The sequence below is a fragment of the Lutra lutra genome, chromosome 17 (assembly GCF_902655055.1).
Source record: "Lutra lutra chromosome 17, mLutLut1.2, whole genome shotgun sequence".
Lineage (NCBI taxonomy): Eukaryota > Metazoa > Chordata > Mammalia > Carnivora > Mustelidae > Lutra > Lutra lutra.
Window position 1 is genome coordinate 6655838 of NC_062294.1, and position 444995 is coordinate 7100832.

Below are 444995 nucleotides of genomic sequence, written 5' to 3' on the forward strand. Positions count from 1 at the left end.
CTTCCCCTTCCCTTCCTCGTTTTCACCAAATAATTATGCCTGAGGTTCGTGAAAAGCATTACAGAGGATCGCGTGTTTATCTGGAAGTATTCTTTCTAACACACAATCAGCTGATTGATTGATTGAGTTACCCACACACAACAGAACCTTAACAGCGGTTATCTCTGGAGCGACGGATTACAGGTCATTTTTTCCACTTCTTAAGTCCATGTTATTGAAGTATCATTTACGTGAAATAAAACACACCCACTTTAAGAGAACAGGGTTGATAAGTGTTGAAGAATGCATACACCCATGTAACCACCATCTCCAGCAAGATAGCAACACAGAACATTCCCACAACCCCAGAAAAGTTCCTCTGTTGCTCCTTTGAGCTGACCCCAGCCACCCGCTTCTCATCTCAGGCAACCCCTGCTCTGCTTTCTGTAACTATAGATAGTTCTACCCCTTCTTGAACTAAATAGAAATAGAATCAAAAGAGGGGCACCTCGGTGGCTCAGTCGGGTAAGCAACCAGCTCTTGGTTTTGGCTCCAGTCATAATCTCAGGGTCCTGGGATTGAGCCCCGTGTCAGGCTGCTCACTCCACAGGGAGTCAGCTTGAGAGTCTTTCCCTCTACCTTCCCCTCGTGCTCGCTCTCTCTCTCGCTCTCAAAACTAAGTAAGTGAATCTTTAAAAAAAATAAGTAGAGGGGCGCCTGGGTGGCTCAGTGGATTAAGCCACTGCCTTCGGCTCAGGTCATGATCTCAGGGTCCTGGGATTGAGCCCCACATCAGGTTCTCTGCTCAGCAGGGAGTCTGCTTCCCCCCCGCACCTGCCTGACTCTCTGCCTACTTGTGATCTCTCTCTCTCTGTCAAATAAATAAAATCTTTAAAAAAAATAAAATAAATTAAAAAAATAAATAAATAGATAAACAGAATCGAAAGATACATACTCCTTCGGGTCTGACCTCTTTGACTCAGCATGACTGTTTCCAAGCTTCATCCAAGCTTGTGTGGGTTTCATGGTCTCTTCTGTCGCCGACTTACTATGTCCGTCACGTGGATGTAACATGGGTAAATATTGTTTTCTTCTTTATGCTTTCCACCCCCCCCCCAATATTCCTACAAGCATGTGTTGATTTGCCTTAATTTTTGAAAAGAAGATCAGCACCATTTGTTTTCTGTTTTCTTTTTTAAATGCACGGGGACTTTACGAAGAGCCCAAACGCAAGGCTGCTCTCGGCCCGTGGAAATGGATGCCTGGCACCGCTACGCAGAGGACCGAAGGCCACGGATCATATTTTTAAAAATAAAAACCACTGTGCTTTTCAGATTAATTGCATCGCTCTCCCACACCAGCCTTTGCGGTGAGCTGCTCAAATTGGCCAATTTAAATGTGACCTCACATCTTTCCTCTCCATCCGCTCTGAGTCCGTTGCTAAGAGGCAAGAAAGGAAGTATCGGGGGGAATGTGTTGCATGTGTGGAGTACCTGCCGCCCCCCCCAAAACTTGCCCACATCCCCCTTTGCGCACTGGCCCCTCCAGACAGTGCTCAGAGGGCGATGCTCTCCCCCATCTGTAGAGCAGGAAGCTGAGACGGACCCGGGTTTGTCTCAACGCCCGCAGCAGGAGAGTGGGAGGACGACCTCCAAGGGCTCCCGGGAGGACGGCAAGGGATGCTGGTGGCACAGACTTTGGACTTGGATGCCCACTGGCCACCCTGCTTAGCTGAGCGACGCTACCCAACCCTCTTAACTCTCTGACCCTCACTGTTCCTCCGCGAAACAGAGATCCCATAGTGACCTCCACCATGGAGCTCGTGAGACGACGTGTGCGCAAGGCTGAGTAGGAAGTCGCTGTGCTCCGTCAGTGGTCGGCGGGGACGGCTTCTCACTCCCGGTCTGTTCTTTCTTCGATCTTAAGCACCGGATTAGAACTGACTCCAGCTTGCCTGGCCACAGCGAAAGGAGGGCACATTCCCTGCAGCCCCAGCAGAGACGTGAGAAGCCAGCGTCCAGATGTAGCCAAGATCTCAGCAACAACAGAAGCCAGGGCAGCTTCATGAAGAGTACAAATCAGGGGTGTCTCACTGAACCCCAATGGCGTAAAGGTAGCCGCATTTCAGAAAAGGCAAGAAACCAGGGCCCAGAGCCTTCTTTCTTCTTTGTGTGTCTTCATTTCTCTGTACCACCCTCCCCGACCCCCCTGCCCTGGGTCTTCTTGACGATGTCACCTCAGCATGAGAGAAGGTAGACATTTGGGAGACCAGCTGGGATCAAACTAGGATCTCTTTGGCCCAGTTCCAAGGGAAGGACCTGGTCGGCTCAGTTTGGGCCACATGCCCTCCGCCAGCCAGGGTCTGAGTCAAGTTCAACCAACATGGTTGTTGACAACCACTCCCTAAAGGTGGGAAGGATGGTCATACAGGTCACGGTGAGCCAGACAGAAACCCCTGCCAAGAAATGTCTTATTACAAGAAACAACCACCTCTTTCATTGTGTTCCCCAACTATATGCATTTCTTTTTTTTTTTCCTAACAGTGAAAAATGCTTTACTGATATTTGTAGCTATAACTATGCCAGGAAAAATATTATTAAAAATCAACAAAACATTGCAGAAACGAGATAAAAGTAATGGACTAATCTGTTTTAGTTATAATGCAGTTTTTGAAAAAGGGGGGAAATTATGCCTTCATGTTGGTCTGGCACAGAAATGAATGACAGTTTCCATCTTTAAACCTTAATTTTGTCAAAACAGATCTTCTGCACATATTCCTGTTTTGCCAGATTTGCCGATCTACCTTCCCTTCCTATGCATTTCTTTTTTTAAAGATTTTTTTTAACTTATGTATTTGTCAGAGAGAGGAAGAGAAAGATAGCACAAGCTGGGGGAGCAGCAGAGCAGAGGGAGAAGCTGAGCAGGGAGCCCGATGTGGGGCTTGATCCCAGCACCCTTGGATCATGACCTGAGCCAAAGACAGATGCTTAACCGACTGAGCCACCTGGGCGTCCCTGCATTTCTTTATCTTATTAATAATCATAACAAAAAACCATAATAGGGCTTACTGTGTGCCAGTCACTGGTATAAGCACTTTGCCTATGATGACGCTTTAATCCTCTCAAAAGGGCAATGAGATTTATTTTGTCCATTATACATACAAGAACACCGAGGTACAGAGACCTTAAGCAACTTGCCCAAGATCACACCTGCCTTCCACCAGTCTGGTACCAGACCCGATCTCTGACCATGTGTGTTACTATTTTAGCCCCAGTCATGCTTTTTTATAGTTCCTCTGTTAGCCCAAGTCTTTCAAAATGAGAGAAGCAAAAAAGGATGAGGAAGGAGAAGATGTAATATGTAACATTTCACAGAAGCACGTAACAGCGGACAATGGAAGACGCTGGAGTTCTGCCGTTGGTCTCCCTGTTGCCTTCCGAGCTGGAGCGGGGGTGCAGGTGTGGTCGCGCTGCCCATGCCTCTCTGCACAGCCCTGTGACTCTTCGCTGGCCTGCGACCACTTGGGGCAGGACCTGTAGCTTCTCCACCTCCTTCCCTGTCCTTGCACACAGCAAGGTTCGTGGTTGTGGAGAACCTGTGCCTCACCTCATGGCCCTCAAAACCCTTCTAGAAATAGACAAAGAGATCAGTCCAAATACGGTCGCTGCGAGACCTCAGGAAAAGGGGGTTTGTGGAAAGAATGTCCACGTGAGAACCCAGCCCACGAGGAGCCACCAGCCAGGCCTTGGGAGGAGCAGGCATCACGGCGGGGTCTGCACAGAGCCTCCTGTCTCCCCTCGTTCTCTCTGATCTCTGTGGGAGTCCGCGGGGCCCCTCACAGAACACAGCCTCACCTATGTGCCTGGCGCCGGGCCCCACATGGCCACATCACCCCAGGCCCCCAGGGCTAAATCGTCACCTTCTCCTACTTTCCCATCCCTAAAGTCCATGTAAAGAATCTCGTGACCTGGCTAGACTTGATCTGGCCAGGCCCCTGGGTCTCAGGTTGCAGGCCCAGGGCTCAAGCAGGAAAGCACCTTGCCTGGTGTCTCCCCAAGAAAAGGGGCCAAGCCAGGACTCTGGTCTGTCGGCGCCCGCATGAGTTCTGTGGGCTGCTGTGACAGAGCGGACCAAGGCAGAGTGCCTTGGACAAAGAAATGTATTCGCTCCAGCTTCAGAGGCCTCAAGCCCCAAATCAAGGTGTCAGCAGGCCTGGTGCCTTCTGAGGGTAAGGGAAAGGATCTGCTCTGTTTCAGCTCCTGGTGGCTCGCTGGCATTGTTCCTCGGCTTGGAGATGCCCCCCTCCCCATCTCTGCCTTCATGGTCAAGGCGTTCTCCCTGTGCGTGCCTGTGAGCAAAATTCCTCTTTTTATAAGGACACAGTCATATTGGATCAGGGGCCCACCCTACTCTAGCATGACCTCATCTTCACTCAGTACATCTGCGACAATCCTATCTCCAAATAAGGTCACAGTCTGAGGTCAGGGGGGGTTAGGACTTTGCCACCTAAGGGCCATTCCGTGCTGCCCGCGGCCAGTTCGCCCCACAACACGCCTCAGTCCCCAGGCTCCAGTCAGCCCCGGAGGGCGTCGCTCTTCCTGTTTTCTCTGGAACAGGCACCAACACAAGTCTGCCCTACTGTCCTCAAGCTGACACCAGAGCAATGGTGATTCAAGGGGAGCCATTGCGGGTGCCCGAGGCGGGGCGTGACTCGTCTCTGCTGGGGCACGTCCGGAGACTTTCTGCAGATGGTCAGCCCATTATCTGTGCTTCTGGCTTAGCTCTGGGTCCACGAGGCAGCATTAGTGGCATGAAGCCTGAACAGCACACATGGGGCTCAGGAACCCTTTCAGCATGCGCCACGATGACCTGTGAATCAAAGCCAGTGGTGTGACCCCTGACCACATGGCTTCACCATGTTGGTGGCTGACAGGTGCCTGGGTCCTGCACCCATCATTCAGGCAAGTGGGTTATTTCGATATTTATTCACTTTCAATTTTGTTTGGATGAAAATCTTAAGCAGATTTCACCTAGAGGTTAATTGGCCAGATCGACCCTGAGTATTTCAGAAGCCCCAGATCTGGATTCAGGGTGGAAAGTCGGCCCTGCCCATCCCTCCGGCCGTGACAGACATCACCAATCCACCGCGGAACCCTACCTGAGATCACAGGCCAGGAAGTGGCAGGGCAGGGACTGGATTCCGGGACTGTGTACGCTGGAGTCCGTGTTCTCTTTGTACTTTGATTTGGTGACTCACAGTTTTGAGCCCATCCTTGCGTGCTGGCCTCCTCGTAAGGGAAAATGCTAAGGGGGTCATCGGTGCGTCCAGATCCTAGAGGTCACGATCCCCTCCCTCACCGCCGAGGAGCAGTCAGCGAGATGGAACATCTGCCTTGCCAGAGCGGAAAGAAACCACCAGGGGTCTTCTGTCCACCCCTCCTATTCTGCAAGTGGGGGAAGCCAGCCTTCAGAGAAGGTAAGGAGCCTTACCAAAGACCACGTGGGTGGCAAAGCCAGGCACAGAGCTCCTGACCCCTCACCCCAGAGCTCCCTTCCGCCGACTGCTTTTCTCCTCCAGTGGCTGATGGAGGACGCGGTGTTTCTCATCCTGCTGATTGCTGTCCGAGTTCATGGTGTCGGCTCCCTGGGGAGGCTCACTTTTTCCTCTTTGATCCATCTGCCCCAACCCACTGAAAGCACACCTCCCTATCCCTAATGATAGTGGTTCCTCCCTATCCCTAATGATGTATGCCTTTGCCTTTACCCTCTCCTGGGATTCCTACAGCTTTCCCCCACGTCCCTTTCTTTCCTCTGGGCCCCCCTCCTGGTATCGCATCTCTCAGCCCTAGGGAAGGGGCCGATCCTGGCTCCTGCCCCCTATTTCCACGGAGCCCCTCTGGCTCTGGCTCCCACTCCCACGACCCCCTTGTTCTGCCACCTCCCACTGCCCACGGGGTCCTTCCTGGGGGCCTCATGGATGGGGCAGGCCCAGCAACCAAGCTGAGCACACCCTTCTGCGTGGCCACAATCCCGGGCAGCTGTGAAAAGTCCTCACAGTCCAGGGACTTTTTAGAACTTTTTACCTTCTTTACAAAAATGATATATTTTCACTTGGAAAAATAATCAGATATTTGTAATTTTAAAAAAAAGCAAATGAGGCACATCCGGGCAGCTCAGTGGGTTGACTATCCGACTCTTGATTTCAGCTCAGGTCATGATCTCAGGGTCGTGAGCTCAGCGTGGGACTCTCCCTCTGCCCCTCCCCCCCAACAGTCTTTCTCTCTCACATAAATAAATAGAATCTTTAAAAATAAATAAATAAATGAAGAAAGCAAGTCATAATGAATATTAATTAAATACCTACTATATTCTAAACACAATACGCCTGTTAGCTCTTTTTATCTTCAAATGAGAAATTCCACAGGACAAATGACACGGTTTCTTCAGCAAATAAACAGCAAAGAAAAAACATGGAAGAGGGGCTAGCATTTAGATTTAAAAAGACTTTATTTATTTTTTTAAAGATTTTATTTATTTATTTCACAGAGAGAGATCACAAGTAGGCAGAGAGGCAGGCAGAGAGAGAGATAGAGGAGGAAGCAGGCTCTCCGCTGAGCAGAGAGCCCAATGCGGGACTCGATCCCAGGACCCCGGGATCATGACCTGAGCCAAAGGCAGAGGCTTAACCCACTGAGCCACCCACACGCCCCGATTTAAAAAGATTTTAAAGTGCTTTCTGCTGTAGGGAGACACGTGACCAGGCACAGTCACAGGTCAGCCCCTGCGTCCGGGGCATTATGCCGAGGACCCACAGTAAAATGTACCACCTTTGCTGGATGTTGGAACACTGTCCTAATAAAACACTGGGGGAAAGGATGTATCAGCCAATTGTAATATGTGGTCCTTGCAGCTCCTGATTTGAGCAAATCAAATTAAAAAGGCATTTATGGGACAATCAAGGATGATTAAACACTGATTAGGTATTAGATGATCTCAAGAAATGGTTTTTTAAAAACTTCTAGGTGTGGGGCACCTGGGTGGCTCAGTGGGTTAAAGCCTCTGCGTTCAGCTCAGGTCATGATCCTAGGGTCCTGGGATCGAGCCCCACATCGGGCTCTCTGCTCCACAGGGAGCCTGCTTCCTCCTCTCTCTCTCTGCCTGCCTCTCTGCCTACTTGTGATCTCTGTCTGTCAAATAAATAAATAAAATCTTTAAAAAAAAAACCTTTTAGGCGTGATCATGGTGTTGTGGCGATTCTTTTTTTAAAGAGTCTGGGATTCGCTTTAAAAGAGCCAGCAGGCGGAAGTGCAGAGGAAACGCCATCGGCAGTTACACTGAGGTTGGCTAGTGGAGGTCCATTGGATGATTCCTTCTTCTTTTGTGAGGGTTTGAAAATGCCCATAATAAAGAATTTTAAAAAACAACAGTCTGTCAGGGGAGGGGAGGTTTAGAGATGTCAGGTTACTTGCCTGAGATCACCCCGCTAGTAAATCCCTTAATAGGGATTAAAGACTGTTTCCTACTTCACATACCATCTCCCATTCTCCACCCCCTGGTGAATATCCATCTAAAACTTCTTTGCATATAAAAGGATTTCGCATACCTTAAAATATATGTGTGCTGCGTGACTCTATCCTTGCGTGACGCAAATTATGTCAGTGTGTCCTTAAGCAGATGTTTCTGACGTAGAACTGTGGAAAAGGAGCTAAGTCATAGAGCACTTCCTGAGCTGAGCACCCTCTCCTGGGCCATTCAGAGGACACTCGTGGGGCCTCCGGTGTCATCCTCAGGGCCTGGAATTGTCCCCATTGTCACAGAAAAGGAAACAAACTCAGTGAGGAGAAGTGGATCAGCCAAGGGGACAGAGCTAATAACTGAGAAGAAATTCAGGCATGTGTTTGATGGTGTGACTGAGCAAGGCCTACCTGCCCGTCTCACCTGGAACCCCAGGAGGGCAGCCATCTTGTCTGCTTCCCTCACCACCTCACCTGACAGGAGAAATCAAGATTTGCCCAACGGACAATGGAACTCAGAGAGGCAGGAGGCTCTCCGCCAATGAGCTAACCACCCTTTTTTTGAGAAAAACTGTGGTAAAATACACATAACCTAGAATGTGCCATCTTGCCCAATTTTTTTTTTAAGATTTGTATTTATTTGAGAGAGAGAGAACGAGCATGAGAAGTGGGAGGGTCAGAGGGAGATGCAGACTCCCTATCGAGCAGGGAGCCCGATAATGGGACTCGTTCCCGGGACTCCAGGATCATGACCCGAGCTGAAGGCAGTCACTTAACCAACTGAGCCACCCAGGCGTCCCCCATCTTGCCCATTTTGAAGTGTACAGCTCTGTAACACTAAATACATTCACAACATTGTACAACCACCACCGCCATCCATCTCCAGAACTTTCTCATCTTCCTAGACCGAAACTCGGTCGCCATGAACCTTGAACCCCTCGCGCCACCCTCAAGCCCCTGCAGCCACCATCGGACTGCTCTGGCCCCTCGGAGAAGTGGACTCACACCGTATTTGTCCTCCAGTGGTTAGCTTATTTCACTTTGCAGAATGTCTTCAAGGTCCATCCGGTTGTAGCGTATGTCAGAATTGAGGCCAATCAAGATTATTCCCTCGTCCGTATACACTGCCTTTGATTTATTCGTGTATCCATCAGTGGACATGTGGGTTGTTTCCACCTTTTGACTATTGTGTGTCTGGTGCTGCTATGAACATAGGTGTGCACACATCTCTTTGATGCCCTCCTCCTTTTTTTTGTTTGGGTGGATGTCCAGGGGTAGGATTGCTGGATCATATGGCAAATCTTTTTCTCGAGGAACCCTTCCAGGTCCATTTTTAGGCTGTGCTTTTCATCTAGTCACGAGCTTTTCTGTGTTGCCATGTTTTCGTGATTTTGGTGGCCAGTCGTGGGTCCCGATGAGGTGGATCTCCTATATCCTCCTTCCTGTCTCTGTCTGGTTCACCCAAGTCGACCTAGCTCTCATGACTCAGCTTCAGGGACTTGGACTAGCTTAGGGCGCCCAATGGCAACTGGGATTTCCCTTTGCGACCCCTTCCTAATCTACCTTAGGTGATCCTTTGGGTCGTCACGTTGGAATGTTCCCTCCTCACTCTGGAGTGGGCAACGACCACAGTATCCTTCGCTGCCCTCTCCCTCCAGTGACTGACTACTGCTAAGTCTATCAGTAAGTTTGCAGGATCAAATATTGTTGAAGTAATTAAGTAATTACCTCCTCCCCTGGGGGCTCTTTCCAACTTTTCAATATTTTTAACAAAGCAAGGACAAAGGGAGGGTTTTTGTTTTGTTTTGTTTTTAATGCTGTTGAACCAGTTCCTTAAGATTTATTTCTGGGGGTGGGATAACACATCACTGGATTTGGGGTTGGGAGGAAGAAATGAAAGAAAATGGCGGACTGGGTGCTGGTCACTGAGCAAGGGGCCCAGAGGAAGTATACGTTGGTGAGGGAGATCGGTGTTGCTTGCTCCTTTCCCACCCCTGTGAGGAGTAACTCTTCTCCCCATTTTAGATTGTCCCTGTAGTGGACTGAGTGTGTCCAGAAGATGTGTCTACCCAAAATCTGTAGATGTGACCTTATTTGGGAAAAGGGCTTTGGTAAGTTAACTTCTGGATCTCAAGATGAGATCATCCCTCATGAGAATGGTCCCTAAATCTAATGTCAGTCCTCAGAAGAGAAGAGGAGTGGAAACAGACACAGACAGAGCAGAAGGTAAAGACAGAGGCAGAGATCGGAGGGATGCCTCTCCAGGCCGAGGGACGCCAAGAATTGCGGAAAGCAACAGAAGCTAGGAGAGCGCCATGGATAGGTTCTCCCTTAGAGCCCCAGAAGGAACCAACACGTCAACTTCAGGCTTCTGGCCACCTGAACTGTGAGAGAACACACATCTGTTATTTCAAGGCCCCGTGTTTGTGGTGATTTGTTACACCAGACACAGGACACGAACATGGTGCCCATCTCTGCAGACCCTTCCAGAAGGATGCAGCTACGGTTCAGGCTCCAGCTGGGCTCATCCTTGGGGCAGGCACAGGTGTCACTGTGTTGGGCGCCCACCTTGTCAGGGGAAGTCCCCAGGTACGCAGTGCGATTGATGTCAGAGAACTGGATGTGGGCCTCGGCCTACCAGGGATACCAGAGTGTGAAATGGGGCGAGCACAGCCTCTGGCAATCCATCTGGGAAAACAAAATGATGCTCTTTGCAAACACCACACACACAAATAAATCCCAAGTGCACGGAGGCCGGGACTTGAGAAAGAAAACCTTGAATGATGTAATAGAAAATATAAGACGTTATTTCTATGACCTTGGTGGAGGGAAGGATTTCTTCAACAAGATAAACCTTGCTGCTTGAAGCATTTGAGCACGTTAAAATTAAAAACCTCTGTCCCTCCAAGGATAAACAAGCGTAAAGAGAAGGTAAAGACCAGTGGAAAAGTCTTGCAATGCAGGTTAGGACCTAGGATTTAGGTCCTAAGAACTCCAGAACTTGACATAAGACGCAACTCTCAAGTCCAGCTGTAAAACGGGCAAAGGTATGAAAAGGGGATCCACTGAACCAGAAACAATAACCTCTGAAAAGATGTTCGATTTCCTTAAAAATCGGAAGGGGGGGTACCGATTAAATGGCGGTCATGTGCCATTGGTCCTTCACCAGGTTGGCAGAGAATGGAACCGTCCGACGACATTAGGTGGCCATGAAGATGGCAGAGAAGCAGGACAGCCTGTGTCCCGTCCACCATGTGCCCTCTCCCACCCAGATTCATACGTTGGAGCCCTAATCCCCAGAGCCTCTGAATGTGACTCTCTTTGGAGAGAGTTCTCTAAAAAGGTAATTAAGTTAAAATGAGGTCACATGAGTGGGCTCTGCTCCAGCACAACTGGTGTCCTTAGGAAAAGGGGAACATTTGGCCACAGAGACAGAAATGCACAGGGAGAAAGCCACGGGAAGACTCGGGGGAGAAGGGTATTTGTAAGCCCAGAGATGCTCCGGGGCCACCAGGGGCCGGGAGCGAGGCCTGGAACGGGTTCTTCCCTCCTGGCCTTCAGCAGGAACCCACGTGATAACACCTTTCCTTGGGACTTGGAGCCTCCAGCACTGTGGGAGGATAAATTTCTGTTGATTAAGCCACGCAGCCTAGAAAACCAATACAGCCACCAACCAAAGGAGAGTGGCTCCTTTGCTGTGGGCCATCCACCCCATGGAAAACTTGCTGGGGGTGTCAGCGGTCAGCCAAAGCGAGCTGCAGAGCGACGCGGACCGCGTGATGCAGTTTCCATACACGCGGGCCCACAAAAACGCTGCATCTAGTTTTCGCTAAATGAATAGTAGTAGTCTCAAAACAGCATGGGAAGGGACATACAGGAGAGTGGTGATATAGCCCTCGAGACAGAAGAGAAAACCTGGACGCAGAACAGCCCCTGAACTCAGGGCCTTCAGCTCCGATCTAGAAGGTGATGCTTCTTTAAAAGGCTTGAAGGAAATAAGGGAGAATTCACGCATTCAACAAACATGGCCCGCTAGGTGAGGGGCAGGGGTGGGCCTCAGGCAAAGCTGTACATGAGAGTCTGGGTACCTGCTCCTTAACTCTTGACCCTTCTCTGGGCTCACGGCCCCCCTTCTCCCAGCAGACGTTGCAAGGTTTCCCCGCATACAAGGTGAGTTTCAGAAAGCAGTACTTCTGAGTGTGCACACACGCACGCGCGCGCACACACACACACACACTCCAGAACGAGCAACACGACATAGCAATTTTCTCTCCCAGTTTTTGTCTCCTAAAGAAACAGAAGAATTCAGATACACCTTTCACATCACGGCAACAGAAAAGAAAAGAACAAAAATACGCCAAGAAAGAAGCTGCCAGCAAGACAAAATGAACCCGGTTTCCAGCAACAAAGGCATCAAATCCCAGAGCTGTCGACTTATGAAAGCTCAGGAGGAGATGCAAAGAGTAAACAAATTTATGGAAAATGCTGAGTCTCAGGAATGGCCAGAATCCCACCTCCCACCCCCAGCCCCGCCTGCTCCTGTCAGGGAGCCCTTGAAGGGTCTGAGAGCAGGCTCTGAGTCGCCCACGAATTCACTGTGTGCCCACTTAGCGCCTCCTGGGCGCCGGGGAGCCCGCGGTGGAGGACGCCAGGGGTGCTGGGAGGGAGGGCGAGGGTCCTCTAGCTGCTGTGGATCAGGAGGGGGACAGAGTCCAGCCCAGCTTCCCATCAGCTGGTTTCCTACTCACAGCCTGTCTCGGGGCAGGGGGCTCCTCTGAATTTTACTAGGCTCCCCCATGGGTCCCCTGTCTGCCTGGGACACATTTGGCTATGGTACTGGAAGTCCCTCATCCCAGGGAAACAGGAACTGTGGTCACCCTACCTCTTCCAGATGAGGAAACAGGATCGGAGTGGGGAAGTGACCAGACCGAGGCCAAGTGGCTGAGCCAACGTTGGAAGCTGGGCACGTGGGAGTCCACAGCAGACGGGTGGGGAAGACAGGGAGATCAAAGGCACCCAGATCAGAGCAACTTTGAGGAAGTCCACACTTGCGGTCTTTTAGATGAGAGCAGTGAGTCCTCAGGGCTGGGTCAGGGCTGGTGAGTTAGGCAGGCCCGGTGACCACCTACGTCAGGACGAGGCGGACAGTCTCCCTGGGAATGCAATTTGGCAGCTTACAGTTAACACTGTGAAATTGTTCATACCCTTTGACTGAATAATATTATGCTTGGAAAACTATTTTAAGGAAATTATCCTTTTAAAAAAAATTAAAAAGCTATTGGAAAGAAAATGTTCTCTGCAGAATTATCTGGAAGAGAAAATAAACCTGAAAAGTCCACAGAGGGCACCGGTTTTGCACATGGTGACACATCTGGCCAGCGACACTGTCACACAGCCATGAAAATGTAACCGATGACTCTGTAGCAACACAGAAAACTCTTAGGACGTGGAGTAGTAGCTTATGGAACAGAACAAAAAGCGTGTGTCTTGGGGCACCTGGGTGGCTCAGTGGGTTAAAGCCTTTGCCTTCTACTCAGGTCATGATCCCAGGGTCTTGGGATAGAGACCGAGTCCGGGCTATCTGCACAGCAGGGAGCCCGCTTCCTCCTCTCTCTCTGCCTGCCTCTCTGCCTACTTGTGATCTCTGTCAAATACATAAATAAAATCTTAAAAAAAAAAAAAAAAAGCTTAAGTGTCTTGTGCCTGCAGCTTTGCAAAATGGAGGACCGATGGAGGACCAGGCTGGAAATGAATCTGCAAAGTGGTGCGTGTGTGTGCGGATAAAGCAAGATTTTTTAAAATAAGATTTATTTATTTATTGGAGAGGGAGAGCAGGAGTGGGGGAGAGGCAGAAGGAGAGAATTTCCAACAGATTGCCCTGCTGAGTTCAGAGCCTGAGGCAGGGCTCGATCTCGGGACCCTGAGCCGAAACCAAGAGTCAGACACTTAAACGACTGCGCTATTCAAGCGCCACAGGGAAGATTTTTTTTTTTAAAATTAAAGATTGCCTTTAATCCCCTTTTATTGTCTTTTGCAAATCAAGGAGGGAAAGCTAGGAATTTTCTGCACAGATAGCTTCGTGCACATTGTATAAAGACATCTCTTGCCAAGGTGGTTTGTGTGGCACTGGTGGAAACAGCAGATGACTGCAAGCACCCTGAATATTTATCAAGAGGGGACTGCTTCAATAAAATGGGTACAGCCAGACAGGGAGGACTACATAGCTGTTAACAAAAATAAGGCGGCTGTATGGCTACAGGATGCTTACTAAGATGCATTAAGAAAGGCCAAGTCCAGAAGGGCATAGAGAATGCTGTGTGTGGAACAATGACACACACACAAACATACATACCTATATTCCGACGCAGGCAGGGACTGGCTCTGGAAGGACATGCCAGAACTCTGTGCAAGACAATGATGGGAAGGCAATCACCTCCACTCTGTGCATTTGGTACCTATAGGGAGTTAAATACTGAATCCAAAAGGATATGTTCACGTCCTCATTCCCAGAACCTGTGACGATGACCTTGTTTGGAAAAATGAGTCTCTGCGGATGTAATTAAGTTAAGACTCTGCAGATGAGGTCATCCTGGATTACCTGGGTTGGCCCTAAATCCAATAACAAGTGTTCTTACAAAACCCGAAAGGGAGAGGAGACATGCAGAGAATAGGAGAGGATGGAGGCAGAGATGGGAGAGATGCTGTCGCAAGCCAAGGGATACCTGGAGCCACCCAAAGCTAGAAAGACAAGGAAGGAGCTTCCCCTAGAGCCTTCAGAGGGAGGCTGGCCCTGCCCAGGCCTTGATCTCAGACTCTTGCCTCCAGAACTGTAAGAGAATAAGTTTCTATTGTATTAAGCCCGGCAGCTTATGGTAATTCATTATGGTAACCCTGGCAAACAGGCCGGCCTGCTTGGTGAAGGAAATGCTGGGTGGGTCAGAATGGGGGTTACTTTGGAGATGTTGATTGGGAGGGAGACGTGGGCTTGGGGTCAAGTTCTGCATCTTGGTCTCAGTGGTAGTTTCATAGTAAATGTGTAAAAAGTCATGGAGTTGTACACTTAAGATTTGTTTATTTTATGGGATATAAGTTACACCCTAATTTAAAAAAAATAAACAGTAAAGGTTAAAATGTGATGATGGGTCAGGAGGTCAGGAGATCCCCTAAAAAGAATTAGATCTCTCATTTTCAAGTGCTTTCATGTGGAGAGACCAAAAAAAAAAAAGGTTTTGTATTCAGCACCAAAAGTCGGTATACCGACTCCCAGGAAGCAGGCGGTGATACGCGCACCTTCCCCCAGCAGGTCATTCACCAAGCTCTGGTGGTTGGCCAGCCCGCCCGCCCATCTGCCTGTCAGGGACCACACAAGTCCCCGCATTTGCTTTCAGACTCCCACCCACCTGCGCTCTGAGGACTGAGCTAGTTAGACACTAGGCACAGCCCTGCCCTCCAGGAGCCCCCAGCCTGGCGGGCCGAGAGCAGGTGCCTGCTTGGTCACTTACACGGATGCTGTGCCGGAACGGGCGGACGTCCGGGATGCTGCCAGGAGGTCACAGTTAAGGTGCTCATTCTATGGGATGTGGAAGGAAGGGCAGCGCTGTGCAGGGGCAAGAAGGGAGGGGCTGGGGAAGGATTTTCTCAGGCAAAGGCTAAGTGCATATGCAGAGGCACAGAGCGGGGGGAAGAAGGACCCGGAACATCCAGAAAGCAGCTCCCTGTGGCTGGGAGGGTGGGCTGGTGGCAGCTGAAGCACGTGTCCGTCATCCTGGAAACCCAGGGGTGCTGGGGCCCGTCCCTTACAGTCTGGGGGCTGCTTTCCTCCTCTGGAAGGTAGTGCTGACCTGGCCTGCGAGGACCCCTTGCAGGTCTGAGGTTAGCAGGAATATTGTGTAGATCGCAACCTGCTCTTAAGAGATGGTTTTGGGGGGGGGGGCGCCTGGGTGGCTCAGTGGGTTAAAGCCTCTGCCATTGGCTCAGGTCGTGATCCCAGGGACCTGGGATCGAGCCCTGCATCAGGCTCTCTGCTCCGCAGGGAGCCTGCTTCCTCCTCTCTCTCTGCCTGCCTCGCTGCCTACTTGTGATTTCTGTCCAATAAATAAAATATGTATATAAAAAAAGGATGGTTTTGGGGAGGTGGTTGGGGGGACGGGTAACTAGGTGATGGGCAGTAAACAGGGTACTTCAGGGCATGAGCCCCGGGTGTTGGAGGCAGCTGACGAGTCCCTGAATTCTACCCCTGAAACTCACAATACAGCCCATGTTAACTAAATTGCATTTAGATTAAAAAAAAAAAAAAAAAAGTGACTGTTTTCGCCTTTGGTGTCCTTCTGAACTCACACTCTGGTAGATCTCATTCAGATCATCTGATCCAGAGAGCAGCTCATACTTTCATCCCCTCATCCGGCATGTACGTACTGAGTGCCTACTATGTGCCTGGCCCCACTCTGGGCGCTGCGGACGGGGACTCGTGGCGGCGGGGGAGGGGGTGGCACATACATGAAGTCTCAAGTATTTTAGGTGCTGTTAGAAGCTAAGGGTTAACATAAAGTGGGGATGGTGGACAGGGAGTGGGATGGCTTGATTTTAGGTGGGCTGGGCCCTTTCGTTTCGTTCTGGAATGCATCTCACTCTCCAGGTACATAACAGGTGCTCAAAACAGTCTTGCTGCGGTTGTGGGATAAACCCTGAAATACAAAAGGCACGAGAGACCTTGGCAATCATTTGCTCCCAAACCCTCAGTTTACAGACGAGGACGCTGAGGCACAGCGAGGCTAAAGCGTCAGCCACTTGTCACCACAGCTATGGGGTGACCCAGCACGGAGGACATCCGGGCGGTTTGCTGTGTGACCCTGGGGCTCTACCAACCATGCTCTCGGCTCCTCATCCATCACAACTGACACAGGCCAAGCTCTCATCCACTCGGGGCTGGAAGCTTCCTGAAGCCTGTGCAGCCGACTCTGCTCTGAGGGAGGGGCTGGCTCCGCGCTGGCAGGAGACCCCGAGGCTCGCCTGTCTCCCAGTCCCGCTGGGTGACAGCAGTCTTCTCAGCAACTTTGGGGAGCCCTGATGATGCTGTGGCCCACTCCTCCACGCCCCTGGTGTGCATCCGCAGTTTCTTGGCTAACAGGGAGCCCGGGCAGCAGGGAGCATCCACACGTGGTCAGCGATGGGACACAAGCCCGGCCCTGTGCTGGGGCCCCCCGGGAAGGGCTCGGGAGTGAGTAAGGCATGGGCCCCACCCTCCAGGCGCTGCTGTCAGGGAGGACCGGGAACGCAGGCTCTAGTGGCATGGCCTGCAGAGCCAGGGCGGGGAGCTGGGGTGGGGAGCTGGGCTGGGGGTACAGCAGCTCAGGAGGTGGGCCGTGCAGGGTGGCTGAGCTGGAGACGGTGGGGACGGAGAGGGCAGCCTGGCAGGAAGGAGTATGGCTGTGTTCAGGAGGAGGGAGCGTGTGTGGGGAGGGGGCAGACACCCTACATCCCAGAAGGGCAGGGTCATCTGGGAGACTGGCGGGGGGCCCGTCCTGGTGTCTGTGCTAGAGAACTACTGGCTGTGTTGAGCAGGACAGCAAGAGAGTGAAGGGAAGATGCCGATCTAGGGGATCTGCAATTCCAGATTTGCTTCCCAGTTCCCTGTGTCCAACCTTGGGTCTGTCACCTGACCTCTCTGAACGTCAGTCTCTTCTTCTGAAACAGGAATCAGACAGCTCCTGGGCTGTCAGGAGGATCCAGGGAGCACCGCAGAGGCGGGAGCCACTACTAGGATCACGTCTTGGACAAGAACCTATGGAGTGCTTCCTGGACACCAGGCGCTGAGGCTGACCTGGGGTTCAAAGGTGACAGCAACAGCTCTGGGCTTCCTGGGGACAGATGGACAGAGTGTGGTGTGTGGGGCTGTGGGGGCCGAGAAGGGTGTTCACCCAGCCTGGCAGGGTCAGGGGGGCTCCCTGGAGGAATGGCACCTATGAGAAGGATTACAGAAAGTACAGCCCCTCCACAGGAAGGCGAGGGAGAGACAGCATGACCAAACCTGCTGGGTGGGGGGAGCTGACCCACCAGCTGTTGTTTTCCTGGGGGCAGAATTGCCCTTACCAGGGTTGGAAATTCGTCCTGATAACAGGTGTGTGGGAGCCACGACAGCTTATCCGCGTTCACGGAGGCGAAACCCTGCCTGGCATTATCTGTGTCTAGAATCTCACTTCATTGTACATATAAATGCAAATGTCCCCTCCCTGCTCAGTTATTACAGTCACTGAATTTTCTAGGAGCGCAAGCACCGTGTCAGCGGAGGGAAGGCTGTTCTTGGTTTCTTTTGGACATTAACCAAGAGCTGGCCACCATTTCTAAAAACCATGTCACTGACGGCCTCAGCCACAGGCACACCTGTGACCACCTGTTCTTGTAGCACCTGCCTTCCTGGGGATCCTGGAACGGGGTGAGCTTCTAACTCCTTCTCTCCATCTTTGAGGGGGTCCAGCATCCCCACTCCATATGATTTTATGGCAAATTATCTCCTTTTAATCCTTCTCCTTTATAATTAGGGCATTCTATTGCTGGTTTGGAAATCACACATGCAGGTGAATTCTACACCTGTGATATCAAATTCAGGACAGAAAGTCACATTACAAAATACTGGTTTTGTAACAGAAGGAGCAGGTGTGAATGTTTTCGAGCCCCTGATTAGGAGCTGGGGAAGTGGGTTCCCGACGGGGAGCCGGGTCTGAAAGGACAGAACCGCCAGCCCTCAGGGCCCCCACCAAGAACCACGCGGACCCCGGGAATAAATCAGTGATGTGGCCGTGACTAGGAGAGGGGGACCCGAATGTCACACTGCCCCCTCTAACAGTGCCCTTAGGTGGGAACGGAAAAGGCAGCTCTGCCCGATGTTGACCCATCTGTGTTCTCAGGTGTGAGTCTCGTGTGAGGACGCAGCTGAGAGCAGCCGGGTGCACACGGTCGCCCCGATTCAGTTCAGAGAGGTAGAGGCTCTTCAGGGCGGGGAAGACTTTGAACCGGAATCCACCTAACATTCGGTCTGTCAGGAGTGTGGCTGACTCACCTTAGCCACCGAATGAGGACAGGAAAGGCCAAAGGAAAGACACTTTCAGATCAACTGTCCGGTGACTGGGATTGAGCGCATGTTCTTGTAGTCCCCAAAAGAGAGAGAGAGAGAGAGAGATGTCCTTTCTATAACAAAAAATGTTGTTTCCTCGGGAAGAAAAGTGCACATATTTAAAAACTATCAAGAGGAGTGTCATACCACCAACCTACCTGCGACCCCGCTGGTTGTGCCCTGTCACTTAGAGGGATGGGGCTGGAGAGCCAGCCACTGACCCGATGACCAAAGGGCTTGTAAGTCACATCAGGGAGCTGCAGCGTAACCCCAGATTTGACGGGAAGCCGTTGGCGGATGTTGAGCAGGAAGCTATGGGATCAAATTTGCATTTTAGAGAAGCCATTCTGGCTACGGGGTGGACGGTGGATGGGAGGGGCTGAGACCAGTGGCGGCGAGGTCTTCCGGGAGCCTGGGGGTTCGGGCAAGGGGAGAGGATGGCGGCCCAGATTATCTAGGGGCAAGAAATGACAGGAGGGGCCGTGCAGGGGGCAGATGAAGGTGGACTGAGTTGTCTGGAGAGTGGGGGTGAGGGACAGAGGTGGCCTGTGTTGTCCTGGGGGTGGGGTGGCTGGAGGACAGTGGCCTGGATTATCAAATGGGCATGGAGGAGAGTGGTCCTGTGCAAGCCTGCAAGCCCTTCCCCATGCAGGCACCGCCCACATGATCCTCCGGCAAAGGCAGGTCCATTGGTCACCGTGTGTACAAGGAAACGAGGACTCAGAGAACTTAAGCCCTTGCTGTGGGCACAGGGGCGACCACCATGGTCACAACGCACCTGCCTCTGGGAGATTCTAGAGCTCTCCCAGAGACCTCCTTGACAATCCCGTGATTGGATTTGTGCTAAGGAAGCATGCCTGTCTGCACGGACTGCCCAGGGTCCGCATGACCACGCACAGGAACAAAGAACGGGGCTTCTCCTGTTGAGCCTGGAGCCCCGAACTCAGACGCACTCCAGCGGCAAATGCAGGAAGGCAGCCGTGCAGAGTCGCCTCCCGGAGAAGACTGTTCTCAGAGAAGCAGCTGAAGGGCGTGGGCACTGCCACACACCTGAATGGCCACAGCTGCCCTAAGCAGGGGGGGTGGACCCGACCCTCCTGCCACCTGCCACCTGCCACGGTCAGGGGTAGCCCTGATCAGGGCCCCGGAATAAGGAGGACGCCCCTCCTTTCGAGCCTCCAGCATCACCCGCGGGAATCACCCCGCTCTATCCAGAGTTAGGAGGTCCCCCTGCTGAGGCCCGGCTGGGAGAGGGGAGGACAGAACCAGCGACTTCGCTCCTCCTCGGGACATCAGCTGAGCGGCCCCGGGGTAGGAGCCCTCGGCCCTGTGGGTTTGGGGCGCCCTCTGCTGGGAGTTTCCAGTATTTGCCGGGTGCCGCCGGGACCCGCCTTCGGAATTGGATCTTCAGGTGTTTGAGGCAGGGAGGTGGGGGGCGGCGGGGCTGGATAGAGGGTCTTTCTCCTCGCGGGGGGAGGGGGAGGCAGTCCCAGGGAGAAGGTGGCCGGACCCCCAGCGATGAGAAAGAAGGCGGGGCATATGAGCCTATGGTTTCCATGTTGGTGCCTGTGCCCCCCATCAGTAAGGGTCCACGGTGCCAGGACCCCCCACTCAGTCCCTTCCACACGCCATGTTGTGTGGACTCTTAGGATTCACAGTAGCCCACGGTGATTACAGGATTACAATTGTTTTAATGGACATAACGGCTCTACTACCCATTTTATTGGATATTATTTACTGGACAGTGGAGTCACAGTAGTCAACAATGCTAATAGTATTAAAATTATTATTTATTTTATTTTTAACGATTTTATTTTTTTATTTGTCAGAGAGAGAGCACAAGCAGGAGAAGCTGCATGCAGAGGGAGAAGCAGTCTCCCCACTGAGCAGGGAGCCCCACGTGGGACTCGATCCTAAGACCCCAGGATCCTGACCTGGGCAGAAGGCAGATGCTTCACCCACTGAGCCACCCAGGCATCCCAAGTATTAAAATTATTTTAATGGATGTAACTGTTACTCCAACTTATTTATTGGATACCACTTGAATGGTAGAATTACTACTCTTAAGGATATTTTATTCGGTATTATTTGTTAGATATTGGATATTATTTATTGGCTATTGGATTCATAGAAATCCATGATAATCATTGTAAAAAAGTTATTTTAATGACCGAACTACTCCTCCTGGTTACTGGGTATTTATTTGATAATTTTTGAATGGATGGAGCTACGATGGCTAATCGCTATCACGGATTGAGTAGCCATGAGGGACACCACGCTTCATTACCTAGCTCAATCCTCATTTGTATAATCAAGCCCATTTTTCAGATAAGAAAACTGAGGTTTCCAAAGACCAAGTGTCACACCCAAAGTCACACAGCTCCGCAGGTGTGGATCCTTGTCAAACCCCGGGCTGGACCCCGGGGTCATTGCTCTCTCCTGTGCCTGGCTGGCCCTCTCAGCTGTGGGCAGAGCACTGGGGCCCCCGGGATGCTGAGGACCCCTCATTCACCCCGGGGATGGTGGGCTCCTGTGCTTGCGAAAGCTGCTTACCTTCTGTCTTCCGCTGGAGCCGCTCTGTCTGGTAGCTCCTTTGAGAAGCAAGTGAGGCAGGGTTCGTGCCAATGACTTGGGGCCTGGTACCTGTGCACCCTGAGTTCCGGCAGGGCCCTCAACACCGCCGAGTGGAAGGTCAGGGCTCTCCAGGCATCCGGGAACCCGACCCTCCCAAGAATGACAGGACTGCATGGAACTGAAGAAGGCATTGGGCCCATCCGTCTCAATGATCTGAAATGCTGAGTAAAGTAAGGTCGTTTCTCGGTTGGGGAAGGACAGCCTCTGCTAACAAGATGCTTGCAAAGCTCTGTAGGGTGAGTCCCAGGCAAGCATTGCTTCATGAAGACCCAGGAGGTCCAGAGGATCCCCTTCCGTTTTCTCTCTGGGGACACACCCAAGGTGGACCTGGGGAGGTCAGGGAGGAAGATACACAATTATTCCTTACGGAACACTCTCCAGCCCATTTGCCAGGCTCTTTGTCGAGCGTTTTCCATTTGCCGTGTCAGCAGCTGTGTATGAGGTGGGCACTCATTCACCCACGGGGAGACAGAGGCATGACAATGCTAATTTCCTTGCCTAAGGTCACACAGCTGGGGAGTGACAGGATGAAGGATTCAAACTCAGACCTTTGCCCGTTCCAAAAACATCCATGCTTTTCCCATGAAAGGGACATTTGTATTTGGCCTGTGGCCCACTTTGACTTCCAGATCTTCTTGTCCATATTTACGGCGGCCGGTCCTACCCCATCTGGCAGCAGGGTGTGGTGTTCAAGTGTAAGGCTCAGTGATCAGCTTGTCTGGGATTTAATCCTGGGCCTGCCACTCACTTGCTCTGGGTAAATGACATCACCACTCTGTGCCTCGGTTCCTCCATCTGTAAAATAGGGATAATGGTAATAACACCTCCTTCCAAGGGGTCATGTGGAGAGTAAGTGAATTAATATTTATAAATGTGAAATTCTTAGAGCCTGGTACAAGACAAATGCTCAACACTGGGCTTTTACTCACTGGCGTTGTAGCTCTGGCCTGGTTGTTAATCAGCTTTAGAAAAATGCCAATGTGTGGGTCCCGCACCAGAGGTTCTGGTCTCAGGTCAAGCTGGAGTGCAGGGGGCAGGCGTTCCCAGGAGCTTCCAGTACTCAAGCAAAAGCGAGGTGCACCGGCTAGAGTTTCCATGCTGGGGGTGGGGAGGGTGTCCTGGGAAGCAGGGACAGTGGGCGGCACCCAGCAGGTGTCAGGAAGTGCTGGAGGGCTGCTCAGACGCCCTGTAGGTCTATGTCAGTCTTTGCTCAGCATCAAGATGCCGGTGAATTTGGATCTCACCTCCCATCAGGTAGGAGGGAGGTCACCCACTCACACCGAGGTCATCAGCCTGAAATATGGAGACAAGCTCTGTCCCATCCTGCAAGTGTCTAATGCAAACATGAAGTCATCCCAGCTCTGCCCTGCCAAGGGCTGTAGGAGATCCGCCCGGGACTGAGCCAAGTTCCTGAGAATTCCCGAGAAGGGACGCACCCTGTTTCCTTCTAAGTCACATGCTGCTGGCTCCTGACTTCCCTGGGATGTGCTGGGGCGGAGAAATTCAAGTCCAGCGAGGATGTGGGAGCAGATAGAGGCCTCTGAGCTCCAGCCTGTGGCTCTGGTCTGGGCCCACCCCTTGCACGGCACTCAAATCCCTCTCCCACAAAGGATGACACATGCTGGCTCCTTATTCCATTTTACGGATGACTTCAACTCTCTGGGTCTTTGTTTTCTCATCTGAAAATACCTCACAGGTTTCGTGAGGATAAACGACGGAAGAGAGTACGCATTAAGGGGTGGTTACGGTTCAGCGGTCACACTGGCTGTGGTGACGGGGTGGTCCTGGGGCGGCCAGAAGGGCCCTTCTGGAGGTGGGCTGTGGCCCGGTCACCGAGGAGGGGCGGCTGGCAGAGTCTGCAGGCCTGGGGCCCTGGGGGGAGGAGCTGCAGGCTGACGGGGAGAGAGAAAACGTGGTTGGCGCGAGAGCCAGACGCATCCCCTGCTGTCTAAGGTGCTAGCATTTCCTCCAAAGACATAAGGGACCTTCCCGCGCCCCTCTGCAGGCCGGGCGGAGGGCAAGATGTGTACCCAGGTACTGCGTGCCTGTCAGCCAAGCTTCCAGGCAGCTTTTCAAGGGATATTAGCCTCGGTTTCCGTTGAAAGACAACGTGATGGAGGGGTGGGTGCTCCAGATTCCGAGCCCACATCTGCCGGGTGCGAAGCCTTAGCTCCTGCACTTTGTTTGCACACTGGAAGGGGTTGCGGGTGAAGCGTCAGCCGGGGGTCTGAGGGACCTCCCGAAGTTATTATTATTTTTATTTAGAAAGAGAGAACATGAGTGGTGCAGGGGGGCGGTGGGGAAGGGCAGGGGGAGATGGAGGGAGAGACTACGAAGCAGGTTCTAGCCTAGTGCAGAGCCCGACATGGGGCTCGGTCTCAGGACCCTGAGATCATGACCTGCGAGGAAATCAAGAGTCGGACGCTTAACCGACTGAGCCAGCCAGATGCCCCCCACTGTAGTATTTTACATTGATAATGTGGGGGGCCCTGGGGGCCCAGTCAGGACAGCATGCAACTCTTCATCTCAGGGTTGTGAATTCAAGCCCCATGTTGAGCATAGAGCTTACCTAAAAAGATAAAAATATAAACATAAGAGAAAAGAAAAGAAAAGAGTAAAAGAAGAGCCACGAGTCTAGGAAGCTGTGAGTTCCCTCTGGAGGGCCTGGGTCACCTCTCATCTCCAGTGCGGTGTCTTGTGACAAGGGGCTGGCATGACCTATGTTTGTTGAACTAAGCACTTACTTACTCATTCTTTCAACAAACATCGGCTGCACACACACTGGGCCTTATACGAGGCACTGGGGGCCCAACAGGGAGCAAGACAGAACAAGGTCGGCTGGTTAACAGAGCCCACATCCAGAGAGTGTGTGGGGAGTGGGGTGCACAGGGCAAAGAGACGCAAGGTAAGCAAAGGGAACGAAAGCCCGGGATTGGGACGACATGTCAGTTCTCTGCTGCTGCATAACAAACAGCCCCAAATGTGGGGCTCCACAGAAGCACCGGTCATTTCCTCACAGGGCTGCTGCTCGGGCTGGGCTTGGCTATCGCTGGTCTTGCCTGAGGCCCCTAGTCGTCTCCCTGGGTATCAGGCCACAGGGTGGGGGTGGAGGGCCCCAGAGGGCCTCGTCCCGCCTCCCCTCTCTCCATGGGGCCTCATTATCCAAGAGTCCAGCCTGAAGGCCTCCTGACACGGAGGCTGGAGGGACTTGAGAGCAAAGCTCCATGGCCATTCCAGGCCGGGCTCTGGGACCAGCTCAGTGTCACTTCGGCCGTACTCTGTCGGCCAGTGAGTCACGAGACAGGCCCAGGTTCCAGCAGATGGCACCAGGAGCTTCCACTTTCAGGGGGCAGCAGCTGCAAAATAGCATGGCCACATTTTTTCCATGAACCCCCGGCGCAGAAAGACATACACCAGGCGATGAAATAGGGCCGAAGTCAGTAATCAGACCCACAGACATAGCTGTTTGGTCTGAACAGTGTCACCATTCTTTGAAAAACTGAATTGACTTTAAATGCAGAGACCAGAGCCTTAAGGTAAAACTCCAGGTTTTCCAGCTTTTTTGGAAATGTCAGAAGGTCAACGCTGGGCCCCCATTTCCGCACGGCAGCAGAGTGCTAGCGGAGAGGCGGACAGCTCCCCTAGATCGGCCCCCCGCCCCTCCACTGGGCTGCTGTACTTGCCTCTCCCGAGTGATGTCTAACCCTGGGACCAAGCGTCTGTCCCCGCTTAGGACTCTTCAGCTTTGTTGCTCTGATGATAGGGCTGAGGAGGAAAGCGAAACCTCGCCCCTACCTGAGAGACAAACTGGGAAGAGCCCATGTTTGGATATTATCTGTATTTGTAGAGTATCAGCAGTTGATTCTCTATACTTGTGCTTCACTTTGGAACCTCTTAGGCCTTTTGGCATTTTCAGGCCTTCTGATACAGGATTGGGAGGAGATGAGCAGCAAAGCTGTCTGTAAAGCGGTGCCATCAAAGCCACACCCTGAAGGATGAGGAGCCAGGATGAGTGATTGGGTGAAGAGGCACAGCATGTGCCAATGCCCTGTGGTCTGAGAGGGAGCCTGTGGTAAGGGGAAGTGTCAAGTGGAATCAAATAGGGCTGGAGCTGTGGGTAAGGAACATCTTGCAGTAGTTCAGAGACTACAGTGTGAGGGTTAGGTTTTCTTCTCAAGGTGTGGGACAGGAGCAAAGGGTTTTTAATCAGGGGAGTAGCATGGTGGGATTTACAAAGATGGCGAAAGCAGATTGCAAAGGGAGGGGGCTAGGGTTTGGTGGGTGGGTTTTCCAGTTGAGTTGAGTGGGATTGGGAGAGATAAAGGATGAAGACAGGAGGGCTGTCTATCGAGATTCCTCATCCTTGATGGTGTCTGGAGGAAACCTAGGCAAGGAGGGGCCTCCAGCAGCTCAGGTGGGCCCAGGCACTTCTACCGTAGCCTCTGGAGAGCAGAAAGTCCATAGGGCTCAGATCCGGGGAGTAGAACCTGTGAGCTCAGGCCCGTGAAAGCCTTGACCACTTCGGGCCAGTGGTGGAAGCAGGTGTATCCTTTCCAAGGCATCTGAAGATGGATGGTTCCCAGGTCTGGCTGCACATTATGGTCCCCTGAGTCCTCTCCCTGGGCCCCTCGAGACTAATCAAATTCTAACTTCTAGAGGGTGGGCAGCGTGAGTTTCCCTCGGCTGCTGTAACGCACGACTGCAAACCGAGGGCCTTTATTCTCTCGAAGTTCTGGAGGCCGGAGGTCCAGCAAGGGTCTCACTCACCGGGTGGTCTTTCTGCAGGAGGCTGCGGGGAAACCCATCCCTCGGCCTCTTCCAGCTTCTGGAGGCTGCTCGTGCTCCCTGGCCTGCGGCCCTGTATCACTCCAACCTCTGCTGCTTTTGGTCTAATGTCTTCTGTTTGCCCCTGTGGCCTCCCTTGTAAGAACCCTTGTGACGACGCAGGGCCCACCTGGACAATCCAGAATCGTCTCCCTGTCTCAAAACCCTTCACTGAATCACATCTGCAAAGTCCCTTTGGCTACATCAGCTCACAGGCTCCCTTGTTAGGGGGTTAGGATATGAACATACTTGAGACATGATGGGTATCTTCCCATCTGCCACAGGAGCGGAGGTGTCTCAAGGCTTTTCCACACAGTGAGTGTAGCCAAAGGGAGGTCCCTGAGCACACGGCTGGCTCTGCTCGCTACTTCTTGGGGCCAGGTGCTGTGGGGACCCCTGGAGGGGACACTTCCTTACGCCCGTCCCACTCTACTGTGTCTAATGACAAAGAGAAATGGCGCAAAGGCAAAAGGACGGTTGTAGAAAGAACACAGGCCTAGGTATCAAGAGACCCGGGTTCCGATCCCAGCTCTGCCTGAGAGCAGCCACATGACTTGGACCGAGGGACTCAAATAGCTTGTGACCTTCTCATGTGTTAACTGAGGGTGTGATCTTCCAGAACGTTGTGAAGATAACCAGCTGCAAAGGCCCCCACATGGGATGGTGCCCCCAAGGCTCTGGGCAGTTTAAAGGGTACAGGGGAAGGCGGCTAAGGAGCCGACCCCCCAGGCAGGTGGTGTCTCCTGTTCCTCCTCCCTCCCTGCCTCACGGCCTCAGCGGGGGGAAAACACAGCCCCTGCGGCAGCTCTAGAATCTGGAGAATCTGGCCGGGCTGGAATTGTTAGTCAGTTTCCCCTTTCCTGGCCCTAGCTGATAAGTATATCCGGCTGGATAAAAATATATCTACCCTTACGGTAAGATTCCCAGGCTGGGAATTCTCTGAGCATCCCGCCTCCAGAATGGGGGCGCGGGCACTGCCTTTTCTACAAACAATCTAGCGGTCACTCGGGGTCCCCGGGGCAGTGGTGAGTGGGTGGGCCGTCTTGGTGCCCTGCCGTGCTCTGGGACCGAGAGGGGCTCTTACTGCTGCTGGAGAAGAGGCAGGCCGGGCTGGGCAGGGGCAACAGGATGCGAAACACGGCTCCTTTTCCAACCTGTTTGTTTGTAAGCAGCCGTGCTAAGAGACAAAAGCGTAATAACCAGCACAAGGTCTTGCTGAGTGTGGGCCATGGCTCTCAGCCACCGCCGAATTCTACTCACTGAGGTCTCCCCATGACCCTGGGGCCACCCATCCTGTCATTGTCCCCGGAGACCTGAGGCACAGTGGGGAAGGCTCTCACCAAAGAACGAGCTGGTGGCGGAGGCTGGGTTTGAACCCCACAGCCTGGTTGGTGTTCAACGGGTGGGCCGGCTCCTCTCGAATCTAATTCAAGAACCATAGTTTGGAAGTCTCCTTTCAGTTTCCTGATCCTGCGGAACTCCTCCGCAGGTCACCCCAGACTGGCAGACCCGCGGGGGCGCCTCCCACCCGAGGGGCCTCCCCACACCTCCAAGGTGGCCCTTGTTATCCCCATCTCTGCTCACTCAGGACCGTCTGTCAGCGGCACACAGCACTCTGCACTTGACCCCGGGCGCCCTCGTTCCTCAGTCTTCCCAGCAACGCAGCCTCCAAGTTGATCTGTTTTCTTCACTGCTCTGGTCCATCCCTCATTGTTTTCTATTGAGGTGAACTTTACATAACACAAACCACTGAAAAGTGCATAGTGCCGTGGTATTCAGTACAGTCTCCATGGCGTGCAAGCCTCTCTACCTAGTTCCACAACATTTTCCCGCCTCACGAGCCCAGGAGCACTCACCCCCCAGCCGCCCCTGCCCACAGGCCCCGGGACCTGCGGATCTACTTTCTGACTCCAGGAATTGGCCTTTTCTGGACATTCCACACAAACGGAATCCTACGTGGCCCTTTGTGCCTGGCTTCTTCCCCGTGGCATCATGTTTTCAGGGTTCACCCATGTCGGAGCCTGTGTCCGCGCTTCCTTCCTTTTTCTGGCTGGATAATATTCCACCGCGGGGATGGGGCCCGGCCTGTGCAGCCTTCGGTCCCTGATGGACGCTCGGGCTGTCTCCACCTTGTGGCGACTCTGAGCAATGCGGCTGGGAACGGTCCCGTGTCCGAATCCCAATCGGTCTTCCACGGCAGCACAGGAGGGTTCCAATGTCACTACACCCTCAGCAGCCCCCGATCCCCTCTGCTGCTTTATGATGACCCTCACCGTGTGTGTAAAGTGTTGCCTCTCCACTTGGAAAGCAGAGCGGAGACGCCACCCGGCACGCCCCTCACTGATCCAGCCCGGGAACCGGATTCCCAAGGTCACCCTGCAACTCGAACCCTCTGCCCTCACAGCCCAGGGCCCTGTAGCCCCCTGGGGGTGACTTTATTTGCAGGGAATGTGTGGAATGCAGAGAAAGATCTTCGGGTACAAACAGACTGGGGCCTGGCAGAGGCGGCTGACCCCGCCCTTGGGAAAGAGCCAAGCCAGAGAACTCAGAACACGCCCCTCTCACACCCAAACTTCAGAAGCTGGGCCAGGGGCCGGTCATAGGAACCAACTCCCTGGGGCTCTCCAGAAAGCTGCAGGTTTCCTTTTTTCCGAATCAGAACACAAGAATGAATCCGTACAGGTCACTTCTAAAATAAAACACACACAAACCCACTCAAACTTGGTCTTGGTATTTTTTTTTTTTTTTAAAGATTTTATTTATTTATTTATTTGACAGAGAGAGATCACAAGTAGACAGAGAGGCAAGAAGGCAGAGAGAGAGAGAGGGAAGTAGGCCCCCCGCCGAGCAGAGAGCCCGATGCGGGACTCGATCCCAGGACCCCGGGATCATGACCTGAGCCGAAGGCAGCGGCTCAACCCACTGAGCCACCCAGGCGCCCCTGGTCTTGGTATTTTAAAGACAGACCTGGGCTCTTGTTGGCTTTTCTTTCCGCTAAGAACGGTGGTGGGGCAGCACGGAGCCTCCTAACGGGCTCCCATCCGGAGTTTCCCCCCAGCTGACCCCTTCAGCCATAAAACTGTTTGATTTTCTTCCCTTGGCCATTAAGGAAACAGATGAGCGGCTTTCAAAAAGGTCTGTTTTCCTCCCCAGAGAGACAGGACGCCGGACAGCCCAGCCTCGGATCCCATCTCTGCCCCCTCCAGGAACACTGGACCCGTGGGTTTGGCAGAGTGCCAACTTCTCTGGGCCTCAGTTTCTCTGCTATAACATGGGTTGTTGGGAGAATGAAGTGAGTTAACATGTGAGATGCTTGTCTCTACCTGTGCCATATCTCCACCTGCATCAAAACCAGCAAGTACCCCTCCCCTATGTATAACAGGCAATCTGGGGTAAATTTCTCCAGGACTGGGTTCATACAGACTTATATATATGAAATATATATTCATTCCATTACATATGTTCCATTTGTTCTTTTGCTGTGATTTCAGGAGTGACTATGGCCAACTTACATAGCTTTGCTCTTACTAATAGATTCTTTAAGGCTGTCGCCCCTGACCTTTGGTAGGGCTCTCCCTCTGGCATGTTGTCAGCAGCACTGGTGATCGTAGGCTTGCTGGCTCTGGGCAAGGGAGCGAGAGGAAATTACAGAGACTTCCATCTGCCATAGAAGGAATTCAACATCTAACTACACTGTTGGTATCAAGCTCCTCTATTACTCTGAAGTGTAATTTCTTTCCCTCTTCCAAGGAGGGTCATGCTTTTTGGCGGGGGGTGGGGGAAGGACAGAGTGAAGACTTATTCTGGTAGGGCTGGAAGCCACGAAGGCAATGATCGTGGAGAGTGGCTGTCAAGGAGTCGATCTTACTTCAAGAGTCAGGATCCAGGCAGTTAAGACCCAAACTGTTTCAGCTGAGGCAGAAAAAAGAATAATCCGTTCGGAAATCAAGGCAAGCTTTATCGACGATGCGGATTTACCAGGAGCCGCTGTAAAAATTGGAACCAACCAGAATCGCTTCTCCATCAAATTGTTTTATTAGGTTAATTAAACAGCTTAGAGACGATTCATTTTGTTCGGTACCCTTCTAGAAAATATTTCAAGTTTTAAATGAACTTCCAATACATAAAACAAAATTACTTTACCATAGACAAATTTCAGATCAAAATACAACACTCTGTTTCTGTTTTCTTACAGTTATAAAATCCAGTCGATACAAACTACATAAAAAAGATAAAACACTTTCACTGATCCTCGGTACAAGAGAACTGCACGACTGCAGATGTCCCCCAAGCACAATTCCCGCGCTCACGGACAGGGATCAACCCGCAGTTACACGCCACAACACACTGAAGCAGGTGAACAAAGTGCGTGCTACCAGACCGGACACAGGGAACGGACCCTTTGTGCATCCGTATTTCTTGTAAACCGTCAAGCAACTCTGTAAGAAACGTTACGAATTCAAAAAGTTACTTCCACTTTGCTAAATTTCATACCAGCAAAGGAAGAGAAAGTTACTCCACAGAACAAACGGATACATTTGGACCACGGGATGCTGGAGACGGGACAGTTCAGTGAAATCAAGTCAGCACAATTTCTCTACCGTCCTACTGAGTTTGAGGAGTACAATTCTACAAGCTGCAGCTTTCCGGTACCGCAAAGATTTTCAACTGTCCATACAATGTCTTTCCTTTAGCTTCTGTGCATTTCACTACAACTCTTTCTGTTTTTTTTTTCTTGTTTTTGTTTTTTTTTTTTGTTTTGTTTTTTTGTTTTGTTTTTCAAGCAGGAGGTGTTTCCTGGAAGACCGGGAAGCCCGTCACACAACACAGCCTCCAGGGAGCACACATCTGAGCGGACTGCCCCACTTGGAGTCTTACCAGGTAGTAAAAGCTGCAGGGTCTAAACTAAAACGACTCTGCATGTGCCACGTCAGGAAACATAAATTATATGTTAATTAAACGAAGACTGCTGTTCAACCAGATGAATTCTGATACCGTGTCCTCTGAACTTGGTATGTGTGAAATTTTCCTCATGGCACGGAGATTGTCAAAATGGCCAATCAAGAGGGTAAGCCAGTTCTTGACAAGGGCGACGATCACGCATTTATGCCTGGTGCCACGCAGGCCATGGGCCAAGGCGCGGGCGTCGCTGGCCGTTCTGCCGGGCTCAGGGCCCACCGTGAGGATCAGCCCTAAATACCGGGACAGTCAAACTGAACTTACGGTCCTGCTTTAAGGAATTCCCTTGATCGTTTTCTTCCAGCGGGAGATCTGCCGCCTCAGTGACACAAACCAAACGAACCTACCGCGGCGTCATGAGTTACGGATGCGTCTCATTCACAGATCGAGACAAGCCCCTCCGTTACTGGGGACACACAGGGATAGCACGGAGTCTGCCCAAGCCCGCCTAACGTGCTTCTTCACTATGGTTGCTAAGGAGGACGGGAGCGGACGGGGGTGCAGCGGGGAGCTGTGCGTAGCAGAAGCAGCGCGGCCCGCCCCGGTTCAGGGGAGGGACACCCGCACGCGGGGGGCGGCCGTGAGCGCTCGACTCCTGGGCCGAGGCCATGATTCCGGCCGTTCGGCTGTCAGAATTCACAAATGGTAGGATTCGAAACAAAACAGGCATCGCTGTGTCCCCAGCGACAGGGAGGGGTGCAGGAGCGAGGATACAAGCGAAAGCTGTGTTACAAGGGAGTCAACGGAAAAGCATCCCATCAGCAGGAAAAGCCACTGACGGCTGAATTGAGTGAGTGTTGCTGAAGAGTCTGTGCTCGTCTCCACTAAAGGCCTCTTGACACATCTCCTGCCAAAAAGTTACCTGCCCCGCGGAATGTGACTGTTTTCACGGAGAACCTGAACTCTGAGGTCCCACGGAGGGAAGAAGATGCTGTGAACCCACGTAAATTGGTTTTTAAGCTGATGACACCCTTTTGCCCCATGCACCAGTTCCTACATATTTTTTTTTTTTCTAAACAAAGCGTTAAGAGTCAAAGTCAGTAAGCACATGCTAGATTAACAGTAATACATGTTATCTTCTGGAGTTTCTTCTGAAGCAAAGATCTCTTTGGAAAAAAATATGAAAAGATGGTCTCTCTGATTGTAAATGAGCAATTCTAATTTCCGATTCTACTCACAATTTGAGCGGCATGTTTTGAAGTCAGAGCTACGGAAGAGAAAAAGGAGACCACGGTCTTGCTATGCTCTCCCGAATGCTCGAGAGGACGGCGCAGGTCCCAAGCCCCCGGATGAGCCCCATGGCGGGTGTGCAGGCGGCAGGGGCCCAGGCCAGCCCCCTGGGACCCCCCAGCAGGCCTCGCTAGGCGATGTGGGGGCCACACAGTGCCTTGAGCCTGGGTGCTGAGGTAGTACGTGTGGCATCTGGAGCCCCTTCTCTTGGCTCAGAGAGGAGCCTATGTGGGAGGCGGCCGAGCTGGGCCCCCGGGAGGCTCTGCTTGTCTAGAGCTGGCCATGCCTCAGAGGGGAGGCTCCCGCCCTGAGCTCTACCCAGGGAGGTGCAGGGCGGTCTGGACTCTGGGAAGCTCCCTGGAGCCTGGGGGACAGGTCTGGCTCTCCTGCAGCCAGGGCCAGCTGGCTGTGGAAAGTGCTAGTCACAAAGGCTGGGTCAGGAGCTCCCAGAAGATGCCTTTTCAGTAAATATTTTCAGGCTAACGGGCTGGGAAACAAGAAGAGTTTTTTTGTTTTATTTTTTTAAATTTTATTATTATTTTTGTTTGTTTTGTTTTCCCCTTTTTCCCCCTTTCTGGGATACATACTTTATATGCAGTTAAAACCCCCAGTTGGGACAGGTGTGGGATGAAGAGCAGAGGGCAGCGCGGGAAGGCCAAGCAGAGGGCGTACATAAGAGGACCCTTGAAAACAAGACCGGAATGACCTCCCCCACCCCGACTGAAGTCCCTAACTGGTGCAGAGAGACGTGCCAACTGAGGACGAGCCTGCTTCCTGGAGAGCCCCCAGCAGGGTCTCTGGGCAAGTACAGTGGGGCGCGGGGAGGAAAGCCGACACTGGTTCAAACAGGGCTTATTATTAGTAAGCCAAGACAACTCGAGAAATCAGAAAATGCACCCAAGAGCTGGGGGAGCACAGACGGCCCCCCTCCACCCCCTGAGGACCTGGGTGCATACCTTGGCTGATGCTTGGTTCCTCTGTTTTGGGGCAGATCTTTGCCAAGGCCGGGGAGGGCCGGAAGAGACACATGGAGTGAGGGGCAGCCTCCCTCCCCTCCAGGATTAAGACTGCCTTGTAGCTTCATAGAAGAGGGAAAGCAAAATCACAAGAGGAATCAGATCCCTTGGAAACTCTTCTCAAAGGATGATAAGACTCTATTGAGCTGGAAAGGGCATGGAGAGGTCGGCCAGCCAGCGGGCCCAGCATATAAGCCCCCTCGAGAGCATTCCTGGCCTCCGCCACCTAAGTCCTACTTAAAAGAATGCAATTTTTACTTATCAGCTTTCTTACATCTGCAAAGATACCGACAGATTTCAAGCAAAAAGTAGATAAAAAGCAAGAGCTGCTGTTCCAGTTGACAATACAGTTTTAGGGAAATCTCTAGAATTGCGCCTATTTCTGAAAGTTCTGCTGAAAAAGGATGTGGCTGTTGGCCAGAGGCCACAGTCAGGAGGCTGTGGACAGGAGGTGGTCAGGGAGGAAAGGAGGAGGGAGCACAGGTTGAAAGGAACAAAGGCTCTTCTCCCCAAAATCAGTGCAGAAGTACAAACTCACCCACCCCAATTTTTTTAAACTAAGCTGTTTGTCTGCAAGGAGCTTTGGAGACGGTGACCAATACCTAGCCACAAAGCAAGGACTCGTGCACAGACGCAGTCATGCTGCTGGTCACAGCTGCAAGGGCTCTCCTAGGTGGCATGTTCAGAGACAAGCGCTCAGTGCCACGGAGGGTTCCTACCTTACCATGAGGCCACTCTGTCTCAATGTCCGCTGTTGGCCTGAGCCACGCACACCTGCATGTTCTAAACAAGTCCCCATAGGCCTGTGTCTCAGGCCTCTCCAATGGTGGCACCTGGAACTGGTAGCTAAATGCTATGGTCCCGGCGTCCATCAGTGCAGCCGGTGGACCAAGTAGTACAAGACACTTCCTTTTCTGGCTACCAGTCCCACACACAAACACTATTCTTTTTTTTTTTTCTTTTTAATTTATTTTTAAAACTATGCTCTATGCCCAAACTGGGGCTTGAACTCATGACCCTGAGATCAAGAGCCATAATGCTCTAACGACTGAGCCAGCCAGGCGCCCCATTCTTGTTTTTAAATACTTGGCTTATGTTCAAATTATCAGTGATTCCCCGCCCCGCCCTTTTTTTCTTTTTCATTTAGGAACTATCTTTTCTAAACCTGGATATGAGACTTTAGCCATCTATCAGATTGTCACAGCGCTGGGGAGAGCCTCACACCCAAAGAACACTTAATCCCTCCGAGCACTTTTCTCAGCCTTCTAGATCTTAAAACACGTCGCTGAGAAAAGTGTTACAAACGGCCATGGCACCCGTGGCCGTTTGCAGCAGCGCTGTCGGTCATGACTTCTCAGCCTTGTCAGCCCTGTTCCTCCTTCCTTTTCTTATTCACAGAGAGAGCCAGAACGGCTTTATAGAATGCCTTTCATGCTGCCACATCTGCCAGTCCCTGGGTGGGAACCAGAGAGAAAGTGACCGTATGGAAGGGTTTAAGGAGTGCACTTTCTGAATCATTTCCTTAAATAGCCCTACTTTATTTGAAGGTGCAAAAGTGCTACGCATACACACACACATGTAACACAAATTTTGTTTGTTTAAGTTTCACATAGCATCCAAGTTGAGAGAGAACAGGTATACGGATCTGGAACAGAGATCTAAAATATCTACAGTTTATTCGACCAGTGTAGGACACTACCTGTGACATCTTAGGGGAAAAAGATTCAACTTTGGTAAAGAGTTTTAAGGGTTTCATCACACAAATTCTGAATTGAGGTTTATCTAAAACAACTCTCAATGTTCCAAGCACATATTATAGGATGGTTCAGCTCTACAGAATCATCCTGAATTCAAATATTAGAGCAGTGGAAGGAGAGCAGTGGCACAGGTCCAGAAAGTAAATCATTTTATCAACACAAATGTTCATTTACTTATAGACCTCGCAGCAGCAGAGGTTCGAATGGGGAAGTGCGAAGGCTGGGATACACAGTGAGGGCAGTGCTGCCCCTCCCTGGGGCTCGCCATCAGCTACCCGAGGCGGAGGTGAGCGGCCACAGTGGCCATCCCTACGGGTGAAACATGGGCTGTCAGGTTCTCACCTTCATTATGTCCCTGATCTTCAAAGTAGCCCAAAGAGATAAACACCCCCGTTTACCCTACATTTGCAGGTAAGCAACTGGGCTCTAGGGCTGCAGGACTCCTGAAGGTCACAGTCTGCATCCTAGTCTTTGAACCCACCCACACCCAGCACCATGGCCTGGGCATCCTTGTAGCTACTAGGTTTGCTTGGGAAAGTACACCAAGTATTTATACATGTTTTCCTCAAAATAACTGAAATAAAAAGGTTGGGGCTCGAAGGCCCTAAGTCTTGATTTGCTCGGAAACCACCTGGGGAATGTCTCACGCCGGCTGCTAGCCCCAGGAGATGCGGATGTGCTGTCATGTGGGGGGAAGCTCTGCCTTTCATTCTAAAAAAGTACAGGCTGGAAAACTAGATCACATTAGAGCACAACCACAGTTCCGTTGTTAGGTCTCACCTGGTCCGTAAGTGATTCCCGGTACGCTCGGTTTTTAGGAATGGGTGTAACTCTTTTGGGCACTGGGGATGCTGCGTAATTCCCGTGAGCAACCACTCTGGGAAGGGAAGGTCTGAATGCAGGAATCGGTGGACCTCACGGCTCCCCTGGGCTTACGGACCAGAGAAGCTGACAGACCCAGGCGAGGACAGGGCCGCGTGCAGAAGGCACGTTCCACTGATGCTCAAAGCAAATCCACTCACTCATCATTTTAAGTAGAACACAATTAATTCTGTGTTGTTTGGCCAAACTCAACCCTGTACTTCGGAAACACTTTTAGATCTCATTTTAAAACCCTGGACTGGGCGCCTGCGTGGCTCGGTGGGTTAAAGCCTCTGCCTTCGGCTCAGGTCATGATCCCAGGGTCCTGGGATGGAGCCCCGAGGCGGGCTCTCTGCTCAGCGGGGAGCCTGCTTCCCCTCCCCCCCACCCCTCTGCCAGCCTCTCTGCCTACTTGTGATCTCTGTCAAATAAATAAATAAAATCTTAAAAAAAAAAAACCCTAGACTGTGAGAACCAAAAGAGAAGAGGAATCTACTAATGAACCTCAATTTTCATCAAAATTAAAGATTCTTGGGAAACAAATTCATGGAATTACACTTAAGAGCTCCTTAAGCTGCTCGCAGTAGCACCTTGTAGACAATGGAGCACAACAGCCCCAAGCATCCAACTCCAAATGCTGGGTCTGATTCCATAGACACCTTCTCCCGTCTGGTCCTAACGGGATGGGGCGCAGGCCCTCTGTCTTACACAGCAGTGCTGTTTCAATATACTACTTCTCTACGTTATGAAAACACAGTCTTTTAAAGACTCTTTAAAGTTCAAGTTGAGTTTCAAGTAATCACTTTGCAGCAGCTCTAGGAGAATGATTGTTCCTCCTGATTAAAAGTGCCTATTTAAAAAAAAAAAAGTAGTAAAATGGAAAATATGCCTTAAAGAATTGTATTCCTCAAGGCCGCCCGCTGCTTGCTTCCAGGCTTTTGTTAAAGGACAGAATGTGTTGAATTCTCCTAAGTTGGCAGGGGGTCAAGCACAACACTACATAATGAGGTAGCCGAGAGGAGTTTTTCCTATAAACACAAAGAACAAGGGAATAAGTGCATGTAATTCTCATCCCCCTAAACAGGAAACACGATAAAGAGAGCTACGTATAGTCATATTTATGTGTTCACAGATTTAACTGGAAAAAACGTAAAGCAAGGTTCTAACGTTCACCTTATTTGTAATTGATGAGGAGGAAAAATAAAAACAAGGTATTTTCAAATCTATGATTTTTGTGGAAATGCTAAAAATAAAGATCTAATAAATATAATTTGCCAACCAGAAAGAAAGATAAGCCTGCAACTGCTTGGGGTCCGAATGATCTGGAGTGGCTGTGTGTCAGTACGGGTCACGTGAATGGCCGGATCCGAACGAAGGCAGCGTGCGCACCGACTGCGCGGGCTGCCTCCCCACTCTGCCTCCCCACTCTTCTCTAACACAGATCACACTGACGGAAGCATTTACAGCAGCTTCGCTGGGCCATGACGACATCAATATCGAACTCTATAATTAGCCTAAATTTCAGCTGAGCAGCAATTTTAAAGTATTAGTTTTTATCTCAAAAAAGAAAAAGCGAAGGTGACAGGTGTTCTGCCGTAGGCCATGATGCAAGGCTGTTTTATTTGCAGATATGTGATGTGATGAGGAAGGGGGGAAGTTTAAAGACCCAATCAGATCAGTTAGAGAACTTCAGGGACAGAAGGGAACGCGAACACACTTTGCTCAATCACGCGCACTTACACCAAGGAACACAGAGTCGTAACCGAGCTCCTTAGGTGTCACGTAAACACAGGGACGGCCCTGGGACAAAGCTGAGATAGAGTTAGGATTCAAAATAGAATCGCTTCCGAAAAATACACAAGTTTTAAAAGTTTTACCAGTTGGCTTGCCAAAAAAATCGCAGAAGTCTCTATTTCCATAGTATTGACTTGACCACCAGCAGGCAGCAAAGCCTCAACCTGATTTCATGATCTTCTTCCATATGGGCAAGTGGGTCACCCCTCACCATCATACCACACATCTCTTTCATTCCTGAACCGGCTAGAAAGAGTACTTCAGGCGTTATTAGCAAGCTAGCAAAATACCTTCTCCAACACTCTAAGACACAATCCCTTCTCCCTCACTGATTTCAGATGTGGTAAGAAAAGTAGTATAAATGACGCTTCAGATCTTTAAAAGGAAAAAGTGCTTCTCTGTCAAACACGAATACTTAGTACTCCTGTTCTTACGACCTTCATAAATTCTTAAATTTCCTCTGGCTAATGGACAAAGAAAACCAAACACCTTTCAGCTTACATCTGTGTAACTTGTGAAGGACATGTTTGGGGGTTTAAGTTATACCACAAAAGATTATTTTACGACTAAAAATACTTGTACACCTAGAAAACTAAGTAGGAGTCTCAAAGGCTGAACAGTGAAATGATAATGGGTTCTGCTCACATGTGAGGTGGGGAACGAGGCCGCATCTACTGGGCCTGAGAGACTGCTCCCTGTCCGAGGGCGGGGGGCGCTGCACCCATCACGGAGATGTGAGGATCCAAGCAGTATGTTCTGGAAAAGGCTTGGAACCACATATACAAAACAATAACTAAAACCCAACACTAAGTGTGATAAACGGCATTAGGTGTGCTAAGGATAGGGTCCCCAAATCCTACAGAACCATATGGACACCAAAGAGGTCTGCATCCGTATGTCAGGCACTTTACTTTTTTTTTTTTTTTTTTTTTTCTGTACTAGGTTCTCACCCTACAACATGAGGCCAGCCCATCTGTGCACAAAGTTCCAGCAAAATGAGTCGCTCATGGAGAGGACTTCTCAATCCAGTGATAAACATCGTTTTGACAACAAGAGTACTGCACTGCGGTGGCCAACCATTTACTGGCTGCCTGCTGTGTGCCAAGCACTGGGATTAGCAGATGGCCAAGACAGGGTCGCTGCCCACAAGGAGTTGACCATCTAGAGGGAGGGCAGCATGAAAGCTCCCCAGAAATCCCAACAGAATTTTTGGCCAGGGCACTAGAAGCATTTGCTGATTAAACCCAGGACAACTTTTCTGTAATAGTTGGAGTCTCCTCTCTCCCTGGCTCCCGAAGGCTCCCTGACTTCGTGAGGGGCAGCCACAGAACAAGGCAGTCTTACCCCTCCCCCCCACCAGGTGCTTCTTAAGGGGGTTCCAGCGCCTTTTAAATCCATGCCAAGTGCCACCTCATTCTTTCCCCAGATAATCAGATGTCTTTATCTGACCACAGGAGACTCTCTGGAATCAAGCAGGCCAGCAAGAAGGCAATACTGCAGCGTTCTCAGCGCTCCTTGGAAAACTTTTTGGTTGGGTACACTGAAGCAGGAATGCACCAAATGGAACCCCAACAGACCAAGGCAGCTAAAGAATGTCTCCAAAAAACCCAATTACTACCACAAGTAATGAGGCACCATGGCAAAGACAGCCCTATCTCTACCAGGTCAGTGTAAGGATGTGCTTCCTGTATGTTGCCTAGGGAACCCCACCCTCCACTTATAAATTACAAAAATGGCACCGTCAAAGCGTTGTTGAAGTGGTGACGTAACCAGACCATTCAGTACAAAGAACAGACCATTCATCATTGCCCAAATACTCTTTTTTTGTTGTTGCATCTGAGCAAAGCCTACTGTTAGCTATCAACGCCTCACAGCAATGAAATAAAGAACTGATGAAATAAACAATGAATTTAAAAATTTCTTAGGCCAAATCTTTATAGCCTACCAACTATACTGGTTGGTGAACACTGTTCTTAATCCCACTAAAGAAATGGAAACGCCAAGTAAGACTTCCTACCAACTACAACTCTATGAATATTTACACCCAACGTGAGTTTAACTCAGTAGTATAAACTGAAGGGCCATGGGCTCAAGAATTTATCTGAAGCACCAGAAGACAGTAATATATGTAGTCTTGAACTACAATTGAAAAAGTAAACATATAGAAACACACTTACCAAGTCACATAACACACACACACATTCTCTCCCTCTCACGCTTTTCCCTCTCGCAGGATACAAGCACTCTCACACACTCACAAAAAAAATCCCAAACAAACCACTTCATTTTAAATTAAACACTTATCTCTTCGAAAAATCTATATTTGGATGCATTAAACAAACAAACAAACAAACAAACAAACAAGCCTACTTTAGACCGCAGCCTAGGAGAGATCATTTAAATATTCACTGACTCTAACCTGAGACAACTCTCCTTCTGTTGGAGGGATAATGAAAATACATTGCACTTCCCCCAAAGGTATTTTATTTAAAATTTTAAGATCTATCCTCAACTGCCAATTCCAACCTATGCCTGGTAAAAGTGCCTTGTGAAAAAGAAGTATTAAAAAATTTATCAAGAAAAGATGTTTCAAGGCATAAGCGGAATGTTAAACCTGCATGAAATGAGTTAAAATTTATTTCACAATACCGAAGTCACGGTCACTTACCAAAAAAGGTCATAATTAATTTTCGAACATAATAAAATTAAATATATTCCTACACTTCAACGTGGTATTTTAATATATATATTATATATAGGAAAATAACAGTTTGGCACTTAGCAGCTACTGTTGGTGATAGCATCCCATAATATGTGGCAAATTTATTTTAAAAAACATTGCCTAATTTCTGCAGCTACTGTGTCAATGAACTGCATAAAAAACTTAAAAAAGAACTGTTTTTATAAAATGAATTGACCAAGTCATGCAGGCACTGAAAATATTGCAACAGGGACTCATTCACTCCTAAACAATGAACTGTCTCCTTGGAGAGGCCTGGCGTAGACTGGGAAGATTTTTAAGCTTCAGAAATTAAAGAGAGAGAGTTGCTGACTGTCACGGCTTCCATAGGACATCAGTCACTGCTTTAACGTATCCCAGCTGCAACTTCTGAAGGCCAAGGTTCTGTTCTGTACAGGATATGCTACCAAAGAAAATTCACTTTTTCAGCGATTTGTTTCCCCTAAAAAATGAATCTCTAATTGGAAAAAGAAGTTTGCTTTCTCTGCTGTGGTCGTGTGGCTTGTTTTGATGAAAAGATACCCCAGGCATCACTGGGAAGGTGTGCAGACTACAGCTGACTGGTACACAATAGAAAGAAAAAAAGGTCAGCTTTGCTTTATACACTGGATTTGACTGCGTTACAGGAACGTGTGGCAAATCTGGCCTAGTGCCTCTGATACAGAAGATAAACACCGCATGCCTTCTTCTACTAGGATCTCCTGCCACACACAACACTCTTTAGAACCCCCACAGGCAAGGCTTCTCCCGGCAACTTTTATAGCATTGTACTGACTCCTAGTAGGTGTAAGAAAAAAAAAATCTGCAGAGAGGGGGTAACCCTTTTTTCTGTTCATGGTGCTGGGGGGAGGGGAACATAAGCCACGTTTCATACGCATGTTGTTAACAGCATACAAGCATTCCATCTAGGAAGTTTCCAGAAGAAACTCCTATTCTCAAATTTGTAAGCAAAGGATACATTTATACATTTATTAATTATTAAGACAAAATACTGCTTCTTACAGCCATTTACCAAGAGGGGGGAAAAAGCTGTAGGAAACAATTAGAAATGAAGAGCTCTGTATTAAATTGATTAGAAATCTGATATTGCAATAAAATTCAAATTATGATGTCATCACACTTTGAAGTCTCTGATTGCACACTAAGGTGGCATAATTTGAATGGAAAACAAAGTATCTTATAAAATAAGTGCTACTAACGACAGACCTTTTTCCCCCAACGGGAAGTGGGGTGACATGGGAGTTGGGGGGGGGCAGAGGGTGGAGGAAGAGATAATTCGCTCTACTATGAACAGAATGAAATTAAGTTGAGGTAGTTTATTCTACCAGCCAAACTTTACTTATAACATAATTTGTCTAAAACTCTTGCTAGTAAACGGCACTGAGAAAATTCTGCTACAAAGACTAGATTCTTACGCAGGTGTGTGTTCTAAGACAAGTTTTCAATCCTAAACAGCAGTAAACAAGACTTTGTGTGCTTTCAGACAGATTGAAGTTTTTGATCCCTATATATTTTGTCTGGACAGTTTTTGTAGTCATAGCAGACCTTTATGATTTGTCTGACTTACGTCTTTCTTCTAGAAAATCTCCTACTCTGCTTAATAACCTCGTGTTTATAAAATGGTTCTGATTATTTGCAAGGAGGAACAGCACTGCATGGATCCTTCACAACTCCAGGAGAACTACCCCAGAAATTATGGCATGATGTATCTGAATTAATACAGAAGTTAGCAACTTCCCTTAAATTCACACGAGGGCTGCAACCTGACTCATGGATTTACTGAACCTTTAGATGACTAAGATAGAATGTCGTAAACCAGAAATTTTATCTTAGTTTCAATTCATGATAATAGAGTTTAAAAAAGAGTCTTCGGACACAGTACTAGTAGTAAATGGACACTAACCGGCATACAGTCCAATCTAACATTTTAGGCACAAACCTTAATCGGTCAGGCAGGGTTAGGCATGATATTTCCTTCCAAGTGCAGTAGGAAAGCAATCTTGGTAGTTTGGATATGTTGATTTGCATATACGGATTTTTGTTTGTTTACCAAAGCCAGATACTCGAACACAGCAGTCACGCAGATATGAGTTCCCTTCAGGGAAAATGCACCTTAGGATTTTAACTTCAATATTTTACATGATACCGATTCCCACTTCCCTTCTCCCTTTGACAGTGACTAGCCTCCGTTTGTCTGCAGACACATCTAAGTGGAGGACGGCATTCCTCCAAGGGAGCTTTTTCCACAGTTACGGGTTCTCCCCAACGAGAGCGGAACCTCAGGCTTCTAAGCATTACAGTAAAACCACCAGAGTTACCATACAAGGCCTGGCACACAGAGCAAGTTTCGGCTGCCACCTCTGTTCCCCTCGCAGAAAGCTGTGTCACGGTGCGTTTGGTCGGGAGCTTTGCCTCTGCTCCGGCCCCTCTTCAAGGTGAATGGACACGGATACGGAACAAGCCTTGCTGGAGCTGCAGGCGGAAAAGCTTGCAATTTGCAATGCGTAAGGCTGCGCACCCGGTGCGGCGAAGGTCGGACGGAAGGAGTGGCTTCGTGTGGTGCCAGGTCCCCGTGCTTCTTTTAAACTCACGCACGTAGTCGTAATTGGTACCTAGACCGTGAGAAGCAGCAGAGGTGACACAACGTGCCTTGGCGTCACTGGGAAACACATCCAGCAACATCACCACGAGGGCCTTACCTGTATCGAGGTCTCCGATAACGTAAATACTGGCTCCTATGGGCACAGCTCCGTACACAAAAGAGGAGCTGGCAGGGATGCACAAGTTCTGGTCGTTAAGATAGATCCATCTGCAAGCGAACACACGGGCAAAACCAAGGACGTCAAGAGGATGACCACAAGGTCTAGGAAGCCGACAAAACTCGGTGAGCCAACAGTACTAGGCACCGTGCCAGTTCAGCTCAACCCGCATCCCCACTGCTGGGCAATTAACCGCTGAGTTCCTTCCTGCCACTCTGGATACTAGTCTGGCCTGCGCTAGAATGTCACCTATACTGAAAGGTAAAGAGCAAGCGCTTTTCAACCTGCTTCTTTTGCTCAGCACCATGTTCCTGGGATTCATCTACACAGCTGCTTTTGCATCAATAACCTGTTTCTTTTTCAGTGGTATTCCATCACAAGGAGAGACTAGAACCTGTTTATCCGTGCACCTGCCCATGTTCACGTGGGGAACTGCCAGTGTCTGGTTATGGTGAATAAAGCTGTTGTGGGCACTGGAGAGCGAATCGTCTTGGTGGATGTCATGTCACGGAAGTGACTGGTTATATGGTTTAACGTATATTCCATCGGATAATAAAATGCTGCACTGTTTTCCAAAGGGCTGTGCCATTCTGCCTTCCGATTAGCAACATCTGGGAATTCCAAACGCTTGGCATCACCTCCTGCTCTCACTCCTGACGGTCTTTCTGACTATGGCCGTGTTAGTGGTGTGGGCTTCCCTGAGAAGAGGGAGGCCGGCTATGTCTGTGTGCGCTCACCGGCCACTTCACCTGTCTTCTTTTGTGAAACGTCTGCTCAAAGAGTTGCTCATTTTTTAAATTGGGGTTTTGTCTTCCCACTGAACTGTAAGATTCTTTGTATTTTTATGCAAGTCCTTTGTTAGATACATATATCATGAATATTTCCCCCAGCTTATTGGTTATCTTTTCATTTTCTTAATGGAGCCTTCCAAAGAGCAGTTCTTAATTTTGACAAGTTCCATTTTTTGTTGTTGTTGTTGCTGTTGTTTCGTTTTTTAGACAAAAACTTGCTTTCTGTGTCCCTCTAGGAAATCCCTGCCTATTCCAAGGCTGCAAAGGTTTTCTTCCCTATACTTTTTACTGGAGAGTTTATAGTTTCAGCTTTTATGTTCAGGTCTTACAATGCATTTCAAGTTGTATTTTGGGTGTGGTGTGAGGCAGAAGTTCACCGGTCCTCCACACAGATATCTAGTCGCTCCAGCATCATTTGCTGGAGAGCTGTTTCTTTCCTCACTAAATTGCCTTGGCACTTCTGCTGAAAATCAATTTGATAAGCACAAAAAGGATCCAGGGCTCCACAAAGAGGTGGCTGATTCCCCCGCTGAGAGAGAAAACACGAGGCGTCTGAGGCATCTTGTGCTGCCAGACAGGAAGTGCTTACAGAAGGGCGGGTGTGTCCAAGGGACACGGAGCTAATAGGAAGGTGTTCCCAATGGCCAAAGTTGGAACAACTGAGCAACAAAATAAATAATGAGAGTACTGGATTTATAACTCACAGAATAAAATAAATATTCCTGAGTCCATACTGATACAAGTAAGTAACTGAATACATCAAAAAAAGAAACAGGGAGAAGGGACAGGTCTTCTCTTTACAGAATTCCAGTTAACAAATGCAGACAGAATGAGGGAAATAGACCAGCATCAGGAAACCACCACAGTTATAGTGACCGCAGGGTGGGTCCACCGACGGGTGCTTAATTAGTGATCAAAGTTTGAGAAGAAATGGTGCATATTCTCAATGATCTCTTCCAGGATTTTTGTAAAGTAAAAGGAAAGAAAGGCAACTTTATAGTGGCGAAACCCAAGAGGCCCCACCTTAACTAGGTAATCAACGTTAGTGTCACGGGTACTAAGACTAGAGGCAGCACGTCCTCCTCAATGGCGTGCATCACCTCTGTGGTGTTCCTGCCAAAAATACCCAACCTCAGCCTGATCATGAGAAATCATCAGACAAATCCAAATGAAGAGATACATGCACCAATTATCTTCAAGAATATCATGGTCATGAAAGGCAAGGAAAGACCAAGGGAACATCACAGGTTAAAAAAGACTAAAGAGGGGTGCCTGGGTGGTTCAGTGGGTTAAGCCTCTGCTTGCGGCTCAGGTCATGATCTCAGGGTCCTGGAATTGAGCCCCCCATCAGGCTCTCTGCTCAGCAGGGATCTGCTCCCCCCCCCACCTCCTCCGCCTGCCTCTCTGCCTACTTGTGATCTCTCTCTCTCTCTCTCTCTCTCTGTCAAATAAATAAATAAATAAATAGATAGATAAATAAATAAAATCTTAAAAAAAAAAAGACTAAAGAAACACAACACAGTGTGTTGTGGGATCCCGCACAGCATCTCAGAGCAAAGGGAAAAGAGAGCTGAGTGGACGAGCTGGTGTAATTGGAGTAAAGACTAGGGGAACTTGGGTGGCTCAGTCGTTAAGTGTCTTTGGCTCAGGTCATGATCCCAGAGTCCTGGGATTGAGCCCCGCATAAGGGAGTCTGCTTCTCCCTCTCCCCTCTGCTGTGTTCTCTCTCTCTGTCAAATAAATAAATCTTTAAAAAATAAAAAGACTATAGTTTACTTATTAATACCGTACCAACATAAATACCTTGGTTTTGATGTCGGCACTACGGTTACATAAGATGTTAACACAAAGGAAAGTTGGGTGAATGGCTTAATGGAGATTTTATTTTTGCAACTTTTAAGTGTAAAAGTGTAAAATTAAAAATGTAAAGTTAAGTGTAAAATTATTCCAAAATTAAAGTGGTTTTTGTTTAAAAAACAACCTTAACAACTGTAGATTCTGCTTTGTAATAATGTTCACTTAAGGTAACTGGACCAATTTCCTTTCAACAGCTAACAACACAGCTGGGGTACAGCAGCCCTCCCAGACTCTGGAATGTATCTAAACCCTCCAGAACTTCCAGTGTCCAGGTCTACACTCGTTATTGCAGCAGACGGCATGTGGGCCTTATTCCTGTGTCTCTAACTCTGCTACCACGGGTCTGAGAAACCAGCACCCAGCGGCTTGGCCCGAGTCGTCCAGCCGGCCGTTAAGTACAAATGTGAAACTCTCTTACTAAGCACAGCACTTTGATTGCAAAGAACTCTTCCCAGATTGTTATAAAGTAGCAACTTCCATATTTTGAATTCTAAGAAACATGGAAGCAAAATGATTCGAGATCACGTAACAACTCAGAACACAGCTAAGGTGCAGCTGCCATATTTGAAATACCTTCACTCAACTTCTGATTCACGTTCCATCTGAATGCTGAATGGTATCCAGCAGTTTGCTGGAACTGGGAATACAGCTGGTGTCAAAATGACTAAGAAATAGGGAAGGGAAACATTCCGGAACTGTCATTGAGAAGTGAAAATAGGGACTTGAAGAGGCCTTTGAAAGAAAATGTTTGAAAATATCAAACTATAACTGGCTTATTCACATTTTATGTCTTCAGGGCTAAACACAATTATCTAAACCTTGACATTTAAATTCTTCCCAGGTTCTGAATCAAACAACGCTGTTGAGAGTGTCCTGGGGCCTTGTCTGCTGCTGAACCCTACACCCTGGCCCGACCCCCGTGCAGAGGCACACAGCTCTTCCAGGCAAATCCATGATGGGGCCACGTGTATGCTCACAAGGGTAATTGCCACTTCTAAATGAGCATCTACAACTAGACTGTTTACTGAAAGGCGTATCAGAATACAACAATATTTTGGCATAATTTTGTAGAGTTGAGAATCTCACATTATTCTTCCCCGGAATAATTAAACAAAGCTCAAGAAATCAGGCTATGTAGATGATCTACCAAATTTGTTCCAAAGCAGATCAATGACTCAGAGTTCCTGAGTTCCAGAAAAACAATCCTAGATGATCTATTTCATATAACGCTGAAGCTTTGAATGAAATGAAACTAACATAAAAAACAACTGCAGCATGTCTTTAGCTGCAGTTTTTTGTTTTTAAACAGGTATAAAAGACCTATGGTTTTGCCTTCTTTCTCTGCCATCTATCACCTCGTTGACCTTGGACAATTTAGCCAATCATCATCTGTGAAGTGGGGAGACCAAACACCACCACTAACATCCAAGGACTTGCAGGGATGGAAGGAAGCAGCCAGTGTAAATTACATCACATAGCACCCAGGACCTAGTGGGTGTCACTAAGTAGCAGTCACCTTTGTGATGGAGAAAGCAACAGTATGCCTTTAGTTACAATGTTTGCAAACACAGACTTCTTAGGACTTGAGGCTACCAGGATGTGTCCTCTGATCGCTTAGAATTAGCAACAAAGGAGAGTTTAGACTACAGCCTGGCTTGGAGCAGTGAGTTTCAGCAAGAGCAGTGTAGAAGGGAGAGACAGGCAAGGGGAGATGGCACAGGGCGGGGGGCAATCAGCTGGAGAGGAGAAGTAAAGACAGAGGGAGCTTTGGTGAGGTTTCTGTTTCTGGGGGGAGAAAGAAGCCCTCCCTTAACAAGACGATTGCCCTGCGAGGAACTCTGGATAAGAGTTCCTGCTACAAACTCTGGGTGAGATACAAAAGACAAGTGCCTGAGGCCTCTGGGGACTGAGCAAAAGCAGGCAGATTTGAGAAAGAAAGGAAAACTGGAACCAGCAACCCAGGAGGAGGAGTTTCTGGATCTTTGGTAGCTTTGGCCAAAGGCGGCATGACACTGGCAGCTCCAGGGGGCAGAGACCCCATGAGAAGACCCGCCATCTTTCTGGCCGCTAGAATCAGGGCAGCCAGAATCTCCAGAGCGTAGGGAAGTCTCAGAAAGACGAGGTAGAGAAGGATGCCTAATTTTACATGCATGTGCTTGTCTCAAGTCTTGGACTGACCCCGGAACCGTGAGTGCTTATAACTGAGGCTGGCTTACAGAACTGGAGACAGGGTTGAGCTGCTGTGTGCTGCAGGCCTGACAGCCTGCCAGGAGCTGAGCCAGGGGCACGGCCTGCTAGAACTCTCAGTGCAACACTCTGAAGCATGGGAAGAGACTTCGGGCCCCGACAACATGCCATTCACAATGTTCGGGATGCAATCCTGAATTACTCAACAAAAGATAAGCCAGAAAAATGAGAACCTATTCTCGAGGTAACAAACCATACACAGACGCCAGCTCCAAGATAACTGAATGCCAGGAGATCCATCAGGTGGGGACCTGAATGTGGCCACTACAACTATGTTCAAAAAAGAAAGGGAGGGGCGCCTGGGTGGCTCAGTGGGTTAAGCCGCTGCCTTCGGCTCGGGTCATGATCTCAGAGTCCTGGGATCGAGCCCCGCATCGGGCTCTCCGCTCAGCAGGGAGCCTGCTTCCTCCTCTCTTTCTCTGCCTGCCTCTCTGCCTGCTTGTGATCTCTCTGTCAAATAAATAAAATCTAAAAAAAAAAAAAAAAAGAAAGAAAGGGAACCATGCTTATGATGAAAAGATGGAGGTTTCAGTAAAGAAATGAAGAGATCTAAAATTCTACCTGAAGAAGCTGGCAAGCAGAGGGCAGGATAAACACAGAGAAGGTAAAAGAAGGAAATAATATAGACAAGAGCAGAAACCAATGAAACACAAAACACAATGGAGAAAATGAACCGCCTTGAAAAGGTAAATGCAGTGGTAGGCTTTGCGAGTAGAGGGCGCTGGAGGGACTGCGAGGCTCGGCGGCGCCAAGGGCTTCTTTGCCAGGGTTGGTGTGCTTTTCTCCTTCTTCCCAAGGGCTGCTGCCCGCAGTGCGCGGGGGTCCCAGAGGTGCCCGCCCTCAGCAAGGTCTTCTGCCACCCAACAGGCAGCGTCCTGAACCCAGTCGCCACACCATACCCTTGCAGGGCAGGGAGGTCTCTTCCCAGTTTGCCCCTTCTGGGTACTGCCCTAAGCCCTAAAGGTAGTAGTAGCTGCACTTCCTACAGTAGCTATTTCTGCACTCATTGTTAACCACCTCTTCCTAACAATAATGATGTGAATTCCATTTTCTCTGTTCAGATTACCGGTGTGGTTTCTGTCTCTTGACTGGGCCGTGCCTGAAACAGATGTGGTCAGGAGCACGGCTCAGCTCCCCACGATTTGCAAAGGTGTCTGCAGTACTTGCAGCACTCCTAACCGTCAATCCAAACACCACAATGTCAGGGGAGTAGACCGACATGACGCTTTCATGGGACACCAAGGTGATCAAGATCTCCCTGGACTAACATATGGGAACAGCAGAAGTGATACACCCCTGAAGCCAGACAGTGCAGGGGGCCTGTCGGCCCTGACGGGCAAAAGCAAACTGCTTCTGGTGGCCCCTGCAAACTGGTACGAAGAAAAAGCACCAGGGGTCAAAAGCTGCGGACCAAGGCCAGAGTCTGTGTTGCATAAAGATACAATATTTGCGGAAAGACACTACATCTGGGACTAAATCTGTGATCAGTGTAACCACTGAATTACGTTTATGAAAGCACATGGACATTTTCCAAAATCCATCTGACTTTTCTACTTTTTCTAAATGACTTAAGTGGGGATATGAAAGGTAGCTCCATTCCTGGATTTTTCAAGTTCTTGATGGTGGCACTAATTTCTGTAAATTCCTCAAGGATGTAGAATTGCTTTTGGTTTTCCGTCTTGGTAGGAAAGTTACAGAGACTTCCAAGCAGCCTCTCCTACCATAATGCCCACCACCCCCCTGCAGGTCAGAGAATCAACATGGGGATTCTGCCCATTGTCAAGTATGTCTGCTCAATTACACATTCATGGACCAAAAGATGAAATTGGCAGGTCCTGATTTCAGCAGTCACCATGACTGTTCTAGAGAAACAAAAGCGGGGCATTCATGCTGAGCATGTGCATGGAGGCAGTCAGACACAGGACGGATTAAGAAAGGAGCTGGAGTGCAGGACATGGGAGGGAAGAGACTGGGAAAGACTGAACATTTCTCTTAACCTCAGACAATGGAGGACCCCAGCAGGGGGCTACATACTGTTATCTTTGTTTGGTGAGCAATGGGGAAATACCAAGAATTACCAGAAGGAGAACGAAATGACCAAAGTCAGATTAATCTTTCAGTAATCTTTCAAAAACACAAAAACACAATCTTTCAAAAACACAAAAACACAAAAACAGACCAAATGCACAGGAAAACTAGTTAGAAGGCTAATGCCATTGCACACACAAGGAAGTGAACACGGTAGGGCAGAAGCAGAGAAACAAGGGTGGGTGATCTGGAAAATATTCCAGAGTCTACAAAAGAAGACGAGACTTGGCAACCGATAAGATGTGAAGGATGCGAGAGAATCAGGATAAGCGTCATTGAGTACGGATAACTGGGAGGATGGTGGTATTAGAAGAGCAGGGACACCGGGAATCGAAACAGAGCTGCCTGTCATTCTGGATAATATTATTAAGTTGTTACTATGACGTGATAGAATTTATGGCAATTTCTTTGCTTTCCTTCAAGCAGTTTTGCTTTTCATTAGAAACACAGAAAATAAGGTATGGCATTTTTCCAGGAAAGTTTTAACCTAAAAATAGGGAACAAAGGCAGGAAAGACAAGAGATTACTTAAAAACAATAAATGGTCTCCAATCTAATACAGATTGGTCCTCTGGCAACAGTTTCCACAATACGCAAATATAACATACTTGGAAACATCTGCTCTCTTGAAAAACAAACTACTGCTATATGTTATTTTCTTCCTATAGATTTTTGCGGGGAAGCCTGTATTTTTTTTTTTTTTTAAAGATTTTATTTATTTATTTGAGAGAGACACAGTGAGAGAGAGCATGAGCTAGGAGAAGGTCAGAGGGAGAAGCAGACTCCCCATGGAGCTGGGAGCCTGATGTGGGACTCGATCCCGGGATTCCGGGATCATGACCTGAGCCGAAGGCAGTCGTCCAACCAACTGAGCCACCCAGGCGTCCCGGGAAGCCTGTATTTTTAATGCAATGTAGAGTGGTGGCTGAAAAGGTGGCCTCTGGGCCAGAGTTCCCGAGTTCAAATTCTAGCTCTGCTATTTGCTATCTGTGTGTCTCTGAACACATTATTTCACCTCTCTGTGTTTTGGTTTAAAAGAGGACTAAAAAGAGCACATAGGGACTGAGAGGGTTATTCTGAAGACTGAATGAGTTACAAATGAGTTAATACAAGGCACTTAGAGTTATGTATGCCTCTAGGGTCACTCAAACAAGTAAGAACCCTATAAGTTATATTGACGAAAGAAATTGAGCTTTCCTCATTCTACTATTTAAAAACTAACGTGGGGGACACCTGGGTGGCTCGGTTGGTTGAGCAGCTGCCTTCGGCTCAGGTCATGATCCCAGCGTCCTGGGATCGAGTCCCACATCGGGCTCCTTGCTCGGCAGGGAGCCTGCTTCTCCCTCTGCCTCTGCCTGCCATTCTGTCTGCCTGTGCTCGCTCTCTCTCCCTCTCTCTCTCTCTGACAAATAAATAAATAAAACCTTAAAAAAAAAAAAAAAAAAAAAACTAACGTGGGTGGGCTCCTGGCTGGCTCCGTTGGTAGAACATGAGACTCTTGATCTCAGGGCTGTGAGTTCTAGGCCCCATGTTGGGCCTAGAGCTTACCTTAAAAAAGTAACACTGGACAGCTCAGAAACGAGGAGACTACTAATCCATGAATTTATTTGGAAGTGCTTTTAAATATCAAGGAAGGAGGCATATTCTTATGTCTAATACTTATGAACTGAAAGCAAGTACTACACCTACGTTTAAAGCTTATTAACTATTAATATAAAACAACCTGACAGAAATAGAAAAGTTCTAGCAATTGATAGCAGATCAAGGGCAAACTGAGAAACTCTGCAGCCAGATTTAAGTCCTATAAACAAACAGGGACACGGACGGGTGAGGCATACGTGGCCTTGATTCCCCCAGCGAACGAGTGGCAGCCTCTAGCTCACACTGCCCAGGCAGTACCTCGTTATGAAGACGGCACAGGTCTGTATTTTATCAGAGACCAAACACACTGACCACTACTTATAAATGAAGTTGAGCAGACAGTCTCGAGAGTCACTTGGGCAGGAATTAACATGCTACTTTGCACCTTGGACGGTCGGCCTCACAACAATCTATGAAGAGAAATGTATAAAAGTCTGAAATGCTGCCCTACTCCCACCATAGCAGACATTCTCTAAACTGTTCTCATACTTTGTCTAATAAATTTTCCTAGGGGGGGTCTACCCCTATAATTGATGGGGGCAGGGAGGGAGAAAGGCTATGCAAATATCCTCACTTTGAAATACATTAAAAGTTAGGTAACATTTGTATTTATCTCTAAAGTCTTGGTAGCTGCTCATTGTTTGCTCTAATCTAAAATAGTATGAAATTAAATGTTGCCTTATGGCACCCCCTTCTGGTAACAGGATTGAAATAGTGTAACAAGATGAATTTTCGCATGACCATTTCCCTCTATGATTTAGATAGTGCAGTTTAGTGCTTACCATAACAAAATGTGTGGGAGGAGAGAAGGGAAGGAGGTTGGTAGAAGTGTGCCTAGTCTACGAGACCAGTACAGCAACCTGAAACAGATGTTTTGAGACTCTGTGACACCACACTTCATTCACCGACTCAACCTTCCATTGGGAGTCTAACACAGGCCAGGTATGATGCTGAAGTTAAGATCCATGGACAGCTGAGCCCAACCTTGCCCTCAAGAATCTTATGGTTAGGGTGCCTAGGTGGCTCAGTTGATTAAGAGTCTGCCTTCAGTTCAGTTCATGATCCCAGGGTACTGGGATGGAGTTCTGCGTCAAGCTCCCTGCTTAGCGGGAAGTCTGCTTCTCCCTCTGGCCCTCGCCCCTGCTCATGATCTCTCACGATCTCTCTCTCTCTCAAATAAATAAATAAAATCTTACAAAAAAAAAAATCTTATGGTTAACAATTACAATGCAAGAGACATGACCTGAGTGTTAGGAGATCACAGATGGAGGAGCCTAAACCAGACTGGGAGGTGTGAGGAGGCTTTCTTTAGGCAGTGATAATTACGCACAGTTTTGGAAGAGACTGTATTAACTGGATAAATATTGAAGGGGGATTTTAGGTAAAAGGAATAGTATAAAAGCACAGAGCTGAGATAATCAATAACATGTTTTGGGGAGAAAATGTTGCTCACTGTAACTCAAGTGAAGCGTCTGTGTTGACTACAGCAGAAAGAATAGAGAAAGGCCATATCACAGAAGGCCACACACTAGGTTAAGGAGTTTAAATTTTCTCCTAAAAGCAATAGGGAGCCAATAAATGATTTTAAACAACCAAGGATCAAGGTCTGATATAGGTTTCAGAAACACCGTTCTATGGTTTTAAGCTACGAATACTTCTGAAGTCTCTGACAAAATCACTAGTAAGCTCTAGGCATATGTCCCAAATAAACAAGATAATTCAGTCAAGTAGCTTGAAAACAAAACAAAACAAATTGAAGACATGACTCTGAAGGCAGAGAGGAAAAGTTACACAAGTTATGTGAAGCCGTTCAAACTCACCGTTTAAACTCGTCATGGTAGAATTCAGACTTGCAAGTGACCATCTCATTAGAGCCCTGGACGTCCTCCCGACTTCGGACACCCCCAAACACATACAGCTCCATGGCCACGCCGCAGGCCACGGCTCCAAATCTGAAAGGCCACACACAGCGTATCAGCTACTGGATTTACAACTCATGGCCCAATTCCCTAGCTCCTCTTCTGCTTGTTTTAACTCTGCAGTGTTCAGGGTTCCATGCATATGTGGGTCTTCCTTTTCCAGAAATGGATTTTTCATGGACTTTTATAGAAACCAAATGCCAAGACAAGTGAAAGGTTCATTTGAAAGAAACGGGGCACCTACATGGTCCATGCCCACATTCTCGTACCTTCTCTCCTTCAGCGGACAGATCGCAGTCCACTGCTGGGTCCTTGGGTCATAACATTCCACAGATTCAAAGAGTTTTCCATACGACCCTCCACCCATGGCATAGATTTTCTTTTTCATAGCTGCATAGCAGCCAATCTGGAAGGAGAAAGCGAGAGGTGGGGAGGCAACACTTACTACTCATGTTACACAAATACCCACTTTAGTCTAGAGAGCACCACAGGGTGTCTGGGAAAGGATTTGATTTCTAATAGTAAAACTATGGTATTTTCCAATACTAGGAAGACAGGATTTTAAAAGCAAGAAGAGGAGGCTGTACACGTAGCGTTTGTTAACTCCATCTGACGTGACTGTGCTCAGTGAGATACATAAATGACCCCAATTTTTTTTTTTAATTTTTATTTTTTCAGCATAACAATATTCATTATTTTTGCACCACACCCAGTGCTCTATGCAATCCGTGCCCTCTACAATACCCACCACCTGGTGCCCCCAACCTCCCACCCCCCACCCCTTCAAAATTCTCAGATCGTTTTTCAGAGTCCATAGTCTCTCATGGTTCACCTCCCCTTCCAATTTCCCTCAACTCCCTTCTCCTCTCCATCTCCCCTTGAATGACCCAAATTTTTAAAGGAGCTTTCCAGTCTCTCCATTCTTCCACAACTATTTGAAGATTCCAAGATTGAGATTCTGTCGAGCAACATGTCATTCAATTCCTGCTCCAAATGAGTTAAGCATAGAGAGTGGGAGCACAGCACCCAAGGTGTAAATATCCACAAGACTGGAAGCTTCGGTGTGAAGAACCCCTCCCTCCCAGCCCAGAAAACAGGAATAAGGCAGCCTGTGCTCTAAACGGCTAACGGAAGCCAAGTTTCCGCTCTACTCTGGATGCAGTGGCCATGCTTACCTGCAGGCTGTCTTTCCTCAGGCCTGCCTGATCATTAAGACAAGAGGGTTGGAAGACCTGGCTGCTTCCTAGGTTAGCGTGCTCATGAAGCGTTTGTCAAGCGCAGGAGTGGGCACAGCAGTGCATCGCAGAGCCCCCGTCAGGGTGAGCTCTCACACACACTCCATCTCCTGTCCGGGTGTAGGGCTGATGACAATGAAGGCAAGCCACCGAAAGTGACAGAAGTCTGTGACCTTCCCTCTTTCAACACTATCGATTGTAGTGAAAGGTGGATGTGGGAAAGGAAGAAAGGCTAACTTTAAAACCCAATCTGTAATCACAAGATATGGTTCTCACCTTTCTAACCATGGTCAGGTCAGGTTGCTTCGTCCAGGTTTTAGAATAAATGTCGTAACACTCCATGGAAATTAGCTCTTTCTCACCATCCTCTCCTCCTAAAATGTACAGCATTCCGTCTATCTCCACAATACCAAAATTATGTCGTGGCTGAAAAGACATCAACGCTCTCTTTATATAAAAAGCCAAACACCAGACTGAAAGCAGATATCCCCACATTTAATAAAAACTACAGATACCATCACATTCCAGAGTTTCAGCAAAGAGGTGTCATGCTCAAAACCATCTCTCTCAGACATGTGCGATTTTCCGAGCAGCTCACCTTTCTGTCATGAGAGACAGAACCCAATCTAGGAGTTATTCAAAACAAGGGAATTACATGCGTGATAAATTCACTGGTGGAGTCACCGTTTTGTACTCACCATCGCTCACAACAAGAACTATTACCTTCTGGTTCAATAAAACTGTGTTTAGCAATGGGCTAAAGTGCTTCCAAGTTGCTGTGTGAAAGACAAGGAAGAACCCCATCAAGAGCTCTGCCTTAGAGGCTGGGAGAGGCATGGGGAAGCCGGGCTCCTGCTACGGCCAACTGGAATGACAGAAGCCTGAGGGGACATTTGTCAACAAATACTTGCTTAGTGTCCCTGCTGTCCCCTCTGTGCCCAGTGCTGCTCTAGTACTAAAGACGGAGCCCTCAGCAGCCAGACAAAATCCCCAGCCATCAAAGAGTTTGTGTGAACAATTAAAAAATATCCAGTATTTGAGAAGGTATCGCGTGATATGAAGAGAAAGTAAGTGGGCGGAGACAGAAGAGCTGAGGGGCAGGAGGGAAGGCCTCCCTAGGAAGTGTCACATGGACAAACACCAACGGAAGCAGAGAACAAGCCACAAGAGTGTCTGGCAAAGGTTCCAAAGCAAGAGTGTGTGTAGGTTTGAGGAAACACGAGGAGGTCTGATGGACCAAAGGAAGACACCAAGAGAGGAGCTGGGATGGTGGGCACTAAGGCAGTGAGCACAGGGTGTGGCAAGGTCACCGTTTCTCTCCTTACATACACACAGATGCAAAACAAATGAAAGTGCTAAAGGGAAGACAGACACTCTACCAAACAAATGAAAAAGAACGTTTTACCTCATTCATCGGTGGCAATGCCGTCCACGTGTTTGCATCTGGGTCGTATTTTTCTCCTGAACTCAGGGTCTGCTTATTTTCATCTTGGCCCCCAAATACGAACAAGAATCCCTCTGTAAAAATCAAATGAGACACACGAGAAAGTTGAAACTTCAGTCTTCAATTCCCATCTCCTGCTGAGTATAAATGGCACAGCTGTAGAGACAGTATCTGGAGGTAACTTCTCTAATGACAACAGTGGATTTGAGGTTTTCATCACAATTCATTCGATCCTTGGTGAGAGAGGCTAATTCACATCTGTGGCTCACTTTGGCCATTTCACCTCACTCAGCATCTGAGTGGATTCCCACTACCCTACAGCGTGCAGCCCAGACTGGCACCACCTACACAGACACCAAGCAGCTCTGTCTATCCTCATCCCCCTGTGATTCCCAGACAACCTTTCATCCACAGCCCACATCTGCTCCTTCAAGACCTAGGAGCACTCAGATCTGGGGCACCTGTGCAGTTCATGTTCAAAACAGGATTTAAGAGTCACTGTTGAACTTCCTATTTCAGGTAATGGTGGATTAGGTTATTCATACCAACTCTTGTGCAAAACAGCTAAATTGCTGGACAAAACATTTTTTGTTTTATTTTGTGCTTTTGGACAAAACATTTTCGAAATAAAATAATCTTAAAAGAGAAGAAGGCAACAGGGCAATATGGCAAAGCTGAAAGGAAAAGGGGGAGCTGGAGAGGTCACCCACCCACGGAAACCATTTTGCTTTGAGGACATTCACCAACCTGGGAAATTTCCAAACTTTCTTATAATGGCTTTGAGGGCATGAAGGGACAAAAATCAAAACCCCAAGCCCACAGGAAGTATGACTTCTGGCAGGAGAGCCTCTCCAAAGTTTAACCAGAACCAGAAACCAGATTTAAAATTTCCTTCCTTTTCTAGGAGATCTCAAGGTTTGGGTTTGATTTACAGCAATTCAATTCCAAATGTGCAGTGCTTACAGGCAACTGGAAGAAAGAAATGTAAAACTTGTATGGAAGAAAATATCCTTACCTAATCTTTAGATTCTAATATTCTAAAATTTTAAAGCATCAAATTATTCCTACAATTAATTTTTACTAAAATGATCACCACCCAACCAAAGATACTCGGACACAGAAACTAGACTCCGTGAAGAACTGACAATAGGAATTAGTCTTACAGAGACTTTAAATTTCATATATTGGACTCTCCAGAAAGATGATAAAATGACAATGCCTACTATGTTTAAAAATGGAATGACAAATTTTTTATGAAAGTTTTATTTATTTATCTGAATGTGAGAGCGAGCAAGCGAGCTTGAGTGTGGAGGAGGGTCCAAGGGAGATGGAGAAGCAGGCTTCTCACTGAGCAGGAAACCCAAGGTGGAGCTCAATCCCAGGCGGTCCCTGGGATCATGACCCGAGCCAAAGGCAGACACTTAACCAACTGAGCCACCCAGGTGCCCCCTGAAGGACAAATTTTAGGAGAACTCTTAGAAAAAGGGGACTGTAGAAGTGACACAGCAGATCTGCAAAAGATTTAAAGAGAATCTCTAGGAATAAAATAAGAAAATAAAAACATAAAATTTGAAAAAATTAACAGATGGGTTTAATGGCAAAACTGTCACAGTTAAAGAGAGAACTCATTAAGCGGAGGGTAAATGAAAAGAAATCATAAAGAAGGCAACACACAGAGAGGCAAAAACATGGAAAACAAAACAAAGCAGAGGTAGGAGGCTAAGGACAGAGCAAAAAGGTGTAGCCATGTTTAATCGGACTTCCAAAAAAAGCAGGGGGAAAGAGGACGATGGAGCAGAGGCAATACCTGAAGATGTAAAAATGAGTAAGAATTTTCCAGATCTGAGGAAAGACCAAGCCACAGGGTCAAGATGCCCTAAAATTCTATATCCAGCACAAGTATCCTTTAAGAATGAAGGCAAAACAAGGACATTATTAGACAAAGAAATCAGTGTTTGCTCCCAGTAGACCCACAACAAAGGAAATTCAAAAGGATGGACCTCAGAGAAGGCAAATAATCCTAGATGGAAGGTCTGAGGAGTAAGAAGGAAAAACAAAGAAAGTGGTGAATATGTGGGTAAATCTACACACTTTCCCTCTCTCTCCGTATGTTCTGAATATATATATATATATATATATTCAAATATATATATATATATATATTCAAAACAGATGAATTCAAAACAGATGAATCAAACTTATTTATATGTAGATACTTATTCATAAACAGTCATATATTTTAATACTGCAAGACTGTGAAACAGTAGAAATGCACTTAGGCTTTTATAACTTGAGAATACAGGCTAGGGTATCTATGATGACTTTCAAAGGAATAAAGACAAAGAATGTAACTTCTAACCTGGAAGAGAGGGCACAAAGTGAATGACCCCCCCCCTCCCCAAAAAATCCATCAACTTAAAAAAAAAAGGCAGGAAAAGAAGAAACACAGTACTGGCTAGACAAATAGGAACCACTCAATCATGTCACAGCTTTGCTCGGTACAACCAGACACGACCCCATCCTCATTGTTCAATGTTTCTGAAATACCAACCCCTCTAGGAAATCTCAGAAAATCTGTGATACAGGTGTGTGTGTGTGAAAATTTTGAATAGGTGTACATATTAAGGGAAGGAAATGTAAGGAAGCTAATTCTGAGAAGAGAGAACAAGAAAATCAGACTCACATCCTGTCAGCTACACTACTGCATTCGCTGCTTATATTATTATTGACAATAAGTTCAACCATCTTGGAACCCAAAAAATGATTCCATTTCTGTACTATAGTATAGCTTCAGCCATTTCTATAATATGGAATGGGATGGTATACCTTTCAAACTCTTTAAAATAATGTTAGTGGGCAAGCAGAGACTATACAGTATGAAGGATTCCAGGAAGACTGTTGATAATAAGTGGAATTTAGTGAAATGGCACTTATGGGTGAACTCAGAAGAGCAGAGCAAGGTGAAAAGAAAGGGAACAGTCAGAAGGCCACAAATACAATCTCTCCTATCACCTCCTTGAGTGAAAGCTTTGAATAAGGTAGAGCTGTTTTCAAACTCGTGGAGGTCAAGTGAAACACGCATAATGTAGTAAAGTAACTTAAACCATTGCTAATGTTAAGTACTGTTTTATAAAGTCTCACAAGAAATGCCTGCTTTGACAGAACACCTTTATTTTTCATAGTTACTGTAATTCTAAATTGCATGAATTAAAAAAAAAGGGACTTTTATGGCTCAAGGGAATTCTGTGTTCCGGGTGTGGCCACATAGCTAACGGGCAGTAGGTAAGAGTCACTGAATGTTGCTCTTCTATCAGTAAGTCATCAAGTGAAATGCTCTTCCACTAAAGTCTTAAAAATAGCTACATATTAAAGATTCAGGAACAATACAGACTAACAGAAGACACTCTTCTCCTTACAAAGTCTTGAAAGCGAGAGCTACACAGAAGACGTCATCATGGAGATAATAAAATTATCTCTTAAAATTAAATCTCTAAAAGGTTTTGAGTCATTCCGTACAACCCTGAAATCACATATTTACTTGATCTTGTGTTTAAGTAAAATTGACCGCAGAATGGTACCTGCTGAGAGAACTCCGTGGTTAATTCTTGGCATGCTTAAAGGGGCCAGTTCAATCCAAAGCTGCCTATTAGGGTCATAAAGAGGGCACATACATCGCATCGCTGCTGTTGGTTTCCGTGAACTAAGGAAATAAATAATTGATTAGCAGTTAATGTGTTTTATATAGTTCTGCTTATAATAACTATGACTAGTTTTACTGCTCTAAAGAATGTTTAAAACATTTTTAAAAAATCTATTGCTATTATGCTTAGACACCAAAAACAATACCACGAATTCCTGTTTACACGGAAAGAGCTCTTCCCTTCTACGACCTTTGAAAGGAAGCACATCCATACTTACACTCTCTCTTCTCCGCCAACAGTCACAATGCACTCCGAGTAGCCCCGGGGCTTGAAGTTTGCGAGCATGGCCTCCCCCTGCTGCGGCTGGCTCAGTGGTATGTTGTTGCACTCTCTGACGATTTCTCGTACTAACGGTTCATTGAGCATCTGTTCCCGTAAGTAGCTGGAGTCTAACCCTGAAACCCACAGCGCTGACATCACGTCCTTCATGTGAACCTGCACAGGAAGGTAGGAAGGATGGGGAGAAAAAAATGTAGGACGCAGCACATGGGGTTTTAGAACATGCGCTATCTGACTCACGGAAAAGCCGAAATTGTTCAAGGATCAGTAGTGGGCAAGTCGCCAGCGCCAACCCCTTTCCTTTCTATTTCCCCATGGCCTTAATAAAGACAAGCTTAACTTAAAGAATAATCAGTTCAGATTTATATGTGAGGTATCGCAGAAAAGTTCCAAGCAGCTTTCTTTACACGCGAGAGGGTCACTGGGCTGCAGGGGCCTTATTTCACAGAGTTGGACACGCTAGGAGTTCAATCGCATTTATGGGAACATTATACATAGCAATAGCTTAATTCAGGCCGGGAAAACAGATAATCAAAATCCATCAACATTAACATTACAAGAAAAACAGAAAAGCAAGAGTTCAGAAAAATTCTGAGTACTATGTATTTCTTCATTATTATTGTTAAAAAATACCTAACACATATAACATAAATTATATACCTTCCATGATGGCTCATTAAATTTGATCTCATGGGCTACAGCATTCCACACACACGAGGTGAAACTCCTTAGTAGACTAGTTTTTCTTGGTTTTGGAACAGTCATTTGAAGGTATACTGTTCCATGTCCTGAGTGGTAAAGCCAAGAGTCCAGGAGGAATGAGCTTCAGATTGGCCAGAGGTTGGACTGCCTCTAGTTTCCGCGGCAACCTCACCGGGACAGCTAGTGACTGTGGTCTCTCTGAGCAGCAGGGAACTGAGAATTCTTCTATCTCCTTTCCTCATCTACCAAACTAATGTGGAAAACCAAACGCGAGCTGTACTGCCTGTCCTGAGACTACAACCACACAGGAGTGTGGATTTCTTTTTCATTCCTGTGTAACAGTTTCCGTCTGTATTACAGTAGTCCACATTTTCTAAATAAGCCTATAGAATTTTAAAAATTACAAGACCGTCACTAAAACCGAAGTCAGCAGTTGCTGAGAACCACTAACAATGCGATCATACATTTTGAAAACTTCCCTGACACCTAACATGGTTCTTTCTTCACATACAGCAATTGAAGCTGGTGTCTCTCAATATTGGACTTCGAGCTCTGTGATTCTGCTCCCTCCCCCACTACAGTGACAGTTTGGATCTAAAGCCTGGTATTCTCTGAGACCCTTCCTTCTCAGCTGTTGCTCCCAGAATCTTCCCCTCTGACTGCACTGGCCCACTGCAGAATGCTCTCTGGCCTTCTGCTGAGTGCTGTCAGTCACTCCAGGGAGAGCCCACACCACAGAGTTTCCTGATGTCCACTCCCCTGCCCCCTCTGCCAGAGCTGTGTGGGTCCCTCTCACTTTGCTGCCCACATCAGAGTCCTGGGTCCGCCCAGTAATGGTGCAAAGATGGGTGCTGAACAAGAGAGCGGGAACCCTGAATTTCTAAAGTCCCCAGCTTAAGCTTGAAATGCATCTTCCCGCTAAAAGAAATGCAGAAAGGATATTATGGTCCTTACAAGTATTAATATTCCCATTGGCATATTACGAGTTTCATAAGCTTTTGTAGTCTGGTCTGAAAGAAATAACCACTTGATCCTATGTAATGGCCCTATGTAAAGATGCACCACAGACATCTTTTACCTTATTTTTGTTAAAGATTTTATTGGAGAGAGAGAAAGCAAGAGAGGGCATGGGGGGAGGGGCAGAGGGAAAAGGAGAGAGGGAAGCAGACACTCTTCTGAGCACAGAGCCCGATGTGGGGTTCGATCTCAGGACCCCGAGATCATGACCTGGGTCGAAATCGAGAGCTGGAGGCCCAACTGACTGAGCCACCCAGGCGCCCCCAGACATGTTTTAGATCACAACTCGGTAAGCCTTTCGAGTTGAAGGGGAAAGAGAAAACACCCACATGGTGGAGCCCATCAATAAATGAATGAGCGAGCGGAATCAGGAAGGAAGCAAAAAGGCAGTCAGACCACGTTATAAACCACAGGTACCTTTCTCAGTTCTGTGTCATGTGCTATCCATCGAATTACCGCTTCAAACACGTATCTTTCGTTGCCGACATTTAACTTCTCGAGAGAAATCACTTCTTTAAGCTTCTGCGGGCTGAGTTCTAAGAATTCTTCTGTGCTGCTGACGTCGCGGAAATGAGTCTCCAGGTACTCCGTGGCCAGGTAGTGGACGTGGTGCAGGCAGTAGTGGAGGGCGAAGTCACGGATGCCGATGCAGTTCTCAGCAGCGATGCAGCCTTCCAGAAACTCACAGCACAGCGTTTTGAGATCCGTCAGCAGGAGCAGGTCCGCTGCCTGTACAACATCTTGGATTGTATCTTCGTTCAGCCGGATCTGCAAGAGTATCATAAGTATTTCATGCTTCGATGTATGTATTTAGAGCCCAGACTGCTAACCTATTAGCTGAACCACATGAAAGCTCCCCTTCTGTGGGCAGTTTCACACACTCTAGCCTGGTGCTTCTTTTTCAAGAGGAGCTTCAGGAGCTTCCTGGTGAACAGAACGTGGCTGGTTGACTTTTCCTTGCACTGCCCTTGCCTTACCCACATGAACTATCACGAACCCTTCCCAGGTACACGGTCCACGTTGCTCGCTTCTAGAACTAAATGGCTGAAATGCTTGGGAGGTGGACCGTGCCGCCTTCTGTGGTAAACTGAAGAGGGTTTCTTTAAATGCCATCACCCAAACTGTGGCAAATCCTGCCTCCAGATACGCCATGTTCCGTCTTTTGCCGGATGGCATGCCAGACACACCACACCAGCCCCTTGGAGAGGGGAGGGCCACATCATTCCGAATGCCAAACATCGCATTTGGTACAACACATACACCCTGGTCTCACAGCTACTTTCTGGAAGAAATCCCTAAGGTAAGATTTCTTTGTTTATCACGATGAACTTCATTTTTCCTTAATCTTCTGCTGCTTCTTCCTTCCACCGCTTGCAACACACAGGTGATGTGAAGAACCAAGCCTCAAAAATACGGCCACAATCACAACGCTCCAGACTCTCCTCTCCCACAGAACGGATGCTGGTCCAACACTTGGAAATGAGGAGGGGCTCCAGAGTACAGGAGAGCAAGTAAAGTACTGTCCCATTTCACACACTGTGTACCGCAGATACAGAAAAAGAATGTATGACTGCCAATCACCTTATAAAGTGAGCAACAAAACTGTGGAAAGAAGTGTGTCGAGTAAGTCACAACTAAGGGGAAATCTCCCATTTACTTGACATATTAAGTTCAGCCACAGGACAGCAAATGGCTGTACGCCGGTCAGAGGCAGGCATGCAAGAAAGCATCCACATTCCATCCTGATCAAACTGAACTGCCAGGTCAGGAGTCCGTTCTAACTGACACTGCAACTATGGCTGTAAACCATAAGTAATTTTTTTTGGTCTATTTTTCTTTTCTTAAGCCATAAGTAATTTTAACTGGGAACTAAACACAGAAGTCAATCTGTAAGTAAGGTTTCAAGATTCAAATCCAAGCCTGAATGGGAGTATGTTCTTACTGGCTTATAACTTGTTATAGCTGCTGCTGAACTGATTTTGAAAAGTTAGAGGACAGGCTGCTCCTCAGCCTGGTTTTGTGATGCTTCCGTATCTTTAATACTTTAAGGACTGTCCCCAAATCAATCTAAATTCATTTATTTAAGCATACACATAACCTTACATGCACCCCCACCCCCGTGTTCAGAGCAAAGAGAAGGGGTAACATCATGAAATTAACCCAAAAACTTCAAAAAGAATGGCAATCACCGAGGTTGACCAAATGAATATAACCAGAGAAGGCAAGCAGTATGTTAGAAAACAGGTAGGAGGTGGCTCTTACAAACAGGAAAGGTAAAATAAGATGAGGAAGGAATACGGGACAGAGTAAGAAAGAAGCCCTCGAAAAGAGTAAAGAGAAAATGTATTCTCACATAACAAAATGTAAGATACACTAACTTCTTCCTGTTAAAAAATGAGCACCAGTTCAACCTATGATTATTCATAAGAGCCCCCATGCTACACTTTAAATCATGAAATCTGGGGTAGGGGCCTTGAGGATGGTAAAGAAAAAGAAAGAAGTCTAATCATTTAACACCTTCTTCCCTGGGTTTCATTAAACCCCAGGCAGAGAGATAAAGGGACATCAGCAAGAACGGGGTGTGACAGGGATGTCAGTCCTGCTGACCCAGGCATCATGAATCCAATGCAGGGGCCTGTCATTTGTGTGAACCTCAAACTCTTTATTTCTATAAAATAATTCCCACTGCCCAAGGAAGCTCCCATTTCCAGGTTATGGGGTACAGAGCAAGATGGGAATTAAGGTTTGAAAACATAAAGACAGCCATGAAAGGAGCATCCCAGGTCCCTCCCATCTCACAATGGAAGGTGGAGATCAGAATGATAAATACAAAAACTGGGACTGGGCTAAGATTTTACTCAGTCTGCTCTTCTTTTAAGAGCAGGGCCCCAGAAGAACAGTTGGGCAGCATTCCCAGCAGGAGAGATGCATCACGCAGACAATGACAGATGAAGAGGACAGTGTTGCTGGGTCACAGAATGGATGACGGAGACCCTCGCCCTGAGCCTGAGAGGCCTCTACTTAGTCTTCCTCCCTGTGAGTCTCATCATACCTGCCCACTGAAGATGTAATCCAGGATCTCTCTCATAACCATTACCGATATCCCTTCAAGTTCAATCTTATAGGTTGATCCATCATCTTTTGGAGGATTATAGTTTAACTTTGTCCTAAGAAAGGGAAAAAAATGTAAAATTTCTATGAAAGAACAGAAATAGCTATAAATATTTATGTACTAAAACTCTATAAAGTAGATATTTACAGCATATGAACCCCGCCTAGGAAATGTAATTTGTTAACTTTAGATTAATATACATATACATATATTTATAACTTCTGACTACAAAATACTTCTTCCAGGATTCAGAATGCTATTTCTTAAAAAACAAAACAGACAACCATAGCTAAGAGTCACCTGAGTAAGGTTCTCTACTTCACCCTGGGAGCCCCAGCTCTGTTAGGCTTACATTTTTTTTTCATGTATTTAATTATCCAACTATTTTAAATAATGTAATAAGGACACCACAAACATCGCACCCAAAACACAAGCTAGGACCTTGACAAGAACCTGCTTCTACCCAGACGTTCCTTTTAACTATCCATCCCTCTGTTCTCCCCATCTGAAGTAACTATCGTCCCAAATCCCATGTCTGATTTTCCCTTGCTTCTTTGTTATTACTGTACCCATTAAACCACTCTCCTTGTGGCTGTGATCTGTACCGCCCTGTCACTCAGGTGTGGAACACCTCTTCATGTCTGTGGCTATATGTGTTCCCTCTTCTGTGAAACACATGTTAAGTTTAAGTCTTTTGTCATTTTTTAAATGGAGTTAATTGTCTTCATATGGAAGTGTAGGAGTTCTTTATTAGATTCTTGATATTAAACCTCTGGCAGACTTGGCATGTTTGTTTAAGGCAATGAATAATTTGAAGAATCGTTTTACATGGTGAATAAGTTTTTTTCTGTCTTGTTGAAGAACTGGCACCTTACCCAAGGTCTAAACAATGTTCATAATTTAGCAGTGAGGAAAGGTAAGACACAATCTAAACTGCACTTAAGAACCCCCCCATCCCTTGAGGCTGGGAATTGGTTAAATGAGGCAGCTATGGAAGGAGGGTGAGAGATGAGCCAAACACAGACACAGGTTGACAGAGGTAAGAAGGAGCTAAATTCCCAGGTCCTGCCTCCCCATATACACACAACTCCCATTAGGTGCTCCCCACCCAGCTCAGGGCAAGGTAAGTGATTTACATTGTAAAGAATATAAAACAGAGGGTGGGTCTCTGGACAGGGGGGATATCAGACACATCTGAAGTAAAAGCACTGCACAAAAACAGACAGAACAAATAGAATGTTTACATAGTGAATGCTGAGACCATCAATCTTTTTTCCCTCAATTCTGTTCTTAAATGTTGAAAGCCAGAACTACATCCTCCAGGCAAGAAACTAGAAGACTCCTTGAAGGTTCTGACCAGCTCTGAAAGGAAAGACCTAAAGCTATGGACATAGGTCTGCCCCGAGAGCACATGACCTCAAACTTCTGGAGGAAAATTATTTCCAACCTAGATTTTGATAACCAGCCAAACTACCAATCCAATGTCAGGACAGAATAGATATTATCAGCTACACATGGTCCCCAAAGACATTATTTCCCTTGCGACCTTTCTCAGTGTGCTGCTGGCAAATGTGCCTCAACAGTCAAGGGAGCAGATCAAGAAAGAGGAGGATTTCAGTAACTAGAAGACATGCTCCAACAGGGGAAAAAAGGGAAGTCAATGTAGGGAATGGTACGGAATGGCCCTAAGCCAGCAGCTAGTAGAAGCAGAAGGAGGAGGCTGTGGGAGACCCCGAAAAATGAAACTGATGGGATGAAATTGATGGGATAACGTATCTGGAGGTACCAAGAAAGTGTTCAGGCAACCTTGTTTCCTTCCTGTATTTGTCTGCTATTCCTGCCTCTACAGTTCCTACTGAACTAAACAGTTTCACTTAAAAGGTATTTCATTTCTGCTCACTGCACCTTGGGTTTACCTCTATGCCTGACACTTAGTAAATGAGGAGCAAAATTTCATCAATTCCCAACCAAGAGAGAAAAACTGTATTAGTGGTACAGCTAAGACCTAAATCTCAAGTGCACTGTGTAGTCCTTCTGGCATCACACGTGGCACTTTTCACTTCGGATGTCATGACTATCTGTACTTCTCAGTCGCTGTGTTTGGTGTCGACACACTGCCTCTCAGCTCCAAATTCTCCCTTTTTGCATGCTCTGTGAAAATGGATCTGAGCCTCTTAAATAATTTTCCTTTGTCAACTGGCATGACATGAAGCTTTTCGGTAGAGAGCGCCGGAAAGACGGTGCTTCCTGGTTCTGGTCTAGCAGCTTGGAAGGCTCCCACAACACAGCCAGGCTTCGCAGCCTGGAGCGCCTGCGGTGCACGGCTGCTGGCAGCACACGGCAGTCTCCCAGGAGCTCCCACCGGCAGTTCCGACCTCTCGTGAGCAGCTTTCCCAGGCACCTGCGAGGACAGACTTCTGGCAAGTTCCAGCTGTGCGGCTTCTGCGCCATGCAGGGAGCTGTGTGCTGTGTCCTGTCCAAAATGTGTGGAGCTCAGCCCAGGCTGGAGGCTGCTCCTTCTATGGGCTGTTCCTGTATTTTTTAGAGTTTTCCTTACCTCTTACTAGCTAATCCCTCTTAACTCCAATCTCTTGCTGCAGTTTATTATTCTTTACCATTAGGCTTTCATTTTTGAAGTTACCATGTGGACTTTTTCTCCCAACGAGATCCAGGCTGAGGAAGTTGCTATTCAAAGGCTGCAAGCCTTTGACGGGAGGAAGCGCGCATGTTGTGGACGGTGGCAGGAGGAGAGGGACTGGACTGGGGAGAGAAGGAGCTACAAGCAGACCTTTCCTCGCTGCCCCCTTTCAGCATTCAACCATGTGACTGCATTGTTGCTGCGTTTGTGAGGTTGACTACATTGTCCTATGCTTTCACAATCAGAGTATAGTCTTCCCCCTCAGCGCGAGATGGCTAAGAGGACAGAAAAGAGATTCCTGTAGGTATGTGCGCTGGCCATTTCAGTCGTCTCTAAAATCAAACCCTTTTCAAAGCCCAGGAAAAATCAATCATTGTAGATGTTCAGATGTCTCTAAACATCTGAGGCCTAAATTACAGAAGTTTAATTATGGTTTAAATTCAGATCCCTACACATGCCCCCAAACTTTCCCATCCTCCTGTCCCACGTCGGATCTCTCCTGGTACCATCGGTGCACGTTCCACTCCTACCCACCTTGTAAAGACTGGTGAAAACGACAGTTCAACAAAGAGTTCTCCTTATCACTCCACCCTGCCACAGGCTGCACCTGTACCTTCACCTCCATGCAGGTAGAAATAATTTCTCCTGTTACAGATTTCCCAAGCCCTTTATATTACAAGTTCATCAAGTTCTGCTGTGAGTATGGTATTTAAGTACATATCCCATTTCCCATCTCCTTTATTTAACTGTAAGTTCCTGGAGGCCAGAGTCCTCTTCATCACTGTAACCTGACAATGGAGCCCAGCAGTTCACAAAGAACAGAAGTTCAACAGTTATTTGTAAAGTAAGTGCTGGAAGTGATAATGGTCTTTAAATAGTCACTGTACTGTCACATGAGATTTCTTTCCCACATGACCTCAGGTACTGTGAAGTGGAACCAGAAGTGATATGAGGAAGAGCGTCTCATAATCGCACCTGTCCAAGGCTGAAAGGACAGAAGCGCAGCATTTCTCAAACTTTAATGTTCATCAGGGTCACTAGGGGTCTTGATTCAGAAGGTCGTGGTGGTGCCTGAGTTTCTGCATTTGTAACAAGGTCTCATGCAGCACAGATGCTGCTGGTCTCTAGACCCCTCTGAGTAGCAAGGGGTTAATCGATGCTTCCCAAATAACCACGGTGTGTTTGGTACTTGTAATCCATCCCAGATGAATACTTTGTAAGATATAATAAAAGTTTATTATAAATAAAGCAGAATGTACCACACGGCCACTCCAGCTATTAAGACTAGACTGCATATTTGAAAGCTGCCAAGACAGTAGATCTTACAAGCGCTCATCACGAGAAAAAAAGTTTGGTAACTATGTAAGGTGACATACATAGACTTACCACGGTGGTCGTTTTGTAATGTATACAAATATCCGAATCGTTATGTCATACACCTGAAGCTAACACAAGGTTATGTTGCTTATACCTCAATTAAAAAATGAAGGAATTATGAGAAAAATGAAATAAAAAGACACATTAAATGCAGGCCCCAATCATTTCATCATCAGATTCAACAGATATAAAATTACTCTGTCAAATTGCTCTAAGTGCCTAAACGTTTAACCTCATTGGGGCACCTGGGTGGCTCAGTCAGTTAAGCATCCGCCTTCTGCTCAGGTCGCGATCCCAGGATCCTGGGATCGGGCTCCATATCAGGCATCCTGCTCAGAGGGAAGCCTGCTTCTCCCTTTCTCTCTGCCTTCTCCCCAGCTCATGCTTTCTCTCTCAAATAAAAAAATCTTAAAAAAAACAAAAAAACACTCTCAACCTCCAAGCATGTACTTGTATTATGGCGGCTTGTTTTTGGAACGACACCAGTGTGCAGACATTCCTCGTTGGCTGGATGATCCCCCATCTGTCAGGAATATGGTGAAGGCTTATCTCGAGTCTCTTCCAATCCTAGCTGGTAAGAGTCACTCAAATCTGTTTTGAAATAGTCTTGCTTCAGAGGCTACCGTCACTCTTGTTACTGCCTTCTCTCAGTTCTTGGAGAGCCGCTATCCCTTTCCAACTCAGTGACCTCAAATGTGTCTTATTCTCCCTCCTTTTGTCTACCCTTTTTCCTGATTCCCCATCTAAGTCACTAGATCCCTTTAGTTTTTGTCATTCTATCTTACATTTCTTTCCTTCAGGAAATACCTCAATTTGCCCAAAACCCACCAATTGACTGTCCTCAACCTCCAGCCCAGTTTTCTCGATAACTTTCCCCTTTCGAGCTAGAATTTTCTCATCTTGTACATCATCTCTCTCTTCTCTGCTGCAGAGAATTTGGTGAACTGGACTGAATGAGTTAACAAATTAAAAAAAAGAAAAAAAGCTCATCCAAAGCATTAATAACTGACAGTTCTGTTTTGTAAGTTAGCCCATTAAAAAAAAAAACAAAACAGGAGGTAAATCAACTGTTCTTTTCAGTTCTTCATCTCTCCCTTAGGAAGCCATTCGGTCATACCTAAATTTATTGGAAGTAGCAATATCCTTGTTTTTATTACGATATGATGTCAATGTACAAACTCTCTTCTAGAGAAGGCAGCAGTCTTAAAATACCACTTTGAGAATTCCATCACACGTGGAAAACACTAGAAATAACTGAGAGTATCATAAAATTGGGCCTCAGGTGTTCAGATATAAATATCCATGCCTGTCACATTCTTCCCCGGTTTTGTTTCTGGGGCAAGACATTTCCCCTCTCTGCCCCCGCTTTCTCATTTGTAAAAAGAAGAGGTTAGATGAGGTGATCTGAGAGCTCTCCCATCCCCAAACATTTCTGGACAGAACTGCCGAAACAGGCCACTGAGTTCGTGCGCGGACTTGACTTGGGAGGTGTCCCACGGAGTCCTAGAGGGTGAAGCCGCCCCACTCAATCAGGGACTGAGGACTGATAACATGTGTGCCTGTGGGGCGATAACGCAGGGGGAGTTTATTTTTCCTTCAATCACCTATCCTCTGGGCAGGCAAGCATTTATTGTCTGTCCTATTCAAACTGAACAGATGTGAAACAAAATCAATTTTTCTTTTTCTTGGCAACAGTGAAGAGAGATTTTATTAAAAAAAAAATTGTTGGTTCCTAGCTAATAAAGAAGCTGGTATTTTTCAAAATTTTGCATCCATGAAAGAGGCCTACAACCTTTAAGTGAGTGTAACAAAGCCAAAGTAAACTGTTGGTTATAAATAGTTCCTCACCAGCTTCCAATTGCTGACAAAGTTCAATGTGTCTCAACGCCCAGGTAACCAGGCCTGGTTCTACTACTCTTCCAAGAACCACTTCAGACATCACTGAATGAGATTTGATGTGAGGGTGACTTTTCTTCCTCTCTGATGCAAAAGCTTATCTCCAACAAAAGCAAGGACATGTACTCAAATAGAATGCAAGAGAATGTAAGGTTTAAGTCAAGATTTATAGAAATTCTGGGGTGACACATGGGCATTACTCACATGGCTTTAAGTGATTCATGTCGCTTCAAACCGTGTAGCTACTGACAGCAGGCTCTGCGAGATCTGAGCAGAGGGGCTCAGGCTCACCACTGCATTTGCCCATTTAAGCCAAACTCCTAATTCATATTCCTTGGGGGGACTCTGTCTTACAGATGCTTTTTCCCTTTTTCATCCTCATGAGCTCCTAAAAACCACATCAGAAATGGATGTTCAGGGCAGGGGAACTACTCTGTATGATCCTACAATTATGGATACCTGTCATTGAACAGTTGCCTTATCCCACAGAATGTACACCACCAAGAACGAACACTACCGTAAGCTAAGGGCTCTGGGTGACAGTGACGGGTCAGCATGGGTCCAACAACTGTAACAAATGTCCCACTCTGGTGGGGGTACTGATAATGGGGGAGGTTGTGCATGTGTGGGGGCCTGGGATGGATGGGACATCTCTGTATCTGAACCGAATGGTCAATTTTGCCATGAACCTGAACTGCTCTAAAACATAAATTCTATTTTGAAAGTGTATTGTTTTAGTCCCCATTAAACTTAATGAAATATAAATTGCAGGTAATAATTCCATCAACAAAGGCATCCTCCCACAGACAAGGCCTTTTTATGGCCTGCTTTTTTATGGATAGGAAAACAGGAACCTGGCTTTCTAATGGTTCCTGTCACCCAAGAACACCATCTACATGATTTACATGAGTATCTGAGATAGGAGCAAGGGTCCCAGAGGGAAGCCCCACGAAGCCCCAAGGACCAGTGGGCTATGAACCAGGTGCCACAGACCTCTAGGTGGGCTCCCCTCCCCCAACACCGGGACCCACAAAGGCTCCCCAGCCAGCCACTGAGGTGCTCTTCCTATAGGAAGAGTAGGATCATACAGAGTGGTCAGGAGGCGGTGCGGGGAGGAAACCACCGGAAAACTCAGGCATGATGCCGCAGACATGGCCGGGATCTGCCACCAGCCTGACACTGCACAGGGAGAGCAGGGATTTCCAAGTGGGAGTCAGGAAAGAACCAGCAGAGCGGGGGCATGACCACATTCCTCATGTTATGATTCTAGGAGACAGCCTCACTCCCCGCGTGGCAATGCTAATGGAGCTTCGGCTTCATTTTTCCCTTTAATCTCCCTCTGTTCCTTTCTCTTCACCTCCATTGGGCTTTTCTTGCCTAGATGGATTAGTTTTCCCTGTCTTACCATCAAAACTCCCCTCCTCACACAGATGCTGCAATGACTCATAATTTGAATGGATTTTAAGAGTAGCTCGTGAATCCGGCTTCCCAGAATTTTCTGGCAAGCTCTTCTAGAAAAGCAGATCCCTGGGTCCCATCCCAGAGCAACTGAGTCAGGTTCCAAGACTGTGTACATTTAAAAGGTTCCCCCGCTTACTGGGACACATTCCTTCAGCCCTGGAATCTTCCCTTTACCCTGCACTCCCCCTAATCACATGGTTTAATACGTCACTCACTTCAGGTCTCTGCTCTCAAGAGCAGTCCAGGTACCACGCTATCGAAAGTAACACCTCTAGCCCCTTCCCTGCTTCAGTTCTCCACTGAACTTACCACCATCTCATAAACCGCATCTGTTTGATGTATATACCGGTGACGTCAGGGACTTGTCTTGTGTACCACTCTATCCCCTCACCTCATCAACTGCCCAGTACCGATCGGCTCCTGACAAATGTGCGTAGACTTGAATTAAGCGCAGCACACAGCCAGGCTGGGGGACCCCCGGATTTCCCCAGGGCAGTGCCAGTCACCGAAACAAAATGAGTGCGCCTGCAGAAACGGCATTACTGACCAGCCCAAGAGTTGTGAGCTCTCCTGAGCTGCACCCCGCTGGTTCACCCACTCTGAGGGGAGCGGATGCTTCCCCAGCATCCAATCCTTATGTGTGGCAGTCAGCAATTCAAGAACTGACTGTCCCCCAGCTGCAAAGCCACCCGAATGTCCATGGTGCCATCACCTGCCCCCGCGCTGAGGGCAAATGTAAACTGGCCCGGAAGGCTGGCTGCGGGGGGAAGGCTGCGGTCTGTGAGGGACTCCGCCTGAACGGCCGGCGGTCCATCCCTGCCTCACTGCCCTCTGCTCACCGTCACTAGTGCACTGCATGGAAAAATGAGAAGACTAGGGAAGGTTTCTGGAAAACCAAGAGTTTACTGTTCAGGTGTCATCCCACCAAGCAGCTTTTTAGTAATGAAGCTGAAGCAGAACCGTCTCAGGTCTGAAGAGGCCCCTGTCACTGCGCCATCCGTCCCGGACAACCTCCTGACCCGGCCACCGCTGGTAGGCGGCACACATGGGGTCACGGAAACGTCTTCCGTTCTCCTTCTGACAGCACGCCATCCACTCTGAAGATGACAGGCAGTGCTCCTATCTACACCTGCTCTGAGTAAGCATGTCCAATTATATCAGTATCTGCAAGAAACACAACACAAAGTGTGTGCCTTTGAGTCATGTGATCTGAATGAAGGAACAATTTATCTGAAGGGAGATAATGTTTTCAGATAGGAGAACATGCGAGTGTAAACTACCTTCCGCAGGAGGAGAGCTTGAGAAAACTTCCGCAGGGTGTGTGTGTGTCTGGGGGATGGGGGTGAGGTGGGAGGCGGTAGACACGGCACATCCCAGGGCCTGCGGACACACACAGCTGTAAATGACCTCACTTACTCACTTACACCTGCACAAGCACGGCGACCCTGAAGGGAGAGAGAGGCAGAGGGACCAAACCCATAAGAACTGTGGTTCTGGGCCACCGACCTTGCCCTGAGTCCCTCTGCTGGTCCAGGCACAACATCAAACACTAGGGATGGGTTCAGAAATCAGATCTCAACTAGTTGGTGAGCCCCAATCTCGAGGAAATGACGAATCATCGCTTCTAACCCTGGGCTTCAGGTCAGTAAAATGCAATGTTACGAGTTGTTTCCGGGAGTCTAAAGCCTCTAGCATTATGTCCCAGAATAAATCTCTTCCCCGGCCCGCTGGAAGCCTGTTCCTCCCCAGGCCATCCCCATCTCAGGACAGGGTGCTATTCTCCACGCAACCGCGTGAGCCTGACATCAGGAGTCTAATTAATAACAGAAGGAGTGACTGAGTTACAAAGCTTGATACTCAAACTGGTGAGTGAAAGTTGATGAGGCATGGAATACTTCCATCATCTCCAAGTGTCACCCCGTAATTGCTAATCACAAAGAGAAAACCTGTGGATTAAACCAGTGGACGCCATCTTTAACCACGTGATCGACGAACGTCATCTAATGCTGGGACCAACCGTGGTGGGGCTGTGACGGAGTACACGGAGGAGGATGGGACGTCACTCCCATGCTATTCTTGCCACAAATGCAGAACCACAATCTAACTGGAAGAAGTCAAATAAACCCAAGTTCCTTAACTGTCTGCCAAATAACTGATCAGTACCCCCTCATACGTGCCAAGGCCAAGAAAGATAAGGGAAGACTTTGGAACTGTCACAGGAGGGACAGAGGAGGAGGCCAAAGGGACAAGGCAAGTGAATCACTATAGATACTGTGGAGTGGGCGCTGTGCTAAGCAAAAGGGAGGCAAAAAGTCAGCTCTCTAGGGAGAGTTCAGAAAAGGCTTCCCAGAGGTGGCACCTGCATCGGGCCTCAAGTGAGTGTTTTACACCAAAGAGGAGTGGCAGCAAAGGCAGTGAGGTATTAGGTATTGTACGTCCAAGGAACGACAGGGGCGAGCAGGTTAACAAGGCTGGAGAGAGAAGCACATGGGGAAGGAGGGTGGGGACAAGCCAGCTTCTGGAGGACCTGCACGTGCGCACGCGCGCGCGCGCACACACACACACACACACACACACACATGGACTTCACCTCAAGGGAAATGGAACTGTACATGAGGAATTTTTAAAAAATCTTTTTATTCTGAAATAATTTTAAACTTACATCAAAGGTTTTAATCGTAGAGTTCCTGTATCCCCCTCCTCGGGTGGCTTCCACGAATGTTAGGATCGTAAATAATCTTAGTACAACTATCAACACCAAGAACTAAAGACTGGTATAAAACTGTTAAATAAATTACGGACTTTATTCACATTTCACCAGTTTTTCTCCTAGTGTCTTCTCTCTGTTCTGGGGTCCCATTTAGGGTTCCAAACTTCAGCTCATGATTATGTCTCTAACTTGTGACAGTCCTTCAAATCTTCACCTTTCAAGGCCTTGACTCTTTGGTGAGTAGTGGTTAATTATTTTGTAAAAGGTCCCTCAGGTTGGGTTTAATTTCTTAGACTGATTATGTACTTTCAGCAGGAACCCTACAGAAGTGAGGTCATGTCCTTCTGTGCAGCATTTCACGATGCTGATGTGTATGAGGTCAACCTCGGCCACTTGGCTATAATGACGTCTGCTGGGTTTCTCCACGAAGAACTTAAAGTCACTATTTATCCCTTTGTTACTATTAAATCCACCGAAGAAGATAATTTAGAATATACAAATATCCTTTTTTAAAAAGGATTTCATTTATTTGAGAGAGAGCATGAGAGAAATCATGGAGAGGGAGGAAGAGGGAAAAGCAGGCTCCCTGCTGATCGGAGAGCCTGATGCAGGGCTGGATCCCAGGACCCTGAGATCATGACTTAAGCCAAAGGCAGACGCTCAATCAATTGAGCCACCCAGACACCCCCAAATATCCTTTTTCTCTTTAAGTCTTGTCCACTAGTTTCAGTATCCACTGGTAGATCTTGCCTGTAACAATTATTATCGTGCTCAAATGATTTTCAATTCTTTTATTCCATCTATACTTATTAATGGAAATTCTTTTGTAAGGAAGAGTTATCTCAGGACACCTTGGTGGCTGAGTCAGTTAAGTGTCCAGTTCTTGGCTTCAGCTCAGGTCATGATTTCAGGGTCGTGAGATCAAGCCCTGTGTCAGGCTCTGTGCTGGGCATGGAGTTGGCTTATGATTCTCCCTCTCCCTGGGCTTGGTTGGGCAGGTGTGTTCTCTCTCAAAAAAAATTTTTTTTTATAAAACTGAACAATAAAAGCTATCTCTTCTCCTACTGATTCACCCACTCATTCATTTACTCAGGCCTACACACGTGGATATGTATTACATTCTATGATTTATGATCCAATGTTACGGATACTCATTTCCTTGTTCAAACTGCCAAAGCTTTGGCCACTGAGAGTTCCTTCCCATTGGCCCTCTCATCTTTTGGACACCTCCTTACTTTCTGGCACAAATACTCTAGGCTCCTGGTGTATTTTTCCTGCTCCAGTACCTGCATCAACCTCATCGCGGAAACCATTAGTTCTAGGTATTATCTAATTACATTCTAGAAGCATCAGCATGGCAGCAGCAGCATGGAGGACTGATGGGGACAGAGCATGGAGGCAGACAGACCAGTTCTGTCACCTTTCAGAACTAGTAACAGCTGGAATGTGAGCAGCAGTGACGGTGAAGAGGAGACAGGCTGCAGTTGTGAGAGGCCAAAACCACTGGCCGTGGCATCACGTATGTGTGTGGGGGGCACATCCCCAAGGTCTCTGAACTTCTCCCAGGGAGTCTGGCAGTATACTGACCACCCACCTGGGGGAGGAGAGCTGGCCTGGGGGTGGGTGGGGCAGAGCAGCCCTGCAGCAGGTTGTCAGGGATATTAGGCCTGGTGCTCAGGAGAGAGGCCGAGGTAGCCACATCTCTGGAGCAGATGATGTTGTCAGAGAGTGGAGGGGAGGTCAGAAGCTTGTGCCACATCACATATAGGGACAGACAGGGAGGAGAGCCAGAAAAGCCGACTGTAGGGGAAATGGGACAAGCGGGGTCACAGAAGCCTGGAGAGACCAAGTGTCAAGAAAATGACCAAGAGTGATAAATATAGCAGATGGATTGAGCTGGATAAACACTTCCAAGTTTTCACCAGATCTGGCAATCCTATTTAGCAATTTGAAAAAACGGGTTTAATGGAGTGATAAGATAGGAGAAGAGGTAAGAAAAAAGAGGTGGTAAGACCGTGGAGAAGATACGTAGACACTCTAGTTTGAAGAATTTCGTGCTTGTGGGTTAAGCACGTGTTAAGCAGGTGGTTAAGTGTCTGCCTCTTGATCTTAGCTCAGGTCTTGATCTCAGGGTTTTGAGTTCAAGCCCCACGCTGGGCTCCATGCTTGGCATGGAGCCTACTTAAAATTAATTAATTAATATTAAATTAGATTTTTTTTAAAAAGTCATGCCCTTGTTAGCAGAGGACGCAGAGATACATCCACTGGACATCTGCACGGCCGCCACACACCAGGCAGTGGAAGCGGCCCAGGCGTGCCTCTGAGCCGAGGGAAGGAGCCAGAAGGGAAGGGAAAAAATAAAAGATACAGAAGGAAGACGACAATGCAATAGAACAAGCACCCAGAAGAAAGAAAAGATGGGAGGGTGGGCCGGGGAGAATCAGCCTGGACTGCGGATCTCCACTCCATCGCAGGCCAGCCTGCAAAGCATTATTCTATGATTTAGACAGCTTTAAAGGTGATCTTCCGAGTTAGTCCCTATGTGCAAATTCTTTAAAAAATTTAATGCTCTAGGGTCAACAATCAACAAACTACAACCTATAGACTGTTTCTGGAGGGCCTCTGGGCTAAAAATGGTATATTTTTAAAAGGTTGTTAGAACAAAAACAAAGAGGACAAGGTGACAGAGGCCACTGTGGTCTAAAAAGCCTAAAACACTGGACTCTACAGAAAAACTTCACCAAACTCTCCTCTAAATATTTTTATAGTAGCAAGCATACAACATTTAAAAATCTGGTCTAAGAGATAGGCCAAACAGCAATAACTTTGAGAAAACACTTGCAAGAGTGACAAGGCCACGGTGATCGGCCTGAGGGGAAAAACATCAGATACATGGCCAAGGTCTTTCCGTGATAATCCAGTCTTCCTGGACGGTGATCTGGTTTTATTCTCCAAGAAAGAATCTGTTCTAGCTTCAGAAACAGATGTATTGGGCACACAGCCCCCAAAGTAGGCTTACATGTACCCACAACAAATACAAAGAAAAAAGAACCCCCCCCCCTTTTTTCCCCTAATTTGTTTATTATAGAGTTGCTATTCGGAAGAAAAAAAGAACTGGAAATTAACATGTCAAAGGGAAACAATAAAACGAGTTGCATCATACAGCAAGATGACATAGTACAACTCGCTATTAAAAAGGATGAACAGGGAGTGGGACTGAGCTGTAAGGAGAGGGAAAGCTCTCGTGCAAGTGACAGGTCTACCTGGGAGATGATGATGACGACGACAATTAAGTACACTGTTCAGAACCAGAATAAAGGCTCACATAATAACTCTCACGTGATCTTCCGTGATTTTTTGTGTTAAAAAAAAAAGTTTCTTAAAATTTAAACCTGGTTCTTGTAATTTTGCAAGTAAAGCAATCCATAAAATTTACCTCTCAGAAGACAAGGTTTGAAAATGCATGTTAAAATTTTAAGATGAGTTCAAAGGCAGAATCATGATGCAGCAAACTTGTGAAGCAAAAAAATTCCTCTAGAATGAAACAAGCCTGAGCCCTCACTCCGGTCACACCCTGACCTTCTGGAAATGCACATAAAAGACAGACATTCGTGCCACAACCTGTCAGGACAGCTCCAGATTTTCTGCTCAGGATGCATTTCTAGACGCTATTTAAGAGAGGCGCCTTCTGCGCCCTTTGAAGACCCCGTGCACGCGGTTCTCCCTTTGGTTTGGGGGCACTTCTGACACGGATTCTCTACGGGGAAGCTGGCTTCTCTGCCTCTTTTTCGCGGCAGGATACGAAGTACCACAGAACTTTTGCTTGTCTACTCACCTTCTGTTCCCTCCTTCCCAACGTTAAGAGAAGGAGGATTTATGCTCCTAAATAATATTCTCCTAAAGGAGAAGTAAGAATTTCTATGAACTTGTTATTGTGTTTGTAGTTATCCTTTCAAAGCAGTTTCAAACCAAAGCATGAAGTGAAGGTTAAGAAACGGGGTTTTGGGTTTGTTTTTTTAGTTTTTGGTGTTTTTTTTTCTCCTTTTTGAGGAAGGAGATAGTGGAGGTAGAGAAAACCAGAAACAAAACACAGCCTCCAACACGGCCCTTCAGCTCCCTTTCCTAAAGGGTGGGCTGAGCCCCTCTCCAGCAGCTTCAGCTGCCTTCTTGCTTCTGGCGTCTCCATAATTTACAATCTACTATTATAAACTTCACCAAACTACTTGAAACTCAAAGTGCCTTCCAAAATGTTGTCAAGGGAATGAATGCTTCTCAATGAATTCTTTAGTCATGTCGTAACAAAAGTGCTCTCACTAGAGCTGCTCCTTCTGAATAAAGAATTTGGTCCCTTCTTCTCCAGGTTTCTTGGCACCAGAAATGGCTGGTTGGGTTGACTGTGCATCTAAAACGGGGCAAATTAAAGACTCTCTGGTAGTAACTTCTGTCACAGAATGGTTGATTCTGTCTCTCTACCCCATCCTCAGCACACAGTCACTCAGTAAAATGTTACAGGAAAGAGTGTCAGCCTGTCTGGGAGGAGCGTGTCCGGCATCCTGGACTCTGACCTTCCGCGTCTTCGTCAGGACTTACAGACAGCAGTCAACTCAGTGCTCTTGTGGAGGGGCTTTCCGGTAATGAGCTTAGGGCCTCTGGCCCTGGAGATAAAGACGAGGGCTCTGAAAGCACCCAGTGCACCTGTCTATTCTAATTCCCCCCACGGAAGGAAAGACAGGCAGTGCTGAAGGCACATGCGATATGCTAAAGGAGTCTGTAGGAGGGAGCGACTGTTTGGACTGTTTGGCCGAACTGGGAGAATGTGAGGAAGGGATATCGAACCGGGGCCTGAAGGAGGAGTACAAATGTTATCTGTCACAAAAGAGGAGGTGAGGACGGCACAGACAAGAAATGCCGCAAAAATAAACATTCATATTCACAGATCTGTGGAGCACTCGTAGAATTTTCAAGAACCAGAAGAATATAAGGAAGATGTTTATTCAGCAATGTTACCCCAAGTTCAACACAAAAACAGAATGTTATGCTTCCCACTTTCTTTAGGCAGCCAGGCTTGAAATCTGCTACCTCCTCCTCCTCAGTCCCCACATTCAGAAAACGGCAGGCTGCTTTCTTTCCTAAGCGTGGATACCGGCCTCTACCTGGTGCCCAGGACGCTGCCACGGCGAGCCGTCCCCATCAGCCAGCAACTCCAGGGCCCCCTGAGCCCTGTGGATATACACAACCAAGTCACCTTCCAAGGCTCCAGTCATAGTACTAGTGCTTAATGAGTACATGAAATCTAAACTTGTTAGCTGGCACTCGAGAAGCCCGCTCTCACCTGCCTGTCCATCCACACTTGCCACCATCCCTACCCGAGCCTCCAGTCCAGTCCCATCAGTCTACTGACTGCCTGGGCACACACCTTCTGACGCTGTGCTTAACCTCTCTCCTGCCCCACTCACCTGCTAGTCCTTCTCTTCAAGGCTTTGTCCAAAGGCTTTGTTTTCCCGCATGAAACCTTACATGACAATCCAAGTGCTCTTCCTCTGCACAACTCCTAGAGCCACAAGCATCTATCTATACAACTAAAACACAGTCCCACACCTTGGGACTTGTCTTTGCACAAGTAAGCTGTGAACTTTGAGAACAGAATCTTTTAAAGCTATTCCCAATTTAATACTCACAGTAAGTGATAAGCACTGTTGACCGGTGAACCTAGCCTCTCTTGAGGCGTCTTCTCACTGACAAGTCCTATCACCACTGCCCCTAACTCAGGCAGTTTACTCTGACTCTGACCAACCCTAGTCCAGGGAGGGCCTCCTTATTTCCCGTCCCAACAACGGCAGCACCCTCCTAAGTAAGAGTACATCTCCTCCTTCTTATAAGCCTGTGTCTACCCATAACCTTTAAAACAGGACCTCAACCCCTGCATGGACTAAACTATGTTGGGAGAATATATTGGGTCCTGTCCCCACACCCCAGCACCTCCCCAGTTGGCTCCCAATACACATCCAGCAACTCAGGGAAATGCTACAGTGAAAGTTTCAACTCACTGGAGGGCAGAGTGAGCGCCAAACCAGGACAACAGGCCCCGCCTGCCCCTCTAATCTTGTTTCATGCCTTCCTACCCGCTGCTCACCATCTCGTCATGCTGATGTTCTTCTGCCCAACCCCCTGCCCCAATCCAGTGTGCCCATCTGTTCTGGTCTCTGGACCACAGCACTTGGTTCCCCGTGCCCCCTGAGCTACGCACCACCCCCAACCCCCCACTCCTGCTCAGGTCAAATCCTCCTCTTCCACCTACAGACGCTCAGAGGGGTGCTCCTTCCACCCGGACCAGCAGCAACCATGTCCATCCCTTATATCTCTCTGTGGCAGACGTCTTCACTGTCCGCCCCCTCAGATGGACTCAGTGGGGGCTGGAGCCCCGGGCGCCCAGGGTACAGCTGTGCTGCACAAAAATGCTCAAGAAAAGTTTAGTGAATGAACGAGCCTATTAGGGAACCTTGACCAAGGATCCATGTTCTCTACTTAAAGACAGTTGTTTCTGTTAAGGTGATTAACTGAGGTCACTAATGTAGTACTGAATAATCAGATGAGTCCTTTAAATACACTTTTAGAGCATTTTCAGAATGATCTACTCTAAAAATGCAGTCAGTCCATTCTTTCCCCATTCTTGGAATGGGACAGTACCACACAACATCAGGACATATTTCATCAGTATTGAAAAATTCAGCAAATGTCAAAAATACGTTGACAAGTCTTTGGTCCTAGGTTTATTTCCTTGACTAGCCCCACAGAGTAGAACAAGTAACTTGAGGGATTAGGTCTCCATGTACTCAGTCTTCGTTCTGACACTGTGTGTGGGAGACACACTCAAACAGCAGCTGCACAAAAAGAAAACCAAGCCTCGGAAAGTGCGATACCCTGTCAACCAGTGTCTGTCACCTGTCACCGGAGTGTCTGCAGCACCTAGCTGCCACTGAGTATCTTCTGGTGTATTCGATGAACAGACGGCTAAACCCATAGTCAAGCCCCTAGACCGTTAACACAAATGACGTTAGGTCCCTTTATGGCCAAGTCTAGCTGTGATGAGTTAACATAGTACATTTCATACTTCAAGACAATGCCTACTTTTTTCTTTTTACTATGGATTTTCTTTTCTTTTCTTTTTTTTTTTTAAAGATTTTATTTATTTATTTGTTAGAGAGAGAGAGAGAGAGAGGGAGCGAGCATGAGCATAGGCAGACAGAGTGGTAGGCAGAGGCAGAGGGAGAAGCAGGCTCCCCGCTGAGCAAGGAGCCCGATGTGGGACTCGATCCCAGGACGCTGGGATCATGACCTGAGCCGAAGGCAGCCGCTTAACCAACTGAGCCACCCAGGCGTCCCTCTTTTCTTTTTTTTTAAAGATTTTTTTAAAAATTTATTCATTTGGGGGGGCCCTGGGTGACTCAGTGGGTTAAGCCTCTGCCTTCGGCTCAGGTCATGATCCTAGGGTTCTGGGATCAAGCCCCACATCGGGCTCTCTGCTCAGCAGGGAGCCTGCTTCCTCCTCTCTCTCTGTCTGCCTCTCTGCCTACTTGTGATCTCTGTCTGTCAAATAAATAAAATCTTTAAAAAAAAATTTATTCATTTGGGAGAGCTACAGAGGCAGAGGGAGAGGGAGAAGCAGACTCCCTGCTGAGCGGGGAGCCTAATCCCGGGCTTGAACCCAACCTAGAGATCATGACCTAAGCCAAAGGCAGACGCTCAACCGACCGAGCCACCCAGGTGCCCCTCTTTTCTTTTTGGAGTAGAACTGACACCCCATGTTACCTTAGTTTCAGGTGGACAGCACAGTAACTCACCAAGTGTATACACTATACTGTGCTCACCACAAGCGTGGCCACCATCTGTCCCCATACAGTGCTATGACAGTATCACTGACTATATTCCTTATGCTGTGCCTTGTATTCCCATGACTTACTCATTCCATGACTGGAAGCCTATCTCTCTCTCTCTTTTTAACCCATTTTGCCCCCAATCCCCCCCCCCCCCACCAAAGGGGACCATCAGTTTGTCCTCTGTAATTTTAGGTCTGATTTTTTGCTTTTTGTTGTTTACTAATTTGTTGCTTTTATTTTTTTAGATTTTACTTATGCATGAAATCATATGGTAATTGTCTTTCTCAGTCTGACTTATTTCATTTAGCCTAAAACCCTCTCAGTCCATCTGTGCTGTCTCAAATGGCATGATCTCATCCTTCTATGGCTGTGTAATATTCTACTGCGTGTGTGTGTGTGTATGTGTGTGTGTGTATACACACATATATATTCTACTGTGTGTATACGTATGTGTGTATACACACACACACACACATCTTCCTTATCCATTCATCTATTAATGGACACTTAGGTTGCTTGCTTATGTATCTATTCTTAATTTTTTTAAGGAACCTCTATACTGTTTTCTGCAGTGACTGTACCAATTTATGTTCCCGGCAATGGTGTATGAGGGTTCCTTCTCTATATCCTTGCCAACACTTGCAATTTTCTGTCTTTTTTTATTTTAGCCCTTCTAACAGGTATACAGTGATACCTCATTGCGGCTTTGATGTGCATTTTCCTGATGATGAGTGATGTCTGATGTTGTGTTGGCCATCCGTGTCTTCTCTGGGACAAAGAACAAAAAACCTTAACAAGATTTTATTTTCCGGGGCGCCTGGGTGGCTCAGTGAGTTAAGCCGCTGCCTTCAGCTCAGGTCGTGATCCCAGGGTCCTGGGATCGAGCCCCGCATCGGGCTCTCTGCTCCGCAGGGAACCTGCCTCCACCTCTCTCTCTGCCTGCCTCTCTGCCTACTTGTGATCTCTGTCTGTAAAATAAATAAATAAAATCTTAAAAAAAAAAAAAAAAAGATTTTATTTTCCTTAAGTATTCTATTTTTCTAATATCTCTGAAAAGAGGGGAAAATATTATAATTTATCCCCACAGAGGAATGGAATCAGCGAACATTAGACCATCGTTTTACAGCTAAGTCACTTTTTGGCAGTCAATACCAAGAACCAAGATTTCACTCTCTGCTCTTCTGGGCACAGGGGTCAAGAGCTCCAACTGAGCACTGGAGGGCATTTAGACAGACACGTGACTTTACCTGCCCAAGAACTACAGATGTCACCTTTACCTCAGCCTTTGATCCCTTCCTTCTTTGGACTCAGCCTGTCTCAGGGGATGGAGAACCCAGGGGAAGCACTTGAATTCAAGGTTGCAACCACGGTCTGCCACTTGTCACATCCCACACGTCTGCATCTCCACCCTTAACCTAGAATTCTAACTTACAAATTATTCATTTATATTACAGCTTCAGTACACAGAATGATAGACTTGTCTTCTGCCGAAGGATCATATGGCTCCCTGAAGGACTAACCTTACAGTACTCATAAGCCAAACGACTCCTTATTTGTCCTAATTATGTTTTCTTTATGGATCATAAATAGATTTTAACCCTCACTTTGATATCATGAGACAAACTGATTAACAGTTTAAACAATGGATACAGTGGCTTTAATCTGTACACTTAGGTTATATTATCCAAATCTATATCCTAAGAACCAGAGTTTGTGGAAATCGCTTGCTTGACTCTCTAAATTGCACAAGAGAAATTACTTTGAAAACACTGAAGAGGACTTACCAGGGAAAATACAAACTGTGAGAAGAGGCAGAAGTCAAAGGCTATAGGTTAAAGAATGAGAACTTAATCAGTGTTCACGGAGATGTTTTCATCTATCACATACACTGGTTTTTTGTGTTTTTTTTTTTAAGATTTTATTTATTTACTTGACAGAGATCACAAGTAGGCAGAGAGGCAGGCAGAGAGAGGTGGGGGGAAGCAGGCTCCCTGCTGAGCAGAGAGCCCGATGCGGGACTCGATCCCAGGACCCTGAGATCATGACCTGAGCCGAAGGCAGTGGCTTAACCCACTGAGCCACCCAGGCACCCTATCACATACACTGTTAATCAAAATAGCAATCCTCAGGAAAGTTCTACTGTAAGTCTAAACACTCAATGTTTCCCTTTATATCAGATCCACTAGTCTAACAAGAATTTCATTGATTTGTTTCACCATTTGAAACCTTCCAAAAAATCTCTCCAGAATTAGAACATTCACTGCTACTAGCAGGCAACCACTATCTCAGATAAATAAAAACCTTTAAGCTGAAATGAGCAATCTATGTTGGACTTAGAGCTCCAATTTGCAAGTGCTTAGTTTTCCTTAGAAGCCAGAGAAAATGCTGCATTGGTCCTTCTGAAACAGAACATACTTTAATATCAGTTCTGAAAACCTCACATAAAAAAAGGGTTTCATCAAACACGATTGCAAACACCAGAAAGGAGGGGAAGGTGAAAGAGAAGGAGGAGAAGGGGGAGAAGGAGGAAGGGGAGAAAAAGAAAAAAAAATAATTTTGCATTGATGACTGTAAGCCCTCAGGACAGACTGCATCTTGTGAAGTCGTTCGGGATGCCTTACAGTGGCCGGACAAAAACAAGGCCCAGATCCATTAAAAGATATTCAGGCCCGACTTACATCCCCAGCACCATGAAGGAACAGTAAGAGGCAGATGTCATCATTTGAACTTAAGGATGCTCACGACTCAGCAAGAGTCTCAGAACTGGGAGCTTCTAGTTGAACCCTTAGGCACTAAGGAACCTAATAGGTTACAGTCACCATTCAAAATCCTGTGGCAGCAGCGGCCACACATAGAGGACCAAAAACTCAAAGCACCAGTGAAAGAAAAGGGACTTGGGTACCAACAGCATGCTCTGTACACAGCAGACAAACTAATGGATATTAGTCCCGATCAAGTACAGGACAGGTTTCAGGTGCCCAAAGAAAGGATGTTGACAATTTCCATGCTGCTCTGAAACTTGGACTTCCTACAGAGATCATACTAGTCTCCTTAAGTAGTTCATCATCATCATCTATGAGTCAAAGTTTAGATTTAAATGGCAAAATAGGCTCATCGATAATTAGGCCTTGGAATATGCCCAGAGTAACAGCATAGAGTCAATGCTTGTTACAAAATAGCTCTATGGGGCTGGATTCATAGAACAGAATACCCAACCAAATCATGTGTGAAAGGGCAGAGGAAATGCCTTAATGTCAATGTACAACAAAACTTTAAATGATATAATAAAGCTGTAAGAACAGAACAGGCCCTTCTCCACAACATAGACACACAAAACAAAACAAAAATAGCATGGAGCCACCCAATTCAGACTTAAAGGGGATTTGTCGTTCCTGTGGCCCGGCCAACCTCACTTTGCAGATGAGGAAACCAAGTCCCGGAAAGGGGATCCAAGATGACCTAGACTGGATTCCGGGCCCAGTGTCTCTACTCCACCGTCTCAAGACCAGCTCTCCCTGGAAAAACAAAAAAAAAACAAAAAAAACAAAAAAAACCAAGGGGGAAAAGCTGCCATTCTTACCGTTGGCTGACTCAAGGGATCTAAGAATCTTGAGACTCTTTCTTCCCTTTACTCACCATGACGAAAAGCTAAACAATTAACGCTCCAATTCCCCAGAAAAAACTGAAATTCTCAAAAGTGAATAGAGGCTTTTCTGGGCCCACAATGGTGGAGGTAGCAGCAGGTGTGCCCTCGACTTGCAGAAGAACACGGCAAGTTCGTGCACCTGTACGTGCTGTGGAAATACTCCTCTAGCAACTGCGTCATCAGCACCAAGGACCACGCATCCATCCAGGTGAACGTGGCTGAGGCTGACAAGGTGACAACAGGCTCAATGGCCAGTTTAAAACCTATGCTACCTGTGAGGCCATTGGCAGGATGGGTGAGTCAGGGGACTCTATCCTCTGACTGGTCAAGACCAATGGCATCATTTCAAAGAACTTCTAACTGGAGAGGATCATGAATGTGGAGTATTTGCCATAAATAAATAGCATCTCCACCCCCGCCCCCAAAAGTGACAAGATAGGAACATGCACGTGGTCTTGCAGAATCATACAGTTCCTTTTCACATACATAACTCCCAAAGAACCACAGCTCGTAAGAGTCCGAACTCTGTATCAGATCAATGGAATTGTGCCAGAATCAGAAGAGCCTCAGACATGAAGCAAAGCAAACTTTGCAATAATCAAGGGAAAGGGAAATTTCCTATAAGCCTCAGGGAACCTTTCCCAGAAGGTCTCAGGGTTGCTGAGAAAGGAAAGATCCTGTGGGTCGTTATACCAACGAATTCAACTTTGTCATCCTTAAAGGTCGTCAGCTACATTTAGATTTAGTTTTCCCAACAAACTAAAGGAAAAAACATCATTCAGGGATCAGAATGGGAAACAGCCGTAAAGAGGGCATACTGGGAAAGCAGCATCCCACTTACTGAGCTTAATGATGGACTGTGGAAGGTCCTGCCCTCCTTCCAGTAGCATCTGTATCCTAAAACTGCATAACATCTACTCTATACAACCTTTTTTCAGGTTATCATTAGGATTCTCCTGCTAAAGCTGAGTTTTCTGGTTTGTTCCTCTTATACTGAAAGTCCTTGTTGGATAGCCGAGAGTAGCAGGAGGAAAAATAAATGCTAAACCAAAGACAAAGCACAGGAAATGATTAAACCAATAAGTTAGGTTAAAAGACTTTTCTCTATTAAGTAGAAAGTATGCCAATGAATTGCTTTAATTTCTACTCTGACAAAGCTGAATTGGTTCCCTTTTTTGAGCATTCAGAAGCAATATATAACATTGTTTCTAAATCATACAACTTTACATTGCTTAGGATAGTTAAACTGGCCAACTAAATTTAATAAACAAAACTTAAATTTTTATATCAGAGACTACTAAACTTTGGAGCACCCAATCTACATATTAATGACATCACAGACCTTAATGCTTAAGTTTCAAAAGAGAAAGAAACATCAAGTGCTAGAACATGCAAATTCATTTTGTTTCAGCAAAACTCTTTACAGTCCCTTTCAAACAAAACAGATACATTATAAAAGCATGAAATCACGGCTATAAAAATAACTAAAAAGTTTATTTCTAAGTAGTATTATATATTAGTCAAATTACTTTGAAGTAGACTTGAGCTTCATCATTTTAAAGGACAACCAAAAACATTCCACTACTTCAACAGTCAAATAAACTTAATCAGTCACTGACAAAAATACATGGACTGATTCCTATTTATCTATAAAATGTCAAAAATATCTGCCCTACCTAGTAAATAAGATGGAAGTGAAAATCAAAATGAGACAGTATGTACAAGTATTTGGTAAACATTTAAATTATATTGTGAATCAATAAGTAGTAGAGCTTACACGAAGAATACTCAGGTACGAGTTAATGTCGTAATGTGGTATGGTTAGAGTAGGAGATGAGGTATCATTAACTTGGAGTCTAATCTTAGTTCAACCACTAGGTACTAGTAACTTCATTATAATACAAATCACTAAGGCCCACCAAGCCCCATTTCCTTATTTGAAAAGTGACAGAACTAGACCAGAAAAAGATCTGAAGTCCCTTTCAGCTTGGCTACTTTGATGAGTAGTATTTCACCCCTAAATTACTGCTACTGTTAAGTAAGTAACATTTGACATTACTACATATTCTCATTATTTGCCACCATGTCCCAAGGGGATACCACATCTTTCGGAATGCAGAAGATATAGCAGCAATGACCACTACCTCTGTAGACTTGTGTGTCAACCTGGAGGAGTTCAAAGCACTATTTCATGTTCCTCTACAGGTCAAAGATTACATGAGACGAAGACACATTTTATCCCTCATTTACCAGACTAGTGAGCTGAAGTCAAGAATAAGTCATCCGCCAAGAGATCACAGCCATACGAGTAAAAGGTAGAAGGAGAAAGCAGGCCTAGTGCTCTTCTCAATGAGGGATAACTGAGCATCTGAAATGAAATATAACAGAGCCAGTCATCTCAGGTCCAACCTGCCAGGGAAGAAAGGCAGGCCATCACTCATCAACACATTTGCTGAACCACTAGGCACTGTTCTTTCTGGCTGCCAGGGATACAGTAATGGACAAAAGAAAACTCCCTGGCCTCACAGAGCTTACACGGTGGCTAGGGAAGATGGATAAAGTAAATGAGAGAAACGGAGGGTATATTAACAGTGGTAAGCGGTATGGAGAAAACTGAAGCATGGGAAGGGGATAGAGAGCATGTGTTTGGTGATTTGTAATTTTAAGTCTGCTGGATGCCACTTACAACAATAATTCATCTATAGTAGTTGTGCTATCTCCCGAAACAGGGAATACTTTGGATACGGGGAAGACTGTGACCTGCCGATTCCAATTTGATGCTGACTGCTCAAACCTCCCAATGGCCAGGTAGGAGCTGTCTATCAGACTGGCAATCCAAATTCCATTCTAACAAAGGCTCCCTGCGCCCCACCTTTAAATCCACAAAGAGTGCAAGCAGATTTACAGGACGCAGCCAGGAGAAGTTACAAGAGCACCTGAACAGCTTCTGAGTTGGCAGAGGTATCTCCTAATGCAAAGGTTAAGATGGAGTTTCGGTGCCAAGTGGTGCTGGGACAAAGCCCTAAGAATACATGCCCATCATTTTGCTTTTTCTGACCTGTCAATTCTAGTGACATTCTCTATTAGTCTATATTTAACCCGCTTACTGGACAGTTTCTCCAGCTTTTAGTATTTTATTTTCTCTTGGTAAAAGAGCCACCCAGTTTGCAGAAAGTTGCTATAAAAAAATAGAGCCCCTCGCAAGATCGGACACACTGGATTAAGCACCATGTTATCAACCTTTGTTAACCTGCTTAGTTGACTTAGCATAACAGCTTAAGCTTTGTTTTACCTAAGTTTTAAAATGCTCTCTGAGTCTCTGAAATCACACGATCCTGGCTTGTAACCGCATCCTGAGAATTACAGTAAGTGCTCTAAAATTAGCTACAGCTTACTTTAACGTGTGCCTATAACGCACAGCCCAGCTTTTACACGGAGCTCCCACCGGGCGTGGAAAAAGACGCGTCTGACAGGAACTTCGGCCTCGGGGGTCTGATGGCGGACCCCGGGGAGAAGGTCCCACGGGCTCTTCCCTCTGCCCGCAGAGGGCGAGGAAGTGTTTGTTCGGCTTCTCCGCGGGAGGGGCGCGCCCGGCTCCGTTCGCCGCGCCGGCCCGGCCCACTGCGCGATTTGGAGGCGAGCGGCCGGCAAACTTCAGCCCGGCTCCGCGGGCCGGGCCCGGGCGAGGCTCCGCCCTGCTCGCGGGTGCGGGTCCCCGGCCGGCCCAGGACGGCGTCCCGGGGCGTCGGCGGCTCGGAGGCCCGTGCGAACGCCGGGCGGTGGGCACCGGAGCAGGGAGGACTGGAGAGCTGCGGCCCAGGCTCCAGGGGTCCACTCCAAGGAGCCGGGGGTCCGCGGGGGACACGGGTCTGGCCCGAGGGTAACCGAAGCTAAGGGGCCGTCCCGGGGGTCCGGCAGGGCGTCCGCCGGAGGGACCCCGCGCCGAGCGGTGAGCCGGGAGGAGCGGGGCGGCTGGGGGAGTGGGGACCAGGTGCTCCGGGGACACGCCCGGCCGGGCCCGGCCCACCCCCGGGCTCCGGGCAGCGCGGCCCCGCCCGGCCCGCCGCGGCCCCCTCCTCACCTGATGTACGGACTGGCGGCCGCCAGGATGTTCTTCTGCACGGGGATCTCCTCCCCGTCGAGGACCAGGTGCGCGTCGCAAAAGCGGGACTCCTCGCGGAAAGAGCTGAGCGCTCGCAGCAGACGCGCGGCATGCTGAGGGTCGGACACAGCGCTGCCTTCGGCCATCTCGGCGCCGCCTCGTCAGCCGTCTGGTCCAGCTGCCTCAGCCGCCCCGCCAGACCCTAGGAGCTGCCCGGCGCGCGCCCTGTGTGCACAGCCCGCGCGCGCGCGCGCGCCCGTCCCGCCCGACACTCTGCGCTCGGAGAAGCAGCGGGAGCCCCCGGAACGCGCCTGCGCCATCGGCGGCGCAAGGGGCTGGCGCCTTTAAGGAGCCGCGGCGTTGCGTCATTTCTCTGCGACGCCCCCGGGCCCTCGGTCCCGCCCTCTCTCCAACGGTTGCCGGAGGCGGCCAATCAGAAGCCTAGTTCCTCTGCTGGATCAGCTGGTCGCCGTTCCCGCGCGGCCAGGGGCTGTCCGCCGCCGAGAGCCGTCGCTGCCGCGGTGGAAGGTGCGCAGGCCCCCGGGACTCTTCTGGCTCAGGCCGGGGCCTCTGGCGCCGCGAGTCTGAATCCGAGCCTTGCCTCCTCCACTGAGCAGCTGTGTGGCCATGGGTAAGGCGCCCGTCTTCCATGTCTCCGTCTGCGCAGTGAAGGTGATGACTTCGTGGTTTTGCGGACTCGTGGGAGCTCACGCTTGTAAGCGAGGGCGCGGTGGGTGTAGCTTTTCCTATTCCTGAGAGAAGAGGCGCTTCCCGGGTGAGAGCACAGAGACCCGAGAAAGCAGGCCCTGCAGAATGAGCCTTTGTTTGCCGGCTACGGAGGGATGGAGCGGATGAAGCTGCAGAGCTGACTGACAGACCTTGTATTTTGCGGAGCCCCCTGGTCGGTGGTAGGGAGGTTGGTCTTGATCCCGCAGGGGTCAGGAACTATGAGAGGGTTTTGAACAGCCGCGGGATCCCCCAGCTGCGTGCAGAACGAGGAGGGTCGTGCTAAAGGCAGAAAGATGCTTCAGTGTTGCCGTACTTGAAGGAAGGGGCCCGGGACCTAAATCGGAGGATGGGTGGTGGATGTGGTTAATCATGGGTGGCTGTGAAGGAACAGACAGAATTGTGAGGGAGAGGGAGTCCGGGACAGTGTTCTGGTCGGGTAACTGCGTGGCTGTTGCTGCCTTTCAGGCAGACAGGAAATGCCAAAGGACTGGAGGGTGTGTGTAGAGAACCAGATGCTCAGGTGCGTCTAGGTTCCCAACCCAGTGAAGATCGAACTTGTGACAGGAAGCAGCTTTGGGTCGGCGCAGTCAGGGCAAGCCCCTTGGGTCTTAGGTTTCCCTGGAGGTTAAGGGCACATGGGAGTGTGGAGTGTAGCCACCACTTTGTTCAAACACTCGGTTGTTTGTACAAACATTAGTTCATTTGTACGACTCTCAATAAGCTTCTAAATTCAGTTAATTCAATAAGCTTCTAAAGAATTAGCAGTTTTTCTGAAGAATTAACGATTGGGACCAAGGACCTGAAGAATGGTCAGCATTTGAGATAAGGCAGGAGGGGGTTTTCACTGGATCAGTTCCATCTTCTTCTTCAACCAACTGAAAGGGTCCGGTACAGCCTTGAGTCTCCGCCCTGAACCAGCTAAGGCTTCCGAGTCACCGCAGGAATCAGGGTGTGTAACTCTGGCAGAGCTGCTGGCAGAATGGATGGGGAAAAGGAATTTAATAGTGGAAGGTCTAGACATTTCTAGTCCTTCTTTAAACACAGCATTTATGGGTGAAATGATAAAGACATCTCGGATTGGCTTCCAGACAAAATGGAGGGATGGAGGGAAGCGGCGGAGGGTACTGATGAATCAGAAGTGTATATGAGTTACTAATTGTTAAAGCAGGTTGTGAGTACATGGAGTTTCATTGTACTAATCTCAGTATTTTTGTGTGTGTTGTAAAATGTCACAATAAAAGTAAAGCAAAAAAAAAAAAAACACAAAAAACTGAGATAAGCAGCTCGAACTTATCTTCTCTGTGATACTACCTGCCCAGTGTCCCTGGGAGAGGTCGACACACGTTTCTCCAATCTGTTGCTGTACCTTGAACATTGCTCTGCCAGGCGACTTATTATAAATGGGTTTCCTTATCCATGTCACTAACTAGCTTGTACATTTTAGTGGCTCGATTTCCAGGTGCTAAGCACAGTGCAGGGCTGTAGTAACGCTCACTGAATGTCGGATGGATGGAGAACAAAAATGTGAATACCAAGCACTTAATAAATGTTTTCTGAATTTTATCTGCTGTTTTTACTTTCTTTGTCTTTGTCTTCATTCCCAACTGGGTTGTTGGGGTCAAAGGTGATGTATATGACAGAGTTATCTGTACAATATAAATACTTGATAAACACTTATTAATTGCATGGAATACTGGTCTACTCTTGAACTACCAAGGAGGTTCCAAAACAAAACAAGGCTCAAGTAAGAGAATTACCCTCAGGTAACCAGTTTCCCTGGAATGGAAGTGTTGCCTTAGTTGAAATAACTGGAGGTGACTAGGGATTAGTCAGGTAGGCTCTTCCTGGTAGAGGTGAACCTTCTCTGGCATTTTGACAAAAGGAAGGGGTAGGCACTGCTCCACAAAGGAAATGGTGCCACACTTTTTCTTTTTCTCCCATGCATCTTTTTCTCCCAAATGGAAGGAAGAGCTAATGTTGAAAAACTGGGACATTTGACATGTGGATCTGAATTTTGAGATCTTAAAAAATCACCGGATTTGGCCCCACTGGGCCGTTGTCCCACGGAGCAGTCTGCTAGAGCTGAAGGGCAGCTTCCTGCTCTGGATGGAGTGTTCCTCAGCTCCCTGTCACCCCCTGACCCCACTGGGTTAGTTACATCCTGCCTGCTGTGCTCATTTACCCGACTTGCTACCTCTAATTATGCAAAAGCAGTGGAGCGGCATCTATTAAGCACCAGGCACTATGCAGGTCCCTTGAAACATGAGTGAATACAACACAGCTCCTACCTTGGAGGAGCTCGCAAACCAGCCTAGAAACCAGTTAATTATAGTGCGGTAAGTTCAGCACAGAAAGCAGGAACATGGCATAGCACAGGGACTCTGCCCTGGGAGGCTGCTTGGAGACCTTCCTTGAATGTCCTATTTGAGCTTGATTTTTGAAAGATGAATGAGTTACTCAGGCAGGTGGGCTGTTGGGAAATATTGCCAATAGCAGGGCCGTCTCTGAAAGCATATATAAGGTCTTCTGCTCTGCCCGTTGCACAGGTGACCCTCTGAAGCTAGTAACTACCTTTTCCCTGATTAATGCAGGTCTCTCTAAAGCCTCTGCCCAGATGCCCCCTGGTAACCAGAAAACCACCTTTTACTGAGAGGGAAGTTAACAATCAAAAAGATGCTAGGTTTTCAATAAAGTTTTGAGGTCAGCTCAGGTGCCCCAAGAAAACACATCCTGGTGCTGTAGGGAAGGGAAAGGGCCCAAGCGTGGGAGGAAGGATCTGTGGGGCAGAACCTGCCCTCCTGTCAGCTGCAGGAGCCACTCCTGGTTAGCCCTTGGACTGTTTTGTAGGCTTCCTTGTTATTGCTCAAACTGAGCCACCCTTGATACTGTTTACAGCCTTCAGAATGGTGTATTTGGTGTTATTGTTTCCCCACATTCCATGGATTTCAAATCTCAGCTGTTGTGAAACCAGTAGTTTGAGATCTGGTAGGCTCCCAGCCATTTCAGTCCCTGGTGACTGTAACTGACCCCTGCTGCCTTAGTGGCTAAACAACCCCCAGAGAAAGGATTTTTTTCTTCTCTCTCCTTCCTTCCATCCTTCCTTCCTTCCTCTTTCTTTATTTCTTAATTTCTTTTTGACTAAAATTCACAAATACTAGCCGCAGTCATTCATTCAACAAATATTCAACACCTCCCATATGATACGTTGTAGATACAACAGATAGCGTTACCTCAGAGGTATGAGTGTAGAGACTTTTTTACCCTCTCTGTGCTTTTCTGATCATGGATCATTTTCTTAGAATCAGAAAAAAAAAAATTTCCAGTTGCAAAAAGGAAAAAAGCCAGCTTTACTTTGGTTTGAAAGATGAGCCCTCATGGAAGAGAAGAATCACCTTGGAGTTTGGAGTTTTGTTTTTTTAAAAATGTTGGAAAGAAGAATGAGAGTCCAGCAAGAGAAATAATGCAAAGAAAGAACTTAATAGTTTGGAGGCTCTTTAGAAAACACTGAAACTTACATTCAATTTTTTGAAGAGAAAACTGACCCAGGATGAGTCAAGGACTCAGTCAAGGTCATACATGTGACCTAGTCCAAGCAGAACACACAGGCCCAGAGCTTCTGCCTTCCAGCCCTGTAAGCTTTTCCATTACACCAAGTTGACTCTTCATAAACATTAATTTGGTTGAGAGACAGTCTCTTCTGATTCATTTTAAGGCGGTCTTCGCATATTTTATGAGTAAATCTGTCATTTGTCCAAATCTATTTATAGCTCTTTTCTTTCGGAAAATCTAAGCTCTTCCAAATTGCTGAGTCAGAGAGCATCTCAGTATTTATAACTCTTGAGAGTTGATTCTTTGTATTTACACATTCAGAGAAGTGTCTTAGAAACGAGTGAACTAATTAAGTTGTAATAAAGAGAGTGACTGTTTTTGACCAAATCTGTGCTGTACTCCCCAGCACCCAGTAGAGTGTGTGACACACAGTAAGTATCAAGAAATATTTACTGAATGAATAAATGTTAATAATTAGGGAGCACTGAGATTTATCTGTCTATAAGGGATTACTTTAGATGATTTCTTTCTTCTTGTTAATTTATTTTTTTCAGTGTTCCAAGATTCATTGTTTATGCACCACATCCAGTGCTCCATGCAATATGTGCTCCTTAATACCCACCACCAGGCTCTCCCAATCCCCCACCCCCCCAAAACCCTCAGTTTGTTTCTCAGAGTCCACAGTCTCTCATGCTTTCTCTCCCCCTCCGATTTCCCCCATCTTACTTCTCCTTTCCATCACCCCATGTCCTCCATGTTATTCCTTATGCTCCACAAATAAGTGGAACCATATGATAACTGTCTTTCTCTGCTTGACTTATTTCACTCAGCATAATCTCCAGGCCTGTCCACATTGATACATAAGTTGGGTATTCATCCTTTCTGTTGGAGGCATAATACTCCATAGTATATATGGACCACATCTTCTTTATCCATTACTTCAGATGGTTTCTATGATTCCCCCACCAAACACCAAGCAACAGCCTGCTAACAGCTCCAAGTGAATATCTAATGGGCATCTGCAATTCAACATGTCAGAAATTAACCTCCTGGTTTACCCCTTAAACCTAATCATTCCCCAAATCAGTGGCAGCATCATTCATTTAAGGACTGAAGGACAGAAACTTAGGGACATCCTCAACCTGTCTCTCATACTGTTCTCACCAGCAAACCCTGTAGCTCTTCCTGCAGACAGTCTCCTGAATCCAGCTTCAACTTAAAACCTCTGCCAGTACCATCCTGATACAGTCGCTAATTAACTCCCCCTAGACTCCAGCAGTGGCCTCCTGGTCGCTCTCCTTGCTTATTGTCTTGATCCCTTGTGAGTTCTTTCTCCCGGTAGGCCAACAGATCAAGTTGCTTCCCAATGCAAAACCTTCCAATGGCTTCCCTGTGGCTTACAAAGACCTTTTATTTTCCTTGGTGTGTACTAACTAAACTGGCCTTTTTGCTCTTCTCTGACCATGTATGCCCACCTCAGGACCTTTGCACTGGCTGATTTCTGATCCTGGAATTCTCTTTCGCCATGTTCTCATAGCTTGCTCTTTTGTTCTACTTAGATCAAAGCTTAAACATCAACCCCTCAGAAAGGCCTCCACTTGCCAAGATGCCCTTCAACAGATGAACAGATAAAGAAGATGTGGTCCATATATACAATGGAATATTACTCAGCCATCAGAAAGGATGAATACCCAACATTTGCATCAACATGGATGGAACTGGAGGAGATTATGCTAAGTGAAATAAGTCAAGCAGAGAAAGAGATAGTTATCATATGGTTTCACTTCTTGTGGAACATAAGGAATAGCATGGAGGACATTAGGAGAAGGAAGGGAAAAATGAAAGCGGGGAAATCGGAGAAAGGAACTATGAGAGACTATGGACTCTGGGAATCAAACTTAGGGTTTTAAAGGGGAGGGGGTGGGGGGATGGGTGAGCCCAGTGACGGGTAGTAAGGAGGAGCACTGGGTGTTATACGCAAACAATGAATCATGGAACACTACATCAAAAACTAATGGACTGTATGGTGACTAATATAACATAATAAAAAAAATTAAAAAAAAAAAGATTAGGGGGCACCTGGGTGGCTCGGTGGGTTGGGGCTCTGTCTTTGGCTCAGGTCATGGTCTCAGGGTCCTGGGATCGAGCCCCGCATCGGGCTCTTTGCTCGGCGGGGAGCCTGCTTCCCCCTCTCTCTCTGCCTGCCTCTCTGTGTACTTGTGATCTCTTTCTCTGTCAAATAAATAAATACAATCTTAAAAAAAAAAGATTAGAAAAATACACATACAAAAAAAAGAAAGGCTTTCACCTAACTTCATTTTTCCTCACTGCATTCAATCACTGCCTGGAATTACATGTTTATTTATAAATTGTGTGTCTCCTCTGACTTTAATACTGGTTTCATGAGGCCTGGCAGAAACTTCCTATTTTACTCATCACTGTATCCTTAACCTCTAAAGCAATGCATGGAATATAATATGTGTGTAATAAATATATACTTATCAAAAGAAAGAAACAGAAGAGAGGAAGGTGGGGAGAGCTGGAAGTTTCCTGAATGTTTTCATCCCTTTCTGCCTAACCTGACATTGCATGAAGGAAGACAAATTAGGAAGAGTGACTTGAAGTACATGAAATGAAACTCCCAGATTGCAAGAAGTCACAGTATAACAGCTCTTGGGATAGGTTGCCCCCAAAATCTACTTTCAAACCAAGTTCAGTGCAAGAAACTTTACTTTCTCCCTTCAAGCCACACCCTTTTGCACACTGTACCCTTTAAATTTAGTTTGGGGATTATATGCTTATATACCTGAAAGCATTAAAAAAATACTCCATTTCTGCTCTTTTCCTAGGATTCTGTCAGTACACCGCTGGGTGGACAATGAGCTGGTCATTCCTGCAGAATTTGTATCACGTAAGTAATCTGTCTGCTCCTCAGACCTGTTCAAATGTCTGAAGTCACTTGAAATCCTTTCATTCACTGGCTTTCCTACCTGCCTGCCCTAGGTCTCTTTCTCTGACCCTTGGAAGCCCCGGGGAAGTTACTGCACTCTGTAAACTTGGGGTAACCAGAGTAACTTCACAGAGTGGCCAGAATGATTAAAGGAGATGACTCCTGTGAAGCGCCAGCAGCAGGGCCTGGCCTATAGTAGATGCTCAGTAAATACTTAGTGTTATGTCAGTCATTGCTTTTAACACCAATGTTCATTCTGGTTTTCAGTGGTGTCCTTTCCAGCTCAGGAATGATGAGCTGCTGCTGCTTTTTTTTTTTTTTAATATTTGATTTAATTATTTAGAGAAAGCATGAGTGAAAGAAGGACAGAGGGAGAGAGAATCCCAAGCAGACTCCACACACAGCACAGAGTCCAATGCAGGGCTCAGTCTCACAGCCCTAAGATCATGACCTGAGTTGAAATCAAGAGCCAGATGCTCGACTGACTGAGCCAGCAAGGAGCCCCAGGAATGATTAGCTCCTAGTTGACTTCCATGCCAGAATCTAGTCTCTTCCCCTCCCGCCAGGTCCCCAGTAGGTCTGGGCTGACGACCTCTCTGAGGGTTTCTTCCTGGTGCTGGGCTCTAGGTGGCCATACTCTGTTTTCTGACTCCCTCTAACACTCCCTTTTCCTGCTCCAGCTCTTGAAACACCCCATTCTAGTCCTTTGATTTCATGCTACGTGCCTTTAATTTTATTGTTTTAACATTTGAATTCATTCTTAACTTTTCGTGAAATGTGTCAGACCTCTTCTTCAGCAAGTTTTGAAATGAACACTATATTTATTAGCTATCAAAACATCTTTATTGAGGTATAACATACAGTAGAGTGCACTAATCTTGTGTATGGCTCCGTGAATTGTTCGTATGAGCACCCCTGTGGAATCACGAGCCGGATCAAGATAAAGAACATTTCCAGTAACCCAGAGGCTCCCACAGACCCATGTCCAGGCAGTATCTCCCAGAGGGACCCACTGTCTGACTTCTGTCACTATCTATTGGTTTTTCCTGTTCTTGAATCTTTGTGTCCAGCATTTTTCACTCTACAGTGTCTTTGAAATTCTTCCATTTGGTTGCTTGTAGCCATAGTCGGTTTTTACGTGAATGTGACTATACCGTTATTGACTGTGCCCCTCTACGGTTATCCCTTTCCCTGCTGATGGTTGTTTGGACTGTTTCCAGTTTGGGGCTGTTGGAACAGAGCTGTTATGAACAAGTCTTTGGGTGGGCTGTTGGCACTTTTTTCTTGCATTGATGTGCCCAAGAGTTGAACTGTTGGGTCCTAGGGTGGGAATATGTTTAGCATCAGCCAACGGCCGGAAAGTTTTCCAAAGTGGTTGTACCAAATTCTGCTCTCAAGGGTCATGCATGAGAGTTCCAGTTGCTCTGAATCCTTCTGTAATTGGTGGTGTTGGTCTTTTAATCATACCCATTCTGGTGGATGTGTGGTGGTATATGAACATATGTTTGTAGTTTTTTTGTTTGTTTGTTTTTTTAAAGATTTTATTTATTTATTTGACAGAGAGAGATCACAAGTAGGCAGAGAGGCAGACAGAGAGAGGAGGAAGCAGGCTCCCTGCTGAGCAGAGAGCCCAATGCGGGGCTCAATCCAGGACCCTGGGATCATGACCTGAGCCAAAGGCAGAGGCTTTTAACCCACTGAGCCACCCAGGCACCCCCATATGTATGTGTTTTAATCTATGTATATATGTGTTTATGTGTGAATGTATTTATGGAGTGCATGTGTGTGTATATATTAAATACATGTATTTAAGTGCTTGTTTGAGTTGTCCCTCATTTTTAAAAACTGGTTCTTCAAAGCGATATTTAGGAGTTCTTTATCATATACATGGGAACACACATTTCTTCTCTCTATCTGGGGCTTCCCTTTCACTCTCCAGATAGCATCTTTGATGAACAGACATTCTTAATTTTATTGAAGTTCAGTTTTAATGGAGTTTATTACTCTTTCCTTTTAAGGCTAGTGCTTCTCATGTCCTGTTTGAAAATCTTGGCCCCCACGATGCTGTTTTCTTATGCTTTCTTCTAGGAGTTTTTCTGTTTCGCTTTCACTTTTAGGTTCGTGACCCACCCCAGCTACATTCATTTCCTTAAATCCAGCCCACAACTCCGTTCACTTCGGTTCTCATTTACTCATTCACGCTCGTCATCACTCATTCACCTGATTCTTCAGGCGCCTAGACTTGCCCGCCCTTGCAGGAGAAGAAAAGCAGTTAGAGTTGACATTTAAGGAACTTACTGGCCAGTAGGGGAGAGGGGAGACTTGCACGCACACAATATCTAGAAAGTTGTAATTTAGTTGGAAAATGGGATATGGCCTGATTATTCCAATGGAGTACCCAGAGTCATTTCCTCTTTGAACCTAGCAGGTAGGTGCATTCCGTACGTGCCAGTGACCCTGTCTTCCTCATCCTTCATTGGTCCTTCATTTCTTCCAGGTTAAAATTCCAAATCCCTATGCCTGGTATCTGAGGTGTCCCCCCTTCATCTTCTAGGTCATCCCAAACTCTCTGTGCACACCTACCTGAATTCCCAGACAGAACAATCTGTTCATCCCCCCAGCTGTTTGCAGCTGCCTTTTCCTCCTGCCTGGGCTCCTTCTCTCATGACTGGTGCCTGAGGAACTGCTCACCATTCTAGTATCAGCTCTGTGAAGCCTCTCCTGACTTCTTCCTCTTTCGTTGTTGTGCCTTGAATTCCTGCTCTAGAGTCTGATCGCTGGGTTCAATCCCTTCTTCTTACCACTCTGCTGCCCTGTGCCCCTGGGCCATGTTACTTAAACTGCATCTAAGCCTCACGTGCGCCACTGGAACAGTTGTGGTTCCTGCTACCCACCGTCTTGTGCAGAATAAATGAGTTTATCCAGCTACAATCATTTAGCACAGTATCTGGCCCACAGTAAGCACTCCATAAATGCTTACTTCGAAAATAGTCGCACCCATCCCACTAATGATATTTAACCTGTTAACATACTGGTCTTTTCACTAGACCCGAAGTTTCTTGAAATTGGAAATTACTTCCTCAATTTTTCCATGATTACCTTTTTTTTAGGGTTTCATTTATTTACTTGACACAGAGAGAGAGAGCGCACAAGCAGGGAGCATCGAAGAGGGAGAAGCAGGCTCCTGGCTGAGCAAAGAGCCTGATGTGGGACTCGATCCCAGGGATCATGAGCTGAGCCAAAGGCAGTAGATTAATCAACTGAGCCACCCAGGCGCCCCACAATTGCCACTTCTTGTGCTCACCTATGTTCAGTTCCCTGTGCAGAGAGCTTTTTGTCCATCACCCCAATGAACCTTTACAACAACCTATAAGATAAGAATTAGGATCTCCATGCTGTGGTTTAAAAAACCAAGGCTCAGAGACCTAAAAACCCCATTCTGCATCCCTCCGCTGAGTCATGGAGGAGCCAGGATTTTGACTCCCCGTTTCATTGCCAAGTTTGTGAACCCTTCATCATGTACCCCTGCCTCTCACTGCATGGCCCACACAGACATAGTGAGTTCAGTGACTATCTGATGAATCGATTTCAATCTAATAAGGCCAGAATCTACCCATGTTTGTCAGAAAGGGACATGGCTTTATCTGTGCCACTGAAGTTCAGAATATGGCCCTCAAAGACCAAGCAATCAGAGACTGAGACCCTTCTGGCAGAATAGATAGCATCTAGAGCAGGTTACTGTGCTTTCAACTTTTCCCTCTTGGGAAACACTCGTTTCATCATCAATAATTTGTACTTTGCTACTGCAAGGTGTGTTCTCTAACTGACACAATGCTGCCTTTCCAGAGGAACAGGTTGTCACTTTTCACAAAATTTGTCCTATTTAATGACACTTTTTATTTGGTGTCTAATTACCTACCATTTCTTCTATTGCTGCATTACAGTCCCAAGCTTTTATTTATTTATTTTTTTTTAAAGATTTTATTTATTTATTTGACAGAGAGAGATCACAAGTAGACAGAGAGGAAGGCAGAGAGAGAGAGAGGGAAGCAGGCTTCCTGCTGAGCAGAGAGCCCGATGTGGGACTCGATCCCAGGACCCTGAGATCATGACCTGAGCCGAAGGCAGCGGCTTAACCCACTGAGCCACCCAGGCGCCCAGTCCCAAGCTTTTAAAATGTGGTGCCAAGAGTCTCGGGAAGATCCTTTCCAGGCAGATTCTGGAAGTCTGGTCTCTCCAGCTCAGTTGTAAATGTCTTGAGAGCAGTGATCTGTCTGACTCTCCCACGGCACCTGAACTTGGTTAGGCAGGCATGCGATAGGTATTTGCCAAATTCATGATCTGTGTGTTTGTTTCATGTTGGATGCTGGACTTGGTCTAAGGAGGGAGAAAGGAAGAATCCGATTCAGCTCTTGCCTTCCAGGAACTTCTAGTCCAATGCAGGAGATAAGTCTCGAAAATAACCAACATCTGACATGGAAAATGGTGTTTGGGGTACAGATTGTAGCAGAGCTACTCGGAGTGGCGGGGGCCCTTTCCCAGAACATTCGTTGGACTTAAAGATTGCTGGGAAACTCTTTGATATTCAGACGAGCATGAGCATAATATAGAGTGCACTATAACATGCACATGCATTGTAAGGTAAAACACAGATTTCAAGGTGCTGTCTTTGGTAGACCTGTCCTCCCGCCTTCCTTCTGGGAGGTAGCTCCCCTCCCTTCTGCCCTCAGGAGTGTTTTGGTGGGTGATGCTGGTGAACGTTGCCATTGTAGCAGTCAGAAGTAGGTTTTCAATTAGGTTCTGCTCTTTCTAGGTTTTGAGTGAGTAACCTGAGTTCTCTGAGCCTCAGTTTATTCCTGATGGATGGATGGCTGGCTGGCGGCATAAGAAACAATCCAGTCCATTGCCACATAACAAAATAAGGCACATTATTTTCTTTGTTATTAATATTTCATGACTCTACAGCATTTTGTACCCTTGAAGAATTTTCATATTCACACAACAACAACAACAACAACAACAAATCAAAGAAAGTAGAACAATCCCAATTCTACCATGAGAACAACTGGGGCCTCAAGAAATGCCCAGAGTCTTGTGAGAATTGAGACTGGTCAACTTGAGATTTGGACCAATGCCGGGTTCAGCATCTTTAACACAATAGCTTGAAGCCGTGTTAGGGTTTGGAGTGATGAGAAGGGGGCATGCCTTACCTCCCTGAGCTGTGCACAGCCTGTTAGTTTGAGCTATCTGTCCTGAGTCACAGACTCACAGAAACCTCACAGCTGGGGAAGTGCAGAAGTTCTCCAGTTTTCCTGTTGAGAAGTTGACTCAAGCAATGCACTCTATTCTCCTTAAGAGCATACACCTACACAAGAGTTCACGTGCAGTTTTAGGAAGCTCATGGGCACCCTGAAGCCCTTGCACCATGCCCCCTCAGGTGCTTAAGACCCCTCTACAGCCAACCTCTTACACCTGACCAACTGCAGAAACCACAAACTCATTAACTCCAGATAGACTAGTTAGAAACAGTATTACTCAGCATAACAAACCCCAGCGGCTTCAGGTAGGGATCACTTACCCTCCCATCTCTGCATCATCTGAGTTCTCAAAACTTTATCCTTCAGTAAGTTTCCAAGCCAAATCATCCATTGCCCTCCCAGACTTTCGCAAGTCTTGGTAGAGATAAGAATTGAGGTTATGTGTATTTTAGAGATCAAAATTGCCAGTGTTGTTAATGAAACGGGGTGGAGGCCGTGAACGGGCTAATACATAGGTTGCCTAGAATCGATTGGCCTCACCACAGGCAATGCCTTCGTTGTTATGAAAGCCTCGATTGAGCACAGAAGATAAAGAACCAGACTCACAGCTGAGAGAAACTTGATGAGGCCAAGCAGGTCCCGTGTTCATTCAACATTCATGTACTGAGCACTAGCTATTTGCCCAGCACTGCTCCAGACCCCTAGGAGACATGTGAGACTAAAACAGAAAAGTCCTTGCCCCAGAAGTAATCCTCGAGTCTCCATTCGGGTGAGGAAAATGGACAAATACCAAAGCCATGACAAACAAGTACATTTTGTAGTGCTAGGAAGCCATAAGTCCTGTGGGGAAAATGAAATTAAAGGGATAAGGGGATCAGGAGTGTGTGCAATGGCAGAGTTAAGCTGCAGTGTTAAACTGGGGTCAGGAAATCCACACCAAAGGTGAGAGTTGAGCGGGACCTGGAGGCGAGGAGGCCATGTGTGCTGCTGTGCTCATTGCTGTAAGGGCCAAGCCAGGGCGATGCTTGGGGTAGGCTGGATAATGGCCCCCAAAGATATCCAAATCCTAATTCCCGGAGCCTCCGAATGTAACCTAGATGCCAAAGGGACTTTGCAGATGGTGTGAAGTTAAGGATTTTAGATAGGAAGGGTATTGTCAGTGATCTGGTATGCCCTAAATATAATTAAAAGGGTCCTAATAAGAGGGAGGTGGGCGATCTTGACTGCAGAGGAGGAAAGTGTTGGGATGCTGAAGCAGGGGCATCATGGGATAGGTTGGGTGAGACCCAGAGCCCGGGGATAAGGAAGCAGGAAGAGGCAAGGAAACAGACCCTTCTCTGCAGCCCTCAGAGGGAGGCTGCCCTTCTGCATCTTCATTTTAGTCCTGTGAGACTCATTTTGGACTTCTGACCTCCAGAACTGGAAGAATAAACCTGGGTTGCTTACACTGCCATGTCTGTGGTGATTTGTTCCAGCAGCCACAGAAGACAACCTAGTGCTATTTCAGACAAGGGTAGGGTAATGGACCAAACTGACGAAAATCCCTGCTGTGTGGCCTTCCTGTTTGTGACCACACATCCTTGTGCCGGGTGCTGGCCTGTGCCCTTGGTATGTAGTATCCCCTTTAGCTGTCACATCAACTCCAGGAGATGGCTGGTATTCGAACTGAAACCAGGTAACTCAGAGACCTGCTCTCTCCCGAGGCAACCGTGTTCTGCCTGTGCCCGATGAGTCTGTTTGTTGTGCGATGGCTATTTGGGGTGTGGCAATGATCTGCTAATGTCATTTATGATGCCACTGGCCAGTGGGGTGGACTGGACCACTCTGGGTGCCACAGAGGCTGACCTTTCCTCTTTCGCCAAAGCAGAAAGAAGGCTGTGCTCAGAGAGAGCAAGACCAGCCTTCATTGAGGGCTTGTAAGTGGCATCCTCTGCCTGAACTGCCCACATAACCTCAGCTCACTCAGATTAGGACTGAGACTTTAGGAACACTGATTTATTTAATACTCATGGTAGCCCTGTGAAGTACATTCTGTTACTGTCCTCATTCTACAGAGGAGGAAACAGAGGCACAGAGAAGTTAAATGACTGATCTGCTTTGTCCCAGGCAAAGCCCTGTCCTAAGCCCCAAAGGTGGAGAAGTGAGTAAGATTCAGGCAATAAAAGTAGTGGTTAAGAAGTTGGACTTTGGAGTCTCAGGAGCCATCTATGTGATCTTGGGCAAGTCACTAAACTGTTCTGAGACTCAGTTTTATCATCCATCCAATGGGAATGGTACCGGGATCTCCCTCAGGGCATCCTGAGGATTGTGTGGGAACCAGAACATAAAGGGCTAAGCACAGTGCCTGGAGAGCATCAGTTGTCAATACATGTCAGCTGGTGTTACACTGTTGTCGGAGTAAGAAAGCTCAGCTCCTGCCCTTACCAGAAAAGATCTGCAGATGAGGAACATATCACTGTTTCTCCCATGTTCATTCCCACATTAATTTAACAAACCCCGAACTAGGCTAAGGTCTCTAGCCTGCTCAACCCAATGGCAGACTGAAGACAAAAATCAGGGAACTCATGCTTTTCACTAGCCCCAAAGCCACCACCAGCTATCCTTCCACCTGGGATAGGCTAGGATCTCTAGGAAGACTAGTCACCCACAGCCTTCCTGGAACACAGTGGATGTACTCAAAGAAAGAAAATACTAGAAAATCCCGCCAGAGCTTGTGAGTTCAAATTAAGCACACATATGCTGGACTTACCTGGAACTTTGCCAGGACCCAGTGATGAAGATGGAGGAAGAGAAGAAGCCATCACCAAGGAGCCATACACTACCGACTGGGCCTTCCATCTTGGTTTCCTTGTTTCTGAACCAAGGCCTTGCTGGGATCAGCCAAGAGCTGCCTACCATTTCTTCTTGCTGTTTAAGGAAACATCTAGGAAATGATAGAGGAAAAGGTGATACATTTTTTTTCCTACCTGGAAGATTTATCAACCCTAGAAAGTGACTTTTCTGCTGGGACAACTGGATATACATATGCAAGAGTCAAGTAGGACCCCAACCTCACACTGTAAGCGAAGGTGAACTCAAAATGCGTCATGGACCTAAATGTAAGTGCTAAAACCATAAAACTCGTAGAAGCAAACGTAGGAGATCTTTGGGACCATAGATTAGGTAATGGTTTCTGGGATAGGACACCGAAAGTAGAAGAAACTTAAAAGTTGCATAAATTGGACTTCATCAAAATTTTAAAACTTTTGTACTTCAAAGGGCGCCATCAAGACAATAAAGACTACACACAAAATGGGAGAAAATATTGCAAATCGTACATTTGATCAGGGATTTACATCTATAATATATAAAGATCCCTTAACAACTCAACAATGAAGAGACAGATACCCCAGTTTAAAAGTGACAAAAGAGGGTTGCCTGAGTGCCTCAATTGGTTAAGCATCCGACCCTTGATCTCAGCTCAGGTCTTGATCTCAGGGTTGTGACTTTAAGCCCCATTGGCCTCCATGCTGTACATGGAGCCTATTTTTTTTTTAAGTGCCAAAAGATTGGAGTAGGTATATCTCCACAAAGAAGACATACTCATGGCCAATAAGCACATGGAAGGATGTTCAGCATCATTAGTTATTAGGGAAATGCAAATCAAAACCACAAGATACCACTCCATTGTATCTAGGATGGCTAAAATAAAAACAGCAGACAATAACATGTCAGGAAGGATGTGGGAAGATGGAAACTCTCATATATTTCTGGTGCAATGCAAAATGGTGCACTTTGAAAAGCAGCTTGGTAGTTCCTCAAAATGTTAAACCCACAGTGATCATGTGACACAGCAGTTTCACTCCTAGGAATATACATAAGAGAAATGAAAACACATGTCCACATGATGTTCATAGCAGCATTATTCACAATAGCCTGAGAGAGGAGACAACCCAGATGTCCATCACCTGATGAACAAAGAGACAAAATGTGCAGTATTCATAAAAGGGAATGTTATTTGGCCACAAAAAGAATGAAGTGTCGACTCGTGCAACAACTTAACAAACCTTGAAAATATTATGCTACGTGAAAGAAGGCAGTCACAGAAACCCTGTACCTTGTGTGATTCAATTTATATGAACTGTCCAGAACAGATAAATCCACGGAGATAGAAAGCAGATTTGTGGTTTTCTAGAATTGGGGGGGTGAGGCACAGAGGAGGAGAGATTGCTCACAGGGACAGGTTTTCTTTTGGGGGTGATGAGAATGCTCTAGTGATTGTTACACAGCACTGAGCATACTAAACAGCATTGAACTGTATACTTTATATGAGTGAATTTTATGGTGTGTGAATTAGATCTCAAAAAAATATTATTAGGGTGCCCAGGTGGCTCAGTCAGTTAAGCGTCCACCTCTTGGTTTGGGCTCAGGTCATGATCTCAAGGTCACTGGATTGAGCCCTGCATCGGGCTCTGTGCGGAGGAGTGTGGAGTCTGCTGGGGAGTCACACTCCTGATCCCTCTGACCCTCCCCACTTCTTTCTAAATAAATAAATGAAATCTTTAAAAATAGAATAAAAAGAGGGGCGCCTGGGTGGCTCAGTGGGTTAAAGCCTCTGCCTTTGGCTCAGGTCATGATCCCAGAATCCTGGGATCGAGTCCCATATCGGGCTCTCTGCTCAGCGGGGAGCCTGCTTCCCCCTCTCTCTTTGCCTGCCGCTCTGCCTACTTGTGATCTCTCTGTCAAATAAATAAATAAAATCTTTTAAAAAAATAGAATAAAAAGAATGACTATTAGTCCTTGATTGTCCTTGAAGAGGCCACTGGAGATTTCTTTTGAGCGAGTGTCAATCCCATTTCTTACATGACTACAGATAAATTGGGGATCAGGCTGAAACTTGCCTTTTCTGTCCAGCTTCTTCCCCACAGTTCAGGTTTTCTAAATTTACTAACTTCTCCCCTGATTCCAGGCCTCAGCCCTGGAATCACCACCCATTTCCCCTAGTTCCCTGCTGCCATCCTTCCCTGATCAGCCAGCCCTGGTTTTCAAGGCAGCATTGGGTGTCCCCTGGGGTGTTCCCTTTTCTCACCAGCATTCCACTGAATGGCATTGGTCTGTTTTCCTGGTGCTGTGTCCTTCATGGCACCCTCTGTTCCCCGAGGACAGCTGAGGTGCTGGTTGTGCTCCCCATTAAATGCCAACACAGTTTTGGTTATCACTGAATGGATGAATGAGTGAGTGAGGAGAATATATTCCTGGAAAAGAGCAAGTATCTTCCCAGAATGGAAATATATGGAGGAGGTGGAATAGGGGAAGAAGAGGGAGGGAGGATTTGGATGAAAGTCATATTACCGTGTACCCCCTCTTTTTTCTATTGCCTCCAACCACTTTGACCATGTGGGCCTCTTGGATTTTCTAATGGTTTCTCAGTTTCCTTTGAATCAAACCAAAACCCTAGGCCTTTCAAAGAATACCCAAAACCTTGTTTTTCTTCTCTTTAGCTCAGAAAAACCAAGTTGGGAATCTAGCCAAAGAAAGTCACAATAATAACTGCTTGAATACAGAGCCGGGGGGAGGGATGAGCTCTAGAAATATGTGTGCAGTTACTGATCTGGCATTACCTATAATAGTAAAAAATTTGGAAACAACCTAAATGTCCAGCAGTAGGATAGTGTACATCATGTCATGTCCCAAAGATGAAGTAACATGCTCCCTTTAGAAGAATTTAGTACTTTGAGAAAATACCTGCATTATATGTTCCGTGAAAGGAACAGGTTATAAACTGGTGGCTAGGTTATAAACCAATTGCTACTATATACGCTGTGCACAAAAACATTTTATTTTTTTTTTTATTTTTTAATTTTTTTTTTTAAGATTTTATTTATTTGACAGACAGAGATCACAGGTAGACAGAGAGGCAGGCAGAGAGAGAGAGGGAAGCAGGCTCCCCGCTGAGCAGAGAGCCTGATGTGGGACTCGATCCCAGGACCCTGAGATCATGACCTGAGCCGAAGGCAGCGGCTTAACCCACTGAGCCACCCAGGCGCCCCGCAAAAACATTTTAAATACTGAAGGAAAACCACACTAGAATGATTTCAGGGGTTTTCTCTTGATAGTGGGACTATGGGTGTCTTTCTCATTTCTTTTTTAATGCAACCAGGTGCTCTACGATGAACATATATGATTTTTATAATCAGACACACGCGCGCACACACACACACACACACACACACACGTGCGCGTGCAAAATTTGCCGAATTCTCACACTCTTTCAACTGCTCTTTCTCGGGGAAATCACTCTCCACCTGCTTTGTTCAGTCAACCCACAACCGTCCCCAAATCCTTTTCCTGAGCTCCACTATCAGCCTGTAAGGACCAGCACTTTGCCAGGTGCTCCCTCCACACACTCAGGCAGCTCCTGAAGGCACACTCTTCTGGGAAGCCTTCCCTGATCACCAGGAGGGAAGAAGGCTGGCTCGTCCCTACCCTGCCCAGCACAGCGCTTCCACAGCTCTCTTTGCTCACCTGGTCCACGAACATCCCCAGCCTCTCTGCTGGGGCGTGACCTCAAGGGACTGTTTCCTGACGTGACCCAGCAGCTTTTGCCGCTGGCTGCGTGTGTGTATGTGTGTGTTTGTGTTTGTGTGTCTGCACCTGGTGGCCAGGCCAAACACCTAGAAGGAAGTTGAGCTGTAGAGGCCACAGGTCTCATTCCTGTTGTTGAGGAAGCTGGTAATGACTCTTCTGTCTGCGTGTCCTGATTTGCCATGGCAAAGACTTCTCTTGGCCATTTAAAAGCCACCCAAACAGTCTTTAAACAACTTAAGAAGTGATCAAAGGTGTTTGTTCTTAGCCTGGACCAGCAACCTTCTTAATGGAGTCAGCCTGACGCTCCGTAACTTTGGGAGGAAGTGTTGTGAACCAGTAACGCGGAAGTAGCTGGAAAGCACTTAGATGTTTAGTGAGTTGATCTGTCCAAGTACACATCCAGCTTATTCCTGAACTGGAATCGAATTAGAAAAACCTTTGGAGGAACAAGTTAGTGGGTCAGCAAACATTTGAGGGCTCACCGAGTACCTGACACTTCTCAAAGCACTTGTGAAATGCTGTGGCTTTATCAAAGCAATAAACAAATCTGAGTGATTGATTGTTCCTGTAGAACTTCCTGGTCACGTATTACACCCACACGAAGCATAACAAGGAAGGCTCGGAGGGGAAGACACGCTGTCTTGAGGTGCCTGAGAAAGCGCATGCGTCTTAGCTCCTGCGGCCTTTTGAGCTAATTACCCTGGCCTGTGTGTAATGAAACAGGATGGCGTTAAGGATCTAGATAAATTGGGCATCCTGTCATCGACCTTTGGTGTTTTTGAAACTGAGAAAAAAAGATTTGGTGTGCCAGCCTTCCTCATCAGTCTGGTATCTCACCTGTCATCTCAAACGAGGCAAACAAACCACGGACATATTTTTCTTCTGCGCAGAACTGCACCCTTTTTCGTGAGTAGGTCTGGATCTGTTTGGCAATCAGAATTGAAGAGAATGGGGGTGGGGGAAGCACTTCTTAGTTCCACCCTCTTCTAAAATATCTGAAGAATAATAAGTAGGTGAGTGTCACATCTGTCGCCTCTTTTCCACTCCTGCTCGGTGAATGCAGACCTCAGTCACATTTTTCTTAGACCACCATAGCTGGCATTTCCTCCCAGTAGATCTCATGAAGGCTGGAGGTGCTAGGATCCCCAAAGGAAGCAGAGATGGTCTTCCTTCTGCCATTTCCAGGGGTCAGGTTTTTGTTTAATGTGCTGTAGAAGCCAAGGGTGAAATGGAAATGCTGGGACAGGAGAGGGGGTTTGAGGAACTGACAGGGAAAGGGAGAGAAGAGGGATCAGGGATGGCAGGGAGAGGAACCTGCACGGGGTGTCTTGGCTGCTGTCATTGGGTTCCCTGTGAATTGTCTTCCTTGTCGTCCCAGGAGATCATTAGGAAAATAGCCATTTCTTGTTGGTACACTATCAACCAACAACCAGTTTGTTGAAGGAATCCACTCATGCATTCACTCAACAAATATTTATTGTGAGGATAAATGTGCAGCAGGCAGTGTTCTAGGTGCGGAGGATACAGAAGTGAACAAAACCACCCAACACAGAGCATGGATGAATCTCCAAGCAGTTCTGCTGGGAAAGGTCAATCCTCAAAGGTGATTCCATTTATATAACAGCTTTGATAAAATTGCACAGAGCTAAATACACATAGCAATGAGTACCAGATGAGAGATCTGAGTAAGAGATCTGAAAAGATCTGTGGACTGAATCAGTGTCCGGGTCGTCCTGCTGTACTATAATGCTGCAGCATTTTCCAGGAAAACCTGGTAAAGTCCTTGCAGGATCTCTTTTGTATTGTTTCTTAGAACTGCACATGAATCTACAATTAGGCCAATAAAAATGTCCAACCCCCCCGCCCAAACAAAACCCAACCCCCAGACCAGATGGAGCCTACATGTGAGTCGAGCTAAGTATGGCTTCATGGTGGCCAGAGGGCAAAAGCTAAGACTACCCTTGAGAGGGCTGCCTCCTCTGGGGTACTCCATGCAGTGTCGCCGGAGATTCCTTCCTGCCCTCAAAACATGTCCCTGAATCCACACCAGTGACCGAATGAAATTCAGACTTACGGCAGGAGGCAGGTGCAGAATAAGGGTGGGCTCCCAGCTCCCCCAACCCTATGACATAGGCAAGTTGGAATTATCCAGCCTGCGTTTGGGTGTCTAAACCAGGCACCCACTAGACTACAAAGGTGAGACTCGACTATCCGTGGAGCTCTCAGTGCTCACTTGGGATGCTTCTGGGCTTGTTCCCAGCTTCCACCGTCGCTACCACCACCTCTGTGCAGACACCTAGCCCGTCCTGGCAGCGCATTCAGCTTGGGGAACCTCCTTTCCCATACAGACAGTGGGATGGCTCACTGCCCTCGTTCTCAGCCTTAGGCAAGAAATCCTCATGCCAGCCCAGGCCTGGGCCTCAATCCTGGATTCTAGCCCCCGGCCATGGCAAGTTGGGTGAGTGTCCAGCCCCTCACCCTTGTCCTGCAGAGGGGATGCCCACAGCAGTCTGCCGTCCCAGCGGGTGTACAGTGGGGCGTCTAGCGGGCTACAGACTGTCCAGCTCCTCTTTTTTATTGCCTTAGAAGAACTTCAGAAGAAAGAAGCCATGGAAAAATTAAATAAGGTTGGAACATACTTTAAAGTTTTTATTATTTTAAATTATGCCATGCCTTGCGTGGAATGACCCCAAAGCAATATGCCTTCCTGGCCACATAATTTACTAAAGTCACGGTGGAGAAAGCTACAGCTCCTAGACCCACAAGCTAGTCTACTGGAAAGAGGGCGAGAAGGGGTGGCAGGAAGGAGCAGTGATGAATGTTTACTTCTCTCTCCTCTGAGATGTCAGCAGTTGCTCATTCTAAGAAGGTTGACTGTGTGACTTAGTACAGTTTCTAGTCACTGTCATTGTCATAATGAAAAAGGCTTTCTTAGAAGGGCTTGAGCTAATCAATAAATATTTATCCACTTTCAAACAAGGTCTTTATGGCCAAAATAAGTGGAAAGAAAAGATACTAACAAGCACTATTTCCACACCTTTGTCTCAAAGCAACCACAGAAAGAAGAAGTGCAAACGAAATGAAGGACCTCCCCTTCCCCCAGAGAGGAAGCCAGCCCGCAGTCCTGCAGGAGCCTGCCGGTGGAGCCCTTCTGCCCAGGGCCCAGGGCCCAGGGCCCTGGCCCCACCCCAGTCAGGCCTGCGGGGCCACGAAGCTGTCTGGAGCCCTGTCCCACTCTTCCTGGGAAAGGGCCGGCTTCCTCGCGTCCCAGTCTGTGTCCGGGATAAATAACCCATGGAGGTCCAGATGCATCTCTACATCGATGGATGCACGAGCCAATTCTGTAAAACTTTTGGCATCCAGAATAAGCAGAAAAGGCAGCTTTTGGGGATCGGTAGAGACGATGGCTGATAGGATAATCCCTTTGGGGAAACAAAAAGAGACACTTGGTAAAAATGCAGACTTAAATCTCCTCCAGCTGGAGGGGCAAGTTCCTCAGCTGTATCTCCCTGGTCAGGGAAGTAGGAATCAGAAGACCTGGTTCCAGCCCTGCCGGGGCCAGTCCCTTTACCTCTTTGAGCCTTAGTCCATTCATCTGCAGAGTAAGGCGAATCCTCCCTGCCCTCCCCGGTTGCTGAGAGAACCTCTTGCATGGTGAGTAATGAGCGCGTTCTGTAAAGTACTGCCTGCATTGGAGGATGGCTATTTGCCTATGACTTAGAAAGTCTCATTATGGAGAATCAGTTTTGTGCTGCATTGGACTAACATATGACACTTGGCTAAACTCAGACGAGCCGCACTCAACGACATTTGAATAAGCCCAGCCCACTGTATGCACATGCAGCACGCTAGCAGCCTCAGCCTTTCCCTCCGTAAAATGGACATATTCCAAGTACTCGCTCTCAAGGGACAGAGGATTAAATGAAATAATGCCCCTAAACTTCCAGCAGCTACTCGTGATTCCTCCCAAAGCCTCCTGGGTCTCAGGGTGGTTGAGCCTAGTTGAAGTCAGATGGGCTTGGATTAAAATCCTAATTCTATAGGCACTGGGTATGTGGCCTTAGGGAAGTTGCATTCCCTCAGCCTCTGCTTTGGGGAAATGAAGACATTGCTACTCCCTGCCCACAAGAGAATGGAGGGAAGCCCTGGGCCGGCCCAGTGGGAGGCTAGCTTCAGCAGGAGGTGCTGCCAACAACCTCCCACCTCAGAGATGACAGGACCGTGGGGTCTGCCGCCTGGCGTGCCATGCCATGGGGGTCCAGTAGGAAGACAGGGACAACCAGATACTCCATGAATGGAATTCTCCTGGATTCTGTCCCATGGGTAACTTTTCTTTCAACCTGCAGTCCTTTCACTATGACAAACCGTAACCATGAACAGAACAGTTTTCAGTGTGTTCTATGCGTCCTTCTATCGACATTGAGGGTGGTCTTAGAGACCCCTCAACTTACAGTTGGTGTCAGAAGTGAGGGTGCTTTGAGGGACTCCTTAAACTCACTGTTTTGAATTCAGACAGACCTGGGTTTCAAAGCCTGTTTCCACCAGCTCTGTGACATGGGGGTTGGAGAGGGAGGGTCACACTGCTCCCAGACGATGTCTCTGTTTGAGGAGTGATCACAAGCAGAGTGCGGCAAGTGGGCTCCCCTTCCTGGAGTCTTACCATCATCCTCGTCCTGGGCACCCGGTGTGGGGACAAAGAGGGGTTCTGCTGGCCAGCAATGCTCCTCTCCCCATTTTAAGGATGACTTTGTGAGAACATCGTATTTCAGTATCTATATATCCAAAGAGGAGAGACATGGGAGTGACTTGTTGGAGAGCATGTTCATTCCCTGGGAACTGGTGACATCAGTGCCCACAGACAGAGGGGATCCAGCCCCTCCAGCGTGGACTCCATATGCCATCTACCTAGGGTCAGTGTAGCACCAGAAATGAAAGCAGCAAGCTTCCTCTTGCATTTTAAAGCAAAGGCCCTCCTGTCATCCAATTTTTTAAAAATAAAATTTTTTACATACTGAATTTTTTTTTTTTTTTTAATTTGACAGAGAGATCACAAGCAGGCAGAGAGGCAGGCAGAGAGAGAGGAGGAAGCAGGCTCCCTGCCGAGCAGAGAGCCCGATGCGGGGCTCGATCCCAGGACTCCGAGATCATGACCTGAGCCGAAGGCAGCGGCTTAACCCACTGAGCCACCCAGGCGCCCCTACATACTGAATTTTTTAAAAAATAAAAATCCTGACTGAGTCACCCAGCATTCTTGGATGATTCAGACTTTTAGGGATGACTTCTTGACTTTAAATATCCTAAGAAACACTCATTAAAAAGACCTTTCACGTACTCTTTTATAAAATGTTTTGAATCTTATGGAATAAAAATGGTTGTTCAAACAAACAAAAGCCTGAATGTATCTGGTATTTGGCGCTACACTGCCATTTTTGTATGTGTTGAATAAATGAATGTCTTCAATGCAAACATTTAAAGTGTAATACGATCCTTTTGTTGTTTTAAAAAGTGCAAGTCCCTGGACTTCTCTTAATCCCTAATAGACGTGTTTCCCCTTGGGGTGTGGGATTAGTGGGGAGTGTGTGTGTGAACCCTAATTTTTTTGCTTTGCACATTTCTGCAACGCTTGCATTTTTTAGAAAAGATATTCCATTTATTATTAAAAATGATATTAAAGACAAGTGATGTCTGTACACTTAACATAGTCCTTGGGGTACAGTAAGTGTTCAACAAATAGTAACAAGTAAAAATAACTAAAGGGTCTAAGTTTCAGCCCTCTGCTTGAAAGGGCAGGTTCCTTGGGGGCAGGGACTGGGATCGCCCTGTTCACCTCCTTATCCGTACTGCCACCATACTGTCGCATAATAGGTGCTCAATAAACATGTATTGAGTAAAGAAATCAATGGATGACCTACAGCTCTGACCTCTTTGCTGAGATCTCTTTGTCCATCAGATAGGGCTGCCTCTCTTGGATGGCCCATCACCGCTTCCATGGTATTCCGCCCAAACGGACTTCACTCTCTGATCTGCCCTCGGCCCCAAAGGGACCTCCTTTTTCTGATCAAGGTCACCCAGTCTGAGAACCTAGAGTTTAGCTTTGCAGGCAGACACAATCGTCGTAGGGCGCGCCAGCCCAAGTCACATAGGGATCAGTACCTTGGTTGGGATGGGACTCCACTGAACTTCGGCAGCAAAGACGTAGCGATATCGCTTCCCATTTCGAGCATAATTGATCCGAGGCAGCTCTAAGCCTGGAGAGAATGACACAGCCAGTGAAGCCCCCATCGCTGAGGACTGGGAGCCTCCACCCTTCATGCCAGACTCGGCGTCCTGACCACAAAAACAGCTCCCAATCCAGGATCGCTGAACTTGCTTCAGGGGCTGGATTAGATCAAGGTTGGTAACAGTGCAGGGGGAGGGAACCTCTGATAATTACCCTGGCTCTATGAGAAGGTTCAAAAGCAAGGAAAGAAAGACCTTGTTTTTTAAGTGTATAAGCATCTTTAATTATCCAAGATAGAAATCAAAAAGAATTGCATGATTAGAATCAGAGGCTACTGCAATTTTTTTAAAGCTCTTAAAAAAAAAGTGCTCGTGTATGTGTGTACATGTGTGGGGGTGTGGAAAAAAACTCTGAAGCCATGGAAAGGGGTGTCCATCAGGAATAGTTAAATAAATCTGGCGAATTCACATAGTCACCTAAGTAAAACTAAAGTTTGCAAAGAATTTTAATAATATGGGAGAGTGCCAATATCATAAGACAAACTGTAGAAGGCTGGTTCTAGTATTATCTCCACTATGTTGCAAATGTACAGAAAGGGTTCAGAAGCATTCCTAGGGTAATAACTTCCTTATAGTTTGTATTTTATATTGTACACTCTAGGTTTCTCATTACATGAAATTTTCGTTATGTCTATTACTTTTGTAATAAAAAAAAACTAAAAATTGTGTGTGTGTGTGTGTGTGTATGCGCCTGTGGGGGCAAATTAAATTTCTAAGTCTGAGGGCTGAAATGAAAATCCCCCGTCGGAGCTCACTGCTGGTGAAAATGTAATGTCCAAGAAAAGAGGAAGAAGATGTGGAAAATCTGCCACACAGAGGCCTCCTAAAAAGGAGGCATAAGAGGTTATCAGGCTTGCAGGGAGTGCAGGGGAATGGCCTGTTAAGGCGCGGAGATGTCCAGGCCCTCAGACAAGTAATCATGAAAATTTCAAGAGACAGGTCACAGTGACTGTGAGCTGAAGGGACCACCCACATACTGAAACCAGAAAAAGGTGCCCACAGTTGGCCCCAGAGTACCTCTGAGACTTTCCATGGTGCTCCTGGACCTCAAACCTGGTCTGGGGACCGCCACTCACCTTACCTCCACCCTGTCAATGATCAGCCTCAGGTACTTGGTTAAGTAAAACGGACTTTATCCCCGTGAATTCTGTGAGGCTGTTGAAACCATGCTCTTGAAGAATCTTCAGGATCTGGGAAATTCTTAGGCTATATTCATTCAGTGGAAGAAGCCATTTCAGAATATTCTAGATGGTACAGTATGTCTGCATTTTGTAAAACTGTAAGTGCAGAGGTTAAGGGTTTTTGAGTCCAAGAGACCTAGGTTCAGGTCTTGGCTCTGCTGCCTATCTTTGGGCAAGTTATGGAATTATCCTCAGTTTTGCTGTCCTCAGCTCTAAAACGAGAATGACACGTGCCAACACCTACCTCTCAGAGTTGTTCTGATAACTTCTACCTTGTGCTGGACTCTCACTATGTGCCAGGCCCTTGGTAAAGCACGCTATGTGTGCGAACTCATCTAATGGCAAGGATAGTGGGGTGAGACTGGCAGGGTGAGGTCTGGGAAGTTCTAGAAGAGGACCTGACATACGCCAAGCAACCCAGACATGACAGAAACACAACAGGTATTTCCAAAGTGTTGCCACGGGTGGAGGGATTATGAGGGATCCATCTGTTGCCGTACTTTTCAGCGTTGCCCAAGATTGCCACGATAAGCAAGAATTCTCTTCTTGGATATAAAAAAGACCACAGCATTTTAACCCTTCATCTGCCCCTACCATGTGGCAAGTGAGTGGAGAGGCAAGTCACCCTCTTAAGGCAGCCAGCCTTAAGAACCAGGACCAGGGGGCAGCTGGGTGCTCAATCAGTTAAGTGTCTGCCTTAAGCTCAGGTCGTAATCCCAGCGTCCTGGGATCAAGCCCCATGTGGGGCTCTCTGCTTGGCTGGGACCCTGCTTCTCCCTCTCCCTCTGCCTCCCACTCCACCTGCTGGTGCTCTCTCTCTCTGCCAAATAAATAAGTAAAATTTTTAGGGAAAAAAAAAAAAAAGTAGGACCAAGACCTACATATTCACTTCCAAATCCTCCCAGTGCCTGGGGTGCCACACAGAACCGGTTACAGGATCCTAGAATGCTGTTTTATAGCAGTGGTTCTTATGGGCAAATCTGCGGTTGGTCTAACAAAGTCCCCAGGACAGTTTCTGTCCAGATGCATGAACCTGGCAGCAGCCACCGTGGGAGCAAAGCCGAGCCATGCCCAGCCTCCCTCTAGCGAGTGTCCTGGACAAGTCCATTCATTCCATACCTGTGCTGAGCAGAGACGCCGCTAAGCCACACTTTTGTCACATCTGGGGATACACTGAGGCTTATATTCTAGGGCAGTGGTTCTCCATCAGGGTGATGGTGCCCCAGCAATGTCTGGACATGTTTTTGGTTGTTCTAATTCAGGGTGTGGGTGCTTACAGTCAAGGCCAGGGGTGCTGCTCAGTATCCTACAGTGCCCAGGATGGCCCCCAGCACAGAGCATGACCCAGCCCCGAACATCAGGGGTGCCCAGGTTGAGAAGCCTGCTCTCATGGGTGCAACTCCTATTGGAGGGGTTTACACTCTGTGTGGAGCATAGCCTTTCTGAGCCATCTCCTCCTCCATTGAATGGGGCTGATGGCCCCTGTTCTGCAGGGTGTTTTGAAGGTATAGAAATGGAAGTGCAGACACACCATCCCTGTTCAGTAAGTCAGCATTCAATAAATCAGAACGTTTGCAGAGACCAGCCGTGAAAATCACCTGATCCAACAACCACCCCCAGCCCCAGTGCCTTCCTAGGAGCTGTTTGAAGATAATTGAAAGAGAACTGTCGCCCATTGCTTTCTGCTGGGCACCCCAAGAGTCTTCCTGTTTGTCCCTTGTCCGGGCACAGCTCCTCTGCATCAGAAGGAGGTAGAGAGAGGTCTCAGGGGAATTCACAAAAGCCTGCCCCCTCCCTAGGTGTCTTGTAAAGAGGATGTGTTTTACCTTCATAAAGCAACTCTGGCTGGCAGTAGACTTGGTCATCTTTTTCCTTCAGGGCTTTTGCTGTTGTAGATGTCAGTTTGATTAAATTTGAGCCCACTTCTGCATTCTGAGTTTAAAAAAAAAAAAATTGGAAACGGGTTATCCAGAGCAAACACTTGTTTTACTGGGTACGTCATAAAACAAGTGCTTTAGTGGATGTCATCTTGTTCTGGCCTCACATGAACCACAGGAAGCAGCTATCACATTGCTGGTGTTTTTATTCTTACTCTGAGATCTCGTAAACTGATAGCTACCTATTGGTAGGAAGGGGTCCCTAGACTCATGGCTCTTTTCTCCGACTCTGGGCTATCTTATCTTTCACAGGTGAAATTAATGTATTGGTAGGTTCTCGCCTTTTTTTTTTTTTTTAAAGATTTTATTTATTTATTTGACAGAGAGAGATCACAAGTAGACGGAGAGGCAGGCAGAGAGAGAGAGAGAGAGAGAGAGAGAGAAGCAGGCTCCCTGCTGAGCAGAGAGCCCGATGTGGGACTCGATCCCAGGACCCCGAGATCATGACCTGAGCCGAAGGCAGCAGCTTAACCCACTGAGCCACCCAGGCGCCCGGTTCTCGCTTTTTAAATACTGGCTGATTCCCTTCCTGCAGGGAAGGCTGGCTGCATGGGTCATCAGAAGGATGTTTATAAAGTGTTCATAATAACATGGGAAATGCTCATGGTAGAATACCGAGAAAAGCAGTAGAGTAAATTGCATATGCAGTCTGAGCTCAATCAACTTAAAAAGAACTTACACTGAAAAGATCCTGGGGGAGACACCAATTATTAATAAGACAGCAGGCAGTGGAATTATGGGGACTTTATTTTTCTATGCTTATCTGTATTTTTAGAATTTTCTCCTGTGAAAATATACCACTGCTGAAATGAAAACAAATAGGCACTAAGAATGGCTTGGGAGTGAAGGATCTGTGGAGGGCATTCCTTGGTTTCAGCTTCTAATCACACTTTGTTCGGTGTCTTACCATCATCACAGTAACCCAGGAGAGGAATTTAAAACAATTGATTAGATATTTACTGGGGTTCTACTACTTCCTGTTTCCCTACATACCAGCTATGGGGCCTCGAGCAAGTGACTTAGTGTCTCTGGAGAGTTCTGTGTCCTCATTTGTATAATAAGTTTCAGTGGATGCATCATGCAAAGAGTACACACATCTCCAAGTTGTTGTGCAGATTAAATAATCATGCAGACGGTTTGTAAGAGGGTCTCCTTAACAGTCAGTGCTAAATAAATGTTAGCAGCAGCTGATAACGTTACTGTTGTTGTTGTTGTTGCTGTTTTTAGGATTTATTTTACGGAGAGAGAGAGCATGAGCATGGGAGTGGGAGGGGCAGAGGGACATGGAGAGAATCTCGAGGAGACTCCATACTCAGCGAGGAGCCCAGCAAAGGGCTCAGTTCTCACAACCCTGAGATCAGGACCTGAGCCAAAACCAAGAGTCAGATGCTTAACCGACTGAGCCACCCACGCACCCCTACATCATTTTGATGATGATGATGATAATGATGTTACTACCACTGGGGCAAGTGCAGGTTAGGCAATGAAGGAGAAGTAAGATTGAGTCCCTGCCTTCATGGAGTTTACAGGTTGAGAATTACTGTTATGGCTGACTTCTTCTCACGTAAATTTTTCTCTACTTTCCAAATTTTTCTAAATGGAATTTTATAATTAAAAGAAACCTATTTGAATGAGATCAGCTTTTTGCTGGGAAGGGGGACAGATTTGCTGCGTCCTAGCAGTTGAACTGCAGGGGCCCTTTGAGATTTGTTTAGTTCAATCCCTCAGTTGACAGAAGAGGAAAATAAGGCCCAAAGAAGGAAAGAGGCCTGCCCACAGCCACACAGAGGGAAGGAGAGTCTGGGCCCTTCGCTTCGCAGTTCTTCTGCTTGGAAGCAAGAACATTGTAGGCAAGGCAGGTGCTAAGGCCATGAGGCTGGCCCATTCCCCTTCTGTAGGTCTCTGCGCAAATTCTCCTTCCCCAGCAACTCCGTCTGCAATGTTGCTAAGGGATTTGTCCTATGCTGTCATTATCTCCTGTATGGAGTTTCTTCCTTCATTTATGTTGTCTTCCCCTTTTAGACTGGGACCAGATTTTGTTCGGTGCATGGCACAGAGCTGAAAGCACACACCGGAAAGTAACCGCTGAATGAATGAGCGAATGCATGAGTCAATAAGCTTTCCTTCCACTGTCAAGGTGCAAAACATGTGCTGTGCCGGATGGTTGTAGGAATTAAATGAGATGAAATGTGTGGAAAAAGTCGCCCGGCACTCAGCACATCGGTGGTGTCTTGTAAACAGAAGCTCTGAGTGCATCCACCCGTACCCGTACAGACCAGCGGAGGCTGCCTGGTGCTTTGCTAAGTCACCTGACAGCAACAGGCATGTTGTGCATGCCCTGGGCTTGCATCGCAGGGAGTCCGTCTACAGAGACATCTTCTAATTCCAGCCTGAAACTGGTCAGACTGGTTGAGGGATAAACTGAATTTTTCCACACAGCGGTAATGAACATGACTCAGCTGCTTTTGGTGGCCACGTGCTCAGCTTTGAGAAGAGCTTTCTAGCCCAATGTCAACAAGATCTACAGTTTGCTTTGAAATCCCTCAACTTGAGGGAACTCCCGGAGCAACAGCCATCGTGGTAATTCCCCAAAACATTGGCTTTGGGGTTTGGAAGCCCGGTCCGTGAAATCGGACTCTGTGGGTTTCTGTGTGAACTTGAGCAGCATCTCCCCAACCTCAGCCCCTAAGCCTCCCTGAGCCTGTTTCCTGGTTTGTAGAATATGGGGGCAATTCGTTACTTTTTGATGGGTGGTGACCATAAGTGGGGTTGCTTTGACTGATACCTGAAGATTATGGTTACAATTAAATAATAGTCATGAAAACACCTGGTCCAGGGCCAGATACATCATAGTCAGTAACTCAGAGCCAGACCGACATGCATTCAAATCCCAACTCAAACCCCACAGATGTTCCTGCAATGTTGGGCAACTTACTTCGTCTCTCATCTGTAGTCATGGGGGTAATAAGCAACACAGAGGGGTGTCCTACTAACGAGGTGAGAAGCATGCAAAGCATTTAACAGTTCCTAAGATTTGCAGGACCCAGGACAAGAGTGGAGACCCACGAACCCAATGTCTAAATACACTGAGCACACTGTTAAGTGAGACTCCATTCTCTCCCCCATCTTGATATGGAGACCTTCATAATGTGGAAGTGCGCTGTCCCATATGGGAAACACTGACCACACGCGGTTATTTACATTTAACTTAAAATTATACAATTAAACATCCACTTCCTCAGCTGCACTGGCCACAGTTCATTGGCCTATGTGGCTAGTGGCTACTGCATTAGACAGAGAATGTTCCATCATTGCAATGGATTCTTTTGCACGGTGCTGGTCTGGAAGGATGTGTGAATTTGGAATTCTAGGACTCCTTGGAGTTCCGAGCCAGAATAGGGTGGCAGAATGAGGGCCAGCCTCTGGGCCCAGGTTCTTTGTTCCCTGCCCTGTTTCTTCTCACTGCCCAGATTCCCCAGCCAGCACGACCAAGCCAATAGCTAACCCTGGCCACCTCATGGGTCTGAGGCCAGTACACCAGTGGCACAGCCTGCTTTTAGGAAGAGAGAAGCAGGAGCTGGAAGCAGTCTTGGGGCTATTTGGGCAGAGAATTTAGGGATCCCAGTATCTGGTTCATGGTTGAGGCAGGGGAAGGTACCTCTCCGGATGGGCACAGCTCTTGGGCTCTCTGAACTCCTCAATCTGTGAGGAAGGGACACTGCCAAGGAAAGGCTGGATCAGCAGCCCCTCCCCCAAATGTCAAGGTCAGAGCAGGGCCCCCTCCTGCTGGGGTCTAAGAAGAAAAAAGGCATCTAACACAGGGCCTGACATATAATGAGCAGCTTCTTCTATTACTAGATCTTTGTTTTTGAACTTGAGGTCAAGACAAAAACCAAATCTACTGAGCCAGGAGTTGAAACTACCTGTTGTAAGTCCGCAGTGCCTCCGCCCATGATGGCCCCTTACACATGGCTAGCTGTTGGAAGGGAAGGCCAGTGCTTATGAACCCACCTGGAGGCAACGCTCCGAGCCCCGCAGGAGGAGGGCAGGGCAGCCACCCGAACTGTCTGTACACGTCCACGCCCCTCCCAGCCCGGCCCCACCTTAGACAACCCTGTGCCACCCTGCATCAACAGGCCTAGAGTGCCAAGGGGCCCCACCTTCCTTTGACCCCAGCTGGCCCAAACACAAGAGAATCTGGGGCAGCTGGGAGGTCCCAGACTTTTAAATATACTTCACTACTGCCCATTCTACTCGGAAAGCACTTCCACTTGGGAAATGTTCCAAATGCTATAGAGAGACCCGTGTCCTTTCAGGGAACCCCCATCACATTTCTCACCCACTTACCATTCGTTCATGGGTTTATAGTAGTTAGGAGTTTAATGAGAACCCTCTTGAGTGCCAGGCCCTGTGACGGATTTAGGGGATAAACAGCTGACAAGCCCAAGAGCTTGTCGAAGCTTTCCCAGGGCAGATGACTGAACAAGCTCATTTACCTGGGACAAATGTCCAGCAAGGAAATTCAGGTACTATCAGAACTTACAAACTCCTCTAAAGGGAGTGATGATCCTGACGCCTAAAGGCTGAGCAGGAATTTGCTAGACTCACTGCAAATTAGAAGCCCCTGCAGGCTGAGACCATGCCCCGCCCTTCCCCGCCCCGCACGGCCCAGCTCAGGTGTGGTCTCAGAGCCCCCAGCTGAGTCCAACCTGAAGCCCAGGCGGGAAGCGAGGCCTGATACAAAGAGGACAGTGTTGTAGGCAGAGGGACAGTGACTTGCAAAGGCCCCGGACTGATGGGTGCCAGAGAAACGTGGCGTCTCCCACCATCTGTCCTAAAAAGCCTTTGGATAGGACAGAATTAGAGCTGCCAGATCTGGACATGTCTGCCATGTCCATCTGTTCAGCTTTTCGATTTCAATATGCAGGAAGGCAACTTGAAAGTGAAACAAGAAGATGTTTTAAGGGACAATAAATAGCAATTAAACAGCGTGGCCAGAGCTACCCTTCCCAGGGCTCACACTTCTTTGTTTCAAAGCAGTAGATGGCTCACACGGCAGCTTTTCAAAATATACATGCTGAACTTCTTAGCCTGGTTCCAAGGAAGCGAATCATTTTTCAAGCATGATAAAAGGTTATAAAATCCCTCCGTGTGTGGGCAGTGGGAGGGAGCGTTTCCTTTCTCTGTTTCATCCCTGGGCTGAGGTCAGTGTGAGGCAGGGCCAGGCCTCGGGATTTGCCACCTGTGCGCTCTGTGACACCCCCCCACTGTTTCCTGGAACCAGGAGACCAAGCAAGGCACTGCAGTATGGTCCAGAGAGCAGGCCACAGAGGGCAGTGCCAGGTGATGACTTCGTGGAAGGCGGCCATTTATTCAATAGCCCTGAACCACGTGGGGAGGAAGTTCATTCCATTTCTCTTCCAGTCTTTCTGACTGGGTCAAGCAGAGAGTCTCAGGTGAGGTGCCACTATGTCTTTAACACCTCATACTTCTAGAACTTTCTTTTTAACAAAGAGATTAACTCTTGGCAAGCAACAGTATGTGCCACTATGTCTTTAACACCTCATACTTCTAGAACTTTCTTTTTAACAAAGAAATTAACTCTTGGCAAGCAACAGTATCTGGCTAGAGCTTCAGACCTCTGCTAATCATGGCTCTGTCCTTGGGGGCTGTGTGACCTTGCGCATATTCCTTAAGTTCTCTGAGCCTCAGTTGCTTTACCTGTAAAATGAGACTAATGTGAGGACCTCTCCCATAGGTTGTTTTGATCCCTAACTGAGGCAAGGAAAATAAAATGCTTAGCAAAGTAGCTGGCACATAGAGTGCATTCAGTAAATAGGAGCCATCAAAATTGAGTTGAATTGAATTTGCTTTCATTTAAATTAATTAAGTCATGAAGTCAGTGAGTTCTGGAGCCAGGAATCTCTGTAGCCTCTGAAACCAAGCCCAGAGCCTTGGTAGCATCACCCTAATTGAGGATAATGTCTGGCCTAGTGGTCATTTTTAATGCAAGAAGGGGACTCATCACCAGCAGGCATTAGGTAAGTGAATAGGGATGAATCCCAGTCTGGAACCGCCATGCAAATGTTTCCAACGATGTTGTAGAAGAATACTGAATGTCACGGAGAGATGTTTGGATATCCACATAAGTGGAAAAAAGCAGTGCACAAAATAGTACATGCATATTCCACCATGAAAAGGAAGGAAGGGCTGGTGTGCGCTGTGGCAGAGACGGGCCTCGGAAACACCGTGTGGAGGGAGAGCACCTGGCACGTGTGTGACGTGTCTGGAAGAGGCAGGGCCTCTGAGACAGGAAGTGGATGAGTGCTCACCTGGGGCTGCGGGAAGGAGTGGGGAAGGGGACTAGGGGGAGGCGTGCAAGGTTTCTTCCCGGGCTAATAAAAAGGTTTTAAAATCCAGTTGCTGGCACAACTCTGCGAAGTTACTAAAAGCAGCTGTATGGTGCATTTTAAATGTATGGTGTGTGAAATTATCTCTCAATGAAGCTGTTAAAAATTTTCCGTGATTTCCTTCTCTAAAATTAAGCAATATATAAAATATAAATATACATTTCTAAGTTTTAGAGAAGTCCTACTACACAGAATTTTTAACAGCTTTATTGAGACATGTATCCATAGGCATGTGTATCATATACACATAAACACAGACACATCAACATGTGTGTCAGTATGTGTTTGTCTATCTACTGAGAGCAACAGAGAGACATGTGGGAGGCAATAGAAATATATCCATAATAGGTTCATGAGGTTTTGGTTTATTTGTTTCCCTTTTACCTAATTGGTATTTTCTTAGGTTTCTATGATGAATATGCACCACTTTAGGAAAAACAATGAAAGCCTGTTTTTGTCTTCAAGAACAGCTCATTTTGGATTTCAGTGTCAATCAAATGAGTGCCAAAGGCACTCCCCAGTGGGGCTCACGACTCCCCGGGAATGAAAGGGGTCCCCTTCCGAGCCATTACCTTGTCCACACTGAGGGGCACGGCGAACCTCCTGAGGGTGGGGATGGAGGTGAGCCTGCAGTTCTCCCCAAAGTCCTGGTTCAGGTTGGCCAAGTAGAAGAGCTTGTAAAGGCTGCTGTCCTCGTAGGTGATGACGTCAAACAGAAGGCAGCCGTCCTCCTCGTAGGCGTTGACGTGATGAAAGACCACCATGGGGTCCGTGTAAAACTTGGTGGGCAGAGGCTTCCTGGTCCTCTGGTCGACGACGTGAATGTAAGTCTGAAAGCAGAGGCACAGCCAGGGGTCAGCTCTCCCTGTGCCGACATGGCACAATGGCAGTGGGTATAGGACAAGACCCAGCCTTACAGTCCACTAGCACATGACCCTGGAGTATCCCCCTCCCCCAGAGTTCTCTGCTCTCGCCGCTCTCGCCGGTCCCTGATCACCTCCTTCAGATGGAGCAGAGGGAAGTTTTGCTGCAGGGGCCTCTGCATCCCCAGGAGGACAGAGTCTGGGGGAAGCCCCTGAGGGTACACCGTCCCTCCCTTCCTTCACTTCACTGTGAGTCCAGGCTGGGATGAGCTTGGTCCCTGGCAATGGCCATGTGGGGGAGAAACTGGCCAGTCCTCTAGCCCCCCTTGGGTCTACCCACAGCCAGGGCCCCTAAAACCCTAAAATCACACCAGCCCTTCTGGGGCCTGTCTCCCGGTGTCCACCTGCTGCCTGGTTTGCCAGAAAGCAGTTGTCAAGGCAAACTCCCTTATCCTGGGGGCTGCAGTGTGGAGAGACCTGTTCTAGTTAAGGGGCCCACATGGGTATCTGCTCACACCTCTGGGTGTCAGGAGGCGGTATCACTCTGGGTGGTAATTAGCCATATCTGCAACCCCAGTTGCCTAATCTGAAGTATGTGTGGGGTTCTTTCTTTTGGCAGCTCTGGACTAACCACCCTCCTCCTGAAAGGCAGGGAGGGACTACTCCGGGCTGTCCTTTTGCCACCTCCTCCCAGCTCATGTGCCTCTTTCTCTCCTTCCCCAGAATCCAGCTCTGAACATTAAGTGGAATTACAGAGGAGGAAGGCTTTGACAGTGTGGAAGGTAGGGGTGGTGGGCAGGTGAATATAGAATTATTTTAGCTCTTTTCTTTCCCATGACCCCAATCCCTGGTTGGGCACAGGGACTTTCCAGAAAGCTCTCTTCTAAACGCATTCCAAAAGCTCTTCCCAGGGCTTTCTGCCTGCCGCTAGCAAGGAGCTCGGTCTTCTCACTGTGGGATTCTCTGAGGGCCAAGAAATGTCCAGGGCCTGAAGACCAAACCCAACTCCAGCTGGCTTCCCTGCTGGCCCCTGGCCCCAGCATTCATTCCACAAATATAGACGGAGGGTCTAGGACACTTCAGACAATTTTTCAGGAACATTTTCCCAGGAAATACAGACTAAAACCAAGGCCCTTCTTTGATGGAGCTTATAAGTCCGGTGGGGGAGAGGCCAGCAGTCAATGATGAGATAATGTGCCAAGGACAGTGAGCACTACTGAGAAAAATGAAGCCAGGCAAGGGAATGGAGAAGCCTGGGGCGGGGTCTGTTGGAGACTGGTTTATCACAAAAGGCCTCAGGGATCTGGAGATTTAGCTGGGATGTGGATTAACTGAGGGAGGAAGCCATCTGGGGAAGAACATTCCAGGTAGAAGGAACAGAAAATGTAAAGGCCCTGAGGCAGGAAGGTGTTAGGCTGGTTTGAGATACAGGAAGTCCAGGAGGAGGCTGAGTGAGCAGGGAGCCAGTGGTTGGGATGTGGGCCTGTGAGGATTTGCAGGCTGGTCAGTGAAGTTTTTGGATCTTTTTCTTAGGAAGATGGGAAATCACTAGAATGTTTTGGGCAGAGGAGGGACCTCACTCTCCTCCCTGAGAAGAAAGGAGAGGTCTTAGAGCTGCATAGTGGTGGTTCTCTCTGGAGAGGAGACTGGTGGCAGCAAGGGGGAGGACAGGGGACTGAGAGGTGACTTTCTCTTCTTGTATAGCATTCGAATAGAGAACACTAAGAATTGTTTGATATTTATCACAAGGAAAAATTTACTCATTTCAACAGGAAGTAAATATATTCATACACACATATCCAAGCACAGATTCAGTCATATTCATACATATGTGGGTGTGCACACACACACTCGTATACAGAGGCATGCACATACACAACAGGCACACGCACGAACGCACACATCCACACTTGGAACACTCAGGTGTGCCTGAAGATGTTTCGTTGTACCATGTGGTGGAATGTTCTATCATTAAGATGTCTAAATCATCTCCAGCACCCCTCCCTGACATTACCCGTTGGCTGCCGGGACACCAGAAGGGCCTTGTCCATGGACGGTGCAAGCTGCAAGGAGCCCAGATGTGGGTCAGGACTGAGGAGTAGCCCTTGGCTGCTGGGCTGGTGCCAGGGGCCTGGCTGATGAGAGCCAGCTTGCCTGAGGTCACACGCTTTTCAGACAGGGACAGTCTGCTCTACTGACTCAGTGACTTGGGGCCCCAGCCCCCTCGCCCCCACCTGGGACCACTCTGCAGGACCATCCAGTTTCAGAACTCTCTGGAAGGTTGGCTGATGAATCTGGGGAGACTGCATGGTAGCTCCCACCCTCGCTCCCTAGGAAAACGCCTGCATGCCAACCTCCATGTCAGTCTGCTTCCTGGGATACCTCATTCAGGCTGTCCTCATGTGGCTGGGGGTCCCAGCCAGGCCTTACCTTGTCCTCCTTGTGGAAGGCCAGGCAGGAGGCCCAGTTCGCTCCCCGGATGTACGCAGTTGACATTTTGAGGATATCCAGCTTGAAAGGCTGCTCAAGGAAAACGATGTGGTTCTCGGTGACTCCGAAGCTGTGGTAATAGCTCGGGGAGAGGAGGGAGCGGGAGGTGATGGAGCAGAACACCTCCGTGTGCTTCAAGGGGTTCGTCCCCTTCTCGTCCTCTAGAGAAAGGCAAGCCTCAGGAGCAGCGCGGGACCTGGCCAGCCCCAGACAACGCCCCATCACCTGCCGCTGAGCCTTTCAAACTGACCGGGTCCCTAAGAAGAACCTCTGGGTGAGAGCAGACAAGTAAACCAGTGAAGGAGCTGCTGCCTGCCTGACACAGGGGCTCCGAGTGTTCCCACTTAGGCCCCCCTGCCCTGCGAGACCTGGTGCTACAATCGGAAAACACTGAGCCCCAGAGCCAGGCCTCCGGGCCAGGAGTCTGCGCGACAGCCTGGGCGCCCAACCCCTACCTGTGTTCCGAACAAACCCGCTTTTGCATCAAGGTTTGTTCAGAACACAGGAAGGGGCTGGAGAAACCTGGGGCTTCCTTATGCAGGGTCCATGGCTGCCCCTGCTCTTGAGCCGCAATGGCTCTGCTGAGGAGTAGCAACAGGGACCCAGATACTCGCTCTTGGGCCCTTTCCAGAAAAAGCTTGTCAGCCCCTGCTCTGGAACAACACCTCTTCATACACATGGATCACCAGGGATCATGATCAAAGTGTGGAGTCTGATTCAGTATGTGGGGCTGGGGCGTCAGATTCTGCATTTCTCTCAAGCACCTGGGGATAGGCCGGCTCCCCAGGTTTCGACTTTGGTATTTTGCTGAGGACCAGCAATTGAGATGTACCTCACAGGGTTTCCATGAATTTCTCTTTGTGCTGACCATTCAGAAACACCTAGGGGTGAGACTAGGCACCCACTGTGATAAGGGGCTGTTAGGCCTCTTGTGACAGTGGAAGGAGACTGTATAATCTGCATTTTACAGGTCAGAAACTGAGGTGCAACAGAATATGGTCAGTCGTTATGGCCAAAGGCACAAGGTTAAGCCGAGAAGACACAGCCCTCTCAGTCCGGCCACCTCCTCTGTTACTAGAGATAATAGCACTCAGAGTGGAGAGAGAGAGAACAGAATGAAATCATGAAGTAGTCCACGCAGCTCATCCTGCTTTCGTGTGGCAAAGGAGCGAAAAGTACTTGTTCCTGCTCTTGTTCCACGTCAGGATGAGTCATTGCTGGCCAAAAGGCCTCCCCGCCCAGGCCTGGGGCTGGTTCATAATGAGTTATCTGCAAGCGTCCGCACCTTTCTTGTGGCCACCTGTGCACACCGTAAACAGATGGCCGGTGGGAGGGATGCTGTGGGGTTGTGGGGTGGTTCTTTTCTTCACAAAACAAATGGAGCACAAAGCCAACTGAAATGGAAAGCACCCTGGCCTAGGAGGCAGGACACAGGAATGAATCCCAGGGAAGCCACCAGGAGGCAGCAGGGGCTCAGGGGGGGAGCTGCTGGCCTGGTGCTGGAGGCTCCAGTGAGCTGTGTGACTGTGTGACCTTGGGCCTGTCATCTGACCCCCACTGGGCCTTATCTACCCTCTTTTGTAATATGGTGTGACAAACTTAAATGCCTAGGCCATCTCCAGATCTGACATTCTAGGAGTCTGGCGGGACCCTCTATTCCTTTATCAGCTTAATTCATGGGAGTTTCATTTAACAAGACTACCCATTGTGCCTTCTGACCTTAGGGGCTCACATCTGCCAATAGAGACTAGTAAGTAGCTCAGGAGGTTCTACAGGACTATGAGGGAAGGGACCAGCAGGGATCCCAGATGGAAGGCAGTTTTCCTGAACTGGCAGGTCAAGCCAAGTACCCTTGTCATTCTGCCCCATCTCCTGAGCCCTGTGCAACCACCCTCAGAGGCCTGGTCTCCTGGGTGTGGTTCCCAAGAGGGTCCTGGACAAACAAGGGTCAGAAGTCTTCTCCTCTCAGGAACATGAAATCACAATTGACTTGGGCTTTGCGCCAGGTTCCTGGCCTTAAATGGAGAAGGTTCAGAAGGCCCAGAGAGAATGGGGTGAGAGGTCTGCAAGGTCTGAGAGTCTGAAGAAGGACTGAGCTCCCATAACAACACTAGGAACCTGGCTTTAGGGGCTGGGGGGAAAGTGGGCAGTACAGCTTTGGCATACACAGTCATGTTAGAAAAGTTAAAAAAAAATGGATGGAAAAAAGGATGATGGATGGAAGGAAGGATGTCTGATGGATGGACGGATGGATGGGTGGGTGGATGGATGATGGAGAGTTGGATGGATGATGGATGGACAGACAGACAGATGGGTGCATAAGTAAGTGGTGCATGAATAATGGATAAATTAACGAACCAATGAACTGGAGCCTAAAGAAAAGCAGGTTAGAATAGTGAAGGAATTTGTTCTTTCAAAAGGAAAGCCTCGCAGCATCTCTTCTCCCCTGGAGAAGAAAGGTGTGTTCATGGTCATCTGACTCACCCACGAGGGAAAGCGTCAGACTGAGTCTTGTGTCATCAGTGAAAATCAGAACTCTTTGGAGGTAGCCCCCCGTGGCATCTGTCCTTCAGGATATGCCCAGAATGACCTACCTGGTACAGCGGCAGGGATCCTAAAGACCACATATCTTGTCTTCCCCTTGTCCATGATGGCTGTGCCCATGTTCAGAACATTTCCGGCTGCATCATAATGAGGATGTGCTGTTGCCAGATTTATAGCCACGTAGTTGCGATAGTCAACCTGCAAAATGAGAGCCACCTGGTTTAAAAAATGGGGGAAGGGTGAAACGTGATGAAAAGCACCTGCTTCTAGGTTCAGAGAGATGATGACGACTTTTGCATATCTCCTGATGGGAAAATAAGGCAGACTTCACCTTAAAAGAGGATGTTTACCCGTGTGACCTGATATAAACTCAGGGGCGGCCTCCTACAGCGCAGAGAGCATAGAGGGGGCAGGGGAGTCTGGGAGCTGCGGGTGTTTTCTGTAGCGTTCGTTGCAGCCCTGCCCCCTGGCCCTGCTGGGTGTCCTCAGCACGGTGGCAGAATGCCTCACCACAGAGCAATGACCTGCACAGTGGGGCAGCCTTCAAGCTAATCTTAACTGCTGCTTTGTGTCTTTCTGGTTACCTCATTTACATTCTCCCCCCTTTGCATGCCACAGAGGCCTAAATCTCCAGGCCTCTCTTGTAGGATTATTCTGAGAACAAAGAGCTACAAAAACACTCCAGTCAAAGCCCACAACGGGGCACTACCACAGAATTATGCGGGGCTGGGCACCAACTGCTCTCCTCACCTCCCCCAGAATAGCATGACCTCTAGCCCAAAGTCAGGCAAGGCTTCATTCTCTGCTACTATTTCCTCTCGGAGGCTTTGTGGAAAGCATACATCAGTCGGACCTATGCCGCCCAGCTTAAAAGGTGCTGGACATAATTTCACAGCTAAGAAAAGCATTCCCTTTAACAGATCGTTAAAATGTACTGAGAAGACATTGAGGCTTTGATTAGCCAGCTAGAGAAAAAATGAGTGGGTCTATTGATTTTCATGAAAATGTTGACTTGATTCTGCCCAGGAAAGGTATCTGCTTGGACGTTTATTTTTGTTCACTTGTTCGCTTGCTCTCTGCCTAAGGCCTCCCTCTTCAGGTCAATACAAGGTAGGGCTGCTCCAGTCCGGGCAATCCAGTACATTCATTCAAACTCCTATTAAGATCCCACTCAGTGCCAAGACGGTGGACACTGTTATGGGTTGAATTGTGTCTTCCAAAAAGATATGTTGAAGCCCTAACTCCTGGTACGTATATTTGGAAACAGGGCCTTTGTAGATGTAATCAAGTCAAAATGAGGTCATTCTGGATGGAGGTGGCCCTAATCCAATGATTTGTATCTCGAGAAGAGACTGGAGTGATGCATCTATAAGCCAAGGAACACCGAGGATTCCTGGCAGCCACCTGAGACTGGAAGAAGCAGCCAGCATCTTCCCCTGGAGCCTTCAGAGACAGCATGGCTCTGAGAACACCCCAATTTCAGATTTGCAGCCTTCAGGATCATGAAAGAATAAATCTCTGTTGTTCTAACCCGCCTAGTGTGTGGCACTTTGGTTTAGTAGCCCTCAGAACAAACACAGACACAGAGATGAAACGACATGGCCCCCACCCCAAGGGAGCTTAGAATCTAGTGCTAAGTGCTGTGCTGGGGAAGCTCAGGATCCAATGGCAGTAGGGGAGGGGCTGCCCCATGAGTTCCTACAGCCCACATGTCCCAACCCAGGGGTTCCCTCCCATGAGCCAGGAACTGATGCGGTTATAGTAGATTCACTGGTACCTTCTCCAGGGTCTCCAGAGTCTGTGGGTTGATTTTCCTGATGTAATTGGTTTCTGTGGTCGCATAGAAGTCTTCTCCACACTTCATGATGTTAATCAGGCAGTTGTCTGTGAAATCGGGGATGGTGTGGGACAAGTAGGAGAAAGCTCTGTGGAGGAAAGCAGATCAAGAGGAAATCAATGTTCTGCTCAAGATGGCTTTAGTTTTAGTTTTCCTATCACTTACAATGATATACTTCAATTAAGGGGGGAAAAAGTTCCAAGTCCTAAAGGATCACTTGTGGAATCTGGAGGACTTGGAGATCAGGTTGCCTAAAGATACCACCATGCTGAACTAGCTAAGAAGTGAGTCATCTGGGACAAGATGGCCGCCAACTGAACCCTCCTGAGCTCTCAAAAACCCAAAAGTCTCCCACACCAGAGACACCAAGAGCTAATAGGCTGTTCTGAAGTATTTTAATGAGTTCCACAGAAATCGTATGTACCCTTCCATAATGCTCCCCTAAGGCTAGCAAAACAGCTAATCCTTGCTTTTGGAAGGAATGAGAGTCCACAGTGGACACTCTGAATTTGTTCAGGGAATTAGTTTAGTTTTCTTTCTTTAAAGAAAAGCAAACAAATGGTGAGAGGAAAAACTCATTACTTTGATCAGAAGATCCTAGATCCATGTGTTGGTTAGTGCTCCCCCTGCTGGCGAATGGTGAAGCAGCGAAGCGCCCTACAGGTGGTAGTTTTGCGGTCTCCGCCCGCCCACTCCCTGCCTGGCTCCTCCCCCGCCTGCAAATGTCAGTTCAGGATCCTGGCACTGCATCCCCTAGCACTGGATCCTGAACTGGAAAGATGACGTCAGTCCAGAAAAGCAGGAGCAATCTTCCATCTCCGGACCAGTATACTGCTAGTACATTTCCTAACTCGTCGATATCTGAAGAGTATCAGGAAGGAGATTCTGACAGTGGGTCTGATTCCCCGGCCAACTGTTTAATTGTCAAGCTTGTAATACATTCATAGTCATCCTAGCCCGGATGATCTGAAACCTATTCAACTCAAAAACTTTCCTTAACTTTTTCTCTCATTTGCCAGTTTCCCACTTCACAGATCCTCCCACTTTCTCTACGCACATACAAGCAAAAATAAATCCAGATTTCTTCCTGCTTTTTTACACAAAACATAGCTTATCATATGCTCTTTCTACACCTTATTCCGCCCTGTGCCCATTCGGCACATAGGGAGCAACCTCATTACCCATCCTGCCTTTTATTGCTCCTGCCTGGTATTTTCTTGTACAGTTTGTCTTATTTATTTAACGATCCTTCTGTTGATGAACATTTGGGTTGTTTTCAGTTCCTCATTATAACAAATGATGCAGCTGTGGGTAACATTACACATCTGCCATTCCAGACACAAGCAAGCCTATCTCTATATCGAAGAGAAGGTGCGTTTATAATTTTGGGAGATAATTCCAAATTGCTCTCCTATCAGCCATATGGAAAAATACCTAATAATATGTCAGATGCCATTTGTTTCTCTTGCTATCAGTGATCAAGAACTGCACGGCATAGAGAGGCAAAGCCTGGGCCAGGTAAACGTTTTCATGCACCCTACAGAGAGGATCATCCGATGAGTGGATGCTGGTTGTTTTTACCACTGAGGATATCGAGAAACATGACCAGATTCAAAACGGACAGTTACTTGGAAAATATATTTTTGCAGGGGTCCGGATAGGCCATCGTTCCAAACTCTGACACAACAATCCTGTTGGCCTCGATGTTGGCTTTGTAGGTGTCACTTCTTAGGTATTTGCTCCTATAATAGACTTCACCTGAAAGAGAAGACGCAGAATCAGCACAGGCTGATAGCTTTATGGAGTTTTAAGGTTGATTTCAGGCATTGTAGGGGTATTACAGAAGGAAAGGTGAATTCACTAGGACAGTCCCCTTTAGTGTATACCGGATACCAAGAGCATTTGCGGTGAGCTCTCACACACATTTCCTCACTCGAGACAACAATATGGCAAGGTAAGTATCCCGATGAGCTCCATTTTACACAGCAGAGGACTGAGGCTCAGGCATGTTCAGTTGCCTTGCCAAGAGGTGCTGACCTGGCCCATTCATCATCTCTTCCATCATGGGTCTCTTCTACCATGGATCATCTCTTCCCTCCAGGGAAGGTCCAGATTTGGAGGACGGGTCCAGAAGGCCTCATACTTGGGCTGGGTTTCTCCAGGACCTAGTTCAGCCTTGGAAAACTTCCACTGGCCATTTCAATACCTGGAGTGACATTTGATACCTACTACAACCAGAGGATGAGCTAGCACCCAATTCCCTGTACGGTAGAGGGTCAGTACCTGTGTGGATGTCTAATTCACGCAGACAACGGAGAGAATCTAACTCACTGCATAAAAGTAGGACCTCTTGACCAGTTCATCAAGACCAACCTGAAAATGTATGAATGGTTCTAGTCCAGTATTAGGTTCCTGTGGCTATTGTAACAAATTGCCACAAACTTAGTGGCTTAAAAAGACACCAATTTGTTATCTTAGCGTTCTGGAAGGTATAGCCTGAATGGATCTTACAGGGCTAAAGAGCAAGGTGTCAGCAGAGAATCTGTTTCTGACTTTTCTAACTTCTAGAAGTTGCCTGCATTGCTTGGTTTGTGGTCACATCACTCTGACCTCTGATTCTATTGTCATGTATTTTCTGACCCCCCCCCCCCAATCCCTTGTGATGACCCCTGTGATTCCACTGAGCTCCCCTGGATAATCTCCCCACCGCAAGGTTCTTAACCACATCTGCAAAGACTCTTCTACTTTGCAGAGTAACATAATATATTCACGGGTTCCTTCTGGAAGAGAGAGGAGATTAGAGCAGGGGGAGAAGAGAGGAGAGAGCTGAGGAGGCCCATCTAGAAGTGGATGGAACCGGAAAGGCTTCCCGGAGAAGGTGGCACTTGAAATAAACCTTGGAAGGAGGAATCTACCATAGATTGGGGAGTTGGCAAGTAGGAGAGAGTAGGGCATTTCCATTCACTCTTCCTTGAAAGTGTGGAAGCAAAAGCCTGGAGGTGGGAAAGGCACCGCACCTCCTGCAAGAGTTGAGGAAGATGGCCTTCAGCATGAGGCAAGGGCTTGGGAGCAGTAGGAATGGGATGAGGTTAAGGGGCAGGGGCCCTCTTGGCATATCTGAGGACTTCAAACCATTTGGTGGACAATTTGAAACCTCTGGGTTTTTAAAGTTTTATTTAATTTTGCTGTTAATTAGCAAGTGACTTGTTGATTTTTCCCCACTCTAGAATACATTGGTTGCTGTAATATAATATATGCTTCCAATGCTGGGACAACTATAATATGCAAAAAAGTAGTGTCCAGGTCGTACTGACATTTCATTCCCATAAAACAAGTTGATAAGAGAAATGTCCATCATGTATCCACTGCCATGACGATGGGCTTAGGAGAGAACACCTTCCCAAGAAATTCTTGTCTGGTGACTTTTTATATTTAAGAAAGGAAACAGAGCTAAGAGCTAATATTTTATTGTGCACATGTGTGCTAAGTACTGTGTGGACACTTTATGTGTATTCTTTCTGGTTAAATTCTAAAATATTAGAAATGTTATCAAATACACCAACCAGAAATATGTTCTTTAGGGGGAAAAATAATCAACCTAATGGCATTTGCTAATGAAAAGCAAAAGAAGACAAAATTTAAACAACAGTTGAAGGTTTCAAATTTTTACTTCAAATGAAGTATAAGGGGCTTACACAACTTACGGCCCTGCAACCCATCTCCAGTGAGTAAAATCGAGGCAAAGACAGGTTAAGTACCTTGCTTTAAGCCACACAGCTAGGGAGGGGAAAGCTGGATTCAAAGCTGACACAGCCACCACCATCCGTTTGACCACTCCATCTGATCCTGGTTATTAAAAAACGCACCTATGGAAATGTGCTACCATTACTGCGTGGCTTGCTGAAGCTTCCCAAACAGAACCTACCCATATGAACTACATCCTCATTTATAGCAGAACATGAGAGCCCCCTGGAGGCCCCCTCATAGCTTGTCCAGTCCCCGTCCTGGAGAGCTGCTATCTTGACCTCTAATAGCCTTAACTAGTTTTGCCCTTGGAACTGCGTTTTCATTTCCAGACCCAAAGGACACGAGCATCCGTTTCATTGGTAAGGACTCTAGCCTGTGCACCTAGATGGAAATAATAGCAATAACGGCGATGCTGGTCTTCATAAAATTGGAAGAGACCATGAAAGACCTTCTAGTTCTTTCTCTAGCCTTTGGGAGGTAAACTGTGTGCCCAGGGGCAGAGAGCCACCTATCCTCTTCTCAAAAGTCTTTTCGAGGGTGACTGCTGTGAGAATAACCATCACCGAGCTATTTCGGGAGGGGGGGGCCCGTTCTGAGGCCGCAAGAAGAAACCAGGAGGAGTGGCTTTGGTTATCCCGGCCCTGGGTTCGTGTATTCAGCCGGTATCTACTGATCACTTCAGTGGGCCAGGAAGTGGGGGCAAGCAGGGCAGGCACATCTCTAGCCCTGAGAGGATTCAAGTCTCCAGGTGGTTATGAATTCTGCTCTGTCATCTACCAACCATGCACTAGACCTTGTGTCAGAGTCAAGACTCGGTCCTCTCTGCCATGAGGTAAGGATCATGATATGTTCCTTACGGAGTTGTTGTGATGCTTAAAGCCCGTAAAGAAATCAGCACATAACAGGTGCTCAATAAAAGCTATATACACTATTGAGATGCACTGGGTAGAGTGGGTAGGCTTTGGTTCTGGGGTTAGTCCTAATCCAAGCCATGTGACTCTGTGTGGATCTCTTTACCTCACTGAACCTCAGTTTTCTCAATTGGATGTTAGGGATCACATAACCCTCTCCAGTATAGGATTGGCAGTTTTTTGTTTTGTTTTGTTTTGTTTTAAATTTTTATTTATTTATTTGACAGACAGAGATCACAAGTAGGCAGAGAGGCAGGCAGAGAGAGAGGAGGAAGCAGGCTCTCCGCCGAGCAGAGAGCCCGATGCGGGGCTCGATCCCAGGACCCTGGGATCATGACCTGGGCCGAAGGCAGAGGCCTTAACCCACTGAGCCACCCAGGCGCCCCAGGATTGGCAGTTTTAAATGAGATGGGATGATATAAGGAGTTTGGCCCATGGGCACATAGCATGTTTGAATTGTCCAACAAAATCCTGGAGGCAGGAAGATGCAGCTGAGGGTTTGTAAGGCCACACACATTGGTCTTTGGTCACAGGCTACACAGACCTTACTTCACGGCCACCCTGGTCTCCCCCTGAGCCAGCCTGTCCTTCTCTGGTCACTCTCTCTGCGGGTCGCCACCTACAAGGCACTGGCAAACATGGTTTGCTTAAAATGCTGAACTATGTTCACTTGAAGTGCAAACACCCATCCCAGGCTGGCTGTCAGCAGGCGGCCCATTTCCTATAAACAACCAGTCCCAGAGCACGCACGGAGGGCTCAGGGGCCACAGGAAAACGTGTCTCTGGAATTGCTCAAGGCTGACACTCAGCTCTGAGGCTGAGATTAAAGAAGGCCACCACACATTCCCCAGAACCCTGCTCCCTGCTGAGCCCCAATTAGCCACATTCCTTCTAAAGGGACACGAGTAAACAGATGAGCTCCTGCTTGGAATCTTCTAGAACTGGGTCAAAGTCTGATATTCCTGGGGGAGTGGGAGATTTTATATAAGTATCTATATCTATCTCCATTTTAAGCAAACTTCTAAAAGGCTAGTTTAGAGCTAGAATAATTGAAAAAGCCAACTTCAGAAAAGGCTAAGTTCTGGAGAGCTCTTTTTGTCTCTAAACTTTGGTGATGCTGGCTCTTGGAATTTACATGTTCGAATCCTTGTGGGACAACAACCTTGCCTCTAAATAAAAAATTATCGACTGTACTGCTGAGGGAGACTTAGGTTCATTCATCTCTCTGCCTGCTTTATAAAAATTTTTAGTTTTTTTTTTTTAAAGATTTTATTTATTTATTTGACAGAGAGAGATCACAAGCAGGCAGAGAGGCAGGTAGAGAGAGGAGGAAGCAGGCTCCCTGCTGAGCAGAGAGCCCGATGGGGGGCTCGATCCCAGGACCCTGAAATCATGAGATCATGACCTGAGCCGAAGGCAGCGGCTCAACCCACTTAGCCACCCAGGCGCCCCTAAAAATTTTTAGTTTTGAAGTAATTTTAGGAGCATCTGGGTGGCTCATTTGGTTACATGTCAGATTCTTTCTTGATCCCAGCTCAGGTCTTGATCTCAGGGTGGGGAGTTCAAGCCCTGCACTGGGTTCCACGCTGGGCGTGAAGCCTACTTAAAACAAAACAAAACAAAAAAATCCCACCCAAACTGAAATGACTTTAGACTTACAAGGAAGAGCACTCCTGTACACCCTTTGTCAGTCCGGCTTCTCCTCCACTCTGTTCCTTTAGTTAAGTCTTTATTGGGTTTTTAAAGTATTCACTTACCCTGGTTTCTGCTAAAGGCTACAAACCATTTTTTGATCTTTCTGCTTTCTTATTCCAGTCTTTTCTTACTGGTTTGGCACTGATTCGGGTTCTCCGTGCTGCACTATCACCTGGTGCTTTGAAGCACTGGCAGAGAAGCCTGAGCCCCACCTCCACAGCACACTGATGAACTTGGTCTTGAGTGGGACAGGGCAGCAAGGCTGGAGGTCCACTGTGGAGGTTTTCTGAAACCTGGATGTGCTCAGGGGCCATCTAGGAAATGTGTTAGAAAACATTGATGCTCTGACAGTGTCCTTTAGGATTATGATTCACTCAGCCCTGGGTAGGGTGTCAGGATTTGCAACTTTAATCCTAGAGAATTCTGATTAAGCAGTACACAAACCGCCTTTTGAGAAATACTGGCTTTGTGTTATATGTAAATCAGAGAATCCTGCTCAGCCTTGCTTGTCCTCTTGAATCATGTATGGTAGCACTTAACATTTTTGTTTTATGTTTCTACTCTTGTGGAGTAGAATGGGGAGCCATTGAGAGGTTTGTTTTTTTTAAAGATTTTATTTATTTATGGAGCACCTGGATGGCTCAGTGGGTTAAGCATCTGCTTTTAGCCCAGGTCATGATCTCAGGGTCCTGGGATCGAGCCCCGCATCGGGCTCTCTGCTCAGCGGGGAGCCTGCTTCCCCCCACCTCTCTCTGCCTGCCTCTCTGCCTACTTGTGATCTCTCTGGGTCAAATAAATAAATAAATAAATATTTATATTATTTATATATATATATCTTATATATATTTTTATATATATTATTTATAATTAAAATAATAAATTTATTATTTATTTGAGAGAGAGAGATCACAAGTAGGCAGAGAGGCAGGCAGAGAGAGGTGGGGGGAAGCAGGCTCCCCGCTGAGCAGAGAGCCCGATGCGGGGCTCGATCCCAGGACCCTGAGATCATGACCTGGGCTAAAAGCAGATGCTTAACCCACTGAGCCACCCAGGCACCCCGCCATTGAGAGTTGTAAAGGAGACGAGAGATGAGGCCAGGCTGTGCCACACTAATGTTGGCAATCTGACAACCTCGAAAGGACTGGGTTGGAGAGATGAGGAGAGTGGTAGCCAGCAGGATGGGGAAGTGGAGCAGAACTACATAATGCTTCCCTCATAAGATTCTGGATGTAGAGAGCTTTGGGTTTATATCTGACCTCCACCACTTCTTAGCTGTGTGCCTTTGGGTAAGTTACTTGGCCTCCCTGGGCTATAAAATCGAGAGGTACCCTCCTTAGGAGCTGTAGTGAGGACTGAGTTGTGGGTGGGCATGAAGCACTTGGGCCAGTAGCCAGCAAGCACTCCTTGTAGTGAGCGTTGAAGAGATCAACTGGGAACATATAGCTTCCTTCTCCCAAAACAACCTTTACCTTGTTCGTGTCATTTGGGCTCCATAAATAGTTTCCTAGTGCCCCCCAGGCCAGGCCCGGTGCCAGGTGATGAAGACACAACAATATGAACAGAAGAGAAATTCTCCTAGGCTGGAGAATGGCAAGCTGATCGCTGCAAAGTAGAGTGGGGCATGTACTTTCGACACAGGCCAGATTCAAGAGCAGAATGGGGAAAGGCAAGCCGTTGAGAGGACTCTCCATACTTCCCGTTTTCCAGCCAGTTCCAGATTATGCATAGAATTGAGTCTTTCATGCTACTGCATACATATTTTTTAAATTTTCTGTACATTATGTTTTGACATCTTAAAAAAAACCTTCCTGGTTGGAGGAGACTGTCCTTCCCTGGACTAGTCAATTCTTAGAGGTAGCAAAGGGCCCAGTATATCTTTGAGATGAAAACTAACTAATTCAGAGCCAGATCTCCTCTCTCTGGCCCATGCACTCCCAGAGGCAATATTCCTCTGCCTTCATTACCCCAGGGCCAGGTGCCAGGCAACCAGAGACCACCCCCGAGCCAATCCTGAGCTGTTTACTCTGCCCTGTCTTGTCTTTCCCTCAGAAACCCCAGGACAGGCCATGGCCTATGTGCTTCCCCTGCTCCTGTCTTCTGCCTCTGGACCACCCTGGTGCTATCTGCTGTGTGCTGGTGTGACATGCTGTGCCTCCTAAGACCTGTGACTATAAGAGGCTTTGTTCCCAAGCCTCCCTCTGCCTTCTTTTGTGGTCACACCTGACCATCCTATAAAAGAAGACAAAACAGCTACTTACCTTGGACAATGAATTTTTAGTTTGAAAATCTACTAGAAACTTTTAGAAAGTCTAAGCAGTGTGGGATAATGTTGGTCATGTGCCTGTTTAGCTCACTCAAGGATTTTGGTGGATGGCAGCCAGGCTTCTGGAAAGACAGCCATGGCTTGGTCATCCCCTGCTGGTTCTCTCATCTCCAGAGTCTCTATGGAAGGATGTGGAAGCTGCCAAACAGTAAGCTGTGAGGGCTCACTCAAGCTACCTGCTGTTTCTTAGGGGGATGAGTTAGGGTGAGAAGAAGAGCAGGGATGGTTGCAAACTTGAGCCCTAGACAACACAAGTCAGAGCCCAGCCCTACCTCAGAGACCTTGCTTGGCTAAGTGACTCAGACTCTCTAAGGTTCCCATCTCTGCATCTGCAAAGAGAGGACAAGCGTGCCTCCCATGCAGCGCTCATCTGAGCCCCTGAAATGGACCACAAGGGACGCGACAGCCCAGCGAAGCAGGGCCTTATGGAAAGGGAGCCAGTGTACTTTTACCTTCCATGCACACTGTGCAGAACAGTGTTCATTTCCCTAGGAATCACTGGTAACTTCTGTCTAGGAAAGGAGGGGACTGTTAAGGCTTTGGGCTGTCAGGAAATATGGAACCACCACTCTGTAGCTGAGTTTCAGTAGTATCTGTTAAGTTTTTGCAAACTCAGAGCTCATGGTTTTCACACATAGGGTCTCTAGTCATGAAATCTTAGGGCAAGACACTGGCCTAGAGTCTGCATTCAAAAAAGTAACTGCTGACTGGCTTAGAAGAAATAGTATTAAGCAAATATAATGCTAATGCTTACTGAGCATGTGTTCTGTGCCACGCATTATACCAAGCTCCTTGCACATATTAATGCCTTTAAATTCCACGGCAACTCTGATATCCCCATTTTACAGATGGGAGACAGACACAGAAAGGGTCGGTAACTTGCCCAAGGTCACAGATCTGAGGTGCATGTTAGCTAAGATGAAGATGGGATTCAAACCCAGTGACAATGATGGGGATTTTCAATGTGTTTTGTGCCTACCAGGTGCCAGGCCCTTGCTAGATACCCGGCCCTTCAAAGGATCGTGACAGCTCTGCAAAGGGGATCATCAAGCTCTTTTTACTGCAGAGGAAACAGAGGCCAAGGGAGGTGAAGTCACCGGCTTGTTGGGCTGGAAGGCGGGGGGTTAAAGAAAAATGTCATCAGGCTGAAGCGCTGGACATGAACTTCCCCAGTATGTGATCCTGAGCCTGCTAAAGCCCCACGTGACCCTCCCAGACCTCTTTAAGAACTCAGAGTGTGCTGTTGTGACCTACACCGGCACCGTGGCCAACAGCAATGAGTTCACCATCCACCTCGTGTGCCAGTCACCTCAACCCAGAATTCTGTCTTATTCAGTCATTTCAGTCTCCCCTCTGGGAGAGCCACTGAACTGGTTGCTTGAGTGACAGGCTCTCCCTTGCCTGGTGAGAAGTCTCCTTAGCTCTGTGCTCTTCCTGTTTTCATCTGAGGCATGTCTGACTCCAAAGCCAGTAATCTCCTCCTGTTCTTGCCCACCTTCATGAGAAGGCGTATCATTTGGCAGGCTGGACTCTCTGAAAGAGAAGCTTGGACCCCTTTCCAGGGAGGTTTGTGCTTGTGGTTGGCTCAAGGATGGCCTCTGCAAGATGTCCATGTCCTAATCCCTGGAACCTGTGGAACTGTTGACTTATAGGGCGATGCAGACATGATTATATTAACGATTTTGAGAAGGGAGGTGATCCTGGATTATCTGGGTGGGCCCAATGCCATCACAAATGTTCTTAGAAGAGGCAGACAGGAGGGTCCAAGAAGGAACTGTGATTATGGAAGCGAAGGAAGTGGAGAGAGTGAGGGAGAGAGAGCAGGTGTGCAAGAGGCTCTGCTGCTCTTTGCAGATGCAGCTGGGGCCACAAGCCAAGGAAGACAGGCAGCCTCTAGAAGCTGGAAAAGGCAAGGAAATGCGCGATCTCCCTGAAGCCTCCAACACCGTGCGTTTAGTCCAGTTTTGACTTCTGAATTCCATAATTGTAAGAATAAATTAGTGCTATTTTGAGCTACTAAATTTGTGGTTGTCTTTACAGCAGCAACAGCAAACCAAGCCAGTACTCTTACCGTCTTTAATTGTGAAGCTGTGGAGCAAGGCCAGGCCGTCAAACCAGTGGTTGTATCTGGTCTCCCCCACTGTGTGCATTCCAGGCCCATTGCGGAGCAGGGTGCCCTGCAGCCATGTGGGAATCCTGCCTGTTAAGAGAAAGAGTGGTTTCCAGTTTTCACATCTCAACCAAAAAGCTATGAGATGTGGCCGTGGAAAGGAATTGAGGTCACGATCCCAACATGACTTGTAGCTCCCACTCATTCCTTCAGCAGTCATTTCCAGAAAGGGTAGGATATGCCTGGATTGTGCCAGCACTGAGGATACCGAGAAGAACTGATGTAATCTCTGTCCTCAAGTTGCTTACCACCCACAGAGCAGATGGATGAACAGACACCCTAACCACACCACAATAAAGGAAGGCAATGTGACAGGCTCAGCAAGGGGGCTGCGTGGAACAGAACCTCACCCCCAGGTAGGGTGAGAGCAGGAGGGTGGGGAGGCTGAGTCTTGAGGGGGAGTAGTTATTGGCCTCACAAAGGCATGAGAAAAGAACATTCTAGAACCGTGCTGTCCAATATGGTAGCCACGGGCCTCATGTGGCTACCGAGGACTTTAAACCTGGCCAGTCTGAACAGAGATGTGCTGGAGACTGTAAAATACACACTGAATTTCAAAGGCTAAGTATGAAAAAAAAATATAAAATAACTCATTAGCAATTTTTAAAATATTGATTACATGTTGAACCTATAATATTTTGGATATGTTGCCTTAAATGAAATATATGGTTAAAATTAACTTCACCTGTGTTTGTTTTTGTGTTTGTTTTGTTTTTACTTTTTTTTGAGTGTGGCTATTAGAATTTAAAACTATGCATGTGGCCTGCATTTTATCTCTGTTGAATAGCACTGCTCTAGAGGTAGCCTGCCGCAGTAGACACTGTTGGTGCCGCACCCTTGTCCTCTTAGCACTGACCTCTCCCTGAAGGTTACTTTCTGCCACCACCTGCAGCTCTCTGCCTGAGGGCTTTGTTTTCACTGCAGGAGCTGCTCTGCCCACACACTAGGCAAGCTGGAACACCTTGGCGTTAATGCCCCTGTAAGTGGCTGTCACCCAGTGATGGATGGGGAGTTGGACATTGCAGGTGACCACTTCCTTGCCCCCAGTTGGGACAATATGAGGCATGTGATACACTATGCCCAGAGGGCTCAGGTCTGATGGCTCACTGGTCTGTAGCTTGACAATGCCCCCTTTATTGGTTTCCCTCCCAGTGTTTCTTGGGATCATGTCCCAAATTAAACTACTTACATCTGAATTCTTGTCGCTGGGGGAACACGAACCGGAGAGATCAAAGACCAGCTCAAAGACCAGCAGATGTGCCAGTTGTTTAGCAAGACTGTAATTTTCGAGTGAGGAAGTGTAAGTATTGAGGCTTGAGAGCTAAGCATGAAGCATGACAAAAGTCAATGAGACCACACCAAGGGTATGGATTAGAAGGTTAGCAGAATGGCACAGCTTGGCCAGTTAAAATAGGGAATGAGAGGATCAGATTTTTGTGCATGTGCAATTTTTTTCTTGAGATAAAATTCACATAACAAAAAAATTCCACCATTTAAAAGTATACAATTCAGGGTTTGTTTTTTTTTAATATATTCACAATGTTATGCAATCATCACCATCTAGTTTCCAAAACATTCCATCACCCCGAAACAAAGTCTTGTCCTCCTGACAACCACTAATCTACTTTCTAAAGATCTACCTCTTCTGGACAGCTCATATTAATGGAATATGTTCAGATTTGGGGTTTCAAAAGTTGTCTCTGTGGTGTAAAGTGTGGCAGGAGGAGGAGCCAAGAGGAGGCAGGAAGGCTGAGCGAGGATGGAGAGAAACAACAGAGAAAAGAGCTGGAGGATGTGGAATGAGTAGGATTGGGAGCTTGAGTGAATATGAGGCAGAGGGCCCCAGGTCTTTTTCCCTGGGCAACTAACTGAATAGCGGGGCTCTTCACAGAGACCCAGATGCAGGAAAAGGTGCAGGTGAGGCAGAGCAGAGAGAGGGGAATCTGAACACAAAACCCCAGACAGAAGGACACGTATTGAGCACTATGTACCAGGCACCAGTGCGGGGTGGGGAGCAGGTGCATTAAATCATATTGTCATTGCAGTGACCCTATGTGGTAGGTACAGGCAGACTATTTTACACAAGAAGGAAGTGAGGCAAGAAATGCTTAATTAACTGGAGGTCTCAGAGCCAAGAAAGCACTGTCCAACATGAAGCCTGGACATGGCCTTCATGGGCAAACGTGGGACAATCTTTAGTTAACAGGCGGCCAATCGTTAGACTTGACCCCAGACTGGAGGCCTGGACTGAGGGTTGGGAACACATCCTTCGTGGGCCGCCTGGCCTTGGGCAAGTCACAGCCCCTCTCCAGCCCTCAGCTTCCCTCAAGGAGGAAGGCATGATTTATAGCAGTGGTTCTCACACTTGGAAACAACCAGAGGGCTTGTAGAAACACACATTGCTGGGCTCCACCTCCAGCGTATCTGATTCCGTGGGTCTGGAGTGGGCCCAGGAATTTGTGATTCTAACAAACGCCCAGGTGATGGGGAGGCTACAGGTATGGGTTGGAGGTGGGGAGAACAACTCATGTGGATCCACCTGTCCACTCAGATCTGTAGGTTCCAGGATTCCGGCTTTCTAAAATTGCCAAGGATTTTCGTGCAGCCATTAAACATAAGGCTTAAGGGCAGCATGCTCATGGTGTCCCAGAGCATAAAAGGATAGGTATTGGAGGCTCTATTTTTTAAAATAAAATATTAATTGTAAATAAGCATGTGTTTTTGAAAAAAATATTTGTCGTCTATACAATCTCTATCTTGTAAAAACTTAAAGTACTCCAGTATTAGGAATGCTTGAGATGGAAATACAGCTGGTTTTATTGCCCTGTGCTCCCATTAGCATATCCAAGTTTTTATATATGTGCATATACAAAACACACACACACATAGAGATCATATGTTATCTTTGTAATCAGAGAAAAACACACATAAAAGCTATTCTTTCAAAAGCCTTCCAAGGCAATTCCTTGGTTGAAAAGCTCCCATCTGACTTCCTCACAGGGAAATGCTCACTTGGGAAAAGCCTCCAGATCCAAGTATCTGAGGATGAAAGCACCTGCGTGCCTGAGCCAGCTACGCGCCATTCTCAGGGGCAGCACAGAAGGGGAGAGAGCAGGAGAAGTAACAGATGAAGAAAACGAGACACAAAGCCCGCTAAAGGACTGTTCTGATGGAGGGTCCTACTCTGGGTCTGTTTGACTTACGACTCTGCGGGTACTCCAAGGCCGCGATCACCCCTGCAAGGACATCAAGACATGCTCTGCATGTGCCCCACCCCCGCATGCACATGCAAAAGTGGGAGCCCATGTGCACCTCTCATGCCATTGATAAGGTAATTTAGGGCGCACAGATTTGCACAAAGGCACCACCCACTTGGAACGGTCCATGCTCTGCAGAATCACTCCATTGTCTTCATGCCAGTCGGAGCATCCCCAGGCTCTTCGCCTCAAGTAGTGAGAATGACTCTCCCTCTCCCTGGAAACGGTTTCTGTGTGTTAGAAGCACACCTAGATTTTCACAGAGAATACGTCTGGATTGTGGATCATTCCCTGCTATAGACTGCATTCCAGATTTTCCAAAAATAATTTACAATAAATTTTACCTTTATAAACAGAAAAGAAAGTGTATGTCTAAATATATGAGAGCCTGTGTCTGCACTAAATGCTTACCTGTCACTTTGGCCCTCACAGGTTCCAGCTGCTCCTTCTTATTTCTGCCAAATATTATATCCATGGCATGGGGCGCTGAGCAGAGGTGATACTGACAGTGCGCAGACACTCTGCTGTGTTCCAGGCAACCAATCTTCGATCTTTGGTTCCTTCTTTTCTTTCCTTCCTGCTCTCCTGCAGCTTCCTTCTACATCTCCTTCCCTCCTGTCACCCTGAGAGCCTGGTATGTCTTCTCACACAGCGGAGGCGGGGTGGGGGTGGTGGGGGGTGGGTTGCGCTTTGGCTGCTGTTATTTATCTGTGGTCAAAGGTCAATTCCCTAGCCCTGAGTCCTGTCTAATCTTTAACCCTCCTACTGTAACCTCAACTCCCTTTCCAGTTCCACATCTGGCTTAAGCAAGAAAAGCTACTCTTCTGCTGGGTTTAAACTGGCAGGATAATTCGGTGGGTGCATTCTGAGCAGGTATGCGGCCTGAAATAATGAAGCCCAGGAGGTGGAGATGATTTATGATCAGAACAATAGGAGAAACTATCAGGGCCTGGGATTAGGGGAGCCAAGAGCATGTCAATCGGTAGAATTCCTTCTGCACATGGTGGGAACTTCTTCAGCAGAGAGAGCTTTTTGTTTTGTTTTGAATAAAGGTCCCTGAGCCTCCCCCTCCTTAAAATATCATATTCAAGATTTTATTGACGTATACTTTACCTAGAGTAAAATGCACGGATCTTAACTGTACTTCTGGATGTACTAGAGAGATGTGTATGTACATGCAACAGTCATCCCAATTCATATTAGAGTGTTTCCATTACCAGAGAGTTCTTTTGTGAGTCTTTCTGGTCAATTTCCAAACCCCACCCTCCAGAGTAAACCCCGATCTGATTTCTTTCACTAAAGATGAGGTTTTTGTCTGTTCTTGAACTTCATATAAGTGAATTCATAATAAACCCTTTTACCAGTTAAAAAAAGTCATATTCAAAGAGCAACCTAATTTATTATAGGTTTTTTAGGAGAAGTAAACATAAAATGTTTACCCATTTAAACCATAAATATAGGGAACCAAAAACGCTACTCGACAACAATGAAGAATTGTAAAAAACAAAAGCAAAAACAAAACAAAAACAAATGTCAGTTGGACTTCCTGGTCTAACAGGAGAGAGAAAGGACGCCGATCTGTGATTTCAGAGGCTTCTGTATTTGTGCCTCTCCGTGTGATACCATTGCCTAAAATCCATATTCAAGTGGCTTTGAATGTTGGCTAATGAGTTAATGGACTCCTCTCTACTCCTCTTGCTTAAAGAAAGCAGCATCTGTTTCCTCTCCGGGTAGAGGAAGACAGGGTGTGGTGCAGGTCTTTACGTGGCTGCTGAGTACAGCTCCTGTCAGGTCTGGGCCGAGACCGCGTTCCGGGATCTGGGAGCCCAGTCTGGACAGCCGCCTGGTCTGGCTGCCCGCCCAGCCCTGGCTGCACACTCTGGTCACCCGGCTGCACGTGCTCCTGGGTCCCGCGCTGAGCCTCACTCCACACACCCCGACGTGAGACCTTTCAAGGGGGTGCCCAGCTCTGGGTGGTCTTAACCACGTGTTGGGTGATTCTGCTTCTCTGCCGCTGCTGAGGAGCTCTGGTCCAGGGAAGATGCTGTGTGTTTGGGTTGATGCTAGATTCGCATTCTTCCCCTTCCTATGTGTCTGCCTTATCCTCTCTGAGCCTCCATTTCCTTAACTGTAAAATGGGGGTGTAATGATATCGAAGTCCCAAAGTACTGTAAATCAAGGGTCTAGTAAAGGCACCTGGCCCCAAACAGCTACCGATTAACACCCTTTCCTCCCCATTCACCCAGAAGGCAGTTCCCTTTGACCCACATTTTCCATGCAGTCCCATAACTTGCCAGTTTATTCTTCTGTCTCGTCTAAACATGTGTATCCATGTCAGCGTTATTATTCCTAGGTTGTGAAAGCTGTGTCCTTGCGGGGATTAAATGAGAATGTCTGGCATAAATGATGAGCTCAGGGGGAAAAAAATGCACCACCAGAGGCAGGAGCTCTGGTGCAGGGGGGAAAAAAAGAGCTCAAGGCTTAGAGCTCAGAAGACCTATTTGGATCTCCGGGCTGTTGTCACAACCCCTCTGAACCTCACTTTACTCTGCAAAACAGGGTGGCAATACCTAGGCCACACGGTTTGTGGAGAGGACAATATTGAAATTACAGCAGGGAAAACATGACCGTGTCTCCTTTCCTGTCTGTTTTGTATATCCAGCAAAGCAATGGCCCCCAGCCACATGGAGTGCCCTCTCTGAGTCAAGTGCTTTGCAAGGCAAGCTCGCTACATGTGCTGGCTCGCTCTGACTTTATACAATCCTAGGAGATGGGTATTCTTAGCATGATTCTAGAGATGCAGAAAGTCAGGAAAGATAACCAACTTGCCTTAGGTCACACAGTGACTAGGAGACAATCAGGAAGCCAAGCTGGGCAGCCTGACTTCAAAGTATACACTCTGACAATTCTACTCAGTGCCGACACATGATGGCTGTTTGCTAGATTTTTGCGGAATGAAGTAATGGGTGGGTGTGTTGATGGGTGGAGGACGCAAGAAGGCCAGTCTTGGGTTGATATCATTGCCCAGTTATATAATACAGAGAAACCAAGGCTAGCTTTCTTTATTCAGGCCCCCACTGCACCCTGGGGACAATTACATGGTGACGTCAGGATTTTTTAATAACGGGGATAATAAATGGATCATAACAATGGCTATCTGTATTAGTTTTCCAGGGCTACCATAACAAAGTACCAGTGGATGGCTTCAATAGCACAAGTCTGCTTCCTTATACCTCTGGAGGCTGGAAGTCAAGATCAAAGTATCAGCACGGCTGGCTTCTGAGGTCTCAACTCCGCTCCCCCCCACCCACAGTATGTAGATGGCCATCTTTTCTCACGTGTCGTTGCATGGTCGTTTGTCTGGGCACATTCCTCCCTGGTTGTGTGTCCCAATGACCTCTTCTTATAAGGATACCCGTCAGAGTGCATTAGGGCCACCCTAATGGACTCATTTTAATTTAATCACCTCTCTAAAGGCTCTCTCTCTAAATGCAGTTACACTCCGAGGTGCTGGGGCTCCAACATGTGAATCTTGGGGTGGGGGAGGGGAAGACACAATTCAGCCCATGATGATATCATGAAAGTTCGAGTTAAGGGAAGGTGCTTTGGCTGGAAGTAACACAATATCTGCAGAAACTCTGAGGATATGTCTTCGTCTCAGACCTCAAGTCAACTGGGGGTCCTAGGTCGCCTGGAAACTCATCTGGGCCATCTCAACAGGCACTACCAGGCCATCCTCAGGGGGTTGGTTTCTCATCCTTGGGCTTGCTCAGTTTTGCTTATGAGTGATTGCCTTCAACCCAGGAATCATGTCCTTCCATAACAACATGCGAAAGCAGAGACACAAGGTGCGGGAGGGAGGAGGCATTTCCTTTTTACAGCTCCCTCTCTTTATACCAAGGAAAACCTTTCCCAGAACCATCTGAGCAGATTTTTCTCTCAGTCTCACTGGCTAAATGGCATCACACGACCACCCCTAGACTAATTCCCAGAAAGGAGGAACAGGTGTGCCCTGATTTTCTTAAACCCATCAGGTGACTTCCCCAGGCAGCATGTTGCCCCCAGACTCACACTGGGAATCCATTAGCAAGGAACAAGGAGGGGATGGCTTGGGACAGACAACCTGCAGTGTTGGCTGCAGGCAGTGCAACATTCATTCACCCCCACATTCATTTATTCACTCAACGTGTATTTACTAAGCACCTACAATGTGCTGGAAATACAGCAGTGAATGAAGCAGGAAAATAATTCTGTGACTTCTTCAAAGGTACACGGACTAGTTGCCAAGCTCTGGAGTTACAGAGGTGGTTACTGAAACTCAGTTCTGCCTTCTTCACTCCCATGTTATTCCTTTTGTTGGGAGGCAGCGTCTTCATATCCCAAAGGACATACATTTCCCAAAGGGTTAGGGGTCCTGCAGTGGTTCCTGGGACAGCCTTCATGTTGACCGTCCATCCTCCCTTTTCATAAACAGAGATAACAAGCAGCAGCTGCTCTCTGTCAAGAAGCTCTGGCATTGCTCGGCCCCATGGAAGCCTGACCTCTGCTTTCTAGGTCTTTGCTAATAAGGGAAGAGTGGGACAAGAGCCTTGTAGGAGTAGGAGCTGTTCTCCAGCCTCTAACCAACGCCATTCCCTGGATGCCTGACACGTGCCAAGTAGCATGTTAGGTATCTGATGAGCAGCATGTCATTTAATTCCTACACACCCCTGCAAGGAGGTCATTAGCAACCTTATTTTTACAACCTCAGAGATGAGAAGGAACCCAGTTCCGGCCGACAGCTCGTCGGTGCATATCCCTCCCCACCATACAGCAGTGCTTACTGCTTGTTGAAGTCTCTGGTTGAGGATCAGAGGTAGAGAGGAGAGCAAAAGTGGGTACTCCACAGACAGGTTTTCTAACGCATTTGCTGCCTTCAGGTGGACTGAAAACTGGCCAGTGCATCAGAGAGCAGGGCAACGGGAACACAGAAGTAGCTCACCTTGAACAAGAGGTTCAGTCATTCGCTACCGTGAAACAAACCACCCCGAGACATAGCGGTTAAAGCACCTGTCATTGTTCTTACCTCTCTGCGCTCAGTTCTGTGGGCTGATTGGGCTCTGCCGGGCTCTGACTGGTTTCTGCTTTTATCACTTGGGGTTCCTTTTGTGGTTGCAAGTTAGCTGGCTGTTGACTGGCAGGCTAGGAAGACTGGGTCTGGGCCTCGCTCCCTCTCCATGTAGTCTCAGGGCCTGGCCTTGACCGTCTCCATGGGATCTCTCCAGCAGGAGAGCTGGACTCCTTCCACGATGGCAAAAGTGTTTCAAGAGAGAGGCAGCAGGAGCTGCCAGCCTCCTGTAAGGTGAACCCAGGACTGGCGTCATTTTACTTCACTGCTTGCTCCTGGTTAGCACAAATCCCAGAACCAGCCAACGTGGCATGGGAAAGGACGAAGCAAGGGTGTGAACATGGTGCCTGAGCAGTGTGGTCCCTTGTTGGGCCATCTTTGGCCCTCGCAACCCCAACAGACCCATGTGCACTGGAGGCCCAGCTCTTCTCCTTACTGGCTGAGCGCCTGTGCTACTTGCCTAAATCTCACACCCTCAGCTGCCTCGCTTGAAAAGAGGAATTACAATACCTGTCCCAACCGGCGGCTGCAAAGTTTAAATCAAACTGTAAAGACTCTGATCATGTCCATCATGGGGCTTAGAATAAAGTGGGAGCTTATAGCGTGTTCCTTTCCTTTCTTGGGCAAGAAAGAAAAATCAGAAAGATCAGCCAATATGATATTCAGAAATGAATTTTTTGACCCCTTACAATGCATACATCTCTGGCCTGTCCCTGCAGGGAAAACAGACATCCGTAACCTCATCTAGGATTTGAAGTTTGCTCTAGGCTGGCTGTGAAGACATGTGCACGGTAAGTAATAACTAGTTGCCTATTACAGCTGCTCTAGAAGAGGCCCAGATAGCAAGTATTATGGAGTTCCAAGGAAGGAAAGAGTGCTCAGGCTAGGGAAGGTTGGGACAGAAGGCTTCCTAGAGGAGGGTTGCACAGCTAAGCCCTTGAGAGTGGGAAGTGTTTGGATAGGCAGAAAGGAGGACCAGTGTGAACGCTGGTATGGAGCTGGACAGCTCTGGGGCGGAGAGTGAGGGCAGGCTGGCTCTGCCAGGGACAGAGAGAAATAATGACAATTATAGGTGCCATTTATTGAGAGCTTCCTATGTGTCAGGCATTCTTCAAAGCCTTCAGCACACGGGAATGCATGTCTTCCTCACAAAAACCCTAAGTAGGTATTCAACCCCATTTTGCAGATAATGCGAGTGACACACAGAGAGTTAAGTAACTTGCCCGACCATGGAGCTGGGCTTCAAACACAAGCAGCTTGACTCCAGAGGCCATAGTTGTCATCACAGCTCGTCTCCACTACCACTGAGATGGGGATGGAAAATGGTTTAGGGATTGGATTATGCACAGATGTACAATTTGGGCTTCATACTGTAGATAACGGTGTCCTGAGTCAAGAGATCGTGTCCAATGAAGGCATTAATGTGGGAGCTTAACTGTGCTGTTCAGTACCGAAGCCACTAACAGCACATGGCAGTCTATATAAATTTAAAGACAAATTAATTACAATGAAATTAAATTCCTCATTCATACTAACCACATTTCAAAGGCTCCACAGACACGTGTGGCTAATGGCTGCCATACTGGTATGCGCAGATGAAACATCTCCATCGTCAGGGAAAGTTCTTTTGACAGTGCTGAGCTAGCAGGAGAGTTGCTAAGATGGCATTTATATATGACCAAGGTGGACAGAGGTAGCTATGGCTGCATGACAGGACAGTTTAGATGGTACAAGTGTCAGAGAATTCTGTGGTTGGCAATGGGAAAAAAGCGAATTAGCCCATGTGTTTGTTCATTCACTCATTCATTCATTTGTCCCTCAAATATGAAGTGCCACCCATCTGATGGGAACAGTTGTACATCAGAGAGAGGGAAGGGGGGAATGATGACAGACTTGGGGCCTGGAAGCTGGCGTTGCTGGGAGGGAGACAGGAAGAAGCAGAGAGCCAGTGGAGGACGGGAGTACCATGGAGGTACTGTCTGGCAGGGCTGCTTCCCAAGTCAGGTTGGATATCTCCCAGGCTTCCTCCCAAGTCACACACACGTTTGCCACAAGCTGTCCATGTTGCCTCCAGGAGCGATACAGAGACTGTAAAAGGGGATTCACTCCCAGAGGGTGGAGTACTAGGTACAGGATCACACACAGTCTGCCCTTCGGAGGGTCCGAGAAGCTCACTGGGCAAGCCAGAAGCCTTCGTCTCCTCTCTTTGGTGGGGAAGAGAGGAGTTCATGGATGTGTGCCACCTCCTCTGTATTTTGGACACACCGTATCTTCTAATTCTGGCACAGACCTGGCAGGTACTATTATTATCCCCTTTTTTATTAAGGAAGCAATTGAAGCTCCCTGAGCTTGTGCCCATGGGCTGTGGATCACATAACACACGGCAGAGGTGGGAGATTTGAATGTGGGATCCTCTTACCTTATCATTTGGGGAAGGAGCAAGGAAGAGGAGGCTGCCTTTCCAGAGGCCACTTTTCCCATGGGATGTGTTGTATCCATAAAGCAGTCATGAGGTATAGAAGTAAAAGCTGAATTTGAAAAGTTTTGGGGCTATAAAAAACAAAACAGCGTTATTTTGCAATTCTGTATCTCCTATTACAAAGTCATTGCCAAAAAAGCGTTAATATTTCCCTTTGTAGAGATAAGGTTATCATATTTAAATTACTTTGCAGTTTTCCAATTAAGTTAGCTTCTAAATGGTGCCTTTAATCAGCCAGGGTGATAAACTGAGCAGATAATGTGGAAATCTTGGTTAGCAGGGTTCAAGGTGACAGGCAAAGTCCCAGGAGAGGGGGCAGCTGCCTCCGCAAGGGAGAGTGACAGTGGTGAGCTCCAGAATGCCATACTCTCCCCAGGCCTGCCTGGCAGGGCAGAAGCAGGATGTAGGGAGTGGTAGGAGGGCTGCCCTAGGACTCCTGGAGTGCACGCTTCACCACTAAAATGAAAGACCATAATGTACCCCATTAAAACTTAGGAGGGTTCATCAATTCCACAAAGGACTACTAGATGCAGAGACTCGTGTCTGTTGGGTATAAGAGATAGAAAGATGGGACATCGTAACTGCTGGACCCAAAGAACTCACAGCCTAACATGGGAGAAAAGAAGGCAAATGATAATTATTATAACAACGTGCCACACCTAAGAGGTAGGAGGGATAAGACTGAAATGCAGAGGGCATTACTGGTAGAGAAGGAAATGCCTTCTAATGCCTGAGCTGAAACTCTTTAATTTCTACTGTATTGTGCTCAGGCCCAGTCAGTGAAGCTTCACAAAAATTCAGCTTAAATAACTGCTGTAGTCCTCATGTTTCAGCCTCCTCACTAATCTTTCCCATAGTTCCTTTTTCCTTCAGCCCCTTAGCCACCATCCTCCCTATTGCTCACCTCTTGGGAGCAGAATCCTCCTGGCCTTCCTGCCTCTAGTCCCACCCACTCCAATCCATCCTCTTTGCTGTTACCAGGTGAACTGGCTAAAATGCCAGCCTGATCATGTCACTATCCTATTTAAAATCCAGAGTTTAGCACAGTGTCTGGCATGTAGTAGGTGTTCAACAAATATTTACAGAATGAATGAATGTCCCGTGACTGCACTGTGCTGTCACCATCACACTGGTTTGCTAGGGCTGTCATGACAAAAATACCACAAAGAGAAATTTATTCTGTCACAGTTCTGGAGGTCAGAAGTCCAAAATTAAAGCATCAGCGGAGCCATGATCCTTCTGAAGTCTCTAGGGAAAAACCCCTCCCTGCTCCTTCTAACTTCTGGTGTGGTTGCCAGCAATCCTGGATGGTCCCTGCATCCAGTCTCTGCCTCTCTCGTTACGTGGCCTTCTCCCTCTGTGTCTATTCATCTCTGTGCTCAGATTCCCCTCTTCCTTATAAGGACCCCTGTCACTGGGTTTGGACCCACCTTACCCCAGCACAACCTCATCTTGATTACATCTGCAAAGGCCCTAATTCCAAAGAAGGCACATGCACAGGTACCAACGGTTAGGACTCCCAACATGTCTTTTTGGAAGACACAATTGAACCCACAGTAGTCATTGAATAAAACAACTTAAAAGTAACTTAAAAACAACTTAAAAAAATTTAAAAGGTTATACATGGACTTATTTTTACTAGTCAAGTTCTCACAGTTTCTCTTACATTGTCTCTTGCTCTCTTTTTTTAGGGCCAAATACTTTTAAACTGTGCTAACACAGAAATAGATTAAATCGCTCTGAGGACATGGAAGCCATGGCAGTTAAGTCCTGTAGATCTCTGTAGAAGGCTTCAGAGAAGAGGTTTATAGTTGAGCTGTTCTTGAGAAAAGGATGCAGGTATACAGACAAGCATATAAGAGGAGACTTTTTTTTTTTTTTTAGGAATTTATTTAGAGAGAGAGCACATGTGCATGTAGGCATGGACACTGGGACAGGGAGAGAAATCGTCAAGCAGACTCCCCACTGAGCATGGAGCCCAATGCGGGGCTTGATCCCAGGACCCCAAGATCACAACATGCACCAAAACCAAGAGTTGGACACTCAAGTTGGACTGATCCAGCCAGGTGCCCCAAGAAGAAGCATTCTTGGAAAGAAAGTATATGTCCAAAACAGCAGAATACCCCTTGGGGGATAGTGAAGGGGGCTTTAGTTTATGTTGGTTCTGGGATACTGCCAAGAAATAAGGATTTGGGGGGCGCCTGGGTGGCTCAGTGGTTAAAGCTTCTGCCTTCGGCTCGGGTCGTGATCTCAGGATCCTGGGATAGAGTCCCACATCGGGCACTCTGCTCAGCAGGGAGCCTGCCTCCTCCTGTCTCTCTCTGCCTGCCTCTCTGCCTACTTGTGATCTGTCTGTCAAAAAAAAAAAAAAAAAAAAATCTTAAAAAAAAATAAAGAAATAAGGATTTGGTGTTATAGGGCTTCTCCCTGAGACACACTTTCTACTAGTTCTGCCCCCACACCTATCTCCAACCCCACACCTTTCTTCCTGGCTAGTCCCTCAAGACCCAGGTTACTAGCCACCTTATAGAAGCAAACAACTTAGCATAGGTGAAAACACGGACTCACCTACATACACCAAGAAAATACCAAAAAACCAAGAAAATACCACCCACCATCCCATTACCTAAGGTCATTATGAGATGGTCCCCAAGTATAAAATTGAAACCATCAGGAAAGTGTGCAAGACACAACTCAGCTGTGTGAAATATGTTCATGGGATCTGATCTGGAAGTCAGACTCTTCAAGTGGGATCAACAACATGAAAAACCCAAAGATAACTGATCTGGTTTAAATAAGCACCAAGTCCATGGCAAGAATCATGAAGATGTTCATGTGCTGTGGGCTAGGCAAGGATTCAAGTTCAAGTGGCTTATTTGGGAGCTGAAGCCAGGAAATGCCAGCAAGGGCATGGGGAAGTGAAACAGGGAGGGAAGATGTCAATGGTGCATCATCAAGGCTGTTCCCATCGTGGGCAACTGAAACTCGATCTGGCTGTTGGGCTGTGAGATAGGGTGTGAGCATGCTTTAGAGTTCTCTTGAGGGATCTGGGGGACGGATCCACCAACACTGGCCAGTCAAGGGTGAGAGTTTCTCCCAAGAAAAACTCTTGGAGTTTCTTAAAGAAACTCTCCCAAGAGGTGCAAAATTCCAGGCACCTTCATCTTGTCCATTATGAGCAGAAGGGGGGCAAAGAACTATAGGAGCTTGCATTTAGAAGCCTAACATGGTAAGTGTGAGGGGTCAAGGTGAGTCCTTGATAATGCCTGCCACAACCCTCAGGAGATAGCTCAAGAATAAGAAGATGTTCATAGCAGCGTTGACAAGTATTGTAATACTGAACAAATAATAAACAGATGAGGAAAACCACACAAAGTATCCAGCACTGTGGGAATGGTGTAGTAAATATCTATTCAGGGAAAGGAAGCACAGCTCCCACCATGCCAATTCCAAAGCCTTCAGCAGCATGGGAAAGGCCTACCCTCTAAAGCTAAGTGGGAAGTGTCCTACGAACTAATTATGTGCACACTATAGTTGTGCCTGGCCAAACACCCATCTCCTAGGCAAGAAGCACTTGAAGGAACCACAAAGAAATAAAACTGTATTGGGGTGAAGGGACCATGGGGATTCTTTTGTTATGATGTCTTTTAGCTGAATGGAGGACGAAGATTCAATTCAGTTTATGACCAATAAAAACGCCAATTCACATAAAACAATTTACTCCCCACCTCTCCTGCCACTGTCTCCTGCAATCCCTCCCAAATAAATTGCTTTCTCTAAATTTCTTGTCTCAGTTAACTTCTAGGAGAACCCAAACTAAAATGGGTCTGTTCCCAGGACTGGGATGGCTGGGCCATAGGGCATGAACAATTTTATGGTTCTTTCATGGCCTTAAGTCTCCATTTAAACCAAATCCACTCTCTCTGTTTTCATTTGCTGGTCTCAAAAATCAGGGTTTGGAGGCCCAGGCAGCTGGATCAGACACTGGAAATAGACTCACATGGGTCCAGCCACATCCTGTTTCTTTTCTTCATGTACACAGATGTTAAGGCACACTGGGAGCTGACATCACCAAGATGAATTCCATGCCCAGGAGTCTGGAATTTATCAGAATGTAAAGAATGAAAAAGTGGAATTTAGCCTGCAGATTTGCGTTTGTTATCAAATGTCTCCAAGCATGTTGCATGAGGGTCATAAATTAAGCCTTTACCCAGGAGATACATTATCGCTGTATGAGGCCTTCCACATAGTTTTCTAATAGAATTCATTAGAACCTTGGCCCTTGGAGATAAGAGAGCAATGTTCTCTGGGTTGCAGGCTATGACTCAGCAATGACTTTGAGTCCTGCTCTGGGCTACTGGCAGGGCTACTCCAGAGGGCATGGAAAGGCTTCTGGGAAAGCAATGGAGGCCAAGGGTCAGTCCGGTGTTGGTTTGAAAACTGGCATCTTTACATGTAGGGCAGGGAGAGACCAAAGAAAGAAGCAAATCACTCCAGACTGGTAGACGGCAGATAATAAGCAGGGGACTTAACATAAAATGCTTGTCCTGGGTGCTGCAAGACGAGTTAATCTCTGCACTCGCTGGCCAAATCTTAAAGGTTTGTATGGACGCTTTAACTGGGTTCAATCATGTATACTGTCCAGATGGTTTCAACACCATATCACTATCTTAAGGCTGTGTCCTTGGGACAGCTTCTAGAAGTGGGAAAGGTAAGCAGAATGCACGTTCCAAGGACAGGGAGGGCATGAGGAGCTTCTAATTGCCTGGGTCCCATTCATAGGTCAACTAGCAGTCACATCCTCTTGACTTCTCCCAATACCCAAGTTCCTGGGAGAAGGGGCCAGACTGACAAAGGTTCATTGAGTCCTACTGTGTGCCAGTCATGGGATGGGTAGAGATTAAGAGACTATCCCTTTCCTACAAGAATAAAATAACCCAAATGTCCATCAGCGGATGAATGGATACGGGAAATGTAGTATATCCATACACAAGACATTATTCAGCTATAGGAGGGAATGAATTACTAATACACCCTCGAATGTAGATGACCCTGCAAAATAATCATGCTGAGTGAAAGAAGCTAGACACAAAAGGTCACACTTTTGTACAATTCCATTTACATGAAATGTCCAGAATCCGTAAATTCATAGAGACAGAAAGTTGTGGTTGCCAGGGACTGGGGAGGAAAAAAAAGTTGAATTATGTCAGAGCAAGGGAATAATTTAAAGCAAGGTATCAAACAACTGTGTTCTCTCAAGTCTTTGGCCACACTGCTGTAAGAAACTATTTGCCTAATGCCTTTTCTTTTTAAGATGTTATTCATTTGAGAGAGAAATCGAGAGAGAGAGAGCACACAAGCAGGGAAGAAAGGCAGAGGGAGAGGGAGAAGCCGGCTCCCTGCTGAGTAGGGACCCTAGGATCATGACCTGAGAATGACGTGAGCCAAAGGCAGACACCCAACCAAATGAGCCACCCAGCTGCCCCACTTAATACCTTATTTGAAGGTTCTAGAGTCCTACCACATTGTGTAGTCGGTTCTCCAAACTTGAATCATTAATGTCTTATGCAGACCAGTCATCCAGCAGTGGGCTTTGTTGTAATAGTGCAAACCATACCCTTGGTGTCTCCCCATCCTAAGCCAAATGGCCTATCAAGATATTTTCCTAAAGAAACTGTCACCAAGAGGAACTCTGGTGTTAGTAGTTAAAACCATTTTTCCCACCACCAAAGCAACTTATTGTGTCAAACTCAGTTAATTTGGAAAGTTATCACGAACAATAAACATTACTCAGCAAATAAGGAGCTGAGGTGGAGAATATATTGGTTCTGGAAAACTCTTCATTTAGTTTTATCCTATAAATTTTTATTGAGTGCAAAAAAAAAAAAAAAAAAAGAGTAAAGTAGTGAAGTAATTGTCCAAGCTACAAGATGGAGGAACCCTGAAGACCCGACGCTACCATGAGAGGAGCTGGTCACAAAGACCGCATGTTATGTGATTCTCTTTATATGAAATGTGCACAGCAGGCAAACCCACAGACCCATAAAGGAGATTAGTGGCTGTCAGGAGCTACAGGAGGGAGGTTTAGAAGTGAATGCCAATGGGTGAAGGTTTTCCTTTCCGGGTCATGAAAATGTTCTAAAATTGATCATGGTGAAGGTTGCACAACTCTGTGAGTATACTAAAAACCATTGACTTGTATATTTTAAATCAATGGATTGTATGGTATGTGAACTCTACCTTAATTTTTTATTGAAAGAAAGAAAAAGGAAACTCAGGGGAGAGAGGCATATTACATGAGGCAAGTTCTACAAAATCCATGAAGGAACTGATGTTTGAGATAAGTCGTTTAGGTGAACAGGGCAGGACTAGAGAAAAAATGGCTCCTGGCAGAGGGAACAGCATGGGTACAGAGAGGCATCAAGGAAGGTCACCAGCAGTGAACTATGATAGAAAGAGCTGGCAACTTGAGCTGTTAGGGGGATGATGGACTCATGGAGATGTTTTTAAAAAAGAATTTACTAGTTTGAACAGGTAAGACATTCACATAGTACAAGACAGAAATTTTCAAAAATGTGGCCAATGAAACAAGAAAAAGTCTTGCTCCTTCCTTTGTCTCCCACTCACCTAGCTCCCTCCACTCCTGACCCAGGCAATCACTATTGCCAGTCTCTTTTAAGTCCTTTGGGAGATATATTCCACAAATACAAATAAATGTTCATAGATATTTTTGTATAAATGGGATAGAACCATCAATAATGTCTCATACTTTGCTTTTAAAATTAGCAAAAATCTTAGATATCCCTCCAAATTTATATAGAAAGAAGCTGCTCATTTTTTTGTGCATTTGGAGAATGTACCACTTTTGTTGACCACTTTCTAATCAATAGACATTTAGGTTATTTCCAATCCTTCCTTCTTTCAAAATTCTGTAATAAATAACCTTTAACATATGACATATTACACATGTATGAATTTATCTGTAGGTAAAACTTCTAGAAGTTGAACTCCTACATTACAGAGCTCATGCTTTTAAAATATTGTCAAAATTGATATGGTCTGATTGCCCATGATGGAGGTTGTACCAATTTACACTCCCATCAGCAATGGGTGAGTCTATTCCCCCACACTTGGGGAATATGTTTGAAAATATTGTCAGTGGCAGGTTCATACCGAGCATTGTATATAAAACTGAGAAGCTTGAACTTGATTCAGAGGTCATCACACCCACTGGAGGGTTTAGGAAGTGGGTGAGGATGGACAGGTTTGAAGTTCTAAGAACTTGTTTTCATGATGATGTCAGAACAGTTTTGTAGAAAATCTGTTTTCTCCAACAGGCATGACTAGTAATGTGATGAGTCAGAGAGGGAGACAGCCATTAGGATTTAAACTGTGCTGGGCAGAATGTGATTATCATTTGGGCACAGCCACCACTCTAGACAATAGCACTGGAGATGAGTGCATCTTGTTTTGTTTTGTTTTTTTTCACCATCCCATCACTCTCCCTTTCCTGCCATTTTTCCTTTATCACATACTTCCCACATGCTGATGGCTTCTTGCAAAAAGAACAACGTAAAACCCATAGCAAGGAATTCTTATCAGAAGCTAACAGTTGATAGAATGACAAGCAGACAGGTGAGACAGCAGCTATACGTTTCTCTCGAAGACTGTTTTGCAAACTAATTGGACTTGGAACAGGAATTGAACAAAGAGCTGGGCAAAGCAAAAATGCAGACACATTCATCCATTCATTTGTTTCTTAAACAAGAGGTAGTACTATTATTTGATGACAAGAGAGAAGGAAAGATGGATGGCAGATGGCTGTGAGGCAGCAGCATAAGAAGGACGTGAGTGCCAGCTCCATCCAGATGCTCCAGCGGTGGCTCAAGGATGAGTGCAGTGGGCTTGGTGCTCTTGGGGCTTGCTCTGAGGTTTAGGGCCACAATCTCTAAGCCAGAGGAGGGCAGCTTTTGCTCGAAAAGTCAAGTGGCCTTCAGAGACTCTTGCTATGAATTTGTGCCTCTCGGTCGCACCTTCTATGGTGCCCAGAGCTGGTGTGAGGAGCAAGGGGGCCATTTGGTCTTTATTCATGATGAAGACACCCAGCAGTTTCTGCAGAAGCACATCTCCCAGGACAGGGAATGGTGGATTGGACTCATAGGGAACTCAGCTCAGAATGGAACCACAGAAGGTAGGTCCTATGAAAGCTGTATTTCATGGGAAGCTTGTGGCTGTGATTCTAACTATTGCTTCTTACACAGAACCTCATGGAACAAATTAATATGTCCTAATTCTCATGGTGAGGATACCCACCTCTTTGGCTGTTTTGTGGATCAAATGAAACAGCTCATGCACGTACCTAGTACAGAATCTGGCACTTTGCTGATGCTCTGCAAACTTTCATTGTTTGAATGTTCCTGAAACTAAGACTAACTATGACTCCTCCAGTTCTTGCTGGAATAGTCCCAGGCACTATCCTTAGTCTTTTTCATCCATTATCACCTTCAATCTCTAAGATAACCAGTGAGTTAACATTGTTGCTTCTATTTTACAGATGAGAAAACATCTTAGGAAATAATTACGAAGCTATTTTCTTTTTTTTTTTTTAAGATTTTTTATTTATTTGTCAGAGAGAGAGGGGAGAGAGAGCGAGCACAGGCAGACAGAATGGCAGGCAGAGGCAGAGGGAGAAGCAGGTTCCCTGACGAGCAAGGAGCCCGATGTGGGACTCGATCCCAGGACTCTGGGATCATGACCTGAGCCGAAGGCAGCTGCTTAACCAACTGAGCCACCCAGGCGTCCCACGAAGCTATTTTCAAAGCACTTCCAGGGGGCCCCTGGGTGGCACAGTCAGTAGAGCATCTGACTCTTGGTTTTGGCTCAGGTTGTGATCTTGGGGTTGTGATCTCAGAGTCATGAGATCGAGCCCCACGTCAGGCTCTGCACTCAGCACAGAGTCTGCTTAAATTTCTCTCTCTTCCTCTGCTCCTCCTGCCACCCTCTCTCTCTCAAATAATTTTTTTTTTTTTTTTTTTTTTTTTTTTTTTTAGAAAAAGGCACTTCTACATGCCTTTCCCCATTTCTTAAGGATTAAAGCAAGTTTAGAACTTGGCATCATTCCCTTCACATTAGACAGTTTCATTTTAATGGCTCTCTCAGAAACTCTTCCTTACCTTTTACTTTGTGAGGTCTCCCTCCTCCAACCCCAGTACAGTCGAGTCCTTCCCGCTGCACCTGTAGGGCCTCGTCCACAACCTGTGAGGTTACTTCCAGCATGACTGCAACTTTTTACGTGTCGCCTTCCTTCCTAGACAATTAGTTCTTCAAGGCAAGGAAACACATTCTGGCCATTTTGTTTTCCCAGTGCCTGTACATAGCAGAGGATGGACAAATGAACATTCCTATTTAATCCTTGCACCTGCCCACGAGGTACACATTGCTGCTTTTATTTTATGGATGAGGAACTTAAAGTCCAGGGGGAGGAAATGGTTTGCTCAAGATGATGCTGCTGGTGAAGGGCAGTGAGGACTCTGCCCGTGTCCCAGCACATCACATCGCCCTGTCAAAGCTACTGGGTTTTAGAAATGTGTCACTCGGTCTGGGCTAAGCACTTCTATACCAGAGTGGATGGAAAGGCTTAATTAGGGAGCAGTTGGAGAAGCTTGTTTTAGGAAATGCATAGTCTCAGGATTTGAATTCTAAAATGCATCTTCAGGCAAGATCTATTGAATGGTTTCTTGATTTGTAGACGTAGCAGTTGTGAATTTCTGTATATTGAACGTCCATTCATGTGCAGTTAGAGTTGTGTCTGTTCGAAAATCACCAAGAGATACCACATGGCTGTTACAGAACATGAGGTAGCTCTGTGTGGGCTGACATGAAACCACTCATAGATGCTGATAGGTGGATATAAGTCAGTCTGGATCAATTCACAAGAAACACACCAGTAAGGGGAGTAACTTGGAGGTTGGGAGAAGGGAAATGTTTTCATTTTATATCCTTTTTCACTCTAAATTTTTTTAAAAATCCACTTGTATGGATTTTTAAAAATGAATAAATACACGTTTGAGTCTTCAGAGTAAATATTTTGTTTGTTTGTTTTTAAAGATTTTATTTATTTGTCAGAGAGAAAGAGGTAGGGGGAAAGAGCGCACACAAGCAGGGGGAGTGGCAGGCAGAAGGGGAAGCAGGTTCCCCACTGAGCAAGAAGCCCAATGTGGGGCTCGATCCCAGGACGCTGGGATAGTGACCTGAGCCGAAGGCGGACGCTGGGATATTGACCTGAGCCGAAGGCAGACGCTTAACCGACTGAGCCACCCAGGCGTCCCCGAGTAATATTTTATATTTAGTGTTTTCTAGATTTCTAGTGTCCTCGAAATGCCTTTGTATTCCACACACATGCACAGGGCATTTCTTCCAGAGCACACCAAGGTGTTCCAGGCCCTGAAGAGTCTCGAAGTAAGGAAAACTGCTTCCATTTTAACTCAGCACAGCCCAAATACATTTGACAAGGGCCTCTTGCCTCTCTACAGATCACCTTTGAACATACTTCTGTACTCTTTCTTAGATTATGGTAAGACAGAGCTGGAAGCATCATATACAGAATCAAACCACTTTGTTTGCGCTCCCTGATATGGCGCCCCGGTTTGTAGGTTGAGTTCTTCTGCCTGGATGTTGGAAGGTAATAGCTAGCAAAGTCCCTTCATTGGCATGGGAAAGAGAGGTGTTCCGCCTGTCAACCTTGACTGAGCACCTCCTGCTTGCCAGAGCTGAGCTGAGGCCAGCCCTGTCCATAAAAAAGGGTCAGAGAAACATTTCTAAGTCTTGATGGTTGTGTTCCCACGCCAGGGTCAGGGAGCTGGCTGGACACCTCAAATGTGAGCTACAGCCACTGGCGCAGAGGACAGGCCTCTCCTGCTCCAAACACCTGTGGTTACATCCAGAGAGATGCTTCCTTTGGGTGGGCGGCCTCAGACAACTGCACGCAGCCGTTCGCCTTCATCTGCGAGTTTGGTGAGCTGGTCTCTGTTGTGGAGTCTCCCTCCTTCTGTCTCTCTGTGTTCTCTGTGTGTCTCTGTCACTCTGTTTCTGTCTCTGTCTCTGTGTTTCCCTATTTTCCCACCCATCTCTGTCCGTGTGGTGCTCTGTTGCCTGTCTCAAATCATCTTTCCAGCTCACACCCCGCCTCTCATTGTCAGTTACTGCCTACCTGCTTAACTGATTTCATTCCTGTCCCTCTTTTCCTCTCAGATACCTGCATCTAGGGGCAAATGCCCAGCCCTATTGACTCTCTTTTTCCACTCTTCCAACGAAGGAGATGTGGTCCCAGGAGGCTGTTCTCACTCACCCTTGATTCCTGCTGCTCTGGCCGGCCTGGGTCTGAGTCCCCACCATCCACCATCCCGGACTCCTGAATTCTCCCACACTCTGCTCTTGTGTCCCTTCTAGCTCTATCCATGGTTGAACCCCTTTGCACCCTGGGCCCCTTCCCTGGGGGCTCCGTCTAAGAACCGGCATGAGAGGCCTATAGTCCCATCCTGTGTGCTGCCTGCCATGTGGGACCCTGGTGTAGGGGCCTAAGCTAAGCTGTCCCATAGCCTCCTGACTTTCAAGCTTGACAGAAGCTTTCAGGCTTCCTGGGCTCAGTGCACTCCTCCAAGCCCCTCAGTGAAGAACCCTAGCTCCCGGGGCCCACTCTGGGTTTAGGTTCTTACAGAACCCCTGCCTCACTTCCCCTATGTCTGGGTTTAAATAGGTGTCATGTAGGCCCCTAGCCCGGCTAATTCTGAAAACTTGTAGCTTCGGGGACATATGGGTCATAAAACTTCCCTCTCTACTTATCACAGCCCTCCCAAAGCCTGGTCCCCTTCTGTACCCAACCTGAAGCCCATCTCAGAATCTGCCAGCCCCCAGGATCTGGGAGCCAAGCTCCAAGGTTACACCATGAACGGCTAACACGCATCCAGCGGGACCTCCAGGCACAGAGCTGTGTATTCACCAGAGGTACTCAGAAGTACCTCTGCTCTTCTGTTGCAGGCCCATTCTAAAGCTAAGAACAGTGAGGCTCCAAAAGGATAAGATTCTTGCCCAGGGCCACACAGCTGGGAAGTGACAACCTGGGTCTGCCTATGGCCAGAGAGACTGGCAGATGCAGGGTTGCTGGCTTTGGGGATGGAGGAGGGGTCACAATCCAACAAACGTGGCTACCTCTGGAAGCTGGAAAGGGCTAGGGGGCACACCCTCCCCTAGAGGCTCCAGAAGGAACCACCGCTTGATACTAGCCTCGTAAGAACCACTTTGGACTTCTGACCTTTGTAACTAGAGGATGATCAATTTGTACTGGCTTCAGCCATTAGTTTGGTGGGAATCTGCACAGCAGCCGGAGGAAACAAACACAGATTTTGGTCTCATCCCCTACCCTGTGACGTTCCCACCAGGCAGACAGGACTGAGTACGGATCCCGTTTCCTACTTTCTGGCTCTGCTGGTCTGAGCCAGATTGTTCTTTTCCAAAAAATGTTTACTGAACATGGACCACATGCCAGGAGCTAGCCTGGAGTGCGGTCTCAACACAGTGACCCCCATGACCCTGATGTTCCTAGTGAGGAGGCCAGTAGCCCGGTTTCTAGGACTGGTATGAAGACTCATTCATTCAGCAAATGCTTGTTTAGCATCTATCATATGCCAGGCGTTGCTTTCAGAAAAGGCTCAAGGAAGGTACTCAAAATAGGAGAATATAGGGCACCTGGGTGGCTCAGTCAGTTAAGCGGCTGTCTTCGGCCTGGGTCGTGATCCCAGGGTCCTGGAATCAAGCCCCACGTCTCGGGGGAGGTCCCTACTCAGTAGGGAGCCTGCTTCTCCCTCTGCCTGCTGTTCCCCCTGCTTGTGCTTTCTTTCTCCCCCTGCCCCATGTCAAATACATAAATAAAATCTTGAAAAAATAGGAGAATATAGTTGCCAGTTGTATAGCCCTTACTCTGCAAGTATAAATTCATTTAATCCTCCTACAGGCCCTATGTGCTGTGGTGCCGACACTCCCCCATGCTGAGGGGGCACAGAGAAGCGAAATAATTTGCAGAGGGTCACACAGCCAGTGCATGGCTGGCGGCATCTGCGCCTGGGCAGTCTGGCTCCAGAGCCGTGTTCATGCCCACCACGTTCTATCTCTCACCTCTGTGGACCCAGCTCCTGCTGTGTCCCTTCATCTCAGCCCTGACCCCTGACACCCTTCCACTTCCCATCAACCAGGCACTTGCCCAGGCATGACCATGATCCTTCCTAAGGTGTCCCCTTTCCTTTGTCTCAGGTGCTGGCCAGAGTCTAGCCTGTGATGGCCTCAATGCCACCATGCACTGCGGCTCAGGGGAGGTCATCCAGATCCAGGACGCCTTCTACGGGCGCCACACCCCGCATTACTGCACCCAGGGTGCTGCAGGCCCCTCGGAGGAGGAATGCAGCTGGGCCAGCGTCAAGGGCGAAGTGGCAGGTAGGACCCAAGGACAGCTCTGGCTATGGGGGAAGGGCAGTTCCTGGTGTCCCATCCTCAGCAAAGGGGTCTGGAAGGCTTGAACAAGCTTCATATCTGGGCCTCCAACATTAGGAAAATGGGCCAGTCTCTGTCCGCAGCACCATACAGGGAAGCAAGGAGGCCGTGGCTCACCTCCTCATGGGATGGCAAACCCACCTGGATGGGCGAAGGGGGCATTTTGCTCCCCACTCCACTTGCATGTAAGAAACATTGCTTTTACAAATTTTTTAAAAATTTCCAAGTACTCCAAACATATATCATATGTATTATATACAAATATTTCAGTGAACTCGCACAGATTCTCTACCCATCGTTGTTAAATCTTAACATGATGCCATATTTGCTTAATGTCCCCTCACTACAATAGTGAGTACGGCTTTAAATTTGTTCTTATCCACGTTGATACATGTACCAGTTTATTCGTTTAGTCTGTTGTATAACTACACCATAATGTGTCTCTTTCTCTGTTGAGAGCTGAATGGGTTGTGTCTTAATCCTTGCTATTATGAATAATGCTGAAACACACATTCCTGGGGGTATCTCTTGTTCATATGGGAAGGGCTCTGCATAGCTTTGTTTTTCTAAATTAGATTAAATCTTCCTCTGAGCTACACTTGCCTGGTGATAAGGGCTCAGTTTCAGAGATGATGGGGGTTCCCTGTACCCTCCTGGGGGGTGGTGCAAAGTTCTCAGAAACCTCTACTGTCCAGACACAGGGGCCTGCCTACTCTCTGCTGTGGTTAGTAGTGTCAGACCTGCAAGGTGCTAGGAAGGCAGGTGATCTATTGCTTCTGGGCCAAGTAAGGACACAGCAGTCTATGCCCAAGCTGAAAGCTCTGGGGCCTCAGTCTGGATCCCAACACACGGGCTTCTCAGCAGTTCGCTGAAGGGCTCTGCCTCTACCCAAAGGCCCTGTGAAGCTTCAGGGTAGAATGCCCTGCACTCCCAGAACCTGGCAAGTAGCCTTGTCCTCGGTTTGGGGAAGCCTGCCATGTCTCCCTCTCCATGTCTGGTCCACATCATCCCTGGACCCCTAGAACATGTAGCAGGGAAAGGAAATGCTGAAATCTGCCACCTGGCTCCCACCCACTCTCCTTGTTGCTCTCACATTCCTAAGGCTGTGGCCCCTCTTGAGAGGGAAAGACCTGGGCTGAAAGGGCTGAAGGGTGTGCCTCCCTCATGGAGGCCTTGAGGGGACTCAGTGAGCTATTTAAGCAAAGGCCCAGATGCAAGTTCCCAAACCTTGCAGCCATACCCCAAAGAACACCTTGGAGAGGAGCCCTGCATCCTTCTGGGAAGGGTCAGAGGAACAGACCTGGACAGGATCCCAAGGGAATCTGTTCGTATCTAAGTGCCATGCTCACTCATTCATTGTCAGTCGGCCAATAAACATTTGTTGAGCCCAACATTGTGCCAGGCTCTTTCCTGCGCTTTGTGGATAAAGGGAGGAATCAAACAGTCTGTTTTTCAAAGAGCTCACAATCTAATGGGGAGACAGATATGGATACAAGCAATTACCTAACACTGTGCTCAATGCCACAAAGAAGGGAGCAAAGGTGCTATGTATTTACTCATGCAAAAATTATTTTGCATCTGCTATGTGCTGGGTACTGTTCTGTGCACTGGAGTGGAGATACAGCAGTGAACAAAAAAACAAAACATTCCCTCTCTCTTGGAGACTGTAGTCTAGGGCTGTGGATGCACATAGTAAGGGTACAGAACTCTGACTAAGGAGTGTATCAAGCTAGGTCCCATTAGGAAAACAGAAACCATGTCAGGCCTTTCAGCAGAGGAAATTCAATGCAAGGAACATATTACCCAGCACGGAAGTGCTGAGAAATCAAACAGCGGGTAATGATACCACCCCAAGATTAGCAGCAATGGATAGCCATTGCCACTCCTACAGGCCGGAGGGACGGCTGGAGGGGATGGACTTACCAAAACTGGAAGTCAGAGCCCTCCAGCCACTGCTAGAATCATGGTGGAGGCTGAGGACCACGAGGTGGAAGCGAGGACCACGTGGGAGGACCTGTCCAGAGACAGCTGCAGTCAGAGAGAGGATGAAAAGACAGGATGAAAAGCATTCTGTAAGAAAGAAAGAAAGAAAAAGAGAAAGAGAGAGAGGGAAAGGAAAGGAAAGGAAAGGAAAGGAAAGGAAAGGAAAGGAAAGGAAAGGAAAGGAAAGGAAAGGAAAGGAAAGGAAAGGAAAGGAAAAACACTCTGCCCTCTTATGTATTCCCGTCTGGGATATGCAGAGGTATGGCCCCTGAGATTTGCTATCCTAATCCCTGGAACTCTAGGTATGATGAGATATCATGGCAAAGGGACTTTGCAGATGCATTTATGATTCTGAATCTGGATTATCCACGTGGGCACAATTTAACCACATGATCCCTTAAAAGCAAAGAAGTTTCTCTGGCTAGAAGCCAGAGATGGGGCTGATGGAGAAATCAGAGTTCAAGTGTGAGACAGACCCTATAGTACATTGCTGGCTGGGAGATAACAGAGGGCCACACACAAGGACTAGAGAATGGCCTCTAGGAGCTAAGGGGGTTCCCAGCTGACACCCAGCACAGAAGTGGGACCTCAGTCCTACAACCAGGTAGCACCTGCCTGTCCTCCTCCTAGGCTTCTCTGTAGGCATGTAACTCATCTGCGTGGGCAGGAGGGAGAGGTGTTGGGATGACCTGAAGTTTCTGGCGTGGGCTCCCCATGCTTCTCCTTTTTGTGGGCACCTAGACAGGATTCCTGATCTTTGCCCTCTTTGCCAGTTCTCAAAACTGGCACGTTGGGTCACATTAGGCCATCTGACTGGATGCTACTGGACCGGTGGTTCTGAAAGTGGGGTGCCTGGGCCAGCAGCATCAGCATCACCTGAGAGCTTATTAGAAAAGTAAATTCTTTTTTTTTTTTTTTTAAAGATTTTATTTATTTCTTTGATAGAGAGAGATCACAAGCAGGCAGAGAGGCAGGCAGAGAGAGAGGAGGAAGCAGGCTCCCTGCTGAGCAGAGAGCCCGATGTGGGGCTCGATCCCAGGACCCTGAGATCATGACCTGAGCCGAAGGCAGCGGCCCAACCCACTGAGCCACCCAGGCGCCCCAGAAAAGTAAATTCTTACACAGCTTCCCCCCGACCATGTCAACTGACTCAGAAGCACTGGGGGTAGGGTCTGGAAATCTGTGCCTTCCAGAGCCCTCCAGGAGATGCTGGTGTATTGTAAGATTTGAGAACCCCTGTGCTAGACCCTGAGCTGCTTGAGGGCAAGAATCCTACCTCTCTCTCCACCTAGTACCTGGGCCACTGTCTGGTCTTCCGTGGATATTTGCAGATATTCCTTGAGCAGATGGTGGGTGAATGAATGAATGAAAGAATGAGAGGTCATTCGTCTCTGAACCTGTCCCTTTTCGTCTTTCACGCTATTCCTGCTCCCGCTGGGATTCGGGCACTTCCCAGGCCAGTGCCAGGGGCTGCAAGTATGCCAGGTGGCAGCAGATGGGACCTACTTTGGAGACCTGTGCCCCACCCAGGGAAGCTACCTGTGGGTGCGGTACCAGTGCCAAGAAGGTGAGTCCTCAGCGAGAAACAAGGAATTCCCTTGTTTCTACACCAGGTCCAGCCCCACTTAGAGCAGAGGGAGGAGCCTCCCATGGGAGCCAATGTGTGTGCTAAGAGACTTCCTGACTCACACCTGATTCCCTGAAGCCTGCACCCCCTGAAGTGGCCTAGTGTCATGGGGTAAAGAGTTTGTCTACTGTTGCAGAAATGAGCTGTCAAGCCAGAAATAAAAAATGTATAATTTTTAACTCCCAGGACCCTTCCAATGAAATATCATGGGCGACCCAATAAACACGTCAGACAAAACCAGTATTGCATGACTGGAAAAAGTTAAAAGATGTCTCGCTACCACACCCCATGCCCACTCAACCACCACCCTGCCCATAGGCTGCATTTTAGAACACAAAGGGACTTTTAAAAACTACAAATTTCGAAAGCCATAAAAATAGCCCATATTACTACACTTCATAAAAGTTTTATAAATCAAGAAGGAAGAATTCCTCCCTTCAATTCTACAGTCCTACTCTCCTTAAGGAAACCACTGTTAAATGTTTAGTTTAGAGTAAGTTCTTCTCTGCTTTTTAAACTGTTTTCATAGATGTGACTGTGTATGAATATTTATACATAAAATGTAATCATGTTAAATATATTAGTTTATAGCTCAACATTGTTTTTTTAACTTAATAATATATCCTGGATGTCTTTCCCAGTCACAACCTTATTCTTTTAATGGCTGTGCAGTATCCCATCATAAGACTGTGTCAGAATTTATTGGACCGGTCCCCTGCTGATGGACATTTAGGTTGCTTCTGATTTTTGCTGTTAAGTGTCACTCTGTAGCACTCATTCTTGTGCATATATCTTGACATGTGCCTGATCATTTTTAGAGGCGAGATCCCTAGTAGAGGAAATGCTGGGTCCTAGGGTATATGCTTTTTCAATGTTAATAGAGATTGCAAATTACACTCCAAAATGGCTACACTGATTTACATTCTCACTAACAGTGTACATGAGTGCCACTTTCCCCTACGCCATTGTCCAGGGAATTAGTCACAACAGCACCAACAGAAAGGAGAGAGCGTGAGTGAAGGTGCAGGGAGCTCTGAAGGGAAGAAGTGACTCAGGGAATGCTGGGGTCCCCAAGGGCCATCCAAGAGAGCAGAGTCCGTGGGTGTAGGAGGGAGGACCGCAAAGAGATGAGGAGAGGACAGGTTTCACCAGCAGCATCAGTTTGCTAGGCACGCTTGGGCGGAATAAGAGCAGGATGTCTTCTTTCTGTTTTCTGGGAAGAAGAGGCCATGGGGTTTGGCAGTGGTTTCCATTCGGTGGTTTTGCTAATGGACAAAGGGTGCCCTTTGGAGGTCCGCCAGTTGCAGTGTGACTGTCATTGGACCAATGTGTTGCTTCGGCCAGTGGGTATATTAGGTCTAGAGACCCCGGACCAGATTTCCTGCCCCAACTTTGATTTCAAATATCCTGCCCCCTTGTGAACCAGTGAGTTCTGATCATAGTGTTTCTGATTTATAAAAGGAGAGACTTTATCCAGCATTCCCCCATCCTGTGCCCCCCACCGCAGTGCCCGGGGGGCCTAACAACAGTCCAAGTTTCCTCAGATAGCTGTGAATCAGGACAGCGACAACTTTCTGAGCAGCTCAGGAAAGTTCTTTTCGTTTACATTCAGCTCCTTCTATCCCTTCCTTCCTCATTAGTGCTTGGAAACTGAAAGATTATGCTGCACAAATTAGCCCAGGGCTGTATGAAACCCGGGCAAACTCTACCCCACTCCCCATCCTCCATGCTAACTTTGAAAACTCGGTTTTATAAAATTTAATGTGCACTAAATGGCTTACAATGAATCATCAGCCGCCTTAGCCCAGTCAATTTTCCTAAAGGTGCTTGGCCTTTTGTCTTTTTAAACATGATAAAATACATTTAGACAATCAATAGAATGCTGGTTAAATAAATTAGGGTACATTGTGCAGCCATTACAAAGAACAAGGCAGCTCTAACTGAATTCATTCAAAACAATCTCCAAGATATACTAAGTGAAAAAAAATGGAGGGTGTCAAATAGTGAATATACATCATGTACCATTTGTATAAATAGGAAAGCATGGATGTGCTTGGGAATGTGTAGATATCCCTGGAAGGTGACCCTGGATACTGGTAACAGTGATTGCCTCTGTGTGTGTGGGGATGTGCTGAAGAATGGAATGGAGGGTTTCTTTTCATTCTGAACACTTCATACATTTCAAATTTTGTAACTTGGTCACCTATTACCTATGAACTAAAAACAAAATTCAAAAGAACTTTAAAAAGTAAAAATAAAATTAAGAAACCTTTGAAAGCCCCACCTAATGATGAAGGACAAGTGGATAGAAGAGAGTAGGTTTTAAACAGAAGCATGCAATTTTGATTTCTGATGGCACACAACATTTCCCTTTTTGATCTGCAGGCCTCCAGCTGATGGTGTCCAATGAGAGTTTCATCTTTGACAATGTCACCATCTCCCTGACATGGCTCCTCTCTCCCTTCATTGGAAATCTGTCATGTATAATCAGTACAGGAGATGGCCACACTTTCGATCCCTACTACCCCCTCAGGTAAGAGGAATCTGAGACTTAAGTAGGGCTGTATCAGTCAGTTTCTGCTGCATAACAAAACATCCCAAACTTAGTAGCTTACAGTATTATTTCTCTGGCTTCTTTGGATCAGCTGAGTGGCTTTGCTTATCTGGGCCAGTTCACCTTGGGGGTGGATGGCCTCAGAAGTCCTCACTTGCATGTCTGGTGGTTAGGTGAATGTTGATTATGGGTGTGTGTTTCTCATCACACAACAGGCTAGTTTAGCCTCACTGGCATGGTGTCTGAGGGTTTCTAGCAGCAAGTAAGAACAAGGCCTCATGTGCAAGCATCTTTCAAATCTCTACTCGTGTCACATTTTCTAATGTCTCATTGGCCAGAGCAAGTTCCATGGCCAAGCCCAGGTTCAACAGGTGGAGAAACAGACTCCACCTGTTGATGGAAGGAATGGCACAGCCACAGCACCAAGGGGCATACATTCAAGAAGGGGAGGAAGTGACACTCACAGGTTTTCTCATGATGGAGGCCACATGCACAGTCATGAAGAGCTGGGTCCTTTTGGCTTGGTTCTGGGTAGACTCTCTCCCGAGTGACCATCCAAAGAGTCGGTAATGAGGTGAAGAAGAAGCTCACCTGGGTGTGGGAATGTTTTCTGTTGGCAAAAATGATAAAAAATGATAGTAGCAACATTAAAAACAGTCCAGCCAAGCAACTTCCACGTATAATCTCACATATAATCTCATTTCACCCTCACTGCAACCCTCTCCGATAGAAGAGCCACCTGCCGCATACGCTATTGAATAGTTGAAATGTGGCAGGTCTTTTACGCTGTAACTGTGAAATACATGCAGGATTTTGGAGATTTAGTTCCCTCCATCTAACCTCCCATAAAAAATGTAAAATATCTCACTAATTTTTACATTGGTTGCATGTTGGAATGAAAGCATTTTAGATATATTGCATTAAAGAAAATAAATAATTAAACTTAATTTTACTGATTCTTACTTTTTCAATGTGGCTATCAGAACACACACACATACACAGTAACACGGCTCACACTGTGTTTCTATTGGATAGCGCTGAGCTAGGTAATCATTATCTTGTTTTTACGGACAAAGCCACTAAGGCTCAGAGGGGTAAAGCAGCACTGCCCAAGCCATGCAGCTAGTGAGCGGCAGCATGGTGGTGCAAGACAGAACTATCTGGCATCAGAGCTGAGGCCCTGAAGCCCCTAGTGGATTACACAGCATGGGGGCACCAGGGCCTGAAGAGACTGTGCTCTGAATCCTCTAGGGGAGCAGAGTCTCCCCAGCCTGATAAGAGGCTGAACCCAGTTCATAACATTTCAAAGTCTTACCCGGGCCTGGGGTAAGCTCTTTCCTGCTCTGCTGGGTGCCCGAGAATGTTCCAGAATTTTCAGATGCTCATTGGGTTTGGCGGCTCCTTCCAGCGGTCCTCAGTTCAACATGAATCCCCAGGGAAATCCTGAAGGCCCTAACTCCACAACATCTGTAGCTCTACCTTGTGGGAGCTGGAGGTTCTGAATCCAGCCCTGTGCACGCTCTGCTTGCAGGAAGCCCTGGGTGGGGTGGGTCCAAGAGGAGCCAGCTCTATCCGTGGCCCAAATCTGTCCCACTGAGTGCCAGTTTCAAACTCAACAGTCCTCTGTGGTCTCAGGCATCCTTCTGTGCCATCAAAATAAAATGCCTTCTCCGGAAGGTGAGGTTCTAATGCCAGCAAGACAATCCCTGGTCTTGGGTTTCCATTTCCATCCCTGTTGCATTTATATTGATGACTGCCTTGATTGTTTCCTGGAATAAAATGAGAAATTACATGTGAAGATGCTCTGGGGAAGAAAATGTTTAAGTGACATAAATGCCCATGGCCTTGTTCTGCAGGTTTCTTCATGCTTGCTACCATTTCATTGGTCATCTACACAATCTTCCAGCCCCCCAATTTTAAACAACTTGCATTTGGCATTAGTCAAAATTGACTGTCAGTAGCTCTCTAAGACCTTTAGTTAAACAAGGACATTCCAGTAATGAACAAACAGTAGCTAAAAACTGGAGAAAATGGGACAAAATGCTAGTATTTGTTAACTCTGGATGGTGAGGCAAAGGGTGTTTTTATCTTGCTCTCTGGATTCTCTGTGGTTTTTTGATAATTGAAGAGAAACAATAATCAGTGTTTTACATTTGCAGTCCCTCTCGGCATTAGCTCGAAGCCAAAGCCACTGAATTTTTTTTTCTTTCTGAAAGAAATAGATGGTGACACCATCTGCCATCACTCCTCTCAAATAATCCAATTTCATCTATTTTAAAAACTTGTTGGACTTTGAAATTACGTGGCCATCACCTTCTATAATTTTTGTTAAATTTGGGAGATGTATTTCTGATGCTTTTTTAGCACGAGCAGCCTCAGCTAGAATTTTAGGAATGGCGTGAAGTTTAAGTACACAGAAGTCACATAACTTGTGTGAACATCACTGTGGTTTTCTCTCATGTGTTTGTACAGAACCCTGCTTCTGCTCAACTCCTTGTTAAGCTAAAACCTAAATCAGACACTTCAGCTCTGTCGTAGACAGATAGCATGAGCTGATTGGGGAGAATCCAATCTCAAATAGAAACAGCATAATAAAAGTCAAAGAATTTCCCTTTTAGAAGCTCCTTTTCACCTTGCATTTCCCATGTCTTGTGTTCATTTGAACCTAAGGCTGTTTTGCTTTACTGTTTGTTGTGGAAAACTGTCTTAGTTTCTGAAATTTATTATGCACCTTATGGAACAATTTGCTAAGGTGAAATTTGTCCTTGTCCACTGTTGGGTAACTTAGCGCCACCTACTGACATATTTGGAGATTGTCGTCATTTTGGGGTCTATTCAGAGCTGCCTCTGCACACAGCTGAGTCTGCAGGGGAGACTTCCCGGAAATCGGTAATTCTCAAGACAACACGAAACTTAGAGTGACCTAGATGTACACAGAATGTTGGGAGGCTCAGAGGAATTATGTGGAAGGTGAAGTGATGGTCACAAAGGACTGAAGTCTTTCGGGGGAACCAGGCAGGACCAAAGGAGGCACAGCAAGGAAGGTCATGGATGTGAAGGGATTGAGGTCCCCTCACGGAACTCAGAGCCCCGTAGTACAACAGGATTTCAAAGGTGTGTGGGGAAAATGAAAGACAATGCTGGAACACTCAAAAGGGGTCTGCTGATGAACAGCCTTGCTGCCAGCCAGTTTAAAGAAATTGTTTTTGGAGAACATGTATGTTGGGTACCAGGAAACTGATTTGTGGCACAGGTTTCCTGGGGGGTACCTGGATGGAGAAGGGGCAGAAGTTGGACTGGGATACACTAGCAACACAGGCCCCTCTAATACCCATAGAGAACTCTAGAGCTAGGACCTGTCTTGATTGAGGCAAGAGAGTGGAACCTTTGTACTCTGGCCCTGGGCAGCCATTGGAAGCAAGATGGCATTTTGTGGGAGGCAGCTCCCTTTAGCTAAGGGGAATTCCTGGAGATGGATTCAGCTGTGAGCCCTCCAGCACTAACAGGCCAAACTGCTGGGGGGATGCAGACCTCGGTCTCAGAGGACAGACTCTCAGTGACGTGCATCCACTACAGAGGATATATAAGAATCTCTAGGCATTCAGGTACATGATCTGTGACTGTTAATATTATTGCAAATATTGCTTATATCACTTGGTAATTTAAGGACTAAATGGGACTAAAAAGAAGAAAAGAACTGGCACAGAGTTGATTCTCAGAAATGAGCAACTGTGGCCATTATATTCATATTACAAAGAATTAGACACTACCTTTATTTCTAAGAGGCTAAATGGCATAAGTGTCATCCTATTATATAAAAAAATACAATATTTGAGCCCATTACATGCCAGGTACTTACTCAGCCATGGTCTCATGTAAACCCTAGAATGACCCAGCCGGGAATGGCTCTTGCCTTGTTATATGGACAAGGGCACTGAGACATTAGGTTATGAAGGTGACCGATGGAGCTCTGGAGACTCCCTCACGTCCCACTTCTGACCCTCTCTATTCCACCACACTGCCCAATCTGGTCAGAGGGCTTTGTCCACCAAGTTGGCTAGCAACTTGTGAGTGACATTAACAAAATGACACAGACCTTGGTATTCATAACAATTGGACATTACGAGCAAAGATAAAAAATAAGAGCTATCTTCTCCATTTTCTTTCTAAAAGCCACATCCCATTAATGTCAACTACTAAGCAACATGTACAAATCAGTGAGTGGCAGTATCTTTTTTTTTTTTTTTAAAGATTTTATTTTTTTGACAGACAGAGATCACAAGTAGGCACAGTGGCAGGCAGAGAGAGAGGAGGAAGCAGGCTCCCTACTGAGCAGAGAGCCCGATATGGGGCTCGATCCCAGGACCCTGGGACCATGACCTGAGCCAAAGGCAGAGGCTTTAACCCACTGAGCCACCCAGGTGCCCCGAGTGGCAGTATCTTAAAGTAATTTTTAAACTTTTTATTGAAGCATAGATACATGCAAAAAAAAAAATGCACACAAAGATACAGCTCAGTTAATTTTTACATAGTGAACACACCCATGTAACTAGCACTCAGATCAAGAAACAAAACAAGACCTGCCTCCCGGGAATCCTCCTCAGGCCCCCTGTAGTACTGATTCCTACCACTATCAATCAGTGCGACCCGTTTGAAGCTTCTATAAATGGAATCATAAAGTGTATTCTTTTTTGTGTCTGACATCTGTTCAACAGTACCTTTTTTTTTTTTTAAAGATTTTTATTTATTTATTTATTTATTTATTTATTTATTTGAGGGAGAATGAGTGAGAGAGAGCACGAGAGAGGAGAGGGTCAGAGGGAGAAGCAGACTCCCCAAGGAGCTGGGAGCCCGATGCGGGACTCGATCCTGGAAGTCCGGGATCATAACCCGAGCTGAAGGCAGCTGCTCAACCAACTGAGCCACCCAGGCGCCCCTCAACAGTACCTTTTTGAGATTTGTCCATATTGTTGTGCATAACCATGATTTTTTTTTTCTCATTTTTATATAGCATTCCATTGTATGGACATTCTTCAGTTTACTTATCCATTCTAGTGTTGGCAGTCCTTTTGGGTGGTTTCCCATTTGGCAATTACAAATTGCACAGTTGTGAACATGTGAGCACGTGTCTTCTGGTGCACACATGTACATGTTTCTGTTGGGTTTGTACCCAGGAGTGGAATTGCTGGCTCATAGCATCATAACAGAAATGTTTAGTTGTTGCCTCTGTTGCTTTGTACTCTGAGCATATCTTCTCTTTGTTGGCAGAAAGTTTCTAAAACCACTTTGTTGTCTTTTCCCTTGGTGAGCTCACTGGGAGACAAATGAGGAAAAATCCGTTTCTCTGCCTTTTAGTTCTGGGCAATTTCAGTTGGCAGCAGAGTTCAGAAAATGGAATGAGTTGCTTCTTCCAGGCAGATCCCTGAAAAACAGGCCAGATTTTGCTATTCAAAACCATCCTTCACCTTTCTTTAAAGACTCAGTGTTTTCTTGTTCTGAAATCTACATAGTCTGATATTAATAAAGCCTTCTCCATCATTTTTTCATTAGTGTTTGCTGGTGTAGCTTCTATACTTGTACTTTTAACGTATCTTTATCACCGTATTTAAAGTGGGCTCCTTGTAGACAGTCTTTGGTTGTGTTTTGGTTTTTTAAAATCCCATTTGGGGGGCGCCTGGGTGGCTCAGTGGGTTAAGCCGCTGCCTTCGGCTCAGGTCGTGATCTCAGAGTCCTGGGATCGAGCCCCGCATCGGGCTCTCTGCTCGGCAGGGAGCCTGCTTCCTCCTCTCTCTCTGCCTGCCTCTCTGCCTACTTGTGATCTCTCTGTCAAATAAATAAATAAAATCTTTAAAAAAAAATAAAAAAATAAAAATAAAATCCCATTTGGCACAATAATTGTTGTGTTTAGACTATTTATATGTAGTTATTGATATAGTTAGGTTTAGGTCTACTATATTTTGTTACTTGTTTTCTCTTCGCCCTTCTGTTTATTTTTCCCTCTGTTCCTCTCCTTTCTTGTCTTCTTTTGGAGTATTTGCATATTTTTAGTATTCCATTTTAACATATCTATTATTTGGTTCTCTTTATTACCTTTCTAGTAATTGCTTCAGGGATTACTATATATGTATCTAATCTTTCATTGTCCAAATGGAGTTAATATTGACTTCAGTAAAATGTTGAAGCCTTACTGGCATATAGGTCCCTTTGCCCACCCTCCTTTATAATTGTCCTATGTGAGACACTTACATACATCGGAAACCCTTTTCAACAGTCATACACATTTAAAGAACTTAAGGGAGAAAAGTAGCCTATTCATTTACCAAAGTAATTAACCATTACTTGTACTCTCTCTTCATTCCTGAAATTCCAAGTTCCCCTCTGATATTTCCCATCAGCTGTAAAAACTCCCTTAACCATTTCTTTTATAGCAGATTTTCTGACAACAAATCCTCTTAGAGGATTTCTTTATTCCTGAGAATGTCTTTATTTTGCTTCACTCCCTGGAGGACTTTTCTGCTGGATATAGAATTAAGTGTTGAAAGTTCTTTTGTTTCAACACTTAAAGATGTTGCCACAGTCTTCTGACCACCATGGATTTCTGAGGGGAAATCTACACTCATTCACATGTCTACATGTAATGTGCTATTTTTTCCAGCAGTTTGAATTTTTTATTTATCTCATTAATCTTTGATTTTTGGCAGTTTGATAACTATATGTGTGGGGATGGTTTTCTTTAACTTTTTTTCCTTTGGGGGGGGGTCTGTGGAGCTTCTTGAATCTTTAAATGTAGGGTTTTCCCAAATTGAGGAGGTTTTCACCATTATTTCCTCAGTATATTTTTCTACACCAATCTTTCTCTTCTCGTTGGTACTCCAATGACACAAATATTTTATCTTTTCATACTGTCACATAGATTGGTAATGCTCTGCTCATTTAAACAATTCAATATTTTATTAATATTTAAATGTATTTAACATCTGTTCTTCAACTTGGATGTTTTCTCTTGCTCTATGTTCAAGTTCACCAACTTTCCTCTGTTGTCACTATTCAGCTATTGTAGGCAGCTAGTAAAATTTTTTTATTTCATGTATTGTGGGTTTTTTTCTAAAAAAAAATTTAAAATGAAATTTAAAATTTTCATTTTTTAAAGAATAGTTTCTGTTTCTCTGCTCAGAATGTCTAGCTTTCCATTCATCTAAAGAGGATTTACTTTTATGTCATGGAGCTTGGTTATGATGGTGGATTTCAAGTCTGTCTGATCATTTCCATCCCTGAATCATCTACAGGCTGACATCTATTATGTTTTCCCTTGAGCCTGGATCAAATTTTCCTCATTCTTTATATATCAGGCAATTTTGGATTGTATTCCGGCCATTTTGACAGTAGGTTCTGAGACTTTGGATCCTGTCAAAATCCTCTGGAAAATGGCTTGTTGTTTGTTTTGTTTTAGCTGGCAGCGCCCCTGGTTAGACTCAGACCACACTTCACGACTTGCCTTCTGTGAGCCGTGTTTCCCATGTCCATTCAGTTTCCAAAGCTGTTTGGGTCTGCCCCACACATGTGGCTCTCCGGGTGTCTCCCCCACACGTGTGGCTCTCCGGGTGGTGTTTATGTTGTAGTCTGACTTCAACAAAGCCTTGGCTGTGTGTCTTTGGGGCTGTTTTGCACCTGCATAATTTCTGGGTGAGGTCATGGTTTGTGCTGGGTTGTTCACAGAAGTGGGGGATCGTCCTCTCCAGATCTCTCTTTTTCAGGGTTTCCCCCACAGTCTCCAGCTCCCACAGGTCTTTCTCCATTGCTCCTCTGGCTAGAAAGATGGGTTTTCTCTTGGGGATTTTGTGTTTGCATCCCTTTAAGCAGTCAATGCAGCTCTGAGGGAGGACAGCCTAGGTCAGGGCCGAGAGAGAAACAAGAGAACACAAAACAAACAGATATTTTCCCTGTGCTTTCAAGCTCATTGGGTCCCTTTCCCTGGTTCTCTGGCTAAACAGAGGGTTTTTCTCTTGGAGTTTTTGTTTTCTTCATCCATTGTGCAGTTTCATGACTCAGGCTACCCTATGGACTAAGCCAAGAGATAAAGGAGGTTAAAAAAGACACAAAACAGGAAAATCCCATCTTTATGGATAATTCTTAAAGTTTTTACTTTTTTCCCCCACCTGTCTGCTGTTGTTTACTTTTCAGTATCTTCGGGAAGTTTCTTTTTGAAATCTGCCCAGGGTTTTCATGGTAATCAATGGAAGAAATAGGCTGTGGTGGGCTTATACCGTGGTGGCCAGCACCAAAAGTCAGGTTACTGTTTTCCATGCTTTTTCACAAATATGCTCATTTGTCAAATATTTCTCAGCATCCACTCTGTGCTGGGCACTATGTTGGTGTCAGATTTATAACTAAGAATTAGACAGACACTGGGTGGACAACCTTGCAGAGAAGAATGAGAGTGACTGAGCAAGCACACAAGGGATGGGTATCACCCAGGAGAAGCAATGAAGCTGCAGCATTTCCTTCATAGGGAGCCAAAGGAAGGTCTCCTCGAGGAGGCAATGTTTAAGCTGAGAACAGAAGGAACAGTGTGAGTGTGAGCAGAGATGGGAAAGAGCTTTCCCAGCAAAGAACAGCACACTTGCAGGCCTTGAGGCAGACAGGAGGTGGTATATTCCAGGAACTGAAAAGAGGTTAGAGTGGGCATTGAGCTAGGGGGCTGTGGCAGGAGATGGGGATGAGGTCAGGAAGGCAGGTCATATGGGTCTTTACAGGCCCTGTTAGAGATTTTTAATTCATTTCATTGGGAAAATGAGAAGCAAAACATACCCATAATTTTGATATATTTGGGCTAGGGTCCCATTTTACACATGGGAAAATATGGCTCAGAAAGGTAGACTGGGGCATAGTATTTTACAGATGAAGCAAAGAAGACCCAGAAAGGGGATTTATGTGAGCCACAGAAGAAATAAATAGCAGAAAAAAGACTTGTAACCAAATATTCAACTCCCTGGCTGGTTATTGCTCTTTCTTTCACTTCTACCTGCTCCAGACATCTCCACGTAACCTTCACGAGCACCAACAGCTTGGCTGAGTAGCATCTCTTTCTTCATTTGTTTATCTTTGCAGAGCAGGGGAGTGTGAGGTGGGTGAGTGCATGGGTGCACACATTTGTGAATGTATGTGTGTGTGTGTTCCTAACACTGGTAACACCGACTATTGCCGGCAGTTCATCCAGCAACATCATCCACCAGTTCACAGCCCCTGGGGAATTCACTGTGTTTGCTGAATGCACAACCACTGAGTGGCACGTGATGGCTCAGAAGCATGTGACAATCCAAGACAAGATAGAGCAGCTCAGTGTGACTGGGTGCTCCAGCCTGTCCCAGTCAGGAGCCAGCCCTCTTTGCCGCACTGTCTTCGGGGACCCATTGTGGATTCAGGTGGTGCTTGATGGAGGTGAGTCTACAGAAATGGTCAAGGTCAAGGCAACCTTGATTTTCCCCAAATCTATCCATCCAACTCCCAGGCTTTGGCACTCAGGTATTGAGTCCGTTTTTTAGCTCATTTACTTAGCACCTAGTATGTGCCTGTAACTGGTCTAAGTACTTTACATGTACTAGTTTTATCTCCATGTACTATTACACGTTACTACTATTATCTCTATTTCACAGATGAAGAAACAGAGGGAAGGTTCAGAAATTGGCTCAAAGTCTTAAGCCCAGTAAGCTAGTGAAGCTCTCAGACTTCTGAATGCCATTTTTGCATGCCCACAGTCCTGTAAAAAGAACTGAATTTCCAAGTCACTCCTTGTTGGGGGAACTTGACTAGGACTGGGAGAGCTACCAGCTGGGCCTGAGGCCATCCCAGTGCAGCCAGCACTGCCCAGCTTGGCATAGTGATGCTGCCCCCAGTCAGGACTGCTAGTCAGTGACAAGCACTGCTCTAGCCACAGCACCTCTTATGGCTGGCGTCTGCTCTGATTGGCCAGTTTCTTTTCTGAATGGTCACAGAGGCCATTCTAATTGGTCATTGTGTCCATTTTGATTAGGCAAGGTGTCCCTTCTGATCAGTCACAGCATCTATTCCGATTGGTCACAGTGTCCATTCTGATTTATCAAAATATCCATCCTATTTTGTCGGGAGGGACCCAGGCAATTTCACTTGTTGAATACTCTTGAAGATCAACCCTTTTCTCAATAGAGACCCTACCAGCTAAGACCCATCGTCACCGAAGGCAGCATCTTTCCTGCAGGCACAGGTCCAATGTGCGACCTGGACAGAAGCCTGCTGAGGTAAACTGCATTGACATGGAGCTGCAGAGGTGAGGACATGACTCAGTCCGACCTCAAAGCTCCCAGAACTCACTCAGCAGGGACTTCACGGAGCCATTGCGGGTCTTTAAACGCGGTACTTGGGGCTCCTCTCTGTTCTGGTGTCCTTGTCAGCCGAAGATGGCTGCTCTGTGCACCTGGGAAACCTAAAATAATCCTTCATTTATTTTTCATTCTACAAATGTAATTGAGTGCCTGCTCTTCGCCGAGTGTGGGGAGAGGGAGCAGTAAATGGGAGAGTCAGAGGGCTAACATTACTCTCGGCAGTGTCAGCTGTGTCGTCCTTGCTCAAACAAGAAAATATACTCGTTTGGTTTCTATTGGAGAGAATCATAATTCGGTGGTTTAAATCAGATTTTCAAAGTCAACCACAATATTCCGCTGGACAGCCAGTGCCAACCTGTAAGGGAGCCCCATCTTAATGGGGACAGGCTGCGTGTTCCTGAGGAGCAGGGTTCCAGGCAGTCTGCTACAGAGGTGGAAGGAAACGGCTTCAGCTGCTCCTGCCTAGAACAAGACTGGAAGCTAACTGTCATGCATAAAAATCAGCCATGCCTCAGGAGATGCTTCCTTCTTAGCCTTCTTCCCTCCAACGCCAAACCTGTCAACAAAATGTTCTCAAATCTTTATTACAAACCTTTAAGTTTATGGGTAACACATGCATAGTATAAATTAGAATGTGCAGATGAGCAGAGAGGACCCAAAAAGAAAAATCCTTCGTGTAACCATTACTCAGAGATAACCACAGTTAATACTTGGGCTTGGGACTCACCCTTCCACATGTCTTTATGGCTATACCATGCCCCTAGCTATATCCAGAACTTGACCTCAGAGCTAGTCTTGATTACCTTGGTACAGTCTACAGCATGGTTGTTGCCAACATTCTTAAATATTTCTTATCCCACACAGGAACAGGGGTGACTTACACTGTGCTGTCAGGCAACACAAGCCTGGCTGAGTTCACCACACTGAGCGGCCTACTACCCTACAATCTGACCCTGGACCAAGCGGCCCAGCAAAGGATTGGCCCTGGGATGCACCACCTGGAGATCCGAGCCACCAGCAACACCACCACCTCTGCACCCTCTAGAAACATCACAGTCCACTTCATGGAGCCTCTGTCAGGGTTGCAGGCCTCCTGGGGTTCTGACCACTTGGAGCTTGGACAAGACCTACTGGTCAATGTCTCGTTGGCTCATGGTATCCCAGAGGGGCTGACCTTTGAAGTGGCAGGACTCAATGCAACCTTCACCCACCAAGAAGAAAGCCTCAAGGGGCCATTTGGGATTTACCATGTGGCAGTTCCTCTTGAAGGTACTTGGGGTTGGCAGACCCCCTTTCCAAACTTCCTTCCTCTTCCCTTCCAGACTCGGGTGTCCAGCATCCTGCCAGCCAGTTTCAGTGTGTCCTGGTCACAAACTTGGTTCACAGCATCCAGCCTGTATCACAAAAATAAGGAAGAGACTTATTATCTGCCTTCATAGAGTTCAGAGTCACGCGAGTTCTCAATTCTGGCCCTTCTGACATTTGGGACTGGGTCATACTTTGGTATGTACATTGTAGGATGTCCTGCACATTGTAGGATGTTCAGCAGCATCCCTGGCTTCTATCCACTAGATGCCAGCAGCTCCAGGCCCCTAAGTCCCAACAAACAGAAATGTCTCCAAACATTGCCAACTGTCCCCTGGACAGCAAAATCTCCCCCACTGAGAACCACTGAAGGAGGGCAGGAGTGGTCCAATTTTTCCATCATTTCTAGAGGAGTGTGTGGTTCAGGAAACTAGTCCATGCCCTTGGGGGAGAGAGAGAGGTAAAAACAAGGGTGGGAGAGGGAGGGAGAAGAGAGGAAGTGTCACGATGCTGGCTGGAACAGAGATAGGGTGACAGACTGGCTGGCACCACCAGGGGAGGAGACCACAGCAGACATTTGCATTTCATCTGGAGAGAACAGAGAGTCCTTCAGGGCAGTGCGGTGAGGTCAGCAGACAGGAATGTGATGAGGGTCACAGAGCCTCCAGCCCACCCAGAATCTTGCCCCTGGGGTCCCTGGCCCTGGGTCTCAGAGGTATGTCAGAAAGAGGGGAACACTATGCAAGTGTGGGGTTTTCATGCCCTCAGCAGCAGAGGTGGCAAAAGACATAGCAGGTTAAATGACAGATTTGAGAAGAAAAACACTGGAACTTTGCCAGGTATCAGAGGTCCAGCTTGAAACAGGGAGAATCCAGAATGGAATGAAATGACAATGGAAAATATGTACAATATATAGGCTATAATTCAATTGCAAATTAATTTTTGTCTTCTATAAAAGTTGCTTGGCAGGGGATAATAGATAAAATCTTTGCAGGCCCTATGAGGTTTTGGCTTACTCTTAGATGATAAGTAGTCTTCTCCCCACAAGAAAAACAGATTTGGATGGCTCCAGGGATGAAGGGGGTGAGGAGGAAGGAGAGGGAACCAGGTAGGACAGAAATCCTCACTTGGTGGCATTGGCTCAGTCCTGGCTGGCCTTGCTGTCAGGGCCCAGCAGATGTTTGCAGCTGTCTGTTATGGGAGCTTCTCTGGGCTTCTGAGGCCCCTGCTGTGTCCCTCAGCCCCCGGGACAGGGGTGATGCCTCTCCCTCAGTGGCCACAGCTGGCCAGCTGCTGCTGCTTCTGGATCACCAACAAGGTCACTCTCTGTTCTCATTCTTGCTGCCCTTTCCAGCACTCCCTCTCCCCTAGACAAACATCTGGTCTGCAGAAAATTCTCACCTTTTCCTTGGCCAGCTACCAGTAGTGACTGTAGTTTTTTCCAAAGGCAGGAATGAAGAACTTTCCTCTCTCCCTCTCTCCCTCTCACTCCACCCTCTGTCATACACCATCCTCCCAGGGCATGAGTAAGGAACACTTCCATGGGGGTCCTCAACCTCAAAGAGCACACATTCACCTTTCCAAGGGTCCCCTCTCATGAGTTTCCCTCTAGACTTGAGAAGGTAGCACCCACCACCCTTACCCATGACGGAAGAGGGGTAGGATACATATGTACCCCAAATAAGTCTTACAAATTCTTTTCTGTTTTCTACCCCTCAATCTTTTAAAGGTTCTGCCATGTCTTTCCTTCTGCTGGAATATCCCCTCAAAGCATGGGCACTATTTGTCCTTTGAAGTTTAGTTTTAACCCCCTCCATGAACCATGATCCATGAAGTGATCCCCTGCTCCGTGTCCACAATGCCTCCATACCAATTTCTGCCATGGTTTGGCACTTGGTCTCCTGCATATCTACTAGACTATAAGGACCTTGAAGACAAAGACCACATTTCATTCATCTCTGCATCCCCAGAGCCTTGCACCATGTCTGGTATACAACAGGGGTTCATTAAATGCTCAGATGATGAAAGATTCAAATTCTGCCATCAGTGGAACTGAGAAGTACATGCTAGGAGAGCTGTCTTAGCAAAAGTCAAACAATTTATTACAACACCCATGATTCTCTACCCTTTGCATTGCAGGTACCTTTCTGGTCACTGTGCTTGTGAGGAATGCTTTCTCAAACTTAAGTTTGGAAGTCGGAAACATCACTGTCACAGGCAAGGAATTTCGGGAAGTGGGTACAGAACTCGTGACCAGAGTCTGGGGCATTGCATTTGCTTGGGATCCAGTGAGGAACTCTTCAAAACAAAGCTCTGAAATACTCACCTCGCTCTACAGATGTTAAGGGCAGTGAAATACGCAGTAAGACATCCAACCATTGTTAAGAATTCTGAAGCATCCGAGTTTGTATTCATTATGTTGCTTTAGGCTCCAAGCAACAGAAAGCCCAACAAAGGAGGCTTTCTGCTCAAGGTTTTATTGTTCCACCTACTAAGAATTTAGGAGGTAAGTAATTCCAGGGTTGGTTCAGTGGCTTAGTGTCACCAGCAAGGACCCAGGCTCATTCTGTTGTCGTGTTCTTTTTTTTTTTTTTTTTAACTATTTTATGTATTTATTTGACAGAGAGAGAGCACAAGCAGGGAGCGGGGAGCAGGCAGAGCAGGGAGCTGGACTCAGGGCTCGATCCCAGGGTTCTGGGATCATGACCTGAGCTGAAGACAGATGCTTAACAGACTGAGCCATCCAGGTGCCTCTGTTGTCCGGTTCTGCCATCCTGAGAGCTTCTGCTTTGTTCTTAGGCTTGCATCTCATCAACATGGCTGCTGCAGTTCCAGAAATCACATGTCAGCCCAGCATTACCCAGCAGCTGCTCAAGCTTTTTTCCCTTTCTGTAGCTCTTGTTACTGGGGTAGGGAGGGAGCATTTCTCCCCCTCATCTCTAGCAATCTTCCTGTCAGATACCATCGGCCAAGGTCATGCACCCCAGTTGTAAGGGATGCTGGGAAGCAGGCATCCCACACCTCCAGCTTTGTGGGAAAAGGTAGATTCTGGCAACCGGGAAGAATGGGGAACTGGCTGCTGGGTAGGCAACCAACAGTAGCAGTCACAGAGCTGAAAGTTCATCTCAAATGTGTTTGCCAGGCAGGACTCTTTGAACAGCAATGGACAGAAAAGCATTTCAAACTAGCTCAAGTCAGAGGGAAGTTTTATCAACTCAGAAAAGATCAGGGTTTAGGCATAGCTGGATCCAGTCACTCAATCATCAGTCATCAGAAATCTGTCTCTTCCCATCTCTTCGTTCTACTCAGGCTTCATTGTGATTCCCTCTTCCCAAGCAGTAGCAGGATGGCCCCAGGCTTTAATCTTTAACCCTAGAGGAGGAGTGCCTCTTTGTGGCTATTTCCAGAAGTCCTGAGGTTGCCTCTACTGGTCCAAGCTTGGTTCATGTTCCTCCAGAACCCAGTGCTGAGGCCAGGGAAAAGTGGTATGGGGCAGACCAGAATCACATGTTCACCCAGAATATGATGAAGGGTCAGCTTCACCCAAACCAAGGACTGAGAGTGGGGTAAGGAGGGTTCCTCAGGGAAAATGTCACCTGTAAGTGCTCTTACCAAAAGAAGGGGGGCCCGAAAACCTGGATGGGGGGAAAACCACAGCTGTCCTTGCTACTGTCCATGGCCCTCATTTTCCACATATGGAATTTGAGGCTGAGAGAGGTTAAATGACTTTCCAGAAGTCACACAGCTAATTCATGGCAGGATCAGAAGTAGCAACTACTTTTCCTGATTTCTTCACTCAGGGTTACTGGACCATCTTCCTTCTTAAGATTAAGAATGGCGGGGCACCTGGGTGGCTCAGTGGGTTAAGCCTCTGCCTTTGGCTCGGGTCATGATCTCAGGGTCCTGGGATCGAGCCCCGCATCTGGCTGTCTGCTCGGTGGGGAGCCTGCTTCCCCCTCTCTCTCTGCCTACTTGTGATCTCTCTCTCTCTCTGTCAGTTAAATAGATGAATGAAATCTTAAAAAAAAAAAAAAAGGATTAAGAACAGCTTCTGTGTCTAGCATCTTAGCTTTGCTTTGTATAATTTTTACAGACCTTCAAAGTTGGAGTTCTCTGAATGGGAATTCACTGGGAAAGAATTTTTTACAGACCAGTGGTACTCAGATCTTAAAATAACCAGGTCACTGGGGTCTAGAGACGCACATGGATCTGCCAGTGCAGATAAAACGCATTCCTATCTTCATCACTACACTTTAACATATTCATGGTTTAGTATTTTCAGAGCATACCAATTGCATGTATATTTTCCATTTTTTAGACTTGATATACTAATACTCTTTACAGATATATACAGATGACAAAGCAATTAAACACAGCATTCAGCCCTTGAGAAATGGGAATTGCCTTTCTGCAAGGGGTGAGAAACCTAAGACTCAGAAAGAATAACTAACATTCTGAGGTTCACACAGCCAGCAAGAGGCCAATAGAAGAACCCAGAAATGCACCATGGTATGCTGAGGCTGGCTGCCATCAGCTTGTCAGAGCTGGTTCTGTCCAGCTCTTGCTCTACGATCACTTTTATCAGCTTGGCAGCTTGAAATCTGCCTTAGTGGCAATACAGACACCAAAGAAAGCAGCAAACACTACAAATCAGAGTCCCCCACTCCCTCCCTTAACTGGAGTTAAACATTAACAACATACAGCCACAGGCCTGTCTCCAAATCTTGTGTTATCTGCACTGGCAACTGCCTGCCTCTTTCCTAACCAAAGAGGTGTCTTTAGTCCAATGGTGGACAAGATGGCTTGAGTTTTTACCCATTTCTATGGCCTAAATGTATGCTAAATTTCTGAGCATACCCCTGACTCTGCCCTTTGGCAATCTTATCAACACTACCAAAGTCTGATGCCTGTTCCCACTGTGTTTATAGCTCCTTCCAGTCTGCAAGAACCATTTGGAACAAATGCCAAGGAAAAGAATGTGAGTATTTGTTTTTTAAACACTTAACACCTCACCAGAAAAAGATGTATAAGCACTCTGCTTTAGTTTTGATTTTGGGCTTACTGGTGCTAATAGCCAGAAAACTAGGAAGCATAGAGGTTTCTTCCATTTGAAAAGAGATCCAGAAGGAATGAAATCAAACCAAGCATGTTCTCCAACCACTACAGTATCACATTACAAATCAGTAATAAGATATCTGGGATAAGTACATACCTTTTAGACATCTTGGATATTCAAGAGCATACTTGAAAAACATCAAGAAGTCAAAGGAAAAATTCACAAGGAAAATTTTAAGATATTTTTGAGTGATGATAGTACAACCTATCCAAATTTGTGGGATGAAGCTAAAGCAGGGCTCTGAGGAAAATTTATAGCTGTTAATGCTTAGAAAACAGGCCTGGGTTCCTTAGTTTTTACAGCAAGACTAAGTCCTCAACTCCTTGCTGTTGACATTTGTCTGTGCACGTCAATAACAAAAACTACGCATCTACATTGTCCAAGGCCTGGTGTTAGGGACGACAGCTACAAAGGTGAATAAACAACCATGGTCCCTGCCTTCTTGGAGCCTAGTAGGTGAAACTACTGAATAAATTAGCATCTGGTTAGGAGTTGTAATAAGTGTCTAACTAGAAGCAATGGGGTGCAGTGACAGCAACCAACACAGGGGGCCCTAGCAAATGTGATCGGGCCTGTTGGAAGGAGATATTCAAGTTGGAACTTGAAGATAAGACAGTCAGTCATGCTGGAAAACAGAATAAGAGCTTTTGGGGTGCACAGATATGAAGGCCCTGGGGCTGGAATTTGGCCTGAGGCCTAGTGGGCTGGGTAGGAGGAGCATGTAGGAGATTACAGAGAGATGGACAGAGGCCAGATCCCATGAGGTCTTAAGTACCAAGACAAGGACTTGGGTTTTATTCTTAGGCCATGGGAGACCACTAGGGGTTGAGTTTTGCCATGTAGCTTCCTGCTATACAGGCTAAGTCCTCTCAGGCTGGCCGTTTAATAGGTCCTACTAGAACTTACTCAAGGAGCATACCTTATACCTGCTGATCTCTCCTCCTAGAACCCATAGGCTCACTTACTCCTCCTCCTTCACAACAGCTCTGTGATCCTGTTCTCTGGAGAAACTTGCCCTGACACCAGCTATCCACTTTGCAGAGGTCATAGCTCTGTGCCTTCCTCTGCACCAGACACAGTAGAAAGCATGTCACAACCTCCCCTCATTTAATCCACAGCAGCCCTGGAATCAAATGCTATCAAATCTTCATAGGAGCAGATGTTCTCAACCTACTGCCTCCCTCTTACACATTCTCATAATCCTCTGGACCCCCTCTTTCCGTAGCATTTAGCACTCTGTATTTTGTCAGTTTCCTTGTCTGTCTTCCCTCCCAAACTTAAGGGCAAGGCCCAGGTCTCTATTCCTGTATCTCTGGGCGTCAAGCATGTGGCCTGGTCCAGAGCAGGCTCTGTTAAAGGTGGATGCATGGTGGACCCTTAGCACTGAGCCCACATTCAGACTAAAGTTACTTACCCTGTGATTCATCTCTGGAGGTGAGCCAGGTGGGTCCCACAAGGTCTGTTTCCATTCCACACCCCATACTGTGGGTACCCTTGGCACAGATTGCTGTGGGGTGGAAGGTGGGGTACCAACTGTGGATGGGCATCTCACCAGCCAGCTGCTTTTTCTGCAGAGAGAGAAAGGGAACGTGCAGGTGTACGTGGAAACTGGTCAGTATGTGGATCCTTTCACGACTGTGACTCTGGGCTGGCCAGACAGTGACAAGGATTTACGTTTCCAGTGGTCATGTGGTAGGTGTCTGCAGAGTTCTGGAACTATCCTATCTCGCCACAAAGTAATGGACAGTGGTCAGCTTTGCCATTTTTTAACCTTCACACAGGTATCACTTTTGCCTGCCCCTTGCATGTGCCAGATTAAGAATTCCATGGAGGGGCGCCTGGGTGGCTCAGTGGGTTAAGCCGCTGCCTTCGGCTCAGGTCATGATCTCAGGGTCCTGGGATCAAGCCCCGCATCGGGCTCTCTGCTCAGCGGGGAGCCTGCTTCCTCCTCTCTCTCTACCTGCCTCTCTGCCTGCTTGTGATCTCTCTCTGTCAAATGAATGAATAAATAAAATCTTAAAAAAAAAAAAAAAAGAATTCCATGGAAATGGAAGGGTGGAGGGGAAGCAGTGGGAAACCAAGGCAGAGGTAGCCTTGAAGGCAGGCAACAAGGAGATGCACTATCTGTAAAATATGTGAGAACAGTAATTAATCCTAAAAGTCAATCTGCTTTATTTTCACCGCAAAAGTCAGTGATAAAATAAAAACAACAACTGCCCTCCTTTCACTTCCTTGCCCTTGATACATTGCCAGGAAGAGTCTAGAAGTGAGAAGGCATTTTCAGACAAATCAAGAGAGTAGCACCAGTGCCCATTACTTAGAAATGGTTGTCCTCCTCTCTATAAGGATATAGCCTAGCTAGGCAGTCATTCTTTTGGAAATTAATGCCATCCCTACTGTACATATTATTTTTGTTAGCTGTTTTTTCTTTGGACAATATATCCTGCATATTTTAATGTCATGATATCTTCTCCATCTTGATTTCACAATAAGTGTATAATAGACTGTCTAGTTAGTATATGATCATTTATTTACTGGTACCCTATTTTTTGGACATTTAGGTTGTTTTGAATTATTTGCCCTTATAAAAACATTGTAATGAACATCCCTGTAGTTCTATCTTTATTTGATTCTCTGGTTACTTTCATAAATAAGTTTTTAGAAAATAATAAATTTTAAGAAATGGAATAGCTGGGTCAAAAGTCATGGAAAACTTGAAGCCTTTAGATATCCATTGGTAAGTGCTCAGGATACCCTTTTGAATGTTAATTCTCCTTATCAGAATCCATAGAGGATGCACGTATAGAGTTTGGGTGGTTGAGCTGATGGCCTGACCCTAGATCATGTCTCATGAATGGCACTGGTGGAAACAGCAGATGACTGCAAACACCCTGAATATTCATCAAGAGGGGAATGCTTCAATAAAATGGGTACATCCAGACAGGAAGGACTACATAACTGTTAACAAAAATAAGGCAGCTGTATGGCTACGGGATGCTTACCAAGATGCATTAAGAAAGGCCAAGTCCAGAAGGGCATAGAGAATGCTGTGTGTGGAACAATGACACACACACAAACATACATACCTATATTCCGATGCAGGCAGGGACTGGCTCTGGAAGGACATGCCAGAACTCTGTGCAAGACAATGATGGGAAGGCAATCACCTCCACTCTGTGCATTTGGTACCTAAAGGGAGTTAAATACTGAATCCAAAAGGATATATTCATGTCCTCATCCCCAGAACAATGACCTTATTTGGAAAATGAGTCTCTGCAGATGTAATTAAGTTAAGACTCCGCAGATGAGGTCATCGTGGATTACATGGGTTGGCCCTAAATCCAATAACGAGGGGGACGGGGGACGCGAGGTGATTGATGGATAAACATCCATCAACAGAGATGAAGGGCAAAGGATACAGGGACTTACTGAGATGGTATCATAAAGCCAGAGGGGACATGCGACCTCTCAGGTGGGATATAGCCCCCAGGTCCCCAGGTCCCCAGTGTACCCACAGGGATGTACAGCTGAGGTCAGTCTTCCAGGTGGAGTGAAATTACACCAGGGACAAGAAACTGCCTGGGTGCTCACCCAGGCAGAGCTGTCTATCCTCCTGGTCTCTCTCGGGCTGTATGCCTGGCCGTTCATTCTTCAGCCAGTGGCCGGTGCAAGTAAAAGAAGCTGACATCCCCTGCAGGTGTGCTCAGAGTCGGGGGGAAGCACCACTCATTTCCCCAGGAGCATCCTTCCGTAGTGCTGTCGCCACACCCTGCAAGTGGGAGTGTTCATCAAATTCTCTCTTTGGAGCTGCTTTTCTTATCTATGACTCTTTTCTTCCCCAAAACGCCAAACCGGAAGGGTCCTTGGATTGGTAACAGTATTTTCCCCCTTCCCCTCAGGACGCTGCTGGACCCAGTGGAGTTACTGTGTTGAGAGGCAGCTGCTCCGCACAGACCAAAGGGAGCTGGTGCTTCCTCCATCCTGCCTGCCACCGCCCACCTCCACCGTCACCCTGCACCTGGCCACCTGGAGAGGCGGGGAGCTGCAGAACCGGGAGGAGCAGTGCCTCTATGTGTCCGTCCCCCTGGAACTCGGGCCTCGAGTCAGGTGGGGGCAAGAGAGCAAACTCCTGTGGCGTTGCCATCCCTTCAGTCACCATTTACTGAAGAGCCAGCTCGGGTTGGCATAGACATAGGGCCAAGTCTTACAGGAGTGGCCCAATAGACCTGGTCACAGTTCTCACATGGAGTGCTTCCTGGTGGTCAGCAATGATTGGCCCCATGAATGCAGGGAGGTAGTGCATCCCAATGACAACTTCCTGGACTTGGGACCAGGGAAGGTTTCCCTTAGCAGAGATGTGAAGGAAGAGGAACTAGCATGGCAGAAAAAAGGAAAAAGGCGCAGGAGAGGAAACTGGATGGCAAAAGTAAGGAGCACAGAATAACTGGAAGTGAAAGAGACAGGTGTGGCTCAAGTATGGAGGGAGAAAGAGGGGCAAAAAGAAACTGGGAGAAAAGGCAGGGCCTGGCTCTGGTGGAGCCTTGTGGGTTATATCACAGATACCATTTTGTAGAGCTCTGGAAAAGTCACTCAAGAGTTGCAAGCAGGCCGGGGACGTGATCGTGACTTACTTCAAAATTCTGTGGTAGCAGGATGGAGAGCGGGTTGGAGGAGGGCAAGAGAGGGCTCTGGGAGATGGCTTGAGTTCTTACAGGAGTCAAGGTGAGAGCTCAAGGTAGCCTGGCCTATCAACTGGGTCCCAGCAAGAAGTAGATGTCTCAATTATCATATGATCTCTCCGATATGAGGAATCTGAGAGGCAGGGCAGGGGATCGGGGAGGAAGGGAGGGAGAAAAAAATGAAACAAGTCGGGACCAGGGGGGGAGACAAACCATAACAGACTCCTAATCTCAGGAAACAAACTGAGGGTCAGTGGGGTGTGGGGGAAGGGACAGGGTGGCTGGGTGATGGACACTGGGGAGCGTATGTGCTATGGTGAGTGCTGTGAACTGTGTAAGACTGATGATTCACAGACCTGTGCTCCTGAAGCAAATAATACATTATATGTTTAAAAAAGATTAAGAAGTAGCTGTCTCCCTTAAACTGGGAGTTGATGAGAGTTGGACAAAGGGTCTATGTACAGATGTGGGCAGGGATAAGGGAACAAACTAGGGTTGGCAGTGCAGGACTACAATAGGAGGAAGCCACTTTCCTTCTCGGGATTGCATAGGTAAGGAGGGGGGATGGCATTGCTAGGACCCCTTGGAGCTGGGGTCTTGGTTAGAGAACAGCCATTGCCAACTCCTGCCCACCTGTTAAGGCACAGGGCCATTGGTGAATAAATACCCACCTCCCCCTCCCCTTCACCATCTGATCGCCAGCCAATGCCTCCCATTGCTAGACCCAACCAGAAGCCAGAGGCACGGAAACTCAGGTGACACAGTCCATGGAGATTAGAGTCCATGGAGATTAGTCTCCTAGTCCCCAGAGCCACAAAGATTTGTAGGAGAATGTCCAGTACACCTGTGCTAGGATGGACATGAAGACAGAAGTAGGGAGATTGAGAGTTGCTAAGAAGTTAAAACTGAAAGGTCCTGCATATGGACTGGACACATGACAGGTGCCAGAGTGACCTTTTATTGGCACTAGGGAGGGAGTGGGATGCTAGAGAGAAGGCCCAGTGTCTGAATATAGACGTGTTGGTGCGTGTTCCCTTTCCCCACTAAGAAGTTATGTGACCTGGCTTGCTTTGCTTGTCTGTGATAGGGGATTCTAATACATTGCTCCTAGGGTCGTGGTAAGCCCTGGATAAGTGAACAATGATGCAAATCATTTATAACCCGTGGGATGCATGCAATAAAACCACAGCATTCCTTTATTATTGTTAGAACTAGAAGGAATCACGGAAATATTGTCTGCTCTTATCCTTCCCCCGCCCCACTTTGCAGGTGAGGAAACTGAGGCTCAGAGAGTTAAAGTGACTCATGCAAGGTAACCATTCTTATGAGGCAGGGACAGGATCTGAGGACCCTAGGTTTCATGCACTTTCCATACCATGGTCTTTCATCGGGAATGAAGTGGGAATTCAGTCAGGCACAAATCATTCCATCTCCATGACCAACGCTATGTCCTGGTTTTGGTTGGGGCATGGGTTGCTTTTATTTCCTCTTTCACTTGAAAAAAAGCCCTCTGCCACCTTCACAAATGACCTGAGAAGAACCAGACAAAAGACGGTGAGGCCACAAGGCTGGAGTGAACTTCCACACTCCATTCTATCTCCCTCTCAGTTGTGAGAAGAACTGTGGACCAGTGAATGCCAGTGAAGACGTCATGCTCAGAGTCACCGTGGTGGACGACTCCTCAGTGGCCATGTTCAACTGGGACTTAGAGGGCACCTCTCCGGGGAAGGTGAGGACACTGGCAGCCACTCCTGCTTTGGCTGTCAGACCCTGTGTCACATGCCCAGGACTGAGCTGGGGGTGGGGGGACGGGGTGGTGGTGTTCCCCAGAGGAAAACCAGGGCATTGGTCAGAAGGGAGAATGGACACAAGGGAGCAGAAGCAATGGGGAAACATCACAGCAGATGCTGCGGGGGCCCCAGCTCAGTCCTTCTGCCCAGACTGACACACCCGTCCCAGCCTCTGTGGAGGGACTCCTGGCTGGTCACCGATGGACGCGGGGGTCTAATGGCCCAGCCCCCTGCCTCTGAGTAAGAGAACTTCTGTGGTACAGCTCACGCTCACTGTGGGATCAGGCTGAGGCTGGCTGGACACCTCCTGAAACCACTTCTCTGCCCTCCTCTGCCTCCCTCTCCGCTCTGGTTTTCCCAAGAGCCTCCCTCAGTAAATGACCTGCACATGAATCCCAGTCTGGGGGGTGTCCTTCAAGGGAACCTGATCTCAGACAAACACCTACACTGGGCTGGAAATTGGGTATTTGGGCTGACTCGGGGAAGCGGGTGGTGTCTTTGCTCGAAGGCCCCTGGGGTGAGAAGCCACTGCCCTGCTGAGTCGGGGAGCCTGGCTGAAGCCTCAGGGGCTCTTGGGTGCTGCTCTCTTTCAGGCTGAGCCTCTCCCGGCTGCCTGCAGATTCCGGGGATTTTGGCTGAGTGCTTTAACCCTCCCTCAGAGCAACACCTCCACACAGAGGCGGAACAGCTCCTTGCAGACCTGGGGCCAGGCCACCCGGATCAGAGCCACAGGTGTGCAGGCCCCCGCTCAGTTTCTTGTCGTGGGTCCCGTCTGCCACAGAAAGTGAACCAAGACAAACCCAGAAGCCCTGAAATGTGGGACTTCGGTGCAGGGTCAGGGGCCAGACGCAGGCTCTGGGGTTCATCCCTTTGCCACCACTTTCTAGCTGGGAGGCGAGGCACTTCAACTCTCTGCACCTCAGTTTCCTGCCTCCGAATTGCATTATGCAGGGTGGAGGAGACAGATTGTTCTGGGGTGGTGCAGTCCGCGTGTCCTGCCAGAAGATTCTCACTTTAAACAAGCCCAGTGCGGTAGGAAATGTAGATTCTCAAAATGACAAATGATGGGTGATTATTCTTTTGGGGATGGATTCATTTGACTCAGTTTTTCTCAAAGTGGCCCACAGACCTCCCATACTGGAACAGCCTGAGGTACTAGTTCAAAATGAACACTCTGAGGCGTGCCCCGAACCTTTTGGATTAGGTCTAATCATTTTTTTAAAGATTTTTTTATTTGTTTGATAGAGGGAGAGACACATAGAGAGAGGGAACACAAGCAGGGCATAGTCAGAGAGGGAGAAGCAGGCTTCCCTCTGAGCAGGGAGCTTGATGCGGGTATGCAGGGCTGGAGGGTCATGGCCCGAGCCAAAGGCAGATGCTTAATGACTGAGCTACCCAAGCACCCCTACACTAATCATTTTTATTGGTTAAAATTCTCTTTATGCCCAGCTCTTCCAGGTATAGACTCTTTTTGAAATACCAGTGATGTAGGATGCCGGTGCAGGTGGAGGCCTGGAAACAGCAAGGCTTTGGGCAGGATCAGCCTCTTTCTAGATTCTGGGCATGGCCCTTCTGAGCTTGGTGACCTTGAGCAAGTCATTTTGTTTCCCAAACACTTCCTCCTCACCAAAGCTCTGAGGCAGCTACTAATATTAGCCCTTTTTGGGTGCCTGGATGGCTTGGTCGTTAAGCGTCTGGCTTCAGCTAAGGTCACGATCCCAGGATGCTGGGATGGAACCTCACATCGGGATCCCTGCTCAGCAGGAAGCCTGCTTCTCCTTCTCCCACTTCCCTTGCTTATATTTCCTCCCTTACTATGTCTCTCTCTGTCAAATAAATACATAAAATCTTTTTAAAAAAAAATATGTATGTATGTGTGTATATGTATCTATATATATATATATCAGCCCTGTTTTACAGATGAAGGACTGACTTTCAAAATGTGAGGCCCCAGGATACCCTGCATCAGGGAGAGCTGTGAGATATGCAGATTTCTGGGCCTCAGCCCAGAACCTCCAGAGAGGTCTGAGGATCGAGGTCAGGACACGGGCCTGGGACTCTGCATGCTTAACAAGCTCCCAGGGCAATCCTGAAGCCTGGTGGTCTGTGTGACCCACAGAACCCCTCAAGCACCCTCCGTCTTCACTCCCCAGCAGTAACCAGGCATGCCCACGGAGAGGACACCCATGTGATCAGCTCTCTGCCTCCCCCTGCGGTGCCCACGTGCACCATCACCCCGGAGGAGGGTACCATTCTGACCAGCTTCACCATCTTCTGCAATACATCTTCGGACCTGGGTCCCCTGGAGTACTGCTTCTGCCTGGAGTCAGGTACCGGCCCAGGGCTCCTGCTCTCACTTCAGCTACTAGGCTCCACTCTCCTAGAACAGGGAGCTGCAAAAAGTGTTTTCCATGTGTGAGAGAGGTTTACAGAATAAAGAAGCGCCTACACCTTAACCCCAGCCCCAGGCACACTGACCCAGCCACACACCTGCAGGGAGGGGGTGCTATTTTTAAGGTCTCCTCCTCCCCTCTTCCTCTTCCTCCTCCTTTTTGTAATTTGGTTTACCTTTAACTTTTTTTAAGCCTGTGAAGAGGGAAACAATTTTTGAAATTTTTTATGGATTCCAGTAAACTTATTCCAAAGTCCTAACAGCATGTGATTATTGAGGGAGGCCAGTGGATCAGTATAGGTGGCTGTCTTCTCTTTGAAAGCATGGAGTCCCTGAGTGCCTGCCATGCCTTCATGAGCTGTGGGTTTTGTGTCCTTGTCAGCACGCTCTACCTTGGTGGGTTTCCAGTCTCCCTGGGGCCTGGGAATACCCCCCTAACTGTTCAGTTTCCATTTACCAGGTTCCTGTCTACACTGTGGCCCTGAGCCTGCACTCCCGTCTGTTTATTTGCCACTTGGGAAAGTAAACAATGACTTCATGCTGACAGTGGTCATTTCTGTCTCCAGTCTCGCAGGGGACAAAGAGCAGGCCCACGCAGTGGTGAAGGTGGGTGGTGGCAGCCTTTTGTTTCTTCACTGAGAAAACTTGTTGACCCAACTTAACCTCACCAAGTTGGTGACCAGATTGAAGAGAGCCAAGGGCATGACCAGATGAGTCACTGATTCATTCCTTCCTTCAACTAGTATTTTCAGAGCACCTGCTATGTACCAGGCCCTGGGCATACAGCTGTGAACAAAACAGTCATGGTCTCTACCTTTGCAGATCCTACATCTCAGTGGCCAGAACAGGGCTAGGGCCCTGGATGAGATAGGCGTGCCATCAGAGTCTAGGGGAAGGAGGACCCGAATCAGCCATAATGGGTATAAGGCTGAGGCTGGATAAAATCGGGGTAAATTTGAAGGGTGAGGGGCCAGGTGGAACAAGGAAGGGATTGGGGGCACGACGAGGTGCGTGGTGAGGGTAGAGCAGTGACTTGCCCCAGGCTTGCTTTCAGTGGCTGTTGGCTGCCTGCCTCCAGTGAGCCCAGCTGCCCTCAGCCTCAGGAGAGACTCCGCACCAGGTACAAAGCCTTCCAGCCTTGCTCTGGTTTGCCTCGAGAGACTTCAGGCTCCAGGTTTTGGAAAAGAACTGGTAAGCTGAGGTCTTCCGTGCACTGAATGTGCTTCTGGTTTCCCTGTTAGGTGGGACTTGGAGACACCCGTGTTGAGAACGGGGCATTCCAGGCTGCAGTGCTGGAGAACATCACCGCCACTCTGCAAAGCGAGTGGGACCCTGAGCGGCTCTTCCAGCTGGCCAGAGCCGTGTCATCCGTGCTAGACCAGGAGTGCCAGGGGCAGGGCTGCAGGTGGCTGCTGAACATGGATATCAGACAGAAGGTGCTCAAGATGGACCTCTTTCATGCTGTCCGCTGGGCCCCGGGGTCTGTACACAGCCATTCAGGGTGAGGAGTGGAATTCACAGAGCTGGGAAGCCTCAGTATCTGCCGAGTTGATGCCTGTTGACATCAGCTCCCTCTCTGGTCCTTTCGCAGTTAAGTGACCTAAAATGATGGAAACCTGTTTGCCCTGCTCTGCCTCATGGAGTCAAAGGCTTCTATGGCAGGAGAGAATTTAAGAGTATTGCTCCAGGCCTTCCTGTCAAAGACGACAAATCTGAGGCTAGAGGAGAAATGTGGCCTGGCCTCACTCATATAGTTAACGGTCTGGAGTTAGACCCTGAAGGTCATCTCACCTCTGCCACTTGCCATCTGTACTGTCACGGGCTGGTAAATGAACTTCTCTAAGCCTTAATTTCCCCATCTGGAAAATGGGGGATAATAAATAGTATTTTTCCTCATAAGGTTAGGTCAAGCCATTTGAAATTACTGACATTCAACCAGTTTTAATCCACAGAGCGGCCATCTCATATGTTACAAGCTGACAGGACAATAGCTATTGCAGAGCAGACGATGACTTCCACTCCTGGTATCTGCTGTATGAATATGTGTGGGTGCAGGTGTACACACGTGTGCACGTGCACGCACACACACACACACACACACACACACAGCATCACATATACCTGCTGGGCATGGAGAAGAAAAGAAAGACTTCTCTGGTCCCCTGAAGGGTTGGCATGAAAGTACTTAGCATGGTGCAGGACATGTGGGAAGTGGTAGCTGTCATAGTAATTTCTTAGAGATAAATAACTGACATTTACTGAGCACCTACTATATCCTGCCAGCCCCAAGAGCTTCAGGGATATATAATTCTCACTAAAACCCTACAAGGTAAATGGTGAGATCCCCATCTATGTTACAGCAGAGGAAATAGGGCAAGAGAATTTTAAAAAGTCTGCCCAGGCCAACATTTCTAGGAAGGTGGTGAAGATGAGTTTCCGACCCAGATTGGCTCTTGCCCTGTCTACCTCCTGCACTCCTACACCTCTCACCCCTACCCTTGTTTTACATTAGCCCCTCTGTACACCCCCACACATTCCTGGTTCTCAGTCTGGGTTGCATTCACTCTGAGCATTACCTATGGCAGACTTCCATCTGGATGTCCTGCGGTCCCTGAGCCTACAGATTATGCAGCCTGACCCAAGGTCTCCCCATGAAATACTGGGGTCCTGGCAGGAGGCAGGTATAAAATACTAATGGAAGCACTAAGAAGAATTTAAGAAGGGCTCTGTTGATAAAAATTGGAGTTCAGCCTGAAGTGACCAGAATCTAGAGGGGGCAACTGCATGGTAGGGGTTCCCTGGTGGAAGCAATGGCTTCTGAAGAATGAGGCAGTTGACCGACCAGTGGCCCAGGCACCAGGAGAATAGCTTCTAGCTCTCTCTCTTCCTGCCCTCTCATCTCCCACTGAATGAGCGCACTGGCCAGAGAGGCAGGAGCCAGTAGCATCTCCACAGAAGCTGCCTCCAGGGCAGTGATGAAGGAGGGAGGGAAGAACTGAAGAGGCAAACACAATTTCTCCTACCAGAACATTCTGACCAGAGTCCCCTCATATGCTGGCCTATTCTCTCCTCCATCCAAGCCAGAGCCTGTTTGCACCCTGAGCTAACAGCAGACACACCCGAACCCTGCAGGTCCAGGAAGGGCGGTCAGACAGGTAGGCTGAGTGAGCAGGCCGGGGAAGGGGGACGGTTCCCTCAGATCTGTGCTGTGCCAAATGGTCGCCACTCGCCACATCTAGGAACTTACATCTGAACTAAACATTAAACATTAAACTGAAATAAAGTTTAAAATTCAGCTCTCCAGTTGTACTGGCCACATTCCATGGGCTCAAAAGTCACATGTGCAGAGAGAGGACCCTTTCGTCGCTGGGGAAAGTCCTCCCTGGCAGTGCTAAAATTACATTCTTAGTTTTTCTCTGCGGCTGCCAAGGCCAGCCCCCAGCCAGGCCCTCTTAGGGCTCTGTGGCTTAGAAAGCACAGTCCCCAGACGCCTCTGTGCTCCTCTCCATCTTCAAAGCCAGCAGCTCAGCATCTTCAGACCCTTCCCCATTCCTTCCTCCTCTCTCCAAGGCCTCCTCCCTCCCCTCCCCCAGCTTACCCTCCTCACTCCCCTTCCCTTCCTCCTCCAGCCTCTTCTTCACCTCTGCCTCCACCCACACATCTTCTCTGACTCTGATCATCCTACCTCCCTCTTACAAAGACCCTTGTGGTTACATTGGTCCCACCTGGTTCATCCAGATCCACTCCCATCTCAGAACCCTTAACTTAATTAAAATTCCAAAACAGGGGCACTTAGCTAGCTCAGTAGGAGGAGCATGCGACTCTTGATCTCAGGGTCATGAGTTCAAGCCCCACGTTTCAGAGTAGAGAATACATAAAAAACAAACAGAAAACTCCAAAACAATTTGATAAAGTGTCTTTTGCCCTATGAGGTGACATACTGGCGTGTTTCAGGGATTAGGATGTGGACATCTTTGGGAGGCCATTACTCTGCACACCACACATCCTACAAAGCAAACAGAGGTCTCTTGGCTTTGGAAAAGCTTTTGGAAAACCCCAGATGAGCCTGGTCCTTTGCCCTGACTCCAGATCTTTCTGAAATGGTTTCATCAAGCCACTGGAATTACATCTGCTCTCCCCATCTTCCTCCCTCTGCATCACGGTCAGAGAGCATGTGCTGGGGTCACTGTCTGCGGTCCCTCCCACCCTGGGGGACATACACAGGATACAAAGCTTGGCCCAGGTGCTAAGAGAGGTGACCCACCCCACTGAGGAGCTCACGCCCAAGGCCCAGGTAAGTGAGGCCCATCTGCTGTCTCAGGCCAAGTCATGCAACACACTCCTCCTCAGTGTGTAAATGACAACTCATCCCAGGTCGAAGGTCCCTTAATCACAGGGTCAGCGAGGCTTCCACCTTCTTGTTTCTAAGGGTCCTGCATGGGTGGTGCCAAGGGAGGGATGATGTCCTCCTGCAGCCCCTATATCTCATTCTGGATGTCATAGCCTGTGTACTCATATACCCCACTCCCTCACCTGCCAGTGGCACCTCAAAGGAGTAGCTGACTCTAATCACTGAGTGACATTTAAGTGTGTGCCCAGATGCTGCTGCTAACCTGCCCATGTTCCCCGTTTCATACGTACCCATGTTCCCCAGTACATATCAGACTGATGTCCAGCTGCCAGGTCCTGCCTTTCTTTCTTCTACGACCCTGACTCACCAGTCACTCTGCCAGCCCACATCTTAAATTCGTGGCTCAGGCTCAGCTTCTTGGAGGACTCAAATTAAATCACCATGCTCCCAGTGTTATTGTAGCTAAAGGTTAAGAAAAAAGAAGCCCTAAGTCAGTAACAGGGGAGACCTTACCCTGGCTCTGTTCCACCTATTGTCAGGAGGTTGTGCCTCTCAGATTCTCCATCCTGAGGCCAGCAAGGCTGACCTTTATTTCTGGGGCCATGACACTGTTAATGTCACACTTGCCACTGACACACCCATTTGCTCATCCATCCATTCCACGTGCATACATCTGTTCAGCGCCTGTGTACACCCGTACACCCGTTCCTCCACCCTTCCATTTACTTGTCTGTGCATGAATTTACTCATTCACTCAACAAATGCTTCCTGATTGCCTAGTATATACCAGGTACTGGGCACACACTGTGCATCAAGAATTCAGCAAGTATATGCTGAGTGCTGTGAAGTGTGTAAGCCTGACAATTCAAAGACCTGTACCCCTGGGGCACATAATACATTATACGTTAATAAAAATAATTAATAAAAAAAAGTTTTAAAAAGTCACATTATAAAAAAGAATGCCTGGGGGCGCCTGGGTGTGTTAAAGCGTGGGTTAAAGCCTCTGCTTTTGGCTCAGGTCATGATCCCAGGATCCTGGGATCGAGCCCTGCATTGGGCTCTCTGCTCCGCAGGGAGCCTGCTTCCTCCTCTCTCTCTGCCTGCCTTTCTGCCTGTTTGTGATCCCTGTCTAATAAATAAATAAAATCTTAAAAAAAAAAAAAAAGGAATGACTGTAAAGCAGATCCCAATGAAAATATTTATTTTAGTTAAAAAAAAAATTCAGCAAGTAACGCAGACATAGTCTCTGCCCTCACGGCTCTTTCAGGGTACTGGGGCAGCAAGACTTTATACGGTTTCACAAATACAGACAGAATTACAAAACTGGAATAAGCGTCTTGTCCATCCATCCTTCCATCTATCCATCTGCCACCCACACCCCCATCCATCCATCCATTCTTCCACCCATCTCCTCAGTTAGTGAATGTTTACTGCTACGTGCTAGGCATTGTGCAGGGCACTCTGGAAAGCCTCCGAGATGGACGAGGCTACTCTCCTGAATAGCACATTGTAGGGAAGGAGAACCTGACCTCAAGTCAGTGACACAGGCAGCCTGTGCAATGGGCCCAGATTTCCCCTAGTTTGTCCCCCGACCTTGCTCCCCTCTCTTGCAGCCCTTGTCCTTTGAATGGTGCAGGGGATGGTCTATCAGGCAGGGGCTCATGCTGCCTTTCCTTCTCCTTTGGGTGAACCCAGCGGGAGGCCATCTGGGCTCTGCAGCATGCCAGTGAAGCCCTGTTGGCAGTGAGTTCCAAGGTCCAGCCTGAAGACCAGAGGCGCCAGGTGGCCACCAAGGACCTGTTTCAGGCCGTGGGGAGTGTGCTGGAAGCCTCCCTGAGCTTCCAGAGACCAGAAGAGCCTGCAGAGGCCAAGGGCAGCCAGGTAGGTGTCTCAGCCCAGAGGCAGAGGACATGCCCACATGCTACCCAGCTACCATATGCGCAGCTCACACCAGCCTTTCTAGATGGATCTTTCTCCTCATCTTGCAGATAAGGAAACTGAGGCTCAGAGGTTAAAGTCCTCTCTGGGGAGCTGGGAGAAAACTTACAGAGACCAGAGCTTCTGGGAGGCAGAGCAAAGGCTCTGGAGTGAGGCAGCCTAACTTCTCATCCTGCCTCCATTGCTTTCAAACCTTGAGACTTGGGCAGGGTACAGAACTTCCCTCAGTCTCACCCCTTATCCGTAAATTGAGGCATTCCACCTCATCCCAGATAAACTGCCAACTGGAGAGATCACATGCCTAGCCCACAGAGAATGTTTTTAGAAGAGAGGCAGCCCGTAGAGTGAGAATAGATGAGCCACAGTCTCGTGCAGCCCCAGCACTCCTCACGGGGTGCAGCAGGGGGAAGGCCTCCTAGGACGGCATCATGATGGAGCAGGACAACCTTTTCTTGCTGCTCCGGAGTCCTTTACCATGTGGGGAACACACACACACAGTCACACTCACACACTTAAACCCATGCACTCACACATATCCACAGACACTAACACATTCACTCACACTCATACACCCTTACAAGCTTTCACTTATACTCCCACACATGCCCTGAAGCACACAGTCTTGCACACACTCACAGAGATGCACATTTATCTCATATCTTCACAATGGCCACACAGCCACACACACTCACACGAACAGACTCACATATGTAAGTCAAAATACAAAAGCACATACACTCATTTATGTTCGAACACTTACACTCACACACACCCTCAAACCCACATTCACATTCAGACACACAATCACACACTTAAAACACGCAGATACTCACTGATACAAGATTCCTTATTTTCACAGGTCACCCTCAAACATGCACGTACTCACATTCACTCAATCACACACACACAATCTATGCGGACATCCAGCCCGTCTCAGATACTCACACCAGCCTTGGCTGTGGCGAGGCTGCAGCCTCATCTGGGGGTCTGGGTGTAGTGAGGAGCAGTCCGGGTGACCCTTGAAATGGCTCTGCCGGTGGTTTTCTATCTGCCACAAATAAGACCTGGGTTGTGGGTGGCTGTCAGGGCCAAAGAGAGCAGCACAGAGGCACACAGTGAGATAACTCAGCACAGACTCGGGAGCCAGAGGCCTGGTTGCCTGTGAGTCCTGGAACTTGCCTTTATCAACATGTGACCTCCGCAAGTCACTTAACCTTTGTGTGCCTTTATTTTCCCATCTGCCAGATGGATATAGTGATAGCACTCACCTCCCAGAGTTGTTCTGAAGGTGAAAAGGGATTCACATTCCAAAAGGTGTTGGAACCTTCATAAATGCTTATTTTTCACTCCCCACAGAGCCTGGCACTCAGTAAACAGCAGTGCTATCCCTTCCTCTCTCCTCTGCCCTGTCCCCGTCTCTGCTGAAGGTCCCACACTAACATGGTGACAGTAAACAAAGGTGGCATACAGAGACAGGTCTCCAGCAGTATCCCCTGCTTTCTTTTCCAGATGGCCTCCATTTCCCAGCTGCTCAGAGTTGTGGAGCATGTGCAGGATGCCCTCCTTCTGGGGACACTGCCTGGGGGCCTCCCAATCACTCTGGCCAACCCCTCCATCTCCATATACACAAAGAGGTAACCAGCTGCACTGAGGTTCCCAAGAAAGCTTGTCTCCTGACCTGGCTCGGTCCACACCCACATCCCAAGACGTTGTGACGAGCAGAGCCCAGAAGACCAGCCTTGGAAGTGGGAGATGTGAGGGGAGCTGGAAGTGGGAGGGCTTTTCACTGAGAGAAGGTCTGGGTGTTTGCACAGCGTAGGAAGGGAGCTGGTGAGTGCCAAGTCCCATCTTGGAGCCACCCACAAATCCTGAAAGATGGGTCATGTTGGAGCCATGCAGGGAGGGAGGCCGAATGAAGGGGGTCTGCCCATTTTTAACTACGTTCCCGGTGCGCCTGGCCAAGCCCATTGTTCCACAGAGCTGTGGGGATTCAAGATGCTCTGGCCTTGGCAATCCTTTTTTGGAGTGCCTCTCACTATGCCCTCCAGAACCTGAGGATACCCCACCCTGCATGCCTCCCCCTGATAAGCAGGGGCAGGCACTCCTGGGACCCCTGCAGTGAGCACCCTTCTATGACTCCTTGTGCCAGGGTTACCCTCTTGGGGGCCAGGGATAGTTTCCCAAAGAAGCATTCTGATCAGAGCTAGGGTCTGAGATAGGTCCCCAATCTACTCAGATGTACAACAGCAAAGGCCAGAGAAGATGGGTCTAGAAGCCCATGACGTCAGAATCAAGTAGGTAGAAGGGATAAGCCTGGAGAAATGTACACATCAAAGCTCATTTATTCATCCAACAAAGTATGTGCTGACCACCATTACATGACAGGTGCTCTTCTGGGCATTGGGGGCACAGCAGTAAACAAAGCTGGCTAACGCCCTGTCCTCATAGAGCCTCCAGCCGGTGCTGGGGGTGTCAGCTGCCTCTCCTGCGGCTCCTACTGACGCAAACACACAGAATCATCTAAAGGGACTGAAACAGAGCCACCCACTCCGATAGCAATGCCAGGGTTCCCTGCAGTGCAGGATATTTTCCTCTGACAATGGCTTTCTTCTCTCTCTCGGCACCTCTGTTCTCACCCTGTGGCCAGAATACAGCCCAGGAGTTGGCGAGGCTCCTCTGTGCACACTGCAGCTGCCAGCTCTGCAACCTTTATCCTGCCTGCTGCCTCCTACCTTGGCTCCATGGAGGAGAGCCCAGAGCCTGTGGACATCAGGGTAACAACAGTAATAACCTCTTTGGGAGCAGCCCTCTACAGATAATATGGCACTTTCACATGAGTTTGCTCAGTTTTGTTAACAACCCTGTCCGTTCCGTAGTATTACTATACCCATTTTACAGATGAGGTTCAGTGACTCACCCAAGGCCACAAGCAAAGTGACAGAGCTGGGATGCAGATTCAGGCCTTCTGATACCCAAGTCCATCCTTCTTCCACTGCACTGTGGAATTTCTCCAGCAGCCTTGGTTCAATTAGTTACTGGAAATAAAGCTCTTCAGACTTCATTCCATAAGCAAGAAATGGAAAACCCAGTGGTCCTTTTGCTCCCAAGTGAGGGCACATCGGACTGTGATCCTTGAGTCCCAGAGAAGGCAGATTAAGTATCTCTCTCCTAGGAAATTGTTGCCTTTGCCAAGAAGAAAGGGTTGGAGAGCTTCATGGTCCATTGGCTGCACAGCTCCCTAGGTCTGAGTGGGTCCTCAGCCCTGAAGGGCAGACACACACCAGGAAGGCCAGACACAGCTAATAGCAGTGTCCCTCACTCACCCCATTGGGTCACTTGTCTGTTCTATCTTAGGAAATCTTATCATTCACATAAGGACGTGTTCACCTTCCAGCCCTTGGGGGCCTTGGCCAGCACTCCTTGTTCTTGGTTTCAGGTGATGAGTTTCCCAAAGAGCCCCTTCCTGGCCCAGAGTCACTTTGATGTCAGTGGAACTGTTGGTGGCCTCTGCCTGACCAGCCCTAGTGGACATCTCATACCCATGAAGAATCTGTCGGAGAATATCGAGGTAGAAGTTGGGGGTGCTGTCAGAAGTCCATGTCACTTCTGTTTTCTTCTTCAACTTGGTTGGGACCAGAAGTTAATTAAAGAGGAGAATCATTAAGAATGGTCATTACGTTATGTGACACACTGTATTTTAACTTCAAACTATAAATGTATATCATTGTCAATCTTTGGATGTACGATCAAAACGTTTCTTTAAATCTGTCGATTGGAATTTTAATCATCTTCATTATACAAACCACCCTTAAAAGACAGCCTCTAAAATGCCAGATTTTCTTTAAAATGAAGCAAAAACATAAAGCACACCATGGTGCGACAGGAGTTCAGATTCTTTTGAGATTTTAGTGAGTTTTTTTAATCTTCCAGTTTCCTCACCAATGACCACTAACAATGTTTAGGGATTCATCTTTCCTATGTCTTCTCAAAGCATTCGACTTAAGTTCTTATGCAAATAATTCTTTTCACACTACTAATCTGCCACTCTCTGTCACTCTGTGAAATGTATCTAAAATTGACCTTTACAAGCACAAGTACAATGGACATAAGCAGCTTTGGGATCAAACACGAGTGCTTGTTGGTGAGTGCACACCTCGGCTGGCAGGAGAGAGCTGCCATGGGCTGGGTTCTCTGGAAGCAGGTGCTGAGGAAGAGCTTGGGGTGCTAGATGTTTGCTAGAAACAGTAAACAACACTGGCAGTGAAGAGGGAGGAAGGACAGCAGGACTGGGCAGAAGAGGCCAAACTGCAATCCAGACCTCACAAAGACCCAGTCAACCCAGAGGGGAGTGCTGTAGTAACTATTAGCTATCAGGCCTGTATTAATCAGCCTTTTTATTTTTTGTAACTTTTGATATTTTGATATCTTAAAAATCTTGCTGCTAAGAAAGAAACTGGCCCCTACCAAGGCCAGCCCATCCTTTCAGATAGCAAAGGTCTTTGCCAGGGCACGCCTTTCATATGCAGACTAACTAATCCCAAGCCCATACTCTCAACCAGCCCCTTTATCTGACTCTCACACACCAAGGCAATATTTCCCATCCTAAACCATCCTGAGGCCATGTTCCAAGTGACCAGAGACCATCCTTATACTCCCAACACTGCCAAAATTATTCAAATGGGTTTACTCTGCCCTGCCTTGCCTTTCCCGTGGAGAATCCAATAACAGCCCTGACATGAGCGTTCCCCTGGGACTGCTCCTGCCCCCTAACCAGGTACTTCTCCTCTGGCCCTGCATGGCGTTGTGGTCTCCTCCTCTCAGGAAATGTAAGTAATAAATTCTTCTTTCAGTGGCATTGGCCCCTCCATGTCGTCACTCAGACATCTCCATAAATTTAAATCCCACGGGTACAAATGAGAAAAGTGTCCCAAAGCGGGCCAGTATGTCAGGGCCTTGTGCCTTCTTCTTGACCACTGGATACAGATGGCCCCAGGGAGGGTGTGCCTCAGACAAGCTAGGTCTCTGCTGTCGGGGCTGACTCTTAAGGAACTGCCAGCTGGAGCCTGTCTGTTGACCACACTCCCTGTGACTGTGTAGCAGGTCCTTCCTGGAAGTGGAAGCAGGGTGGACTGTGCCCATGTCTAACACAGAAGGCCACCAGGAGTAAAGAGTGCACAGTAGGCATCAATCAGTCTATTTTAAAAAGGGAACACAGAGCATCAGCTAATCTGGAAAGCTAATTAAATAGAGAATGGTTAGGAGAACTTCTAATGTAGGAGTAATAGCAGAATAGTAACAGCTGCTAATTTTTTAGTCTTACTGTGTATCTGGCACTTGGCTAAGTATTTTGTATGTGATATCATTTTCTTTAAAGATTTTTATTTATTTGACAGACAGATCACAAGTAGGCAGAGAGGCAGGCAGAGAGAGAGAGGAGGAGGAGGCGGGCTCCCCGCCGAGCAGAGAGCCAGATGTGAGGCTAGATCCCAGGACCCTGGGATCATGACATGAGCCGAAGGCAGAGGCTTTAACCACTGAGCCACCCAGGTGCCCCGTGATATCATTTTTAATACCGTCAATGAGTGTATGTGTTCTATTCATGACAAGGAAACTGAGGCTCACAGGGGCTTGTTAATTGGCCAGATGTCCCAGGGCTCACATAGGAGAGAGCTGAGATCCCAAAAGAGCTCTCCACCTCTGGGGCCTGTGCTTCTAACACTTTACTTGCTTGACACTGTCATCAACATGACTGCTAGTTCACAAAGCACCTTTGAGCAAACTAGAAGTCTCCCCTCTTTCTGTGCAGATGCAGCCCCAAGCCATGGTACATAGCGTGGTAGGTGAATAATAGCACCTCCAAGGATGTCCGTATTCTCATCCCCGAGCCCATGGATTTGCTACCTGACATGGCCAAAAGGACTTTGCAGGTGTGATTAAGGATCTTGAGATAGATGATCCTGGATGATCTAGGCAGGCCCAATGTCATCATGGGTGCTCACAAGAGACAGACAGAGGAAGAGTTAACTACAGATGAGAAAAGGCTGATTTGATGACAAAAGCAAGAGGTTGGGTGATGTGAGGAGGGGCCATGAGCCAAAGGACATGGGCCCCTCCAGAGACTGGAAAAGGCAAGGAAGGGATTCTTCCCTAGAACGTCCAAACAGCATAAGCCTGCCAACATCAGCCCCTGTGAAACTGATTTTGGACTTCAGCCTCCAGAACTGTAAGATAGCAAATCAGTGGTGTTGTAAGCCACCAAGTTTGGGGTCATTACTTAAGCAGCCCCGGGAAACTAACAGAATGCGCACAGCACAGAGTGGGTCTCAGTTCCCCAGGTGCTCCCCCTGCCCTGCTCTGTCCAGCAGCCCTGAAGCTCACTGGCATTCTCAGCCCCGCACACCCCTGATTTGATAGTTTTTGATAACAGATCCTACTGCCAAGGCTTTCGGAAGGACACGGTGAGCCAACTGTGTTAAACCTGACCAGTCCTGAAGCTTTGTGGGTGAACCTGACTTCAGATGGGGCAGCTTTGGGGATCCAACTGCACTGGAGACCTGATATCCCACTCATACTCAACCTGGGCTACGGCTACCACCCCAATGAGACCAGCTATGACGCCAGAGCTCAACTTCCACCAGTGGCTACTACAGGTATTCCAACAACTGGGCCAGCTTCTTGAGCTTCCTAGGGAATGGGGAGAGGGTGACCAACTTAAAACATGAGAATCAGAAACCATAGAGAAAAAGAAAGACGATTTGTTACATTCAGTGCTGGTATTTTTGGTGTTATTACTGCTACTATTGTTGTCATTATGATTTTGGGGGCAACATTAAGTGAGCACGTACTACATGCCCTGAAGAAACTGACAAGCACTTATAGAACCAACCTCATAATCCTCATTACAATCCTTGGGATGGGCACTATGGACATTTCCTCTTGCCAGATAAGAACAGAGAGGTTAAATAACCGATACAAACTCACACAGCCAAGAAGAGGCAGAGTGAGAATTTGAGCCCTCATCTATCTGACTTGGCAGGTGTGCTCTGCACACTGACCTGGGAGTGCCTCCGCTCCTCTGCTCCCAAGTCTTGGTGGGGAGAGGGATTTCCTAGGACATCAGAGAGACCGTCAAGATCAGCTTCCCTGCCAGGTCACCTTTGTTCCTCTCTTCCATGCCATTAGCCCCAGTCACCGTGAGGCTTCAGGTTGGTCTGGATCCCTCTTTTTTTCAGATGGGCAGTCCACGTGGATCCTGAACCCAGAGGACCTGCATTTTGGAGAAGGTGTCTACTATCTGACCATTGTCCCCGAGTCTGACCTGGAGCTGACCACTGGCAGGGACCTCACAGTTGGCATTACCACCTTCCTGTCCCACTGTGTGTTCTGGGATGAGGTCCAGGGGACTTGGGACAACTCTGGGTGCCAGGTAAGGAAAGGACACAAAGGAGAAGATAGAGCAGCTTTTTTGGGTCCCCAGCTCATTTAGGGTCCCCTTTTATTGCCTCTGGTGGCCATTTTGCACCCCTCCAGCAATGTCTTTGTCTATGCTATCCCCTGTGCCCAGAATGCCCCTCCTCCCCAATCTAGTTAACTCCACCTTCAGATCCTGCCACAAGTGTCACTTCCTTGAGGAAAGTGTTACCCTGGCTAAGTCAGATTCCCCACTATAAGCTCTCCTGGTACAAACATCCACTCCTCCATAGCACTAAACACAGCACTATTCATTTCATATCTACTCAGGAGGCCACTGAGACCATGTTTGTTCCCTCAGTGCACCGGGAACCCCACAACTCAGGAACGGTGTGCTCGCCATTGGGAACAAATGACCATGAAACAAATGGAAAAATAACTGGGAATCCCTGCTGACTCTGGGCTTCTGGGGAGCCAGGGTGTCCTCTCCAGGGAAGTAAACTCAGAGCTGAGCCCTTTATTCTATGCCAGGTGCTGTGTTCTATGCTTTACTTGCATTACCTCATGAGATCTCCACAATAATCTCTAAGATGGTATAAGTTCTACATTCTACAGGTGGTAAAACAAAGGCTCAGGAAAGTCAACACATTTACCCCAAATCCCTTGCCTAGCAGGTGGGAGAGTTGGGACTCAAACCCAAGTCTGTCTGTCTGTCTCCAGAGCTCCAGGCACTGTCTCACCAAATCCCGGGATAGCATATGGCTCTATTAATTGCGATCAGATTCCTCTCAGGTCAGCTCAGCTCAGCTCTACCCATGACATGTCCAGACGCTGGCTTAGAGGCCATCAGAGACCATCTCTGGGGCATTAGTGTTCCTCTTCCCCCTTCCATGACCCTCAAATGCTGTTCTCTCCGCCGGGGACAACCTACCCTGCCCAGAAAACTCCTATTCACTCTTTGATCTCCCACTCTAATGCCACCTACTCAGAGCCTCCAGACATCGGGGGTCTCCCTCTGCTGGATTTCCACAGCACTTCACACTGTCCCCAAGAACAGTAACTTCTGCATCTAGCTGAAATTTATCACACATCTGTCTCCATCTACTAGACCATAAATACCTTCTTCCATTTATTCAAAAAATATTCACATGTGCGAGGCAGTGGCAATATAATGGTTAGAAAAACCAGTGAGCTTCCGGTCTGGCAGGGAGCATGGCCAAGAAGCAAATGGCACACATGATCAAATGACAATGATCACAAGTCGTGTAAGAAGCCAGGCCCCAGGAGAGCTACAAAAGGGGACTCAGAACCAAGCCCCTTTGGGGTTTGATTCTGCCATAGCTTCAGCTTCCTTGTCAACTCCTGCCCTGGCTTCTGTCCACCACACAGAGCTCCCCAAGTGCCTATTAGTGCATTGGGTGCCTGGGTGGCTCAGTGGGTTAAGCCTCTGCCTTCAGTTCAGGTCATGATCTCAGGGTCCTGGGATTAAGTCCCGCATCTGGCTCTGGCTCTCTGTTCGGCAGGGAGCCTGCTTCCTCCTCTCTCTCTCTTTCTGCCTGCCTCTATGCCTACTTCTGATCTCTCTGTGTCAAATAAATTAAAAATTTTAAAAAATTAAAAATTAAAAAAATATTGTTTAAAAAAAAAAAAGACATGGGTGCATTAACATGTCCAAGAAACAGCATGTTCCCCACACTTGCAATAGAGGCCTTTGTACATCATTAACAAGACACTGGATGTGCTGCAACCTTCCAGAGCCTTTACTCCCAGCTGCTGTCTGATGCCCACGCTGCTGGCCTGGTATGTCCTACAAGGCTGTCCTCGGAGACCCGATGTTCAGAAAGGGGGATGGTTCAGCAGCTGGGGGCATGGGCTCTGCCATCAGACAGACTGGGTCTCATCACATTTCATCAGTATTAGCCAGATGACCTTGGATAAGTCACTGGACCTCTCTCAGCATTCCCATCTGAAAATGGGGATAAAGGGTGGCTACCACTTACAGTTGGGTCAGGGACTAGACGAGACAGGCAGAGAAAGTAGTTAGTGTGGTGCCTGGCCCACAGTAAGTGCTCAGCATAAAGTGATTGCTATGTTGAACAATCTGAACATAGAGAAGACAAAACTACATATAAAATGGAAATCAGGGAAATAATGAACATGGGATTTGGGTGGTGGCTAGGAGGGGGAAGCATGAGGACAGACTGAAGGAGGACCATTTAGCTAGGTGTAAGTTATTGGAACGTTTCTAGCTTTTGAATAGATAGGGGGTTTTCAGGTCCTTATTATGTTATTGAAATATACACCTACTAATACTAGCATACATGAATATGGGAACATGTCATAGACCAAAAGTTATATGAATCCAACAATGTGTACTTGATGCTCATTATACAGATGAAGATACGGATACAGATATAGATATAGATATATAAAGATCACTGAGGAACCATAAATAAGTAAATGGGATCATCAAGTTTGGGTGGAGAAGAGCACCAAATTCTAAACGGCCGAAGAAAGCTCCAAATCTATCGTCTATAGGACCTTCTCAGACGGTAAAGGCAGAATTACTGCTTATATATTTTCTCAAAGATACTAAAGGTACCATTACTGTCACAAGAGAATGAGCAGATTAATTCCCAGTGTTCGAGAGTCTCTCATGCTGGAAGGGTTGGGAAAGCCCAAAGATGCAAACATGTGGGCATAAAATGCCTGGTCCCTGGGTTCACAGCACTGACGTGGGTTTCTTCTCTGAAACCAGCTCCACCCCTCCAGGTGTGCCAGATGTTCCCATAAGCCCCACAGCTGCATGGCAAATGCTGACCAGGAATGGGAAATGGAAAAACAATGAAGCAAATAAGGAACTAAAATCTGGGCGCCTGGGTGGCTCAGTGGGTTAAGCCGCTGCCTTCGGCTCAGGTCATGATCTCAGGGTCCTGGGATCGAGTCCCGCATCGGGCTCTCTGCTCAGCAGGGAGCCTGCAAAAAAAAAAAAAAAAAAAGGAACTAAAATCTATCAATAAACAGTTGGGCATCTGTAGTGCAAAATTTAAAAAGGGCTTCATTCCTGGGATCACCTAGGACCTCGCCCTAGACACAGCTGGGTGGTATGTGCTGTGATGGTCACATTCCCAGGGCCCCCTGACTCCCCATCTTGTGCAGATGGGTGAAGCCTGAGGACACCTAGAGTGGTACTGCTCAAAGAATGAGCCCAGGATAGGGGCCCCCGGTGTGTAGATCTAAGGGGTGAAATTTAGAGAATGCTTTCTTGGTGCTGACACACCAACTTAGGACTTAAACATCTGTCCTTCCCATTTCTTTTTTTTTTTTTTTAAAGATTTTATTTATTTATTTGACAGAGAGAGATCACAAGCAGGCAGAGAGGCAGGCAGAGAGAGAGGAGGAAGCAGGCTCCCTGCTGAGCAGAGAGCCCGATGCAGGGCTCGATCCCAGGACCCTGAGATCATGACCTGAGCCGAAGGCAGCGGCTTAACCCACTGAGCCACCCAGGCGCCCCCACCCCCATTTCATTTCTTTACATGATTCCCCCAACCTCAGTTTTTTGTGTTTTTTTTGTGAGATGACCAATCATCCTAGTGTGGCTGACACTGGGGGCCTCTTAGGACCCAGGACTTTCATGTTTAGAAGAAGGAAAGTTCCTGGGGAACTGAGATGATCTGATTACCCCAGATTTCCTCTCAGCATCCGGCCTGTTGCCTGGCCTAGAATTAGCACTCGACATGTGTATCTGTCCAGTGAGTAAGCATCAGGCAGAGAATGTACTGGAATGATATGTACAAAGTTGTGATAATGGCTGCTCATGGAGGGTGGGGGGCAGAGGGAACTTCAACTTCACCCATATAAGTTCTTTAAAAGGGTAGAGAAGACTGGCCCACTGAGAATGATGGGTGTAAATTGCTACAGATAATATTCTCAGCATTTTAAAATTTTTAGTTAAATAAAAAAGCTCAAGGGAATCCTACAGCTGGTCTCCCCAGTGCCCCCTCACAGCAGTGTCCACCTCCCTGGGCTGGAGCATGCCAAAGATATGCTGGCATCCCCACCAGGGCCTCTTTGGGGTTGCAGGTGGGGCCACGGACCACCCACTCCCAGACACACTGCCTCTGCAACCACCTCACCTTCTTTGGAAGCACGTTCCTGGTGATGCCCAATGCCATTGACGTCTGCCAGACCGCCGAGCTCTTTGCCACCTTCGAGGACAACCCTGTGGTTGTGACCACCGTGGGCTGCCTCTGTGTGGCCTACGTGCTGGTGGTGATCTGGGCAAGGAGGAAGGACGCTCAGGATCAGGCCAAGGTGAGGCTGCATGACCTTAGGAAGGGGAGGAAGAAGCAGGGTGTTCCCTTCAGAATCTCTGGGGATGGAGCCCAGCTGGGGAGCAAAAGGGCTAGCAAACCCATGTTGTCCCATGCAAGCCAGTTTGCCAGCCTCAAATGTAAAATGGCGTTTCTTATCAAACTGTCCGGAGGATTCTGTTACTGACCATTCATTGAGGTTTTACTATATGCCAGGGATTATCCCATTTAATGCTCCCCCACAGTTCTAAGAAGAAGATACTGTGTTGAGAGTCCCCAAGACCATCCTCAAGTTCAATGATTTGCTGGAAGGACTCAGAAAAGCTGTTATACTCATGATTATGGTTTATTACAGTGAACAATGCAGGTTATACTCAGCAAAGGGAAGGGTCCAGGAGAGATCCAGCAAGAGCTTCCAGCTGCACTCTCCCAGTGGGATTGTATGGACAGACTTCATTCTCCTAGCAATGGCGTGTGACAGGACAGACGAGCTGCCAACAGGGGAAGCTCAGCTGAGCCCTGGTGCCCAGGGTTTAAGTGGGGGTCAGTCATATACATTTGGACTGCTCACATGACTCAGTTTGGTTAAGCAAACCACTGACCATCACCACCACCACTCAGACGTCAGACTGTTTCAGCATGGCCCAAAGCCCTCACATTGTTAGCAGAGACTACATGGTGTGGGCCAAGGTATTCAAAGACACACTTATCATGCAGGATATTCTAAGGACATAGAGGTTATCTTTCCGGAGCTGCCCAAGAGCCAGGGCTTTCTTTGAAATGTGGAGAGTTTGGATAGCCCAGGCCTTCTGAGACCCCCACCCCCATTTACTGCAGAGTAAAAGAGACCAAAAATCTTCCTACAGAGTAAAAGAGACCAAAGACCAGAGAGGGCAAGTAACTGGTCCAAAGCCACCTCCTTGAGGCCAGAATTCAAACCCAGACCTACCTGATGATAAGACAGGTCTCAGGATAGAAGTGAGTTCAAACAACAAATTGCCAACAACAAAATTCTGATTATTTTTCTAATATAGGCACCATGTCTGACATTTAGTAAGCCTTCAATAAAATGTTGTGTGTTTTGAGTAACAGTGTACCTTGTGCTCACCAACAAATGCAAGAATGCACTGTCCCAGAGCTCTGAAACATTCTCCATTTCCTACCCTCCCCCGACACAGCAACACCTCCCAGGATGTTAACATGGCATGAACCTTAGTAGTAGTTGCAACATTTATACTGCTGTCTTCAATCCACTCAAGGGATTAAACATTCCTACTTTAAGTGCCTTACCTGTAGGCTGGTTCCCAAAAAGCAGACTCTGCCATGGAGTTGAGCATTCAGTGTTGCACAAAGTGCTTGGGATCAGCCCCTGGAAAGGGAGGGAAGGACACAAGATGAGCAGAGAGAGAATCTGAACTGGGAACTCCAGAGACGCCCTGAGTTGGGTTAAGATGCCCACATCTTGTTACCACCCAGACACCACATCAATCTGCCATTGTGTGTCAGCCTCTCCAGGAGAGCATAGAGGTGGCTCTTGCATGCCTGACATCTGGGGGAACAACCCCTCCATTGGCAGGAGATCTGGGCGGCTCATCAGCCTAGAGAGTCTGGCTTTGTTTTGTTCTGCTGCTAAATCACCCTTACGTTCACTCGCTTTAGATTCCCTTGGAGTCCCAGTCTGGTCACCAGTGTTATAAATTCCCCATAAACAGAATTTGTATCATTCACCAGATCAAACATTGAACGAAGTCTCAGCTTAATGCCAAGTTCATTTCCAGTTTGACTATTTTGAGATTTATTTAATATTAGATGCATTTTGTACTTTTTCAAAAAGTTTTTTATTTTACTTGTTCTCACCTAATGGAATGAATAAATAACGTACATAATTTTGCTCTATCCCTTTGTCACGAATGACCAGTCCCCTCTTAACTGTCGTGCAGTGGATGAACCCCCTGAACAGGGCCCTCCTAATGCCATCCTTCTGTCCAGGTGAAGGTCACAGTGCTGGAGGACAATGATCCCTTTGCCCAGTACCACTACCTGGTGACAGTCTATACTGGACACCGGAGAGGGGCAGCTACTTCCTCCAAGGTACGTGACCATGTAAGTTGATCAGTATGTCCCACCTGCAAAGCACTAGCTGGTCCACTGTTGAGTTGCCTTAGCACAGTGGATTTAGTGTTGTAAAGTGTTGTCTTTTTTTCTTTTTGTTTTTTTTTTTTTTAAAGGAAAGAATCTTTTGCCAAACAAAACATCCCCTCCAAGTCCCAATATTTAAAAAGATAAAGGAGAATAGGTTAAGGAATAGTTGGGGTCTAGCACCGTGCCACCGGTCATCTCCCTTATCCCTACCAAAGAATAACTCAGTTAGCTGGTAACCTGCATAAAAATTTGCTCACATAGGAAGAACAGTCAGTAAACTGCTATCAATGAATAGAGAGGAAACAGAATTTTTAAGAGAGAAGGGAGAAAGGAAAGAAAGAAAATATGCGTACCGTTTGAAAGCAATGAGTCTTGAGTTACATTTTCCTAGGCAAACTGATTAGCTGGCATCTAGCTGAGAGGTCAGGCTGAGCCATCTCTCCTTCAGCGGGCTGACTAGAAGTAGTGGAGAAACTAGTTCACTTGCTTATAAATTCTCTGAGGTTCTTGAGCATTTAGCTGTGGAACATATAGCAGGCTATCTCTGTAACGTCTCACCATCCTTAGTTAAGTCTGGCCGGTGCCACATCACTCGTCAGAATATACTGTCCTCTGCAGCAGCTTTCAAGTTTCCTTTACTAAAACTGAGGGCCTCGTGGAACACAGCTGGAGAACCACTGGCGCTGTGTATACTAACCTGGAGAAAGCTCTATTTTTTTTTTAATAACAGTAAGATTCATTAGAGTGGAGCATTTGTCTTTTTACTTTTTAAATCCTATTTTTATTTACGTACTTATCTTACTTTTATTTTAAAAATTGTTTTATTTTGATTTATTGCTGTGTCTAGGGCCCTCAACCAGCTGTCTAACATAGAGTAAATGCTCAGTAACTACTTGTGGAATAACCATAGGAATTAATTTCATCCATCTAATGAAACATTCTTCTCATTTCCTTTAAACATTCAATAGTCCATCTTAATAGGAAAGGAGTGAAAACTTGCAACCCACAAGCCAATTCTTTGTCTGGAGAGCTGCAGTCACTTTTCAATCTAATCTTGTCTTAGTACGGGCATCTGCCAGAGGCCAGGGTGCACCATCCTATGGTGCACAGGAAAGCCCCCAGAGCAAGGGGTTACTGGGTCCAGAATGTCTATTGTGCAGAAACCCTATGGTGGAAACAGAGTGAAAACAAGGATTTGAGTGTGAGTAGTTGATTTGGCGGCGTGGCGGGGGGGTGTTGGATCCTAGACACCCCAGTAGAGGACTGAGAAGGTGACAAGGAAGGGACGGAACCAGTAAAGGGTGCCAACCCATTACCTATCTGGGCAGCTGCAGCTAATCCCACAATGGGACTTTGGAAAATAGTAAACAGCATGGGACTCAAAGTCATCTCCACTGATGGCTGAGGGAACTATCTTATTTACCCACCAATCCCATGAGTTGTTGATGGTGGACAGCTCACAGCACCATTAATTCTCTGGCACTTCCAGTCTCCACTCTCAGAGCCCAAGAACCTCCAGGAAAGCGATGCAGCTGCTGGCAGCTGGACATCGGTGCAGGGATCGCTGCAGCAGTGAGGCTGAGGGATGTGGGCCAAGCACAGGTGGCAGAACTGCAGCTCTTTGGCTCAGGAAATCAGGCATGCTGATCAGCATCACCTGGATAACTGCAGAAAAGCAGATTCCTGGGCCCTATTCCCAGCATTTTTAGTTGGTAGGTCTGGAGTGGGACCTAGGAATATGTATTTATGAAATAATGGGCTCTCGTGCATTCATGTCTCAGTGCCAGGCACGTTGGGAGACCCTGGGAATAGAACTGTTGGGGCGGGGGGAACCAGTTCTTACGCTAGAACCCTTATAAACAAACACGTGGAAAGTTTAAAAAGGTTGCCGAGAAGTGTTTTATAACTCATGCTGAAGACAAAAATGCAGGCAGTGTTATCCTAAATCTTCATATACCTGAAAAATAGCTCAGGCGGGCCCAAGATGGGAAGAGAGGAGAGAATGAAAGGGCCTTGCAAGGTTGGTTTTCATTGGGTTTTGGATCCTTCCAATGAAACACAGCCACCGGGGCTTGGTTATCATGTGGAATTGGCCATTCCTAGTCTCTGGATTTCAGGTGACTGTCACCCTATATGGCCTGGATGGAGAGAGTGAACCCCACCACCTGTCAGACCCTGACATCCCAGTTTTTGAGCGAGGAGGAGTGGATGTCTTCTTACTCTCCACCATGTTCCCCCTGGGGGAACTGAGGAGCCTGCGGCTGTGGCATGACAACTCAGGGGACCGGCCATCCTGGTAAGTCAGGGGTGGGCACACCATGAGAACCCACTATGTGCCACACCAGGGCTGGGCATTGTGCATTCGCTGCCAGGCCAATCCTCACAACCCTCCTCAAACACACAGAATGGATCCCCATTTCACAGAAAGAGACACGGAAGGTTAGAGAGACCCAACCACCCATGAGCCTCACGGCCTGGATCAGTAGCTAGGACAAGGACTAGAGGTTGCAAGCCTGGGGTCCAGTGCTAGCTCCACTCTTGGCACATTTGCAGCCTCGACCTTCATTTAGGCCCCAGTTCCCCATCTGTAAAATGGGGATAGATGCCCATTTTGAAGATAAACCTTGCCCAATAAGAGACTAAATGAGACATTGGGCTGGTTATTTAGTAGAAGAGGTGAGAACAACTGCCGCTCTGAGCATTAAGCTAAGCCTTCCTGTTTCTGTGTCTTTTTCTCATTGGCTCCTCGAGGACAAGTATTCTCATTCTTCTTTTACAGGTGGGAAAATTTAAACTCAGGCAAGATAAGTGACTTGCCCAAACTCTAAAACATGTAATACATCTTGTCAGATGCTCGTGCCATACAGATATCTGCCGTATATAGAATATTCCCACACTATTAATCAACTAGCCAACTTACCATTTTTGATTTTAAAAATTCTATAAAATTTTAAACAGAACACGTTTCATCTCTGTAATGTAAAAATGCTTATGATCATTTTAAACCATATTTGTACCATTTTATGATCCATACAAAATTGCATATGGGCCATTTCCACTGCCTGTGCCCCCAGAAAGGAGGAGAGCCACAGATGATCTAAAACAGTGTTAAAACTCTTCTAAAAAAAAAAAAAAAAAAAAAAAAAAAAAGCCGGCAAGCTCAGAGATGAGAATCCACCTGAGGATTATTTGGCTTGTGAGGCCAAAACTAGTGACCTAAATCAGTCGTTTCCAGCCTGACCACCTATCAGTGGCTTGCAACTTTAGAAAAACAGAGCACTTCTATGGATATCTTCAATTTACCTAAGGGATTAAACATTACTACCTTAAGTGCTATATGTTGGTTCCTGGGAAGCAGACCCCGAGATAGATTTCAGGGTGCAGGGTACCTAGGACCAGCTCCTGGGAAGGGAGAGAAGGAAGCAGGATGAGCAGAGGGAGAAGAGCTTTGATACAGCACAACAGCTTGGCTGACCTCCATGGGGAGCTCTGGAGTGTCCCGAGTTGGGCTGGGATGCCCAGGTCTTGATCACACCCAGGCACTGCACCCATCAATCATTGGATGTTGGCCTCCCCAGGAGGGTGTGAGATTCAACAGAGGTGTCTTCCTGGAAATGAGAAAATGCATGTCTGGACTTTTCAAGCATAGTCCCTATTACACAGTAAATGCTCAGTAAAGAGGGGCCCTTGATACCGCTATTTTTTTTTTTTTAATCGCTATTCTTATCAGCCATAAGGCAACAGGGGAAATGGTGGCTCCTGCATCTGACATCCCAGCAGAGGCAAGATCATTCCATTTCTTCCCAAGGTCTCAAAGACCTAAATCAGGTTAGATGACACCCATGAGGTCCTGAGTCGAAACTAGATGGCTCACGCCCTGGGTGTACGCCTGCAGGAAGACCAGCATTTGAGCACCTGTGTCTGTGCCTCCCTGAATTCCCACAATGTAGACAACTTGGCTTTTCTCCCAGGCCTCTGGACGCTGGTCCTAGACTTGCAGGCCTGCAGCCGGACTAATAGTTTCAGAAGGCACCCTCTTGCAGCATACATCTGTGAAAACGTGGCAGCCTCCAAGAGCTGGCTCTCCACACTAGCTGAGCTCCCACATGAGGCCACTTTGCCCCCTGATTGGGGCATTTTGGTCAAGGCACCAAGAACAAGGAAGAAAAATACAAAATCTGTCTTTTCAGGAGTTCTTGTTCTTAAACTCAGGTTTGCAATGGTGTTAACCCTCGTTGTACCCAAAGAAGCCTCACTCCCCCCTCAACCCTGTCCTCAGAAGTGTGGGTCTCTTCTCCAGGTACGTAAGCCGGGTGCTGGTGCATGACCTGGCTAAGGACCGGAAGTGGCATTTCCTCTGCAACTCGTGGCTGTCCATTGATGTTGGAGACTGTGTTCTTGACAAAGTATTTCCAGTGGCCACAGAGCAGGACAGGAAACAATTCAGGTACTTCTTTTTTTTTGGTAAGCAAATGCTGTTTACCTTGTTCTTTTGTCTCTAGGGACGATGCATCACAATCCAACTGAAGCAGAATAAAGGCACGTTTGGGCTCTCGTGCCTGGGTAGCTTCGAGTGTGTGACATTAATGATCAATCAGTTTCTCTTGTTGGGACTGAGGTGCTCTGGAGGGATGCGGACCCTCTGACACAGAATTATCTTGGAGGTGGTAAAACGGTTGAACAGTTATCCATATTTCCTTACACATGACATAGAATAAAATGTTTCATATGAGTGAACAGAGTGGTTTGAATGGTGATTTCATGTCTGCCCATCTGAGGCTCCTTCTTCAATCAATTTTACTCTAAATAGGTGTTTCAGCATGTGTGTCCCTTGGCTTTCCTTCCTTCCTCCTACATCTGGTCAAACACATCAAAGCAGATACAAATGTACACACACGTGCTCATGTGCACACACACAATACCACAGAATGTTGCTTATTTTATATCTTTTAAAATGGTATTACTCTAAATATGTCATCTTATTTCTTTGATGACAGACCATGAACATCCTTCTAGGACAGTATGCTTGGGTCAAATGTGTCCTTACTGGCTGCAAAATATCCACAGACTGGATGTCCCACAACTAATTCAACCATTCTTCCATCAATGGACATTTAGTCTGTTCCCAACCAATATTAAAAAAAATCAAGAGACTCCACAAGAATCTGGCAAGTGTGAAGGTGGTGGGCCAGGGTTCCTGCTTGGTACCAATTTGCTGGAGCAGAGTACCAACATTTTCTTTGAAGGGCCATGTGCTCTCCATTTTACCACAGTCCTTACCCACCCCTAGTACCTCACTCCCACCCCACTTCATTTAACTTGACTTATTTACATCTATCCAGGCCCCTTTAGCATTTGAGTTTGTGACCTCTACTTTAAATGGCTTCTGAGTTAGGTTCAAAACAAAGTCTGTTTCCAGTGCATTTACTGAAAGGTGTCTTTCCCTCCTAGCTGCCACTGGGAATAGCTCAGCCTGCAAAGGGAAAAAGTCCAAGTCAGAGACACTTGGACCCAAGGACAGACAGAACACTGATGTGGGCACATGGCTCCCAGTTTCACATGCATGCTTCTGACTTGCTACATGCCCTTGCGAAAGTCAGTTCACCTCTCCAGGTCTCAGCCTCCACATCTGAAAAATGAGCTGTTCAGTGTGCCTCCCCCAAGGGGACCTGTGCCGGTCCCGTGAGGTGATGTGGGTAGTATACTTAGCACAGTGAGCGGCTCAGCGTAAGTGCTCTATTACATGAGCAGATATGATCCTCCCAATGCATCAGACTTGTGATACTTGAAAACCAGACAGAGAGCTGCCTAAAGGCAGGGCCGTTTCATTCCCTCATGAATCTCGGTGCCCAGCAGAACACCTGGCACACAACACCAGGCTCACCAAATATTTGTGGAACTATCAGCAGAATATTGAGTAGAACAATCACGTGGAAATCACTGTTGTTGACAGCCGACCTCTCTCCTTATGCACCTTTACTCTGAGTCCAGGCCACTCCCACAGCACAGACTGTGGGACAGTCAAAGTACCATGCAAGTCTGAGGGATGCTGGCATTAGCCACCAGAACGGGCACCAGTCGGGAGTATCAGTTCCACACAATCTCAAGGTGAATGGGGGCCCCTTGTAAGTCCTGCGGTTAGACTAAATTCTAGACCAAATCCTAGACTAACACAGATGCCTAAGGAGAATATGGTATCATTTTCAGAAATCCTGTCTTGCAATTTTGATTCTCTTAAACTGAGTCTGAACCTAAAGCCTGGGATTTTTAACCAATATCATCTAATGCACTAGTTATAATAAACCTAATAATACTATAGTTATAGGATTATATTAAAATTACAACAAAAATGATAATGGCTAATACTGACGAGCACTCACAATAGATGTTGGCTACTTTGCCAAATGTTGTACAAAAATCATCACTTAATCCTTTCAGAAATCACATGAGGCAGGTTCTTTTATAAGCCCCATTTTACAGATGAGTAAACTGATGTGCAGAGAGAGAGTAAAGTAACTTGCCTGAGGACACACAGCAGGTAGGAGGGCCACCTAGGATTCCAACCTCCTCTGTTCAGAACCCCCATCACTAACTAAGTGATGTTAAGATGCTGTATATCTTCCACATGAGAGAAAACAGAGGATAAATCTTAGAAGCAAACACCTCCCTCTTACCCCAAGATTGCTCCGAAGACACCAGTCTTCTCCCATCTCTGCTCCCTCTCCCTGCCTTTTCACAGGCACCTGTTTTTCATGAAGACGTCCACGGGCTTCCAGGATGGACACATCTGGTATTCCATCTTCAGCTGCGCAGCTCGGAGCAACTTCACCCGTGTCCAGAGGGTGTCCTGCTGCTTCTCCCTGCTCCTCTGCACCATGCTGACCAGCATCATGTTCTGGGGTGTTCCCAAGGATCCAGCTGAACAAAAGATGGACTTGGGTAAGTCCCGATGTCATGAAAGAGCTAGTGGTCAGTGGGTGTCACACAATTCCAGAGGTCCCAAGACCACCTTCAGGTTCAAGAATTCTCTAGAACTACTCACAGAAGTCAGAAACACCATTATGCTCATTACAGAGAAAGGATACAATTAAAATCAGTAAAAGAATGAGGCACATGGGGCAGGGTCCAGGGGAGACCAGGGCAGAACTTCCAGTTGTGTTCTCCCAGGGAGGCAGTGACGATGGTCAGTCGTCCCAGTAATGATGTGTGACAACACACATGGAGTATTGCCAACAAGGGACACTCCCTAAGCCCTGGTGTCCAGAGTTTTTATTGGGGCTTGCTCACATAGACATGGCTGACCCTCCACATGGCTGACCTTAGCCAGTAGCCCCTCCAGAGGCTGAGGTGACACTGTATGGTGAAGGCCCACACCATAAATCACTGTTAACATAGACTATACAGTGTGGCCCAAGACCTCGGGTAAACAAGGTGTATCTACCAGACAGAACAATCCAAGAGCTTAGGGGTCACCTCCCAGGAGCCACTCAAGGGCCAGGCCTCTTTGGGCAAGGTCAGTCTTTACTGCACACCCACCTTCTGGAAGTGGTGGAGAAAGCGTTCCATTAACCCTTTTCTTCCTCCGTCCTAGGTGAAATTGATTTCACTTGGCAGGAAGTGATGATTGGACTGGAGAGCTCTCTCCTCATGTTCCCCATCAATCTCCTAATCGTTCAGATCTTTCGAAACACCTGTCCTCGGGTCACTAAGGAGCAGAACACTGAGAAATGGGATAGGGGCTCCCCTAGCCTGGCCTCCTCACAACAGCCCATGGAGAATGGCCTTCTGACACTTGAAGTGGTGACCAAGGCATGTCTTCAACCTTGACGGTGTGGGGGTGCTCTGGTCTGGGCAGAAATGGTTGGGGGAGTACTGGGGCTTGAGATCTGGCAACCCCTGATGGATGACAGCATCAGCCTCCAAGATTCATCAATGACACACACATGTGTGCACACGCACACACATGCATGTTCAGTTGGGCACATGTGTGCACACATGTACACACACTGTGCAGGTGCATGTGTATACATGCACACGCTTATAGACAGGTATACATGCATGTGCACATACATATACAAAGGCATACACAAACACACATATATATGCCTTTGCACACCTGTACATGTACACACATACATATGCACACACACCTACCATAGACATACATACACACACGTGAACACATACACACACCTACATATATACACACACTTTTGGGGTACATAGTGTGTACATAATATTATACCTTTATCATAGATCACAGCTGGAAACCCAGAGAAAGGACTCCCTCTGCATTCATGCACTCAATAAACATTTACTAAGCACCTACTACATGACGCACTTTGAGAAATACAACCTGGAATGCGTCAGTTCGAATCCTAGAGAGAAATGGCTCAGGGTGATCCAACATCATATCTCTGTGGGCAAAGCTGGGATGAACCCAGACTGCCAAGTCCCGGAGTGAACGCTCTTAACTACGATACTGCCTCCCTCACCTTTGCTCATGTTCCCCTTACCCTACCTGGGCTGACTTGCAGGATATGTGGAGACTCGTCAGCTCGCTGTTTAAAGCTCTGAAGGTGCCATCACCTGTCTCCGGCTGGGACTCAGCAGCACCGATGGACATCAATCACCTTCTGGCCTTGGTGCAGGAAGTTGTCTGTCTGCAGAACATGGCAGGGCCAGAGCTCTGGGAGGAAGCCAAACAGAAAGAGAACCCTTTAATGCTCCCTCTTGGGTCTCTACAAGCAAAAGGTAAGTCATGATGTTTCTGAGCTGAGAAAGGGGGCACATCTGGACCAGGTGGATACAGGACTTAGGGCCGGCTCTGTATCACTAGGGAGTGAAGATGTCCTACAGGGTCTCCTCCCTCACTGACCTCCACTGCAACCACCTGCCATCACTTCTCTCTCTCTGCACACAGGCAACCCGCTCTCTTCACAACACCAAGCTGCCTTCCCACTAAAGACCATCCCACATCTTGTCCTTCCATCTGGAATGTTCTAGCATCTCCTGCATTGCTTTAATGCCGCCCTGCCAAATCATGACTTGTGGGAAGAGCTGTTTAAAGTCTGCAGCCAACTTTGCTGGAGGTCAGAGCCATCTGACTGTTCTGCCTCCATCATTTCCCTAGTGCCTGGCCCTGTACAACATATAGAAAGCATGCAACAAACATGCATGGGGTGATGTAAGCATAGGAGATCATTATGGAAAGCACAAAGCAAAAAGGCAGGCTGGTCTTTCATATATGGTAAGAACAGCATTGGCCAGCCTGGTAACTCTGGGTACTGGCTCTGCCATTAATGGGCTGTGTGACTTTGGACAGTTTCCTTTTCTGTAAAGCACTGGGGGATGCAACGTCAAACCAGATCCACTTCCAAATGTGAGGGGCAGGACACAAGATGATGGAGAGGACAGTAAAAAACATTAAAGAACACTGAGTTGTAGAGTGAAAAAGTCACTCCTCCATTCTGTTCCAGACTTTCCAGGAGCAAATCTCAGTTTGGTACAAGTGTGTCTTTAACACCCTTTTAACACTTGTTCTGTTTGGCAGAGAGATAGCAGGTCTCAAACTTGGAGCTTTTTCAAAGAGTATTCAGCTAGAATTTAGTACCATTATTTCTTTCCTGTCCATCTTCCACCCACATCAATGCCACCAGTGTTCAGACCAGGCTGTCCAACAGAACTGCCCACTGTGCTGGAAATGTTCTGCATCTCTGCACGGCAGTATGAGAGCCACAGGCCCCATGTAGCTCCTAAGCACTTGAAATGTGGCTGGTGTGACTGAAAAACTGCAGTTCTCATCTTTTATTTTTTTCTTAAAGATTTTTATGTATTTATTTGAGAGAGAGAGAGAGAGAGAGCGCATGAGAGGGGAGAAGGTCAGAGAGAGAAGCAGACTCTCCGCAGAGCTGGCAGCCCGATGTGGGACTCAATCCTGGGACTCCAGGATCATGATCTGAACCGAAGGCAGTTGCTCAACCACCTGAGCCACCCAGGTGCCCCTGCGGTTCTCAACTTAATTTCAATCAATTAATGGGGCCAGTGGCTGTCATAATGGCTGGTGTGGGTTAAGAATGCTGCCATTTTTGATACACCAGGCTGATCACTGTCTAAACCTTGTTTAGAACACAGACATGGATGGGGTCTACAGAATGGGGAATTTGAATTCATAAACTCTTGGCCACACCTCTGATGCAGTGAATTACATTTCTGGGGCTGAGGTCGGGATCTGCAGTTTCAACCAGTCACTCAGGTGACTTTCAAGCACACTTAATGTTGAGAGTCAATGCCCTCAAAACAAGATCCCACATCCTTATTGGCCAGGCTCACACTGACCCCGTGGTCAGCCCCATCTTGATCTCCATGATCCAGCCACCCTGGAGGATTTGTCCCGGACAGCTGGACTTGGGCTGCCCATGAAGGCTGTCTTGCAGGAGCTCTGCTGATGCCTGCACTGGACTCCTGGCCTTGGGTTTGGGGACTTTGGTGCTCATAGCAGAGGCCTTAGAATAGGGACTCTTGAGTCAGCCAGGTCCTAGGGCTCTCCCTGCTGCAACAGTAGCTGTGCAACTTTGGACAAGTTGCTCAGCCTATGACTCAGCTTCCTGCCCTGTAAAATGGGAGTATTGATCCACTTTGCCTCTTGGCTCATTCTGAGGACTGAATGAGGTCATAAGACACAGGAAAACTTAGACTCAGCCTGGTACAAAGCAGGTATTCAGTAAGCGGTGTTACAATTGATTGGGAGTGATGGTATCTTCCAGAAACATTGCCAGAGGGCTTGCAGCATGAAGGCTGTTGATGTCAGAACCTGCAGCTGTGGCTTCAGCAGGAGGGTAAGGGAGGAGGCCTGAGTCAGAGGGAGGCAGAGTTGATGTTGTCCCAGACCTTCACTGTCCTCTAACTCGAGCCCAGTTGCACGCTTCTCCACAGTGCTGGTTACCTTCCCACTCATTGACGTCTCACTGGTGACTGCAGAGGAGCTGTGGGGTGAGTGTGCTCTCTCCTGCCACCTCCCATATCTGGTTTCACATTCCTCTTGCAAACACCTGTCCAATCTGCCTGGACACTGACTGCTCTGGGAGAAGATGCCCCGGGGCTTCAGCCTCCCAGCTCAGGGCCAGACTCCCAGGCCTGGTTCTGCCTGGAGAGGCCAAGCCCAAGCTTCCCCTAGAAGGAATCAGGAATAGTGGAAATGTTCAGGGTTTTTTTCTTGCAATGAGTACTTCTTTTTTTTAATTAATTTATTTATTTGACAGACAGAGATCACAAGTACGCAGAGAGGCAGGCAGAGAGAGGAGGAAGCAGGCTCCCCGCTGAGCAGAGAGCCTGATGTGGGGCTCGATCCCAAGACCCTGGGATCATGACCTGAGCCGAAGGCAGAAGCTTTAACCCACTGAGCCACCCAGGCGCCCCGCAATGAGTAATTTAAAACAAAAACACCTTTGTTTTAAAACTTTTTAGGAAGCTGAAATTTGAACAAACCAACTGTATAAAAACACTCATGAGATATTCGGGGGGAAACTTGACCTCTCACTGGGTATTTCATGCTATTAAGGGATTATCATTACTCATTTTAAATGTTGATAATGACATCATCATGGTTTTAATTTTAAAAAGAGTCCCTATATTCTCCAGAAGCATATTAAAATTAAAATATCAGTGACATGACCCGGGCCTTGGAATTTGCTTCAAAATCATCCACATGGAGAGAGTAGGCTGGGTGCCAGAGAAACACAAACTGGTCATCAGTTGATAACTTTGAGTAGTGAGTGCGTGTGCAGGTTCATCTCATTACTCTACTTTTTTTTTAAGTTTAACATTTTTCATAATAAAAATAAGTTGAAAGCAAAAGATTAAGACTAACACTATCTTTGGCACCAGGCAAATCTTGTGTATATTAAAATAATAATATATTTGCTGGGATGCCTGGGTGGCTCAGAAGGTTAAGCGTCTGCCTTCAGCTCAAGTCATGATCCCTGGGATAGAGTCCCACATTGGGCTCCTTGCTCAGCAGGGACCCCACTTCTCCTCTGCCTGCCATTCTCCCTGTTTGTGCGCCCGCTCTCTCTGACAATAATAAAAATCTTTAAAATAATATTTGCTGATGAGCTAATACCATATCTAGGATTTGCTTTAAGGTATTCCAGAGAAAGAAGAAAGTCGGGGGAGGGGGCAGAGACAAAACAACATTGGCAAAAGGCTGGTGCTTGCGGCAGCAGGTGATAGATACTTATTCTGTTCTCTTCTGTCGATGTGTACAGAAATTTTGAGAATGCCCTTGATAAAAGGTGAAAGAGGAATGTATGAATCCTAACTGGCCATGGAAGCCTGGTACCTTTCCCCATCTTTCTAGATCTCTCATGCCATGGTACATAGTAAGTGTTCAATACTGAAAGCTGTTACTATGATTGCTTTTATGGCAGGCAGTCTGCTCTGGCATTCAGCACCAGCTAATGCTCTCTGTCCCCTGTCCTCCAGAACAAATGCGATGCCTGATGCCAGAGGTGGGCCCAAGTGACCCTCAGAAGGACAATGTCTACAAGCAGTGTCTCTACCTTCAGCTGGAGCACATGGAGCAAGAGCTTCGGCTGGTGGGGCCCTGTGGCTTCCCCCAGAGCCAGAGCCACGCCCGGGCCCTCAGCCAGCTGCAGATGCTGAAGGGCTATCTGGGGGGACAGCTGGGCACCCCACCTTCAGCATACGCCAGGTAATCCTCTCCCCTGGGTGCTGAGTGGGCACCTGCCCCCCAGTGGGATGCCTGCAGAGACACCATACCCCTGGCCACCTTGGAAGGATGTTCACCCAGATCACATGTATAATATGAATAATACATTTCCTCAATTCTAAAGATCCTTTTAAAGAGAGATAGGCCAAAGACTATACTTTCAGGGATCATTTCTGACAAACCATAAGAGACTCTTAATGTCACAAAACAAACTGAGGGGGGCCGAGGGGAGGAGGGTAGGGAGAGGGTGGTGGGTTATGGACATTAGAGAGGGTATGTGCTGTGGTGAGTGCTGTGAAGTGTGTAAACCTGGCGATTCACAGACCTGTACCCCTGGAGCTAATAATACACTATATGTTTATTAAAAAATTTAAAAATTAAAAAAAAATAGAATAAATATGTGAACATGGGGGAAAAAAAAGTGAGATAGGCCAGCAATTTACAGGAAATTTCCCCTCAGAAAAAAACCCAAAACACCAAGTTATTAAAACTGCCCTTTGAGGTGGGTACCAGATACGGAGGTGGGTATGAGATGCCAGATAGAATATAGAATAGCCCTTTGAGGTGGGTACGAGGTACAGAATCTAACAGGTCAAGGAGCTTGGCCACAGTCACACAGCTGGTGAGGGTAAAGTGGGATTTGAACTTGAGCCTGGCAGGTGCTACTCTGATCATACCCATCCTGCATTTCAGCTTCCCGATGGCAAGCAAGCGTCCTCGAGGCCTGCCCTGGTGGTTCGTTGTGGTGGGCTGGCTCCTGGTGGCAGTCACCAGCGGCGTGGCAGCCTTCTTTACCATGCTCTACGGCCTGCACTATGGGCGGGCCAGCTCCCTGAAGTGGCTCATCTCCATGGCCGTCTCCTTCGTGGAGAGTGTGTTTGTCACCCAGCCCCTGAAGGTCAGGCTGCCCTGGACCCCTCCGCCCACACTTTCCCTCCTGCCAGCTGCCCTGTCCTTAGGCTCAGCTGTTCTTTGTCTATTCGTTACAAACCTACACAGCACCTTGCTGGAGAGGTGGTGCTGGTAGCAGGTAGGGAATTATAATGAACTTAATCACTATGATAATCCAAGTTCTGAGACAGGGGCTCTGGGACAGAGACTCTAGGCCAGGCCGAGTGGCTTATCAAGATGTGGTGGTCAGCATCAGAATCACCCTCAGGAGGGTCCTTGCCTCTGTTCTATAAATGACAAGAGGTTAGGAAGGGAAGGTCACAAATATCTTGCCCTAGGTTACATGTATATACCATATTTCCCCAATTAATACCATATTTCCTCAATTCTATATTATATTCTATAATATATAATATATATATTTCATAATTCCTCAAATAATACCATATTTCCTCAATTCTAAAGATCCTTTTGTGAGATAGACCAGCAATTTAGAGAAGCTTTACCCTCCAAAAAACAAAAACAACAACAACCAAAAACACCGAATCATTAAACCTGTGTGTCATTTGGAAGACACATTCCTATTTCTGAAATGTAAAGTTACTGTTAGAGTTGGAGAAATACTGAGCCCCAGCCTGGAGCTTGGAGCCACGGCTCCCCCTGGAAGGAGTCAGGTGGTAGGAATATACTGTGTGTGTTGGGGTGAGGGGGCGGGGGGTGCAGAAAGGAAGGGACATTTACAGTGAATCTTTACACCTATGAGACTCTCCAAATCCCTAACCCCCATTTTACCTGATAGTCCCCAGTTCTTTCCTGAATACCCTTTATCAGAAGATTTAAACAACTCCCAACATCTCCAATCTAGTCTGAGAATAGTAAGAATGTTGTAGTGAATCATTCTGTTCCCAACCAAAGCCCAGAATCTTACTAAGCTCGTGCACTGTTGGTGCAGAGGTAAAGGCATGGATGGAATGAAGAAAGGGGGAGGGGTGGAGGGAGGGAGGGAGGGAGATGTAATTCAGCACTAGAGATAGTATAAGAAATAAGAGGAGACTGTCTCTTTTCCACTGTGTATTTTTTCCTGTTTTGTCGAAGATTATTTGACCATAGAGTTGAGGGTCCATATCTGGGCTCTCTGCTCTGTTCCACTGGTCTGTGTGTCTGTTTTTATGCCAGTACCATGCTGTCTTGGTGATCACAGCTTTGTAGTAAAGCTTGAAATCAGGTAACGTGATGCCGCCAGTTTTATTTTTGTTTTTCAACATTTCCTTAGCAATTCGGGGTCTCTTCTGATTCCATACAAATTTTAGGATTATTTGCTCCAGCTCCTTGAAAAATACCGGTGGAATTTTGATCGGAATGGCATTAAAAGTATAGATTGCTCTAGGCAGTATAGACATTTTAACAACGTTTATTCTTCCGATCCAAGAGCATGGAATGGTCTTCCATCTTTTTGTGTCTTCTTCAATTTCTTTCATGAGTGTTCTGTAGTTCCTCGAGTACAGATCCTTTAAAAAAAAAAAAAAAAGAAAGAAAGAAAGAAGAGGGAGCTCTATCAGCAGGGGAGTGCAGGTGCGAAAGTGCAGGTGGGAAAGCTCCTGTGGTATGAGAAGCAGGGGGAGCTCAGGATTCACAGTCTCTGCTTGGCGGCCAGGTGCTCTGGCCCATTCCCTTCACAGCCACATCCCCTCTTGGCACAGAATGGCCTGGTTCCCACCTTACTTCCTCAGAGAAGTATGGCTTCTGTGCCCAGGATACAGATGTGGCCTTGATCCTGACCCCTCTCTGATAAGGAGCTGACAGTGTCCAACCCTGGCCTGGGGTTCACAGTGGGTGTTTTTCAGGTGCTGGGCTTTGCTGCCTTCTTTGCACTGGTCTTGAAGAGAGTAGAGGATGAGGAAGAGCCGGTGGCCTCCCTCCCAGGACGTCTATCTAGCCCAGGTAATAGTGCATAGGTGGAGGCAGGGGCCTAGAACCCGATGAAGATGAGATGGCCCTACAAAGCCCAGCTGCTGACTTTTTTACCCCATCATTCCTTCACCCCTGACTGGGGAAGCACCCCCAAACTATCCAAAACTCTCTAAAGCAACCTTGTTCCTTCTCTACCCCAGCCTTTGTCTCTGGCACCAAAGCACGACCCTTGGCCAGAAGAGGCCCCTTGGGGGCCGCGCTTTGCACGGGCGTCATTCTCTGTGTAATCCCAAGCAAGCAGCTTTCTCCTCCTAGGCTCAGGGCCCTGGTCTTTAGAATGAAAACCAAAACCGAAGATGCTTGCAGGTGGGCTACAGAGTTCCGGGACAAGGGTCTGTAAACTACAGCCATGAGGCCAAATCTAGCCCACTTTCCATAAACGAAGTTTCCATAAATGAAGTCTTATTAGAACAGAGCCATGCTGACCCCTGCTGGATGAGGCCACTGAGCAGCCCCCTGTCCCGCAGCCTGGTTTCTCATTTCACAGCCTAAACTCCTGAGAATGCCTGCAGCAAGAAAATCACAAAACAAACAAGCGAACAGAACAGAGTCAGCACTCCAGCAGTGTAGACAGAGATTCTGACATTCGGGGAAAATACAACGGGAATAAACAAAAGGCATACCTATATTATTGCACTGATATTATTACATAGTGTGGTTTCCTCCGCATGGGCTGGTATTCTTCCACTCTAGGATAGGGTTTGAGCTTGTTTTGTTTTGGCTTTGAGGATCCAAAAGGTCCATTAAAATCTTCCCAAAACAAAAGAGTAATTTTTGTCTCAAGAGACGCCAGCTTTGAGAACAATTAAATATTCATTCAGTCATTCTTCTGGCAGCCACTCAGGGAGTACTTGCTGTGTGCCAGGCAGTTCGATGGCTTAGGACCATGATTTACATAAAACCTACTAATTTCTAGAGTTGTGCAACCATCCTCCTAATCTGTCATCCTCAAAGATTCCCTCTTGACCATTTAGTCAATCCCTGCTCTCATCCCTGGCAACGCAGCATGAGATGGAGCAGATTGCCCTTGGAAAGCACAGCCCACAGGGAGACACACATTAGACAAGTAAACAACACAAGCGCAAAATGTGAGAACTCAGGGAGTGCACAGGAGAACGCAGGCCTCTCTGCTGAAGCAGTACCTATGTTGGCTACTGGAGCCTGGCGAAGGGAGGGAATGCACATTGGGCCCTTGCAAAGGCCCTGAGGCGCGACAGAGCTTGTCATTTTACAGTGATTACAGACAGTGTGGATCAAGCAAGGGGAATTGGGGGAGAATGGTTCAAGATGATGACTGAGAGGTGGGTGGGGAGCACCCGGGTGGGTGCTGGGATTCCGGACTGCTGCAGAGGAGAGAGGCATGATCTATCTTGTGATTTAAGAAAGATCACTGTGGCTGCTCTTAGGAAACCAAAAGTACTGGGTCAAAAGTACGAGTGGGGAAAAGACTACTGGAATGGTCCAGACAAGAGGTGACATGTCCTGGCACTGGGGGTGGAATGGAAGGCATGGATTCAAAAGACATTTGGGGCAATATGCCCCTATCAGAATGGCTAAAAGTAAAACGTAAAGTAAAAAGTGCTGACAAGGATGCAGAGAAACTGGAGCATTCACGCACTGCTGGTGGGAAAGGATGCCGTCACTCTGGAACTTTCAAAAGTAAAAATGGACTCACCATATGCTGCAGCAATTGCATTCTTGGGCATTTATCCCAGAGACATGAAGACTTATTTGCATGCAAAAACTTGTATATACATGTTCAGAGCAGGTTCATCTAAAATAGCCAACTGCTGCTCCTAGGAATTTACGCAAGAGAAATCACATGTGAATGTTCGTAGCAGCATTATTCCTAATAGCCAACACTAGTAACAATCTAGATGTGAAAGCATGGACAGGAGTGCACCCATACCAAAAAAGGAACTAAATTCTAATTACACAACAACATGGATGGACTCCAAACCGTTATGCTAAGTGAAAGAAGCCAGACACAAGAAACGATGCACTGTAGGATTCCATTTATATGTAATATCCAGAAAAAAAATCTATAGATACAGAAAGCAGATTAATGAGGCTAAGGGTAGGACAGACTGGGAGTGGGGACTGAGTTCATAGGGACGTGAGGGAACTTTCTGGGTTGATGAAAATGTTCTAAAAGTGGGTTTTGGTGATGGTTGCACAACTCTATAAATGTACTAAAATCATTGTATTGTAGACGTCCAGTGGGAAAATTTATGAAAATTATAGTTCAATAAAGTGGCTTAAAAAAGAAGATACTTAGACATTACAGGACTTTGAAATATTAGTGACCCTCTTTCTTCCATCCATTACAGTTTCGGGAACACTGGGGTCTGTCTTAGGGTTCAGGAGCACAGGGAGGGGAGGGTGTTGTGCTTTCAGTATGAGGAGAATCCTCCAGCTGGAGTAGGGTCAGAATTTTGAGCATAGGGATGGCAGCAGCAGAGGCATGGAGGGCAGCATTGGGAAATGGCTCCTGAGGAGTAGGAATGGTGGGTCCTGTTGTTCCTGGTGAAGACAGGAGGCTTCTGGTTGCAAAAGTTGAGGCTGGTTCCAATGCCTTTTGGGCGACAGTCCTCATGTCTTTGCTTTCACAGACCCCTCTGCCTTGTTCCGAGCACGACGATGCAGCAGAAAGAACATTTACCAGCCGCCTTTGGCTGCTGACGTTGAGAAGATGAAAACCACCCATCTCAAGGAACAGAAGACATTTGCCTTCATCAGAGAAGTCTTGGGTAGGCAACCAAGGTCACCCACAAGCAGTCTCACTCACTCACTGGTCGTCAGCACAGAATTCAACAGACGATGGTATAATCTTTGACAGACCCATACTGTCTTGCCCCAGCTTCTTCCCTGTACTTAAAATCCCTTGGTGGCCCCACATGGCCCTTACGATAAAATCCAAACTCCCTACTGTGGCTCTGCCGACCCTGGGTCACCTCTTGTAGCCCGTTGTGCTCTGAGCTCTGGACACACCATGTTCTGCTGCTCCTGGGACTCCTTCACTCTCTAGACCCCAGGCCTTTGCCCAGGCTAATCTAATCTGCTTGGAATGTATTTCCTCTCCTCCCGATCTTTTCTTTTGACTAAGTCCTTATTCTTTAATTCTCAGCCCAAAGACTATGTCTTCAGAAAGACTCCCCAAGCCTGCTTTCAAACATCACTCTGTATCTTAGTCTGGGTTCTCCCATAAGCAGATTGGGGTACAAGTAGTTGCTTTGGGAGGTGATCCTGGGAAACACTGGTAGAGAAAAGGAAAGTATAGAAGAGAAGGGAGGTGAAAGAAGGTGTGGTGATGAGTGGGTTTCATGTGAGAACTGGAGCTCAGTCCTGCTGGGGACCTCTGTGGGGGTATATAGTACACACCTCCAGGTTGTCACACAGGTCACTGGTGAAGGCTGCTCTCGGGGAGGACAGGGACCCTGCAGCACTCCTGCCCTGCCTTCCCAATGGTTGAGCACATACAGCCAGACAAATGCAGAGAGCAGGGGAGCTTGCATAGGAGTAGCAGCATGTTACAGAATGAAGAGAGCCTAGAGGTGTGGGCAGAGCCCCAGTTCATCCCAGGGAGGGCTTGCTGGGATGCATATTCCCAGGCCCTGAACCCAGAGATTCTGGGTAATGCTCTGCACCCCCTACATTCTGATGGCTGGCCTCCTAAACTAAATCTTTGTATGTAAGGGGCCCTTACATCACACTCACCTGTCCACAGGTGAGCTCCACGAGCGCACAGAACACAACTGTCATTTTCATTGCTCTATCCTCAGCATTGTAACATGGCAGAGCACCATTTTCAGAAGATTTTTTTTTAAGAAATGTTTATATAGCATGAACTCTAGGCAAGCCCTATTTTTAAGTGCTTAATAAATATTAATTTATTACAACCCTATGAAACAGAATTATTATCCCCACTTCACAGACGAGGAGAGTAAAGCAGAGGGGTTAAGTCACTAGTTAAGTCACTAGTAAAGCTAGTGACTAGGGGTTAACGAGGGGTTAAGTCACTAGTAAAGCACATAGACAGGAAGTGGCGGAGCCAGGATTTGAACCCAGGTGGCAAGCTCATACCTGTGGATTTAACTCCTTCCCACTGTCTAAGGATTGGTTCCACTGTCACTGGGGGGGGCAAGAAGCTGGTCTACAAGACCTCAACTATTCTGAGTTGTATGCCATTCTGTTTCCTGCCTTGGGCTTGGTGGGATTTGGGAACCCTGCCTGACCAGGGGCTACGCCTCCACTTTCAGCATACCTGGGCTTCCTGTGGATGCTGCTGCTGGTCGCCTATGGGCAGAGGGACCCCAGCACCTACCACTTCAACAGACACCTTGAGCACAGCTTCACCCAAGGCTTTTCAGCTGTGTTAAGCTTCAGAGAGTTCTTCGTGTGGGCCAACACCACCCTCCTGAGCAACCTATACAGTTATTACCCAGGTACTTTTCCCTCACCTGAAGACAGATGTCTTGTGCAGACTGCTTTCTAGGAACAGGAGTGGGTCACCATCACCATCAGCCTCACAGAGAGCCAATAACCACAGGGCCATATGCTTTGAAAGAGAGACCCTCAGAAGGTGTGTGTGCCCTAAACCACCCCTGATGCAGAGTGGAGGACATTCTAAGTGAGAGATACATGAGCATGAATCAGCTAGGCAGAGACAGTATACCGGGTACAAGGGACAACAGGGGGAAAGGCAAGCCTGAAGTAGCACAGCACGTCCCTGGGATTACAAAGCGCTGAGTGTGGCTGCAGTGTAAGGTATGAGTTGAGGACCCGTTAAAAGTAAAGCAAAAGAGAAATAGGGGTCAGATCATCAAGGGTCTCAGAAGTTCTATTTTATGCTTAAGGAAATGAGAAGGCATTGACAGTTTCTTCGGGAGGGAGTAACGTAATCGAATTTGCACCTAAGGATCAGTCTAGAATCATGTGGAAGTTGGAATAGAGAGTAGTTAGGATGCTAGAAACGATGGGGCTGATGAAGGCATGAGAGGAAGGGGTGAATGGAAAAATGAGCATGGGTGCAGACAACAGTGAAGAGGTAGAGTTGATGAGCCTTGTTGACCATTAGGATGTGGGCCTTGAGAGAAAGGGCACAAAGGGTCTCCAAGTTGATGACTAGGTGGTGGGGGTACCATTCCTCAAGAGAAGTTATGCAGGCAGTAGACCACACCTAAGCGTGGAAGATGGTGATGAATATAGCCTGTGATTGGCCATGAACTACTTACTCTTGACTGTTTTTACACTGGGTACACTGAAGTTCATGTTAACATCCAGGCCAGGATGCCCTAAGACAATTTTGATGGCTAGGCTGACCCACCTGTTTTTCATCTCCAGGCTTTATCACGGATGGGAACTCTAAGCTGGTGGGCAGTGCCCAGATTCGACAAGTGAGGGTCCGGGAAAGCTCTTGCCCTCTTGCCCCACAGCTGCAGGCTTCTCTCGACAGATGCCATGCACCATACTCCCTGGATATTGAAGACCTGTCAGACTATGGGGAAGGCTGGAATGCCTCCATACCCAATAACAGCAGTGGCTTTTCCCAGGCTTGGCAGTACCAGAGCCAGAGCCAACGCCGAGGGTGTCCCATCTGGGGCAAATTCACTGTGTACCGGGGAGGAGGTTATGTGGTTCCCTTGGGGACTGATCGCAAAAGCGCATCAAGGTAAGACTCACTTGACTCATGTATACCCAAGGAAAGCCATTTCCTAGGGTCTGGGTCTTATTAACAGGTGCAGCAAAGCTCATTCATGTCATTTTAGGGAGGAACTGGGGGACGCAGAAGTATTCAGATTGTATTTCTGGGTCCCTGGAAACTGCAATCTCAGAGTCCCTCTCCAGCACTCTCAACCTGGTGGGCTGAGTCTGGTGGCCTCTGCTAGAGCCAGTGTAGGGATATGGAGCTCTACTACACAAAGACATCTACCACCAGGCAGGTAGGAGGCTAAGCCTCGTAATCTTAGCCAAGAATCATACTTTTATGTGCAGTGAATTATAGTAGCAAGGAAGAACTCTGAGTTTGGAGCATTCACTGTTTCTATAGTGACAGAAGCAAGCCTGCTCTTTGTCTGAAGCACATTACCTTATCCCTTGAGGTTGCTCACTGTGAACACAGCCTTAAGAAATGGCTTGGGTAAAGCCCAGCCAGGACCTTGCATTCCTGGAATACCCAACATGGTCGAGCAGGGATATCCAGGGCCTATGCAGACTGTCTCTCCCAGCACACTCCAGAGTTAGAGAGCCCTAAGTGTGAAACCCTGGCACTGCTCCTGTTAGCTGTGTGGCCCCAGGCAAGTTAGGGAACCTATGTGCACCTCAGTCTTCTCGAGGAACACAGGTAACAAAACCCTAAAGAGAACAACTGACAGGGGTACCCTGGGATTCAGGACAGGACAGGAATTGTCAGTTTCCACGTAAGAAGTGTTTTCCTGCCACTTGCAACAACTGATGTTCTCTCTTCTAAACACGAAGCAGGACTCAGACCCAGTGGGCACAGGGCATATTTTAAACCAGGCCCATTACTATTAATGCCAGTAATAGCAGCTGTCACTATTACACACAGACAAACGACACACTATTGCATTTTCTCTTCACAATGTTCCCGAAGCACTGGTGTTAACACCACTGTAGATAAGGAAGCTGAGTCTGCTTGCCGAAGCCCCTGATTTTCTATGTGGTTCCTCTCACATGGGTGGTCCTCAAATTTTAAAAAGTGTCACACTCACCTGGAAGGCTCATCAGAACACAGATCTGCAAAACACAGATCCCCCAGAGGAATTTGTTTCCAAAGATCTGGGATGGGGACTGAGAATCTGCATTTTTACTGAGTTTCCAGATGATGCGGATGCTGGCACTATGGGGACCACACTTACAGGACCTTTTCTCTAACGTCCAGGAGACCATGGGTGCCAAGACACTGCACCATTGGTGGGAAACTGATCACTCCCAGGAGGAGCCCCCAGGCCCTATGGCCCAGGGGATGGAGCCAAGCCAGAGGGAGAAATTTCTACAGGAAACCCTGGCCTCCTTCCTGGGCAGAGGGGCAGGGAGCCACTGTAATTGTAGATGTCCCTAAACAGTCCTTTTCCTACAGAATTCTCCAGTACCTCTTTGACAACACGTGGCTGGACAGACTGACCAGAGCTGTTTTTGTGGAGTTCACCGTCTACAATGCCAACGTTAACCTGTTCTGCATCATCACTCTGACCCTGGAGACAAGCGCCCTGGGTGGGCAGCCTCACCTGTGACCCCACCTATAGTGTTCTAGAAGACAGACACCCCTCCCTCTGGGCCAGGGCACCTGACCGGGCTGGCCCTTGCTGCCCCAGGGCCAGAGTTCTGGGGCCAGTGTTGTTTGGGAGACTCAGGGATGGGTCTTGGTTCTTCCTGGGCACCCAAAGGTCGGGTTCCAGCATTGCTCCAGCCTAATTACTAGTTGCCTCCACTTCCCTCTGTCCTGTCTCCTAAAATACCCTGAGGGAACGAAGCTGGGAGTCTGAAGACAGCTCATCGTCTTCAGCTTCCTACTCTGGGGAAGGCAGGGTGGGGGGCTGGCAGTGAAAGGCTGGAGAAGGGGTGACCTGGTAACAGATAATTTCACCTAAAACAACATTTTACAACTTGTACCTCAACCTACAGGACAAGGTACATTTTACACTATTTTCCAATACACTCACATACAAATATACATAAACTGAGACAAAGCTTCAAAAATATTTTCCTTCACTACATGCAGTATACTCTGATATTTTGTGTTCTGTTCCATTTCTTTCTTTCCATTTCCCGCCTTCCACCTCTTTTAAAGCTATCATAATCTATTGAAAACACTGACCCAAAGCTTCCTCAGCTAATAACCGATTTTCCTAAAATTCAACCATCTTTCCTCTAAAAATTAAGCCATTTTTAGTACCAAATTACATTTTTAGTAAAACAAATACATACCTATAGTCTTTAAAATTTCAGAACCGTGTAAAGTGAAAAGTAAAAGGCCTTCAACTTCCATGGTCTCTGGCCACTATGAAGTGCTTATTTCAAATCCTTTTGTTGGGGGGAGTAGTATTTGTATCCTCGTGTTCTCCTATTCTTTTTGCCACCTTTGTGGCTCATAAGGACCAATTAAACAGCCTGTCCCCAAACACATCTGATTAAATTATGTGATTCTACAAATGAGAAATGAGGAATGGGTTTCAGGTCTGGTTGGTTCAAGCAGCCCACTAATATTGGCAAGGACTCGGGTTGTTTGTGTCTCTCCATTCTCACAATCTCAGGGTTGGCTTTGTCTTCAGAGGCAGTAGCTTTATCAGTCAAACTGGTTTTTTTTAAATCATTACAAAATATCATTATAATACTCCCCCAAAAAGACAAGACACATAAATAGATGAAAGATGATTCAAAAGAAGGCTGAATTTCAGGAATACTGGTCAATAGATGAATTGATCTTCAGCAAACTCTCTTTAGGTGAACCAGCTTTAAGTGAGCCAGCCTGGAGTAAATGAATGTTCAGTGGGATGGTGTGCTTTGGCTGGAGGTGACTGAGGACACAAATGGCTGATACCAGAGGCAGAGGATAGAGAGTGGCTCTTCCAGCTAAGCTTCCTGCATCCCCTCTAATATGTTCATTGCCTTTGACATCCACCGTGTGCCCAGTCCCTTGGGTCTGAAGGATATTTATCTTCTCTTCTGCCCTCGCCAGTCCTTGGAAGGGCCTGAGTTTGCATCATGTCACTGATGCTTTCCAGTCAGAAGTGGTGGCTCTGAGTGGGCGGGTGACTGGGTGAACAGAACATGTTTTGCTTCCCAGGAACCTTCCTTACACATGTGAACCTGCAGAGCCTGCGCCTGTACCCCTTCACTGACGGCTGGCACCCCTTCGTGGTAGCAGCAGAAGCCATCTACCTTCTGTTCCTCCTCTACTACATGGTTGTGCAGGTGAGGGGTAGATGACGGCTCCATTGGATGGAGGCAGCAGCATGCCTGTCCCCTCTCATGGACCTCCCCCGGAGTGAGGCCTGAAGAAGGGAGAGGGGCACATTCTGCTAACCTGTTTGCCATGGCACCCTTTTGGTCCTTCTGCAGTCCCGAGGGCTGACCCAGCTCAGAGACCAGCTTTCAGGACCTCTCAGGAACTGAGACTTAGAGGGTGATCCTTCCTGGGTGGGGAAGCGAGAAGAACTGAGACCTTTCAAAAACATCAAAGGTAGCCAGTGGTTCACCTGTGGTCCCTGGGAATTAGGGAAAAAAATCTCCTTTGCTACCTTTAAATACCACCATGTTGCAAAATGAAGGTGCAGATGTTGATAATGACGGAGGTTTGAGGAAGCTGGGAACTCATTCCAAGCTCGGTATATGCCCCTGCCCCACCAAAAATGCAAACCAGACATCTAGAAAGGGCATCCCCATCCCCTGCTCAACAGTCACAACAACCACTTTAAAGTAAGGACGGGGGACACCTGGGTGGCTCAGTTGGTTGGGCAGCTGCCTTCGGCTCGGGTCATGATCCCGGCGTCCTGGGATCGAGTCCCACATCGGGCTCTCTGCTCATCAGGGAGCCTGCTTCTCCCTCTGCCTCTGCCTGCCATTCTGTCTGCCTGTGCTCGCTCTCTCTCCCTCTCTCTCTCTGACAAATAAATAAAATCTTAAAAAAAAAAATAAAAAAATAAAGTAAGGACGGTACTTTGAGAGTTTACCATGTGAAAGACATTGTGCAAAGAACCTTTAATACCAGGAGAGGGCGCCTGGGTGGCTCAGTGGGTTAAGCCTCTGCCTTTGGTTCAGGTTGTGATCTCAGGGTCCTCAGATGGAGGCCCGCATAGGGCTCTGTGCTCAGTGGGGAAGCTGCTTCCCCCCTCTCTCTGCTTACTTGTGATCTCTCTCTGTGTCAAATAAATAAATAAAATCTTAAAAAAAAAATACCAGGAGAAAGGTTCTATTGGCTCCACTTCACAGAGTAGGAAGCTGAAGTCCAGAGACATTAAGGAATTTACTCAAGGCCAAAATTGAATCCAAAGAGCCTGCTCACTGAAATTGACACTCAACACCTCTGTCGCACCTCAGACTTATAAACCTGGATCCCACGGGGCCTCTGGGCATCACCAGTGCAAACCCAACAGGGAACAGTCAGTCATCAAATAACCACCTAAGAACATCAAAGGAGGCACATCCAGTCCCCACCCCACCACACCCCCCAGGTCGCTCCTCCCACTCTGGGTTGCCCTCACCCTCTGCCTGCAGGGGCAGCACAACACTTATCTCCAAAGCCCTTAAATCTTTCTCAAAAATGCCACTTAAGCAGTTCTTAAAATCTTACCCTCCTTCAACCCTTTTTTTTTTTTTTAAGATTTTATTTATTTATTTGACAGAGAGAGATCACAAGTAGACAGAGAGGCAGGCAGAGAGAGAGGGGGAAGCAGGCTTCTTGCTGAGCAGAGAGCCCGATGCGGGACTCGATCCCAGGACCCTGATCTTGACCTGAGCCGAAGGCAGGGGCTTAACCCACTGAGCCACCCAGGCGCCCCCTTCAACCCTTTTTAATGGAGGTAAACTTTAGCCTCTTAGCAGCCAAACACAAATCAGTTCTCCTGAAGAGTAGGGAGGGAGAGGGAAATGTAACAGACCATGGAAGATTCTCTTTAGTGGGAGGGAAAAGCAGGAGACTTAGAACTTGCACAACATAATACCTTTGACATGTGACACCTGATGCGGAAAGATGATTAAAACAAAGTCTCCTACCAATCTAGAAAACCTCTCCACAAAGGTAGAAAAAAAACCAAAACTACTTTAACAAAATTACCCATTTTTTAAAAATTTTTTAAAGATTTTTATTTATTTATTTGACAGAGATCACAAGTGGGCAGAGAGGCAGGCAGAGAGAGAGGAGGAAGCAGGCTCCCTGTTGAGCAGAGAACCCAATGCGGGGCTCGATCCCCGGACCCCAAGATCATCACCTGAGCTGAAGGCAGAGGCTTAACCCACTAAGCCACCCAGGTGCCCCAAAACTACTCATTTTTAATTGTGGTAGATAAATATATATAATATAGAAGTTACCACCCCCAACATCTTTAAATGTACAGCTCAGTGACGTTGCGTACATTCACGTTGTCATGCAACCATCACTACCACCCATCTCCAGAATTTTTTTCCTCTTACAGAACTGAAATTGTATCTGTTAAACAATAACTCCTAACTTCTTCCAAGAAAACAACTTTCCTTATTGAATAAGCATGATGCTAAACTGTGATGTGCATCCCATGCAATCCGATAAGAAATTCCAAAGACAGAAAGGAGTCTCACCTTTGCATACTGCAGAGCAAATGGGATCCATTACATATTCATCCTTAAGACAAATAGTAATGAATCCTCAAGAGGATTCATGGCATCATCTGTCCCACTAGTCCACCCTAAGTTCAGCTAGTAATTGGGCTGGCCACTTGTGTTTGCTAACTGCCTTTATGGAAAGGAAAAATAAATGTACATGTTCACACTAGGAGGTAATTGTGCAACATGGAACCAGGTGCCTACCACTTGGTTCCTACCCTCCCAGAGAAACTGCAAATGAAGGGTACTACCTTCCTTCATGTTCACCCTTCAAAAAGAAAGCTCCCAGATCCTTTAGAAAAACATTCCTGAAGCTAGTTTAACTTTCAAGAAGATTTGCATACATCTCAAAGGGACAGAGAAAGATTTCACAATTATAAGTTTTCTAAAGTAAATGCTCTATGAAAGAGTGAGTGGCTCTTTCCCATTCCCCAGTTGTTTTTTTTTTTTTCCATCAGAGATAATTAAATATTTTTCTTGTTAGATGCTGTTACTCTTATGTGCCCCCAAATTCTACAACCCAAGCTGGTGCTGAAAGCAGATGAGGTCTGTGCACAAGGCTGGGGAGAGGCCCCAGGCACTCTGGGGCTTCTTTATTGAGAAGCCTCTCCAGGATACAGTAGGCCCCTGCTGGAGGGTCATCTTGGGTGCTTTGGAGAGCCATGGTGGAAGGGGTGGGGGGGCACAGTTCTGGCTACAGCATGTGGTAGAACCTCCAGCTCCTCTCCCAGGGCAAGCTCATGAGGAAACAGAGGTGGTGCTATTTCTATAGCAAGTGGAATCTTCTGGAGCTAACCATCATCCTGGCCAGCTGGAGTGCCCTGGCAATGTTTGTGAAGAGGGCCATCCTGGCAGAACGAGACCTCCAGCACTACCGGAACCATGGGGAGGAGTAAGTGGCTCTGCCTCCGGGCCCAACTCCCATATTAGACCTGTTTCCTCCAGCTCTATGGCCCCAGGGTTGTGGGGGGGTGGGAGGGTGGCCAGCGGGGTGGTGGTGTGGCTTTTGAAATCTTGTTGATCCTCAGAGGATCAAGGTCACTCTTGAAAAACATAACTATAGCTACCACTTAGATTCAGGTTTGGGGCCTAACACATCTGTAGTTGAGAAAGCTCTTTAAGACAAAATAGAACAGTATCTTACTTTTGAAAATCTTATCAAAACATAAAACCATGTGACACCCTGTGAAGGTCCCTGCCCAGAAGATGTAGCAGCACACCAGTCTGCCTACATCTGCTACCATTTACAAAGTGTCCACTCTGCTAGGCAAGAGGCACTAGCCCACCAGATGCTCAGAAGAGAACCCACAATGGTACATGTTGTTACTACTTGAAAGTGGGTTTGCCTCTGGGTGGGTGTCAAGCCAAAACACACCACCAAGCCAAAAGGGTAGGAAAAGGGAGAATTTTGCTTGCAACAAGTGAAGGAGAACACCAAGGATCTTTTCCAAAGCAGTGTCTCCTCAAACAACAAAACTGGTGAAGTTTTGAGGTAAGGGTGAATGCATATTCAGAAGGGGCTTGCAGGCACAATGGGAAATGCACCACAGCATTGGGGCAGAAGTCATCTTAGGGTAATTGAGTCCAGGTCAAAGTCACTCGGGCTGGCAAAGGTCAGCATTATCAATTCCCTGGCTTTAGTTGGTGTGGTATCTGAGTACTCAAGGAGGTTTAGATCCTGCAGAGAACTCAAGAATGCACATCAAGTCAATCTTGCTTTTGTTTCAGGCTGACGGTCCCTGATATGATCAGACTATCTCCTGGTCTGATAATGGCTGTTTTATTCTTACATTCATTCACAAGACGGCTGGGGGCCTAAAATGACTTCCTATTGTCAAGAAAGCTAGGTCTTTCTGTTTCTGGGGACCCGTTACTCTTTCTGCTTACATTAACACTACTCCATTTTACAAATAAAGCAATTGAAGGGATGCCTGGGTGGCTCAGTCATTTAAGCACCTGCCTTCAGATCAGGTCATGATCCCAGGGTCCTGGGATACAGTCCTGCATCCGGCTCCTTGCTCAGCAGGGAGCCTGCTTCTCCCTGTCTGCTGTTCCCTGGATTGTGCTCTGTTTCTCTCTGATAAATAAATAAATAAAATTTAAAAAAAAGAGAGAGACAGAGAGAAAGAGAAAGAAATTGAAGCTCAGAGTTAAACGGTGGCAGAGAAGTAATGTAAACCTAGCTCATGAGAGGGGCTCAGTCAGTAGACCGTGCAGTTCTTGATCTTGGGGGGTATAAATTCGAGCTTCATGCTTAGAAAGTAATTTTAAGATTACTTAAAAATAAAATCCTTAAGGAGTACCTAGCTGGCTAAGTCAGTAGAACATGTGACTCTTAATCTCAAGATCATGAGTTTGAGTCCTATGTTAGGTGTAGAGATTTCTTAAAATCTTAAAAGAAAACAAAACAAACAAACAAACAAAAAACCCCAAAACCTAGCTTGTGTGTCTATAGGATCCCAATCCTTACTTCAAACCATTTTGTGTCTTGACTCATCCACTGATTTTATTGATATGGAAAACATTTATTTATTGTTGGATGCTGCACTCTGTTATAAAAACACTTTAAAAAGCATCACCTTATATACTTTAATCTTCCCAAAACTTCTAAAAGATAGAATTATGAACATCCCTCCGCTTTTTTTTTTTTTTTTCAGGTAAGGGGATTGAGGTTCAGAAAGGAGGTCTGTCCAAGGTCACAATTTGGAAATGGAAATGCAGGGCCTGTCATTTGAACTCTGTATTCCTAATTTACACGCTAGGCTGGCTTATTTAGCTCACAAACCCTCACTGAACTCTAAATGGCACAAGAGAGGGTTAGGCATGTTAAAAGAGGCAGGAAAAAGGTGCTGCAGGAGCCAGAGGAGGAATCAACCATCCATACCAGCAGCCCCAGTCTGCTCAAAGGGAAGGAAGATTCTAGACGGCGGGAGATTAAGAAGAGTAGCTTTCATTCGGTCATGATAAATTTATATTAAATGCTTTTACAAACTTGATATCATATAATTTTGCTCCATAATGATGAAGGATAGTTGGAAGAAAGGCAGGCAGCAACAAAGCCCCCTCCCCCCCAACCAAAGAGGAAAACAGCCTTAAAAGCATTTTACGCCAGCCTGGAATGAGCCCTCCACCCTTTCCCACTGATGGATGACAAAAACCTGATTGAATGACAAAAGCATGAAGGGTTTATCAGATTAAAACAACACAGCAAGCCCATAAAGACCCTTAGATTTAGAAACTCCCGTGGCAAGCCCTGAGGTCCCCTCCCTCTTCAGGAGCTTTGTATTATTACTTTACTATTGCTCAGGAAACTTTGCTTTGCTGCCCACCACTCTTTGTCTGGTCTACCTCTTCATTCTTCAAAGTGGTGTGACCCAGAACCGCAGGCACCAAAGGAAAAGGAAATCCTGTAACAACAACCTGTTCTCCAACCATGTCACCAGATATAGGTCTACTCCATTTTACATTTTTTTTTTTTCCTTAAGTAGGTTCCATGCTCAGTGTGGAACCTAGCACAGAGCTTGAACACACAACCCTGAGAACAGAGCTGAGCTGAGATCAAGAGTGGGATGCTTAGCTCACTGAGCTGCTCAGGCACCCTTAGTTCTATGTCATGTTAACGATACACCGACATTAAGACTGAATTAAAAGTGCAAATACAGGAAGAAAAGGGAATGAAGGACAAGGTGAAATCAGGCATGCCTGGATTCCAACTCTCATCCTTCCACCACTAGTTATGTCACTAGCTCTGTGACCTTGAGCCAATCCTTCATCCTTATCTGTAGAACGGAGACAGTAATACTTACCTCATCCAGTGATCTTGAAGGTCAATTGAGACAATGCAGTTGAGGTTCAACAGGCCTAACTTAGCAAAGAAACTGAATGGTACTTCCATCCTTCCTTCAAATGCAAGGGCCGGGCAGACACACACTCAGAAAGTGTGAGGGAGGACATGGCATCTAAACCATGGACCCCAAACCAGGAGGGGAGGCTCACAGAATGCCCTCACTTCCATCTTCTTGACACTGGGAGGATTCCTCCTTTGCTCTTCTTCCATAGCTCTGCAGCCATTAACCAAAAATGCTAGGTAATGGTCCCATGACTACCATCAACATCATCATCCCTATCATAGGCATCATCCTCACCATCATCCCCATCATTATCACCACCATCACTATCGTATCATAACCATCATCCCACCATCACCATCATCACCAGCTCGTCATTACCTAGCTGGGGAAATTGGACCAGTTCTATCTCTCAAACCTATTATGGGAAGCGATGGCCTCTGGGATCATGTTAAATCTAATCCTGCCTCCTGGGCTGAGCTTATCATAGTCTCTGAGACCTAGTCTCCCCTTTCTGTCCCACAGGGGGATCAGTTTTGGTGAGACAGCAGCGGCTGATGCTGCCCTTGGCTACATCATTGCCTTCCTGGTACTGCTGTCCACAGTGAAGCTTTGGCATCTGCTCAGGTTGAACCCCAAAATGAACATGATCACTTCAGCCCTGCGCCGGGCTTGGGGGGACATTTCAGGCTTCATCGTTGTCATCCTTATCATGCTTCTGACTTACTCCATTGCTGTAAGTGGTTCCTTCAATAAAACCTTCAGGGCTGGTCTCCTTGGAAGCAAAGGCTTCTCAGGGGTGGGGGGCTGAGGGCTGGGGTTGAGAAGACTTCGATACCTGAGGGAGATGGTGGAGCTTCTGAGTCCAGGGGTTTTCATCTGGGAGCTCATAAACTGGCCACCCCATATGAAAAAGGCTAGAGACCTCAGATGGGTAAGAGTGAGGAGGTATAGTCTCTAAGACTGACATGGCTAACTACCTCCAACAGAGAATTCCTTTCTGTATCTAGACCCTGTCTGGATGTGCCAGGTCTCCTGACATCCCAATTGCTCAGACATGCACAGAACATTCCCTCTGTGTTGGGGGATGTGGAGATGACTTGCGCAGAGATGGGGAAGGACAGACACATCTGCAGACTAGGTCACTGCTTGATACCTCACACATGAGGCAAGAACTTAATGGTGCCAAAAATCATCTCATTCAGTCCCTTGACAGTGAGAGGTTTTTGGCAATCAAATCTCTTTTGTGAATGAAAAAAATGTTGCACTATCAACTTTTTCATTTTCAGTTAATGTGAGAAACAGAGACCCTCTGCCACATTTTGATCTCCATCTAAATATGCCCCCATCCTCTCCAAGTCCACATTCCCCATAATACCAGGGCCCCCACTCCTCTCTGACCCTTCACCCAATCCTGACCCACTCTCTACCCCAACTCTTCTCCCAGTTCTCGCCTTGGCCCCATCCAGTCTCACATTCCATCATCCCTGACCACCCAGTGGTGTTCTCCACTGCCTCTCTAACCCTCTCCCACTCTTCATCCTTTTTCTGTCCCTATTACCTCAACCCTGACCCCCTAGTCTCTGAGCCTACTCCATCTTCCTCTCACCCTGAGAAATGGGTGAGGTGTGTCGATGCAGTGATGGAGGGTATACGCTAAAAAGCTGGAGTCTGGTTTTATCAAAAATACTCCACCTGACCCTTCAGTTCACATGGATTTATTCAGTCCTCCATCTGCAGTGCAGGAGCTGGGGATACTGCAGTGTCCTCTGGGACCAGAAGTCACCAACTCAGAGCCAAGGGAGCGCTGGGTCTCTCCGACACAGTAGTGGAAATCTTTGAGGGGGAAGGGGAGTAGGAAATAAGGTGTGTGGGGGTGTAAGGCCCAGGCAGAAATCTGGGTTCGGTTTTGTTATGCAACCCAACTCCCCGAGAGCAAAAATGTTGGGGCCTAAAATAGCCTAGTTTCATCGTGGAGTCTTAGAGCAGCCATCTGAGTGAACAGAACAGTGGCCTAATGGGTAATGCCTGAGCCCCAGAAATGCATACTCATCCCTTACAGAACTGGGTATGTACACACACCCATTTGCAGGCCCTTGTAGGAACTGGCAGTAGGGGTACAGCTAGGCCAAGGATATGGCTGACCCAGAACATTGACTTTACTGTCAAACAACAGGTGTTGGGGGTGAAGTGGGGAGGTCACTTGGTTTCTTTCTGTGTTCACGAGGACTCTTTCCATAACAGTCAAACTTAATATTTGGTTGGAAACTCCGTTCCTACAAAACTCTCTTTGATGCAGCAGAAACGATGATCAGCCTTCAGCTAGGAATCTTTAACTATGAGGAGGTAATGGGGTGTGGGGGGTTGGGGGTGGGGGACACAGACATTGCCTTCTACACCAAGCCTTTATGAGAAAGAAAAAGCACCCTCAAATGCCTCCTCCTGGGTGGATGTTACCCCTTAAGTCCATGGCCAGGCGAGCACAGGGCAACTTTGGACAAATAAAATTGATTCCCTCTCCTCTAGGCAGATAGTCCCATACCAGGGCCCATAGCTCACCGTGGGGATATCTGCTTATAGGAGAACATCAGGCACTGGCTACTCAGGAGAGGGCTGTGCTGGTCCCTAGAATGTTCCTGGCCCTAGCCAGAAATGGTAGCCATATTTGGAAATGGTGGCAGTAGGGAGTAAGGGGTGCTATCCTTTCTCCTAGCAGCTCTTGAGAAGACTGCCCATTGTCTCAGCTGCGAGGCAGAAAGAGACCTTCCTGGTTCCAGGCCCTGCCTCATCGGGGAACCAGTTTTTCCTTTGAGGGTGCCCGGAGGAAGTGGCCACTAGGTCACAGGACTCCTGGGGATGAGTCTTGCTTTCTTCCCCACAGGTCCTGGACTATAGCCCAGTGCTTGGCTCTTTCCTGATTGGGTCTTGCATCATTTTCATGACATTTGTGGTGCTGAATTTATTTATCTCTGTCATCCTGGTGGCCTTCAATGAGGAGCAAAAATATGATCAGGTGAGTCCCTTTGGTCTATTCTTCAACAGTCACTGACCTTGAACTAGGAAGAGATCAAGCAGCATTAGACATTATGGGTATTTGAGAGACCACTGTCGCCCAAAGCCCCTGTTTCATGGGAGGGGAAACAGGTCCAGAAGTAGGAAATTACTTCCCTGAGATTACAAGCAAATGAAGGGCAGACTAGAATCGGGTCTCCTGATTCCCAGGGTGGCACTCCGTTCACAACCCCAGTGATTCTCAGCCCTACTTGTACGTTAGAATCACATGGGGGCTTTTGGGACACCTGCCGCTGCTGCACTGGGACCAATAAACATAGAATCCCTGGATGAATGAGTCAAACACTGGTATTTTTGAAATCTTCCCATGTGATTTTAAAATACAGCTGAGGCTGAGAATCTGTTAAAAGATGATTAAAGCAGAAAACTTAGGCGATACAAACTTTAACACTTCACGAAGTGGACAGTCTCCATTCAGAGAAGTACAAATCGGGAGGAACGCAGGAAGCTTTTATAGGAGAAATAATAAAGAACAAGGAAGAGAAAAACTAAAAAAAAGATATATCTGATTGGCTGCGGCCACACAGTCAACCTTGTTTGGGGTGAGACAGAAAAGAAGTATAGAACCCAGAGGTGGCTTTGTGTTTGGGGACTGGCTGACCTGATATTCTGGGCAAGGGAGCATTTACAGGGACACCAAAAGTTCTGTAAGCTTCGGTTTGCTGTCATGGCACGCCAGGCAGAAGCAGCTCCATCTTGGGCCTAGAAATGTATTTCAACCAGTCATATGGTAACTGGTTTAAATTTTGAGAAGCCAGCAGACTATTTCCCAAAGTGGCTGCACTGTTTCATGTTCCGAGCAGCAATGCATAAGGGTCTTTGCACATACATTCCTAAGAGCCTCTGTTGGGGGTGATAGAGGGAATTTTATCATTTTCGTCATAAGGGAAGAAAGAACCTCCTCGGGATACAGGTGGGAACACACACCCTTGGGATTCGCAGAAGAAGGGGACTCCCAACACAAAGTTGACTAAATACCGAAGTGACTTTGGCAGTGACCGAACTGGACAATAATACCATGGTTTCTCCTTAGAAAGAAAGAGAAGCCTCCAAAGAGGATGGTTCTATGTACGTCACATGGTTCTTTTTCCCTCTTCAGCTGTCAGAAGAAGGAGAGATTGCTGATTTTTTGCTGATGAAAATACTCGGTTTCCTGGGTATTAAATGTAAAAGAGAGAAGCCTGGAAACAGCAGTGAGCAGCCCAAGTAGCGGTCAGAGGCCTGGCCCCCTCCACCTGCACCCGAGGGTTAAGCTCTTCATCCAACTATAGAAGGGGAAGGCCAAAGCCTCAGACCTATGTTTACTGGTGATTCTACATTCTCTCTCGATGTTTTCCTGTGTGCATAGAAAAAGCATCGCATCCGGCAAGTGAAAAAATAAGAAAAATATATAGATATGTGCAATTGCCACTACTGTGATAGACTATTTGTTCAAATGTATTTCCTTCTAGAAATAAAATGAATATTGTCTGGAGTTTGGGAAAAATAATGTCTGTGGACTACTTCATCTTCTTGGTTGGTCAGGGATTGCTTCTCAATGATTCTAGTTCAGGGTTTCCCAAACCATGTTTGGGAAGAGATGTTAATGACCGTCATATAAATTGGCTACAGTTGCCAGAACAAAGTAGCACAAACTAGGTGGCTTAAAAGAACAGATATTTATGGTCTCTGTTCTGTAGGATAGAAGCCCAAAATCAAGGTGTCAAAGGGGACATGTTCTCTTCCAGCTTCTGGTGTTCTTTGGCGTTCCTTGGCCTGAGGATGAATCATTCTAATCTCTGTGTCATCACATGGCCTTCTTCCTTGTGTCTGTCCCTGTGTTTCTTTTCCTCTTATAAGTTCTCTAGTCATACTGGATTGAGGGCCCATCCTACTCCATTATGACTTCGTCTTAACTAATTATATCCTCAACAACCCCATTTCCAATTCTGATCTCATTTTGAGTATTGGGCGTTAGGACTCCAATGTATCTCTGTAGGGAACACAATTCAACATAACAGGTGTCATTCCCTCAGAAATGTTTCTGAATCAAAGAAATGTGAGAAACACACTTGTATAAAAGGTTATACAAGTTCTCTGGGATGGGAATTGTCAGACTTTTTAATATGCTAAAAGGGCACTGCTGGGATGAGATGAGCACAAGAGAGAAAGTGTATTGCGACTCCCAAACCTCTCTGACCCAGGCATCCGGTACTGCAGCACCTCAGTCAAAGCTAGTGTTCCTTAGAGGAGACTATGGGAATTGTTGATCTACACCAGTGGTTCACAACCTTGGCCACACGCTAGAATCTGCAGACTTCATTCCAATACATGAGAACCTCTGGGCTAGGACTCAGGCAACAATAGTTTTAATCCCCAGGTGATTCCAATGTGCAGTCAGACTTGATAACCAGGCTCTAAATTCTGAGAACCACAGATCTAGATAATAAAAGGGTTGGTCTGTGCGACTAAGGGCACATTATCCCTCCCCCATGCACGGGACTCACTTCACATATCCTCTCCAGCTCACAGGTCTGGGCCCTTCTCTTCACATACCTGTGATAACAGATCCTCCAGGCTGCCTGCCCCAAATCCATCTCATGCTTTCCTCCTCGCTGTCAGAACCCAACTTTGTTCTGGTAGACCTCTACCCTTTTCCCACATGACTCATGGGAAGGTGACCCTGTAGCGACCTAAGGTAAATCCTGATTTGTCTTAATAATCCATTCCCTTGATGTGAGGGAGTTAGGGTAGTCACATGACCAGGTCTAGCCAATGAAAACTGAAGTCTCCAGGATACTGCCTGGAAAGGTCTACTTGCTAATAAAGAGAGACACAGAGACGTGGGCTCTTATGCTGCTAGATATTGTCCGGTCTGATCAAGACTCCTGGAACTTTGGAGGCTACCTTGAAACCATGGGGAGCAATCCGAACATAGCAAAGCAGAAAGATGAGAGGAACATGAATGCTTGATGACTGACTTAATCAATCCTGGAGTTGAACTACTGCCTTCTTTCTGGATGAGAACTTAAATGTCTTTTTATGACAGGTGAATCAGGATCCCACCCTGACAATAAAAACAAAACAAAACACAAAAAACCCTGGATCCTTTATAAAGAGCCATACAACACGGACATTGGGGATTTCATCATCTTCTATCCTACCAAAAGCCCATCATCCATTCTTTATTGTGTCAGGTATGAACATTAGCTTTATGTGCAGAGATGTTCATCAAATAACCCATAGCGAGGTGTACACACATTCTCAATGGGCTGGTACAGAGACCTACCCAGATAGATACAATCTGTTTTTGTATTTTTTTTTAAAGATTTTATTTATGAGGGAGAGGGGAGAGGGATGTGGAAGAGAGAGAGCATGAGCCAGGGGAGAGATAGAGTGAGAAGCAGACTCCTTGCTGAGCAGGGAGCCCAACTTTGGGCTCCATCCCAGGACCCCAGTATCATGACCTGAGCTGAAGGCAGATGCTTAATCAACTGAGGCTCCCAGGTGCCCCCATACAGTCTGTTTTAAATAGGAAAAGTTCTAAGATCTGGAGAATTTCTAAGTTCTTCATCTCTCTCATCTTTCCCATCTCTCTCATCTTTCTCATCTACTCTCCAGTCCTTAACTGACTGTAAATATCAAACTGGCAACTCCTTTGGTTGTATTGTTATGAGAGGGAAAAAAAAAAAGCTTTAAGACATGAGTGGGTTCCTTTTGAGGTGTATGCAATTTTCAGGTGTCTGTACCAAACATGTTATGAGATGACCTTTCAAATCTCAAGCCATGAATGTTACAAAGGTTATTGGTTATGAAAAACAATTTTTTTTTGGTTATCCTAATGCTTATTAAAAAAATTGACACATTTCCTACTGTTTTAGTGGAAGGGCATGTGATATTGTCCACAGACTGGTATGTGACCTTGTTTTTTCCACCAGATGCATTAGTCAAACAAGGAATAAATATTTTAGGGCATGGTTTGCAGTATGCTATGATGGCTTATAAGAAAACAAGAATAAAAACAGAATATTGACATTATAGAAGCTAGCCAAGATCTGGACTTTAGAAAAGACCACTGTGAGCCAGTCAGCTTCCCAAAGGGAGGCACATAGTAACAGAGTTTAAGAGCAGTTGACCTTGAATCCAACTAGAGGTCAAGTTCTGCTACTGCCATCTAATAGCAGCTTGAGCTATAAATGCTTTCCCCATTCCACTCTTGGGCAAGTCATTTAACCTTTCTGAGCCTCTAGTTCTTCACCTGTGAAACAAAAGTAATACCTATCAGAAAGGGGTTTGGAGAGGATTAAAAAGGTAATGTTTGCACAGTCCCTGGCACATAGCAAGGGAAAGGAAGATGGAGCATGACAGATGCGCTGCCAGTGCCTATTTTATGAGTGGGGTAGAAGCTCAGGGCAACAGCACGGGTCTTCTAAACAACCCCCCCTCCCCCACCAGACACACACATCACTTTAAGGTGCCCACCCTGTAATAATAAAGATGTGCAGCTTGAGGTGTTTTTCACTCTGGTGTTTCTTTGCTGATTCCTGCCCACTCCATAAAATTTGTGTTGAAGGTAAGGTCTCTCCCAGAACTTATTTTCCCCAGAACTTGATTATTTCGTCTCTTGAATGGGAACATGTCTTCTGCTTTTCTGGAAAGGCCTTGGTCATGGGGCTGGCTACTTAAGCAAGGAACTGACCATGGTGCGTTTCAACTTTTGATTGCTCCTGCATTAGCTGACTGGCTTCCACGCATCCACCAACGAGACATTTCCAACCCTTAGACAAGTCCTTGCACCTCTATGAGCTTCATGATTCTGTCCGTCCCATTTGGGGTACCTAGGCCTCTTGGGATCTGTAAAGTAATAAAGTTGGGTTCCTGGATTGTTTCCAGTATTTTTAAGTGTCAAAAAGACACTATATGTCAGAGCTCCTTTGGCCAATGCCCGACTGGTTTCTTTTGGAATGAGTTAGTTTAGACCTGGCCACCTGCTCTGGGTGACATTGATTCTCTGTAGAAGGAAGGGAGGGTATCCTTTAACAGGACTGGGGACACTCTACCTTCCTGGGAACCTCAGGGACGCGATGGTACGTGAATGCGCGCCCAGAGAAGCCATCTCTATCGGGAACCCTTCTCAATGCCCCCTAGCGTCTCTCACTTAGGCAAAGCTGGAACTGCTGACCTTGCACTTTCACTTGCCGGAAAGCGACTCCCTGGGACGAGGTCCAGCCCCGCCCTACCCCGCCCCCACCAACCAGCTACTGAGCTTAGGCCCCGCCCCTCTCCCCCCTCCCCCGCCCCTTCCGGGCTGCAATTCTTCCGCATATCCACGCCCCTCTCGCGCTTGTCCCCCTATCCAGGGCCGTGCCTGGCCTGGAATCCCCACCCCTGCCCCTACCAAGCACCATCCCCCTACCAGCCAGCTCGCTCCGGCTCGCTCCGGTCCGGGGCCGCCCCCCGCCCCGCCCCGCCCCTGCCGGCCGGGGTTCCCGCACGGCTTGCACTACGACCCCCGCGCGTCTGTGAACATGGCGCTGCGAGCCGTGCGGAGCGTGCTGGCTACGGCCTGCAGCTTGCGCGTCACGTCCGCGCCCACTGCACCCTGCCTGCTGCGGCCCTGGGGACTGAGGGCGGGTACCGTCCGGACACTGCGCACAGGCTCGGCTCTGCTCTCCGGTAAGCGCAGGCTGGCACGTGGGGAGAGCCGGGCTGCTTGGGGCGACGGAGCTGGGCGCCTCCCTCCCCAGGTCGCTGCTTACCTCGATTCCCCAGTGCTGACCACCTGGGTCTAGCGAGGTGTCCCCTGCCCTCGCTTCTCTGGGTTCCCTAGTCGCGTGGCCGACGCTGCAGCCTTTGTCCTGCGGGTTGGAGGGCCAGGAGGAGGAAACCTGGAGCACCCGCGCGGCCGCCAAGTGCGGGCTTGTTCCCGCGGGAGCTCCGGCCGCTCGCTGCTGGAGATCCGAGCAAGCATCGCTAAGCTCCTTCGCAACCTTAGGTTATCTCGCGCGCGTGTGTGTATCGTGGGCCCTAAAATTGGAGACATGGTAGGCTTTAGTTTGCTACATGGACTGTCACTGAGAACTCTGTGAAGTAAAACAAAAGCAAGAGCACTTAATAAAATTAAAGCACTGGAGCTAGATTTTTACTAGCAAAAGTGAGCATAACTTTGAATACTCGGCTGTTTCCTAAAAACAGTGAGATAAAGTCTTTTGGACCCTTACGTTATGCTAAAGTCTATACTGAGTTATGGATGTGTTGGGACAGAAATGATGCCTCACATAGACATGCAGTTGAAGTAACTGGGGGCCCTGCCCACAAATGTCTTGGTCATCTGTGCTACTTTATACTTTAGCACAATTATCGCAGCAGGAAAAGTTTTCTTACTGTGGGCACAAATGCTTGAGATGCTAACTGCACCTCCAAGAACTCGGGCTTCTTTCTTAGTGGTGCATAGGCCTGTGATGACTGTTGTCTCATTAAGTTCACTGTTTTTAGAAACCTGTTTGGAAATGGAAGACTTGATAACATTGATTTGTTACAGCCTGAAACATAAAGATGCTTTTCTCCTGTTGCTAATGTATTCCTTTATTCTGCTGGTGACACGTATCAGTAATTACCTATTTGAATACAAAGGGGAAAGCATGTCTCAGAGAAGAAATGAATTTCAAGTTTTTTTGTTTGTTTGTTTTTTGTTTTGTTTTGTTTTGTTTTGTTATTCAGTGTGACGCTACTGCTGGCATTTTGCAGTTTCCAGTGAGCTAGTTAAATATTGTCCAAAACATCAATACCCATGATCTGATTGAACACCAAGGTTTTTAAGAACAGAGAGAGACCTAAGTTCCCATTTTGATCTAATAAGCTATGTGATCTTGGACAGAGTCACTTAACTTCTGAGTCTGTTTCCCTCATCAGAAAAATGGAAATGATAATAACCTCTATCACAGAGAGTTGTTGGGAGGATGAAATGAAATAATGTAACCGCTGTACATATAGCCTGACACATAGTAAGTACTTGGTAAATGTTACTTGTTACTAAATATTATAGAATCAAGTAGGTAAAAATTGGACAATATTTGTTATCTGACTAGTGACTTTGGAATAGTTGTGGTTTTTTGGGGGGTTTTGTTTGTGTTTGTTTTTGTTTTTTTATTTTTTTATTATTATTTTTTTAAGTAAGCTCCATGCTTGCTTGCCACATTCAAGTGTGGCTTGAACTCACAACCCTGAGATCAAGAGTCACATGCTCCACTTACTGAGCCAGCCAGGTGCCCCTTGACTAATGACTCTGAAAAGAGGAAAATGCATACTTTTCATAAATTACTGAAAACGCTTCATTTTGAAGCCAAAAATGATGTTCTTAAAGACTCAGTAAGAAAGTGATTATTTACCTAATCTGTCTACTTTTTTCCTATTGGGCTTGAGGGTTAAAGGAGAATTAAATTAATCATTGTCTTTAGCCTAAACAGCTTGACTTTGTAAATAGTCTCCCGGACTTTGAAATTAGTTGGACTTAAAATGGATTTACCTTATGATGTTGCTGTCTTTCCTCTAAATTTGTGGTTGCTGAATCAAACTGTGTGAGCACCTTTACTCCGAGGATTATCTTTACAATTAGGCAAGATGCCAAGGCCAAAATTGAGACAGTAGTCTCAGAGAAGTCATATTTATTGTTGTCTGCCCCTAAACTAAAAAAAATTTTTAAAAAACTTTATTTAAAGTTTTCGTAATTTGTATGGTAATCGGCCAGCTCTAGAGTTGTAACAGAGTTGGTAGGGAGAACTGACTGTAGCCAAGTACCTATACAGATATTTTGCTCAGAATCTACTTAATTAAAACCAAAGAATTACTTCACTCTTTAAACTTCTGAGTGCTTACTGTTTGGTAAGCACTATGTTCGAACTGGGAATACAAATAAAAATGAGATAACCCATGCTTTTGGTTGCCTTGTACTTCATCTCCTTGTTGGGGAGAATGGACAAAAGGACTATATGAGTAGCTCCTTAAGTGCTGGGTGTTGTAGGGTCAGGATCTGGGGAGAGTGGTACAGAGTGCTGTGGGAGCCAGCTGGATGGCCTGGGAATCTTGGAGGGCTCCAGAAGGCATCTGGCAAGAAAGAGCTTCTAAACTTGAAGTAGTCAAGAAAAGGCAGTGTGGGGAGAGAGTTGTAGTTAGAACACAAAGTTAAACTTTATGGAAAGATCAGATTGACCTGAAGCATTTAGCTATTTGAAGTGGAATGAAGCAAAGCAAGTTCCCTTTGTGAGAGATTTTACAACTTCTTCCAGTGAAGAATATGAAATTAAAGTTTTTTAATGATTAGGGGGAAAAGAAAGCAGTAAGTTACATTCTGCTGTGGATCAGAGCTGTGTAATCAAAGCATTTTAATGCTGTTATAAGTACAGCTGTCTTTTAGGTAAGGTGTATGAGTGAACCAGAAAGGCTTATTCTAAAACAGCATTTGAATTAATGAACCATTGTCCTGTTAACTTCTGAGGCACTGTTTTTGGAAAAATATTTGGCCTCAGAAAGTAATACATATGTTTAAGAAGATAGTATATGCTTTTGAAAAAATTATTCTTTAAAGTAGGTACTACTAACATTAAATTCTAAATAGCTTTTTTCACATGTCTTGAACTTTGATCAGTTTTTTTTCCAGGAATCCTTGAATAGTTCGGCCATGTCTTTGAAGAGAAGACGCTCATAAAGCCAAGGGCTAACCTGTCCATTGAAGGTTGAGCAGAGCTTAACTTTCCAGCAGTTAATGCCTTAGCTCTGAGGTGACTGTTGAGTTCTGATCTTATAGTTTGCTTCTTTAAATAAATGATAGTAGCCACTTTCTTCAAGGGCAGGCTTAAATTCAATGAAAATGGAATTTTAGTAACTTAATCAAATTACAGTTGTTGGTCAGTTTCATTCATGTAAGATTCCACTTTATAACCAAGTTGCAATGAAACCCTCTTAGGTTAACTCTACCTAAAAGGGCACATTTTTTTTTTCTTCAGGTTAAGTAATCTATCTCATTTATGAACACTTACAAGCATTATGAGCATTTATGCCTCCTCACCCCAAGTCTACAGAGGGACAGACTACCTTCTGTAAGACAGACGAGTAATAGATGACTATACATTTGAAGTACGCTCCAAAATAGTTTGTATGAGTGATTTAGACTAATGTTGGAATAACCAAATCTCCAAAAGATACACAAGGCGTTCATTCACATCAAGCCATCTTCGCCTAAATGATGGTACTTGTAAGAAGATGCTCCGTCTTTTCATGTGATCTGGTTTTTTCTGGGCAGTGTGTTACTGAAAGGCAGTGTCAGTAAATCAAACACAAATACTGAGAAGGTCTTGCCTTTTGACAGTATTGATATGAAAAGTGCTTTTGAAGAAGTGATACCACTGATTTTCTGAAATACTGGTCTTCTGTTTTAGTGCGTAAATTCACAGACAAGCATGAATGGATAACAACAGAAAATGGTATTGGAACAGTGGGAATCAGCAATTTTGCACAGGTATTGGATTGTCTTGAAATACTTAAAACGGTCTCCTCTTGTCTAAGTTGGATTGCTCTACCTTTTTAAAAAAATTGTTTATTCTGCCCCTTGTTATTTTGGGCCCTTTAAAGAACATCAATCAAGTAAACAAGCAAAAGATAAATTAGGGCAATATACAGCGTTTTAAGAGATTATTAAAAGGTTAACACTTAGAAGTAAATATACCTTATTCAGGAAAGAAATGTGTTTCGTGTTGGGGCAGTTAAGGGAGAAAGAAGAGCAGGCAAAGGGCGTGAAGTGTTGATGGCGTTTGTGGACACTGTGATATGTGCACGACCCTGGGGATGAAGAGGAAAACCTAGACTGGCACAGATTAGACAAAGGCAAACCATTTATGTAGCCAGTATTTTTCTCTTAATTTCGCTATTCCCACTGATCCCATATTGAGAAATTATACAGAAGGAAATGAGAAGCCAGATAGCAAGTATGAGTCCATGATTTTCCATTGGGGCAGGAAGGGGAACCTGTAACTGAAAGGAGTATATAGTATTCTTCAGAAGTGTTGGAATCTCAGGTATTGAGCATCATTGACAATTGTATCTTCACTGACCTATCTGTGTACCTACTGAGGCCCAGTATACAGTACTGTGTACAATGCTGTACAAGTGTTGTCTTCCCCTCATAGATAAAACCTAAAACACACAAAACATTACATGATGGATGACCTGAGTAGTACAGGGGTTGTAACTCACCTGATGGAGAGCTCACTTCTTAACTTGGAGTCAAAGTCTTCAGGGAGTGCAAGGGCTATGATGTACAGATCAGTGGGAAGGATTTCAGCAAATACGGCAGGCGAAAAGGCCTAAGCAAAACTGTGGAGGTGGAAAAGCACAAGGTGTGTTTGTTTTCAGAGGAGCTAGTATATGGGGTGAGGGGATATGGTTTGTGACACTGCTGCTTGTGCCAGGCTAGCTGTTCTGCATTTTTTGAAGGGTTATAAGAAAAACTAAAGAATGTGGCTCCTGGGGTGTAAAATACGTACTGTTTGAATTATAGAAGGTTAGTATTTGACTTGTTTCTATTCACTGGAAGGTTTAATTTGATTTCTTAAAGATTTGTGTTTTGTTTGTTTTAGGAAGCTTTGGGAGATGTTGTTTACTGTAGTCTGCCTGAGGTCGGGACAAAACTGAACAAACAAGGTGAGTATTTTTCTCATCTTGGTATATTATACATGCCATACATTTCCTTTATCTTGAATAATAACTTGTTTGCACCTAGGACTAGTTAGAGTGCTTTTTATCCAAGTAACAGAAAACTCACCTAAAAGATTACAGTTGGGGTTTATCTCCTTCAAGAAGTCTGGAGGTAGGTGGAAACGGGGGATTAGCTCAGAGGCACAGTGGAGGGTCATCAAGGACAGGACCTCTTTTTCATGCTTTTTCTGTGTCATTGTGTCAGAGGTCACAAAATGGCAGCAAAATCCTCAAGAATGACTTTGTTGTATGGCCATATCCAAAAGTAGGATGAGAAGGTAAAATCTGTTTTTCTTTGGAGCCAGTAAAGAATCTTTTTCTAAATATCTTGGACAATATTGGCCATGTTTTTTCTGCTTAAACTTTCCCCAGTCATTTATCTCGTTTGAACTTTTTCTGATTTCTGGTTCTCATATAATATTAGGTCATATCTTCCTTCTTGAAGGTCTTCTTAGGAACCTTTTCCAGTGTCATAATAAGACCCTTTTTGTGATTAATAATCTTTATCTGTTCATTTTTCTGTGTTCTGGGCATCAGAGAACAGTTGTTCCTTTCTCATAATGTTTTGTACCCACTCTGCTTCTCTCAAGCAAGAGATCCTGTTTTGAACATCTCTTTACAGCAAGTGAGCAGCCTGAACCTGCTTTCTGTGGTTAAAAAACTTATATTAATGTAAATATCCCTAAGAAGTACTTTAGACTTTTCTGACAAAGGCTTTTATAAAATTGATGTAAAATTTACATACAATGAATCCATGAAGTGTATAATCCAATGCAATTAGACAAACACTGTAAACCTTGTCAATTAAAACCCTTCTCGAGACAACCTGTTCTCTGATTTCTGTCACTGTAGGTTAGTTTTGTGTATTATTTTTCTTCATTAAAGGCACCACACAGTTTTTATATTATGTCTGGCTTTTTTGGTCCAATATTACGACATTGAGGTTTATGTTGAGTGATCAGTAGTTTGTTTATTTATTGCTGAATATTGTACCATTATGTAACCTTTTAATCTTTTCTCCTGTTGATGGATTTCTGTGTTATTTTTAGTTTTTAGCTATTAGAAATAAAGCTGCTATAAACTTTTTTGTAGAAGTGTTTTTTGTAGATGTCTTCATTTCTCTTGGGTGGGTGTTTATGTATATATGTATGTGTGTGGAATTTCTGGCTTGTAGTGTAGTAGTTGTATGTTTAACTTCATAAGAAACTGCCAGTTTCCCAAAGTGGCTGTACTATTTTACATTTCACCAGCAATACGAGAGTTCTAGGCACTGCATATCCCACTGTGAAATGACAAATTATTCTTGAGCACCCATCCATGTGCTTTGCTACTCATCTTTTTTTGTTTATAATCTCTAGTCAAGCCTTTACCAAATTTATTTGGGTTGTCTTCTTACCATTGATTTTTAAGCATTCTGTATTTTTTCATAGTTTTTGATTTTGCCTTATCATTTTCATAACTTTTTTTGATAAGCTTTAATTTTTAACAAGTCCAAGTTATTAGTGTTTTTATTTATGTATAGAACATTGCATCTTTTCTAAGAAATCTTTGTCTCCATGGTTCCCATCCGATAAACCCTAGAGCTATGGGATGTTTAAAATTTTCAACCTCTTTTGGACACCACACACTGATAGCTCAGTAGAGTTAGTTCCAATATTAGATATATGTTATCTTGAGTAATGTGTCTTTGAAGCAAATACTGCATGAAAGTAAACAAGGATCATAAGACAGTGGTTGGTGTTCAGTCTGATTCCCTGATGGAGAAGTTGTATAGTATGCAGCAGACACACTTATCAGTAAATCGGTGTAGATTAAAACGAAAAATATGTTACTAAGATACTTAGGGCAGTATGAACTGAGAAAGTTTGACCAGCTGTGGCATATACCAAGTTTGCAAAGGTACTCTCCGTGTTTTCTTCTTGAAACTTGTCATAGTTTTTGCTTTCATTTTGGGCCTTATTAAATTCAATGATTCTTAACATTTTCTAGATTCCTGGATCTTCTGTGTCAACAGTACTGTAATCCATAAATGAAGAGCTTTAGGGGCACCTGGGTGGCTCACTGGGTTAAAGCCTCTGCCTTCCGCACTGGTCATGATCCCAGGGTCCTGGGATCAAGCCCCGCATGGGGCTCCCTGCTCAGCGGAGAGGGGAGCCTGTTTCCTCCTATCTGCCTGCCTCTCTGCCTACTTGTGATCTCTGTCTGTCAAATAAATAAATAAAATCTTTTTTTAAAAGTAAATAAATTTAAAAAAATAGAGCTTTATTTCTTTTCAGTCTTTATGCATTTTCTTTTTCTAGCCATATTGCACAGCCTTGAGCTCAGTATGATGTTGTATAGAAGCAGTGAGGTAGACATGATTGCCTTGGCCTTGTTCCTGATCTTGAGAATTCATTAAGATTTCATCATTTAGGCATGATAATTCAACTGGATGCTCATTATCAGAGGAGGAGGTTCCTTTCCATCTAGTTTGCTGACTGTTTTTAATCATTTATGGATGATAAATTGTTGAATTTTGTCACATTTGTTTTATCCATCTTACTAATATGCTCATAAGGGTTTTCTCCTTTATTCTGTTAATATGATGAATAAGGTTATTTTAAAATGTTTAATCAGACTTGCCTTCCTGGTACTTTTGATGCAAAAATTATCTTTAAAAATATACTGCAGAATTTGATTTGCTAATTAATAATTTTTATATTAATATTCATGAGAGATACTGGTCTTTTATAATGGCTTTGTCAAATTTTGGAATTAGTTATATTGACTTTTTTTTAAAGATTTTTTATTTATTTGTTAGAGTGAGAGAGAGAAAGAGAGAGAGCATGCTTGCATAAGCAGGGGGGAGCATCAGGCTTTCTGAGAGAATGTGCAAGATTGGTATTATTTCTTCTTTAAATGTTTCATAGAATTAACAGTTAAATCTTGAGTCAGATGATTTCTTTCTGGGAAGGTTTTTGATACAAATAAGGCTATTCATATTTTTTCTTTTCGGCTATTCATATTTTCTATACTATCTTTGGTTTTGTTACATTTTGGGGGGGAATTTTTCCATGGTATGTTGTCAGATTCAATAGTAAAGATGTGGTAATTTGTGTGTTTTCTCTCTCTTTTTAAAAATCAGTCTTGTTAGCTATTTATCAATCATACTAATCTTAAAGAAGCAAATTTTTACTGGTAATTTTTTTATAGTCCATTTATTTTGCGCCCATATCTTTGTTTTCTTCCTTCAACTTAGACTGAAAGTGCTCTAATTTTTCTTTAGGTAGAAAATTTAGTAAGTATTTTTTACCCATACTGTAAAATGCTGTCTCCCTTGTGGTGGGTAGCAACTAAAATCTAAGTTTAATTCTTTTAGCCTTAGGTGGGACACCAGGTGTACATGCATGGCTCAGATATCATTCAGAGAGACCTGGATAGAGTTTATGCACAAGATTTGTGGCTGTCCCTTATTTAGTCTCCTTCGAATTTCCCACCTCCCTTTCCAGTAGTTACAGTGGCCTCAGCTTGTCTTCGGGTTCCTTATGCCAACTAAGACAGATTTCTCTCAGAATTTTGGCTGCCCCAAATGACAGATTGGTGCCTGTCTTCAGGCCAAAGGCCATTTTTTTTTTTTTTTTAAGTCACTATTGTGCCTTTCAAGTATTATCTCTTTCCCATGAACTGACTGCTTTTGTTCATTTTCTAGTGTCTTTAGAACCCAGGTCACTGATTCTAAGATGTTCTTTGTAAATGAGGCCTAAAGAAAAATTTCCTTCCAAGCACTATTTTAGCTATAACCCACAAATTTGGGTATATGGTATTCTCAGTATCATTCATTCAGTTCAGATCACTCAGTGTTGTCCTACAGGTGACTAAGTCTCTTAATTTTTCAGTCTTTCATTTCAATCAAAAGGCCGAAATATGGTTGATTTCAGGTGCTCTTTGTTGACATTCACTGACCCTTCTGTTGTTCCTGCCTTCCAGTGAATTTCATTTTAGTAAGTATTACACTTTCCAGTTCTAGGATGTCCACTTTTAAAATTTCTATTTCTTTGCAGGTATTCCCCCATGTGTTGATCTTTTTAAAGTTATTTTAGGTTCTCTGTTTACTCCATTATGTGGGTCTGTGGTCATTTTGGGAGCTGTTGACTACTTTTTCTCAACCATGGCTCCCTTCTTCATAGGATTTCAGCCCTCAGTTTCCAGCTACCTTGGCTGGGTCATGTTCCATCCTCTGACCTCTCAAGCAAACGAGACTGGTTTTCTCTGTGTTCTGGTTACACTGTATGCTTTGAATGGGGCAATGTTGTCAGTATAAATTATATAAATGAAGATGGCACCCATTTGGGGCTCCTTTTAAGAATTGACTCCTCCTTTGGTCACTCTTCAGAGTCTTCATACTTGTTTTTTGTTTTATTCAGAGTTTATAATTATTATCTGCAAGAAGGGTGGTCTGATGAGGTACTTCACCAGTACTAGAATCTCCTAAAATTTTCATTTACTTTTTCAGAGCTGTGGTAAATTGAAAGAAAATTGAGTTTTACTGAGTTTCAGTACATCTGGTATTCAGATACATCACCATTTGTTGTTGACTCTGTCTAAAACAGGTCCACTTTATTGAGGATATTTATACTCTAATCACAGGTGATATGAGCATGACGAAGTCTGTGATTTTTTAAAATATTTGGAATGTTTTGGGGCACTTGGGTGGCTCAGGTCATTATCCCAGGTCCTGGGATCAAGCCCTGTGTCAGGCTCCCTGCTCAGTGGGGATTCTGCTTCTGCAACCTGCTTGTGCTCTCTCTTGCTATCCCTCTCTCTCACAAATAAATAAAATCTTTAAAGATATTTAGAATGTTCTATCATGCCTATATTAAGGGTGACCAGTTCTCCGTATTTTGTGTTTTCAGGTCATTGACTTTTGATATTTTTTTAATTTTCTCAATTTAGAGGAGTTTGGTGCTTTGGAAAGTGTGAAAGCTGCTAGTGAACTCTATTCTCCTCTGTCAGGAGAAGTAACTGAAATTAATGAAGCTCTTGCAGAAAATCCAGGACTTATCAACAAATCTTGTTATGAAGATGGTAAGTTGTTGCTAGAACTTTTTTCATAGGATTTCACTGCTGCAGTTAACATTTAGAGTTTAAAGCGAGCTTTAGCAGATAGTAACTCCATCTTTTTCACTTTTTAATACTAAAGGATGTTTTGCTTTAAAAAAGGGGAACACAAGCTGAATATGTAAGGTTAGGTTTAGTCTCTGTCAAATAAAGCATTGCCTTATTTTATAGAGTTCTTAGTGTTTCAGGTGTAGACTTTTTAATGAACACTTGCAAAGTATTTACATCTTCACACATAAAGGTGTCCAATCATATTGTGTGGTGTAGGTGGTAATAGAATAAAACTTCACCATTTTGTACATGAATTGCCAAATTAAGATTAGCTTGTAGTTCTCTGTTGCCTGCCACCTAGCCCTTCTAACTCTAGTGGTGCTTTTTGCTGCCAGCTCTTCTTTATCTCAGCAGTTAGAGTGTCTGTGTTCCTTCTGTTAAAGAAAGATATCCCTGGTCTTGTGTATTTGGATCCCTCAGTGTTGCTGATAGTTATGACAACTTGAGGTTTTGTTTTTTGTTTGTTTTTAATTTTTAAAAAGTTAATTCTAGTATTGTTAACATATAGTGTTTATATTAGTTTCAGATACACAATACAGTGATTCAGCAATTCTACACTTTACTCATAGCTTATCATGATAAATATACTCTTTAATCCCGATGCCACATTTCACCCATCCCTCCACCCACCTTACCCTGATAATCATCTGTTTGTTCTCTAAACTGAAGAGTCTCTTATTTTTTTTCCTTTGTTTGTTTTGTTTCATAAATTCCACATATCATGGGTGCCTGAGTGGCTTAGTCCGTTAAGCATCCAACTCTTGACCTCACCTCAGGTCTTGATCGGGGTCATGAGTTCAAGCCCCATGTTGGGCTCCACGCTAGTTGTGGAGCTTACTTTAAAAATTTCACATATGATTAAAATCCTATAATATTTGTCTTTCTCTGACTTATTTTGCTTAACATTATACTCTTTAGCTCCATCCATGTTGTTGAAAATGGCAAGATTTCGTATTTTTCTTTATGGCTGAGTAATAATCCATTCTGTACACATCAACACACATATACATACACCACATCTTCATCCATTCATCTGTCGATGGACACTTGGGCTGCTTCCATAATGTGGCTAATTGTAAATAATGGTGCAGTAAACATAAGGGTGCATATGGCATTTTGTATTAGCTTTTGTATTCTTTGGATAAATACTCAGTAGTGCAATTACTGGATCATAGAGTAGCTCTACTTTTAGCTTTTTGAGGCCCCTCCAATACTGTCTTCCAGTGGCTGCATCAGTTTGCATTCCCACCAACAATGCATAAAGGTTCCTTTTTCTCTACATTCTAGTCAACACTTGTTTTTTGTTTTATTTTAGCCATTCTGACAGGTGTGAGGTTAAGAGTTCTTAAACTTTTAGAGTAGAATCTATGTACTTTCATTCTTTTCAATTGTGATATGCAAGGATATTAACTGAATTCTTAAGGCTAAAATACAAAGCTCCTTAAACAAGTAATGAGTGATTTACATAAAGAATACTAGATCAATTATGAGGCTCAAAAATTTCACATTTTGAATGAACTTTTACTCTTTAAAAAGGTAATTTGGAATATGATACGTTTTTTTCGGTTGCAGGTTGGCTGATCAAGATAGCACTCAGTAATCCTTCAGAACTGGATGAATTAATGAGTGAAGAAGCATATGAGAAATACATAAAATCTATTGAGGAGTAAAAATGGAACCCCTAAATAAACTAGTATGAAACAACTTAATCTAGCATAGTTGTCTTAAATTAGTGGTACACAGAGGATTTTAAAATAGCAACTATTAGCAATAACAGTAGAAAAAGAAACTACTTGCAACAATGCTAATGGAAGAAAATACCCAACTTTATAATGACTGCAGAAAAACAGTATGCCTCTGTTTTGCAACACCATATGATTTTTATGCTCCAGTTATGATACGCAGAATCCTGAAATTATCTGTGGTTAAAAACTAGTTATAAAAACCATGTAATTGAAGGATGACATTGTTACCTTAAGCCATAGGGAATATTGTTTAACTTCCTTACAATCTATCCGTGGATGGGGGGTCAAAATACTTAAATAATCTTTCCATTGGAAATAACTGGCAGTAGAGAAAGGTTAGTTGTTCAGTGCCAGATAAAAACAATACTACCTTAATTTTGCAATATACTGCACTTGCTGGTGCTATTTTTATACAGTGAAGCAACAGCTTTGCAAGAAGATAAGTCGTTTAATAATAAAACATTCAACTTCTTCATTACTCATGTTTTTTTGTTTTGCACTTAATATTTCATTTAGTGACTCTGCTAGTATTTGTGAAAATGCTCATTTTAACAAATGCAGATTTTAACTTACAGAAAGTTACTTTTTTTTAAAGGAAATTTAAGCCATAACAATGAAAGTTTCTAAGAAAATGTTTCCTTTTAGTCACAAGTCTGATTTTTCTTAAAGACCTAATTGCCTGATAGCATTAAGTACCATTTTTGGTCGTCTTTAATATAATCAAAAAAGACACTGACTTTGGTGGTTTTTGTTTTATTTTGTATTTTTTTTTTTTTTTAGAGATTTTATTTATTTATTTGACAGAGAAAGATCACAAGTAGACAGAAAGGCAGGCAGAGAGAGAGAGAGAGAGAGAGAGAAGCAGGCTCCCTGCTGAGCAGAGAGCCCGATGCGGGACTCGATCCCAGGACCCTGAGATCATGACCTGAGCCGAAGGCAGCGGCTTAACCCACTGAGCCACCCAGGCGCCCAATTTTGTATTTTTTTTTTTTTAATACTGCTAAGTTAGAAGACAGAAGAGGAAAACAAGGAAAGGGAAAAGTTTGCTAAGCACAATACATGGCATCCTTAAGAAAATAAACCATATTTAGGTTTCTGTATTAAGTAATGGAAACAGAAATGGACATAGTGGAACTTGTAAGCTCACACATGGACTTAGTGAATATTCTTCGCAGCTTAAGCAAATTCACAGTGCCTAGTGGTGTTTTTAAGTAGCTAAGTAGCGTATTTTCTAAGCCAAGTATGCTCCACTGATATTTTGAAGGGGATATTATATACACACACATAACTATAAATACATATAAATACACTCATATACATAGTAAAAGCAGACATACCTCTTATCGTTTTTCCCAGTTAGTGCAAGAAGAGGGATGTGTTCAGATACTACCACCTTCTGATCGTGAATAAACTGCAAATGTGAAAACCTAGAGGAAATAGGTAGGTAAATAAATTTTTCCTGGTCCTTAGGAGAAAGAAGCCATCTTTTAATGGCCATGTCACTGCTGAGCTATATCTTTATACCCTTATCAAGAAAGTATCCAAAACATTTTGGATGACTGTTTCCTTATTTGTATAATTATTCATCAACTTTTAATTACTAAAATTAATTTACTCTGCTTTGGAAATAAAAAAGAATGAGTAACGATTATATAGATTTACTCTTTTGTTTTGAAGTTACTCTCACACATTACCTTCTTTGATGGTTACAGCAATATTCAGAGCTAGGTAGGACAGATCCATAACTACCATCATTTCATAGAAAAGAAAGGTAGTGGAGAGGATAAGACACTTAAATAGCTAGACACTTAAAAATCCATGGTTAGGATTTTCACATTTCCTGTTCCATTCTTTATCAGTTCCTTCGCTAATGTTACTATAAAAATACTGAAGTTGGAATAGGGGTGGTAGGGAGGGAGGATCAATGCAAGCAAAAGTGGCAATTCCAGCCTGAAAGGACATCAGTGATTATCATCTGAGAGAGATGGGCAGTTTTTTATTCTCTCATCCTTTCCCAAAGACACACATTTGCTTTGTTAGGATCCCTCTGAGCTTTTTCAAAGAGCCAGTTGGTATGGCAAGTTGGTCTTTTGCTATTTAGAATACAGAACCATTTCAACCCTCATTTCTACTATAGTGCTGTCAAAAATAACAGGCATTGAACGGCCTTCCAAATGGTAAATCAGCAGAGAATTTAACTTTTCTGACCTCATATTCCTTTTGAATGGTTTTGGTCTTAACAGTTTAATAAAGGTTTTAGATAACGTTTGCTAATAATTAAAATTCAAGAAATGGAACAGGTTACCCTAGAGGTATTGCAAATTTTTATCACCTTAAAAATTTTTATCACCTCCCAGAGTTTAAAGAAGTAAATGACATTAAGTTTTAAGAAAGAAACTACTTGGGGCACCTGGGTGGCTCAGTTGGTTGAGCCTCTGATTCTTGGTTTCAGCTGGGGTCATGATTTCAGGGTTCTGGCATCAGCCTGCATGGGGCTCTGCCCTCATCAGAGAGTCTGCTTGAGATTCTCACTCTGCCCCTCCCCCTGCTTCTGTGTTCTCTCTAAATAAATATATTTTTTTAAGATTTAATTTATTTGAGGGGCACCTGGGTGGCTTAGTGGGTTAAGCCTCTGCCTTCGGCTCAGGTCATGATCTCAGTCCTGGGATCGAGCCCCACATCAGGCTCTTTGCTCAGCGGGGAGCCTGCTTCCCCCCTCTCTCTGCCTGCCTCTCTGCCTACTTGTGATCTCTGTCAAATAAATAAATAAATCTTTAAAAAAGAAAAAGATTTTATTTATTTGAGAGAGCGAGAGAGAGCATGAGTGAGGCAGAGGGAGAAGGAGCAGCAGACTCCCTGCAGAGCAGGAACCAGGCACCCCTAAATAAATATTTTTTTTAAATTATGCTAACTGTAACTGTCCTCATTACTGCTTAACAGTCATGGCATTCAGGATCCCAGGGTGGCTCAGTTGCTTAAACATCTGCCTTTGGCTCAGGTTATGATCCTAGGGTCCTGGGATGGAGCCCCACACTGGGCTCTTTGCTCTGCAGGGAGCCTGCTTCTCCAACCTGCTTCCCCATTGGTGCTCGCTCGCTCACTCTCGGACAAATAAAACTAAAAGCAAAAACAAAATAATCATTCTGTTCTTTCAGACCCAATCACACATGCTTTCCTCAGAAATGACCCTCACTTTACAAGGTGATTAAATTCTCTTCCCTGCAAATGGTTTTATTACTCACTACCTATCGCCATCAGTATTTTCCCTTTCTAGGCCAGATTTAGGTTCACAGCAAAATTAAATAGAAAATACAGTTTTCATATATCTCTTGCCTCCATCTTTCTGCTTTTGAAACATTCCTGGGCCAACTCTAGGATTTTATTCTACTAGGGCTTCTCATATCTTGATTCAGTCTATAATGGCTTTTTGTAATAATAACTTGAACAGTTGTCCCTGAATGTTTCTGCTCAGTCATGCTATCAGGTTTTTACCTGCTGAACTTCCAACAGTGATTACCACTAGCCCATTTTAAAGGCCCATTTAGGGGTGCGTGGGTGGCTCAGTGGGTTAAAGCCTCTGCCTTTGGCTCAGGTCATGAACCCAGGGTCCTGGGATCAACCCCCGCATCGGTCTCCCTGCTCAGTGGACAGCCTGCTTCCCTTCTCTCTGCCTGCTTCTCTGCCCTACTTGTGCTCTCTCTCTGTCAATGGATAATAAAATCTTTCAAAAAAAAAAAAAAAGCCCATTTAAAAGCAAGGTGTGCAGACAGTTATTGTTAAGGAAATCAGTTACCATCTTCCAACTTTCCCATGTGCTTAATGAAAACGTGGTTACCGTCAAGTTTAAGAATCATTTAGTAAAACAGTTCGTTAAAATTTTTGGTATACTTCCCAGAAACAGAAAGTAGCTTTAGTGAGTTGGTAACAAAGCTGCCTGCTAGTCAGGTGATTTCAAATTTTATTTTCAGAAGAACTGAAGGAGGACCTAGCTGAACTGTCAGTCAAAAAATTTTTAACAGATTTCTGTGTGGAAAGGAGTTTTTAAAAACTTGAGAGACTGCTATAACAAAACCTCTTTCGTATGCGTCTTCATATGAACAAGTTATCAGATTATACATGTTTAAAAAATAAAATTGGGGCTGAATCTGTCTCATTCTAGCAACATGTGATACGTATCCACAGATAAAAGAATTGTGGAGGGGAGAACAGTGCCACCCATTTCACTGTGGTAACTTCCAGCAACATTAATAACTATCAACACATGTAATACATTCCTACTGTTTGTCAACTTAGTAGGAATAAGGACATTTCTCCATCTGGAAAAACAAGGCACTGTTTTATATTTTAGCCTTGGGGTCTTGAAGTTTTACTTTCAAGTTAGTTTTCTTTTGCACATCAAATTGACACGACTACTCAGTAAGTCTTGACCATTTGATCATAAATACGTTAGAATAAATTTCTGTGTAGAAAGTAGAATCTGAATGCAATTACGAATTTAAGAAGAAAGAAGAATTTGTTTTAATTAGTTCATATTTTTAAATAGATGTTGATGAGTATCACACTGCCCTTAGATTTCAGTACTTTTCAAAGAGGGTTGTAACATTTTATTTTTAAGATTTTACTTATTGGAGAGAGAGAGCACGAGCAGAGCAGCGGAAGGGGCAGAGGTAGAGAATATCCAAGCAGACTCCCTGCTAAGCACAGAGCCCAGCGCGGAGCTCCCTCTCACAACCCATGAGATCAGGACCAAACCCAGACTGGGACGCTTAACTGCCTAAGCCACCCAAGCCCCCTGGGATGTGACACTTCTAAATGCCAACATCTATGATATTTTGCTACCATTTAAATTTATGAACGTTTTATGTTCTAAAAATGTGCAGTGAAGTAATGCAGTTTTGTACAATTGTTCTTAGAAGTATGCAGGGCATACCATTTCTTCCAGGTTGTGAGATACAAGAATCAAATGTGCATTTTTTAGGTAAGGAAATGACACCTAAAAAAGTCATATCCAGAAAAGTACTTTGTTCTAACATCCCAGAGTGTTAAGAGTAGTTTTTCTGTAGACTTTCCAGGGTAATTACCGGGGGTGAGGGGGAGGGCTTGTTAAAAAAAAAAAAAAAAAAAAAAAAAAAAAGGTAATACATAGCTATCTTTCCAAATGCCTCTTTTTTTTTTTTTTTAAAGATTTTATTTATTTATTTGACAGAGAGAGATCACAAGTAGACGGAGAGGAAGGCAGAGAGAGAGAGAGAGAGAGAGAGAGAGAGGGAAGCAGGCTTCTTGCTGAGCAGAGAGCCCGATGCGGGACTCGATCCCAGGACCCTGAGGTCATGACCTGAGCCGAAGGCAGCGGCTTAACCCACTGAGCCACCCAGGCGCCCCCCAAATGCCTCTTAATCATAGTGCTATAAAAAGACATTCAAATGCTTTTATACAGGTGCGCCTGGGTGGCTCAATGGGTTAAAGCCTCTGCCTTCAGCTCAGGTCATGATCTCAGGGTCCTGGGATCGAGCCCCGCATCCGGCTCTCTTCTCAGCGGGGAGCCTGCTTCTCCCTCTCTCTCTGCCTGCCTCTCTGCCTACTTGTGATCTCTGTCAAATAAATATATAAAATCTTTAAAAAAATGCTTTTATACAACAGAAATACTCAGACTGAGGGGAAAACAACAATTGGAAAGCAGATCGGCTTTGGAATCAGACGTGAGTTGGGTCCAGGCTCCACCACTGAGTAACTGGCTTGGGCAATGGGTTCCCACCCCCGGCTGCACTTCCGAGGCCTTCCAAAGTGTGAGGACAAGAGGAGGGGAGGAGTGGGGAGCTTTGCATTGTCTTCGACCACTTCGTCCTCTGGCTTAAGGGCCTGAGGCTACTTCCCTTCAGGGCAGTACCGCAACAGGACAAGTTCAAGGAGCGCGCCGTGGTGCCATCGGCGGATTCAAACTACTGCCCCCTCGAACAAGCCGGGAGTGGGTTCCACTAGGAGGTTTCGGCCCACAGTCCCTCTCCAGAGAGGGGCGGTTTGGGAGCAGCTGGCAAAGCTGGAGACCTCTGTGGCTGCCAGGCATCTAGATGGTGGAGGCCACGGCCGCTGCCGAGCACCCTACAACGCGCGGGGCAGCCCCCCCTCCCCCCGCCCCAAGCACCCTCCGTCTCCACGGCAACAGCGCGGGGCGTGGCGCCCCGGGTCTCCGAGGGGAAACCGGTCCGAGGGCCCTCTCTAGCTCCACGGTCCGCGGGGCATCCGGCCGCGGCGTCTGCCTCGCAGCTGGGTCTTACACTTACCTCAAACGCGTCTTCAGGCGCCCAAGGGAGGCGGCGATTCGTCAGGCGCCGCGGGCAGGTGCGCAGCTGCGCAAAGCCTGCCGGGAGCACGTGCCCACAGCCGTCAGCCAGCGTCGCCTCCCGCGCTCGGGCTTTGTTACGCCAGGCGGGCTCTGCATCACTTCTGCGACAACCCCCCGCCGGCCCCGCCCCCAGCGCGTCCGTCACCCAGGGCAACTGTCGCGCTCGCCTCCCCGCGGAGACTTAGCTGTCCCGGGGCCTTGCATCCCGTGGGGCCCACAGAAGGGTGTGAGCGGCCGCGGCCGCTTCCCCGCCTCCGGGGCGAGGCCCCAGACCACTCCACAGGCGGCAGAGCGACAGGCCCCGCCGGGGCGGAAAGGAAGCTGCCCTGCGAGGCGGGAAGGCGTAAGCTAGAGGTAGTGTGGGCGGGGGCTGGAATAAGAGTGGGCGGGCACCGGGGAGGAGCGGCGAGGAATGGGTGTGGCAGTGGGAGGGGCTGTTGAAAGGGCGGAGCCCTGTGAGGGAGGAGCCAAGGGAGGAAGGGGAAGGTCTCGTGGGCAAGGGGTTACGTTTTGCGGGAGAGGACAGCTCTTAAAAGAAGGGTAGGCATCTTTTGTGGCACGGCAGGAGCTGCTGGATGAGCTCGAGGAGGAAGGATCTTGAAAGAAGGGAAGGCGCCTCGGGGAAGGGGAGGGGCTACTTTGAGAAAGGGAAGAGCCAGGTGTGAAGCGCCTGGGCTTTAGGAGCAACAGGTGGATTGTGTGTGTTTGATGACTTGTGCTTTCATGTAGACTTGTAAGCTGTGTGACAGCTGAGAAGACAGGCATTGCTTTACTATTTTATTGCCAGAGCTAGGCATCTGATAGGCACTTAGCGAGAGAACGGGTGTGAGTGGAAAGAGCGGAAGGGTTGGAGACTGGGACTGCAGTAAAAACCAAAACGGCTGATCTGGAGGGATAGTTGTATGAATCACGTCCTTAGGATTCCTTCTATGGGTCATCAAAGCTGCTGTGCTCTGTGGGCACGTAAGAAGCATAAGGCGCAAGATAATTAACATGGAGAGATAAGATTTATACTCCTGAAAATGTGAACAAACTGTGCAAATTGAGTGGTGCGTGTGCTTAACTTTGAGGCAAAGATTCAACTCCCTGCCAAGCTGTGTTCCAAAACTGTAAATTAGATTGAAGTCTTCATATCATTTTCCTTTAGAAACTATATTACCAGTGATCAGCAGGCCCAAGACACTCTTCAAGACCTATTTAACTTCATATGCCTGAAACTTAGCTCTGTATTTTTTTTTTAAAGATTTTATTTATTTATTTGACAGAGAGAAATCACAAGTAGGCAGAGAGGCAGGCAGAGAGAGAGGAGGAAGCAGGCTCCCTGCTGAGCAGAGAGCCCGATGTGGGGCTCAAACCCAGGACCTGGGATCATGACCTGAGCCGAAGGCAGCGGCTTAACCCACTGAGCCACCCAGGCGCCCCAAAGCTTAGCTCTGTATTAAGAAACTTCGCTTCCACCATAGCTAACGGTGTTTCTGTTCATTGATTTTCTCACCCAACACATGTGATTAAGGATCCACAGGACCGTCCATTCGGTATTCTAGTTGAGACTATGAGAAGCGTATCTTTCCCAGGCTGAAATTCGGACATGGATTCACGATTCCTTTAAACCTGAAACTTCCAGAAAGAAGTGGGGAGGGTGTAGGGCGTGGTGTAAAGCCAAGGAGATGGCAAGGAGTTTTAAGGGATCATAGCTTGCTTTTGACTTAAATGTCCTGGGCTTTTCACCTCTCCTGGCCCATCAACACCCTCCCCCTTAATTACCTGAGAATGTGTCAACCCAGTGTGGGAATCTAGATTAAGGCATTTGGAATCTGACTTTTTGTATAAGCAATGGCAAATAGGTAGCATGTGTGTTACCACTCTTTATTCTCTAGCAGACATCATTAATCAACCACAGAACTCTTTCCTGCAGTGGCCGAGTCTTAACATCCTTCTCAACGCAATGCTGTAGTTGTGTTGGGACTGTGTGGAACCAACAATTTGGAACCTCTTCTTCAAGCCTCAGATAGAGAGTAAATAGTTTAAAAATTAATAGACATCAACATAAATGTGAATTTCTAAACTCTTGGTAGTCCTTTTTTTTTTTTTTAAAGATTTTATTTATTTATTTGTCAGAGAGAGAGGGAGAGAGAGCAAGCACAGGCAGACAGAATGGCAGGCAGAGGCAGAGGGAGAAACAGGCTCCCTGATGAGCAAGGAGCCCGATGCGGGACTCGATCCCAGGACGCCGGGATCATGACCCAAGCCGAAGGCAGCCGCTCAACCAACTGAGCCACCCAGGCGTCCCTTGGTAGTCCTTTAAAAAAAAAAAAAAAAAAAAAAAGTTTACCTAAATCAATGGATCACGAATCGTATAGATGAGATTTATATGCACAGGCCAGATAATTCTATACTGAGGTGAATTTGTAGCCAGTTGGTAATTAGTAAACGCCGCAGTACAAGGGATAAACACATGGCATTATCCTTTACCCTCTCCTTGCCAATATTTTATCAGGGACTTAGAGGAAGTTACAGGAGGTATGCCTATCAAATTGCAAGTCTTAAAGTGGGAAGGAATGACCAAGCTGTGGGGTGTCACAGTCAGACTGACAAGTATCTAAGCAGGTTGGAATGATGTCCAAAACCAACAAGAGGAAATTTTGGAAAGATCCAATCCATCCAGAGGTCTATATCTACTGAAAAAAAAGGGGGGGGGGGATAAATTTGTTGCTATTTTTAAAAGATTTTATTTATTTATTTGACAGAGATAGCGAGAGAGGGAACACAAGCAGGGGGAGTGGGAGAGGGAGAAACAGGCTTCCCGCTGAGGAGGGAGCCCAGTGTGGAGCTTGATTCCAGGACTCTGGGATCATGACCTGAACTGAAGGCAGATGTTTAACCATCTGAGCCACCCAGGTGCCCCAAAAAGAAAAAAAATTTTTTTGAAGAAAATTAACAGCATGGATATGGAGTGAAAAAGGCAAAGATTATTAATAATTCATGTGGGAAAAAAATGTAGAAGTTATAGATGACCTCCAGATCAGTGTTAATCAGGATTGGGATATTGTTTTTTTTTAAATGTAGTAATCTGGGGCGCCTGGGTGGCTCAGTGGGTTAAAACCTCTTCCTTCGGCTCAGGTTATAATCCCAGGGTCCTGGGATTGAGCCCCACATAGGGCTCTCTGCTCAGCAGGGGGCCTGCTTCCTCCTCTCTTTCTGCCTGCTTCTCTGCCTACTTGTGATCTCTGCCTTCAAATAAATAAATAAAATCTTCAAAAAAAATGTAGCAATCTTTGTTCAATTAATAGGTGTAGATTTCAGATCAAAGGGAGTCAGATTTCAAAATAGGCATTTCTAGCCAGACCGCATTTGAAATATTACCCTCATTTCCAGGTACTGTATTTTAATTATCTTTATAATTATACATTATCAGTAATTATACATTCTTAAGATGAGGGAATTTGAGATTCTCTTCTGAAGAAATAATAGCTGTCTTCAGTTATTTTCAGGATTATCATGTCACTTTTGGGGGGAACACCAGGAACTGAGGAGCATGAGTTTCGGGGTTGCACGTGTCATTCTAATCTTTAGAGCTATTGGTGGAATGAAACAACATGCTTGTAAAGTAATAAGCTCTCAGTTATATGATTGTAAAGCTCCACAGAAGTCGAGAAGTGGTATAGGATGACCTATTGATTGACTCCAAATCTGTAAACTAGGCATAATTTTACTATCAGAAAATATGACTATTACATCCCTACAGATTTCTGCCTTTCAACAGAAAAGTAAGAATGCATACAATTTGTAAGAAATCATACATCCACTCTGTTAGTTGATCTTTGATTGCTTCGTGTATACTTCTGTTTGTCGCCTCTTACATGAGCCGGAAGATAAGAACGGGCAATACAGCTTGAAGGCATGGTTATTGGAGAAAAATTTAAAATTAAGACTGATCTTTCCACTAACTGAATTCTTTTCTTTTCTTTTCTTTTCTTTTCTTTTCTGATTAGGAAAAGACCGCCAACATTCTATTTTAGTAGTGGAACATCTTAATCCAGTTTGAACACCAGTGTTACTGAGGAGCACCTAGCTATCTGGTATGCAGTAATCTGGCCATTTGACTAAGAATAGTCTGTTTACTGACTTCCCAGATGATTTTTAGTGTTTGGTCATAAGGCATCAATACTGTTCCCTTAATGAATAATCCTTAAATGAATAAAGTACTTATAAAATGCAGTATTTATAACAAATATGTGAAGTGCTTATAACAATGCCTGGCGCTCTCACTTTTATTATTTAATACTATTATTACCTGGGTTTCTTTTGGCATTTTGAAGTATAATGTGACTGGAACTTCTTCTGGTACCCTCACAGGGTCCAACTTCTTTCTATTGACTCCAAAACAGGGGCTTCCCCACTACCACATCTTTGGCCTCTGCCGTTTGTCTGTCTTGATACAGAGATTATATTGTCTTCCTCTCACATTTCACATATTCTCACGACATGTGAGAAATAATTGAAGTTGCTGGAGAGGGTTAACCTGACAGTCATGAGTACGTGGAAACTTTTCATCCTTTTCATAGGGCTGGCTGGGAGCTGAGGCAACAGGCCATCTTCAGATCAATGACTCTTCAACCCTTTGCAGTGACAGACAGCTCTGTACCTCTGATGCAAGCCCTTTTCCTGAGAAAAACGCTTGAGCATTTTTCAAAGTGTCCTAGATCTCCTCAAGTCCGTCCATGGATGGGAACGCTTCCCATCATAGAGCCTTGCTCTCGAGGGCAAAGTGAGGACATGAGGGTATATTGAGGGGGCAGGGAAACCTGTATTGGGGTCAGTATAAGGGAGATCTTCCTAATAGCGCTGCTGGATTATACAGCCACGTAGGGCGGTTTCGAAAGTCGTGATGGCCAGACTTGGCCCGGACCAGTAAGAATCAGAATCTCTGTGGATAGGGTGTGTGGCGTCATTCTTAGGTGCAGCCAAGTTTGAGACCCAGTAAATTAGAGCCACTAGAACAGGCTAAGTAGTGAGCACCCTGCCAGCAGAGACGCTTCAAGCACAGAACTTTTTTCTTATTGACTTGAACATTCTAGCTATACTTAATCCCTCCTAAATATTATCTGTTTCTTTGCTACATTAACCTCAAGTGCACATTTATTTTCTTATTTAAATAAATGGCTTTGCTTTTGATTCTCTACTTTTTTTTTTTCCTTTTTAACTGTATGCTTGTTAAGGCTTTGGGCTTTTGTGGTACAAGCGTATGGGTCATCCAGAAGAGAATGCGACTGAGTTAGGAGCTTCTTGGGCCTGAGTAGTGACTGAAGTGAAATTTCACAAGATGAAAGGATCAGGCTGGTTTGCAGTCTGGTCCTTAATCATGCTATTCTTGGTAAACAGAATAGCACTTCTGGGGGTTTAGCCACTTCTGATATCATTTTTTTCCTTTTAGATTTCTTCCATTTCCTCTGATCTCATATTGGAAAAGATTAGGATGTCCAAAGATATTTGACCTTCCATAGGTAAATGGAACTTTATTTGCTTCAAAGTGCTACTTTAAGCCTATGTGAAAAAGCCAAAATGGTAATTAAACAGATAATGTTTTAAGAAGTTACTGATCTCTACCTCAACAGAAAACTTAATAAGTCGGTTTCTGGCAGGGCTCACTAGGGTGAGAGAAAGCCAAGTGTGTGGTCCCCGGTGGCCTCTGTGTCATTATAGGCAAGGAATCCTCCAGAAGACCCTGGCTGCCCATCAGCATGCAGCCGGACCACTGGAGGTCACTGCCTGGGCCCTGGGGTTCATCTCTGCGGCTTGTGGGGTGCTCAGGAGGAGCCTCTGTCTGTAGGAAGGTACTATAATCATGCCCATCTTAGAGATGAGCAAACAGACCTGGAAAAGTAACTTGCCCAAGGTTGTATCGTAGAGCTACTGATAGGATTGGAACACTGGCTTTTGGGCATCCAAGTCTGTGCTCCTGATCAGGATGATAACTTTCCATGGATGGTTGTCGTTTAAGCATCTGACTCTATTTCAGCTCAGCTCTTGATCTCAGGGTTGTGAGTTCAAGCCCTGCGTCAGGCTCCATGCTGGGTGTGGAGCCTACTAAAATCAAAAACAAAAATAAAAAGGATGACAACTTTCCTAACTCTTTGACTGATTATAAATGCCAAGCTGCATTTTTCAACCTGGACAAACATCAGTGAAGGATAGACAGTATCGCGCTCATCATCATTCCTGCTGAGACCATTACCACCATGAACAGTACCAGTGTGCTGGGGCTGCCTTGACATAGGACCACAGACCATAGATCATAGGGTGGCTTAACCAGCAGAAATGGATTGTTTCACAGTTCTGGAAGCTGGAAGTCTGAAATCAAGGTGTCAGCAGGCTTGGTTTCTTCCAAGGGCTGTGAGGGAAGGATCTGCTCTAGGCCCCTCTCTGTAGCTTACAGTCTTCTCCCTGAGCCTCTTCACATGGCCTCCCTCTCTGCGTGTCTGTGTCCAGATCTCCATTTTCATAAGGACCCAGTCATCCAGACTAGATTGGGATGAGCACACTGACCCAGCCTAGACCACGTACTCCCCAGCCTCGACCAGTGTCCAGAGTTGCCAGGAAGGGAAAGAAGAGAAAGTGGCCAGGTCACACATGCCCACCACAGTTCCCATGGTGTTTGCACAGAAGCATCTGGACTTTTTTTGGAATGGAGGACAGGGGTGCTTAAACCTATATTCCTTGCCTCGCTCTACCCCATCACGAGGGATAAAGCCTCCGCTAACATCTTCCTATCCTCTTTTGTTCAATCCCAACTTTGGTCTTTAATTAAATCCATTAGTCTTTCCAAATAGCTGTATCTTTTATAGTATCAATATCCGGCAATGGCCGGTTTTGTAACATTTCTTACAGTCTATTCTGGAATGTGTCTTGTTATTTTGCATGAGTTATAGATTCGGGTTTTTTTTTTTTCCAGTTTTTAGGAAATGCATATTACAAACTAAGTTCAGCCTGCATTTCATGCTACAGGAAGAAGATGTTAAAAACCTTCAGCCCCCATCACAGTAATGGATCTCTGTCAGAAAAATGAGACGGAATTAGAAAATAGTGAAAATAACGAAATTCACAGCCCAGAAGAAACAGAAGTAACCTATACTTGCCCGGATGAAAGAGGTGAAAAGAATCATGTTTGTTGTCTTCTCAGTATCAGTGACATTACGCTTGAACAAGATGAAAAAGCTATCGAATTTGTCATCGGAACTGGGTGGGAAGAAGCTGTGAGTATCTCCTTGACCGAGGTGCCTCAGGCATCTGTGTTTCGATGCCAGCCTTTCCTTTTACTTTTGCCAAAACTAGTTACTACCAACAAACGTATAAGCAATGAAACATAGAAACCCTAGGAATAGAGGTAAAATACACAGAATGGTCATAGCAGTACCTTTGATTGGGTATTTGTGGCCAGTTAGTGTTGGCAAGTGCAAGACTAAATGCTTCCCGTACACCAATTCATTCAGCCTCTCAACAGCCCTCGGAGGCACGTGTTACGAACAGCCGCGATGTCACACAACTGCGGGTGAGGGAAAGGGGTGCTACTGGCATCTACTGGACAGAGGCCGAGGGTGCTGCTCCACATCCCACAGTGCCCAGGATGCCAGGACACCACAAGGAACGAACCAGCTCTGTCTTAGTTCGGGGTTTCTCTAACAATACCATAGACTGGGGACATACGCAACAGACATTTATTTCTCACAGTCCAGAAGGCGGACATCTGAGATCGGGGTGCCAGCATGGTTGAGTCCTGGTGAGGGATCCTCTTCCTGTTTTGTGCTCACATGGCCCTCCTTGGTGGTGCAAGTAGACCCTTTATCTCCGCCTCCTCTTATAAGGGCACTAATCCTATTTTGAGGGCCCCGCCCTCTTGACTTCATTAACCCTAATAACCTCCAAAGGCCCCACCTCCAAATACCATCACTTTGGGGATTCGGGCTTCAAAATAGGAATTTGGGGGGAGACAGTCATGCAATCCACAATGTGCCCTAAATGTCAGTGGTGGTGAGGTTTGAGGAACCCTGATCTAATTGGTGTATTTTACAAATACGGAAACTGAGGCCAAGACGGGGCAGAGCAATTCCCCCAAGTCCACTTGACAGTGGAAGGAGGGGTCTTCTGCAAGCCCCTCTTCTTGTGCTGTCCTGGCACTGCCCCGCCGGCAGCCGGTGTCCCCACAGGCTCATGCCAGCTAAGGCAGGGTTACAGACAGTTCTATTTGAGGATTTAAAACTTCCCAAGTTTAGAAGGTTCGGTTTACTATCAAAAGGAATTACTTTGAAATGTATCTATCCAAGGGCTGTTGGAAAAGAGTTTTCTATTAACTGGAAGAAAGGCCACATGTGCCCCATGCTGAGAATATGTTTGCTGCTCAGTCTGTTGGGGACGATCGTGCCATGCCACCTGCTCCCGCCTGCTGCCTGTTGCTCTTCACTCTCTGCACACCCGTCCTTCCTGGCTTCTCAGGCCACCTTGTCCAAGGTGTCAGGGGCCTGTCCTACCAAAGCCAGCTTCCTGCCCGGGCTTATGGCACTTTGATATTTCCTGAGCTGGTGCCGGGGACCTGTGGGCCAGCATTTAAATGAGGACAGAGAACACTTTGCTGGGAGCAGTTAGTCAGAGTTTCCTATGTTTGCAGAGCCCAGGGGCCTCTCAGGATGGGGTGCCCCAGGAATGTACGTTTTTGACCCAGAGCAACCCAACCAACATTTAGCTTACCTATGACGGCCCAGCTGTGAGAATCAAAAGAGTCAGGGATCATTGACCCCCATCTCTGGACTCAGATCCCCTGCCAGACCGCCAGAACACCCTGAAGACATAGATCCTCTGTAGAGGCTCACCTGGGGTGTTTTTAAATCCACGTGCCCAGGTCCATCTTGGGAGTATGGGCTTAGTAGTCCATGGTGGGGCTCAGGAGTCTGGATTTTTAGGCAACAGCTCAAGGTCAAACAAGTAGAGAACATTGCTGGCTCCTCAGGTCCACCTGTTTAACAGATTAAATAGAACATCTGTAAACATCGTAGAAAGATTAAAGTTCCAGAATTTAGATTTCCCTCAATAAGTATCCATCTGAGTAAAAGCTGGGATGCTACAAAGCAGAGCCAGGAGACACATCCCCCCCTTGTCTGGCCAGAGGAAGATGGTGGGGAGGGTGCAGGAGGGGCGCTCAGGAGCGTGGGACTTGTCTCATTTGAAGCCACCTACCGTAGAGAGGCCGGTTAGCCTGAGGATCTGTCAGTCTATGTGCTGGGACTCTTCTCTGCAAAAGCTGGAAAATCACCTGGGAAGTCAGGGTCAAGAGCAGTGAGGCCTGAAGCAAGCAACATGGTCCTCTCGAAGACCCAGCACCAACTCAGCAGCACACGAAAGGACAGAGTTCCAGAACAGAAGCCGGAAGAGTAGGCTGGGAGAGGTGTCCTTAGGCGTCTCAAGAGTGCAGCACAGGGCAGCGACCTTACAGCCCCCAAATATAATTGCCATCTAAGAATTAGGACTTAACTATGCAAAAGAAAATAGGCGGGTTTTTTATTTGTTTGTTTGTTTTTGGTTGTCATATATTTGAGGTATCCCTGTGGCTTTGATAAGGGCCAGGACTTTGGAATAAGAAAGATCAGTTTCAGATTCACCACTTACGACAGCTAACCTCGGGGAGGGCTCCTGTCCCCTAGCGCCCAACTTCCTCATCTGTAAATTCTGGCCAGAGGGGTGTACGAGGAGGACAGGAATGCCCGATTCCGTGTCAGGCACTTACTAGCCTTTTTGAAAAAGCAATGCTTCCCATTTCGGAGTTTGGGGGGCTGAGCACGTGCAGCAAGAGGGTGCAGAGGTCCAGAGTGAGTGATGGTGGAGGGACGTTTTCATGCAAGATGACTGGAGAGGCTGGCCCCGTGGTTGGGCCCAGGAGACATTGTGCTCCTCACAGGCTCTCACTGTCCCCTGCATGGGAATGCACAGACCTTCTGAATGTGCCAGAACTTACCATTGGCTATAGTAACGTTTTGAAGGGCAGTTTCCAACTCTGTATCCTGGACATCAGAATACCTAAATTACAGTGCTGTGGCGTGGGTTAAATGAACGAATGCCAATACCAGTGGATCCTTAGCGTGGTGCCTGAAACATGGTAGAAGCATGGGAAATATGGTTTTTTGTTTGTTTTTTGTTTTGTTTTGTTTTTTTACATATAAGGTTGCCAGATTTAGCAAACAAAGACACAGGATGCCTGGTTAAATTTGAATTTCGGTAAACAGTACCTAATATGTTTACTATTAAATAGCCTCAAATGTGATCCTGATTTTTACCTGTCAACTCTGTTTAACTGTGACATTTGTGGCAAGCTCAGCCAGGGGACTCTAGGTGTGGATGGATTGGGGGGCAGGTTACACAGGGGTGCTGGGGGGTACCCTGGCTGCAGGACCTGCCTCTGCTCCTTGTCTCTCCCCCCAACCCCTCCACACAGCAGTCTCCTAAGGTGTGGTAACAGAGCCCAGCGGTCTGAGAGAGCTTGGTAGGGAGATAAGTACAAACAGCTCTGATTTTATTTGAAGAGTCCTGACTTTTTTTTTATTTTTTATTTATTTTTTTTTAAAGATTTTTTTATTCATTTATTTGACAGAGAGAGATCACAAGCAGGCAGAGAGGCAGGCAGAGAGAGAGGAGGAAGCAGGCTCCCCGCTGAGCAGAGAGCCTGATGCGGGGCTCGATCCCAGGATCCTGGGATCATGACCTGAGCCGAAGGCAGAGGCTTTAATCCATTGGGTCACCCAGGCACCCCTCCTGACTTTATTTTATTTTATTTTTTTAAAGATTTTATTTACTTGACAGAGAGAGATCACAAGTAGACAGAGAGGCAGGCAGAGCGAGAGGGAAGCAGGGTCCCTGCTGAGCAGAGAGCCCGATGCAGGACTCGATCCCAGGACCCTGAGATCATGACCTGAGCCGAAGGCAGCAGCTTAACCCACTGAGCCACCCAGGCGCCCTCCTGACTTTATTTTAATGTGCAACTGAAAACATATAGAGTCAACACATCGAGATGGCCATTTATAGATATTTTTGCTTAGTATTTTAGTATTAAATCCAATTGCTAGTATTTTAGATGAACAGATACTGTTAAAATGCTATTACTATGAGGCTAAAATAGTATTAAAATAAAAAAAAATGAGTCAATTTTAAGAGAAATACCAGTTCAGTTAGAATGGCCAAAATGGGGCTATGGCCACAGCTGGACAGCTTGAGTTTGAGCATCTCTGCCGGGAGTAATGTGCTGCTTTATTTGCAGGTCCAAGGCTGGGGAAGGACTTCTCCAACTGCCTGCATCTGGCCCAGGAAGAAGCTTAAAAAGGCGAGGGTGGGAGAAGGTGCCAGTAGCTGCTTACTCTGTGGCAGTCTCTCCCAAGGGAGTGCTGAGGCCAGGCCTCAGGCGGAGGCGGAGAAGTTGGGGTCAGGGGCTCCTGCTGAGGTGGGTCTGGAGAAGGATCAAGGCAGCCCCTCCCAGACTCGAGGAACCTCTCTGGGCTCCGCTGCCGCCACCACCACCTCCAGGGAGGTTAGCAAGATCTGCTTTCCCCACTGCGGTCAGGGAGAGAAAAAGAGTCTGCAAATAAAGGAGTTTATGTGGTGCAAGGAAGACTGGGCCACCCCTGAGGCTCTTAGGGGCAAGGACCCCAGAAGCCCCAGCAGAGGTCCCTCCATCTCAGACTCCTTGACTTCCAGGGCCCTTTTAGTTCTGCCTCCCCTGAAGGCTTCACTCCCAAATGGCTTGGATGTTCTGGGTAAGAAGAGTAAGAACTTGCAGCCCGAGGAGAAGGTGCTGAGTGTGGAAAAGGATGAGTGTGTGGCTTGTGCATATGGATTGAAAACAGTTGATGGGAAAGGTGAAAAGAGACCCATTGAGCTGGCCAGTCACCCCAAGGTCAATGACACACTGCCTTTTCCTCCCCGGGGGGCCCCGACATCCCTGCTGGCCAATCAGGAGCGGTGCTGCCTGCACTGGTCCCTCCTGCCTGAGAAAAACCTGGTGTGCCCTCCCGACCCCAGCAACGTGCGCTATCTCGCCACTGTGCGGCTCCTGCAGAAACACGGAGTACAGAACTACAAAGCCAAATTCAAAGCCAGGGAGCCAAGACCTCCCGTCAACACCCAAAAGTGCATTCTCACGGAGGCCAAGCAGGAACACAGGCCCCAAACGTTGGAGACCAAAGTGTTCCCGAGAACTCTCTTGCCGTCCCTCACCGTGAGCAGAGTTGTCATTCCTGTCTCCACTCACAGACTGCTCTGAGTTGCCACAATAGAATTCCCTGGGAATAAGCACTGTTTGAATTCATTTATCCTCTCCCTGTCTCTCTCCTGCCCCGTCCCATCCTTTCTTCTTTTCTTCTCTTCTTCCATACTCTTACCACCCACCTACCCTCCCCTTGCCTTTTTTTTTTTTTTTTTTTGCAGTAGAACCAGGGGAAATGGAACTTCATGATATGGGTTTTGATTTATTCCCAAAACCCTCATATTTATGTGCCCTGCTTCCGTTGCTGAGCCATTTACAAAATGCAAACTGTAAAGCCAGTGTCAGCCTCTGCCTGCCTTATCTCTCTACTCCCCCTAGAAGACAAGTGCATGGTGGGGACTCTGAAGGGCCTCCCTCAGTGATGCCCTTGGCAGCCCCATGCCAACTGGCAGGGGCTCGCTCTGCCCCTCCCTGGTGCCTTAAGCTAAGTGTAAGCGCTTATTTTCAACCAAATTGTTTCCTGATCTTTTGAACCAGGCAAATATCTGTCGATTTCTTTTCTCTTGCAGCAAAGATCTGAAACATTGCTTTAATAGAAAACTCCAGCCTGTGTCCAAATAAATATCCTTGTGTCCGAGGTGTCATATGCTGGTATCCACGGATATATCATATCCACTACTTGCTACACATCCCAGGGTTTCATATGCTTATGTGATAGCCTCGTGCTAGTCTCCAGGTCTGCAAAAGTTTTAGCTACAGCTCTATAAGGTCCATCCTGGGAAGCAGGTTAAGAATAATTATTTGAACAGAAAAGTCAGTGTAATTATAACTCTCACCCCACAAGCTTCCTCCAGCCTTACTTTGCATCTAATTTCTGGGAACTTACAACTCCACACAGACACTTGTGGAATAGGGGTGTTATTTTCTCCTTCTGCCCTTCTTCTTCTCTCATTTTACCTATTCATGCCTATTTCCTGAAGTTGTATATAAACATTTGTAAATGAGTTATGTTTTAAGTGCCAAGTAAAAATGCTATGTAGAGAAATGGTCTGAAAAACCATTTTGTAACATGAATAACCATTTAGCCGCTCTGTAATTACATAGTTTGCATTTGCTTAAGTAGGTTGTACTTGAACTCTGGACTTCCTGTCCCCTAAATAATGGGTAGACAGAATATATGACTGTATTTCTAAACGCCTGCTTCCCACAATTGGTCTTTGTAATGCCTTTTCTCTTAGTTTTAGATTTCTTTATTTTGTGATTTATTTACAAAACACCAGAAATGCAGAAATGATTATAGTACAATGGTCATTAAAAGGTGTGTTTTGCCTGCTGAGGTTGGATACCTTTTTATAGTCTAGGAGCAATTTTTAGGCTCTATCCACCTCTTCTTCTCCGAGTGAAGAAACCATCTGGATTCTGCCTACAAGAAACTCTGACTTCAAGGTGCCTGGGAGGCTCAGTGGGTTAAAGCCTCTGCCTTCGGCTCAGGTCATGATCTCAGGGTCCTGGGATCAAGTCCCACATCTGGCTCTCTGCTCAGCAGGGAGCCTGCTTCCCCCCTCTCTCTCTGCCTGCCTCTGCCTACTTGTGATCTCTATCAAATAAATAAATAAAATCTTAAAAAAAAAAAGCAGCTCTGATTTCCCACTGTATCTGGACCATGAGGTGTTGGATCCCGTGCTGTGTGAGGACCCTCCAGCTCTGGCAGCCTGCCCACCTAAGTCAGTGGTTCTTCACACCTCCTCTTATAAATTGCAAGATCATGACTAACAACATGTAAAACAAGCAAGAGTGTCGACTGGGGGAAGCGTGTCGACCAGCATGAGCAAGGGACAGAGCCCATCAACTCAGCCCAGAGGTGCTTACATTTTGAGATCTTGAGGCAGTCTGTAAACGCTAAGTTAAAACAAAATATTTTTGGATTTTTTTAAAGATTTATTTATTTCACAGAGAATGAGAGAGAGAGAGAGAGAGAGAGAGCACAAGTAAGGAGAAGGGAGCCAGAGGGAGAGGGAAGGGGAGAAGCAGACCCTCCACTGAGCAAGGACCCCTATGAGGGACTTAATCCCAGGACCCTGGGATCATCACTTGAGCCAAAGGTAGATAATTAACCAACTGAACCACCCAGACACCCCCAAAATATTTAAGAAAAACCTTTTTGTTGAGATAAGGGTTATAAATTCTATAGATTTGGGGGTAAACATAATGATTTAGAATTAAGAGGAGGGCTGGTCTGAACAAAGGAACCGCCCAAATTTCAAGATGTGCAGTATATCCTTTTTTTTGAGCAAATAATTAGTTTGGCTAGCAAAATACTGACTAAGCATCCTCTATGAATAGATAGATATGAGGGTTTTGCCTTGGGCATCTCTTTAGTTAGTTTTTCAGTTAACCTGATTAAGCCCCGCTGGGATCGTATTTCCATCAGCCTGGGTTTAGCTTGTTTTCTGTGGATAAAATCACTGTAGGTTTTGCCCATTTCCATTCAGATTAAATCTGAATGGATTAAGTCCTCGTTAGGATTCTAGATCACCAACAAAACTTGTGGGCGAAATTCTGCCACTGAAGGGCAGTAAGCATGTAACAATGGCAACGGCCCTCTTCCTACCTCAGGGTGATGGTCTTAGGTTTTGGATCCTTTAGTCCTCTCTCAACCAAGTATGGAGAGCTATCTTTCATCTCTCATTCTATTAGTTTTGGATGTCTCATTAATCAAATTTTCCAAACCCCTATTTTTTTCAAAACTTTAAAAATCACCAAGTGGAACTGTGGCAGCACCTGACACAGGCTCCTGCAGGGCCTGAGGTCACCTTCTGGGTGAGGTTGGGTTGAGGCCTGGGGGTGCTGCTGGGGGTTTGGGTGATGGCAGGGAGGACTTGAAGGGGCAGGAAACCTGGATAGACAGAATGTTTCCTGACAGAGATGCAGGGGTGGCACTTCCGAAGGGCAAGAGGAAGACTTTAAATCAGAAATAAGGTCGGGCTATGTTTGGACAAGTACGTAGGACTCTGGCTACTCAGGGAGACATTCCCTAATTTTTAGCTGTACTCTTTTTATTCTGGACGTGGTCCCCTTTCATGAAATTTACCTGTACTTGAAGGACCGTGCTATAAAATGATTGGAACCCACAATCAAATGGGCTTTCTCTTCCTGCCTCCAGGTTTAAGAGCTTTAGGACCCGGTGAGATCACAGAAGCCCAGCCCATCTCTCTGGGAATCCCCAGCTGGCCAAGGTCAAGATGCACGACTGGAGAAGCTCTCACATCTAGGGATTTTTGGGGTGTCTGGGTTTGGGTCAGGTGCAACCTTGGTGCTGCAGTTTAGGGGCTACTGAGAAGCAAGGTGGGGAATAAACAGAGGGGCTCCTGTGGCTATGACTGAGGGTGTATCAGGGCAGTCGCTGGTGCCCCAGGAAATACTCTACCAGTCTGCCAAACTTACTGGGACGCTGGTGCCAGGAGACTCAGTGCCGGGCTCCTGATGTCCAGACTCAGCTCTGCCCCAAGCTCTACTACCAGCCACACAATACAACAATGCCTTTAAAGTTACAAGACACTAAGAGTGCTAAGCCCCTTCTGGGAATTATTGTCTTTATCCTGGGCAAATGCACGAGTGTCAAGGATCTTTTTCTCCTTCCTTTGTAACAGGACTGGATAATTCTTCGTAGGGACTGTTTTGTACAGGGTAGGATACTTAGGAGCATCTCTGGCCTCTATCCGATAGCTGCCAGTAGCATCCCTTAGTTGCGACAAGCAAGAATGCCTCCATACGTTACCAAGTGCCACAAGGGCAAAATCAGCCTAGTTGAGAACCAATGTTCTAGGGAATTCAATCTCTGTGTTTGCAGCTTCTCTGACAGTTTTACTTACCGAGCACAAGCCTTGGCACAGGGACAAAGGAAAAGTGGGCGATGCCTGGATTGCCACCTCCTGGAAAGCACAGGTGCTCTGAATCTAAAGCCCTCTGGTGCTCTCAGTGTTGTCTTGGTTCTTCAAGGTCTTCTGGTGGTGCCTGCCTAGGTTCCCCGTAAAAGGAAGCAACCATAAGCCTTTTCTCCGAGACGATCTCATAATGACAGTGGGCCCACTTAGCTAGTGCCCAGAAAAGTTGTCAATATTCCCATATTCTATCTTTTGAGAACGTGCATTATTGCTTTGGCAAGGTTTTCAAGGGAATTCTATGATGATAAGCTGATGTATTTACACATGCTATTATTCAGAATTCCATACTGTTTAAGCAATACTCTCAGCATTCCCCGTTTATGCTAAACCAGCATGAGTATTATATATGTATATGCTAATAGCGCATATACCACTCCTTTGCCACTGGCAAACTGAAACATCACACATATATATGAAAATAGTCCTTGTTCTCGATTTAGCTCAAACTAGAAAGCTTTCTTCCCTGTGTATTTTTTAAAATGAATCTCTCTGCTTATGAAAACTTTGACTGTTAACTTGAAAACATACCATGAACTAGTCATATTTTTAATACCATAGGACTGTTTACCAATTTTATTTTAGGCTGCATGTATTCTAAAGAAAACCAGAAATCAAACATTTATTCAGGATAAATACCACCAGTTCTGATACTGTTCATGACTCTATGAAGGCTTAGTTTCACTCCTCATGACTGATTTCTCTCATGTAATTCCAAGAAAATGGAAAGTCAGATCCTTATTGTGATAGCTAGAGAACATTAAATCTGAAGACTTAGGCACATTATCTCGTTAGAGAACAGTGATTTAAATGGTTTTAAAATAGAACACATCTTACCAAAAAGGTAAAAAGAACAAACAGCAGCTTACAATTAATAGCACTACATTTTCAAATTTAGGAAAACAAATATTGTTCCCATGAACTGAAGTAAGGCAATATAAATCCCATATTAATCCCAAAGCATGGCTGGCTTAAGTTTGGATGGTTTCTAAAAAGTGTACTTTAAGGGGTGCCTGGGTGACTCAGTCTGTTAAATGTCTCACTCTTGATTTTGGCTAGAGATCAAGCCGTGTATGGCCCAGCAGAGTCTTCTTCTCGCCCTCTCCCTCTGTGTTCTTCCCCCTCCTCACGCTAGTGTGCTAAGTACTTTTTTTTTAAGTGTACCATAAAACCTTAATTTCTGAAGGCTCACTTTATTATTTTTTAAGATTTTATTCATTTGATAGAGAGAGATCACAAGTAGGCAGAGAGGCAGGCAGAGAGAGAGAAGGGGAAGCAGACTCCCCACTGAGCAGAGAGCCCGATGCCAGGCTTGATCCCAGGACCCTGAGATCATAACCCGAGCCGAAGGCAGAGGCTCAACCCACTGGGCCGCCCAGGTGCTCCTGAAGGCTCACTTTAAATAGGAGATGTTACTCCAGTGCACTGGAAGGTTAAATACCCTTTGTGATTACTTAAGATGTTTTGACTTCTGCCGTGTTTTTATCACAGTACAAGCTCTAGATTTTCTGAAGTCACTAAATTTCTCGTTCCAGCACAGGATAAAGAAGATAAAGAGGGGGATGACTTTCAAATTCAATCCTAAGCACAAATATGTTTGAGAGGCAATCATAAAACCAAACAAGGGATGGAAAAAGCAATGGAGCACCAGAAAGCAGAGAGTAAAAAAGCTTCCAGCAAAAGCAGTAAAAGATGCCATGCTTGGAATAAGGTCTTACTGACACATGCCATACGAAGAAGCTCATGCCTTTATGACAAAAAAACAAAAACAAAAACAAAACCCCAAACAGCAAAATAACTTTGTTCACATTGAAATGACATATATACTTTTGAGAATAACAGAGTCACCATGGAGATATATTTTTTCAAAAAAAATTTCTCAAATATTTGACCACTTCACTGATAAACTAAAAATGAGTATCACTTTTTACGATTATTTTCTTATTTCTTTTTTGTAGCCTTCTGTCCCGTAATAGTAACTTTCTTGATAGTCATGATTCAAGTCAGTGGCAGGGCCTCGGCAATGTTTCTGTTATGCCAGCCCTCACTATTTTGACTTTGTGGACTTAGCACAAAGTTACAAATGCGTGTATTTTGTTATTAGTAAGGCGATACAAAATTTAGAGTTTTTTTCCTGCAGTTTGTTGAAAGGAATGAATATTGGTATTCTTCCAGTTCAAGCGTTACAGACAATGCTTGAATTTATTCACATAGTTTGGATATTTGCTCCTTTCACACACACAGGTTATCTAATGTAGGGCCACAGATGTTAGTCTGGGAACACTGACAACCTAGGAATCCCCTTCATCTTTAGCCTACCTCTCCCTATATTTAAGCTAAAACATCAGGGTGTCCTCTCATCAACACTGTTGACACAACTGAGAGAACCCTTCGGGTTGAAGCACTGCAAAGCAAGCATATTTACTGGACTACCTTCTTGGCCGTAACTACATTATACTAGCCAACATCTTGATGAAACTCCATGTACTCCATGTCTTTTGACAGTCTTTTAGATGTTGGGAGTATGAAGCCAGAAGATCGACATGCTCTTTCCCAGAACCAAATCTTACCAAGCAGACACTTGAAAGCACTTCCAATGGGAACGAATACTTGAGACTTCAAAGCCTTTGTCCCTAAATCCCCAAAGGTATACATTTCCCTTCCTCTTTAAGAGGCTTCCGAGGACCAGAGAGAGAAGCATTGCTTGAAATAAAGCAGAGTAAATGCTTAGAGTCAATATTACATGGCAAGTTTTGGTGAGGTTTGGATTGGAATTAAGGTAAACCTTCTAAGACTGAGGCCATAAAGTATTACTTGAATGCATCACCCTGTCAATTTGCCACTACGAAGACTACAACTTCACAACTAGACTGACATGGATACATTTTCTTCTGATCAAAAGAAGCTTCAAACCTTACTCAGCATATTTTAGGTAAGTCTACAAAAAGTTTGTTTTTATTTCCCCTTTATATAAGGAATCAGAAACACATTGACTAAGGAACTACTCATATTCTAACCCTCTTATTTTTGCTCGTAAGCTAGAATTCTATTATTTACAAAGATAAACGGCATCCTGTTATAAAATGGTCGCCTTCAGCAAATGCATGAATTGGAGTAATCTCCTTTGAAATCCTTCCAAAACTTAAAACCGTAAGGTGTGTAACTTTTATCAGATAAAAACTTCATATCAAAATAGAATGTTTAGTAACGGAATGTCTTTTCTTCTACTAGGAAAATTATTAGTATATTTTCATGAACACAGGTAAAACAGTTATGAAAATAACTAGGCACAACCATTGCATCCTGTGACTATCAGAAGATGATGGGTTTGTGAAAAGTTAAGGCAACAAAACAGGTCACATTATGAGTATGTCAAAGAATTCACAAAAAAAAAAAAGGTAGAATTCTCACTTCTCTTTAATCACTGAATTTCAGTTATTACGAATAATCTTAGGACAATTCAGGTAACTAAGGTTTTTGGGAGGGAAAACAATTCTTGTACATAAAGAACTATGACATGCTCAATTGTTCTGTAAATAACTCTACTGGCTGGATTAATTAACAAACATTTTCACAGGAACAAATTTTTTAAAGCCAAAGATCACTGCATTTATATTTACAAAAAAAGCCATAAACAAACATGCACTTCTCCTTTGCTGGGAGAACTTAAATCAATGTTCGAACATTAAGGCAGTGACAATTCTAAAACAATGAAATTCTAGTTAAGGCTTTATGTTTGTTTTGAAACCCATAGTCATAGGCCACTGTGACCAAAGCAAACTCTTATCTACCAGGTTGGGTTCATCTCTCCAGGATATGTTTATTCACTACCAACTATTCTTCTATGGGACCGGAATCAGTAGTAACATCATCTATTTACTTGGGGTTATTAGTCCACTCCTTAAGTTTTATCTTGAGGATTTAGCCTTCAGCAGCATAAGCGTGCCACAGAAGGAACTTTTTCTTAACAAACTTCGAAAACGTACAGGCTGCGCTGATTTTTTTCCTTGGCTGAAAGTTGGACAACAATCCTAAATAGTTAACCTCCAAAGCATGTATGACCATGCTCCTATCTAAAAACATGGATGTCCTCGATTACTGAAATAACTGGTCTTCACCTCCTTTTCTTTGAAGACTGGTATTGCCGTCTAAACAAAGCAACAAAATGCAGAATACCATATTTTAGGTGGATCTGTTCTATACTTGCTATCCTCAAGGCACAGATAACATCCTTGCTAGCCCAATGTCTTTCCTTATTCAAGGAAAAGATGAGAAGTGGATGAGAAGGTTCACTTTAGAGTAACTGTTGATTGCACTCTTGTCCTATTACCTTACACTGAAATTTAGCCAGGGGTATGTCCTTTTTCTCTTTCCCTTATTTTTTTTTAACATTTAGAGAGACAAAACTCAGATCCAGCCTATGGGTACATTTTGAGAAGCAGCTGTGGAGTACCACCCTCGCCTACTGGGGAGAGCAGGAGGGATGTTCCCAGGGCGCACTCCAGGATGAGTTTCCACGGCTGCAATGACGTACGGTTACTTGGACTAGAAGGATCGCTATTTACACTAAGTGCTTGCCGCTACTTCTCGAAGCAGTAATTGTACAGCAACAAGTCTTGTGAGGAAGTACTGTACATGTGGGTTGGTCTCAGTAATAGTTCATGTAAAGGAAGAATGACATTGACTACATGGAGATGGTCTCAGAAGCTAAAGACGGCTGTAGTTCTCCTTTGTCTTCAAGTCAGAAAAAAGTGAGATGTCAAAGCAGATGAAGCCGTAGGCAGCATGAGTCCCATGACATCTGAGCGCTGGCGCTTACATCTGATGTGTGGCATCTGATTTCTTTAGATTCACTATCAGGAAACAGGAATTTCTAACAAGCACTGTCAAATATTTTAGGAGCAATTTAAGTTAAGCAAGACACATTTCCACTGAAATGGTTTGAAGGTCTGAAAAGTCTGTACCCTAGGACCTGGTAAGCTTGGCTTCAGCTAATGCTAGATGGGTTTGAAAGGCATGAAATACACTGTGTTTTGAAGATGGGAAGACTAACCATGACAGGGCAAATGTAGGCAACACAGAAACAGTATTATTTAGACCAACATCTTACACTTTATCATACACTCACATTTATACACAAATTTCATGTTTACAAGTACAAAAGGCAAAGACCCTCCAAGAACTGAAGTAAATGCATCAGTAACTACATTCAATAGCGTTAACACTGTTGTCCCGCTCTCCATTTTCCCAATGCAGAAGGAAATCGTCAATGCCGTCGCACGCTCGGACTTCACTTTTAGAAGTCGGACACCCTGTGTAGTTCTGCACATGTCTGGGTTTCTACAGAGCTGAACTGAGATTCCATTGTGTTCCAGGCCAAATCGGCCAGAAGAAAGTCATCCATTGCTGTTTGAGTTTCGTTGCTGGTGAAGAACAAGCTCCCCAGGGTTTCGAAGCCAGAATTCATGGTCTGTGTCTCCGTACTGTTCAACTGAACTTTGCTCTCTACAGCAGGTACGTTTTTAGCAGCGGAGATTCCTTCAGTCTGGGTCTCTGTGTCAGATGAATCAGTACTCATGGAAAAGCTGGAGTGTTTCAGAATACTTCCCAGAGGCAGGTGGGGGCTACTGTCTAAAAAGAAGTTTAAGTCTGTCTGTGTCTGCGTGTCAAACATTTCAAGGCCCAAGAAGTTAGAATTTCCCCTACAACTATAGGACTGAGCAGATGTGTCTGCAAGGAAGAAGTCCGTCTGGGTCTCTATGTCCAGCGATTCCAAGACAGGCTCGGTGGTCATGGTGTTAAGCTCACTCTCTTCAGTTTGAGTCTGGATATTTGAGGCAGACAAGAACTCTTCAATATCAAAATCAATTGCGGGATTCTGGGTTGGGCCAGATGGGAGCTGGGGGTCAGGTCCGGTACTTGTGTCAGACAAAAGACCACGATTGTCCAGTGTCTGACTGGGGAGATTACTTGACAAGATGTTTTCTAAATCGCTTAATAAATCTATAGTTTGGGTCTGATTATCTGTCATGTTCTGTGAAGGAAGCATGCTGTGCTGTGCACTGAAGGTTATAATTGGTGCTGATTTCTCAAGATCTTGATTTAAAGTCTTAGGGTGGGTCTGAGGTAACAAATCATGAGCGACAGTCTCTGCTACTAAGCTGCTGCTTATAATACTGTCTGTTGAAACACCGTAGGATGAATGGACGCTCTCAAAAATGTCCCCACCCATAACAGCTTGGTCCATTGGTACTCGGTCATCTGTCAGACTTTGCATCCCACTCGTCTGGGTTTCTCTGGAGATCCCACCTGACTGGTAACAGGCATCCATAAATGCATCAGTTTGAGCAGCAATGGACGAGGTCACCTTGGAACTGGGCAAAAACGTTTGCGTATGAACACTAATGGGAAGGGAGACTTGAGAACCAAACGTCAAATCTGTTTGAGAACAAGAAGATACAGAGGAATCAGGCCCAGCCCACGGTGTGGAAGGTATGAAGTGCTGCGTGGCGTAAGACAGGTCTGTCTGTACATTGATTGAAGAAATACTGTTCTTCTGACATGTGTTCCCTAGTTCTTGTAAAGGATTAGACAGGCTCTTACCCAAGTTCACTTGAACGCCTGTACTAATTGGCTCCATGGCAACAGGACTTACAATTTTTGGAAGAGGGAGACTTTCCTTCAGACAGCCAGCCTCCGAATCGAGGCCGAGGATCAGGGTTCCAATTGACAAGGGCAGTATGTGCACAGCGCCAGGGGCAGAACCCTGGTGGTCGACACCCAACACCACAGGCTGGGCCAAGGAGTCAGCTGTAGGCACGAAGATAGGCATGGGAGAAAACTGCATAACAGGAAGTTTCACCAGAGCCACCTTGGGCTTGGGTAAAAGCAACTTCTGAGGGTATCTTGGAGGTGTTGTAAGAGTCTGCTTTCCGGCATTAGAGTTGCAAGAGTCTTCAAAAGAAGTGACCAGCTTTATATCTGAAGTTTCCAGTTCTTGAGTATCTGGTCTTGCAGCTGGTTGGGTGCTCAAGGCCTCAGTGGTCTTACTGGACAACTTCTGGCTGTGCAAGCAGCTCTCCATTTTCCTCTTCTTACTAGGTGGATCCCTGAAACCAAGGACAGAGTTAAGAGAAAAACAAGAGTTTAGGCTGCAGCCTTCTTCAACCCTGGTGCGGTCTCTTCAATTATTTACAAATGCTGTTCCCCACACCTAGAGCAGAGATCAGAATCCACCAGGGGAGGAGAGATCCATCCTTCTGTGCCTCTCTGAGAACTGGGACTACTATATGGTGGGCAGAAGTGGAGGAGCATGCAGGTAGGGAAGGAGGAAGCCCATCTTTTTCGGGGCATACCTCTAAGTACTCTAGTACTCAGCTTAGCTCTATAAGCACGAGGGAGCTAACAGATTATATAATGCAACTTTTACTGTTCCTAAAGTAGGAAGCTATTACTCCAAATATAAATTTGACCTTTAAGATGAGGTACAGTTTCATGATAAAACTTAACTCTTTAGGAATTTAATAACATCCCTCTGATGAAAAATGCTTCAAGTTGGGCTTTTCAATTGGGAAGAAATAAGGAAGAACTGGGTTAGACAGATGTGGATCCTTTGCCAGTACCGTTCGCCTTTCCGAAAGTTCCCCCCTTTCACGTCATTGTTTTTCGCTGTTATTCCTCCTTTCTCTCTGCACTAACGGCTTTCCAGAAGTTTCGTCTGAAATTCTTCCCATAGCGACTGACTACTGGGCCACCGTTTCTTCCCCTTTACCTGTGCTCTGCCGGGATCTCATGGCCAGTGCGGTAGACGTGAGACTGTAACGCAGTTCTGCTGGCATAGGGACAGCCGCACGTGCACTGGAAGGTCTTGCCGCAGTCCTCGGCGTGCCTTTTCAAGTCCCACTCCGTGCCGTAAGAATTGCTGCACTTACTGCACTTATGCTTCTTTTCGGCGTGCATCTTCATGAAGTGCTAGGAAGAACACAGAGGACCAAAGTGGAAAGCCACACTGCTCAAAACATTTGAAAAAACCATCCCTGTACGTGCATTAACAATGAGTCTGCAGGACAAGCGAGAGCGGTCTACATCAAAAGAATGGAAAAGCAGGCAAACTGCAGTTTACCACATGGCCCTTCTCCCTGTCACTGCTTTGTGAAAAGTGAGAACCCTGTTTTGGTGGCAATTCATGGCACCCGGTTGGGTTTACGAACGAGTGCTGCAGGCAGGAGAAAGTCCGCCACGCTTTTCTCAGGAACCCTTGAGCCAACCCTCGGGAGAGTAGTTGAGCTGCCAGTCCCTGCCAGTCCTATGTGACCTCTTTCCCCACTCACTGGGCCCCTCCCTCCTCCGAAGGCAGCTGCTTCTGGAACTCTTCCTGACTTCTGCGGCTTCGTCCTTCCTTAAGAGAATTCTTCCTCTGGGCCTTTGCTCCTCGGGCCTTGGAGGCACACAGTCACACAAGAGATGTGGAGCACACATTTCTCATTTGCTGCAGAACCGGTCTTCTCGTCCTTCTCTCCAAACCCACTTCTGGACATCTTCTCCAGAACAAGCCACGTCTCCTTCACTCTTGTTAAACCCCACTCCCGTTTTCCCCAACATGGAGACTCGCGGGTAGGACTATCCTCACGGGCAGAATTTGAGAATTCTCCAGTTATGGTTTGGTAAGTGATTAGAATGCACATTAGGTTTATATCACCTGCATTTCACCTCCAGAGAAGTATACTTAAGACAAATAAAATACCTGTTTTACGAGAGAAAATTGAGAAAATGGTCTGTCAGGGCCTCTAGGACATCCTTCAATGGGACAACAGTAGAATTTCGGTACAGTTTTCAAATCCTTTCTTATTGTTGGATTTACTATGCCATCCTGCAAAAGAAAAAATTACTTTACATAATTATTAAAAAAAAAAAAAACAAACAAAACCAAAACAGTAGAACTGGCTGGGACCAGAAACAAGGAATGACTAATGATGGGCATAAGAGATCTTTTAGGGGAGATAAAAATGTTCTAAAATTAGATTGTCTTGCTGGTGGCACAACTATGTGGATCTACTGAATAATTAAATTTTTCACTTCAAATGGGTAAATGTTATGGTGAATCAAAACGTAGCTCAATAAATCTATAAAAATTTTTCAAAACAGGGGCACCTGGGTGGCTCAGTTGGTTAATCGACTCCCTTCGGCTCAGGTCATGATCCTGGAGTCCCTGGATAGAATCCCGCATCGGGCTCCCTGCTCAGCAGGGAGTCTGCTTCTCCCTCTGACCAAGCCCCTTCTCATGCTTGCTCCTCTCTCTCTCTCATTCTCACTCTCCCTCAAATAAATAAATAAAATCTTAAAAAAAAATTTTTTTTTCAAAACCAAAAAACCCTCCATGTTGTTTAAAAATCTCCTATCCATTCCTTTAAAACTCCTCCTTCTAAGCTTAAATTTTCGGTCCTTAAAGCCAGCTTTCTTTGTTTGTATATTCCATTTCTCAGGCTCAACATTTTGGTACCACCCTAATTCTTCCCTTCCCTTTTACCCTACCCTCAATTATTGGGAGCCCCTAAAAAACCCCTCCTTTGACTCTGTTCTTCACGCCTTCCTCCTGGCACCCTGACTTCCTCTGATCCTTAAACCCCTGAAGTAGGTGAAGGTAGTCGACATAACTTTTTACATAGCAACTTGAATATAGTCACCATGCTACGTTCGAAACTTAATAATCATTATAGCAACCAGTATATACAGCTTTTATTACTGTGTCAGACACATATATATTAACTCATATAATCCGAATCATCCTTTGTTATTAAGTATGTGATTGTCTTTTTGGCTGGAGTTTAAAATACCTCATGACTTCATTTAGCTTGGAGTGCTCTGTCCCAGTACCCCTGATGAGCTCACATACTGCAGGTGTGACACACCTATGACCTCCAGCGTAATTCCTGTCTGGCCCTAAAGCGGGTGGGGTGGGGTGGGGAAGGACCTCTTGACAGGTCACTGGAGATGTACTCATGTAACCAGGGCTCAAGGGTAGAAGAGCGCCTGGTTCCGGGGGTCCCAAAAGAGACCAACTTTGGCCACTCACCACTGACACAAAGGCAGTGAGACAAGTGGTGGTGACACAAGAAAAGGGATTTATTTCAGTGAATCCAGTACCAGGAAGACAGTGGACTAACTCTCTAAGACTGTCTCCAAAGTGCTGAAAATACTTTCAGGTTTATGTAAGGAAAATGTAAGACAAAGGTCGGTGGATACGGGTAGGCAGGCAGGAAAGGTCAGGTCAGTCGCTATCTTGGGGTCACCATGTGGGGTTCTTGCTGGTGTAAAGGGAATCCCTGTTGCTTAAGGGAATAGTTTTGGGTCCCTATCATGGAATGCCCCTCCCCTGGATCTTTTGCCTGAGTTAAGAGATGAGCTGGAAAAAAGAACATAATCAGAAAATACAGACTGAGGTCCAAGTGGAAGGGGTAGAACTTCCCTTTGACTCAGGCCTGAGCTGCTGCTGTAGCGCTCAGGTAGGTATCCTGGTCATCTAGTGTTCTGATGAGTGAGGATTCAATACTGTTGGAACATGTCCACTTCCCTCTCTACCAGTGGTGCTTCTGGAGAAGTGAGAAATGAATAATCACGTGGCTAAGACTCCTTCCCTTTGCCTTCCCAGTGGATCTCAAGAGGAACATGTTGATCTTGTTGAGTCTGTGTCCACTCATTTAGAGGGAAAAGAAGCTGTTCTTGTTTTATTTTTAAACAACATAATTTATCTTTCCATATCGAATTCAATTAGTCCTCCATGTCTTCCACACTGGTCCACTGGTCCATTCTTTTACAATCCTACTGCGCCATACTGCCCAGATATTCATATTCATTTGGGTTATTTAAATGGTCTCTTACATAATTTTCCTTCCTCTTCTAATGTTATAACAAATGTGACACTCTGAAAACTTATTTGTATGTATCACCTAACAGTGTTATGCCTCAAATCTCCCATTATAGCCATATCTTTTTCTGTTCCCTTTTCATACACCACCCTACTCAGCCTCACATTCTTCCCACTTTTTTTTTTTTTTAAAGATTTTATTTATTTATCTGACAGACAGAGATCACAAGTAGGCAGAGAGAGAGAGAGAGGGGGAAGCAGGCTCCCTGCTGAGCAGAGAGCCCGATGCGGGGCTCAATCCCAGGACCCTGAGATCATGTCCTGACCCGAAGGCAGAAGCTTTAACCCACTGAGCCACCCAGGCGCCCCCACTCTTCCCACTTTTAATTGCATGGTCTATGAAGGCCCAATTTGCCCTACATTCTCCTGGCTCTCTTCAGGCAGACTGCGATGGCGGAAAAAGCACCTGGCATTGAAAGACCTACAAACCACTTCTACCACCAATTAGGGCTGTTGCCTTAACCTCTCTGAGTCAGTTTACTCATTTCTGAGATAGATACAGTAGTTAACTCTCAGGATGATCTTGTATTGGATTAACATAAAGCCACACCCAGATCATAGTCTCAATAAACAATACTCCCTTGTTCTGCTTACCACAACCCAGATGTAGAGATCTGTTTCCTGTTTGAATTCTGAGATAATGAAACTTAAGCTATTTTTTTTTTTTTAAAGATTTTATTTATTTGACAGACAGAGATCACAAGCAGGCAGAGAGGCAGGCAGAGAGAGAGAGAGGAGGAAGCAGGCTCCCTGCTGAGCAGAGAGCCCGATGTGGGGCTCGATCCCAGGACCCTGGGATCATGACCTGAGCCGAAGGCAGAGGCTTTAGCCCACTGAGCCACCCAGGCGCCCCGAAACTTAAGCTATTTTAAATATTACTATTTTTTTCCCAGAATTCTTTCTCTCCAACTAACTTTTTTAAGGGCAGAAACTATTCTGTACACCTCTTGGTATTGTCTTAATGCTTAAAGAAGAGAGCATGTGCCTGCTAAGTGGCAGAGCATTTTTTGAGAGACAGTCTAGCCTAGGGTGGTGGTTTTCAACCCTGGAGCCTGTGAAAAATCACAGGAGACACTTTAGTTTGGAGTGGGGGGATTAGGGATCCATACTTGGTTTTTAAGTCTCCCCACATAATCCGAAAATACAGTCTAGCTTGGAACCTCTTGCATAGTGGTTAAACCCCTGGGTTCTGGAATGTGGACTGCCATAGTTGGAATTCTCTACCTTACACTTTCTTGTGACCTTGAGAAAATGAACTGCCTTGGTTTCCTTACCTGTGAAGAAGGTAAAACAGGATCTCCTTCATGGCTGTTGTGGGGATTTAGTCAATAACACAGTGCTTATCATGTAATCACTCAATTAGTTATTATTGCTATTTGCTGTAGAGAGTTTTGTTTCTTCTTTTGCTTTCTGCCAACCAACTTAATGCCAAAGATCTAATCTAAACCAGTACTTTACATTAAATTACTGTCCTTTTGAAAGTCAGACATAAATGCTCTTCTGTTAAAACACTGGCAGCTACTAGCTTTAATGACAACTGACATGGTCTCTTATCACCAAACTCATCCTACTCACCAGTTCACCTAGTGTTTTGTTTTCTTTTTAATGAAATACTTTCAGTTAACTTGGTATTTTTCCATCTAGTGTTATTAGCAAGAAAAAAATGACATGTGGGGAGAATATTAAGAAAGACTGAGAAATTCTTAATTCACCTGACAATTATCAAATTCCTCTTAGTGATATGCCAGGGAGATGGCTCCTGTCTATGTTCCCGGCTGTTCAGATGTTCCACAAAATTGCCTACAAGGCCACTACAAAATTCATGCTCACTTCTAATACACTCTCAACTCTGCTTTGCATGCCTTTTTAAAAACTTTTAATTTTTATTTTTAAGTGTTTTATTTATTTATTCATGAGAGACAGAGAGAGAGAGAGAGAGACAGAGGGAGAAGCAGGCTCCCTGCAGAGCAGGGAGCCAGATCTGGGACTCGATCCTAGGACCCTGGAATCATGACCTGAGCCAAAGCAGACACTTAGACTGAGCCACCCAGGTGCCCTAACATACCCTTTTTATTATCCCTTTTTAAACTCCTAATCATGTTCTCAAAGACATGTTCACTTTACTTTTTAAAAAAAGTTAATGTTTCAGAGATGTTTTAGGTTCACAGCAAAATTGAGCAGAAAGCACAGAGAGTTCTCCTATATCTCTCCCTCCTCAAATGTGAATAGCCTGTTCCACTATTAACAATTATCCCCTACTAGAGTGGTACATTTGTTCCAATCAATGAACCTACATTGGCATATCAGTATCACCAAAAATCCACAGTTTATATTAGAGTTCATTGTTGCTGTTGTATATTCTATGGCTTTTGACAAGTGTGTAATGACAAATATCCAGTTACACTATCACACAGTATTTTCACTGCCCTAAAAATCCTCTGTGCTTACACCTATTCCTAATATTCCCTTAAACCCACATGGCAAGGACTAATCTTTTTTGCCTTCTCCAGAAAGTCATATAGTTGGAATGATGCAGTAGGTACCCTCTTCAGATTAGCTTCTTCCATCGAGTATACTCCTGACCTGAATTTCTGCCATGTCGTTTTATAGCTTGATAGCTCATTTCTTTTTAGTGCTGAGTAATATGCCATTCTCTGGAGGTACACAGTTCATCTATCCATTCACCTACTGGTGAACATCTTGCTAGATTCCAAGTTTTGGCAATTAGTCCCTTCTCTTTACGTGTCTTCCACCACCTCCCTCACCTTTCTGTTCTCACTGTTACATCATTAGTTCAAGTCATGATGACTCTGTTTAGACTTTAATCATTAACCTCTGGACTCATTTCTAGAACTTCAATCTTTTTTTTCATTCACTTTGCCAGATTCATTTTTCTAAAGTATAGCTCTGATCATGCCATTACCTCACTCGAACATTTTTAGTGGCACCCCATATCTTGTCGGGTCCAAATTTCTCTAGCTTGAGACATTCAAGTCCCTTACTATAAATACTTTGAATTCCTTTCTCTTCTGTTACTTACCTGTTTTCTCTAATGGAACTACTTGAAATCCCCCAAACCTTTTCAAGGGGAAGAAAGTATTTGTATCATCTGTTGCATTTGGGAATGTCTGGGCAGTGTAAATGTTCAATAAAAACTGGGAGCATTATACTGAACATGTTCATGTGGCCATCAAAGCCAAAACTGTATCATGCACTAGGATGAAACACTAAAGACAGCTGTAATGGACACCAACCATCCCCTGGTGGCCTTTATTACAGGCATGGCAACAATCTGAGAGCGTTCACTTTCCTGCTTTCTGAGGGCCAACTCCTCACCCTCCCTATCACCATCTCCCCTTCCCAGTTCCAGGGCCTTCCTGTCCTGAGACAATAAACTCAAAAGACAGGATGGCTGGAGGGGGCGCCTGGGTGGCTCAGTGGGAAGCCTCTGCCTTCAGCTCTGGTTATGATCCCAGGGTCCTGGGATCAAGCCCCGCATTGGGCTCTCTGCTTGGCGGGGAGCCTGCTTCCTCCTCTCTCTCTGCCTGCCTCTCTGCCTACTTGTGATCTCTCTGTCAAATAAATAAATAAAATCTTTAAAAAAAAAAAAAAAAAGGACAGGATGGCTGAGATGAGGATGGGGGAGATAAGAAATGGGGGTGGCACAACACCACATGAACTGCCGTGAGAGAGTCATGTTTTCTTCTGGCATCCTCTATGTTCAAAAACAAAATTCACCAGACTTCTTGTACTTCATCTTTTGTATGCATGACTAAAAGGAGAACACAAAAAATACTTCATGTTTTGCATTCCTTTTTTGGGTACCTGTTACACAAAACATTTTAAAGTAAAAAAACAAGCATTTCAAAAATGTTTATGAAACATTTTAACTAAAGAATTTGGGGAAAAAAAATCTGTGAGAGGAAATAATAAACAAACAAGATGGAAAAAAGTAAACACACAGAAGAAGAGAAAACCAGGAGTAAGGACGCACTTTTTTTTTTTTTTTTTTAAAGATTTTATTTATTTATTTGACAGAGAGAAACCACAAGCAGGCAGAGAGGCAGGCAGAGAGAGAGAGAGGAGGAAGCAGGCTCCCCGCCGAGCAGAGAGCCCGACTCGGGCCGAACCCAGGACCTGGGATCATGACCTGAGCCGAAGGCAGCGGCTCAACCCACTGAGCCACCCAGGCGCCCCAAGGACGCACTTTTAAGGAGAAAGGGTAAAAGGAAAAGATTTTAAGAACAGTGGCAAAAACTGGTGGGGGAAAAAAAAGGCACTATAACTACACCAGCACCTGACTTGCCTTCACAGAAAGCATCCAAGAAGAAAATCAGTTCGCTCTGTTGTCTTCTTACTGTAAATTTAAAATTGCAGGTCTTTGTATAATATGGCCTACAGAATGACCTGGAACCTTTCTTTTCCTTTGTTTTTTTTTCCTTAAAACAAATTTCCTTGCAAATCATTAAAAGCGAACCCTGGACCAAACATAATACAAAATCCTTTAAGCCAGGTTTCAAAAATAAAAATGCTGCTGGGTAAGAGGTTCTTTAAGGGCCCTCCTGTCCCCTTCACTGCTTTCAAACAAGAAATAAAAGAATCTCTGAGAAATGTCCATTTACTCCCACTCTTCCTTTTCCTTAATCCCCAGCTTTCATTTCCTCAGGAATCCCCCTGTAGGCAAGGCAGATTTCCTAACAAGATGAAACAGAGACATGTATCTTAAGAACCCGCATAACACCAAAACACAGCTGTCCTGACACCTTACAATTCAGTCCCTATTCTTAACCACTAACCTTCAGAAGGGTTGGTTAATTATTTACATTAAGAAGGGAATATTTGTTTGGGGGCAGGGTACCCTGTGAAGAAAGTCTAGAATAAAATAAGGACCATACAGCAACTAATGGGGAAGGGGATAAAAGAGTATCATAACCTAGAAAAAATAAAAACTAGGAAAGAAACTAGAATTTGGCAAGTGCCGGTAACCAAGAGAACCAGCAGGAAAAATTCCCACTGAATATTATGCAAATCTGCCAAGCAGCTAAACTCAGACTACCTTCAGAGCAGTAAGTAGGCAGGCACTTGATTGGTACCAAGTAGCTCCAAAAAGCTTTCAAAACCGCTGGGAGCTCCCAGGCAGTTCTTCTCCCCAGGCCTCCTCCTCCTCCCTCCCTCCTCCCAATACTTTGAAAACAAGTGTCAAGAGTAATGTTTGAACTCAAGAGCCTTCTCCTCAGGATGCAGACAGAGAGTAGAGATTCAGCCCACTGGGGCACCTCCGTAAAGGTACACAAAGGCTGCTGTGTCACATAGGTCATGCTCGTGAAAGAAAATGAACCCCTTTCCTCCCATATAGCAGATGCTCATGGTTGGCTGAGTGCTGTAGTTAGAAAGGCAGAACAAGGCAGGAAAGTGAGCCTCTCCGACAAGAAAAAAGTAAAAAAAAAACCAAAAACAATGATGGTTCTGGGTGACATTCCTTTAATTCCTCCTGAAACAGGTCTCCCTAATGACCTATGAAGGAAAATCAGGAGAGTCCACTTTTCCCTTCAACATTTTTAGTTCAGAAAAGGATCTTGAGGGCACTGTCCTGTGTTTAGACAAGAGACATCTGAAAACTGGCTAAGAAGTGGGAGAATGGGGGCGCCTGGGTGGCTCAGTGGGTTGGGCCGCTGCCTTCGGCTCGGGTCGTGATCTCAGGGTCCTGGGATCGAGCCCCGCATTGGGCTCTCTGCTCAGCAGGGAGCCTGCTTCCTCCTCTCTCTCTGCCTGCCTCTCTGCCTGCTTGTGATCTCTGTCAAATAAATAAATAAAATCTTTAAAAAAAAAAAAAAAAAGAAGTGGGAGAATGACTTCACACAGGTTCTAAGCAAGGGAGGATACTGCTGCTCTGAGAAGTCCGGGTAAAGATTTGACTATCAAAATTTTTATCTGCCTCAAACATATGCTTTATCTCATTAATCTCATTATACTTTGCATGTGCATTGTATATTGTATGTGTTTTTGCATTTTGTAAATGTACGGGTATCTCTAGATATTTAAAAACTTAACGTCTTTTAAAAACATAATTAGAAATAGATCTATTCTATGCTATCATGCTAGTCCTGAAGAGTAAATGGTATCTTTGTGCTCAACAGATGCTTCGCAAAGTCTTGAGAGTGAAAGAGCTCCAGACAGGAATTCCAGACAAAAGGACAATAAAACTGTTAGAGTGAATCTCTGGGCCAAGACAGTCCTGGCCAGACGGGCAGCTTCTCTTGGGCTCAGAGATGTCAAGTGTCCTGGCTGGTTCTCAGTGAGGACCCAGTAGGAGAGGTGGGCGACCGCCGTTGTCTATGATCGGAGAGAATCAAGGCATGTGGAATTTCTGCAAACGTATAGTTCACCCACTCAAGTTAAAATAAAAAGGAAGAATTTCGTTGAAATTTAGTATGATAGACAAAACACAAGGTCGAAGACCATTCTCAAAGACCACTGAAGAGGTACTGCACTCGAGTCCTGGAAGAAACGGCCTCTGTTCTGAGGAAAACCGCAGCCCCACCTGCAGGGTCCCCCACCAAGCACACCTCCTGACCCGGCTCCCTCATCTTCACGGGAGACCCTTGCTGCATCTGTTCAGCTGGTGCCAGACGGGTCGGCCTGTCATGGGCACCATGTCTGGGCTACTAGAAACTATAACCTCTGATAAATTCTCACCGGCAGCCCGATTCTAAGGTCTCCAAGGAGGATCTCCGTGAAGGGCAGACAGAACCTGCGACACGCTGGGTAAATCGAACTTACTCCTGGATGCGTTCAGACCATCCAAAGCTACATTCACAAAACTGCGGTGAGTGTCACGCTTCGGAATTCCGTCACTGTCGACACGGAGAGAGGCGAGTAAGGAGTGGGGGGAGGAAACTTCCCGTTGTAACGACGGGGGAAATTGTGACTTAACAGGTGTAGGGTGGGGCCGGACCTCTGGATTTTCCCGGAGCTGAGCTCTCCACAGACGCGCACTGAGGGGTAAAAATCACTGCCCCACTTCACGGGCCGAGGAAGGGCTGGTCCCACGACTGTCATGTTAACGTACGGGTTCCCTTCTTGAGAGAAGTCCTGCGGGAAATTTCCCTTACGTCTCCCTCCTGAGCACACCCGATTCTACCAACACTGGGAAAACGAGGCAAAGCTGCAGCGCCCTTTTAAAAGCCGGGCAGAACCTGAAGGCCTCACGCAGGTACTGTGGGTGTGGTGGAAAGCTCTCGGGCTGGACAAGCGGACGCCGGGTTTACATTGCTGCTCCAGACCGGCTGCGCAATCCGCTTCTCAACAGCAGGATGAGGATGAGACCGGCCTCCGCAAGTTACTAGGAACTGCCGAGGTCCCTGCGTCCAATGCCCGGGCCGCGAAGCCAGAGGCCAGCAGTCCCGGCTCGTCCGAGCCCGACTGCGGAGGGGCATGATACAGTGTTTTCTACTGGGTGTCCCTGCGTGCGGGCCCCCACTCTGCCCTGCCCCGCAGGGACTCCCTGGCCGGTCTGGCCGTTTTGTGGTTGGACGCCAGCCGGCGAGGCTGCACGCACGCGCGCGCGCGCGCGCGCACACACACACACACACACACACACACACACACACACGGCGCAATCCCGGGCGCGGGCCGGGATCCCGCACGCCCCGCACGCCCGAGCCCGCGCCCCGGAGCGCCAGGCCCGGGGAGGCGCCGTTCCGCGGCGGGCTCACCTGCAGGCGGTGGCTCTTGACCAGGTGCATGTTGAGCGCCGGGCTGTTGGGCAGGATCTTGCCGCAGCCGCGCACGGTGCACAGGATGTTGGTCCGCACGGCCCGGGACAGCTCGCTCACCGACGGCTGGATCAGCTCCCGGGCCGGAGGCGCGGGACCCGCGGGCTGCTGTCTCGCTGCCGCGGGCCGCGGCCGGCTGCCCCTCAGCCGTCCGGGGGGCCCCCACGGGCCCGAGGCGGCGGCGGCGGCTCCCCTCGCGGCCGTCGGGGCGGTCGGGACACCCGAGGCCAGAGCCGCGGACCCCGCCGCCGCCGCCTCAGACGCCGCCATGGCTCCCGCACAGGAGAAGAACCGAACGAACAGGCCCCGCCTCCCGCCGCAGCCACTTCCGGCAGGGGGCGGGGCCGCCGGCCTCATTAGCATCCGGCGGGGCCGGGACGGCCGCGGCGCCCCCTGCCGGCCATGGAGGAAGTGTCTGCGGGAAGCCGCTGCCTGGTGAGGCAAGAGGGTTACAAAACTTTCACAGGGGTTCTTGGGAACAGGTGGAAGGTATTGGTCCCACTGATTCATTTTCATCTTCCCAGAAAACTTAACTTTGGGCATTAATTGTATAGAAGAAAAAGCAATACGCTCAGGAACTTTATTTCCCCAAATATTAGAAACAACCCAAATATTCAATGGCAGGAGAGGCAATAGTAGGTTAATTACATCTATTGTTCATTGAGGGTTTACCATGTGCTAGACTTCCGGGAAGGCACTTTTCACTTTGTATCTCACTTTGTCCTCAAAACAGGTGTCGCGGGTATGTACTGTAAGTTCTACCCCATTTTGCAGAGAAGAAACTAGCCCCAGGTCGCATTGTACAAACAAATAAGTTGCTATGGTTGAGTTAATCATTTTAAGGGAGACTGGATTTACTTGCCTGTATCTTTTTTGTTTTTGCCTCTTCACTGCTGAAGTCCAGTTACTACTAAGGAGACAGTATGACTCAGGGCAGGGTTCCAAAACCTAAGCACTTGGACGGACTAGCTAGACCAAGGAAATGAGCATAGGAGGCCAGGTGTAGACAAAGGAGAGAAGTGAGGACTAGTGAAATGAAAAATTCATCCTTTGTTTAAAGGATGCTACTCATCTTTGGTGTTGCTAGATTTATTTTTCGAGGTTTTTATGTGAAAACTGCTAACTTATATGTATCAGAAGCTGTACTAGTTTTCTACTGCTGCAGTTACAAGTTTCCACCACCTTAGTGGCTTAAATCAACACAGATTGTGGCAGAGTTCTGACACAAGTACTACCCTAAGATCAAAGTGTGGGCAGGGCTGCATTTCTCCTGGAGGCTCTACAGAACAATCTGCTTACTTGCCTTTTCCAGTTTCTCAGAGTCAGTAATGGTCAGGTGAGTATTCATCGTATCACGGACTTGTTCTCCCTCAGATCTCTCCTGTTCCTGTTCCACATTTTCCCGCCCTGTTCCACTTTTGACGATCCTTGTGATTACAGTGACTCCATTCAGGAAGTCCAGAATAATCTCCCCTTTGCAAGTCCCTTCGCCTTGTAAGGTAATGTATTTTTACAGATTTCAGGGATTAGGATGTGGACATCTTTGAGTAGGGGGCATTATTCTGCCTATCACAGAAATTACTTCTGCTTTTAAAAGTACTGGGGAACAAACAAACAAACTCTACAGCTATGTGTGTGTGGGATAGCACCTACAGGCTCTTGTTTCTTTTGGCATGGTGTCTCAGAGTGCAGGCTCTCGAATCTGAATGCCTGGGGTTAATGTGAGCTCAGCCACTTAACTAGCATTGGCTTTGGCATTCACTAGAGTGGAATAAGACTAGTAATGCTGCCTGCCTTATAGGATTGTGGTGAAAATAAGATAATGCACATAAAATACTTAGGACCGACACAGCAAGTACTCCAAAAATGTTAGCTATTCATTTTTGGAGACCCTACCTAATGTGCCATAAAGTCCTTTGGCAGTAGAGGTCTTTGAGTCTACACTTACTGATCCATCTGTCCCCAAGGCTGCATCTGAATGCAGTATGTGTCCCTGGATCATCAAGTACATAACAGAAGTTACTGTGCAAGAGAGCGGCCTAGGAAGAAGCTGAACTCACCTCCTCCATGGAATACACCAAATTGTATCTATTTAAAGAATTATTCCGGGGCGCCTGGGTGGCTCAGTGGGTTAAGCCGCTGCCTTCGGCTCAGGTCATGATCTCAGAGTCCTGGGATCGAGCCCCGCATCGGGCTCTCTGCTCAGCGGGGAGCCTGCTTCCTCCTCTCTCTCTGCCTGCCTCTCTGCCTGCTTGTGATCTCTCTGTCAAATGAATAAATAAAATCTTTAAAAAAAAAAAAAAAAGAATTATTCCTCCTAAAGAAGAACTGAGGGCCGACTGAACATCAGGTATATAACAGATAAAGAGTTCCATGTATTCTCATTTCCTTAAGTAGGTACCTCTGTCTGAGAGGGCCGTAGGGTACAGCCTCAAATGATTCTACTATGGCTGGATATTATGACTAATGTCTTCCTTGTTCAGGCTCTAACTGCATATCACTGCCAAGCACCAAGGAGGGCTGTGAGCCTGTGAGAATCCAGCTAGGAACCTGCAGAGCCTCTGTGCAGACCTAATAGAGGGCTTCGGGCACCAAGCAAAAATGCCTACCACATGTGTGCACATAGGGACAGATGCTTGATACCATGTCTATGTCTTCAAAGAAATTAGCATTACTGAGCCCCTGCAGACCCAGTGCCTACTCTGAGATAATGGAAGTGTCAATGCCATTTGCTAATTATGTCTAAAAATGTATTCTTCCCATATCTGTAATCTATAGACAATACCATTACATTATAGAGCACTGTTCAGCCCTGATTCACTGACTGTATTTACATATCTGTATATTAAGCTGGTTTTGATTTTCATCAAAAGTAGCAAATGTACCAGTTTTTAAATATCTTCATTCACAAATTGGTATTCTCTTCTCTGTTTTGACCACTGGCTGACTTCAGTCTAACTGTTCAACTTTCTAGCAGCTGGAGGCACCTGACCTGTGTGCTGTTACATGGCTATTTTATCTCTGGCTTTATTCTGTCTTCCTTGCTTTTTGTTTGCTTTCCTATTTGCCCAGAGTGCCTCACCTTTTCATTTTATCATCATTGTAATATATGTTTTTATACCCCAAATCTTTTGTGGAACAAAATAGGATCTATATTTTGAAATGTTATTTATTTATTTTTATTTTTATTTTATTTTTTTAAAGATTTATTTATTTATTTGACAGACAGAGACCACAAGTAGGCAGAGAGGCAGGCAGAGGGAGAGAGAGGAGAAAGCAGGTTCCCTGCTGAGCAGAGAGCCCAATGCGGGGCTCGATCCCAGGACCCTGGGATCATGACCTGAGCCGAAGGCAGAGGCTTTAACCCACTGAGCCACCCAGGCGCCCCTTGAAATGTTATTTAAAAAGGACACATTATTTAGAGATGATCACTGAAAAATTTCCGTCAAAAGTAACTGATACACCAGTTTTGCAATCTTTATTCACAAATCAGATAGTATGGTGAGTCCGAGTGTATCATAAAACAGATTATAGAATGTATCATGTTTACAATGAAACTATTATTTTATATTACTGAATCATCTGATATGCTACCTCCTGCAATAACCTCATGGACCCAACTCTACTTTTGAATGGACCAATTTTATGATCTTCCTAGAAAGTTTTGAGTTGAGGATGGTTCCTTGCTGCTGCTTTCCAGGATCCAAGGTTTCAGACAAAATCCTTGGAAACAAGCAATTAGAACCTGATCTCTCCATGACATAGGGGAGATAGGAGTGAGAAAAAGGACAAGTCACTTTTTAAAGGCCCACAAGTGCTATGCTTTGCAGGATATGGGGGAGACGGTACATAGTGGAGGAGGAAAGAATCAGTCCCAACAATTATACTGAATGTTTCTGAAGTGTCAATTTCAAGAATTAATTCCTAAAACACAAGTTCATAAACAGAAACTATCCAGCTAGCTGTTGACTGAAATTCCTAGGAAAGAGTCAAAGAGATGCTGTGCTTTCAAAACTACATATATCTTATTTATCTCTAATTTTAAAATAATTCATTCCTTTATTGGGTATGCAAGTAAGCAATGGAGAAAGCGGTGCATCCGCAATACCTGAAATTAGAAAAAAAAAAAAGAAAAGAGAAGGAGTCAGTTTAACAATGGCCGAGATTCGAGGGTGGATCACGGACCCCCATGAGGTGTGGAAGCCGAACACGCAAAATAGGGCAAGAGGGGATAGTGGACGGGAGCCAGGAGAAAGCTCAGAGGTAATCAGCCAGCAAAAACAGAGGATCGAATGTAGTGTGTTGTTAATTCTGTAAGATAAGTTGACTACTTACCAGCTGGTGCTAAGGCTTTCAAAGCTTCCAGGAGATGCGGGCTGGAAAACTTTATTAGGCACCGGAGGGGCTCTTTTCTCTCTGCCAAGATGTCTCCATTGAGGTCACTTCTGAATTTTGTTTCAAGCTGTCAACACATACATTTACAAATAATTACTTAATATATCAGCTGGAATGGTAAACTATAATGAAATGAGGTCTGCATTTCGTTAATTCTTGTCATCAAGAAATACAGAGATTGGGGGGTGCGGACCATTTAATTTGCGAACTGCAAATGCACAAGGCAACCAGTGTGTCAAACAATATCACACACAAAACACCTTGGTGCTTGACACACAGGGACCTAGGAGGTGAGTTCGACCCTCTGGGGACCTTTACCTGAGCGTTTAGTTTGCAGTCCCTGTTTAAGATTTTATCCGTTTATTTGAGAGAGAGAGGGCGAGCATGCAACCATGAAATGGAGGGAGAGGCTAAGGGAGGGAGAGAGGCAGACTCTCCGCTGAGCAGGGAGCCTGATGCCTACACGGAGCATGTGGGGCTCAATTTCAGGACCTGAGCCAGAGGCAGACGCCAAACCCAGGCACCCCCTAGTTTGCATTCTTCTTCTTTTTAAAATTCAATTAGCCAACATAAAGTACATACTTAGTTTCAGATGTACTGTTGTTCAACAATTTATCATTTGCACCTAATACCCAGTGCTCATCACATCCTGTTGCATTCTTTTTTTTTTAAGTTTAACTTCTTTTTATTTTATTTTTAAATTTTATTTTTTATAAACATATAATATATTTTTATCCCCAGGGGTACAGGTCTGTGAATTGCCAGGTTTACACACTTCACAGCACTCACCATAGCACATACCCTCCCCAATGTCCATAACCCCACCCCCGCTCTCCCAACCCCCCTCCCCCCAATCAACCCTCAGTTTGTTTTGTGAGATTAAGAGTCACTTATGGTTTGTCTCCCTCCCAATCCCATCTTGTTTCATTTACTCTTCTTGGTTACCCCATGTTGCATCTCCTCTCCCTCATATCAGGGAGATCATATGATAGTTGTCTTTCTCCGATTGACTTATTTCGCTAAGCATGATACCCTCTAGTTCCATCCACGTCGTTGCAAATGGCAAGATTTCATTTCTTTTGATGGCTGCATAGTATTCCATTGTGTATATATACCACATCTTCTTTATCCATTCATCTGTTGATGGACATCTAGGTTCTTTCCATAGTTTGGCTATTGTAGACATTGCTGCTATAAACATTCGGGTGCACGTGCCCCTTCGGATCACTACGTTTGTATCTTTAGGGTAAATACCCAGTTCCTGTTGCATTCTTTTTTTTTTTTTTTAAAGATTTTATTTATTTATTTGACAGAGAGAGATCACAAGTAGACAGAGAGGCAGGCAGAGAGAGAGAGAGAGAGAGAGAGGGAAGCAGGCTTCCTGCTGAGCAGAGAGCCCGATGCGGGACTCGATCCCAGGACCCCGAGATCATGACCTGAGCCGAAGGCAGCGGCTTAACCCACTGAGCCACCCAGGCGCCCTCCTGTTGCATTCTTAATGGCAAATCACCACTATCTGTTGTAATCTGTCATTTTGATGTAAAAATGTCATGTCTTCTGAGTCACGACCATGATTTCTTTTTACATTATGGAAGATTTCAGAAGTACACAAAAATGAGGAGCACAGTATAATGACAGCCTGTGTGCACATCCCCCAGCTGAAACCACAATCAATTCACAGTTAGTCTTGTTTCCCACCTCCCTGCTCCTTATGGACCATCACCACTGGATTATTCCAAAGTAAATGCAAGACACGATACTATTCTAATGGCGAATATTTCAGCATGTATCTCAAAAAGACCTAAGAAGACCTCTTTTTTAAAAACTTTACCCCCAGGGGCACCTGGGTGGCTCAGTGGGTTGAAGCCTCTGCTTTCAGCTCAGGTCATGATCCCAGGGTCCTGGGATCGAGCCCCGCATCGGGCTCTCTGCTCAGCAGGGAGCCTGCTTTCCTTCCTCTCTCTGCCTGCCTCTCTGCCTACTTGTGATCTCTGCCTGTCAAATAAATTAAAAAAAAAAAACACACACACACAAAAAAACTTCACCCCCATAACCTTATCACATCTAAAAAAATTAGTAACAATCTACCAATCCTTTAATATCATAAAATAGCCAAGTATTGATGCTTTAATAGGTACTTGAGTCTTAGATTTTCATTTCATTTTTTTTTAACTTAAAGGGACTCTTAAAATTTAGAGGCAGTATGCTGAAATATTTAGAGGATTAGTAATGTCTGTGACTGTTGCAAATGGTGCAGAATAAATCAACAAAAAGTAGGTAAATGTGGCAAAACCTTAACAGGTGGGGAATTGAAGCAAAGGGGAAGTGGGTGTTCATTATGATATCCTTCCAGGTGTTCTGAAGGTTTGGCATTTTTCAAAATAGAAAAGGTAGGGAAAATTCGAAGAAGGTATGAATCAATGTATGCCTTGACTTACAGAGTAGCGATATTCTAAACTGTATATATGGGGAGATTCTTGGAGATTCTTATTCCCAATCAGTGGTTCTCTTCAGCAGGCGGAATCAGCCAGAGGACTTGTGAGAACAGATGGGTGGGTCCCACTCCAGAGTCCCTGATCCAGGAGGACCAGGTGGGGCCAAGAATCTGATTTCTTACCCTTCTCAAGCGATGCTGATATGGTGGGTCCAGAGACCACATTAGGGAACCAGTGTCTTAGAGTATGGGCTATTCAAAGGAACTGGGTCAAAACTGCCATGTAGGGAGCCCAAAGTGAAAGATACAAACTTTTCCCACTAAAAGAACAAATCAAAGAAAAGAGGTATTGGGCCTGAGTGATCAAATCAATGATGGATTTAAAGCACTGCCTGTGGCTATAGGGGCTGCTAAGCAGAAAGGATTTTATGGGGGGCGGATGTTAGGAGTATGAGCGCAAATATTAGATTAAGTAATCGTGACATAAACCTTGAATTCTTCTAATGGGGGGAGTGGGCTTGCTCCCCAAGCTGGGCCTACTGGTGGACAGCAGCATACTTCTGGAGTGAGGTAGGTTTGTAGGATTGACTAGGCTACTGGTTTTTCTCCTGGGATGCCGACTGGGCTATGACATGTTTATTCATTCACTCTTTTATTCAACGAGTATTTGTGGGCACTGACTACGTGTAAGTGTCGCTCTAGGTGTCGATGGACTAGAGGTATAGCCTGCAATTTTCTCCCCTCAAAAATACAGATTGTGGCCAGTTCCGCATAACTGAATTAATATGTAAGATAAAATAAAAAGGCAAAGTAGTGATTTCTAAAAGTCTCCTTTGTTAACAGAGGCACTTAATCAATATGATAAAGAATCCATTCTAACTCATAAATTCATCATACAAAATTAAAGTGATACTGACTACGCTTATTGTGGTGAGCCCTGAGTAATGTACAGAATTGCTGTATGCCCGAAACTACCATAACATCATGTGTCAACTCTATTCAATAATTAGGAAAGGAATTAAAAAAAAAGAAAAGAGTGATAAAGGAAGATAAGAATTTCTCATAATTGTTTTCCACTTAAAGTTTTAAAAACATATGGATAACTCGCAGTTCACATTTATAGCAATGTCCCACCTTATACTGTGCGAATTCTAGTCTTGGTTGAGGATAGTCTCCAAAAGTTTCTTGAGTCACTCTCTGGACTCTCTCTTTTTCTATTCTGTTTTCATGAATGATCCGTGAATCCACTATAAATGGAAGATTTCAAAAGAAAACAGGTATTAGAAATGTATTTCAGCCATAAAATATCCTCCTCTATTCCTAAGCTTTCAATTTGTTGGCCTCATTTAAAAATAATGTTTACTGTTTTTTTTTTTTTTAATGGGCTCACAAGAGTTCAGGCCACATTTTTTTTTTTTAAAGATTTTATTTATTTATTTGACAGAGAGAGATCACAAGTAGGCAGAGAGGCAGGCAGAGAGAGAGGGGGAAGCAGGTGCTGAGCAGAGAGCCCGATGTGGGGCTCGATCCCAGGACCCTGGGATCATGACCTGAGCTGAAGGCAGAGGCTTTAACCCACGGAGCCACCCAGGCGCCCCAATGTTTACTGTTTCTTCTCTTGATTGCTGTAATTCCTTTTGTAGGAAAGTTGCAAAGTGCAGGCTGGTAAATAAAATAAATAATCCTGCATAATTCTACCAAGGCAGAGAAAGCACTGTTAACATTTTAATAAATTTCTGTCTAAATTATCAAATGATCTCCATGGGGCGCCTGGGTGGCTCAGTGGGTTAAAGCCTCTGCCTTCCACTCGGGTCATGATCCCAGGGTCCTGGGATTGAGCCCCGCATCAGCTCTCTGCTCTGCAGGGAGCCTGCTTCCTCCTCTCTCTCTCTCTCTCTCTCTCTCTGCCTGCCTCTCTGCGTACTTGTGATCGATCTCTATCAAACAAATAAATAAAATCTTAAATTGTCATGGGATCTCCCTGATATGAAGAATTTGAGAGGCAACGTAGGAGGTTTGGGGGGTAGGGAAGGAAAAATGAAACGAGATGGGACTAGGAGGGAGACAAACCAGAAGAGACTCTTAATCTCACAAAACAAACTGAGGGTTGCTGGGGGGAGGGGGTAGGAAGGGGGTGGTTGGGTTATGGACACTGGGGAGGGTGTGTGCTATGGCGAGTGCGGTGAGCTGTGTAAACCTGGCGATTTGCAGACGGGTACCCCTGGGGCTAATAATATATGTTAATAAAAAAATCAAAAATAAAAAAAATAAATTTCTGTCTAGCCTTTTTCTTAATGAATAGAAAGATATATATTTTCTAAACTGGGATTATAAAATGCACACACTTTTGTGTTTTCTCTTAATGTGAAGTCACTGGCCGTTCTTGCAAGCACTGGAAGGTCATAAAAATGTTTACTCCTAATTGCTGTGCCATTGCATTCGGTTGCCGGATCACTGCTGAGAGATAGGAAAATGTTCATTTCCGGAAATCTAGACTGTACCCCACCACTCTTCTCAACTTTCTGGTCCGCTCCGGAAGTTTCTTAGTTTCTCCTCCGGGGTTTTCCACGGAGAGACTCCTGCCATCTGCGGGCAACGACACAGCCCCAACTCTGATTATTCAAGAGAGAGTTTATCCAGTGGATTCAGAGCTGGGGCTCCAGACTCCGACAGATTGGAATTTTATGCTTGGCTTTGGCGATTCCTAGATGTGGAACTTCGCCTAGCGAGTTACTAACCTGTTCTGAAACCCAGCTGTCTGCTAAACAGGGATTTTTCAGGGGACTATGATGAAGACGAAGGAAGTGATACCTGTAAGTGTTTTGAGTGTGGTGCTTGGCACACCAGTAATGCTTGACTATTAGTTAATTTTTGTTTTTAAGGGTTATTATTTGATGCTCTCATAAATTCTAAAAGGAACCTATGGTAGCTTATTATCCCTTTTCTTAAAAAAAAAATTTTTTTTTTTTATAAGATTTTTTTTTTTTTTAAAATATTTATTTGACAGAGAGAAATCACAACTAGGCAGAGAGGCAGGCTCCCTGTGGAGCAGAGAGCCCGATGTGGGGCTCGATCCCAGGACCCTGAGATCATGACCTGAGCCGAATGCAGAGGCTTAACCCACTGAGCCACCCAGGCGCCCCATTTTTTTAAGATTTTATTCAAGAGAGGGACACCTGGGTGGCTCAGTTCATTAAGCATCTGCCTTCGGCTTAGGTCATGATCCCAGGGTTCTGGGACTGAGCACAGCATCAGGCTTCTTACTCAGCAGAGAGCCTGCTTCTCCCTCTGCTTGCCGTTCCTTCCTTGTGCTCTCTCTCTCTGACAGATAAAAACATTTTTTAAAAAAATCTAAAAAAAAAAAAAAGATTTTATTTGAGACAGAGATAGTGAGAGAGCGAGCACAAGTGGAAGGAGGCAGAGGAAGTGGGAGAAGGAGACTCCCTGCTGAGCAGAGAGCCCCATGGGACTTGATCCCAGGACCCTGAGATCAAGACCTGAGCAGAAGGCAGTCGCTTAACCGACTGAGCCACCCAGGAGCCCCTTAGTTTATCTTTTTAACAGAAAGTTAATTTTCAATTTTTTCTGAAAGCAGTGGGTAGTTCTGAATCCGGCTTCGAGTGATTAAATGTTTTACCAAGTAACAGAAACCTAGAAAGGAATGATTTCGGTTTTATCTTAAAACACACATACTGTGTATATCCAGCTCCAGGGTTCTGTCCTGCAGAGGTACAGTGGAGTTGTGAGTTTCAAAGGTCTAAAAAAAAAAAGAAGGAAAGAAAGAAAAAAAAAATGAATCTTTGCCTGATTTTAACATCTTAAAACATGAGTAATAAATGGTTTTAGTACCTAACAGTGTGTCGAATCTTTATTTATTTTTTTCAACCAAAAGAGATTTGAGGCCACATCCAGGCTGAGTTAAGCACTTCTCCCAGACAGGAGACTGGCAGAGACTGCTGGGCCAGCAACATGCCTGTTTTGAATGAGGAGCTCTGTCCTTTGTTAGCATAAAAATGGATCTGGATGAAGCCCGGGTGGTGAATGCAAAAGCTAAAGGAATCCTGGGTAGGGTTTGCAATGTGCTGCTTCAGCTTTATAAATCTGTCTTCATCACTGTGAAGTACTCCCCAAGGCTCCTCCTGGAAAAATCACTTTCCTACTGAAGTCCGTCTCTCAATCGTTTTTCCCTTTGCGGCCGATGTTTTCATAATTAAGTGCGTGACAGTGTGAATTATCCTAGGGATGCAAATGTCACAGCAGAACAGGTGGAAGGGTGGTGGGTAAGAGCAGTGGTTGCTGTGGGTGAAAACCACTAACTTTATGTTAGATTTTTTTTCTTTAAAGAGTGGCTGGCAGAGAGCTGTCACTTCTTTCTACTTAGGACAGATGAAAATACATAAGTGTAACATACCTAAGGGCTCAAAGTTAGACCCAGAGCATTAACAATCTACCTACAGAAGTCTTAGCACGTGAGCACAGTGTTGCCATGCATAGGAAAAAATGACCGAGTCTGTAAGGGCAGATCCCTTCTTAACAGTAAAGGAAATAATGCCTTCAAATAATTTAAACCAACAGATTAATTATGGGACTTCGTAATAAACCAGTGCTTTCTCCTTTCCTTCTAACTCTTGTATCACTTGTATGACTGATAGGACAAAAATGAAATCGACTTTTCTCTTGCATAATCGAATAATATAATCAGCTTCGAAAGATAGTGTCGAGTTACTCTAAAGATAAAATAAATTCTAACTGGAATAGCTGACTTGGAAATGGGGATCTGTAACATAAACTCTAACGACCAGGGAACAGCATAAAACAGAATGCGATTATAACAAGAGGAAAGTGAGGCACTATGACTTCCTTTCATGTTAACTCACTGAAAGCCTTCTCCACTTCAGTAATATCTGGAACGATCTCCTTCTGTCCGAGGTGGACTTTCCCACCTGCTCAGACGTGTCTAAGTCGAGTGTGAACCAGAAAAGGGAGGTGTAAACTTGAAAGAGCATCACTGATAGGCTCACCCGATTATACTGTTTAAAAACAATAGCCTTCAGAGAGTCCAGATACCGGCTTCTGAGGTCCATTTTCACAATCTTATGGTGATTGCTGGCAACTGTCAGCGCCTGGAAGCGAAAATTTGCAAAGACTATTAGGATTACCCAACATTTATAGTATTATAGCCCGATATTTATAGTATCTATAATATTTGGTTGAATTTTTGGTTGAAATTTTGGTTGAATTTTTGCGTCAGGCACACATGACTTCTAGGTGAAAGGACAGTAACAGCTCCAAGCCAGTGCTTGTACAACGCTCCCACTAGTAGAACAGGTTCTGCTCCTCGTTTTAGGAAATCAGGAATTACATGTGGCATTTTATATAAAATGCTTACTGAGCAGTTTAACCCTATGCAAACCTCTGGGATAAGAATAATAAAAATATTATAGCCTAGGGTACTTGGTTCCCTACCTGACCCAGAAGGGGCATATTGCTTTTCAGAGGACAAGAGGAAGTGAAGGCGTAGGGAGTCTGGGAGTAATACACCACATAGACAGGTTTGTACTGGTTTGGCTTTCTATACTGTGTTCCCCAAGCAATTCGAATCCATACGGCATTCTCCTCAGCATCTCGGAAACTGACCGTCACCTTAAAAAAAACAAAAAACAGAAAACAAGAGTTAAGTTTCCTAATTAAAGTCTGTGGCACCAGGGGCCTTCGCTGACTCAGTTGGTAGAGCATGGGAGTCTTGATCTCAGGGTCAGGAGTTGGAGCCCCACATTGGGTGGAGAGATTACTTAAAGAAAAAGAAAATTCACATTAAGAAAAAATATATGGCACCAGCAAGCGTTCCTTAGGGGTGAAGGATGTTGCTGTAACCTTGGACATAGGCTGAGACCCAGCAGTCTTTCTACTTTTTATTACAGTGTTTGGGGGATCTTTGGGAGAAGATTTTGTGGTTGCTTTGGAAAGACACATTTATGCCTTGCAGAGTCTTTTGGAGGGAAAACAAATTTTAAATCCTACAATCAGGGTATCACAATTTTTCAACAATTTCTTGGGCTTGTCTCTAAAGAACTCTTCTCTGATACGTATGATTTTATGAAATAAGGCAGCCTAACAAATGACATACCTGTTTAATAATGAACGTTTTTCAGCATCAAACACAGACCTATTGTGCACTATAAATTTAATAGTAAGATTTCTATGTAGTAATGGGCTCAAATATATTATCTTAATGCTTGTATGCATTTAACTCAGATGCTTAACAATTTAAAGTAATATGGCAAGAATATAGAAAATTCTATTTCATGGATAAAACACAGATCTTTCTCAACTTCTAAATGTGACTGCCAGTTGGTTTTGGAATTTAATAACCTATTCCTAGATTCTTAGCTTCCCCTTGATTCAGCTTCCCCCAGGGAGGTCAGAACCCTGATGGGAGGCATCTGAGACAGGTGCATTTGGCTTGCCCACACCTCTTGACTTCCTTCTCCTTGTACCTGACTCCGGGAAAAAGCAGGCTGCAGTGTAGCTTCCAGCATTAGCAAAGAAGTCAGTTATTCCAAAGCTGCCCACTCTTTATCTGGCTGCTTTCCCATATTCCCTCAGGGTATGAGACAACGAACCCTCCCCAGTCAGGGGTGCAGTCTGCTCGGAGTGCGTGCTGTGCTTGGAGCTGTCTGACCTTCCCCAGTGAGCAGCATAGCCCTTGGCCCCAACAGGCACTCAGTGGACCTTTGCTGGCTTGAATGGAAGAGGGCAGGGTCTGATTCGGAATAGCCTCTTTGTGTCACATTATAAAAGCAAAGCCCGACCAATTGAGATCGAATGCGGTATGTGGAGGGCACAATTTTACCAGAGGGAGAAAACTGGTTGCACTCAACATATTCAGGTAATCTCTGTAGCCCAGAATGAGGATAGCTGAAGTAAAGCCTCATGGAGAAGTTTAAAGAGCTCTGTGTCCTCCTTATATTGGATATAGAGTTGGGCACATGTGTCTAAGTATATACTTGCCCGGAGAGAGGTGCTGTACCACTTATCAAAATTTTCGTAAGGCTCTATGATCTAAAAAAGGTCAAATAAAAAAAAATCAATGGGCTAAGAGGATATTCACAGAGTCAGTATAATCCTGGCCCAGATGGCTTTCAGATTCTGTCTCACATTCTTCTAGTAAAGAGGACATTCAGATCCCCTAAGCGCCAGGGCCCAAATGTAGACCTTGACTATTTTCCCAAGAAACTACCTTAATAGATATCATCCTTCAGTAGCCAGGAGAAAGCATTTTTCATTGAGGCTAGCTCAGATAAATATTGTTCAAGCTTAACTGGGACATTTGCTGGCCAAGAGTCCTAAGAGGTTTGGTTAACCTGGGACTGTCCTGCTGGCCAGGGTACTCTGGCCATAAATTGGTTAGAACTGGCCATGACCCACAAGATACTGACATACCACAAACAAGTTTAGTGTGGGAATCAAATGAAGCTTACAACGAACAGAATTGCTACATATTTAACCATACTAATATATTTAGTACAGACTATCATATGAAACTACATGATATATAGGTACAAAAAGGAGAGTAAATGTACTACCTTTTTACAATTGAAACATATTTTTTAGCTTGTATTTTCTTTTCCTGTAAGTTTTATTTTCTTTTTAAAGATTTTATTTATTTGTTTGACAGAAAGAGAGAGAGTGAGAGCAGGAACATAAGCAGGGGAAGTGGGAGAGGGAGAAGCAGGCTTCCTGCTGAGCAGGGATCCCGATGCAGGGCTTGATCCCAGGACCCTGGGATCATGACCTGAACTGAAGGCAGACGTTTAACCATTGAGCCACCCTCTCTGTAAGTTTTCTAAGAACACTGTATTTTGAATAGTTTAACGTGGTTAAGATATACAGTTAGTCTCTCTCTCTCTCTCTCTTTTTCTCGAGTGCAGAGACACACACACTCTCAAAGGCTCTGGATCCCATCCCTGTAGCAGCTCCGCCCATCGCTCCCCAGGCAGGCTCTCAGCTCCCTCTCAGACCAGCTTCTCTACCCAATCGGCTCAAGGGCAGGAAGTTCTTAACCTGCAGTCCCTGCTTAGAATTCAGGGTGTCCTCTGAACTAACTGAAATGGAGCATCTCCTTCAGTTGTGAAGGTAGGCAACAAAACAGTAGAATGTTGGGACCTGTTACTTTGTTATCTGTAGAAATCCCAAATATTTTCTTGACACATTATAACTGTTGAGCCTACCTCAAAAATACCATTTATGCCCATCACTACTTTGAAACCAGTTGTTTTTAGACCTACTGTGAGATCATTTACTGTTATTAAAGAAGCACATGAATTAGCACAACTTGGTATTTTAATATCTTAATAATGGTATATTAATATAGTTGGTTTCCCTTACAATTCTATGTATTTTATTATAGCATTTAAAATACTTTTGTAAGAAGTCGTCTGTAACTTTCACTAACAGCAAAAGGGGTCCTTGGCATAGAAAGGTTAAGATGTTTATCCTACAGCAGCAGGAAAGTCACTTTTCAGTCCCGGAGACTCGACATGGCCTGATGTCACCAGCATCAGCCTTTGGGCTGCTAGCTATGAGGAAAGTGAAGTCGAGCTGGGAGTCCCCGGTCAACTGAGAAATGGGGTTAGCACACGTGGGCTAGCTCTGAGCAGGGGAGACAGAGAAGACACAGGGTGGTGGGCCTTTGTCGCCTTTCAAGCAGGAAGACGTGACTAATAAAAAAAAGCTCCTTTGTTCTCCCAGCCTTTCCCACTCACTAGTCTGCCTGAAATTCATTCAGGAGGCAAAAGCTTTTAGAACACAGCGGTGATAAAAGAGGAAATCTCACAACTGAAATACGTGGCCATTGAAGCGGGAGGATGTGGGAGCATTTCACTCTCCTAGAATGGTTGGGGCAGGAGGCGTGGGGTTCAGACAGAAGAAGTTCCTGGTGCCAAAGAGAAGGGCAGGAAAGACTGTCGAGGGGGAAGAGGGCACTGAAAGTGAGCAGGTCTCTCTAGGCTTCTGATGTGGGGTGAACAGGGCGGGAACACTGTTGCGAGTGTTTCTCAGGAGGAGTTAGCCGGTCATGTTCGGCTTCTATAGAGGCTGCTTCCACAAGGGTCCAGACCATCTATCCCCATTTATGGACAGCTGGCTTGGGATTCTGTGCCAGTAAGGCTCTTTGTTCAAAGAAAAGCAGGGGCACATGCCATACCCACAGTCCAGATGGGACTCTCCTTTAATCTCTGAAAAGTCTGTAATTTCATGGTAACAATATTTTTCAAGTAATATAATAAAAAATATCAACTTAGGAACAGAGTAGCAAAGAGTGCTTATTCACAAAAGAGAAAAAAAACCAACCCAAAAAAGGAGAGGCATACCTTCTCTTGGCTCACAATAATCCTTGAATTAATTTACAGATCAAAGTGGACCCACACTCAAAATGATGATGATTTTGTTTTGTAAACTTGATAAAAATGATTCTAAGGTTCATCTTGAAGAATAGTCAGGACAGGGCGCCTGGGTGGCTCAGTGGGTTAAGCCGCTGCCTTCGGCTCAGGTCATGATCTCAGGGTCCTGGGATCGAGTCCCGCATCGGGCTCTCTGCTCAACAGGGAGCCTGCTTCCCTCTCTCCCTCTCTCTCTCTCTGCCTGCCTTTCTACTTGTGATCTCTCTCTGTCAAATAAATAAATAAAATCTTTAAAAAAAAAAAAAAGAATAGTCAGGACATTTTTGGTAAAGAAGAGTAATTGCGGGTAGGGACAGGGTTGCCTTGCCTTAATGGTTATTAAAGTATTTTACAAACTACAGCATTAAAGGGATGAGGACTTTGCAAAGAATGTGCCCCATCCATTCATTCCCAGCATTTGTTCCGCCCTCGCTCGCCCTCGCTCACTCGTGTCAGAGGGGAGCAGGATGGTCGGCTTCCTCTCAGGGAGACTATGAGTAGGGAGGAAGACTAACCATAAAAGCAGGAAGTGGGAGGAGTATGGTGATAGGGGAACTGCCAACTGGGTGGGTCAGGGAGACTCCCTGAGGGAGACCTAGTTAAGTAGAGGCAGAAGGATAGGGAGGAAGGGAGGAAGGAAGGAATGAGCTGTGCAAAGGCCAGGTGGTGGAGGTTGTTCCAAGGAGAGGGAACAGCCTATGGCAAGTTCAAGAACTTGAAGATTGGTTCAGTCTGACTGGAGCTTCAGACAAACGCCCGAGAGGCAAGCAGTGGATCAGGAGTGCAAGAGCAGAAATGAGGAGAAACAGATCAGGAGTAGAACATAGACTCTAAGAGCATGAACGAATCAGAAGGATCCAATGATGATAAACCAGTGGAAAAAACTACATCAGTCAGCAAATGGTGTTGGGACAACTCATTCGGTTCTCAAAGGGAAGAGGCGAATGACTCTATCTCTTCCTCCCTCCTCTCTCCCGCTACAATTAAGTTCCCAGAGCTGAAACTCACATGGGGAAGACTGCAGAAGCTTGGGGAATGCTCTAGCAAAGGGCAGAAGGAAAGGAAAAGGGTTGGTCGTGGAGACGATGAAGAGCAGTTCAGGATGGCCAGAAGAAAAACATTAGGGATCAAGGGGTCCGATGGCCGATTCTCTGACGGCGTGACCTTCCTGAGCATGAGAAACTGATGTTATGTGACTGGTGCACGGCAGAGCCTGAGCTGTGAGAGCCAGTCAGTGTAGACGTGAAGAGCATGAGCTCAAGCCACCTGCCTAGATTTCGACCCTGGCTCTGACGCGCACCACTGGGACCTACCCTGCTTTATCAGTAGGGTTTGGTGAGTTAGTGACCGGCAAGGGCTTAGCCCAGGGCCTGGCATGCACAGGTGTTTGCAATCAGCGCTGCTGCTGAAAGAGAACCATCCATGGGATTTTGTGACGTCACTGGTCCCTCTTAACAGGGAGGTTCTCACACTTGAGCGGGCATTAGCATCACCTAGAGGGCTCTGGCCCACTCCTACTGTGTCTGAGGGAGCCCAAGTATTTGCCTAACATGTTCCCAGGTGATGTTGATGCTGCTGGTCTGGGGATCATACAAGAATCACTGTCTTTCACACTCCGTTTCGATACGGAGGTGAGAGCAGGAGCCTGAATGCGAGGGGCTGAAGCATGAAGCTGGCAAGGACACATTACCCTTTTAAAGGGTCTTTCTGAAAAGGTTTCTGAGGGGGCCAATCTCTCTCCTGTCCTTCTGGACCCACCAAGAAATAAGGCAAAAGAGTTGGTAGGTGGAGGCCAACGCCTATTACCGAGACACTGATGGGGCTCCCACCTGCAGGCAAATGACCCTCCAGATAGGGGAATCCAGTCAGGCAGAGCTGCCCATATGGTCACTGACAGAATGACTCCGGGTAGCCTCCCGTGCAGGGGCTAAGCCGGACCCGGGGCAAGAGAGAAAAATAGGTGTCCCAGTAGGCATGACGGCTCTTCTTCAGGCCAAGTTAGTGATCCTGCCAGAAAAAGGTGAAGGGGACGGTAAAGGGGGGCCAGCACCACTGTGCCAGTGAACATATCAGGAGCAAGAAAAGAATATTTCCCTCCAAGAGTGTTGTAGAAAAGACAGAGCTCGAGGATGAGGACGGAGAGGGGATGTCCTTCCGCCAAGACTTGAGCATGATTATAAACAGTAGAGAAGACTGTGAGTGTGAAACAGAACAGAGAACGGCAAAGCAAGGGCCTTATGGGGTTGCAGGGGACGGACTCCAGCCTCACACAGAAGGGACGCTGTGAGAAAGGAGATGGGACAATAGGCCAGGGACAAGGGGGTAGGTAGAGGTATGGCAGAAGTCATAGAGGGTGAGCTGAAGAGATGGGAAGCCCCAGTCAGGGAGTTGGTGTGTGGAGAGGGAACGCTACTATTCCCCAGAGGATAGCTAGAGCACGGTGACTGGGACAGGTTTTTGGGAGTGTCTTGCTATGCAAGGAGGACTAAGGCAGACCAGAGTGGGAAGAGAATGAGGTAAGGGAGGCTATTAAAAAAAAATGATTGCCTGAACCTACAACAAGATATTTGGTGGTGGGGTGTCTGGGTGGCTCAGTCGGTTAAGCATCTGACTCCTCTAGATTTCAGCTCAGGTCAAGACTCAGGATTCTGAGATTGAGCCTCGCCTCAGGCTCTGTGCTGGGCGTGGTGCCTGCTTAAGATTCTCTTCCTCCCTCTCCCTCTGCCCCTCCCCTCACTCTCTCTCTCTCAAAAGGGAAAAAACAAGATACTCGGTGGTACTTGTGGAAGTGGAATGGCAGCTGAAGATACTACGGGTGTGCTAGGCTGCACTGACGGTCCTGGAGCCACCCGCCACCCATGGCTACTGCACGAAAATTCACTATAGTTTCCTAAGATTAGCATTCCAGTTCCTCCGTCACACTGTCCACATTTCAAGTGCTCCGCAGCCTCGTGCGGTTACTAGCCGGTGTCCCAGACAGTGCAGATGCAGGACAGTTCCATCACGGCGGAGGGCACACAGAATATTGCTAACTAAAATTCTTACACATAAAAAAAAAAACCTGTGCAGATGCCTTGACATTGAATTTCATGGAAATGCAGGTAAATTTTGTTCTTACGTTTTTTAATGCTCTCTGAAGAATTTTCACAAATGAACTTTTGAATTGTTCCATATCAAAAAGGTCAATGTCTTCACCTGTCAGAGTGAAAAGAAAAATAAAGGCAAATCAAGGGAGTACAATGTTCAAGAAATACATCTGCAAAGACACTGAAGGTGAGCATTTTGCGTGACCTCAAAGAGCTACAGTGATCAAGTCACACCAACCGATACCTCAGAGCATCACCAAATATATTTCTCATTTTCCCCACAAAAGAGCAATTTTGAAATTACTCATTTGAAAGAAGAGACATTTAAGAGGAACATATTGCTCTTCATTTTAAAATTCCCAGAATATCAAAAACAGATGTTTAGTTTAAAATGGAGAACATGGGGGCGCCTCGCTGGCTCAGCTGGAAAAGCATGCAACTCTTGATCTCGGGGTTGTGAGTTCGAGCCCTGTGCTGGGTATAGAGATTACTAAAAAATTAAAAAAAAAAAAATGGAAAGCATTACCTGGTTCTTTACTCATCTGAAAAACATCCCAAACTTTCTGGTGCCGATGAAACTGAGTATCTGAGAGAGAGGGGAAGAGCTGATTACTATTATATCCTAGAACTCCCGAGGAAAGAACTTATGAATACATATTTTAAGCATGTATTCAACATAATATGACACCAGAGAAAACACTAGTAGTTTACAAATTAGGTTGTATACATCTTTATTCAAGACATAACTTTTATATGGATTTAATTTTCTCCAGACAACTAAAATAAATCATGAAGAATTAGTGATATAGTCAAGATTTGGCATTTACTCACACTTTGACCATTTCTCCTCTTTCCACATGACTCTACTCCCCAGACCATGGCACTTTCCCAGCATGACAGGGAGGATGCGTTCCCCATGACTGGCCTTGGCACTGGCTGTTCCCTCTGTCAGGAGCCCTCGTCTTCTAGCTGGGTGGTACACCTCATTCTGGTCTCTACTGACAGGCCACCTATGCAGACTGGCCTATCCCGATCCCCTGCCCAAACCCACATGCCCTCCACCCTGCTTTGGTTTCCTCTGTAGCACTTACCACTACCTGAAGCCACCTTCCTCCCACCCACTCCACCATGACCAAGCCACCAGCAAATCGGGTCCACTATAATCCTTGTAGTTCTTGGTCCCATTCCGCTCTCTCCGTCCCCCACCCCCATCACCCTCTCACCCAGGCTACATTCCCCTCTTGCTCAGATGCTCTAACAGACTCCTGTAGGTCACTCCCATCCTCCCTGGTCTCTGTCTCTGTACCATGAGCTCTGGAAAAACAAGAACCTGATTCTTTCTTGCTCAAGATCTTTACAAGGCTTTGAGTTATTAGAATAAAGGCTGAAATCCTTTGAAAGGCCTCTAAGTCTCCATAGCATCTGCCTGCCTATGCCTCATTTGGTTTGACCCCTCCCTGAGCTCCCCATTCCCGCCTTCCTTCCACTCCTCTGCTTAACCCTCCTACTCCAAGACTTCCAGCTCTGTGCCCTTTGCCCCTGCTCCTTAACCTCCCTTCTCCTCTATGCCTAGTTAATGCCACTCAACCTCTGGCTCTCAGCTCATGTCCTCGAGGAAGCCTTCCCCAAACCCTCAGTGTGGCAGATCCCACTCTGCTCTCACAGAACCCCTCTATGCTCTCCTTCACAGCACCTGCTACCGTCTGCAAGAAGGCATTTGTGTGATTAAGCAACCCGTCTCCTCCAGAAGATGGTGACCTCTGAAGAGAGAATGAATCAACCTGTTGGAGCCACCAGCACCTAGCACACAGCCTGCCACATAGTGGTGCTCAATGGATATTTGAACAAACATGTGAGAAATGGGAATTACGTGGATCCACCTTATACGGTCTAGGTATAATCCAATCCCTGAAAATTAGACTTAACCAGAGGCATATGTGTAAATGAATTCAGTTATTTCATAGTTGGAGCCAAACATAAAGCTGATTTTTGTTACACACCAGGTCACAGAAAGTAGTTAATGTAAATTGATAATCATTAGTAAATACCAGGCTTTGTTCTAAGAACTTGACCAGGAGTCTTATTTCGTCCTCATCATAACCTTATGCAATATCATCATTATGACATGGTTTGTCAAATGACAATACTGAGGCACAGAGATGTCAACAGCCTCCCCGAGGACTCACAGGGAGACAATGATAGAGCCACGAACTGAATCCAAGAAATCTGGCCTTGGGGCCTATGTTCTTAGACCCTATACTCTGGTGCCTCCTGAGGAGGAGAGTAGACGTCTTAAAAAAAATACAGAAAAGAATACTAGGACACAAAGGGAAAAACCCAAAGAAAGGGAAGGGGAGGGGAGATAACAAACACTGTAATAAGAAAAAATTCTTGTAAATATATTTTCAAGTTCTGTTAATAACAAAACAAAGCCTAACAAATATCTATTAAGTGCTTCCGGTAGCCAACGACTGTGCTAAGAGCTTTCCAAGCATTATCTTGTTTAAGCCTCTGAGCCGCCGTGTGAAGTAGGTATGACTGCTTTCTCCTTTTACTTAGGAGGAGTCTAGGCTCAGCAAGGTGATGGGACTCAGGCCAAGGACACGGGACTGGTAAGTGACACAGGAGGGACCGAAACTAGGTCCACCTGACTGAAGAATCAGCCCTTACGTACAGAACGGCCTCACTTATGAAACAGGACTGGGGTCTTCAGGGGCACCTGGGTGGCTCAGCTAGTTAAGTGTCTGCCTTCGGTTCAGGTCATGATCCCAAGTTCCCGGGATCGAGTCCCATGTGGGGCTCCCTGCTCATCAGGGAGTTCCGCTTCTCCCTCTTCTTCTGTTCCTTTCTCTGCTCCGTCCCCTGTTCCATCTCTCTCACTTGCTCACTCTCTCAAATAAATAAATAAAATCTTAAAAAAAAAAAAAAAAAGGAAGAAGCGGGACTGGGGAAGGGTAACTACAAAGTACCGACACTCACAAATGATGTCTAAAAGGGCAGCGTCATGGATACTTGCACGCCTCTCCTGAAAGAAAAGAGAAAATATTTCATGAGCGTGGTGATGGTTTGGTTCTGCTCCATTCACAGTAATTTTAGGGTTGCTTGAGGAACTGTGTCCAGTCTATGCTGTCTTGCCGAGTGTCTTTGTCCAGGCACTCCCCACTCTCCCCCTACCAGCCTCCTGTTTCGTTTTTTGATCAGCGGTACCCTTCTAAACTTCCTCTGCATCAGGGGATCCCACCTGGGCATGACTGACATTTAGTCGGACAACTCTGTGTGTGGAAGGCTGTCCTAGGATGTTAAGGAACGTTCTGGCCTCGACCCACTACAAGCCAGGAGCATTCCCACAGGTCTCACAACGAAAACATCGTCAGACATTGTGTTCTCCGGGAGACAAAACTGACCTAATTAAGAACCGCTGCCCTACGACATACATTTCCATGTATATAGTGTTTCTCAATGTTGTACGTAAAGTTCTAGTTTATCCATTTTAACGTCTGAAGAATATTTTGTTATACGGATGTGTCATTATTTATTCTCCTACGTAGAGCTGTTTCCAATTTTTTGTTTTTTAAAAAAGACTGTTTAACATCTTTATTTATATATAAATATTTATACATTTGTATCTAGGTATATAAATGGTTATCAATTATAATACTTATATATACCTCTTAGTTTTTTATTAACTTTTTTTTTTAAGATTTTATTTATTTATTTGACAGAGAGAGATCACAAGTAGGCAGAGAGGCAGACAGAGAGAGAGGGGGAAGCAGGCTCCCTGCTTCCCTCAGTGTTACCTCACAGAGCAGAACCAAATCCTGAACAAGAGATTCCTTTCTCTGCCGGAAGTTTACAGTCTGCAGCTGCTTTTCAGACAAAAAATCCCAGGCTTTGAGGATTGACATCATTTCAGTTATTGGAATTTTCATGATGGTCCTCTTGATAAACTCAGCAAGGGTTTCATCCATCTCTTTGGCACTTTAATAAAAACAAAAACAGCACAACAAAGTATGAACCAAATACAAAAGTTTAACTTAACTGAATTTTTTAGCCTATTTTTAGCCAGGATTTTGATTTGTAGGTCAAACACCCAAATGTTTACCTTTTTTTAGGCACTCTGCGAAGAGTGTTTCAACAGGAAGATTTTAACCATTTTCTCCTTAAGCTGTATACTTATTTTTACTTAAAATTTTTTAAAAAATTTTATTTACTTATTTGACAGAGAGAGTGCACAAGCAGGCGGAGTAGCAGGCAGAGGAAGATGGAGGTTCCCTGCTGAGCAGAGAGCTGTACATGGGACTCGATCCCAGGACCCGGGATCATGACCTGAGCCAGAGGCAGATGCTTAACTAACTAAGCCACCTAGGTGCCCTATGCTGTATATTTAAATATGCTGTGGAGGTTTTAAAAATTAGTCATCTCTCTACTTGATTGGCTAGAGTATTTTGATCTTTTGATGGTAATGGTAAGTAAATCATTCGTTCATGGACTGATTCGCGTGAAAAATCTGAGCACCTGTGTGTACCAGGCACTTTTGTGGGCATTGGGGACAGTGACATCTTTAACCGCAAAGTCTAAACTCCCTCGTGGTATGGAGCATCCATTCTAGTGGGGAGAGAGAGGGAATAGGAAAATCATAAAATGTGATTAAATGCTGCAGAGAGAATGGAATAGAGATAGGAATGATATGGGGGTGGAGTGAGCAGTCCTCATAAAGAAGGGGACATTTGGGGGCGCCTGGGTGGCTCAGTGGGTTAAAGCCTCTGCCTTCGGCTCAGGTCATGATTCCAGGATCCTGGGATGGAGCCCCGGATGGGGCTCTCTGCTCGGCAGGGAGCCTGCTTCCTCCTCTCTCTCTCTCTCTGCTTCTCTGCCTACTTGTGATCTCTGTCTGTCAAAATAAATTAATAGAATCTTAAAAAAAAAAAAAAGAAGGGGACATTTGAAGGACAGAGTGAGCCACATGGCTAGCTGGTGGAAGAACTTGCTAGGCAGAGGGAACAGCAAGTGCAAAAGCCCTGGGGCTTTCAAGGAACAGGGTGAAGGATGCCTCTAGTACCCCTCTACAAGAATCCAGGGTGTGACTTATTTTTACCATTTGAGTGTTTGTTGAACGCTGCATATAATCTATCACCACTGCCCACTTCCAAAAAAGATAATGATAGTCAACAAGATTTTAAGGTACTGAAAGTAGCAGTTAGAACAAAAATCAACTATAACGAGTTGTGAAGAAGGAGTAAAACAATCGAATTAAGAATGTGAGAAGAGAATCAAGATCATGAAAGCTGAGCCTGATTTGTTTTCTTATCCAGATACAGGACCAACTTCCCTTAATGTCAAAACTAAAATCCTTACCACAGTCTACAAGGCCCTGCGTTTGCTTCTTGCCTCCTTCCCCAGACCTACCGCTTTCTTCCTGGCTTTCTGAGCTCTAGCTACATTGGCCTCGAGTTCCTCTAGTACAAAAGGATCCTTCCTGAGACAGGTCATTGTACCTGCAGTTACCCCCGGCTTAGAAGTTTTTGCTATTCATGCTATTCACATGTGTGGCTCTTGTAAGTGAGGTCTGAGCTTAAATGCCTTCTAGTCTGAGAGACTTACTCTGACCACCCATTCTAAAGGTAACTCCCCACCTTCCATTGCTTATTGTTTTTACAGAACTACCTAAAATTATCTTGTTTACTGATTACTGTATTGCTTTACAATATTGAGCCACTAGATTTAGGAACTACGTTTGGGTTATTCATGGCTATATCCCTAAGTGTGCCTGGGGACGTAAGCACCCTGGTGAGAATTAGGGCCCAGCAGCGATATATTAAACCAACGTCTGTCATTGAAAACACTGGATTTGGGGGGAAGCTTGTAAAAATGCAGATTCCCGGGCCCCATCTATTTGAACTGGGAGGTGGGCGGGCACCGGGTAGGGCTTTAGGCCTTGCTTTTTTTTTTTTTTTTTTTAAGATTTTATTTATTTATTTGACAGAAATCACAAGCAGGCAGAGAGGCAGGCAGAGAGAGGAGGAGCAGGCTCCCTGCTGAGCAGAAAGCCCGATGTGGGGCTCGATCCTAGGACCCTGAGATCATGACCTGAGCCAAAGGCAGAGGCTTTAACCCACCCAGCCACCGAGGCACCCCTAGACCTTAAAAAAAAAAAAAAATTGAGATCTTGCATTTTTAGAATGCCTCAGAAGATTCTTAATTCCGGGTAAAGTTTGCGAAATGCCTTTCTACAGACTTCTGGTAGGAGCACTCAATCTCACCAATAAGGTTGATAAAACCCTGCGTTAACCCAGCTGATTCCCCGTGACTATCTAATTTCTTTTTACTTCTGGCTCTTCGTAGCACAGCGCTTGGCACATATCAGGTGCTCAAGACATTTGCTGAATGAACGAACGCATGACAAAAAAGAACTCTTTCAGGATACTTTTCTGTAGATCTCCTCTTACACTGAGGATCTGCCACTGGGCCATAAGGAAGAACACGAGAACCGCATGTACGGAAAAAATACGGAAGCCAACCCGATTAAAAAAAAAAAAGAAAAAAAATCAAAACATCCAACTCTGGGCAGAGCCTCAAGCCATGCCTCGGAAAGCACAAGCAGCCCATCAGGTGACAACTGGTGGGGGGGCTCCGGAGAGGACGTAATCCAGTTAAGGCTCCGCCCCACTGAGGGCGGATATGACGTCATGTGCAAGCGTCGCTATCCCTTCTTACCCCAGATTCAACAGTCGTCCGCCACCCCTCACCTGAGGCCAAGCGCCAAATCCGTACCTTGGGACGTGTGGCAGTCGCGGAAAAGTCGCCCCACAGGTCTGGGATGTGGCTTCCTCAAAGCTCCCGCCACATTCAAGGGCCCGATCCCACGCCGCGCGCGGGTCTCTTGCAGCCAGTCATCGCCAGCACTGTCTTCTCAGCAGCTCTTCCCGCCCGCTGCGCCTTCAAAGCCACCAATTGCAGTTCCCACCGCCCTCCAGCCCCGCCCCCCGGAGCGCTCTCCTTGGACTGTACCCTGGGCACGGGGACCGCGTGGGAGAGCGGCCGAAGTGAAACTCGCCGAATCTTCGCATCACCCTTGTCAGCGGAGAACGTTTGTTAAATACAGTCACTCTCGGCCCCTTTAATCTGGCTTGTTGGTTCGGGTTGCTGTTTTTAGGCCCCACCGTTCCTCCGGACACTTGCTCTCCCTCCCCGACAGCCCCCGAAAATGGGCCCGTCCAGGCCGGGTGGCGCATGCGCCTCAGAGGCCAGGAGCGGCGAGGGCTGGTCAGGCCGTGCGAGGTCAGCTGTGGAGGGCGTGAGAGCCTTCGCCACCCGGAGGTGGCTCAGCTCCAGCGTCCTGACTGCCGCCCTTTGAATGGGGAGTTTTCGCTGGTGACTGTCGCTTCAGCCCTCCTGTTGTGGCCGCGAGTCCGGTGAGTCTCGGCAGTCCGGGCCGTTCCGAGGAACGCTCTCTTCTCGGCCGCGGTGTCCCGGGGAGGCCGCGGGACACGCACCTGCCCCTCCTCCCGTCCCCTGCTGGCGCGCGCCCCGCCGTTGCCCCCCCCCCCCCCCCAGCCGCTCTCCGAGGTGGGGACCCTGAAGGTCCGGCCGCTGGTCTTCAGGGTGGTGGTGGCTCTCAGCTCGCCGGTAGTCCACTGCGCGGGGGGCTGGAGGTCTGTCCGGGGCTCTCAGCCCTCAGGCACTTGCTGAGGACGCGCGGGTAGTTTAGGGCATGCTTGGCCCAGACCTTTCACTCTGCTGCAGTCTGTCCCGCCACTCGCGAGCCTAGTGATCCCGGGCGGGCTCCTCCCCTCCCTGAGCCTCGGCTTCCACGCCAGTAAAATGGTCGTAACCCACGGCATCGATGGTGAGAAGGGAAGCCCTTCCCAGCGTTTGGTACGGTGAGCGCTCACGGAACTGTAGGATTATTATTGTTACCAGCTGGGAGTTTAGCATTTGTTTGTAGACGGTGGGGGCCTTGTTACGGCACATCTCAGCTGCAGAGTTGCCCCCAGTCCGTCTTGCGAAGTGGGAATCCGGTGAGATCCTCATCAGTACACTTTTGAAGGAAAGGAGACATTCAGATCCCTTTCACTGGGTTTAAAAATCACCGTGCTTGTAGGTTCACAGTAGGTGCTAGTAAATCCGAGTTCTGGAAACCTAAAATCTTAAGTGCATAAAAGAAGTTCGCACTGGCCAACTTGTGTTGTGACGCCCCTTGTAACTCCTTTCCATACATACAGGCTTCTGCACCTGCTTAGTTTATTTCAAATGAGCCTTATTGTCTTTTTTTTTTTTTTTTTTAACTATGTTGAGGTGTGAACCAATTCTCGGATCTGTAATAATCCTAAATTCAAGATTTGGCAAACATTAATTGGGCATTTACTGTGTGTATTTGCAACAATATTTCTTCACTAGCCTGTGTGTTCTTTGGGGTATATGGACTGATTTTATATGGCCTGGTCTGTATTTGGGAGCACGAGTCACTCAAGAGCATAGGTTTAGATTTGGTCACTTTGCACCTGCAAATGAAAAGGTAAGGTAGGTAGTATACCCTGCTATGTCTGCTGCCTCTGCTGAATGGTGCGTAGTTTGACATAGTTGCAGAAATGCTATTTTAACTAATTCCAGTGCTTTCTGAGAAGTAGACTTTAAAAAAGATAGGTTTTACCAAGCATTAAGCAATAAGTGTTAAGTTCACAGTTTTTCCTCGAGAACAGCTTCTTCGGACTTTGCACAAGAGACTTTTCTGGACTTGTTTTTTGTTTGTTTAAAAATGACATCAGAAATTGCGGCGTAGTGTAAATTTCTTTCTGGTGCAGACACCAAACAGCAGAATCTTTTGAAAGAAAACCCAAGTGGCATTAAAATAAGGGGTTTCCTCCTTGTGACTAAAGATTTGCTTACTGCTTTTTCTCTACCAGGGTTAATGTCTTGGTTACTCTTGGTTTATTTTCTAAAATGGTGCCACCTGGTGGTTGAAATCTGTCTATCATGGAATACTCAGGAAAATTTTAGCTCAGAGTTGGTAGAATAAGGTGAAGGAGTGATTAAATAAGCCTATAATTGTTATGCCTTTAGTGCGAGTAATACTGCTTCTGTTCTCCCAGCTTACCCCCAAATACAAGTTCAGATTGCTTTGCAGAGACCTGTCACCCAGTTACAGAACGATCAGCTTGTCCCAGCTGAACATCTTTTAGAGTTTCAGTGGCTCTTTTGGTATAAATGTGTGCACACTTCATTCAGGCAATGGGTGGAGTTGAGGTGGCGAGGGAGGCATTGTAACTGTGACAAGTTAACCCTTCTGATAAATGCCAAAGTAAAGGTGGGACTGAAGTTTTGTGTTTAAATGATAACATTTTGAACGGAATTTATCCCTTTTTCTTAATACAAACACCCATGCATGAAGTCTTAGCACAAATGAATGTTCCCTTCACCTTTGTTTAGCAGCGCACCTGGTGTTAATTATTTTGTTACTACCCTTTTGGAATTGTTCTGTGTATTTTTAGTGGTGACAAGTTTTTTATCCATTGACTGAATTTTATTTTTGGAAATAGGTTAAAATCATTTAGTTATGAACTTAGGCTTGAGAAGAAACTTAATGCAATGCAAGAGTACGCTGTGGCATCCGTAATTGATGTAGCCAGTCTCCTTGGGGTACATGAGGACAGATAACCGAGAACTTCACATAGCAGCCTGTTTCCTTGTTGGACAGCTCCTGGAAGAGGACACCTGCCTTTGTTAACATTCACCCTTCGGTTTCCAGTCCCGTCCTGGGAAATGCCTGGGAAACACTGCTGTAAATTCAGTTCAGGCTTTCCCATCATATGACAGAGTATTTCAGATATACAAATAATACTTTACAGATGTCACACTCACTGCTCACTATTTCAGATTCTCCCACATATGTTATCTTAAACCTCAGGACCACCCAGAAATACAGGTCAAGAGCTAATTCCAATTTACGGAAGAAGAGACTTAGTCTCAGATTAAGTAACCAAAGTGTTATAATTTACGGACCGATAAGTCTACAACTTTTGATTGTAAATCCATTGTTTGTCTTACTGAACCAGGTTGTTTATCTGTCTTCTCTGATGTGCACTTCCCTAAATTGGCAAATATTCCCAGTTTCATTAATGGCTTCCTGTTTAAACCTAGAGTCAAAGCCATCTTAATCCTAAGCACTCTCTCCAGATATTTACTTTGCCAATATTTGGGACTGGACCGATCAGGACAAACATAGTACTGTTCTTTTTCTTGAGGGAGATAGACAGGATAATATTACATTGACTTCTTTGGAAGATAGGCCTAGAATTATTGTCTGTTGAACTTGTAACCGACCAGAGGGTCTTTGGGAAATAGTTTTCACTCTCTTTATTTATTTCTTACACAGACTGCTGGGAAGGCATGTCTTTCCTATTTTGAAAATGGGAATTATCTGTCCTCGTGAGAGATTGCATTGGGTAGTAACTCTACCACTTACTATGTGACCTGGGGCTTAGTTTTACTATGAAAATGTGAGTAATGCATATTTGAACTACAAAAAGGCAATTTCTTATGGTTTCACTGAATTTATAAAGGTACCTACTTGCTACAGTTATGGAAGGATTGTAAGACTTGTGCCTAGTGTGTGGTAAATGTTTAACAAATTATTTTCAACACTAATAATGTAGATATATTCTTATGGCTTTGAAGGAATATACCATGTAATCTACCAGGGTTAATGTCTTGGTTACTCTTGGTTTATTTTCTAAAATGGTGCCACCTGGTGGTTGAAATCTGTCTATCATGGAATACTCATTTTATTTGATATCCATTATATTTGAATGGAATATACATTTCGTTTTCTTCAGTTCGTAAGTTACTTCGAGTTATAATAACGCTGATTAGAATAGGCTTTGAAAGATGACTACTGGAAGATACCAGCACTCACATCATTGTGTTCTAAGAGCAGTGCCATCATTTTATAGCTGTGCTTTGTAGATTAACACCCGAGAGTCCGGGAGTACACCTGTGTGTGCAGCAACGGTTACAAGAAACCAGAGGACATTGGGTGCCGGGAGGCAGTGTAGGTACAGGGTGAATCGAGGGAAAGAAGAAAAGCATATATCACTAAAAAGATAGGGTGAAGGAAAGAAGGGAATGACTGGTAAGGCAAGGAATTTGTTAGATAAGGAATTTGGCCAGTGTTTAGAACTGTAAGTTAAGTAGTAGCTTAGCTTTTTACCAAGAAGACTAGGAAAAGGAAACCGTATGAAACCCATTTTCTTCTTGAACGTAGTTATGTTGGATAAGTACGTAGAAGGGAAGACGTCTTATTGGTGCCCTGGCTGGGTCTACCGTGACATAAACTTTTGTAATAGAGGGAGGAAAAATATACATCGTGATACGTATGCATTTATACTTGTATACCATGTGCAGTATTTATCCCACCAGCCAAGTGTCTTCTAGAGTATTTAATTTACCAATTAACGAGGTCATTTCAGTACATTGTGAGCTCGTTTCCAAACTGTAAAAGTGTACTTTTGAGGGTTGGTTGATAGAAATATGCAAAAATTTTTTGTCAAATATATTTACAAAATATAAAGACATTTTCTAGGTGGCTAAGCCAGTATACATCTTCCTTCAGAAAAAAGGGAGGCAGAAATCAGATAACCAGATAACTAATAGGTGTAAATGTGATATATTGGTATAATATTAAATGGTTTAAATTGCTAGACTATATGAGATCTTGTTTTTCTGAGGCAAAAAGATTATGTCATTAAAAATATTTTGTAGTTAGTGGCAGGCAAACCAAACTTGAACTTGGCTGCATTTCCAATTTCCATTTCAAACACTTAGCTGGCCCCAGCGGCCCTATGTGTGATCTTCAGCTGTGGTATGCTGTGTGTGCGTGTGTGTGCATGTGTGTCCTTGAGTGGGTGTGCTCAGTTGGAAGTCACTCAATGGAATAGCGATCTACCGATGTTTTTATAAATTGAGTTCTGCAATAGTAGGCATACGGTAATTCTCTGGAATTAATTTGTTTAGATATTTTTAAGGATTTTACTTGTGAGTAGAAGGTAGATAGGCCTTTTGAATTTCCTGAACTTTTTGGTATTAGTTCTATTAAGGTACAATTTACGTATCATAAAATTCACCCATTGTATGTGAATTCAGTGATTTTAGTGAACTGCACTTGTGCAACCATTACCACAATCCTATTCTAAATCATTTTTATCACGTAGAAATACTACTTTGTGCCCAAAGGCAAATAATCCTCCCTCTCACTTTCAGGCCCACGGAACCCATCAGCTTTTTTTTCTCTACAATTTTGCCTTTTCTGGACATTGAACATAAATGGAATCATATAGTCTTTTGAATCTGGCTTCTTTCATTTAGCTTGGTGCTTTTGAGGTTCCCCCATGTTGGTGCCTGTATCAGTGCATTCCTTTTCCTCTCCAAGTAGTATTCCATTGTCTAGATACACCATATTTGTGTGTCCAGTTACCAGGTTATTGGATATTTGGATTGATTCCAGTATTGGTTATAATGAATAATGCTGTGAATATTCGTATACATGTCTTTGTGTGCCTATGTGTTCTCATTTCTTTTGGGTAGATTCTTAAGAGTGCAGTTTCCGTGGTCCGGGTCATTTGGTAAGTTTGTGTTTAACTCCTTTAAGACACTGCCAAATTGCTTTCCTAAGTGTGTACTATTTTTTGTTTCCACTAGCAATGCAATGAGGCCTGTTTTCTCTGCATCCTAACTAATGCTTGTTATTGTCTGACTTGTTGATTATAGCTTTTCTGGCAGATGTGTAGTTAACATCTCATTTTGGTTTTAGTTTGCCTTTCCCTGTGACTATTGGTGTTTAGCATTTTTTTCATGTGCTTAATTAACCATTCCTGTATCATCTTCTATGAAGTATTTATTCAAATCTTTTGGCTGTTTTTTGGGTCCATTTTTAAATGTTGGGTTGTTTATAAGCATTCTTTATATATTTTAGATAACAAGTCCTTTTTCATATATGATTTGCAAATATTTTCTCCTAGTCTGTAGCTTGTAGGTTATTTATTTTTTAGAGCAGTTTTAGGTTCACAGCAAAACTGAACAGAAAGTACAGAGATCCCACTTGCCCCCTGCCCTACACATGTGCAGCCTTCCCCACTGTCAGCATCCCCCACCAGAGTCCTGTGTTTTTACAACTGATGAACCTGCATTGACATGTCATTATCACCCAAAGTGTGGCTTGTCTTTTTTTTTCTTTTTTTTTTAAAATTTATATACATTATGAAATGCTCACCACAATAAATCTATTACAGTATTATTGATTCCATTTCCTATGCTGTGCTTTTCATCCCTGTGTCTTTTCACTTTCTTAATGGTGTATTTTGAAGTGAGAAAGTTTTTTTAAGTTTGATAAGATTGTACCAATTTTTTTTCTTTTGTGAATTGTGCTTTTGACCTATCTAAAGAACTCTTTGCCCAACTAAGGTCATTATTTTCCCTTAGGTTTCCTTTCTTGAAACTTGTAGATTAAAATAATTAATTGGTTCTTTTTTGTTTTTTTTTTTTTTTGGTAATGTTTTCCAAGTTAAAAACAGTAGGTTAAAGGAAAGAATAGGTAAATAGTACTACGTAACTGTGGCAGACATTTCAAAATAATGTTTTTCCTTTGACGTTGGCTGCTGATTTTCTACTTTGTGATAAATTTAATTTCTGGAATTCAGCTTCTTCCTTTCATTGTAATAATTGCATTTTATGGCTATCTCTGCTAAAATGAAAAACTTTTTTCCCATCTGCTTTTTGTTTCTCTTCATTGTCTAGTTGGATTTTTCTCAGCCAGATGTTGGGAATAAGAAAGCAGTCCATGTGAATTGACATTAACGCGAGATTGGCTAATGAGGCTTTAGCCCTCTCCCTCAGGAATATGCATTTTAAAAGGATTAATAAACCAATTCTCTTACTTCTTAGAATTTCATCTGAACAAAAGGAGTTGTAGTTAGTTTCAGGTTATGTGGGGAAAATAATTGAGATCAGGCTTGTTAGTATAGGCTAGCTGTTTCTACTGGAGCACTTGTTTCCAGGATTGGGTCTCTTGAGGACTTCTGCTTTTTTCTGAACCTGCAGGTTCTCCAAACAACACCTGGTGGCTTGCTGAATCTGTGAAATTGTTGGATAAGGAAGCTGAGGCTCAGGTTTAATAATTTGCCAGAGGTCAACTTCGTTTTCTGATAAAGCTCACTGCACGTTTTTACTGAAATAGTTTTAGGTCGCATTAACAAATACAGTCACACATATTCAAGACACTCTTGTATCCACAGGTTGCTCTGCTGTGCTCCGTCACCTCCTAAAGATGCATCCTGACTTATCTCCACACTTGCACACTGAAGAATGCAACGTCTTGATTAACTTACTTAAGGAATGTCACAAAAATGTAAGAGTTCAGAAAAATGACCATAAAGCAAAAATGAAACTTAAGTACAACACACTGATAAAATGTTATCTCCACTAATGGAAAGGCATGGTAATATAGTGGATCTTAGTTTACCAAAGATTAGTACCTGATGCTTGTGGTTTTCAAGGCACCATCTCCTTTCTTGATTAGTAAAAATCAAGCATGGTGGTTCATTAGGGAACTTCTGAAATAATATGTAATAGTTGGAATCCATGTTCTTACCATAAAATACTGTTTTTGTTTTTGTTTTTTTTGTATTATAGGGCACTAGAACAGTTATGTTAAATTCTGACTCTTCTGATCATAATGGAATTATTTTAAGATTTTTCTAAGATTTTCTTTGATGTCTACCATTCTGTGTTTAAAGGAGATTGAAACATTTTTTTATAATAGATGTTAGCTAGATTTAAATTATGATTGGCCTAATTTGGCAGATTTGCTCACTTGTTAGTGGAATGGGAGTAAAATTCTGTGGTTTAAACCAAAAATAGAAAGGAAGCTCATTTTTGGAAATCATTAAATTAAGCTGGTATTTTTACAGATGTTAACTGTTTAGCTTTTTTCATATACTTGATATGTGAGACGGTTATAAGGAGAATGTCTGTTTTTCTTTAACTTTTCATGATGTGTTATTTTCCTCATGATATTCATAAACTGTAGATATATCAAATTTAATAATAAGTATCATTTAAATGTGTGAAATTTGAAGACTAATGGTAATGTAATGAGTAATACCTATGACCTTTGAAGTTAGCTATTTTTGTTGGTTCGAAGAATGTTGTTGTTTGATCGTATATATACGTTAGGCAGATTCTTTTCAGCATACATCTAGATCAAGAATTGATATTGTCTTTTTAACGTTAATCATTATATGGGTATGCAGTAGTGTCTTGGTTTTAGATTTACTTCCCTGATGGCTAGTTTTTGAGCATCTTTTCATGTGCTTATTGGCCATTCATATAAAGTCTTTTGCCCATATTTTATTTTTTTAATTTAAATTTTATCTATTATTTTTTCTCTTTTGCCCATGTTTTAAAATTGGGTTGTTTGCTTTATTATTTAATTTTAAGAATTTTTTTTTTCATTCGACATGCAAGTCCTTTGATGAGTGTGTTGTGAATATGTTCTCCTAGTCTGTGGCATCCTTTTTCATTTTTCTAAGGTTGTGTTTCAAAGAGCAGTTTTTAAGTTTGATGAGGCCTAATAACCAGGTGTTTTTTTTCTCTTACGGTTTGTGGGTTTGTGGGAGTTTGTTTGTTTGTTTTTCCTTTTAAAGATCTTGTATGTTTCCTAGTCGTGGAGATTTCCTCCTGGAAGTTGTAGAGTTTTAACTTTTACATCTAGAGCTGTAATTCATTTCAGGTTAATTTTTGTGTATCGTGTGAGGTATGAGCCAGTATTTCTTTTTCTATGGATATTGTTGTTCCAGCACCATTGGTTGCAAAGACCATCCTTTTCGTACTGAATTATCGTGCTGTCTTGGTCAAAAATCAACTGACCATATGTGGCTGGGTCTGTTTCTGGGCTCTGTAGTCTCTTCTACTGATTTATGTGTCTATTCTTAACACCAATTAATTCCGGTGTTATCTTACTGGGACCACCCTGGCCCCCTGACCGTTTTGTCCTCTTCTCTGTTCCCTTTCACTTGACTGTAGTGATGTTCAAATGTAAGCTGAATCGTTGTTTCCCTCTTTGCCTGCAATTTATCAAATCTGAATTTCTTATTTTGTGTTGGTTCAGGGCCTTCATGGACTTGTCCCCTACTAACCCCGTGGGCCTTACCACCCTCCTGCACCTCTTCTGCTTGCTCCTGTGTGCTCCTGTGTGCAGTTGTGCGGCAACACACTTCCCTCTTCTAAGCCTTTGTGTTTGCTTTCTCCTTGCTGGTCTCAGAGCCCTTCCCACTGTCTCACTTCCTGTGTGCTAGACCACATTTCCTCATCCTTCAGGTTTGCTTCAGTGTCACTTGTTACTTCCTCTTCCTTTTCTCCTTTCCTGGCCTGCATTCTCTTAGTGTAGTCACTCTGTACTCCAGTAACCCCACACGTCACATGGTTCCTACTTTAAGATAGTTTCCACACTTTTTGGTTTCATGACTCCTTTATGCTTTATTAAAGACCCCAAATAACTTTCGTGTATGTGGGCTATAGCTACTAATATTCACTGAATTAGAAGTTAAAACTGAGGAATTAATAATATAAATTTATATAAAAATATAATAATAAATCTAATACATATTAATGAAGTAAGTTTTCGTAAAAAACCTTATTTTCTCAGACAGAGTGAAGAGAACGGCATTAGTGTTGCATTTTTGCAGTTCTCTCATACCTGGCTTAATGGAATATAGCCAGATCCTCCTGTCTGCCTTATGTTCAGTCTTTGGTGATATTGCCCTTTGTGCAGCCTCTGGAAAATTCCACAGTAGCCTTGTGAGAGAATGAAAATGAACAAAACAAATAAGATCTTTGATTATCAGGATAATTGTTTTTACCGTGTACATACCTGGAAAGGTCTTGGGAATTCGTGGGTGTCCTTGGACTACACTTGGAAAACTACTACCTTATAGGAATCACTTTGTTAGCTGGCTCTTGCCTCTGACCATGTACTGCGAGTAGGGCCCAGGTGCACCTTCCTCATTGCTGTATCCCTGGTGCTTGGTACATTGTCTTCAAGGTATCAGTTGATTGATTCATTTATTCAATCAATTGCTCAGTTAGTTTGGTTCTCTAGACATAGACATCGCACATTAGAGGCTTATGCCATGTGTGTACAAGAGAAATGTAGACCCCAGGCATTTCATAAACCAATTCCAGTGGAGCGCTTTGGGTTTGTTTTTCATGTAATGTCACAAGAGTATAATTCTTCTTTGGGTTTAAATGTTGGGAAAGAAAAAAAAGAGCTTCTGTCTTGGATTTAAAAGTAAGATGTCTGTTTATGGATGATATGAGTCCATGTAAACCAAACTATGAAATACTGCCTTACATTCTGAAAGTCTGATCCTTTCTGTTCTGCTCACCAGAAGGTGTGTGAAAATGCATGGTTCCTGTTCATTTGTTGCCAAGGAAATAGTTTAGGAAAAATACATAGGAAATAGTTATTCTGAAAAGGTCCTTAGGGGACTAGTAGTAGATCTTAGTTTACCTTAAATGCTTGCCAGAAAAAAATGACCCATTTTTCCACTGTGGACCAGAAAAGGACATTTACAGTGGCAGGGAAAGAAAGGATTAGCATGAGGCACAGCTTATTAATTACGTGTTGTCTGGTTTCCATGAAAGCCTTAATTAGAAAGAAAAGGAAAAGGTGCTTATTATTACAAGTTCAGCACTTGTGGCATGTCATTATAGGACATCACCATGCTGTCTTACCCATTCCTTAAAAATCGTGATATGCAAACACACTAATTATAGCCTGACTAAAATTCGTGTTCTTGACTTCATTCTTCATCTTAATCTGCTTCAGAGCATTCATACTTTTTGCTGTGCTAATTGTCATAGGCCTTGAAATCACTAGGAGATTTTTATTTTTCTTGGCAAAGAAAGCAGACTTTGAACTTTAGATCTACGTTTTCTTACATTTTGGATTAGTGGTTTACTTACATGGCCAATATAGGCCATTTAGTAATGGTGTTATGTGTTTCTGATACATTTTGATGACATTTTGGATGGAGGCAAATGAGAAAATCAGTGTTTGCCCCGAGCATTTATTGGGTAATTCTTCAAAGGGACAGAATGTTTGCTAATGAAGAAGTCACTGGTCATGTTAATATGGCCACCCCACACTTTGACATCGCTTCCTGTGATAGATGATGGTTGTGCTGTGATTTTCACCTGCCCTTAAAGAAAAGGGTATTAGAAAACAGAATTGTTTATATTCTGTCGTTGTGAGGTTTGGGCAGGTTAATAGGCTTCCGTTTTATCAAGGAGAGGTCTTTTTAGTTTTCATTTCTATCTATAAAGCATTTATCCCTTCTTTTAAGAAGGCCAGGATAAGTCCATTTATTTGTATGTTTTATACCTGTGATTTAACTCTTTGCTTTTTAACAAGGTGGTGACACATTAAATCCATTTCTGTAAATATTTCCAAAATATTCCATTTATTTCTAGAATAAGTATTTAAATTCTATGTGCCAGAGACCTTAGTATATTATGGGATGAAATATTTTACCCCTCTTCTTCCTTTTAGCACAGCATTCTGAAATTTTTTGGTCATTGCAATGATCTCGATCGGGAGATGAGAAAATGCTTGAAGAATGAGGTAAGAAAAGTGTTAGAGGATGAAAGTGGTTGAACAGTAGAATAGAACCTTTCTGAGCAATATTTAGAATACCCCCATTACTAATTTTTATTCCAAATTTTAGTATAACAGAGAGAATTAACACTTTATATGTATGTCCTCTCCTAAAACCAAGTGGAGAAATGAAAGACATTACTTTTAAATTTTTTCCATGCACATAAATGAAAACAGTTTCCTTATTAAAATCATTGTAACTCCTCTGGATGAATTGTAAGGGCTAGGAAACTGAGTTTGTATAGTAGTAGAAAGACATCGGTAAATCAGCTCTTAGCTATAGCAGGTAACTAACACTTTCTGGGCCTCTATTTCCTCATAGAACATGGTGGGACCTGGACTTGGGCTCCTTACTGGTCTAAAATTATGAATTTCTTCATAACCATGGCATGTACGAGCCATGCGGATCTAGTTTGACTTGGTTGGAAAGACTCATTTCCTGGACCCGGTTTTAGACCATGACTTTGACTTGGGCATATAGCAGAGTGCTTTTGAAAAGAAAGTTAACTCCATTTCTGTTCTGTTCATCAGTTGTTTTATGTCTCAAACCTTTAAAAATCTATACGAAAAATCGGCCTTCCTGTTTTCTTTCCTTTTCTGTATTTTTGAATTTTTTTCCTATTAGCCTCATATTGAAAGGTATAATATTTGAAGCTGTGCAGCAATTATCTATCTTCAACTTTTGTATTTTTAAATCAAGCTTTTTTTTCCTCTCCATTCCCAGAATCCCTTTCCAATGTCTTTACCGTTTGAAGAACTTTCTAGAGTTCTGAATTCAGGGTTGTAATTTTCTTTGCACAAATGTGTACATATAAAAGTGTTTTTTTTTTTTTTTTTAAGATTTTATTTATTTATTTATTTGACAGAGATCGCAAGCAGGCAGAGAGGCAGGCAGAGAGAGAGAGAGAGAGAGAAAGAGAGAGGAGGAAGCAGAGAACCCGGTGCGGGACTTGATCCCAGGACTCTGGGATCATGAACTTAGCCGAAGGCAGAGGCTTTAACCCAATGAGCCACCCAGGCGCCCCATATAGAAGTGTTTTAAATAGATTTTTAAAGAGTTTTTCTTCATATTTACATGTAAAGCTAGTTTGTATGAAAACTGAACCTAGGGCTTTGTTCCCCTTTTAACAGAGGATGAGAAAATGAAGCCCACACTACTTTATTCAGTACAAATGTTTATTTCTCACATTTTCAGTTGTGTTAGATTGCTTTTTTCCTAAGTTTAGATTTTTTTTTTTCTTCTTACAGTTTGCTAATTTTTGCCATTGGTTTGGTGATTAGATCTTTATTCAGAATTTTCTTCCCAGGTGGTCCTGAGCTCTTAGCAACTGTTTGGTAGAATGCTGTATATCTTTTTCTTACTTTGAATTTGTTTTCATATAAATTTTGGATTTTCTCCTGACGTATTTTCTAAGTCCTCAGTGTGGTTGTTATGTCACTTTATTACCTGATTTATAGATGTTTTTGTCTGTTCTTTCCTCCTCTGGTCCTCTGAACCTGTGCTCACGTATTTCCTCTCTGCCTTTAATGCTTTCTAGTTGACCATTTCCTGCCTTTCACGCACTCCTCTAACCATCCCCTTCACATGCCCTTTGAGTATTTCATTCCTTGGCGCTTTCAACTAGAAGAAGGGTCTGGCCAGTTCCCTTATTAGCCTCTCTTTGCTGCTGTGTCGTGCTTTTGTTCTTTCTATGGAAATAATCACTAATTCTATTTCATCCCTCTTAATTTTTTGACTCGGTTTGGTTTGGTTTTGTTGTTCAGTGAAGTTTTGTGAATAACATCATATTCATCCTTTTTTTTTTCTTCTTTTATTCAAAGACCATCTGGACTCCCTTTGAGAATATCTTAACATACATTTTAACAGAGATTATATTTTAATTTGCTCTTTAACTTGTTTTTTTTTTTTCTGCCTCTAACGTATCATCTTCTGAAGATTTACCCTTAAGACCCTCCTCCCAGCCTGATTACTGGAGGCAGTCTGGTATTGTGATTCAAGATCAATACCAAATATTTTTCTCAGAGTAGGTATCCCATTACGTTCTAGAACAGTGCTTTTAAAAAAAAATGGTTTTTAAAATGACAAATACCCTTTCCCCCAACAATCTTTAGAGGAAAATTATTGAGTGACAGATAAAAGGAATTATTTTGGTTAAAGGGACCTGGTGTTTCATCTGCAATTTGAAGTGGCCCTTTGATGAAGAAGAAAAAAAAAGTTTGAAAACTATCATTCCAGAGGCTGTTAGAACTCTTCAGTCAAAACTTTAGATCTAGAAATCTTCTTAGAGATGATCTAGCTTAGCTCCCCTTATTTGAGGTTACGAGATCCAAAGATGCAGTAAACACGAACCTTCCCAGCATTTCCTCAGGTGTCTGGGCAGGGGGGCCAGTCAAGTTCCTGCCCAGCTCTCTGTCACTGCTTTTAATTTCTGCGGCCTTTTTCCATCTCTGGCTCCTAAAAGATTTTAATGTCTAGCTGTTCACATATACTTAGTTTTTTCAACTTGAATTTACTTTTATTTTTTTTTCTAGGGTTCCTATGGAAAAAGGAAAAAAAGTGATTCCTTCATTCACCTTTAAAATATATCTGTCGGTGTATATAAGTCTGTACATATATCCATACAAAAGCAATTATAACAAACTATAGAAATGATCCCTGAAAGTATAGTCTTACAAAAGCACTTATATTCACGTTTCTCTGCTTTAAACAAGTGCTTTTTCTAAGTGCCAGGCTGTGTATTTCCTGTTACTTATAACCTTCTGGCCAGATCCAAATACAAGGCTGAAAACCTCCAAGGTGAAAACTGTACTTAGATCCAACCGACTGCAGAAATGTAGGATTTGGAGAGAATCCTGTTTGATGGCTATTCGTAATGAAAAAATCCTGGGAAGTTCAGCCGAATATAGATTTCCATGTAAACTAATAGGATAGTGTGGTTGCCAAGAGCCAGTTACTCTTGATAATATTTATAGAAATAAAATGTGTAGGTCGTAAGAGCTAGTAGGTCCTCGGTAGTCCACATCTGACAGACTGCATGGAGCACTGTATTTAATTCTGGTTGTGATAGTTTTTATAAGGGATATTGATATTAAAGCACCTTATAAATGGTATGTGGTAGCTATTAGAAGGCAGAAGCCATGTTCTGTGGTCCTTTGTAGAAACCAGCAATGCTCGGCCTAGAAACAGAGGTAGTAAGTGGGTTTTCTGTAATCAGATATTTGCATGAAGAAATGGAGGGCAGTAGGAGAATTTACAGGGAAACACTTACTGGTTCAACATTAAAAAAACCTTTGGAACAAGTAGAAGTGTCCAACAAACAGGCTACCTTAGGTAGTGAGCTGCTCATTACTAGAAGTGTTCAAGCCGAGATTAGATGACTTTGATAGATTGTGAGTTCCTGCAGAACAGTGATAAAATTCACTCATCTTAAATATTTACTGAAATCATATTTTGGGAGAAAATATGAATTCAGTAAATATTTGTACACCTGTTAGGATATAGATGCTGTACTGTGTTTGCAGTTTCAGATTCAGTGAAATAAAAGACAAATGAGAATTTTATCAGCAAAAACTATTTTGCAAATATTTTAAAATATTTAACTCAGCTGATACTAATGGTAATATAATCTGCTGTCTCTTTTCTCCCCCCTTCCTTTTATTTTCCAGTACATGGAAAAGAGGACCAAGAGCAGGGAGCATGGCAATGCGATGAGAAAAAGACTTTTTAATCCCACAGAGGAATCTGAAAAATAAATTAGAGGCATACCTCGTTTTATTGTGCTTCGTTTTATTGAGCTTCGCAGATAATGCATTTTTTCAAATTGAAGGTTTGTGGCAACCCTGCGTCGAGCAAGTCTATTGGCGCGTTTTCCAGCAGCATTTGTCACCTTGTGTCTCTGTCTCACATTTTGTAATTCTCACAGTATTTCAAACTTTATAATCACTATCATATTTCTTATGGTGATCTGTGATGTTACTATTGTAATCGTTTTGGAGTGCCACAAGCGTGCCCATATAAGACCGTGAACTTAATCAATGTATGTATTCTGACTGTTTACCAACCAGCCATTCCCTCATCTCTCCCTGTCCTTGGGCCTCCCTCTCCCCTGAGACTCAACATATTGAAATTAGGCCAGTTAGTAGTCCTATGATGATGGTCTCTCAGTGTTGAAGTAAAAGGAAGAGTCTGCCATCTCTCACTCTCAGTCTAAAGCTCGACATGATTAAGCTCCGTGAGAAAGGCACGTTGAAAGCTGAGATAGGCTGGAGCCAGGCCTCTTGCACCAGTCGGCGAAGTTGTGAATGCAAAGGGAAAGTTCTTGAAGGAAATTACAAGTGCTACTCCGGTGAACACACAAAAACGTTAAGAAAGCGAAACAGCCTTGTTTCAGTGTTCTGGACAGAAGATCAAACATCCCCTTAAGCCGAAGCTTAATCCAGAGCAAAGTCCTAACTCTTCAATTCTGTGAGGGTTAACAGGTGAGAAAGCTGCAGAAGAAAAGTTTGAAGACGTTGGTTTGTGAGGTTTAAAGGAAAGAAGCCATCCCTAGGGCCTACAAGTGCATGGTGAAGCAGCAAGGGCCGGTGTAGAAGCTGCAGCAACGCTGAGGCGAGACCCTCCACGAGCAAAGGATTATGACTTGCTGAAAGCTCAGATGATACGGTTAGCACTTTTTAGCAATAAAGTATTTTTTAAGTAAGGCATGTATGTTGTTCTTTAGACAGAATGCTACTGTACATGTAATAAACTACAATGTTATATAAACATAACTTTTATATGTGTTGGGAAGCCAAAGAATTCATTTGACTTATTCTGTTGGGGTACTTGCTTTATTTTGGTGGTCTGGAACGAAATCTGTGGTATCTCTGAGGTTTGCCTGTACCCTTTCTCTGGATGCCGTGGCTGAGAGAAGACCTAAAGACTTAAAGGTCTTACCTGCAAGAATCTTACCTCATTTGGTCTCCAGAATCTTCTTAATGGGAAGTGACCTACAGAGAAAGACGGAAACCCTGATTCTGAATATTTGTTGGGTGGAACCTTAGATACGCTCTCTCATCTGCCAACATACCTGACTTCCAACACGTTTCTTCCCTTTGCCAGCAGTCAGTTAATATTTGTGTAACTTTCTCCTTCAATAAAATAATTGACTTTAATTACATTTTCTCTGTTCTCTTAGACTTTCCTGGAATTAGGGCAAAATGGTCCCGTTAAGACTTTGCTTTTTGACAATGTGGTGATTCTGGAGCTTTAAACATTGAAGACAGAAGTTGGGCAAAAAGAGTTTGGAGAAGTCCTAGCTATGTTAACGATATGAAAATGACCCAACTTTATTGTTCCCAGACTCATTTCCAGCAGGCACCTGCACCCCTTCCCCCAGTGCTCTTTCTGCTAGGTGTTTCTGAAACCAGTGACAAATCTGGAAGTCAGCAACTTCCCTCCACAGCTACAGCAGGGACTTGATCTTGTCAGATGAGGTGTCAACAGACTGTGAGCTGTGAGCTCCTTCTAGTGAATTCTGCGTGTATGTCCAGAATGAGGCCTTGCTGACGTCAGTGTTGAATAAGCGACTTTCCCATCATCAGTGGTGTTCAAGAGGCTGGACATTCCCTTAGCAGTTGGTTACACAGGATAACAGGCATTCGATGAAGGGATGAAGGAAGAAATAGAGTTAATTCTGAGGGCCTTTTCGAGACTGAGATTTATAAATATTTATTTAGCCCCTTCCTCCATGTCAGTATAGGTACAGAAATCAGACATTTTGCCTTTAGAAGCTTGTAGTAAACTGACGAGTTGACTATTACAGTAGTGTTGTAGCCCCATGATGAGGTGGCTATCATGGGAAACACAGAAAGGGTATCCATGCCCGGCCTTCAGGAAGAAGGAGCCATTCTAGGAAAGCTACTTTAGCAAGGGAACCTTTGATAGTGAAAACAGAATACATTCTGGGGAGCTTCAAAGTTGTTTAGCATGACTGGAATGAGAGGGTTGGTGGTGGAGGAAGATAAGAAATGGCTTTGTGGGGCGCCTGGGTGGCTCAGTGGGTTAAAACCTCTGCCTTGGGCTCAGGTCATGATCCCGGGGTCCTGGGATTGAGCCCCACATTGGGCTCTCTGCTCATCAGGGAGTCTGCTTCCCCCTCTCTCTGCCTGCATCGCTGCCTACTTGTGATCTCTGTCAAATAAATAAATAAAATTTAAAAAGAAAAAAAGAAATGGCTCTGAAGTCAGTTGGAGGTTTTCTTTTTCTTTTTTTAAGACTTTATTTATTTATTTGACAGAGAGAGATCACAAGCAGGGGGAGGAGCAGAGAGAGGGGGAAGCAGGCTCCCTGCTGATTAACCCGAGCCGAAGGCAGAGGCTTAACCCACTGAATCACCCAGGCGTCCCCAGTTGGAGTTTTTCTTCAATGCTGTTGTGACCAGTTGCAGATTTAATACAGTGATTAGGGATTTGTGGAGGGCTCTTAGTTGGAAGGGTGATATGTTATGATTTGTATTTTAGTAAGATTTTTCTGGTTATAGTTTGGGGGACAGATTGAAGAAGGGAAATTACACCCAGGGAGTCCCATTCAATTTTTGCCCTAACTTGGGTGGTAAATGAAGGCCTGAAACAGAGGAATAGCTTGAGGATCCAGACGAGTGGCTTGATTTGAGGGGAATTTGGACACAGAATCAGCATGGCTGATAGGAGGTCTAAGGCCCCTGTGTCTGCATGCTTTTGGGGCCCTGCCCCGATTGGGAGGGGGTGTAGCAGGGGGCGGGGTAAAGTGCTGGGTTTGAGGTGTGTACAGAAGACCCTGGGTGGAGGTGGCTTTCCAGCTTGTGAGGATGCAGATCTAGAACGTAGTAGCCTGGACAAGAACGGAGTTGGGAGACCGCAGCTTGCGTGTGACCCCAGCACCCTGTGGGCCAGTGTTGACAGTGGGCCACCAGAGGTCTTTTATAGAGCAGGATGAAACTTTGGGGTCCCTTGATTTTTTAGAATTCCACACTTTGGTGGAACATGTGGACAATCTGTAAGTTTTATAGACTTTGCACCCTCAGCCCCCCAGCAGGATCGATAACTGACAGTTGGGTGGGTCTTCTATGTATTTATATCACTGATTCAGGACAAGAAAAGGAACCCCCGAATACGGAGAAGGATGAGGCATAGAGGGAGAGGGCAAACCGCAGAGAATGGGGCCACGGAGTTCCAAGAGGCTTCCAGAGGAGGGAGTGTCACTGGATCAAATAAGGACTGAGGCGCCCTTTGAGGCTTTGGTACCTCCGTCATCCCTGACCTGAGAGCCGCTTTCTGTGGTGAGGAGTGGGCGGGAGCCTACGGGGAGCTGGGGGACACAAGTGTATTTGGAAAGGCTTGGCTCTGAAGGGGAGGACAATGTAAGGTCGAGAGAGGGTCTTACAAAATCAAAAGGAAGTGGTGAGTGACACTTGGGGATGGACATATTTGAAAAGAATGCCAGAAAGGAGGGAGGGATTGATTTGTGGAGTGAAATGGATGCACAGGTGAGTGAGACTCAGGGCCCTTGCTGATAAGGATACCGCTTTTTTCCAGAAAACTAATGAGAAACTGAAAACTTGAAGCACCGTAGGAAATGGACAGCGTTCCTTTCAGAGAGCAGTAAGTGCCTGTCAGCATGGGATGCACTGGACCCAAGTCTGAGACACGCCAACAGTGTTACCAATAACTAGTTATATGCAGGTAACTGTATAATAACTCACCCTGAGAAATGAACTTAAAAGGCGCTGCTTTGTGGCGTTTGCCATTGTCTGTGGTGTACACCTCCTGCCAAGGCAGATAGCTGACAACCAAGCTGACGTCACCCCAGTGGATCTGGGAAGTCGTGCTCATGGGAGGCTCTCCTGAGCTGGTCCCAGCTGCCTCCAGCCCTTCCGTGGCACACCACCCTGTGACAAGGAATGCAAGGGATCATCACTGGTTGCCCACTAATGGCCACCTCTCCTGCTTCTGGCATTTTGTCAGTTGGCAGTACCTATGGCCGAAGATGTGTGCTAACGCGAGACTGCCGTGCCTCCCGCGACAGAGGACCTACAGGCCACGACGGCTGGTTTCCGGAGTCTGCAAGGCCATGCCGTTTTGTGCAAGAGAGAGGAACCGTATGCCAGGTGGATTAGGGAGGAAATGGGACCTGCCTGTGCCTTGGTGGCTGGATTTGTGTGCCAGCACTTGACTGTCTGCATTTCTTTCTGTTGCGATACCATGTATGACCTTCTGGTCAGGACATGTCACCAGTTGCCTGCTTTTCGCAGCTTTCTATGGATCAGCGTGAAATCTCATAATTTTCTCCTTTGCAGGGCAAGTGCACTTTCCTCCTGGGGATTTCTGGGTGGTAGTGGCTGTTGTTTTTAATTTTTTCATTTTTTTTTTTTTTTTATTGCCACTTGTAGGAACCTAAGAGGCTAGAGGGAGATGGGGTGGGAAGGAGAAGAGGTCCTGTGTCCTCTCGCCTTTATTTATTTATTCATTTTAAAGATTTTATTTATTTGACAGAGAGAGAGATCACAAGTAGGCAGAGGGGCAGGCAGAGAGAGAGGGAAGCAGACACCCTGCTGAGCAGAGAGCCCGATGCAGGGCTTGATCCCAGGACCCCGAGATCATGACCTGAGCTGAAGGCAGAGGCCTAACCCACTGAGTCACCCAGGCGCCCCTCTTCTCGCCATTATCAGGCACCTGGCACTGCATCGAGTGCTGGTGTTACAGGGATGAACGAGCTGGACCTAGTCCGGGTGAGGGCTTGGGTTACCAAGGACCACCTAAGTCCTGGTAAATTTCGGTTTCCTTTCAAGGGCTCTGGGGAGACATTGTCAGGTCTAGGCAGGATACAGAGTGAAATGATAGAAGTACTTCACTGAGTGTGGATTTCTAGTGGCTTTGGGTCATAAAGGACCATCTCTTGAAGAGCTCAGGCCAAGGTTTTCCTGAGAAATCTAATTTTGTAGACCGCCATGAGCCCTGATTCTCTGTTCACAACAAATTTACTAACGTTTTGCTGCAAGAAACATGACACAGTTTTACTTAAGAGTGAGTATAGAAAGTTGAACCTTTTCTGACCCTTCATAAATGGAGTTTAAAATGACTTTAATCTCCATGGGGTTTTTGGCTCAAAGCACAGAGTTTGTTTCCTGAGAAAGAGTTTGGGGTAAACTAATAAAGGTAATGTCATTGGCTTGCCAGGGGGACACACCAGAGAGCTTTCTGTGCTCAGCAGAAGAACAAGTCCGTTAAGTCCCAGGCGAGCTGCCTTGGCCACCACCCTCAGATGGAAGTTGGTGCCCTTTAAGTGATGTTACATCTGGGGGCTCACATGTGCCAGATCCTGCTTTCTGCCATGGTCATGTCTGCTTTCCCCAGTGAAGTCACTGAAGGAGGTGGTCCACGGTGGAGGGCACAAGAGGTGGCAAGAAGAAGGCTTGTTGTCATCAGTCTCGTGTCTTGGTGGCATTCCAGGTGGGGCAGGTGGCGTAGGCTGGAGGCCTGTGAGCCAGTCTTCTTCCTCTAAGCGCAGCTAGTCACCTGGGAAGATGGGACACAGGAAACGAGGGTTACGGTAGCGAGGCAGGGTGGGAGGCAAGCTGGCTTAGCCGCTCTCCCTCGTGGAAGACTCTGGCTCAGTGTGAACCACCTCTGACAGCATGAAGACAAGAGTGCCGCATGCGTGTGAGTCACTTTTGCTAAGCTTGCTAACCTTGCCGTTCTCTTTGTAAAGGAAACCTCTCACGTTTGCAGAAGTATACAGACTTGATGAACACCCACATACCCACCCTCAAGCTTTATTAACTTTGACGTTTTGCTGTGTTCGTTTTGGGTTATTTTTTTAAATAAAACATTACAAATGTGGGTGAAGCCTTCTTGTGTGTCTTACCCCAATCCTATTCTCCTTCCTTTATCAGAGGGAACTCCCACCCTGATATAGTTCATGTCCATGTATGATTTTGTACTTCTAGTATACATGTAAGTATCCATAATCTATTGTTTTGCATGTCTAAATATTTTATTTTGAAGTTGTCATGATGTGTATTGCCTTTTGTAGCTTACTTTTTTCACAGTTATGTTGATAAAATGAAGCTCTTCTTTTTTCATTTTAACTGCCATGTAATATTCCATTGTATAACTGTGCCACAGTTTATGGAATTTTCCTGTTGAGGGTCATTTTAGGTAGTGAATTTTTGCTGCTATTAAAGCACTTCCATTAGTATTCTCACATGTCGTCTTGTGCAGTCTGTGACAGTGACAGGTTTCTTGATTAGAAACCTTAGATTTTGTTGAGCTGTAAGAACACATTTCCAACTGTACTAGAAGTTTCTAAATTAAACTGCAAATAGTTGCAGACATATAATTAGTCCACCTTACTGATACTGAGTTGTTTAAATTTATGAACATGGTCTATCTTGTCCATTTTTTCACGTCTTTTATGTTTCTCAATAAATTTTTATGATTTTTAACTGACAGTCTTAGGCTTGTTTTGCTAGATTTGCTCTTAAGTGGTACTTTAAAAATTGCATGTTCTACGTTACTATTATTGGTATAATGCAGTTGATTTCTTTATATTGATCTTATATTCAGAAGGCTTGCTGAATTTTCTTAATTCTAATAGTTTATGAATTATTTTGGATATTTCTGTGTAGATGGTCATGTTGCTTGTGAATATATGAACAGTATTGCCTCTTCTAATGCTTATGCTTTTTTAAAAAATTGCACTTAGTTCAGGCATCTGGTACAATGTTTAATGGAAAGATCAGACTGTTTTTGATCCTGACATGCGATCCTAACATTTCACCGATATGTGCCATGTTTGCAGTAGGTTTCTGGAAGATGCCTATGCCTGGTTAAGGAAGTTCTCTGTGTGGTCGGTATTACATAAACCTTGCTGCCATTACATGCGTCATATGCGTCACACTCTTTCCCCTTTGACTTCTATCACTTTACGTCTCTGCACTGCCTTCTTGGTGATTTTTTCAAATCTGTTTTCCAGTTTATTAGCTTTTCTGCTTTGTCTTCTCTGCTGTTTCAATGACTATCAAGTTTTTACTTTCAAGGACTATTGAAATACCTTTTTAGAAGTTTTATTTGATTCATTTTCAAATCAACCTATTTTCATAAAGATTTTAAAAATATTTTTAGTTCTTTTATTTTTCATTAGTTTTCCTTAAGGGTTTTTAGTAGTAGTTCCAGTATTTGAAGTTTTTGGCATCTTATACTTCTTGTTTGATGTCTCTTTCTTAGAGCAGATGATTTCCTTATGTGTTTTTCTTGACTGTTAGGTATCTCTAGTGGGTTTATTTAACTGGACTTTGTGCAGTGCGACTCGAAGGTCTGTCTCTATGCCCTTGAGAGCTCTTGCATTTGACTCTGCTGGGTACCCCAGAGGTGTTACTGACTCAGAGCCACCTTTTGTGCTAATTGTGTTTAAGGATTCTTGGACCACTTGAGTAATTACTCAAGTTTAGGTGTGGGAAGATTCATGGTTATGAATTCTGGGTGAACAATTTTTTTCTCAGAGCCCAAGATAAGACAGGTTTTACTGTGGTCTCCCTATGCTGGTGAGTAGATGGCTGTTTTCTAGTTACCTTTTCTTAGAGGGGTATCCTTTGGTGGTCCTGGCATGGCGTGGCATTCTTATTTCTCGTACCGCACCTCCTACAGACCCAGCGTCTTTCATCTTTGTCCTGTGTGTGAATGAAAATCTCAGTTTCTAGGTTTACTGGGACTGGTCTAGGGTGCCCAGCCTCTGCAGACGCTTTTACCTTTTTGGTTCACAGTTTTCTGGGTTCAGCCTCCAAAGATTTTCTGTATTTTCCTCTGTCATCAGCTGTGTCTTAAAACTTTCATTTGAAATATGTCCTTTATTTGACACGTGGGTGGCTCAGTGGGTTAAAGCCTCTGCCTTTGGTTCAGGTCATGATCTCAGGGTCCTGGGATCGAGCCCTGCATCGGGCTCTCTGCTCAGCAGGGAGCCTGCTTCCCCCTCTCTCTCTGCCTGCCTCTCTGCCTACTTGTGATCTCTGTCTGTTAAATAAATAAATAAAATCTTTAAAAGAAAAACATGGGACGCCTGGGTGGCTCAGTTGGTTGGACGACTGCCTTCGGCTCAGGTCATGATCCCGGAGTCCCGGGATCGAGTCCCGTATCGGGCTCCCAGCTCCATGGGGAGTCTGCTTCTCCCTCTGACCTTCTCCTCGCTCATGCTCTCTCTCACTGCCTCTCTCTCAAATAAATAAATAAAATCTTTAAAAAAAAAAAAAAAGAAAAGAAAAACATGTTCTTTAGTATTTTCAAGTACTTGTTATTAGGGAAGTTTTCAGATAACCCAATCAGCCACATTTTCAGGAGCAGATGTCCTGCGCTTAAAATTTGAACCTGCAGAGATGGCCGCTTGGAGACTGGTTGTGCTTTGAACAGTTAGAGGACTAGGTCTTCATTCCTAGAGGACAAGTGGGGAGTGAAAGGAGTTGGGAGGATGTGGGGAAGTGGGAAGGGCATGGCAGAGAGGGGAGTTATAAGGGCACATTCTCTTTTCATAGGTCTTCATCTGAATCTGAACACTGGCTGGCTGCCCAAACTGTGGTCCATGAACCAGCAATTTCATCATCATATGGGAGCTTGTTAGAGATGCAGAAACCCAGGCCCTGCCCCAAACTTACTGAGAATCTGTATTTTATTTATTTAAATTGAGTTAGCCAACACATAGTACATCATTAGTTTCTAATGTTGTGTTCAACAATTCATCAGTGGCTTTTAATAAGATCCCCAGGAGAGAAGTATCTTAAAAATTTGACTTATAGGACACCTGGGTGGCTCCATCAGTTAAACATCTGCCTTCAACTCAGGTCATGATCCCAGGGCCCTGGGATCGACCCCTTGCTCAGTGGGGAGCCTGCTTCCCCCTCTGCCTGCCACCCATCCCCGCTTGTGTGCACAAACGCTCTCTCTGCCCCCCCCCCCAATAAATAAAATTGACTTAAACTATCTCTGATAGTTTAAACTACCTTCCATAAAGTGACTACTTCTTTGAGGTTAAGAACCTTCCTCCTGTCTTGTTGGCCACTTCTCTAGCTTAGTTCTCTTTTTCCAGTTAATTTTTAAAAAATATTTATTTGAGAGGGAGAGAGCATGAGTGGGAGTGGCAGAGGGAAAGGGAGAGAGAATCTCAAGCAGACTCTGCTGAGGTGAACTTCACCCTGAGACTGTGATCTGAACCCAAACCGAGTTGGATGCCCCACCAGCTGGGCCGCCCACGCATCTCCTTCTCCAGTTAATTTTTAAGCATTTTCTCTCTCTCTCTTTTTTTAAAAAAAGATTTTATTTGTTTATTTGACAGACAGAGATCACAGTAGGCAGAGAGGCAGGCAGAGAGAGGGGGAAGCAGGCTCCCTGCTGAGCAGAGATCCTGATGCGGGGCTCGATCCCAGAACCCTGGGATCATGACCTGAGCTGAAGGCAGAAGTTTTAACCCACTGAGCCACCCAGGTGCCCCAATTTTAAGCATCTTTAAGCACTTTTCTGAAGTGGCTTTTGTACCAAAGTTATTTTTTTTTAACTTATTTATTTTATTTTTTATGTTTTAAAAATACTCAAATTTTAAGTAACATGCAGCTCACACTAACCACCCTGAGATCAAGAGTTGTGCATTCCACCGCCTGAGCCAGCCGGGTGCCCCACGCTGAAGGTTTTGTTGTTCTGTTTTTCTCACTGATGCTTTTGAGAACAGTTCCAATTGGTGATAACATTGAGGGAGTGTTAATACGACATACTGGCATATTGAATATGACAGCAAGATCTTAACTGGAGAGCGGAGCCATTATGAAACTCTAAGGGCATTTGCTTTCTATTCAGCTCTTCCGGGCAGGGAACAGAGACGCTGAGGCATTCCGTGTGGAGAGCTTTAGACCCAGCTGACCTGGAGCGTTTGCTCCGCACACAGACCATTCATAATTCCCAATATCCCCAAGTGCCAACATCCCATTTTGTGCCCGTCCTCCCCCACACTTACTGTCTCTTGTTTTTTTTTTTTTTTTTTTTTTTTTTAAGATTTTATTTATTTATTTGACAGAGAGAGATCACAAGCAGGCAGAGAGGCAGGTAGAGAGAGAGGAGGAAGCAGGCTCCCCGCTGAGCAGAGAGCCCGATGCGGGGCTCTATCCCAGGACCCTGAGATCATGACCTGAGCCGAAGGCAGCGGCTTAACCCACTGAGCCACCCAGGCGCCCCTGTCTCTTGTTTTTTTGATGATGACCAATCTAACAGGTGTGAGGTGATGTCTCATTGTTTTGATTTGCATTTCTCTGATGACTGGTGATAGTACCTGTCCACCATTTGTACATCTTTGGAAAAATGTCTGTTCAGGTCCTCAGCTCATTTTTTACCTCCATTGTTTTTGTTTTTTTTTGCTTTCAAATTGTCTAAATTCCTTCTATGTTTTGGATAGTAACCCTTTGTCACATATGGCTTGCAAATATTTTTTCCCACTCTGTAGGTTGCCTTTTCATTTTGTTGATTGTTTCTTTTGCTGTGCAGAATCTTACCAATTCAATGTAGTCCTGCTTGTTTATTTTTGCTTATTCTCGCTCGTGCTTTTGCTGTCGTCTGCAGAAAACTGTTGCCGAGGCCATCATCAAAGAGCTTTTTCCTAATTTTTTTTTCTAGGAGTTTTAGTTTTCAGGCCTTATGTTTAAGTTTTAAATCCATTTTGTGTTCAAGTTTGAGGGTGGTGTAAAATTAAGAGACTCAAGAAACTCAACGAAATGCAATATATTAACCTTGCTTCGATTCTGATGGGAACAAAGTAACTGCAAAAAAGACATTTTGGGGGACAATTGGAGAAATTTGAGTATAATTAGGTTTCAGGTGATAAGAGATTACTGTAATTTTGTTAAGTGTGATAATGGATTATGATTACCTTGAAAAAGATGTCCTTATCAGCTAAAGATGCATTATGGAAGTATTCACGGGGGGAAGTGGTAGATACGTGCCATTTACTTTAAAATACCAGCAAACAAATTGAGTGCAGGGGGGAATTCGATGAAACAAGATCGGCCATGAGTGGATAACTGTAGAAAATAAAAGGTGGAGTCATAAGGGTGTATGACACTTTTCTCTCTAATGAATGCTTGAAATTTCCTTAAAAAAATTTTTTTGAAAGCGTCTTAGATTCTTTCAGTCAAGAAGCAGTTCATCTAGAAATACAGTGCATCATGAATATGTACTTTTCTGAGAAAAAGACGATACTGTAGGTTCTTCTTTTCCTAGGTAGGATTTATTTTTGTTTTATTTGATTCTGATGGGTTCTGGGTTTTTCTGCTAAAGGCAGAGGGCAGCCTGGAAAAAAACAAAACAGGCAGATGTTGACGATGGAAACACTGAGAGTGGAATTAGGAATATGTTCAAAAATATGAGATATATATATATATATCCTCAGAGAACCCTACTCGTAACTATTTTCAAGGCTTTTTTTCTCCCCAGGCCTTATTTTCCATGACAAATTCCTATAAGTCCAAAATGTCTATTTTACACTTTGTTGACAGCCAGAGTACTGCCGTGGTGGGAAGGACTTTAGAGTCAGACAGACCTGCATTCAGATCCCAGCCCTGTCGCCGATGAGCTGTAGTGATGGAGGGCAAACTTACCTAAACTCTCTGAACCTTGGTTCCTTCAGCTGTGAAGTGGGACTGATTCTTGTATCCACTGCACAGAGCTGAGGTGAAGATTGAATGATAGCATTTCAGGCGTGGTGTGCTTTAAGTCATATTCTTGGAATACCACAGAATCTTAGCATGTGTCGGGAACCTGGGTGCCTCAGTTGGTTAAGTGACTGCCTTCGGCTCAGGTCACGGTCTCGGGTTTCTGGGATGGAGACCTGCAACGGGTTCCCAGCTCCATGGGGAATCTGCTTCTCACTCTGACCTTCTCCCCTCTTATGCTCTTTCTCACTGTCTCTCTCTGTCTCTCAAATAAATATATAGAATCTTAAAAAAAAAAAAAAAAAGAATCCTAGCACGTGTGTGTATATGTTAGAAAAACCCCCAGAACATGGCCATGGGGACACAAATGCCTGCTGTCTGCTCTAAAAATCCTTTCTCAATTGTGGCACATAGCTTTCTGTGTCCGTATAAAGAACTCGCTTCTCTGAAGTGAATTTGAGCAGCATTCCTCTGTTTCTGGAGTTGACTACCAAGAAGTGCATTTCCAAGTATTTGTCTCACTTCCCTTTGGACTTGATTTGTCTTCTTAACTTCTCCTTGGGGAAAAGAATGAGATGGGAAAACCAAATTTAAGCATTATTTGATTCATTGAAGAAGGTACGGCTAGATTTCACCGGGGCTACACCAGTGAGCAGGACTCAGCCTGGGTTCTCAAGAAGGAAGAAGAGATGGTCGTGTGAACAGCAAGTTTCTCGAGTCAGAATTTTTCACTAGAATCTTGGCTTCTCTGCATATCTTCGGCAAGTCATCTCTCTTTACTTCTTTGAATCTCCGTTTTCTCAGTCATAAAGTGGAGACCTCTGCTTCACTAGTTGTGTGGATCAAAGGAGACCGTGGCATTGCTTTTGAACTTTGAAGGGCCGCACATACATTCTAGAGAGGGTGTGTCAGCCTTCTCTGGGCATCCCAAGAGCATCAGAACAAGTTAGGAGCAGCCCCGGAGTGTGCAGACTCTTCTGGGACATTAGCTAGACCCTAGACCTAGACCCTAGACACTAGGGTCTGAAACAGTCTAGCCCCCTTGTCTTATTCTTGATCTCCCTGTGCTGCTCCTGGGCCTAGTCCAGAAGGGGCACAGGGTGTGGTCCTTGGCCCATGTTGCAGGATCCCTCTAAGCCAGCAGAAAAGCCCTATTTAGCAAAGAGAAGGTGTCAGGGGTAACAATCCCTGTTGTCACTCTGCACCTTCTTGTAAGTCCTTACGGGATTCCCAGGGAAGGCCAGCTAGTGTACTGGGTGTTGGAAATACAATATGAACAAACAGACATGGAGTTATTAAGTTTGGTGAGAAGTTGGCTGGGTGTTCCGTGTGTCTGATGTAGCACTGTCCAGTAGAAATTCCCGTCACGATGGAAATGTTTACCTGTGCTGCATAATTCAGTAGCCACTGGCTGTCTGTGAGTGTGGGGCTCTCGAAATGTGGCTTGTGTGACTGAGGGACTGAATTTTAAATTTAATTTTAAGGGATTTAAATTTAAATAGCCACAGGCAGCTAGTGGCTACCATATTGGACAATATTGGAATTGGACAGTGCTGGAAATATTCTGAGAAGGTTAAAAGAGCACCCAAGCAGACCAGAGGCTTGATTTCCTTTCTTTAAAAAGTGCTCTGAGGCAGAAAACCGGCTCTTAGCTCTGCCACCTCTTCTCCAATTCAGTTTCCTGGTCCGTAAAACGGGAACAGAGGGAGGATTGGATTAAATTTTTCCCCGTGTTAAATTTTGACTATCTTATGATGTGCCTTTTATTTTTATAGTACATTAGTATCCTGTGGCCACTGCAGCAAAATGCCACAGACATAGTCGCTTAAAACAACAAAAATTTATTCTCTCGGTTTTGAAGGCCAGAATTCCAAAATTGGTTTCATTGGGCTGAAATGATGGTGTTGGCAGGACTGTGTTCCCCACTGAAGCTCTAGGGAAAAATCCATTCCTTGCCTCTACGAGCTTCTGGTGGCTGCTGGCATTCTTTGGCTGGTGGCTGCATCCCTCCAGTCCCTGCCTCCGTGGCCACGTGGCCTCTTCTGATGGATTTCCATATGCCTCCTTCTGATAAGGGACCCTTGTGATGGCATGTAGGGCCCACCAGCTAATCCAGGATTAAAGTAGGAAATCAGGGCTTTCCCGATCTCGAGACCTTCAATTTAATTACGTCTGCAAAGACCCCTTTTCCAAATAATGTAACGTGTATAGGTCCCAGGTTTTGGGACCTGATCTCTTTGGGGGCCATTCATTATTTAGCCTCCTATACATAGTAATATTTAGTGATAGTGGATTTGCTTTAAACCTATGTGATTTCATGTGTGAAAGTTGCTGCCTGCCCACATGTTCTCCCAGGGAGAATTTTCCTCAGCTTTCTGAATAGGGAGTTGAATTTGATTTAAAAAAATAAAAGCCTTCTCTGCTCCTACCAATCAATCCTATCAATCAAGGTAGGAGCAGAGAAGGCTTTTTGATTTGTTTATGCCAGAGCATCTTCAATAAAAAAATCAGTTAACTTATGAATGTGCCCCTGTCCCTACACTGCCACCATTGAGATACTCCCCACAGCGCCCCCAGTCTCCAAAACGTGTGGAAGGGGGCTTTGACTGGGATTTGAGTCAGGAAGATCGAGACTATTGCATGTGCACAAGAGGAGAGAGAATTTGTTGGATCAGCTGGGTAAGTGATGTTTCTCTCATAGCATACTCGTAAATTGGAAAATATAAAGGATTGGCCCTGACACAGCCCCAGAACAGCTTGTTACTCTGATTTGGAATGTCATGTTTTAGTGTTACTTAATCAAATCTGAGAGCAGTGGTTGGGGAAGAAGACTTTGTAAATATTGCTCTGAAGCTTTCACATTTCAACAGAAAACAGATGCCAAGTGTTTTCGTTATTATCAATGTTCAAAGTTATTGGAATAAAGCACAGATCTACTCCTTCTTATACAGCAAAATGCCAGCAATGGCCTGGGGTAGGGGGCAGGTGGAGGATGGGGAGAGAAAAATGAATTTGTGAAGTTTGAATGAGGAATAAGTTGGCTGGAAGACCTGCATTTTTTTGCAAATAGACCTAAAAGTGAAATATTTATCACCAGAGGGATATAAAAATGCAATTATAATTTACTATGAGTCACAAACACTGTTGTTCAACCAGGGAAGAAAATGACTTGGAGGCAGAATAAACTTAATTCATCTGTGTCTTTTAAGAACAGGGTGTTCTCTTGGTCTGCTCATGTCCTTGGGTTAAATGGCTAAATGTCTGTTTTGTTCTGCAAGGCAGTCATTGGCTTTATTACTGGCTATTTGATGTTGCTTCAAATGATGAATAATAATAATAAAGTAATAATGTGTTAATATATTAAGTGCCAGGCCCTGTGCTTTGTGCCTAATGGACTCTTTCATTGAACCCTCATGTTACCCTATAGGGTAAATATCGTTATCCCCATTTTATAGATGAGGAAAGAGGCTTGAAGAAGTTTGACACCTTACCCAAAGTCTCTCAGCTACTGGGCCTCACAGCTGAAGTTTGAACCCTTTGCCTTCTGATCTAGAGCACAGCGCTAGGTTACTTGCTCTCCCTCTCCAAGTAAGGCGGGCTTAGGAACTCCTTTCACTTACTCTGGAAAGCCCATGTAACTGCTCTGGCGAATTTTGCTGTGTGGTGTCCATTCATGGTCATTGTCATATGGTGGTGAGGGTACTGTGGTGTGGGGAAACTGATGTACGTATGGCTGCTTTGTAATGTCAGAGCCTATATGCTCTTTCTTTCTTGCTTGCTTGCTTGCTTTCCTTTCTTGCTTTCCTGTGACTGTATCTTTTCGACTCCCTCATAATTCTTAGTGGGAGAAGAGATAGGATTGCATAGCTTTCCGGGGATGGAGAACAAAATCTTTTCCCCACATCTAAAGACTATTTCACTTACTTCCTGGCAGAGGATATTTCCCCTTCAGATTCCTAGTCAGTTTCTGATGGATGAGTTAACACTCTGGTTGTCAGCGTGTGCTTGGAGCGGGCACTTGAGTTCTGTGAGCTGGTGCCATACAAGACTGCATTCACCCATTCTCTCTCTCAAGCTTCCACCATGTGCCAGGCTCCCCTGGGGAGACACTTGTGAATATGGCAGGCCTTGTTCTCAGCCTCCCAGAGCCCACAGCATTTTCACTGGGGGTAGTACTGGCATTTTCGGTCAGAGAGTTCCTTGCTGTGTAGCTCTGATCTGTTCATTATGGGCATCCTTGGCCCTGACCCACTAAATTCCCAAGCAGGGGGACAGCTGAAAATGCCGGCACGCATTTCCATGTGCCTCCAGAGGGCGCTGCAGCCCCTGGTTGAGAGCCACTGCAGGGGATGCTGGATTCGGACCAAACAAGAAGTTTGGATGCAGTCCCCACTGTCTTGGGTGTGGTGCACATTTGTCTTTTTCTAGGAATATGGCCCAGACTAAATTAGGACAGTAGAAGGAGGTATTTGAAAGAGGGAAAACCAAATCCATTTATGAGCTCAGAAATTTGTTGATATGCTCCCCACCAAGATGGGATCAGGAAAGCTGCTTTTCTTCTTTTTCATCCCTTCCTCCATGCTCCCCCATCCACTTCCCAAACCCCATCTCCAGTAAGGGGTAGACAGGATGGACCTGAACAACTGAACCTAAGCCAGAGCCTGATGGAGACCCTGACCAGGAGGCTTAGGGTGGGTGAAGGTACCCAGAGCCCCATGGGAGAAGGAGAGAAGAGAGGAGGACTCCTGACTGATAGATAACTTGAGGGCAAAGGTAGAGACATCTTTTCTCCATACTCCAGATCCCGTGAGTGTGCTGAGGCAGCTGAGAGTAGGATTTTCCCAGTAACTAGACTATACCCTCACTCCCTTCTTACTGTTAACAGCACAGCAAAGGGTTTATGCAGAGAAGAATGAGGCTGGGAATCTGCCCTAAAGAAAAGCTCAGCATCTGCCCCATCCCTTCGTCACAAAACCTACCAAGTGCTAAGCATTGTCTGGGGTCTGGGAGCGAACGGAGTAAACACAGTGGTTGGTTGCCCATCCGTGTAGAATTTGGAGATTAGCAAGAATGACAGACCATTTAAAGAAGATTTAGAAGACTCACAAATTTTAAAGTAAGGCTCAGCATGTGTTGGCAAGGGTACAGAGGGGCAAAACTCTCATCCCTAGCTGGTGGGATAGAATTTGGTGTAGCCTATATGAGAACAGTGAAAGTTAATGATTTACACACCTTATAACTCAGTGATGCTACTTCTATTCTATCCCCAAAAGAAACTCTCCCAGGAATACAGAGTCACATACTGAGAATGTTCACAGCAGCTTTCTTTGTAGTAGTTAAAGGAAAAAACGTCAACCTAAACGTTTGCGGCCAGGAGAATTAATCCATTCATTGGAATGCATCCATGAAAATGTGAGAACTGGAACCTCACATATTCCTGTAGGCGTGACTCACAAATGGCGATGATGATCTGTAAAAGCGAGTTGCAGAATAGTATGTACACATCGCATTTATATTAAGTTTAAAAACATACAAGAGGGTGAAACATAGTGCTTAGGCATACAAACATATAAAAACAGAATGAGATCCATGGGAATGACAAACCCTAAATTTACAATGGCAGGTAACTCTACAGAGGAGGAAGGGATGGAATTGTGCCGGGGGATGCAGAGATGGTCAACCGTAGCTGTGTTTTGTGTTTTAAAGTAGACGGGATGGCGGGCATGTTGGTATTGTTGCATCATCGTTTATATACAATGCCTACCCGTCAGTGTTCCCTTCCCTGTCCTTCCTCCTGGACCTCTGTCTTGGTTAGGTGTCTACCCCCCATTTAATGCATTCTGGGGAGGCTGTGGGGAACCTGACCTATCCAGGGTGTGGGGCCTCATTAGTTTGAGGATGACCCATCATTCTTATAATTGGTTAAAAAAAGGGGGGGGGGCATGTGGTCTAGTTCTGGCCAGTGAACTTGGAGAGATTTGCTCAAGTCATCTGGAAAGTACCTTCTCTAAGGAGAGAGCTACAGAAAGTATCTCTCTGTCTCTGTCTTCTCATTCTCTGACTCTCTTCCTGGACCTAGAAAAGGAAGCATGGAGCCCTGCTTGCCTAGGACAGCCTTCTTCCCACAGTGAGGGGAACACCCTTGGGGAATAACCAGTGCTGTAAATGGCAGAGTAGAGAGATAATTAAATCTGTCATCTTGATCACCCTGGCTCTGAAGTCCATCCCAGCTCTGCTCTTCCAGAATGTGAGCCAGTAAGCGTTGAGGTTTAAGCCACTTTGTTTTGGGTTCTCCATCATCCTACAGTTGAAAGCATTCTCACTGACCGCCTCGGTTGCTGTGGAAGCACACAATAATCACGTCCTAATCAGCAGAAAAATGAGGTGTTTCTGAATTTCTGAATTTTAAGTTTTTCCCCTGTTTTGACTTAAACATTTGTAGTCTGCTCTGATGGTTGGCTATCGGTAGTAGAAAGGGTTAGCCATCAAAGAAACCCATCAACAAGAAGGAAACCGAATGTTAATGGACAAGATCTTGAAAAGTCCGGTGTGGTTAGTGTGTCAAATTGCTTTTTTCTGCGTATATGTATATTAGTGTCCTGTGTCCACTGTAACAACTTACTACAAACTAGGTGTCTTTTTTTTTTTTTAAAGATTTTATTTATTTATTTGACAGAGAGAAATCACAAGTAAGCAGAGAGGCAGGCAGAGAGAGAGGAGGAAGCAGGCTCCCCGCTGAGCAGAAAGCCCGATGTGGGGCTCGAACCCAGGACCTGGGATCATGACCTGAGCCGAAGGCAGCGGCTCAACCCATTGAGCCACCCAGGCGCCCCCAAACTAGGTGTCTTAAAACAACAAAAATTTAGTCTCCAGAGGTGTGAAATCAAGGTTTCAGCAGGGCAGTGCTCCCTCCAAAGGCATCAGAGGGGATTATCTTCCTTGACTCTTCTATGCTCTCAGGCCGTTGGCATCACTCCAATCTCAACCTCCATCTTCATGTGGTCTCCTCCTTGTGTTACTGTGTCTCTCCTCTACAGCATCCTATAAGGACAATTGTCACTGGATTTAGGACCACCTGGATGCCCAGAATGACCTCAACTCAAGATCCTTAATTATATCTGAAAGACCAATTTCCCAAATTAAGTCACACTCACAGGTTTTGGGGGTTTGAACATATATATACATGTAGATGGATAGATGGATAGATAGAGCGATCTATCGGTATTTTATTTTTCTGTTCAGCCCACTACAAAATGCTTTTTGTTGTGATTTTGTAGTGCGAACAGATAATGTGGTTCTGTTTTCAACCTAAAAAGTGGTTCCTAATTCATAAAAACAGGAATAAATAGACCAGTATTCACTGGTGTTCTGCAGAAAGGACTCAGTCTTCTCTTTCCCAAGTTGGATAACTGCTTAGTTAATGGTTGAGAGATTTTTTTCCCCAAGATTTTTATTTATTTATTTGACAGGCAGAGAGGCAGGTAGAGAGAGAGAGGTGGAAGCAGGCTCCCCGCTGAGCAGAGAGCCCAATGCGGGGCTCAATCCCAGGACCCTGAGAACATGACCTGAGCTGAAGGCAGAGGCTTAACCCACTGAGCCACCCAGGCACCCCTGATTGAGAGATTTTTAAAGAAGATTTTAACAGAGGAGGGGCACCCGTCTGGCTTAGTTTGTAGAACATGTAACTCAATATTGGGGTTGTGAGTTTGAGCCCTACCTTTGGTATAGAAATTACTTAAAACTAAAAAAAGTCTTTAAAAGATTTTAACAGGAAATAAAGTTGTATGATATTAATGTTGGAAAACATTTTCTTGACAGTGTAAGTTCCTGGATCCTTGGGAGAGAGGCAGTGTTCAGCCTCAGATATGTCCCAGGACAAATGTGGACAAGGAGGCCCAGCACCAGATGTGGGTTTGCCAGAGAAGGAAAGTATGAATGAAATTAGCAGAGAGCAGATGGGTGTGAGAAGGGAAAAACCAGTCATGTTATGAGGCCATTTAATCTCCTCTGAGAGGTGGTAGATAGATCCCAGGAAGACAGCTGCAGACACTGGAAAGGAAAGAAAGGATACCAGACTTGGACTCGGAGAGACCCATTCATATTTCTGATGTGTTCCCATATGACCCATGGATCTGTTTTATCTCCCCTCCATTTGAGGAAAATTGCATTTCCTGACTCAAGTTTATGTCATAAAAAATGGGGGTGACAATGCACGCCTCTCAGGGTTGTTATGCAGATGAGGGAACCTCGTCCATGTGGGAGCTCGGTTCATGTCTGTTGAATGAGAATCTGAACTAGAAATGTCTTCAGTGAGTGGCTAGTTGGGGCCACCTATGGTGGGTGTTACCATAATTCTTCAGATTCACTAGTTCCTACAAGGTTTAGATTAGAAATGGAAAGGCCAAGGTAAATACACTGGACTTCACTTTCTAGCCACAATGGAGTAACGGTACAGATTAGCCCTCTCACCACAAACAACAAGGCCTGACAAACTATGTGTGGCAACTTTGGTCAGCCAGTGGACAATAGGTGTAGCAAGACTGATCCCTGAGAGACCCTTGAATCGAGTCCTATAATCGTTCAGCTCCCTGCTTGGGGATGGTATTCTAACCATGGCATCAGGAACTGGAATTCGAGCAGAACACCATGGTCCCACTGACTGCAGGAGGCATAGGTCAGAGTTGAGGGCAACTGAAGAAGCTAGAATCCATGGGGCGGGGGTAGCTGTGTGTGGTGGTCCCCTCTGAGTCTGGCTGAGAGACGTGCAAACAAGACTACTGGAGGTTCACCAGAGAGCGGCTGCTCCAGGTCAGAGAGGAGAGGATAGGTACTAGAGGACCAGCAGTGCTGGTCTGGGGCTCATTGCATTTTCAGTCCTGCCGGAGTGGAGAGAGCTAATTGATGGCCTGTTAATGGCTCCTTAATGGCATCTGGCTGAGGTGTTAGGAAGGTTGTGCCTTAGGAGGAAGGACTGTCCTAGAGAAGGGTTTCTCAACCTTGGTTCTATTGCTGTTTTGGACAAGAGAGTTCTTTGTTGGGGGTGGGGGGGAGGGGAGCAGTGGGGAGACTGCCCGGTGCATTGTAGGATGGCTAGCATCCTGGCCTCCATCTGCCGGATACGAATAGTGCCACACCACTGACTTGTGAAAGCCAAAACATGTCTCCAGCCATTGTCAAATGTCCTCTTGAGGCAGATTCACCCCAGTTGAGAGCCTCTGCCCTTGGGTAAAACCCAATTTGTATCTCCCCTAATAGAACCCAAAACAAAGTCATGATATGATGTGCAGTAGACAGGTGTCTGGTTGTCTCAGTTGGTTAAGCATCTGCTGTCAACTCAGGTCGTGATCTCAGGGTCCTGAGATCGAGCCCCACATCAGGCTTCCTGCCCAGTAGGGAACCTGCTTCTGCTTCTCCCTCTGCCCTTCCCCCCAACTTGTGCACTCTCTCTCTCATTCTCTCTCAAATAGATAAATAAAAATTCTAAAAAAAATGAGATTTGCAGTAGAGACAGAATTTTGCATGCTCGTGGTTGAGTCCTACCAGTTGGAGGAGGTTGGGAAGCACTGGGCTTTCCACAGATCTACACTAACTGCTCCTAAAACTAAACCTACAAACAGTTCAAGATGATCCACCAGGAACTGAACCGTGGAAGCAGTGCCTTTGAGGAGAAGATAACAAAATCCAGATGTGTCGACCGTCTTGTGTACTCTACGTGCGGATTAATCATGACACCCAGTGTTTAGTCAAGAGATGTTAGTGTACAAGCAAACAGGAAAATGTACTGTTTAGTCAAGAAAAAAAGCAGGCTTGGCCCAGATGTTGGGCCTAGAAAAGGAAAACTCTAGGGCAGCTATTATAAATGCATTCTGAGAACTAAAGGAGTGAGCAGGTGATCTGTGCTAAGAAGTGAAGAACACGAGCAAATGGATGTTCTAGCAGAGGAAGTGAGAAGTGAAATGAATACTACCTGAACGTTCTTAGTGGCAGATTTGAGAGAGCAGAAGGCATGATCCAGGAACTGGACGGCAGATGAGTAATAGTCGTCCGATCTGAAGAACAGAGAGTGAGAAGATGTCCGAAAGTGAACTCAACCTCAGGGGCTTGTGAGACAACATCTGGTGGTCTTTTGTGTGTGTCCGTAGAGTCCCAGAACCAGAAGGAGGCCGAGAGAACTCACTTGCGGCAGACCTATACTACAGGAAATGCTAACGGGTATCATTTAGGCATAAGGGAAATGATACTGAAGTGTAAAAACCAACCCAGGGACCCCATCATATTAAAGCAACAATAACAAAAAATTTCATGATCAAGGCAAAAAATATTCCAAGCTTTGTCTCCCAATAATATTCAAGGGAGTCAAAGTCACAGTCTACAGTGATACTCCCCTAAATCCTTCCAGTGATTTTAAAATATGTCCATGAATTCTTCTGGGTTTCTCCCTTTCAAAAGATGGAGGCCAGTTCCCTTCCCCTTGAGAGTGGGCTGGACTCGGTGGCTCGCTCCTAGTGGACAGAATAGAGCGGAAGTGATGGTGGGGGATTTCCAGGGCTGGGTCATGTCCCTCCCGTTCCCTCAGCTGGCCCACTTGCCCTGGGGAAGGCGGCTGCCACGTTGCAAAGACACCCTAGCAGTCCTCTGGGGAGCCCTGTGGTGAGGAGCTGAGGCCTCCTGCCCACAGCCATGTGAGGGGGGCCTCTAGTCGTCTCATCTTGAGGTGACTTTAGCCCTGCCCGGTGTGGTAACTGCACCCTCATGAGAAGCCTTGAGCCAGAATAACTCAGTCTCCCCAGTTCCTGACCCGCAGAAACCATGAGATGATACTCTGTATTGCTGTGAGCTGCTGAATTTGGGGAAAATTTAGGCAGCAATAGAGAGCTAATTCATCCCCTTCCCTTGGTGCATCTCGGTTAGCCACTCTCTCATGCTATCCAAACGGCCCCAGAGTCATCCCAATTTTTGTTTTCCTCTCTTCAAAACTTTCACAGATCCCTCGCTGTTCAGGCCCTCTTCTCTCCTTTCCTTCTAACTTCTTTCTCTCTCTCTTCTCGTTTATTGTTTGCTTATTTTTGTTTAGCCTTTTCCACAGCAAATCCCTATCCCCATTTCTTTTGTTCTTGTCCTGCCAATTAGCTGATTTTCCCCTAAGTGGGAAAGACCCCTAAGTGGAGGCGAGCTGGGAGATGGGGCAGAAGGAGGAAATGGTGACCAGGTAGCACCAGCTTTTCTTACACATATGTCCATCATTTTGTCTCTATTACATTAGTTATTTCTATCTGAATTCTGTTATTTGCCTACTGTCTGTCAGGTGAGGTACAATGCTAGGAGTTTTAGATGTGTGTACTCCATGCCCAAAACAAATCCCAATGAAGTAGATGCTATTACTGTCCCATTTTTCAAGGAGAAAACTGAGGCACAGAGATTAAATGACTTGCCAAGCGTTGCAGAGCTGTCACGCAACAGGGCCAGGATTTGAAGGTCTGTGTAACTCGGAAGCCCAGCACTGAGGTCTCTGTGCATGTTGCATCAAACTGGGCTCAAATCAGCTCAAACTCATTGTTAACATCCATAAAATCCCAGGGCTGACTGTCTCACACACTCAGTGCAAACTAAGATGTTTTTAAGTCCCTGTGACCTAACTTCCTACCTTGGGCCAGAAAGGAACCCAGGATGTCCAACTCATACTGAACTCCTGGTTGCCTTTCTCTTTCTTCAACCTCAAGTGGGATCTGAGCAGAAAATTCCTGGAACATCTAGGTTGGGGCCATACACACACACACACACACATACACCCTTCCCTAGGAAAAATTTCCTGACCACTACCTTTCCATTTGTTAGTCATTACTGTAGGTGGCATTTGCCCCATGGGATTGAAATTACACACCCTTGGTGCATCACCTAACATTCATACCTTCCTCCACACCATGAGGTTTGGCATTGGAAGCAGTTGCCTCTGCTGTCCATACCCCATTAGTCTTCAGGAAGGGCTCATGACTTAAAAAAAAAAATTGCTTATTTTTTTTATAATTAAGAAAATAGCACAATGACTATAGATGGGAAAAGTTCTCAAAACCCAAGGCCCAGAGACAATGATTATCCTTATGGCACACTTACAGGCATTCCGTTGGGCCACTGTATTCTGGTCTTTGGTGAGTCCTCTCTTTGGGTACCAGATATTGAAAGCTTTAGCTCTCAGGACTTTTTGTTTTTGCCACTGAAACCTGGCCTGTCTGCCGCTGGGTCTCTGTTCTTGTTCAAGTCACAAGTCTCATCGCTTTGTGTCCTCTTCCCGACAGCCCTGCTGGAGGGTTCCCTCTGATGAAAGGTGGATTTGTCATATGTTCTGTTGTTCCAGCCCATGCTTGTTTCTTGGTCTAATTGATTGTGTTATTGTTTGCAGCCCTCTTCTTCCTCCCTCCCAGGGTTTTGTATATCCATACCAATTGCCACATGATTTCTAGGAGCGGTTCCAGTGAGTGGAATATATTTCTCCCAGGAGTTATGCCAGTAGGTGGAATATATTGTCAGGCTTGGCCATGGGACTTGTTTGGCCAGTGTGATGTGAGGGGACGTGACTTTATGCCACATCGAAGCAGAAGATTTAAAGATATTGGATAATTTGGGTTGGCCTCTTGCCTTCCTGCCTTCTACAGTATGATGGGCATGTCCCAGATGGTGGCTGCTCCTTCAGCCTGAGCCCTGGAGTGAGAAGACATATGGAGCAGAGTGGGGCAGAGATGCAGCAGAGTGCAAATCTGAGTGCAAGAAATAAACCTGTTGTGGGAAGCCATGGAGATTTTTGGGGTCTTTTGCTGCAGCAGAACACTGACTAATACTTTGGTTCTCTAGGTAAGCTAGGAAGTGTCCATCTTCTGGGGCAAACTTTCTTCATTGGAAGCATTTAAACTACTTCCAGCTCCCTCTCCAGACTGAGGCACAACATCACTCTGCTTTCACTGATGGGGGTCAAATGCTGGCACGCACTTTCATCATGTTGATGGAAAGAAATGCAACATGGTGGCTGAGTTGGAGCCCTGCCTCCTTGGTTCTGCTCTGCCTCTCACCTCTGTGTGATCTTGCCAATCTGCTGAACCACTTGGTTCCTTTATGTGGCTCATTTCGTTAAAATGAGTAGCACCTACTTTAGAGTTTTGATGTGAAGAACACATGCAGTGAGAGGTGGCTGTGAAGCTTGTTGTTACGGCACTTCCTGTTCACTGACTCTGTCTAGGCTGTTATGAGAGAAGTTCACAGAATGCAAAGAACTTACAGAACTGGAACTGAGCCTCCAGCTGTTGGAGCTCCTGCTATCTGTCTCTCATCTCTTCTGGTTTCTGGCTGACATTATTCTCTCCTCTTGAAGATTAGTTTTCTCCAGAACTCAAGAGGCAAAGGGCCTTCCGTGCTGTCTCCATTTACATAGTCCAGGGAAGATGGCACAGACTTGGGTCATGTTTCCGTCCCTAAGTCAGCCTGTCTGTTCAGAACATGTCCTGGGTAGCTCTGTGCCTGGGTTCACATTCCCTGTGGCTTGGGGCAAAGGCAGGGGTCCACTGCTAGAAGCAAGTCACGGGTAGTGGTGGGGGGATCAAGATGGTAGCGCCACAAGTGAAGTTACCACAAAGACCAGTGTGTGGTTACCAGCGCTTGGACGTGGTTTGTGGTGGTTGTTGGCAGCATAGAAAAGACATGTCTTGGACGTCAGGGAGCTGTGTGACCCTGTGGAAATTTCTTAACCTCTGTAAATCTCGATCTCATATAAAAATGGGGATGATAATTTCTGTCTCACGTTTTTATGATTAAGTGAGATAACATTTAGGAAAGTGCCTAGAACATATGCTCAACAGATACTAGTGACTCCTCCCCAGGTCCTGCTGGGGACCCTCAGATAATGTGGCTCTCCCCTCCCCCAATGTCCCCATTTCCTACTTTGCAGTGAGAAACACAGCTCTCAGGTGGAGTCAAGGGCCCCCATCGGTGGCTCACTGCGTTCTGTCCCTGGAGGGAAACCACGTGGGACAGCAGATTATCAGAGAGCGTCCTGAGAATGAGACCGGTGTATACAGAAGAATTTGGTGTTTGTTTTAAATATTTTATTTATTTGGGGGGAAAAAAGGTTTTACTTATTTCACAGAGTGAGAGCACAAGCTAGGGGAGCTGCAAGCAGAGGGAGAGGAACAAGCACGCTCCCTGCTGAACAGAGACCTCGATGCGGGGCTCGATCCCAGAACCCTGGGATCATGACCTGCGCCAAAGGCAGATGATTAACCAACTGAGCCACCCAGGCACCCCGGAGAGAATCTGGTGGTTTTAAGAAGAGTTTCTCTGTTGGAATGCCTGAAGTAGTTTCTCTTACTACATTGGCGATCTGTAATCTACTTGGTGTAATGAAGCCCCATGAGAATCCGAATGAGACTATGGATGTATTTCCCCAAAAGACGTATGATTGTACATAAAATTTCAGGAGGTTTACAAGACTCCAGGAAGCCCAGCCGTGGGACCCCCCCGCCCACCCAACCAGGTGCAGAGCCCCTGCACTACATGGGGAATCTTGCCAAGGGAGCTCTGATACCTATTAACCTGTATGACGCTTGGATGGGTACTGCCAACTCTTCCTCCTCAACCTCCTTTGTCCAGGTGCGCGTGTCTAACCCACCCTGAGAAGCATTTTCAATGTCGGGTAACTGAGACTCTAGTCACAACACCTGCCCCCAATAGGGCTTTGTTCAACTAGGTTGCAGTCAAGTCCCAGCCCCAGGGCCGTCTGCCTCTTTGAGTTGATCCCATACTTCTATCTTGTGGATTTTGAAGTTTATCTCCCAATGGGTATTCTTATTTCAGTGTTCTTTGGGGCTATCCGGACCCTTCCGCTTGTGACAGCTGGAAAACCCACGTTTAAAATGGCTTAAGCAAAAGGAGGGAATGGCTTAAGCAAAAGGAGGGAACGGCTTACACAGCTGTTCAAGAGTCATGTCTGACTTCAGGCACAGCTGCATCTAGGGGCTCCGGTGTCACCGGGGAGACATGGTCTCTTGGGCAAACTGTCTTCCTTTGGGTCAGCTCCCTTCCCAGGCAATGTTTTCTACATAGCGGTAGCATGGCTGCCAGCAGTTTCAGGCTTACATCTTAGTCACTCTCAGAAATGTAAACCAGCTTCCCACGGTCTGCCTGGGAAAAGAGCAAATGCAAGACTATCTCCTTTCCCCATCTCCATCCAGAACTTACTCATTCCCTCATCCTACTCTGTTTGAGATGATGTGGTCGTTAGAGGGGCCAGAGTGAGAGAGGACTTGCAGGATAAATGCAGTGCAGTTTAGCATGTGGCTGGAGTGGACCTGGGGAGCAGTGTAAGTGTAAAAAAGCAAAGAATGTCCTGGAATCAGTGAAAACTTTCATATGGATGGAGGAAGGTGCTTGGGTAGGAGTGTTGAGAGAGGAGAAGAAATGGGACAGCGTGGCAAGGGATACGAGACCTTGTTTACTATGATAAGGAGCCTGGGCTCTTGGAGGAGCAAAGGGCAGGGTCTCGAAGAGCTTCAAGCTCCTGACACAACCATGTGGAAGATTTCAGAAAAATCTCCCTGACTGCAGAGTGAAAGATGAGTTGGAGGAGGAAGGCCCCAACCTAAGAGGTGTCTTCCTGGAGAAGCTGTTGCCATCTTCCAAGAGACAAAGGGTGGAGGCCTGAACTGAGGTAGATGAAGGAAGAATGGGTTTCCAAGCTTTTAGGAGGCAGAGTTGATAGAGCTGGAGACCAGATGATGGGGGATGAGATAGGAGGGTCTAGGGTAATCCCTAGGTCTCTCCACTAGGAAACTAGAAGGATGGTGGTGGCCTGTACAGAGACACGGAATGTGGGAGAAGAGCAGGTGGAGGGGTGACAGGAAGACGATGCATTCACTCCTAAACCCGTTAGTGCCCTTGGGTCATCAGGTTGCAGCCATCCAGCTGTTAGCTGGGGTCCTGCATCTAGAGCTCTACGTGGGCAGACATGAAGGTTGTGGGTGGTGACTGGTGGTAGGAGCACTGAGAATCTAGATGAGGAATCACCAGCACGAAGAAAATGCCCCACTGTTGCTATAGTTTTATGTTTTTATTAGTGTTTTCTTCTGTCTCTGTGTCTTCCCTTTGTGATTCCAAGTCCTGGCAGGGAGGGAGAGTCCCCTTGGCCACGTCGGGTCATGGAAATACACCTTAATGTGGGGAGGGCAGGAGACTTCGATTTTCAGGCACTCATGATGGCACAGGACAGGTGAGGTAGTTTCCCCAGAAGAAAACAAGATGATATTAAGCATGAAAAGAGGGGAACGGATGCCACAGGACCCCCAAAATGACAAATGTCCATTTATAACTCCACCACTTACTTCAACCCGTTTTCCTCCTGGCCATTGCTGCCGAGATGCTAAGAGTTATTTCACTTAAAGTGCTGACACCCTCATTGGCCTCCTGGCGGTTTACTATTTTTTATACCAATGATGCAAAACAGTTCTGAAGGTAGTGGGCGCAGGGCCAAAGAAGTTCGTAGGAAATATTTCAGGAAGGACACATTTCCTCAAGCGCTTGGTTACTTATACTCTCAGGGCACAAGTGACTGTGACAGACCACGCCTGACCTGTGCGGACCAGCACCTGAGGCCGTCAGTCGTGCCCCCTACAAAGCACTTCCTAATGAGTGGGTCAACTGACATTTTATAGGGAGCCCTTGGCACGTGTCCCGGTCAGCCCAGGTGGTCACGACCACCTTCTTTATTTACTTCTCACCCTGACCCTGGGATGTAAATGGCATTTTCTGCTTCTTAAAAACAAGAAGGATGAGAGCCAGAGGGGAGGCATCGGGTGACCTGCCCAAGGACATCGGGCGGAAGGTGGCGGAGCTGAGCTGACACCCTGAGCCTGTCATTTTACAAGTTCTGGGCAGGTGCTGGGAGGCCAGGTGGAGCAGGAGGAACTCTATGCGAGTCACCACGTGGGGCTCCCGGTGGCCTGGAGTGGGGGGACACCAGCCAGAGGCTCAGGTCCCAGAGCACCGGGCTCTAGTCCTCTTCCAGGGAGAAGGGCCCCTTCTCTCTGGCCGCAGATCCCACGGAGCGACTCGGGTTTAATAGACAAGCCGGCTGATCTCTTCCAGTAAGGCTGGCCGCACTGTCTCGTGGGGGATCCCCCCTTCCAGGGGGTGCCGGTGGGGGTGAATCTGACAGCTGCGGGCGCGAAGGAGGTTGCCGCGGCCGGTCCAGGTTGGCCTCCTCCGGAGCCCGTGCGTGTCTCCGAGGCTCCGGACTGTCTCAGCAGGAGCTCTGGACACAAACGGATGGGCTGGAGGAAAGTAGGTCAGCCTGGGGCCGGGCTGTGCTTGCTGCGGGCGCTGGCGCCTCCCGCCTCCTGCGCTGGCTGGGCTCCTCCTCCCCGAGCACAGCCCGCTGCTCTCCCAGAGCTTCGCTCTTCTCCCTGGGCTCCCCCTCCTGCAGCTCCAGGTCCTGCCCCTTCTCTTTGGCGGGGGTTCACCCTGTCCACCTGACGCCCTGCCCCTCCCTCTCTCCTCCTGCACCACCTCGCACGTTCACTTCTGCTGTCCCTGCCTCTTAATACAACCCATCTAGAGTCTTTCTGAACAGACAACGTGCTTGTTCTAAACGGATCAAAAGATGCACAGAAGTTGATGCAGGAGCAAAGGAAAAATCCCACCGCTCAGAAGTAACCATCGCGGACACTGGGCCAATAATGAACTGTTCTAGATATATTTTTATGGGTTTAAAAAAAATTCCTTTTAAGAGGAATGAAAGGAGGTGAGGGAGGTACAGAGGTGGGGCGGGGAGAGAATGAAAATTAAGTGATTGGAGATTTTATGTATTATTTTATTTTATCTTATTTTGAAAGAGCACATAGGAGCAGGGGGAGAGGGAGAAGGAGAGAGAGAATCCCAAACAGGCTTATCACTCAGTGGGAGCCAGACATAGGGCTTGATCACACCACTCCATGACCAGATCTGAAATCAAGAGTCCTACACTTAAGGGACTGAGCCACCCAGGCACCCCTCTTTATTTATTTATTTATTTATTTATTTATTTATTTATATTTTTTAATCGAGCAGTTGGAGATTTTAAAAAGATACATGTTCTGGTTTTTAGCCAGTATAATTACTCTTGCTAAGAAACATGAGACCATTAACATGTATGAGTTTCCTCCTGTCACTTCTTTTGTTACTTGATTTTTAAAAGTTACACTATTTTTAAATTTTCCAGGTTTATAACATTCACATTCAGTTATTTAAATATATTTTCCCATAGTTCTTTACTCTTAGTTCTCTATTGAAATAGATTCAGTGCTCATGATCACAAGTCTTTTGCATCCCTGAATTATTTATTTAAGGTCATCTCTCAGTTGTCTGGATTTCCATGGAGGTCATTGTTTTCAGAATGATTTATAAGTCCTGTATTCCTTGACCAGCATCCTGAACTGGATATAACACTCTCAAGATACACTTTCTTCCATTTAGAACCTCATAGACATTATTCCATTGTCTCCTGGCATTGAATCCTGCAGTGGACCTGTCTGAGGATAGCTAGTTTTTTTCTTCCTTTTAGGAAGTGTTGTTTTTTTTCCTGGGTATGGGAGGAATTCTTTCTGATTCTATATAATTCCAGCTTAACTGGGATATATTTGGTATTGAGCATTATCAACAAAATTTTCCTGCACTAGAGTGTGCCTTTTAGATCTGAAAAGTCATTATTTTTTTTGTATCAGGACAGTTTTTTGATACTATATCTGTAAGTACATCTTCCTAAATCTTTTTTGGATTAAGTTTAAGGATCAAATATCCATATGTTGGAGAATTTTTGTCTTCCATATCTGTTAGCTTCTCTCAAACAGTTTTAAGTTGTTTGTCATTATAATTGTAATACAAGACTTTTATTTCACTAATTCAGTTTTCCACACAAGATCAGTTCCTTGCTTGCTGTCTTGAATTATTTAGTGTTCCATAAACTGTCGTTTCGGTTCTCAGTTTGTTTCCTTAGTTCTTAAAACTCCTTCAGAAAAATCTCATTCTATTGTTTTTATTCCCATGCTTGGAGCTCTCGCTTTTCTTTTCTATTTATTTATTTATTTATTTGGGAGAGAGAGAGATCATGAGTAGCGGGGGAAGGGTAGAGGGAGAAGCAGACTCCCCAGGGAGCAGGGAGCCTGATGTGGGACTTGATCCCAGAACCCTGGGATCATGACCTGAGCTGAAGGCAGACAGTTAATCCACTGAGCCACCCAGGCGCCCCTGGAACTGTTGCTTTATTGAGATTTATGTTCTTAATTTTTGCTGGTATGAAGTAGCAATAAGGGATTTCCTCCTCTCTTTTGAGTCATATTTTCTTCTTGCTCAAGTTCTTTGTTTTGTATTTACATGTTCCTTCCTCCCTCCCTCCCTCCCTTCTTCTTTCCTCCTTTTTTTTTTAATTCAGTAAGTCTGCATAGTTTCTGTGACATTTCTTTCCATCTTTCTTATGCTTGGGCAGGTCTGACCAGACATTCTATTTGCAATTATATAGTGTGGATGACTTCTTGACTCTCTTCCTGCCCTATCTGAAACCAGATTGTTTCCTCTCCAAGCTCTATTTCAAGGGCTAAGTATTTTGTACTCCATCCACTTATCTGTGACCTGGGGGAATGATGAAGGGAGAGAGAGAGAACTAGGGAAGAGGACTAGGTTGCTTTATCCTGCAAGGGCAAAAATGCTGTCTGTTGCAGTTGGCTGGGCTCTAGTCCCTCTTCTAAATTATACCAAATATCCTGGATCAAGGTTCACCCCAGTCAGTGGGGCAGGGCGGGGGGGCGGTGAATACTCATCTCCCTAGAGGTTGGGATAAGCCTGGTGTTTTTGTTTAGGTTTGGGTGTTCCCTTTTCTCTGTTGTACCTGTGTAAGGACCTATTTAGCCACAGTGATGCCATCAGGTTAAACAGTGATTTTGTTGTTTATGCAGTAAAACTTAAACTGACCCTGCCCCCTGCTCCCTAGGGGACTTACTTAAAAGCAAGTCCAGGAAACTAGTCCTAGGTAACAGAGGCCAAATACAAGGGTGGGTGAGGCCAGGGGGAGACATCCAATTGGTGGGGCACGCATACTGTCTCCCTAGCTACCAAGGAGAGTGGGCCCCGCCTTTTTGGCGCCAATTCTGACCAAGGTGATAGGCTAGTTCAAATAGCTACTATGGAGTGAATTGTAATTCAATTGGCCACCTGTGTGTGACCTAGCATGACTATGCAGCTTTCTCTGTGTGTTACAATCTCATTGGCCACCTGTGTGTGGCCAGGCCCAACCACAAGGCCTTTGCTCTATAAAAGTTAGTCTGTGAGGCAGGGAGGGGTTGCCTTCTCTGTAAGAGGTGGCCCCAGCCGGTTGGTTTGATTTTTGATGCTTGGCGCGAAATAAAGCTTTGCTTGAGCTTCCCTTTGTATCAGTCTCGCTCCTTTGATTACGGACCTAACACCTGTGCTCTCCCTGTTTCTTTCCAGCAGCCCTTTCCCCTTTTCTGTATCAGAAGAGAAAAGGGAAGAGTTGGGAAATTAAGTAAAACTTTCCTGGATTTTGTTGATTTTAAAGGGACAGCTTCTGGGGGATGAGGGTAGTTTGAGCGCTGCGCCATGTTGTACCTTTTGCTTTGCTCCAGAATTTTTTGTTCCTTCCTTTAGTTGATTTTTCATTAGTTTACCTTTTTGGTGTTTGATTGTTATTGATGACTCTTTTTTTTTTTAATTTTTAAAAAAGATTTTGTTTATTTATTTGACAGAGATCACAAGTAGACAGAGAGGCAGGCAGTGAGAGAGGAGGAATCAGGCTCCCCACTGAGCAGAGAGCCCAATGTGGGGCTTGATCCCAGGACCCTGAGACCATGACCTGAGCTGAAGGCAGAGGCTTAACCCACTGAGCCACCCAGGCGCCCTGGAATGGGGAATTTTGAAATGGAATTTCAGTCACTGTCTTCAACCTCTTGAAGTTGACCACTGATCTGTTTTCCGCCCCACAGTTTTGCCTTTTCTAGAATGCCAGATAAATGGAAACAAGCACTATGTAGGTAGCCTTTTGAGTCTGGTTGCTCTCCCTTGAATGGGCTGTGTTCCTCCTCCTCGCTGAGCCCTACTCCACTCTGTGGCTGGAGCAGCTTGTTCCTACCCCGTTTCTGCTTTAACCCTTCTGTTTTTAGTTCTGTGACAGCTCCCTTTATAAAATTTTTGACTTTTAAATACTTATCTGTCAGCCAGCCCTTTCCTTTTGCTATCACTTCTGTTGAGATTTTACTTCAACAATTTCTTTGCAAATAGGAGAATTCTAGGAAGCCTAATCCATACATTTGTCTGCTGTCCTTTTCCAGAGGGGCTGACAGTTTGTGGACGCCTCCACTTCCACCACCGTGGGCAAATTCATCTTGGATAAAATGGCACAATCCTGGGGCTCCCTTGCTGTGAGCTTTCAATTTCAGTGGAATTTTAATTGTTAGTGGCAGACATGAAAATGCCAGAAATGAAACATGTTCTCCTGGAGGCAAGGGTAGATGCCTGGCCCAGCAGGGATGTGGTAGCACTGAGGAGTGTGAGGAAGCCGGGTGACATCTCACCTGGTTGGGATACTTAGGCATGCTGAGAGAAAGCATCAATTTAAATTCAAGGAAATGGTTTGTTTTTTACAGCTGTTGAATAGTCAGGTAATCAAACATTCTCCTTGGCAACTTCTCTCTCTCTCTCTTTTTTAAAAGATTTTATTTATTTATTTGAGAGAGAGAGAGAGAGAGAGAGAGCACAAGCTGGGGGGAGCAGCAGAGGGAGAGTAAGAAGTAGGTAGACTCCCCGCTGAGCAGGGAGCCCATGTGAGGCTTGATCCCAGACCCTGAGGTCATGACCTGAGGTGAAGGCAGAGGCTTAACCAACTGAGCCACCCAGATGCCTCTCTCCTTGGCAACTTCGTAGAGCATCTCACAGATTGTCTCAAGTTCCTAACATGGGCCATTATAGGAATCTAAGCTTTTAGAGCTTCCTTGGAGATACGTGGGAAAAGAAGAAAGCTTATGGGACCTGGTTAGCATGAGGATTCTTGTACCCTACGGGAAGTGGTCCATGTGGCAAAGAATCTGGGGTTTTTCCAGATCTCTGGTCATGGCCAGAGATGCATGAAACACCCTTGTGTTCCCTTCGGTAGGTGACCTTGCTGAATAGGAGCAGCCTTTCTGAGCCCCGGGATGAATGCCTGTTGCCACCACTGGACTGTGACCTCCAGGAGGGCAAGGCCATGTCTGTTTTTGTTGCTTTTATATCCTCAGAACATAGTGCTTCCTGAATGTTTTATTAAGTAGATAGATGGATGAATGGATGAATTAATAAACTGAAAACTCTCTGGCCCATTTCCCGAAGCAACAAAGGCATGCATCCCATAAATCCATTCAGGAAGCTCACCATGTTCCCCTGCTGGGGCGGTTGGAAACGAGTCTAGCAAGGCAGACCTTGAGATGGGGCCAGGGGAGCCACCTAAAATAAAGGCTTTTGGCTATAGCTTCCGAGAGGCCAAAGATCTGGATGAAAAGGGAACCCACACCTGTGCTGTGGGGGCTCAGAAATGTCCAGATTCTCTGTGCAGAGCTAACTCAGCAGCCTGGGGAGCGTCTGTTCATGGTAGTTTGGCAGTCAAGGCTAGAAAGGCAGGGCTCAGCCTAATGGGGGATCTCTGCCACTTTCAGGGAGCCGGGACACGGGAGATTCACAAGAGTGGACAGAAGACAGCTCCTTGGCACAAGAGGGTGCCAACACTGGGCTATTATTTGAGTAAAATACTGTCACATTTTCGGAGACTGTTTCTTGAGCCCTGACAGCCTCTGTTCACATCCTGTCTTCCTTTCTTCCTTCTAAAGATACCTTGTAACCCCCACCAGGAGGTGAGTCCTGGGACGGCTGTCCTCATGGATTGTTATTCTCAGCCTCGCCCAAGTGACACTAAGTTAGCAGAGTGATCTTGAGCTCCAGTGGAATGCAGACCTGGTGCCGTGGGTCCCTTTGATAAGGATATTGGCATGTCCTTGGGTTGGCAGTGCTGTGGTGGAGACCTTGCAAACCCAAACACCTCTGTGAATCTACTGGTTTCTTTCTATTTGTTTGCGTGTTTGTTTTCAGTATTGATACTCTGTTGACAAAACAAGTAGTTTAACTTTTTCTTTTTGCAGCTCTTAGGGTTACGCAGTCCAAAACCCTGTATCTGAGTAGAGTCTACCAATGCGGAGAAGTTTGATAGAGACAGAGGCTATGCAGGGAACCTGAAAACCAGCCACAAATGACAGAAACACAGGCTACAACCACCTCCCCACTGTTCAGCTCCAGCCGAATATACCATAGAAATCTGTAGCTCTGTGTGTCAGAACTGAATACATCCCATGTCCCGGTGACCTCTCTTACCTACAACACCGTGAATATATCCGCTCATTCATGTGGATACCCATGAGTCACTTTTGACTTCCGTCTTCCTTCACCCTCATATCCAGTCACCCACCAAGTCCTGATGATTCTTCTTCCTAAATATCTCCCTAGGCTGTGTACTCCTTCTCTTCTCCACCATCCTCTAGCATGTCCAAGCAGGGCTACTCAGAGAAGAACCTTCTGACCAGTCTCCCTGCCTTCGTTATAAGCTCTCCTCAGATCGGAGCTTACCCCAGGCCATGGATGTTCTGCATTCTCTTAGGAGAAAGGTCATTTGTGAGCTCACCTTTGCGAGGTAGCCTGGCTTTATGCCCTTCTTGTAATCCAGGCTCCTGCCATACAAAGCCTCTCTCAGTTCCTGTAATGTGTGGACCACTCTCTGTACTTCCCTCCATCCTGGCCCCAACACCTTATTCTTGCTGCATGGCTAATTCCTACCCATCTATTAAACCAAGTTAGACATCTCTCCTTGGTGTCCCAATGTGGCAGAGCTGGGGGCCTTCCCACACAACCCTCTAATGCCCTTTTCCCCCCCTGCCATGGCAGACATCAGGCTGTGTCATTGTTGCCTGTTCATCGTCGTAGTTTCGTTGTCCACGACAGAGCGTGGCACATAGTAGGTGCTTAATAAATGTTCGCACAATGAATGAATGAACAAAAACAAGAGAGAGATTAGCTTGGCAAAAAAATGAGCATATTAAGACCCAATAGGTAGGGTACCTGGGTGGCGCAATTGCTTGGGCATCCAACTCTTGGTTTCAGTTCAGATCATGATCTCGGGGTCCTGAGATCAAGTCCTGCATCAGGCTCCATGCTTAGTGCAGAGTCTGCCTGAGACTTTTTCTCTCCATCTACCCCTCCCCTCCCTGCTCTCTTCTGTCTCTCTAAAATAAATAAATCTTAAAAAAAAGAAGAAGACCTAATAGGTTACCAGGATATACTAATGAGAGATTATGACTTTGTGGGTGATGATAGTGGTTATTTCCAATTTCTTCCCTCTCTTTCCATTCTCCACCTGCTCCTTCTTTTGGCTATATGCTTTCTAAAATTTTACAATCAACATGCATTTCTTTTCTAGTAATATAAGAAAAAAAATGATTCATTCATTTTATTGCCCCAAAGAATGAATTTTGCATTCTGGACTTTGAATTTTGCTTCAAAAGTGGAGTCCTTGAACCGTGGGTGCTGCTCCTCGAAGGTCAGAGGCAGCCCGTGACTCTGGATGCATTTTTCTCATTTAGCTACATTTCATCATTTCAAGGATTTCCAGCCAATTAAGATGGATGCATTCAGATGAAATGGCTTAAGAAAAAAAGTCTTTAAGATGCAAAAATAGGCAAAATAGCAAACCACATTTAAACGGAAGCAAAAACACCAAAGGTATGAAATGCTACGTATCATGGAAAAAGGAATAAATTCTGACCCATGATTGCTACAAATATAAAATTAAGGTAGACATGTCTTTGGACGAATGAGCCGAATGGCTCAAGAGTGCATGCAGGGAATGGATTCCCCCGTGTGTGCGCCACGCAAGGCCATCTGGGTGACTGCACTGTGTTCTGTGTATTCTAGACGGTCCTTTACCATGAGGCCCTGCCCATCCCACCTGCGGGTAGGTGACCCTTGGCTGGAGGAAGCCGTTCTTCCCCAGGTCAGTCACCTGGGTGCCAGGGAGTTCTCAGACAGGAAAAGGGGGCTGGAAGATTTATCAGGTAGGGGAGAAGGAAGCATCTTGCTCTTTGGACGTAGACTTCAGGGAATCAAAATGTCCGGGAAAGGACGTCCATTCTGCATCTGCCTCCCGGCTGGTTCCTGCCCCACATGGCCATTTGTTCCAGTTACCCAGGTGCGTGGTGCATTCTCCAGCACCTAGTGCTGTCAGACAAACAGTGTCTGCATCCGTGCATTCTGTGGGAGAGCAACGCCAACAGGACACAGTGGGCACGGCTTGTCTGTGCACCAGTGTTTGGGGCCTCAGCTGGGACAGCTCCGCAAGGCTGGTGGCTGGAGTCAGCAGAAGCATCTTGACTCCTCTGTCTTGTGGCTGATGTCAGCTATTGGCTGGGGGCCTCAGTTTCTCTCCACATCATTCTCTCCATGTGAGCTTATACCTGGGCTAGTTTGGTCATCCTCTTAGCGTGACTCAGGCTTCCCCCAGGGCAAGCATCCCAGAAGGAGGAGCCAGGCAGAACCTGTATCCTTTGGATGACCCGTCTTCCAGAGTCACATGGCACCGGCTCCAATGGGGAGACCATTCCCAGCCCCTATCCTGACTCGGAGGTAGCACAGTGCCCGGCACATGCTATTCTCCCAGTGGAGATGGGTTACATGAATAAATGCTCCAAGGTGCCTGGATCAGTGGGGCTGGCTGGGAGCTGGAATCTAGGGCTGGAGGTGATTGTATTTCCAGTAGGTCCCTGTGTTTAGTTCCCCTTTGCTCTCCCCAGGTATGTGCAAACCCTGATAACATGCTTCAGCCTTGACCAGGCTGAACTAAGGTTCCTCATTAAGTCTAGGGAGGGTGTTAAGTGGGAAGCAGCGCCGCCTAGTGGCCAGGATGCTGCTGGCGGTGACAGATCCCCAAAGGAAGGCAGGTGTCTGGGCAGAAGAGCGGAGATCGAGCTGCCCCTGCCTACAAGGAGATGCCTTGAGATTCATTTCCCGGTTGTACCCTTGGGGAATCTGGGCTTTACTGGTATTAGTGAAGGTCACTTTTGGTTATAATTGGAAAGACCCCCTTCACATAAATGTGCTTACCGAGGGCTGTTGTGTCATATGTTAAACATTGCAATTCTTTAAAATGTGACTTTTAGTAGCCATCACTAGGTGAGGTGACTTACAGCACTGTGACTTACCTTTGGCTTATAACTTCCATTAATAAAAAACCACGTAAGTATACCCTGACCTCATTGCTAATCCTCTTCCCTTTGCACACTCTGCCCTGGCCCAGTCTCCTCTTTGCTAATCTTCAATCCCCTGCGAAATACCCCACGTCAGGGCCTTTGTGTCCGCTGTTCTCTCTCTGCCCCGGGTACCCTCGCCCCAGGGTACATGGCTCACTCATCATCTCCTTCAAGTCTTTGTTCAAAGAACGTCACCATCTTCTCAATTAACAATTGCAAACTTCCCACCAAAGCCGGCCCCATCTCCTCTCCAAAAAACTAAGCTGCTTTTAATGTCATGTAATAATGCTAATAGTCTGACTGTTTCCACTAGACTTTAAACTCTAGAAGGCATAAATTTTTGTTTCCCTTCTTCACTGTTGAAGCTCCTAGCACAAGCCTCTATCATGCTCAGTAAATACTTGTTAAATTAATGATTAAACAACTTAGCTAATAACTATTCTTTATGCTGGGCATTTAACAAGTCATTTTTTAAAATTTTATTTTAGGGTACCTGGGTGGTTCAGTGGGTTAAAGCCTCCTCCTTCAGCTCAGGTAATGAACCCAAAGTCCTGGGATCAAGTCCCACAGCGAGCTCTCTGCTCATCAGGGAGCCTGCTTCCCTCCCACTCTCTCTCTCTTCCTGCCTCTCTGCCTACTTGTGATCTCTGTCTGTCAAATAAATAAATAAAATCTTTAAAAAATAAAAAAATTTTCTTTTATTATGTTATGTTAGTCACCATGTAGTACATCATTAGTTTTTGATGTAGTGTTCTATGATTCCTTGTTTGCTTGTAACTCCCAGTGCTCCATGCGATATGTACCTTCCTTAATACCCATCACCCAGCTCTCCCATCCCCCCATCCCCCTCCCCTCTAAAACCCTCATTTTGTCTCTCAGAGTCCATAGTCTCTCATGGTTCTTCTCCCCATCCGATGTCCCCCCTTCATTTTTCCCTTCCTTCTCCTAATGTCCTCCATGCTATTCCTTATGTTCCACAAATAAGTGAAACCATATGATAATTGACTTTGTCTGCTTGACTTACTTCACTCAGCATAATCTCCTCCAGTCCCGTCCATGTTGATGCAAATTTGAGTATTCATCCTTTATGATGGCTGCATAATATTCCGTTGTGTATATGGACTACATCTTCTTTATCTGTTCCTCTGTTGAAGGGCATCTCTTCCCCTTCCACAGTTTGGCTGTTGTGGATATTGCTGCTGTGAACTTACTGAATTGTTTTGATGATTTACTCCAGCAGTCTATCAGATATTTCTTTTTGTGTCTGTTCCATAGACAAAGAAACAGGCTCAGGGAGGTCAAGTAATTTGCTTGGGGGGAAACACAGCTACTACCTGGCTGAGTTTGGAGTCGAGTTCATGTGTGTCTGATTTCAAAGCCAATGCTCTATTCGGTCGTGCTTTCTCCCTTACCAATACAGACGCCCCAAAGAGACCCAGCCCTGCTCTGTCTCTGGGTGACGAGGTGCAGGATCAAGAAGAACAGAGCTGGGACGCCTGGGTGGCTCAGTTGGTTAAGCCGCTGCCTTCGGCTCAGGTCATGATCCCAGCGTCCTGGGATCGAGTCCCACATCGGGCTCCTTGTTCTGTGGGGAGCCTGCTTCTCTCTCTGCCTCTGCCTGCCACTCTGTCTGCCTGTGCTCGCTCTCTCTCTCTCTCTCTGACAAATAAATAAATAAAATCTTTAAAAAAAAAAAAAAAAAAAAAAAGAACAGAGCTACAGTTCCAGAGTCAGGAAGTACGGTCTGGGCAGAAAATGTGTGGGATGTGAGTTGTTCTCCACACCGTTCCGTAGACGCTGCATGCCAGAGGAAATGGCTGTGAGTTTCACGAGAGCCCTGTCTGTCGCAATCTGATCTGAAGGCATTGGGGAGACCTATTCCACCCCGACTACACACGGATCAAACTTCCTCTTAATGTTTCTGAAATAGTGGAATTCAGGGAATTCCACATCTCATGTTGACAATCATGATTATAAATGATTACAAGTTCTGTGATGATAAGTATGGGGAGTTTTTTTTTAAATACAAGACGTTTCCTTAACACAAGGCATTTTAAACTAAGTGCCTGCCATGTGACTGCCCAGTGCACGGTCTCAGTAGTGATTCAAAGGAAAAGGCTGGAGGAGTCTGCTGCTGTGAGGTTCCCTCTCGTAGCTTGGAGATAACTTGGACGGAGAGATCTGAGTTTGGAATGAGGCTCTTCAGGCACCCCAAGCCTGAGCAAGGAAGTGTGATGGTATAAATACATGGTTCTCAAAGTGTCATCCCTGGACCAGTGGTGTCAGTATTATCCCTGGAACTCGTTAGAAGTGCAGAGATTCCCCTCTCCTCTACCCATGTTGATCTGGGGCCCAGCAGCCTGGTTTTAACAAGCTGTCCATGTGGTTCTGAAGTTTGAGAACCACTGGTGCATACATTAATACAAAAGTAGGGCCTCACTCATTCTGGTGGTTCCCCAACAACATTTGTCCCCCCACCGCTGTGGTATAGGATCAAAGGTCAGTTCTGGGTTTGAATGCCACTTTGAATGCAATGGTAGTTAATTTCTCTGGGCCTCAGTTTCTTTCTCATTAAAATGGGGATAAAGAACACCTGCTTTATAGGGTTATTACTGTTAAAACGGAAGGAGACCATGTGTATGATGTTCCTGGCATGTAGTGTGTATTCAGTACCTTCCTCTGGTATTTGCATCCTGCTTCCCTCCTCCATTAGTGTGGACATTTTTGGTTATGAGCAACAGAAGGCCGTTCACAGTGGCTTAAGGAAAAATAAATATTTGATGGGTTCAAGGAATTCCTTGAATAACTGTCCATACTTGCTGCCTCCAGTTTCTCTCATCCCACTCATTTTGAACCCACCCCCATCGGGGTTTTGTACCTCTGCTCTCCCACTGAAAGTGCACTTTGGGTTTGCAGGGATGACCTTGAGGCTCAGTCCAGTGGCCCTTTCTGAGTCCTTATCTGATGTGTCTTATCAGTACTACTGGAGACTCTTGGTCCTGTTCTCCTTGATAGGCTTTCTTCTCTGGCTTTGGGGACAACCTCCTCCCCCCGTCCTCCTTCCACTGCTGGCTGACCAGTCTTCTCTGCTGAGTGTCCCTTGTTCTTTGACTCTCTAAAGCCCGAAGTCCCTCAGAGCTCAGGACTTGGACCTCTTCTCTTTTCTACCCATACTCTCTTCCTAGGGGATCTCATAGTTCTGATCCGAACCACATGCTACTGCCACCTTGCCAATGTATATCCCCAGCCTGGACCTCTGCCCTGGACTCTATTCCAGAATATCCACCGGCCTTTGCCCTGTCTCTACAGAGATGTCTCTAACAGGTTTCTCAAACACTGACCCGTCCAAACAGAGCTCCCGTTACCCCCCATTCCCCGCCTCCCACCAAATCCCGCTCTGCCACATTTTTCCCATCTTGCTGGGATTGGTCAGGCCAGTGTCACGTGTTCATTTCTGGAACTGGACAGTGGGTTGGGGGGTGGTGGAAGTTACCGGCTTCCCTACTCACTGCATGGAAAATCAGAGAAATGTATCCTTCCAAAGGAAAATTGGGGTTGCTCTTACCACGAGAGAGTGAATGGATGTTGGGAAAACAAAACCACAACTGTACTAGTCCCTCTTATTTTAGACTTATCTGAGATATCTGACAGGTCGAAGTCTCGGGAAGCAGAGAGCAGCTTGCAGCCAGGCACAGAAGCTGTGGCCCTTGGTTTGGGAGTCTGAGAACAGTTCTTTGTCTAGGAGTTTGATGAAAGGAGAATCCACCGGCCACCTCAAACCAAAATCAAGGTGTCACCAAGCCTCTATTCCTTCTGGAGGTGCCAGTGGGGAATCTGTTTCCTGGCTTTTTCCAGCTTCTGGAGGCCGCACACATTCCTTGGCTCGGGGCTCCCTTTCATCTTCAGAGCCAGCAATCTCTCTGACCCTGTGACCCTGTTTTCATCCTCACATCTCTGTCTCTAACTGCCTCCCTCTGCCATTTTTAAGAACACTTGTGGTTATATGGAGCCCACCTAGATCATCCAGGTCACTGTCCACGTCGGAAGGCTGGCTAATTAGCAGCCCCAACACCATCTGCAACCTTTATTCTTCCTTGCCTTCTGAGGTCACATATTCACAGGTTCTGGGGATTGGGATGTGGCTTCTTGGGGAGGTCATTGTTCTGCCCACCACAGATAGGACAGATGGTTGGCTCAACCTGGTTCACATGGCAGGTGGGGCAGGGCACCATGACTGACAAACCCACAAACCCCTTCATGGGTTGGCGGCAGAAGAGTTTCCCAAAGAAATAGTGAGTGGCGTGAGAGAAGAGCACACGCCCATCTCCTGTTCTCCATGAGGGTCTAGGCAAGCTTTAGCAAGCATCTGTTGGTGCTGAACAGGACGCTCATATGCCCGCATCGAAGCTGTTTTACGTTGATAGACTTCTGGTTCCAAAGTGGAAGTGCCCCATTGTGATGGTTAATTTTTCATGTCCTCCGCTTCTCTGGGGACCCTGACTGATGCACTCCTGGGAAGAGAGTCAGGAGCCCTCGGTCTGCCTGTGTTCCTTGCTGAAACAAGTTTGAAGTTTCGTCAGGTGTGGGAATTCTAGAATCTTCAGGCTTCACTTGGATGGGGCTGGAGAGAAGCCATCCTAGAGGGAGGAGTCAGCCTGAGAACCTTCTGACTGGCTTTTTTCTTAGAGGGCTGCGGATTCTCCAGAGCTGGAAGTAATTCTCATTGTACAAAAGAGAGCCATGGGTCACAATCCAACACAGCAGAACCTTTTTTCTGTCATCTGCAGGAAGCAAACAAGGTGATGCGGATGTTGGCTGGGACCCCACTGCTCCCTGGAGCTTTGCAGAAGAGGCAGACACTCCCGCTAACACCCTCCCCCCACCCCTGCCCTGAGTTCTTCTGTGGTCTGGTCTGCACTGGAAGGGGAGAGGCAGGCTTCCAGCCCCAAGCAGATCTGTGTCCCCAGCCTCATTTGCCTGGGCAGGTACCCACCCACAAGTCTTGAGGCTCATGGCACTGCTTTGATGTGGAGACAGAGCTGGCAGGGAACTAGGTCAGGATGCTTTCAGAGCACAGATAGACAGACACTGCCTGTAAGGAACTGAATGTTTGTTACCCATCCCCTGCCAATTTATCTGTTGAAACCCTAATCCCAGTGTGATGGTGTCTGCAGCTAGGACCTTTGGGAGGTGATTCGGTCATGAGGTAGAGCCCTCATGAATGGCAGTGGCACCTTTGGGAGAAGAGGCTAGAGAGTTAGGAAGTTCTCTTTCTCCTATGTGAGGATCCAAGAAGACTGTCATCCGTGAACCAGGAAGCAGGTCCTCACCAGCCACAGAATCTGCTGGCGCCTTGATCTTGGGCTTCTCAGCCTGCAGACTGTGAGAAGTACATCGCTTGTTGTTTAATTCTGTAGTATTTATTATAGTGGATTAAGAGAATGTCCTTGATAGTCTTCCATATATGTATGTGTGTATGTATGTATGTATGTATGTATGTATATACGTGCATTTATATATATGCACATATATAAAGATATTTCCCCTTTCTTTTGTCTAAACCCTAGAGGAAGAGTAACCACGGAAATTAGAAGGAAACATGGAGGGCACCTGGGTGGCTCAGTTGGTTGGGCAGCTGCCTTCCGCTCATGTCATGATTCCAGGGTCCTGGGATGGAGCCCCACATTGGGCTCCCTGCTCAGCAGAGAGCCTGCTTCTCTCTCTCCCTCTGTCTGCCACTCTGCTTACTTGTGCTATCTTTCTGTCAAATAAATAAATAAAATCTTTAGAAAAAAAAAAAGAAGGAAACATGGAATATTTCTTTCTGAGAGGCTGAAAACAAGTCCCGAAGTCTACTTGAGTTTATTTATAGAGAGAAAAGTTTGGACAGAGCTCTTTAAAAACTAGTCGATGGAATATAACCTTCAAGACGAACACCTTTGCAAGCCAGAGAACATTCTCAAGCTTCTGGGTGGCTCACGAAGAGAAACTGTGGTAAATCTTGGGAAAACAAAAATAGGCTAACAAGGTTGAGAGCAATGGAAGGCTAGTTAGAAAAGTGGCTGATCACCCTGGACATGGGTCTCTGCATATCCTGAAATCCTGTCCTGAAGATTTCTGTTGTGTGTATCTTACTAAGGTTTTTCTGTTTTGATTAATTAAAAACTAGAGTTACCTTTTTGAAGCCTTCTTATTTCTTCATTTCTCCTCCTTTCACCCCAACACCCCCCGTGAATTTGCCCTTGTTGCCAAATGGATCATTTGAGTTGGACGCAGGAGTTAATTCAGGTAAATGAACGTCCACTTAATGTACATGAAGCTTTGTCTTATCAGGCAAATAGCACCTCAAAGAAGGGTAGTGGATATCATCTACAAGATTAGAAACTGTTCTGCTTTGATTTATTGATATAAGTTTTCTTTATCTAACAGAATAGAAAATTTAGTGTAAACGTGTCCTGGACAGTGAAGCCATCTTGGTAGGTTGTTTTAAATCAGGATTTCTGAAGTGCCACATAACCATCACCTCGGTAACTTGGTAAAATACCCTTGCCTGGGTGTTACCCCCAGGGATTCTAACTTAGTGCCTCGTGGGTGAGGTCCAGAGATCTGTGTTTTAAAAGCCTTCCTTCAGGTAAAATGACCATCCACCATCATCGAGGCCACACGTCCACCCGAGGGCAGAAGAGTCAGGAGGGAAGCCACAGAGTCCTGGGCGTTAGCCTCAGAGAACTATATCCATAAAATGTCAGGAATGTCCCAGATGGAAATCAGCAACATGGGACAGGGACCAGTGGCTGGAAGAAGAGTTCTATCGGGAGGTGGTGAGGGCCCTGGATTGCTGGGTAGAGAGGACCCATGTGCAGGTACAGATAGGACTCTGAGCTGCCAGGGTCTTGAGCTCATGGACAATGACATGTGATAGAAGCCTGTGTGAGGCAGGACGGGATCAGTCCATCAGGGAGGCACCCAGATGTGCAAGGAACAAAGATACAGGTGAAGTTTCTTATCTCAGACTCCAGAGGTAGAGCTGACTTTGCCAGGGGAGCCAGAGGCTGGGACTGAGAAATAGGGTGTCCCGAGTGACCTTCAGTGGGGAAACTCCAGGAGCTTGTGGGGAGAACACACCAGATTCAGAGACACAGTGTGCATGTGTCTGCAGATCATTTGCTTAAAAAGGTCTGTGGCATAAGGAGGGAAGAAATACAGTGGTATTTTTAGGTGATCGAAAGGTCATTGTAAGTTTGGGGAAATCCGAGCTGGTTTGTGGGCAGAGGAGGAGAGGCAGGTATTATTGATGTGGAGGGAAACAAATCATGGAGCAACAGTGTTTTAAAGATGGCTTAGGGAAGGATCCTAGCAGGAAACAGTCCACTTCAAAAGGCTTAAAATTCTTTATTAACCATCCATTCTCAGAAGTGTTGGTTGGGTTCAGAATATCAAAGGATGTTGAGGTACCCAATGACTAGCAACAGCTGACAGCCGTTACCACCCATGGCTTTGAAAGGGCAAGAGGAGAGAGTGGGCTGTGGGAACCCCATGAAAGCTGAGGCTCTGGGCCAGACCAAGGAGCTGAGGTCAACCAGGAAATGCAGCCACACCCAAACCCGGTCTGGCAGAGGGGGCGCTAGGGAGAGAGTACCTCTCTCCCCTACCCTGTGATCACCTGCAGGTGCCTTCTGTTGGTTGAACACACCTAACAACTACAGGGGAGAATCATGGCCTAATCCTTATAACCCGTGAAGAGGTTAGCTTACATGGTAAAAGAAACTTTGCAGATGGGATTAAGCTCAGCATCTTGAGCTGGAGAGTAAACTGGATTTTCTGGGTAGGCCCAGTGTGTTCACAGGAGTTCTTATCAGAGAAAGAGGAAGGCAGGAGACCAATAGTCAGAGAAGGAGATGTGGCCGTGGGAGTAATCAGGAGTCAAGGAATACCAGTAGCCTCTGGAATTTGGAAGAGGCAAGGAATGGATTCTCCTCAGGAGCCTCCAGAAGGAGCAAGAGCTGCTGACACTTTGATTCTAGCCCCACGAGACTCACTGTGGACATCTGACCTCCGGAACTGTAAAAGAGTAGGTCAGTGTTGTTTTGAGCCCATAAGTTTGTGGTCATTTGCTGCAGCAGCAACAGGACACTAATTCAGTAAGGGAGCTCCGATGACACATTCCAGAGAAGTCAGCTTCGGGGACACGCCGGACAGAGAGGGTAAGGAATGGAGCAGAAAGGACAAATGACATAGGAACAGATGTCCACATCTAGAAATCAGATTTCTCTGGAAAGCTTCCTTCCCTCTGCTGAAGGGTAGTGGGAAGAGTGGAGGATGACTGGGTGGGGACATATTTTAAGCTGTGAAGGGGGATAACGGCACACATTACTAGGCGGATGTACTTGATTTTGATAGTAGATGAGATAGGGCCAAAATCACGTGAGGCTAGAATAAGAAGCCAAGGCAAGGGCTGGTGAGGGGACACCCACTCAACCCCGCCAACCAGCATCATTCCTCTACAGTAGTCCCTGATTTCTCTTTGGGTTTCATCTTATTCCCCATTCTCATTCCATGTCTTTGGGGGACTATCTCCTTCCTGTCAGTGGTGGGCATGCAGTCTAGGACTACCCAAGCAGCATAGCTCTGTCCTTCTGGCCAACTGATGGGTTGGAGGATAAGCACGGGATTCAAGCTGGTCAATCAGAGTGAAGCCCAGGACTTGCCCAGTAATTACCTGGAAGAGAATTTCTCTCTTTTCTGCTGGACTTGAACCTGGGAGGGCATGAAGGCAGAGTCTGTGTGAGTCACAACCAACGCAGCTGAAGTACAAGATGGATAGACATTGGTGACATTGTTCAAGTCCCTGAATCCAGGCACACCACAGTCTTCCATACCTCTGGTCTTTTCTGTTTTATGTCAAGGAATTTTCCTTTTTGCCTAACCGTTTGTAGTCCTCTCTAATTGAAATGCTGCCCTTCTGACACCAGGCCTATGCTTGGGACCAACCCCGCCCTTCACTTGGCCTCTTTTGATCCCATTGTGCATGGAACATTTGCTCCCCTGTGGCTTCAACACCTGTGTAATTTATCAAAGAGGACTGTAGACAAGGTGATAGGTCATTGATGACAGGTTTTCTGAGTGGAGAAAACTGTCCCCAAAATAGGATACTTTGTGCTGTTCTTGAAATGGTTTCACCATCAAGTCACAAAGGGAGGTTTTTGTCCCCTACCTATGTAGCTATGTAACATTGCAACAAAGGCCCAAGAAACAATTTCTCTTTTTCGGAATGAATAAATATAGAACTAGCCATTGCCAGAAAGCAGTGTGCTAGATAAATGTACTCTCCTAAGAGAATGATTTTCCTTATAAGTGAACCAACTGAACTAGCATTGTTTTAGTCCCTTACTCTTTGCAAAGTATCATCTGCCTGAATAAACCCAAATTAAAACCACCCCAAGAAGTGGGTATTACAGTCCCCATTTTATGGATCTGGAAGTTGAAGCTTAAGAGGTTAAAACAGGTCCCTTGAGTTCCCTAATGATTGAGGGTCAAAGATGGAAGTGGAACCCTGGTCTCTGGGATTCCACGATCCCATGTAATTAACATCACACCGAGCCTACCAGGGGAGAGTTCATGGCAGTGTCAGGAGGATTTGGACTTGGAGTCCATCTCATACTCTCGGATGCCAGGACAACCTTTATGGCTTCCTCAGACCACTGAATAAGGGTCAGAGAAAAATCAGAATGTCCTTAATGGAAAACAAGGGCAAGAGTTCAGAGCTTACCAACTCGGTCTTTCTCCTTGATCTTTCATCAAGTCCTGTTGATTTTGCTTCTCAAGCAGATCTGCATATTTCTGACCATCTACAGTCCCCCAGGTTTGTTTGCCTGGACAGCAGCTGTTGTCGCAGGACTCTTGTTTCCACTCTTGTCAACTCCAGAAACAGAAGTGAAGTTATGTTCCTTCTCTACTTAAGACCATTCAAGATTTCATCTTCTCTTAGGATGAAAACCAAACAACTCAAGAAGGCTTTTCCTGAATGACCTGGCCCCCTCTGACCCCTCGGCTCCATAACTCACATCTCTGCCCCCATCTCTGGGCTCCAGCCACGCAGGTACTCTCCAGCTCCCTTCAGTGTCATGATCCCTTTGGTCCCAGAACCTGTTCCTACTCCTGGGATGCTCTAACCATTCTTCTGACATTCAGAAGAAAGGAGAGCTGTGACCATTGCAGAAAAACCAAGACAGAGGATTCTTACCCTTTAATGAGGTTATGTTAAAGATGATGTCCCAATTCAAACGTTACTCCAGTTAGTTCAGATCATTTCCAGAGTGGAAATGTTTCTCGTAGGTGCTGGAACAAATCATTCTTGTTCATTCTCTTTGGCTGCCTTCTCCTCATGTGACCCTTTTCTACCTTTATTGATAGAGTCCTGGTAGATCGTTCTCCACTCTTTTTTGTATCCACACCTTTGCAATGGCTTCGTCATGGGTGGAGTGCCTTGCATTGTTCAATGATATATGTGTGGAAGTGAGGGGGCTCACCCTTTCCACTTGTACTCTTGCTTCTCTGCCATTATCATGCGGGGAACATGCCCTGGCTAGTCAGGTGTTACAAGGAAGAAGAGAGCTGCATGAAGCAGAGGTGCCTCAGTGGATCCTAGCCTAAATTGGCTAGATTCTACCTGACTTGAAGACACATGATGATAATTAATGATTGTTGTTTTAAGATAATAAGTAATTGGGGGTGTTGAGGGTTTTTATACAGCAATAGCTAATTGATACAATTTTCTATGACAACATCGACCCGCTGGGGATAGCCAGTTCTGCTGGTGCCCTGTGGTCTGTGGCCAATGGTGTAGGTGACTATCCTTTTTTCCCCCGCAAACTCTACCACATTTAGTTGTATGGACCTCGCAGTAGGATGGCTTGTGCTCAACTTATTGGTCTCTTCTGACCATAACTCCTTCAACTTTTGGCCATCACCCCTTCTTCTATGAGGCTCAAAACCAACTCCTAGGATTGGGTAAAGAGACAGTACTCATGCCACCCCTTCCACTAGCTTGCTTTTCCCAGTCCCTAAACTCTAAATCTCATCATCTACTTTCATAAAAAATAAAATGAGTAAAATAAACAAAAGCATTCTTGCATTGACAGCCCTGCAAACTCAAGCAACACCTGCCCTTAAACATCAATAGCCTGTTTAATTTGGCCAACCGCCAGTTTCTCTGTGCCAGTTTTGGTCTCTAAGAAGCAGACATTAAGATGGGATTAGACAAGTGGAAGATTTATTGGGGGATTGGCGTGATAAGTGGGAAGAGGCAGGACAAGGCTTCAGATTAAATCCATGCCTGGCACCTGTGAAAGGAGAGTAGGAAGGAAGGAGAACAGGAAAGGAAGAGCCTCAGACCACAACACAGATATAAACACATTTTGGCCAGGCTGATGAGGAGTCCTGATGCTAATGTCACCCCTTAGAGGAGTCCCCTGCTCCGTGGGAATGGGCTGGCACTGTACTGTGCTGTTCTCAATCATTGGGTGGAGTAGCCTGAGAGAAGGTCAGCCTCAGTATGAAAGTGATGTAGCCAGACAGGTGGCAGCTGGGGCTGTCCATCAACCGTGTACCCACAGTGGGGGATATCCGAGTGATCCATTTTCATGGCTACCATACTCTGAATCCTAGATTGGCCTTCACTGCTATGTATGCCCTGGATAGTGAAATGTGTTCAAATAAAGTATTGAGAGAATAGGAAGTGGGGGAGGGGAAGAAATCAGATCTTCCCAAGGAGAGAATCTGGCCTCTTTAGAGCATATTCTTATGGAGCAGACATATGGACTCGCTGTCCCAGAGACAGGCACCGAAGGCAAGGCAGAACACCAACCAGCTGGCTTTGGGGCAGGTAGCAGGTCCTGTGGTTGTTCACCAAAATGGTATTGATTATCAAAGGGCACATGGTAGCAAGACAGGAGTATGAGAATCATTTATGCGTTCTTCCCTTCAAGGCAAAGGAGGAGGGAACACAGAATCCTTAAGACCTAACTCCTACAGCCAAACGAGAAGCACAGGCGAGGAGGTTCAGGGTCACAGTGGTCATTCACTTTAACAAATACTGATTTCACACTTGTGCTCAGAACTGTACCCGGGACTAGGGGAATGCTCCAGAGAGCCTCCAGTGGTCCCTTTAGCCCCACTCTCCAACCTTCTCCAGTTTGCTCTGGACCCAGTAGGCTGACTTGTATGCGTGAGGCCCCGTGTTCTCTGGTTCCTTGTTGGGCCAACAGGGTGCCCTGGCAGGAGATCCGGAGGTAGAGGGAGGGTGGAGTCAATTGCTTCTTCCTCTGGCTTCCTCCCTGTGGTTGCCTCACATCTCCATGATTGGCTCTCACTGTTTCTCTCAAGGGGGCTGATTCGAGACAACTCTCTCCTTTGTGGCTTCCCTAATGAGTCCTCCCTTCCTCCGTTCAAGCCTAGTGTAGTAAGTCCTGGTTTACTGCCCCTACACCTACTCCTTTGTTTAAATAAATCCTCTTCCACTTCTCCAGCTCAGATGTGCCATCCATGTCCCATGGATGGGAGGGATGAAAGAGCAATTAACAAGACAGACTTGGTCTGTCTGGGGCAACAGACATTAACTTGATCGGGTCTGGCTGCCACAGCAAAATACCATAGACTGAGTGACTTAAGCAGCAGGCACTTAGTTCTACCAGTTTGGAGGCTGGAAGTCCAATATCAAGGTGCTGGCAGATTCAGTTCCTGGTGAGGACTCTCTTCCTGCCACTTCTTGCTGTGGCAGAGGGCATACACTAAGAGCACTCGCGTCTCTCTTCCTTTTATGGTAAGGACACTGACCCCATCACAGGTGCCCCATAGTCATGACATCATCCATTACCTTCCAAAGACCCCATCTCCAGTTACCATCACATGGGAGAATAGGGCTTCCATATATGAATTTGGGGTGGGGGATGCCATTTAACCAATAGTAGACATCAAACAAATTATTCCAGAAATATTTTAAATTATAATACAATAAAGTCTATGATGGAAAAGTGCTTAGTGCCCCCTATCTTTGGTCAGGTGATCCTTCGTCACTGAGGAAGTGACGTGTTTCATGTGTTCTGTGCTGGGCACGGAAGGAAAGTTTCAGGCAGAGCAATAGCACACCTGAAAGCCTGAGGTGGGAAGAAGCTGGGGGTGTTTCGGGAACTGAGAGACAGCTTGGCAACAAGGGGGAGCAGCCTAGTGATGGCATTGGGAAGAGTGGCTGAGAGGAGGCTCTGGTGGAGGGTGGGGATCATTGGGGACCACCCTCAGAAGATGGGTAAGGAGTCTGCATGGGAAGACAAGCTCACCCTTCTACATCCCTTTGTTCTGACCCTTCAATGGGATACACCATTTCTATCTGGCTATTCCCTTGTTTTACCTTCTTGAGTCCTGGGATTTGAGGGTCCTTTGAACTTATTTTTCAATTCATACTTAATCAGTTCATGCAATTCTCAGTTTCTCTCTCTCTCTTAAATATTTTATTTATTTATTTGACAGAGAGAGAGAGAGAGAGGTGTCACAAGTAGGCAGAGAGGCAGGCAGAGAGAGAGGGGGAAGCAGGCTCCCCACTGAGCAGAGAGCCTGACTCAGGACTTGATCCCAGGACCTTGAGATCATGACCTGAGCTGAAGGCAGAGGTAACCCACTTAGCCACCCAGGTGCCCCTTCCCTCTCTCTCTCTTAAAAAAAAAAAAAAAGAAAAAATAGGCTTTAAAGACCAAGGTCATCTACTGATCTTGAGAAGGATATGGGGTTAGGGGCCTCCTGGCTGAGCCAGTGGACAAATCCCCAGGTCAAAACTGCTGAGTAAAGGCTGGGCTGTTGTCTTCTGCTCTTCTCATTTTTCTCTGGGCTTGAGGGTGGATGGGAAGATTAACTCCTTGTGGCTTGGGTGATGAGGGGGTCCAAATGACTCAGAAGCAGAACCAGCCTAATGTGTAGGGGGCTGGTTATGAAATGTTCCCAGATGCCAGGGCATGTAAAACAAAGTGCACTTGGCAGAACACTGTGGGATCTCATTTATTGGGTCCATTATCTGAATTATGAGCAATTTGAAATTAGGACCATGAGATAGAAATAAAAGATAAGAGTGTTTGCAGTCATCCTTGTCCCTGCCTGTCTGTGTTGTGGGCATCGTGGGGCCTCTCTTACTGTTCTCATGTTTCAGATCATTTAATTAAATTTAATTAGTTCTCCTGGACCCCAGAAAAGGAAGGAGGGAGCCAGCATTTACTATGGGCTAAGTATACATGAAGCATTTTGATCCTGGAAGCCACACACAGCCATTCACTTCATCATTTGGTCTTCCCAGAAGCCTTCCATAAAAAGTATTATTATCCACATGCTGTGGGGGGGGGGTATGCTGGAGCTTAGAAAGATTAGATAACTTAATTGTAATCCCATATTAGAGTTATATACCCATCTATCCATCCATGCAACTGTGCATCTAGCCCTCTGTCTGTCTATGCATCCATCCATCTTCAGAAATACTCACTGACCATGTTTTATATATTCTCCCCTGGGCACTGAGGTATCATCAGGGAAGGACCACCTGGTCTCTTGCCCTTATGGAGCTCACAGTCTAGTGGAGTGGGTGCTCAGACCTCTCTGGATCCCTTGAGTGAGATGTCACAAAGATCTTCTTATCCATAGCCCCATTTCCAAGGTCTCTTACACAGTTGAGCTCTGAACTTGGGTGTCTGGAAGAACTAAGGGTTTTTCAATGACACATGAGCTACCTTCAGCCTTCAAACAGAATGTGTTTTAGGTGAGTGGTGATGTCAGTTGCCAAAAACTAAGGGGGTTTCCCAGGATATGGGAATTTTAATGCTAAAACCAGAAAGTCCTAGGCAAACTTGGATGGTTGGTCACCATAGTTCAGTGGTTCTCAACAGGGGAATGATTTTGTTCCCCCTCTCAAGGAATAAGGCAATGTCTGGAGACAGGTTTGGTGACACAGGGGTGGGGGAGCTGCTCCTGGCATTTGTGGGTAGTGGTCAAGAATGCTGCTGAACATCCCACGGTGCACAGGGAATACCCCTTCACAAAGAACCCTTGAGTCTAAAATGTCGACAGTGCTGTGGCCGAGAAGTGCTGCCCTGTTTGGGTACAGTGGCATGGGAGGAATGAGTACTTAACCAGCAGATGGGTTGATCTGGGCTAAAGTGAAAACTGAATGGCCTTATGGGCTACCAGGTGGTTTAGGATCAGCCCCACCCTCTTTCATGATCCATGGTTCTGCTGGGTCATTGTTTCTCAGCCTTGCTCCGTTGTAAGAATTACTCAGTTTTAAGTTAACAACCAGGTTTCTAGGACCAGTCCAGTCCTGTTGAATCAGAATCTGCAGGAGAGGAGACTGGGAATCTCAATTTTTGTCAAGTTTGGGAAACACCGTTCTGAGTCTCCAGTGGAGTCACTCAAAGCTGAGGTGGTGGAGGCACCTGCTGTTGGCCTCCTCAGTGGTTTGGTGGTGGCCCTGCCACACTGTGGGACCTGGTCAGGTCCTCATGCTCTCACCCATGGATTACTTGAGGCATGGGAGGCTAATTGGCCATCTGCTCTATGAAGTTATTCTGAGTGGATGTTCACTCAGCTGGAAAGGCCCTTGAGGTCAAATGTGGACCCCAGCTTGAGGAAATGGAGGCCCTGAGGTCCAGGAAACACTTGTCACAGAGGGAGAAGGAGTGGGGCCATGACTGAGACCTTGAGAACCTTCTCTCAGGAGATGATTATTGAGGCCCTATAGGTAGGGGAAGCAGGTGGGCTCCTGAGGACTGACCATAAACCCACAGTGGAATTCTCTCTACTAGTAGAGTAGGAGACCGTTATCTCTTTGTCTGATTTTGTTTATATCCTGCCGTGTTCTATAAAGGATTTTGAATCAGCTTACAAAAAAATCTTACATGGAGTAACTCAGGAAAATGTACATAAGGATTAAAAAATTCACACCCAGAGGAATTATGTGTAAGTTGGGGGAATCATCCTCAAATTTGACTTTGAGCTTCCTACCAAAGAATTTGCTGTAGCATTAATTAATCTATTCCTTAAATATGTCTTGATTATTTCTATGGTGACAGGTTGTATTCTAGGTATGGGTGTCCGCTGGTGATCTCAAAGGTCAATGATCTATAGTGTAGTCTAGTGGCTTTGTTCTTATTAATGACATGTCATTGACCTTGACATAGGCAAACACAAGTGTGTCTCTGTGTGTCATAGTAGTAGTAATAGTAGTAGAAGCCCTAGCATATGACAGTATTGCACCAACAGTTAGTTAATTTAATAGTTAATAGTTAACATGGATAACCAATGCAGCTCACTCACTTGGGCTAACCAAGATGAGGCATTTGATGGAGGTAGAAGTATGTGGGCACAGCGGGAAGTACCATGTTAGCCCTAAGGGTTTAATTATCTGAATGATGTGCAGAAGGGTTGGGGAACACTGGTTAAACCAGAGAGTGGTAGGTGAAGGTGGATAAAAGTTCTCCCACACGCGAGGCAAATGCCGCCAATGCCCTGTCCATATCCCTTGGCCTGACTACATGCCAGAGGCACCGTATTGAAGTATCCAGGTCTCTCCATCTGAGCGCCTGCTCTGGCCCGTGCACAGGGGCCTGGCTAGAAGCTGAAGAGTTACCCATGTCAGGAGTAGCATTCAGCCAGTGGTGCGGGGGAAGTACAGGGTAACTACCCTGCTTTGCTACCTCTTAGGTGGGAAAACTCTGGCATGTAGTCTGCACTGTGTTCAGACTTCCCCAGTGGAGCTGAGCCCCGTGATGCCCATGGCGGCCACCTGCTCAGTCACACGGTGCTTCTTTCCTTGACTCGTGCTCCCACTTTCCTTCAGATGCTGTCCCCAAAACTACTTGCTCTCAGGTTCTTAACCCCAGGTCAGCTTCCAGAAGAACCCAGTTGTCCTTATAAACAGAAAATCAAACACAATCTATCTTATTTAAAAGATAACAGTGGGGGCACCTGGGTGGCTCAGTGGGTTAAGCCTCTGCCTTCAGCTCAGGTCATGATCTCAGGGTCCTGGGATCGAGTCCCGCATCGGGCTCTCTGCTCAGCAGGGAGCCTGCTTCCCTCTCTCTCTCTGCCTGCCTCTCTGTCTACTTGTGATCTCTCTCTGTGAAATAAATAAAATAAAATCTTAAAAAAAAAAAAAAAGATAACAGTGTTTGGCCACTTTGAAACGCTGCCTCTCAAACTCAGTTCCAGAGTCCTGCTGTGTAGCCAGATGCAGACATGTGAGAGTGGGTGGCCATGTAATGCCAAGCACCTGCTCATGCAGAAGCCCTTTTTGGGCAGCCTCAGGTGCATGCAGATTTGCCCAAAGGGACGTGGCAAGAGGGTGGGGGTGTTGAGGAGAGACATGAGAATGGAGAATAGAAGCAGGCAGGCTAGGCTTCACTGACCTTGCCTCATTGACAGGAGGCACTCATTTCTGGCCTTGTGATTGTATGTTGAGGCTTTTTGTAGCCCCAGTGAGTGGGAGTTAGTATAGCAGGGTGGGCCACATTCCAGGCTCTAGATCCAACCAAGGTGGGCTTAAACCTGGAGCTGGCATTCAGTAGCTCTTTGACTTTGGACTATGACTTACTTAGTCCCTTGGCTCGTGTGATTTTCATGAAATGAAATGATAACATGCACAAAGAATTGTATGCATTGTACCTGACATGCCAGAGAACGTAACTGTAGCATTTATAATATTGGTGACTATGTGTGTCCACATAACATGCGTGTGTGTGTGTATCTCTAAAATATAATTAGAGCCTAGACTATGTGGCTGGCTTGTGCTCCAAAGTATATATCTGCACAGAGGTCAGATCCATCCATGCAGAATAAAGACCCATTTTCTTTAAAAATTGTTCTCTGTATTAGAATTCCCAAATCTCCCCAGAAGTGGAAAAAATAATGTAAGGAACCCCCAAATATCCATCAGCCAGCTTCAGCAACTATCAACATGTCCCTAATCTCGCTTTATCGTGTCTCCAACGTTTGTGTCCTGGAGCACTTTGAAGAACTTTCCAGGGACCAGGCACAACAGCTGGTATTTCCAGGTTGCACTGGGCTGGGTTTAGCCCCATTCTTCTTCGCCCAGGGCTGGGGACCCTGCCTGGAGCCCCACGAGTTGGCTGTCTGCCCAGGGCCACAGGCTCTCCGTCATGGTCCCTTCCCACAATCCTGAGGACCGATGTCCCCGCCCTCCACCGCATGCTTTTTCCTCCCAGGTGGTGGTTTGTACCCCTGGTTTCGAGGCCGTATCTCATTTATAGCCGGTTCCTCCCGCCTGCTTCTCTAGGCTTAGCTGGTATCATTCATGCTGAGCGTCTGTCTCGATTCTGGGAAGGCGCTGCTGCATCCACATTTCACAATAAATATCTTTTTAAACGGCCTGGTGTTCAGGCTCATTTTCCATTGCCAAGGAGGCTTTTGACTGATGACCTAAAGAATTGCTTCCCTGTGACTGACAGGGGAATACAGCATCGCAGCCTCCTCTTCTCTCCCTGCAGGAGGCTGGGTGAGAGCTGTGGCTTGAAGTGCCACAGGCTGCCTCCAGCAGAGACATTTACCCCAGTTTCCGCCGGGCTTCCTTACCCCCACGGGGCTGCTGGCTGCCAGCCAGGGAGGCAGGTCCATTTTGGTGTGCTCCAATGGGACGCTTTTTCACAGGAAAGGCCTCCAGGGGCGAGGTGAAGTAGGGCTCCCTGCTCACTAGGCTCTGTGGATGCCCTTGCTTGAGTCTGCAGGTGGCCCATAAAGGCACGGTTTCATAGCCACCTTGAACTGCCCTGAACACAGAGGTCTGCCAGGAATAGCGCTGTGGTCACGATTCTCTACAGCACGGAGGCCCCAGGCTGCAAAGGCTGGTCATTTTGAGGTCGCCACAGGCCCTGGGTTCTCTAACTTTATGAAGCACCTTCTTCCATCACATCCCTCATAATAAAATGAGCCCACGTCCTGCGTGAAATGTAATTCCCACATAAACGCCCAGTGGCAGTTAACTGGAGGCCTGGGGCGCATTCCTTCCTCGAGCCCTCAGTGAGAGCATGGCCTTGTGAACATGAGGAGGCCTTGAAGGAGGCCTTGTACCGTGGGTGTGGTACAGAACCATGACGGGCCAGAAGAGGTCGCCTACATTTTTCAGTTGTATTTTCCTGTGTTTTCTGGAGGAATTTATTGCCCAAGTCTGGAGTTTTGTGATTAAAAAAAAAAAAAAAAAAAAAGAGCTTACAGCTCCAGGTGACTCACTGCAATGGCAAAAGCAAGCTGACCTTTTGTTTTCTAGGTGACCTGGGAAGGTTTTTCAGTCTTTAGACGAGAGTGGAATCCAGTTTCGAGGGACCCGGGTTACTTCTGCTTTAATGATTGATGATGCTTCAAAGCCCCAACCAAGTCCATCTCAGAAGCCAGTCGATAACAAATAAAAGTGCCATAACAGAGAGGGGCCCCCGCAGGGCACCAGGAGGCTCCTGAGTGACTCTGACCTCTTCGCTCCGAGATTCATCGTCAGGTCATCCTGCTGCCCACGGTTTGGTTTTCTGGGTCCCTCCGAATTCACGTTGGAATTTTAACCCCCGGCACCACAACATGTGAATGTATTTGGAGAGAGTGTCTTTAAAGAGGTAATTTACATTAAAACAAGGCCATTAGGGTGGTCTTTCATCCAAACTGAACGGTATCCTTGTGAGAAGTGGGGATCCGGACACAGACACAGGTAGAGGGAAGATTAAGTGAAGACATGGGGAGAAGACAGTTGCATACAAGCCACGGGGAGAAGCCTCAGAAGAACCAACCTTGTTGACGCCTTGAACATGGACTTCCAGCCTTCAGAACTGTGAGCCAAAGGATTTCTGTCCTTGAAGCCCCCTACTGGGCAGTACTTTGTTATGGCCCCCCTAGAAAGCAATACAGGTCTAGTTGTGTTACTGAATGTCTGCCTCAGTCCCTTGGATGGGGAGTCACCCACCCCTACTCCCGCCCAGGTCAGTCCTCCCAACCTCCTTCCAGGGCTGGTGTCTGAACTCCACTACACTTTTCTGAAGCTAGCTCTGGTGACCTGCGACCGTCATGGCTCCCGGATCCCTTGCTGAGATGCTGTTGTGGATCTTGCTTGCCCATCATCCTTGTTTTGGGAGAACTCACCGTCTTCCATGCCTTGTGTTTCAAGTTAGGGCAGTCAGTCATAGCGATTTATCGGCCTTTCCTCCACTGAGCCACTTGTCTGGTGCACGCCCTGCACCATTAGTCTTGACCAAGAAACATTTCAGAAGGAGAATCAAACAGTTTTGGCTCCAGATGAGGGGAGACCGTGGAAGGTGACAGCAGCTGTTTTGGGCATCTGGATGGATGGTTGTGAGGCTGGTAACATGGAAGGAAGAGCAGCTTTGCGGGGAGACGGTGAGCTTTGGTTTTCAACAGCTTTGAAGTGAGCTGAAGAAGGGCTGTCTTAGGAGGGCTGGTTTAGGACAGAAGGGGACCAGGGAAGAGATAATAATTGATCCTGGTGTGAGAGAGAAAAACAATATATATTTTTGAAAGACCTATCTGAGAGAGAGCGAGCATGCAGGGGTAGGGCAGAGGGAGAAGGAGAGAATTTCTGATGGAATGGAGAAGGAGAGAATGGAGCTACCAGGGGCCCCATCTCAGGAGCCTGAGATCACGACCAGAGCCGAAACCGAGAGCCAGACACTTCACCGACTGAGCCACCCAGGCACCCTGGAAAATGACATTATGAACAGCCACTTCTGGATCCCAGTGAATGCCAGGTTCCACTGAGCCTGGTTTTCCGAGGTGGGCCTGGGGCCATGCTGGGGAGTGGAAATCGGGCAGGGGTCATTATTTTGCATATAGAAGGGAGAGAATTTGAAGTTCCCAAGGGCCCTCAGGAGGTGAGGGGTGACTGAGAAAGCTGGAAGGAGGAGACAGGAGGAGGCAAGAAGCCCAGAGACCCGCGGCAGCCGGGAGTGTCCCATGTGGAGCAGGGTGACAGATGGAGAGTCCCTGCCGAGGCAGAGGCTCAGGAAGGGGCAGCATGAGACGGACGACTCCCTGCCTTGCTCCCAAGCACACAGACTGAGCACAGTTTGTTTGGTTTTGTTTCTGGAAGGAAATCGAGGAAGGGTCTGAGTGTTGGTATTTTCAGCCAAGTGAGAGCATCGGAGATGTGGTTATGAAGAGCGCACGAAGGGGCCCCAGCTGACAGGCGGCTCTCACGGGCACGTCATGGGCCTCAAGTCTCAGCTCACCGGCGGCTGGCTCGGAGGCCTCCTCCCAGACCGCTGCGTGCCCCCTCTCGGGGAGTGCTTTGTGCATGTGTAGTTTGGCCCGTCGCCTTGAGAAGGCTCCCCCACAAGAAGTCCCCGAATGACCCACCTTCCACTTCTGTCCAGTGGCCTGGCCTTGCCGATGCTGGTCCAAAGATAGCACAGAAATTGCTCGTTGCCACTTTGAGATCACAGTCGGGGAATTGGCTGCACGTAAAGAGGCAAGGTTCACTCAGCAGCTTCAAAAACATTTTTCCCCTCAGCCAAGTTTCTGTTCTGCTAGTGGTTCTTGCCTGTGACCTGGAAGCGGCCAGTGCCCCAGGGAGCGATGCTGTCTAAACTTCCTCCTATTTACTGGCCTCCCCTCCCCCTCCCATTACCACTGGGCACTTGGGCTTCCCAGCAGCCTTTGCAGGCCAGCCCTTCCTGCACCCCGCAGCCTGGCTCGGACCCTCGTCCTATCAGGAGCAGGCCCGTAGCTGGATGGCAGCCAGTCGCAGCCATGAATGTTGGCACCGGGCTTAAATCCACACTGGCCTCCCTCCTCCCTGCAGCGGGTCCAGCCTGGTCTTCCTGTTCTAACTTCTCTCTCTGTTCTGGCCAAGGTGCACGTGCAGACTCTCCTGGTCCAAATCGTACTCGAACAGCTGGGGTTTCTGTTTCTACATGCATTCTGAGCTTTGCGCATATGTACTCGGAAAATGTTGTCTGTAAATTAATTTCTCTTCTGCACACCGGGTTTGTTGGATCCATTAACATATGTAGTCCCCCTCTGTCCACCCCCAACTTCAAGAAATTCCAGAGTCCTCTTTTTCCTTGTCTTTGAACAGAAGTGATTACCTGTCTGGTTGCCCAGATCTGCTTAGGAGCAGGGCCAAGAATCCCCTCTTAGACACACCACGCGGTGCCCACACCCATCCCAAATCCTCTTAAAGGCTCAGACTCATCCCCTTTATCACCATCATTTATTCATATGCAAGAATACTGAAACCCGCTGTGTGCCGGGGACTATGCTGGGTGCTAAGGGCAGGATGCTGAAACCAACAAGAACGGCCCCACGTCTGGAGCTTGCTGTCTAGCGGGAGACAGAAGTAAGCAAACAATTGAATCAACTGATGTAATAGGAAAAGAAGAGAACACCCAACGCCGGCTGGGGCATTCAGGGAAAGTTTCAGGAAGAAACGCCATACGCATGGGCCCCACAAAATGTTGACATTAGGCAGGGAGGGTGGGTTGGTATTGGCCTTAACTATGGCCTTAAGCCAGGCCGCATGTCTGTCATGCAGGCAAATACCATAATAGCACCAGACATAAACGGGGAAAGACCTGGGATCAGTGGTTTTCCCATTTCTTGGTTCAAAAGCTCTTCCTCGGAAGCCTCTCAAAATGGTATCGCGGTGAACTGCTCGTCACTTTTTCTTCCGGAGAGCCTTCGTTTGGTAGAGTGGAGACTTTGGAGTGTGAAGAGTCAAGGCTTCTTCGGCGTCCTAGTGGATACGCTTATCACTCCTGCAAAGCTCCCGTTGGAACCCCCCAAGGTCAGCCTCATCCCTGAGCTCCACTTTCTGGACCACTGACCATGAACTTCCCCTGGGAGTAGTGCCTTACAGGTACTTGTTGAAGGTGGGCAGACAGGGAAAGAGCAGTATCATTTTATACACATGAAACCAAATCAGCCAGTAACTTCGGGAAATTCAGTTAAATCTGGAGTCATTTCAGGTGGCTCAGAGCAGGGAGCATTTATTGAATGCTTGCTGGGTGCTGGGTGCTAAGTACCTGCTATGTATGATCTCTCATCCTATAACCGCCCGGGGGAGTGGGGACTACTGGCTCTCCAGTGTAGACATGTGGAAAATCCAGCCACGCCCCGGGACTTGACTTGACCTGTGTCTCATGGTCAGTCATGAGGCAGGGTTGAGCCTGGGCTCCTGCCCCTGCTCTCTCTCAAGAGTACTACTTTCTCTTTGTTTTTTTCCTGCACAGAACCGAGCTCCCTTCTAGGTCCCTGGGTTGATTCTTCAGGTTAAGGTTTGGTCTGGGGAATCCGGGCATGACGAGAGAAGGAGGGAAGAGAATGTGCAGAAACTGAGTTGTCCTGGCCAGAGGGCAAGGCTGCAGACCCATTCTCACAGCTTCTGCGCTCCCTCAGGGCTACCCCAGGGTGGGTGGGCAGAAGCAGAAATCCAACACAGCTGCCCATGTCAAGCCCAGAGGGGGAGCTTTTCTTTCCCGTGTTCTGCAAAGGTGCCAGATCTCGCCCTGGCCCGCTCCCCTGCATGCCAGCGCTGCACAACCGTCCCTCCCTCCTGGATGCGCCACTGTGTCTTGCCTATCCTCGGGGGCAGACCCAGCTCCTCAGAGCCCATTTTTGCTTCCCCACCTGCCACGTTTAGATTTCAGACTTTGTAGGGCCACCATGGTTCTTGCCCTACCCCAGACGCACACCCAGCTGCCGGAATCTGACATCAGGATGTGGATTCGGGTTTCTGACTTCCCAGGGAGGGGATTCCAGCAAGAGCTGAGCAGTAGGGAAGATGGAAGAACAGAAAGAGAAGAAGACAGAGGAAGAAATAGCATGGACTGACCATTTGAGGTCACTAAATGAAGCCTTAAGAGAAAAGGGCCACACGTCTCAGCCTCGGGACAAGATCCCTGCCCCTCAGCCCTTCCCATCTAATGTGGGAGATAAGCTGGACCTGTGGAACTAGCATATGTTTCCAAATAGACATACATTGGGTTTTTTCGATGTCCCCCAAGTTAACTGAAAAAAATATTAGATGACAGATATGAGAACAATTAAATATATTCTTGGAAAGCTAACTCCTCTAGCCAGATAAGAAATAAGATGACTTTTTTTCTTTTAAAGATTTTATTTATTTATTAGGGAGAGAGAGAGCACGAGAAGGGGGAGCTGGAGAGGGAGAGGCAGGCCACCGCTGAGCAGGGAGCCTGATGAGGGGCTCGATCCCAGGACCCTGGGATCATGACCTGAGCCGAAGGCAGATGCTTAACAGACTGAGCCACTCAAGCTCCCTGTCATTTGTTTCTTTTTAAAAGATTTCCGTGTTCCCATAATATAGGGGATACGTGTCTGGGTTTGTGCGTATGTGTTTCTAGGCACGCCTGCTGACGTGTGTGCACCAGCGTGTGACCGTGTGCGTTTGCGTGTGTGCTCCCGAGGCTCTCTGCCTGCAGCGTTAGTAACGCACAATGTCACCGTTGCTTTGGAAACAGCATTCTTGTCCTGGCACGCTTGGGGACAAGGGGGCATGACAGGCTGTGACATGACTCCGTGTGGTTTGTGATTCTCTCAAGGATGCGGAGGCTCTCGGGCACTCGGTTCCCTCTCTGTAGTCTGTGAATACACGGGGCCACGTGGGGAGGTCCCATTCAAGAAAGTTATAAAAGCTTCATTTGGAAGCGAATCTGGGAAAGAGAGCTGACTGGCTGTGTAGACACGCTCTTGGATCTTTGTTTTCTGCTCCCTGAAGAATGGCTGGGATTTCTTCTCAGAGAGGTCTCTTGAGGCAGGGGTGGTGTGGTGATGCCCCTTTCCGGCCACTGGGGGGCACTATATAGGACATCCTAGAGGGCATCCTATAGTTTTAAATAATGGAATGTTAGCTGCCACGTCATATTTCTGGGATAGAGAGGGCTTTTTTGATTCCTGCTGGTCAGTGAGGAACCATCCGGTTAGAGTGGGGGCCTTTTGGCAAAGCTTTAAGTACAGGCGTAGATTTATACACCGTACATGTGCTGATGTGCTTTTTATTTTATTTTTTTTAAAGATTTTATTTATTTATTTGACACACAGAGAGAGATCACAAGTAGGCAGAGAGGCAGAGAGAGGGGGGAAGTAGGCTCCCCGCCGAGCAGAGAGCCCGATGCGGGGCTCCATCCCAGGACCCTGAGATCATGACCTGAGCTAAGGCAGAGGCTTAACCCACTGAACCACTCAGGTGCTCCCCAATGTGCTTTTTAAATAAGGTGCTTCTACTCGTGTCTCAATATATAATGTCATTACATCATTTAAGAAATCTAGGAGCTAGGGGCGCCTGGGTGGCTCAGTGGGTGAAGCCGCTGCCTTCGGCTCAGGTCATGATCTCAGGGTCCTGGGATCGAGTTCCGCATCGGGCTCTCTGCTCAGCGGGGAGCCTGCTTCCTCCTCTCTCTCTCTGCCTGCCTCTCTGTCTACTTGTGATCTCTCTCTGTCAAATAAATAAATAAAAAATCTTAAAAAAAAAAAAAGAAATCTAGGAGCTAGACGGTAAAGATCCAGGAATGAAAGATCCAGCCCGTGTTCCGAAGGAGTTTGCTCAGAAAGTGATTAATTCAAGAGATAATTGCAGCAAAGTGTGATTTGTGCTAAGGAGAGATTTCAGGCATGGGGCAGCAGGTACCAGGTATGTGTGAGGGAGGGCGAAGCCAGCAGCAGTGAGGGGTGGCGGGTTCTCCCCGCCTCTCCCCAAGCTTGATCTTTATTCACACCAGCTTGGGAACTCGCTGTTCCCAGCCAATGAATCCGTTGAGAGGAGAATGGTAATGAGAGAAGGAATGTCAACGTCAGTGTTACTTGGGGGAAAAACCCACACCAACAGGCTCTGCTGGATTGTAATCTGACAGATAAAAGCACTGACTGCAAACTGGTGTGGCTGTTATTGAATTTTAAAGCCGCTTCACCAGTGATCACCGAATGGGAGTGAGAACATGGTACTAATGATCTTGACAAGGACAGATGTCATTTATTTGGTCTGCAGGATGGCGGGCACCGTGGGAAGAACTTGGCAACCCTTATCTCTTTGCGTCCCCACTCATCCTTGGCCCCAGTGTTTAGTTGAGAAAACTGCCCCTCGACGGGGTTAACAGGTGGCAAAGCTGTTCCTGTCTCTGTGTCTCAAAGGCCTGAGTCATTTCCTCTGTCCCCCCCCCACACCCGTGGCAGACAGACAGATGGACTTACAGTTGTAACAGGCTTCTTGGTGAGCGATCAAAATCAACTTCTCTCCTTCTCCCCTCTTCCCACTCCTACGCACAAAATAGGACACTTTCTTGTTTTGCCCCTGGTGGAAGCTGAGATGGGTCCAATAGCTTCTCCAGGCACCCTTAGATAATACAAAATACTCTGTCCTCTTTATATCCCAAAGAGTGCTCATTGTGGTAATGGGTATGTTCCATCCAATGTAAGGGTCCAAACTCCAGGCATCCCTAAGTTTCTGGCATGCCCTCCCCTGGCTGGGTCTGCTGCTGCCAGCAAGCCGGTAGTGGGAGAGGCTGTGCCAATAGCTTCATCCCCATTTCTCTGCCTTTTGCCTCACCCAGCTTGGTAAGTGGCATCTGATCCCTCCAGGGTCCAAGTGGTGGAGGGCGGAGGGAGAAAGGAGTCATGAAAGGTCTTACTTGTGAAGTCCTATCTTGAATTTGCTGCGATACCATAGGTTGCATGAAGAGAATATCATTTTAGCACCCCCCGCCCCCCCAAAAGAGGCAGGTCTGTTTAGTTTTGGAAGACCAGGATCACTGAGAACTAGTAACGATCGCTGAAACTTAACTGAGATCATTTTATGTGCTGTGCAAACACATAGACAATCAGAAGGACCTACGATTACTTTTCTCCATTTTATGGGAAACTGAGGCTCCAAGGGATGAGTTATCTGTCAAGGTCAGATAGGTGATTACATGGGAGACCAGGGATTTGGGCCCAGAGAGTCTGAGTTCAGAACCTGGCCTCTTAACCTCTCTGCTATCTAAATTGGAGAGCTATCAGAGAGAAAGGTACTACTCCTTACCATCTTGATCATTTGTCTTCTTTCTTATTCTAGGAAATATTATTAGACTTGATAGTATTTCCTTTTAATAGCTGGTACTGAAGCAAATCTAATGAAAATGAGTAACCTGAAAAAAAAACCACTTTCTGAAATTGTACTAATTTATGATCATAAAGAGAACTCTCGTGTTTGAAAATAACCAACAACTCAATTGGATGGTATGTAAAGAATTAGGAAAACAGAACAAATCTCAAGGGTAGTAATTTGTGTAACTAGAAACTATCTCAAGAAATTATTTCTTGCATTGCCTGATAGTTGGGAACATAGTTCCTACAGTCAACATTTTCATACAGGCAATAATCTTATACATATTTGCACCCAGAAATAATTTGTGGTGGGAAATAAGACACCCTCCCCCTTCCAATACGTGGCTCAGAGGGAGAGAAGAATATATCCCTGATCGTGGGTCTCACATGTAAAGTTGTTATGTCATGTGCTGCAATTTGTCCCTTTCCTGATGCTGGAGTTTATTGGCACTCACAAGAGCATCGAAACACTCTTTATGTATTACAATTTCCAGAAAGCATTTTTGTTCAATATATTGGGATATTTTGGGTGGAAGTGAGCATTTTGGAGTAGGTGACTTGCATACGTCAGTCTTCACCCCTTTGTCCAAGCCACCCCCTCTGTACGGTCCATCTTCACTGTCTACCTGCTGAACTCCTACTCATCATACAAAGCCCACACAGATTGTCACCTCTTCGTAGAGGCCTTCCTAATGACCCCAACCAGATGTGCTGTCTGCCTCAGTTGGGCCACAGAGAGTTTTATAATTCACCTTTGCAACATTTTACCTTATAAGAGAGTTGCCTGCCTTTGTGTCCTGTGTTAACTAGTGAGTTCACACTTAGGTAGCTTGGTCCAGCTCTGGTGGACAGGGTGCCAAACCAAGGCCCACAGCCCAAATTCAGCCCACCACCTATTTTTGTCTAGCCTTTATGATAAGAATGATTTTTATATTTTTTAATGCTTGAGAAAAAGTCAAAAGAATGATAACTTCATGACATATGAAAATGATACACAATTCAGATTTCATTGTCCATAATTTAATTTTTATTGGAACACATCCGTGCTCATTTGCTTATGTATTATCTGTGGCTGCTTTTGCATTAATACAGCAGTGCTGCGTAGTTATAACACAGACTGGCCTGCAGAGCCTAGAATATTTTCCATGTGACCCTTTACTTTTGTTGACTTTTGTCCTGGAGCAGGTGTTCTTGAATTTTCATGTGTATCAGCATAACCTGGAAGGCTCGTTAAACCACAGAATGTTGCCTCTCCCTCCTTATAGTTTCTGATTCAGAAAGTCTGAGGTGGGTCTTAAGAATCTGCATCTTTGGGGCGCCTGGGTGGCTCAGTGGGTTGGGCCGCTGCCTTCGGCTCAGGTCATGATCCCAGGTCCTGGGTTCGAGCCCCACATCGGGCTTTCTGCTCAGCGGGGAGCCTGCTTCCTCCTCTCTCTCTGCCTGCCTCTCTGCCTACTTGTGATTTCTCTCTGTCAAATAAATAAATAAAAAATCTTTAAAAAAAAAAAAAAAAAAAAAAAAAAAAAAAAAAAAAAAGAATCTGCATCTTTGGGGGCGCCTGGGTGGCTCAGGGAGTTAATGCCTCTGCCTTCGGCTCGGGTCATGATCTCAGGGTCCTGGGATCGAGCCCCGCATCGGGCTCTCTGCTCAGCAGGGAGCCGCTTCCTCCTCTCTCTCTCTCTCTCTGCCTGCCTCTCTGCCTACTTGTGATCTCTCTCTGTCAGATAAATAAATAACTCTTAAAAAAAAAAAAGAATCTGCATCTTTAACAAGTTCCCAGGTGACCCTTCTGCTGCTGGTTGGGACCCATACTTGAGAACCAGTGGTCTAGTGGTCAAGGAAGGTCTTTAAAATCACAGATACATCTTGGGGCGCCTGGGTGGCTCAGTGGGTTAAGCCGCTGCCTTCGGCTCAGGTCGTGGTCTCAGGGTCCTGGGATTGAGTCCCGCATCGGGCTCTCTGCTCAGCGGGGAGCCTGCTTCCCTTCCTCTCTCTCTGCCTGCCTCTCTGCCTACTTGTGATCTCTGTCAAATAAATAAATAAAATCTTTAAAAAAAAAATCACAGATACATCTTTAATCTGTTATTTCTCATCTTCTCTCGAGCTAAGATTTTCCATCTGTGAGATGGGGCTCATGACAACCTGGTCAGGTATAGGGAGTCAGTCGAAGTTTCTTGAACATATAGTAGGGATTCAGTAAATATCCATTTCTTTCTTTCCCTCCTTCCTTCTATTCTCTCTCCCCGCCCTTCCCTCTGAGAAGGCACTGACTCTGAATCGCCTTTCTTCATGAGGCTGCTTGGGAATTTCACAGCATTGGACAACAAGTGATGTGTCTCCCTCCATATGGTGCTTGTCATGTAACTCAAACAAATCAGCCTGGGAAAACCGTTCTCACCAAATTTACGTAAGCCCGTACTGTGTATACGTTTCTTCACTAAGGAACAAAATTAACGTCAAGGACTAAAAAAGAGATCGTCTGTCTACTTCACAGAAGTTTTCCTGATAACGGCAGAGGACAGGGCTTAAAAAATTAATGGTTGCCCTTTAGTTAATTGTAATCAGGTGGTTTTGTCTTCCTTCCCAGGAAGAATGATAAAGGGCAAGTGCTTTAGAAACAAAATCAAGCTGAAATCTTCAAGGAAGCAGATGGGAGTGCCGTCACACAACTGTAGGTGATTTGAAAGGAGGGTTTTTTCTTGAGCCTGGTTTTAAAACATGGTTAAATTAAGCACACAAAAACACTAAGTTTTCCCCAGGAATGTTTTTCTTTAAAACTTAGCCATTCCTGCATCCTAAAACTGTGATGAGAATCAAGTGAGATAATTAATATAATTGTATTTGAAAATTATAAAGTACTGTTTAAATGCGAAGGAAATCAGGCTTAGCACATGAAGTCACAATGTAATTAGGCGAGAAAGAGCTTAATGTATTGCATGAATAGCAGGGACTGCAGAGAATTAGGGGGGTGCTGGAGGACCCCACTGCTTTTCGTCTTGGCCCCCGGGGAACCTCTGCACCTTAATTTACCTGTTAAGCTAATTATAGAGAAGGCCTTTTAACCTTCTTGCTCTCAAATTTCTTACTTTGTTTCTTTACATGTGGCAGAACGTGAAAGATGAATTAACCTCATGGGTTCCCTCCACTAGGGCACAAAACCTCTGTAGTTGGCTGCCCTGAGTGTCAGTTAGAAAGAAGTACATTTTCACCTTACCTTTACATTATTGCTTAAGTGCCCCTCACCCACGAACTCTTTGACTTCTTCAGCTGTGTCTACATTTGCAAATCATGTTTATCTTAGTAACCTCCTTTTACTGAGAAAAACGTGTTTTTAGGCAGTGGTGTGCTGGTAAATGCCTAACAGCTCTCTGGGGACATGTAAGAAGTTTATTATCAGTATGACAGATTTAAAGGATGCACAGCACACGATTTACAAATGATCAACTCCACTGTACTCCTCATTGTAAAGCCCACATAGCTGATTGATTGCCACCGGATGCTTTCATTGATTTGTGTCTTTATCCAACCTATGGTTGCTGCTGACCAGCAAGTATAGTTTTGACATGAATCCAAAATTGGTTGGTTGATACTTTCCTGTATGTTTCCTAGTAAGATGAAACTGACACAACCAAAGACAGATTTAGGGATGTTTGTCCATGATATGAGCGACTCCCTTGCTGAACTGGTTAATAACATTGAATAATGGAAGAATTTTTCCTTAATTTTTTGTGAGATTATGACTACAGACACAACATACATTTAATTTTAATTTGCATTATATTATTATTTGTGTGTCCTCCATCATTTTCTTTAAAAAAAATTTTTTTTAAGGGGAGCCCAGCATGCGGCTTCAACTCACAACCCTGAGGTCAAGACCTGAGCTAAGATCAAGAATTGGATGCTTAACTGACTGAGCCATCCAGGCACCCCCTCTCCATTACTTTCTTATTTATTTATTTATTTATTTGACAGATAGAGATCACTAGTAGACAGAGAGAGAGAGAGAGGAGGAAGCAGACTCCCTGCTGAGCAGAGAGCAGAGAGCCCGATGTGGGGCTCGATCCCAGGACCCTGGGATCATGACCCGAGTCGAAGGCAGATGCTTTAACCCACTGAGCCACCCAGGCGCCCCTCTCCATTACTTTCTTAAGCTTAGATGATCAACAAAGCAATGAATTGAATCCTGATTTGTAGCATTTATCTCTTTCTGTGGTGTAAATTCTGCTGTCGCTATGTACTTGGGTGCTGACTTGGGACTTAGGCCCTGTTCATCAGTGTGGGGGAAGGGTCTTCAGATGGGGTATCCCTGGCTCCCCTTGTCTTGCCCTCACTTCCAGTGTCTGCCCTCCAAGTTGGGAGCTTCCGCTAAATTTTCAATGCTCGCTACCCATTCTTTGCTAATTTTACTTCTTTTTGCTTATTTCTTTCAACTTAAGGGATGGAATTTTGGAGATCTGCTCTGTAGCTATCATTTTTAGGGGTTTCTCATATTTTAAACATTGCAGAGAATTTTGAACGTTATATAGAGGAAGAAAATGAAAAGCAGCCGTAATCCAATTTCTCGAGATGTTGATGTAGTTCTCTTGGTTGCTTTTTTGATGCACTCAGATATACGATCTCACACTTTCTTTCTCTAACCAAATTAGGACCATAGTATACATTCATTTTTAAAGCATTTTTTATCTAAGTGTGACATATAACCTGAAAAATGCACAAATCAATAAATTATTGCTACATGAAAATACCCACATCACCACCACCCAGGTAAGGTAGTGGGAGATTACTAGACTCTCTGAGGCCCCTCCTTAAGCCCCCTACAAATTTGTATCCTCCCCCTTTCTCCCTAAGTTAAAGGCTATCATCTATCACAAATTAATTTTGTGATTATTTGGCTCCTACTTATAATTAGAAGCCTATGGAATATACTCTTGTATCTGGTTTCTCTTTCTTAGCATTAGGTTTGTGAGATTAATCTCTGTTGGTGTGTGTAGAATTTATGCATTTGGACTGAAGATTTTTTCCCATTGTATGGATCTACCGTAATGTATTTATCCTTCTACTTCTGATGGATGTTTGGGTTATTTCCAGTTTGGGCCTATTTTGAATAATGCTTTTATGAACATTTAAAAAATATGTCTGTTAGCGTACACATGCCCTTATTTCCATTGGGTAACCACTAGTAGTGAAGTTTCTGTGCAGACATGAACTTGCAGACATGAGTTGTAAGGTTGCATACCTACAGGTTGCGGGGGTAATGCCAAGCTGCTTTCCTCAGTGCTCGTTTCCATTTACACCCCCATTAGCAGTGTAGGACACTTCCTGTTACATCACATTCTCACCAACACTTGGCATTGTCCTTGTGTTTTACACCCTTTTAAACACAACATCATACTGTGAACATTTCATGCCTTATCATTATTTGTTTCATTATTTTTAATGGCCATATGCAGTTTATTGAATAGAGCAGGGATCGGCAAACCTTCTCTGTAAAGGACCAGAGAGTAAATATCTTCAGCTTTGTAGGCCCACTGTCTGTTGCAACTATGCAGCTCTGTCATTGCAGCACAAAGGCAGCTATAGACAACATGTTAATGAACGAGTGTGGGTGGCTGTGTCCCAATAAAACTTTATTTATGAAAACAAGTGGTGGGCCAATGTTGGCCCTCGGGCTGTAGTTTGTCAAAATCTAATATTTATTTAGTTTCCTAATTATAATACCACCCATACTTGTTTTTAATCAGGGAAAAAACATTTAAACCTACAATAAACATCGCCTATTTGTTTAATGTCTACTATGAGCCAAATGATGTGCTTAGTTTTGAGAACCTGGTTGCAAATATCACTTGCAAATAAATTCTTCAAGGATCTTACACTCTGATTGGGGTAGATTGACAATTACTATCCCTGTCCGTCCGCCTTTCCTCCCACCCCCCAAAGTGAATCTTAACTGAAACTCAGTATGTAAAACAGATAAAAGCAGAACTGTTTGACTCAAAAATATCTAACTCAGAGTCCTAACAACCTGACCACTTTCTGACCCCAGTAGTTCTCCTCTGTTTAACTGTAGGTCTCTACTGATCACAGCTTGAAAATCATGACCAGACTATCAATTGTAGCATGTTGACAGTCTTTTGTTATTATGTCACTGCTTTGAATGTTCTCATACATAAATCTTTGATCACGTTATTTTCCGCAATAGATTTCTAGCAGAGAATTTATGAGGTTAAAGGATGTAACTATTTTGAAGGCTCTTGCTCTATTTTGCCAAAACATTTTTTCAGTCTGTGCTACCAGTATTACATGAGTTGTATGTCAAATTTGCCAATATCCAGTATTGACATTTAAAAAGCATTTGCAAATTTGGTAGGTGAAAAATACTACCTTGTTGTTTCAATTTACATTTCTTTGATTAGTTGAGTGCCAAACATTTTTTCGTATTTATTAGTCATTTGCATATTTTCCCTCTGAATTGATGAGAATAGGACATTTTGAGCATCAATGAAATAGAGTTTTGCAAAGAAATTTACAAATCACCCCCCACCCCACCCGCCAGATACCACATTTTGAATTGGAAAGAGGTCATGGCCAAAAAAAGCAGATTTCTGGGGCACCTGGGTGGCTCAGTGGGTTAAAGCCTCTGCCTTCGGCTCAGGTTATGGTCCCAGGGTCCTGGGATCTAGCCCCACATCCGGCTCTCTGCTCCGCAGGGAGCCTGCTTCCTCCCCTCTCTCTCTGCCTGCCTCTCTGCTTGCTTGCGATTTCTCTCTGTGTCAAGTAAATAAATAAATAATCTTTAAAAAAAAAAAAAAAAAAGCAGATTTCTGTTGAATCCTCCTGGGTGTCCAGGCCTGTATTTTATTCTGGACATATTACTATTCTTAATTTGATAAAAATATAATATTTTTTCAAAGGTTGAAAAAACTATTTGACATTTTACAGGTATGGACTGAAGTGTAAGAGAGACACATCATGGTGTCCAAGATGGTAAAACGTGAATCTAGAAGTAATAGAAGTAACTAGGTGTGTGTGATGGCCTGAATGTTTGTGTCCCCCCTCCCCCTTCCAAATTAATGTGCTGAAGCCTAAACTCCCAGAGTGATGGTATTTGGAGGTGGGACATTTAAGAGGTAATTAGGTCATGGGGGTGGACATACACGAATAGGGTTAGAGCCCTTTTAGAAGAGATAGGAGAGAGATGATCTCTCTCTGCTCTCTACTGTCAGAGGATTCAAGGTTCATCTTGTCTGCAAGGAAAGAGGAATTGCCCTCACCAGACAGTGGATCTGCTTATACCTTGATCTTGGACTAACCAGCCTCCCAAATCGTATGAGATAAATTTTTGTTGTTTAAGCCATCCAGTCTGTGGTATTCTGACTGAGATGGAAATCTGTATTCGTCAGGGTTTTCCAGGAATAGAACCAATAGGATATATAACTCTGTATATATCTTTCTAGATACATATTTATTATAAGGTATTAGCTTATAATAAAAAAGCTAAGTAAGAGATTTATCGTAAGATATTAGCTCCCGTGTTATGGAGACAGTGAAATCCTACAATCTGCTGTCTATAAGCTGGAGACCTGGGAGAGCTGGTTGTGTACACTGAATGCCTGAGAGCCAGAGGGCGAAGAGTGGAGGTTCCAGCCCGGATCTAAAGGCCTAAGAACCAGGAGCACCGAGGCAGGAGAAGATGGACCTTTCGGCTCCAGCAGTCAGGCAGAGAGGGAATTTGCCCTTCTTCCACCTTTTTGTTCTATTCGGGTTGTTAATGGATCGGTGGTGCCCGCGCACAGCAGAGAGGGCCGGCTGCTTTACCACAGTCTGTGCACGGGCCCTCCCTCCACCCGAGTCACCTGGCTTGTTTCATTCCTGTTTGCAGTTCAGAGTTTTTGAAGGTCCTCAGGGAAGCCTCACCTGATCCCTGAGATTAGGTCAGAGTCCCATTCTGTGAACCCCGACTCTACTTCTCTGGCATCATCACAGAGGTAATTAAATAACCGGTTGTGTAATTCAGCCTTTGATGTCTGCATTATGGTTTCCATGTCAATCAGAGTAGAAACATTTGGAAGGTGGAATCAGAGCAGTTTTATGGGCCATATGTCACACCTCATGCCGTACCTGTCAGGTAACATCCCAGTGCAAACACTGAGGTGGAGCGAGAGAGAGGAGATAGGGAGAGACACTTCTGTATATATTTTTAAGCTGCATTTCTCTTCCGTCCTCTCATTGATTCTGACCCCGATGGAGAAAATGTGAGCAAGGGGGGACAGGATACATTACCTTGTTATTGCTCCCTTTGTCCTTAGTTCTGGGAGATCCCCTCCCTGCATCTCCTTGTGAGCTTTTGGCTTTCTATCTTCAGCATCTGCCCTCAAATGCTGAAGAACATGGGTTTTCAACATCCTATTGCTTGATTACCTCTCACCTGTCATTTCCAAAAGTTGTGCAGGAAACTACCTGAAGTTTACCCTCATCAAGGGAAAGGTAAGGATTGTCACCTGGTGGCTGTGTTCCCGGATAAAAGAAACACAAGGTCGATGGTGGAGCAGTGAAACATTACCTAACCCTGGGGTTGCTCGGACCAGACCCCTGACACCAACGCAGAATATTTCCCCAGTTCCCCTGAAGTCATCAGCACATACCATTAGGCCAGACATAGGCTATAAATCCCATGAGTGTGGGGACCTTGGAGGTGTTGCTCGCTGCCCTGTCCTTGTGGCCTCACAGAAGTCCAGCACGTAAATTTGTGCACAGTAAGCATTTGCTAGATGTGTGGAGGAATGAAGCTCTCGATTCCATTTAGATTTTATTTTAGTGTATACCGTGATTTAGAACACTAGCCTTATTTTCCCCACCAGTGATCAGTCTGTAACTTCAATGGCAAATGTCAAATAATTTATCCTTTTCCGATTGACTTAAAACACTACACTCACTGTATACAAAATTACATACATACTTGGTGCTCTTTGTTCCTTTTTATTACGTTTGTGAGTCTGTTGGTCTATTTGACCCCATTACCATCATCCTTTTAGAAACTGTCCTTGATTATGTTCTTCTAATGGCCAATAATAAATTTATTTATTTTTATAGAAGGATCTTACTTTCCTAGATAGTGCAAGAACACAGTACTTGAATATCCCTGAGGCTCAGAGCCGATCACAGCATATCATAATACTGCGTTCTGTTAACACACTTCAGTTAAAATATACAGCACAGCTAGTCATTTTATTTCCAATTGTGGTGTCCTATTTTAAAATTAAGAATACAGAATATATTAAAAGTACGTTCTATGAAGGTGCCTGTTTACTAAGTTAAAGGAACATTGAGCAGCTCACAACAATGTCCTTTTCTCTCTCTGGACAGTTGTGAGTGAGCAGGAAGACTGTCTTGAACTTCTGGGCTTTGAGAAAAGAGTAGGAAGTAAAAGACATTGTAGAACACATTATGCATTTCTGGAACTGCTCCTCCTCCTTCATTACTAATTTTCAAAATCTTCTTGGCTATTCTTATCCCTTTATTATTCCTGATAAACCTTACAATTATCATGCCAAATTCTGAAAGGGAAATCCTGCTGATATTTTGACTAGAATAGAGCTACATTCAACGATTAATTTGGGGAATTTTCAGGTCTTTGAAATATTGAATGTTTTCATCTGGGAGTGTGATATGCTCCCCCCCCCACTCTTTCTCTGTTGTCTTTGATGCCCCTTAATAAACATTTTCAGCTTCATATGTGTCCCACGTTCTCCCTCTGTTGCTACTTCTCTTCTTCCCTCTTCTCCCTGCTTTCCTCCCCTTTTCCCTTCTTCTCTCCCTTTCTTCTCTTTCTCTCTCTCTCATCTCGATTGTGAATGGATATTTCTCCCCACTAACTTCTCAAAACTGGTCACTTATTTAAAAACTAATTATTGAGTATGTGAATAGTGCCAGTTTTATTCCAAGTAATCTAAGCCATTTAATTGTTGTCATGGTAAAATAAATATAATGTAAATTTTACCATTTGAAGCTTTGTTAAGTGTACGGTTTAGTGGAATTAAGTACATTAACATTGTTGTCCAGCCGCCACCACTAACCATCTTCATAACTTTCTCAGGGGCCCAAACTGAAACTCTGCATCAAGCCATTGTCTTTTGAGTAACCAGTGTGATCAGACATTTTAGAAAACTCTGCTGTTATTCTGAATTGTTCTACAATAGATTTTTGTTTGTTTTCAAGACATATACGTGTGTTGTATACAAATACAGATAAGCTTATCTCCTTTTTAGTAGATGCCTCATTTACTTTTCTTGCATTCTTGCAATGGTATATGGAACTTCCACCATAATCCTAAATAATGGAAATGATTATGGGCATCTTTGTCTTATTGTCTATTTTAATGAGATTGCTTTTAGCTTTTTTTTTTTAAAGAAATTTTAAGATTTTATTTATTTATTTGACAGAGAGAGATCACAAGTAGGCAGAGAGGCAGGCAGAGAGAAAGGTGGAAGCAGGCTCCTTGCTGAGCAGAGAGCCTGATGTGGGGCTTGATCCCAGGACTCTGGGATCATGACCTGAGGCAAAGGCAGAGGCTTTAACCCACTGAGCCACCCAGGTGCCCCATGCCTTTAGCTTTTTTAAAAAAATGATAGGTATTCTGTTATTTAGTGGCTTACCATTTGATATGGATATTCTTTGCTAAATTATAAAAGTATATTTCAATCCCTATTTTGTTGGGGTTTTTTTTATTAATCAGGGATGGATGTCCTATTTTATAAAATAATTTTCTGCCTTTACTGAATTAGACAAAATTTCTACTACTTAGTTCCTAGTAATGTGGAACTCTTTTTGCATTCTTAAACTTCATTTTGTTGTAGCTATGGATCTCTTAATATGCTGCTTTGTTAGGCTTGTTTAAACGTTATTTGGATCTTTATGGAAGTGCTTAGAAGTGAGAGTTCTGAGAGAGGAATTTTTTTTTTTTTATCCTTCAAGGTTCCTAATTGTATTTTTTTCTCTTTCATTTCTTTTTTTTTCTTATTAAATTCACTAAATGTTATCTTCTGCTTAATTAGCCATTTCAAAGAACTAGTTCTTAGATATGTGAGTTCTACTATATTTTCTAGTGTATTAATTTCTCCTTTATTGTGATTAGTTCCTTTCTATAGGTTTTGGACTTCCTGTCTTGAATCTTTTCATTATTTCTTATTTAATAGTAAAAGCATTTAAGACTATGAATATTCTTCTGAATGCAGCTTTGACTGAATTCTGTGAAATGTGCCATCTATTGTGGTTGGAGCAATTTTCTAAAGTGTCTCAATATATAGATTTCACTTCCACCCTGACCCAAGAGCTACTTCAGGAAGTGTTTAATTTGAATCTCCCTGATGCCTAGTGATGATGAACATTTTTTCATGTGTCTGATAGCCATTTGTATGTCTTCATTGGAGAAGTGTCTGTTCATATCTTCTGCCCATTTTTTGATATGATTGTCTGTTTTGTGTGTGTTGAGTTTGAGGAGTTCTTTATAGATCCTGGATATTAACCTTTTGTCTGTACTGTCATTTGCAAATATCTTCTCCCATTCTGTGGGTTGCCTCTTTGTTTTGTTGACTGTTTCCTTTGCTGTGCAGAAGCTTTTGATTTTGATGAAGTCCCAAAAGTTTATTTTTGCTTTTGTTTCCTTTGCCTTTGGAGACATATCTTGAAAGAAGTTGCTGTGGCTGATATCGAAGAGGTTACTGCCTATATTCTCCTCTAGGATTCTGATGGATTCCTGTCTCATGTTGAGGTCTTTTATCCATTTTGAGTTTATCTTTGTGTACGGTGTAAGAGAATGGTCAAGTTTCATTCTTCTACATATAGCTGCCCAGTTTTCCCAGCACCATTTATTGAAGAGACTTTTTTCCGCTGTATATTTTTTCCTGTTTTGTCGAAGATTATTTGACCATAGAGTTGAGGGTCCATATCTGGGCTCTCTACTCTGTTCCACTGGTCTCTGTGTCTGTTTTTATGCCAGTACCATGCTGTCTTGGTGATCACAGCTTTGTATTAAAGCTTGAAATCAGGTAACATGATGCTCCCAGTTTATTTTTGTTTTTCAACATTTCCTTAGCGATTTGGGGTCTTTTCTGATTCCATACAAATTTTAGGATTATTTGCTCCACCTCTTTGAAAAATACTGGTGGAATTTTGATCGGAATGGCATTAAAAGTATAGATTGCTCTAGGCAGTATAGACATTTTAACAATGTTTATTCTTCCGATCCAAGAGCATGGAATGGTCTCCCATCTTTTTGTGTCTTCTTCAATTTCTTTCATGAGTGTTCTGTAGTTCCTCGAGTACGGATCCTTTACCTCTTTGGTTAGGTTTATTCCCAGGTATCTTATGGTATATCACCTTACACCAGTTAGAATGGCCAAAATTAGCAAGACAGGAAACAACATGTGTTGGAGAGGATGTGGAGAAAGGGGAACCCTCTTACACTGTTGGTGGGAATGCAAGTTGGTGCAGCCTCTTTGGAGAACAGTGTGGAGATTCCTCAAGAAATTAAAAATAGAGCTTCCCTATGACCCTGCAATTGCACTACTGGGTATTTACCCCAAAGATACAGATGTAGTGAAAAGAAGGGCCATCTGTACCCTGATGTTTATAGCAGCAATGGCCATGGTTGCCAAACTGTGGAAAGAACCAAGATGCCCTTCAATGGATGAATGGATAAGGAAGATGTGGTCCATATACACTATGGAGTATTATGCCTCCATCAGAAAGGATGAATACCCAACTTTTGTAGCAACATGGATGGGACTGGAAGAAATTATGCTGAGTGAAATAAGTCAAGCAGAGAGAGTCTATTATCATATGCTCCACTTATTTGTGGAGCATAACAAATAGCATGGAGGGCAAGGGGAGTTAGGAGAAGGGAGTTGGGGAAAATTGGAAGGAGAGGTGAACCATGAGAGACTATGGACTCTGAAAAACAATCTGAGGGGTTTGAAGCGGCGGGGGGGTGGGAGGTTGGGGGAACCAGGTGGTGGGTATTGGAGAGGGCACGGATTGCATGGAGCACCGGGTGTGGTGCAAAAACAATGAATACTGTTATGCTGAAAATAAATTAAAAAATTAAAAAAAAAAGAAAAAAAAGGAAGTGTTTAAAATTTTCTGGTTATAGAATGGCGAGAACACATGGTCTGTACAAATTCTATTTTCAAACATTTTCTGAGACTTTCTTTGTAGACAAATAGAAAATGGATATTTTCTAGATATACATAGTTTATTTACCATGTCAAATGTGTTAATTTACCTTTTTTGTAAGTTCTTCCTTGTAATTTTTATAGCAATTTCTCTATGTATTTTGATACCAGTAGATAAAATGTCTTGACCATTGTGTATTCACTGGTTCTGCCTTTACCAGGTGGTTGCATTTTTGTGTGAGGGAGGTGTTCCTGAAGATGTTGCAAATCCATGACTGATTTCTCATTGGAATAAATGTGTAGTTTGTGGGAGAGGACATTCTTGGTGTGCATAAATCTTTAAGCACTACAGTGTATTTTTGCTTTAATAATTATTAGTCTTTGTTTTTAATAATTAGTCTTTGTTTTTCCATTTTCTTCTATGTTTTTCAAAAGCTGTTGTTTATCATAACAGCTTTTTAAAAATTTTCTTATAATATTGTATCATATCTAACTGTTTAAGTTTTTGGAGTTACCATTAAGCAATAATAATTATGTTATTATTTAGCAAACATTTCTATAAATATGCAAATAGTTTAACATTCAGGTTTAACAATTATATTTTATTACAGACTTATTATTAATGTATACTATAATAAAATAATAAGTACCCACCAAAATCATCTGCAGAAGTTCTAGCATTTAACAGCAATATGGGTCCCTGGATAATGACAAAAGATGGTGGGTATATTTGTTTTCTGCTAACATGGTGCCATCATTTGGCAAATCAATCATTATCATCACCATCATCATTGTCACAACAAACACTATGTAATACATGTGCAAGGCTGTGTTCTAAGTATATTTAAATATATTTACTCATTTAATTCTCTTAAGGTCATATAAAATGGTGATTATTATTATCCCCACTTCATAGATGAAGTAACCAAGACACAAGGAGATAAAATACACAGCTTATAAGTATTACAGCTTGTAAATGACAGGAATAAAAGACAGACAGCCTGGCTCTGGAGTCCACACTGCTAAGTACCATGCTATGTGGTCTCTTCACAATTTACAATTCACTTGGTTGGAAACTGTAATTTTGCTGTGTTTTTCAAGAACTAAAAATGCTGGGCTTTGCATGACTTCAAAATTTGCACATAAGGTACAGTTTTCTTAAGATATTTATATCCTACTATTTAGCTTACCTAATTCAAAATCACACACAATGTTAACTATACTGTTTTGCTAAATTACATTATAGAAAGCTTGCCTGAATTTGTATCTATATTATGATCTTATTACCATGATTAAAAAGAGATCCTTGTCGACAAAGGGTAATGTAAAATGAGCTGTTGTTTTCATTGTAACTTTTATTGAATTAAAAATAACTTTATTGGCCTTAAGTGACTCTTCTGTATATTTCCTGCCTATGTCAATTTTTCTTCTGGGGTTTGAGTGTTTTTCTCTTTGATTTCTGAATTCTTTGTGTTTTATTTATTTATTTATTTATGTTAGTCACCATATAGTACATCATTAGTTTTTTATGTAGTGTTCCATGATTCATTGTTTGCATATAACACATTGTATTTTAAAGATATCAACTAATCTTCCAAGTTTAAAGCCTTTTGATAGTACAAATAGTACAGTTGCATTCAGTATGATTCTGAATTGTGTCTGTTGTAATTTTTTTGTTTGCCTTCGTGTCCTAATTTTCTTTCTGAGTTTTTATGCAGTTGATAGAAAATTTACACTTTCATGTTAACAAGTCAGTTGTTGATTCCCTTTGTGATTTATTATACAGGGATTCCTTCTACCTCAGAAAGCTGATAGATGTTTCATAATATTTTTCTATTTTTTTAATGATACAGTTTTGTTTCCTTTAACTCTTTGTTCCAGCTGGGATTTCTGTTTGTGTATGGCAAAAGGAGAAATTCTTATAGTGGATATTTACACTCCCCTTGCAGTTGTTAGCTAACATCATTAATTAAAATCATGATCTCTGATTTTAGATGCATCTTTAATTAATTTGATATACATGGTAGATGCTCTTTCTCAATTATTAGTTCTGTTCTACCAATTCCCTTTGTCTATTTTCATATCATATCACACTGTTTATTGCACACTGAGATAGCTGGGAGGGCTAGTCCAACTCCATTGGTATTATTCTTTGACAGCCATATCTATCTATCCTTCCATCTTCATTTAAAAAGAGGTTACAGAGGCAGTTAGAGCCTGGGCTCTGGAGCTGGACTTCTCAAGTTCAAATCCTGAGTTAGCCTACCTGCCTGAAAACCTTGGGCAGCTTGCTTAACCTCTCTCTGTGCCTTTGCTTTCTCACTTGCAAATACTAGTTTCTTCCATGAGAACAAAAAGAGTATCTTCTTCATGGGGCTCTGGAGAGGGCTAATGGAGTTACAACAACTCCGGAGCACATTAGAACTGCATACCTGCTCTGGTGAGAGGTAGGCACTTTCAAATCACCACCAGTGCTCCTAGGCTTGTGACCATGGATACAGGGATTAACTTGTACACACTGTTTACTCCTGGCACCACTTTCTAGGACCACTTACTGACTCATATCCTTTATCTATTCGGTCAGAGTTTGATGCCTTAGAAACTACAGCATTTTGAAAAGCTTGCAGACCAGCAAAAAGTGGTTACTTTTGCTTCCTTATCAAGCACATGTTGTTCGTGAGCAAATTTGGAACTTGCTCTTCTTTCCTTATCTTTCAAGGCTAGATAACTATTAACATAACTTACCCAATAAATACTTGTAGTTTTCTTCATATGCCACACGTAGTTTTCATGTAGACGCTTTATAGATCTTGTAATTCTTTTGTTATTATTATGAATTGGATTACTTTACAAAATGTTTTCTGATTCATTATTACTAGTACTAAAGTTATGATTTTTTGGAATACATGTTTTAGCAAGCCACATTACTCTTTTACTTTCCCTTTTATAACTTCTACTGAGTTATTTTTATTATTACCATTCCCCAATGTTTGTCTGGTTTAGAAACTATACTTTTTCTATTCTTTTAGCACCTTCCTTAAATTTTTAATGACATGTTTAACTTAGGTTTAAAATTAGGGGATGTCTTTGTCTTCTTCCCAAAAATATGAAGGCCTTAAAATAGGTTTAACTTTTATTTCCCCCGGCCATCTTCCATCTTTTTATTATTTGGTGGCTCTACCTTAGGTTTTTTTTTTTTTTTTAACATTCTCTTTTGAAATTATTATAGATCCACAGGAAGTTGCAAAGATAATAGAGAGGTCCCTGTATCTTCCACAGCATTCCCTGTAAAAGTTATATTTTATGTAACTATAGTGCAATATCAAAGCCAGGAAGTTGACACTGGTACAGTGTCTGTTTTCAGTTCTGGGTCATTTTATCACATGTGTAGATTTGTGTGACCACCTCCACAATCAAAATGTGGAGCTGAGTGGAGGAGTCAAGATGGCGGAGAAGTAGCAGCTGAGACTACTTCAGGTAGTGGGAGATCAGCTAAATAGCTTATCTAAAGATTGCAAACACCTACAAATCCAACGGGATATTGAAGAGAAGAAGAACAGCAATTCTAGAAACAGAAAATCAACCACTATCTGCAAGGTAGGACTGGCGGAGAAGTGAATCCAAAGCGACGGGAAGATAGACTGCGGGGGGGAGGGGCCGGCTCCCGGCGAGCGGCGGAGCAACGGAGCACAAAATCGGGACTTTTAAAAGACTGTTCCGGGGACGCCTGGGTGGCTCAGTTGGTTGGACGACTGCCTTCGGCTCAGGTCATGATCCCGGGGTCCCGGGATCGAGTCCCACATCGGGCTCCCAGCTCCATGGGGAGTCTGCTTCTCCTCTGACCTTCTCCTTGCTCATGCTGTCTCTCACTGTCTCTCTCTCAAATAAATAAATAAAAAGTCTTAAAAAAAAAAAAAAAAGTCTGTTCCGCTGAGGGACATCGCTCCAGAGGCTTAACTGGGATGAAGCCCAAGCGGGGTCAGCGCGGCCTCAGCTCCCGCAGGGTCGCAGAAGGATCGGGGTGTCTGAGTGTCGCAGAGCTTACCGGTATTAGAACGGGGAAGCCGGCTACAGAGACAGAGCTGAGGAGTGACTCTCAGCTCGGGGTTACCTTGAACCGGTCGCAGGCTCGGTCGGCTCGGAGCGTGGCCGGAGGCCAGGGTGACGGGAGTCATTGGGCGCTGTTCTCTGAGGGCGCACTGAGGAGTGGGGCCCCGGGCTCTCGGCTCCTCTGGGCCGGACACCGGGAGGCCGCCATCTTCATTCCCGCCCTCCGGAACTCTACAGAAAGCGCTCAGGGAACAAAAGCTCCCGAAAGCGAACCCAGCAAACCCGAGCGGATGACTCAGCGCGCCCCGGGTAAGGCCGGTACAACTCTGCCTGGGGCAAAGACGCTTGAGAATCACTACAACAGGCCCCTCCCCCAGAAGATCAATGGGAAACCCAGCCAGGACCAAGTTCACCTACCAAGGAGTGCAGTTTCAATACCAAGGAGAGTGGCGGAATTCCAGAGGAGAAGAAAGCAAAGCACGGAACTCATGGCTTTCTCCCCATGATTCTTTAGCCTTGCAGTTAATTTAATTTTTTTTTCTTTTTCAATTTTTTTTTCTTTCTTTCTTCTTCTGCTAAATTTTTTTTAACTTTTACCGTTTTCTTTTTTAACGTTTTTTAAATAGTTTATCTAATATATATATATTTTTTCCTCTTTTTATATTTTTTCTTTATCGGCTTTCTTTTTTTAATAGTTTCTTTTTTTTCTCTTTTTTCTTTCTGAACCTCTTTTTATCCCCTTTCTCCCCCCTCACGATTTGGGATCTCTTCTGATTTGGCTAAAGCATATTTTCCTGGGGTTGTTGCCACCCTTTTAGTATTTTACTTGCTCCTTCATATACTCTTATCTGGACAAAATGACAAGGCGGAAAAATTCACAACAAAAAAAAGAACAAGAAGCAGTACCAAAGGCTAGGGACCTAATCAATACAGACATTGGTAATATATCAGATATAGAGTTCAGAATGACGATTCTCAAGGTTCTAGCCGGGCTCGAAAAAGGCATGGAAGATATTAAAGCAACCCTCTCGGGAGATATAAAAGCCCTTTCTGGAGAAATAAGAGAACTAAAATCTAACCAAGTTAAAATCAAAAAAGCTATTAATGAGGTGCGATCAAAAATGGAGGCTCTCACTGCTAGGATAAATGAGGCAGAAGAAAGAATTAGCGATATAGAAGACCAAATGACAGAGAATAAAGAAGCTGAGCAAAAGAGGGACAAACAGCTACTGGACCACGAGGGGAGAATTCGAGAGATAAGTGACACCATAAGACGAAACAACATTAGAATAATTGGGATTCCAGAAGAAGAGGAAACAGAGAGGGGAGCAGAAGGTATATTGGAGAGAATTATTGGAGAGAATTTCCCCAATATGGCAAAGGGAACAAGCATCAAAATCCAGGAGGTTCAGAGAACCCCCCCCTCAAAATCAATAAGAATAGGTCCACACCCTGTCACCTAATAGTAAAATTGACAAGTCTTAGTGACAAAGAAAAGATCCTGAAAGCAGCCCGGGAAAAGAAGTCTGTAACGTACAATGGTAAAAATATTAGATTGGCAGCAGACTTATCCACAGAGACCTGGCAGGCCAGAAAGAGCTGGCATGATATATTCAGAGTACTAAATGAGAAAAACATGCAGCCAAGAATACTATATCCAGCTAGGCTATCATTGAAAATAGAAGGAGAGATTAAAAGCTTCCAGGACAAACAAAAACTGAAAGAATTTGCAAATACCAAACCAGCTCTACAGGAAATATTGAAAGGGTCCTCTAAGCAAAGAGAGACCCTAAAAGTAGTAGATCAGAAAGAAACAGAGACAATATACAATAACAGTCACCTTACAGGCAATACAATGGCACTAAATTCATATCTCTCAATACTTACCCTGAATGTTAATGGGCTAAATGCCCCAATCAAAAGACACCGGGTATCAGAATGGACAAAAAAACAAAACCCATCTATATGTTGCCTACAAGAAACTCATCTTAAACCCGAAGACACCTCCAGGTTTAAAGTGAGGGGGTGGAAAAGAATTTACCATGCTAATGGACATCAGAAGAAAGCAGGAGTGGCAATCCTTATATCAGATCAATTAGATTTTAAGCCAAAGACTATAATAAGAGATGAGGAAGGACACTATATCATACTCAAAGGAACTGTCCAACAAGAAGATCTAACAATTTTAAATATCTATGCCCCTAACGTGGGAGCAGCCAATTATATAAACCAATTAATAACAAAATCAAAGAAACACATCGACAAGAATACAATAATAGTAGGGGATTTTAACACTCCCCTCACTGAAATGGACAGATCATCCAAGCAAAAGATCAACAAGGAAATAAAGGCCTTAAATGACACACTGGACCAGATGGACATCACAGATATATTCAGAACATTTCATCCCAAAGCAACAGAATACACATTCTTCTCTAGTGCACATGGAACATTCTCCAGAATAGATCACATTCTTGGTCCTAAATCAAGTCTCAAACGGTATCAAAAGATTGGGATCATTCCCTGCATATTTTCAGACCACAATGCTCTGAAGCTAGAGCTCAATAACAAGAGGAAATTTGGAAAGAACCCAAATACATGGAGACTAAACAGCATCCTTCTAAAGAATGAATGGGTCAACCAGGAAATTAAAGAAGAATTGAAAAAATTCATGGAAACAAATGATAATGAAAACACAACGGTTCAGAATCTGTGGGACACAACAAAGGCAGTCCTGAGAGGAAAATATATAGCGGTACAAGCCTTTCTCAAGAAACAAGAAAGGTCTCAGGTACACAACCTAACCCTACACCTAAAGGAGCTGGAGAAAGAACAAGAAAGAAACCCTAAACCCAGCAGGAGAAGAGAAATCATAAAGATCAGAGCAGAAATCAATGAAATAGAAACCAAAAAAACAATAGAACAAATCAACGAAACTAGGAGCTGGTTCTTTGAAAGAATTAATAAGATTGATAAACCCCTGGCCAGACTTATCAAAAAGAAAAGAGAAAGGACCCAAATAAATAAAATCATGAATGAAAGAGGAGAGATCACAACGAACACCAAAGAAATACAGACAATTATAAGAACATACTATGAGCAACTCTACGCCAACAAATTTGACAATCTGGAAGAAATGGATGTATTCTTAGAGACATATAAACTACCACAACTGAACCAGGAAGAAATAGAAAGCCTGAACAGACCCATAACCAGTAAGGAGATTGAAACAGTCATCAAAAATCTCCAAACAAACAAAAGGCCAGGGCCAGATGGCTTCCCGGGGGAATTCTACCAAACATTTAAAGAAGAACTAATCCCTATTCTCCTGAAACTGTTCCAAAAAATAGAAATAGAAAGAAAACTTCCAAACTCATTTTATGAGGCCAGCATCACCTTGATCCCAAAACCAGACAAGGATCCCAACAAAAAAGAGAACTACAGACCAATATCCTTGATGAACACAGATGCAAAAATTCTCGCCAAAATATTAGCCAGTAGGATTCAACAGTACATTAAAAGGATTATTCACCACGACCAAGTGGAATTTATTCCAGGGCTGCAAGGTTGGTTCAACATCCGCAAATCAATCAATGTGATACAACACATTAATAAAAGAAAGAACAAGAACCATATGATACTCTCCATAGATGCTGAAAAAGCATTTGACAAAGTACAGCATCCCTTCCTGATCAAAACTCTTCAAAGTGTAGGGATAGACGGCACATACCTCAATATTATCAAAGCCATCTATGAAAAACCCACCGCAAATATCATTCTCAATGGAGAAAAACTGAAAGCTTTTCCGCTAAGGTCAGGAACACGACAGGGATGTCCGTTATCACCACTGCTATTCAACATAGTACTAGAAGTCCTAGCCTCAGCAATCAGACAACAAAAGGAAATTAAAGGCATCCAAATCGGCAAAGAAGAAGTCAAACTATCACTCTTTGCAGATGATATGATACTCTATGTGGAAAACCCAAAAGACTCCACTCCAAAACTGCTAGAACTTGTACAGGAATTCAGTAAAGTGTCAGGATATAAAATCAATGCACAGAAATCAGTTGCATTTCTCTACACCAACAACAAGACAGAAGAAAGAAAAATTAAGGAGTCCATCCCATTTACAATTGCACCCAAAACTATAAGATACCTAGGAATAAACCTAACCAAAGAGGCTAAGAATCTATACACAGAAAACTATAAAGTACTCATGAAAGAAATTGAGGAAGACACAAAGAAATGGAAAAATGTTCCATGCTCCTGGATTGGAAGAAAAATATTGTGAAAATGTCTATGCTACCTAAAGCAATCTACACATTTAATGCAATTCCTATCAAAGTACCATCCATTTTTTTCAAAGAAATGGAACAAATAATCCTAAAATTTATATGGAACCAGAAAAGACCTCGAATAGCCAAAGGAATATTGAAAAAGAAAGCCAAAGTTGGTGGCATCACAATTCCGGACTTCAAGCTCTATTACAAAGCTGTCATCATCAAGACAGCATGGTACTGGCACAAAAACAGACACATAGATCAATGGAACAGAATAGAGAGCCCAGAAATAGACCCTCAATTCTATGCTCAACTCATCTTCGACAAAGCAGGAAAGAATGTCCAATGGAAAAAAGGCAGCCTCTTCAATAAATGATGTTGGGAAAATTGGACAGCCACATGCAGAAAAATGAAATTGGATCATTTCCTTACATCACACACGAAAATAGACTCAAAATGGATGAAGGATCTCAATGTGAGAAAGGAATCCATCAAAATCCTTGAGGAGAACACAGGCAGCAACCTCTTCGACCTCAGCCGCAGCAACATCTTCCTAGGAACATCGCCAAAGGCAAGGGAAGCAAGGGCAAAAATGAACTATTGGGATTTTATCAAGATCAAAAGCTTTTGTACAGCAAAGGAAACAGTGAACAAAACCAAAAGACAACTGACAGAATGGGAGAAGATATTTGCAAATGACATATCAGATAAAGGGCTAGTGTCCAAAATCTATAAAGAACTTAGCAAACTCAACACCCAAAGAACAAATAATCCAATCAAGAAATGGGCAGAGGACATGAACAGACATTTCTGCAAAGAAGACATCCAGATGGCCAACAGACACATGAAATAGTGCTCCATATCACTCGGCATCAGGGAAATACAAATCAAAACCACAATGAGATATCACCTCACACCAGTCAGAATGGCTAAAATTAACAAGTCAGGAAATGACAGATGCTGGCGAGGATGCGGAGAAAGGGGAACCCTCCTACACTGTTGGTGGGAATGCAAGCTGGTGCAACCAGTCTGGAAAACAGCATGGAGGTTCCTCAAAATGTTGAAAATAGAACTACCCTATGACCCAGCAATTGCACTGCTGGGTATTTACCCTAAAGATACAAACGTAGTGATCCGAAGGGGCACGTGCACCTGAATGTTTATAGCAGCAATGTCTACAATAGCCAAACTATGGAAAGAACCTAGATGTCCATCAACAGACGAATGGATAAAGAAGATGTGGTATATATACACAATGGAATACTATGCAGCCATCAAAAGAAATGAAATCTTGCCATTTGCGACGACGTGGATGGAACTAGAGGGTATCATGCTTAGCGAAATAAGTCAATCGGAGAAAGACAACTATCATATGATCTCCCTGATATGAGGGAGAGGAGATGCAACATGGGGGGTTGAGGGGGTAGGAGAAGAATAAATGAAACAAGATGGGATTGGGAGGGAGAGAAACCATAAGTGACTCTTAATCTCACAAAACAAACTGAGAGTTGATGGGGGGAGGGGGGTTGGGAGAAGGGGGGTGGGGTTATGGATATTGGGGAGGGTATGTGCTATGGTGAGTGCTGTGAAGTGTGTAAACCTGGCGATTCGCAGACCTGTACCCCTGGGGATAAAAATATATGTTTATAAAATAAAAAAAAAATTAAACATGTGACATATAGCATGGTAAATAATTAAAAAATGGTAAAATGGTAAAAAATAAAAAATAGCATATATTTGTATATATTCTGCAGCATATATCTGAAAGTTGCTACAAGAGTAGATCCTTTTTTTTTTTTTACCAAGGTTCTATTTAAATTTAAATTAGTTAACATATAGTGTAATACTGGTTTCAGGAGTAGAATTTAGTGATTCATCACTTAGTATAACACCCAGTGCTCAGCATAACAAGTGCCCCTCTTAGTGCCCATCACCCATTTAGCCCATCCCCCGCTCAGCTCCCCCTCCCGCAACCCTCAGCTTGTTCTCTATTGTTAAGAATCTTTTACGGTTTGCCTCACTAAGAGTAGATCTTAAAAGTTCCCCTCACAAGAAAAAAATGTGCAATTCTGTCGTAATGGATGTTAACTAGACTTACTGTTATCGTTTCGCAATATACGCAAATACACCTGAAACTAATATGATGTTATATATCAATTATATCTCAATAAAAAGTAAAATTTAAAAAATAATCCATAGGCACAAAAATAGTGGAAGTCGATGCTCCATTCTATAACTAGCTGTTACCCCTGGGTTGTGGGATTTGGGGCTGTGGTGGCTCCAGAATGTCTATAAAGGAAAGTTTAGAAGGCATTCAGAATGAGGCTAGTGACTTTGTCTTGAAACTGGAAGCTGTCTTTGCATAGCAAGCAGTGTTTTTCCTTAAACTGCATGTATATTTGGAGAGACTTTGGGGGTGCTGTTGGAGATTATGGTAAAGTCCCCCAAGCCATCCTCCAGTGCCAACCTAAATTATTTTTTTACCTTCATATTTGTCTGGTTCTCTAAATGTTTTACAATGAGCATGCGTTACTTTTTTATATCAGAAAAAGATTAAAGAAAACATTATTTCATAAAAGGAAAAAAAATGTGGAGCTGACCCAGCACCATAAGATACCATAAGTATCTGCCTTATGATATTCCTTTTAGCCTGACTCTGACCCCTGTTCTTCCACTAACCCCTGACGGCAACCACTAATCTCTTCTCCATCTCAACAACAGTCTCACTTTGAGAATATCAGGTAAGTGGGATCATACAGCATGTGACCTTCTTTTTTTTAAAGATCTCATTTATTTTTTGACAGAGAGAGAGAGAGATCACAAGAAGGCAGAGAGGCAGGCAGAGAGAGGGGGGGGAAGCAGACTCCCTGCTGAGCAGA

At 45.7% G+C, this 444995-nt stretch overlaps 8 protein-coding genes, 3 long non-coding RNA genes and 2 pseudogenes across 21 annotated transcripts; 7 read left to right on the top strand and 6 right to left on the bottom strand.

Annotated features, from left to right (window-relative positions):
* Positions 1 to 32125: 32125 nt before the first annotated feature.
* Positions 32126 to 91243, bottom strand: GAN (gigaxonin). 2 transcript variants are annotated; one of them, XM_047709980.1, is made up of 11 exons: positions 90896 to 91243; positions 65150 to 65264; positions 62515 to 62865; positions 60317 to 60534; positions 59977 to 60098; positions 56360 to 56472; positions 55231 to 55380; positions 53989 to 54125; positions 53621 to 53752; positions 43118 to 43227; positions 32126 to 43030 (listed from the first exon to the last, which is right to left on the bottom strand). In XM_047709980.1, the coding sequence occupies exons 1-11, from the start codon at positions 91060 to 91062 to the stop codon at positions 42849 to 42851; spliced, it is 1797 nt and encodes a 598-aa protein (XP_047565936.1). In that variant the 5' UTR covers positions 91063 to 91243; the 3' UTR covers positions 32126 to 42848. The 2 variants fall into 2 exon arrangements, with proteins under 2 accessions (XP_047565936.1, XP_047565937.1); XM_047709981.1 differs by lacking the exon at positions 65150 to 65264 and having other exon boundaries at positions 90896 to 91023.
* Positions 82119 to 87290, top strand: LOC125088802 (40S ribosomal protein S21-like; annotated as a pseudogene).
* A 163-nt stretch (positions 91244 to 91406) lies between the features above and the next one.
* LOC125088690 (uncharacterized) lies at positions 91407 to 93208 on the top strand. Its single transcript, XR_007123754.1, has 2 exons — positions 91407 to 91836; positions 91871 to 93208. It is a non-coding gene; the product is annotated as an uncharacterized LOC125088690 (long non-coding RNA).
* Positions 93209 to 109439: 16231 nt separating this feature from the next.
* Positions 109440 to 113143, top strand: LOC125088692 (uncharacterized). Its single transcript, XR_007123756.1, has 3 exons — positions 109440 to 110982; positions 111348 to 111572; positions 113020 to 113143. It is a non-coding gene; the product is annotated as an uncharacterized LOC125088692 (long non-coding RNA).
* BCO1 (beta-carotene oxygenase 1) lies at positions 112604 to 148252 on the bottom strand. 2 transcript variants are annotated; one of them, XM_047709983.1, is made up of 11 exons: positions 148025 to 148252; positions 144258 to 144386; positions 135139 to 135268; positions 133451 to 133598; positions 131724 to 131871; positions 129070 to 129290; positions 126349 to 126606; positions 119256 to 119361; positions 116123 to 116217; positions 114630 to 114741; positions 112604 to 113391 (listed from the first exon to the last, which is right to left on the bottom strand). In XM_047709983.1, the coding sequence occupies exons 1-11, from the start codon at positions 148086 to 148088 to the stop codon at positions 113162 to 113164; spliced, it is 1641 nt and encodes a 546-aa protein (XP_047565939.1). In that variant the 5' UTR covers positions 148089 to 148252; the 3' UTR covers positions 112604 to 113161. The 2 variants fall into 2 exon arrangements, with proteins under 2 accessions (XP_047565939.1, XP_047565938.1); XM_047709982.1 differs by lacking the exon at positions 148025 to 148252 and having other exon boundaries at positions 144258 to 144531.
* Positions 148253 to 153993: 5741 nt separating this feature from the next.
* Positions 153994 to 273776, bottom strand: LOC125088691 (uncharacterized). Its single transcript, XR_007123755.1, has 15 exons — positions 273489 to 273776; positions 264758 to 264877; positions 260269 to 260536; positions 229221 to 229388; positions 227443 to 227617; positions 219848 to 219926; positions 218381 to 218573; positions 194771 to 194820; positions 193099 to 193252; positions 186511 to 186657; positions 176221 to 176674; positions 175370 to 175515; positions 164373 to 164566; positions 155140 to 155270; positions 153994 to 154466 (listed from the first exon to the last, which is right to left on the bottom strand). It is a non-coding gene; the product is annotated as an uncharacterized LOC125088691 (long non-coding RNA).
* Positions 163090 to 255923, top strand: LOC125088689 (polycystic kidney disease protein 1-like 2). Its single transcript, XM_047709991.1, has 44 exons — positions 163090 to 163390; positions 166048 to 166212; positions 168505 to 168684; positions 172181 to 172291; positions 174737 to 174884; positions 184114 to 184343; positions 186128 to 186532; positions 188708 to 188785; positions 191497 to 191546; positions 193259 to 193376; positions 195584 to 195791; positions 197972 to 198092; positions 198747 to 198885; positions 200307 to 200483; positions 201006 to 201151; positions 201787 to 201981; positions 202446 to 202450; positions 204713 to 204839; positions 206592 to 206777; positions 208344 to 208468; positions 209482 to 209608; positions 210271 to 210402; positions 213262 to 213484; positions 214067 to 214260; positions 218328 to 218558; positions 220547 to 220648; positions 222817 to 222995; positions 225000 to 225146; positions 227439 to 227638; positions 228291 to 228508; positions 229237 to 229453; positions 233183 to 233411; positions 234123 to 234327; positions 236165 to 236261; positions 238904 to 239041; positions 240551 to 240736; positions 241635 to 241962; positions 243391 to 243524; positions 245098 to 245225; positions 248342 to 248502; positions 251984 to 252194; positions 253703 to 253804; positions 254340 to 254471; positions 255630 to 255923. The coding sequence occupies exons 1-44, from the start codon at positions 163090 to 163092 to the stop codon at positions 255738 to 255740; spliced, it is 7347 nt and encodes a 2448-aa protein (XP_047565947.1). The 3' UTR covers positions 255741 to 255923.
* On the top strand, positions 259815 to 272720 carry GCSH (glycine cleavage system protein H). The gene is made up of 5 exons (XM_047709990.1): positions 259815 to 260185; positions 263944 to 264023; positions 265141 to 265204; positions 270191 to 270322; positions 271979 to 272720. The coding sequence occupies exons 1-5, from the start codon at positions 260038 to 260040 to the stop codon at positions 272074 to 272076; spliced, it is 522 nt and encodes a 173-aa protein (XP_047565946.1). The 5' UTR covers positions 259815 to 260037; the 3' UTR covers positions 272077 to 272720.
* Positions 273777 to 278529: 4753 nt separating the features above from the next.
* Positions 278530 to 292229, top strand: C17H16orf46 (chromosome 17 C16orf46 homolog). 5 transcript variants are annotated; one of them, XM_047709984.1, is made up of 5 exons: positions 278530 to 278848; positions 282487 to 282573; positions 283929 to 283998; positions 285500 to 285747; positions 289794 to 292229. In XM_047709984.1, the coding sequence occupies exons 4-5, from the start codon at positions 285538 to 285540 to the stop codon at positions 290790 to 290792; spliced, it is 1209 nt and encodes a 402-aa protein (XP_047565940.1). In that variant the 5' UTR covers positions 278530 to 278848; positions 282487 to 282573; positions 283929 to 283998; positions 285500 to 285537; the 3' UTR covers positions 290793 to 292229. The 5 variants fall into 5 exon arrangements, with proteins under 5 accessions (XP_047565940.1, XP_047565941.1, XP_047565944.1 ...); XM_047709985.1 differs by lacking the exon at positions 278530 to 278848 and adding an exon at positions 278940 to 279034; XM_047709987.1 differs by lacking the exon at positions 278530 to 278848 and adding an exon at positions 280274 to 280509.
* A 5846-nt stretch (positions 292230 to 298075) lies between these two features.
* ATMIN (ATM interactor) lies at positions 298076 to 313674 on the bottom strand. The gene is made up of 4 exons (XM_047709979.1): positions 313316 to 313674; positions 303420 to 303545; positions 302448 to 302647; positions 298076 to 301785 (listed from the first exon to the last, which is right to left on the bottom strand). The coding sequence occupies exons 1-4, from the start codon at positions 313643 to 313645 to the stop codon at positions 299973 to 299975; spliced, it is 2469 nt and encodes an 822-aa protein (XP_047565935.1). The 5' UTR covers positions 313646 to 313674; the 3' UTR covers positions 298076 to 299972.
* Positions 313675 to 316819: 3145 nt separating this feature from the next.
* Positions 316820 to 339658, bottom strand: CENPN (centromere protein N). Its single transcript, XM_047711166.1, has 11 exons — positions 339502 to 339658; positions 336528 to 336708; positions 335710 to 335755; positions 333257 to 333316; positions 332763 to 332839; positions 325671 to 325847; positions 325226 to 325327; positions 323898 to 323961; positions 321339 to 321451; positions 317711 to 317837; positions 316820 to 317483 (listed from the first exon to the last, which is right to left on the bottom strand). Exons 2-11 carry the CDS (start codon positions 336696 to 336698, stop codon positions 317401 to 317403), a joined length of 1020 nt encoding a protein of 339 aa, XP_047567122.1. The 5' UTR covers positions 336699 to 336708; positions 339502 to 339658; the 3' UTR covers positions 316820 to 317400.
* A 120-nt stretch (positions 339659 to 339778) lies between these two features.
* CMC2 (C-X9-C motif containing 2) lies at positions 339779 to 356595 on the top strand. Of its 5 annotated transcripts, XM_047711170.1 has the most exons (6): positions 340076 to 340142; positions 345310 to 345347; positions 346822 to 346908; positions 347016 to 347128; positions 351332 to 351403; positions 355103 to 355220. In XM_047711170.1, the coding sequence occupies exons 4-6, from the start codon at positions 347048 to 347050 to the stop codon at positions 355187 to 355189; spliced, it is 240 nt and encodes a 79-aa protein (XP_047567126.1). In that variant the 5' UTR covers positions 340076 to 340142; positions 345310 to 345347; positions 346822 to 346908; positions 347016 to 347047; the 3' UTR covers positions 355190 to 355220. The 5 variants fall into 5 exon arrangements, with proteins under 5 accessions (XP_047567127.1, XP_047567123.1, XP_047567125.1 ...); XM_047711171.1 differs by lacking the exon at positions 346822 to 346908 and having other exon boundaries at positions 339779 to 340142; positions 355103 to 356595; XM_047711167.1 differs by lacking the exons at positions 346822 to 346908; positions 351332 to 351403 and having other exon boundaries at positions 339859 to 340142; positions 355103 to 356595.
* On the bottom strand, positions 354007 to 354108 carry LOC125090086 (uncharacterized; annotated as a pseudogene).
* Positions 356596 to 444995: the final 88400 nt, after the last annotated feature.

Excerpts from the sequence above, each read along its gene's own strand:
- GAN (XM_047709980.1), bottom strand. The coding sequence starts at position 91,062 with ATGGCCGAAGGCAGCGCTGTGTCCGACCCTCAGCATGCCGCGCGTCTG. Across the intron at positions 65,265-90,895 it reads GCCGCCAGTCCGTACATCAG|GACAAAGTTAAACTATAATC; the intron begins GTGAGGAGGGGG and ends TCCCTTTCTTAG. Across the intron at positions 43,228-53,620 it reads TACCATGACGAGTTTAAACG|ATGGATCTATCTTAACGACC; the intron begins GTGAGTTTGAAC and ends GTTCGCTTGCAG.
- BCO1 (XM_047709982.1), bottom strand. The coding sequence starts at position 144,516 with ATGACTGCTGAAGGAATGAGTGGGAGCTACAAGTCATGTTGGGATCGT. Across the intron at positions 133,599-135,138 it reads TGCAAAAATATATTTTCCAA|AGCTTTCTCCTACTTGTCCC; the intron begins GTAACTGTCCGT and ends TTTCCTCCACAG. Across the intron at positions 113,392-114,629 it reads TGCCCAGGACGAGGATGATG|GGATTATCCTATCAGCCATC; the intron begins GTAAGACTCCAG and ends GTTTCCCCAAAG.
- LOC125088689 (XM_047709991.1), top strand. The coding sequence starts at position 163,090 with ATGAGTGCAGTGGGCTTGGTGCTCTTGGGGCTTGCTCTGAGGTTTAGG. Across the intron at positions 193,377-195,583 it reads ACGTTTCCAGTGGTCATGTG|GACGCTGCTGGACCCAGTGG; the intron begins GTAGGTGTCTGC and ends CCTTCCCCTCAG. Across the intron at positions 213,485-214,066 it reads TCCACCAGTGGCTACTACAG|ATGGGCAGTCCACGTGGATC; the intron begins GTATTCCAACAA and ends TCTTTTTTTCAG.
- GCSH (XM_047709990.1), top strand. The coding sequence starts at position 260,038 with ATGGCGCTGCGAGCCGTGCGGAGCGTGCTGGCTACGGCCTGCAGCTTG. Across the intron at positions 260,186-263,943 it reads AGGCTCGGCTCTGCTCTCCG|TGCGTAAATTCACAGACAAG; the intron begins GTAAGCGCAGGC and ends CTTCTGTTTTAG. Across the intron at positions 264,024-265,140 it reads GAATCAGCAATTTTGCACAG|GAAGCTTTGGGAGATGTTGT; the intron begins GTATTGGATTGT and ends TGTTTGTTTTAG.
- C17H16orf46 (XM_047709984.1), top strand. The coding sequence starts at position 285,538 with ATGGATCTCTGTCAGAAAAATGAGACGGAATTAGAAAATAGTGAAAAT. Across the intron at positions 285,748-289,793 it reads GAACTGGGTGGGAAGAAGCT|GTCCAAGGCTGGGGAAGGAC; the intron begins GTGAGTATCTCC and ends CTTTATTTGCAG.
- ATMIN (XM_047709979.1), bottom strand. The coding sequence starts at position 313,645 with ATGGCGGCGTCTGAGGCGGCGGCGGCGGGGTCCGCGGCTCTGGCCTCG. Across the intron at positions 302,648-303,419 it reads AATTTTCTCTCGTAAAACAG|CACTTCATGAAGATGCACGC; the intron begins GTATTTTATTTG and ends TGTTCTTCCTAG. Across the intron at positions 301,786-302,447 it reads GAGATCCCGGCAGAGCACAG|GGATCCACCTAGTAAGAAGA; the intron begins GTAAAGGGGAAG and ends CCTTGGTTTCAG.
- CENPN (XM_047711166.1), bottom strand. The coding sequence starts at position 336,698 with ATGGATGAAACCCTTGCTGAGTTTATCAAGAGGACCATCATGAAAATT. Across the intron at positions 325,848-332,762 it reads TTCAGAGAGCATTAAAAAAC|GTGACGGTCAGTTTCCGAGA; the intron begins GTAAGAACAAAA and ends GTTTTTTTTAAG. Across the intron at positions 321,452-323,897 it reads CCTGGAGCTGGATATACACA|TGGATTCACGGATCATTCAT; the intron begins GTATGTGTGTTT and ends TTCCATTTATAG.
- CMC2 (XM_047711171.1), top strand. The coding sequence starts at position 339,961 with ATGCGCCTCAGAGGCCAGGAGCGGCGAGGGCTGGTCAGGCCGTGCGAG. Across the intron at positions 345,348-347,015 it reads TCCGTGGTCCGGGTCATTTG|GTTGCTCTGCTGTGCTCCGT; the intron begins GTAAGTTTGTGT and ends TTGTATCCACAG. Across the intron at positions 347,129-351,331 it reads TTAAGGAATGTCACAAAAAT|CACAGCATTCTGAAATTTTT; the intron begins GTAAGAGTTCAG and ends TCTTCCTTTTAG.